At 43.9% G+C, this 487,337-nt stretch overlaps 3 protein-coding genes across 9 annotated transcripts; 2 read left to right on the top strand and 1 right to left on the bottom strand.

Annotated features, from left to right (window-relative positions):
- Nucleotides 1-7,912: 7,912 nt before the first annotated feature.
- GCFC2 (GC-rich sequence DNA-binding factor 2) lies at nt 7,913-52,940 on the top strand. Of its 3 annotated transcripts, none has more exons than XM_084622798.1 (19): nt 7,913-8,302; nt 13,179-13,289; nt 14,065-14,220; nt 16,004-16,225; nt 24,250-24,338; nt 26,050-26,165; nt 28,877-29,063; nt 31,167-31,290; nt 32,292-32,373; nt 33,942-34,054; nt 35,491-35,690; nt 37,560-37,710; nt 42,412-42,533; nt 44,479-44,555; nt 45,414-45,480; nt 48,382-48,528; nt 49,559-49,612; nt 50,462-50,586; nt 51,474-52,940. In XM_084622798.1, exons 1-19 carry the CDS (start codon nt 7,999-8,001, stop codon nt 51,586-51,588), a joined length of 2,562 nt encoding a protein of 853 aa, XP_084478924.1. In that variant the 5' UTR covers nt 7,913-7,998; the 3' UTR covers nt 51,589-52,940. The 3 variants fall into 3 exon arrangements, with proteins under 3 accessions (XP_084478924.1, XP_084478925.1, XP_084478926.1); XM_084622800.1 differs by having other exon boundaries at nt 7,916-7,959; XM_084622799.1 differs by lacking the exon at nt 49,559-49,612 and having other exon boundaries at nt 51,474-52,939.
- Nucleotides 52,941-61,905: 8,965 nt separating this feature from the next.
- Nucleotides 61,906-68,997, bottom strand: MRPL19 (mitochondrial ribosomal protein L19). The gene is made up of 6 exons (XM_084625103.1): nt 68,839-68,997; nt 67,457-67,568; nt 65,738-65,856; nt 64,786-64,920; nt 63,593-63,774; nt 61,906-62,246 (listed from the first exon to the last, which is right to left on the bottom strand). The coding sequence occupies exons 1-6, from the start codon at nt 68,924-68,926 to the stop codon at nt 62,031-62,033; spliced, it is 852 nt and encodes a 283-aa protein (XP_084481229.1). The 5' UTR covers nt 68,927-68,997; the 3' UTR covers nt 61,906-62,030.
- Nucleotides 68,998-96,051: 27,054 nt separating this feature from the next.
- EVA1A (eva-1 homolog A, regulator of programmed cell death) lies at nt 96,052-408,194 on the top strand. Of its 5 annotated transcripts, XM_084623447.1 has the most exons (8): nt 96,052-96,324; nt 201,079-201,293; nt 219,031-219,154; nt 232,957-233,109; nt 258,479-258,622; nt 389,376-389,540; nt 394,864-395,034; nt 406,807-408,194. In XM_084623447.1, the coding sequence occupies exons 1-8, from the start codon at nt 96,225-96,227 to the stop codon at nt 407,175-407,177; spliced, it is 1,443 nt and encodes a 480-aa protein (XP_084479573.1). In that variant the 5' UTR covers nt 96,052-96,224; the 3' UTR covers nt 407,178-408,194. The 5 variants fall into 5 exon arrangements, with proteins under 5 accessions (XP_084479573.1, XP_084479577.1, XP_084479576.1 ...); XM_084623450.1 differs by lacking the exons at nt 96,052-96,324; nt 201,079-201,293; nt 219,031-219,154; nt 232,957-233,109; nt 258,479-258,622 and adding exons at nt 325,949-326,151; nt 331,910-332,071; XM_084623448.1 differs by lacking the exons at nt 96,052-96,324; nt 201,079-201,293; nt 219,031-219,154; nt 232,957-233,109; nt 258,479-258,622 and adding an exon at nt 325,949-326,151.
- The last annotated feature ends 79,143 nt before the right edge of the window (nt 408,195-487,337 follow it).

The raw sequence follows: 487,337 nt of genomic DNA, 5'->3' as shown, positions 1-487,337 counted from the left end.
GATTCTAAGTGATTGTGCTCTGTTACAGATGACCACTCTGCAACAGGTCGCTGACAGCAGTTCTTAAATGTATTTTAAATTTTATATAGGTAAATTACATTAATAACAAAATCTTATGCATCTTTATTAACCCAGGCATACACATACTAACACTAATCCTACACTATACTATGCTACACTTATACTATAATTATAACAGGCTATACTCTGTCCTTTTGGCTTCACTATGCTATCTTATTGCTGCTGCTGAAATCAGTTTCAGTCAGCTATCTGCTTGGCTCCATTCCAGTCTCTCTCAGCTTCTTGTCCGCTCTCGGTCTTTCTCTGCTTCTCTGTTCTAACTGTCCTGTCTGCCTTTTATACTATCCTGTCAACTACCAGATCTTACTGCACATCTTTATCGCTACTTGTTTACCACAGAGTTATGCTGCACTTGTTTGGCTTTCTGCCAATTTTATAGGGGTTTTTTCTTACACACCCCTTTTTCCTACTTTCAGCAGTGAAGTATCCTGTGACCTGCAGTGTCTGATGGTGGAGTGATTTTTGCCTATTCAAAATGGAAGCTAGGGGCACAAAATGGAGTCCAGGGAATCTCTCTGGTATCAATATGATAATAGGAATGTGAGGCTGGGGTTTACCAGTTAGGGGGAGTGTCTTGTTATTACTACCTAGCTCCAAGTGTACAATGTTCACTAAGTGGCTCGGGCCCTTTGAGATAGTGTGCTGGGTGGAGAAGGAAGATTATGAGATCTGGTTAGCTGGGAAGAGACAGAGCACCCAGATCTACCAAGTGGCCTTTTGAAGAAGAGAGAAAGCAGAGCAGTTTGTGAGAATGTAATTAACAGAGCCAGAAAAATGAGCAGTGCAGCAGCTTCTTCTTGATTGAAGTCTAAATATGACTGTAATATCTGACAGTTCTTCAGACTTGGATCTCTATAATGAAAATGGGGGGAGTCTTGGAAGTGTGAAAGAGCAGCTGAACGTCTGTGTGAGGGGAGGATATTCTGGGAAGAACAGTCCTATGACTGTCGCAGTCAGAGTCAGGCCACTAACCCAAAGGGAACAGTAAGTTTGAACAAAATGTGTTGTATCCATTTCTGGAAAGGAAATACTTATATATCATCTTCACACAAACAGGCGGTTGACATTCTCCTATGACTGTTGGTTTTGGTTGCTGAATCCAGAGGATGACACATGTGCCAGTCAAGAAGTAGAGTATTGTTAGCTGGCGCAGCTACTCCTAGACAAAATCTTTGAGGGTTACAATGCCTGCCTCTTTGCTTATGGACAAAATGATCTGGAAGATCTCACACAATGACAGGTTCTGCAGAGGAAGTGGGCATAATTCTATGATTTTGCAAGGAAATGTTCTGGCAAGTAAATCTGATTCAAGAAGAGGAAATGAAACATCACACTGAGCTGAGTTACTTTGAGGTGTACGAGAGGGCCCAAAATCTCTTAACATCATCCAAAGATGCCAATGTGAAGAAAAAAACTCAAAAAATGTGAGAATATCCAATCCTAGGTCCTTATGCAACTGGCCTTTTTCTATACATGGTTAGCTTTTTTTCAGACTTGGCTAGAACTTGGTAGGAGAACTGGGGAAGCGGGCTGATCACAACCCACCCTGGGGGCCCTTGTACTCAGGCTTGTTTGGGGAGAGTCTGCTGGGGGCCAAGCTGGGCCATGGGCTTCCCTGGCCTGCCCTCACTGAACCACACTGGGCTCTCCGGCCTTATGGCCCTTGCTGACGTCTCAGTGCATGTGTTAATATGTACAGGGTACACACCATGTGCACCCTGCTGACAAACTGTTAATGCACTTTCCTCTTGTCCCTTTCAAAGAGGACGAGATCAAAGCATATTAAGGAACTGTTAATGTGCATCAGGATGTACACATCTGCACTGTGTACAGGATGTACACATCTGCACTGACAGTCTGCACTGTTGCAGGCTAGCGTGAGGTAGATCACACCTTTTTGCCATGGCTGTGCCACCCAAGGGAGCTGCCTAGCTTGCCTGTGCCTAGGACAGCCGCTGAATATAGTGATCTGAAAGCTGATAGGTGAAGATCTCCAATATTAGCAGAACAAGCCACAGATAGAGTAGTTGGCCAACCCCTGAACTGGGAGCAGCAGGATCAGATTTTCTCCCTACCCCTGCCTCAAATACATTCAGTCATGTGGCTCACCTTTTCTGCTATGTCGCTGCTTGTTTGGAAAACACGGCAGAAGTCACTGATGTTTTGTTCTTACAGCCCAAGCCATACAACGCCTATGCCCAGGTAACAATGCCTCAGCTTGCTGAGAGACAAATCCATTCAAGCACATGCTCAGAACAACATTTAATGGTTCGGCAATAAACAATATAAAAGATTTTGATAAAGGTTTCTGCTGCATCAGAGAAAGGCTTCCACACCAAAGTGACCCATAGCTTGTGAGACAAAATGGCTCGGGTAATATATTTTGTGTGCAGTTAATGAACTGCTGTCTAGTGGATGAGACATGTTACATACAATTTGCTACTGTTTTTGAAAAATCAGAATGGTTGCAGCGTGTTTGCACAAAAACTAATTTAATCTGGTTGCGACCTTCTGTTTAACTATGATGGGCAATGGTAGGCACCTCTTTAGGCTAAAAGTTCCCCATAGCAGTTGCCCCAGCTGTTGTTTCGAATATACCTAGATGAGGGATGGCACTGGCTCTTTGGTGACAGCCTGAAAATTATTCACACAAACTCTTAAAAATTGTCTCCCAACATTTCATACATGGTAACCAACTGTTTCTATCCTTTAATACTTCTGCTAGTCCCTATTTACCCCATAATGCCACATGCAATTACACCCCTATTTTTTCCTCCTTCACAAATGTTTGATATTTTCAGTAGTCTGGCTCTTCTATTTCTGAAGCATCTTTTGGTGCCTAATCCTGGGAATCTGCTATGCTATAGGCACAGGGACATGTGAATATGTATATTCTATACCCAAAGCAATGAGGCTGGTGTGTTTCTGATATTGACATTGTGTGGTAACATCTCAAAAAGGTGTCTGCTGCCTCCAACACATGCCCTTCCAAAAAGCAGTGTTTTGGGTTCTGAACCAGACACTCTTACATTTCATTAGACAGTGAATGGGGCTGGCTGGTGTGTAACCTTGTAGGATCCCTACTATTTCAAAAAGAGTAAATCTGTATGAAAAAAAAATGCCCCAATCCTGTTCCCTTGCCAAGACAAAGAGGTTCTCGGGGAGGAAGGTTGGGTTACTCATACTATTAGAGCAGTAAAGACTCTTTGGTCACCCATTGAGAAATTATTCTTATTCTGGTATTCATAGAAAATCTAGATTAAATGGACAGAATGTGATTTGACAGCAGCACTGACTCATGCAGACTGAATTTTGGCAAAGAAAATATTGCTAACTGCTGAATACATATGCACTACTTGAGAAACCTGGCTGCAGAACAGACACACAGAAAAATGCAAGCACTTATTAATGCAATGAATTTGATTGTTGTAGCATTAGAAAAACAAGAATGTAGTGGCAATAAAAATGTTACCAGACTTAAGCAAGATAATTTATTGCAACTTGTTACCCTGATGCTATGAGCCATGACCCACAGCTGAATATTTTTTCCAAATGCATTTGTTTCTCCAATTTAATGTTTTCATATTAGTTTTCATGTTACTAGAAAATGTTGTCTATCCATCTTCCCATGAATCTACAATAGGGGCCTTACCCATTCTTATACTTTAGGTGCATTTCCGCCCATACATTCTAGGCCAGTTGTTCTCAACCTTTCCAGATTACTGTACCCCTTTCAGAAGTCTGATTTGTCTTGCATACCACAAGTTTCACCTCACTTAAAAACTACTTGCTTACAAAATCAAACATAAAAATACAAAAGTGTCACAGCACACTATTTCTGACAAATTGCACACTATTACTGACAAAATTATATGTTTACTATATAATTAATACAATAAACTAACTGGAATATAAATATTGTACATACATGTCAGTGTAGAGCACATAGAGCAGTCTAAACAAGTCATTGTCTGTATGAAATTGTAGTTTGTACTGACTTCACTAGTGCTTTTCATGTATCTTGTTATAAAACTAGGCAACTATCTAGATGAGTTGATGTACCCCCTCAAAGACCTCTGTGTACCTCCAGGGGTACATGTACCCCTGATTTAGAACCACTGTTCTAGGCTATGTGATAGGAGATGGCAGCTATTCTGCACAGCTATATACTTTAGATTGATATTTAATAGAATTATGTCAGAGGTTGAAGATAATATGCTTATTCTTCAGAGTGCTAGAAGTTTCTATGCTTGCTTTTGTTTATAATTTCTCATCCATTGTATTCCCACTTCCAACTCCTATTTCAAACCCAACACAAGTTTCCCCTCCCTTCTTTCAGCAACTCCCACCAGTGCCCTGTAATAAACTTTGTTACCAGATCTTTCCCCTTCACTTGAACAAAACCATGGTATATTTTAGGGCAGGCCACTTTTTTATTTCAACTAAGCTGAAAGTTGGTGATGCATGTGGCTACATATTTCATAACTGAACTCTGTAGAAGTGTGAGTACTGTTCCTGAGAAGACTATATAGAACCTCTTATCAGGATTGTTGTCTTAATAATTATCTCTGAAAGCATCCATTAATTATTGAATCAATAAAGGGTGACGTAAGAACCACCTTTGAAATAAATTACACAAACCCTTTCAGAACACTTCATGGAATGCTTCAAAAGAGAAAGTTAACGGGGGTTTGCACATTTCTGGAAAAATATGGAAATAGCATAGGACACAAGATAAAAGCTGTAAGACAAAGTACTGTACGAAGGCATAGCATACCTAAGATTACCAGAAGTGACAAAATAAGGATTTAATTGACAGGGCAAACAGATCACTTCTGGATGTTACAACATTACTATAGAAGTACCAAAAAACCCCAACAACAACAGCAAAAAAAACCCTGTTAAAAGAATGTGAAGGTTTCAAAGTCAAGAAGCCAAAAGCTTGGAAATGCCAGAATTAAGATTGCCTGTGTAATTTTAGATCTTGTCTCACTTGAAAGTTATTTCAGATTAACTTTAGTTGTTTTGGGATGAAGTGTCTTGCATTCATAAACAATTTTTTTTAATTATCTGGTGTCTCAATCTGCATTACAAAATCCATTTTGAAAGCAAGTTTCATAAATTTTGGAATGAGTTAGCAGGCAATAAGGTAGGTGTGTATGCATCCCCATTTCAAATAAACTATTCTGCCTCTAGCAGCCCTTGCATTGCAAAAAGCTATGTGGAGGTGGAGTGTGAAAAAAACAATCAGGCTCCCTGCTGGCCTTGCCCACTGGAAAGGACCCTGCCCCGGGTGATCAGGAATCAATCAGCTTGAGGGGCAGCTCCTCTTTTAACCATTGAAAGCTGGTGGAGTGAGGGGGCTTTACTGCATACCTGGGTCAGTCTGTCTCACATATGTGCCCTCTACTCCTCCAGGATCAGTCATCTTGATGGGATGTCATCACCCTGTTTCAGGGGTAGGCAAATCTATGGCATGTGTGCCAAAGGCGGCACGTGAGCTGATTTTCAGTGGCACTCACACTGCCCAGATCCTGGCCACCAGTCCGGGGGGCTCTGTATTTTAATTTAATTTTAAATGAAGCTTCTTAAACATTTTAAAAACCTTATTTACTTTACATACAACAATAGTTTAGTTATATATTATAGACTTACAGAAAGAGACCTTCTAAAAACGTTAAAATGTATTACCGGCATGCGAAACCTTAAATTAGAGTGAATAAATGAAGACTCGGCACACCACTTCTGAAAGGTTGCCGACCCCTGCTCTATTTAAATGCTAGCTTGCAGACATGTGCTTGCATTGTGATTCCAGCTCCCAGACATACAGATCATACAGCAACCATGCCCTGTGTTTCTGCATGGTCCCATGCTGAGGTCCTGGGCTTTCTTGCCTTCTGGGGAGAAGAAATGGTCCACTCCCATCTTAACAGCAGTCACCAGAATACCATAATTTCAAGTCATGTATTTCTTCCATGCTGCCTGACTGCAGCTATTTGGCAATGGAGTTTTCTTACAAAAGCCAGATGCATGATGGGATGAAAGGAGAGGAATCATAGGAATTTATTAATTTCACCCCTAGATTCAGAGTTCCAGTAGAGATCCTACAGTGTAGGGTTACCATATTTCAGGTTCCCAAAAAGAGGATACTGGGGGGAAGGGGGGGCTGGAGGACAGGGTACAGTTGCGGAAACTAAAGGGGTACCTGCAGTAGGGGTACTCACTGGAGGTGGGGGACAGTGTCACCATTCCCTGTCATGGTGGCAGGGTGGCTGGTGCAAGCCCTGGGCACAGCTACAGCCATCCCACTCTCTGCAGGCCCCCTTCCCAGGGCTGGGAGTCAGCTGGGGCCAGGGTGGGCAGGATCTGGCAGCTGTGGCTGCAGGGGAATGGACCAATCAGCTGCCAATGCAAGGAAGCGGACCAATTGGGGTTCTTTCTGAGCTGCAGCCTCTACTCTACAAAAACCCCAGACATTGCCTGTTATTTGAAAAATCCCCTTGGACAGGGGTTCAAAAAAGAGGCAATGTCCCGGAAAACCCGGACATCTGGTAGCCCTAACACAGTGTACTGTTAGAATAATAGCAGAATGCATATAGCTTAGTGGTGAAACATTGCACCAGGGGATGGCTGCACAGAATGCGGTGCTTATTTAAAAAACACCACCACGTTGTGTGGATTTCATGATGCAAAATGAAAACAGCTTAAGCTGGGACAACAAAACACTGCTGGACACTGGACAGACTGCTTTAGAAATAGTTATTTCTGAAACAGAAACACATTATGAGAATTAGCTTTCAAATATGGACAAGCCCTTAATTCAGCCCCCCAGGTATGCATTATGATTGTCTTTAGTCACTTGATCACATACTACTATTTTCCACAGTACCCCTTCCTCATCCAGTGCACAAGATAGACAGTGCTCTGTCAGGGTAGCTCTGCACTGAATAAATAATTGATTTATTATTATGTGGCAATTTTCTCAGTTATTTTATGGTATTTTCAATGTAACAAATGCTTCAGAAATGTAACATCTTCGCACCATCCCTCTCAGGAAAAGTGATATTAACTATTATCATCCTCATTTTCCTGAAGGAGAACCGAGGTACTGAGATTAAGACAAAAATCGTTGTGTCCACCATTTTTGAGTGCCCCTCTTGAGATGCCTAAGGCCTTATTTCCTAGAGCACTTATTTTTCTAGGACTCTCTGTGCTCACACCACAGCGACACCTGACTTCAACAGCAGCTGTGAGCGTTCAGCCCTGCAAAGCTTGCCCCAAAGGTCTCAAGTCCAGCACCTGGACTGCGGGGAACATAATCAGTGCCGGTGGAGAGTTTGGTGTAAGCGACTTGCACAGCAGGGACAGGTCTGGCAGGCTGAGTCAGACATAAAGGAAGTTCTCCAAGCAGCTGTCAACTGCCTTAACCAGACTGGCCCCTTCTCCTTCCTGTAACGCCCTGCCTCAGTCACTGTGCACCTTCCAGCTGGCACCTGCAGCCAGGGAGGTGGGCCCCACAGATCAGCCCCCTGCACTTCACTGGGCAGCCCTGACACCCCCCCCCCCTCACACCCTTCTACCCCAAAGAGCCTCGCCAACGCTTCAGCACAGGCGCCTTAACGCCCTGGGCTAACCCCCCCACCCCCTCAATCCAGGGTTAAACGAGGAGCCGCCCTCTCTGGCTGACTGGCCAGCGGCCTATTCCGCGCCTCCCACCCGATTCTCAGGGGGCGGTGTCGCTGCCAGTGGGCGGGGCCACGTGTCCCCCCCCCCGCTCCACTTCCTCGTTCCTCATGACCGTCGAGTGATGCTGCGCATGCGTATTATGGGGAGGTATGGCGAGAGGAACGCTTCCGGAGCAGGCTCGCGCCGTCGGAGGTGAGCTCCGGTCGTGCGTTGTGACCGTTACCGGATAGAATGTTTAGGAGGCCGCCGCGGAACTTCCGGGGCCGCCAGAGAGCCGCCTCCAGCTGCAGCAGCAGCGGCGGCGAAGGGGAGCCGGAGTATGAAGGGGCGCAGGGCGAAGAGGAGCAGGCGCAAGGCCCTGCCAGGCCCGCCGCCGAGAGGCAGCCGCCCGCGGAGGGGCCAGCAGGGGACATTAGAGGTCAGGAGGAAGAGGAGGATGGCGGCGGCGGCGTGCCCCGAGGGGCGAACCCCAGAGCGGGGCAGGCGCGGGGAGCGACCGCCCTGCTGAGCTTCGGTGCCGACGAGGAGCGAGATGGTAAAAGTCTGACGCCGGCTCCCTTCCGCCACGCAGCGTGTGCGTGTGTGTGTGTGTGAGTGAGAGAGAGAGATGGAGATCTCCTTGTGTTACAGGTGTGGGAGCAGGCTCCAGGCTGGTCTGCAAACAGCTGGGCCCTCTGTCTGGGCTAACAATGGCCGGGGTCAGCTAACTTTTAACTTACACCTTGCCTTACTCCCTCTCCACTTTCAAGGGTGGACAAGCCCAAGTGTTAGGGCTTGGATGAGAACCCAGGAGGCTGGTGTCCAGTCCTGTGCTTTAATCACTCCAACACCCTCAGGTACTGGGACCTGCAGTCACCCCTCAAGAGCCTGGCTGGACGGCAGAGCTACTGTCACTTTAGTAGTTCTCCCGGTATCTCTGCTGGGACTGGCACCTGTAAGGGTATGTCTACACCGCGGCTGGGAGGGTGCTTCCCAGTGCAGGTAGACTGACTGGCACTAGCTGTGTTCAAATTAGTGCTCTAAAAATGGCAATGTGGTTGTAGTGGTACAGGTGGCCGCTCAGGCTAGCTACCGGAGTGCCTATTCGTGGGTTGAGTGGAATTGCACTGAGGGGAGCTGCACTGCTTTTGTGATGCAAAGACTAGTAAAGTTAATGATGTGATCAAGGAAGAGTAAGTGCATAGCCAAGACCTGGCTATTTGATACTGCAAGACACTGCAATATATATGACTCATGTGAAAGAGGTTTTGTGAAGGGGTGGGTCTGCACTTTTTTTGCATGTAAACTCAAATACAGCTGATCTCCCACACTAAAGCTGTGCTGATCAACAGTGATACTGAAACTGCTGATGGTCCTTGGTGACTTCACTAGGCACACGTGATTTTTCTGGATTAGTTTGGAACTTCATGGCTACCTGACACTCATAGGACTATTTCATCTGAGTGGACCCTACAGTTATAAGGCTGTGCACGTTCTGGGTCTGATGTTTGGGTTGTGGTGTTTTTTTTTAATTTATGCTTATGTTATGATAATACCTAAAGACAATGTGCAAACATATAATAAATGACAGTCTCTGCCCTAAAGAACTTGGAGCCTAAAAGACAAGGGTCAGGAGTGGAGTATGAAGGAATGGATGTTACCCTCTGTTATGGACTGAGGCCCAGATACCAAACTCGTATTGATTTCAGTGGGAATTAAATGCCTAAATACTACTGAAGACCGGAGGTGACTGTTGTTTCCTTTGTTTAAGGTTATCTTACCCTGATAAAGTAAGGGGACCTGTTTGAATGGTCAGTCTTATCTAAATCCATGGTACGCCCACATCTTGAATACTCTGTGCAGATGTGGTTGCCCCATCTCAAAAAAGATCTATTGGAATTGGAAAAGGTTCAGAAAAGGACAACAAAAATAATTAGAGGTATGGAACGGCTTCTGTATGAGGGGAGATCAAGAACACTGGGACTTCTCAGCTTGGAAAAGAGATGACTAAGGGGGGACATGATTGAGGTCTATAAAATCATGACTGATGTGAAGAAAGGATATAAGGAAGTGTTATTTACTCCTTCTCTGAACACAAGAACTAGGGGGTCACCAAATGAAATTAATAGGCAGCAGGTTTAAAACAAACAAAAGGAAGTATTTCTTCTCACAACGCACAGTCAACGTGTGGAACTCATTGCCAGAGGATGTTGTGAAGGCCAGCACTATAACAGGGTTCAAAAAAGACTAGATAAATTCATGGAGGATACTTCCATCAATGGCTATTAGACAGAATGGGCAGGGACGGTGTCTCTAGCCTCTGTTTGCCAGAAGCTGGGAATGAGCGACAGGGACTGGATTGCTTGATGATTACCCATTCTGTTCATTCCCTCTGGGGCACCTGGCATTGGCCACTGGCAGAAGACAGGATACTGGGCTAAATGGACCTTTGGTCTGACCCAGTATGGCCATTCTTATGTTTGTAAGTCTGATTTCACTGAGGGGAAAAAAATGTTCATCTGAGTGACCGCTCTGTGAGCAGTTTAGTAGAACTCGAGAATATTGTGTTCTTCTCAGTTGTTACAGGTTTCAGAGTAGCAGTTGTGTTAGTCTGTATCCGCAAAAAGAAAAAGAGTACTTGTGGCACCTTAGAGACTAACCAATTTATTTGAGCATAAGCTTTCGTGAGTTACAGCTCACTTCATCGGATGCATACAGTGGAAAATATAGTGGGGAGACTTTATATACACAGAGAACATGAAACAATGGGTGTTACTATACACACTGTAACAAGAGTGATCAGGTAAGGTGAGCTATTACCAGCCGGGGGGGAGGTGGGGGGAATGGGACGACATTTTGTAGTGATAATCAAGGTGGGCCATTTCCAGCAGTTGACAAGAACATGTAAGGAACGGGGGGAGGAGGGGGAAATAAACATGGGGAAATAGTTTTACTTTGTGTAATGACACATCTACTCCCAGTCTTTATTCAAGCCTAATTTAATGGTGTCCAGTTTGCAAATTAATTCCAATTCAGCAGTCTCTTGTTGGAGTCTGTTTGTTTTTGAAGTTTCTTTGTTGAAGAATTGCCACTTTTAGGTCTGTAATCGAGTGATCAGAGAGATTGAAGTGTTCTCCGACTGGTTTTTGAATGTTCTAATTCTTGACGTCTGATTTGTGTCCATTTATTCTTTTATGTAGAGACTGTCCAGTTTGGCCAATGTACATGGCAGAGGGGCATTGCTGGCACATGATGGCATATATCACATTGGTAGATGTGCAGGTGAATGAGCCTCTGATAGTGTGGCTGATGTGATTAGGCCCTATGATGGTGTCCCCTGAATAGATATGTGGACACAGTTGGCAACGGGCTTTGTTGCAAGGATAGGTTCCTGGATTAGTGGTTCTGTTGTGTGGTATGTGGTTGCTGGTGAGTATTTGCTTCAGGTAAGCAAGGACTGGCCTGTCTTCAAGATCTGTGAGAGTGATGAGTCGTCCTTCAGGATATGTTGTAGATCCTTGATGATGAGTTGGAGAGGTTTTAGTTGGGGGCTGAAGGTGATGGCTAGTGGTGTTGTGCCTGTCCTGTAGTAGGTGACTTCTGGGTACTCTTCTGGCTCTATCCATCTGTTTCTTCACTTCAGCCGGTGGGTATTGTATTGTAAGAATGCTTGATAGAGATCTTGTAGATGTTTGTCTCTGTCTGAGGGGTTGGAGCAAATGCCGCTGTATCTTAGAGCTTGGCTGTAGACAATGGATCGTGTGGTGTGGTCTGGATGAAAGCTGGAGGCATGTAGGTAAGTATAGTGTTTCCGGTGTAGGGTGGTGTTTATGTGACCATCGCTTATTAGCACCGTAGTATCCAGGAAGTGGATCTCTTGTGTGGACTGGTCCAGACTGAGGTTGATGGTGGGATGGAAATTGTTGAAATCATGGTGGAATTCCTTAAGGGCTTCTTTTCCATGGGTCCAGATGATGAAGATTTCATCAATATAGCGCAAGTAGAGTAGGGGCATTAGGGGACAAGAGCTGAGGAAGCGTTGTTCTAAGTCCGCCATAAAAATGTTGACGTGCTGTGGGGCCATGCGGGTACGCATAGCAGTGCCGCCGATTTAAAGGTATACATTGTCCCCAGATGTAAAATAGTTATGGGTGAGGACAAAGTTCAGCCGCAATGTTTGCCGTGACATTATCGGGGATACTGTTCCTGACTGCTTGTAGTCTATCTTTGTGTGGAATGTTGGTGTAGAGGGCTTCTACATCCATAGTGGCCAGGATGGTGTTTTCAGGAAGATCACCAATGGATTGTAGTTTCCTCAGGAAGTCAGTGGTGTCTCGAAGATAGCTGGGAGTGCTGGTAGCTTAGGGCCTGAGGAGGGAGTCTACATAGCCAGATAATCCTGCTGTCAGGGTGCCAATGCTGAGATAATGGGGCATCCAGGATTTCCAGGTTTATGGATCTTGGGTAGCAGATAGAATACCCCTGGTTGGTGTTCTAGGGGTGTGTCTTTGCGGATTTGTTGTTGTGCTTTTTCAGGGAGTTTCTTGAGCAAATGGTGTAGTTTCTTTTGGTAACCCTCAGTGGGATCAGAGCGTAATGACTTGTAGAAAGTGGTGTTGGAGAGCTGCCTAGCAGCCTCTTGTTCATATTCCGACCTATTCACGACGACGACAGCACCTCCTTTGTCAGCCTTTTAGATTACGAGGTCAGAGTTGTTTCCGAGGCTGTGGATGGCATTGCGTTCTGCACGGCTGAGGTTATGGAGCACGTGATGCTGCTTTTCCACCATTTCAGCCCCTGCATGTCGGCGGAAGCACTCTATGTAGAAGTCCAGTCTGTTTCAGCCTTCAAGAGGAGTCCACCCAGAATCCTTCTTTTTGTAGTGTTGGTAGGAAGTTGTTACAGTGGCCCATAAATATCTTAATACTTTATAGGTGAAAGAGCTAGACCACCTGTGGTGATAGTCTTGAACTAGTCTAACCTAATGTACTGTAGATTTTTAAAGACCGTATGCCATGATCGTACTCATGTAGACCACTGATTATTGATTTTATGAACATGTATTGTAATCTTTTAGCACCTTCAAATCCCTCTTCAAAATTCTCTTGCTGTGATTCTTACAAAAAACTTGACAATAGTTAGGCTGTAGTCTCAGTACACCAACAGCTTGTCATGTTGACTAATATTGTCTCATTGTTTACTTGTACTACCCTATTTGTCTATATCTATTTGTTGTCTCTTGTCTTATGCTTAGATCGTAAACTCTTTGGGGCACTGACTCTCTTTTGTTCTGTGTCTGTACAGTACAGTGTGATCCTGGTCCATGACTAGGCTGACTAGGCACTATGGTAAAACAAATAATAAAATGTTTCAAATGTGGTGATGTTGCTTTGTAAATATGTTTACACTGATCTTTTTTCCCCCTCCTACAGAGGGTGAGGAACTCTTTAAAATAAAGAAGCCATCTCTTAACACAATAACATTTAGAATGCAAAGGAAAGAAAACTCTCTCTCTGCAGTTAGAGAAGCTGAAAGAAGCAAAGGTAAGTACGTAGCTACTTATTGGGTGTATTTTAGTCTAGTTGTTTGTAAAGCATTTTGAGATCCATGAAGGAAGGGTGCTTTGGCAAGTACTGTTATCAGACATATTGTTTTATATTAATAAATTACAAGAATGAATTTGTGGTTGAAAACAGTCAAATTTAAATGTATATCCCAAAACACATAATGAGCAGGTCTGATCCTGTATCTATTTAAGTCATCTGCCAAAATCCCATTGACGTTGTAGGAGTAGTATCGGGCACTTAGGCTGACCTTGAGAGGAGTTGACCTCCTGGAACTCACATTGTAAATGGAGATTACTAGGCAGTTACAAATTCCATTAGTCTCAGGATTTGGTCCTAGGGAGTAGTTTCTCAATGATTTTAGCATTTTCATTTTTTAGAAGTGGGCCTCAGATTTCATTAATGAGAGACAGCACAACCTGTTTAAAACTAGTCATAAATCATGTTAAGAATCCCCTAAAATTGTCTGAATTTAGGATAGAGTTGAAATGAAAATACATGAATTTGTATGATGATGCCTTACTTTACTGTGTCCTAAAATTTTGCTTTCGTTAAGATTCATACTGTAACTAAAAATACTGCCTTAAATCTTTGAAGACAATGGGATTGCTCAATGTGTAAATTTAAGCACAAGTCTTTTCAGGGTCAGGGATTGATTGTTGTCTTCAGATTTATGATGTTTCTTAACAGGTTATCAACATTTCCAGTAGCTGAGACAAAAATCCTGGGTCTTGGTTTTTCTCCTTGAATACAGAAATCTTCCAATCGGAGTCTAGAATAATTAACAGTACTGATACATGTGAGACAGAAGAGGAGGATGAGCACTACTCATCAGCCAGTGAAGATTACACTAGTTCAGCCTCTGAAACTCAATCCAGCCCTCCACAGAAAAGAGAGGATTTATCAGCAGGTTTGTAACTAGTTATGAGCAGCGAGTAGGTACTGCACGTAGTCTTGCATATTGCAGAATATTCAAAGTGCTGTTTAGTGTAACAGCGTCCAGTGTTTTAATGTATATTTAAAGTAACTTCACTGAAATCGTTGTATATCAAGGACATTTATTCCAGAATTACATTGGTGTAACTGAGAGCGGAATTTGCCTTTACAGTCTATTGTCAATCTGGTCTCTTGGGATAGATCTTTAGCATGATGATATGATAGAAAGCCCTGTAATATTTATAGTAATGAAATAAAAGAAAAGGTAAAATTAGATATCATTGGGTTTTTTTATAAGTATGTGCTGAAACAAAACAAAAAAACCTCTATTATAGATCACTCACCATAACTAGGCATTTGGATAGAAGAGAAATGATGGATTCAAGGTTATGGTCCTTTCTAATATTTTCATTTTTAATAAACAGGAAATTAAATGCAATAACTTTATTAATGCAGCATTAAGGATGAATGTTTAGAGAACTTTTAATAATCCAGGAATGCAAAGTATTTATAGTAGTAGGAATCCTTTTTTCGTTTTCATGTATGATCTAGATTACTAGTTTAGCACACTTTTTTTTTCTTTTTCTTTACTGCTCATATTTTAATTTGCAGCCTGAAGGATACTTCAATAATATTTTTGCCTTGATTATATTTTTCAGACTTAGGACTAGCAAAATGAGGAGAATTGTTATGCTTACAACATGTACCTCCATTTATGGCATAAATACTGGAAACTTTTATTTAGGTTATTGTGACTTTTAAGACTACTGTGGCCTTTGTTTTGAAGGTCTGAAAACTACTGGAAAGTTAACATGTAGTTTAGGGGTGGGCAAACTTTTTGGCCCAAGGGTCATATTTGGGTATGGAAATTATATGGTGGGCCATGAATACTCACAAAATTGGGGGTTGGGGTGCCGGAGTGGGTGCAGGCTCTGGGGTGGGGCCAGAAATGAGAAGTTCAGGGTGTAGGAGGGGGCTTTGGACTGGGGCAGCGGGTTGGGGTGTGCAGGGAGGGTTGGGGCTCCGGCTGCGGATGTGGGGTTGGGATTGAGAGGTTCAAAGGGTGGGAGGGGGATCAGGGCTGTGGTTGGGGCACAGGAGGGGGCCAGGGGTGTAGACTCTGGGTGGTGCTTACCTCAAGCAGCTCCCGAAAGCCGTGGCATGTTCCCCCCCCTCCCCCCCCCTGCTCTGGCTCCTACCTGGAGGCATGGCCAGGCGGCTCTGCACACTGTTCCATGCACAGGCACTGCCCCTGCAGCTCCCATTGACTGCGGTTCCCAGCCAATGGGAGCTGCAGGGGCAGTGTGCAGAGCCTCCTGGCTGCCCCTCTACATAGGAGCTGGAGCAGGGACATGCCTCTGCTTCTGGTAGCCGTGCGGAGCCATGGCACATGTGGAGCAAGGCAAGCCCCAGACCCTGCTCCCCAGCCAGAGCTTGAGGGCCAGACTGACGCATCTGAAGGGCTGGATGTGGTTCCTGGGCCATAGTTTGCCCACTCCTGATGTAGTTGAAGCAGCAGGGGTATGGAAGTCCTCCTCAATATTTATGCTCTTTCAAGTTGAGCTCCTTGGACTGTAGAAATAACATGCACAACTATCTCAATTTATCATTAACAATGTATTGCAGAAAAAAGCCCCAAACTCCTAACGTATTACTATACTTTGGAGAAAAAGCATTTTATAATTAACTTTGTTGTGAGGAGTAGTGTTGAATTTTGCTCTTAGTCTCTTACCTTAGGTTCTTTCTGTTAATGACAGGTAATATACCTGATGCAGCTTATATCCGGGTTGCTTGTGGGAAACGTCATTTGGCCAGGACTCAGGGTGACTATATTCCATTGGACCCATCACATCGTGCTCCAGTGTCTCAGAAAACAGCATGCAGTGATACAGAGAGTGAGGATGACTCTGATCATGACACGATTCTCCACTTTGCTCCCAAAACAAAAACTCTTAGGCAGAGGATGGCTGAATATGCAGGTAAGTTTAAGCCTGTTTACCAGGGCATAAAAGTGGCAAAACTTTAACTGTTTGAAGAATGTGAAATGCACTAAAAAGTGCAATTCTAGGCCCTCTTTGTAAAAAGAGTGGTGCAGACCCTTATTGCCCTTTTAGGGCTTTTCTACACAGGTTTATTAAATCAGATTAACTTTAGTTAGTTCACTTTACAGTGCCTTATGTCCACAAACAACATTTTTTTTTTTAAGTGATTACTTGGCATCTTAGGTCACTAATAATCCTCAGAAAAGGAGTAACTCCACTTCATAGGGAGTTTGCTTTCTTTAAGTTTGGGTGGATGCATTCCTAACTATTCTCCTTCTGGCAGTCCTCTAACTACTATCTCACACTACATAGTTCTATTCCTGGACTGGCCTGTCTTGTGCCATCCACTCCCCTGGGGTCATCTTAACCAGATGTCCTCTCTCAGTTTAAATGCTGGCATGCAACCAAGAATGCCCATGTTTGATATCGGATAATAGTAAGTTCACATACTCCTTGCTCACCTTACCTGATCACTCTCATTACAGTGTGTACGGTAACACCCATTGTTTGTTCTCTGTGTATGTAAATCTCCCCACTGTATTTTCCACTGAATGCATCCGATGAAGTGAGCTGTAGCTCATGAAAGCTTATGCTCAAATAAATTGGTTAGTCTCTAAGGAGCCACAAGTCCTCCTTTTCTTTTTGCGGATACAGACTAACATGGCTGCTACTCTGAAATACTCCTTATAGTAGTCAGGCCAAGCCCCTCTCCTCTGCCAGGTTTCTGTGTGGACTCATTCAGAGATCCAGGACATGATTGCCCTATTTGGAGAGCTGCATATTCAATCCCATCTGGAGAAGAGTCACTGGAATGCAGCCAACTACAATCTACAAGGCATTTGGAGCAAATGCCGGTAAGGAGGCACTCCTGGAGCTGGTCCCAGTGCTGAGTCAAAGCGAAGGCACTCCAGTGGAAGTACCTGAGGACAAGGGATCATAACAGGACTTCTGGTAATGCTCCCATCACCTGCCCATACTCTGAGGAACTGAACCACATTTTTGCAAGTGAAACTACCACAGAACCCAAGACTTACGTGGCGGACAATTTTCCTCAACGCACCCAAGACAACATGCCTGGCACCCAAAAAGCCACTGAAAGCTACCTTGGCCTCATGTATGCCATGGGGATCCAACCAGGAGGAGATGTTTTCAGGGCAGCCAGAAATTGTGTTACCCAACAGATTTGGACACTACCCAAGAACAGCATATGAATAGCCATACTAAAACTGCTGTGGATGAGTTCTACCAGCAGCCAGTCTGAAAATGCTGGGATGGGGACTTATAGCCATGAGCATTATGTGCTGAATTACAAGAAGACAGTATAGGGGGATGTATTCTACTTTTTTCGGGGACCAGCTGTCCACTGCCATGTTGGTTGGAGGTAGGAACCTTTTTTTTTCCTCCCCTCCGTATTTTGCATTAAACGCCCTGCCCTCAGCATGCTGAAAATGGCATCTGCGTCAGAGATTTACTGCTTTAAAGTTTTATTTCCCTGTGGTATCAAGCTGCACAACCATCGGCCACACTTGCCGACTCCATAAATCTCTTCCTGAGCTGTATCCTGCTTGTTCTCCCTCCCCCATGATGCCCTCCCTTATATGCTGCTCAAGATGTCTGCCAGGCAATGCATTTTTTAATCCCCAAAGTGCAAACGTTTATTGTAGCAGCAGATACAGAAAAAGGAAAGCAAACACTAGAAAAGATTCATTATTTCAGTTTCATTAATACTGTTTTTAGTAAAGTTGAGAATTCATGTGGTAAATGGCCCAATAAGGTTGCAGAGTCATTTGAAAATGGGTTTAGAGCAGTTACTGTAGAATTTTATTTGTCAGAAGGTACCTAAAGATTTAGTCTCTAAGGTGCCACAAGTCCTCCTTTTCGTTTTGCAGATACAGAGTAACACAGCTGCTACTCTGAAACCTATAGATTTAAAAGTGTATTGTAAAAGAGAACTGAAAGCAAAGATAGTGCTTTATTTTGGTGCACACATTGCAAGGCAAAGCAGCACTCCTGGGACTGCCCATATAGCTAGTGTTTCTGTTCCACTCCTGCACCAGCGCAGGGACACTAGCTTGGTAAATAGCAGTGCTGTGTGTCGTCTTGGTTTGCCCATTGCCTTTTTCCTTCTTAATTTTCTGGGAACTCATCTCAGAGTAACATCCGCCACTGTAAGGACAGCCTGCAGTGGTGCACATGCAATTACTAACCTGCTGACTGCTGCACCATACAACCTGCAACTTAAAACCAGCACAGCCAGTTCAGATGCCCAGTGTTTATTACAGGGGGCCTTTACAAGGGGAAGTAATTTGGAAATCTTCTTACTGTCTTGAAGTGAACCTCAATGTGGGAAGAGACTATTGGAATAGCATTCTAAAATTGTGGGGAAGAAACATTTTTGGTTTGGTGATTAGGGTGAGGGACAGTAAGTACTTGTGCTCTTTCTTATTTCCTGTAGCACCTGTAATGTCATGGCCCACATGAAGAAGGGAGTTATCACCTGCAGAGTGGCTGACAAATCTTCAAAGGCAGGGGGGAATGGCAAGAGAAGATCTGTCCCAGGAACTATTGAATTCCTCCCAGCAGAGAGCCACATAGAAAGGCGCAATTGTGGAGGACTGGTTTCCTAGAGTATTCTCAAAGTATCTAAATGGATTGAATGGCCCTGGACCGGGACCTGAGGTAGACAGCTGTGATAGAGCACCTTTTAGTTATAAAGGTCAAGCACTGCACCCAAAGTTCCAGTGTTCTGCAAACTATAGAGAATGCACCATACTGAGACTACTATTTCAGTCAACCCTGGGACATGGAGAAGGAAAATTCTCTTCAGTGCATCACCTACAGGAGTTTGAGCATTCCTTACTTTGGCCATACCTCACATCCATTGCTGTTAAGGTTTCACCACATTCTCATTTAATTGGTTCTTCTCTCCCCTCCCCCCCCAAGATGTAGTGTTACCTGTTTTTGTTAACTAAATACATTCATTTTGCTTTAACTTGGCTGAAATGTTCCACTGAGGAACAGCTCAACCCATAAATGACATTGTATGGGTGGGGAGGATGTTATCAACTCCTTACCAGAAGAGAGCACAAACATATTTCTCTTTTTACGGTACATTTGTCACCCCCAGTGGAGGAGAACAATGCATCACTGACCCTATTTCCTTGACCACTTGGGGCATTTTGTAGAGACTTACTCTCTCACTGTCTGTAATGTTCAGAAAGTCTCTCCACTTCCTGCTCCTACCCATCCTCCAGGATCTCTCCCTTACTCTTACAGATGTTATGTGAAATACAGCAGGCATTTAGCATACAATGAGGAGAAACATACAGCTTTTTCATAAAGCATCACCTGCCCTTCAGCCTTCTAAAAGTTGACTTCACTAGCATTCCATAGGTACTTGGAATACTCCTTTCTCTTGTCCAGGTGTCTGAGAGCCTTTGTAAGCCAAAAAAGCAGAGGGTAAGAAGAATCTCCCAGAATGACAGGAGGAATCATAACTCCATTCATTTCTGTAGTGGTCTGGGGAGCAAAAATGTCGTCCTTCATTCCAGTATCCAGGTCACAACTTCTAAATGTTCTGACATCATGGACTCTTCCAGACCACCCCCATGTTAATATTAGTGAATCTTTGGCAATGATCAAGGTCATGCAGCACCACAGAGAAATACCTTTTCCTCTTGATCAAGTCTTTGGCTTGAGGGGAAGTGTGTGTGTGTGTGTGTGTGTGTGTGTGTGAGAGAGAGAGAGAGAGAAATAGGGAAATCATTGCCACACTCTGACATGGTATAGCAGAACCCTCCTCATAGCATCCATGATAACAACCCCAACAGTTGAGCTACCACCAACAACCAAATTAATTACTGACTGACAGTAAACAGGGGAGACTAACTTCCAGAGAGTGATGGCAACATGCTTCTCCATGTTGAGGGGAACTCCCATGTTGGTGTTCTTCTGTAGCTACAGTGCTCACCCACACAGATCCTCCAGGAAAGTGGCCTTTGTTATCCTGAAGATCTGCTACCATTGCTGGTATCCTGGTCTGCATTACTACCCTCTTCCCCTAGACACTGCTAGTTGAACCAATGCTTCTGGGTTGGCCATTGAATAAAGTTGCTCCTGATAAATGCCCTACAGAAGTAACTACTTGATTTCATTCTCCTTCTCCTCTTCCATTAGCTGTATTACTACAGCATCAAAAGCCCTATGAGACCACAGAGCCAAATCTGTCAGTCTCCATGACTGAAAATGCATTTGCATCATCCCGTTTGTATTAACGGCTGTCATGATCATGGTGCTCAGCAGCCTGTCGTCCATACTACCTTGAAAATGATGCTGGCAAAATTAATGGATGACAGGAGGAGAAGTGTGGAAGTTTTAATTTGACCCTGAGATCCTGCCTTCTTATAGTTTCTGGTAGGCATACCACAGGCACCCTGGGAATAATCTGAGTTTAGGGCTGAGTGATGGAACATTGCATTGTGGGGTACGTGCCCAGAATGCACTTGAGTTAACCACTCAGCAGAGCTGTGTGGATGTAATGATTAACAAGGAAAGTACATTGTGATGGTATAACAAAGTGGGGTGGAGGGAGGGAGGTAGTCCAATATATGCTACCATAATAACTGCCTCAGATTTTTATTCAGTATGACACTCTATGCATTCAATAATGGTGTTTTGTTACTTGACTGCTAGGAGCTTCAGAGTAATGTTTTTTATAGAACTTTATAAATGTTGACTAATCCACATAACACTGTTATGAGTCAGATAATTTACATCAAAGATTTTACTGTTCTAGTCACCGTTCCCTGCTCTGATGTATACTGCAGTCCCTCAGATTCATCTTGTACAATTGTTTAATGTATGTTGAACTCTTGTAGTGGATGAGTGTTTATCAGGGGCATTGTTGTTTTTACATTATCTGCTGAATAAATTTTTCTGACCATTATCATAGCCTGATCCAATGAATTTGTGCCCTGTTGTCTTTCTCGTTTCGATTAATTTGCCTCCCTTCTCTATCCCAGTTTGTTTAGTTTAAAAAGTTTGAATAAGCAAGAATAAATAAAATGTAAAACATGAAAGTATCAATCATTTTCAGTGCTGAACAGTGTGACTTTCCCTAATGACTTCTGTCCAGCTTAAACCTTTTGTCTACATGTACCATTAGCTTTATATATTAAGCTAATTACATTTAAATGTATATTGCCTGGACCATGGTAATGACCGTGTAGATTAGTTTTTATGCTGTACTGTCACATTTTTGTTACTTCAGGTTAATTATATCCATGGCTCTTCTTCCTTTCTCTTCAGCTCTTTTTCAACCCTCAAAAGATCACATTTCTTAAATGTGACCTACTTTTTGGGAATCCATGCCTTTGAAGGAGTCAGTCAAGTAGCTTAAGACCAAAATATGAACTTCTTAAAAGCATGGTTATACCTGAAAGAGTGACAATGTGAAAATGCCAGAATAAGGATGCCATGTTTGTTGACTGGAGAATAAGAAAGCTGTGTAGTATTTTTTTTTTTTTTACAAACATGCCCCTCAAGTTATCCATTTTGATATTAATAATATTTTCAAATTCTGCATTTTTTATCAAAGTAACAGTATAATCCTGCCATTTACAAATATTTTGGTAATTTATTTCAAAATACCTGTCAGTAAGTATGTCTGTAACAATACAGACAACAAAAAAATTCAGGAAATATTTTTTGACAGATTCCTTACTAGGTATATTAATACAGAATTTTGAGTAAAAATTCATTTAAACTACAATCCAGAAATGTATTTCCTGTACCCCTGAGAAGCAGGGCGAAGGCTTGGGGGCACCAGGGGAAATGGAGGAGCTGAGGGAAAGGGAAGTAATTGCTGGGAAGAAGCCTGGGAGTGAACCTGGAGGGTTGTTGGGTGTGGTGGGAGAAGTATGGAACAGATTTATTTCGCGGGGGAAGGGATTGTTAGGGAGTTGGGGAACCTCCCCCATGCAGACTCTGGCTGATCCCTAGCCTCTCCTGTTCAGTTCAGCACATCTGGCCCTGTCCACGTATGTCCCTGCACTCCCACTCCTCCCTGTCACCTCACTCAGCCAGGCATAGCTGCCCCTGTCTTCGTGTGTCCCTGCACCCCCATTCAGCCACACCCCCACCTCTCCTGACCCCATGTGTTCCTGCACCCCCACTTCCATTCAGCCACTGTCTCAATGTTGTCACCCCACTAGCTCGTGTGACACCCCCTCCCATATCCCATGCCTCCTCACCTGGCCCCACTGGTAGGGTGCTGTGAGGAAGGCAGCCTCTGCCCCCTCCCTCTCTGTGACTGGCTGCTCCTACCTGTGAGCCGGCTGCCCTCTCTTTGGGTGCCACACCAGCCCTTGGTGGGCAAAAGATGTAATTGCAGCTTCCCGTCACCTCCCTGTCAAAATCAATTATCCCGCAGGGGAGTCTGCGGGGGACATTAATTCTGGGCTTGTGCAGTGCGGCAGAATTCCACCAGGAGTAACTCGAGAGGGATTAAAGGGGTCTAAGATGTAGCCATTATATTGACTTTCAATAATGTTCATAGCCATTTTGTTTAACAAATGAAAAAATGCTTTTTTTCTAACTGCCAGCATTGCAAATTCAACCTGGGATCAGAAAGTTGAGCTTTCTGGCTCTCGATTCTGCAGTTAGAACATAGAGCCCAATCCTACACTCCTTATTCAAGTGAGGTTTATAAGATGAGAACTTAGTTCATAGTTTTGTTGATGAGTGATTAATTGCAGTTTTAATCGCCCTGTTAAACAATAGAATACCAATTAGATATTTTGGATGTTTTTCTACATTTTCAAATATATTGATTTCAGTGACAACACAGAATACAAAGTCTACAGCGCTCACTTCATATTTTTATTACAAATATTTGCACTGTAAAAATGATAAATGAAAGAAATAGGATTTTTCAGTTCCCCTCATACAAGTACCATAGTCCAATCTCTTCATTGTGAAAGCACAACTTACAAATGTAGACTTGTTTTGTTTCATAACTACACTCATAAACAAAACAGTGTAAAACAATTAGAGCCTACAAGTCCACTTAGAGTGTGATCAGCATGAAGCATGAATGGACATATGAATCTCTAGCTCATCTAGCACGTGAATATTTTGCAACGCCAGCTACAACAGTGCCATACAAATGCCTGTTCTCATTTTCAAGTGATATTGTAAACAAGTGGGCAGCATTATCTCCGGCAAATGTGAACAAACTTTGTCTGAGCGATTGGCTGAACAAGAAATAGGACTGAGTTGACTTGTAGGCTCTATAAAGTTTTACATTGTTTGTTTTTATTTTTGAATGCAGTTATTTTTTTGTACATAATTCTACATTTGTAAGTTCAACTTCATTGATAAAGAAACTGCCCTACAGTACTTGTATTAGGTGAATTGAAATACTGTTTCTTTTGTTTTTTACAGTGCAAATATTTGTAATAAAAAAAAATATAAAGGGAGCATTGTACACTTCGTATTCTGTGTTGTAATTGAAATCAATATCTTTGAAAATGTGGAAAACATCAAAAATATTTATATAAATAGTATTGTTTAACAGCACAATTAATCGCTTGACAGCCCTAGTAGTTAGAACAATAACCATCTATATTTACATATATTTAGTATGGATTATATACAGTTTGATTTGCATAGTAAAATGTGTTTGTAGGGCACAGTATTTTATGCTTGCGTTGGCTCTGCAGCAACAGTTAACTAAGAAACTCTATTCTCAGGGACTTAATTTTCAGTACAGGTCTGTTCCTGCTGCGGCCTTTAAATCCCATTTTGAGAATCCCACCTGTGCTGTTCTTTCTGCCTGTCCGATTTTCTTAGGCTTGTAGGAACAGCAACAAATATTTTTGGGGATGGTGGTGGGAGTGCAGAAAGGATAGATGGAGAGAAACTGCTATTTTTCATATCTTTACTCTTCATTTTACTTCCAGTACCCAAGAGTGATGGAACAAGTGAAGATGATGAAATACAAAACATGTGGGAAGAACAGCAACTAAACAAAGGAGTCAGACTCCCACAGGTAATGTGCTTTTTCTTTCACTGTTGTTGCTTTTTGCTGCTATGCAAGATAGTTTGGTTTGGGAGCAATGTTAGAGCTCCTTCTTTCTTGGTCATTGGACATGCTAATTCATTAGGTGTGAGGAGAATAGAACTAGGCGAAGACTGTGCTAATGCAGATCAGCAATTTCTCATTGCTAGCTGATCAGAGGAACAGCATTGTCATTAGCCTCAAAGAAAAGGTGTATTACCCACACTATTCAGTGCAGAGGGAGACTTTTTGGAAAGGCAGATAATCTGAGTCAACTTAAAGTCTGCGAATGAAACTCTGAGCTAAAATATCTGCTGTGAAGGATCTTAAAAACAAAAGTACTCACAAACCAAAACGTTAAAATGCCATCCTCTAAAACCTACACTATTAAACTATCAATAAGGGAAGGGAAGAAACACTCATAACACTTACTGTGCCCCTCACCTCTCCCCGCCCTCTAGTACTAGATTGGTTATTTAACCTTTCTAAGGGCACTTTCACATGGCGTTCAACGGGGTTCCATCTTGTTTCCCTTTCAGTTCAGTGTGTATGTGGGCATTTGGGTGGCTTTGTAAGAGTATGAACTATGGCACTTTCAATGTGCTGATGACCAAATAGGTGCTCCTTTAGCTAGTCTAGGTGAGATTGGGGCAGGTAAGAGAAACAGTCTGTCTAAAGCTCAGTCTGGATATGATTGAAGGGATGCTGGGTTTATTTTCCCACTGTGTGTTTACAATCTGGTATTATTGGATACCCAGCTCCTATTAGACAACTGTGTGGCAGTTATTTCTGGAAAGGCATTTTTTCCTCTGTCTGGCCAGCAGATTGCAGCCATTTCTTTCAGGTTCAGAGTTCGTTGCCATTATGCATGACTTTGTCACTTCAAGACTAGATTAGTGTGATACTGTCTACATTGACCACACCTTAAATCAATTTGGAAACTGAAACTGACCTAGAATGCAGAACATCTTTTCATAGAATCCTAGAATATTAGGGTTGGAATAGACCTCAGGAGGTCATCTAGTCCAATCCCCTGCTCAAAGCTGTGACTGGCTGAAAGCTTTTCTAAGCTGTGATTGGCTGAAATCCTTCTTTTGTCACAATTACTTACTTTCAAATTGTGGAATCTGTCATATATTCGCCGATTGTCATAAAATTTAGAGTTTACTTAATTTATTTTTACCCTATAGTAAATGCCTATTATATTTGCAGTCTGTTGCTTAATGCTTATATATGCTGTAGCCCTTCTATATTATTAACTGTTTAAGCCTCATGAGGAGATCATGAATTATTCCCAGAAATCTTGCATATAACCATGTGGTTCTAAAACAAAATATAAAGGAAAAAAATGAGAGCATATTTACTGTTGGCTGTAAAGATGGGATTAAAACATATTAAAAAATATTATTTACCAGGTCTCAGTTTTCAGGATGGAAGTGTTCTGTACAATCCTGGAAATTGTAGGGATTTATCAGTTCATGAAGAGAGAGGAAAAACGCATAGCTAGAACTAAAGAGATATCTGGATAATCAGCTTTACCTGTGTATACATTTTACACAGGAAACATCTAACTTTTTAGAAATTTGTATTTCATTATGTACATAATTACAACTTGCTGTATATTCTAATCATTGGGCCTGCTAAAGCTTACAGTTCCAGAGGAAAACAAGTTCATAAAAATTAACAATGTTAATTCTCACAGGGAATTAATGTAGACACTTCTCTACATAAATCTCGACCCATGAAAATAAGGTTTGATCCCTCTGTTTCACTGCCACCTGTGAACCTGGGAATTGTAAAGAAGCGACTGACTACAAGGTAAGTGTTACTAGTGTGAAACACAAGTTTTGAACATTCTGTGTTACATACAGTGCTGTTGCACTGGTTCATAAAAGACATTACACCTCATTCTGTCTCTACTCTTTGACTCTTTCTTCCACGTACTAGAGGATATTAGCATTATTGTTTTATGTGTAATGTACTTGCTGCTATATTCAGAATAGTAGTAAGATTTTTGTTTTGCTTGGTAGTAAACATCGCCACAATGTTCATCTGGAGCTTTTTGTTAAAATCTCTTCCACTGCTCTACCACTAGTGCAGAGCCATAGGATGGAGTACTAATGTAGACTAAACAACTCTGTGTTCACGCCAAAGTCATGTGAACATGGTGTCAGAAGGGCTTGATGAAATGTTGATTAAAATGCTTTCCACTCTTCTCTGCTAGTACCCCCCACTGTTGCTAAAACTGGTGGTAACACAGTTGTGGGAGATTAAGCAAACAGCACAAAGCTCAAATCTTAACACCAATTTTAGGTCCTTGTCCTGTGGAAAGTTGTGCATGGAGATACCCATACAGAGCCCTACTGACATCAGCTTTAAAAATTGTGGCTAAATTGGCTTGAAGAATTTTGCAGTGGTTAATGTTTTTTTGCCTATTTTCCTGGAGAAGATTAGTTCTGGGTTCACTTGACTATAGAATCAAATTAATAAAAGAGAATCAGGATATTAGGGGTGACAGTGGACGAGAAGCTTGATGAGAGTCAACAGTGTGCTCTTGTAGCCAAGAAGGCCAATGGCATTTTGGGATGTATAAGTAGGGGCATTGCCAGCAGATTGAGGGACGTGATCGTTCCCCTCTATTCGACATTGGTGAGGCCTCATTTGGAGAACTGTGTCTAGTTTTGGGTCCCACACTACAAGAAGGATGTGGAAAAATTGGAGAGAGTCCAGTGGAGAGCAACAAAAATGATTAGGGGACTGGAACACATGACTTATGAGGAGAGGCTGAGGGAACTGGGATTGTTTAGTCTACAGAAGAGAAGAATGAGGAGGGGAGATTTGAAGCTGCTTTCAACTACCTGAAAGGTGGTTCCAAAGAGGATGGGTCTAGACTATTCTCAGTGGTAGCGGATGACAGGAACAAGGAGTAATGGTCTCAAGTTGCAGTGGAGGAGATTTAGGTTGGATATTAGGAAAAACTTTTTCACTAGGAGGGTGGTGAAACACTGGAATGCGTTACCTAGGGAGGTGGTAGAATCTCCTTCCTTAGAAGTTTTTAAGGTCAGGCTTGACAAAGCCCTGGCTGGGCTGATTTAGTTGGGGATTAGGTCCTGCTTTGAGCAGGGCTTTAGACTAGATGACCTCCTGAGGTCCCTTCCAACCCTGATATTCTATGATTCTATATTAGGAACATAAAAAATTAGGTCACCTACTTGCAAGCCAGCAGGGATAAGAAATAATTTAATTTGACCATAATGTGTTTAAAATATGCATAATTACAGAAGGCTGAATTGAACATGATTTTTTAAAATTGTAATTGTATTATTTTCCTTTAGTTTGATTTGACCAGCTAGTTAATAATAATGACTACTTTTTTGATGTATTGCTTAGTTTTTCAAAGTTGGAAGTGGAATCCCACTTTAGGAAAATGAGGCAAACTGTAGCCCACATTCAATCCTGCCTTGCAGTGCTAAAAGCCTGTCCAAAATGAGCAGGCACTCAGAGTGGATTGTGCAGATTTTTAGGATATCTGGCCTCTCCTTTCTTACATGACCAGATGAACAGTGAAATAGTCAACTGTGTTGATGCTGAAGTATCATCATTAGCATCTAAGCTACCACCCATGTAGATGAAAGCTGAGATTGGAGAACAGTGGAAAGGCCAGTCCACACCCCACACATTGGGAAATGCTGGCATGATTAATTCTTAGTAGACTTTTAAATTGAGTGGGACTAATGGAAGTAAGTACTGTTATTACTAACCTAGAACTAGACTTGCTGCATAAGAACATAGCAGTGGCCATACTGGGTCAGACCAAAGTTCCGTCTAGCCCAGTATCCTGTCTTCAGACAGTGGCCAATGCCAGGTGCCCCAGAGGGAATGAACAGAATGGGTATCAAGTGGTCCATCCCATCACCCATTCCCAGCTTCTGGCAAACAGAGGCTAGAGACACCATCCCTGCCCATTCTGTCTAATAGCCATTGATGGACGTATCCTCCATGAATTTATCTAGTCTTTTTTGAACCTGTTATAGTCTTGGCCTTCACAACATCCTCTGGCAAAGCGTTCCACAGGTTGACTGTGCATTGTGTGAAAACATACTTCCTTTTGTTTATTTTAAACCTGCTGCCTATTAATGTCATTTGGTGACCCCTAGTTCTTGTGTTCAGAGAAGGAGTAAATAACACTTCCTTATATCCTTTCTTTACATCAGTCATGATTTTATAGACCTCAATCATGTCCCCCCTTAGTCATCTCTTTTCCAAGCTGAAAAGTCCCAGTGTTATTGATCTCTCCTCATACGGAAGCCGTTCCATACCCCTAATCATTTTTGTTGCCCTTTTCTGAACCTTTTCCAATTCCAATAGATCTTTTTTGAGATGGGGCGACCACATCTGCACACAGTATTCAAGATGTGGACATACCGTGGATTTATACAGAGGCAATGTGACACAATGACTGAGGAAAAACTTAAGGTGGCTTAACTTGACTTTGTTAAGTTGTTTACAGATGTTTGGGGTTTTTTCAGAATGACATCATTACAGGACCTTCATCATGCTCACCAGAGGGAGCATGAAAAATATACACAAGACATTGAAAGCTCGAAGAGTACCATCCAGGAGTTAGAGAGGTCTTCAAATGCAGCTCTGAATTACAAATTCTACAGGTCTATGAAAACTTACATGGAAAGCCTTATAGACTGTTTGAATGAAAAGGTATCAACTTTTTGTTTTTCTTCTTTAAAGGGGATGAGGTGAGGTTTGTGATATTCAGCCAACAGAATAGTCGCCTTCCTCGAGAAGTTAACATTTTGTTGCCACCAAGTATGGGGAAACAATATTAAAGGGAAACCATAAATTTAAAAGCACTTCTGTCAGAAGGCTATCTTTTATGTAATGCTTAAGATTGTTTAACGAGCCTAAAGAAAATACTTAATTTTCCTATTTTCCATTTGTCTTCTTTGGGGGGGAATAGTAAAACTGCGGTGGTGATTGTAAAATCCAAGTCTTGTCAGAGGGAATTTGCTGTTAACATAATACCCTAAAAGTACTTTTAAAAAAAAAAATCCCTTTTAAATATTCTGTCCCTGTGTCATCACTACATTGGGCAGCTTTGGTATTTGACAGATGGCTTGAGTATAATTTTAGATCTTGTATTGCTCTGCCAACAACCAGATTTTTTCAAAATAAAAATATTGGACTAGAATAAGGATATGTGGGGGTGGGGGGACATTAGTTATAAATTATGCTGTTTTAGGTAAAAATTGAAAATTAAATTGACAGTCTCACCTAAATGCTCAGTTGTGTGCATCTCAAAACTTCCATAGGAATGTACTCAGTATTATAGAATGGACGGGGTGAGGGTTTCAAGTTTAGATTGAGATGGATTAGCAGAACTGGGGGGGAATTCTTTTACACCACCTGGCTGTGCTATATCTAACTAGCTGAAGCACACCTGTTTGCTGTAGCCTTCCCATCATAACCATCATGTGCATTTAAAAGGAGTGGGAGGGCAAGCAAAGCTTCTTACAATCTGGGTGAGGCAAAGAATACATAGCAGTATCCACCCAGGACATAATGGCAATATGGTCTGCATTACTGTATTTAGAGCTTAGGCGCTACCTTTAAAACCTCTATCTAAATATCAGAAAGAGGGAGAATAACTGCAGATTGCTCATTAAAATGAGCAAGGTATTCATTCAAAAATCTGAAATGTTAAAAAAAAAAAATTGTCCATTTCACAACTTTATTGCAAATTATTAAGTAAACTGTAAAAGGAAAGTAAGGCCATGTGAATTAAAAGCTCCAACAAGTCTTTCTGAAACCTTTTGGATGAGAGAATTCTCTAATTTCTTGTGATAGGAGGATAATTCTCTGTCTTCCTAGTACTGGAACAGCTGAGTTAGTTTAGACTACTGATGATTTTTAATTAGCTCGGAGTGTAACATGGGCCTGTAAAGCTCACCTGAAATGAACCAGATGAGTCACACTTTTTTCAACATGCTAGGATGGATTTGTGAAAGCCAGTGGATTTCAAGATATCTAGTAGGGGTGATTCAGGTAGGGGTATCCATGTTCTGTTTAATTTTTACCCTGAAAAAGTGACTCTGTTAATGGAACCTTACTTCACCTTAGTTCCTTGTGGGTGGATGTTCTAAGTCAAGTCATATTTACTTAAATGACAAAAATAAGATTTTTACTGCTTTTATTCCTTCTATCCCTGCAAAGCCCAACATAGCTAAGGTTGATTTGGTATCTATTCCATCTTGTGCATCATGAAAAAAATAGCTCACTAAGTTCCAGGCAGTTACTCCCGTATAAGCCTACTGGAAGCATTGAAATTGAAAAGGGGTCTGATAGCCTAATTTGAAGACAGTGAGGTATAATACAGGTATAACTGAGGGTGAAATTTTGGCCTACTGAAGTTTTATTACTGGTGGTGATGTGTGAAATGCATGAAAGACAGCAGCTTGATTCCCAGAGACCCTATTGCGCTTGTAAGGGCAGCAGTTAGAAAAAAACATCTTTTTATTTGCAAACTGAACACATTACCTACCATTCTAAGTATTCTGTGTGTTCTTTCACATGTCTCAATAGATGGTACTTCTCAGCTTATCATGTACTGTGTCTGAAAGGTCTAACCAAAAGGAACAGGAACTTATTACTCAAATTGGAAAAAATAATGTATATGGTTCATCATTGTTATGTATAAAAATAATTGGGGAAACTACTTCTGCTTTTGCACATTTTTGCTTTCAGCTTTTCTTTTGTAATTCTAATAGTTAACTGAAAATGTAATATCTATTGAATATATTTCAGCTACTTCATATTAATGAACTGGAGTCAGCTATGGAGATGCTACTTCAACAACAAGCCATAACTCTCTTGAAACGTAGGCAAGAGGATCTGAAAAATGAATCTGCTTATGTGCAGCTGCTATCAAGTTAGCATGACTTTTTAAAAATAAATTTTCAGCAAGTGTGTGCGTGCGTGTGTGTGTGTTATATATATATATATATATATATATATAATATAATGTGCAGATCAAGGTACAAGTGAGTAGCCCAAGTGTAAGGCTATGGCTACACTGGCACTTTACAGCGCTGCAGCTTTCTTGCTCAGGGATGTGAAAAAACACCCCCCTGAGTGCAGCAAGTTACAGCTCTGTAAAGCGCCAGTGTAAACAGTGCTCTAAAATAATCCCCTCATGGAGGTGGATGACCAGGAGCACTGGGAGACCTCTCTCCCAGCGCTGGTGCACGACCACGCTCACGCTTCAAAGCGCTGCCACGGGAGTGGTCCCGCGGCAGGACTTCGAAGTTTCGAGTGTAGCCATGCCCTAAGATGCTTTCCAGCCCAATCAGGCTATCCTCTACTAGCTTAAAAGGAGATCTGAAAAGGAACAGTTGATATTGGTGGACAAGACACAGTGAGCACTCAACAGCAACAGAAGGCAGCACTAGTGGAGGACTAGTCTGGTGCTGTTCTTTATCACTAGATATAGGTTCCAAACCAGATAGTAATTATTCATAATACTTATGGTTAGAATAACTTCTTGAATTGGAATAAAATTGTTGCCTAGTGTCAGTTTTGACTTACAAACGGAGAGAAGTCTCTAGCATTCGTTGTCACTGTCAGCACTGTCAATAGTGTGTTCCATAAGACGTTCATTTCCATCTCCAACAGATACCAAAAAGCAATAACTTCATCACTCACACTCTGACCTCATACTGTGTTATATCAAGAAACTGGCACTTCAGATTGTTACCCAGTCCATAAAGGTGTAATGTTGTTCTGCTTTAACATTGATAGGTTTCTTCATGCCATTTCTAAAATAATAAACTGTAGAGGGGAAAAAATGACTATGGACAAAAATATTTTGTATTCAAGAAAATGGAAATTTCAAACCAGCTGATGTTGTTATACAACTATTTCTACTCATAGGAAAGAATGTCCAGTCAACTGACGACAGCTTGGAAGATGATGAAAAAAGAAAGCAGCTCCTGGAAGAGTGTGAGGCTCGAAGGTAATTATAAAACATAAATTCATATAACTTTGATCACACGTTGTTAGAGTAACTTCCTATTTTTCATGCAGTGGTGAATGTAAATATGCAGGATTTCTAACCGTGAAGCTTTTGTTTAACATTTTTCCTGGATTCTGCCTAATTTATTACCAAAAGGAATACTAACTCGTTTGCCTTCCAAAACTTAGAATGGGACTATTTGGAGTACACTTTCACATGTTGTTACTTAATGATCATGTTACTTGGGATCTGAGTATCAATGCTTTTGTTCTCACCAGAGATGAGAACAATACTAATGCATTGGTATTAAGAAAATGTCTTATGAGATGATGGAAAAAGCTACAATTCAATATCAGTATTGTGAACTTGTGTAGAAACAAACTTTAGATCATTGTGTGGGCAACCAAAATGAAAATGACCTGTTAAATCATCTCATTCAGTCAGTAGCTTTTCCCCTCAGCTCATAAGAAATTTTCTTGATCTCATGTTAGATCCTAGACTACTATCATTGTAGAGGACCTTTCTGTTTAAAAAACAATAAATTATTAGCAAGCATTTGAAAGCATGTAAAATGAGCAAATAAACTTGTTTTTTACTTAAGTGCAATAAAATAAGGTAACGAATTGAGTCTATTGCATATAGAAGAGGCATTGTCTTTGGAATTAAAATAGATGAAAAATAGTACAAGAAGAAGATTACATTTAGGTAAATTATTTAGAACAGTTAAGTGATAAGTAAAAGTATTACATTGATGGAAAAGATTTCTTTTCATGTAAACAACTGAGCATTTTTCAGAAGCAGATTTATGGGTTCTGGAATCTGCAGTCTAATATATGACCCCTTTCTATGTTTATAGTTAAAATGGAACTCAACTACATCTTTGAATTTTTACATGGTCTGTTGCACAATGAAGTCGTGAGTGCTCCAATTCTAGGTCTTATGGGCTCTGCGATTTATGGTGCCAGACCCCATTATGGTTTGAGCATTGGCCTGCTAAACCCAGGGTTGTGAGTTCAATCCTTGAGGGGGCCATTTAGCGATCTGGGGCAAAAATTGGGGATTGGTCCTGCTTTGAGCAGGGGGTTGGACTAGATGACCTCCTGAGGTCCCTTCCAACCCTGATATTCTATGATTCTATGATTATGCACCAGAGCTCTCAATTAAAAGGAATACTGTATCATGGTCCAACATAGAGACAACTGAACCTGAAGTTCCATATTGAAGGTGGGGTGGGAGATGTCAGGAAAGCTGGGAGTGAAGTGGGGGGTAGAAGCTAATGGAGAAAAGGTTAGAAGGCCCTACTAGGGGCACACATCCCCAAAGATAAGTGTCCTGATAGTCTTAATCTCAGTTTCCAAAATCATTTTATACAAGTTTTCCACTTCCTTTTAGCTCCGCTTTATTACAAAGTAGCTGTTTTTCTCTGTTATTCTCTGCTGATTATATTTCCTTTTGCATGCTCTTTTATCTTCACTTTTATTGTAAAATAATCTGCCTTCATAAAAGTTTTCTCTCTTAGATATAGATATGATGATGGGTCTCTAATGTGAGTTCATTACAAAATATAGGACATGCAGAAGGCAAACAAGAGAGAGTTTTGGGAAATCTGATCACCATGAGGGCATGTCCAGTGATGATGAGCTATCTGCAGCAGAGATGACTGACTTCCAGAAAAACAAAGGTCAGTGACTGCCTTGTAATGAGCAAACTCCTTACATATTTCTAAGATAAAGCTAAGTTGCTTTTGAAAAAGAATGTCTTTAAATTAGTACACGTAAATTGAAAACTGAGTCATGCACTTATAGTGAGGAAATATACTGGAGCAACTTTGATTCTGAAATTAATAATTTTTTTGTTGGTGGGAATATGGAGAACATACAATGGTGTGTTGGAGTATATTGTTTTTGTCAGTATGAGTTTGGGGTGGCCACATTACTTGCATACAGTGAAGCCATAAGTGAATTATACAAGTTATCCCAAAAGAATTCTGACAGAACCTGATGCCACACTACCATGTATTTTGTATGCCGCTTATTTTTAAAGAAATTTTTCAGCTCTGTAGAGACTATATTTTTCCCCCTGCGGTTAAAAGTAGGCTTCTCTAATGACCTTGAGTATAAATCAGGTGTGGGCAAACTTCTTGGCCTGAGGGCCACATCTTTCAAAACTGTATGGAGCGCCGGATAGGGAAGGCTGTGCCTCCCCTGACTGCCCCCCTCAGAACCCCTGACCCACCCAACCCCTCCACTCCTTATCCCCTGACCGCCCCCTCCTTTGTCCCCCACCCTGCCCCCTTATCATGCTGCTCACAGCACCAGGACTGGCAGCCATAAGTAGTACACTGTAAGTAGCACATTCTTACAGGGAGCAATTTAATACACTACACCGGTGGCTCTCACAGCTGCGCTGCCTGGCAGGAGCTTGCAGTCCTGCTGCCCAGAGCGCTGGCGGCATGGTGAGCTGATGCTGCAGGGGAGGGGCAGGGGCTAGCCTCCCTGGCCGGGAGCTTAAGGGCCGGGCAGCACGGTCACGCTGGCCAGATGTGGCCCGCAGGCCATAGTTTGCCCACCTTTGGTATAGATGCACAGGCTTCAGCGGGAGAGGAAAAATATAATTAACTTACTTACAGCGCTTTTAAAATGATTATCCATTGGCAAAACTATGTTGTAGTTTTAAAGTCTGAAATTTTGATTCCTTCTAAGGTTAGAAGCAAATCCTGCACTGAATAGCTGTGGGTCTATCTCCCCATTGCTTTTTGGTATAGAGCTTGCAAGATATTGATCATTTTAACCTGCAGCTAGTTCAAGACTGAGCCTTGTCTGTCCTGAGTTTTGTGCCAATAGAATTCTTTTTTGAGTGGTGTGGGAGGTCCATGTCTTTTGGGGGAGAATTTTAAAAAATAAGGATCAACTGTTAGAAGCTTCTCAGGGAGTTGGAATATTAGAATAAATTCTAGCAGAGACCGAGAAGAGGAAGGGTCAAAGAGTCATGAAAAAAGCAGTTTATCACATGGATACATTCTCCATGTGTGCTGTCTGTGCATATTCTGTTTTAGTCTGTGCATCCATATATATTTTTAGTAATATTTCTGTATATACAAATGTATTTTATCCACAGATAATATCTTACGGGAGAGTAAGAAAATATGTGAAGATGTGCATGCAGATTTTTGCAACATCAGGAATATTCTGTTGAAATTTCAGCAATGGAGACAGAAGTTTCCTGACTCTTATTATGATGCTTACATTAGTTTATGCCTGCCTAAACTCTTAAGCCCATTAATCAGAATTCAGTTAATAGGCTGGAATCCTCTTGAGGTATGTTCACTAGTAAATGTTTTCACTTTTCAATTGGCACACTGTACTTTATTATACACATACTGCACTAGCATTCCATCTGCTTTTGTGTGCAATTCAGGGTTAGATCTAATCTGTAAAGCCCTATGTTATATGGGGACTCACTACCTTAGGGACCTGCCTTTATCCATAGGCATCACTTTCAATAGCTCTTATCTGTGGAGTGCAATGTATCTAAAAGCAGTTCAACAGACTTGTATGTGGGAACTGGAATCTGAGCGTTTATGGTGAAGTGTTTCCGACTGGATTTTCTGTCTCTAGGGGGTCTGCCAGAGCATGAGTTTACAGATGTCAATGAACTGTGCAAGTGTTAGGCCAAATATGGGTTGTGTGTGAATAGTTTTGGTATATGTCATAATAAAATAGAGTTAAAGGTGTGGAATGGTACTCTCATGCTTTCTCCGGTCATGCCCCCAGATGCCTTAGAATGGATATGTTAAATGGGTAAAGATCTATTGTGTTACCCTCATATTTGAAAAATCTGGCAGGGATTTTTGAAAAAGACCCAACTCCCATAGAACTCCTTGAGACCCATTTTATCCTATCAAACTAACTTGATTTTTTTTTTTAAATGAGATCACAGATTTGATTGATAACGGTAATAGTGTTGTTGTAATATACTTAAACTTCTGTAAAGTGTTTGACTTGGTACCATGTGACATTTTTGAATGCAAAACAAGAACATTATAAAATTAAGATTACACACATTACATTGATTAAAAACTAATAGATCTCAATGTAATTGCAAATGGGGAATCATCAAGCGAGTGTGTTTTTAGTGGGGTGCAGTAGGGATCACTTCTTGGCCCTACACTATTTGACATTTTTATCAATAATCTGGAAATAAAAATAAAATAATACTTACAGGATGGGGGACTCTATCATAGGAAGCAGACACTCTGAAAAAGATTTGGGGGTCATGGTTGATAATCAGCTGAGCATGAACTCCCAATGCAATGCTTTGGCCAAAAGGCCTAATGCAATACTTAAGTGTATCAAGGAGAATCTTGAGTGGGAGCAGAGTGGTTATTTTACCTCTGTATTTGGCACTGATGCAGCTGTTGCTGGAATACTGTATTCAGTTCTGGTGCCCACATTTCAAGAAGGAAGTTGATAAACTGGAGAGGGTTCAAGACATGCCTTATAGTGATAGGCTCAAGGGTCTCAATTTATTTAGCTTAACAAAGAAAAGGTTAAGGGGTGAGTTAATTACAGTCTGTAAGTACCTGCATGCGAAACAAATATTTGATAATGGGCTCTTCAATCTAAAAGAGAAAGGTATAGCACAATCGAATGGCTGGAAGTTGAAGATAGACAAATTCAAAAGAGGTAATTTTTAACAGTGAGAGTAATTAACAATTGGAACAATTTACCAAAGGTAGTGGGGGATTCCCTATTGCTGGCAATTTTAAAATTGAGATTGGATGCTTTCCTAAAAGATATGCTCTAGGAATTATTTCTGGAAAAGTTCTGTGCCCCCTGGTCTACAGGAAGCCAGACTTAAATGATCACAGGCATTGTGATCTACAAAGAGTTCAACGTTTTAATCCTAATTTTCTTCCTAGTCTTCTTGCTTTGCCATTCGACTTGCTTAGCCATTCGACTTTCTGCCTTTTCAGCCAACATCTTTTTGATTTGTCTTTTTGGTCTTGGTTGTTCAGGTAGTTCTTGGCTTTCGTTAAAGTGAAAGCTCAATTTTTGTATTTTGCCCCTGATATCCTGGGAGAGAATTGTCATTGGGAAATCCATCAGTGAAAATACTTGGACAAAAATGCCCTTTGTGAGTCCTCAGTGGCCTGATGTCGCTCACTGATTGTTTTTCTTAAGCAGAATTTCATAGATCTGAATGAGATGCCGTGGTTCAGAGCTATAGAAGAATTTAGCGATGCCAAAAATATGCCACAATCCAAGAGAAATGATGACCCTGATCAAACAATTTTGCCTACAGTCACTGAGAAAACTATTCTTCCTAAAATTACAGGTATGTTAAGACTGCCTCAATAGTGTTAACTGTAGATAGGCAATTAAAATGTGAGCTTTCTTGCTCAATTTAACCAATATTATTTAGTTACTAATAATGGTAAAGCTAGATTCCTTGTTGCAGCACATTAGTTGTTATATAGCTCTTCAGGATGAGGCCAAGGGGCTGTGGTGACAAGCACATTGTAAGTAGGGAGGTTGTCATTCAAACAGTAGATTTCTTGGAGAAGAGTGGAAAGGAAAAGGGGTTTTCCATATGAAAACAAACATCATAGCTATTGTAACCCACACACGTTTAGTGTGGCACTCTGTCAGTTTCTGGTGGTGACTGGGCCACAGATGGAGGTTGATGAGCCTGCTAAAGCTTTGGCTAACCAACTTGGGTCTCTTAGTTCAGGAAGGTAAAGGCTTCTGCTTTATGATTTGGATGTCCCTCCCTGCCACCAGTGACTCACCCAAGGATGTTGTGTTACACTGTTCATAAAAGCAGGCTGTTTGATCAAATAGAGAGCCTAATCAATCTAAGCAGATACGACCGCTTTCTAGGACCATTTTTGTATATTTTATTCTCACTGCCTTCTTTGTCCAATGTCTGTGTAGCGAAGTTAAAACAAAGTGCTATATCAAATATTTTCCTTTTCTAATTTAAGCAGTTAATTCTTGAGACCGTTCATATTTTTTACATGATATTTGGTAAGGGTCTTTTTATGTCTATAAATAAATAAGGTATGCCGAATGATTTAAATTAGACTCCTAAAGTCAGTAGGAAGTTGTATGTTATTGCAGTTCACCTCTTGAATTAATCATAAATGACATTGAGTTCGCAATGTATTCTTGGTTTGTCTATATGCTTCTTATGGCCCCTCATCATAGCATCTAGGTACCATGTACGTAACTGAGTAGGAAGTATTTGTCAGAACTGTACAGGCAAATAAATGTACATTTTTTAAGTAGACCTATTAATGTATAAGTATATGCAAAATTAGCAGAACTCACTTGCAAAATGTACTTTATATTCACTGAATATATGGATTCTTCAGACAAGTAGCTCCATTGTGTGTATGGTTATATAAAGATTTGTATATACTTACTCGTCTACATAAGGAATGAATTACTACTAAGGACATTTCTGCTTTCTGGGGCATCCTAAGCTACACAATGCATCCCTCATGCAGTAGATGAAGGAATGTCAGGCATAATATAAGTTGCTCCAAATATATATTGAATGAGGAGCCATGGATCTATGGTTGTGAGTCAGACCAACTTTCTGTCCTTGTATTTTTTTTAAGTCCCAGTTATGGAAATAACCTTGATAAAAAGAATGTCTCAATTAGCCTCTTGAAATCAGAGTCTACAACAGATACGTTTGAATGGAGGTATGAGGGGGTTGGACCAAACCTAAGAGGGAGTTCATTGCCTGAAACCAGAGAGCCTCACAGTGCCTGCCATTGGCCACTGATGGAAGACCGGATACTGGGTTAGATGGACCATTTGCCTCACCCAGTATGACCATTCTTATGTTCTAAAACTAAAACTAGAATCAGGTGCTAGAATGTGAGAACCATGTGGGAGCCTGAGTCAAGTAGTTGGAGAAATGACCCAATTCAAGATTCATGTTCTTGGAAAGAGTGAAATGAGAGAGACTGGAGGTGGATGACTCCAATCAGATGGTATCACAGCACCCTATTCAGGAAGGTAAAATGATACTCTCATAGAGGGAGTTGTAGTATTCCTCTACAGAAAGGGAACATAAGCTCTACAGGAATGGAGACGAGTTAACCTAAGAATTATAAGAGCATGTTTGGTTACTAATAGTGCTAAAGTAACTATCATCCGGTGTTATGTATCTACCAGTGAACATGATGAACAAGTAAAAAATGCATTGCATAGTAAGTTGAAGGATGTATTAAACCAGGTTCATACTGATGATGTCATTCTGGTTATGGATGACATGAATCCAACAACCTCAGATATGAGCACGGCATGAGTAAATACAGAAGTGGGCGGACAATGGTGATTTACTAAGCTGTGTAGTATGTATAACCTGTACATTAAAGGGACACTTTCCCTCATCTAGGAAACAAAAACTAATATGGAAGTCAAATGGTGGAATTATCAGGAAACAACAGGATCACATTGCCATCGGCAGATGGTGGAGAAGATAAGTGCTGGATACATAATCTCTTACAAGTAGTGATGTAGGAAATGACCACTATGTTGTCTTTTGTCTTTGGAACAGTTAGAATAAAGCTAAAACGACAAGCTAATAAGAAAAGAGGGATGGAATTCCTTGTGAAGAAACTGTCTGACCTGGGAATTAGGAGGGATTTTAAAATCTAGCTCTCAAGCAGATTCCAAGAGCTGTGGGTAATGAATGATGATATAGAGTAACAATGTGCTCATTTTAGAAATGTCTGTCAGGAAGCTTCCACAACTTCATTTGCGCCAAGGAGATCAAGGAAAGAAGAGTGGATACATTCAGGCACGTGGAAATAGATTGAAGAAAGAAAACCTTTAAAAAGAGGCAAGCACAGGTGACATATGAAAAACAATGCACATTGCAAGGAGCATATGTAGAGAAAGGTAAAGAGGTTGTGATGAGAAGGTAAGAGAATGGCTTGACAAAAAAGTTAGAGAAGCTGAAGGTGTATCAGTGAGAGACAAAACTGTTCCATATGTATAAGCAATTATCATGGTTCCAGAGTCACAGTGGTATTGTAAAAGTGAAAGATGGAAGACAGTTAACAATGGAAGCAGAACGATGGTGAGAACATTTTAAGGAAGTACTCAACCAACCACAGCCAACAGTTCTAATCAATGGATGTGATGAAGGTGAAGAATTAAATATCTCACTGCTAGAAATTTCAGAAGCAGAAATAGAGGAGGCAGTTAAGCAGCTAAAAGAATGTGAAAGTGCTAAAATCACTGCTGAAATGCTTAAAGCTGGGGAGGAGATGTATTTCATGAACTACATAAACTTTGCAATATAGTTTGGGAGAAAGGTGTGATCTGTAAATTACCAAAGAAAGGAAATCAGGTGGTGTGTGAGAATTGGCAAGGAATAATGCTACTTTCAGTGTCATGAAAAGTGTTCTGCAGTGTACTATAGAACAGAGTCAAACTGGCCATAGATGGAAAAACTGTGTATTGAGCAAGCCGGCTTTAGACCAAAAGGGTCATGTATAAATCTCATCATTGCCCTGAGATGATTGATTGAGAAAGGGCTTGCTTGCCAGAGAAGATTAGCCTTGAACTTTATAGATTTCACCATTGCTTTTGACTGCATTCATACAGAGTTGCTATGGAAGATCTTGTGGCAATAGGAGCTTCCTAAAAAGGTAGTGTCACTGGGTAAGATGCTGTATGACTGTTCAAAATGCTGTGTAAGGACAAAGTGGAAAACTCCACTGGTTTATCTCCATCATCGGAGTGCAGTAGGGATGCATTTTATCCCCTCTCCTCTTCTGCATCATGATAGATTACTTGATGCGAAAAGCTACATCAAAGGAAGATGCAGGAATTATATGAAGTAAAGGAAAACTTCCAGATCTTGACTGTGCAGATGACATTGTTCTGTTGGACACATGATGATGCTCTGATAAGGATCACCTCCAGTGTGAGGCTGCCAAAGTAGGATTAAGAATCTGCCAAAAGAACGTCAATGTCACAGTCATTGAAAGCAATGATAATGCATATGTGATCAATAGTGAAGATACAGCATGGATAACTAGTTTGTATATCTTGGAAGCACAATGATTGCTGATGGCCAGCTCCGTAAGGCGGTGGAAGCAAGAATTGGGAAGGCAAGTGGAACCTTTTCAAGACTGGCAAATATCTGGAAAAATAAGCAGATTCACAGAAGAACCAAAATAAAGTTATACAATGCTATTGTAATTCCACATTGTGTTATGCTTCTGAAACTTCACAAATGTTAGACACCAACAACAGAAAACTTAATGCGTTCTGTCAGAGATGCTTGCAAAGAATACTTAGTGTCCGTCGATGGGATAAACCCGGGGTTCTCAAACTGGGAATCGTGACCCCTGGGGGTCACAAGGTTATTATGTGGGGGGTCACAAGCTGTCAGCCTCCACCCTAAACCCACTTCACCTCCAGCATTTATAATGGTGATAAATATTTAAAAAATTGTTTTTAATTTAGAAGGGGAGGTCCCACTCAGAGGCTTGCTTTGTGAAAGAGGTCACCAATACAAAAGTTTGAGAACCACTGTGATAAACTGACCAATGCTAATGTATTATAGAAGGCTGCTCAGCAGACTTCAGAGACAATGATTTGAGAAAGAAAGCTGGTTTGGGTGTGTTGTATGGATGGCAAAAAAATGTATTCCTAGATAAGCCTTTGATTGGATACCACCTCATGGAAGACAGAAAAGAGGAGGACAATAGATGATATATAAGAAAACCATTAGAAAGATGTTGCTGTCATGGAAATAGATTATAAAGGAGGAAGAAATGTGTCATTAAACAGGTGGAAGGACTGGGTTTGCTTATATATCACAAAGCACGAGAGCATCTAATGGAAAAAATCTGCTTATGCTTATTGTAAAGATGAAGAATGAAGTAACATTGTTATCTTTTGCGTGATGGACACTTGTATGCAAATTTTCACTCCTGTTTAGAATGACATTTTAAAACAAGCAAGTAACTACTTGTACATTTCTGAAATAATTAATGTTTTTCAGGCTTTGTAGAACACGTGTGGGATCCTTTGTCAACTTCACAAACAGTCAGTCTAGTTCAGCTCTGCAAAAATATCTTTGAAGAACATTCCCTTTCCAAAAATGAATCTAGTAAAGCAAAACAGGTAAAAACCACTGTGCTGTTAGAGACCAGAAGAAAATGGTATATTTTAAAGTCATTGATAATATACTCTTCCTACCCTTGCTGTATGCATTCATCCTATAATTCTAAAGTTGCTGGTATTTTGATTAACCTTTTCAGATCACCTGTAATAAGCAAAAATTTAAAGCTAAAATTGTTCTGCTTTCAGATGTGCAAATGCAACTCCCTTTTAGTCTGTGGGAGATGTGTACATCTTTGGGCAGAAATTGGCTCTTGTTACTAGAAAAATTATGACTACAATTGTGACGAGCCTCTTGCTAATAATAATCTTTTTCTCCGCTGTGAAGATGAATCTTTCAAGAACTTACAACTTTGCATTTGATTTTTTTTTAAAAAAGAATTAAATACACAACTTTTACCTGTTTAAAATCTGAAGGATGCTTCAGAGCTCAAATCTTTTTCACTTCTTTAGCTCTACTGTAGTGCTAAACCAAAGCTTTAAAAAAAAAGTGCAGGCCTGTTTAAACTTCACTAAGTGGCTTCCTTTCTAGAAGGATTTCCATTTATTAAAAAATGGATAATCATTCCACCAGTGAAAAAGATCTCTCTAATATTAAGCATTTTATAATTGTGTACTCTGGGTTCATGATTCTTTACTTCAGTATGCTAGTTTCATTCCTATGTACATTCAATGAACTTCACCATCATAAAATTGGTGAAATTGAGTAGAAAATCAGATCTTGAATATGAAAACCTGTGTGTGTACCTGTCAGCCGGATTACAGCTTTGAAACTAGGGAAATCAAATACAGTAGTACCTTTTCAGCATATTTTTGATGTGTTGGCTAAAGTCAGAAAAAGTAAAACTAAAAATTACCCACATTTTAATTTGATAAAAGTGTAGAGACACTGTGTAAAGCTGAAAGAAAAGGAGTACTTGTGGCACCTTAGAGACTAACCAATTTATTTGAGCGTAAGCTTTCGTGAGCTACAGCTCACTTCATCGGATGCATACTGTGGAAAGTGTAGAAGATCTTTTTATGCACACAAAGCATGAAAAAATACCTCCCCCCACCCCACTCACCTGCTGGTAATAGCTTATCTAAAGTGATCACTCTCCTTACAAGGATAAGCTATTACCAGCAGGAGAGTGGGGTGAGGGGAGGTATTTTTTCATGCTTTGTGTGTATAAAAAGATCTTCTTCTACACTTTCCACAGTATGCATCCGATGAAGTGAGCTGTAGCTCACGAAAGCTCACGCTCAAATAAATTGGTTAGTCTCTAAGGTGCCACAAGTACTCCTTTTCTTTTTGCAAATACAAACTAACACGGCTGTTACTCTGAAACCTGTGAAAAGCTGTTAGACCTTTGGAGAGAAAACAAAAACTGTGGTATTGCTTATGACACTATTAGTTATGCAGAATTTTTCAGTTTTTCTATGTGATAAATCTATTGTTTAACCACCAGTTTCATTTTGTAGTTACAAGAACATAAGAATGGCCATATTGGGTCAGACCATAGTCCATCTTGCCCATTATCTGTCTCTGACAGCGGCCAATACCAACACGTCATGGGAGGTGTACAGAACAGGGGCCGTTATGGAGTGATTTATCCCTGCCTTCTACTTCTAGTTATAGACTATGTATAATCATTTTGCTATCATAGTAAAATAACATGCAGCAAATGACATCATTTGGGGAAAATTAAATTATCTTGCAAAACACCACAATGACAAATGGTCAAAGAGCGTGGTAGGGTCAGTTAAAATTGCAACCAGCTGATAACTATAGCTAAGAAAAAATATATAAAACAGGTGGCAACTGTATTACATTTATTATAGACTATCACATTAATCTAAAGGGAAATGCTATCTTTAAAATTATATCTTACAATGTATCCGCTATCATTTAAATGTTTTTGTGGGGAAGCATTGGTATGTCGGTGATAAATCTCCAATTTTTTAATAGGATCTGGTAAACTCAGTTGTTTCAAGAATGAAGAAGTCGATAGAAGATGATGTCTTTATTCCTCTGTATCCTAAAAGGTAAGCTAATTCTGTGAAATACCAACCAACCACTTCATTGGAAGTGAGGTGCCAGTTTAATATACAGTCAACATGAATTGGAAACTAATGGAATAGAAAACTTCCTGAAATAGCTACAATTTCCAATGTCTGCTACATCATTATGAGTCAGGTTGGGGAGCCCTTACTCAAGCTGGTGAGTAATTCTGTTTATTAGGGGAATTTAAATCAGTGGGACTACTCCTGTGAGTAAGTGCTCCACAATGTAAGAGCTCCTCAGTCTGGCCTTATGTATGTGTTGGTGATTGTTAAAAGGATGCTTTGGCTCAGCCATCCTGTATTTCCCCTTTGATTCATCTCCTCCTCACATTCACGAATTGTTACTGTTTCCCTTGAGTCTTTTCACTGTAAAGAAAAATACCTAGCTGTTTGCTTTATTGGATTTGTTTATCACTGTATTCAGTATATTTCACAATTTGGAATTAATGGAAATCCCTCTTTTCGGGAGAGACATGGGATTGCAAATTAGCTTAATGTTGGGGGAAAATGCATTGCTAAAGCTGATATAGGAAGTTTGCAGAGTATCTTCCCTCTACTGCCTGGCTTTGTATAGTGCTGTCAGTCTGATATCAAGTGTGATTAAGTGTTTCCAATTACTACTTTTAGTAGGGACTATCAAGAGACTAGTGATGGATTCCAAATGTAAAGTTATGTAACAGAACTGAGACCTATTTTCTGGTTGTGACCCTCTTTATTGATTGAAAACTGAAATTAACATCCATCAGTATACAGAAGAGATCAATTGGTTGGATATTTTTTCTAAACAAAAACCATGAAAATGTTGTTTTATCAATTTCCTGTTATACTTTCTATGACCAGCACTGTGGAAGACAGAATATTGCCACAATCAAAGTTTCAAGAAAGACAGTTTTGGTCAGCTGTAAAGGTAAGCAAGATGTACCTAATTTCTCCCTGAAAAATCATTTGGGCTAAAATATTTCATGCTTGATCTCAACCAAGAAATACATATTCAGGGAAGTTTGATATCCTGGGGATAGTGCATTGTACTGGGAAGGGGATATGTAGTCCTCAATGAGAAATAATAGAAATCATAGAAATGTAGGACTGGAAGGGACTTTATAGATCATCTAGTCCAGTTCCCTGCATTGAGACAGGATTAAGTACTATTTCTAGAGTAGACCATCCCTGACAGGTGTTTGTCTAACCTGTTCTTAAAAAAAACTCCTGTGACAGAGATTCCACAAGTTTTTGTCATATTTTGTTTCAGTGCTTAACTATGCTTACACTTAGGAAGTTTTTCCTAATGTCTAATCTAAATCTCCCTTGCTGCAATGTAAGTCCATTACTTCGGTCCTGTCCTCAGCAGTTCAGGAGAACAATTTACCACCCTTCTCTTTATAACAACCTTTTACATACCTGAAGACTAACATATTCCCCCCTCAGTCTTTTCTTCTCCAGGCTAAACAAACCCATTTTTTTCAGTTTCCTCATGGGTCATGTTTTCTAGACCTTCAGTCATTTTTGTTGCTCTCTTCTGGACTTTCTCCAGTTCGTCCACATCTTTCCCAAAGTGTGGTGCCCAGAACTGAACACAGTACTCTAGTTTATTTGAGCATAAGCTTTCGTGAGCTACAGCTCACTTCATTGGATGCATTCATACCTCCTGTTTCATGAACTAGTTCATCAGTGTCTCTGTGTATAAATCTCCCCACTGTATTTTCCACTGAATGCATCCGATGAAGTGAGCTGTAGCTCATGAAAGCTTATGCTCAAATAAATTGGTTAGTCTCTAAGGTGCCACAAGTACTCCTTTTCTTTTTGCGAATACAGACTAACACGGCTGCTACTCTGAAACCTGTTAGTACTCTAGTTGAGGCTTTGTCTGTGCTGAGTACAGTAGAATTACTTCTCATGTCTTGGTTTCAGTACTTCTGCTAATAAGGATCAGAATGTTTGCTTTTTTTGCAGCAGTATTTCATTGTTGAGTCGTATTTTGTTTGTGATCCACTATAACCCCCAGATCCTTTTCCTAGGCAGTCATTTCCCATTTTGTATTTGTGTAAGTGATTATTCCTTCTTAAGTAGAGTACTTTGCATTTGTCTTTATTGAATTTCATCCTGTTTATTTCAGACCATTTCTCCAGTTTGTCAAAATCATTGGCATTGGTCCTGCTTTGAGCAGGGGGTTGGACTAGATGACCACCTGAGGTCTTTTGCAACCCTAATCTTCTATGATTCCATGATTTTGAATTCTAATCCTGTCCTCCGGAACACTTGTAACCCCTCCCATCTTGGTATCATCTGCAGACTTTATAGAGGTCTCTGTCATTTTCCAAACCATTTATGAAGATATTGAATAGAACCAGACCCAGGACAGATCCCTGCGAGACCACACTCAATATGCCCTTCTAGTTTTCCTATGAACTATTTATAACTACTCTCTGAGTAGAGTTTTCCAACTAGTTGTGCATGCACCTTTATAGTAGGTTCATCTAGACTGTATTTCCCTACTTTGTTTATGAGAGAGAGAGAGTATCAAAAGCCTTACTAAATTTGAGCTATATCACATCTACTGCTTCCCCGTAACCACAAGGCTTGTTTTCCTGTTAAAGAAGAATATCAGGTTGGCATGACATGGTTGTTCTCAACAAATCCATGCTGACTGTTACTTGTCACCTTATTATCTTCTAGGTGGTTACAAATTGTTTGATTATTTGCTCCATTATCTTTCCAGATACCAAAGTTAAGCTGACTGGTCTATAATTTACCCTTTCCCAGTCCTCTGGGATCTCTCCCATCCTCCACGAGTTCCCAAAGATAATCACTAATGGCTCAGATTTTCTCAGCCCAATCCTTAAGTATTCTAGGATGTATTTTGTCAGGCCTTGCCGACTTGAAGACCTCTAACTTGTCTGAGTACATCTTAACTTGATTTTTTCCCTGTTTTAGCCTCAGATTCTACCCCATTTACACTGATGTTCACAATGTTAGTTGTCTGATAACTGCTAACCTTTCTGGTGAAAACTGAAACAAAAAAGGCATTTAATACTTTGGCCTTTGCTGCATTTTCTGCATTTATCTTTCTCTCCTCATTGAGTAATGGGCCTACCCTGTCCTTGGTATTCCTCTTGCTTCTAATGTATTTGTAAAATATTTTTTTGTTACCCTTTATGTCCCTACCTAGTTTAATCTCATTTTGTGCTTTAGCCTTTCTACATGCTTGTGGTGTTTTTTTTATATTCATCCTTTGTAGTTTGATCTAGTTTTCCCCTTTTTGTATGACTCCTGTTTTAGTTTCAGGAATGTGTGTTCTTCAAAGATAATTGGTTGTGAAATAATGGTTATAAATGTGCTGGCATTTGAATGTACTTATCCATCCATTTACACAAATGCCAGATCCTCCCCATCTCACCCCAGACCTTGGCCAACCATTCTTGCCCTGCATATTTCCTCTCTCCATCACTTGCTTCAAAAGTCCACTTGAGTGTGGTGAGAGTGTCGAAATGATTTGGTGGCCTTTGGGCTGTACCCTAAATCACTTTCCAAGTCCTTGTCCTCTGCTGAGTGCATTGCACTTCTGGGGCTCCGCACTCCAAGCACACATTCTGATGTGAGTGTGCAGTCCAATGATCTCCTGTTCAAATAAACACATCAACATATTTTTTTTAATCTAAAAAGATTGAGTTGAGGGAAATTCCAAGTGGGGAATTTGGGCCTGCACGCGGTCCCATGAGAATGTGTAACCAAAGTATTACATTCTGGTTTTATACTTCAGTTTACCTACTATCACCTAGTGTGCTCATTCTAAGCTTGTTTATTATTTCAGCTGCTGTCTAATATTCTTCTTTGGGATGGGATCATAGTAGAAGATACACTACATGAGTTAGGACTAGGCAAGCTGCTGAATCGATATCTCCTTCTGATACTTCTTAATGCACCACCTGGACCAGATAATGTGGAAAAGTGCAACAAGGTAAAAATTATATACAGGAAAAAGGCTTATATAGAAGAAAGAGTTTTCATGATAAAGAGATCAGTTTCTGAAACTAAAATAAGTAACAAACCGTATCTGTAGCTTTTAAGATAACGTTGTAAACTCTTGATGGTGTTAGAAAGGCACAGTTAAAATATTCAGGCCCGAAACTTAGAAACTATTACAGTCCAATGGAAAATATCTTTTTTGGATCCTAAGGGTGAAATCCTGGCCCCATTGAAATCAGTGGAAGTTTAGCCATTGATTTCATTGGAGCCAAGATCTCACTGTAAGTATCTTTTTGAAAAATCTATCAGTTCAAAATAAAATAAAAAGTGTGAGCTGTTCGTGCTCGCCTAGATCACCAGCTATAATTAGCCATTTAACCTACACCATGCTAGTAATGTTTCAAAGCCTATTGAAGAATGGAAAGACCTCTGTTGAATTCCTTCAAGTCTGGTTCAGGCCCACTACTCACAAAGTTGTATGCTTTCTTGGTGCAATAGATTATGCTAATGCACAGAGAGTTTTGTCAAAACAAAAGCCACATTAGGTTTGTTAAAAATCCAAAAAATGCCAATGTTTGACTCCAAAGTAGATCTTCAAATCGTTGAGAGGATAGGAATCCTGGGCTTTTTGCTTCTAAGTGTTACAGTGGAGGGTAAAATAAACAATTTCTAAAAAGGATACTGGCGATTAATGATTTAATGCCTTGGCTCCGGAATAAGTATTTTCATAATGCTGGTTCTTAATGTAAGTTCAACAGCTGGAGTTGTATATTTCTAGCCACAAAATGACTTATCAATGAACCTCTTGGTACTGAGGATGAAGAAGGTGGTGGCTTCTTTGAATTGGGCAGATTCTAACTTCTTGACCTGAAGGATTAATGCAAGCATATGTTTTTGCCCAAAGCTAATGTATGCTAATGTGCTTTAAAGGTTAGCAGTTCAAATTGGCAATAACTAATGGTGTTTTATGCCGGCTAGATTGTTAGAGGGCTTTCCCTTCACCCCTGGTTCTTGTCACGCAGGCAGAAAGCAGAAGACCAGAAGTCCGAACTGTAGACAATGCAATGTTTATTGGGGTTAGTTTCCAGCGAACATGTTCCGTAACTGACGCCGCAGTGTTTTGTCCCCCACTCCTCAGGAGGTATAATTATACCTGCAATGCATGCCCACAGTCCCACCCCTTACAACTTAGGGTCATGTTCCCTTTTGGGTCTGGAGTCTTAGTCCCACCTCTTTTGTATCCCATCAGAGGGGTAAGGAGTGAGGTTGTGCTCTGGTTGGGGACTGCCATTTTTTTACTCTTTTAGTATTTTATACCTTCCCCCCGACCCAAGCCCCTTTGCCCCTCCCGACTGGTTGCTTGATTTTTTGCCTTGAGATAGGGGTTGAGGCAACCTTAAAGTGTGCTCTGAGTAACACTTTAACTGCTCTGATCTGTTCCCATTGTACTAGCAAATCCATCTGACTAGACAGAAGCAACATCATTGTTTTTTGTCCTTTGTTTACACACATTAGTATAAGAGTATCAAAAAGTCAAACCCAAAATTCTATCCCAGGCTAACTAACAGACCTAACATAGATAAAATTGTTAGGTCTTTAGGCAGTCTTTTTAATATATGCATGCAACAAGCATCAGAAGCAAAATGGAAGGTGTAGAAAGGACTGAACTTTTATCACAAACATTTGTGTATAATTGTTTGTTTATTACACAGAAACATAAAAACCTTTAGAACAAACAGCCTATAAATTCTTGAAGCTGTTGAGTATGCTGAGAATAACAGATATCTGGCTCTACATCTGACAAAGCTTTTTATTAATTACAACAATGGAGCCAATTAAAGGAGAAATAAGTGAGAGTTAAATCAAAGTGAGTTAATGCATTTAAGGATTGTCTAATCTTTTCCAAATATGTTTTGATTGAACAGGTAGTTGCATGTCTCCCAGAACGATGGTTCAAAGAGCTTAAAAATGGATCAACTCTCCCTCAGTTGGCAAACTTTAGCCAACATTTGTTGCAAAGTGCACATATACTGTACAAGAATAACTGCAGGTAATCTGGCATTTTTTTGGAATTCATTATTTCTACATGTACTGTGTATGTTTATTTTATTAACTTTTTTGTGTTTGTATATTTACATCATACGCTTCAAAAGGGGCCTTGTCAGTGGTTTATATTTTGATCTTTTCATAATAATGCATATCTGTTTGAGAGGTGTGGAAGGATTGTAAATCAAAAGCAAATTAAAAACCTTGTAATGGACACACAAGAATAATGGAAAAGGGCTACGTGACTTACTTACTGGTAACAGTGTACAGACATGTAAAATCCTACATTACATCGTTCCTATAACACTGGTCCATCATAATGACAGGTTTCAGAGTAACAGCCGTGTTAGTCTGTGTTTGCAAAAAGAAAAGGAGTTCTTGTGGCACCTTAGAGACTAACCAATTTATTTGAGCAGCTGTAGCTCACGAAAGCTCATGCTCAAATAAATTGGTTAGTCTCTAAGGTGCCACAAGTACTCCTTTTCTTTTTACTGGTCCATCTATTTCTAGAGAATTGAGGAAATAGTCCTATAATGTTGTTCCTAAAGGAGGCGTTGGAGATCTGCTGTGATTCTCTGTATCTTGCACACTGAGATGTCTTATTAGTGCTTGCTTTTATAAAGAATGAAATAATTAAAATATGTAAATCTAATCCGATTAGTTTAAATTTATAAAATGTGATCTAATAGAAATGGAAGATATAGATTTGTTAGCTTTTCTTGCCTAGCCTTTGGACACTGGAATGGAATGCAACATAACCGATCACCATAGCCCAGGGTAATTTTCATTAATTTCCAGTGTAGTTTCTTATCTGCATTTTAAAAATCAATACACTCAAACTATATGGCAGTCAGACACTTGAATATTGTACATTTTCTTTTATTTTTTTAGTGATGAAACGAGAGACCTGATCCTTTTGTTGGTGAAAGTCAACGCCTTGCATATTGCAGAGGACTTCATTGAGGAATATAAACTGGAACACCTGAAATCTATGGTCAGAAAGTAGAATTCCAGCGAAAGGACTAAAATATAAAATTTAAAATGCTGTTGCCATTTTAGGTTTGATTTAAAGCAAAATAAAGGTCAAGCTAAAATAGTGTTAAAGGTTTTGCTTGAACAATGCAATTGACGAGTTAGGGCTGCCCTTTCTTTAGTCTGCTTTGTTGAACCTAGATATTTCATGGGACTTAAAGGCCCTGCAAGTATTAGGCTTGAATTTTTGCATTTCTTGTGCATCCAAAATTCCCATGGTGGGTAGTGAGTGTTCTTGGTGCATCAGGAATGCAAAATCTGGTCCAATGCATATTGCACTGGTTGGCATCAAGTTAGTTGAAGATGAAATGGCAATCTTAAGTACCATGGGGGGGGTGATAATGCTTTATTCCTCTTATAGGTGTCCCTTAAAGGATAGTGAAAGGATCTGAAAAATGTGTGTCAGAATCAGTATACTGTAAGTAAACAGCCTTGTGTAGAATTTCCAGTCTTGAACTGTGAGCCTAGTATTGTGTAATATCTCTCTATCTCAGGGAGAATACCAGGTCCCTTCTCTGGTCAGATTCCGGTGACCATCTTTATGGAGATCCGTGGGAGAGTTAGTCCGTATAAGTCCTGCAGGGTTTCAACTGAATAATAAGAATAGAATAATGGGGACAGCTGAAATAGAAAGCTAGGGATAGCAGGCACCTATCTATATTATACCTAGTGTGCAAATGTAACACTTGTAACATCACAATGTAAGGATGGCATCCGCTGTATGTTGTCTTTTATAATTCAGATGCTAATGTGGATTGTGCTCAAGTTGTTTGTGGGCCTGGACTCACCTCTGGACCTATTTTCCATCAGTTTCTTTTTAATGATCATACACACTTCAGTGGTTGGCAGTGAGATGCAGGAGTCCTTTATTGTAGCAACTTCAGAACATTTTTTTAATGTGAATTTTTCACATCGTTTTCAGAAATCTGACTGGTGTTTGAGAGTCTTGCTGATCGCTATTTTTGCTTCCCCCTGATGTGTACACAGTCTCGTTTATCATACACAGAATATTTTATTTTAAAATAGATTCTATGTTTTAAAGAGAGAATTTTAAATGTATATAACAAAAGTCATTCTGCCATGGAATTGAAAGAGAATTGGTCATAGAAATCCAGAGAGTGGCACAAGTTCTGATGCAGAGTCATTTGTATTTGTATTTCCCCAAATGGTATTTAACATGTAATATTTGTATTTTTCTTATAGTAGATTTGTTTTCCCTGTGGACATGCTTTTACATTTTTTTTTTTTAAAACTGGGTATTTTTTATTTTTGTAAAATAAATGAATATCAATTGTAAATGACTAGGTACTATTTTTTATCTTGATTGTTTAACTCTTGTACAAATGGACTTCATAAAATAAAATTATTAGTCTTGCATTTAGTTCATATTTATTTGAACAAGTAATTAATGTCAATTCTGGGTGTTCGCTGTATTTATCATACTAACATGATTTAAGCAGCATATCTCTAGAATGTGCAGGATTCTACAAAGCAGTACCCTCTTTCAAGACCATCTTTTGCTGTGATTACTGTAATAAATCAACTTACTAATGATGGCAAGATTGTGCAGCAATTGATAACTTTTTTAAATTAAGATTTTTTTTTTTTTACCAGCAGGAACTATGAAATTAGGCAATAGCTAATCAATACAAGCATGTGATTTGTCCTCCTTGCCTTCCCTCCATATTTGTTGGTATGTTGTCTCAAATTAGACTGAGCTCTTCAGGGAATGAGCAGTGTCGACCTGTGTATTTGTACAGCACCCAGCACAATGGACCCTTGACAATGTAGATGCTGTTGCACTACACGTAACATTCTTTCAATGTCATTATTGACTTGATGTTCCTGGATGGTGTTGCAAGTGCTATTTTGGATGATATAAAAAATGGTAGCCGTCGGGGGCTAAAAAGCCCCTCAGAGGTATGACCAGAGTAAGGGGTACTTACTCATGGTGATGGCCAGGATAAATTCCAGTTTGTGTAACTGAATTCTGCATGCTTCAGTTTTCCCTGAAGTTTCAGTTGTCCTGTAATAATAGAGCTGTTAAACAGCTGCACCGTTTCACCAAAACACTGCTCCTACTGAAGTGCAGTTGAAGTGACAAGCATATATGTGCGTGTATTGTAGAGTGCTGTGGGATCCCACAGGCTAATGTGTACTTACACATTTTTAAAAGGCCATTTTAGTAAGATTTTTGCAATCTTAAAAATACTAAGTTTCTACTTAATGTATTTTGTACCAAACCCAAAGCTTTCAACCACTTAACAGACACCTACATTTCCCACTGTTTTTGGCCAGCCATGTGGCACTTTCAGAATTGTCAATTTCCCAGTGTACAGAAAGCCTAATGTAGACTCAGGCCTATCCTACAGGTTGCAATGGGGGAGGGGTAAAATAGCTGTTAAGTTTTAAAAATCCATTCCATCCTCCCTTTTAAAAAATGGAACCTAAGCATTTGTGCGGTCTTATCCTTTCTACCAGCAGATTTAACTACATCTCTTCTCCCTCTGTGGTATTAACTAAAAGGTGTAGCTAGTTATTTAATTACATTCATTGTTTGTTCTTAAAAGTGATTGAGACCAAATAACCAACCACAGCTAAATGTATTGTCCAAAGACAATAGTACGGTATGAAAAGGAGGCATGCATACCCTCCTTATCTCTCAGCATGTTTTTACATGGAAAGTATGTTGTAAAGATGCACATTTCAGCTAGCAGTATTGATTCTGTGATTTCTAAAAGTTACAAAACTCCTAACGTGTCACTAAAATCCAACCCACCAGTTTGTAACAGTCCCTTGTTTTGTTCTGTACCTTTCTTACCTCTGTCTTGGATACTACATTCCAAACCAGTTGGGCGTAACGATACATCCCAATCTGTGCTAAGACATACAATTCATGTATCCTGGCTTTGTCAGGCTTCCTATTTTCTAATGCTAAAGTTGACATCAGCTTTGCAAAGTGTTGTGGGATACTTGACATAGGTGAACAGAATTGGCAGAGCATAATACATTGATGTAAGTTCAAAACACCCATATATAATGTATATTACATTAATACCATGTTGGGACATTCCCTAGGGTACAGCACTGCTGAACAGCTGTGTCCCCCTCAATATTCCAGCCTGCGATGCCTTTTATACTGCTTTGCTGTGGGAACAACCACTCCTGGCCAGTAACCATACAGCCTCTAGCATGCAAAATCCCATTGTGACATTCCCAGCTATATTACATGAATGCTCTGTCTAGCTACTTACGAATTAGATGCAGGGCAACACCAGCATATTCCCAGCCCCAGACCTTTCCCCAGAAATGTGCTTTTTGTACTGGCAGCACCTCCTGGACAATACAAGCTCATACAAAGTCTTGTCATTTCATCAACTGAAAATTATATGCCCAGACTGTTATCTCAAATGGAGGTTCCCAAACACTTCAATCCAAACCCACACGGGTTTAGATAAAACAATAAAAAGTGTATTAACTACAGAAAGATAGATTTTAAGTGATCACAAGTGATGAGGCATAAAAGTCAAATTGATTACAAAGAAAATAACAGGATAAAACTGAAGGACATAAATTCACACCGTGTAGAGGGCAAGCACAGGAGTTTATTACGTACAGCGCTGACAGCGTGTTACCTCGCTTATTAGGCTTAGAGACGCTGTTAATCGATTACAATGGAATATATGGATTTTCCATGGGTGGGGAAAAGTGACAGGGTAGGCAGTTCCACAACAATGGATGGGTCTAGCAGCAAGACATGATAGCACAGTAGCCAATGGTCAAAGGTTACATAATGTCTCTACCCATGGTTTTAAATTGACAGATTAACATTTAATTAGTACTTTAATCAATGTATTAGTATAAAATATATGTTGAATTTTGATTTGGGATTCATAGGAATGAAGTTGCTTCTTTGATTGATTGTTCAACAGATACATATCTGGGGGTAAAAGCAAATAAACAGTGAAAGTATATGGTAATAAAGATTCTTTTAAGTTGTTTGTGTTTTAAGGCAGGCATTGGTTCCTGGGAAAGGGAGGTGGGAGGAGGCCATATTTTAAACTGACATGCTTGAACCTTTTATAAACTCAAGGTTGGATGTGTGGGAAGAACATCTCCCTACAGAAAAAACTAACACAACAGAAACAGGGCTTCTTTGTTCTATTTGCAACTTTGAATAAGACACGATTATTACCCCCAACATTTGGGGTTTTGCTGACCAGGCATATCTTAGCAAAAGCAAGGTTATTTTTGGTTATTTTGCTTTCTCTTAGCTATTGCTAGGCCTGTGACCTCTTGACTAAACTCTGGACTTCGGGCCTGTACACAAATCCATATACCAAGTTATTAATTAGCAATGGATTTTAACCCTTCAAAAATGAAAACTAATAACTAACTTAACGAGCTAAAGAGTGGTAGCCATGTTAGTCTGTATCAGCAAAAACAACGAGGGGTCCTTGTGGCACCTTAGAGACTAACAAATTTATTTGGGCATAAGCTTTTGTGGGCTAGAACGCACTTCATCAGATGCATGGAGTAGAAAATACAGGAGCCCGTATAAATACGTGAAAAGATGGGAGTTGCCTAACAAGACAATTCAATTAAGAGCAGGATACCAAGAGAGGAAAAATAACTTCTGTAGTGGTAATGAGAGTGGCCCATTTCAAGCAGTTGACAAGAAGGTGTGAGTAAAGTAGGGGGAATTTAGTATGGTGGAAATTAGGTTTAAGTTTTTTAATGACCCAACCGCTCCCAGTCTTTATTCAGGCCTAATTTGATGGTGTCCAGTTTGCAAATTAATTCCAGTTCTGTAGTTTCATGTTGGAGTCTGTTTTTGAAGTGTTTTTGTTGAAGAATTGCCACTTTTAGGTTTAGTTTCTAAATTTGTTAGTCTCTAAGGTGCCACAAGTATTCCTCTTTATTTTTACTTTTAGGTCTGTTGTTGAATGACCAGGGAGATTGAAGTGTTTTCCTACTGGTCTTTGAATGTTATAATTCCTGATGTCAGATTTGTGTCCATTTATTCTTTTGCAGAGAGACTGTCCAATCTGGCCAATGCACATGGCAGAGGGGCATTGCTGGCACATGATGGCATATATCACATTGGTAGATGTGCAGGTGAACAAGCCCCTGGCGTGGCTGATGTGATTAGGCCCTATGATGGTGTCCCTTGAATAGATATGTGGACAGAGTTGGCATCGGGGACTACAAGCCATCAGGAATAGCATCCCCGCTACTATCAAGGCAAACCTGGTGGCTGAACTTTGTGACTTTGTCCTCACCCACAACTATTTCAGATTTGGGGACAATTTATACCTTCAAGTCAGTGGGACTGCTGTGTGTACCCGCATGGCCCCACAGTATGACAACATTTTTATGGCTGACTTAGGGGACGAGAGCTGCAGAAGTGTTGTTCTAACGCCCCTACTCTACTTATGCTACATTGATGACATCATCATCATCTGGATTCATGGGAAGGAGGCCCTTGAGGAATTCCACCAGGATTTCAACAATTTCCACCCCACCATCAACCTGAGCCTGGACCAGTCCACACAAGAGGTCCACATCCTAGACGCTACAGTACAAATAAGCGATGGTCACACAAACACCATCCTATACCGGAAACCTACTGACCACTATACTTACCCACATGCCTCCAGCTTTCATCCAGACCACATCACACGTCATTGTCTACAGCCAAGCTCTAAGATACAAACACATTTGCTCTGATCCCTCCGACAGAGACAAACACCTACAGGATCTCTGTCAAGCTTTCTTAAAACTAAAATACCCACCTGGTGAAGTGAAGAAACAGATTGACAGAGCCAGAAGGATACCCAGAAATCACCTACTCCAAAATTGGCCCAACAAAGAAAGTAACAGAACGCCATTAGCTGTCACCTACAGCCCCCAACTAAAACCTCTCCAGCGCATCATCAAGGTTCTACAACCTATCTTGAAGGACAATCCCCCACTCTCACAGACCTTGGGAAACAGGCCAGTCATCGCTTACAGACAGCCCCGCAACCTGAAGCAAATACTCACCAGCAACTACACACTACACAACAAAAACACCAACCCAGGAACCAAACCCTGCAACAAACCCTGGTGCCAACTCTGTCCACATATCTATTCAAGGGACACCATGATAGGACCTAACCATATTAGCCACACCATCAGGGGCTGGAAATGGCCCAACTTGATGATCACTTTAGATAAGCTATTACCAGCAGGAGAGTGGGGTGGGAGGAGGTATTGTTTCATGGTCTCTGTGTATATAAAGTCTTCTGCAGTTTCCACAGTCTGCATCCGATGAAGTGAGCTGTAGCTCACGAAAGCTCATGCTCAAATAAATTGGTTAGTCTCTAAGGTGCCACAAGTACTCCTTTTCTTTTTGCGAATACAGACTAACACGCCTGTTACTCTGAAACCATCAGGGGCTTGTTCACCTGCACATCTACCAATGTGATATATGTTGTCATGTACTAGCAATGCCCCTCTGCCATGTACATTGGTCAAACTGGACAGTCTCTCTGCAAAAGAATAAATGGGCACATCTGACATCAGGAATTATAACATTCAAAAACCAGTAGGAGAACACTTCAATCTCCCTGGTCACTCAGACCTAAAAATGGAGTCTGTTTTTGAAGGTTTTTTGTTGAAGAATTGCCAGTGTGAAACTGCAGAACTGGAATTAATTTGCAAACTGGACACCATCAAATTAGGTTTAGGTTTGTAATGACCCAACCACTTCCAGTCTTTATTCAGGCCTAATTTCTGCCATACTAATTTCCCCTGGCTGTTACTCACACCTTCTTGTCAACTGTTTGAAATGGGCCTCTCTCATTACCAGTACAAAAGTTATTTTTCCTCCCTTGGTATCTTGCTGTTAATTGAATTCTCTTGTTAGACTGACCTCACGCTTGGTAAGGCAACTCCCATCTTTTCATGTATTTTTACCTGCTCCTGTATTTTCCACTCCATGCATCTGATGAAGTGGGTTCTAGCCCACAAAAGCTTGTGCCCAAATAAATTTGTTAGTCTCTAAGGTGCCACAAAGACTCCTTGTTGTTTTAACAAGCTAAGTGAACTTAAAAGCAAGAAGAGTTCTCTCACCATAGGCTTACAGCAAACTGGCTAGATTGCTTTAGCCAGGATCTGCCTTCTAGTTCAGTGGTGTTTCCTTTGCTTTTCACCTGTTGTAGCTGCCGTGAGTAGTGATGAAGGGAGAGGGGTAACTCTGTTGTGTGTGTGTCCGTCCTCTATTCTTATACCATTCTCCCGTCTTTGAGGATTATCTCCATTTGGGGTTCAGGTGATAGCCAGTCTGGTTACCGGGACCTCCAACAGTTTCATTGTCAATATGTGAAGTTCTTGCTCAGACCCTTCTTCTTGCCAAAGAATGGCTGCTTAACTAAGAGCCTATAATAGTTCTTCTGATTATGCTGATATGTGGCCAGGGCATCAATGTGTCTTTTGTCTCTGAAAAACTGGTTTGGGCCTGCTTTTCTGACTCTGGAGCATGTTACAGCAGTCTTGTACAGTGGAATCTAAAAACTTTACATACAATAATTAGCATAGTATGAATTTTCAAATGATACCGCACAAGGCATACTTCGTACAAAATTTTTTATAGTTAAGGCTACATTTTAGTCACAGGTATTTTTAGGAAAAGCCATGGACAGGTCAAGGCCATAGGCCATGTTTTTGTTTGCTGCCCGTGACCTGTCCATGACTTCTATTACATACCCCTAACTAAAACTTGGGCTGGGGGACTGCAGGTGCTCTGTGGGAGTGGCCCAGGACCCCTGCCAGTGCTGCGCGGGGGGAGGGCTGGCAGGCTCCCTACCTGGCTCTGTGTGTCCCTGCAGCTCCTTGCGGGAGGGAAGGCCGGGGGGCTCCCTGTTCTGCCCCCCACCACAAGCTCCAGCTCTGCAGCTCTTCTTGGCTGGGAACTGCAACCAATGGGAGCTGTGTGGGTGGTGCCTGTAAGCACAGGCAGTGCATGGAGTCATAGAATGTCAGGGTTGGAAGGGACCTCAGGAGGTCATCTAGTCCAACCCCCTGCTCAAAGCAGGACCAATCCCCAATTTTTGCCCCAATCCCTAAATGGCCCCCTCAAGGATTGAACTCACAACCCTGGATTTAGCAGGCCAATGCTCAAACCACTGAGCTATCCTCCCTGACTATCCCCTGGCCCCTCTGCCTAGGAGCTGCAGGAACAGGCCAGTTGCTTCCAGGGAACCCCCTGGAGGTAAGTACCACCCTACAGCCCAACCCCTTAGCCCCCTCACTCACCCAAACTGCCCCAGCAGTGGCCAGTGCTGCTGGCCCAGGGGATGCCTGATCTGCTCGGGCAGCCCCAGAGCTAGCCACACCAGCTGCTGCAGAAGTCACAAAGTCATGGAATCTGTGACGGATACTGCCTTAATCATAGTCTAGTAAAAATGGTGTACATAAGGGTATGGACTATCACAGATGTGCATAACTGTTAATGTGGTGTGTACTATGCCTAACATATACATGTTGGCTGACAGTGGTCATCTTGAGGGCGCCCCTTTAGGTCCCAGGTCTCCAGCTGTCACCTCTGTGTGGACAGAGGTCTGTCCCCCTCTCCCTCTATACCAAAGATTTGGTATAATTCCCCTGCCATTCACAGTGGTTCTTAGTCCAACACCTACAGCTCACTTTCCCTTGGGTTACCAGTGACCAGCTAATTTTAGAACAAATGCATTGTTTTATTTTCTCTGTAAATAGTCTACCTGTATGCTAGCTTACCAGCCATCACCCATGTTCCACAGGGAGGCCCTGGCCAGTTCCAGTCCTTCACACCCCTCCAAGAGGATTTTACCTTCTTAGGTACAATCTTGTCAGGTGGTTGTTTTTAAATCAGAAAGAGGGCTGTGGCTCAGTTGAGTCTGACCCTTTATTCTTAAAGCTTTTTGTTTGCTAGGCCTCTTGAGCCCAGTCTGAACCAGTACATGCAATTCAGCGGGTAGTACTTCCTTGGAGTTGTTTACTTGTCCTGAGATCTAATTACTGCCACCTCCCAGCCAGTTTTCTTGGGGGAAGCTTGGTAACCTTGCTGATAAACTTAACATACAATTCCTAGCTCAGACTGATACATATAACCTTTATACATAGAAAAGTTTGACAAGTCCCAGACCACATCAGTCTCTTAAAGTTTCTGTGCTTCCAGGGTCTTGCATGTCACAGACTGTTCAAAGTAACATTTCCCCTTCAACAACTACTAGTGGTAGATCCTTCTAGTTGGAGCAGGATACATACTATTTCATCAATGAGAGCAGGGACACAACTCCTCAGCCCTTACAGAAAAAGGGAAGTTGAGGACTTGGGCTGGCTTTGCTATGGTAAGTGGGAATAAGTGTTAGGAGTTTAGTAAACTGTGGGTGGGGAACAGGAAGAGGAGAATCAAATCAACTTCAAATTTGTAAACTCGTGTTATGTAGGAGTGAATACTGGCTCCCAGGTTCATGTGCATGTTTTACAATCCAAAGCATGAAGGGCCTGAATCTGGCTTTTGGGTGTTTAAACAACACAACAAAAAATTGAAACTGTCAACTGCCACTCTGATCAGTTTGTGAAGTGTTCTATCCCCCTGTCTTGGTCCATGTGCTCGAGGGCAGGGACAGCCTTTCTGTTTGGCACACTCCTAGTGCCCAGTGTTTTCATTTAAGGCTTACTTAACTTTTAGTTTTGAGTTCCTTCCTGTTCAGCAATATCACTCGTCAGACATATACCTCCTACTGTGTTTAAACAAGCAAGGAATGAAAGTGTGTGTGTTTGGAGGTGGGGGTGTGTGTGGGAAAAAGAGGTTTAGAACATAAGACAATGGACAACAAAACCATCACTGCAAAGTCAGTTGGCTGTGAAACCAAGGACAGGAAGATGTGTCTTGGGCCAGAATTTGGAAAAAGTCAAGTCAGTCTAACAAAATAGTGACTGACAAAGTCTTAGTTAAGGCAGCTAATCAATGGGTTAAAAAAAAATTCATAGCTGGAGGGATATGTTAATCGCAAAAGAACAAACACCTCCCTGGATTCAGGTAGTATATGGCCTGTTGTCAAATGAGGAACATGAAAAGTGTAGCAGCAAAGGCCTGTTTTGTTACTGTAAAGACTGAGAATGCCTGGAAAAGGGGGCTGGACATAGTACTTTGGTAAGATAGTTTCTCAAGATGTTACTGAAGACAATAGGACTCACTGCCCCCACTCAAAAAGGGGGAACTAAAGGAGGTTAAAACCACTGCACTGTATATACACAAATGTACTACTTTTTTTGAAAGATTAACTTTATTGTACATTCTGACTATATACACAAGTCTTACACAATTGAATTATATATTAAAAAATTCAGGTGGCCTCCCTCCTCAGTAATTACTGTATAAAAGCAGTATCATTTTTTTAGCTCTTCATTCACTTCTTTCCATATTTCCTTCTCTAATTTTGAAGTATTGTATTCTCGGAGCATATCAAACTGTATCCAGGGCATGCTCCATTTTTGTGCTTCTTCCATCATTTCTTTAGGTAGTTCAAAGTGGATTCCTTGAATGTTAAATTTTGGTCGTTCCCAGCGTTTTGTCCAGGGCCTAGGTTTCATTTTGACCTTCAGCTAGGATTGGAAACAAGTAAAGAATACATAAAATACAAGTCTGCATAGAACTTTGACTTTTTTGCATGAGGATGCATTTTCAACTTGGCTCTACTTGTCTTTTTGCTCTAAAAGAAAGTGATACCAAGTTTGACTGTAAGATCAGCTCTAAAGAGCTACTGATCAGTTCTGTTTGGAAAACTGAAATTTATTCCTGAAGAAACGTAGTCATTTCATGCCTATGTGCACAACTATTCTATAGACAAGGCTCATCTATTTTCAGTCTACTTTTGAACCCCACTGCTGATCAAAGTTAGATGTGGTCTTATCTCACATAAACAACTTGTTTTTCCTTTTCAGTAGCAGGGCTGTTAGTTCTTAGTTTACTATCATAATCACTTAAAATATTCCCTCCCCCTTTGAACTATTAATTGTACTGGACAGTTAAAAACAAATAGTCATCCACCCTCCATCATCCTCAAGATCACATGTTCACACTTAAGGTCAAACTTCCAATATGGAATTTTTTCCTGACACCCTCTATTTTGGTTTGCCCCTCCAGTCTATTAATGCCTTTTTGTACTGAGTAGCCCTAACCACTACACGGTCCACTAGACACAGGCATATGCAGGCCACGCTGCTTTTAGCCTAGTTATAAACATTAAAAGAATAACAAAATAAAGTAGATCGGTATTAAACTCAGAAGATGGTGATTTCTCTAATAGATGGTACCATATATGGCACTGTACAGGATCTGCCATGATAGACATTGCATACTTGAATTGGGATGGTATATGTATCCCACTACCTTCTACAAGTCTTCCTGAGCTAACGAAGAGGGTAAATGATTTCTTAAAGTCTTTTGGAAAGAAATGATCTACTTTACATCCACTAAATTTCTACCCTCAGCATGACAATAAGCTGTTGTCCACTAGCATTCCCCCCTCGTAATTTTACACACAGATTCTCCTAAGAAAGGATGACAATTTAGTATTCAAATAGTTCCAGGGATGTCAGGCAGGCATCTAAGTCCCATCTACAGAACACACACAACGTGGAGATGCTTTTTCCATGTGCCTCAACTCTGACCTAGAGAGCCCCCTCTCGAAGAAGTTTTATTTTTCATGTCCATCAATCCTTGTTAACCATAAAGGATGCTGGATAGTTCAACTGCATTGTGGATGATTATTCACTATAAAAACAGAGTAAGACCAAACTTGTTTTACATGTGACACCTGATAACAGTTCAGTGGCCTTAGAGGGCTAGATTCAAGCTAACATTATATATGAAGCATTTATATTTTATTACAATCACTTAAATCACCTCCTCACTTTCCCACCAAACTTCTATCACACCAGACTCATACCTGGTTTACAGGAATTTCATCATTAGCTGAATGGGGCACAGGTTTCATGTTAACATCAAAAGTACTATATTCAGGAAGAGCATCCCGTAAATACATCAGGTTGTCATCTAGTCTCTTCTCCAACTTCAAAACCTTGATCTCCCGGATTCGAGGATTGTACAGTTCATAGCAAAACTCAACACCTTAAGAAGACAAAATTATTTAACTTGTAGCTGAGAATCAGGGGCCATAAGTAACCTAGTCTGGGTTTGATATATTGCAGTTTAGTGTTTCAGATCCTTGTATTAATCAAGGACAGTGTTTTGTTACATTCTGGGTCCATTTTTTGAATACAGTATTGTATACATTACTCTTTTACAAAGAAATTAAAGTCTGTGGACTAGACTAGCTCAAGAGGCAGAGGCACTTATAAGTACAGAATTTAAGAGGGAGCCACAAGCATAGATTTTAAATTAATTACTCAATGTATTTTGAGTACAATGGGATTCACCTGTGATATATTTATTTAAGCAAAATAAGGAATGCCTAATTCCTGCTTATATTTAGAGTCATGTAGACAAAGCAACGCCTGTATTGCTCTACAATGGCTTTAAAGTGCACCAGAAAGGAGGTGTGTGATGCAGCAGGCTGCTACATTGGTCTTCCATTATGGAGACCTAGAGTCAAATGTAGCTTAGGTTAGAAATGAGGGGATGTAGGACTGATATGAGACAAGTGAGAATCAAGATTAAGCTCTATGGGGCATAGACTGTATCACTCTGTTTGCACAGTGCCTAGCACAATGGTACTTCACTCTCAGTTGGGCCCTAGCTGTTACTACAAAACAAAATATTTTTGTAAGGCTCTTAGAATAATATTAAAATCCAGCTACTACAAAGTTAGTTCATAAGTGAAGTTAGTAGATGTATTACTTTTGACCAAAGTTGAAACATGAGATCAGCCCAGGCGTACCAGATTTTTAAGCAGCTGAGATATACTGTACACTAAGGTCTCACTGCATCTTGCAGTGCATCTTGTTTTTAAAACAAACAAGAAACAGTAGTATGCAAAATGATGATTGTCCTTTAATACTCTAATACCATCCCAACTGCAAACAAGATTTCTATAATATACCATTTTATATAGAGCTTAAATACTATATCTCCTCCATTTAATAGTCCTAATGTAAGAATGAAAGCTGTACGAAGACATACCCTGCCCTTCTATAATATTCCGAAGCACAAAGGTAGCACCAAGTCCTTTTCCTCCTCTTTGAATGCAAATTCCGACAAAACGGCTGGTTTTGTCACTGGCATATGGATCTGCTGTGGTAACAGAAAGGATGCTTCCTGTCCAAAAGAGAGACTAGTCAGTAAATCATTCCTGAAACATGGAGAAGGAGTCAGATTTTAAGTGCAGACATTAATAGACACACTCAACTAAATTAATCTTTCTAAGAAACAGACTGAATTTACAAAATGTAGGCTTAAATATTTATATAAAAATATAGCATTTCTTTGCCTTTAAAGATTTAGTTCACATCATTAACGCTATTTACTTGTGTCTATAAACAGGAAAATTATAGACAAATGTTCCTTGGACCACATGCACACTGCAGTGTTTAGATTGTAAGCAATGCATAGAGAATGTCTGCATCCAGAACACTAACCTGTGTTTTTATTGAGTTCAAATGGCAATACTTCTATTAATCATATATTCTATTAATTGATCCTACACTGTCCATTAAATTTGGCAGCAGAAAATAGCTTTACAACAATGTTACTATGCCAATAATATATATCAGGGGGAGGCAACCTCTGGCACGTGAGCTGATTTTCAGTGGCACTCATACTGCCCGGGTCCTGGCCACCAGTCCGCGGGGCTCTGCATTTTAATTTAATTTTAAATGAAGCTTCTTAAACATTTTAAAAACCTTATTTACTTTACACACAACAATAGTTTAGTTATATATTATAGACTTATAGAAAGAGACCTTCTAAAAAGTTAAAATGTATTACTGGCATGTGAAACCTTAAATTAGAGTGAATAAATGAAGACTCGGCACACCACTTCTGAAAGGTTGCTGACTCCTGATATATATATATTTTACTATATCAATGATCAATACTGGAAAAGTTATTAAAAATCCCAATGCTGTTAACTGACCAACATAGAACTCTGGAATGTTGAGCACTTTTCGCCTCTGTATCATGTCAGTTCTTTCAATATAGAATTTAAGAGGATTTGTTCTCCCTCTGGGGGGAATAAATTCAGGACTCAAGAACCTGTGGGGAAGTCAAAACCTTTATGAGTAAAGACGGAAGTAACTTGTATTAAAACCTACAACTTACCATAGTACTGAAGTAATAATATTTGGTCTACACATGAAAGACCTCTGTTATTCATGTGTGCAAGTTATTTTCACACTGACATAAATAGCAGTTTTTGCAATTCCTGATTGGAGTGCTCCAAGTTTCTTTCAATGAGAAGATGTGTAGTTTGTATTCAGATATTTTGCAGCTACAAGTACCTACAGTATTCACTGGCCTTTTGAGTGTGTGATAATTTTCTATTATTTATCACTTTTGTCATCGCTATCACTTTTGAGCATTAGAACTATGAACAAGGAGGATTAGTAATGGAATCTTTCATGGTTCAATTTAACCCATGTTAGCAGTGAGTACTTAAAATTGGATGGCTCATGGCTGAATAGTATTGTGCGTGGAACAAGTTGTAGGAGGTCTCTTTTGCTCCTAGTAGATGGGAGCCCAGAAGACACACCATGGGTGAGATTTTCACCCCCCCCCTTTACATGGGATAATGGGGCCAGAAATGCATAGAGGGACTATAAAAACCCTGGATCTGGCTGGAATTGCTCGACACAGAAAATTAGGAAGACAGATGGAGGTGGTCCTCCGAGGACTGCTTCGCAAACCCTTTTGTAGGGGCATGGCTATGCAGTGGAAGCACAGCACACAAAACAGCAGAGATTCTGGTCAGTGCTGCTGTCCACAGGATAGCCCAGGTAGGCTACCATAACTTTGCCTCAAAGGGCTGCTCTGGACCCCGGAGGGCAGAAAAAGTGGTTTAACTGGAGGGGAGGATGGCAAATCCCTCTTGGCTGCAAGTTCTAGGAAGTGCAGCACAGAATCTTACCCCTTATGAAGACAGTTTCAAGTAATGAAAACCCTTACCAGTCTGAGATGACTGTCCAAGAGCTGAACGGATATGGAAAGAGGAGATGGACTGGATGCTCTCACAGGTGTCAAAGTTCTGATTCTAAGAAACTCTCCCCTGTCCTAAGCTGATTATACACTAGGCTTCTTTGGGAAATCTCCCAATGTTGCACTACCACCAACAGTGCAGAAACATTTTAATCATCGTCACCTAATGTTGCCCAGAGCAGGTTAGGTGATACAATAATAGACACGCTTGTGCCCTTTTACATGAGCGTTCTCACTGAGGAGACCAGCACCAGTGGCAGCAACATTTTACAGCAGCAGAGCCAGAATCATAATCCAGGTCTCTCAACTTCCAGTCACGGGTACTTTCTCCCTATGACAGACTGTTGTACTGAAGATACATATGTATTTAATATAATGAAGCTCAACAAAACATTACCCAGATTTGCATGTACAACTACACAGAGATTCATGGATAAGTCAATTTTTGTAAATGCAAGTCACGGGGAAAGGTATTTTAAGCCCATTTTTTGACAAATTGGCTCTGCTTGCTTAACAAATGTTTACTTTATCTTGCATAATGGTGCTTAGTGGATTTCAGGAAGTGCTCATATAATTAATAACTCAACTGAAGACTATGGAAGGGAGTAGCAATTTTTAAGAAGTGTAACTATACACTGTGCTAAGCAACAGAGTATCCTACCTTCTCTCTGCTACCTCTTTATGTTTGTCAACAACAACTGGCTTTGGAGGTGGCTGAAATTTTGTAGGTTCTCCATTGTTAACCCTCAGAAGTCCAGAGGAAGAGAAGCACCCTTCAAAAGACAGAAACAAGATGGTGCTAAAAATAAACCAATTTCAACCAGGAGTAAAAGCAATGCCCGTAACAAGCATGCATACAATTATAATGTGAGCAACTCTCAACCCTTCAAAATACTATGTGTGTATGAACATTCACAGTGTGTCTCCTCTGTTCCTCCAGTACCATCTTAAGGCAATAATAAAAGATCATGCCTTCCTTTGTTAGATGCTCATATGATAGAAGGAAACTGTGAGAAGCTAATTCAAGAAGTTTTAGATCAGTCAAAAGGAGATTAAGAAAAATGATATATTTCTTCTTCTGGTTTAAGCATCAGATTTTAGAACAGTTTTCAGATGACTTTATTCAAGCAGTTATTGCTGCAATGTTTTCCAAGTTAAGACTAAACTCATCTAAATCTATTTTTAACCTACAGACTTTCTCCTCAGTGATTTGCAGAAGTCTCAGGTACTTTTATGTTTCACTACTATTTCAACATTGCAAAAGAACTTATTACTGCACTCTCACACTGAAAGTACAAAAATATTCTTGCATGCCTTGATCCTCCAAGATCTGTGCAGAGCTCACCGCAAGATCAGACCCGTAGAAAAAAAAAAAAGCAATGAATATAATAGTAGGGAATAAAAGTACAGCTCTCCTCACTCACAGTCCTGGACCAGAACCACAACCATCCTTCCTCTTAGCAGATCTCTGCAACCTGAAAACTAGGGTCATCTAGACCACCGTCAATTTGGAAAGAAGTGCTTGAGAGGTTTTTTACGGAGAGAAAATGAGCCCAAGGACACTGCATGAGGATGTAACTAACCCAAAGCAATGTCATCAGGTGCGACACACATTCCAGGGCCACAGAGAGCACTTCCCTCCCAAAGTGGGGGAGGCTGGAAGCAGAGATCCCAGCAGAGGAGGCAGCGAAGGGCACAGCAATCCAGGCAGCCCCTCCCATAAAGGGGACACTGATGGGGGAGCGGGGACCCAGGCAGCCCCCCCTTCCCCGACACATGGGGCAGCAGCAGGGCAAAGGGAGCAGGGACCCAGGTGCCTCCCCACAAAGGGGGTAGTGGCCGGGTGATTGGGGAGCAGGGACCCAGGCAGCCCCTCCACAAAAGGGGCAGTGGCGGGGAAAGCGGAGGCAGGCCCGCCCCGGGCAGGGGGACGGTGACGGGAGAGCGGGGCGGCAGGGACCGGGGGCAGGGCAGGCCCGGCTTCCCCCCGCGAAGGGGGCAGTGACTAGGAGGAGGGACCCAGGTTCCGCCCCGGTTCCTTACGGCAGCGCGCAGCGGGCCGGGCGGCGGACGCCCTAGCGAGGGCCCTCACGCCCGCCTGCTCCAGGAGCCTCCCGCAGGCGGCGGCCATGACGGCTCCAGCTAAACGTCCCCGGCGCCTGCGCACGCGCCCACAAGCCCCCCCCGCGTCCGCTACGGCCCGCGCAGCGTCCCAAACTGCCCGCGAAAGCGGAACGAGGCTTCAGGGCGGGCGCGCGGGGCCCTGCCTCGGCGGCGGGGCGGGGCTGGCTTCTGAATCAGCGCGGGAGCCTGGCGCGCCCTGCCCCGCCTCCAGCTGCCCCCCACCGATTCAGAAGCCAGCCGCCCCGCCGCCGAGGCTGCCCCGTCTCCCATCAGTCCCTCGCCTTCGGGGGGGGGGGACCCCCGGGCGGGGCGAGACCCCCGGCGGGGCATTCCCGGGCGGGGAGGTCGGGAGGCGGAGCCCCCACAGTCACTTTCAGGGGTGGCAGGTGTGTGTCACCTTTGGTGGTGCGGGGGGCGAAGCTAAGTCCCGCCGCCCCACCTTGTAAGCCGATGTATCGTTTTAAGAATAAGGTAAAAAGGGACTGGAAACAGGAAGCGTTTAACAGTTTCCCTGTATTGCACAATATCACTGTTAACTAAGAAAATCGACCTTATTAATACTCTTTGGAATAGGGAAACAACCAAGCCCTCTTGGATCAGTAACCCTCCAAAGCAAATACTTTCTCAAATTAAAACAAAGATGGCCCCTTCTTTCGCAGGGTTCTTCAACTTTTCGTCATTGTTTGGTTCTGGCAATGAAGTCAGCGGGGAGACTTGCAATGTCCAGTTCAGAGGTAGAGTTCTTATGTAAGCAGAGCCAGGATGAGCTGGAGCCCTGAGCCCTGGTGGTGAGGTGTGGCAAGTTGTGGAAAAGAACTTCAGGGGCATTGTTTCATATTCTCTGTGTGTATATAAAGTCTGCTGCAGTTTCCACGGTATGCATCCGATGAAGTGAGCTGTAGCTCACGAAAGCTCATGCTCAAATAAATTGGTTAGTCTCTAAGGTCCTTTTCTTTTTGCGAATACAGACTAACACGGCTGTTACTCTGAAACCCGCCTAGAATGAGGCCATAGCTGCCCAAATGGTCACTTTGGCTGCTGTGGGACTCCCCAGTGTCTCTGTTATTGGGGCCCAAAGAATAAATTATTACCCAGTTTTATTACCCTGATTATGGGAATCAAGGACAGTGGAACTGCACTTGGCCTTTTGTTATGATGGAGGGACTCGCCATCAACTAAATAGCACTCACTAGGCAAGGGACATGGGTTCCAAAACTCAGTGAACTGAGAGAGAGGTTGGGAACAAGTATTAATACTTGGTGGCCTGGGCCCCCTGGTGAGGGCCTTACATGCTAATTGTACTTCCTCCTCTCTCCACTGTGGAATATCAGAGCTAATTTTGATTCTATTAGGAGTCTAGTTACAGGCTGCTGAGCTAAATTCACATTGGGCTAATGGTGCACCAGCACTGAGGCTCCCCTCCTACAAGCTGAAATCACTGAGTGTTGTGTTAAGTAGTGGGGAAGCCTGAAGATATATGGTGGAGCAGTTTGTGGGATGGCGAGTGGAGCGGCTCGTGGAGCAGAGCAGTTTGCGGGATGGCGAGCGGAGTGGCTGGTGGAGCAGAGCAGTTTGTGGGATGGCGAGCGGAGCGGCTGGTGGATGCCTAGAGCAGCCCATGGGGTGGCTGGCACAGTGGAGCCCCATAGAGAGGTGGGGCCATCAGCTTTGGACCATGTGAGGTGTCCCTTAACACCCCCCCAATCTCCACCCAGGTTGGGAGGTAAAACTGTGCAGATAAACTTTTGAACTCTGGGGCTGCCCTGACCAGGGACAGAGACTTTTGGGTCATTGGACTTTTGGGACTTTGGGTGATTTTGGGTTGCTGGACTCAAGAACTAAAGGGAAAGGACATGCCCCAATTTGCTTGGGGTGGGTTTTTGCTGATGGGTTGTGTTATGAATCCTGTTCGTGGTGTTTCCCCAACATAATGCCACATTATTAAAAGGGTTTTTGTTACACTCAGACTATGTGCTTGCAAGAGGGGAAATGTTGCCTCTTGGAGGCGCTCAGCGGGGGTGGTATATATTTGTCCCAGGTCACTGGGTGGGGGCTCGAGCCAGTTTTGCATTGTGTTATTGGAATGGAACCCCTAGATACTGAACCCGGCCCTTGTTGCTGCCAACTCTGATGGGCAGAAGGGTTACATTTATGAATGTGCAGAATGCCAAGTGATTTAGACGTCGTTCGCAAACACTTTTTCAGTCTACGCAGGCAACTGAATGATCACTCAGCAGTGCAGGTTGTAGTCGGAATTGTGTAGAATGATTTCAGGAGAATTGTAACTTCTGACAACATGTCACGCAAGCCTTCGTTTTGTTTCAGAAATTGCTTCACTTCGCTCACCGAAGTAAGCTGGCAATTTCTCGATCTGCAAATATCACTCAACATTTCTAAATGAAGAGAGAGCCTCTTCCATGTTAATGTCAACATGGAAAGCTTCACTTATTGGGACAATGTCCTGTTTCAAGCCATTTGCTGCATCAGTTATATGCTTCTCCAATTTTACAGTGAATGTAAAGCTTTCTATTGAAAACCTCTGTTCAATGGCAAGCATCAATTTGCAAGCATCAATGATCCCAACATGTATATGATGAAAATACACTTTGGGGTCACTGAAAGTGTGAGGAAAGCTTCCCTGGTTGAACCATCTTGGTGGCTTGTGTTTTTTCGGGAGTGTAGGATCATCTAAATAAAGATTTCTTGCCTTCTCTACTGTTGTTTCCCAGAAGTGACCCTTTGATGAGTCAGTGCGCAATCCCACTCAACACCTTGCAACAGGCCAACTTTCTTCATAACGTTTGCCAATGACACGTTTTGGCTTTGAATTTTTGCATTAGCTTCTTCTACAGGACCCATGGCTTTCACAAGAACTGTTAGTGTAAAGTATGTTGAAAAAGATTGACATTGCTTCGAGAATCCACTACATTTTGAGCCAAATTCATCGGAAGAGAAACTCAATTCATCTAAGCAGTTCATCATGGCCTCGTAGTTGTGGAGCAGTGAGTTACTGCTACTGATCCTTAGTGTCCATTTTGTTGGGCACAATGGTTGTAAAGAAGGCTCCCCTTCACTCTGAAATTCTCTGAATGCTGCCATACGCTTTGGTGACTCCCTGAAAGCATTGATGAGATCTTTCACCATCGAAAACATATCACGGCATTCTCAAATATTATGCAGGGCATCCTGCATGGCAAAGTTAAGGGAATGTGGGTCACAGTGCACAAATTCCGCTCTCGGCTCTCGATCCTTCACTCTGGCTTGGACCCCAGTAATTTTGCTGGACACATTATTGGCTCCATCGTAACACTGCCCCCAGCAATCAGAAAAGGGCAAATCTCACCCAAGAAGCGTATCTTCCACAATTTTGAAAAGGGAAGCAGTGTCCATTGCGTCAGTTTTGTATAACCCAATAAACTCCTCATAAATCTCCCAGTCTGCACTAAAAAAGATCATTAAAGAAAAACGTACTTGTTCTTTTCTTGACAACTCAGTAGTCTCATCCATTACAATGGCATAAAACTGTATTGCCTTTTATCTTTTGCACAATTTGTCTTTGCGACATCATTGCCATCATTTTGATTATTTCATTAATAACCTCATGTGACAGCCATTTGTATTTTGTGCGACTAAGCCACTGTCTTAGTTCCTTTGACTCTGTACTGCGTAGCAACAAGAGCTGCATCAAATTTGAACCACTCTCATTATGTCCTATGTGATACAGCATGGCCAGAGAGCAGCAGGAGAGTGTTAGAAGGGAGCCTTATTCCCTGTAGAGGGAAGAAAGTTTGCTATAGATTAATTAAAGAATCTGAAGCCAATTAGAGCACCTGAAGCCAGTCACCTGATAAAACCCCCCTGCTTCAATCAGGCAGGGGAAGGAGTTGAAGCAGAGTGGATTGGTGTTGGAGCAGAGAGCAATTTGGAGGGAAGCGGAGGAGAGTTTGGAGAAATGCTGCGGTGGGCTAAGAAGACCAAGACCCTAGGTAAAGGGACACCTGGTTTGTGCAGAGGGAGGGCAGGAAGCCCCACAAGCTGAAGGGCAGGAGAGGGAAGTAACACAGGGGAAGGAACCGCTAGTTCAAGCGGTTTACCACTATCCCTAGGGCCCCTGGGCTGGGACCTGGAGTAGAGGGTGGGCCTGGATCCCTCCCTCTCCTCTCCCCTCCTCTAGAACACTAGTGGGGCAGTTAATACCCCAGTTCAGGAGCGAGAAATGGTGCCCTGAACCCTCCCCAAGAAGAGAAAGTGCTAGACCCATCAAAGTAGTGCTGGCAATTTGCCACACCACGTAATGCTATTCCTTGTTGAGCTAGGTACTGAACACTGTTAAAAGTTTTGTGCAGTGCATTCCTAGCTGATTGTGATTCTTTTTGGTAACTGGCTGACATTAGTGCAGAAACATTAACTGCGATTGCAGAGCAGCATACTTCATTACCACTTCCATGTGGCAGGAGGATTTTTCATGTGATGTAAAACCCCGCAATGCGTGTCTCCGATCTTGAAATCCGGACGAAATAAACATTGGTTTGGCCTTTGTTGAAAAGATTAAGATCTTCTTTTCAGAATAGTTTTTGCAGACTGAGCAAAAAGCTCTGTCTAATTCACTACTGTACTCCAAGCACATAAATCTTGATAGCCAAGACTGCTGAAAACTCCTTTTCTTATCTTGTGGATTTGCCACATCTTTCTTTTGTATAACTTCAATTTGAAAGCTGGGTGTCGAACTCAGGCCGTCACTTGATGAATTACCTTTTTCTTCTTTTTCTCTGGGTAACTTTATTAAGAATTTATCCATTGTTGATTATTACTGGTCCTATAAAACAAGAATTTCGTTGCTGGGATAAAATGAAGCCACAATGCGCTGATGCCACAAGATTACAAGGGACAATTAAAAGTGAAAAGTCAGAAGCAGCACTTGCCTGCTTCAAAGACATTATATTTTGTTGTACAACCAATTATATACTTTAAAGGGTGTAAAATAATCAAGTATTGTGCTAAACACAATCATACCCCAAACTGACCGCCAAATTTAAGTTGCGTGTTTTTTCCCTCAGGTTAGGGCCCTGGGGTGGGGCTGGGGGTAAGGGGTTCACAGTGCAGGAGGGGGGTCAGGGCTGGGGATGAGGGTTGGGGTGCAGGGGGTGAGGGCTCTGGCTGGGGGTGCAGGCCAGGGATGAGGAGCTTGGGGTGCAGACAGGCTGCCCCGGGGCTAGGGCCAGAGAGGAGGACTCCCGCAACCCTCTCCCTGCCGGCAGCAGTGAGTTCTGGGGGAGGGACCCCCTTCTTCCTGCCCCAGCAGCACACTTACCCTGCACCACTATCACTGACTGTGATCCTAGGGGCTGGGCCCCTCTCAGGTTCAGGAAGCCCCCTCGCCTCCCCTGTGGTGGTGCTGGGGCGGAGGGGGGGCTGCCATCATGTGTGGCCTCCTCCCCTGCTGCAGCATGCTGTCCCTCATCATAGCCTCACAGAGGATGTGGCTGCCCCTTGCCCAGCGTGGGACATGAGTGGTAGCTGTGGGGTGGGGGGGGGGGTAGGGCGCGGATCACACAGTTGAACACTCACCCAAGCCCCAGCAACTGCTCAGGTGAGGTCCAGACTCCGTGTCCTGGAAGCCCCCTCGGTGTCGCCTTCAGTGGGTGCTGGGGGAGGGGAAGGCTGCCAATCATGTGTGCGCCTCCTCCCCTCCTCAGGTGCAGCAGCCGCCTCAGCCTGCTGCCGGCGCCGCTCTTGTGCTGTAGCCTTAGGTCACAGTGGCCAGCGCAGGCAAGGGAGTGCAGCGTGGAGCGGCAGGGCAGCTACCCGCTTTCAGGTAGGGACGCTCTAGGGCCAGGGGAGGCATGCGGGCGGGAGGGGCGGCAGCCGGGGGAGAGACCCAGTTCCAAACATTGGTGGATCCGGGACCCTTGGCCCTGAATATTCCTGGAGCCCGGGCATCATGGGCCCATACAACTCGCCGTTCCTGGTCACTTTCCCCCTTACACGCGCAGCGTGGGGCTCGGCCAGCCTAGCTCTCGCTGCGTGGCTATTCCCTGTCACTGTGCTGGGCTGCTGCCCCGCATGGACAGGCCTTCCCAGGTGCCTAAAGTCAGGGCCCTCCCACCTCGAAATGCTCCTGTGGCAGGGGGCTGGGAACCCCGAAGACTTGTCTCTGCCTCAACTGCTGCACCTTACAGCCGTGCCACTGTAGCGCTTCAGCAAAGATGCTACCTACACCGACGGGAGGGGGTCTGCCGTCCTCGTTAGGGACTCCAGCTCCCTTGAGGTGGGAGCTAGATCTACAGGAAAAGGGAAAAAAAGGTGATCCAGGAAATTATAGTCCTGTTAGTTTGACCTCAATTGTATGCAAGGTCTTGGAACAATTTAAAAGAGAAAGCAGTTAAGGACATAGAGGCGAATGATAATCGGGATAAAATACAACATGGTTTTACAAAAGGTAGATCGTGCCAGACCAACCGTATCTCCTTCTTTGAGCAGATAACAAAGGATTTTTTAGACAAAGGAAATGTAGTAGATCTAATCTACCTGGATGTCAGTAAGGCATTTGATCCAGTTCCACAAGGGAAATTATTAGTTAAATTGGAGAAGATGGGGATTAATATGAGCACTGAAAGGTGGATAGGGAACTGGTTAAAGGGGAGACTGCAACAGGTCATAATGAAAGATGAACTGTCAGGCTCGAGGGAGGTCATTAGTGGAGTTCCTCAGGGATCGGTCTTGGGACCAATCTTATTTAACATTTTTATTACTGATCTTGGCACAAAAAGTAGAGTTGCTAATAAAATTTGCAGATGACACAAAGTAGGGAGGTATATTCAATACAGAAGAAGGCTCGCATATCATACAAGAACATCTGGATGACGTTGTAACTGGAGAAATAGAAATGGGATGAAATTTAATAGGGCAAAGTGCAAGGTCATGCATTTAGGGACTAACAAGAAGAATTTTTTCTATAAGCTGGGGGCTTATCGGTTAGAATTGACAAAGGAGGAGTAAGACCTGGGTATATTGGTTGATCACAGGATGACTATAAGCTGTCAATGTGATTGGCTCTGAAAAAGGCTAATGCAATCCTAGGATGCATCAGACGAGGTACTTCCAGTAGAGACAGAGAAGTGTTAGTTCCATTATACAAGGCACTGGTGAGATCTCATCTGAAATACCATGTGCAGTTCTGGAGTCCCATGTTTAAGAAAGATGAATGCAAACTGGAACAGGTGCAGACAAGGGCTACTAGAATGATCTGAGAAATGGAAAACCTACCGTATGAGAGGACAATCAAATAGCTTGGCTTGGCTCAACCAAAAGAAGGCTGAGAGGAGATATGATTGCTCTCTATAAATACATCAGTGGGATAAATATCCAGGAGGAAGAGGAGTTATGTAAGCTAAGCACCCAGCATGATCACAAAAACAAATGGATATAAACTGTCTTTCAACAAGTTAGGGCTCGAAATTAGGTGAAGGTTGTGACGGTGCCCCCCATAAGCCTTTATGGAAATATGCTTATGAATGTATATATGACATAACTAGAATATGTTTTATGCTACATATGCCATGTAACATATCTATGTAAAGGTTATGATCTACTGAATCTATTAATCCTATTTGTAAGCATGTATCATTTTTGTATTTTAAGTTATGAATATTGGCTGTGTACTGGCTTGATTGTTAAGTAACCTTTGTAAAGCATTTGGTCAGCTTCTTGAGAAAGGAATGTGCAAATTAAGAAGCATTTAAACTACAATGGATCTTGGAATGCTCCAATCCACATAAGAAGTCTACTTGAGGATGTTCAAGGTAGCATGTGGCCCATGGCTGCTACCTGGTAAGAAACTGTGAGTCATGCATGGACATGTGACTTGCCCAGGTGACTCCAGAACTCCATCTTGGAGCTGGACTTTGCATAGGAGAGAGGAGGGGGTCTCCACCCATAAGAGAAAGTCTATTTAAACCCATGGGAGACCCCTCCATTTTGTCTTCAGATTAAGATTATTATTTAAGATTAAGTTTGATAAATTTTATGGAGGGGATGGTATGATGTGGCCCAACAGCAACTGCCAATAGCTGGTGATGAGACACTATATGGGAAGGGCTCTGAGTTACTACAGATAATTCTTTCCCAGATATCTGCCTGGTGGGTCTCGCTCAGGGCCTAATTGATCACCATATTTGGGATTGGGAAAGAATTTCCCCCCGGGTCAGATTAGCAGAGATCCTGAGGGATTTTGCCTTTCCCTATAGCATGGGGCACAGGTCACTAGCAGGTTTAAACTAGTGTAAATGGTGAATTCTCTGTAACTTGGAGTCTTTAAACCAGTGGTCCCCAAACTTTTGAGGGTGGTGACCCTGGGGCAGGGAGCGGGGTGCAGCTTGGAGGGTAGGAGGATGCAGACAGGGGTAAGGAGGCCAAGGCTGGGGCCGCAGCTGAGGGTGGGGCTGGGAGTGGGGCTGGGGACAGAGCCACAGCCAGGGGCCAAGGCTGGGGTCGGGAGTGAAGCTGCAACCGGGCTGCAGTGTGGGCCAGCAGCCAGGCTCAGGCTGGCTACAGGGCCAGGTGCGGGGTCTATGGCTGGAGGTGGGGCCAGAGCAGAGCTTGGGCCCACTGTGCCTCCCTCCGAACATCCCACCGTGCCTCCCTAGTTTGGGGACCTCTGCTTTTAACCATGATTTGAGGACTTCGGTAACTCAGCCAGAGGTTATGGGTCTATTTCAGAGTGGGTGGGTGAGTTCTGTAGTTTGCAATGCGCAGGAGGTCAGACCACTAGATGATTATGATGGTTCCTTCTGGCCTTAAAGTCTATGAGACTGGATAATTCCTCTCAACCTAGCACTGTGTATATGGGGGGTTAGGATTTTTCACACCCTGGAGCAATATAGTTATACTGATCTAATTTCCTAGAATAGACCAGGCCTTAGTTAGGCTCTAGCTCAGTGTTTTTCAACCTGTGGTCCACAGACCCCTGGGGGTCTGCAGACCAGGGTGGATAAAAATCAACAATTTTTTTCTTAAAATAAAACAAATAGGATTTTTTATTGATAAAATGCTTTTTGAGGAAAAAACTAAAAGATAGTTTTAATTAAGATATATTCTAGCTCAAAGATATCTCATAATGGAATAGGGATTATAAATTCTAATGCTATAGTATGAGAAAATATATTCATGTAATATTTAAGCAAAGTTTTGTAAATGAGTTCCAATAGTTCATGGATTAGGGACCCAATTTTATAGGGTTCCAGGGGCTTCTGTATAAATTATTTAGGTTAATCTTTCTATTTACCCAATGGGACTCAGTGCTCAGTCTAGAAGATACCATCAGAGATGTTTAGTTTTGCAATTCTCAAACTGTGGATTTGTGTCTCCAGAGATAACACGCTTGTAAACAGCAAAAACTTTTTTAAATAAATAAATAATATATAGAGGTGAGAAATAACAGACCTCAACCCTATTGTCCCTCTGCAAATTTGTGTACACAGAGTCGATCCCTTACCTCTCTCTAAAAGTGAAAAGTTTCAGAAAGTTCAATGAATAGCAGATTGTTGGGGGTGGAATAGATCTGGACAAGGAGAAGAAGTCTGGAGATAAATTTGAGAATGGAGGGACAGACAGTAGAAACAAAAGTGAAACTGTTTGAGCAGCATATTCCAGAATTCTTGAGGTCTTTCTGAGTGTATCATAGAATCAGAATATCAGGGTTTGAAAGGACCTCAGGAGGTCATCTAGTCCAACCCCCTGCTCAAAGCAGGACCAATCCCCAACTAAATCATCCCAACTAAATCATCCCCTACCCTCCAGTATATCTACCTCTCCTCCCAGTTTAGTGTCGTCTGCAAACTTGCTGAGGGTGCAATCCACACCATTCTCCAGATCATTTATGAAGATATTGAACAAAACTGGCCCAAGGACCGACCCTTGGGGCACTCCACTTGAAAGCAGCTGCCAACTAGACATGGAGCCATTGATCACTACCCGTTGAGCCCGACAATCTAGCCAACTTTCTATCCACCTTATAGTCCATTCATCCAGCCCATACTTCTTTAACTTGCTGGCAAGAATACTGTGGCAGACCATGTCAAAAGCTTTGCTGAAGTCAAGGAACAACACGTCCACTGCTTTCCCCTCATCCACAGAGCCGGTTATCTTGTCATAGAAGGCAATTAGATTAGTCAGGCATGACTTGCCCTTGGTGAATCCATGCTGACTGTTCCTGATCACTTTCCTGTTGTCTAAGTGCTTCAGAATTGATTCCTTGAGGACCTGCTCCATGATTTTTCCAGGGACTGAGGGGAGGCTGACTGGCCTGTAGTTCCCAGGATCTTCCTCCTTCCCTTTTTAAAAGATGGGCACTACATTAGCCTTTTTCCAGTCGTCCGGGACTTCCCCCGATCGACATGAGTTTTCAAAGATAATGTAGCCTTCACTGAGTTGAGATCTACCATACCATTCTCTCACTAGATGGGAAAACCTACAATGGCAGCAGGCCGTAAAAGAGACCCAGTTTGGGTCTCATCTATCTCAGAGTTGTGAAGAATATGTATTAAGGTTATAACAAACAACAAGAATGCACTTTTATGTAGAAATCCATGATTAAATCAAGTCTTCCTGACTAGTGCTTTAAATCAATTTGATTTAAATAATCAAATCCACCCTGCTGCAGACTATAAGATTTCCAAAGGGGTCCGCACCTCCATTCAAAATTTTGTAGGGGTCCACAAATGGTAAAAGGTTGAAAACCACTGCTGTAGCTGATGTCCAGAGATCACCATTGATTTACTCTACAGCCATGTTGTGGGAGTGCTTGAATGGTTTAGGATCGCTGATATACCACAACAGCAACATGCCCCTAGTGTAGACACAGCTACACTGGTAAAGTTGTACTGTGTAGCAGGCTAGTAACCCCCCCGCCCCCCAGAAGCTATACTGGTAAAAGCACAGTATAGCTGCATCTACACAAAGGACTTCATAGTTGTATCGGTCACAAATCACACCCTTTTGCACACCTGATCAACCTAAGTCTGTGGTCAGGGCCATCCTTAGGCATAAGCAGCATATGTGGCTGCGTAGGGCACCTGAAAATTTGGGGCACTGTTCCCGTCACTGGCCACAGCTGGAATCCTCTCTTCTCCAGCCCCACCCTCGTGCTGGGCTGGCAGGCTTCTCCCCGCTCCCAACCCTGCCCCCTTGGTCCTCGGCCAGCTGAGGGCTCCAGACTCCGGTTCTGCTGCCCCAGCCCCGGGGAGCCCAGCGGGGCCAGTCACTGGCAGCCCGGCCCAGCCCCCTGCCGCCCAGAGCGGAGTCCCTCCCTGGACCCTGCCTACCTGTGCCACTCGGACTCTGGCGGGGGCCAGGAGAGGAGGAGTGAAACTTCCACCTGATTCAGTGGTGGGGGGAGCCGGGCTGAGCTGGGGAGGGAGGGGAGGACTTAGAGACAGTGCGCTCACTTTCTCTCATACTTCCCTAACACACACACACACTGCCTCTCACAAGTCACAGTCCCCCAGTACAGATTGTCACACACACACAGAGTCTCACACTCCCCCCCCACACACACACTTTGTCACACAGTCCCCCAACACACAGTCACACATGCATGCGCACACACACACACACTTGTATTATTGCTGTTATTACTGCTTGGTACTTCCTGTCAAAATGTTTGTGGTGAGCCAGGAGTGGTGAGGGGCTGCAGGAGGGCCGTGGGCTCTGGCAAGATGCAGCCCCTATGTGACAGCGCGAAACCTGCCTTAAGCCACTGGCACAACGTCTTCTGCGTACGAAGCTCGGTGTGTATCCACAATGGGGGGAGGGTACTGGGGGTCCGTGGGTAGGGGTGGTGGCTGTGGCCTCTCAACACACTGCAGTCAGCGGTGCTGGATGGGGACCACCTTCAGCGGAGCATAGGGGTACCAGTTTAATAATGCTGCGTAGGGCCCCATAAATCCTAAGGATGGCCCTGTCTGTGGTGGCAAAGAGTCCTGTGGCACCTTATAGACTAACAGATGTACTGGAGCATAAGCTTTCGTGGGTGAATACCCACTTTGTCGGATGCATGTAGTGGAAATTTCCAGTGGCAGGTATAAATATGCAGGCAAGAATCAGGCTAGGGATGCTCTTGCCACAAATGTATTGGTGGCAGCTGATGCTGTGGTCTGCGCGAGCCATCATATTAGTGTGAGTTATTGCTGGTTTGTGAGAGAATGTGTTTCAGCTGTTTGGCTCCTGACCTGTCATTGGGACAAAGGCAGGTACTACTTGGCATTTGCTGATTTAATACAACTGGATTAATCACATTGTGAATACTATTCTGAAGATCTGGGTGCCAGCAGGGGGCACTCTAACCTTGAAAATAAAAAAGTCCCATCAATGAGAACTAGATATTTTACTTTCAGCAAAGATTCCTCTCCCTAAGGATTTTTCAGTGCATGGCAATGGGCCAGCCTGGCTGAGAGGGTAGAAAGATGCATGGGGTGGGGGTGGGGAAGTAATTTGGGGATAATCCAAATAACCATGCTAATCAGGGAGGCCACCAAACAGGCAAAAATAGGTGCATAGGTTCTTTGGATAGAGAAAAGTAAGGACCTAGGGTTTACAAATATCCCTGTGGATGAAGATTTTAGCCTTTTAGCACTGGATCTTTCAACATAAAAACAATTTATTAGCTCCTTGTTCCACCATTGCTGAGTGTATTCCTAACAGCATCATAGTTCCTTCACCTCATCTTTAAATTTTATCACATATTTATTCCATCCCATGCCCATGCATGATTAGTCCTTACAATATATATTCAAATGCTTTGTCCTCTCTATTTTTAGATATTTACAAGCAAACTAGAAACCCTCCCACCTTGACTCAATTTTCTTAGGAGATAAGAGATGGGAGAGGAAGGGCTCTCTTCCCACATTACTTACCACAAGGAAGGAAATATCATGAAAACCTGCATAACTTCAGGATTATAATACTGAAACCGTCTTTTCTAAAACAGGATAGTTGTTGGGAGCATGGTGGTAATTCATAAATTATAAGGCCAGAAGGGACCATTGTGATCATCTAATCTGACCTGCATCACACAGGCCATAGGAGATCCCTGAATTAATTCCTGCTCAAACTATATGAGGTCTTCGAGAAAAAAACATCCAATTTTGATTTTAAAATTTCCAGTGATGAGGAATCTACCACAACCCTTGGTAAATTGTTCCAGTGGTTAATAACCCTCACAGTTTTGCTCCTTATATCTAATTTAAATGTAGGGTGACCAAATGTCCCGATTTTATAGGGACAGTCCTGATTTTTGGGTCTTTTTCTTATATAGGCTCCTATCACCTCCCACCCCCTGTCCCGATTTTTCACACTTGCTGTCTGGTCACCCTATTTAAATGTGTCTCGCCTCAATTTGCAACCACTGGCTCTTGTTATACCTTTGACTGCTAAATTGAAGAGTACTCTGTTATCCAAATTTCTATTCCCCATGTAGGTACTTAGGGACTGTGATCAAGTCACCCCTTAACGTTCTCTTTTAAGCTAAATAGACTGAGCTGGTTGAGTCTTTCACTACAAAGGCATGTTTCCCAATCCTTTAATCATTCTTATGACTCTTCTCTGAAACCTCTCCAATTTTTCAACATCTTTCTTAAACTGTGGATGCCAGAACTGAACAAATTATATATAACCTCTCTGTTCCTACTTGATATTTCCCTATTTATACATCCAACAGATCCCTTCTCGCAATCTGTGCTTCATTAGAATAATGATTGTTCAGCTCTAACCAGGTGCACATTCTGTCAATGCTTCCTGCTTGGAGTTGAAACACACAGGGCGTCAATACAGGAGAGGGGAAGGTTTAAAAAAAATGGAACATTGGCACCTTCCAATAAGTTCCTCCACCCTTACAAACAGGATCCTGTGACCTGTCTATGACACCTTCCTTCTTAGCTTCTCAGAACATGTCACAAACAACAACAATTAAACCTTATAGCCCTTTGCCAGGGAGAAAAGTACTCTGATACCTGTTCTCTAGATAGATCAAGCGAGGCACTTGATCTACTGGCCACAGAGCAAGTCGGTGGGAGAGCTGACACAGAATCCCTGCTCCTGAGTCTCCCCTGCCTTGAGCCTTGTAGATTCATTTACTCCTGTGTGAAGTGGCTCAGATCATGCACTGTCATAAAGCCAGCTTAGCCAGCCACTGGAGGATTTATTTTCCATAGCGGCATCCTCAAATGGGGCAGAGCTGCTGTAGCCCCACTGATTGGTCACTGGTGCAGGGGTGTGGTTGCGGGAAAAGAGGGCCTGTCTGAGGTTCCCAGTTATCATCCCATGTGTCCCAGATATCTCCAGGTGCCATAACAGCACCTTGGGATCATTGGGAACTGCAGAATCTTAGAGCAGGTCTGGTCCAAAGGAATCCAAATTTTATTAGGCTATCTAAAATGACCGGCCAGACAAAGCAGGTCTTTCTGAAATATGTAGTTCAACCAAACACAAGTAACTGGGCTCAGTGCAAGGGGAACTGGGTGAAATTCTATGGCCTTTGCCATACCGGAGGTCAGATAATGATCTAATGATTCCTTCTGGCCTTAAGAGCTGTGAATCTATACATTAAAATAACACATCCATCAAACAACTTCTCTACTTTATTGAGGGGAGACGGGAAAATATTCTTCTGTAACAGCATGGATTTTGCTTTCTATGGAGATGGTTTTTAAAAAAGTCAGCTTGTTCAGTCCAAAAATCCCTGGGACTTCAGCAGTTGTGACATGTACGTTCTCTTGGGTTTACTTATGGTTAACCTTGCCATACTATTAATGCTTTTCCCCCCTTCGCTTGCAAAGCAGTGACTGATGAAGCGCTCATTAAATACCCTCACCTTTGCCTGAGGCTCCAGGAATACCTGTTGCTGTGGGCATTGCTTTTGTGGCACACAACCAACTTGTTGATACAAGCTCTCTTTAAAATGCCAGACATGAAGAATAAGCTGCTGACGATTGTATAACTTTAGGGGGGGGATTAAAAAACAGGTGTCAGTGACTTATGTTGCAGGGAATGGGAGATGCATGAAATGTGAACTTTGACAGTGGTGTGTTTTGAAAATACTGGTCCTGTATTAATAATCAAGTCTCTTAAAAATCTCCTCAAGGAATCTTTAGGTAATTAAGAACTTAAGATGCAATTTACTATGACTTCTCGTTGAGTTTGAATCTTGGCTTTGTTTCAAATCATGAAATCATGGATGTGACACATAGCACAGTTGCTAGTTACAGAAGGGATGATTAATCTATGCTACCTAGGGATTTATAAACCTACATATTCTTTTCCATTATGAAATGTGCAGTGCATTCATAAATATGTTGAGAGAATTTGTTCTAGACTTGTACAGAAGGTGATAAAGTATTGGTCTACAAGATAAAGGAGTGACCAACTTCCATGGGGATGAAGGTTGGATACAGTGATAAAATAAGATGGTGGAATGGAGATAATGCTACAATAAATGGACTCTGAGTCTTTCCTCCTATGCAGCAGTCTCTTGGGTCCTCAGAAGTTCAGCTGTGGTCAAAATTACCAGAGGACAATACTGAGATTCTTGGAATTTCTCTGCCCAAGACTGGCTGTAAGTGCAAACAATATAAATGAGTGCTTGGGATCATGGACTTCAGGGAACACCATCAAACTAATTTATGGACTAGTCCAAGCTACTCCTTTGGTAATAATACCAGTGGAGGCCCAAGGGAGAACTCCTGGCGTGCCCTACTCTACACCTACCCTATTCTAGCAATTTGGGGTCCTTCTCTTGCTCAGGGCTCAATAAATCATAAAGATGGCCCACTCCAGACCAGCCTGAAAACCTGAAGAGGGCACACAATTGAAATGTCCATACTCAGCATCCTATTTCTTTAGATGCTTTCAAAATCAGGATGGATTACGAGAGAGAACTCATTCATCTCGAGAGGCAAGTGTAAACTGAAGACCGGTGGGTGAACTCATAGGTACCTTTGCATTTCTTAGTCAATATTTGCTCTCTTTCAGTTTATAACCCTATTACTCTCTAGGTAGGCAGGAGAGTTCAAAGGCAGAACATTTTTTCCCTTGATTAATGCATTATTAGAGCTTGTGGGTTTGCCATGGTAAATTATACCTACCCTCATACCCTTGTCATGGAGTGGGGGTTGGGGGAGGAGGGAAGGGGAAGGAGGGGAAAGAGCAGAAGTAATAAATCAATGTTAAAATTATTCAGTCACAGATCCATATTCACAGAAACAAAATGAGCTAAATTCTACTTACATTGCTGCAAGATCTTGCTGGTAATCAAGTAGAATTTGCCCCAATATCTTTTATTTTGCAATAAATCCCATTTAAAACCAGTGCCAGTGGATTCAAGTGTGTGCTGCAGCAGTGCAGGAAGTCAAGCTGCATAGACCTACTGGTGTTTCATCTTATGCCTGTTCTTCCACAGAAGTAATGGGAGGGCTTCCATATACTTCAATAGGAATAGAATGGTGCTTTTTCAAGTACTGCTTTCCTGCCTTATTCTCTGTAAAGGTAGCAGGAAGTGCTTAAAGCAGTAGGACATAGCTGCTGCTTTAAGTTATGTAACCTCCTGTCTCTTCCCTTTGTCCCCCCCGCCCCGCAAACCTAGAGAAATTCTACCACCAGCTGTGGCTTCCTTCCTTTGACCATGTGACCAATCACTAGCCCTGTATCCATATTCAGTTCACATGGTGCCTCTTTTCAATGAATGAATGTACTTTGGTTTTCTGCCTAAGCTTATGCAACAATACACTTTTTTTTTTTTTTTAAGAGAAGGTTATTTATAGGCAGGCAGGTGTGCTGTAGCTGTGTTAGTGAGGTGCAAATAAGTGAATCAACCTGTCAGCACAGGAGAAAACACCTCAGTGTGGCTAGTACAGTACCTCCAAGATGGGGTTTGCAGATTAAGTGAGGAATTTATTTATTAGGCCATGCTGTGACAAACTGTTTCAGCTAACTTCTGTCCCTTCAGTACATTTAAATCTTGAACTTTTCACTGATTATCTGTGATCTAGTAGCAACTGCCATAGTGACAGCTGTCTGGTAGAAACCTTGTTTAACCAATAAATGGAGAGAGCCATAGGACCAGCAAATCCTGAGTCAGAGTGCAGGGGTATATTGGAGGATGTAACATTGCTGTACTAAATCCATGCTGCTTGTTAAATACTAGCTAGAACACAACTCCATACCTGGAATCTATGCACTACAATTTGTGTACAAGCTTGTCAGGGCAAGGACTGTCTCTCTCTGTTTATATAGTGGGTCCTGATATCAACTGGTCTCTAGACCCAGCTGTAATACAGATTAAAAATATTCTCTTGAATACTTTAATTGTATGTTAAACAGCGCAGCTACTTGTGAATGGACCTTTCAAATGCAAACGATTTAAAAAAAATATTTATATGCCTGTTCAGAAATCCCTGGTCTACCTGCTCCAACTGGTGGGTCATTGCTGAATTTCTTCTAAGGTTAGCATATATATTGTGGTTGCATCTACATAGACAGTCAAATCAGGTGTGTTAGTCTAACAGCACATCTACACTGCAAAAAAAACCCCTTTGGCTGCGAGTTTCAGAGCTTGGGTCAACTGACTTGGGCTTGTGCTACAGGCTAAAAATAGCAGTGTAGATATTCCTGCTCAGGCTGGACCCCAGGCTCTGAAATCTGGTGAGAGTGGATATTGTAGGAGTCAGCCATCTCAGAGTGGCAAATGTGTAGAAGACCCTTAACCAATCCTGGCCTACTCCAAATATTCTTCCTAAGCTCCCACACCCTGCCATCTATGTTGGAGAGTTTAATACCACCACATCATCTGGGGATACAGAAAGTCAGATCAAAATGGATTTGACCTTTTGGACTGAGCCTCACTTGATGACCTCCACCTCATCCATGATCCAGAACAATAGGGTACTTTTCATTCTGTCAAATGGAAGCAAGGCTGCCCCTCTGACCTCACCTGGGCCACCAGCCAGTCACTCATCCACTTTGAGCTGCTTCTTCTAGCATTTGCAGTGCTTGCCAAGCCATCCGACAGCAACTTCATCAGTAGAATGAAGAGCCCAAAGGCTACCATGAAATCTAGTCAGTTGACACCTTGTCAACAACATGCACCATTGACTAACGGAGGCCATATTGACAAAGTGGGTCATTGTGAAGACCCCATGTGTAGAGGCTGGCTGCAAATATTCCTTGGCCAGTTTGAAACCTGTTCAGCAGAGTCCAAAGGTGACATGGCAGGTCAAATCCTGGTGGTCAAATGGTTGGATCAGTGACAAGGAAACCATTCCAAGCATCTTTAGCTGACACTCATCAGGTGATTTGTTGATTTAGATTATTCCTGGTCCTGACTTTGGCAGCAGTCTTTTAAAGATGGTTGTGGAAAGTCAAAGAGCAGTGTGACACCAAGGTAGACCATTTTTGCCTGTGTTTCAGTTCTTTTCTGTTGAGAGAGACATCTAACTCAAGTTTAGCACTTGTGTTGTGGTGGTGGAAGATGCTTGAAACTGTCTTGGTCACACTTGGTTGGAAGCACCAACTGCTACAGTAGGTTGTCATCTTGGCCAGGTTGGCATTCTCCAATTCAGTGAAAGAGTGTAACTGGAGACTGCAGTAAATATAATCTGCATAGATAAACTTTCATGACAGAATCAGCGGCAGGTTGTTTGTGTACCGATTGAACGGGGTGGGTGGAAGCACAGAGCTTTGGGGTAAACTGTTGGATTGTCTTCTCCATGCACTTGTTCTGTCTCCCATATGTACTCCAAAACACCTGTCATGACATAGAAGTTCAATAATGTCCACTACCAATGCTGGGAGAACTCTGACAGTTTTACCAGAAGACTAGTGCGATATACTGTATCATAAACTGCTGTCAGGTCCAAGAAAACGGCTCCAGTCTTCAAGTTCTGTTGAAACCCATTTTCTAGTTCGAGCTATAAGCAGTGTATGGAAGAACTTCTCACATGGTAAGGATTGAAGGACAGTGACCATACCTATTGTGAGCACCGATAAAAAAACCCTCGCTGGAACTACTGGAAAGCAAACTGGGCCAGCTTTGCACAATTCACTGACTGCTATGTCACTTGGATCCCATGCAACATATTTTATGAGGAAGCGTACATGTGGTTCACTGATATTAATGGAGTTATACCAGGGATTAATGTGACCCACTGTGGAGAAAGGTATTTCCTCTGATTCCATTTTTCATACTAATCTAAGATCTGTGAGTTGGAGCCTTTTACTTAGTCCCCTGGATAATGATAGAAGGCTTCAGTTTTTGCCTCGGGGTTGAGTTGCACTTGAGGTAAATCATCATGTTGTAGTTCCATATAAGCAGGGTTGGGTCCAATATCTGCAGAGGTCCTCTGTGAGAGTAATACACTTTCCTGCTAAACCTTGTGATTAGAAGTGAACACCATACTTAACCATCTGTATAAAAGCCTTATACAAAGCCCATTGAAGTCAACAGGAGTCTTTCCATTGGCTTCAATGGGTTTTGGATCAGGCCCTAAGAGAGTCGCCCTAATATTACCTGTGACCCAATAATACTGGCTGCTACAGCCCACAAATGTGAAATTCTTAATTTTCCTAACTTGGATCCTGGAAATCCAGGGAGATCGTCAAGATATGAAAACTTTCATATTTGTGCTAACTACTAGTAAGGCCTTAGCTTATTAAAGCCAAAAGAATTTTAGAAATTATACTGATTTTTCACTATTTGCATCAATTGTTTGTTTGCTTTTCACCCTGCACATCGCATGGACAGGGAAAGTAGACTAGTGAATTCACTTTTTGTTTCTAGGCAGTTGCATTTTCTTGGTGTCATGGAATAGCTGAATGCTGTTATGTTTGGGTTTGTTCCATGTCAAAGGGATATTTAAATCCAACCAATATGGATTTGTTTTTAAAGTACATTTCACAACTATATTCTTATTTGTTCCTGTATTTGTAAAGGTCTTGGTTTGCTAAATTTGGAGATAAGTCAGTGGTTTCCAAAGAGCAATCCCAAACAGTCTCCCAAACAGGAACACTTGCTGGTGGTCTGCAGCAGAAAGCTGGCTGGTTCCATGATGCTGGTCCCCTCCTTCCAGCTGAGAGAAAGAGTAGGAAGGGAAGAGATGAAATGAAAATAAAAAGCAGATCGGGTGATTCACTTTAAAAAAACAAACAAAACATTGTTTTTGTCTAGACTAGGATTTAAGGGTTTATTAGATAGTATTAGCTAGTTAGCTCGATTTAATTAACCTTCTAAAATGCCAGTCAAGACAAGTTGTACTTTTAGTGACATGCTAAACTGGTTGAGTTAAAGTTGAAGTTTGGATTAAATTATCTAACACTAGTTTAGGAAAAGCCTTAGAGTACAGTGGCCCGAATCCTGCAGACACACATGCTTAACTTTACACATATGCATAGTCACACTGATGTTAAAGGGATGACTCGTGTGTAAAGATAAGCATGTATGTGTTTGTAAGATCAAGGCCTAAGATAGCTAAAACAGTGTACTTTCCTAATACTACTTTCCAATATAAGCAATTACTGTAGTTGCCACCACAATGTTATGCAATTGTGAATGGGAAATGCTCTGTATAATCAAGAAACAGAGGAGAGGTGGATCCATGAGACAATCTCTCTGTCAGGATGTGGTCCATTCTAAAAACAAATTTGAGATTGATTCCATAGTCCTTGACTGTAGAATCACTTTTGAGAATGTACACCTAGAAGATAATAAGGTGATAAATAACAGTCAGCATGGATTTATCAAGAACAAATTGTTTCAAACCAACCTGATGGCTTTCTTTGACAGGGTAACAAGCCTTGTAGATAGGGGGAAGTGGTAGATATGGTATATCTTGACTTTAGTAAGGTTTTTGATACTGTTTCACATGACCTTCTCATAAACAAACTAGGGAAATACAACCTAGATGGAGCTACTATAAGGTGGGGCATGACTGGTGGGAAAATCATTCCCAGAGTGTAGTTACCAGTGGTTCACAGTCATGCTGGAAGGGTATAATGAGTGGGGTCCCGGAGGGATTGGTTCTGGTCTGGTTCTGTTCAATATCTTCATCAATGATTTAGATAATGGCATAGAGAGTGCACTTACAAAGTTTGCAGATGATACCAAGCTGGGAGGGGTTGCAAGTGCTTTGAGGATAGGATTAAAATTCAAAATGATCTGGACAAACTGGAGAAATGGTCTGAAGTAAATTAGGATAAAATTCAATAAGGACAAATGCAAAGTACTCCACTTAGGAAGGAACAATCAGTTGCACACATACAATATGGGAAATGACTGCCTAGGGAGGAGTAGGCATCTGGGGGTCATAGTGGATCACAAACTAAATAGGAGTCAATAGTGTAACGCTGTTGCAAAAAAAAGCAAACATCATTCTGGGATGTACTAGCAGGAGTATTGTAAGCAAGACATGAGAAGTAATTCTTCTGCTCTACTCCGTGCTGATTAGGCCTCAACTGGAGTATTGTGTCCAGTTTTGGGTGCCACATTTCAGGAAAGATGTGGACAAATTGGAAAAAGTCCAGAGAAGAGCAACAAAAATGATTACAGAAACCATGACCTATGAGGAAAGATTGAAAAAATTGGGTTTGTTTAGTCTGGAGAAGAGAAGACTGAGAGGGGACATAAGTTTTCAAATACATAAAAGGTTGTTACAAGGAGGAGGGAGAAAAATTGTTGTTCTTAACCTCTGAGGTTAGGACAAGAAGCAATGGGCTTAAATTGCAGAAAGGGTGGTTTAGGTTGGATATTAGGAAATTTTTCCTAACTGTCAGAGTGGTTAAGCACTGGAATAAATTGTCTAAGGAGGTTGTGGAATCTCCATCATTGGGGATTTTTAAGAGCAGGTGTTGTTTTTTTTTTTTTTTAAGAGCAACCTGTCAAGGATGGTCTCGTTAATACTTAGTCCTGCCTTAGTCCCTTAGTCCTGCCTTGAGTGCAGGGGACTAGACTTGAGGTCCCTTCCAGTTCTGTGATTCTATGTCACAACTGCTGAAGTCCCAGGGATTTTTGGACTGAACAAGCAGACGTTTTTTAAAATCCATCTTCAAAGAAAGCAAAATCCATGCTGTTACAGAAGAATATTTTCCCCCTATCTTCAATAAAGTAGAAAAGTTGTTTGATGGGTATGTTATTTTAATGTATATATTCACAGCTCTTAAGGCCAGAAGGAACCATTAAATCATTATCTGATCTCCGGTATGGCAAAGGCCATAGAATTTCACCCAGTTCCCCTTGCACTGAGCCCAGTTACTTTGTTTGGTTGAACTATATATTTCAGAAAGACCTGCTTTGCTGGCCGGTCATTTTAGATAGCCTAATAAAATTTGGATTCCTTTGGACCAGCCTGCTCTAAGATTCTGCAGTTACCAATGATCCCAAGGTGCTGTTATGGCACCTGGAGATATCTGGGACATATAGGATGATAACTGTCAGTGGTCTGTGGTGCTAAGAGGGGAAATATCAGAAGGGAAGTCACAAAATCTTTATTTTATTAAGGTTGAAGTTTCCATTCCAGAGCCACAGCCGATGCAGTTTTTGAGGGTGGATTACTCCATGTAGGCATCACCACCGTCATCAGGCATTGATGCCCAGCAAGAAAAGGTAATCTGCACAAAGTGGTTCCCCGATGATGGGTTGTGGTTCAAGAATGGAGCACAGAAGGTGGAGAGAAGGGTTCACTGGGGGTATTGTTAGAAAGAGAGAGAGAGAGTAAAACAAGAACATCTTTGAACTTTGTCACTGAAAAGAGGATTCAAATCCCTGGACCTGCAGCTATACTGTAGTTTTGCTTCTGGGTAGAATCCCAAACTAGAAGGGGCTTATTTTCCTATTTTGATTTAGATTTTATGAAAATGTCATGAGAACCAAGAAGACAGCAAAAATCTTGTAACAGCTGATCCAAGGAGTTTTTCACCATTCAAGAAAAGGGGAAAAGTGTGGGCCTTTTAGGGCCAAAATTTAATGAGTGGCTTATGAGATAGCTTTACTACTGAACTGAACCAAACAATTTGCTTTGATCTGGCCCAACCCAAACCTGGTACCCTCCCTTAAAATTAATCCAGCTCCAGTTCTGCAAACCCCCTTTTCAGGCGAGGCCTGCAATAGCATCACTGAGGAAATAGTTGTAGGGTCATTCAGAAAATAGTTGTTGCCATAAGGTATCTCCAGAAGGCACCATGTTTAGAACGCTAGACTAGGAATCAAGGGAATTGGGTTCTATTCCTGACAGGCTGCATGACTTTGGGCAAGTCATTGTGCGTTTTCTCTGTTTCAATTTCCCTTTCTGGAATGAGACTTTTTTTTTTTTTTTTGTAAAGCACTGTAAGATCTGTACTATGTAGAACAGACGTATTATAAATAGGCGGGTGAGAGGGTGGGGGGGTGTTTAGAGGGAGAAAGAGAAGACCACTATGTTATAGGCACCTAAACATAATCTGTAAATCAAAATAAATATACAGCTAAACAGTGGTCATATTATAGGAGAGAGAATTCAATGCAAGATACAAGTAAAGAAGGAAACTCTTTCTGGAAAGAAAAACAAACATAATATAAAAGGATAATTGTGGAGAAAAAAATGGTTAGGCATAATGGTCTAGATCTTTAATGCTATTTAGGCACCTAATTCCTGTTGAAATCACTCCTGGGAGTTAAGTGACTAAACACATTTGAGGATCTGGGCCAATGGGTCTGATTTTTCTGAGTTGTTGAGCACCCAGCTAGGGTGACCAGATATCCAGATTTTATAGAGACAGTCCCGATATTTGGGGCTTTGTCTTATATAGGAGCCTATTACCCCCTTCCTCCCCCCCACACACATACCTTATCCCGATTTTTCACATTTGCTATCTGGTCACCCTATCCACTGCCCACATTGACTTCAGCTGGAGATGGGAGGTCCTCTCTGGATTCAGTCCTCTCTGGAAATCAGGCCCAATACATCCTGTATATTTATGTATAATCAGGCACTATGAACTTCTCGGATTGTCCAAATACGTAACAGTCTCTGACAGACATGGGCCTAAGGTTTAGTACAAACAATAAAGTGATGAGCATGGTCTCAAAACCTAGACTGATTACAGGATTCTGCATATTCTAGAATGGAGCATGTACATTTAAATAGTTCCCAACATAACAGCTTCATGGATACCATTCGTCATACCCCATAGTAATCCTATGGAGTGGGCAAACAGTCAGTCCTGTTGGTCGAGATCAAGAGCCATGTCAGTTTAATATACGATTATACCCTCTGGTGGGTGATTGTATCCTGCCTCGGTGGGGCATGGGCTCCATTAGGCTTTGCCACCTCTAAATTTGTATGATCATATGTGTTTCCAGCCCACAAACAAGACACATAATGCATGTTGGTATATCCCCTGGGAAGCATATTTGGAGGGATGGACAAATTTCAGGGTCTGTTGCTCTTAAGAGGGAGTTACAGATTTGCACCAATCCACTGATTAATATTTATCCTTTAGGACCATAAGCAACGAAGGAATAATCCTTTGTCTCTGCTGCATTTGGGACAGGTGGCCATTTTCAGTTTGAAACTCACAGCTGATGCTCCCATATGCCCTAAGGATAAGGACATTTATGGAGATAAGTTTAAACAGAATTGCCCAGTTCTAAGAGACTGATATATCGTTTCTTTCTGGAGAGTTATTTCTGTTTGTGTGGGGTCTTTCCAAACCTGCTCAAAACCAAAGCCCACACACTATAAAGACACTAAAAACTCACCCCCTTCCTGGGGCTCAATATTATTAACAATGACGTAAAAGTCAGCTCAAAACTGCTCCCTACGTTTAGCTGCTCTTGAGGGTCCTGACTCCGGACCTCTCAGTCCTTTGTCACCAGAGTCTCTCTCATCTCCATTATATCATTGACTCAACAGACCCACTTAACTATTAATCACGAAGATCAACACCAGCTAACAGGGTGGGCTGCTTCAGGCAAATACCGCCAGAGTGTTTCACTTTCCCAAACATTATATGAACTGCTGGTAAGTTTCTAGAGGTCCTATTACTGCTTATTTGTCCTGCCTGGTAAGCAGCATAGAATATGGTGATCATAATGAACTATATCTAGAAATAAGTGCAGATTATCTCATACCTATAAGCTACAGTGATACATATCCATTTTAGCAAGAACAATAGAGACAGAAATCACATGTAGCTCTTAGTAGCCTATTGTGCCATAGATAATAACCTCTCTTTTTTAAACCCTGTGAAGCTATGGCAAATTTACCAACATCTGGGATTAAAGTTAGAGGAGAAATAAAGTGTAGTGAGGGAACCAGCGGAACGTCAATTGTTGGGGGCCTGATCCTGCCAGGAGTTTCACATGGATGGACCCCTCCACAAAATCACTGAGGATCTGCATGGGTGCAGGAATCCACCTGTATAGAGTCCACAGTATTCTGCCTGCTCACTTATATCATGAGACCTTTGTTAGGTGTGTATCCACTCTTGAAAAAAAAATTATCCTTTGGGGTAAAACTTATTATGCTGGCTGTCAGTTGAAAGGGGAATGTTTCTGGAAAATTTGGCCTAATTCCAGAGGCTGGGCTTGAGATATAAGCATGAACCACATGTGGTTTTCACTTAGATACGTTGTTCGATGCAGGCTTCCTTTTTTAAAAAGAGAAATAAGTAGTGGGTTTTTTTAGCGGGGGGAAAAAAAAATCTGCCATGGACTTAGGGCCTGAGCCTGAAAGCTGGGCTTCATTCTTGTAACTTTACTCACATGGGTCCCAATCCTCCAAACATTGACATAATTGCTTAGCTTTACACAGGTGAGTAGGCTTCATTGAAATCCGAGGTTAATGCATTTGCAGGATCAAAGATTAAGAGGCCTGGTTTTTAGAGACACTGATCATCCAGAGCGCCAATCACTGATGAGCTGGAGGGGACTCAGGAGGGCTCCTTGTTAACAGGAGGAGTTCAGCTTTCATTTAAAATGAAAATTATCTTGCTAGTTTTTTTTTTTTTCCTTGTGAAGGTAGCTAGCATTGGAAGTGGAAATTGACTGCTAAGGCTGAGAGGAACAAGCAGCTGAGCTCTCCTTGGGCAGGAGTTTTGGTGGTCCCTGCATGCGCACGCACACTTCAGTCAATTGAGTCTGTGGTGTTTGGGTGTACCCCTGAGCATCATCTCACTACTAACCAATTCCCCTCCTGCTCCCCTTCCCCAACCCTGATCCTAAGGCTGGCTTTCTGCACTGTGAAATCTGCTATATTTGAGTCTGAAGAGATTGGGGCGGGGGGGAACAATTTGTAAGCACTAAAAAATGTCAGTGCTGGCTCTGCCTGTTAAAATTCTCTGTTCTTTTCTGAGTCTGGGCTGTGTAGGTCACACGTTGCTGAAGTTAAGGCAGCTGAGATTGTTACTGTCTTGCATCTGAACCAGCAACTGTAGCCTGAACAAGGGAATATGTACCACCTAGAAACCACATCAACAGCTCCAGCGGTGCAAGAAGAGGAGGCTGCTGCTTTTGCCCTGAATGGCAGTTCTGTTGCATTTTCAGGGGCTGGGGAATAGTATGGAACTGATGGATTCTTTTGGAGGGGAGGAGTGCTCAGTGCCTCTGAAAATCAGGCTACTTACTTCGATGTATCAGTATGGATTTAAATGCTCCCAAGCTTGAAAACTCTTGCCATGGTTCTGTGTATGTGAGGGAGAGGATTTCAAACTATACAGTAAAATCAACTGGGTTTTTCCCAGAATCACATTGGGGACTTAATACAACATAAACCTCTCCGCTGCTCATCCTTGCCTAACAGGGCCTCATCCTCCCTGATTGAACTAACCTTGTTATCCCTAGCCTGATTCTTGCTTGCATATTTATACCTGCCTCTGGAAACTTCCACTACATGCATCTGAAGAAGTGGGTATTCACCCACAAAAGCTTGTGCTCCAATACGTCTGTTAGTCTATAAGGTGCCACAGGATTCTTTGCCGCTTTCACAGATCCAGACTAACACGGCTACCCCTCTGATACTGGAGTTTGAAGGGTGGTCTTTAGGACCCTGGGAATGCAGCCAAGGCCCAGGTAGGTCTGTCTCATTCGTCAGTTTCACTCACTCTGGGATCCATTCACTCACTCCCAGCGATGTGTGTTCAGTGAGTGCTTTTGCTTCCTGGCTGGTTGCTGTGATCATTCACAAGCCAGGGGACTAGTAGTGATCTCTCTGCAATGAGGAGTATCAGGCTGGGTGGAGAAAGAGATTTATTTTCTCTGGAAGAAAACAAGCAGTTGAGGATATTGAAGGATGAACTGCCCAGATGTGTCTCCCACTTCTACCTTTCTCTTAGGAGTAATGTGCTTGACAGCTCTCAGCAACTTTGCTAAGACTTCCTCAGACTTCTCAGGTAGGAGTGAAGCTCTAATCCTTTGAAGTGTATTGGTTATAAGTGAGAGTTTATAATAGATATTCTTCAAGAACAACCCAAGAAAAGTGGATCCAAATGGGTCTGAAATAGTTATAATGAGAGCAATTTTTAATTCTTTTAAAATATGATGAAGCAGATCTTCATTAATAGGATTTCAATTATTTAAACTTTCTTAGCAACCCCAGCTAAAATATTTCAGCAGAGATATTTCTGAATAACTTCAAGAAATGGGGGGGAAGGGAATTATGTAAACTTTCCTAAGTTTGTGGTGTTGGATGGAAATATGTATGTGTGAGAGGGTGGAAAAGAGTTAGATTACAGGGCTGGGAAGTTTCTGGACACAAGTTAAAACTAATACAGTAGGATCAGGATATTTTATTATGGACTAGATTCTGACATCTTTGCTCATGTTAAATAGTACCTTTAATCAGCAAATAGTTCATTGCAGTCCATAGGAATACTAAGAGTTAGATGCTACTAGCTGTAAGTAAATGGATTGGAATCTGACCCTATGTTTACTTGTACAATGCTCAAAAATTACTGGTACTCACTTCTAAAGACATCTTTATCAGTTTCACATTGTTTTCCACAGCATATATCATGAAACTTTCACAGTAGTTACATGTACTGCACTTTAAAGATGTGAAATGCTATATGTTTTATGACTATTATATACAGCTGTAATAGTCACATTAAAATTAGATTTCTGCTGCTCTTGTGGCTGTGAGATGTGTCAAAGCAACTCCAGCCTATAAAACAACAATGTAGATCTAATTTTGCATGAGATTAGGAGTAATCAGTCAGCTCATTAGTGATGGGGCAATATTGACTCCAGAATATCTGATCGAATTCTGAATGCACTTGTGTATTTCTTAGAGCTAAGAACAGTTCAGGATACTCTTTATAAAGAATGTTTTAAAATTTTTTAGTGGAGGAGAGCTGCCTATTCTAGTTTGTTGGTGGAAAAATGTCATTAGTAAGAACTGTCATCAGAAGATTTAGACTGAAGTACACAATTGCAGTTTCAATACATCACAACATTACAGCTTGGTTCTTGGGAGCCAATGCCTTTGCATGTTGCAGAGGGATTTGTGTTATAAAGGTGTTTATTGTGGAGTTTCAGTTGGGGACTAGAATATGGTGGGTTTAAGTCTTTACTTAAAGTGTATTGAAGGGGCTGACGTGCCTGCGATTCCGTCTCTTTTGGGGGCCGATCAATTCTGTGGCTGCCATTCAAAGCAGATCTGCCTGTGAATGGAAAGAGCTGAGGCACTTCCAATTTATAGTAGTTTTGTTCTCTTTAAAGTTTCTTTAGCACTGAGCTTTCTCTGTATCCATCATTGAAAGCAAGCTGGTGCAGAGTGGATGTGTGTGGGGTGGGCTACTTAGGAACAACTGTTGAAATTGCCTTTTATATTTCAGTTCCTGTGCAGAAAGTACTGATCCTACTAAAATATAGACACTTCACATCCCAGCCAGCCTTATTGGCAAGAGCATAATGATGTACATTGTGATCTTAAGGCACTAGCATAAATGTCAGTTGGGCCAGCAGTAAGGGTAGGCACAAAGTGAATGTTAGCAGCCCAACCAGAAAAAGAAAACCAATTCAATAGAGTGTGGGGATGCTGGCTTGGAAGGATGCTACCACTTTAAAAGCAGGTATAAGAAAGTCAGTGGTAGCAAAATCATGTCCTATGGGGTACCAATGAATTCAAAACTACAGCGCGCTCAATTAAAAAGGAGGGGATAGGTCAGTGGTCTAAGTATTAGCTTGGCAATACCTAGCTTTCTTTCAACCACAGATTCAAATCCCACCAAGGAAACTCTGTGCTTTGGCATTTCCATGAAGTCTAATGATTGTGGAAGTTTTCAGTGAGGTCCATGGCACCTGTTGTTGTCCTTGTCCAAAGTCTCCCTTCTCTTACCCACTTGCTGCGCTGCGGGTTGGTTGGATACTGCGTTGAAACGTTGATTGTGGGGCTTTTGTCACCAGTTTTCTCTCACTGTGGGCTATGGAACGGGGAACAAGTCTCACTCTAGGTATGTACAGAGCCTACCACTTTGTGGGTGCTACCATAATACTGATTTGTGCATTAAGTGTTTTGGTATCCTCGGAATGAAAGGTACTAGATAAAACTACAATATTCCTCCTAACAATACCTACCACTTACCTACCTTCCCAGCTGCAATGATTTTTACAGAGATAAATACTAATAACGCTTTTATCATATTGCCACAATCCTTGATGGGACAGCCCAGTTGACATATCACCAAAGTTTGGGACAAATGTGGTGCATCTCCGTAGAGGGACACTGGCTCAGAACGGTATAAAATGCTCATTCTTGCACAGTAAGAAAACATGCACAGGTGGACTCCCCATATCTGCTGCGGTTGCCCGTGAAGTATTATTAAGGCAAATCAGATATGTAGATTGTTTGTTTGTTTGCCACCATCCAGAATGGGGAATTATTGATTTCCTGGAAAGAGAAGCTAGACCCTCCTGCAAAGAGATCTGAATGTATGTTTGGTCTCTTGCTGTTTGACCACTGTGCTCTGCTCTCCTGGCCATGGCAACTCAGACCCCTCTCTGGTGGGGCTGTAAAGGGCTTCCCTGGGGCTTAGGAGGCAAAGGTCACTGGCAAAGCAGGACAGCCAGCTCCAGGTTCTTCCCTCCACCCAAGGTCCTTGTCTGAATTTCACCAGCTGTAGGGACAAGGGATCTGTCCCCGAGTGGAAGTCCAACATGGTCACAGTGTCTGTCCCCATGGGCTCAATGGCTTTTTATTCTCTCTGCATTATCTCCTGCTTGCAGCCATCACCCAGAGCCAGTGTTAGCCATTGGGGGCCCAAAACAGGAACATTTTCCACCCCTACCCCCCGCAATACTAAAACACACAAGTTCTTATAATAAAAAGCGAACAGGTGGTCCCCTTGAGCTGCTTGGGGCCTAAGTAATTGCTTACTCTGCTTATGCCAAGTACCGGCTCTGCCCTCGCCCTTTGAAAACCTGTGTTGTAGCCACCTTTGTCCTGGCTGGGTAGGGCTGAACTGGACTCACATTTGAGTCCATTAATGCTCCTTTATGATCCATCACTGTTACTGCCGAGCAGCAGGAGGGTGTGGCACACACCCTCCCTTTCCTACCAGGGGCTTCCATAGCAATTCCAACTGCTGTCCGTTTGGGGAAGGTGAGAGCAGGGCGGGGACTCAGATGCAGGTCTCCTTGTGTGTGTAGAGCAGCATCCCCCACGGGGAAAGCAGGCACTCACAAGGTAGTGCTGTTTCAAGGAAAAATGGTTATTGAGGATCCAAATCTGTAGTCCCTGCATAGGCAAAACACGCCATGGCAGAACTTGGTCTGCATTAGCACTGCAAGTATTACTGTAGGCCCTGACTAGAAGGGTTGGAACTAGAGGTGCTGGGGGTGCTGCTGCACCCTCTGACTTGAAGTGGTTTCCATTATATGCCGGGTTTACAGTTTGGTTCAATGGCTCTCAGCTCCCCCAATATAAAAATTGTTCCAGCACCCGACGGAGACCAAGGGCCCCATTGTGCTAGGAGCTGTACAGTGACAGATAGCGCCTGCCTAAAGAGAAATATAAATAGATAGACGATGGGAAGGGAAGCAGGGGCCCAGAGAGATTGAGCGACTTGCTCTAGGTCAGGGGTCAGCAACCTTTCAGGTGTGCCGAATTTTCATTTATTCACTCTAATTGAAGGTTTCGCGTGCCGGTAATACATTTTTACATTTTTAGAGGGTCTCTTTCTATAAGTCTATAATATATAACTAAACTATTGTATGTAAAGGAAATAAGACTTTTAAAAGGTTTAAGAAGCTTCATTTAAAATTAAATTAAAATGCAGAGCCCCCTGGACCAGCGGCCAGGACCCGGGCAGTGTGAATGCCACTGAAAATCAGCTTGCGTGCCGCCTTTGGCATGCGTGCCCTAGGTTGCCTACCCCTGCTCTAGGTCATGTGAGTACGTTGGTGGCAGAGCTGGAATAGAACACTGGTGTCTTGACCCTACCCTAGACCGTGCTGCCTCAGATTTCCACTGGAATCCTACTGCCAGAGCAGCTTGCATGTGTTTTTTTTTGTTTTTTTTTAAAAAAAGGGGGGGACGGACAAATTAAGCATGTGTCACGTTAGGGGCTCTTGTAATCTGAGATGTAAGAATAAAAATTCCTTTTATGTGAAGTATTTGAACTATGTGAAGAGTTTTGAAGGTTTTTGTTATAGTTCTTTAAGCAACTGGCGGTGTGTGTGTGGGAGGGTAACCAGGCATTCTGCAGCCACTTCTGCTAATAAGGCATGAGCCGCTGCCTTGACTGATCTGAGTGTTTGCAATAAATTGTGTGATTTGCTACATCATGCTTCTGTTCAGTGGAGCTAACGCTGAGGACCCTGTGGTTCTAGATGGTCATTAGGGAACCAAACTCTCCACGCTTTCGTGTTTGTGCATTGAAGCCTTCAGTGACAGTTGTGTCTCCATCCTCTTCCAGAAAGAAAAGAGCTATGAACAAATACCCAGGTATGCAGTAGCAAGAGTAGCTTTTCTTATCTGCACGTTGTATCCTCTCTAGTCGTCATATGTAATCCGAATACATTGCACTTCTGGAGCCCATCCCAGCTAAAGACCTCAAAGGGTTTTACAAACATTAATGAACGCTGGGAAGTAGAGGAGTATTATCCTCATTTAACAAATGGGGTCACTGAGACACAGATTTTGGGATCCAAAATCGCATCTGAAGTGTGTAGCAAAGCCAGGACTAGAATGCTGATCTTCTGGGTCTCTGAACATTAACCTCAAGACCCACAATGAATTTAAATTCAAAATTTAAACCCACAGGATTAATACACAGCCAGATAAAATCCCTGTTGATTCTTGCTATTCTAAAAACTTCTAATTTGTTTTAGACTTATAGGCTTTAAGGCCATAAGAGTTCACTGTGATTATCTAGTCTGACCTCTTACACATCGCAGGCCACAGAACCTCACCCACCCACTCCTGTAATAGACCCCCTAACCTCTGGCTGAGTTACTGAAGTCCTGATATCATGATTTCAAGACCTCAAGTTACAGAGAATCCACCATTTACTCTAGTTTAAACCTACAAGTGACCTGTGCTCCACGCTGCAGAGGAAGGTGAAACCCTCACAGGGTCTCTGCCATCGGTCTCTGGGATGTTAGATGGGGTTGGATCTGAGTTACTACAGAGAATTCTTTCCTGGGTATCTGGCTGGTGAATCTTGCCTATATGCTCAGGGTTCAGCTGATCGCCATATTTGGGATCGGGAAGGAATTTTCCTCCAGGGCAGATTGGAAGAGGCCCTGGGGGGTTTTCGCCTTCCTCTGTAGCATGGGGCATAGGTCACTTGCTGGAGAATTCTCTGCACCTTGAAGTCTTTAAACCATGATTTGAGGACTTAGGTGAGGTTTATCACAGGAGTGGGTGGGTGAGATTCTGTAGCCTGCGTTGTGCAGGAGGTCAGACTAGATGATCATAATGGTCCCTTCTGACCTTAATATCTATGAATCTGACCTGGGGAAAAATTCCTTCCTATCCCCAAATATGGCAATCAGTTGTACCCTGAGCATGTGAGCAAGACCCACCAGCCAGAACTGGGGAAAGAATTCATTCTAGTAACTCGGAGCCCTCCCCACCTAGTGCCCCATCTCCAGCTGTTGGAGATATTTGCTACTAGCAGTCCCAGATAGGCAATCTCATCATATCATCCCCTCCATAAACTTATCAAGCTCATCCATCTTCCACCCTTGCAGTGAGTTTTGCTGTCAAAACAAAACACGCTCTGCCCTTTGGACTTATGTGTAAGCTGACTTGCTGGACATTTACAGTAGCACTTGGAGGCACCCATTAGCAGTAGGGCCCCACTTTGCTGGGTGCTGTACAAATTCCTGCTGTGAATTCACCCAGAGGCTTAGGGAATGAGCTCACGATGTTCCAAATGAAATCCTATTAGTGTCAGTAGGATTTGTGAAGAGGAAAGTAACCTCTTCAGGGCCAAGTCCAGCACTAGTTCTAAGCCCTGATCCTTTCTGTGTGAACCTAGGTGCAGCCCCATTTAAGTCGATGTGGATCCACTCAAGAATAGCAGTTGGCCAGAGTGCAGCTCATTGCAGGTCCTAAATCAGTTGGGGGTGAGGGGCAGCCTTCAAGTCATCCTCACCTATGGATTTCCTAGTGTATCCTGCCATCTGTGTGTATCACTTGTGTCTGCACCCATCAGAGTGCCTCGTACCTTCTCCACACTGGGGATTTGCCCCGGCTTCAGCCATCCATGCAGCTGCACTGACAGAAGCCCCTAGTGCAGACAAATAGCAGCTTTGCTTGTGCTGACAGAGTTTGGAACTGGGGTAAGCTGAAGGGTGTAAATCATGCCTTCTCCTTGTTTACCCTGCCTGCTGGGGGTTATACCACTGCAGCTACAGAGGGGGCTGGAACTGGGAAGACTAGGCCTTAACGTGCAGGTTCCTTGGGGCATGCAGCGTTGCCAGTTCTGTGTACTGTCCTGCACCTCACTCACTTGTGGTGCTGGACAGATGAGAATGGGACTAAATGTGGTCCTTAGTGCTGACTTAAAATGCACCAGTTGAAAGCTTTGCCAAGAGATGCAGTCTATGTACCCCACTGGTGTGGGTATGTTACAGGTCCTCCACCAAGGACACTAGTCTGTTACAGCCCCCAGCTCCAGAGCTCTTTAGCTCAAACTATAGTAGCTGATGTTTTTAGCTTTGGAGGTCCCTGGTTCAACCCTGCTGTTGGCCATCACACCTATATCTGTCATAGCAGTTCTCTGGGGCAGGAACTTTCATTGATTATGGCTCTACAGCACCAAGTACAATGCGGCCCCAACCTGAGGCCCACACAATAGAAATGTTTGCTAATAACGCCTCGCCTGGATCCTGCGTGCTGGCTAACTGCTCTGCAGCTTTTGTGAACGTCCCTTGAAGAAATTTCCCTAGGTTTAAAGCTGCTAGCGTGCTTTTTGTTTAAGCAGGGCTGGCTTAAATTGTGAGCTGCCTTTGTCACTTACCTCCTAATTGGCTCGTTGTGTTTGTCTGAGCTGATGGGGGTAGGGGGCTAGCAGGGGTAGGAGAAGAGCCTCCTCTCCCTGCTCGCATTTAGTCAGCCCGTAATAATGGCAATTTGTTTGACAAGTCCATTCACCAAATTATCACAGAAATTGACAGGCTAACAGCTTCTGAATGGCATTTAAGTAGACTTAGATATTGGGTTTGGAGAAGTGAATGGGTTCAGTCAGGTCAGGGGGAGGTCCATTATCCAAGCGTGTTGAAAACTGGGCAGTGAACGGAAGCCGTGTGTTAATGCAAGGGAAAGGTAGACAGCGTTTTGTTCTCAATGGCTCTAACACAGCTGTGTAATTTGGGGAGGAGGGTTTGTACTCCTGGCCTTCACTACAATGGGCAAACAAACAACCTCAGACAAAACCAGCTAAGCCCCTTGCCTTCCTCCTTACCACCCCGCAGTGCTCTAACCTAGGTCTCTACAGGGGCTGAAGGACTTTTTCTCTTGAAACCCAGTTTGTCCCCTTCCACACCAAACCAGCCTCACTGAACTTCTGGTGTTGTGTGCCTTGTGTGGGCTTAACGGATTTTAAGGCTAGAAGGGAATATTTTGATCATCTGGTCTGACCTCCTGTATAGGATTCCACCCAGTGATTCCTGCATCAAACACATAACTTCTATTTGAGCTACAGGAGAGGGGCCATGCCGATTATGGTTTGTGCACTGATTTAATCTAAACCAATGTAACTAAATTGCTATAACACTCTCAGCATGAACACGTAAATTGGTCTGAGGGTCTGAAATCAGGTTAGCTTAAGTCTACGACAAACCCGCTTCAGATTGGAAGTAAAGGCATACTTTTTTGACAGTGAAGGTAATTAACCATTGGAACAGTTTACCAAGGGTTATGGTGGATGCTCCATTACTGACCATTTTAAAATCAAGATTGGGTATTTCTTCTAAAAGATCTGCCCTAGGAATTATTTTAGGGCAGTTCTGTGGCCTGTGTTATACAGGGAGTCAGACTAGATGATCATAATGATCCCTTCTGGCCTTAAAAATCTATGAATCAGCTAAACTGATCTGAAGCCACTCTTAAACTGAGATAAGAGTGACCATGCAGCCTTCTGCACTGGTTTATCTAAACCAGTTTAAAAATCACAACTTATCTTCAACTGGTGCAACTCTACTTGTAGACAAGGCTCTTGGTGTGAGTTAACAGTTGTCCAAAGGGTTTCAAATAGGAGGAAAGAGGGTGTATGTTCTGATGCAGGAAGTTATTTATATGGCATTGGTATATATCTCAAAAAAAAAATCATGGAACCAATCCATGTTCACCTAAGACTTCATGGTTGTTGCTATGCTGAGCATAAAGACTGTTTGGGAAATCATGGTGCCACAGGAGAAAACATTCCTTCTCCTGCTCCTAAAATGCAGACCCTTAACATGTGAGTGAAGGGAGAATTGTTGGTAGCAGTACATGGTCCAATACATAGTTGAGTGGTTCTCTTCCGTAGAAGTCAATGGTCAAAGTTGCTATTAATTTTTCTGTGGACAGTGCTCAGCGATGATTGTGAAGGGAGGCAGTATGAAACCCCAAGGGAGACAGAGGGGAAGATGCACGCTAGCCAATACACTGCAATACTCTATATACTTGTAAACAGAAGTTAAACTGAAATGTCGCCTCTTTGAGATGCCAGAAAAGTGACTGACTGCACATGGAGGCGTTATCTGTTTAAAATGTTGCTTTAATTTTTTTGCTGTTTAGAAATAGTCTGGGCTGTCGGAGACCTGGATTCAAATCCTGATTTGCCACAGATTTCGTATATGATTTTGGGCAAATCACTTAGTCTCTCTGTGCCTCAGTTTCTCATCATTACGATGAAGATAATAGCAGTGCCCTACTTCACAAGAGTGTATGAAGATAAATACAATAAAGATTGTGAGGCGCTCAGATACTGCAGTGATGAGGTTTGGAGGGTGGGGGGGAAGAGGGGCAAAATATAGACCAAAATAATAATAATGCAACAATTTCTCCAGAGCCTCTCTATAAATACCTGTGTCTGGGGCCACAGGCAGCGATCAAACTCTCAGAAGGGTTTGTGGAAGTGGACTTTCCCAGGAGAGAGGTCTGGCTATTTCAAGGACCAGAGTCAGGGGAGAAGAGGGGTGACTTTGCCACACCAAGGATGACTGAAAAGAAAAAGGAGATGAGGGGAACTCCTTCAGGGACCCAGGGAGTGGTTTGTTGTCAGTTTGGGGGATGGAGGCTTATAAAGTGGGACTGCGTAGTAATGGAATGTAGGTGGACTGTGACTATTGGAGACAGGCAAAAAAAGGGACTGCTAACCATTCCTGTAGGAGTGGGCAGGAGGCGGCAGCAGGATTGGACACTGCCTCAAGACGCTCACTGGACTCGAAGGGATTTGGTAAAGACCTGGTACCACTCAAGAAAGAGATTGTGAAGTCCTTGTTCATAGTTCTCTGAAAACATCCACTCAATGTGCAGCGGCAGTCAAAAAAGCAAACAGAATGTTGGAAATCATTAAGAAAGGGAGAGATAAGATAGAAAAGATCATATTGCCTCTATATAAATCCATGGTACGCCCACATCTTGTATACAGCGTGCAGATGTGGTCGCCCCACCCCAAAAAAGATATACTGGACTTTGGAAAAGGTTCAGAAAAGAGCAACAAAAATTATTAGGGGTATGGAACGGCTGCCGTATGTGGAGAGATTAATACGACTGGGACTTTTCAGCTTGAAAAATAGACAACTAAGGGGGGTTATGAGAGAGGTCTATAAAATCATGACTGGTGGAGAGAAAGTAAATAAGGAAGTGTTATTTACTCCTTCTCATAACACAAGAACTAGGGGCCACCAAATGAAAGAAATAGGCAGCAGGTTTAAAACAAACAAAAGGAAGTATTTCTTCATACAATGCACAGTCAACCTGTGGAACTCCTTGCCAGAGGATGTTGTGAACACCAAGACTATAACAGGGTTCAGAAAAGAGCTAGATAAATTCACGGAGGATAGGTCCATCAATGGCCATTAGCCAAGATGGGCAGGGATGGTGTCCCTAGCCTCAGGAGCTGGGAATGGGTGACAGGAGATGGATCACTTGATGATTACTTGTTCTGTTCATTCCTTTTGGAGCACCTGGCATTGGCCACTGTTGGAAGACAGGATACTGGGCTAGATGGACATTTGGTCTGACCCAGTATGGCCGTTCTTGTATTCTTATGAATGTTGCCAGGTAGAAGCTTAGAGTTGGAGTGCATAAATGGGAAAAGGAGACTCTACCCAGTGGCTGAGATTCCCCCTAGAGATGAAGGAGAAGTTCAAATGGGAGTGGGCCAGGTAATAGATAAGCTGCCTCATCCAGTCATGGTGGGAACTGACTGGAGTCCCTTCCCTTAAAAGGGGAAGATGGGTCCCAGGGTCCCCTGTGGCAAAAAGCAGTGGCAACAGGGAATGAGGAAAAGGGGCTTCAAACAGAAAAATCAGAAAACCCTAGACCAAGGAGCAAAAATAGGACCTCCCCAGGGAAAGGGAGAGGTAGCCCAGAACAAGATGTAGGGGAGAAGAGTACGCCTAGGTTGTTGATAGAAGTCTGACAGGGACCCTTACCACCAGAATGGTGGGAGGAACCCCAGCCCCAGTTCAAGACCAGAATCCCTACTTGAGGAGAAAAATGGGGAACAACAGCAGGCTCTGCCCCAAAGCAAAGGGGAAATAAGCTAGGTGAGTAGCCCATCAGGTTGCTCTTGGTGTGAAGACTTATGGGCAGAAACAGAACTACGGGGGTGTTCCCCACCCAAGAAATGCAACTTTTGTGGGTGGAAGTTGGATAACCACCCTGGGGGCAAGTCTGAACAAAAAGACTCCAGTGCGTTCCCCTAAGAAGGGAGTGTGTAGGGAAAGAGAAACCTGGACCTCAGGTGTGTGAGAATTCAGGCAGCTAGAACCTATTGGGAATCTGCCTGCCCACAGCCAAAGGCTCCTCACCTCAGCCTAAGGGGAGGAACTACCAGACCCAGAGTCCAACTAATTCCAGGGGACAACTAATGAGAAAACAGGGAAAGGAGTGAGGGTCAGAGAGTCAAAATCAGGGATTCAGAGGGGGATACCGAGTAGAGAGTCCCAGACAGCGTCCACTGCTCCTCGAAGGCATCTAGGGAACCAGCGGACACAGCCTTAGTGTATTCAAAGACGTATTTCCTAACTGTAGTGACAAAAGTAAATTGAGCCTGTGGGGCTTACTGGTTTGTGGTTTTGTGTCCCCCTCTGTACCTGATCCACAGATTGTCTGGGTCAGTGATTCTCAAACTTTTTTTTCTCGGAACACTTGAAAATCGCTGAGGGTCTCGGTGGATCACTTAATGATCTTTCCAAATGTTGTTTGTACCGTTAGCTGACCTATTGTAGGGTGCTTTGGATAAAAGCGCTATATAAAAAAACCTTAATAATAATAATAGTTTTTTGTTCTACGTTTAAAAGCACACAACTCATATTTTAATATCTGTAGTCTTATCTTTCTAATGCGATGGATGTGCCCTCTCTCCCCCTGCCGCTGCAGCCCCCGAGCTGGGGCTGGGAAGGAGGGGGGTCTCACCTCTGCCACAGCAGCCCCTGAGCTGGGGCTGGGAAGGAGGGGGGTCTGTCCCCGGCAGCTGCAGCCCTGGAGCTGGGGAAAGTCATCTTTTTCTCTGGCTGCCGCAGCCCTGCATGTCCCAAATTCTTCTCACCCCGCTGGCCCCACTCCCTTACTCCCCCCAGGTCACCACCTCACCTTACATGTGTGTCTTCTCCAGGTTCCAGGCACCTAATTAGGGGAGCCACGCAGACATGGCTCCCCTAATTAGGTGGTGGCCCTTCATTCTCTTGTGTGAAGGGCGCGCACCTTAGAGGGAACTATCCGCAGACCACCTGAATGAAGCTTACAGATCACAGTTTGAGAACCTCTGGTCTGGGTCTATGACAGAGCTGAGCTTGAGAAATTTGGCTCTTTATCTCAAGCTGCAGAGACTCATGCTTTTAGCTATGTGCCTGGTGTCAGCCATGCTGGGGCCATTGCACCAGCACAGCTATGAGAGCGTCAGCAGCATTCTGTTCCTCCTTGTGCATTGCGTAAGCGGGGGAATAGTCCCGCTATTGTGAGGAACTTTCTTGGCTTCTGCACTACCCCGGTGAAGTGGGCTAGCGAAAGGATCTGAGTCCTCGCTCCCACTTCCTTTATCCAGTGGCCTCCCTGCCCTTGAGGACTCCCCTTCCACTCTCCTGTCTGGCAGAGTCCTCGTAACCCCAACAAGGCTGGGCCCAGGATTCCTGGGGGACTCGACCCCCAACCCTGCTGTGGTCACCTAGGACAGGGGCTAGGGTGTCCCCACTCCGGGGTACGCTCTCTGCCCTGGGCACTTCTCTGACCCACTGACCATTACATAGAAATTAAAGCAAATGCAAGTTATTTAATCAACAATTTTAAAAAGAATAAGGAAAAATGGGAAAGGTTAAAGGAAACACATCACCCCGCTCTGTGGCAGGGAACATGACAGTGTCTCTGGAATGTCCGGGCAGTTCACAGTTTGTTCCTTGTAAGTCCCAGGCCTCCTGCTCAGGCCCTGGCTGTGCTGCAGGGATGCTGTGGGCTGGACACTTGCTCTGGTGGTGGCCACGCGCTCTCAGGCTCTAAGTGGTAGGACCCTTCTTCCCAGTGTCGCCCCCGCCTGTCGGGGTTACGATCCAAGCCTGGCCTCCAGAGCCTCCTGGCTGAGGCGTCTCCCTGTGCTGGGCCCGCTGCCCAGGGTCCCCCTCGCTCTCCCCAGCTGCTCACCGCACCCAGCTCCGGACTGCTCCAGCCCCAGCTGCACCACTCTGCCTCAGCACTGCTGCTGCTGCTGCTCTGCCTCCAGCTCCCTGGGCTGCTTCTCTGGCCCCTCTGCCTCTGGTTGCTGCAGCTCTGCTCCCAGGACAGGTCTGATCTGCTCCGCAGGCTGCTTCTGTGACTCTGCTCCCAGCACTGACCTGCTGCCTGGGTTGCTTTTCTGGCCCCTCTGGCTCTGATTGCTGCAGCTCGGCTCCCAGGGCAAGTCTGCTCTCTCTGGGCTGTGCCTCTGGCTTTGGGGCTGCAGCTTTGCTCCCAGGACAGGGTCTGCTCTCTCCGGGCTGCTTTTTTGGTCCCTCTGGATCTGGCAGAGCTCTGCTCCCCAGCTCAGCTTGGGCCCCTGCTTTCTCCTTAGCTCGGCCCCACTCTGTCTGACCCAGGCAAATCCAGCTCACAGGGAGGACGGGACCTCCCTGGCCTCCTGACGCTCTGATTAGCCTGCTTGCCCTGTCATTCAGGCTGACCTGGAGCATTGGCCTCTCCCCTTGTTCCTGGGGGCTGTCAGTCTCAGGGTCCTGATTCCCCATCAACCCTTCCCCCTTTTTAGTACTGGGAGCTAGCCAACCAAAACACCCCCACTGAAGGTTAGTAAGGGGGCAACAGTCCCCTTACAATTAGCAACAGAATTGTTTACTGCATTACAATCCAGTCTCACCTGTGCAAATTGAGAAGCTGCAATGTGGTTGCACAGGACTCAGTGAGGCCTGACTTAGCTTATGGAACTTTTTGTGTTGGTCTTGCGACCTGGAGGCAGAAGCACCTGATCCCTGCACTCGCACCACTGTTCAAACCTAGAGTACAACCCAGAGGTGATTCCGCCAAGTCATGTTTGGAGGCACGGGGAGAAACGTGAACTGTTGTTGCCCTTCCAGAGCCTGTTTTGTGACTAAATGGAGAACTTTAGACTCCAGAGCTCGGACCACATGCACTAGATTTGCACATGTAAATTAAAGTGGGGCGGGGCGAAGGGGCTGGTTAGCGTATAATATCTGAATTTGAACTGAAAGGCTCTACATGCCAAGACCTGAGTTGGGGCTGACATGTTTGTCTCCCCAGCTACAGCTGATGACATCCCCGACACCTAAAGCAGTGTAAGGAATGCAGCTCCTTGCACTACTTTAGGCATGGTGGATGTTGTCAGCTGTAACAGAAGAAACCCTGAGGGTCCGAACTCACGTGCAATGAGTGGTAGAGTTTAAATAGACTGTACATACATATTTCTCTACTGAATAGAACCGGGCTGCTGACAAAAGTGTGCTTTAGAAGAGGGAAACATTTCTCTTTTTGAAAAAGTCTGCTTGGTTATTTTTAACTGCATAGATAAGAAGGTGTCAAGAGAGCCAATTTGCAACTGCTCCCATTTCACACACAGTCTGTTGCAGGAAAATGATGCTACAGTAAGTTTCCTGCCCTTTGTATTGTGCTAAAGGTGCAGATGCCAATGAATTAATGAAAAAATGTTTATGCAATTACTCAAATGACAGGGTCTGGTAAACTTTAGCTCCAGATGAAAGACTTGTGAAAGCAGGTTTCATACAATCTACATCCAACAGAACTTCAGTGAATTAAAAAGAATCCTACAGAAACAGTTTGAAACAACCAAAAATCCCTCTGAGCTGGCATCCTCCTGCAGTGTTTGCAACCCAAACATGGCAATGTTTCATTAATGCAGGAGAGTCTGCAAGTGAAATTGACTAGAAAGTGACTGTAAACAAAAGTGAAACTATCTCTTTTCATTGTTCATATACAATGCAAAAAATAAACAAGTATAAATAGTTGAAAAGTAAACTTGGGTTTATAAATTCATTTTGAAAAGAGGGCACTACGTTTCAGAGGAAAAAATATGGACCATAATTTTCAAACTTGGTTGTCTAAAGTTAGACGCTTAAATACATATGTAGGTACTTTAATAAATTTTGCCTGATTGTAATGGGGTGTTCAGAGTTCAAAATCAGGCCATTTTTTAATGTAGGTGCTTAAACAGTGATTTAGGTGCCCATCATTAGGCAACCAAGTCTGAAAAATTTGGCCATGGTTTCTAACATCATTGTCATTCCCTCTTGCCTAGATTTATGAGAACTTCTCCAGCTCCATCCATTCTGTGGTGTATTAAAGTGTGTGTATGCATATAGGAAGTGATCCAATGCCTGCAGGACCCATGTGTCAAAGGAAGTGGGATGAGACTTATAATTTACACAATATTGCTCATGTACTGATCATCACTAGTTCCAATAGGCCTAACTCCTAATTTTAGCTTTCATTAATGAAGAACCATGGTTGGTTGTGACTCACAACTTGTGAGCTGAGCCCCATTCCATATGGACAAGCAGGGCCAAATTCTGCAGTGACTTATGCTGGTGCAGAAACTCCATTGACTTTCCTGGTGTTTTGCAGGGTATGAATAAGCTTTGAATTAGGTTCCAATTCCTCCTCTTGCTGATGAAATTTGATCGAGAAGTAACCATTCTGCATTGTTCTAAGTTTTCTTGAAAGAAAAGTTTGAGATTTAAACTCCCCTGCCCCCACTCTTTAGCTGCTGCTTCTGCCTCAGGAAAGACTGTGTGCTGTCTCTCCGTTCTGATTCAGATGTCGGACTGATCTGAGCATGCCTGTTTCAGCTCATTGAGTGAGAATGAGCTCACATTCATAGTAATTAAAGTCTGTACTTCTGCTCTTCCAGCAGGTGCTTAATGCTTGGATGCATTAGACCTAAGGCGTGTTTCTTCATGTCAGGGAGATACTGCTCTGGGTTGGCAGCTCTGGGTCATTTACACAATAAAATTATAAGTAGGACAGGGCACCTCAAATGCAGCTACTACCCATAAATGCAGCCAGTGGGTGCCCTCTTCTTTGGCACAGGATGTGGACCACACAGACTACAAGTGGAATCCTTTAATGCCCCATTTTGACTCTAGTGTTGATCAAGATGGAATGTTGTAACCTGGCACCTGTAATCTGTTGCATTCACTGTATGCTGCTAAACTCTGGGCAGTCCTGATTTAGGAGTACCCTTAAAATACTGGATGCACATGTGGCATGGCAGAAAACATTGGAGTAGGTGGGGTAGAGCGTTGGTCTTCAATACGTGCCCTTCAAAAACTATCGTGCTCTGCTATGAATGGTAAAGTTGCAGAGGGAGGGGAGCAGATCAGTCTTGGACAAACTGGATTCTGACCAAAGTGTGAGGAAAGATTTGAAAATGGCTCGTCTCATTACACTGTGCTGCATGTTGCATTTAGTGAGCTGTCGCTCACGAAATCTTATGCTCAAATAAATTGGTTAGTCTCTAAGGTGCCACAAGTCCTCCTTTTCTTTTTGCGGATACAGACTAACACGGCTGCTACTCTGAAACCTGTGTTTAGAGTAGACACTGAACCTGGTTAAAAGGGCAATTGCAGCTAATACCAGCAGAAGGCCTGGGCAGCTGCTTAGTACAGAGTCTCATGTCTCCTCATGTGTGGATGCTGAGAGTCAGTGGAGCAGGGGCTGGCTCCTATGTCTCCCACACCCTGGGTGAGTGCGCTAACCAGCAGGCCACAGAGTCATTCTCCAGCTCATGTGTGTTTTTCTCTGGCCCAAAGAATTTTTAATTTATCCCCAGTGACATGGCTTCAACAGAAGTGACTGAGTGAACCCCACACCAGACTATCCCATTGCCCAGTGGTTTGGGCATGCAGCCGCAAGGTGACAGATCCCTGTTCCAATCCTTGCTCAGGCAGAGGGAGAGCTTGATCTGGGGGTTTCCCACATTCCAGGTGCTTACCCAAACCCCTAGGCTAAAAGTTAGGAGGGAGCTCCTCCATTTTGTATGAACTCTCCTGTGTGGCCCAATCTGGTAGGCAAGCTCTGAGCACTTTTACTGGATTGGGCCCTCCAGACGAGTTAGGCAGCGGGACACCTATTTTCCCCAGTTTGTGCATTGCCCTGGGGCGTAGGTGTCTGGATGCCTAGAGAGGGGCAGCAGTGCACATGTACACGACAGGCGCTGACTTTTCAAACTGCCAAGGGGTGCTCGACCCTTGCCTTTGCCCTAGGCCCCGCCCCCACTCCAGCCGAGGTCCCACCCCACCTCTTCCCGCCCAATCCTTCCCACTCCCTCGAGTGGGGCTGCGTCCCCGTTCCTCCCCCATCCCTCCTAGCCTCCGTGCATGCCGTGAAGCAGCTGTCATGGTGGGTGGGAGTTGCTGATCAGCAGGGCTGGGGGTGGGTGGGAGGCGCTGGGGGTGGGTGCTCAGCACCCACCATTTTCTCCCCGTGGGTGCTCCAGCCCTGGAGCACCCACGGAGTCGGCACCTATGGTGCATAGAGGAAGAAATGGGTGCCTAGGCAATACTTACTGCAAAATTTAGCTGCAGAGTGAGTTTGGGCACCTACAGGTTGGGTGGCAGCTGAGCGGGGGCTTTGTGAATCCAGGTGGAGCCTGATTCTGGGATTTAGGTGCTTAAAGTGGCAGTTAGAAACTCAAACCCTTCTATGAATCTAGCCCTCAGTGTCTCTGGTCAGTCCCAACAAAGAAGTACAGCAGTAAAAACTATCCCGATGTTAAGAGCTCAAGAGTGGAAGCCACTTGAAGTGCACAGCAAGAAGTTCAATTGGACTTACAAAACTCAGGAACTATATATTTTTTATTCTTCAGCATCATCTACTGACAACTTATCTTTTAACTAGCTAGTCACCTATATAGGGATCTTACATTATCCTGTAACGGTAAAAGTGCTGCAAGAGAGAATGTGATCACACCATTTTGTTTTAGCCTGTACTTTCAGGCTATTTTTTACTAGAAATTTGAATTCTATATAATATTGCTGAATTTGAGTAGAGCTGAGGATGAGTATTGGCATATAAGACTAGCTCAAGGGCTTAAAATGTGGCTTTACTCTGACAAGTGACTCTACAATTAACATTGTGGCATTTCATGTTTATTGCCCCTCAATGACGTGGGTATCAAATCTGCTCCATTTGCAAGTCTAACTGTTCATCCTGCCAACTCAGCCTGGGGGGAATCTGAGGGGTTTTTTTGGGTTCTTTACTCCTCACTCCTCTTTGCCAGCTGGCTGGGCCTACCCTGACACCTCTTTGCCCACTTTGTCTTAAATCAGGGGTGGGGAACCTTTTTTCTATCAGGGGCCGCTGACCCACAGAAAAAATCAGTCAGAGGCCAACACTGCCTTGCAGGAGGGGAGGGGGTGCAGAGGCTCGGAGCCTTCCTCCAACAATGGGTGAGCCGGTGCTTGCAGATCCAGCCCTGTGCGGGGTGGGAGGGTGCGGAGGCTTGGGGCTTCCCCATGGCTCTGCCTGCCTGCCTGCCCTGGCTCTGTACTCCCCCCCCCCCCCCCGGAAGTGGCAACATGTCCAACCTCAAGTGGAGGGGCCAGGTGGCTCTGTGTGGTTCGCGCTGCCCACGCCCACAAGCACCACCTCCACAGCTCTGATTGGCCACAGTTCCCAGCCAATGGGAGCTGCGGAGCCAGCACTGGGGACAGGGCAGCACTCAGATCTTCCCTGATCGCCCCCCTGCCTAGGAGCTGAAGGGACATGCCGCTGAGTCAGTGCTTGCGGCTGTAGCCCTGCGCGTGGGGAGGAGGTGCCGAGGCTTGAGGCTTCTGGCCCGCAGAGCAGAGACTTGCTGCTGGCCGGATGAAATGAAGCCAGGGGCTGGATCTGGCCCCCCAGCCAGAGGTTCCCCACCCCTGCCTTAAATGGATTTTACAGATGTGACCAAGTAGAAGTTAGTAAACGATTCTGCCGAGGCTGCACAAGAAGGAACAGAATGCTGCACGCTTTCTTTGCTCTGTTGGTTTTACAGGATTAATGAGCTTGTTATAGGTGGAGCTGGTGAGGCTGCTGGGTTGCCCAGCATTTCCCAGTATCAGGTCCTGTTTTCACTTGCATATAATGTTACCAAACTTTAACCATTTGGGCTGATATTTTTCTTGTAGGATGCCTGCCTCAGGCTAAACTTTTCTGGAAAACTTCAGCCACAACTTCTGACAACCTTTTTTTGGAAATGCTGTAGCAGCCCTATGCTTTGGAGCAGCGTCTTGAAGTTTGGCAGGGTGTGGTCTCTGTGTCAGTGAGGTGCCTTTTGCCACACCCATGAAAACTGTAGAAATCCTACCATTATGAGCCTCTGATAAAACACAGTTTGCATGTGCTCAGTAGAGACTTCTCAGATTTTAGCAGCTAAATCTCTGCCGATTCCATCCTTGCTAAGCACAGTCCACCCTCTTGCAGCCCCAGCAAGTGACAGGACTGCACATGAGCACGAGAGAATGAACATGCTCCAGGCCTGGGTGCGAAGAGGGACTTTCCCTGTCCGGGCTGCTCTCTGCTGGGGTGGAACCTGACACCGGAACAGAGAACAACGAGCCTATCTCTCCTGTGCTCCTCCATAGATGATTGATAGGATTTTTGAAGATGTCTCTTGTATGTCTTCTTGTTTTTCCTACTCCAAATATACAGAGTCAGAAACATGCCTTTTCAAAGTTACAGATTTCCAAGCCAACCCCCTTAGCTATAGGTAAATTCACTACAATGAAATGCTTTACATTTTAGGTTTCAGAGTAACAGCCGTGTTAGTCTGTATTCGCAAAAAGAAAAGGAGGACTTGTGGCACCTTAGAGACTAACCAATTTATTAGAGCATAAGCTTTCGTGAGCTACAGCTCACTTCCTCAGATGCATATCGTGGAAACTGCAGCAGGCTTTATATATACACAGAGAATATGAAACAATACCTACTCCCACCCCACTGTCCTTATGCTCTAATGAGCTGTAGCTCACGAAAGCTTATGCTCTAATAAATTGGATAGCCCAACTTGATTGTCATGCACATTGTGTAAAGAGTTGTCACTTTGGATGGGCTATCACCAGCAGGAGAGTGAATTTGTGTGGGGGGGGTGGAGGGTGAGAAAACCTGGATTTGTGCTGGAAATGGCCCACCTGATGATCACTTTAGATAAGCTATTACCAGCAGGACAGTGGGGTGGGAGTAGGTATTGTTTCATATTCTCTGTGTGTATATATAAAGCCTGCTGCAGTTTCCACGATATGCATCTGAGGAAGTGAGCTGTAGCTCACGAAAGCTTATGCTCTAATAAATTGGTTAGTCTCTAAGGTGCCACAAGTCCTCCTTTTCTTTTTACATTTTAGAAGATTGGTAATTGTTGAATTTTCTTTCTCTCTAGATTTTATTGTTCACATCACCCCTTAGAAACGCCAGAGGTTGATCTGATTCTTTCTGAAGCACGTCTCTTTTTTCATGCATCTTTTGTTTAGTTGCTGCTTCTGTTGTGAAAGCTTGTTCACTTCCTGGTTTGTGTGTTCAAGCCAAATGCAAAATCAAAGTGATCAAACCTTTATAAAAGGGAGCGTAGAGCAGCGAAGGGGATCCCCAGTTGATAATGGTGCACACATGTGTGGGTCCCAAGCTGTGCTTGCATTTCATTTATTGTTAGGCTAATGATAAGGAGCAGCCTAACAATAAACGAAAGCCATCGATACCTGACAGTGGGCCTTTAAAGTAAGACTGCTCAGTCGCTGACCGCAGTACTGCGCGAAGTGGCCAGAACCATTTCTGTGTAACTCCTGCTGATCTGTTTTCTACTTTGCCTTTGCTCCTGCTCTGGAGTTTTTTATTTTTTCAAGACACATTGCAAAATATGGCAATTGTGTGATGAAAAATATGTCATATTTCAAATGCAGGAGAAATATATTTGTCCCAAATTGGTCCTGTGTTATCATGGGATTTTTTTTTTTCCATGACACGTGACCCTTGTAACCTTTCTATGCATTTCTCTATCATCTGTACTTCAGAGTGATGGAGCTGATGGGAATTGTTTCTGCTTAGTAGAAGCCTGTTGGTGGGAGGAAGGGAGGTAGCGGACAACGTAGTGTCTAGAGACTAATCACAGAGTGGTGTAAACGTCTCACTTGATTTACAGCATATTGAGCATCAGTGGAGTGCACTGAATTTCCAAGCTCTTACTAGAATGGAGTTGTATTAGGGATCAGTGTGGCCTCCATTAGATGGAAGTAGGGCTCTCCCTGACTTCCCATCATAACCTCCTGCCACTTGCTGGTCAGACATGGCTGCCTGAATCATAAAAACAAGGGCCCCCAGTGACACCTGTACAAGCCCATTCATGTCCAGACACAGGGAACTACCTGCTTCTGGGGAAAAACGGTGGGGAGACACCCACTTAAGGAAAAAAAGAGATCCAAGTTGTTCTTCTTCAGTCGCATCTAACCAGTTACCCATTTCTCCCAGGAGATGTTTTGAACACCAAGAACAACTAACTGGCATTTCTGATTTTCAAGAAAGTTCAGGACCCAATTTATCCTCTCTGTGTCCGACAGCACACTTCTCCAGCTGATCTCTGCAACGGCTGTCTGTCCCCAAGGGCTGGTAAATCTAACCCTGGCTGACACTGTAACGAGTTAGGGGAGACAGCAATTGCTAGTGGCACTAAGCTGAGCAGAGGAGCAGAATCTTGCAGTGATATGAGCGGCTGTCTGTGGACTGGCAGCTCTTTGTTTCGTCTGGATTGCTCCAGTTCTTGCAATGATTCATTGCTGTTGATTAGTAGCATGGGGGGATCAATGCGATATACTCATGTGAGTAGCCTTTTCCTGTGTGGGTGAGCCCATGGGAATCAATAGGAGCACTCCCAGGAGTGAGGATTTGCAGGGCTGGGCTCATGCATGTAACTCTATCAGTGGGATGTTGGGAGGTGGGACAATAGGGAGTGGCTCTTTAACCTCTGTGCTAGGTAATGACATTTATTTAATAAGGATAATTAATACTGACACGCTGCAATAGCTTCCTCACCAATTGTGCTATAAATGCTACTTTTGATGTAGCTGAAAGAGTAGATTGTTATGTGTTTTCAGATTTGTCCAGAAATTCAGAACAATATCCTACAATCTCCAGTACTTTCATGCCGTAGTGACTGAGCCTCTCTTTCCAAGTGGGCTGCATGTAACTTGCTGAAGGGGATGCCAGCGACACAGCCAAAAAACGCACACCCAAACAACACCCTCCCCACGCCCCCCGACAGCTGCGCAGAGAGGAGAAAAAAAACAGTGACATAGCCACCTCTTCCACCCAGAAGTTGGATCCCACAGTGACTGCTTTGCTCACCCACCCCGAGAAATGGCCCGGCATTCAGGTGCTTGCAAGACCTGAATCCTCTAGTGCAGGGATCTCAAACTCAAATCACCAAGAGGGCCTCATGAGGACTAGTACATTGGCCCGAGGGCCGCATCACTGAAACCTTTTCATACAATGATACAAATGTATAGTCAAAAATGAAAAAAATGAAGAGTAATATAGTATGCTATTAAAAGTCAATGTATTAACTTTTTTTAAACTGTAATACAAAGAGGGGTTTTATTAAAATATAAACACTTGTAACTATTCCTTATGTGGTCAGTAACACTGATGATGATCTACACTAACAGTCTATCAACACAGGTGTAATGGCAGGAACTTTTAAAAGTAACTATTCATACAAAATACGTTGCCACTTCTGACAAACATTCTTCCCAGCTACTCACAGCAAAGGATCATACATGCTGAACTTCATACCGCAGACTGCTTGTCTAGTCTATGAGGCCCCACCCCCATTCCAACCCCTTCCCCAAAGTCCCCGCCCCAACTCCGCCCCCACCCTGCCCCTATTCCTACCCCTTCCCCAAATCCCTGCCCTGGCCCCGCCTCTTCTCTGCCTCCTCTCCTGAGCGTGCCATGTCCCTGCTCCTGCCTCCTCCCTCCTGGAAAGTCCTAAGCGCCGCCAAACAGCTGCTAGTGGTGGGAAGTGCTGGGAGGTGGGCGGAGGAGCAGGGACGCGGCATGCTTGTGGGGGGGGAGAAAGGGGCTTGAGGGGAGCTTGGCTGCCGGTGGAGTCGGTGCCTATAACGGGCCGCAGGAAATAACTCCGTGGGCCACGTGTTTGAGACCCCTGCTCTAGTGGAAGTGAGGCTTGTGGGAGAAAGGATAGTTCATTCTCTGGGCCCATTCAGTCCTTGATCTCTAAACTGAAACAGCTGCTGCCCCAGAGAGTTCATGACACACAACAGGTGAGTGAACAGACAAACTGGAGTGGGAGGACAAGGTGTCAGAAGGAAGAGATGTTGATTGCATAAAGGGTGTGCTTTGCAATCACAGCAGTCATAGACAATGTTGCCAAATAGGAGCAATAGTATTATGGCAGCATCTAGAGGTCCCACTGGGGGATCAGGAACCCATTGTGCTAGGCACTGTACACACACAATGATAAGACAGTCTGGCCCCAAAGAGCCTACAGTTTTAGCGAGGGGGTGGAGCGTGTGTGTGTGTGTGTGTGTGTGTGTGTGTGAGAGACAGACAGACACACAAAAAGAATAAAATCGAAGTTGCCCTACCTTGGAACAATTATGTGGAGAGCATGGAGTGACATGTATAATGTTGTTACATCATGAGCAAAACCTCGGGAAGAGACTGGGTCAATTTCTAATAGTAAAATTATTGTCTGCTCTTCAAAATTCCCAGGCATCTTGATGTACCCACACTTGCCAATAGATATAACTGAGGAACAGCTCAGAGCCTTTCAAATGATCACTATCACTATAACTGCTCCTGCTTCTGAGTAAGTATAAAAAACAGCTTCTGGAAAGGCTGGTTTCCTTTAAGCTTCTCTTCTGCAAAGGCACAAGGCAACCTGTGAAAAGCAAATTTTAGAAGGTTCACCTAAAATTTTCAAAGCTCACACCCATCTGCTTCCAGTTTGTGTCCTTGCTTGAAACCTTGTTGCAATGACTTGCTAAGCTGTAATGTTTGCAGAGATCGGTGGCCAATGCAGTCAGTGGGGCTGTAGAGATTTACTGGTGCAGTACACCGAAGAAAGTTAAACACGCCACAGAAACCAATCCATTTGTTCTCCCAAATGCCAGAATCAGTGAGAGCCAAATCTTTATTCTCGAATCTTTATAATGGGCCAAATCAAAACCTTGGATCTGAACAGCAAGAATCCTGAAGAAATTTCAGATCCAATTTTGAACTCAGCCCTGTTTCTTAGGCTATGTCTACACTTCCAGAGTAGAGGGGCTACATGGGGTAGCTACATGCTTCAGTGACAGGCTCTGGCAGCAGGAAAACGCTCTGGTAACTCCCCCTGCCAAAGCCTTTCCCCACTGCCTCCTCACTGGAACCTTTCACTGCGGTGAGGAAAGACAGAGACAGCAGGATGCTACGCTGCTAAACATAGCAGTGTAGATGTGAGAGACACTGCTTGGGTGAGTAGAGCACCTGTGTAGGGTATATACCCTGGGATTCAGGTGTGTAGGGCACTGTACTCTCCTAAGTAGTGCCTCTCTGCACTCCCAGCTAGCACAGGTGTAAATAGTAGCGTACACAGTGTCTGAATGCCACATGCCATTGCAAGTGTAGACATACCTTTAGATACATGAAATCTTCTGCTGGTGAAAGCACCTGGCCCCAGATCCTCAAAGGCATTTATGTACCTGCCTCCTAGTGAAATGAAAGAGTTAGGGTTCTAAACACCTCTGAGAACCAGGGCACTAGTGTTTTCCTGCATGCTTTGTCAGCAAGGACTTCAGGAAACTATTAACCTCCCTACAGCACCTTTGCTGAGTGCTGGATGTGTGATCTTGTGTAAAGATTCCTTTGTCTTGTCAGTGCTGTGGGTTAATCGCGACATTGACAAACGTGGAGAGGGCTTATGATTTTCCCTGGACGTTTGGCCTGGGTGGAAGTGTCCAAATAGGCATCTACTCTCCAGACAACAGTTATTTACTTTTCTGTGACTGTGAATTATCAATAACTTTCTTTTCCCAGGCCTGAAAAAGATCTCTGTGGAGTTCGGAAGCTTGTCTCTTCCACTAGCAGAAGTAGATTCAGTGAGATAGTACCTCTCCCAACTTGTCGCTCTAAAGGCTTTAATTTTCTTTAGGGATGAGGGGGTCTGATCGATGGCGTAAAGGGGCTTGAGGGTAAGTGAGAATCAGGACCCCAATATATTTATGGTTAGATAGTCCATTCCTACTCAGGGGCTGGGCATAAGGGCTGTTTGTGACACTAATCTCCCAAGAGTGGTGAGGCAGGGAGGTGGCATGTCTTGAGATGTGTTTAAGAGATTTACCCTGTAGCAAATCTAACGATAAAAGTGGCAGCGTAGGGTATGTCTACACAGCAAAAAAAAAAAAAAAAAGACCCGCTACAACATGTTCAGAGCCTGGGTCAACTGGCTCGGGCTTGTGGGGCTGAAAATAGCCGTGTAGATGTTTGGGTTTGGGCTAGAGCCAGGGATCTGAGACCCACCAAAGTCACCAGGTTCCAGAGCCTGGACTCCAGCCCAAGCTGGAACGTCTACACTGTTATTTTTAGCCCTGCAGAACAAGCCCTGAGAGCCTGAGTCAGTTGACCTGGGCTCTGAGACTCACTGTCACAGGTGTTGGGTTTTTCTTTCTTCCTGTGTAGCTCCTGCTCCGTTGTTTTGTTTTTCTGGCCATCTGCTGGCAGCATCCAGCCTTCTAGATCTCTAGACAAGAAGGGCACTCTGAGGTGATCTATGGATTTTTTAGTGCTCGGTGGTTATTTTTTTCTCACTGTGGCTGGCAGCTTGTGTGTGGTACTGTTTCAGGCCTAAATCTGCACTGGTGTTCCTAATGAGGCTCTTAGAAGTGCTCTGGAATTCTTCAGACCCCCGTGATGAGGAAACAAGTGAAGATAAAACATCTAAGAGGTTTCTTTCAGCGACAGAAGGGACAGACACAGTATTGTCATTATTTACTGACTCCTTGCTGCACAGCTTTGTGTTTCCATCTCTGTGCTGCAGCAGGACACGCGGTGAGGTCAGTTCAGTTTGCTAGATCCAAAATGGGGGATTGCCTTTGTGTGACCTAATTTAGATTTTTTTTCCAGATCTATCAGAAAAATGTAACATTTCCCCCTCCAGTTTTGGCTTTGAAATACCATTCGTCAGTCTGTTCAGCAATATTACTAATAATAACAATTCATAGTGCTTATATGGCACCCTTCATCCGTGGAGTCCCACACACTTAACAAAGATGGGTAAATATAATTATTTTTGTTTTACAAGTGGGGAAACTGAGGCATAGAGAAAGTGCCACAAGGTCACTGACTGGACAACAGCAAGGCAGGTGTCCTGACTTCCAGCCTACTGCTCCCTCCCCCCCCCCCCCGCCCCGCATCACATGGCCTCTCTGTATCTTATTGGGGTTAGATGAAGATAAAGCATTCCTAGAGCACCTTCAATCCCAATATCTCACAGTACTTGATGAGCATTAATGAATTAAGCATCCCAATGAGCCTGTCAGATGGGGGAGTAGAGTGGTCTCCATTACCGTCTTTACAAATGCCTTTTAAGTCACAAAGCTTCTTGCAGTACTTGTGCTATCCTCTTCCCTATAGGGAACACTGAATAATGTTTCCTGCCTGCACAGTTCAAATGCAATGAGACTGGAGCTCTACGGTTTCTAAACTAGATCTCCCCTTCTGTCCTGAAAAATATTGGTGCAAACTCCAAGACACAATTCAGGTCCATTTATTCCTGCTCCTTTGGTAGGTTGCTGTCTGGCTGGGAATTGCCATCTGGTCACTGCTGCCTGCAGACACAGCCGGGAGATTGACACAACGCAGGCAGGATGAGGCAATTTACCAAAGGGAGGGGTCCCCCAAAATTTGTCTCCTCCTTTATCTTCATCACAGAGTCAAGCTGGTTCCCTCAGACACTCTCCAGCTTAAGAACACCATCTTAGCAAAGCAGTGGGGCACAGCTATAAGAGGTTGATCTAAAGCCCATTGAAGTCAGTAGACAGACTCCCAATGGCCTTTGTGTGTGTTTTGCAAGGAAATCTAGAGTTATAATAATGCTTAGAATGATTCCCATTAATTATTGCTGTTTCTTGTTTGGAAGCAGCCTGCTATTCATTCACACTGAAGCAGCCTACTGATTGTCTTCCCCGATGCTCGGGGAGCTAGCCAGATGTTGGGCTAAGAGGCTGCAACTGGGAGGCGAGGAGCTAATTTCATTAGTTGATGGGAGGAGGCTTGGGGCCAGAGGGGTGGATAATGAAATCTCCAAATATATTCCATGTGCCAGATGGTCTGGCATCGCTCTCCCCCTAATTTGGAAGGCATTGGGCGGGAGGGGGGGAGCAGTGACTTGGAAGGACAAAACCTGTAGCGAGATGCACACAGCTCCTCTGAGCTAGAAGGCTGCTTGTGCTTTGTAGCAGTTCAACGCGGGCAAAGGGTGTTCATCCATCCCTGCTCTCCCACACAGTGCCATCCATACACTAGTTATGAAGGAGGCAGCAGGTGAGGGGCAGGCCTGCAGCAAAAGTCACTGATGCACTTACAGAAGGATATTGCTGGGTGTGTAGGACTGGCCACCCAATAGTACAGAGGCCAAGATGAAATAATCCTGACGCCTTGTGCACTTGAGTAAAGGGGTCGGTCACTGAATGTTTAAAATGCCATACAGGGAATTATCATTGTTGCGGTAGCTCCCTTCCCACAAAGGTGTACGAATAAATAGCTGGAAATCTCAATTGTTTTTTATGGCCAAAATGCATCCCCTTCATCCTTATCCCTTGTTGGTGTTTTTCATCTTCAACTCACCATATGGTCACTGGCTAATTCACACAGCTGCCTTAGATAAGCAAAACTGTTAGCAGGCAGAGAGACAAAGGCCAAAGTTTTCAAAAGCAGCCTCTGATTTTTTGGGAGTCTCAGTTTTTGGGTGGCCAATTTATGACACCCGTAGAGATGCCCTGTTTTCAGAAGTGATCAGCTGCCACTTCAGTTCAAACTGGGGGTGCTCGGCAATTTCTGGAAAATCTGGGCCAAATGCATTTAGAGTTGGGTGCCCCAAAATTGAGGCCCTTGACATTTATATTTTGGCTTAAGAGACTTGGCCAAAGCGACACAGGAGGAATAGGGACTAAAGTCAGGAGATGCTAGCTCCTTTCTTTGGACCACACCTATCTTCCGTGCTCGTCATGAACACTGCGTTTGGACCCGCTTCCCCTTTCCGAACTTGCTTTGCCACCCTCACCTTTGTAGGTTTGCTAAAAGTGCAGAATAATGAGCAGCCCCCCTGGGCTTTGGTACAATGGCAATAAACCAAATAGGAGGAAACCAGTAGCACATATCAGCTAGCTTGCCTGGCAGCAGCATGTTGCCTTTTTCTCCTAGTAAACATGGGATGAAGGAAGGGGCCTGCTATGGGCTTTGGGACAAAGTGGTAACTGTGTTCACTGGTGTCCAAGGCTAAAATTGCCTGACACAAACCACGAACACAGTAGCTGAGCTGCCGTTGGCTCTGAAATATTCAGCACGCGTACATAAGCATCCTTACTGAAAAAGGGCCGGCAACTGGCGTGTAGCCAGTGGAGCATTTTATATCCCCTGTGGGAGGACAGAGTGTGAGGGGAGAAGGAATTTTCTCCTTGTAGTAGCTTACTGTGAAAGTGCATGGGCCAGATCCTCAGCTGGTGTAAAATCAGCACAGCTCCATTGCGGTCAGTGGTGCCACATTGATTTACCCCAGTTGAGGTTCTGGCCCCACCGCGTTGTATTACCGGATGATCTCTGTGCAGGAGGCTGTAGCAAGAGCTCCAGCTTCAGGTTTCATGGAGGTAGAACTCCTTCAGTTCCTGGTAGGGTTAGCTCCGCCCGTCATTCGCCTGGCATGACCCTGTAGGACCCAGTTCTGCAGTCCTTATTCAGGCAATGCCCTTGGTAATGTCCATGTTACCGGAGTAAGGAATGCTGATTTTGACCTACAGTGACTTTTGTGGGAAAGTGCCTTAAAGCAGTAGGTAAGTAGCACAAGTGAAATGCAGCCACTTCTGGAGTAAAGGGTGGCCACCATCTTGTGTCCAATGAGCTGCAAATGTAAGATGATGGTATCCTTATAATAAACTCTGGGTATCGATAGAGAACTTTCCTCCTCCTGCCTCATCCAGCCTGCAGAGGGGCTAGTGCTTGCCACTGAAATAATCACGATAAGAGGAGCCAACTAGCAAGCAATGGAAGGTGCAGAGCCTGTTATATTGGCACTGGTGAGCAGAGTAGCAGTGGGTCTCCCCTAGCTGATTCCATTATAAATCAGAATGGCTCTGGCTGTCAGGCTTGACAGAGCACTGCCTGATGATGTGGGTGGGGGACCTGAGGCCTGGAGAGTTCAAGACAGACCCTAAGCTGGTCGGGAATGGGGGTGGGGGAGGCCCAACTGCAGGGGGTGGCTGCTTGCTGTTTCTCTGAAGGGAAAAAAGGTCAGGCTCTGCTCTGTTAGGCCCCCTCAAACAATAAGGGCAAAAATGTTTGCACAAATCCCACCCTTGTGTGATACCTGCAGAAGTGGGCTCAATGGGGATCATAAACATAAAAAAAAACCCCTCTCCCACTCAGTAACATTCTTGACAAAGAATAGCAGAGATCAGGGCTTCATTGGTAGCAAAAATTTGTCCAATATGTAGGCAGGCCTTCTCTTCGAAGCCATATACAAACGTTAACTGTGATCAGTCCCCACAAGTGTTGTCATCACCATTGTCCAGATGAGACCCTTCACCAGTGCAGGGAAACTGAGGCCTGGGGGTTATGTGTCATGCCCAAGCTACAGGGGGAGTCATTGTTAGCAAGCGTTAGAAACTGGGACTGGGAGCTATGAACACTTGGGCTCCAAATAGTAGCACCTATCTCAGGCATGATTCTAGCCTGTGGTAGTGGTGCAAAGCAGTCAGCTGCCCTAACTGCATACCAGGATATATAGGCTGAGTTTCTAGGTTGTGTAAAGCTGGTGCAGCTGGCTCTAAGACACATCTCTGCACAACCCTGGCACAGGGGGTTTGGCTGAGGGTGTGGCTGGAGGTAAAGCCTAAGAGAGATGTACTCCGGTGATCCACAGTCCCTAGAAGCCTGCTCTAGCTGGTGTAGTTCAGAGCAGCCCGTAGGGCCTGGGTCAGGCTGGAATCAGGTGAATGGAAAAGTGCCTTAGAGCCACTTTCCTCTCCCTCTTCCCCCATGTGTGCCAGGTGCTGGGCCTGGGGATCTGGCACCTCAACTCCAGTACCGTGTATCTTTTCTGTCTTTGAAAGTTACCAGCATGGAATAAGGTGATTAATAGCCCCATAAGTTAACTGGCAGTTTAACAAAGCACTCATTAAAAAGCACAACCAAGTGCCAAGTTATTGTACTGTGGTAGGCATGGCATGGCAGGAACAGGCACTCTCCAACAGTCACTTCCTTGAAGAGTGTGTCATCTAAAAAGACAAAAATGCCCAGAATGTTGGGGGAACAGGGATCAAAACTCTGGGGGGAAAATGACAGTGGAAACAGAAAAGTGAGAACATGTGGTCTTCTGTGGATTCCAGAACTTGGAGACTGAGAAGAGCTTTTATATAACTTTATTCAACCCAAGCCCTTACACTATGTGTGTATAATATCCGTGCATTTCCTGGTAGAATCAAGTTTGCTAAGTTCATATGTAAGGGGACTGTTGCCCCCTTACTAACATTCAGTGGGGGTGTTTTGGTTGGCTAGCTCCCAGTACTAAAAGGGGAAGGGTCTATGGGAAATCAGGACCCTGATGGTCCCCAGGAACAATGGGGAGAGGCCAATGCGCCAGGTCAGCCTGAATGACAGGGTGGGCAGGCTAATCAGAGCGTCAGGAGGCCAGGGAGGTCCCGTCCTCCCGGTGAGCTGGATTTGCCTGGGTCAGACAGAGTGGGGCCGAGCTAAGGAGAAAGCAGGGGCCCAAGCTGAGCTGGGGAGCAGAGCTGGGACAGATCCAGAGGGACCAGAAAAGCAGCCCAGAGAGAGCAGGCCCTGTTCTGGGAGCAGAGCTGCAGCCCCAAAGCCAGAGGCACAGCCCAGAGAGAGCAGACTTGCCCTGGGAGCCGAGCTGCAGCAATCAGAGCCAGAGGGGCCAGAGAAGCAGCCCAGGAAGCAGGTCAGTGCTGGGAGCAGAGTCACAGAAGCAGCCTGCGGAGCAGATCAGACCTGTCCTGGGAGGAGAGCTGCAGCAACCAGAGGCAGAGGGGCCAGAGAAGCAGCCCAGGGAGCTGGAGGCAGAGCAGCAGCAGCAGCAGTGCTGAGGCAGAGCGGTGGAGCTGGGGCTGGAGCAGTCCGGAGCTGGGTGCGGTGAGCAGCGGGGGAGAGCGAGGGGGACCCTGGGCAGCGGGCCCAGCACAGGGAGACCCCTCAGCCAAGAGGCTCTGGAGGCCAGGCTTGGATCGTAACCCCGACAGGCGGGGGCGACACTGGGAAGAAGGGTCCTACCACTTAGAGCCTGAGAGCGCGTGGCCACCACCAGAGCAAGTGTCCAGCCCACAGCATCCCTGCAGCACAGCCAGGGCCTGAGCAGGAGGCCTGGGACTTACAAGGAACAAACTGTGAACTGCCCGGACATTCCAGAGACACTGTCATGTTCCCTGCCACAGAGCGGGGTGATGTGTTTCCTTTAACCTTTCCCATTGTTCCTTATTCTTTTTTAAATTGTTGATTAAATAACTTGCATTTGCTTTAACTTGTATGTAATGGTCAGTGGGTCAGAGAAGTGCCCAGGGCAGAGAGAGTACCCTGGAGTGGGGACACCCTAGCCCCTGTCCTAGGTGACCACAGCAGGGTTGGGGGTCGAGTCCCCCAGGAATCCTGGGCCCAGCCTTGTTGGGGTTACGAGGACTCTGCCAGACAGGAGAGTGGAAGGGGAGTCCTCAAGGGCAGGGAGGCCACTGGATAAAGGAAGTGGGAACGAGGACTCAGATCCTTTCGCTAGCCCACTTCACCGGGGTAGTGCAGAAGCCAGGAAAGTTCCCCACAAGAGCGGGACTATTCTCCTGCTTACACATACACTATATATATATATATGGCCAAATTCTGCCCACAACTTCTACTGTACAACAGAGTTCTATAGGGTTGCATAGGTGTGATTGAAAGGGAGAATGTGGGCCCTATAGTATGTCTCATATTGTGGTCATCATTTTAAAAAGTCAGTATTTGCCAACTCTTATTGCACCATCATAACTGAGACCAGATTCACTTACTTACACTTATGACACAGTGTTTACATTCTAAAATATTACACAGGAATTTTCTTCGGGCTACTAGGAAAAGAGATGTTTTCTAGCCTGAGGAACAAATTAATTCACTGATCTCTTTGTGTGAGTGACTTACTATTGTGTTGCAGTTTCCCCATTTGTAAAAGAGGGATAATAATACATATCTACCTGTAGGCAGGGGAATAAATTAATTAGTGTTCTGTGTAAAATGCCTTGAGATTGTCAGGTGCAAAGTATTTCTATCTTGTGCCACAGTGCTGCTTCGTATAACATCACTTTACCTGTTGTGCATGTGAATTCAGGGTCTGATCCAATGGCCATTGACTTCCGTTGGCACAGAATTGGATGACTAGGTGGCAACTCTTAAAGTCAACAGAAAGACATCCATTGACTTCAATGGGTGTTGATTTGCACCCGGAGATTCGGAGAAAGGGGTGATGCGCTGATGACTGTTAGTGATTGTGAGGAAAGAGCAAGGGTGCCAGTACAAAAATATCCAGTGAAATATCTGTTGTTTCCAGTTACTTTAATCCTGATGTATTGAGAATTTCTAGGGTTTCTGTAAGTCAAAGAGCCTCGGACTTCTTATTCCCTTGGAATTGTCAAAGTCCTTATTATCCATACAAATCTCTGTCAGTCAGCATTGCAGCTTCTGCCTGCTTCATTTACTGGCCTCTTTGGATGTACACTTGTCTTCTGCAAAATTTTGCCCACACTCCGTCAAGAAGACATATATATTAAATGGTGTAGTGTGTGCACTTTTTAGGGGTACATTTTCTCAGGGTTGCTATGATTTTGTCCTACGGCTTCCATTGGCATAAAAAGAAATCATCCAACTCCTTGGAAAGGATCTTACATTTACACACAATCTTTCAGTTGGTGCTGTGGGCTCTTTGTCCATGCATAGCGAAAAGAATCTCCAGTAGCTCCAAGTCTCCTATGAAAAACTCCCCCTTGTCCTGCATACACAATTCATCAGCCTTGGAAGAACAGGAGGCTGAGCTCAACAACACCTGGGAAATGACTTTGTCAGCTCCATGATTCTGAGAGGCCAGTTCCAGGTCGTAGTGTAACCCACATACCTTCTGGGTGTGGTATTCTGTCTCATCTAGTGGCACCGAGACCGCTTAAAGAGAGAGGTAAAATGAGTCTGCTCTACAGCCTTCGCTAACAGCCAGCTGGCTTTTAGCTCATGCAGTAGAGGTTCACGCACTAAGCTCCAGCAATCCCAGGTTTGATCCCACCCGCTGATGACTGGGGTCTGTTGGTGTAACAGTAGCACAGTGGTTTTCAACGTTATTTGTAGATCCCTAAAAAATTTCAAATGGAAATCTTTGTCTATGGACCACCCAGGGGTCCACGGACTACAGGTTGAAAACTACTCTCCTAGGTAGTTCAGTGTGGTTAGAGTACAGGCCTTTAATCTTGAATGGGATGAATGCAAATCCTGTCTCCTGGGCTTCTTGAATGAGCTTGGTTCTCTCATCACAGTCCATGTCCCTTTATACTTGTCACAAACCCTACACACCCCCAGTGGCGTAGCCAGGTGGAGAAAATGGGGAGCGGAGATAAAAAAGGCGCCACCCACTTGTACTCCCTCGGCGGTGCTCTGGGTGTTCGGTGGTGGGTCAGGCGTAGCTCCGGGTCTTCAGCGGTGGGTGAGCCGGCGCTTCAGGTCTGCAACAGCACAACGGAAGTTTGGCACTGAAGGATGCCTCCCGTCGAATACCGGAGTGAATGAAGGACCCGATGCTGAAGTGCCGCTGAAGGCCTGGAGCGCCGCCTGACCCACCGCCGAAGTGAATAAAAATTAAAAAGGTGCCAAAAAATTTAACAAGGCACCACTTGTGCTCGGTGCGGGAGCAGCCGCTGCTCCTCTTGTTCCAAACAGACTGAGTGGAATAGTGGGAATGTATCTGGTTGGGGCTGATGTCCGTTGGCAGACCTATGAAAGGAAGTTCACACACTACCTGCCTATACTATGTATAGCTGCAAAGCAATTAGATTCAAAGCCCATTGGCGCCAATGGAAATATTCAATGGGAATCTTTCCTTTAATTGTAGCGGACTTTGGCTCAGGCCCTTGGTCCTTCCTCCATAAACACCACATTCACATGCAATTATTCTTATAAGATTAAACCCTGTGCTTACCATTTCTGATGCTAAGAGGGCTAGAAATACTGAATAAAGATAAAATAGCACCTCAGGGCCTGCTCTAGCAAAACCTCACTTACACATATGGTTCTTACACATGCTAGTAAGTATTGGTTGTATGAGGAAGAGTTTGCAGGATCAGCAGCTGTATGTTTTGCCTTGTTTTTGGATGAAGAGACACCAAAGTATTTCTTGTCTTAGTTAAATAGTATAAATAGGTCACAATGAATTGCATTTGTCCTCACCCTCTGATGGGCTTACTAATGACTTGAAAGTGGCCAGGAAGAAAGGTGAGTGTTTACATTGACTTTAACTGGCCAGTGCAGACTCTTCTGATTAGTACATACCTGGGAATTCTGGCGCATGGCCACAAGTACTGATTATTCACTGTATTTTGAAAAGGTGTTGGGTTTCTGGATCTGACCTTTTGGGTGGATAAATGGAAGGATTAGCAGCTAAGGAAGCAATTATCCACTCTCTATAATTAATATCTCCTCCTTATTCTCTGGTGTATTGACCTGGAACCAGAACCTATTCATGTTGCCAACTTGTGTAATTACCTCATTTAAAATGAGAGAGAGAGGATCATGGGTCCTAAGAAACCAGCATAATGGAAATGGGGAGGAAATGTGGGATGAGAAAAGCCCCACAGTACAGGAAGGTTAGAAAATCCATATGGCAGAGGGGGGAAGAAAGAACTCTGGTGTTGAAGTTACTAATTCAAACTCCAATGCATAAAAATGATGCTAATGATAAAAATTTAGGGCTGTCCTTTGGGTAACAGTCTCCGTTTAATGCCAGTGTGTCTCTTCGTATGAGGCTTACATATGCTCACTATTCTGCTTAAGACAAACAGGCCTCTGCATGGGCCTTTTGGAAAGGATGCTGTTTCTGCCAATTGTGCTGTGTTTTCTGCCGTCAGAATTTAAAATGCCATCTTGATCAGGTGCATCTAGACTGATAAACCTTAGACTGGAACTTCCATTGAAAAAGTCAGAGAGATGTGGCCAGATATTACTCTCATCTGACAATCTCAACAGTCTTGGGAGAAGGAGGATGTATTCACCCATCTTCTTTTTTTATTTGAATTCCTTTTCTACCCTCTTGTCTATCTTGGGGTGTCTGTAGCACCTAGCCATCACTGTAATATATGAAGGTGATGTTTGAGTTACTTTAAAAAATGATTAGAAATTTTGAGTGCTTCAATTTTTGGGTGTCTAGCTTGAGGCACTTTTATGAAAGGGATCTGATTTGCAGAAAGAGCCGAGCCTCTGGCCTCTGAAAATCAAGCCGTTTCTAAGGTGTCTCCAGCTGAGCATCCAAAAACACTGACCACTCTTGGAAAATATGGGCCTAAGGACAAAACGCTTTGGGGACAGGAGAGACATTCAGGCAATTTATAAAAATGCAGCTAGTTATAACATTCAGTATTATTAACCTTATCTGTAAATGTCCCCCCCAAAGAGCTTCAAAAAGTGGCTGTAAGTTAGAGGAGGCTTCTTGTAGGTTCTTGTTCTATGATGCTGTTCTTGATTGTTAACTTATTACTCTTCAAGGGCTCATTGGTTCACATCACATAAGCAGTACAGAGCGGATCTTGTCACATTCCTCCCCCTTTCCCTGCTCACAATTAGATTTGGTGAACAAGGAAAACTAAAGCGTTTATAGAATGGATCCCCTATAACAACACAAAAGCAAGCATTTGGGCATAAAAGCAGGTAGAGGGCAATCTGAATGCTCTGAAGAAGGTTGAGTTTTCAATTACATGAATAGACTTTGGCGGATACAGCCCTGCTTCAGAGAATGGAGAGGTTTGGCTAATCAAGGTTGAGCTGTATACAGCACAGAGAAAAACAAATAAGTCGCATAATTACATAGCTCATCTACAGTAACTCAGTGCTGGGATTATGTCCCTTTCCACCACCCACTCATAAAAGAAAACCAAACAAAAAGGACAAAACGCTTGCAATGTGAAATAGCATTCCACTTGTGCTCACAGAAAAGATGCCCTACAAAGCTATCCCCAGGTCCTATGTCCTGAAGGCCACACAAGGTTCATAGTTAGACTATCAAATAGCCATCCATGTTAGAAAAGCCATTAGAAATCCAAACTAATCTGCACACTGGGGTTTAATTGGATAAAAAGCTATTGGAAGAGTCAAAAATAAGTAAGGAAGATGCTATGTCTTGTTGAAATGGGGCTGCTCTTTAATTGCATTACTAGTGCTACAGATAAGCAGCTGGGGAGACTGTCCTCCATGGGTATTCGAGATACTAGAAAAATCCTGGTTTGTTCAGCAGAAGCAAGGAGAGAGGGTTTCTCAGCTGCTATTAATACCTCAGTTAAACTCTCAGAGTTATTTTTTTCTTGGAGAGGAAAATGGTGTCTTGTTTGTCTGGGCTCAGTGGGAGACCAGTGGTTTTAGTTTGACTTACCCCAAGCCGTTTAAGAACCTGGTGACTGCTCTAATACCTTTAAGGCAAATTGGGCTTAAAGACAACCATTGACAGTGCAGATTCAGAAGGAGGAAAAACATGTGGCGTATGTGAAAGCTGAACGTCCTATAGGCTTGTGGATTAGTGCGGCGCTGCTTTTTGTTAAACCAGGCTGCTTGGTACTGTTGTGAAAGCAACCCTCCTTGGCTCTCCCAGTAAACTGGTTGGGGTTTGCGAGAAAACATTTAACCATCAAGATACGGAGCTGTCTTCTAAACTGAGTGTAAAGTGCCCACATGGCATTGTAGTGATAATTAGCAGTAGTAGTAATTTTCCACTAAGTCTGTGTGGCTTATATGCAGTAGATCAACATATGCTCTGTCACACCAGCTCAAGTCCACTGACTCCTCTCCTGCCCCCAAAGAGTTGTGAACAAGTTAGAGCCTGCAATGACTGCTCTCAGTTACACAGGTTTCGGAGTAGCAGCTGTGTTAGTCTGTATCCGCAAAAAGAAAAGGAGGACTTGTGACACCTTAGAGACTAACAAATTTATTTGAGCATAAGCTCACGAAAGCTTATGCTCAAATAAATTTGTTAGTCTCTATGGTGCCACAAGTCCTCCTTTTCTTTTTTCTCAGTTACACAGTAAGAGCAGAGTGTAGCCAAACTAGCCATCCCCTACAACTGGCATGGTACCTTAGCCAGCAAAGCAAAAAAGTAACATATCTTGCCAGTTTCCCAGTTCAAAATAGACCAAAACCCATTCCTTGGGGCAAAACAGTCCTCTCTGGTCGGCACTGCAGATCTCTCATTTGTAGAACATGTCCTGGACCAGAAAGGAGAATTTTTTCCTTGGTTTTCTTTGCACAGGGAAAGAAAGATGCCTCCATGCAAACCATTTCTTAGAGTTTTTCATAATTCAGTGATAGGCAATGGAGTTTGCCTCTTCTTAGATCACTGGCTTGTGCATGGTACGTGTGTGTTGGCTTCTGTTTCAGCTACTAGTGACTGCCCAGCTGCCAATCCACGTGCTGTCATCTCCCTCCCCACCCCCACTCAGCTGCGTGAGGAAGGCTTTTGGTGCTTTGACGTGGTCAATCACCAGCAGGACGGGCTCTAGGTACCAGCAAAGCAAGCACAGGCTGGGGAAGGCACAATTCCAGGGGCGGCATTCCGGCCATCCTTCAAAAATCACCAGCCTTCAAAAATCATGAGTCAGGCCCCCAAACTTATGAGATTGGCATAAAACCCATGAGATTTCAAAACAATAAAATAAAATTGGAATTATTTTCAATTGCCCTCAGGTTTCTAAGCCTTTAGGGCAGTGGTGGGCAACCTGCAGCCTCTGGGCCGCACGCGTCCCGCCAGAGTAGTCCTCTAGCAGGCCAAGAGACAGTGTTTACATTGATTGTCTGCAAGCACGTCTGCCCGCAGCTCCCAGTGGCCGTGGTTCGCCAGTCCCAGCCAATGGGGGCTGTGGGAACAGGCCCGGGCTGCAGGGGATTACCCTGACAGGCCGCATGTGGCCCACGGGCCGGAGGTTGCCCACCACTGCTTTAGGGTGTATAAGGTCCCTCACCAAAGGCTCTTAAGCAAAGTAGTCAGTCATGGGATAAGAGGGAAGGTCCTTTCATGGATCAGTAACTGGTTACAAGACAGGAAACAAAGGTGTAGGAATAAAGGGTCAGTTTTCACAGAGAAGAGAAGGAAACCGTGGGGTCCCCAAGGATCTGCACTGAAAGCAGTGCTTTTCATCAAATTAATAAATGATCTGGAAAAAGAGGGGTGAACAGTGAGGTGACAAAACATACAGACAATACAAAATGACTCAAAATAGTTAAGTCCAAAGCCGAGTGCCAAGAGTTACAAAGGGATCTCACAAAACTGGGTGACTAGGCAACAAAATGGCAGATGAAATTTAGTGTTGATAAATGCAAAGTAATGCATACAGGAAAACATAATACCAACTGTACATATAAAACTATGGGGTCTACATTAGCTGTTACTACACAAGAAAGAGATCTTGGAGTCTTTGAGGATAGTTCTCTGGAAACATCCGCTCAGTGGCAGTCAAAAAAGCTAACCAAATGTTAGGAACCATTAGAAAATGGAAAGATAATAAGACAGAAAATATCATAATGCCATCATATAAATCTATGATATGGAAATACCTTGAATACTGCGTGTAGTTCTGGTCACCCTAACTCAAAAAAGATATATTAAAATTGGAAAAAGTATAGAGAAGGGTAACAAAAATGAGGATAAATTATGAGAGATTAAAAAAACTGGGGCTGTTCATGTTAGAAAAGATACGACTAAGGGAGGAATACAACTGAGGTCTATAAAATCATTAATGGTTGTGCAGAAATTAAATAGGGAAGTGTTATTTACTCCTTATAACACAAGATAGGGTCACCCAATGAAATTAACAGGCAGCAGGTTTAAAACAAACATAAGGAAGTATTTCTTCACACAACACACAGTCAACCTGTGGAACTCATTGCCATGGGATGTTGTGAAGACCAAATGTATAACTGAGTTCAAAAAAGAATTGGATAAGTTCATGGAGGATAGGTCCATCCATAGCTATTAGCCAAGATGTTAGGGATGCAACTCTATGATCTGGGTGTCTGTGAGCCTCTGACTGCCTAAATTGGGACTGGATGGGGTGGATCCACTTGATAATTGCTCTATTTTGTTCATTCCCTCTGAAGCATCTGGCACCAGCCACTGTCGGAAGACAGGTTTCAGAGTAACAGCCGTGTTAGTCTGTATTCACAAAAAGAAAAGGAGTACTTGTGGCACCTTAGAGACTAACCAATTTATTTGAGCATAAGCTTTCGTGAGCTACAGCTCACTTCATCGGATGCATACTGTGGAAACTGCAGAAGACATTATATACACAGAGACCATGAAACAATACCTCCTCCCACCCCACTCTCCTGCTGGTAATAGCTGATGGATCCTGAAGGATGACCCAACACTCTCACAAATCTTGGGAGACAGGCCAATCCTTGCCTACAGACAGCCCCCCAACCTGAAGCAAATACTCACCAACAACCACATACCACACAACAGAACCACTAACTCAGGAACCTATCCTTGCAACAAAACCCGTTGCCAACTGTGCCCACATATGTATTCAGGGGACACCATCACAGGGCCTAATAACATCAGCCACACTATCAGAGGCACGTTCACCTGCACATCCACCAATGTGATATATGCCATCATGTGCCAGCAATGCCCCTCTGCCATGTACATTGGTCAAACTGGACAGTCTCTACGTAAAAGAATAAATGGACACAAATCAGATGTCAAGAATTATAACATTCATAAACCAGTCGGAGAACACTTCAATCTCTCTGGTCACGCAATCACAGACATGAAGGTCGCTATCTTAAAACAAAAAAACTTCAAATCCAGACTCCAGCGAGAAACTGCTGAATTGGAATTCATTTGCAAATTGGATACTATTAATTGAGGCTTAAATAGAGACTGGGAGTGGCTAAGTTATTATGCAAGGTAGCCTATTTCCCCTTGTTTTTTCCTACCCCACAACCCCTCCAGACGTTCTGGTTAAACTTGGATATATGCTGGAAATGGCCCACCTTGATTATCATACACATTGTAAGGAGAGTGGTCAGTTTGGATGAGCTATTACCAGCAGGAGAGTGAGTTTGGGGGGGGTGAGAAAACCTGGATTTGTGCTGGAAATGGCCCACCTTAATTATCATACACATTGTAAAGAGAGTGGTCACTTTGGATGGGCTATTACCAGCAGGAGAGTGAGTTTGTGTGTGGGGGGGACGGAGGGTGAGAAAACCTGGATTTGTGCTGGAAATGGCCCAACTTGATTATCATACACATTGTAAGGAGAGTGATCACTTTAGATAAGCTATTACCAGCAGGAGAGTGGGGTGGGAGGAGGTATTGTTTCATGGTCTCTGTGTATATAATGTCGTCTGCAGTTTCCACAGTATGCATCCGATGAAGTGAGCTGTAGCTCACGAAAGCTTATGCTCAAATAAATTGGTTAGTCTCTAAGGTGCCACAAGTACTCCTTTTCTTTTTGTCGGAAGACAGGATACTGGGGCTGGATGGACCTTTGGTCTGACAGTATGGCCATTCTTATGTTCACCCAGATCATGTTTTCAGGCTTCTCTTTGCAACCATGAGGATTAGAAATGTTTTTTTTAAAGTAGAGATTGTTCTGAAATCACATCCCACCATGAGATAGAGCTATAAGAAAAATGCTAAAGAGTGTGAGACTCCCTACAAATCACAAGAACTGGCAACACTGATTCAGTGTCCTGAGATGGGGAGGAGTTTTCAACAGCTCAGTCATCATGCAGTGAACCTGCTTTTGCTTGTTTATTGCAATATACTGCTAGGAAAGGCTTTAGTTTGTCATGTTTGGAGAGCTGTGATGATGTCTCTGCACACGACTTGGAGTCCTGACTGGTAAAGAATCTTTGCTTCACACCACCCAGAGTGCATAGGGCTATATCCAGCCCTTAATTGCAAGTAACTCCTGTTGGAAGTGAGGGACACATTTGAGGGGAATTAGGCTTTGGAACAATTTACCAAAGGATATGGTAGATTATTCCTCATTTGGAGTCTTTAAATCAGGACTGGCTATGTTTCAAAATGAAATGTACAATCACAAGTTGTTGGGCTCAATGCAGGAATTGCTGGGTGAAACTGTGTGGCCTGTGTTATGCTGGAGGTCAGACTAGATGGTCATAATGGTCCCGTCGTCTTGACTTTGAAATCTGGGCATTCAATGGGGATTGGGCATGAGTTGTCTGAGGGCAGAATTTGGCCTTTACTGATTAAGAAAATTTGTACTGTGGGGCATGTCTGTTTTGAATCTGGATGGAATTAACTCTAAGCCTCTGTTTAACTCTGACAGCTTAAAACAAAACAAAACTGAAAAGGGTTGAAACGATTTACTCAGTAAGGAGCTGTGTTCATCCATCACCAGCCCAGCCCTCTTGCCCAGCTGTTTCTCACTGGCCTGGTTGCTTCTCTTCATCACTAGATTTGCTTTGATTGTGCTACATGTCAGCATTTGGTAAACCAGAGCTTTGACTGAAAGTTGTTTTTTGCTTGCTAAATTACAGCGAGCTGCATCCACTAGCTCTGTGTCAGCCAGAAGGGCCTGTCATTATCTGCAATATACATGAACCTTGGGCTGAAATCTGATGAACAAATTTCAGCCCTGAAGTGAGTGTTTTTATAATAAAAAAAAAAAAGTAAAATGGTTGATGTGCTCTGAAGCTTCTCAGAATGGAAGTAACCAAAGCTGTAGCAAATGCTGTATGATAGTGGTCCCTCTTAGAGAGTGAATCACAAGAGGTCTCGTTTTTGGAGAGCTTGCTATTTCCAGCAGCATTCCTCATCTCTGTGGTAGTAGTATTTATTGTTGTACTACCATAGTCCCTAGGGCCCCTAGTCAGAGACCAGGACCCTACTAGGTTACCACGAGACCAAGAGGTTATTGAGACAAGAGGTAATCCAAAACTTCTAGTTATTTTTCATGGAAAATGATAATTAAATTTTTTTTTGTTTTTGTGGTGGAAAAAAACCAAAACAAAGTCTGAACATTTTTTTTTATAGAAACATTTTCAGTTTAAAACCCGTTAAAACTTGAACCAAAATGAGAGTTTTCCACAAACATTTTGGGTTTTGTTTCTTAATGCAAAAATGTCTTGGTGGAAAAATTGTTAACGATAACATTTTCACCAGCTCTAATTGACAGGTGTAACTGCTTTGGTGCTTTGAAAATAAAAAGCCTTTCTAAATGCTCACTATTAAGCTTAATAGCTTGTCTTTCACCAACAGAAGTTGGCCCAGTAAAAATATTACCTCACCTCACCTTGTTGCTCTAATATCCTGGGACCAACATGACTACAACTAGGGTTGTCATTGCTCCAGGATTGTCCTGGAGTCTCCAGGAATTAAAGATTAATCTTTAATTAAAAATTATGTCATATGATGAAACCTCTAGGAATTCGTCCAGCCAGAATTGGTGACCCTAGCTACAACACCACTGCAAACGCTATTAATATTGTCCAGATTTTCAGTGAAGCACACAAGTGTGCTCACCCATTAGAAAATCTGGGCCTATGTATTTGTAATATATTGGCTAAGTATGTGAGATGGTGTACTTCTGGAGAGGCTGACCCTGGCAGACTAAGAACTTTAGTGATGACTAATGATAACAGGGTACCACCTTCAGTGGTAAGGGTTAGTGGGTTTGGTGCTAAAGGTAGCGGGTTTGATTCTTGCTAAACACTGTGGTATTTGTACGGATGTGCCCATGATTTTTTTCATGTTTACACAACTCTTTGGCCAATATTATGAGTCTGATTCCGGGGGGGACACATTCCATTGTTCAAGATGAGAGGCATGCAAAAGAAAGAGTATTCGTAGTGACACATACATTTTATATTTCTTTCACTTTTAGTAGGCTGAGAGGTAAAGACATTTGTCTACCACGTAGGCTTTTTAAGATGAATGTGTTCTTTATAGCCAACATTAAAATCCATACTTAAATCTACAAAAGTCAGAGTTTAAGGTTGAAAATAATTCTCACTATTGCATGCAGGTTCTTCAGATAAGAAAACAAAGTTCCAGCTAGCTCGAATTGTTCTTGGGCGTTTAGGTCAAACTATCTATTCTGATATAATACTGTTTTAGGGGTGAGATTAAATTAACACACTCAACATTGTGCTGCTGGAAAACCATATAACCATTACTTTTTCCTGAAACGAGTAATGGAGAAATCAAGATGTGCTTTGTATCTTCAGACAAAGAAACACATGGACCTGTTTTGTTAGTTCCAGTATCTTTTTTTTTTACATGCTGCTTTCTGACATCTGGGAACATTTCAGAGTGCAGGTGAGGCTTTGCAGTATTGGATTCTGTCTTTGTACATCATAACTCAAGTCAGTATGGATTCCTGGGAACAGTGTATTTCCATCATTCTTTAGCTTCCTCATGGTACACAGTAAAGACCATATTATGTACCTGAGAGATTCCTGCCATTCCATAGATTTATGTATTGGTTATGTCCTCTTATGTTGCATAAATGTGTGCAAGAAAAACACATGGTAAGTGGGAAGTGAACTGTGCTGAGGTATAAAGTCATGGAATCATTGAGGCCAGCAGTGTAAAGCTTTGTTCATTTCTCCAGAAGGTGCCAGAGGCATCAGTGCTAATGTCATGTAGCCACCAGCTCCAGTCAGGGAGATGAGCTTGTTCCTCTCCAGTGGAGGAGAGTGTTCTGCAAACTCCTCCTGTAGGGAAATAACTGCCTTGCTGTGCTCACCTCATGGGCCAGCTAAACACAGTGCCGCAGAATGCAGCGTTGTATGGTACCTTCCCTGCCATCATGATCTTAGCAGATAGGCATTGTAAAAAATCACATAGGAAACAAAGCAGTGACCCAAAATACCCATGGAGCCAGTGTCCACAGAGAGTCAGTGGTCACCAGCTATGGTAACTGGCTTATCCAGCTCCTGTCCCACAGTGCAACCAACTGCTGACTCTGGTATGTGCTGCCCTTGGTTTTGCCAAATAGCGACAAGCTGGATAACTTTGCCTCTTTCCCCCAGTACTGATGGTACTTGGCTGACTACGAATCATAGGACCAATTCCTATCTCCACCACAACCGCACTGTTTCCAGCCTTGGGATCTGCATGCATTGCACATGGGTCTATGGAGAAAAGCTCATCAAAGTGCATTGCCTTACTTTGGAGTGCACACTTACCGCCTTTCCCTAATCCCTCCCTCGGGGGGGGGAGGTGGGGGGGGTGGGAGACTACGCTTCCTTCCCCAGTACTGTGCTTGGCCTGGGCATGACCTGCCCCTGGAAAGCATTGCAGATCTGCGCTTTCTGTGTACATAATGCTTCTTTTCTTTGCACCCTCATGTTAGCTGTGATCTCTGCTTATGCTGGGACAGTCGGGACTGCAGGAAATAGCTGGATTTCTTCTATGCCACTTTTCCTGGGGTAATTGAAGGGAAATTTAATGAGATGTGCGGGGATTGAGAAACATTTTCATTCCCTTCCTTACCAGAACCCCTTTCCCTCTCCCCTAACAATAAGACCCTAATTGGCCTGACAAGTAGAACAGCTTCTTTCTGAGTGAAACCCACACTCCCTGTTTCTGAAAGGAATTTGCTTTGAACTCTGCTTCCCACCCTGTATTGTCTACACCTCCTGCTTTGTGACAAGGGGGATGGGGAGAGATCAAACATTCATAGGCCCAGGAAACAAATGCTAAATCCTGTCTGTCATTAGGAGACATTTAACTCACTTGAAGTAAAGCTGTCAAGATGAATCTGGGTAGCCAGACCTGAAGCAGCTGAATTTTGTTTTAAGAGTGTGGGGGCCAAATTATCTCTAGTGTAACACCACTGAAGCTGGGAGTTGTGCCAGGGATGAATCGGGCTCTTTATTACTAACTTCCATGCATGACAGGACTTCAGAAACTTTAAGCAACAGAAGCCGTGACCGAGCACTAGCCCAGCCACTGAACGACAATTCTGTGATGATTCCCTGTGCTGTAAGTCACAGCTACGTTGTTACAAGTTAAAGGGACCCATGTGGGTTTCTCATTGCAAGTGAAAACAGAAGAATGGCCATACTGGGTCAGACCAGTGGTCCATCCAGCCCAGTATTCTGTCTTCCAGGAATTAACAGAATGGAGCAGTTATTGAGTGATCAATCCCCTGTTGTCCAGTCCCAGCATCTGGCAGTCAGAGACTTTGTAATATCCTTTAGCAACAAGTTATTTCCCTTATTTAGTAAGGATCACTAAGGATAAAGGTTTTTGTGTGAGGTGTTGTACACACAAATAATAGAAAGACAGTCACTGCTCGGAAGAGCTTGCAATCTAATTAAGACGCAACAGGTGGATACAGATGGACAAGGCAGCACAAGTTAAAAATGAAACGGTAAAGGAGTTTGAAGTTTCAGTGACCAGAGCTCATTACAAATCTGCTGTGACCCAGGTGAAATTGGAAACCAGGGCTAAATTGTGCCTTATGCCCTCTTAGGTGCTAATTCCTTTCACTTTACAATGCACAAACTCCCAAACGCTATTCTTCCAATTTGTATTCATGACGATGATGATGAGAAAGAGGCAGCTGGGCCATTTAAAATAACCAGTATCGTGGTACCCAGTTGCTCCAGAGATCAGTTAACCTGCTTCATAAACAGTACAAAAGCGAATAAGCTGCTTCTGCTCAGAATGACATGCATTAACTCACTCAGGCCTGCTCTACAAAAAGGTTTTGTATTAGTATAAATATGTTGGTTTGGGGTGTGATTTCGTGCCCCTCCGCAAAATAGTTATATCAGTACAACCCCTAATGTGGATATAAAAGTACCTTAGAGAGGTATATTTTATTCCCTTTCCCATATGAGGAAAAATTAACCTTTATTCTGATATAACTGTGTCTGTAATGTGAGGCCTAGCAGGTAAAGCAGTGGACTAGAACTCAGGAGACCGGTTGTATTCCCTGCTCAGCCCCTGGCCTCCTTTGTGACCTTGAGCAAGTCATTGCCTAGATCTGTGCCTCAGTTTACCCATCTGTAAAATGGGGATAATGATGCTCACCTACTTTTGTAGAGTGGTTTGTGATCTACTGATGAAAAGTGCTATATTTGAAGTAGGTATTTTTATCATTACTGGTATAGTTAAAGCAGTACAACTATCGTGTGCAAACAGACAAGCCCTAGCTAACCTCTCTTGTAGTGTTACAATGTACAGCATTAATGTGTTTCTTCACTGTCTTCTGAGTCTTTTCAGGTCCCTTCCATCTCTGCCTCATTTCACCCATCTTTTTCCGACTCCCTATTACTCCTCTCAACCATGCTCTCCCTTTTCGGTGCTTTTACTTCTCCTTTTGGAAGTTCTGATGGTATAATTGCTTGCCCATAGAGGGTGGGCAGAAGGGAACCAGTATATGGGGGTAGATGGCAGGGGAACTATGGCCTGTACTGGAAAGCCAAACAAGTGGCCCTGAGGTTCATTTTTAGCAGATCCAGGTGGTAGGTAGGGATTAGGGAAAATGATTGTGGAGGTGGAGTGGCATATAAGGAAGTCTGGCCTAATTGATTCAGGAGCAGCAAATAGGACTACGTTATTGCAGTGCCAAATATGGGATGAGTGGATGGAGAATTTGCCTGAAATGAGATTCAATTGTGGTGATGTCTGGGAGGAGTCAGATGTTAGTGCATAGCTGTTGGGGCAAGAGTCTTCTCCTCCGTAGCTCACACTGTCTCAAATTTTTTTTCCCATACATCTCCCCTTTATCAGCTTCCCATCTTGGTTCAGTTCTCAACCTCAAAATGTCTTTCTTTCCCCTATGCTCTCAGTTTCTCTGATAGATGATGTCTGGGGCCTTGCCGGTTGGCTTCCTGGTGGCAGAGAAATCAGTGGCTTGGAGTTTGTATACATTCTAAGTGTAACTTGCTTTAGCTGTACCCAGCCTTGGATAAGAGATGCAGGCCATATCTTCCTTCAGGAATTTCAGCCCAACACCAATACCCAGAAGAAACTCTGCTTCAGAAATTGACTCTGGTCAATGCAAGGAGAAAGCTCTCCTTTCCCAGGCAGAGAGCAGAATCTTTTGCATCTTGCACAGCTCTCACCCTCCAGAAGTTGCCTGTGCAGAGAGCCTCGAATAGTCCAGAACTAACAATTCTATAGCTGGCACCACCTCCTGAGAAGGGTAGGCTGGCAGAGAGTCACTGTCAACTGGTGAGTACCATGTAGTTTTCCTGTGGTGGTTAGAGGAAATGCTACAAAGACACACTAAAAGAGTATCACAAGAAAACTGATGTGGACATCACAAGCTGGGAGGAGCAAGCCACCAACTGATTTCAATGGCACCACATCCTCCATCAGGCAGTCATCCGCTTCGAGGACAAGCACCTTGCCCTCGTAGCTAAAAAGAGAAAGAGAGAGAGAAGGAAGGAAGGAAAAAGAAAGAACTTTTTCCCAGCAGGAACTGGCCCACCAGGAAATGTCTGTACCTACTGCAGGTGGTCCTGTGGTTCCAGGATTGGATTCCTGAGTCATCGCAGGACCCATATGTAAATCTGTGGTAGAGATCATCCTTGAATCGAGGGATCGCCGATTATGATGATGATGATGCAGGAAGTCACCATAACTGTACAGAAACACAGGACTGGTTGGGTAGTGAAAACTGAACTGAGGGAAGGGAAAGGGGCCCTTATCTTGTGGCAAGGACTCTACCCAAGTGTCCTCTATGCTACTGGTTCCACTTCATTGCGGATCCTACACTGTTGGGAGGACTCTTTGATGTGAGACAACCCAGAGGTGGCTCCTTGGTGGGTGCAAAGCATAGAGGGCTTTTTTCTGAAGCCACAGAGAATAACTGCAGAGCTGAGTGCCCTCTGGTGAGGCCCCCATATCTAACCACTAAAGTAAGCTTAAATCACTGTTGCTGAATTAGGTGGTAGAACCTCCGGGCAGGACCCGGCAGTACTTTCCAAAAGACAGTAAACAGGCTCATCCAGATTTACCTCAGAACTGGACTGCCTGCTGACACCAGACCCTAAGCGGGGTTTAGTGAAGGTGGAAGTGACATGCCTAAGGGTCACTTGCCTATTGGACATTCGCACTGGCAGGTAGGACACCAAGTTAATTGGCTGCTGCCAAACTTACCATAGGGGAGTGTCTCATTTATCATTCATACAGATGTATGGTTGCTGTGTTTTCTCCAATGGATGCCGTGTTCACATTCCCCCTGATAAAGTTATCTATGTTTCATATACAGACTCAGTGCTTATGCGTGGGGAAGTATTGCCCATTAGAGTTGAGTGATCTCAGAAATTCTGGGTGGGGGCTCAAGGTGGTGGCGTGTGTTAATTTTAATAGGGACCTCTAGCTGTTTGAACTCAGTCTTGTTGCTGCCGTGATCCACATGGCAGATTTACAGTTACAACAGCACTGTCTTATCTTGCAGGGGTGTTGTGAGGCTAAACTCATTAATGATTGTGAAGTGCTCTGAGGCTGCGGTGATGGAGGCTGTCTCAGGAGGTAAATCCCATTTCTTCATGGAAGCACCTCCTCTTTTACTACTCTCACGCTTCACTGGACCCGAATACACGGCAATGGAAATCCACCCTGGGATTCAACATACCTTTCAGGCTCTTGAATCAGGGACTGCAATAACGTGTCATGAATCATATCTGACATTGTCCTTGCCCTCCTTTGTGCCCTCTTGAATAATGCAGCATGGGTGTAGATGTGTTACTAGATACCAGTAGTATTCGCTTGGCAGGATCCTGGCTTCTCATCTCAGCTTTCATTCGTAAAGGTATTTTTTCCTCTTGAAATAGCAAATGTGCCCTGGCTGCTGGTGGGAAGCCTGTAGCCGTTCCAGTCTGCCCTTCTCAGGAGGTGGTGCCAGCTATAGAGTCTCTCTCTGCTGAAGGATTGATTTGCGTGAGGAGGGGCAGAGGGTGTTTGAATGCCAGCAAGAATGGCTGGCTGTGTAATCCAAACGTTCTTGTCTTCTGAATAACCCAGCCACCGAGCACAATCGGACTTTCAGTGATGTGGAGGGAATCTTATTAAGAGGTTGTAATGCAGGAAGAAGACTGGCTTTTGTGAGTAGTAAATGAAGGAGTTATTAAAAAGGAAGGCGGTCTGGGCAAAGCTACCAAAAGCCTCATTGATATGTTTCAGGTTTGGGCATGGATTAGAGGAGAAATCTACAAGAATCTGCTTTTCAACTTTTTCTATTGCCAGGGTTTGAATGGGATATTGGATATCCCCAGGGTCCTGAGAGACAGCACACATGAAAACAGAACAGCATTCCTTCAGGGGCATGCATTAAGGACGTGACATCTGTTTTGCATCCAAACATTATTTGACAGCCTAGTTAAAACTGATGTTGTGACAGTAAAAATGCCAAGTATGCAAAGAGAAAGCTCTCCTTTCCTTTCAGTTTTGAGTGCAGCCAGGCAATGGGAAAATGAATGTGCACTCTCTGATCTTTCCTTCGCTTACAAATAAATGCCTCCCACTTCAGACAAGCAGGTTAGCCACCCGGGGTTGAGTCATCATTGGAACTTAAACAGCCTGATAGTGAAAGACAAGGCCAGTGGTAGTCTCTATGAATGAGATAAGGAACAATTATAATGGCTAGTACTTTTGCACCCACTGATCTCAAGGTGGGTTTGGTGGATTTTAAGTTTGGGGAAACAGAGGCACAGAGAAGTTAAGGCTGGGATTTTCAAGAGTGGAAGGGTGTTATAGGGACAGCTGTGTCTTTTAGACTCCTTTTAAGATCCATGTCTTAGTGACTTGATCTATGTCATTAAGACCTTTTGACCAGTTTAGTACATGCCAAAGTACAACTTGCCTTGACTATTGTTTCTAGAAGGTGTAGGATTGAGCTAGCTAAGGAGATCTAGACAAAGGCACCGTAAATCGGGGCAGAGCTAGGAATACAACGTAGGGCTCCTGAATCCCCAGATCTGTGCCCTGTCCACTGACCCGCAAGGTGCCCAAATGATCACTTGAAGAATGGACTCTCAGGGTTAGCCTACACAATGATGGCTTTGCCAATACAGCTATACTGGTATAGCTATACCAGCAGAGTCCCCCCTGGAGACAGCCCTGTCTAGACCCAGAAGTTGCACTGCTTTACCTATCCCGGCATACTGAAAGCAGAATAATCCTCCTAATGTAGATGCAATTATAGCAGTATAGTTTATTCCTGTAGGGCAAGGGGAATAAACTATATCAGTACAAGGTGCCTTTAAGGTGTTATAATTGCACCCATGCTCGGGGTTGTACTGGCACAGCTATTTCAGTAAAAAAATCACACCCCTAATTGATAAAGTTATACTGGTACAAATTCTGTGTGTAGACCAGGTTTGACGCCCCCGAAAACGGACATATCTGGGCTCAAACAAAAATCAAGTATTTTATTTTACTGTACAACTCCTCTTTGCTTTATGTGGTGCAACTCAGAAGAATGCTGTCAATGTGTTTAGGACCAGGATTTGAGCTGTCTTGAAATCATTTCTAGCTGGCGAGTTAAGTTGTCCAGGTGACAATGACTGCATGTTTTTTATGTGACGCCTTTCAACCAAATGATCCCCAAATGCTTTATATGTGTACGTGTTTGCACAATTAGGCACTCAAAAGTCAGAAAATACTACAGATAAGGTTGCATATGTAATAAACCACTCACTACAGGTCATCAATGGGGATTCAGTCTGGGACTTTCAACACTGGCCTCTATGACTAGAGCTTATAGAGTAACTTTGTGGGCTGGTAGAAAGTAGTAGGCTCTTATTACCTATGTGGACTGGTCTATAGAGGGAAACATAGCACTCTTAGCCACATTGTTATATATGTGCCACCTTAACTCTGCCTGTGTTGCGTATGCTTTACAAAAGAGTCTTTAGTTACATCACATGCTGTTTCTCAACCAATAATGTTAACTGGAGCTAGGTGAATTTTTTTCAGTGTCAAGTACATTTGCCAAAAAATGCATTTTTTGGGCACCAAAATTATTTTTAATTTGGCAATAGTTCCAGCTGAAAAAAGAACTGGAAAAAATAAGAAATGTTGAAATATTTTTTCTTGACACTTTAAAAAAAATTTTTTGTTGACACTTTTGAAATGAAGTGTCATTTTGAATAGCTGTTTAGAATGTTTTGTTTGCCCGGAACAATTTTTTCAGTTTTTAATTTCATGAAAAAATTGGGAAAAAATTCATTTGTGGTTTGAGACCAACTGATTTTTTTCCTCAGATTTTTTGGTTCAGTTGAAAAATTACTTGCTCAGCCATAATATTAATGCCTCAGACCTTCCCTCTGAACTAGCTAAGGTATACCCACACCTGCAAAAGGAAATGAAAGGTTAAGTCACCTAATGCTATTGGCCCCCTGCTTCTGTACCCAGACATACACCTCCCCATTTCCCCAACTACCACAGCCTTAATTCTGCCCCTAGGGGTGCCAGCCTTTAACAAACAACCCCCTCTCAGCCCTATTATTTGTGGGTGTTTGGTGCCTAGGGAAGGGGTCGTTAGGCAAAGAGGGTCTGGCATCTCTGAAGGGGCAGAATTTAGTTACACACCAAATCGGCGCCAGACTGGAAACATACTTGAGCCCTGATCTACTGACACCCAGTTCTGTGTCTTTAAGCACCAGAGCTGTCCCTTGGGTATGGCAAATCAGGGCGACCGCTCTGGACCCCGCGCTTTGGGGGTCCCGCGGGTTGGTGCGATTGGCCGGCACGGTTGGTCCCAGAAGTGATGGATTCATCACTTCTGACCCGCCCTCTGCCCTCCCTTTCCCCCTCCCTGGGGATGTCGCTGTTAAGCACACCCTTCCTTCCCTACTTGCACACTGTGGGCAGGTCTACACTACGGGGTTAAGTCAACCTAAATTATGCAACTCCAGCTATGTTATTCAGCCAGCGTAGCTTAGGTTGGCTTATCGCGGTGTCTATACTGCGTTGGGTTGATGGGAGAAACTCTCTCATCGACTTACCTTATGCTTCTCATTCCGGTGGAGTACCGGAGTCAATGGGAGAGCAATCGGCTGTCAATTTAGCAGGTCTTCACTCGACCCACTAAATTGACCCCTGGTGGATTGATCACTGCTGCGTTGATCCACGGTAAGCGTAGACAAGCCCTGTAACATGGATAGTGCTCTGGGACAGGAGAGGCCCTGTCTGGCGGGGTGTGAGTGCTGGTGGACATTGCATTGCTACCTTTTGTTTAGAATTGGTTGACCTTTTTTTCAATGGAACACTTTTCTTACAGCAAATGCCGTTTTGTTGAAAACAAAACGTTTGGCGGTAGCAGCTCAATTCCTGACAAGATTTCCGACAGGAAGACGTCTACACGGCATCTTTTGGCTTTCGCATTTTGTTTCCTGGGAGCGAATCTCTCATCCTGTTTGTGAGGGAGGCTTGAGTTTGGGATGATTTTAACTGAGCTGCTCTGAAGTGCTCATGTAAATAAGGTGTAAAGCCCGCGTGTTTCTCTGTTTTTAAGAAAAAGGATCAGTCAGGCAAGCTTGGGCTAAAGATGTCTCTGGTTTATGAGCCTGTACAGCCAGTCTCACCCACTTATTAGACAAAACACAGAGCCTGGAGGTAGGAATTAAAACGGAGGGAGGCCAGGGTATGGAGAAGCTGTTGAAATTTAGTGTAGAAGATTAAGTTCTTTTATGCCACATGACAGATCACTAAGCTAGCCTTAGTGCATTTCCTGTCTGTATGTGTGTATAAATGAATAATAGATCTGCCCAATTGCTAGCCTGTGGCTACACTCCTTCAGCCAAACTGATAGGGCTTAATTTGAACTCTCTTTTCTAATCACCACGAGTGTTAAAAACTCTGTGTTATAGGGAATGGTTATTGATCACTGGAATATGCACTCAGGCATGTGTCTGCTTGGGATTGTGTTTAGGAATTCATTTGACAAGATCAGCCAGTTGCTTTCACTGATCCGAACAGCCACTTTGTATCCTTCTTTTATTTTTACTATCTTCTTACCCAACTGGGAACTGTTAAATGGGACAAAGGTAAAAGGGAGAATTGCGAGGTAGCAGAGGAATTGTGATGTGTGTGTAGGCAGTGTGTGACATGAGCCTTGTGGTGTTGGTATTAGATAAGTGGCAGCACCCTCCCGGTGTGGTGGGGGAATGAAAATACCGATGGCCCACATGGCAACTCTTACACTACCACTAAAATGAATAATATGTAACACAGGCAACAGATACTGCAGGGTTGGCTGAACTCTGATTAGCAGTATCACCATCATAATTGGATGATATTCTAATAGTGACGCAGGATTAATAATCTACTGTTCTATAGACCTGGTTTTACAGGGATAGTCAAGGATGAGGGACACATTTTTATTTTTCCCAGCAAAAACCAGAAGCGAACATCCTTGAATTTTAATTTGGTTTTTCAGCTGGATGTTTCCAATCAGATTATTGTTAACTCTTTCACTTCCAAACTTTACTTTTGGATTGTCATCATTATGCCCCAGGGTTAACACACAATTGAGATGAATAGTGCTGTGCACACTCCTATTAGGACTATTGTTTCATTTTGTCTACCTGCAGACTTGCATTGGCTTACATGCAGGAGGCTTTCTTTGCAATCATAAGGTATAGAAACAATTTTTTTTAAAGAAAATGTAAGCCTAAGTTCTGTAGATATTGATGGGGCTATTCTAGAGTTGCTGGTGCTACTTCTTGCCAGCCCCATCAGACCTTTTACCTACTTATAGGTGACTCCTCATTTAGGGCATGACCCTGAAAGCTGTGGAGCTCCTTTGAAGTCACCCACAAGGAGAAGCTTGCAGGCTTGGAGCCTTGCATGGTGATACAATTCCAGGAAGGGGGCTCCTTGGGTTCCTAAGCAATAGGAAAGGGAAGGTAACGAAACTTCATTTTTGAATGTTTGTGTGTTCCGCTTGGGTACGCGAATAGAAAGTGTAATGAGTCTGGAGACAACCTGCTTGGAATAGACTTGAACTATCAGATTTGAGAAATGCATTCTTAGGTCAATATATGTTTAATAGCAGGAAAGAAGGCGATTAACTTTTGTGTACAAGCTGATTTAAAAAGAAAGGACATCTGAATCAAAAGGAAAGGAGTATGGTGACATAGCTCTAATGAATGTACATCTCTTTGTGTCTGTGAAAACCTTGGTGTCAAAGGCCAGGTGACCTATAACTGAACTGGGTTTCCAAGAACATGGTGTAACCCACACACCTCCTTGGGTGTGGTGTTCTGTCCCATCTAGTGGCACCAAGACCACTTAGAGAGAGAGAGAGTTAAATGAGTCTGCTCTACAGCCTTAGCTAACAGCCAGTTGGCTTTTAGCTCATGCGGTAGAGGCTCATGCACTACGCTCCAGAGATCCCAGGTTTGATCCCGCCCGCCGACAACCAGGGTCTGTCGGTGTTACAAGGGGGCACTCATTCATGTAAGAGGAAGGATGGTCCAGTGGTTAGGACTTTGGCTGAAAGTTAGGAGATCTGGGTTCAATTCTCTGCTTTGCTATAGACTTCCTGTGTGATCTTGGGCAAGTCACCTAACCTCTCTGTTCCTTATCTTCAAAATGGGGATAATAGCACAGCTCTGTCTCCCAGGATAGTTGGGAGGATAAAGACATTAAAGGCTGTGAAGCAGTTTAAGATCTATTGATGAAAAGTGCTATATAAAAATAGGTTTTACATTATTATTATTCCCAGATACATTTGATGCTTAGATCTTGAACAGGGACACTGATGTGAATTTGGAGCTAAGATTGGACAGTAGCTCTGTAACTTAAGTATAGATCTTGCTCAAAGGGCCATTTGTTCTCTCCCATTCTGGGGCACAACACCTACTGCTTACTTACTTCTGCTTCTACTTTGGTGAGTTGCTAAGAAACTATTTTTCAATCTAAAGCATTGATTGATGCCTCTTGGGAAATTGCTAGATGACACTCCAGAACAGGGGATGGCAAACTTTTTGGCCTGATGGCCACATCGGGGTATGGAAATTGTATGGCGGGCCATGAATGCCCACGAAATTGGGGGTTGGGGTGCAGGAGGGGTTGAGGGCTTTGGCTGGGGGTGTGGGCTCTGGGGTGGGGCTGGGGATGAGGGGTTTGGGGTACAGGAGGGTGCTCTGGGCTCAGACTGAGGGGTTTGGAAGGTGAGATGGGGATCAGGGCTGGGGCAGGGGTTTGGAGCATGTGAGAAGGTCAGGGGTGCAGGCTTCAGGTGGCACTTACTTCAAGCAGCTCCCGGAAGCAGTGGCATGTCCTCCCCCTATGTGGAGGTGCGGCCAGGCGGCTCTGCGTGTTGACCCGTCCGCAGGCACCCCGTCCCGCAGGTGCTATCCCCGCAGGTCCCATTGGCCATGGTTCCCGGCCAGTGGGAGCTGCAGAGCCGGCGCTTGGGCGGGGGTAATGTGCGGAGCCCCCTGGCTGCTCCTATTCGTAGGAGCTGGAGGGGGGACATGCCACTGCTTCCGGGAGCTGCAAGGAGACATGGCATGCGTGGAGCGGGGCAAGCCCCAGACACCGCTCCCCGGCGGGAGCTTGAGGGCCTGACTGAAAGGTAAGAGGGGCTGGACGAGGCCCACGGGCCGTAGTTTTCCCACCCTGGCTCTAGAAGAAAATGGCTGTCTGGCCTCTAAAGGTAGTGGGAGAAAGGTGAATGTGACTGCTTGTGTGGGGGATCAGAAATCCATGGAGAATCATAGAATCATAGAATATCAGGGTTGGAAGGGACCCCTGAAGGTCATCTAGTCCAACCCCCTGCTCAAAGCAGGACCAATTCCCAGTTAAATCATCCCAGCCAGGGCTTTGTCAAACCTGACCTTAAAAACCTCTAAGGAAGGAGATTCTACCACCTCCCTAGGTAACGCATTCCAGTGTTTCTTAGTGAAAAAGTTTTTCCGAATATCCAATCTAAATCTCCCCCACTGCAACTTGAGACCATTACTCCTCGTTCTGTCATCTACTACCATTGAGAACAGTCTAGAGCCATCCTCTTTGGAACCCCCTTTCAGGTAGTTGAAAGCAGCTATCAAATCCCCCCTCATTCTTCTCTTCTGCAGGCTAAACAATCCCAGTTCCCTCAGCCTCTCCTCATAAGTCATGTGTTCTAGACCCCTAATCATTTTTGTTGCCCTTCGCTGGACTCTCTCCAATTTATCCACATCCTTCTTGTAGTGTGGGGCCCAAAACTGGACACAGTACTCCAGATGAGGCCTCACCAATGTCGAATAGAGGGGAATGATCACGTCCCTCGATCTGCTCGCTATGCCCCTACTTATACATCCCAAAATGCCATTGGCCTTCTTGGCAACAAGGGCACACTGCTGACTCATATCCAGCTTCTCATCCACTGTCACCCCTAGGTCCTTTTCCGCAGAAGACTGCGAGAAGAGAAGGCTGAGAGAAGGCTGCTGTCTTCCTCCAGAACAGTGCTGTAGTAAGACCAGCAGCTACCACTGTAGACTTAAAAGGACCAAGATCCTGATATGGTGACCAGGTGTTCGGTTCTCTACCAGAACACCAGTTGAAAAGGGACTCTGGCGGCTCTGGTCAGCACTGCTGACCGGGCCGTTAAAAGTCCGGTCACTGGTGCTGCAGAGCAAAGGCAGGCTAGTCCCTACCTGTCCTGGGGCACTGTGCTGTGCCCCGGAAGCGGCCAGCAGGTCTGGCTCCTAGGCGGGGGGGCCACGGGGCTCTGCACGCTGCCCCCACCCTGAGCACTGGCTCCACACTCTCAGTGGCCAGTTCCCGGCCAATGGGAGCTGGGGGGGCAGTGTCTGAGGGCAAGAACAGTGTGCTCCACAGAGCCTCCTGCCCCTCCCCGGCCTAGGAGCTGGACCTGCTGGCCGTTTTCAGGGTGCAGCGCGGTGCCGCAGGACAGGCAGGCAGCCTGCCTTGATTCCGCAGCACCACCGCCTGGGAGCTGCCCAAAGTAAGCCTACACCTCAACACCCTGCCCCAGCCCTGAGCCCACCCCACCAAACCTGGAGCCCCTTCTGCACCTCAAGCCCCTCATCCCCGGCCCCAGCCCAGAGCCCATACCCCCTCCTGAACCCCAACCCCCAGTCCAGAGCCTCCCGCAAAGCTGTAGCCCCCTCCTGCACCGCAGAGCCCTCACCCCCTGCCCAGAGCCCTCAATCTCCTGCCCTGTCCAGAGCCCATTCCACACCCTGAACCCCTCATCCTCAACCCCACCCCAGAGTCCTCACTCCCTCCTGCACCCCAACCCCCTGCCTCAACCTGCAGCCCCCTCCTGCCCTCTGAATCCCTCGGCCCCAGGCTGGAGCCAGGACCCCCAGCCCAGAGCCCTCACCCCTCCCACACCCCAATCTCCTGCCTCAACCCACAGCCCCTTTCCACATTCCGAATGCCTTGGCCCCACCCCCCCAGCCTGGAGCCCCCTCCTGCATCCCAAGCCCCTCATCCCCAGCCCCACCCCGGAGCCCGCACCTTCAGCCGGAGCCCTCACCCCCTCCCACACCCCAACCCCCTGCCCCAGCCCTGTCTCACACCCTGAACCTCTCATTTCTGGCCCCACCCCGGAGCCCACCCCCCATTTAGAGCCTCACCCTCTCCCGCACCCCAACCCCCGCCCAGTGAAAGTGAGTGAGGGTGGGGGAGAGCGAGCCACCGAGGGAGGTGGAATGTAGTGACTGGGGGGTAGGGCATGGGGAAGGGGCGGGGCAGGGGCTGGCCTCGAGGAAGGGGTGGGGGTAGGGTGTTCAGTTTTGTGCCAATAGAAAGTTGGCAACCCTAGATCCTGATCCAGCAAAACACTGAAGCCTCGGCTTCATTTTTTAAACATATGCGTAGTTCCAATCATTGACTTCACGTATACTTAGACTTCAATGCATAAAATGCTTTTCTGGATTGGGGCCCAAATGACCACCAGGTGCAAGGTCCTCTCTGAGGTGCGATTCAGTTTCAGAAGCACTGTTGGCTTTGGAGCTTGGAGCAGTTTCATTTGGTCTTTCACCCATTGAAGTCTGTCCCTGCAGCCTGGGTATATGTGAGGTTATTCATCTTTTATTTTTTTCCTCAGGCTTGCAATGTTTATTAGGCTCTTTGGTGAACAGCCCTGGAAGCTGGCAAGTTTTGGATCACGATTGTGGTTTTGTTCTGCCAGGGTGATCCAGCAGGCCTAATGCACTCCAGTTGCTGCTTTCACAAAGCATTGAATTATAGAATTCTTTTTATTCTTCCCTTGTTAAAAGTTTGTGGTTTATGAGGTTAAGGGACCTTTCTGGGTGAAGCTTTCACTGCGTGGTGATAAACCAGGTTTCAAGAGTGTAATGAATTTTTCTGAGGTTAATTTCAAATAAATGGGACTCTTCCATTTACCTACAGCAGAACAGAGCAGGCTTTGGGTTTTAAAATAAACTTTCATGAGCAAATATGTTGCATGCAAACAGTGGATAGCTACAGGGGCATGGAGTAAAAACACAGAGGAAATTTACTGAAAACATAAGTCTTCTGTTTTGGACTTTAGAGACTGTTTAAGAATTGAATTTGCTCAGTACTCAAGCCATTCCTGACAATCTGATACTTGACAACAGCCATCCCAAGGAATGAGTTGGCTGTCCATTGACAAGAGCTGCTCTGGGTAATTGCTCTACCCAATGTATCCTCCAAAGGCTGTACATTTGTGAACGGTGTCTAGTTATTTAATATAATCCAGCTTTATACCCCGTATTTTTATATTTTACCTTTTGGACAAGCACCTACAGCTTGCAATAAGTTATTAATGTCTAGGGGCCCCAAATGAGATCAGGGTCCCATTTTGCTAGCTGCTGTACAAAAACACAGTGAGAGACACTATTAGACCCTAAGAGCTTCCAATTTAAAACAAGACAGACAAAGGGAGGGAGCGGAAATGAAGACACAGAGCAGGGAAGTGACTTGTCTGAGGTCGCAAAGTAGGGACTAAAACACTTATCTGCGAGGTCACGCCGTAAGTTATTTGGGTACAGCCACAGCTTTTCTGGCTGGAGTTCTCCTGCTTACGCATAGATGTTTGTAAATTTATTTTTCATTTGATTTTAATGATTGTATTTCTGTCCCTTCAAGGAATGGGTATATTGTGTGTAAATAAGCAATGGTCTGAAAGTGAGTGTATCCCTGCAAATTAATAGAATTCTGCAAAAATAACTTTTTTGGGAGGGGACAGTATTGCATCTTTACCATTATTACAAAGGCCCTGATCCTTCCAGGAGCTCCGTGTAATTGGAACTAGACGTCTGTTTGCATGGAGATTTTTTGCAGGAGTGGGGGGCTTAACTTGCCACACTGAGGTCACAGATCAAATCAGAGAGACTTATTACAAATCTAGGGCTAATGACCTTCCTTGTGATACATGGTCCAACCTTCAGCTTCTACTAGCTTAGTACAAGTTACACAGGTATATCAATATACAATAATGTTGCAGTTATACTGCGTGGAGAAGCTTTGTATCTCAGCCGATAAGGCTGAAGCCAGATTTCCATAAATATATACATGGCGTCTGTATAGCGAGGGTCCAAGGACTATGGCTCAAGGCATTTACTGGAGATTAGATACCTCCTGCAAGCTAGTCATGAGTCACAGGACCTCTGTAAATCATTAATATCTAGGAAATGCCCTTTGTTTCTATCCTTCATAGATACATTAAGCTGGATATTTGTATGGATTGACAGGTAATGAATAGATGCCATGTCCATAAAACAACAATCTCTCCACAGTTACTCTCCCTATACCATAAGAACAGCCATATCGGGCCAAACCGATCTAGCCCAGTATCCTGTCTTCTGACAGTGGCCAGGGCCAGATGCATCAGGACAGTTATTGGGTGATCTGTTCCCTGTCATCCAGTCCCAACTTCTGGCAGTTGGAGGTTTAGGGACACCTTGAGCATGGGGTTGCGTCCCTGACCACCTTGGCTAATAGCCATTGATGGACCTATCCTCCCTGTATGTATCTAATTCTTTTTTGAACTCAGTTATACTTTTGGCCTTCACAACATCCTCTGGCAAGGAGTTCCACAGCTAGACTGTGTGTTGGGTGAAGAAATACTTCCTTTTGTTTGTTTTAAACATGCTGCCTATTAATTTTATTTGGTGACCCCTAATTCTTGTGTCATGAGAAGGAGTCCATATTTACTTTTCCCACACCAGTCATGATTTTATAGACCTCTATCATATCCCCACTGTAGCGGAGTGGTCACCCGCTCTGGGCCTGAAAGGGTTACAGCCAGCCCTGGGAGAGGGCTGGGGTGGTGAGCCAAAGGCTAGGCTGATGGGGAAGGCAGCCTCAGCTGGGGCCATGCCCCAGTCAGGCTACAGCTGGAATATAAAAGGCTGTGAGCCAGGAGCTCAGGTGGGCTCTCTCTAGCTGTGGAGAGAGATGGGCCTAACTGTTTGGGAGCTGAGTAAGGTACCCAGAGAGGAGCAGGGCTGGGAGAAGGCTAGAGGAGCTGGGGAACCCCAGTCTGGAAAACCCTGCAGGCCTTGTTAAAGGCCAGGAAGGGTACTGGGGTTGCAGAGGTGCAGCCCAGGGTAGGCAGAAGCAACCAGTCCAAGCCCCCTTTGCCAATGATGAATGGCTTGTACACTGCAGTCTGCCCCAGTGAGCAGGGGCTAGAGGGTCACTGGCAGTAGCCATAGACTGAGGTGAGGTAAGAATAGAGGGTTGGGGGTTCCCCTGGGTAGGGAGACCCAGAGAGAGCATGTACTGCTAGGGGGCAGCACCCAAGATAAAGGGGCACCAGGGTCTGGGATGGACATGGGGACCTGAGGCAAGTGGGACACCAGCCTGCAGAGGGTGCTCTGGAGGCTGGAGAGCTAATTCCCAGGATGACCAGCGGAAAGTGTTGTGCTGGTGAGTCCTGCCTTGCTACACCCCCTTAGTTGTCTCTTTTCCAAGCTGAAAAGTCCCAGTCTTATTAATCTCTCCTCATATGGAAGTGGTTCTATACCCGTTTTTGTTGCCATTTTCTGAACCTTTTTCAATTCCAGTATATCTTTTTTGAGGTGGGGTGATCATATCTGCATGCAGTATTCAAGATGTGGGCATACCATGGATTTATATAGAGGAAATATGATATTTTCTGTCTGATTATCTCTCTTTCTTAATGATTCCCAACATTGTTTGCTTTTTTTGACTGCTGCTGCACATTGAGTGGATGTTTTCAGAGAACTATCCACAATGACTCCAAGATCTTTCTTGAGTGGTAACTGCTAATTTAGACTCCATCATTTTATATGTATAGTTGGGATTATGTTTTCCAATGTGCATTACTTTGCATTTATCAACATTGAATTTCATTTGCCATTTTGTGAGATCCCTTTGTAACTCTTTTCAGTCAGCTTTGGACTTAGTTGCCTTGTTCCTTTGCCCAGATGACAGTTCCATTTTGGTTACATTTGGCTCAGTGATGGGCATCTGAGTTGAGAGGAAGTGGGAACCTTACTTTATACCTTGGGCATAGATTTTGGGAGACCATGGTTTACTTTATTTCCACATCAGGGTGGATATCTGAAATAATAAAAATGCAACATATGATTCTCTGCAGCTATCAATGATGCTTCAATACATGGTGCTTATTAAGTAGGTACATTGAATAGCAGTTACGCTGGATGAAAACACCTGGCTGTAAGATCATCTTTATCAGTGTAAGAAGTGATGTTATGGAATCATCAGCTCTATTTAAAGAGGAGAAAGTGATGCAGGCACTGTATACTCTCACCCTGTTCATTACAAAAACCTAAAAGCAATTGTTGTTAGCAAAACTGAATGCGCCATTCAAATGGCGTATTAATATTCACGACTGCTGAGCTTGATTGACCCTCACCTTTCAGAGTTCTTGGTATGGCCTCAAAATAGGGGAAAATACCCCAGGGATGAATCTGCTGCAACTCCTTTGCAGTTAATGATCTTTGAGTGCTGGACTAGGAACTGGGAGACCTGGACTCTGTTCCTGGCTCAGCCAGTGGCCTGCTGGGTGACCTCGGGCAGGTCACTTCCCGTCACTGTGCCTCCATTTACTCATCTGCAAAATGGAGGTAATAGTACCAACAGCCTTGGTATAGCACTTTTAGAGCTTTTCATTAGTAGAGCTGAATCAGACCTAAGTGCTGTTGTTGTTACATTGGGGTTGAATTTGGCAGCATTATGTTGAACTGGGAAGGGTGGATGATGTTCTTGTGGGTAAGGCTCTGGACTAAGACTCGAGATTTTAGGTTTGATACTTTTGGGCAAGTTGCTTCCCCTTTTGTATCTCAGTTCCCCCTAGGTAGAATATGCATCTCTCACAGGGGTGTTGACAGGGAAAATCGTTAATGTCTGTGAGGTTATCTGATAGGATGGTGATGGGACACCATACTAAGTGAAACTGCTGAGTTCTGCCCAGCACTACTACTGATGTGTCTGTAAAGGGCACACTCAAGGGTTAAGCGGAAAGAATAGTCTCCAGAGTGAAATGTCCATAATGGAGTCTAGGCACCAGGAGAACTAATGTCTCAAACTTTTAGGCCTGGGCTACACTAGGAAATAGCTTGGTATAAGGATGTCACTCAGGAGTATGAAAAATCCACACCCCTGGAGTGATCTAACTCCCAGTGTAGACAGCGCTAAATCAATGGGAGAATTCTCCCATTGACCCTAGCTACCTCCCAGGGAGGTGGAATACCTATGCTTACAGGAGAACCTCTCCCATCAGCATAGGTAGTATCTTCACTGAAGTGCTACAGCAGCGCTGCTTCAGTGTTTAGTGTAGACAAGCCCCTTAGTATTGCACAGATGCCCTCAGGGCCTTGTTTTGCAGGTTAGGGCCTTGTTTTGCAGCTGCACTATATGGCTGATTTGGGGCAATTCCCCCAGTGTAGAGCAGGCCTAGGAGTTGCTAACTGAAGTAGCTGCCACTGACAAGAGCCCCCAGGGTGGTGGTCTTTTAAGTTTTGTTTACACTGTATTCTACCAGTTTATTACCAGATTGTATCATAGGAGCTTTGACTTCTTATTCCTGTTCCTGTAGCATGTTCTGCATCTTCTTAATGAAAGATTAGAGCAAGAGAACCAAGTAATTAGTTACCTTCTCCCATGGAGAAGCTTATGTTTCAGTAACAAACTAAAGTAATCCTAATCTTCTGCCAATGTCACTCCTAAAAGATTTACCAAGGCTCCCTCATCTGGAGGCAGCTTCTGAAAAGGCCAGTGCACTCTTGCTATTTCTTTCAGAGTAGCAGCCGTGTTAGTCTGTATTCGCAAAAAGAAAAGGAGTACTTGTGGCACCTTAGAGACTAACCAATTTATTTGAGCATAAGCTTTCGTGAGCTACAGCTCACTTCATTGGATGCATTCAGTGGAAAATACAGTGAGGAGATTTATATACACACAGAACATGAAAAAATGGGTGTTTATCATGCACACAGTAAGGAGTGATCACTTAAGATGAACTATTACCAGCAGGAGAGGAGGGGGAGAGAGAAAACACTTTGTAGTGATAACCAAGGTGGGCCATTTCCAGCAGTTAACAAGAACATCTGAGGAATAGTGTGTGTGTGTGTGTGGGGGGAGGGGCAGGGGAATAAACAAGGGGAATCTTGTACTGTAATGTTATTGGGAACCTGTGTAAACCTACCTATTGTAACTCCCATGTGAAATAGTACAAGTGGTCTCCATGGTGAATCTCTGAAATCACATACACCTTAAGTGAATCATGGTTTGCTAATATGCTGAGAGGACTGGAAATTTGAGCGATGATATAGATGGGAATCAATACCAGCATCAGGAGGGGACAAAGAACCTGCCTTGGTTTGCATGTTCCCTTCCCACTGGAGTCTTGGATGACGTTTTCTCCATTATATTTGTATGGCATTTAGTGGCAGATATATGCCCAAGGATCATCTGCTTGGTGGTACAATAATACAACCCTTGCACAACAACAAACTATTATAAACACTGTACAAGAGACTGAGGGTACAGTGTATAGGTCTCTTCCACTTGTCCAACAATGGCCTCCTTTCTACCCTTTCATGCAACCTAGCCACTGATTGGTGAGAACCTTTTTCCCTGAATCTGCCTCCTTAGGACTCTCCACCTTGTCGGCTGCCAGGGAAGGACATATGATCTATGAAGCCCAATCATGCAGGTGGAGGAGTCCCAGCCATGGATTACCCTCTCTCTGAATACGGAGGATGGAAGAAAATTAGGCCTTGTATTCCCTCCTATCCCAATGTCTGAAGTGGGGAATAAACCTGTAAGTTGCTGATGCATCATGGGGTGTCCAGCAATTCTTGTGCTTTAAAAACAACCTTCTGAACTCCCCTTCTCTTTTCAAATCTCACATCTTTGCTCCCTTGCCTTTACCTATTAATCCCTTTCTTCCTCTGCTGCTACATATTTCACTCTGTAAAGTGGTCTGAGGTAGTGATTTGTGTGAAAGAGACTGCACCAAGTGGCATAGGCATTGCCCAGCATTCCTCTGGCATGATCCATCTTACTATTGCACTTCCCAACGAACAGACAAATCAAGTCCCAGTCTTGCTCAGTGATAAGCAGTTTGGGACAAAGTGCAATATTGTTCTCCACTGTTATATGTTCTGCTGCTGTATCTGCCTCTTAATGGAATGTTACAAGGAGGCAAGAGATACGCCACTAAAGGCATCCAATGCGCTTGCTACTCAACTGCAATTGTGCCCAACAACTATATTGAAGTTTGTTGGAGAAACCAAGATGGGACAGCTTTAGGGATTTCATGGTCCAGCTACCATTCAATGAAGCTGCCCTCAGTATGCCAGTGGACTAAGTAGCAGCCTTTTTTCCCAGCTATTTTTAGTTGCCTCTTATAATGAGATTTTGGACTAATTAGCCCAGATGATTTCTCCACCGAAAGTGGATTAGGGAGAAAGAAGAGTGATGGATAAGTCTTGAATGCCTGTTTTGACAGGGTTACTGTTTTTTCTCTTTTATCCCAAACCTGATCCATCCCTTTCCTCTGTGGGATTCAGAGCCCATGACAAAGGCCTGACATATCCCTCGGAGGCCTTTTCATCATCTTAAGATGCCCTTAGATTTGTTGTGGTTTTTTTTTTTTTTTTATAGTCATCAGTAATTTTTTTTCTATAAGAAGCATCTTCCCCCTCCCCCTAGCGCGCACACCAATTCTCCAGGAGAATCAGGAACTGAAGTGCTGGCTCCTTTTAAAATCAATACAGATTCTTTTAAAAAAATAATTGGTGTGGGTAAAAACCTCTCCTCTGTAGATGTCTATATATTAATGTTAATAATAGTGCTTTATAATAGTTGAATTGCTAATCCTCACAGTGCTCTCTGAGGGACGTTGGTGGTCATATCCCTATAGCAAAGATGGGGAAACTGAGGATATGTCTATGCAGCCATTAAACACCAGTAGCTGGCATGTGTCTGATTTAGGCTTGTGGGGCTATAAAACTGCAGTGTAGATATTCAAGTTCAGGGCCCCTGCAATTAAATGTTTGTGTGCAAACCTTAATTTAAAGCCTTCCCCTATATCAGTAGGATCAGTCTTTAAATGGGATTGTAATGTTTATTGAGGATTATTTTAAATTTCAGGGTTCATAATGATTTGGGTTGTGACTACAGCAAATGTATTGATTTTTTGGATTATGACCAAGTGGGATTAGCCTAGGGCTCGCTCAGCACTCCACCTGCGCAGGCCAAATTGGGGAAATAATTGATTAACTGATTAATCTGTTAATGCAGGGATTCAGTTTGTCAGCTGGCGACTGTTAAATGGCAGACAAGGAGAGATAAGAGGCTGGAAGGAAGAAGCCCAGGATCTAACAGAGGCAAGCCCCCTGTGCCAAAGGGGTATATTGCAGTTTGGGAAAAGCCAAATGGTGTTGGGACATGAAGCTGCAGAAGACACTGTGAATAAAATACACTGTGGTGAGCTATTGTAAGAGTGCGTGAGGACTTCAGCATGAGGGAGCACACCCTGTGTATTGCAATAGTACTCAGAGATCTTAGTTAGGATTGGAGCTCCCCCGTTTTGCTAGGTGCTGCACAAATGCATACAGACGAGTCCCTGCTCTGAAGACTACACAGTCTTAGGCCAGATCCTGCAAACTGAACTGTGTGGGTGAGTCTTTGTGCCACTGTAGAGCCTAAATTACTTCAGTGGGGCTCCATGTAGGCACGAGAACCTGTCCAGGGGGATCAGCTTAGAAGCTGGGGCCTAGGGAGATAAATGACATGTGAAGGATGTATAGGAGATAGATACAAACCTTTTACTTTACTCCACTGAAGTCTCTCTCTCTCTTTTTTGAGGTGCCTGTTACCAGGGTATCTAAGCATTGTTCAAAGTCAGTGGGAGTCTTGCCATGGATCCCAATAAGAGTAAATCCTGCCCATTGACTCCACTGGAATTACAAGTACAGTATGAGTATGGGTTTGCAGCTGTGATCCATACTTTTGAATACAATACTATGTGCTTCACAGCCCTTAAGCCTGACTCATCCTAGAAACTGGAAGGGGCAGTCCTGCTGGTGTGTACTGTTATGCTTGATCATAAAACTGAGATGGGGAAAGCCTTTCCCCAGCCTCCAGGAAAGTAGAACCATTTTCCCCTTTTGTTGTCTTGTGTCCATAGGCTGTTCTTAAGTTTTATGGCTAATGGGCAGCATAGCTTGGTTCAAGGTGCTTTTTGGAGAAATATGATAGTTCTGAGATTTATTACTGACATAACAGGTAAAGCGTGTTGTATCAATTTGTTGATCTGGCCCATTCCCAAGTGACATGACATGTTATACAAAACCCTCTATTGTTTACCAGCAAGGCCATGCACATGTATCATGCTGCAGTCCTTCTTACTAGAAGCAGTGTAAGATTCAAAGAGAAATACAATTATAAGGATTAAAGATTAAAACTAATTCTCAGTTGTTCAATGGAGCAAATTGCAAATGGTTATTAAAGTCTTATGAGCTGCTTACAACAAGGAGGAGATGAACATTATACTGTGTGCAGGGGAGTGAGATTTCCAAAGCATTACAACCTTTAATTTGTAGATTTAATCTACAAGCAATTAATATAATGTTCTTTCTGTCTTGTGACTAGAGAAACTTTAGTTCATTAAAACACTTTGGTTGGGGAGGAGAAAGGAAGAGGTAAAAGCCCTGATTCAGGAAAGCCTCCCAGTTCATGAAAACACATAAGCATGTGCTTAAGGATTACAGCTCCCATTGAAGTCAATGGGATTTCAGCACATGCTTACATGCTTTCCTGAATCTGGGCCAAAGTTAGGGTCACAGTGATTCCAGTAGTAATTTAAATACACTAGAGATCAAAAGACCAAGGTTGAGTTGGTTATTTCATTGTGGGTCAGAAGGTCATGAACTGCCAGTTCAAGCAAGGACTTGTTGATCAATGAGCTATAGGATATTACATATGACATTTGAGGGGAAGGACAAGCTGATTTTAAAGTAGCTTCACTATCCAAACAGATTAATGTTGTCTCAGACCTGTCAGTTTGCTTGGCACCATACAAATATTGAAGACCTGGTTCTTGCCTCAAATTATGGAAAATCCAAACACTGCAGACACTTGGCTTGCAAGTAGCTCTTACACAAATAGCCCCATTTGACTACTTGAGCAAGCTTTTGTAGGGTTGGGCCCTAAACCATATGCAAATGGTATAGCTCAGTCAATTCATATATCCATCCTTCAAGTGGTGCAATAGTTTTGTTTTTGACATATGTAGGGCCTGTGCTTGGTGGCTGAAAATGGAAACCCTCACAAAAGTGAGTTTGGAGTAGAGTGAATCAGAGCAGATTTCAAACACCCCAGATTTCAAGGGCATTTAGATTTGGGGTTAGGTTTCACTTTCTAAAGCTAGGGGCCAGCTACAAAATATTGATTTGAGTTTAGATTCCAAATCTCCCCAGTTTTCAAACAGGAATCTATGGCTTTGATTCAGGCCCAAATTTGGCTTTAAGGAATGTAAATTTTTATTTTTACTGGTACTTTCTAGATCAGGGGTTCTCAACCTTTTTCTTTCTGAGCCTTCCCCCCCCCTCCCAACATGCTATAAAAACTTCATGGCCCACCTGTGCCACAGCCATTGGTTTTCTGCATATAAAAGCCAGGGCAATTGCCTGGGGCCCTATGCCACAGGGTCCCTCACAAAGCTACGTTGCTCAGGCTTCAGCTCTGGGTGGCAGGGCTCTGGGCCCTGGGCTTCAGCCCTATCCGATGAGGCTTCAGCTCTCTACCCTGGGCCCCAGTGAGTCTAACGCTACCCCTGCTTGGAGGACCTCCTGAAACCTGCTTGCAGCTCCCTAGGGGACTCTGGACCCCTGGTTGAGAACCACTGTTCTAGGTGAAAACAAGAACAGTATAGGACCATGCCTGACCGTATATGGTAGCACATATGCCTTCAACTTATATACTACCCCAGAAACAAGCAAGGTATGACTCTAGCTTACTGAAATATCATTATAGTAGGAATAAAGGGGATATTTTGAAAAGTGCTCAGTGTTGACCTCACTCTGCTCCTATTTAATGTCAATATAAGCAGAATCCATACCATTGACTTTAATGGGGGGAGGGGAGAGTTAGACCAATGGTTATGAAAATCCCAGCCAACTGATATATTTCTCTGGTAGTTGACTTCACGATACTTTGTTTGCAGTCATTGCAGAGCACTGTAAGCGTTCATCTTCAGCCTTCATCTTAGATCATAGAATCATAGAATATCAGGGTTGGAAGGGACCCCAGAAGGTCATCTAGTCCAACCCCCTGCTCAAAGCAGGACCAATTCCCAGTTAAATCATCCCAGCCAGGGCTTTGTCAAGCCTGACCTTAAAAACCTCTAAGGAAGGAGATTCTACCACCTCCCTAGGTAACGCATTCCAGTGTTTCACCACCCTCTTAGTGAAAAAGTTTTTCCTAATATCCAATCTAAACCTCCCCCACTGCAACTTGAGACCATTACTCCTCGTTCTGTCATCTGCTACCATTGAGAACAGTCTAGAGCCATCCTCTTTGGAACCCCCTTTCAGGTAGTTGAAAGCAGCTATCAAATCCCCCCTCATTCTTCTCTTCTGCAGGCTAAACAATCCCAGCTCCCTCAGCCTCTCCTCATAAGTCATGTGTTCCAGTCCCCTAATCATTTTTGTTGCCCTTCGCTGGACTCTCTCCAATTTATCCACATCCTTCTTGAAGTGTGGGGCCCAAAACTGGACACAGTACTCCAGATGAGGCCTCACCAATGTCGAATAGAGGGGAACAATCACGTCCCTCGATCTGCTCACTATGCCCCTACTTATACATCCCAAAATGCCATTGGCCTTCTTGGCAACAAGGGCACACTGCTGACTCATATCCAGCTTCTCGTCCACTGTCACCCCTAGGTCCTTTTCCGCAGAACTGCTGCCTAGCCATTCGGTCCCTAGTCTGTAGCTGTGCATTGGGTTCTTCCGTCCTAAGTGCAGGACCCTGCACTTATCCTTATTGAACCTCATCAGATTCCTTTTGGCCCAATCTTCCAATTGGTCTAGGTCCTTCTGTATCCTATCCCTCCCCTCCAGCGTATCTACCACTCCTCCCAGTTTAGTATCATCCGCAAATTTGCTGAGAGTGCAATCCACACCATCCTCCAGATCATTTATGAAGATATTGAATAAAACCGGCCCCAGGACCGACCCTTGGGGCACTCCACTTGATACCGGCTGCCAACTAGACATGGAGCCATTGATCACTACCCGTTGAGCCCGACAATCTAGCCAGCTTTCTACCCACCTTATAGTGCATTCATCCAGCCCATACTTCCTTAACTTGGTGACAAGAATACTATGGGAGACCGTGTCAAAAGCTTTGCTAAAGTCAAGAAACAATACATCCACTGCTTTCCCTTCATCCACAGAACCAGTAATCTCATCATAAAAGGCGATTAGATCAGTCAGGCATGACCTTCCCTTGGTGAATCCATGCTGGCTGTTCCTGATCACTTTCCTCTCATGCAAGTGCTTCAGGATTGATTCTTTGAGGACCTGCTCCATGATTTTTCCAGGGACTGAGGTGAGGCTGACTGGCCTGTAGTTCCCAGGATCTTCCTTCTTCCCTTTTTTAAAGATTTCCCCTTTTTTAAAGATCAGTCTCCCCTGTGAAACCTGGTGTTTTAGTCCATCTTTAGTTCACAAGGCTGGTGTGCGGAGACCCTGGGAAAGAGGATTCAATGTTGATAGGACATCAGGCTGGGCATCAGGTTTCATTTTCTGCTTCTGCCACAGACTCCCTGTGTGATCTTGGATAAGCAGCTTCATTTCTGTGCCCATTTCCCCATTTGTAAAGGGGGATAATGCTGCTTCTCAAGCTTCATAAAGTGTTTGGAGATCCATGCATGAAAAGTATTAGTAAGCATCATAGAGATAAACAGAAGTCTGAATACTTCTTCCCACAAGTAATCAGTCCATCTGGAACCTGAATATTTTATAAATGAGCTTTTTGATATTTATTATGGAAATCCCTGACCCTTGGGGTTGCTTTCCCAAAGAAGCCAGAATAAGCTATAGCCATGAGTACCCAAGGTAAATCAGATCCTTCCAGCTCCTTTCAGGCAGTGGGCCCAGAGGGGCCTGACTGGGATTTCTATTCCAACAGCCTCTACCCTTCCACATGGGAGAAACTTTCACAGGATCCTGATGTCATCAACACTCAGCTGCAGAATGTAGATATTTGCATTGCCTTTGGTTATTAGCTCCCCTTCATCCCAACCTTCTCCTAATGCTGTAACCCCACTAATGTTCCCACTCCATCTGAATCCTGTATTTCAACTGGGAGAGAATTAAACTTGTTTAGAATTTTTCAACAAACCATTTTTCACCAAAAAATGCCAATTTGTCAAAACTAACCTTGTTTGTGAAACAGCATCAGTTTCAACAAATCTCCCGACTTGATCAATTTTTGGGAAAAAGAAAAATGTTCAAAATTGTTTAAAACATTCCATTTCAACATTTTCAAGCTAGAAGTTGAGGGTTTTAGAATTTAAATGATTTTTTCATTTTGAAATTCTAGTAAATTTAGATTTTAAAAACTGTCAAAATTAAAACACTGTTTGAAATGATCAAGATGAAGCTTTTTTCAGATGTTCAGGTCACAAAAGCTTTCAAGATTTTGACTTGTTTTTGTATCTTGAAAATTTTCCCTGGATGAAAAACACATTTTTTTTTTTTATCCCAACTCTAACAGATAATTCTGTTTGACCCCTGTGCCTTTATAGATAATACAAGGAAAAGTTCTAGCAGTTTTCTACTGCAGCAATTGCTTGATTCAGGCCAGAAACAGCTCTGTTTGGTGTGGGGAAGGTAACCTCTGCTCTGAAACCATATCCAAAAAGTTTTCCCCTCTTTCTCTAGAGGGGAAGCCCAAGATATATGCTCTTGATTTATCCCCTTGAAGGGATGGTTCTGCTTGGCGGAACTTGAGGCATTCTACCGATTCCTTAGTGTTTTTATCCCTCTGATCTTTTTCCCCCAACCTAACCTCCAGGCCCAGGATGAGAGAAGGTGAAGGGAAGACAGAGTTACAAATTGTTTGACATTTAGCTGCTCCATCTTTTGCATATTATTGTGTGGCTGACAGAATGTTTCTTGAAGAAAATACCTTGCATGCTAATCTCTGTGCATTAACTGATCACAACATAAATGCTTGTCCATTAATCCACTGCCTTCCTGTATGTCTTTCGTCTCCTTGCTTTCCAGCATTCTCCTGTTTCACTTTTCCTCCTCCTTTTTTCTTTAACTCCTTTTTAATACAACCTACATCAGGTTGATCGCTCTAGGCTGTGGAAGCAGGGGTAGATATTGTAAGCAGATGGACAGATGAAGTTAATAAATATACCACCCAAAGTTGAAAGCTATCCTTCCTGCAAGGGACTATCTAGATTTGATTTTCTGACAGACATATTTCCATCTCCACTGACATCAATAGCCTAATGGCTTTTGTGCAGTACATTAGCTAAAAGTATACAACATACACCCAGATGATTCTGATGATACCATTAGTTTGATTTTATCTACTTGTTACATTGGCAGGTTGTATGGTAGAAGTTTTGAAATTTACTAAGAACTAAGTGGTGTTTTATTATTTTGGTTATTTTGCTATTGAGATTTTTAGTATCTTATTTAAATTCTCTAGCTGTAATGACCGTATTTGAAAGTGTACTAGTAATGCTATTTAAATGCAGAAAGTTAGAGCTGAAAACCAGAATTCAATCAGAGAAGCCATAAATTATTACATTTTAAGAAGGACTTTTTATGCAGGAGGAATCTTGCAGCTATATTACTTAATTACCAAAGCCATTTTCACTTAAACTTTCTACCTCATAGTCACTTGTCTGCAACTATTTGATTCTGCAGTGAAGCTGAACTTGTGATGTCCCAGATTTCTTGGCAGCTGACTTGTCTTGTCATGAACTAAGGATTATGACTTCACTGCAGCAGAAGTAATTGGGCTGGGAGGGAAAAAAAACATTTTATTTACAAACATCTTCAATAACAGGAAAAGGGAAGAAATGAGCACCATCAAGAGGTAAAATGTTGCAGTACGTCTCTTCAGCTAGCGAAGTTCAACATCACAATTAAAAATTAAATGCACATATGGAATCTCCCCTTTGCTCTCCGTTAACATACTCATCTGTGTCTCCCCAACCCAATGGCTGGTCACACACCATCTGGTCTATGAATTTTTCCTACCCATTGTTTCACTCTGGAGGTCATTTCTCCCTGCCAGTATGTCCCCATTTACCTTTGAAGGGACTGTTTACCCCTCACCCCATATCTTTCCCCACATGCTTTGGGGGTTTTTCCTTTCCTTTTCAGGAGATTCTCCCTCTGGATCCTGTTCCCTGGAGGGGGAATGGAGAAAGCCGCTGCTTCCCAGAACCTGCTTCTGTGGGGCTCCCCAGGAGAAAGAGTGGGGAGACTGGGGTTCTGTGGCAGCAGGGCCAAGGAAGGAGAATGGAAAAGAGGGAGAAAAGTACTGTGGGCCATGTAACAGCAGCAGGGACAGGAGCTGGGGTCAGCTGGAAAGGAGCCTCTTCTGAGCCTAGATACACTGGCCACTGACTGCACAAAGGTGGCTGGGGAAGAGGGAGGTGAAGAGAAGGAGCCTTGTCAGCTCCTCCTGCTTTGGCTCTGACTCCCTCCTAGATTCTTTGCCCTTGTTCATACCTCCATATTGGCTAATGTGTGGTAACTAGCCCATTCTGTTTGCTGCTTGCCCACTAGAATCCAGTGTGTCTTCACTCAGAAAAAATGTGTGTTCTTACCTCATGTTAGCTACACATGGTAACTAATATGAGTTAAAATCCTAGAGAAGACAAGGAAGTTTTCAGGTTTAACATGTGTTAGTAGGGTGTGCTAAAAACTATGAGGGAGCCTAGGGTTTATCTCAACCTACTAACTGGTATTTAAACTACAAACCACCCAAGTTTCACTAGGCTTTTAAGAACACATTTTTTCCTAGTGAAGACCCACTGTGGGTTCCAGTGGGCAAGCAGCAATAGAATGAATGATGCTTAGGGGCTTTTTTTTTCTTCTTTTACTTGTTTTACTCTGTACATTTCAAAAGTTGGAGAAGTTTTGAAAATAAATATATAGAATGGAAAAAGGAAAACAAGTAAAACTCTAGACCTCATTCCCTTCATTTGGAATACTCAGATTGAGTGACTCTCCAGGAATGCTGCAAAAGACAGCTGTTTGATAGGGTTTCTGGAGATAGATGAAGGGGGATTGGTGGCTAGCTGGCCAAGTTCCTGTGGAACTGATTATTTTAATGATGCTGAGATTTAATGTAATTCTATATAATGTAGGATTTATTATGGTGGGGCACCAAGAGTTTTGGATAGGTGCCTTTATTTAAAATCCAAATACATCCATTCCATTGCATTTGGTGTTTAAAAATAGGCAAATAGGAGGAGAAAACAAATTCTAATTTTCAATTAAATTTCTGATTTTGGAAATTGATCCAACAATTGAAAAATTTCAAATGAATTCTTTGTTCAAAATTTGGGTGGGGTGGAAAAAGGGTTATTTTGACTATTGTGACCTGGTAACAACTCTTGGTCTACAGTCACCTTGTCCAGAGCTGAACCTTGCAGTAATAGGTTCTGTATTGCCTTATCTATCTTCTGCTCAACATGCAGTTGGTCGTTTTGTCTCTAGACTGAAGGACTACTTAGGGGGAGAGATTCTATTTGGTAGGAGTAAAGCTGACAGAATCAGGCCTCTCAGGTGCATTAAAAATGGAGCTACTCTGACGGCCCATGAAGACTGCAGATCCCAGCACATAGGTGCTGGAAGTAGGTGTGCTGGGAATGCTGCTCCACCCCCTGGTTTGAAGTGGTTTCCATCCTGCACAGGGTTTACAGTTTGGTTCAATGGCTCTCAGCACCTCCACTATAAAATTGTTCCAGCACCCTTGTCCCAGCATTCATTTCTCAGCCTTAAACTGGACAGCCTTCTGAGGGTATGCCTACGCTGCAATCAGAGGGGATTGCCGGATGTGCAGACATATTTGAGCTAGCTTTGACCTATCTAGATCCGTTATTCGTAGCAGTGAAGCCTCAGCTAGCTTCAGCTGCCCGAGTAAGTATCCAGGGTCTTGGCCAGGCATGCACAGCCCACACTAAAGCCTATGCTGCTGCAGCTTCACTGCTATTGGTACCCAAACTAGCTAGATTACAGCTAGCTTGGGTAAGCCTACATATGCTGAAATCCTACCTCCAACTGAAGTGTAGACATAACCTAAGAAAAGGGACTAATTCTACTCACCCAGCAAGGAACTCATGGAGGTAAGAGAAGGTACTCAGTGTGGACAAGGGTGGCAGAACTGGGAGATCAGACTCATGGCAGGTTGCCAATGAAATCCATGGGTTGGTAAAAGTTTGGGCACTAGTGGTTGATGGGGAAATTCATAACAGAAATCTTAGAAATGTGGTATTTTCTTTAATTATTTGTATGTACACTTCTATAGCAGTCACTGCCTTAATGCTTCGGTAAGCCTATCACTGAATTTACAAATAAAGACCACCAAACCTTGCTGAGTGTGTGTGTTGCTATGCTTCATGCAGTTGCATTTCATCCATGACAGGCTGGGTCTAAAGGTGAAACTTACATTGTCTTGAGCAGCAATTTATAAAATGAACCCTTGGTCATTTTTATAAAGATAAATGATGCTGTTGGTCAAGGGGTCAGGTTCACAGGAAGGCCTGTTCTTACCTCCCTGGAGTCTGATGCAGGACAGTTTGTTTAGCTGAGAGGTGTCTCTGACAGCAAAACTGAGAGGCACTGAAATGTCACCTATTGCAGTGATAAACTGCACTCCACCTTGCAGATGTTAGTTTTAACGTTGTAAAAGAAATGCCAGGTCCATCAATGCATGCTGTGAGGTGACTTGATAATGGTTTAAAAGTACCTTCACAGGGAGACTATACCAAGGGCTCTTTAACTGGGCAGAGAAAAGCAAAACATTGGGCTAAATATAGGGGTAACTGGATGAAATTTAGTATCTTGTGGCATACCGGAGCAGAGGTCAGACTAAATGAGCTGAATGATCCCTTCTGGCCTTAAACTCTCAATCTATTTCATTAGTTTGTAGCAACATCTTTTGGGCTTGGATACCTAGTTTTAAGGATTTTACTTCCTTTGAGGAGGTAGAGATCAGCCACTTAACACTAGAATTGGTTTCAAAAGTGAACAATTTCAGTGAAAAGTTTCATTGTGAAATTGCAGTGAGTTCTCTTTAATCAGTACTAGAAGGCAGGAACAGTGAAGATATTGAGTTGAGGGTCACAATCTGTCAAACAGGGAGTGCTGTGTGACTAGCATTAGTTGGCTGAGATGTGGGACTCTGTAGTAAAGTGGTCAGGATAGGGTTAACTGCATTTCTGGGAGTCTGATGGTTGGAACCATGCTGCACCCCTTAGTTTCTGTTTTAGTCCATGGGTGTCTCTCCCACACCTAGGGTTGCCAACTCTCCCGGTTTTGCTGGGAGTCTCCTGGAATCAGGCCCTATCTCCTGGAGGCTACTGACGTCAATCCCAGAGATTTTTAGGTTGCTAAAGTCCAGCTGTGCAGTGGGGCCAAGGCAGGCTCCCTACCTGCCCTAGCCCCATGCCACTCCCAGAAACAGATGGCATGTATCCATGGCTCCCCCTCCACATGCTGCCCCCACCTTGAGTACTGACTCCGCAGCACCCATTGGCTGGGAACTGCAGCCAATGGAAGCTGCAAGAGCAGAGCCTGCAGGCAGAGGCAGCACACAGAGACCCCCTGGGCCCCCCCCAGTGGCCGCAGGGACATGCGCCGACTCCACAGTTCCCATTGACCAGGCAGGGGCAGTGCACAGAGACCCTCTGGTTCCCCACCTAGGAGCTGCTGCTAGAGGGATATACTGGTAGCTTTTGGGAGCTGGCCAAGGTAAGTGCCACCCCACCCACCCATCCACCCAACCCCTGCCCCAGCTCTGAGTCCCCTTCTGCACCCCAACCCCCGTCCTAGGCTCAGCACAGAGTCCCTTCCCACACTCTGAATCCCTTGGCCCCACCCCCCATCCTAGAGCCTGCACCCCCTCTTGGACCTCTGCCCCAGCCCAGTGAAAGTGAGGGTGGGGGAGAGCAAGTGACAGAGGGAGAGATGGGGGCTGGAGTGAGTGGGAAGGGGCAGGACAGGGGCATGGCTTTGGGGAAGGAGCCAGGCAGGGCAATGGTGTTTAGGTTTGTACGATTAGACCGTTGGCAACACTATTCCCACCCCATTCTATTTGATGCAGTTAAATAAAGCCGCAAGTTCCCTGCCTGCAGTCCTATGAACTGACTTATTCTATTGCTCTCTGCAGCCCATTGACAAAGGGGATCAGAGTGAGAATGGAGTTGTCTGACTTGGTTCTCCCTGTTTTAAAACACAAACCAAAAGAGACCCATGAGATTCATTCCCAACTTGAAATACTCCCAATCTGCAGCGCAGGATATAGTTGTTATGTTTTATATTAGACTGCAGTGTACCTGATTTTGTGGTGTTCTGTATTGTACCTGCTGTGCCTTTAGTGGGGACTTGGACACCCAGTGCCCATTAACTTATAGATTCATAGATATTTAGATCAGAAGGGACCATTATGATCATCTAGTCTGACCTCCTGCACAACACAGGCCACAGAATTTCACCCACCCACTCCTGCAAAAAACCTCACACCTAATTCTGTGCTACTGAAGTCCTCAAATCATAGTTTAAAGAATTCAAGGAGCAGAGAATCCTCCAGCAAGTGACCCGTGCCCCATGCTACAGAGGAAGGCGAAAAACCTCCAGGGCCTCTTCCAATCTGCACTGGGAACTGAGTGTCTGTAGTTCATAGGAAGCTTTGTAACTCTCAGTCTTTGACTGCAAGCTTGCTGAGGAGGAGACCTGCTAATTCCTTAGCCCGCATTACCTGTGGTACAGCACTGTATACACCGGTGATTCACAGTGCTGCACAATAGGTGAAGTGTGGGTTGAAAAGTTGGCAGTAGGGAATTTTTCTCCTTCTCCAGACTTGGGGCAACATTTGAGCTGTGAAGTTTGCATGGAAGTCCGAAGGGCTGACTACTCTGCTTGTGCTCAAAGCTGGCCCCAGCCTTGGTCCTTGGTTCCTGATTATTATGAATGGGGAATTTAGCAAATGCTGCCATAACTTCATTCTGGCATAAAATGATGTAGGGAGTGATCAGCACAGGGGCTGATCTGGATCTGGCTGCTTCTATGTTCACTTGAGCTGCTTTTAATCCAAATAATAACGCAGTCCATACACAGGCATAATTTCTACTGCCCTCAGTGGGAGTCTGGCCTGAATAAGGAGTTGGCCAGTGATGTAGTTTAGCAGGTAACTGGTTAAGAAAGAAACCTGCTGTGGTGATGCAGTTGCCGTCACAGATGTGAGGCCCAGAACCCTTCAAAGTGCAATTCTGCAACAGAAATCCCTTCTTGTAACCTATTCGTCAAAACAACGGCTTTGTGTCAAAGCAGCACAAATAGCCTTTGGCCAAAAGCTTTCTAAAGTGCTGTTTCTTGGGGGGCCATTCTGTTTTGCCTATTTGTGGTCCCTATACAAGGAGTTAGCATACTATGCGGCTTAATAAATTCCAGTGTTGGATTTCCATTGTCTCTTTGTTCTTTGTTGCCAAGGAAGCCAAATATTATTTCTCTCCTTGAAAGAAGCTCCTAATACGATGGAACTGCATCAATGGGGAAGGTGAGAAATCCCTGAAGAAAAATTGCTTTTCCTTCCCCCTTCACTTTCTGCTTTTGCAGGGGTGGCTGCAGGGATGTAGCTAAGTATGGGCTGACCTCTTCCCCTCTGGCCAGAGCCTCAGCTGGTGCAACTGAGTGTGGCTCCTCTGAAATGAAAGGAATCTTTACACCTGCTGGGGATCTGGACCCAAATGTTTAGGCCATGGAGCTCATTGTCTCCAGGCAGCGATTCTATTAGTTTTGAGTGCTTCCACTTGCCCCTGTGTTCCAGGCCAATCCTTTCCCCATTTTACTTATCTTTTCATGGCACCCTTCCCTGTGCCACACGTGTTAAAAATGAACACCTACAGGTATCTATCTTAGGCACTTCTATGGTGCCTATTACTGTAGTGCCTGAGCACCTTACAATCTTTCATAGAATATCAGGGTTGGAAGGGACGTCAGGAGGTCATCTAGTCCAACCCCCTGCTCAAAGCAGGACCAATCCCCAACTAAATCATCCCAGCCAGGGCTTTGCCAAGACTGACCTTAAAAACCTCTAAGGAAGGAGATTCCACCACCTCCCTAGGTAATGCATTCCAGTGTTTCACCACCCTCCTAGTGAAAGTTTTTCCTAATATCCAACCTAAATCTCCCCCACTGCAACTTGAGACCATTACTCCTCGTTCTGTCATCTGCTACCACTGAACAGTCTGGATCCATCCTCTTTGGAACCCCCTGTCAGGTAGTTGAAAGCAGCTATCAAATCCCCCCTCATTCTTCTCTTCCGCAAACAAAACAATCCCAGTTCCCTCAGCCTCTCCTCAAAGTCATGTGTTCCAGTCCCCTAATCATTTTTGTTGCCCTCCGCTGGATGCTTTCCAATTTTTCCACATCCTCCTTGTAGTGTGGGGCCCAAAACTGGACACAGTACTCCAGATGAGGCCTCACCAATGTCTAATAGAGGGGAACGATCACATCCCTTGATCTGCTGGCAATGCCCCTACTTATACATCCCAAAATGCCATTGGCCTTCTTGGCAACAAGGGCACGCTGACTTATATCCAGCTTCTCGTCCACTGTAACCCCTAGGTCCTTTTCTGCAGAACTGCTGCCTAGCTATTCGGTCCCTAGTCTGTAGCGGTGCATGGGATTCTAAGTGCAGGACTCTGCACTTGTCCTTGTTGAACCTCATCAGATTTCTTTTGGTCTAATCCTCCAATTTGTCTAGGGCCCTCTGTATCCTATCCCTACCCTCCAGTGTATCTACCTCTCCTCCCAGTTTACTGTCATCTGCAAACTTGCTGAGGGTGCAATCCACACCATCCTCCAGATCATTAATGAAGATACTGAACAAAACTGGTCCCAGGACCAACCCTTGAGGCACTTCACTTGATACCGGCTGCCAACTAAACATGGAGCCATTGATCACTACCCATTGAGCCCGACAAACTAGCCAGCTTTCTATCCACCTTATCGTCCATTCATCCAGCCCATACTTTAACTTACTGGCAAGAATACTGTGGGAGACAGTATCAAAAGCTTTGCTAAAGTCAAGGAACAACACGTCCACTGCTTTCCCCTCATCCACAGAGCCGGTTATCTTGTCATAGAAGGCAATTGGATTAGTCAGGCATGACTTGCCCTTGGTGAATCCATGCTGAATTTAAAATCTTTAATGAATTTAGCCTCCTAATCCCCTTGTGCAGTTACCTCAATTCCCCATAGATATAATATTTATGTAAGGTCGTACAGGGAGTTAGTTTGTGGTAGAGCAGGGAATTGAACCCACATATTTTAAATTTTAGGCTGGCACACTAACCACTGAACCAATCTGCCACTAAATCAGCCTCCCTATTCTACCTATTTCTGTGTAAAGACTGCTTGGCCTGAGTGTCTGCCTGTTTATATACTTTGTCAAACACTAGCATCACTGTAAGTATGGACCATTCCCTCCTTTGTGTTGCTTCCTTTTCACATCATGTACCTCCATAACATTAGGTATATTCTGAGTGTTTAACTACTGACTCCATTGGCCATCTTCCCATAGCCATCCCTTTGAAATGTACACAACTGCAAAACAAAGTAATAAGAAATATCTAGTCAGCCAAATAGTTGAGTGAGAAATTAAATGGACTTTATCTATTGCACAATGAGCCTTCACCCATGTCTGGTTCTAGCTGTTATGAGCCCAAGGGGCTGGAATGGTCATGTACTGTGCCCTGGTGTAGACCACTGATATGTTAAGGGTCAGTGTTTTTGCCAGGTAAACTCCCTCCACAGCATTGGGTTGGCTTATTAGGAAACAAAGTTGTTCAGTGTTCACACCAATTAAAATAAACATCCCAGCATATCTGACTAACAAACATCCCCAGCTTAACTTCCCTGTGATGAAAGGCTCTGAAGCCCAATGTATATTTTTAAAAAATTCTGTAACCTGGTGGCATAATTCAGCAGGGGGAAAAAAAAACGCAGTTGCAATTGGCAAGGTCTGTTCCTTGAAGTTATCTTTTTATAAAAGGAAAGCACAATGAGGAGGTAACAAGCAGAGAGAAATGGAAAACTCACAGATTTGGGTTCAAACCAGGTGAGTAGCCATAGGCATGGAGCCTATCCTGCTTCCTCTGATTCCGAAGCAGGCATGATATGGTCCCCCTTCATGAGCACCTGAATGAGGGGAGGGGCATGGTGAGTTAACCTGAACTTCTTGTCTGCTGGAGGTTAGGTAGAGCTCTGGCACCCTGTCTCATGGGGTTAGTTTTGCCTAAATTGAATTAAAAACATTAGTGTATGGAATGTGCCCCTCAGCTTTTTTAACACTACAAAATACAATAGAACAGTAACCCAACTCCTGGGGTGCAGTTTGCTTTTGACAGGATAATGTAAAGCCAGCAAATACCATACGGATGCACATACAAACTGTGTTAAAAGAACGTTAAAGTTGCAAAGTCAAGCACTCAGTAGTTAGTAAATGCCAGAATTAAGGATGTCTCTACAACATTAATTTTGCCCCTTACCACAGACTCATCACCCCATCTCTTTGCCCAGTCAGTCCCAGTCTCTCTCCCCTCTCTGGGTAGCACTACCTGCTCTGACTATAATATAGCTCAGAGGAGGCTGCTGACATGTAATGGGAACTTGATTCAGGAAGTGCAATGTTATGGGAAGCAGATGTATTAGTGTCTAATCAGGGAGGTTTAACACCTACAGATGGATTACCCTTCCTCTAATTATTGTTTTCCTCCTTCATATTTCAAACTTCCTTTCTGTAATTATTTCCCCACCTTTGCCTAAGTGGCTTAGCGTCCCCCACTCTTTCAGCCAATTCTCATTGCCAGGGCTAGCTCTCCTGGGAACTGTGTGGGCAAGAAGAGGTGCACTTCCATCAGATCAGATTTCTGTCTGCCTTCTCTGTTTTTTCACTTGATCATTTCTCTACTTTTTTCCCCTCTGTTTTTCTCTTAGTTGTCTAACTCCCCCCTCCTGTTTTGTCTTTCTTCTCATGCTCCATCTCTCCTCATTTTCTTTCCTCTCTTGGGTTCATAAAACTGCCAAGGCCTGGCTATTTCAAGAAGAAATAAATTTTTGCAGGCAAGGGTCATTGGCAGGGCAAAACCATGGGTGCCATTACATGTCCTGTAGAAAAGGCTTCCTGTGCACTGCAAAACAGCTGATTGCGGCAGGCGGGAGAGGTGCTGGTTGGCGGGGCTGCAGGTGGGCTGGAGGCTGGATGGGGGTAGCGGATGGGGGGGCTGCTGATGTATTACTGTGGCTCTTTTGGCAATGTATATTGGTAAATTCTGGCTCCTTCTCAGGCTCAGGTTGGCCATCCCTGAGAAAGACACACAATTTAGTTTAATGCAGTAACTCATCACGTTTATTTGAGGATTGCACTAGTGTAACTGGTTCAATTTTAGTTACACTGGTGCAGGCCGTGTGTGTGTGTATATTTTATTTATATTAGGGCCCAACCAAATTCATGTTCCATTTTGGTCCATTTAACAATCATATCATTTAAAAAAAAATTTCATGATTTCAGCTCTTTAAATCCTGAAATTTCAGTGTTGTAATTTTAGAGGTCCTGACCCAAAAAGGACTTGTGGGGGAGGGGGTGTCACAAGCTTATTGTAGCAGGGGTTGCAGTATTGCTGCCCTTACTTCTGCGCCATTCCTAGCGGCGGCGCTGCCGTCAGAGCTGGGCAGCTGGAGGGCGGCGGCTGCTGGCCAGGAGCCCAGCTCTGAAGGCGCAGCCGCCGCCAGCAGCAGGGCAGAAGGAAGGGTGGCCTGGGATGGTATTGCCACCCTTACTGCTGTGCTGCTGGTGGTGGGGCACCGCCTTCAGAGCTGGGTGCCAGCAGCTGTCGTTCTCCAGCCACCCAGCTCTGAAGGTAGTGCAGAAGTAAGGATGGTAATACTGTGACCCCCCCCCCCCAAATAACCTTGCGAGCCTCCTGCAACTCCCTTTTGGGTCAGAACCCCCAATCTGGGAAACGCTGGTCTCCCCCATGAAATCTGTATAGAATAGGGTAAAAACACAAGACCAGATTTCACGGTCTGATGTGTTTTTCATGGCCATGAATTTGGTCGTGCTCCAATTATATGTTTGGAAGAGTAACGGTTCACACTTTAGTCAGGCAGTAGATAGCCATCAAAATCAAGCTGGAAAGTGTTCACTCTTGTTCTGAATCTCCCTTTCAAACTGCTTGGGAAGAGGCAGGAGCTGCCCTTGACATTCCCAGAGGCATGGGAATGGCAGCTTCACTGACTGATATATTTTCAATTCCATATTTCCCCTTCCAGAATCAATTATCAGATTTCTGGGCTTTTATTGGGTAAAGATGGGGCAGAGTTTGCTTCTAGCAATAGAATTGGCTAACTCTGCTGTTGCCCATCTTTTCCCCGTCTCACTATGTCTCTACTTACTGTAGACAATTCTATCCAGATGCTGCCTTATTTACTGTGGATAGTTTTTTTGAAAACATCCACTCAATGTGCTGTGGCAGTCAAAAAAGGTAACAGAATGTTAGGAACCATTAGGAAAGGGATAGCTAATAAGATGATAGATATAAAAATGCCACTATATAAATCCATGGTATGCCCACTCCTTGAACACTGGAGTTCTGGTCACCCCATCTCAAAAAAACCTATATTAGAATTGGAAAAGGTACAGAGAAGGGCAACAAATGATTAAGATATGGAACAGCTTCCATACAAGAAGAGATTGAAAAGACTGGGACTTTTCAGCTTGGACTAAGAGGGGACATGATAAAGGTCAATAATCATGGATGGTGTGGAGAAAGTGAATAAAAGTGTTTCACCTATCACAAGAGCCAGGGGTTGCCCAATCAAATTAATAGGCAGCAGGTTTAAAACAAACACAAAGTAGTACTACTTCACACAACACACAGTCAACCTGTGGAACTCAGCCAGGGGATGTTGTGAAATCCAAAACTATAATGGGGTTCAGAAAAGAATTAGATAAGTTCATGGAGGGTAGGTACATCAATGGCTATTAGCCAAGATAGTCAGGGATGCAACCCCATGATCTGGGTGTGCCTAATCTCTGACTGCTAGAAGCTGGGAATAGATGACAGGATGATCACTCAAGGATTGCCTTGTTCTGTTTGTTCCCTCTGAAGCGCCTGGCACTGGCCACTGTCAGAAGATACTAGGCTAGATGGACCATTGGTCTATCCCAGTATGATCTTTCTTATGATAGGCATCCAGCAGTCACACTGGGATTTTGTTCAGTACCTCTGTTTTAGGAACATAATATGGCCCCCACCACTGTGTTCTGAGCACATCACAGCAGAGAAGTACAGTTGTCCACAGATGGGGGACTAAGGCACAGAGAGGTCAAGTGACTTGCCCCATGTCACCCCGCAGGCCAGTGATAGAGCTGGGAATCAAGCTTATCGCTTTGCTGGTCCCATGAATCTATTCGGAGATTAAGCAGTCGGACTGTAAAGCTCTGTGGTTCTGACAGGCCTGCTCCAGTAACAGAGTTTCTCTTATTTGACTGTATGGGAGAAGCAGAATGATATGAAGAATGTTTGTTTAGGTCCCACTTGGTAGATGGAAGGCATCTATCTTTCTATTCCAAGGTGAAGTTGGGAAAAGCTTTTGGCTTTGAGGACCCAATTCCATATTTCTATGCTTGACTATGCCATTTAGGCACCTCAGTGCCTAAATAGGGACTTTCAGCACCTAAGTTTGAAAATTGTCCCCTATGGAGTAATAGAAAAAATATTAAAGACTCTAATCAGCAGGTATCACTTTGGCAAAATGCTACTCGTACTCCCTAATGTAAAACTAATAAAACAGGCCACAATCTCTTTCTGACAAGCATTTGGAAGGTTACAGAGAGGATGTCATATCCAGAATTCATTACAATTTGTTCTAATATAACTGGAAACCAAAAGAGCCTAAAAATGGAGAAGGTACAGATACTCAGCTATGGAAATTGGTGTTGCCTCACTGAAGTCAAGATCAGCCAGTTTTTACCCCTTCCTCCAGGTGTAATGTACCAGAGAAATAAAATTACATTTCTTCTCGTGTTATGGGTGAGTGTAGTGTTCGTGAAAAGTGTTGGACTGGGAGTCCTGGAGACTAAACCCTAATGCACTGATTTTTCCAGATGGCCGTCTGTAGAACATTGTTCCATGGCTAGAGAGCTGCTTGTTTCAGGATGCCAGCTTTACTCTTTGCTAATTCTCAGCAAAAGATAACAAACCATATGTTACTTTCCTAATGCACTTCCCAGTGTTTGCTGTGATGAGACTGCAAATGGGAAGAGAGGGAAGAGCAACTGAGTCATGTCATTTCAAATGGGGGGAAGGACGTTGGTCTACTGGATGATAGCTATGCTCTGGACCAGACTATGTAAAAGTCTGAGGGATGGATCCTCAGCTGGGACAAAGTGTCATAGCTCCATAGACTTCCAATGTGCAATAGAATTGGAGACCTAACTGTGTTTTAATAAGACATCTGTCAAGGCTTAGCATGATTCAGGAATGCAGTTAAAACAAATCACATTTGCCTTGCATGGTGGAAAGATATTTCCCTGCTACAGTTCCAACTATGTCATAGGCAGAGTCACCAACAGGATTGCATTTGTAGTATAGATAGGATCTTAACTAGATAACAAATCCTTGATCCTTTGGTCACACTTCATTGCCTGCATTGAAAGAAACTTTCTAGTACAATCCTTGTAAAACTTTTCATGTGCTCAGACCAAAATAACTCTCTCTAAAGTACTTCCTCCGGTTTAGGCATACCATATTTGCTTCTATTCCTAATGTATATCATTTTAATTGTTGCAATTTTTGCTTTTATGGAAATCTGTAGCTTCAAACAAAGGGGAGGGGAAAGAAAAAATAAAGTCAGGTAAGACCAACAGAGTATTATTTTGGAGACCCAAGTAGTAGAGTTTGATGCTAACACCAGAGTAGCTAAAGCATTGATGGATTTATTTTTAAATATATTTTGGGGCCACTTGTGCCTTTCTTAACCAGATGTCTGACCACACAGCATTGGTGAAGTGCATTGGCCGAGGGAGGGAGCAATTCAGGAGGTTTCAGAGAATGCAAACCATTAATTTCTCAAGTGCTGTCCACAGGCTCAATGTCTGTCTTTCTCGGCCCTGTTCCCAGCTGTGTAGCTTGTTAACTTTTCATCTGTTTTAATAACACTGTTAATTCTTGTATCTTCAAGCAGGAAAATAACTGGTTCAGTTTCTGGCCTCTTAATTAGTTCAGTCTCTTCTGAACAGTCTCTTCTGTTTTGTTTATCTGGCTGTCAAAAAGCATTAGGAGCCTTTTGAGATGTATTTTCGTCCCACCTGTTCACATGGAAATATGTATGCTTTTAAGATTAATTATATTTGACTTGATAAATTCTGGAGTCCTCCTTATGTTGCATATTGACATCATGTTGACTATACAGTAGTAACATCCACAGCATAGTGGGATAAAAGAAGGCCATGATGTCACCAACATGTCCAGTGTTTGTTCCCTATCAGTTTTTTAAGTGGCAAGTGCATACTTGACACGTCTGTTTCTTTCTCATCTCCATATTCACTTACTTCAGTGCAGTGTTATGAGGCTAAATTAATTTCTGTCTGCACCTGTATAACACCTCTCCTCTAAATATTTGCAAAACAATTTACAAAGCAGTATGGCTATTATTGGGAAAGATTGATTTTTATTTTTTTTTCTTTCCTATATGTAGCTGTTCTTTCCATCGTAACTGCCTAGGTGTGGTCCCATCATGCACACCCAACTGAAAACTCCCACTGATGTCATAGGAAGCAGGATTTGAATCCAAGCTGTTCCTTCTCTCTTGTGTATTTTCAGTCTGGTGGTTAGATGTAAGGATTTCCTGTGTCTGACTCTTCCCATACTAGTCCTTCCAGTGAGTGGAGTAGCCATCCAGCTCTCATCCAGTTTCAGGGGCAGAAGATGCTCTCCTGGGGAAAAAAAACCTATCAATTGAGTATATCTGCCTCAGCCAGACATTAACCAGCCTAAAAATCCCAAGAATCTAAATATCACCAGGCAGTGGAATTTTCCTAGGGTAGCTAATAGAGATGCTGGCAGACATGTTGTATCTTACTGAAGCTCATTGTCCTAGATCTCTGACACATTGACCCAAAATCTCTTATGCACCACAGGTCTCATATACATGAACTTGGGTCTACACCCAAGACTGGGTCCTCAGCAAACAAAGTCTTGTACACCCTAACTTGTTCAGACTGCCACTTTCCCATAGCAGATATCCGAAACCAGATTTGCAAGTGAGTGGAAGGGGGTACAGCCTCCATGGTCTGTCCTCATGGACTCAGCCAAACTAGTGAGCATTGTCCATGAAAACCTTACCTACCTCACTGCCAAAGAGTGGAAGATCTATCCCTTCAGATCAGAGTGTTCCTGTGATGTGGGGAGGATGGGAATTGCACCGCCATTGGGAGGAAAATCTCATTAAATGTAGGTAGAATTCCACACACAGATTTTTCTAAAGTCCTCCTAGTGTGGTGGTGGCAGAGGCTAATAGATCCTCCTGTGCTTTTGGAGCAGATAAACCAAGCCCTGAAGAACTTCTCCAGACCGTGAACCATTCCATTACCCTGGTTGCCTCAAGGTTGACTCTGAACAATGGACATGATCCAAAATCCACTGAAGTCCAGGAGTTTTTTTTGTTCCTTTTTGAAAGCTGCAGCATGAAAATGATGCAAGTGTTTCATACAAAATCTTTCCCATTTTATTGAGCCACTCTCCTAGCAAACTCCCTCCACACATCTTTATGATGTCAAGATCCTAGACTCTTCCCAGGCAGAGTTCATGCCAGATCTTATCACTTGTGGTACTGATGGATAACTCCAGCCTGTCAATGAACAAACCTGAAGCTGTCTGCTGGTTGTGGTGCTGCATGGTGCCTACAACCTCTGCTCTGATGAAAACTGGCAACATTGGCTGGGGATGGGTCTAGTTTAGAGCACCTGGGGAATGAACTGAATCCGTACATCCTGCAGGCACACTCCATTTACAGAGCTGTTATGTGTAAGTATCTATGACTCTGGACCCTGCATCTGCTGGCTCCGGGGTGGTTGCTGTGTCCATACCTCTACATCCCTGAAGTGGTGAATGGGTTCAAGCACCACTGACTGTCCCACCCATGGAGGTCCTGACTGATGGAGCCTACTGCATTCCCTTACTTGGACGAGGCATGCTATCTGTGCAACTAGGTGGATCCCTGGCTTGCTGCTGCAAACAGACCTTGCTGTGCACTCCTGATACCTTGGCTTGCTCCCAATGCCTCGCTCCTGGTTCCAGTTCCCGGTCCCCGGCTCTGCTCCAGAAATCTCGCCCATGGTTCACGTTCCCAGTCCCCAGCTCCGCTCCTTGACGCCTTGCCTCTGGTTCATGGTCTCCAGCTCTGCTCCCAATACCTCACCATGGCTCTTCTCCACTACCCCTCCTCTGTCTGTGTCACTTGGCTCTGACCCAGTGCTGCTCAGCAACCTCAGGTCTGACCTGATCCTACTGTGGTACAGCTTGCTGCTTTTGGCTTGACTCTCTAGACTGAACTCAGACCACGTCCCCTCAAACCCAGACCCTGGCCTCGATCTGCACTCCATACCTGAGGTCCTGACATTATGGAACCTTGGTTGTAATTTTAAAGCTGCCCTTGACTGGCATAAGTCTTTGGGGAGGGCACTGATGCAAATGGCATCTTCTCTCCCTCATGAGTGTCTCCTTCAGGTGCAGCCTTCCTGGCTGGCACAAAGAGATGCCATTTGCACCTGGTTTCTTCTCCCATTTACTCCCTTATCAAAGGCGTTATATTTACATGCTGGCAAACCTCAGAATTGTTATATTGTTCACCTACCATATTTAATAATTGTATTGCAGTGGAGCTTAGAGCCTACAATCATAGACCGGGACCCCATTGTGCTAGGTGCTGTACAAACACAGAACAAAAAGAGGAACTTTTCAACTAAGACAAGAAACAAGAGATGGATACAACAGACTGAGGGAGAGCAAGGAAACAATGAGACACTATTGGGCAGCAAGCTAGGCAGTGCTCTTGGCACACCAGCTGACTAATCAAAGTCAAGTTTTTTCTAGGCAAAATGGCAGAGGGGATTTGAAGGAGGACGAAGAAAAGGCAGTGTGGATGTTTCCCGAGAGCTCCTCCCATGTGTAAGGGGCAGCACTGGCAAAAGCATATAGGTGTGTGTTTGTAAATTTACCAGATCAGCCATGAATGTTAGAATCATTAGCATAGTGGAGGCAGGATATGACATTAATAACTGTAAAATGTTCTTGTTACGTTTTTAAACCTAATAAGATGTTCTGTGAACTCATGGACGTGCTGAGGGACATGAATGGTTACAGACACCTGACCTCTTTCCCTATTGCGTAATGCTGTGTAAAATAATTGACTTAGTAACATGCAGATAAATTGGTTTCTGGCAGGCCCTTCAAAGGGTGTTACACCACCTTGCTTTTAGTTTAACTGATGTAAATACGCCAGAAAGGGCAGAAATGCTGTCAGTCTCTTGCCAAAACACCCAGAGGTTCTTTTAAGAAAAGTTCAGTATCAACGTGCCTTGGCAGCAGGCTGCATGCAGGGATACATCCTGTCTGAGTTCTTAACTTCTGCTTCAAGAGCTGCCGCCAACAGCTGGTGGAAGAATCAGTGCTGCAGGCTGGTTTTCATAATTACCTTAGTTTCCATCGTAAATGAGATCTGCGATGATCTCTGGGGTTTAATTCTTTTGCCATGGAGGATTGTCACGGGGGGAGGGTCAGGAGTATTTTATTTGCATGTTTAGTGTATATGCCTTAAAAGGCAACAGAACTGGAAGTGTAAAGCAACGCTAGTATAAACTTAGAGCTTGGTTACACTGGGAAACTTACTGGTAGAATCATACTGGTATAATTATAGTGGTGTAACTCCCCTTATAGAAAAATCTTTATTAGGGAAAACTGTTACTCTGCCACAGAGTCAAAGGTGTTACTGCTTCATTTAAAAATACAATTCCTGCTGAATGAATGGTCTTATTAGCTAGTTACGATACAGTATCGGAGGTTGCCAGAAGGCAATGCCATGATGTATTTGTATATAGATTATGTTTAGGGAAAGGCTCTGTAGAAGCAAACAAGAAAGAGCAGGGCTGCTGAGAGTTGGAATAGTGAGTATTGTCTGTGTGGAAGATAATGAGCATTGTGTTATGGAGGAACCAGTTGCTTCTCCGTATTTAAGGCTAAGTTGAGTTTTGCATCTAAAGCGGCGATTGAACCTCTGTTTTGTACGAAAATGTAGTGTATCTGCCCCCAAAATCACAGCACAGAGTACAGAATGATTTTTGAAAGAATTTATAAGTAAATCTGTTAGTTTAGGATTTAAAATTTAACTTTAAAATGAGTCCTTTTAAGAAACAAACAACTTAGTTCAAAACCAAAACTAAGGTGTGACACCATCTTAGTAACGGAATAACAACAATAATTCAAACTTCCCATAAGTTTACACACAATCTTTCAGCATGTTTAGGCTATGTTTGATATATGTAATTATCAGTAGTATTTTCATTAGTGGAAAATTTTTCCTTCAGCAGAGGATGAAGAATAATATTTTACTACAGACAGTTCCACAAAGATCTGCCATCTTTCAAAGAGGCTGCCACCTACCATTGTTCTCAACAGAACCAAGTATTATAATAGTAATATCTAGCTCTTATATAGCACTTTTCATTAGATCTCAAAGCACTTTACAAGAGCACCTCCGTCTTCATAGGGTCATCTTTGTTCTGAGTTTGCACAGCACCTAGCACAATAAGGTCCAGGTTCATTCACCTTGATGGACCAGGTCATAGTTTTTCAGTCATGATATTTTCCCACTGAAAAACAGTTTCCTTAAAATTGAGAATTTCTGTGGGAAAACATCAATTTCAATGACATTTTTTGATTTCCTGATTGGGGATCTCCTAAATGAAAACATTCATTTTGAATCAACGTTTTGAAATAAAATGAAGTCTCTCTCATTACCCAAGTGCCAAATTGAAATGGAAAACGTGTGTGTGTGTGTGTGTGTGTGGTTATTTTTTTTTTTTAAATGTCAATGTTTTTTGTTTAGGCATTTGTGATTCAAAACTTCTTGGAATTCATTTCACAAGAAGTCCCAATATTTCAACTTTTCACTCTAATTCAGAATGGAAAATTATTTCAAAATATTAAAATTTTACACAGAGAGAATTCATTTTTTGCCCCCAAAACCTACTCATTGGGAACAACGAAAGCGTTGTTACCTTTTGAAAGAGGGTATCCATGTATGACATCACTCCCATTGAGAACAATGGGTGATGGCGTTCATTTTGACATAGGGGAATTCTTTGACTTTGTCTGAAGAAGATTAAGCACCAACCTCTGTGGACGGATAATCTTTCAGTTATTTAAAAAAGGCAGAAAAGAATTGATTTTATATATTACTATTTGAAAGCTACCAGTTGTGCTAGATATACTCAAGAGTGACTGCAGGAGGGAGGAGGCAATTTTTATGTGTGATGTGTGTACATACATGCAGAGGAATGTAAAGAGTGCAGGAGGGGAGGAGAAATTGGAGTGAGTCTGAATGAAAGATCATATGGACAGGAACAAGAAGGGATGGGGGTGGGGGTTAAACAAGGCAATGTAGGGTAGAGAAATCTCATGTCTCTAAAAATCTGTTTACTATAACCTAGTACTAGGAACACTGAAATCCCTCAATTGCAAACATATAGTTTATTGCATAGTGTTACTGCAGGGCAGAGCTAAGTCTGTTTGGGTATCCTAACTGGCCTTTCCATACAATATTTTTGAATTTCTTTGAAGTTTAATCTTGACTCTGAATTTCTTGTTTTATAGTGTTTGGTTTCAGGATATTTACAGAATCCTGTAATATATTTTACCATAAAATATTGATATGTTCTCTTAACTCCATCTTAACATAGTGTATTGTATGGGATAAATACTCAGATCAGTGCTTCTCTCTGTTGCTTCCTCTGCTTCTTTCCTCTATCACACTAGGACTTGGTCTACACCCAAAATTTAGGTTGACCTAGCTACGTCACTCAGGGTTGTGAAATTCACACCCCTAAGTGGCATAGTTAAGCTGACATCAGCCCCAGTGCAAGGTTGATGGAAAAATTCTTTGTCGACCTAGCTACCACCTCTTGAGTGGGTAGATTTACTACAGTGACGGAAAAACCCTTTCTGTTGCTGTAGAGCAGGTCTACACCTATGTTCCCTGTAAGCTATGCAGCAGGCTCTCAAGGGCTACACATGCTGCCGGGGAGGGGAGCCCCTTTCTCTGCCCAGGCCGGAGCTGCAGTGAGAGAGGGTTTGTGTGTGTGTGTGTGTGTGTCTCTCTCTCTCTCTCTCTGTCTGTCTGTCTTCCCCCCCCTGGACATCCTGCACCCCAAACCCCTCATCCCTGGCCCCACCCCAGAGCCTACATCCCCCTGCACTCCAACCCTCTTCCCTAGCCCAGAGCTCCCGCCCTCACCCCCTCTGCGCACCAACCCTCTGCCCCAGTCCTGTGCCCCCTCCCATACTCTGAACCCCTCAGCCCTACCCCTACTGCACATCACCTCCATATTGGTGCACATAACATCCATTCTGCACATGGACGTTAAAAAATGAGAGGGAACCTACTAGTCTACACTACAATGGCATCGCTGCAGCTGTGCCGCTGTCTCGCTTGTAATGTACACATACCCCAGGAGCCTATGTGTTCCTTGTGGCTGGGTGATACTTACTAGTAGCTTTGTGGAGCTGGGACCTGTGCTGTCGTGGCTGGGCTGCGTGTTGAGAGAGCAGAGATGCCCAGCTTGGACCAGTGAGCTACTTTCCGAGCATGTAGCCATTTATGTGTAAACTGCCATTCCTCTGCCGCAGTGGAAGAGGAGGAAATCTGTCTTCAAGGAGCTCCCTGCTGCTTTACCCCTAACGGCACATCTGCAGTAGGAAACTACAGTAGACCCAAGGTCACCCTGCCTCCTCTTTCCCCAATGCGTCTCCGGTCCACCTACTCCCCCAGAGAGAGAGAGACCAAGCCGCAGTCATACATAGCAGAGCCTAGGGAGAGATTTCCCCCCTCTACTGTAACTAATCTTAAATTCTTAAGTGACATTTTAAAGGTAGATTGTGTGTGTTCACATTCACTTTGGGTTTGGGCCTTTAATTCCTCCTGGTGAAATACACGGGGGGAATTAAATGGCACAATCCATAATGATTGTGTGTGGAATGTTAAACTTCAGGAAATGTTTTCAGTCCCCATCAATCATTTTGGGGAAGAGAGGATAATTGGCTAGAAGGGAAGAGTGGTCAGTTGGCTGCCTTGCACTACAGAGAATTTAGTACTCTGGAAAGATGCCAGACTGGCAGCCCTGAGAAATGAAATGCATAGAACATTCACTGTTTTTTTCCCCACACTGCCCTGCCAATGAGTCTGTGTCTTGTTCTGGAAGGACCCTACTTTCAGCTTGGTCTCAGCCTCTGTGCTGAGACCACCCAGGTGCACCAAGTATGTGGTATGGCCATCTATACAAACCATTAGGAACGGATCTGGGGTCACCAGTTTCTTTCACACAGGCCACTGAGCAGGCATTAATAACTGCCAGCTATCATTGTCATCTAGTTCAGGCGTTCTCAACTTGGGGCTGTGACCTGTTGTTGTCAGGGGGTCCCACAATCCTGCCCACCCCATGTTGCTACCTAGCAGAGGGTTCAAGGCTACATCTCGCCTAGATGGGAGCAGAGGTATGGAGATGGGTTCCCAGTATGCAAAATATTTATCATAACCACTGATCTAATATATGGGTTTATTTTACAGAAGCCAAAAGTGTGTTAGGCTCCTTACAGCAAAGGCAGAAAGATATACATCCAGCTCCAAAGACCTTATAACCTAATGGCCCTAATCTTGCAAAGAGATCATGCAGGTGGACCCTTATGCCTGCATGGGGTCCCACTGAAGTCAACAGGACTCTGACAGGGCAAGAGGATCTGCCTGTGGCTTTCTGGGATCAGGCCCTGATGTTAAACAAGAGATGATGAATAGATATAACAAACAGTAAGGAGAATGTAAAGAAGCCATTATGAAAAAAGTACTATAGGGCTAAACCCAATAGTGTTGTAGCATGATGAGTGAAACAGGAGAAAGGGCTAAGGTTTAGGAGGGACCTAGTTCAGAGTGGCACCATGGGGCTCAAATACGGTCACAGGCCAAGATGTTCTCTCTCAAACTGTAGAGCTTCAGCATGTAACTGGACACTCCGCGCTCTTGAAGCATTCTTTCCTATGATTCTGTGCCTGCCTGTTGCATTACTAATGAAACACGAGTTGTATATGAATGACTCACATCCTACAGAATTGCGTTTCCAACCCCATGAGTTCAAAAATCATGAATCTGGTTAAAAAACCCTCTGGATTTTTAAAATTCCTTTTTATTTGCCTTTTGGTTTCGGATCCTTTAGAGTACTCAGACTATGTTTTCAAGTTTTTCTCTGCAACCATGAGTGGTTTCTTTTAGGTTGAAGTTTGTATGAGATCTCACTATTCCAGAAGCTGGCACTTTTAGAAAACTATTTAAATATAAAACTTAAATGGCAAATGAGATCCTTTCTATAGGGCTTTGGGATCATCCTATAGAATTCCATGGCAGGGGTATTTATTATTATAATAATCTATTAAATTGCATAGAATGGTTCACGCTACCTACAGAAAGGACATCATTTTCTATTAAATTATATAGGAGTTTTCTACAAGGGAGTCCAAGGATTACAACAACCCTCACTGTTGGTCTGGGCTAGATTCAGGACAGCAACCTAGAAGTGAACCAACCCCTTCAAGCTATCCAGCTCCCACCACATCTGTGTCGCACTAATCATCAGGGCAGAACCTTACAATTACTGCTGAGCATTTAAAAATGTTATGAAATTCTTCAACCTTAAAAGGTTGATGCTGTCCCTTTAAACAAAATACTAGAGTAGCTTTTTACAGTCATTTTCTGTTACATTGGATCCCAGTCAGAATCTATACCTGGTAATAGAATAAATCAGATAATGGACAAGATAAGGTTGATTTTTAGGTCAGAAGTTTCATAGGCTCACTTGCAAAATCTTTGTGTGTTTCCTGCTCTGTGCTGTTTTTATAAATATTACTGCTGGAGGGGAGGTGGGAGAAGTATTTTGTCCTGCAGAATCTTTGCAATGGCAAGCTTTAGTCTATATTTGTAGTAACAAAGCAAAAGAAACCCCATGTGTTCATATGAGGCCATGCTGCTGTTTGAGAGAGCCGATTTTCGTATTTCAAACAAGATTATCTGCAAGACTGCCTGATACGAGGCACATTCATATAGACCTACTTACTCTGGCTTGAAACCTGGCCTTGGGTCACATTTTTAGTCCTGTTTTTGTCTCTTATTCTTAGTAATATGCTTTTCTACTCTTCCAGCTCAGCAGTTTCAATGAGATGTTACTTTATATGCAGAGCATTGATACCGATATGTCAGAAAGTTACAACAGTTTATAGCACATCTTAAAACCATACTTGTTTTGGGGTCATCTGAACTCAAGAAATAGCATCTGAATAACTTCTCTGTTGGTAAAACTCTCTCTCATATTCCATTGTCTCAAAAACTATCTCAAGGAATTTTATCTAACTTAAAAATTCACTGTTTAGAAGAATTACAAAAAATTTCTACCTAGCTGATAATTTGTAAACATTTATAAATGCTTGGAAATAGGGGGTTAGAGTTAAAAGATCTACCCTCTCCACTGTACACAGAGCAGTATTACTGATGGGGAAGTTGATTGTATTTACTCAGTGTTTCCTAGAAAATGGAAAATCAATTGTTTCTAAGTTTATAGGTCTATGCCAATCAAACTAATTATTTAAATTAAATGTATCCTGGCGTAATGTATTCATAATTACAGCTGGTAAAAAGTTTTTTTGTCAACTTTCATTGGCAAAAATAATAATTAAAAAAGACTTTTCAAAGGAAATGAAAATTTTCACAAGATGCTTTTATTTCTTTGAAAATGTTTGGGGAATTTTGGATCAAAAATGGAACAAATTTTAATTTTGTTTAAAATTAAAGGGTTTTGGTTTTGTTTGTCTTCCTCTTGCCTCTTCTTTCCTTTGCCCCACTTTTTTTGGATGGGGTGTATGTGGCGTGTGTGTGGGGAGAACCTGGAAAACCAAAAACATTCTTTTTTTTTTTTTTTTTTGGAAAACTGACATAATGAGAACTTTTCTTTGTTCAAAAATTCAGAACATTAGAATTTTTGTTCAAAACTTTTCACAGAAAATACATAACTTTTTACCAGCTGTGTTCATAATGTAGTTGAAGATGTCACCTCTATTGAGTAGGCAGGTAACAGACAGGTCCCAGCACCACGTCCACATACCTCCTGCTTATTCCTCCATAAGCTTCTGCCACTTCTCCTCATCCGGCTCAATGATAATAGGTTCTGAGATTCTGATTTCAGTGGGAATTAAGGATGCTCAGCACCTTGCACGATTGAGTATATAGATTCTATTTGATTGGCTATGCACATGCATGAAAAAGTTTGTTCTCTTTAGTTTTATCCAAGAGAAGGTTAAGAGGTGAGGTGACTTGATCGCAGTCTAATCAAGAAAGAGATTTCTGACAGCCAGGGCTAGCTCCAGGCACCAGCTTTCCAAGCAGGTGCTGGGGCCGGCAGTCAGAATGGGGTGGCAGTCCGTGCCCCACGGCAGCAATTCGGCAGCAGCTCCACCGCTCTTCCCATCGCAGCGGCTTTTGGGCGGCAGCTCCCCTGCTCTTCCGTCCGGGCACGGTGGCGATTTGGCAGCGACTGCTTGGGGCAGCAAAATTAGTAGAGCCACCCCTGCTGACAGCAGATGGTTCTTTAATCAAGCAGAAAAAGGTATAACAAAATCCAGTGGTTAGAAGCTGAAGCTAGACAAATTCAGATTGGAAGTCCAGGGACACTTTAAAAATGTGGGTAATGGATCAGCTTACCAGGGATGTGGTAAAGTCTCCATCACTTGCAGTCTTTAAGACAAGACTGGAAATCTTTCTAAAAGATATGCTATTGCTCAAATTGAAATTAGGGGCTTGATGCAGAAATTTATTGGGTGAGGTTCTGTTACATAGAGCTCATAGTACGTGATCATCATGATCCCTTCTGGTCTTAAAATCCTATGGAATGCACACTAATGTTAGATGTATCCAGAGTGTATCTGAAGTGTATGTTTAGAGTTTTTTTTATGTAACACGTTTTTATAGCACACGTTGATAGAGGATTTTTCTTGGTGAAGGGGAAGGGTGCGTTCTGATCAGGTGCTGTATGTCACCAGGTGCACTGTAAAATCAGTTGCATCATTTGCTGCACACGTTTACGACATGAGAATCAGGAACTACATTGCAAAACTGAAATTTTACTTCATGGAAACAGGCGAAATGTGGTTACCATTTTGAAGAAAAACCCCATAAATCAGTAAACACTCATTTCTAATGATGTACACGTATGCTGTATTTTTGTCCTATCTCTGGCTGTGAGGGGAAAAGGTGCTGTTTAATTCTGTTCTTTTGTAAGCTACTCCATCAGTTACTCTGCTTTCATAAAAAGGAAAAGCTGTCTCTCTTAGAAGAGCAAGTAGGCAGCAAGGTAGGGCAATCACATCCAGATAATGTTGTCATGTCATATTAAGTGATATCTGTAAAACGAAACATAATATGCTCTATGAAACCTTTATTGTCCCCCAGCTAACATATGTCCTAGGTAGTTAGAATTGGCTTTTACTTGAGAACTGAGCAGCAATTCTCTGAAGAGGCCGGTTTGCACGAGTGAAAATGGTTGTTGGGGGAACTGACAAAATTGCTGGTTGGTGTAGAATTTCTTTCCCCAGCCTCTGTTACAACCAGCATAGAAGTTTGTGTTTGGAGTCTGGTGGTGAGGGGTTTTACTAATTTGCTGCTGATTTGCTAAGAGTCAGACTCCTGCCCTGAGAAAAATCCCATTCAGTGTGGTGATTGAAAGGGACATTTCCTCTATTTTGTTGTAATTGACTCTTGTTTACGTCTTCTTCCTTGGAATGTGAAACCAGCTATAAAACCCAACAAGAGACCTTTGAACCAAACAGAAATGTAATACATCATGCCTACAGATGGGTTTATTTTAAGTAAGTTATAGCCTACAAGGAACGATCCCTCCCTCTTTCTCCTCCTCTCCCCAAAAACTATAAGTGAAAGGTGTGGAGCCCATTGCGTTATTGCTACCCTAAATGTTCCAAAATCATCAGATTTAAAATGCAATTTTTAAAAAAGTGGTGTCCTTTTTTATTTGCCTTCTGGTTTTTGACCATTTAGGGTGCATTCAGATCATGTTTTCAAGCTTTTCTCTTGCATAGTGAGGGCTAGAAACTTACTTTATTTTTAAAATGAAAGTTGAGATTCTCTCCAGCTTTAAGTGAAACCTGTAGTTTAATGAGACCTAATAAAATCACAAGAGCTGGCAACACTGCAAACTATGAAAAGTATTGACAAGTATTAACAGTGGTTCTCAAAGTTTTGCACTGGTGACCCCTTTCACATAGCAAGCTTCTGAGTGTCCCCTCCTCCCCCTTAAAAACACTTGTTAAAATTTATTTTAACACCATTATAAATGCTGGAGGCAAAGCGGGGTTTGGGGTGGAGGCTGACAGCTCGCAACCCCCCCATGTAATAACCTTGTGACCCCCTGAGGGGACCCAAACCCCAGTTTGAGAACCCCAGTTTGAGAACCCCGGCATTAGAAGCCAAATTGAACAGATCTGACAGTGGCCTCCCCAGCAGGCCTGTTTTTCATAGAATTGTAAAATCAGAGGACTGAAAGGGGCCTCGATCATCTAGACCAGTGGTTCTCAAACTGTGAGTTGGGACCCCAAAGTGGGTTGCAACCCCATTTTAATGGGATAGCCAGGGCTGGCTTAGACTTGCTGGGGCTTGGGGCCAAAGCCTGAGCCTGACCGCCTGGGCCCAAAGCCCGAGGGCTTCAGCCTGGGATGGCGGGACTTAGGTTACAGGCCCCCTGCCTGGGGCTGAAGTCCTGGGCTTCTGCTTTGTTCCCCCTGCCCAGGGCAGTGGGACTGGGGCTTTGGGCCCCTACCCTCCTCCCCCCTCCCCCCAGGCTGGTAGAGCTTGGGTGGGCTCAGGCTTTGGTCCCACCTCCTGAGGTCATGTAGTAATTTTTGTTGTCAGAAGGGGGTCAGGGTGCAATGAAGTTTGAGGACCCCTGATCTAGACCATCCCTGACAGGGGTTTGTTTAACCGGCTCTTAAAAAATTTCCAATAATGGAGATTCCACAACCCCTAGGTAACTTACTCCAGTGTTTAACCACCTGGACAGTTAGGAAGTTTTTCCTAATGTCCAACCTAAACCGCCCTGGCTGCAATTAAGCCTATTGCTTCTTGTCCTATCCTCAGAGGTTAAGGAGAATAATTTTTCTCCTTCCTCCTTGTAACCGCCTTTTATGTATTTAAACTCTTATGTCCTGTCTCATTCTTCTCTTCTCCCAGATTAAACCCAATTTTTTTCAATCTTCCCGCAGTGGTCATGTTTTCTAAGCCTTTAATAATCTTTATTGCTCTTTTCTGAACTTTCTCCAATTTGTCCACATCTTTCCTGAAGTGTGGCACCCAGAACTGGACACAGTACTCCAGTTGAGGCTTAATCAGCGCAGAGTAGAGCAGAAAAATTACTTCTCATGGCTTGCTTACAACACTCCTGCTAATACATCCCAGAGTGATGTTTGCGTTTTTGTTTTTTTTGAACAGTGTTACACTGATTCATATTTTGCTTGTAATCCACTGTGACCCCCAAATCCCTATCCACAGTACTCCTTCTTAGGCAGTCCTTTCCCATTTTGTGTGTATGCAACTGATTGTTCCTTCCTAAGTGGAGTACTTTGCATTTGTCCTTATTGAATTTCATCCTATTTACTTCAGACCATTTCTCAGGTTTGTCCAGATCATTTTGAATTTTAATCCTATCCTCCAAAGCATTTGCAACATATCCCAGCTTGGTATTGTCTGCAATCTTTATCAGTGTACTCTCTGTGCCATTATCTAAATCATTGATGAAGATATTGAACAGAACTGGGTCCAGGGCAGATCACTGTGGGACTCCATTCGATATACCCTTCCAGCTTGACTGTGAACCATTGATAACTACTCTCTGGGAATGGTTTTCCAGCCAGTTTTGCACCCACCTTTTAGTAGCTCCATCTTGGTTGCATTTCCCTAGTTTGTTTATGAGAAGGTCATGTGAAACCGTGTCAAAAGCCTTACTAAAGTAAAGATATACCACATCTACCACTTTCCCACCCCCCATCCACAAGGCTGGTTACCCTGTCAAAAAAAAAAGCTATTAGATTGTTTTGATACAATTTGTTCTTGACAAATTCATGCTGACTGTTTTATCACCTTATCTTCTAGGTGTTTGCAAATTGATTGTTTAATTATTTGCTCTGTTAAGCTGACTGGTCTGTAATTCCCCAGGTTGTCCTTATTTCCCTTTTTATAGATAGCCACTATATTTATCCTTTCCCAGTCTTCTAGAATTTCTCCTGTCTTTCTTTCATGACTTTTCTAAGATAATTGTTTATGGCTCAGATATCTCCTCAGTCAACCCCTTGAGTATTCTAGGATGTATTTCCTCAGGCCCTGGTGATTGAAGACATCTAACTTGTCTAAGTAATTTAACTTTGTTCTTTCCGTATTTTAACCTCTGATCCTACCTCATTGTCACTGGTGTTTACTATGTTCAACCACTATGAACCTTTTTGGTGAAAACTAACGAAGTCATTTAACACTTCTGCCATTTCCACATTTTCTATTATTATTCCCCTCCCCCCATTGAGTAACTGTCCTACCCTGGCTTTGGTCATCATCTTCTTCTAATGTATTTATAGAATGTTTTCTTGTTACCCTTTATGCCTCTAGCTAGCTTAATCTCATTTTCTGCCTTGGTTTTTCTAATTTTGTCCCTACATACTTGTGTTATGTGTTTGTGTTCGTCCTTTGTAATTTGATCTAGTTTTCACTTTTTGTAGGATTCTTTTTTGAGTTTCAGATCATTGAAACTCTCCCGGTTAAGCCAGCAGATCTTAATAGCCTCTTTCTTTTGAATTGCCTGGGATTCACTTTCAGATACTTTCAACCCACCAACAAGTCAGGCTAGTGAAGAAAAAATGGTTGTATAAACTATATTCCCATCAGCAACTTGCAAAACCCTGCTAGTAATTGACTTTTTGTTTTTATCCTGGAGGTTGCACATTTGTGATGTAGTCATTTATATTCCAGTCGATAGTGAGCAGTGAATACTGGTAATTTACACTGCAGTGGGCAAGGGAGATAGATAAGAGGATTGAATGAATAATTTTCCGCTCAGATTTCTTTAGACTGCATTTATCTACCTACCACCAAATTCTATGCACCAGTTAACACCTATTTGATACTGTCATCTTGTATGATTAAAAAAAGTGTTCCCATGCAGATATCCAAAAGAGATTCCCCAGCACCATGTGGGGAAAGAGGAGAGAGTTTTCTATTTAACTTGTGTGCCTATTATCTAAGCAACACTGAAGTCCCAAGATGCTTGGCAAGGGCCATGCTTTTATAAATTTCAATCAATGAACAATTCATCAGCAACTCACCCACCCTTTGAGGTTTTTACACAGTGATCGGCCAAGAGATCACCCCAGCACCGCCCAGACCCTGATGTTAATGCTGAAATCAATTCAGATGCTCATTTTCCTAACCCCAGAATGCAGAACAGTGAGCCACTGGATAAGGAAAAATTTGCATTTTCAAAAGTGCTTTCATTGAATTGGGAGTAGGTTAGGCAGATGGGGAAGAGGAAGAGAGAGTGAGAGCATAATGACTGACTATACACCTCGTCCTTTCTGCTCTTCTTGGAAACACAGATAGGCGGGTGGTCCACTTATTCCAGTATGCCCTTTCTGACAGTGGCCAGTGCTAGATGCTTTAATGACAACTAAAGCATGTTCGCTGGCCAGTCACCATCAAAGGGCTCAAGCGATAGTTTTCATTAATTTGAGCTTGAATGAACTCATGTTGTTCTGTTGCCAAAGGAAAAAAGGAGTAATAAGTTGCTCTAACATGTGATCTGCACTAATTGTGGGGATTGAAAGCAATCCTGATTCTGGATATATTGACACAGGAGCCATGCTGAGGGATGGCTGCTTTGAGAGAGAAATCCCCTGAAGCAAGGGAAATCTTTACTGAATCCCGGTAACACTTTCCTTCCCCCCAAGTACACCAGAGGCAGGGAGAAGTCCGAAGGTGGATTGATAACTTGGAAACTAATTTTTTTTAAAGTTTGGTTTTATTATTTATTTGCCTTATTTGATCAACATGCTTTATGAGTGCCCACTGGAGGGAGAGCAGCTATCCATCAGACTACAGCGTGCATCAGGACAAAGCAATCACCATGGTGCAGGACGCTTGCTCTCTGAAGTAAGAGACAGCATTGAGCAGACCCAGTTCATTTTACACCAACAGAACTTCCTCGGACTAGGAATAAAAATGTTTTAAAATTTAAACCATGCTCTTGCCTTTGGTCTTATGCAGCCAGGTAGCTTATTCCAGCCGCTGGGGTTGCATCCCAGAAGCCTTTTTTTTTTTAAAAGGCAAATTTTGCTCCTGCTGCTTGAAAATTAATAGATAATTTGAGCAAAGGGGCTATTCAGAGTATATTTTGAGGTGTTATGGCAATATAATTGTTTAATAATAATAGTAAAAGATGGGGCGGGGGGTAGTATCCAACATCCTATAATCAAAGCTAAATGGTGGGGCCGAGATACATTGTTGCTTTAACCCCAAGGTCCCTGAGGAGGAGTTTTTGTCCTGGGCATCTTGTGCCCAGTTTTTGACCTCTGACCCATTTCAGCATGACAGTCCACTTACCGACTTGTCTGTCCTGCTCTATAGTTGATAAGGGAGGGGGATTGTGGGAAATTCCCACAAAAGGGACCACTACGATCATCTAAATAATCATTTATATGATTTTTTTGTGTGAAATCTATCATTCCCCGCCCCCCCAGTTTTGAACATTTTCAAAACTTTTTTTTCCTCTCCCTTCCTAGGTTTTTGTTTTTCCTGCTGCCTTGCCCCTCCTTCCCCACTTTAACCTTTATCCAGTTACCACTGAAAAGGTTAGAGAAAAGGGCAGGGAAAGGAAAAACAACAAACCAAAAAGGGATGGGGTTGTTTTGGTTTGCTGGGCAGCCGGTCAGACTCCTGCCCTCCTAGTCAGGGCAGGTTTCGGGTTCCATGCTCAGAAGTGCCAGCACCCAGTCTCTGTTGCAGACAGTCTTTCTCCCTGCTGCTACTTGGGATGGGAGAGGGGCAGACGCTGGCTGCAGCAGATGGCTCTCACTGTGGGGGCCAGCTGAGAGATGGGGAATGGTTCCCAGCAGAAGCAGGTAGTGGTGGGTAGAGCTCACTACAGGTAGGAATCCTGACCCAGTCCCCTCTTTCAATGTCTGTAAACCTTCACAGGTTTCTAGACACAGCACCTCCAGTTGACTAGGGTAAACCGTAGTCCCAATTTGCTTAGGACAAGGACTGGCTAGTGCATTAAGCAGAGCTGTATTGACATGGGGTTTGATCTTGAGAGGTACCACGTAGAACTGGAGAATGGTTTTTCTTCCGCCCCCCCCCCCAATCCTGTGAAGATTTTCAGGGTTTTCCTTATCAGGATGAAACTGAGACCTTTCCAAGTTTTTCATCAGGAAGAGAGACACACCAACAGCCTGATGGTTAGGGCACTCAACCTAGGATATGGGATACCCAGGTTTGAGTCCTTGGCATGAATCAGGCAAGGAAGGGCCTCAAACCTGGCTCTGTCACGTTCTAGGTATGTAACTCTCTAACCAAATGGCTATTCAGGGGTGGTCTTTTGTGCTGGTTTTGACCAGAGTCCACCCTGAATGGGAGAAACCTTTATCAGTGAAAGTCTAATTGAAATTGGTACGTTCCTGCTGCAAAAAGTTTCAATTTTGACAAATTGGCAATTCCTGACAGAAAACCTGTTTTGTTGAAAATGTCCCTGACTAGCTCTAGTACTGAGCATTCACAACTCTCATCGATCTCAGTGGTGGCTGAGGGCAAGTATCACCTCTCTGGATCAGTACCAGAATGTTTAGCCCGGAAGCTTGAGTGTGGTGGATGCAGAAGATGTTGTCATAGTGACTTCTCTGTGATGATCCTCTCAGTCACTTTCACTTAGTGTAACTTTAATGAGACTCCATCTCTGGTGTTTGATGGATAAATGACGTATTCTTCTTAGTGCTTTTACTCTGATCTGTGATGTGGTAATGTCTCCCTGGGAAAGATTTTGTTCTGTGGAGCAGCTTCCTTCTAGAAACCCTGGAAACTCCACCTAAGAAGGGAGAAAACAAACTTTTCATGCCACTGGTTAAAAGGGGAGAAACAACCAAAGAAATTAAAATAGTTTTGGGAGAGACCACACAATTTAGTGGTCTGAGTGCTGGACTAGGAGCCTGGAACTCCTGAACAGTAACGTCAGTTCTGTCATGCACACTCTCAATGACCTTGGGCAAGTTGCTTAATCTCTGTGTCCATTCCCCAGCTGTGAAATGGGAGAGGATGACACAATCTACTTGACTGCAGTGCAGTGAGAGTTAATCACTGGATTTGAGTTAATTAGTGGCAGCACTGTGTAGCTAAGAATGATGATCAGTGACGGGAAGCTAATGGCTCTTGTCATCTCTTTTTTTGGCAGGCTCTATATCAAGAGTGTTAAAGAATTACAGTGACCATGCCTGCGATGGAGAATATGTCTCCCTGAGATGCCCTCACAGAACCACCATCAGCATCCAGTCTTCCTTTTATGGCCGAATTGTCCCAAGTCACCAGATGTGTCCCTCCCGATACCTACAGTCCTATGCAACTTTAATTAAGGAAGATGTTGCCTGTTCAGTTGGCACTTCCCTTCAGGTACTGCATGTTAAATTTAATCTCTTTAATTCTGGGTTTCCTCTTTCCCAGGCCTTGTCTTGTGCCTGATGCCACTTAGATCTATGCTTTAAAAATGATCATGCTGGGTAACACTGGCCATCTGACACTGTGAGAACAATTAACTCTTGGAGCAGCTTACTAAAGGCTCTGGTGGACTCCAACATGGCAAATCTTTAAATCAAGGTCTGATGTTTTTCTAAAATATGCTATAGCTCAAACCAGAATTGAGGGAAGTCCTATGGTGCTACTCCAGAGGTCAGAATAAATGATCAGTTGTTCCTTCTGGCTTTATAATCTATGAAATTGTTAATAAATAGTTTGTTCTTGCAATGTAGATGGGACCGAATTATGTCTCACTGGGATGTTCCTGAATTTTGCTGCAACCTTTGACTTTAGTGATCCAGGAATGTGGCTAAAACACAAATATATTGCAAGACCAAACTGTGTTTTAACCGTGTTGGGGGCTGGACTACCTTTTAATTGGACCTCCTAACATGGTGGTAGGTTTTTAGTGTAGAAAGGATTTCCTGTAGGGTTAACTTACATTTTGTTTTAGGGTCTTTTATTTTAGTGACTAGAAATCCAAGTAGAATCTTTAGTTTACTTTTTCTCCTGTGCTCACAGGGTCAAATTCTCAGCTGATGTAAATCATCATAGATAACTGAATCATAAAGAAGAATTCTGTCCATTTATTTGACAGTAGCTAATTTTAGTCACTCATTTGTATGGAAAAAAAATCTATCACCAGTATCTTCTCTTTAAATGTGTGTGACTACCACAAATCAAAGAACCCTTTGTACATTAAATAGGATTGGAAAATTCAGATGTTGAAACCTACACTGATTGATATTGTTGACTTCAGTGGGGACTACTCATGGGCATAACATTCAGTACATGCATCAGTCTTTCCAAGATCAGGGATTTGGATTGCAAGCTTTTGGGGGCAAAAACCTGCACTTTATTTGTGTTAAGTGCCCTGCATATTTATGTCTGTAAGTCAATAAGAATTAGTAATAAATGTTACAGCAGAACAAGGAATGATGCATCTATTGTGCAAGGAACCACTTTGTTCTAATCTGGCAAATGTCCAGTTTCCCCAGAGAGCTGCTAATTGTGGCATCTCCTGCACCCAAGCACTTTTAGAGAAATGTACAGTTTATTTTAAAGAGCTGATCTGAGTGCTTTTGCTCCTACATGTCAGTGGTAAATGCTGAAGATAAAATGGTGAGGCAACATGTGCCCTAGAAGAAAATCACATGCTCACAGACTTACAGTTGCTTTTGTAACACTAATACTGCCTATCAAGTGGCTGGGAGTCTCCTTCCATCATGCCAGAATTTGCAGTAAAGAGAGGCTTTCCCAGATGTGGTGATAGCTTGTAACAAAGGGGACAAGAGGCAGACACGCTGTGGGGATTAAAGACAAAGGATTTTGGCTGAGGCCAACCCATCCTCCTCTTTATTTCTTGCCAAACAATGCTTTTCAAAGTCTGCTCAATAAGTCGCCTTTGCATGCACAATAGATACACACATGTATTTAGTCCTTTCCCTTATCTGCAAATGGCATATTTAAGAAGCCTCCCCAGCTTCTGGACTAGCGAGAGAAGAGGAGAGTCATAATGTTTAGTTTTTCATGCTGTGACTTTGCTTGCAGGAGTTATTTAATGACAATCTTAGGTGTTTGGCAGGGTTCTCATGGGATCATAGAAATGTAGGGCCAGAAGGGACCTTGAGAAGTCAGAGTCCAGCTCCCTGCACTGAGGCAGAGCCAAATGAATCCAGACCATCCCTGACACGAGTTTCTCCAACCTATTCTTAAAATCCTCCAGTAATGGGGATTCCACCTCTGACCGACCCTGCATCCTGTGGGCTACATGCCGCCCTTTGATTTATGCAGTCAGGTTCCATTGGCATCCATGGTGCTTTTGAGAGCAGAAAGTGTCCCTCTGGGTTTTCGAATGAGTGGTGTGTGCTGTTGTCAGTCATGTAGTATGTGTGTGCGTGTGGAGCACTGAATGGTGGATCCTGTAGGTCAGTGGTTTTCAACCTTTTTCATTTCCAGACCCCTAAAAATTTTGAATGGAGGTGCAGACCTCTTTGGAAACCTTATACATAGTCTGCAGGCTCCTGGCTGAAAACCACTGTTCTATGGTGGTAACAATCTTTTGCGGACCCCCAGAGGTCAGCGGAGCACAGGTTGAAAATGACTGCTTTCGAGGATGAGTTTACGAAGTGACTGAGATTTAATTATTTCTAGTTACCTATAAGAATGGCCCTACTGGGCCAGACTAATGGTCCATCTAGCCCAGTATCCTGTCTTCTGACAAAAAGAAAAGGAGTACTTGTGGCACCTTTGAGACTAACAAATTTATTTGAGCATGAGCTTTCGTGAGCTACAGCTCACTTCATCGGATGCATTTCCACGTATCCGATGAAGTGAGCTGTAGATCGTGAAAGCTCATGCTCAAATAAATTTGTTAGTCTTAAAGGTGCCACAAGTACTCCTTTTCTTTTTGCGAATACAGACTAACACAGCTGCTACTCTGAAACCTGTCTTCTGACAGTAGTCAATGCCAGGTGCTTCAGAGGGAATGATGCTTGTATACTTAGAGCACTAGCCTGGGACTAAGGAGTCCTGACTTCTATTCCCTGCTCTGCCACAGACTTCCTGTGTGACCTTGGGCAAGTCACTTAGTCTCTCTGTACCTCAGTTCCCCAGATGCAGAATGTGGGTAATAGTACTTTCTTCACAGGGGTGTTTTGAGGAGAAATCAGTTAATGATTTTGAGATGTTCGGATACTATGCTGATGGAGACCATAGAAGTATTTTAGATATCCTCCTTCAAACTGTGCTTCTCTCAACCCCATAGGGTCCCTTTTGAACCCTTCTCTCACCCTGGTCCTCATGACATCTTCCATGCTGCCCTCTATGCATGGGAAACACTCTCTTCCTCACCTCATGCATTGGATGACTTCCATCCATTTCAGTCCCTGGACATCTTACAGCAAACCCCCCTGAAGTGCTAACTACCTGGGTTTTTAAACTCAGTGGCACAGTCAGTACAGATGGGGCCATTGTATATACATCCTCTTTGATAGTAATTTTAAAAATATCAGCTAAACTAGGATCCTTCACAATTAAATCACTTAGATTTTAATCAAGCCCAGATTGCAGAAATCAGTCTCTCTGGAACTGGGGAGCTTGGTGAGTTAACATCCTTCAGTACAAGGAAATGTAACTCATTAATACAAAGGGATTCAATTCCCATTTAAAGGATCCCCACCACCAAGAAGTATGTTTGGAAGCCTTTTCTGTGATAAAAGGGAAAACTCTGAGGTTGATTACACTGAGATTTACCTCCGTTAATCCAGGCATCCAGCCTAGTCCTTGGAGTCAAGTGCCAGAATCCCTTGCTATCAGCTCTTGTTTTCATTTGAAACAAAATGTACAGCACATGGGAATGCCTGTCTGAAACATTATGTGAGTGACCCAAAGCTACAGAGTTCTGTTATTCTAACATAGTGAAGTCAGATTCAATGTGAGATTTCCAAATGCATAAAGACTTCGAATGGCAAGCAAGCAAAGGGCCATTCATACTGGACTTTCCGTCTCAAAGTGAAGTGACTGGGTCTCTACTTAGCAGCTGGGCCAAAATGAATGAATGAATGGGGTAGGTCAAAGAACAGATTAAAATTGTGGAGAAAATCTGACACTATTTATCTGTTCTCAGATTTGTGGTGAAACAGCTACCGCTTAGGTTAGGGTTCCCGAGATTTTAATATCAGTAGTTTTGAGGTTCATTGCAGTGTCAGCTGGAGGAAAATCAGAAAAGCTTCTGTCACTTTTCTTGAAGCATCTGTGGCATTTTTCAGATGTTGCAGTGTGGAAAATGACCACCCATTTCTTCTCCTTTTGGGCCAACTTTGGACCTATTTTACTCTGTGGTAATGGCCACTACAGTTGTGGTGCAAGCCAACCACTAACACTGGCCTGTATTCTGTTGCTTCTGAAATTCCACATAGATTATTCCTGATAGGGAGATAAGAAATCCGTGTCCAGGTGCCAGACAGGAATGTACTCAGGCACTATGGTGATGGGTGTAGAATACAAACCTACTCAATGTCTCCTCCTTGGCTCTGCAGGGCACTCAGGCAGTTGGAACTATCAAGTTTTGCAGGGGGCCAAAAGTGTGATGCGACAGCTGTGTCCTATTTATTGTGCCTCCTGGCCATCTCTTTTCCTGCTTATAAGTAAGTGGAAGAGGCAGTCGGAATCCTGAAACGTTAAGCATCGGAGTATTAAATACAAATGTCTAAATTGTGCCCACAGAATAGATACCTCTGATCACCAATAGTAATTGTGTGCACCAAATGCAAAGTTCTATGGTTGGAAGAGGTATTTTCCTCTTTTTGCAGACATCCATGTAGTTACCACTGCATAGCCTTAGTAGAGTTGGTGAAAAACAGATTTTTTTGGGTTGGTGGCTGAACCGGGGAAAAAAAGGTATTTTGGATTGACCTGTAATTGGGTCAACCAGCAATTTTTCTGTTTTTTTTTCTTGACGAAACAAAAAACCTAAATTTCATTTCTGATTGTTTGAAACACTTTATTTCCTCCAAAATAGAATGTTTTGTTTCATTTTTGAGTGTTTTTTACCCTTTTTTGTGTTAAATCTAGATACACTTCAAAACCAAATGTCGTTTTGAAACCAAGTCAAAATGATTCATTTAGAAAATGTTGAAATGAAACATTTCAGCTTTTTTGGATTTTCCGTCCTCCCCCATTTTTTCTAGACACAACTATGAGCTGAATTATTCCTGAATGTGTGAACAGTTTTGGTAAACTGAAATTGCATGTTTCAGTAAATAAACTATTCACCAGAAAAAAATTCGCCCAGCTCTAGTCTTGCGTGATGGGTTTCATAAACCCATATTTTGCTTCGACAATATGTAACTCATTGGTCAATGCATGTTATGTGGCTCCTTCTGCCCAATCTACAGAGGATGCGAGTCTGTTACAGTCTCCTGCTACAGAGTCTTGCTCTTCAGATCAAGCTGGAATGACTCAAGGTTCTGTAGGTCCGTGGTTCAAATCTGAAAGTTGACCAAGATACCAGCAATCAGTCACACCTATTTCTGAACCTTTGGCCATAACTGTTCATTAATTTTATGTCTGCCATTGAAATGTAGCTGCCAAGTTCTAGGTCACTCTTCCCATGACGACAGTTTTGCAGATTTCTGGACTAGATTCTGGACAGCTGGGGTAGGGACTGGTATTACTTATTCTTCCTTGAACCACTAATGCAGTGCTCACCTGTGGAATTAGTGGCCCATGTGAAGAGCATCTGGTGTTACTGCTGCCCTCTACATATGTGACAGCCGCCACACCAGGGACTGAACAAAAGACCTCCAGAGCTAAAAGCGTGAGCTGCTACAACTTCAGACATAGAGCCCCTGTGACATATACCCACCACTGGTAAAGGAGGAGCAGCTTTAAAACCCACAATAGCTCCACAAGTTTCCTTAGAGGGCTGCCATGTCCATGCAGTCTCTGGCCAGTCTCCAAGACCTCCATGCCCTCAGGGTGCCTTTCAGCCAGAGGCTCTTTCTGCGTTTTGCTGGTCCTTTCTGGCTCCTGTTGTGTTGTCTTAGAAGATGGAATAAGTGGGCCCACTTATTCCAGGTAGCAACATGACCTGTCACGATACCACACTACACAGTCAACATGGTTCAGGGTTTTAAAGTCTCTGCCTGCTTCGTCCCATGGCAAACACATCATTAAATATCTTTTAAACCTTCAATTAAAGGTACAGGAAAGAAAGACAAACAGTTAAAGCATTTGAAATGTAAAGTATTAAGCAAAGTTTTCATTTTAATAATATCCCTTATTCCCTTTCTCTTTAGCAGTGGAGTTTTTTTAAAAGGAAAATAACCCTGGCTGATGGTCTTTTAGATGGGATTAAAGATGGTAATAACTGTCCATTTTGGGGCAGAGAAGTTCGCTGAGATGGGTTGAAGCTGTTGTTGTCGCTGTAGTTCTTAGATAACAAGACAAACACACACAAGATGAGAGAAAAGAAGAGCAAAGATAGAAAATGCAGCTTCTGTCTCTAGTTCTGACTCTTACTGGCAACTGGAGAAACACAGGCCCAGCACACTTTTTGGCAGACTTATATCAGCATTGGGCTGCTTACGGCATTGCTTTCCTCTTTCTGGCCACAGGCTTACAGCAGTGTTGTAAAAGAGACAGTCTTGGCCAGCTAATACAGACTTAGTAGACCGAAGGTAAAAAGAAATGGTTGGGGAAGGGAAAGCATACCCAGGGGGGAGGAGAGGAGATGTGGAGACAGTTTCTTATCCCAGATGGTGTTCAGAATTTAGCCAAAGTTGAGGGAGGTGGTGATATCATCTAGGCCCTTCTCTCTGGCTCAGTCTGCTCAGGACATCTCTCAGAATTAGGACAACAAAGCTCCAGTGGTAAACAGTGGACCCTGGCTTTCCAGGAGATGGTAGGGGTGGTGATCGTGATTGTGAAGCTTGCTCTTTCCTGTCCATTTGTCTCCCAATCAGCAATGGAGGTTCATTTTATTCTCCTCCACGAAGTCTTCTCTTTTAAGGACCCCAAAAAAATGATGGGTGTAAGAGCCCATACCTCATTATATTGTTCACCAGTTAAGTTTGATTTCTGACTGACCAATATTGGTTAACTGACTTTCAGTTCCACACTCCTTCTTTACCAGAGAATGATCTTAACACAGTCCTAATTTAGTCATTGTCTCTTTCGCATTTTTTCCCATCCACGTTTATGGTTATTGGTTGTGACATTTTATGAACTTTCACTCACTTCTCACAGTGGAGGTCACAGTTAGGATAAAGGCCCAATTATTACAATATTCTCCACACTGTAAGTGGAGGACTGTGGCCACTGTGCACCACTGCTTCCCATAATGGAAGTTCCCCCATCAGGGACCTCTGCCATGGTTTATGGCCCAGTATCTGTTTCCAGATTCTGTTAGTGGCGGGAAATGGTGGATAACTTCAGCCTCCTTCAGCAATCTCAGGTGAATTGATCAATGGCCTATTTTTGTTCACAACATTTTCAGATTATCTTGGGAGATTTCAGATGAAAGTAAATGGTGATGGGATTTTGTGGGAAAAGGGGCTGTGAGTTGTGAGTCTATGGAGGCAGAAGGGGGACACAAGCACAGCTATGTAAGGGCTTTGCCTTCATTAAAAAATTGCTGTGTTCTCCCCTCATTGTTTCAGATACCTCCCAGTAATAAATATTTACAAGGTAAATTGTAAACTCCTGGAGGCAGGGACTGTATCATTTTATTTGTCTTTATAGCTGTTAGCATCATGGCACCCCAAAGCTGACTGAGGACTTTGGCTACTACTATTTATGAATAAAGTGAGTTCATTAAAATATAACCTTCCCTCCCCTACTATAGCATGCAAAAGAATTCTAGCCATGTGTGTGTATGTGTTTGTATGTCTGTGTATTAGAGTGGGGCCAAAACCAAAGTCCTGGATCTGAACACTCCCAGATTATGGGAAAGTTCAGATCTGGATCCAAAGTTTGCAGCTTGGGTCCATTGTGTGTGTGTTCTATAAAATATCAGTGTGTATGCATAGGCACATGTTAGTCTTTACACTAGCACAGAAGGTGCAATATAACTGTTGTAAGTTTGTGTGGCCCAATCAGAAATAAGTGTAATTAAAAGCCATATAAAAGTATTGGCCAAGCCCAAAATGCATGAATTTGACTTGCAAAATCTGTGAGAGATTTAAAGTAAAATACACAATGAGAAGAGTCAGAGGAAGAAGCTTAAAATGATATGGGATTCTTGATACATTTATAAATCTTTCGGTAACTCCATGTTCCTGCATCAACATTCCTGATGTTATTAATTTACAGCATTAAACATAACTCCAGGCTTGTGTGGAAGGGAGTTTACAAGGTGTGACATTGCTTGTTATCATATACATAGATTACGCCTCATGCCCAGTTGTTATCTGCAATATACTCCTATTAACAAGGTGACAGAGAATAAAAACCTGAATAAAATAAAAACCCCCACCCTGAAGCAAATACTCACCAGCAACCACACACCACACAGCAAAAACACTAACCCAGGAACCTATCCTTGCAACAAAGCCCAATGCGAACTCTGTCCACATATTTATTCAAGTGACACCATCATAGGACCGGTTTCAGAGTAGCAGCCGTGTTAGTCTGTGTCCGTAAAAAGAACAAGAGTACTTGTGGCACGTTAGAGACTAATAAATTTATTAGAGCATAAGCTTTCATGAGCTACAGCTCACTTCATTGAATGCATAGAATGGAACATATAGTAAGAGAGATCTATATCTATATATAGTAAGAGATATACATAGGAGGCCTTGTGCCTATAACATGGTGTGCACCGGTAAGGAGAGGTGGGGAGAAGTGCAGCCAGAACCTCAGCAGGACCAGTGTTTGGCCTTAGTGAGCCACACCAATGCCATGTCTGGCCTCGTGGCTCCAAGAAGGAGCTGCTGATTTATGACCCAGGCAGGTGGAAAGACAGTATTTAAAGCATATATATCTCTTACTATGTATTCCATTCAATGCATCTGATGAAGTGAGCTGTAGCTCATGAAAGCTTATGCTCTAATAAATTTGTTAGTCTCTAACGTGCCACAAGTACTCCTGTTCTTTTTGCGGATACAGACTAACACGGCTGTTATTCTGAAAGTAATAAATACCTTGTTATCAGGAAAATAAAAGGCACTGTAGAGGTGTTGCGTTTCTGCTTCTATACATTTGTCAAATAGAATGCAGGCTAAATTCAGCCATCAGACATGCATGCATAGGTCCCACTGAAACCAAGGGGAACTGCACCTTGGGGGGCAAAATTTAGTCTTGTGACTTTATTTGCCTCAAAAGAAAACTATGTGTTGCTTGTAAAATGCTCTGGAGATGAATCATGCTTCGCTCATTAGAAGTATTAGCTTTTGGCGAAAGAACACTTGGCATTCCTTCTGTGTTTAGTTTGTGTCTATTTCACCTCTCCCAAGGATGATCGGTGACGTGGATCATGAAGGCTGCTGAGGTGGTATTTCCTTTTGTCCTTTAAGTGAGATACATGACACTTTCTCTGTCACCATATCCTGCTGCTGTTCTAAAAGAGCGGGAGGCAGTCATACAAAAGGGATTGGATTCCTTGCATTTTAACCACAGAATTCCCTGAGACATTGTTTCCCTTCACTGGCAAGGTTTTAATAATATGAAGCAAGGGCAGTGATATGACTCTTCTGCTGATGGGAAGATCAGACCGCACAGCTTCTGAACCAGGAGGCACATGTTGACCACAGGGTGATGGGGATGGAAGCTGTTTGGGGAAAAACATTTTTTCATGAGCCTCGGAGAAAGTGAAATAGGGAGTGAGAACAAATGTAATTCAAGTGATCCAAATTTCCTAGCGAGCTGAGCGCTGTGACTCTTGTATCAGGCTCCTCTGCTGCCATCTGTCTTCATCTCAAGAAGTTTATTATAATTATTATTTTTAAATTACATTAGCACCTGGAGGCATCAACAGAGATTGGGGCTCCACTGTGCTAGGTGCAGAAGAAATACATAATAAGAGCTGGTCCCTGCGCTGAAGCTGGGACAGTCTAAACACAGAATCCAAAGGGTGTGAGGGAAACAAAGGCACAGAAGGGGGAAATGACTTGCACAAGGCCACACAGCGGGTCAGCACTAGAACCGGGATTAGAACCCAGAGCTACTCCGTCCCAGTCATGTGCCCACTGGACCCATCTGTATCTTGGTATAATCCATTAATATGTTACAGTGGTTTATGTGCCGTTTCCTTGAACGATTTCTATTTCAGCCTCTGAACATACAGAAATCTTCAATGAGCTTTAATGCTCCAAGGCTTTGAAAGGAGCTGTGAGGCAGAACTTAAAACCCATGATGCTAGCTGCTTTACAAAGGCATCATGATCAGTGAGTATATGCTCTGATGAAGTTATAATAATTTCCAAACTCAGCCTAAAATCACAGAACTGATGCAATTTATCACATGTACAGTGCCCAGATTGCATTGTGTTGGGAATGTAAGTATCGCTCCCCACAACGTATATAACAGGTTAAATATTTGTAAGTGGCAAAAATGTTTGATACTATCTCTGTGCAGAAGCCGTGGTGAATATCTGCCGATTTTACTCTGTAAATTGCCTTATCCGTGAAATCTTTAGCTTCGCTGAAATTACTCTTCAAAGCAGTCTGATTGCATACCACAAGGTGATGGATCATTTGTGCCTCCAATTTTTATCTCTGTCACCTTGTTAATTGTTGGCATCGGGCTTTGTTGCAAGGATAGGTTCCTGGCTTAGTGTTTTTGCTGTGTGGTGTGTGGTTGCTGGTGAGTATTTGCTTCAGGTTGGGGTCTTTTATTTTATTCAGGTTTTTATTCTCTGTCACCTTGTTAATTGTTCCCCAGAATTATTAATTGTTCCGCAGAATACATGCATTAGTGTGTTGCCCAGTTGAGGTGTAAGAGTTCCAAGTGCTGGGGCATCCATCACTCCCATGGGAAAGTGTTTGACAACATCATGACTCACTGCCAGTGATTTTTCTTCTGCTGTGCATTTTAAACATTCCCTTCCTGTAATCCCATGACTCCTAGTTATATTCTCATTTATATTTTCATCAGTACCTGTAATATGTCATCTTCCTTTGAAGATGATGCCTTTAATACAGATTGTTATTGAGTCCCTCACCCTTAATTAATATGAAGTCAATATAAGTCAGTATTTGTAAGTCCAGTATTTATAGTAGATGTTTATCAATCCATTTCCCTTCAACCTGCCAAGCGTATTTCTTCTTGAGTGGTTCACATCTGAATTAATACCTGGGGATTCATTCCATCTAAATCTTGCTCCAAGACCATGTCTAAACATACCAGGGTGAAATTAACAGCATGTGACAGAAAGGTGAATGCCAATGTATGTTCTAGGCCAGCACAGCATAACATTGTACTTACTTACCATCTAAGTAAACTGCAATCTGTAAATTTACTTAGATTGTAAGATCTTTGGAGCAGGGAATGCCTTTTTGTTTTGTGTACAATGCCTAGCACAATAGGCTCTGATTCCTGTTAGGGGTCTATAGCTGCTATTGCTATACAAATAATAAGTAATAATAATGATGTGCTACCAGTCACATGGCAAGTTGAGTTGGTTCACAACAGAGAGATCTGATATAGCAGTTGCTTGATATTCCCTCAAACAGGTACCTCCTGTCCAATCTACGGTGATAGCGCTTCCTTGATTAGTCGGCCTTTTCCTGCCCCTATCTGTAATTTGTTCTACTTCCCCACACAACTCCTATCAAAATCCTCTGACTCTATGAACCTCACTGATTTGTATTAAGATCTGGGAGGTCCTTTGTAATGACCATTATTTCTTTATGTACATTGTTTGGGATTTTTTCTTTTAAATCAGAAACTCTTGTTTGAATTACAATTAAAAATATTAACATGTTATGATTTTACAATAATGTATACATTCATACAAAAAATCAACAATATTTAAAATCGTATGAAACCCAATTGTAAGAATAATCCAAATGAAATAACCGATACTCCCGACATTTAAGAGAGGGAACCTGGATACTCCACGCTTTGTATCAATGGGTAGTGCAGACAGAATAAAGGCTGTGTCATTTGTTACTTTTAATTGCAAATCTTGTGGCCTAGCTAGGTAGATGACTGGAAAATGTGTTTGGTGCAGCTATGTGTAATTCCACTGACATGTGTAACTCCATGGACTTCAGTGGGGTTACACCCACTTAGACCAGGACTGAGTTTGGCCCAATAACCTTTTATAGCTATAGAATAAGAATCCAGGATTGTCATTCTGAAGCCTAGAACATTGGCTAAGTCAATGTGAAGTGATGGAAACAGCTACAAGCATGGCTGAGAGCTGCTTTTGTTCAGAATATCACAAGTTTGAATCGTCACTGGGATTCTTGATCTGTTACCATGCAATTTTTAAGTGCTCAGCCATTTTTGGCTTTTTTACATTTTACTACGAATTACATCCATATGACAGCACAGGCTTTCACATATCTCTAATTTAATGCACATATCTCTAATTTAAGAACGCATTTAATGCTTTTGATTGCTGTCTCTCAACACCATACTACTTGAAACATCATTTAGTGTGGGCCTTCCCTGTTTCACAGTACTGGGTCGCGGAATGTAAAGCCCTCGGTTGTGGCGTCTCTGGTCAGCACCACAGCCCGGGCCGTTAAAAGTCCCTTCGGCAGTGCTGCCTGGCTAAGACAGGCTAGTCCCCACCTGTTCCGACAGCACCTGATGCCCTGGAAGTAGCCAGCAGCAGGTCCGGCTCCTAGGCGTGGGCGGGGGGGGAGGAGGGGCTCTGCGCGCTGCCCCTGCCCCGAGCACTAGCTCTGCACTCCTGGCCAATGGGAGCTGAAGGGAGGCAGTGCATGTGGGCGAGAGCCATGCAGAGCTGCTTGCGCACCTCCGCCTAGGAGCTGGACCTGCTGCTGGCTGCTTCTGGGGTGCAGTGCAGTCCGTGGTGCCAGGACAGGCAGCGCCGCTGATTGGGAACCCCCTGCCCCAGTCCTAAGCCCCCACAAACCTAGAGCCCCTTCCCAAATCCCTCATCCCCAGCTCCGTTGGGTCAACAATTTTCTTCAACTGGTCGCCAGAAAAAGTTTGAAAACCACTCATCTAGAGTCATCCTTGTGCCTCTCTGATGATGGATGTTATAAGTAGAGCAGCCCTGGGGTGAAATCCTGGCCCTATTGAAGTCAATGGGAGTTTTACCATTGACTTCAGTGGGGTCAGGATGTCACCCTGGGTGTATTAACTTCATTGACTGCAATGGAATTAAAACAGGAATAGGTTTGCCCCGAAGTGTTAAATTCAGTGGTGGTGTATGTAAAATGAATGATGCTCAAGGCAAGTAATTCTTGGTGAATATCACGAAGAGATAAACAAGTGTGTATGTGTAGGGGGTGGGTTTTTAAAACACCTTCTTGCAGTGACCCAATTGAGGGTGTTTTTTTTTTTTAAACTTTGATTTCATTTAACAAGGACCCCTCCCCCCCCCATTAGAGAACACAATGAAGTTTATTTAGTGTGTAGCTTCTCGGCACCCACTGGAAAGTCCTGATTTTGATCTTGCAGCAGCTCTCACATTAAGAGCTGGGTCACTGGAGTGAGATTAATCAGAGGCATAAATCACAGTGGTCAGATTGGTGTTTGTTTTGCTTAAATTCACCTGGCTTTCTTTCCTTCTTATCTCCCCTAAATCTCATGGCTTCTCAACTCAGTCATGGAGCAGAGAATGGAATGGATTTAAACTGCCATGTCTTCCCTTGTGGGCTCTTGCTGTCAGCCCTGAGGCTTGATTTACCACTGGAACCCCGTTATAAAATGGCACAAGACAATTAAGGAGTCTTCCCTCCCCTTCTGCATCAGACAAGGATTCCTTCTCCTCCCCAGTTAGTGTGATTTTTTTATAATACAATGTGACTTTATTTTGTACTAGCTGAGGGCCCACCAGATGATGATTATGTCAGAGTCATGGTTAATTCTGCATGTGAAGTCCAATTTCTATACATGTCCAGACTGTTCAAGGGTATTTTTCTCATTTTGTTGTTGCACCTTTCCACCTCCTCAGCAGCGATTTGTTGTTCTCAGCTCACAGTGACTGGGAGAAAATCAAGCAGGAAGTAGAATGAGAGAATAAACAGAAAGCTTTCTTTGCTCAACATAATTTGTTGCCATCTGTGACTTTGCAAAGGAAATTGATGCTCAGTAGATTAGTAAACATTAAACAAATTGCCTCCCTGGTAAGAAAGTTGCATGACATGTCAGCTGATCACCCCACTGGCTGATCTGAAAATCCAACACCACTTTTGACACACTTATAACCTTTTTGTCTAGTGTAGGGCAAATGTACATGAGGATAGCAGGGAAAAGATTTTCAGTGGTACATGTGGAAAGGCAACATTTTTGTTGTTAAGATCGCATCCATCCTACAAAAGTATCCAAGATATATTACACAGTTCCATGACACATTAACTTTTCTTTAACTGGAATTTAAGAGCGGGTCTACATGTTTAATGCAAAAACTTTTAAAATCAAGAATGGGTTTTGTGGCATGATTTACATTTCTTCTTTTTTTATTCAATGCTCCATGACTTGATAATTGTATTTAAAAGATTGCAATCATTATCAACATTTTTTGTTTAGCAAAGCCCAGGTTTTAGACAGAAAATGTGAATAATGATTTTGATAAATTTTTCAGCAATTTTTTTGCCAAAATGTCCATTTTAAACCACACAACATAAAAATAACTTTAAAATGTTGAATATTTTCATGAAGTAATTTCTCCCTTTTTGACCAACTCTTCTTAATGTTGAAGTTGCACAGTTAGATATTCAAAAGTTTTCACACTCAACCTTAACTTTGCCCCTAGCATTGCAGTTGCATGGGTAATTTCTCCTATGACCTTTGATACACCAGTATGTATCATGCTCTAGGGCTGTGTACTACTCTGTATGCCAGACAAAGAGAGCCAAGAAGTCATCGATGTGAAAAATATACAGTAAGTAGTACATACTGGAGATTAGTGTACAACAAGACAAAGGAATAATGAAACATTTGCATGTAAAGACCACCTACATTCATAGTTAGCTTAGCTTTGTGGTTAGTTGCCTCAGTCTCTGCATTGTGCCTAGGGAAAGCTGCACAGGTACTGGTTGCACATAGAAGGTGGGGTTTTCAAAAGTGCTCCATGTTGACTTGACTTAGTCCCACTGAAATCAATGGTAGTTTCCCATTGGTTTCAATGGGAGTAGTTAGGTCAATGCTGAGTGCTTTTGAAAATCCCACCTGGATTGTATAGAACATGGCTACGGACAAATGTGTGCATTTTGAACTTAGTGAAAAGAATATGCTGCGAGAGCTAAACACAGAGGTTTTTATACCTTAGTTCAATAACTCACTGTCCCCAAACACTCCTAGGCACCTCTTCTTAGTGCAAGCTATTTCCATTCAGCTCCCAGATTTTTCATCTGTAGATCTCTATATTGAAAAGATCACACGTACGTTCTTTGTTCACTTTGCCCTCAGAATTGGCTGAACTGTCTTGGTTTAAATTTTAAAATAAATCCACAAACTTCAAGCAGAGACAAAGCCGAGTGTATGTCAGCCAGGAAGGTGAAAGCTCCTGAAGTGTCTGAACAACCGAAAATACTGGGATTTAGAATGGACCCTGCCATTTAACTGAAACTGGAGGAGCCATTGCTATGCCTGTTATAAATATGGGAGATGGAGAGATGAAGGGGTGTAGGTTAGGGAGGAAATACGTTCTTTTCAGCTGAGATTTGAAAATAGATGGAGAATCACTGAGACAGTGAGAAAGTTGGTCTGAATGACAGAAGCTTCAGAGAAGAAAGTGTCGGCATGGGCAGTACAGTGGTGGGATTATGGAAAAGGATAAAAAGCAGGTCCATGTGAGAGGCGGGAACAGAAAGAGGAATGGAGATGCTGGGAGAGTTTTTGAGATGCAGTTTGCTGAAGTCTCCTTGTAAGTGAAAATAATCCGGTTGGGAATGGAATTCATAGCTCTGTTAAGCAGGGACTTAACGATGTTGATGATTTACCTCACTCTGTGGTCTCAGTCAAAATGCTCTGACAGGTTCATGTGTGTCAGACAAACATTATGGTAATTTTAGAGCTTCAAGGGGCTCCACAGAAGTATGTAAATACCACCTAAGTCATCTAGCTGAACATAAAACTTAATTACTGCCCCCTCCACCCCTTCTGCTTTAAAGGATCATAGGGATAAAAATCATTAATCTTTCTTAATGAAGCCATTTTCTATCAGGAGACAGAATGTCTTTCCCCTGTGGATTTTAAGATGGAGTTTTATAAGGGGTGTTATGAATGGAGAAGCGTGTGAAGGGAATTCCAAGAACATGCGACGTGGGAGACCCCATCAGGCTCACAGGCCCTGCGTGAGTTTAGCTAAAATGAAGCCACTGGAAGGGGGCAGGGGGGAAGTGAGTCCCATTCAAAACGAAGTCGGCTGAGTAATACTCCTACCACCTCTACTGCTAGTGATTAGAATGATAATTGCTGCACTTTTTCTGTAACTAACAAAAGAAGGCATTTAAAAACACGTGGTCCAAATCCTGACCCCCACAGTGAAATCAACAGTCAAATTGTCAATAGCTTCGGTGAGACTGGGATTTGGTCCTGTATAATTAATGATCTGGTACTCACTGTGGCAACGCCAATCCTCACTCCTGAACTATCCATCTCTCAGACCTTGTCCACACACAAAGTTACACTATTTTAACGAAAGGTGTGTTTTTAAATCTCTTTAGTTAAATCAGTGTAAAAACCCTCCATTTTTTTTACCTGATTAAGCTAAATTGACAAAATCCATTCTTAAAGCAAAGTCTACCCAGGGCTTAACTAAATTGTGTAAAAACAAACCTTAATTTAACAGTGCAAGCTTGTGTGTAGATGAGGGGTGACATTTTAAAAAAGCACCTAAGTGGTATAGGAGTCCTATTTTTAAAAATGACTGAGGAGCTCCTATGTCACTTAGGTGCTAAAATTTTACCCAAGGCCTCAATCTTTCCTAAAATGTCCAGTGTTGAGCTTGCTTCCCTCTCGTTCACACTCATTCACTTAAATCTCAGATGTCTGCATTATGATCTAATTTGAGCTGCTAGCTAGCATTTCAGCAGTGCCATCCAGTGGAATCCCCCATTGCCCCTGTGGTGCAGTGTTGCCATTCAGTCTGCTTTGTTTGCACTCACTAGGCCAGGCCCTCAGCTGGTATCTATCGGTGTCACTCCACTGAGGTAAATGAAGCTGTGCTGAGTTAAGCTAGCTGGGGATCTGGCCCGTCGTTATGAGCTTTCTAAGGTAGAAGAAGCACCTCAATAGTAAGTCTGAGTGAACAACTGATTTTAGGGGGGTCGTTTTCAAGGATTTGCATGAATATAACATGAAAAATAATCTGAAATTCAGATTTTCGATAGGGGGCAGATATTTGGATTCTCTTTTCTTACCTAACAAACACCCTGGTTGTCTTGTGGCTAGGGTGACCAGATAGCAAGTGTGAAAAATCGGGACAGAGAGTGGGGGGTAATAGGTGCCTACATAAGAAAAAGCCCCAAATATCAGGACTGTCCCTATAAAATCGGGACATCTGGTCACCCTACTTGTGGCTGGAACGCTGTTATGTGGGAACTTGGGTATGTAAAGTGGTTGTGGTGAATTTGTGTTTTTGTATTATAGTAGTGCCTAGAGCTCCTAACTGAGGTCAGGGCCCCATTGCGCCAACCACTATATATACACACCTTGTGAGAGACAGTTTCTGCCCCAAAGAGCTTGCAATCTATTGATTCATTTTGGGGATAATGTTGTAGCATTAGACTGAACTTGGTCATTGTTGTTGGGCTTTTGTGTGTGCTGAACAAGGCTGGGAAGAGTCCCTGGAATTCCAGGGCACTGAGAATTGGTAGCCTCTGCAGTGCAAGCTCATCATGCTGTTCAGTGAGGCCAAGATCACACTACTGCTCTGAAGCCTTTCTCCATTCAGTGCACTCTGATAGGTACTAAAGTGCTTCTATTTTTCTGTTTGTTTTTTGTATGTGTGCCCTTGCCTGTGTAGAAAATGCTGGATGAGTGCCAGGACAGACGGAGCTGCCAATTCCTTGTCAATAGCCGGCTGTTTGGTCTAGACCCGTGCCCTGGAACCGGCAAGTACCTCATCGTATGGTACAAGTGCAGGCCAAGTAAGTATCTCTCCAGTGAGTCTGGTTGCTTTTGTAAGATCAAAGTTATTCCTAGCATAAGCCTTTGCAGTGAGGCTTCCTAGCATTCTCTTTTGGGGGGATTTTCACTACCTTCCGCCTTTATTTTCAATGTAACATAAACCATTTGGGTACAGAAGAGCCCTCTCCCCTGCTCTCTCAGGGCATTGCTACTAGACTTTTTCCTTCTCATTGGCAGTCTGCAGTAAGGATTGTTTTTTGCAGGTGCCAGAGAAAGCTCTTGCCAATGTTCAACTTATGCGCTGCCCAGGTAACATTGTCTTCTTTGGGTGGACTGCTCCAACTTTGTATTGCAGAGGTTTCCACTCTGCGCTGACTGGATGCGAGGCTGCACTTTGGAAGCCATTAGTACAACACAAATTGACAGTGTGATAACAATCCATGTGGTCCAAACTTTCAAAAGTTGTGTGCCTAAAGTTAAGCACCCAAATAAATGGCCTGATGGGAACTGTGTCTGCCCAGCATCTCTGAAATAGGGACCACTTTTATGGGTGCCTAACTTGAGGTACCCAAGTTTGAAAATGTTGGCCTATAACTTTATTTTGTATAGCCCCTTTCATAAAATCCAGATCCCAAACCTTTTTGGAGAGTTAAATAATACAATTATGAAGTTATCACAGCCGATAATAGCAGAGGAGAAGAGGAAATTTAAGCGTCTGGGCAAGGATGAAGATCTGATTTCAGAAGAGATTTTAAAATAAATGGTGAGCCGACAAGAAGGCTCTTGCTGCAGCATCCTGAGTCTGATACTTGTGTGTGTGTGTGTGTGTGTGTGTTTGGGGGGGGGGAGCTGGCAAGATCTGTCAGGAATTAAATGAAAAGTGGGTAATGAAACATCACTACTATCTATGTTAGTTGTGGCCTTTGAGCAGGTGAATGGAAGGTCCATCTTTGTATGAGAAATTTCTCTGTATAAAATAGAAGTGATTAGCACGTTGTTCTGACAAGTTTCTGTTCTGCATCCGCTGTCTTTTCTTGCACTGTGTATAGTATGCTGAAAAGGAATGTCATGAAAAGGTCTTAGGATTTGTGTGCAGGTTCAGGGGAGGAGTGTAGACTGTGCTGAGCTTTTGAAGGTGTCATAGAAGCCCATCTGTACATGAATATTTATGGCTTGGAATGCTCCCCTGTTCACAGGTATGACAGGAAATGGCTTGTGTGTGTGACCTGAATATCCGAAGTGTGGGGGGAAAAGGGGAATTTTCCTGAAAGACAGCAGAGCTTTGCTAGATTGCTTGAGTTTATTTCCGCAAAACATTTTCCATGCAGCTATAATTTTGCAGGGTGAACCAGGGTCATCTTATTGTTTCTCAGTCAATGAGCAAACTCTTCCTGGGAATCTGGTCAGTTCGTAATGCCATTTATAATGCACTGAGCATTAGGCTTGCACGTGGAATGGCAGCAGCATTTTGAGCTATCCACAGAAGCTTCAAGACTTTATCTGCAGGGTAATGAAATAGCAGGAGTGTCACAAGAGCTAGTGCTTGTATGTGTTGATTTGTATTCCTGTTTTTAATTTGCACTGCTTTAAGGGCAAAATAAGGTGAGATACGATCTTCTTATGAGTTCAGTTAGTGCATGGCAGACATACCACAAGAAGAACAGGTCTGGTGTTGTTTTAGCTACTTTGGTGATTCCCGCAGGCATTAAAAATACAAAAGATGTAAATACAAATATTGTAATATTCTAGGGGAACCCAAATGTGCAGCCCTAATTAGTAGTGAGATCGTATGATTCAGTCCTGGAAGCTGTGGTCCAGTGAGGCGGCAGGCATCTCTGGGGAGGACGGAGCCCCCTCATCTCTTGTCATTGATCACCAGAGAGTATTCATCACAGGAAGCATAAAGGCCCCAGAGAAGCATGCTACCTGGTATGTGATCTGTTATACATTTATCAAAAGCCACAAACAGCGTTTCAGCCCCCACAACTACTGCCTACAAATACTTGGATACAGTCTGCCCGGCGCATACTTTGTAGTGTTTAGAAGGCTGATCTGAAGCATCCAACTGGATGACTGGAAAAAGGCTAATGTAGTGCCAATCTTTAAAAAAGGGAAGAAGGAGGATCCTGGGAACTACAGGCCAGTCAGCCTCACCTCAGTCCCTGGAAAAATCATGGAGCAGGTCCTCAAAGAATCAATCCTGAAGCACTTCCATGAGAGGAAAGTGATCAGGAACAGCCAGCATGGATTCACCAAGGGAAGGTCATGCCTGACTAATCTAATCGCCTTTTATGATGAGATTACTGGTTCTGTGGATGAAGGGAAAGCAGTGGATGTATTGTTTCTTGACTTTAGCAAAGCTTTTGACACGGTCTCCCACAGTATTCTTGTCAGCAAGTTAAGGAAGTATGGGCTGGATGAATGCACTATAAGGTGGGTAGAAAGCTGGCTAGATTGTCGGGCTCAACGGGTAGTGATCAATGGCTCCATGTCTAGTTGGCAGCCGGTATCAAGTGGAGTGCCCCAAGGGTCGGTCCTGGGGCCGGTTTTGTTCAATATCTTCATAAATGATCTGGAGGATGGTGTGGATTGCACTCTCAGCAAATTTGCGGACGATACTAAACTGGGAGGAGAGGTAGATACGCTGGAGGGTAGGGATAGGATACAGAAGGACCTAGACAAATTGGAGGATTGGGCCAAAAGAAATCTGATGAGGTTCAATAAGGATAAGTGCAGGGTCCTGCACTTAGGACGGAAGAACCCAATGCACAGCTACAGACTAGGGACCGAATGGCTCGGCAGCAGTTCTGCAGAAAATGACCTAGGGGTGACAGTGGATGAGAAGCTGGATATGAGTCAGCAGTGTGCCCTTGTTGCCAAGAAGGCCAATGGCATTTTGGGATGTATAAGTAGGGGCATAGCGAGCAGATCGAGGGACGTGATCGTTCCCCTCTATTCGACATTGGTGAGGCCTCATCTGGAGTACTGTGTCCAGTTTTGGGCCCCACACTACAAGAAGGATGTGGATAAATTGGAGAGAGTCCAGCGAAGGGCAACAAAAATGATTAGGGGTCTGGAACACATGACTTATGAGGAGAGGCTGAGGGAGCTGGGATTGTTTAGCCTGCAGAAGAGAAGAATGAGGGGGGATTTGATAGCTGCTTTCAACTACCTGACAGGGGGTTCCAAAGAGGATGGCTCTAGACTGTTCTCAATGGTAGCAGATGACAGAACGAGGAGTAATGGTCTCAAGTTGCAGTGGGGGAGGTTTATGTTGGATATTAGGAAAAACTTTTTCACTAAGAGGGTGGTGAAACACTGGAATGCATTACCTAGGGAGGTGGTAGAATCTCCTTCCTTAGAGGTTTTTAAGGTCAGGCTTGACAAAGCCCTGGCTGGGATGATTTAACTGGGAATTGGTCCTGCTTCGAGCAGGGGGTTGGACTAGATGACTTTCTGGGGTCCCTTCCAACCCTGATATTTTATGATTCTATGATTCAACGGGAAGGTGTGAGCTTTCCTATATTGAGTGCCGTGCTGAAGACTTGCCAGGAGCCCCGGGATTGCCCCAAATAGGCACAGGCATTTGTACTGAATCTTTTTTTAAAATAAAAAATAAAAGCCTAGGTAACCCAGAGGCGAGTGTGTTACAGGTTCCACGCTATGCCGATCCATAAAGGCTATACCTAGTTAGAGCCCATAGCTATGACTGCTTGATTCTTTAGCTCAGGCTGTAGTAGGTTCTGCTTCTAGCTCTAGAGGTCTCTGGTTCAATCCCTGGGGTGGGTGGCTGCACAGCTCGTAATATGGCTTTTATTTGTATCTTTATTAATGAATGAATAACTTGTTTGATTTCCCCCTCCCCACAACATAACTGCCATTGAGCACCTTTGCTGTAACCCTGCAGTTACGGGGTGATGGAGGTAGTTGGCTGCGTGTTGCCCTCGGGCCAGACTGATCACACCAGTGGTGTTAATGCAAGGCACAAAGGAGTTCTGCTCCCATGTTCCTTGCAAGTGAGTTTCAATCCTGCTTTGCTTTTTGAACCAGGTGGCTGCATGTTGGTTCTGTTTTCCTTCCCTTGAGCACCATTTAAAAAGATACAGGGATAGAATGTGGAGCAACATGCCTGCCAGCCTGTGGGGTTGGGGGAGACCTGGACATCCAGCCAAGACGGGGAGATTAAAAACCTCTCTCGCCCCTGCAACATGAGCCTGCCTTGGATTCAAATGCTGCTTTCCTAGCGAGACAGGAAGCGGTGCCAGAAACCTGGCACTGGCAAGTTACTGAACCTCCCCTCTTGGAAAAGAAGAAACTAAAATGACATAGTCTAGTTTTGCTCTTCTTCAACCACTAGTTGTGAGGCGCAGGGTAGGAATCACTGCATGAAATTCTTTGGCCTGTACTATGCAGGAGGTGAGACTAGATGATCAGAATGGTCCTTTCTGTCCTCAGACTCTCTGAATCTATGACACAGAGGGCATGTATCTAAATACACGTGTCTCAGGTATGTACACAGCTCTTTCCCTAAATGGCAGCTGCACAGTAAGTCCTGTATAGTGGCAAGAGTCTAGACTGTAGCTAGATGGTGTGTGTGTGTGTGTATATATAGTTATTTCTGGGGTATGGGAGTGCTGGAGAGATCAGAAATGGTCAATAAATTGCTCCGCTCATTCTCATCCATGGCAGCTTGCTAATGACTGTAAGTTGCTGCTACTGTGTGTTCTCCAGCCAGTACCTAATACACATCTGCCCACATCACCACTGGGGAGGTTTTCAAAAGCACCTTAGGGGTTCAGGAGAACAAGTCACACTAAAAGTCAGAGACTTGCGCTCCTAAATCCCTTTGGTGTCTTTGCAAATCTTACCTGTTACTGGCAGCCTCAGCACAGCGGCTTCGAGGTGGGTCCCTCCAGGCCAGGATTGGGATATGTTGAGGGGGGCTGTGTGGGGATGCTAGTTCTGCTGTGGCCTAGGCAGTAGTTGTTCTACAAAGGTCTGATCTGAAAGTCCACGGAAATCCATTGACTTCAATGGGCTTTGGGTCAGGTCCTGAATGCACGGAGGATTTCAGTCTGCAGGACACCTTTCAGGAATGTTAAAATAAAATCTTACACAGAGTATGATTATTTCTCACCAGAGTGCAGGTAATACACTAATTTTGTTTAGAACCATGACGTGTAGTTACCCCGTGATCTGAAGAAACGAATTGACACTGAATTTAATTGGCCTCATACACATGCCTTCTAACTGAAATCCTGATTCACCAATGTTATTCAAACAATTTTAGAGTTTGTTTATTCCCCTCAAATCTGGGAGACATAATGCTGGGTAGGATCTTGTATTGCTGTAAGCTAGAAAATACTCATTCTGTGCCATAAATCTGACTCTCTGGAGGGGGGATGGTATAATCTAGTGCTTGCAGTCAGAGGCTAGGAGTAGGACACCTGGGTTCTATTCCTGTGTTGGCCTATGAGACATTGGGCAAGTCATTTAATCTCCCTGTGCCTCAGCAAAATGAGGATACTAATGCCTAGCTACATTTGCAGGGCATTTTGCAGTTCTTCAGAAAAAATGTGCTGTATAAAGTTAGTTATTTCTTAATTATATTCTGAGAGGCGAGAAGAGAGATTTCTGCCGCACTTTACAACTTGGCTGCTGCCTACATGACCTTCGACTCCCCAGTCCTGCCACAAGTGCAGGGGACTGGACTAGATGACCTCTTGAGGTCCCTTCCAGTCCTATGATTCTGTGCTCTGCCAGTCTTCTTGCCTTGCCGCAGTTCTTGACTCCCCCTCCTGACCTCTTTTGCCTTCTTTGCCCCTCTCTTCTGGAAACAGTTCTCCTTTCCTTCTTCAAATAATTTCTAAAGCACAACCTGTTCCTCATGGTTAGCCAGCAGCAATGTTTCTCCTGCCACTCTTTCCCTCTGCCCCATTGTATTGTACCTGCTGTGCCTTAAGATTGCAGACTCTTTGGGGCAGGGTATCTTGCTTTTTATTCGGTGTTTTTACCTGTTGTAAAATGCTACATGAAGTTATCACATGGTATAAATGATAGTTGGAAATTGATCTGTACCAAACCCCTTCTACTGAACATTCCTGGGATCCAAACTTTTTGCTTCTGACCCCTTTATCTGGGATGAGCCAGAAATCCTGGCCAATGGGAACTGCAGAGTCGGTGTTCAGGGCAGGAGCAGCGCACGGAGACCCCTCCCCCCCACCCAAGGGGCCATAGGGACGGTGCCGGCCGCTTCTGGGAGAGGCGCACAGCGACGAGCGAGGGCGGGGAGGAAGCCTGCCTTAGCCCTGTTGTGCTGGTGCTGGGGGCCCCCAGGCCCATTTCAATCACCTGGATCCCTGGGCAATTGCCCCCTTCCCCCCATCCGCGGGCCTGCCCGGAAAACATGGCAATAGATTTTGGGGGAACCTCCTCCATGGCATGCATTGAATGTACCATCGCCCATTCAGTTCCCTTAGGACCTGATCCTGAACCTTTGAAGCCATTGAGAGCTTTGGCACTGACTTCATTCTCAGTGCCACTGTCACAAAGGCCCAGGATCATGCCTTTACTCATTAAATCTTCTGAGCTCAGGACTCTGCCTGAAAGTCCTAGTTAAATTACACCCATCCTTAAGACTTACACGCTGTTGACATGATTTGCTGCACACTATGCACAAGAAGAGGGAAGAACGTTGGAAATAATAGTTTCTTTTGGAGCTATAGAAATCCCAGACACCTTTAACACTAGTGATTGATTTTAGTCCTGGGATAGATTGGTAATTCAGTAGCTATCAACCCTGTCAGAAAAGCATTAGTCTTCCTTGGGAGACAGTTTTATTGGTGGCAGGAGAAGTTCATTGTATTGTTTGCTGCATTGCTCTTTGGTGGCTCATGCCTTATAAGCAGCGCCGCGGACTGTGGGCTGTTCGAGTGGCACATTCTCCGGGCCTTGCTATTGAGGGTGTAAAATAGGCCCTGGACTCATCAGCTCATTCTTGCTTATCTGTATTATTTCAAAACTGCTTCGATTGGGTAGGGAGTGGAAATTTATAAGGGTAATAAACCTCAGGCCATGAGCGCCGCGGTGATGAAAAGGTGTAAATAAAAGAATGCTATAAATGTCAGAGAGCAGATCGGTGAGCCTGGGATCAGATTGAGCCTTATAAATGAAACTTTAATACTTGCAGTTAATTCTGATTTAAGCCACCGATGCGCAGACATTTTCAGATGCTGTCAAATAGCCCCATCCCTAAAACACACTAATCACTCGACTGTCAGGAGCAGGATTAAGAGAAATGTATGATTTCACTGACAGTGAATGCAGAAATTATGGTCTATCAGTGCACGCACTGCGTATGGGAGAGGGTCACAGAAACCCCATCTGACCCGAGTGAGAATGAAAAAATAAAGGGCTTGATTTTTCTCTTGCCTTTGCCAGTGAAATCCTATTGATTTCAAAGGAGTTTCTCCTGACTAACTCTAGTACGAAGGAGAATCCAGCACCCAAATGGGTTCTCAGGTAAATAGTATTTCCCGAAGCAGTTGGGAGGTCACAACCTTTGGCCTCAGGTACAATAGACCTAAAATAATTGGCAGATCCTTAGGCATTGTGTATAACTGTCATAACTTTATGCACTGAAGATCACGATTGCATTGTGGCAGACATTTCAATTGTGACAAACGACTTTGATTGTTGTGGGGAGGGGATGGGGGCAAGTTTGTTTATACAATTAGTCAAAGTGACATAGGAACTCCCGCTGACTCCGAGAGGAATAGGAATTTTTTTCACAGTGATTAACCAGAACAAACATGTGGAGAAACCAGTGTCAAAGTGTTTTAGAATGAAAAGTAAAAACAACTCCCCCCGCCTCACTCATAAAGCAGTATCAAACTCTGTTAGAGAAGCCAAGTAGCAGCTGTAACTGGTACTCCAGTGGCAAAGAGTTCAAGATACCCTGAAAACACACCTTTAAGAGTAACCAAAAGTGAAGGAACACATCCCATTAAAGACATCCTTGTTATCTAGGTCTCATCTCTGCAAGCCTTTTACTCATGTGAGAGTGAGGGTCTGCAGAAGTGAGCCATAGTCTGGAGCAGGCACTTGGCCTCATCAGGCAGTACACAGGGCAGAGAAGTGAATAATAGAGCACTTCAGGTGGGAGTGAGAGAACTATTCGAGGATGAGAGAGAGAGCAATCACTCTGAACGGATGTCTTTTGGCATGAATGAAGAGTGAATCAGAAAAGTGTTGGGATACAGGTTTGGCACTGGACAATTTGCAGTATTGCCAGCTACAGTGGTTAAAAATCATGAGTCATGTCCCAAAAATCACGAGATTTGTTTTAAAATAATGAGATTTTTTAAAGGGTTTTTTAGTGTGTGTGTGTGTGTGTGTGTTTTAATTTGCTTTCTGGTTTTTGAACCTTTTAAGAGTGCAGGTGGTTTTGAGTTTTCAAGCTTTTTTTCTGCAAACATGAGGGTTAGAAACTTGCTTTCATATTTTAGATAAAAGCCGAGATTCGCACCTAAATCACATGCATCCAGGAGCTGGGGCTTTATGAAACACCAAATATTGTGAGACTCACGATGAAACTGCGAGTGTTGGCAACACAGTGTTTGTTCCAACTCTAGATTTTGTCACAAGAATCCATTTAAGGAAATGATGTGTAAAATTGTTCAGATAGTCCTGTTTAAAATGGATTTCTAAAATGTTAGAGTGGATTAAAAAGTGGACTTTTTTGAGGTAATAATTATCATATTGTAACAGGGTGCTCCCAACGGCCCCTGGGTTCAGCCTCCTGGCCCTGCTCCCCAATGAGTTAGATCCACTGCAAGCTGGTGCAACATCCGTGCTCTTTATTCCTGTGTCCGGTCCCCACCACCAAGCTCCAATTATTTACAGGTTTGGCCTAGCACAGGCCTCAGTGACAACAGGGTAGCAGGCTCCTTCTGAACCTATTCTCCCTTTCTGGTCTCCAAACCCTCTCTCAGGCTTACTTCCTCCCAAGCTTTTAGCCCCTGTTAACGAGGCTGGCAGGTGTGGCCAGTTTCCAGGCCAGGCCTACCTAGTGGCCCAGCCCCAACCCATTTCCCCTGATTGGGGCTGGAGTGGCAGGAGCTGATTAGGGTTTCCCCTGCAGCACCCTACCACCACATAAACACAGCGTTTATAAAATTAAAAGTACTGGGCCCAATTTTCCCCTGATTTATGCCCTAGGCAACTCAAGTGACTACAGAATAAATCAGAACTGGATTAGGTTGATTAACTACAAATCATTCCTCTTCCTAACATCCTTGTGAACAGGGTAAGTATGGTTACCATGATTTTGCATATTTTTCAGATGGGGAAACTAAAGGACAGAGTTCAGTTTACACAAACAAGTTTTATATCCATTTATTTAAAATGGAGTTACTCCTGATTTACATCAGCATATGAGAGGGGAAAAGATAGGGCCAATGAGTCAGTCAAAGAGCTGGGATTGGAATTTATTTGTCCCCGGCTCCAAGTGTTAAATTTAGACCTCATCTCACAATATAGTGTCTACATTTCAATACCATTCTCTTTTTTTCACCCTTTAGATCACTCTATAGCTTTGTTTGTCTGACAGTAAAGTCCAGCCCAGCACATCTGAGCCTGGCTTTGAAAATGAAAGGTAACAGTTAATTTGCAATGCTGCCAGCCTTTTCAAAGCAGACTCTAAAAAGACAACTGCTTTAGTCTAATGAAAGTGACAAGCGGGAAAGTCTCCTTTTAAATCCTGCAAATTGGATGGGTGCATCACAAGGATAATTTAAAAGGAATCTGGCAGGATCATCTATAAAGAACAATCTTTCCACTTGTCAGAAGAGTTTCAAACCTCTAGAAATTACAGGTGCATTAGTTTGCAGGATGCCTTTTGAAACTGGCAACATTTTTGATCTAAAAGTAACTCTATTGTCTTATTAGATGTAATGTTTAGACTTTTAGGGAATAGCTACACTGCAATTAAAAACTCGCCGCTGGCCTGTGCCAGCTGACAGGCTTGTGGAATTCGGATAAAGGGGCTGTCTAGTTGCGATGTCGATGTTTGGGCTCAGGCTGGTGCCTGGGCTGTAGGACCCGGAGAGGTGGGAGGGTCCCAGAGCCCCTTAGCCCAAGCCCTGCAAGCTCGAGTCAGGTGGCATGGGTCAGCCATGGGTAGGGTAGACATACAGAGAGATGACTTTCTGAACTGATAACTACTTACAGCCAGCCATCAGGTTAGCACACTTGAGTATTTAAATCTCCACTCAGTGCAATAAATAAAAAAAAAAAGAAAAATTGAATAAAAAAAATTTCTGATTTTTTCATTGTGTATTTCAGTGTTTGTGAAATATGCTGTCTTATTTACAATCTAGGGTGGTGGGTGGAACCCACCAGAACAACAAAAAGCCCACCTCTTAGACGAGGGGTTCTCAAGCTGGGGGTTGGGACCCCTCAGGGGGTCGCAAAGTTATTACGTGGGGGGCCTCGAGCTGTCAGCCTCCACCCCAAGCCCTGCTTTGCATCCAGCATTTATAATGTTAAATATATAAGAAATTATTTTTAATTTATAAGGGGAAGGTCGCACTCAGAGGCTAGATATGTGAAAGGGGTCACCAGTACAAAAGTTTGAGAACCACTGTCTTAGACCTAGACCTCTACATTTAATGGATTGTGGAATGAAAAACAGGGACGTAAGTGCAGGTCACAGGCTCAAAACAAGGGATCCAGTGGGGGACATATAGCACTTGGACAATGCCCACTGCCTCAAGAAGGAGTTCAGGGAGTCAGTGGATGCCTCCCAGAGGAACTGTTACTGGATGCATGCTGGCCTATTAAATCTTGAATTGATGGGCAGAGCCAACTGAAGGCCACCTTTCAGATAAGGGTGGGGCTACAGGATTGAGGATTTAGCTGAGTATGGAGGAAAACAAATGAATAGACTGGAATGGGATGAAGATCCTAGGTACAAAATGAGGGAACCCAAAGCCCTGAGCAGAGTACCCTGGACAATGTCCACAGCTCCCGAGGGAGTTCAAGGAATTGATGGATGCAGACAAACTCAGGTCAGCACCTATCAGGGTGATTTGAATTCTAGGAGGCAGTGGGTGGAACCCACCACACTAAAGGACCTCCCCCTCCGGTGAGGACACAAGACTCGGAGAACAAGTTATTAGTTGGGATGAAAAAATGCTAAAATACAAATGGAAGCACAGGTCAAAGATTTACAAGAAGGGTTGCAGATGGGGGGCCACCAGGCAGAGAACTCAAGACAGTGCCCAACCGGAGAGACCATGAAACTTGAAGCTACATCAGTGGGGCCTCCCTTGGGCACTGATTGGAGGAACACCAAGACTTCTGATTGATCAGGACTTTCTATTTAAACACAAAGAGTGGCACATAGAACGATGTGAAGAGAACTAAATAAATGTACAGCTTGTTTAAATGACATGGTGAGGCTGGCAGGGGTAATGATGGTGAAGTAACAGGAAGTAGTAGAAAGGTATAAGCTACAAGGTAGGGACAGTTTATTCTGTAGGGTGGGATGAGGTGGAATGAAATTGAGCAAAGGAAAATTTAGGCTGAAGAGAAGTCACCAAAGGATGAAAGCAATTAAAATCTGGAGTAGCATCTTGCAAGAAGTCTTATTAATTCAGTCATTTGAAACTGGATAAGACAATGTTCTTGAGAAGCTTCTGTAGGAAATAATCCTGCAGTGACAAGGAGATGGGAAAGGTCACCTACTCAGTTGTTTCCATTTCTAACTTCTCTGTGTCTGTGATCTGAATGCTTTATAACTTTGGGATGAATATGGATTTCTGATGCCGTGTCTTCTTGGCTCTTTGAACTGTAAAATAGGCTCAGCAAATATACACCCCAAGGATTGCTCTCAATGCTCCCCCATATGGTCATTTGTTGTTGTTGTTTTTAAAGCAATAATGTTACATATGTTTTTCAAGTAAGTCATTTTTAAAAATAGTTTCAGGCTAAATATATCTCTGGAATTAAGACCCGCCCATCACACACTGCAAGTGCTAGATCTATACGAGAGCTTTCAGCACTGAAATCTTACTGAGACCATTAACGTTAATTTTTAATCTTCCCAATCACAATCACTCATAGAATTATTGGCCATATGTGGAAATGTCCACTTTCCATTGATCCCTTCTGAGTAATTTGCTACAGTCCAATGAATTAACATCCTTGTACACATTGTCTAATTACAGGAAATCTTGTTGGTTACTCTACTATTTGCAAGGGCCAATTTTTCCGTTAGAAATGTTTATTGCTACTTTTCCTCAATTGTTCAAGCTATGTTACAATCACCTTGTATAAAGATCTTTGAACTGTGTCTAGAAAAGCATGCAGCTGTTTCCTCCCCTTCCCAGTCTCTCTCTCTAGTTATATTTGATCCAGTGTCTCTGAAAACACACCAGCAATAAAAGGGTATATTATCCTTAGCAAATATCTTAATCATTGCAAATCTCAGTTGCCCTACAAATGACTGCGCGGGGGATTAGAGTCAAGTAAGCCATTTGCTGAATATCACTGCCACCTTTCCCCTGCCACTTAAGCACATGTAATTTTTCAGGGGGAAACCTGAAACTCGCCAGTACGGATGCTTGCATTCAGACTGAGTTGTACACATACTGTAACAGTCTGTGTAGCTTTAGGGCCAGATTGTGACTGGTCCCTGAGCAGGTGCATGAGAGAGAGAGAGAGAAAACATAAGGCACATTCATCCCCATCCACCCATGCAGCCTGTGCTAGTCTAGTCCTTTCCTATATTTATATGAAGCCATTGTGGCCACTTACTGGTAGTGTGACCTTTGGCATGTCACTTCGCCTCTCCATACCTCTGGCCTCTCCACCCCCCATCCATATCTATTTAGACTGTAGGCTCCTCAGGACAGGGACTGTTGCTTACAAAGCGTTTGTAGAGTGCCTAACAGGATGGGGCCTAGTCTAAGTTGTGGCCTCTGCATGGTCCAGTCAGACAGCTAATATAATAAAGAGAAGTTCAGGCCACATGGTCTCCTGTGAGCAAACTTCCCTAGTCTCTGTTTGATCCATGCAAAGTCAGGGTTTGTTCTGCCAGCATCAGCTCTGAAAGAGCAGGACGACGTCCTGTGACGTCCGGCTGTCTGTCTGAAATCAGATTTGAGAGCAGCTTTGTGTATCTGTTCGTATGACAGGCAAGAGCAACTCCCAGAATGAATCAAGCTTAGCACAGCTCCTAGTGACTCACTAAGGGACGGCTCCTGTTCAGCTCCAGCGGAGCTCCTGTTGCCTGCTGACCACAGTGCGTCCCGTTCACATTCTAGCCACATTAAGGGGCGGGGCGTCCATGTGAGGGCTGACAGATGGCCTTGTGGTTAAGGAACAGGAGACCTGGCTTCTTTCCTTGTCCCTGCCACAGGCTTTCTGCCTGGTCACAGACAAGCCATTTAACCTCTGAGAGTCAATTTCCTTATCCGTCAAATGGGGATACTGCTCACCTAAGGTACCTCTCACAGGTGTGGCGAGGCTGTTAATTAATGTTTGTAAATGCTTTGATTAATTCCTGGTGGAAGGGGCTATACTAAATGCAGATTATCATCTTCATTATCATAGCAAATATAGTCATTGGGTGGGGATCCTTCTGATCTCTAAGTCCATGCCAATCTCTGGGCACCAACCAGCAGACCCCACTATATCTGCCAACCTACGCTTGAGGGGGAAGGAATCTCTTCCTGGTTGGCTTACTTTTTTCCCCCTGCTCGCTCTCTGTACATTGCTGTGGATCAGCTGAATAACGAGACGTTCTGTTTCTTTCCAGACGAGTACAAGAGTAAAGTAGCCTGTGAAGATGACAAGCTGAGACTGAGCTGTAAGAAAAACACGGTCATAGCCATTTACTCTGCTACTTTTGGAAGAACTCAAGGAGGCAGCCTGGAATGCCCCTACCAGAACTTAGGGATGCCTACGATAGGTAAGAAGGGCAATGGGCTGTACACCGGGTGCAATGCTCCATGCTGGTGATTGATCATTTCATTAGTATTAGTGTGACCTTGCTCATTGTTGGGAAAAGTGAGAGAATTGCCTAGTGGAGTTAGCTCCAGGTTTGTAAACCCACCTCATCTCCACCCCTGGCTAGAATGCTGTCCCCACTAACCACTTCTCCACCAGGTACATGTCACTCTCCTCTTTCTGTCATCCTGTTTGGTGCCCTTTGATTTGCATGGGCAATGGCACTAATTGCCCTGGCAGAAATAGGCCACAGCTGAGTATGGATTTCTATGCTAACCTGCCAGATTTCTTTTAAAAAAAATGTGGCCCCATAACTATGGCCTGATTGTGCCAACTTCATTCATGTTGGTAAGTGCGTACTCATGTGAACAGACCCACCGATTTCTTTTTGCTCCACAGTGGAGGTCACACAGATCCTGGAATCTGTTGAGCCTGCAGGGGAATTTCAGGGGTAGGAAATAGAGCTGGTCAGAAAATGAGGGATTTTTTTTTTTAACCCAATGAAAAATTTTGGTGGTTTTGTTTTGTTTGTTTGTTTTTGTGTGTGGAAAAAATGAAAACCAAAATATTTTGGTTCAGAAATGCTGCTGTGCAGCCTCATGAGTAGAGCCCTGTGTACATCATGATTTTTTTTTTTAAAGAAAATTTGTAACTGTAAATAGCAAAGTATTGAATTTTATGGTATTGATATGGAATGAATTTTGCAAGTAAATATAGTCAATTTCAAGGATGGAATGAATTTTACAAGTAACATTTAGTCAATTTCGACTAATATTATTTATAAAATTCATGCTGTCCTTAAAACTGACGAGGTAAAATAACTTTTTGTAGACATTTTCCTTTAAAAATAGTTTAAAAAATCACGGTTTGTTGGCATTTTCTTGATTTCTGTGCTGTCTGTGAAATTGTGAGTTATACAGGACCTCATGCTCCAACTCTCTTCTGTGGGCATGGCTCCCTGGGCAGACTTTCTCTCCGGTGATGACCACAGTCTCCCCTCTTGGTGAGAGGAGGCCATGCATCATGGCAATCACGTGGCTACAATGCATCCTGGGCTATGTAGTATGGCTGAGGAGCCTGGCCAACAGAGGAAAATTAGAGAATGAGCCATCTGAACTACAACTTCTTAGAGGCAGCGCAGTGGCATTTGAGAATGAAAAACCATTTTATTTTGTTGCCCCAAAAATATTTTGGCTTTTGGGCATGTAGGTGATCAATGAAAAATCAATTTTTTGTGTGTGGAAAGCGGATACTTTTTTGCAAAAACACCCCCATGTTCAGTTGAAAACCTACATTTCTGTCAAAAACAGTTGTGACAGAAAATTTTTGAGCAGCCAAGACTAGGAAGGTAGTTGGGATGGAGAAGAGGGAGGGGGAGTCTTGTTAGTAGGTGACTGGTGTGTGGAGGTCATAGAGGAGGGGAGATTTGGGCACCATCATTAATGTGCTCTAATGACACAAGGTGAGAAGCTATCAGGGACTTTTCCTGGGGAGGGATGTAATGGAAGGTATTGCAGAGTCTTTTTGGGGACAGAGTTATGTTAGCATGGAGTCAAGACACTGCCAGAAGAAACAAATTGTGGATGTCGAGCTCACCAGGGAAGGACCCATATCCTCCATAATGGAGGTCAACTTCTTGGAGCCCTTTGGTATGTTTGTCATGTGCTCTAACCTGCATATAAAAGGGAGCCAGTGGAGAGAGCTTGGGAGTACCAAATACAGGGTTGTTAGCTTAGACCAGGACATGGTGGTCTAGATAATGCTTGGTCCTGCCTTGAGTGCAGGGGATTGGACTAGATGACCCCTCGAGGTCCTATGATTCTATGAGTCACACAGAATTTTGGTTTGCACTGTGAATAGGTTTTTTTTTTTCCAGGATTGTCCCATGCTTGTTCTTTATTAGCTTTTTAACACAACTTGAACTGTATTCTAGCTCAAGGAGGTTCCTAGCATCCATAACTTGGCCAGATGAATCATGTTAGAAACCAGTTGACTGAAGTTATGTTTAAAGAAAGTTGAGATATGGTTCCCAGTTCAGTTTGAACCCCAGTGTAGACCAGTCACAAATGCAAATGTGTGTGTATGTTATATATATTTTATCTCCATATATATGCATGTACGCGTATCGTTTATGTATATCTGAGACAAGAACACATCTGAACTCTTTAGGTTCAGTGAAGCTTCATTAGCCAAGCTATCATGTTGCTGTGGTGCAGATTTTTGTCAAGTTTAGCAGACTAAATATTTGAGTCTACTCATTGAGTGTCTCATTCAATATTCTCTTTCCTTCATTATGCCCTGAACCATGTATACACTGCAGATGAGTGTAATAGCAACAGATGTCACAGACCGCCTGGGGGCTAAGACTAGCCAGAGTTTGTATTTAAAGTTGTGATTTTGTTTTGTTTTTTTTATAAAGAAGAAAGTTAAAATGTGGTGGGGGGGGAGTCCTCAAAGAAAGCTGCTAAATTGCACCATGTTACGGTCGATTTATGGTACCTTTAAGTAGCTTCTTTTCTCCCAGGCAATCTACAGTTGCATACGTTCATATGCTAAACATCCATAAATTTAAAAAACATACAAAAACCCTCTGTTCTCTAGCCAATGTGAAATGAGTTCGATGCTCTTGGTCTAGTAGGGTTGCCAGGCGTCCGGTTTTTGACCGGAATGCCTGTTTGAAAAGGGATGGTGGCTCGGCCGTTAAAAGTCTGGTCAGTGGCGCAGCAGGGCTAAGGCAGGCTTCCTGCCTGCCCTGGCTCTGCGCAGCTTCTGGAAGCGGCCAACATGTCCCTGCGGCCCCTAGGCATAGGGGCCAGGGAGGCTCTGTGTGCTGCCCCCACCCTGAGCGCTGGCTCCACAGCTCCCACTGGCCATGATTCCCAGCCAATGGGAGCTGTGGGGGTGCTGCCTGTGGGTGCGAGCACCACTCAGAGTCCCCTGGCTGCACCTCCGCCTAGGGGCTGGACATGCTGGCTGCTTCTGGGAGCAGCACGGAGTCAGGGCAGGCAGGGAACCAGTCTTAGCCCCGTTGTGCCACTGACCGGGAGCAGCCTGAGGTAAGTGCCACCTGCCAGAGCCTGCACCCTAACCCCTTGCCGCAGGGCAGAACCCCCTCCTGCACCCTAACTCCCTCATCTGTTCTGGCAACGCGTGCAAAAATGGACACATCCTGGTGGCACAATATTGGAGTCAAGATCAGCTGTGCGAATGTCACCGCATTTTACCCTTACTTGGGCGCTGAATGGGAGCGACAAAGGGCCACATTCTACTCTCAGTGGCATTGGAGTTAATGGGATTGGTTGCATTTCTGTAGTTGAGAGCAGAATTTGTCCCATTACAGGCAAGGATGGAAGGAGCTAGAGGAGGTACAGCACAGCTGTAACTGTGTGATAATAAACTGTGGAAGATGATGGCAAGGCTATTGGAATCCATTGGCTGTCATACTGTCCAAAGTCATTGATGTGGTGTTTTCCAAACCAGCCTTTAGCTCTTTTAAGTGAGGTGCATATTGTAATGATTCCCTGATCCTCTGAGAATACTGTCTGATTTTTAGACTCTGGGGCACGATCAGCTAATTTAGAGAGGAAGATCCACCCTGCAGCTTTGGCTTGTCAATTAAATTTAATTACAAAAGATGTCGTACTATAGAACAATGTGATGGGCACGGTAGAAATGCCTACATAGTTAGATAGTTACAGTCTGACCTAGTGGAAAGAGCACTGGCCTGCAATGCAGAAGATCTGGGTTCTTTCCGTGGCTTCTCCTCTAGACTGCTGGGTGACTTTGGGCAAATCATGTAACGTGTGTGCCTCAGTTTCCCAATCTGTAAAATGGGGTTAATGATACTGACCTCCTTTGTAAAAACACATTGAGCTCTATGGATGAAAGTGCTTTATAAGAGCCAGACATGCTCACGAAAGCTTATGCTCAGATAAATCTGTTAGTCTCTAAGGTGCCACAAGTCCTCCTTTTCTTTTGGCGGATACAGACTAACATGGCTGCTACTTTGAAACCAGGCATTATAGTGCTACGCTGGAAATGGACTGGTGGCTATAGACTGGAACAATTCTAAAAGTGACTGCTTGACTGAGGGCCATTTTACTGAAGCTAAAGTCTGTATATCTGGAATTGCTCGGGGCTAAAATAATGGTACAAAAATATGTTTTGTCTTGTTACAAGTTGGGCCTGCCAAAGGTGAAATCTCAGCTTTCGCCAGACTTTGAGGAGGTGGGGTTTCTCCTGGGGAACATTTAACTGCTAGAGGGGAGAGGAAATCTTTCTGTGACAGAGGAGGCACTGTAGGTGGCTGCCTAGAGGTGCCGGACAATGAAGGGACTGAGACGCAATGTGCTGTACACCTGGAAGTACCATGATCTCATGGTTGCTGAGAGGAAGGAGGTGAGAACCCCCCTCCTGACATTTTGGAGTGTTTTGGGGTGTGTGTGAAGGGAGAAGGCTATGGATTCATGTACACCTCTCGTTTTGATGTTCCCCTATGCTCCAGGAAATAGAGGCTATGTCTACATTTGAGCTGAGAGGTGTGATCCCCAGCTGGTAGAGAAGTCCTCAGGCTAGCTCAGGCAGAGCTCTCGTGCTAAAAATATCCGTGTAGTCAGGGTAGCTCAGGCAGTGTCTCGGGCTCGCAACCCGAGCATGTACCCCCTGGATCCCCTGGGTATGTACTCCCGCAGCTAGCCCGAGCCGCTGCCTATGCTAATCCAGCTACATTGCTCTTCTTTGCAGGCTAGCACTACTTGAGCTAGTGCAGATACGTCTACGTGAGCTGGGAATCACACCTCCCAGCTCAAATGCAGACATACCCTGTGTGTGTGTGTGTGTGTGTGGCTGGGGAGGGGTGGCTGGGTAGGTAAAGGTAGGCAGGTGCTCCTTCAACCCCCTGTAGCCCCCACACTTCAGGAGCATGCATTTGAACCTGCAGAGTGTGTTCTGCGGTGGCTGGTTGACCTGGTCAGCAGTGACTAATGAGACTGCTGGTGCTACGCTTAGTCTTTCCCTGTCGCGACTGGGCAGCCTGTCCTGAATTCCTTTCATCTGTTTTCTCTCTGAAGCCCCTAGGGGAGGTGACTCAGATGACGGTGGAAGTGGAGGTGCATTGTAGCAGTGGTTACAACTCCTGCACTTGCTCCAAATGCGCAGAGCACAGGGACAACCAATGTAAAACACATTCCCAGCCCAAATCAATGAAAAGCACACGTACTCTGTCTTCGCTGCCAAAGCCGCATATTGCCAAAGTCGCTGCTAGGAATAATATACGGAGTGCACAGATACGTTTTCAGCACTGGGGGAGGGGGTTATGTGCCCAATTCCCATCAATAATCACAGGAGCTATGTGCATAGCTCCCCAAGCCTGCTTTGGAGAATGTACTCCCACCATGAGTCTGCCTAGCACTGCAGGCAGCTATGTTCCTCCAGAAGTAGATTAAAATGTCATGATTTGTAAATCAAGGCTTTCACTAAGCTCTGCAGTTTTTCACAATCATGCCGTATGTAGCTATTGTGTGACAGCCTTTGATTCCAAATGTCAGGGGTGAACTGACTTTACAAATAAACTATATGCTTCAGACACCAGGGAGACCTCCATTCCCCCTTCGCTACAGTCTGGCTACACTCTGAAAATGCAAAAAACCCTAATATTCTGGGGTGTGTTAGGTAACTGTCATGCACCGCTCAACATTGGTGAGGATTCAGCTAGAGTACAGTGTCCAATTGTGGGCACCAAAGTCTAGAAAAAATGTGGAAAAATTGGAGAGAGTCCAGAGGACAGCAACAAAAATAATAAAAGGTTTAGAAACACTAGGCATATTTAGTCTTGAGAAAAGAAGATGAGGGGGGAACTTGATAACATATTTGAAGACTCAGGGCTGTTCTAAAGAGGAGGTGATCCGTTGTTCTTCATGTCCACTGAAGGTAGGAAAGAAATAATGGGCTTAATATGCAGCAAGGAAGATTTAGGTTAGCACGTTTTTCCTAATATCTAACTATAAGGATAGTTAAGCTCTGGAATAGGCTTCCAAGGGAGGCTGTGAAATCTCTGTTGGAGTTTTTTAAGAACAGGTTGGACAAACACCAGTCAGGGACAGTCTAGGTTTACTTGGTCCTGCCTCAGTGCAGAGGGCTGAATTGAGAACTTCTTGAGGTCCCTTTCATCCCTACATTTCTATGATTCTGTGATTGCTTCCAGTGTTGTTGTAGCCGTGTTGGTCCCAGGATATTAGAGAAAGAGAAGGTGAGTGAGGTAATACCTTTTATTGGGCTAACATCCGGTGGTGAAAGAGACAAGCTGTCAGGCCTGAAGAAGAGCTCTGGGTACGTAAAAAGCTTGTCTCTTTCACCAACAAAAGTTGGTCCAGTAAAAGATATTACCTCATCCACCTGGTCTCCCTTCTGATTCTGTGATAATTTATCAATTTTGAATTTCATGGCACTAAGGGTTTGCATAAGGCCGGAGGGATTGGGTTGTTAGCAGAGAAGACTCTTCATGGGGAATAGACTAGACACTGGTCAAAACTGAAGTGATTTTTATTCAGCCACTGTGAGTTGTGGGTAAGCAAAGAACATTGCATTTGTTTTTAAGATGAAAAAATGGCATATTTCACTCAGTTTAGGCCAAGCATGGAAACTTAGAGCCATAAAAGAGAATTTTAAAGAAAGTTACAGGCATGTAAAAACAAGGGATGTTATGGGGAGGAAGGATGGCCTAGTGGATAAGGCTCTGGAGTCCAGTTCCTGGCTCTGCCACAACCTTTCTGTGTAGCTGTGGGCAAGTCAGTTCAAGCCCATCTGAAAAATGGGCATCATCTCAACTGCACTTGGGCATTGTGCGGATAAAATCCATTAACGATCGTGAAATGTTCGAATACGATAGTGGCTATGTAAAGCTGTGTAAGAACCTAGATGAAGGGGAGTCTGAACTTAACTATCCTACTATAAAACTATAATATAAATAGCACCTACATAGTACTTTCAACCTTCTAAAGTAAAAGATAAATAAAACACTTGTGGTTCCACCACTCGTGTGTAATATGGGAGTCCCACAGTCATGCGTGATAAACCTGTATACCAAACCACAACATGTAGATATCCTCTCTGTCTCACCTATCTATAACTTTGCTTAGCTTAGGAGAGAAAGATGAGAGTAATAAGTTTGTACCCTAGGGCAGTGATTCTCCACCTCTCTCATCCCATGATCTCCTGTTACAACACACAAAGCTTCATAATCCCCACCGCTGTCTAACCCTAAAAAAAAGGCAAGATGGTCGTGCCTCTGTGAAACCTGTTTGGGACCCAGAAGTTAAGAATTCATGCTATAGGGAAATGTACCTTTAAGAACAGAGGCTCATGCAGAAATGGGAAAACTCTGCAAAATGGCTGGCCCCCAGCCTGAGTGCCTTGGTAACTCTTAAAAGACCTTGCAGGAATTTGACCTTATTTGTAATTATTTTAATAAAGCTCCAAGCTTGCATTGTCGCTGCACACGCTTCTTGCAAAGAACACTGCAGGGCTGGGGGAAGGAATGGTTAGATGGCCCATTTACATCCCAAAACTTCAGCGACATATCAGTGATGTGGATCCTTCGCCACTTTATCCACGTTTTCGTGGTCTTGGTCTGAATCTGTTCACATGACTCATGTAGATTAGGGGAAGCTAATTCAAGAATTTGACTTTCTCTACTCATATCCAAGTACAGGTTAATTATTGAATCAGGGAGGAACTTGGAACAGAATGTACAACAGTTACCCTTTGATGTTCACCCTTTTATGGTTTAATGTACTAATAATACTAGCTGATCACTCTCAACAGATCCTAAGAGTTTACACAACGAATCGTTTTGTTGCTGACAGGTGCCCATGGGGTAAAAGGTACCTTCAGTGCTGCTCTATTTATTATACACATCACCTATGAAATTCAGATGTTCAAACAGGACGATAATAGCATACATGTGTGGCACATGTATACATGCATCTTCAAAGCATGTTACAAACATTAACCCTCACAACCCATCTGTATGATTTGTATGTTTTATTATTTCCATTTCAGAGATGAGGAAATGGAGGCAGAGAGGTTAAGGCCCTGAACTAGCAAAGCACTTAATCACATGCTTAACTTTAAGCAGGGGAGCAATACTGCTGACTTCATTGGGAGTAGTTATATTTTTAAACTTAAGCATGTACACCCCACTCTCCTGGGTTGGGGTCTAACACCCAGATTGGTTTCAATGGACGTTAAGTGTCTTTGAGGATTTCGGCCTAAAGATTTGTCTGGTATCACCGAGAGTTAGCGTCAGAGAGAGGACTAGAACTCAGGAGGTCCTAGCGCCCATGCTTATGGTCAGACCATGGAATGCTGGGGCAGACGCAAGGAAAAACTGTCATTCATTCCAGGGTGGGATGTTACTATCATTTCCTACAAAAAGCTGTATTTAGCTGAGAAATGAAATGACCCTTGTGACCAAATGTACAAATTCTCATGAATGTCTGAATGGGAGCATTTGCAGAGAGAAAATGGATGAAGTCGCACAGCTTGAGGCAGTTCATACAGTGGATGACTCCATCTCTTATCAGCTCCAATGACATAGGAACAGGGCAGTGAATTCTGAAGAGGACTCTTTGCGTTCACTGCAAATTCCCTAGCTTTTGTCATTTCAATGCAGGACTCAGAAGGTAATTTCAGTTTGTACTTAATTTCCTTTTCTTGGTGTGAACGTGTTTGTGAGTTCAACCAGAGCCATCATGGTGCATCACGTAAATACCTCTTATATTATTTACCTAATACATCTCGTGGTTCCTTTACCAAGACTAGACTGTAGTGTACACATGTATTTAATATGTGCAGTGTAAAATTTTGTCTCATAACAAATTAGGAATTCAAAATATTCCTATGAGCCAAATTCTCATTTACATTAAAGTGCCTTTATACTATCATGGCAATATAAAAGTCATAAATTGGACATATCTTTTTTTGTCTTCCTTGCACAGTGATTTATGCTTCCAGATAGATGTAAAGAGGCCTTATTGTAAATGTGAATCTGGTCCTATGTATTTAACTTACATTTAATGGAGCAACTATTGTATGTAAGTATAGCTAATTTATTAAGAACATGTTTTTGGACCCTGAACTGTAAATATCTAATTAAAAACACAAGTATGCAGGTATGCAAGGTAAATGTCAATTGGGGTTTAATTCATATACAATACTTTATTAAATCTAAATGAAATCCTTATCAGGATGTTAATTTAAATTGGGGCAAAAGGCTGCTTTCAGAAAACTTTTCAACACTGCATAATTCGCGTGTTTTTCTTTTTCTTTTAAAAACAGCGTAAGTAACTAAAATATCTTAAAAAATCAAAATTATTATTGGATTACATACCCTCATGTAAATATGATTTTATCTAGCAAATAGTTTTTTTTTTTGCCATGTGTCAGGGCTGATTCCCCACTCTGGCAGTATGAGTGCAGAAGGTGGGGGCCCACAAGGATTCTAAAAATTAATACTGGCCACTCCAGGCTTCTATTAAACTGCCAAGGTTACAGCTTCTCTCTGACCTTGGATGGGTAGATGTTGTCACCCACACCCTTTTGAGAACCCAAAAAAAACCCACAAAAAACCCACACCCTTTTGAGAACCCAGGGAGGCATACTTGGGAATTCCTTCCTGTGGAGCACCCTGAAGCCCTTTCACCCCCCCTCCCCTGGTCCGGGGAGCAGCTGAGAAACAAACAAAGGAAATCGGCTGTTGCCACCAGCTAATTAAACATGTGCACAAACCTCTTAGGGACACAAAAATCCAATCCTGTCCTTAAAAAAGGTAAATTTTATTAAAAACAAAAAGAAAGAAAATACATCTGGAACTTTTTGCTAGATTAAAAAACAAAACAAAAACAAAAAAAACACAATTACAAAAATTAAGCCTCCGGATAGCTCTCTTGAGGTTCAGCTTAAAGGTTACAAGCAAAACAAAAGCACCTGGGGTTAGCAAAGAGGAGCCCACAAGCCAATCAGAAATAAAAGAAGTAACCCTAATCGCATCTTCCTAGACATTCCCTGATTTACTTGCATATCTGGGGTTTCAGATAAGCAATTCCTAGTATAATTTGATGTTTTTTCATACCTGGATTAAAGCTTCCTACAGTACAGTTCAGCCCTGTTCCTGCTCTGTGTCTCCTCTCTCCGGAGAACAACAACAGACAGACAAAGGGAAAGTTTTTTCCCCAATTTTAAAAAGTTCTAGCCCTCCGATTGGCTCTTTGGTCAGGTGCCTACTCCCTTCTTTTTACCTATGGGCTTTTTTTTAACCCTTTACAGGTAAAGCAAGTAGAGAACAGCTACCAAAAGGGATTTTATAGATAACTGACTGGTTGGGTGTCCATAAAAGGAAAAAGAAAAGGAGTACTTGTGGCACCTTAGAGACTAACCAATTTATTTGAGCATAAGCTTTTGTGAGCTATGAAGCGAGCTGTAGCTCACAAAAGCTTATGCTCAAATAAATTGGTTAGTCTCTAAGGTGCCACAAGTACTCCTTTTCTTTTTGAGAATACAGACTAACACGGCTGTTACTCTGAAACCTGTCATAAAAGGAAGCTACCCCCTCTTCATTTATCACACCATGCCAATGGTCTTTTTTGTTATGTTGAAAAAATACTAAAATATTTTCCTTCTGGGCATTAGGGTTCATTTGAAAGTCAAGAGCCTGCTAGTGCAAATTTTTACAGCCTCGTTATAATCCCCAGAAGAAAATGGTTCATAATGGAAATGCTGATACAACTTTAATTTTAGTGGCACGAGCAGGTTGTGCTATAATATACAATATACCATTTGAAGAAATAAAAGGGGCATTTGTCGCAGCTTTTAGTAGGGTTGAGTTGTTCGTTTGATTGATTTTGTAAAAGGCACCCATCTCCTTAGCACTTGATATTAGTTAAAAACAATATAAAATAGATTTAAAAATGAAAGGCTAGATTCTGATCTCACCGATCTTGCACTAGTGTAAATCAGTAATAACTCAATTGAATTCCATGGACTTACTCGGGATTTACACCCATGTAACTAGGTTCAGAATCCATATACTCTGCTGCAAAAATAGTTCAGATGTCAGTCAAGAACTTGACCAAACAGAAGGTTTACAGTGAACCCCTGAAGCTTGAGAAACCTAGATACTGGGGAACCTTCACGGGGTGCAGTTCTTGGAGTGTTTAACTCCAGATGCCCTCAGCAAGAAGTGACTTGCTAAGTTGTATTGATCACTGTGGGTAGGAGGGAGAGAGGTAATCTGTCAGATAAATAGGTCCCAGACAATTTGGAGCCTTTGGTCCCAACTCAGCAAAGATATAAACAAGTGTTTAAGTATATCTGTATTCAGCAAATCACTTAAGCACATGCTGAATAGGGATGGACTGATGAATTTGGGACCCTTATATAGTGCTAGATACATTGAGCAGCAAGATCATTGTCTTGTTACAGCGGCTAGGCAATCAGCTAATGATGTCACTGATTCTACCTTTTAGTTTGATGCCCTGTAGCTCACAACTAGCCACCTGATCAGAAATTCCTGGTTCTATAAGACTTCTTAGAGCCAAGGAGCAGGTTGTTTTCAGATTCCAAATATAGTCCCCAAGCCTGCAAAAACTTACATGTGCTTAACTTTACAGATTGCGAGTAAGTCTTTGCAAGACTTAGGTCTCCAGTACACTTTTTTTTTTAATATGAATTAGGTCTCAAGACATACAAGCAAAAAAGGATTTCAGGTTACATTTAATCAAACAAATCTGAATTTAAATATAGTGTCAGTAATCTAGCCTGCAATTGATTCTTTTCTGACACATTTGTAGATGTAAGCAAAATGTTCTTTAAAGGCTGCTTTCTCATTTTTGGCTGATTGTGCTCAAGTTTCCTAAATTTCATGACGTGTATGATGAGTAATTCTCTCCCTTTCAATCACATTTACTTTTCAGCAACAGCTGGCCTTAGTAGCACACTTTTTCAACTCTGAGATATAGATTTCTTACTGTAATTACCTCCCAACTGTGTTCAGTAACTGTATAACTATTAAATGTTAAGTGCAGTTGCACTCAACACAAAGATTCCCTTGCTATCATGCATCTTACATCAACATTTCACTTTTGTTAATGCCAACAGTTCCGCACAACCAAATGCACTATCAAGAATAGTCACTTTTTCCCACTCAGACATGGAAGTGATTTTTCTGAAATGCTTTTCATTAACAGTCTGTGTCAGCCATTGCCAGAATTAGTCTCTCTTACTCACTGCTTTAAGGAGTGGGAATTTTTTTGCAGGCTTTACCAGGTCTCGGGAGGGGATTTCTATTGTTCTGGTTTCTGCAGCGACAACATCTTAATTGGTTTGTGTCTCTGGAATCTTTTCACTGTCTCCTGGTCTTCCCTTCTCTGCCCTCTGCACTTTTTCATCCCTTCTCATTAGGTATATGCTTTTGTTTTGTTAACCGTTGGTCTTCAGGAATCTCAGTGATGCAGGATTATTTGTGGCTTGGCTTTTTCACTCTTACTTGCAGTTTTAATGGCTTTATAAACTGCTACAAGGAAGAGACACCCAGGGTATTTCTTATATGTATTTCTGTTGCACTCACTACTGTGGCATTTGGGCACCACTATATTTGTAGAGCTATGGCTATATACAAACAAGCTCCCCATTATTATTATTTGTATTACTGTAGCGCCTCAGATCCCTGGTCATGGATCAGGTCCCCACTGTGCTAATTGCTGTAAAAACACTGAAGAAAAAGATAGGCCCTGCCCCAAGGAGCTTACAATCTAAGCATAAGACAAGAGAGAGCGGATGGATAAAGACAGGTTTCAGAGTAACAGCCGTGTTAGTCTGTATTCGCAAAAAGGAGTACTTGTGGCACCTTAGAGACTAACCAATTTATTTGAGCATAAGCTTTCGTGAGCTACCAGCTCACGAAAGCTTATGCTCAAATAAATTGGTTAGTCTCTAAGGTGCCACAAGTATTCCTTTTCTTTTTGCGGATGGATAAAGACAGACAGATGGGGGAACATGTGGAGATAATAGTGATCAGCATGATAGGCTGTAATAGGCTCCAGTCTGCTAGCAGAAAATTTAAAGTGATAGAAATTAAATTCCTTTATTAATTTGTCTTTTAGGCTACACCTACACTGTACATCTCTTGCGGCAGTGTGTGGGGCGTGTGCAGCTATTCATTGCAGTGAATATCAGGCTGCATCCACGCTATAGTGTGTTGCTACATGGATAGGCGCCGACTCCGTGGGTGCTGTGAGGCTGGAGCATCCACAAAGGGAAAAATGGTGGGTGCTGACCTGTATCTGTGCCTGCCGGCAGGCCCCACACATCAGCGCCTCCCCCTCGCTCTCCGCGCCTTCTGCCTGCCGCGATCAGCTGTTTTGCGACACACAGGAGGCTCTGGGGGTCGGGGGGGAGGGCGGAGGAGCGAGGATGTGGCGTGCTCAGGGGAGGGGGTGGAACTGGGCAGGAAGAGGCAGGGTGGGAGTGGAGTGGGAGTGGGAAGGGGGTGGGGCCTTAGGGGAAGGGGTGGAGTGGGGGCAGGGCCTGGGGCAGATCTAGGGGTCAAGCACTCTCCGGCACTTTGGAAAGTCAGCAGCTGTGGCTACATGTGTATCTCCAGAGCTGTCTGAGCCTTTCCCTGCTGCCTCCCACTGGCCAGAACCTTTCCCTGCTGCCAGAGTCCTTCACTGGGGTGCAGACAGACTCCTGCAGAAGGGAGCTGCTGGCTAGCTGCAGGGAACTGGTGAAACATTTCCCCACTGCAGGGAAGGATTCCTGCAGCAGGGAGGCCGCAGGACACTGCGCTGCTAAAAACAGCAGGATAGACAAGGAGGCACGTCTTTGCGAATAGAGAACTCTGTAGGGTACATACCCGGGTCCATATCCACAGGATTCAGGAGTGTCTTTATTCACCAAAGCAATACCTCACCATTTACACTGCTATTTATACCCCTGCTGTGGGGCATGTAGTGTATGTTCTCTACATGCTGCTGAAAGGAGTGTGCAGTGTAGATGTACCCTTACATTGACTTTTAAAGACACGTGCACACTTTAGCTATGTCTTTATACAGTGGGGAAGTAGAAAACATCAGAGATTTGGTGTGTTTACTGGAAGAGATGTGACCAGTGCCCTATGAAGTCATTTTACAAGTTATCATGCCAGCGAAGTCTGCAGCTGTAGCAGGGACCATAAGTAACACTAAGCTTTCTTGGTTTATTTGAACTTTTTATTAAAGCAAAGTTTCAATCAAACGTGACCATACAACATCGTACATTACTTATTCAGGATCAGGTTAATATTTAAAAAGTTTTTTGCGGGGGTTAAACACTGTGTCAGTAACAACTAAAGCAGAATCTTAAAAGAATATGAGGAACTAACAGGGAGTGGGAGATGAACTCCCTTCCCTTTCGTAACATCTTCTCACAGAGAGAGGCAGTTTTGAGTCACTGGTGAGTAAAATGTGAAGGCAGTAAAAATTACTTCACTCCAGTAGCAAGGTTCAAATCACTTTTCCGCTTCAAATCTTTCTCTCTCTCATTGAAGTTTGCTTTTCTCATTTTGGCAGACTTCAGAGCATATAACCACAATGCTGATTCAGACCTCTCCCAACCTTCTTAGCAGGAACCAGATTTCTTTCCTTGTATTCATCTGACCTCTGACTGCTCCTATCCTACATCCTTGCCTCCCCCTCATGTCCCTAACCATGTATCTTTAAAAATACTCAGGGCATTCGCAAAACCTCAATCTTGGTGAATGTTCTGTGCTGGAGAGAAATCTCTTTCTCAGCCCTGTAGTATGCTTTCCACTAGAGATATGTCACTTGTTAACTGGACATCTCTGAAGGGAATATGCCTCTTACATATTTCCTTCCATGTTCACCTCAGAGACAGGAAGCAGAACTAGGAATTTACTGTAGGTTATGATTCTGGATAGAGGCACATTCTTGATTCGTGTACAACAATAAGGCATAAAATCATATTATTTATTAGACGTCTCCACTCAGTTTCCAGTTCCCAATTCCTCACTCTAACATATCCCTTTGGAAGAGAGGGACTTATGCAGTATTGCTCCTTTTTGAGGCCTTTAATTATAATTAATCAATAGATCCTCCTGACAAGTTAAACTCTGGGGTTACTCTGGGTTTTGCAGGATATAGCGCAAATGCAATCTGCAGTTAAGTGTGGGAAAAGAACAATAAATCTTTAAAAGGAAAATGAAATGAGTACTTTGCTTGCTGTGCTGAACACACAGTTCAGAGAACATCCCGTTACAGATGGGTGGGGATTGTTTCTAGAGCTTTTATTTATTTATTTAACAACTCAGAGATTCTGTGTGATTCATGTATCAGACAAAGGCATGTTGGACCAATTTACAGCAGGGCCTATGAAGATTTGTGATGCACCTATGAAGGAACGATTATTGCATTAGATCCTGAGTAGGTCCCTACCAAATTCACGGCCCATTTTGGTCAATTTCACGGTCATAAGACTTTTAAAATAGCCAATTTCATGATTTCAGCTATTTAAGTCTGAAATTTCAGGATGTTGTAATTGTAGGGGTCCTGATCCAAGAAGGAGTTGGGGCAGGGGTTTCACAAGGTTATTGCGGGGGGGGGTGGGGGTGTGTGTGTTGCGGGACTGCTACCCTTACTTCTGCACACTGCTGGAGGCGCTGCTGCCTTCGGAGCTGGGCAGCTGGAGGGCGGCGGCTGCTGGCCGGGAGCCCAGCTCTGAAGGCAGAGCCGCCGCCAGCAGCAGCAGCGTGGAAGTAAGGACGGCATGGTACGGTATTGCCACCTTTAATTCTGTGCTACAGCCTGCAGAGCTGGGTGCCTGGCCAACAGCCGCCACTTTTCGGTCATCCAGTTCTGAAGGCAGCACAGAAGTAAGGGTGGCAATACTGTGCCCACCCTAAAATAACATTGTGACACCCCTGCAGCTCCCTTTTGGTTCAGGACCCCCAATTTGAGAAACGCTGGTCTCCCCTGTGAGATCTCTGTAGTATAGAGTTAAAAGCATACAAAAGACCAGATTTCACGATCCATGACGTTTTTTCATGGCCAAGAATTTGGTAGGACCCTAATCATGAGCAGCGAAACGTTTCTGCACACACTCCACAATGTTCCCATGCTTATGTGCTATAGTGATTTTTTTTTTAAAAGGGAAATTTTCAAAATAAGTTAGATGGAAAAAATAATCCCTCACCTAGATTATTAACACTGGGGGGGAAAAAACAACCGCCCACTTTCCACCATTAATGCTGTATCTTTGCTTTTTTTGCATTAGACTCCATTTAGGTAGTGAAATTAGAATAGTAAATTTAATTCATGGAGGATGGGAGAGATCCCAGAGGACTGGAAGAAGGTGCTATATTTGCCCATGTATAAAAAGGGGAATAAAGACAACCCATGGAATTATAGACCAGTCATCTTAACTTCAGTACCCAGAAAGATAATGGAGCAAATAATCAAACAATTCATATGTAAGCACCTAGAAGATAAGGTGATAAGTAACAGTCAGTATGGATTTGTCAAGAACCAATCATGTCAAACCACCTAATATCCTTCTTTGGCAGAGTAACAAGCCTTGTGGATGGGGAGGGGAGCAGTAGATGTGATATATCTGGACTTTAGTAAGGCTTTTGATACTGTCTCACATGACCTTCTTATAAATATACTGGAGAAATATAGCCTTGACAAACCTACTATAAGATAGGTGCACAACAGGTTGGAAAACCATACTTAGAGAGTAGTGATCAATGGTTCACAAGCGAACTGAAAGGGCATATTGAGTGGGGTCCTGAAGGGATCTATCCTGGGTCCAGTTCTATTCTAGATCTTCATAAATGATTTGGGTAATGGCATAGAGAGAATACTTATGAAGTTTGCAGATGATACCAAGCTGGGAGGACAGGATTAGCATTCAAAGTGATCTGGCAAACTGGAGAAATGGTCTGATGTAAATAGGATTAAATTCAATAAGGACAAATGCAGAATACTACACTTAGGAAGGAATAATCAGTTGTACTCATACAAAATGAAAATTGACTGCCTGGGAAGGAGTGCTGCAGAAATGGCTCTGGGTTATAGTGGATCACAAACTAAATATGAGTCAACAAAGTAACACTGTTGCAAAAAAGTGAACATCCTTCTGGGATATATTAGCAGGAATGTTGTAAGCAAGACATGAAAAGTAATTCTTCCACTCTGCTCAGCACTAATAAGGCCTTAACTGGAGTATTGTGTTCAGTTCTGGGCACCACATTTGGGAAAGATGTGGCCAAACTGGAGAAAGTCCAGAGAAGAGCAGCAAAAATGATTAAAGGTCTAGAAAACATGACCTATGAGGGAAGACTGAAAAAATTGGGTTTGTTTAGTCTGGAAAAGAGAAGACTGAGAGGGGACATGATAACAGTTTTCAAGTACATAAAAGGTTGTTACAAGGAGGAGGGAGAAAAATTGTTAACTGCTGAGGATAGGACAAGAAGCAATGGGCTTAAATTGCAGCAAGGTCGGTTTAGGTTGGACATTAGGAAAAAATTCCCAACTGTCAGGGTGATGAGCACTGGAATAAATTGCCTAGGGAGGCTGTGGAATCTCCATCATTGGAGATTTTTTAAGAGCTGGTAAGACAAACACCTGTCAGGAATGGTCTAGATAATATAGTCCTGCCATGAGTGTAGGGGACTGAATTGGATGACCTCTTGAGATCCCTTCCAGTCCTATGATTCTGTGTCTTCACCTAGCACGCTGTGGAATTCAGTGCCATGGAATTCTGTGAAGGCAAAAGTATAAATGAGTTGAATTAGATAAGTTCATGGAGTTTAGGTCCACAAATGTGTATTACCAAAGATGGTCAAGGAGCTGATCCCATGCTTCAGGTGTCCCTAAACCTCAAACTGCCGTAAACTAGGATTAGACTACAGGGGTTGGATCACTGGATAATTGCCCTGTTCTGGTCATTCCCTCTGAAGCATCTGGCACTGGCCACTTTGAGAGGACAGGATACTGCGGTAGGTGGACCATTGGTCTGACCCAGTATGGCTGTTCTTATGTATGTGACAGTATCCCTTGAAATCCTGACTGTCTTGCTGGGTCTGCCGGATTCTGGTTACCCTTTTAGAACTGGATGCTGGTTAGCTGTTGTACCAAGGGGAAATTAAAATGTGTGGCAATGAATAACCAAAGTACCTGCTTTAAGTAAATGAGGATGTGACTAATAGAGACTGGCTTACATTTGGAATTTTTGCCAAGGGAGGCAGTAAAGGAACAATCATGATAGCAAGGAGCTTTAAATAAACGAAAATACAGTAGGTGCAGTGAGTCTGATGATAAGGCCACTGCATTATTGAGACTGATTCAAGTCTTCAGTTTTAAAACCACTTCAGTGCTGTGTGTGTGATGCTCACACAGAGTAAAATACTTCCTCATAGCATTGTGGCTTCACTAGTCAAACCTGACATTTGATAAGAGTTTTACCAGCTCAGAGGTTAGGCTGATGGAGAGAGAGCAGATCCTGAGGGTTATATCGGCCTAGCAACTCTTTAACACCGAATGCAACCGGTAGGATGAATTATCTGGTGAGAGCTCAGATTAAGAACTGTGAAAGGAAACTCTGCAGCAGGAGAGTTTGAGGGGATAATATGACAATCACTAATGCAAAAAGTAGTTCAACAACAGCAGTCCTCTTTCCAATCCTTCAGCTGTAAAATGGTGGCAGAAGCAGGCAAAAAACCAAACCAGTCCCAAAGGCTTGATGAGTTAAATGATTGAATCCAGAGCACAATAGAATGGCTAGCAAACTCATTTTATACGCAGAGCAATTTCACTTTTAGCAATTTCACTGGAACTGAAGTAGCCAGCTGCATATCTGCAATGCACAGAAACAATTCAGGACTGCTCCGAAAACAGAGGTTTACTCTGTTTGTCCTGTGTAAGTGGGGTCTGTTTGAATAACTATCCAATGTAACAGCCTAAAGGCAATCTGGACTCTGAATATTTTGCAGTGCAATCTTGATTTTATGCCACCATGTAGAAGAACACAGCGCTCTACAATAGTACACCCCCCGCCCCACTCTCCTGTTGGTAATAGCTCATCTTAAGTGATCACTCTTCTTACAGTGTGTATGATAACACCCATTTTTTCATGTTCTGTGTGTATATAAATCTCCTCACTGTATTTTCCACTGAATGCATCCGATGAAGTGAGCTGTAGCTCACAAAGCTTATGCTCAAATAAATTGGTTAGTCTCTAAGGTGCCACTAGTACTCCTTTTCTTTTTGTGAATACAGACTAACACGGCTGTTACTCTGAAACCTGTACAATAGTTGTCATCTTGCTGTGAAGCTAATTCTGCACAGCCCACATGCTAGGGAGGGGACTGACACCAGTTTCCTGTCCCTCGATCTTTGAGGATGGGCTACCGGCCCATGTAGTCTTCTGAAATGATACACACACACTCCTTATGGGAGTGTATTACAGGTTCTCCCGCTAGGCCAGTTTGCAGTCTATGTGTCTCTTACAGCCCTAATTAAACAGCCTTGGCTCATTTGCTCAAGTTGTAGCAGCTTATGCTTTTAGCTCCATGGGTTCCTTGTTCAATCCCCGGTGTGTTTGTTGGCCAGGATAGCGGTTGTCACACTTGCAGTAAACCTGTAACCTCAGAACTGATGATCCGTTTGGCTGGTTTGAACCTCAAATGCGTCTTATCCTTTTCCTGAACCATTCATCTAGATCTCCTCAAGATCCACATTTCTGGCTTTTATTGGTTTAAAATTGTGCTAAGTGGGATAGCCGCTGTGTACACGTCTCCTTCCCAAGAGCAGCCAGTGTACCTTTCTGATAAGACAAGTAGGTAACATTGAAAGTGCACACATGCCATTTTATTGATGAAAATGGTGGTTCGTTTATTTCTCACCGTGTGGAGATCTCCAGATGAATTCCAAACTAAGTCCTATTTAATAAATAGAGGATTTTTTTGAGTCTCAGTGCCAGAGGGCGCTTAATAAGAGTGATCTCCTCTGCAGATTTCACTGAATCAATGCCAGAAATAGCTTTCTTAATATTTCCACTATAGAATTTGTGTAATTTGAAAACAAGCCCCAGGTATTTTGGGATCTCTACATTACTCTGTGCATGCACCACATCATGCAACTCAACTTGAGTGTTTTGAACATTTTTACAGTGATGCTCCTGGGACCCAAATGTAAAAAGAAAAAATCAGAAATCACTTCTACAGCTCTGAACATCATGGAGACTCCATGATTTATGAGAGTGTTGTAATCTCATACATCACCCTGCTGTCTCTCAGACGTGTTATTGACATCTTCACTGTCAGTTAACAAGGAACTAAAGACTCTAGATTATGACATTTTGACATTCAGCTGAATGGCCTCCTTATCACCAGCGCTTTGAAGTGTTTGATGGAGCTGGCCCTGTTTGGAGGGTCTGATGGCTCGCTGGCATTTTTTCATTCAATGTGTAATGCAGGAGATTGGCACCTGGATGATTTCTCACCTTGTTGCTTCTGTGAGCACCTGAACCGTTCCTGTTTTAACTGCATAACAAGTTTATGATAATTCTATCCACTTCGTAGTAGTAGAAAACAATCTTCCCAATAAACATTTCGCCAAATTTGCAGTGGAGTCGTTGAGCCAAATTCTGTTCTCATTGACACTGGTGTAAATCTGAAGTAATTCCATTAATTCCAAGAGAATTGCCCTACCTTTACAGTTACGTAAATGGGAACAGAATTTGTGATATTCTGTGTGCTCTTGACCCTATTGAAGTCAATGGGAGTTTTTCCAGAACTTGCAGCCTGGATGAGGGCTAAAATGGCTTTAGCCACCCTTGCAATCTTGGCCTGCTGTGGGGGTTGGAAAAGCTCCCAGTATAATTTAGGCAGCTCTGGAGGCCTGTCTGAATTAAGTCAGCCCTCCAGGACTGCCCTCTGGGCTGCAGTGTTACACAGAATCTCCACATTGCTGGGTGCTGCATTCCCAACACACCCACTCTGCTCACCAGTCATGCCTATGGCATGCTTCGTATGCACGTGGGCTTGCAAGTGGGTCCTTGAAAGACAACTTTATAGCTGTCTTCTTCAGTTTCTGCAATGGGGGAACCTTTCCCCCATTGGAATTGTGGTGTTTATAACCCTTTTATGCTGCTCTGGCCCCTTTTAACCAGTGTATATTGGCTGGAGAGGGGTACGGACTTCATCGAAGGTACTTAATAAAGAAATAAGGAGGCGAGGTCTCTTCCCTGAGGAATCTACAATCAAAATGGCACACTGGTTCCATGGAGTGTTAAAATACAGAGATCATTGTAAAGACCTGATCTTGCAAATGGAGACCTGCAGGTACATCTTCATAGCTGCCCAAAGTCTCATTGAAGTCAATTATGTGGGTGCAAGTGTCAGCCTGCTTGGATCTGCTTTGCAGGAGAGAGGCCCTAAATAACAGGGAAGATAGTGGTGGTGCCTGGAAATGGAGGTGAGATGTACATGTAAGAAAGCAGGCAGCAGTCTCTTCTGTGTGCAGGAATCTGAAGGGCTGGGAGGCAAAGAGGCAGCACAGTATGTTAAGGTGTAGGGGAGAGGATGTAGCTTGTCTGACAAAGTTCCTCCTCTATCTTGGTGGGTCTGGTGCTTATTGGTGGATTTGCTCACCTTGGAGCTTCATGGAAGCCCTCAGTTTGGCCATTTTCGTGAACCCACAGTCCAGGTCAACTCCTCCTGTGTCTGACCAGGAGTTGGGAGGATTTGGGGGGAACCTGGGCCCGCCCTCTACTCCGGTTACCAGCCCAGGGCCCTGTGGAATGCAGCTGTGTAGAGTGCCTCCTGGAACAGCTGTGCGACAGCTACAACTCCCTGGGCTACTTCCCCATGGCCTCCTCCCAACACCTTCTTTATCTTACCATAGGACCTTCCTCCTGGTGTCTAATAATGCTTGTACACCTCAGTCCTCCAACAGTCCACGTTCTCACTCTCAGCTCCTAGTGCCTCTTGCTCCCACATGCGCACCAGAAACTGAAGTGAGCTCCTTTTTAAAACCCAGGTGCCCTGATTAGCCTGCCTTAATTGATTCTAACAGCTTCTTGATTGGCTGCAGGTGTTCTAATCAGCTTGTTTGTCTTAATTGTCTCCAGAAGGTTCCTGATTGTTCTGGAACCTTCCCTATTACCTTACCCAGGGAAAAGGGACCTATTTAACCTGGGGCTAATATATCTGCCTTCTATTACTGTACAAGAGCTTGAAGAAGGATCGGCCCGACTTCTGAGGCACCCCGTGGCAGGTCCAAGCGCCCCCTGCCGGGCCTGGCTGCCCCCCCCTGCCCCGGTGTCCCCTGCTTCCCGCTCAGGGCCCATGTAGCTCCGTTGAGCCTCCTGAGGCGATGCTAGACCCGTGGCCCTGCCTGGCCTTGGCCACACCCTGATGCCCCGGTGATGGGCACCACCCCAGCACTGCAATAAAACCCCAACATGCCACGCAAATAAATAAATAAATAAAAAATTACTCTTCTGTAGCCATCTGGCCTGACCCTGTCACACTTGTTACAGCTTATTCTTACCAGCATGTATTCAAAAGGGAGAGTACCTTCAGTAGTGCATGCACCTTGTGGTAACAGTAATGGGAGCTGCATGGCTAATTCTCCACACTCCCACCGAGGTGGCATTGCTCCTGAGTAGGGAACATTGACTGTCCTGCATGAGAACAATAACAGATTCAAGGAGTAGACACTCCCCATGTAAGCTGCACTGGGCTTATATTGTTTTATTGGCTGTATGACAAAGAAGGACTAAAGCAGGATTGCTGCCTTCCAGGTGTTCCAATGGAGACCTCTGGCACTCAAAGGAAAAATTGCCTACAGAAGCTTGGGGGTTTCAGTATGAAACCCCTGATCTGTAGCTCTGTTCTTTTGTCATGCACAGCATGCAAAATAAAATGTCACCTTTGATTTCAGAATAAAGACATGACGCCCTCTGCTGGGTTTTGTGTTCTGAATTCTCACCTGTCAGTCATGGCTCTCACTGGTTCAGTTCTAACATTCCATTTCTTCTAGGTTAATTTTCTGCCTCCTGGTTAGTTACTGAGATAGTGTTGTGTAATGAGTAGAGCTCAGATGTAGGAGTCAGAAATCTTGAGTCCTATTCCTGGCCTTGTTGCTGGGCAATCTGAGGCAGTTTTTGCCTCAGTTTCTCCATCTTTAAAGTAGGGATAGTTCTTGAATATTACACTTGAGCTGCATAGACAAGAGTCATGGTGCTTCATGAGTGTTTATACAGTGCCTCAAAGTTTGGAATTCTGTAGAATATACATTCTTATTATTTATTAATGTGATACCTATGAGCTCAGGTAACTAGATGATTAGGAATTATGGCAATATCTGCAGATATTACCCCCACCTTCTACATATCTCTGTATTATTGCTTTTAAAAATAACTTAATGTCTGAGAAATTTCTTTTATTCTATTTGTCCATATTCATATAGTTAATACCGAATATCACCATGAGACCCAAAATGCAGTTCAGTGTTTAGGTTTGTGAAAGTCATTTTCACCTTAGTTCATGAAAGCGACAGTGAACATCCTGATTTAAAATAATAGTTGGCTGAATATTCACCTTGTTGTTTTGCATATTCAAAATGTATCCAGGTGACTGGGATGGTCAAATAGGCCCAGCATTTCCAGCCACACTGGATAATTGCTGAATCTAAGCAGAACTAAAAGTTTAATTATTTTGGTCTTTAAATAGACATAGGGCTTCTCTGCACTACAGAGCGCTGATGCTATGCCACTGTAACTCTCTAGTGTAGACACATTCTACAGCAATGAAAAAGATTTATCCATCGCTGAAGGAACTCCACCTCACTGAGCGGCAGCAGCGAGGTAGACAGAAGCAGTCTTCCATTGACCCGAGCCATGTCTACAGCAGGGATTAGGTTGGCATAGCTACAGTGCTCCGGGGTGTCAATTTTTGGCCTGGTCTACACTAAAAATGTAGATAGACATAGCTACGTACCTTGAGCACTATCGCTATGTCGACCTAACCACTGGTGTTGATGCGGCGTGGTTGATGGAAGCTGCTTGGGAGGTGGGGGGTGATGGAAAAACCCCTTCTGTCACAAATGCGTTTACACTGCGAAGTTACAGCAGCCTGCTGCAGTGCCGCAGCTCTGCCTTTGTAGCCCCACATAATGTAAACAAGCCCTTTCACACCCCCACTAAGCAATGTAGCTATGTGGATCTAAATTTTTAGTGTACGCCTGGCCATAGTCAGGGTAAAAGTCTGGCCCCCTGTTAAGACAAATGTGGGAGTTCTCAGCTCTTTGGGTTCTATTGTTCCAGCCTGGAAGGTTACAGACTTCCAACAACAGTGCTCTGAATCACATAGTCCATGGTATTTTCACAATCTGAAGGTTTGGAGATTTGGAAAACTCCCCCAACTCCCCCCACAAACAAAAAACATCAACCAGCCAACTAAAATAAACTAGTGAAAGCAGGACCCCAAGCAGAGTTTCCATGTTCACCCTTTCAAAAAGGTGGAGAACCAGAGGCACCATTAAGTCTACTGGGGAGTTCGCTATTGCTATTGATATGGAAGGCACTCAGATTCTACTGTCTTGGGAATGCCATTATAAAAACTGAACATAGATACATGGGAATTCCACAAGATGATCCAAAGTCCTTAGAATTCATGTGCATTCTGGTCATGTGACATTCTCTTAGGTTAGCCTATAGGGTGGCATGTGTCTGTAGTGGACTGAGCACTGAACTGTCCCTTAGGAGACCTGGAGTCTATTCCCAGAGCTGCCACTGCTCTGCTGAGTGATGTTGGGCAAGCCACTTCATATATCTTATGCCTCAGTTTCCCCATCTGTAAAATGGGGATAACAACACTGACCTCCTTTATAAAATGCTTTAAGATCTGTAGAAGAAAAGTGGTCTGTAAGATCTAGGTGGTATTATTATTTCTTTTGTGGGTCATTTTTTCCCCTCTGAAAACAAACCTGCCTCATTTGTAACCTTATTTATGTCAATGAGGAAGAAGGTTCCTGATCTCTTTCCCCCTCCAGCCTGCAGTAGTTTGGTCACCTCTTATCTAGCCCATGATTTTGAACTGATGAGTTTAGAGTTGTATCCTCTTCATGGTGCAGGCTCGGAGGCCTTGAAATATTTCACGTCAATGTCAAAGTGCTGATCTGTTGTTCCTAGCCTACATTTGATAGGTTTTCTCCCAAAGGTTCTGACAAGGATGGCGTGCATTCAGAACAGTTACCTGTCTTTTTCCCTTTCAGAGTGTCAGTCAGCCACAGCTCTCCAGCTCATGACCAGACGCTGCCATGGAAAAAGAAGCTGCAGTGTGTATGCCAGCACCTATGAATTCAGTGATCCTTGTTACCCAGGTGTCCACAAGCACCTCAATGTAATCTACACCTGTGGTAAGCTTCTTTAATGTTCAATTTGGGAAACATGCTGGTTCAGAGATGACCTGTACCTGCCGATGGTGGGGGGAGGGGCAGAAGTAAGGGCAGAGTGAGGGGAGCGGCTTCAGCAGATGTTACTGAGCATGCTCAGTCTGTGTAAGCATTCTTAGTACAAGCGAAGCAGTTATATCTGAGAGGGCACGTAACCCCTATGTGCCCTCTCCCTGCGTTGCCTTTGTTCTGGCTCATGAACTAAGAGGTCAACCTATTGTGGCAATGCATGGAAGTTTGTCATTCATCAAGCTGATTGTGCAGTGTATGGCAACTCTGTTTGGGAATGTAGACTAACTAGGGGCCTGGCAGCCTCTGTGAATGGTTTAATGCTGAGTTCTTCCTGTCAGCAGGTTGATATGAAAAGCAGAATTTATGGAATGAATGTTTTTTAATTCATCCATCACCATCCCACTGTATGAGCTTTGGTAAAGGGATAACTCTGCTGATGCTCCCATTCTGAGTGGAGACACTGGCATATTGTTGTATTTGCTTGCAACAAGATTTTGGGTCTCTGGTTCTCAGTTTCTATCATTTTAAACAAAAATATTAGCACCCACCGAGTTAATGGAAAAACACCCCAAGGTTTGTTTGATGGTATTTGCTAGCCAAAGTAGTGTGATCAGCGGTAACTATTACATATACTCTATATGTTTCAGTGTGTCATAGTATTAGATGTACATTGTGGTTCTACTTAATCAGGCATCAGGGTTTTGCAGTAGAGCAATAACTATTCCTCTCAAAGGAGCATCTCGTCCATCTTTGTTCAGTGATGAAATTTTACTGATTTATAACATTTGGGAATGATTTGTGTAGGGGCATTTGCTAAGGGAGGTTGTTTATAAGTCTGTTGCTTCCTTTGGCAGTAGCGGACAGGGAAGTGTATTTTGAACAGAGGTAGCAGAAGCAGAGTGGATGTTGACACAGCTCTGTGAATTTACCAACTGGAGAGTGCCCTGTGACTGTATTAGCTATTTTAGAGACCAGCAGGGAAAGGCTTCTTATGTTGATGGAATAGAGTCTGATGTGATGGAACAAACATTAACCTGAAATCCAAATACAAACCAAAATGAACCCAGGAGATGCACTTCCAACTGGAAATCTCTTCCTGATGCACATGCCACATTGCTGGGCCCCTGCATTATGGGCCTGATCCAAAGCACATTAGCGTCCCTGGGAGTCTTTCTTTTTAACAAGCTTCGGATCAGATCCTGTATTCCCAGTTGCTAGTTACTGTGACAGGTTGCCCCTTTTAAGATACCACCTGCTGTCCTGAGATACCACTGAGCCCGCTTGTTTTGCCAGCATGGGCCCCCTTTTTATCTGTCTTGCTGAGTCAGGCTCTTAAGTTTCCTCCAGCACACACAGACAGGGCCACACCCAACTGCAGAATGACATAGACACTGAGATCCGCTCTGGGAAGACTCAGGTTAAGGGACTTGCCCCAGCACTCAGGTGTCCACCTGCCTTGGAGTGCAGATCCAAAGGTATATTGTCTTGTGCTGTAGAGAAATCTATATAATGCAAGCTCATAAATTCACCCCCTCCCTCAAGATATACACAACTTATTGTCCCCTCCCAAGTTAGAAATTACAGAAACTGGGTTTAATAATAAACAAAACAAATTTATTAACTATAAAAGGTAGATTTTAAGTAGTTAAAGAGAGAGCCAACAGAACAAAGCAGATTACTAAGCAAATAAAACAAAACACGCAAACTAAGCTTGACTCACTAAAGAAGCAGGTTACAAAATATAATTTCTCACCCTGAATGTTGAATTAGGCAGGATGCAGAGTTTCTGTAGTTCAGCGTTGCAGTTATTTCTTCTTACAGACTGGACCCCTGTCTCAGTCTGGACTCACCCCTGCCTTTCCCTTCAGTTTAGTTCCCTTGTCCCTTCGGGTTCTTTCAGAAGTCCTTCTTCTTGGGTAGGCAATGGAGAAGAGTCCCATTTGCCTTTCTCCCCACCCTTAAATAAGATTTACTTAAGGTGGGAATCCTTTTTTCCCCAAACTTGACGCCCCTTCCCTTTTAGTGAAAAGTTACAAGAAGTCCAAGATAATGTTTAGTATCAGGTGATAAGACCACCTGACCTAGTAGCACAAGTATTAGCAACTACTAGGCACAACTACTGGAGATGATGGCATAGTGGTCTAAACGTCCGGTTAGAACTCTAGATTCCTCAGGGCCGACACAGCCTCTCACATGACTGAGGTGATCAGTTGGATGTTATGCAGTTTGTTGTGTGTAGGTCTTTCAGAGGAACTCTTAAAAATCTGGGAGCCTGTTTTCTCTATGTAACTGTTAAATAACCCTTGGTACTTTTTGTAAAAGCAGATATTTGCCCAGGAGCTCTTCACTAAAATCTCCTCATCCTGCATTGGTGTGCTTTGGCTACTGCCCTTAACGAAGAGCTCGCTGCATATCCATGCTGTTGCATGTGTCCATAGTTTGTGAAGCACTTTAGGATCTTTCTGGGTGAAAAATGTTACAGAAGTATAAATGATTAGGGTTTTAAACTAGGCTAAAATATAGTATAATCATTTCCTGTCACAATAGGATGACCAGATGTTCCGATTTTATAGGGACAGTCCTGATTTTTGGGTCTTTTTCTTATATAGGTCCCTATTACCCCCCGCCCCGTCCCGATTTTTCACATTTGCTGTCTGGTTACCCTAGGTCACAATGACATAAACGGGATGAAATTCAATAAGGACATTTGCAAAGTACTACACTAAGAAAGGATCATCAGTTACACAAATACAAAATGGCAATTGACTACCTAGGAAGGAGTACTGCAGAAAAGAATCTGGGGTGATAGTGGATCACAAACTAAATATGAGTCAACAATGTAATATTATTGCAACAAAAAAGCTAACAACGTTCTGGGATGTTGTAAGCAAGACACAAGAAGTAATTCTTCCACTTTACTCAGCACTGACAAGACCGGCAGTATTGTGTCCAGTTCTGGGCACCACACTTTGTGAAAGATGTGGACAAATTGGAGAAAGTCCAGAGGAGAGCAACAAAAATGATTTAAAGGTCTAGAAAACATGACCTACACGGAAAGATTGAAAAAACTTGCTTTGTTTAGTCTGGAGAAGAGAAGACTGAGGAGGCATATAATAATAGTCTTTCAGTACGTAAAAGGTTGTTATAAAGAGGAGCGTGATAAATTGTTCTGCTTAATCACTGAGGACAGGACAAGAAATAATGGGCTTAAATTGCAGGAAGGGAGATTTAGGTTAGACATTAGGGAAAACTTCCTAACTGTCAGGATAGTTAAGCACTAGAACAAATTGTCTTGTGGAATCTCCATCACTGAAGTTTTTTAAGAACAGGTTAGACAAACACCCATCAGGCATGGTCTAGATAATACTTAGTCCTGCCTCAGTGCAGGGGACTGGACTAGATGTCCTAGATGACCTTTCCATCCTACATTTCTATGATGGAATCCTTTGTTTGGGCCAAAGAGGATACATGGCAGGATACAAGCGGTGACTCAGGCAAAACTCGAGTTTGACTTCACAAGGAGTTTTGCCTGAGTGAATATTGGGTGGGGAGGGACTTCAGGGTTTGGCTTTTAGTGATGATGCATGTCAGGCTGTACTGCTGTGTGTGATCCTGCAGCCTGAGCTCTGTCACTCTTCCTGCTCATCCACTGAATGAGGTGGGGGCAGTCTTGTGCCAATGGTGCTGTGGAACCACTGACCTGCTCCAGAGGGGACTGTGGAACGGAGCATGTTGATATAAAGGTTGGGATGGACGTGCGGGTGGAATATCATATTACTGAGACATTTCTCTCTGAACAAACTTCAGTAGCTTTGATGACAGGTCAGCCAGGTTTGGCTCTGGTTCCAGAGCTTGGGGAGAGCTGAACGGAGAGGAATGTCTCCTGCTTTTAGCAATTCCTGAAAAACCTGCCAAGGGACTAACTGATGGAGTAACCAAAGGGTGACAATGACTATAGGCACCAAACAAATGGTACAGTGGGGTTATTGGCAGAAACCTCGGCCTCCTCTTTGCTGTTGCAAGGTTTGTGATAGATAATATTGTAACCTGGAATATGCTCCATGGAACAACCCTGTGCTGCCAGAACTGGGGAAGTGAGGCGACGTAATAGGGAGAGCCCTGTGAAATGTTTTCTTTTTTATAATTTTTTGTTTTCTTGTTTGGGAATTTTGTGTTATTTCATTTTATCCACATGTGGGGGTGAGTGGGGTTGAGGTTGGCTCCTGTCACCAGTGCGAGCCTGTCTTACATTCAGCCTCCAGTAGTGGCTCCTGTCCCGCAGGGCTGGGCTGACTCCCTGCTCTGAGTGTTGCAACCTGGCTCATGGTGTTGCAGCACTGCTCAGGTTTGGCCCAGTTGTCGCCCCCATCATGATGACAGAAGGGGAGCTGGGTCAAGCCTGAGTGGTGCTGCAACCCCGTGTGCCAGGTTGCAATACCCAGTGTGGGGAGCTGGGCCCAACCTCGCGGGACAGGAGCTGCGAAGTTGCTGCTGCGGGGTGAGTGTTTTGTTTTATTCCATTTTATATGTTTTTTCATTTTATTTCATGTTATTTCATATTTGCAATAAACACAGGGCTCTACTAATAGGGGTTTCCCATCACTGACATCTCTGGCTTGCGATTCTGTGATGATCACACCCACTCCTACAAAATCCTGCCAGCCCCAGCGTTTATACACGCTCTCCTCTAAATTGTCCATGGGAGGTTTTCCATTGAGTTCCAAGGCCGCAGAGTCCAATTCATATTCTAAAGATGGGGCAAAACAGGTGTGATATTGGGAAATGCGCTTTAAGTTCCCAGAAAGGAAGTCTGGGGGAGGAGCATTGCAGAAGCCCATGTTCTGATTCACAGACACAGTGGGATCTGCATCACTAAATAAAGAGGATCTGTTTCAAATACTTTTGGCCCAGAGTGATCATTGAACATCATCACAGGTACCTTTAGTTTTTTTTAAACAGCAGGTCATGGAAGTTCAACCCAGCTACTATACTGGCTTTAGACCATTCTCCAGTTCCATATTTTATTGTTAAATTCCTCTTAGGCATCTAGAATCATGCTGATTGAATCTGGTTTCAAGTTGTAAGTTAATAATTACAGGTTTCATCTAACTTGCTGTTTAACTCAAGTTTTCATCCCTGCTTGAGTAGTTTATTGTTATTATTCCAGCCGTCAGGAGGGTCCTGTATTATCTCAGGTCAGCATAATAGGATCATTTCTCAGTCCTCTGAGTATCATGTTATATCCTTTGCGTTTTGTATGAAACTCCTATAGGCATAACTTAGCTGCAATGGAAATAGTACAAGTTATCTTGTATGTAGAAGATGACTGAAACAAGCAAGTAATTGGCAGTCTGATTAGATAGTGATCTCCCATGTACATTAGGATTCCATTAGCCGAGTCAGGGAACAGATGAAATCCTCCAACATAAAAACATTCCAAACCTGAAAACCGGCAAGACTGAAATATTAAAGTTTGGTTCAGTGCCAGGTTTAGATAATGGTACAATGTGGAAGGTGGGTTTTCCCAGTGTGCAGCTCCCCACTACTGGATTACAAAAAAATGAAAGAGAGCAAAGGCAAGTACATTCAGGTTAAGCAGAAAATGCATGTGTTGGGGCCACTTTCTGAGCACAGCACCTTTAATCAGACCAAGTCACAAAAGATTTAGTGCAGTTCTTACTTTAAAATATCTTTAAGCTGTTAGCCCATTGCAGCAAGCAAGGAGATGTGCAAACAAGACTAAAGCTTGTATTTCAGTTTTAACAAGAGCTTTAAACTCTTTCTTATAATGCTACATAACTTTGCAGTCTACAATCAGTGCTGCTAGAGTGTTTGAGGTCATTGTTGTTTTTGTAATAATTATTTGAAAGGATTTCTTTGCTCCTGGCCTCCTCCTTTCTCTAAATTTCCCATTCTATTCTCAAGGGCTCTTTCTTTGTTCCTTTTGACCTTGCAGTTTCTTTCATGTCTCCCTATTTCCTCCAGCATCCTCAATTTGGTTCCCTATTCCACGTCCCTGGCAGCTTTGAGACCTAAGCCCTAGATCAGCAGAGCACTCAAGTATGTGCTTAACTTTAAGCAATGAGTATTCCCATCTCTATTCAGGAAACCACATAAATGTGTGCTTAATGTTCAATCTGTGTTTAAATGCCACTGAAGATAGGCAAACCCTTAAATTACTTTCTGATTAGGCCTGGGATGTCTCACAAGCTTCAAGTTAAGTAAATGCTTAAGTATTTTGCTAAATTGGGACCAACTGATGATTAAAATGGTTCATTTTCTACATGAACATTATGATGATCTCTTGATTTAAGGGAAACAAACAAAAACAAAAAACCCCCCAAATCCTCCCCTCCCCCCGCAGGCCTATCAGCTTTTCCTCCACACGGACTCTTTTAATTAGCTTCTTTCAGTTACATAAAATGGTGTTTCTCATACTTCTGGAGGCAGCTGTGCTCCTAGATGTCTGCTAGAAGAGCCCCTATTTCCTGAGGAACGTGTCCAAGGACACAGCTTTGGTTCTCTATGGGAACAATCCTTTCTTGGTTGGGCATTGGACTAGATGGCCTAAAAGGTCTCTTCCATCACTTGTGTCCATTCTCTTCAAACAGGCACATTAGCCAGAAATGGGTTGGTGGTGGGATAGATGACTGGGGAACTTTGAATCCTTTTTTATTGAAGAGTCTTTCAGCAGATTTGAGATTGGTGAAGTCATGGGAAAGGAGAACTTTTTAGTAACTTTTCTAGGATCTGACCTCTGAGCAGTTTGTCCATGCACAAATAGATGAAACTTTGTCATCGTTTTATTTTTGAAATGAATGGCCATAGTGTGTATGTGTGCAAGGGTGTTTGGCTTTCTGCAATCAGAAAGTTGGCAGCCCCCCATGCGTGTGTGTGATCTGTGCCTGATCCACAAAAGATATGAGTTATTACAGCCCTTAGCTATGCGGCTTTAGCTCACGCTGTAGCAGCTGAGGCTTTTTATCTCTGGAGCTTCCCAGTTCAATCCTTGGTGTGTCAACCAAGGTAATAGCATCACACTACGATCCTAACAGAGTGTGACTTAGGACACTGCTTCTCCAAAGCCATACTGGTTGGGCCTTTTAGATGATGTCACAGGTATGCACCAACTCCCAATGCCCATATCACTTAAACACAAAAAGGAGGAGGAGAGAGACATAGATAGAAAAAATACCTGAGCCCGTTATGTTAAATGGGTATGAAGCAGGGAGGGGAAATGATGATGGGCAGGACAAAGACTCCTGTGGGGGCTGAGTGATGAAGAGAGGAAGTTTGGGGTGAGGCGCTGGAGAAAAAGCCAGCCATTCTTCTCAGGAGATAGGTGTGTGAAGAGGCCCAAACACACGGGGAGCCTTAAAAGTAGAGAGTGAAGGGGTTAGAAAAAAATTAATAAACAATGAGCACTTTCAAAATAGCAGAGAAAGGGAAGACCATGGTTTTTGGTCCCTACTATTTTCTCTTAACTTTATACAAGAAATTACTTGTCATGGTGGAAGGGTACATTGCAGGCATCTCCCTGAATTAAAAACAATTTAATGTAAAATTAGAGTATGACTCTTTCACAGGAGCAAAGCACTCCAGAATGTGGATTAGTGATCTATTGGTGGGGAAGGATGGATTTGTAGTTAAGGTATTGTTTTGGGACGTGAGAGGCACCTAGATTCAACTCCTGCCTCTGTCACAGTTTGCCTGTATGACCTTGAGCAAGTAGCTTAATCTCCATGTGCCTTGGTTCCCTATATGTAAAATGGAACTAATAATAATTATCTCCTTCTCGTACCCTTTGTCTTGCCTTGTCTATTGAGATTGCAAGTTCTTCATGGCAGCAACTGTCTCTTATTATGGGAGCACATAGCATAATAGGGTCCCTATCTTCACTGAGGCCTCTAGGCACTACCATAATATAAATAATAGTAACATTAGTGCACTTCCTAGGTGAATGAAGACCATACGCTGCACCTGAGGCATGCAACAAAAGACTTACTAATGCAGACCCTGGAGTGGCTGATTGCGGCATTATTCCATTTCAGTAGACTCTCACAAACCCCACTTCTGCCAGAGGCTCAGGCATTGATATCAAATGCAGAGCATAAGATTCAGTTGCACAAGGCGCTTGCCTTCACCTTCGATGGCTTTTCCAAAATTGCAAGCTTCTCCCCTCCCAGCGTTCTTCATATCCCTTTCACGTTCAGGGCAATCACAGGAATGGGAATTCTTCAAATCTCAGATAATTTCCTGTTGCCTTGTGTGAGGGGAGGGGACACATCCTCATCGCACTGACAGCGTCCTGCCAGGGCCGGTGCAAGAAAGTTTCACACCTACCGCCGCAGCAGCTCCCTGCTGCACCCCCCTTCCTTCCCCTCAGCCCGGGGAGCCCCCCCTGCAGCAGCTCCCCGCCCCAGTTCACCTCTGCTCTGCCTCCTTCCCTCCTTTCCAATCAGCTGTTTGGCGCGCAAGCCTGGGAGGGAGAGAAGCAGAGTGGGGCGGTGCTCAGGGGAGGAGGTGGAGCAGAGGTGAACTGGAGCGGGGAGCGGTTCCCCTGTGCACCGCCCCTCCCCCCGTTACTTGCTGCAGGTGGTCCTCCCCGTGCCCCCCGCCCCAGCTTACCTCTGCTCCACTGCCACCCCCAACCACTTGGTGCCCTAGGCGACCACCTCGTTCGCCTAGTGGTTGCCCCGGCCCTGTGTCCTGCACTCGGGCAGTGCCAGTTAGGCGCCCATGTAGAGCTCCCTTTACTTGGAGAAGGGGAACTTAAAAAGGTGAAGCTGGCCACAGACTGGGGGGAAAGTTTGCCCAAGAACAGAGGCTGCTCATGAGCCCAGGAGCCAAGGGAGCCCAGCCCAAGGCAGTGACTAGCCTTCCATTCCCCTGATCCCCTCAGTTTAGGGTGAACAAACTTTGCAGCCCTGAAAGGGGATCTGAACATCTGCTCTCTGTCAGTGCCCTGTAACTGGATCTGAGGAGCAGCGCTAGGGACTACACTCAGAAAGGCCCCTGGGACTGAGCTTATCTCCCACAGAGAACAGTGAGCTTGCCCAGGAGTGGGGGAGCTGGAGAGGACCCAGGGGCAGCAGACTTAAAAAAGATGACAGCCGTGCCCAGGCTGAGAGCTGGCCAGCTACACCTTGTCATAAACTTGGAGAAAAAGAAGCCAAGGTAGCTGAAAAAATCAGAGGTAATGGTATGCACACACCAAAGACATGTTGAGTTACTCTCTGAAATTGAAGATCAGAGGAAATACTAAACTGTAAAGAAAACAGGATAACCTTTTAGTGAGAAGAGAGAAAAAGAGACACATTGATGTACATGTGGTCCATACCAGGGGTTCTTAATTTTTTTTTTGGCGTCCCCCCTCAACATGCTTTTATATAAAAGCCAGGGCCAGTGCCAGGGGATAGCAAACAGGGTAATTGCCTGGGGCCCCATGCCATAGGGTCCCGCACGAAGCTACATTGCTCAGGCTTCGGCTTCAGCCCTGGGTGGTGGGGCTCAGGGCCCCAGGCTTCAGCCTCATGTGGTGGGGCATCAGCTTTCTGCCCTGGGCCCCAGCGAGTCTGATGTTGGCCTTGCTTGATGGACCCCCTGAAACCTGCTCGTGGCCCCCTAGGGGGACCCAGATCCCTGGTTGAAAACAACTGGTCCATACTAATATATCTTAATTGCTCATGGTATCAAATGCCTGCCTCAGAGTTAATCTAATGAGCATGTCAACATGTCATCAGCAACCTGCAGAAGCTTAAATGCACTAATAAGTTAGGCATCAAGCTTTTCGGCATTAACCTCAATTATGAGCTGTTGAATGACTATTGAACTAAGTGTTGGCCATTCACAGCTGAGATTTTCCTCTAAATGCAGCCTGCAGTCTTACATGAATGGACACAATATGCCAACCTCTTCATGGGACACCTTGAAGAAGCATTTCTAGACAAATGCACCACGAAACCAATGATATACCTGCGATACATTGATGATATTTTCATCATCTGGACAGCCAACTTAAAATCCCTCAGAGATTTCCACCACAACTTCAACCACCACGAATCCATTAAACTCTCTCTGGAACACTCCCACATTAGCATCAGCTTCCTGGACACAACAATCTGCTTCAACAATGGAATCCTACAAACAACTATATACAAGAAACCCATGAATCACCACACTTACCTTTATAGATCTAGTAGCCACCCCAAATACACCAAGAAATCTGTTATCTACAGCCAGGCACTGTATATGCTCCAAGGAGAAAGTCCGGGATACACACCTTAACATATTAAAAACTGCCTTCACCAAACAAGGACACTCCACCAGAGAAGTAGATCCCATCATGGAATGTGTCACCCAAATACCACAAGAGAACCTGCTTCAATACAGAAATAAAAAACCCTCTGACCACATACATGTAGTTGTCACCTACCACATCACACTGGAAGTCTTATGGTGCATGATCAAAAAACAACAACGGATACTTGATGGGGATCGCATCCTAAAAGAAATCTTTCCTGAAACCCCACTTTTGGCATTCAAACAACCCCCCAACCTCTCCAAGGTCATCGTCAGAAGCAAGCTCCCTACAGACCAGGACACACCAACTCAAAGCGGCACCAGATCCTGCCAGAACAACAGATGCAAAACTTGTAGACATATCTCCGCTTCTATAATGATCAACACGCCCCACAACACACCTTTCAAGTTCCATGGATCCTACACATGCTGATCACAACATGTACTGTACCTCATCCAGTGCACTAAATGCCCCAATAACAACTATGTGGGTGAAATCAGACAATCACTTTGCTCTCAAATGAACTCACACAGGAAAATGATAAAAGACAAAAACACCCTGCCACCTGGGGGTGAACGCTTTTCACAGAGCAATCAATCTATATCTGATCTATCAGTCCTCATCCTCAAAGGAAACCTGCACAACACTTTCAGAAGATGAGCCTGGGAGCTTTAAATTCCTAATTTTGCTAGGCAATAAACATCATGGTCTTAATAAAGGCAAAAAGAAAAGGAGTACTTGTGGCACCGTAGAGACTAACAAATTTATTTGAGCATAAGCTTTCGTGAGCTACAGCTCACTTCATCGGATGCATGCAGTGGAAAATACAGTGGGGAGATTTTATATACACAGAGAACATGAAACAATGGGTGTTACCATACACACTGTAACGAGAGTGATCAGGTAAGGTGAGCTATTACCAGCAGGAGAGAAAAAAACCTTTTGTAGTGATCATCAAGGTGGGCCATTTCTGATTTATGGATTATTACAAGAAACTGTAACCCACTGACCTCTCTTTTTGTCCTATGACTACAGGGGTGTTAATGGGCCACATCATCTTGAATGGTCCCTTTGAATATGTGCTTACTTATGCTAAGATGTCTGTTTAATCTTGCATTAAGCTGTGACACTCTTAGGTCTGGTCTACGCTATAGACCTATATTGGTATAACTATGTTGCTTGGGGTGTGAAAAAATCCACACCTCTGAGTGACATTGTTATACTGACCTAACCTCCTGTGTAGACAGCACTATGCTGGCAGGAGAACTTCTCCTTTTGGCACAGCTACCGCCTCTTGGGGAGGTTGATTAACTATGCTGATGGGAGAAAATTCTCCCATTGGAGTGGAACGTCTTCACTAAAGTGCTACAGCAGCGCAGCTGCATCAGTGCAGATGCACTGATCCAGTATTTTATGTGTAGAGATGCCTTAAAGAAGAGCTCTGTGTAATTCGAAAGCCTGTCTCTCTTAGTTAAGAGCTACCCATTTATCCATTCAGTTTAGATCAGTTATTTTTCAGGGGGGAGGGATGGCTCAGTGGTTTGAGCATTGGCCTGCTAAACCCAGGCTTGTGAGTTCAATCCTTGAGGGGGCCATTTAAGGATCTGGGGCAAAATTTGGGGATTGGTCCTGCATTGAGCAGCGGGTTGGACTAGATGACCTCCTGAGGTCCCTTCCAACCCTGATATTCTATGATTTTCCCGAGCTAAAAGCTGTAATCTGAAGTTAGAATGGTAGATATCTACCAGTTATTAGTATCAAAATCCTCTAAGAGAACATTATCATTTTCTAGCTATCACAAAGATTAGAAAGCCTGTACACTCAAAAGTTTGGGTTACACTTCAAGGAAAAAAAATTAGGATGTATGGAAACACACACTTAAGGTATTCCATGTACCCTTAACTCTGCCCTGTATCTCTGTCCCTGATTTTTCATATAATTTCCCCTCCAAAATCCTATCCAGGCAGAAGACCATGCATATCATTGTTAAGCAGTTTGGCCACATTTGGGTAAAGATAGGGCTTGTCTCCACTGGCACGTTACGGCGCTGCAACTTTCTCGCTCAGAGATGTGACCCCCCCCTGCCCCGCCCCGAATGCTGCAAGTTTCAGTGCTGTAAAGTGCCAGTGTAAAGAGTGCACAGAGCTGGGAGCTATTTCCCCTTCTCAAACCAAAGACAATGCTTCTATCCAACCCTATAATGCTGTCTAAACACTTACTAACTAAGAAAAGGAAATTAGAGTTATTTACATGGTTAAAGCACATAAATATACGCACACAAATGAGATACAGTCTTAGGTTCCAAAAGGTGATAGTAGCTGTTATAATAAGCAAGCTCTATACGTCTTTTAGGGCTAACCCAGCCAAGCACCTTGGGGATCCAGATTCCTTGCTTATGCTTAGAAATATTGCCCTCTCTGAATTCCAAGCATCATGGTGGTGATAATTCCTCCCTGAAGGGAAGTTGTATGCCTTTCCCCCGATGTTCAAGCTGTGGTGGGATGGGGGCTCGTGCAAGTACCCTATCCGTGGATATGGGGGAAGCACTCAACAAAGTCTTTTGTCCACTGATGTTCCACAGTGGCTTGTCTGGTGTCGATAGGCCTTTTTTCGGAGAGGAGGAGATGACACCTCTTGTGGTAAACTAGCATGTCACACTTGGTAATGCTTCTCTCCTGACTGTGTGGTTTTACAGTTTTAGCAAACATTTTTATAGTTACAGAGCAAACACTTAAATATTACCTTGTAACATGGGATACCCATATTATAAGTTACATTAATACATATAACATCCTAGAAACATTTCATAAAGTCTAAACACATTCTTATAGCTCTAATATGTATTTTAATGATAGGTTTCAGAGTAGCAGCCATAACACACTGGTGAGCCAGATTGGGCTTTTGTCAGTGTTCAGTGAGGCCCAGGGGCCTTCGCATGAGCTGGTACCAGGTCTGCCAGCATCACAAAACATTCTGGAAATGTAGGAACAAAATATTTCATTTTGACCCCAAACGTTTTGTTTAAACTTTCAGGCATTTTGACAAAAGCAAAGGACTCTCAAAATGGCTGGAGGTGAAGGTGGCCAAACTGCTGCTTCCCTTATAAGCTTTAGTCCAGTGGTCAGGGCACTTACCTGGGATGTGGGAAACTTAGGACCAAGTCCCCACTCCATCTAGTATGGAGAAGGGATTTGAACTTGGGTCTCCCACACGGTAGGATGGTGCACTGAGAGGTGGGATGTTTTGCGATAGGGCTTTCTCCATCTCTAATCCTGAAGCTGTTCCACTTTTTATAAATAATTAAGTACTCATTGGAGCGCGGACTTTAATTTGAGTCGCCCATATCCTGAAGAGAGTGTCCTAACTACCAGGCCATAGAGTCATTCTCCCTATCTTTCCCTGGCCCAATGACAAGTTATTGTCACGAATCACTATGACTTGCCACTATAAATAACAATGTATATTTCTCACACACACACAATCCCTGCGTTATTCAGTAAATTTTTCCAGTTTTTGATTTTCTATTTTTCATCTAAAAAAATCAGAAAATGTCATAGGAAACAAAAATCTACCATTAAAATGTTTATTTCCTTCAAAAAGCCATTTTTCATAGGGAAAAAAGTTGATAATTTTTTGTACAGCTCTAGCATTAATGTTTACCTGTTTCCTGACCAAATTCTAAATCTGAGCACTTACATTCTGCCTATTTCAACTTACTCTATAAGATTTAGTATTTTTCAGTTTGTGATAGAAAAACATGGAGTACCCACCTGAAGAGGAGGTGAACTCTAGCTTGTGATCATTCCAACCTCCTGTCTGAAATTATTATATCACACTCTGTGTGTACATTAAGAAAAGGAGTACTTGTGGCACCTTAGAGACTAACCAATTTATTTGAGCATAAGCTTTCGTGAGCTACAGCTCACTTCATCGGATGCATCCGATGACGTGAGTGGTAGCTCACGAAAGCTTATGCTCAAGTAAATTGGTTAGTCTCTAAGGTGCCACAAGTATTCCTTTTCTTTTTGCGAATACAGACTAACACGGCTGCTACTCTGAAACCTGTGTGTACATTGGTGTTCCACCCCAGAGGTAGCTGCACTTTTGTGGTGGGAGGAGACAATTCTATATCTAATTTTTTTAAAGATCTCAAAGATGGACCCAAGCCCCTCCAAACACTGCAAACATTTGGAGCTGGATCTGATATTAGTGGTTCAAGCCAAGCTCTATAATATGGATCCAAAATTATTTTTCCCTATGACTTCCGAGTTCCCAGACTCTCTAAACATAGCCTAATGGTACATAGTATCATCACACAGGGGGTCAGTCTCTATGTCCTGGCCTGGTCTAAGCAATCATGGAATGGACTGGTAATTATATAACAGCTCCCAAACAGCACAAGTCAATCAAGAGATAAACAGAAAAACAGTAAAAATTACCAAAACACCCTAAAAGCAGAGGTAATCATGCCTGTACTAATATGCTAGTTACAGTAGAGCAAAAAATTCCACCTGCCTTTATTTCCCCCCCTAGTATGTTCATCTGGCTTTTCATTCATGCCTGTGATTGTGAACTGTGCCAGGTCTGAGCTGGCAGCAGCGTGAACCCTGGCAAACTGCAAAGTACTCTTGCAAGACGACTCCCGAGTGTTCTCTTACAGATTCCAGGGAGTACTGGGCTAGGTTCAACTGCAGTGAGCCCCCCAACCAACTCCCAAGCTGTTGTTAAATAAAGGTCTTTATTGGGAAGAAGATGGGGGGAAAACAATCAATGTAATGGCAGTAAAAGGTCTCAAGTGCCCAGCTGGTGACGGAGGAAGGAGGGATTGTGCAGTAATTAGCTAGCTTCATATACAACTCTTAATTATTTGTTTACAATAATAGGATTTACATATTTTAGCTCAATAAGAGATGGGAGTGGAGGGCACCAGAGCAGAGATTAGTGGCAGAAAGCTAGAAAAAAGAAGGTTGTTTGGGGGAAGGATCTGAAGGAGGAAGGGACACTGATTGTGGGAGACAGAGTTTCTTCCATGGATAGGGAGAAGCGGGAATAAAGGTGTGGAGGAGATGAAGCTGAAGCTATGTTGCTTGGACACAGCAAAGGGCAAGGGGGAGGAGGGCGAATGTGAAAGAGTTATGGAAGAGTTTGAATATAATATGGAAGGAGACAAAAAAGCACCTGAAGGGAGTCAACTGGGGGATGAGACAAAGTACATACATCTGTTTTATTTTAACCGGTGTCCCAGTAGGGATTAACTATGAATAAATCCGCATGAAAGGAGGCTGGTATGTGGTTGCCCTTAAGTACTTTTGTTGAATTCCAGGTATGATTTCTTAGCTCAGCAGATGTGACTGTGGCAAGTTGTTAATGTGCAAAGAATCTACCCTTTGGAAAGCTTGTATTCTTCACAAGATAATGACAGCAGGAGGAGGAGTAATGTTTGGTCAATCAGTTATTTTCCTAGAAGACTGTACCCTGTGCGGTTTTATTTTGCTGTGTGGACGCATTTAATGTGGCAGTGCACATCTGTATGAATAATAAGCTACAGTGAAGCTAAGGGATGGCAGGGGAGCTAGGGTAACGAGACGAAGAACGTGTGTAGAAACTGCAAAATGTAACCAAATTACTAGTTCAAACCGTGGAGGAGCGGAGCTTCTAACTTGTCTAATTGCAAGAGAGGCATTTTTCATACAGATCATTCTGCTTTGGATCAAATGGGTCCTTTGAACTCCCACTTTCTTCCTTCAGCCACATCTTCCTTTCTGTCCCTCCCCCAAGGCAATGATTTTTATCTCTGGGTCTCTGTTTCTTTTCATTAAAAATTAAAGGGTTTCAGGACCTTTTTCTTCAGGTGATACCATTACCCGCTCCACCTCCAATGCAGAGCTCAGCTGCCTCAAAGCACTTATTTGTCTTAATCTACACTAGACGCACTCTCATTCTGTACTGGTAATAAAGAGCTACTGTGTTTAGGCCAGCTAGACCTGACCTGTTCAGGTGCTTCTGTACATAAGACTCCAATCAAGCTAACAATGAGTTGTTGCTTCAGCAATGACAAGAAAGGACAGCACCCTGTAGGACAGAGTAGCTAAGTGTGACTTTTTCCTCCTTCATTAAAGGTGACCAGCAAAGGAAAAAGTAATTGCGTGGGTGCCCCTTTCTTTTCTTTATTGTGGGTGGGACTGATAGGGTGCCTATTATTAAGGTTGCCTGACATTTCCTGTTATAAGATCCTGTGTCCAGTTGCTTATAACTTTGCCAAACGTCAACCATTTGAGCTGACCATTTCCATGGTGGGTGTCTACCTCAGGCTGAAATTTTTTAAAACATTTCAGCCATAATGAATGGCTCAGCTGCTTCTAAGAATGAAGCTAATGAAAGATACTTTGTGATGCTTACGTTAAAAAAAGTTTTGTGACGTTTTCTTTGAAAAGCTCTAGCACCCCCAGGCTTCAGAGCAGGGACTTAAAATTTGGCAACGGTGTGGCCTTTGTGTCAGACATGTGCCTTTTGCCATCTCAATGAAAATCCACCCAAATTTGGCCAAGTTGTAAGCCTATTTTTATATTGCAGTTTGCACATGCTCATTAGAGACTTCTTCCATTTTAGCAGCGAAACTCTGCAAAGATCCCATCCTCACTAAGCACGCTTGAGCCTTTCACATCCCCACAGAGAGTCTTAGCATGCTCCCACACAGGACTACCTGGACAAAGCTAAGCTCAGTCCTAGAGAAATAATTTTCTCTGAAAATATTTTTTTAAAGTCTGTTTTCTGTTTGTTTTGTTTTCCACAGAGATAAATAAACTGATCTCTTGACCCGTTTGTAATAAAAGAAAATTTGGGTCTATAAAAGCACATTTCCCAAATTAATAAATTCATAGATTTTAAGGGCAGAAGGGACCATGATGCTCAGCCAGCCTGGCCTCCTGTCTAAAACAGGTCATAGAATTTAACCTCTGGGTTCCTGCATCTAGCCCAACCTGTTTTGTGGTATGTTTTATATTTAAATGAAACATTTGGGGGATTTCTTAGGCCATGGCTACACTGATATCATCAAGTAGGGTACGTGTAGCTGCATGCTTCAGTGAAAGGCTGGCTGCATCCTCACTGCGGTGTGCAGCTATATGCAACAATGAAGGGCTCTGGTGAGGGGAGGAAAGCCCCTTCTAATGGAGGCTTCAGATACTATCGATGCTCACTACATTTCTGCCCTCCCTTAGACATTGTTTAGCCAAGCTATTCATGCTCAACTCCTTTAATCTTTCCTCATAAATCAACTTGTCCAACTTCTTAATTGTCTCTTTGTTGCTCTTCTATGAATCCACTGCCATTTATCTCTATCTTTTAACAAATACACTAAACAGACTAGCAATTTTCTTTCCCTGAGGCTGGCAAGGCTTTGCCATTCCTGAGCCTTATCTTAGCAACAGCAGGGATTCTCACATTGCACAGTGCCACTCACAGGTATCTGGGCTGCACTGCACTGTCCCTCCAATTGTGGAACAGTTGCAGGTTTTCTGCTGATTGGGATTTCAATTAACTACTCTCAGGCAGGGGAATCCTCTCAGGTAGGTCACAGAACAAAAGCATTTAAAAAAACCCGCAATATAAGGACGCTGCTAGTTTTCCTTCTTGGTGGTTTTCTACTCACCTCATCCATTACTCAGGACTGGAGCCTTGAATACAACTGGTACTGCCTGGTGTGAGCTATTTTGCATGCTATGTTAAATCCCTCTAGAGGTTCTTTAATGAAATTCCTAACTCAGCTACTGGGGACCATCCCTTTCTTTATAACCCATCTGAATAGTTTCTTTGCCAGAGCAAAGATCCTGGAAGCTAGTTAATTCAAGAGAACAGTCCCTAGGTGTAAGTGCATTAGGTGAATATGCGAGTGACCTGAAGTCATAACCAAAGCCTCAGTTGGCAGACAAGGACTGGTATACAGCTTCCCCTGGAGTCCATCAGCACTGCTTTCTGGTTGGCATAGGTAGCCATTTGAGAGCAACATGAAATACGCCTTCCTCCAGAGGCCGAGTGTCACAGTGCTCAGAGCCCAAACCTGCCCAGGGAACAAGTGTGACAGAATATTTTGCAGATGTGACATGCACTACAGGGTACACAGAGCAACTTGAAATGTAACTTCCCCTATTTGTGTGTCTGATGAAATCCTGATAGTAGTCCTCAAATCTCTCGAAAATGTCTCATGAAACAAGTGGGAAATACACTTTCACAAGTGCATGTAGACACATCTATTTTGTTTCTAATTTGGCCCAAATATTGGCTTCAGAGTCTCAGGAGAGGGCAGAAAAATAGGCTGTTAAGCCCTCCCCCCTTCTTTTATTTTGGACAATTTCTGTTGGGGACAGTATGGCCCAGTGCCAGTGGATGGGACATAGAACTTGGAGTCTGGAGACCTTGCTTCTGTTTCAGGCTCCTGCTCTATGACCCTGGGCAAGTCATTTCACCCATTTGTGCCTTTTCCCACCCTTAATTTGCCTGGACTAGTTAGAGTAAGTACATCAGGGCCAGTACTATTTCTAACAAAATATGTTTGTACAGTGCCTTGCACAATGGAGCCCCATTCTCAGCGCTTGGACACTACTGTAATAATCGTAGTAATTTTCTAGGCCTTATTTTCAAAATAGGCATCTAAACTGAAGGCCTATAATTTCTATTTTAGATGCACAAACTGGCATTTAAAATTAGGCTTTAGGCACATAGGATTAATTTGATCACCCAAATGTTGTGATGCCCTAATTTAGAAGCCAACATTTGGAGTTGAGACTCACTTTTTTTTTGTCATGGGGTTCTGGGAAACATGAAGGACCACGTGTTAAGATGCTTACATCTTACATGCCCCTTATTTTTATGCTGTTCACTAGGCTATGAATCCTTGATTGTCCAACATATTTCATTTCCTAATTTGCTGTGTAATTTTCATATTCTGTGGAAAAATACGTATTATTGTGGAGTAACCTTGATGGAAAAAATGCTAACATTAAATTCTTTCCTTACTTGTATTTAAAAATAAATAAATCCCAAACTCTATAGTATTTAGCCTGGGATTACACAATAGTGCTTACAAATTTCTTAAAATGTCATACATTGATCAAAGGGTCCAGCTTCCGCTGCAGTAAGGCTCTGCCTGATTTCCCATACAGAAGAAAGGCAAACATTCTCCCTTGTGTGATTAATCATTATTAAAACCTTCTGTGCATGTCTTGTGTGTCAGGAAAGAATGGGGGTAGAGAACTGCACAGCTCTATTGCTCCTTTCTGTCAAATGGAGTCAGCTACCCAGTGAACTGGGGCAGGAATTTGTGTAATGTAAATTTCCTGTCAGCGCAAAACGTTTTCCCGTCCATTATGGTGCTAACAACAAATTGATTCCCCTTTCCTCCTCCTCCTCCTGCTTCATCCCCTAACCACACTTAATTAGAAATGAAAGTGCATCTGACAGCAAAGCAGGGGAGACCGTGAAGGTACAGATCTGTGTTTGCATTCTCAGTTTTTCCTTTGGTTCCCATCTAATACTGTCCTGGTGGTGATTCTCTGCTAGCAGCACGTACAAATGTTCACATTTAATTTGTAGATGATGATGCTAGCTTCTAATAACAAGACAAGCAGCCACTTTAAACCCAGTGACTGACTGACCTATCTTCTGTTTCCAGCTGGCTAGGAGGCTGAGCCCCACTCTACGAAATGGTGACTTCCTCATGGCTGAGCCATGTGACCTCCAGACTGGATTGCTGGAAGTCACTGTATTTAAGAATGAGCACAAAGGCCTTAGAACGGCTCCCACTGGCCCAGATTGCAGAAATTTTCTTACTTGCCAGTGCTACTCACTGAGACCACATCACCCCAGTACTCCTTGTCCTGAACTGGCTTCCCACTGCAAACAGCGTCAAATTCAAGGTCTTGGGTCCTGTCATTAAGGGCTTCCATGCCATTGGTCTCTAAACTACCTAACAGAATCTACTATCCTACACTACAGGTAATACAAATAAATTACCTTATCACTTGTGGGCGAACTCTGTTCACAAAACAGTCACTCTATATCTGACCTCTCAGTGCTCATCCTCAAAGGAAACCTGGACAATACCTTTCAAAGATGAGTCTGGGAGCTTAAATTCATAACTCCAACACACCATGGACTTAATAGAGATGCTGGTTTTATGTCTCATTACAACAATCTGTAACCCGCTAACCCTTTCTTTAACAGAGGTGTTTATTGCCCACTTCATCTTGAATGGTCTCTCATAATGTGTTAATTCCTTATGCTTACCAATCTGTTTCAATTTATATTTATCTATGAGACACTAATTACCTTTCCCAGACCTGAAGAAGAGCTCTGTGTAGCTTGAAAGAGTGTCTCTTCCACCACAGAAGTTGGCCCAATAAAAGATATTACCTCACCAACCTTGTCTCTCACATACAAATAAATAATAGTAATAATATTCTGTTTTGGTGTTTTCTACCGTGACTGTCACTGTTGTATCTAAGTGCTTCCCAGGTAAATTAAATCTAAATTGTGAGTGCCTAAGGACTTAATGGAGTCTTGGGTAAGGAGGCTTTGCTCAGGTGGTAGTTATTTGATTATCAAAATGATCCTTCCAGTTATAGTAGAACTCTTTTCTCTAAGAAGAGGGCTTGCAAAAAGCCCTAAAAGTGATCCGACTCTTGATCTTTTCTGGAAGTTCCTGCCACTGCTGATCCACCTTGACAGAATGCTTGGTCTCTAGATGGAGCTCAAATGCTTTCTCCTGGCTTTGTGAGCTGCATTTTCCTGGAGAAGTACAGCTGTCTTGGTGGATCATGGATGGCAACGTGGTCACTGATGTAGCTGGGTCTGACTCATTAATGGTTTTGAAGATCAGGACCAATGCTTTGAACTGACATGGAAGGGAGTAAGTGGAGGGGATGGAGCACTGGGCTGGTGTATTTATGGTGGTCTGTCCTGTTGAGGAGTAGCACAGTTGTAACTAGGTGCATTATTAGATACCTTCCAATCCTCTGGTGTACTAGGTGATTTTAATAAGAGGCTATGTATTTTTGTTAGCAGTCCAGCAGTTTATCTAGGTGCATAAATAACTTTACAGACTTTGACTCCCTCAGGGAACTGATTGGCAGGATCCCCTGGGAGAATAACATGAGGGCGAAAGGAGTTCAGGAGAGCTGGATTAAAGAATCCTTATTGAGGTTACAGGAACAAACCATCCCAATGTGTAGAAAGAATAGTAAATATGGCAGGCGACCAGCTTGGCTTAACAGTGAAATCCTTGCTGATCTTAAACACAAAAAAGAAGCTTACAAGAAGTGGAAGATTGGACAAATGAGCAGGGAGGAGTATAAAAATATTGCTCAGGCATGCAGGAGTGAAATCAGGAAGGCCAAATCATACTTGGAGTTGCAGCTAGCAAGAGATGTTAAGAGTAACAAGAAGGGTTTCTTCAGGTATGTTAGCAACAAAAAGAAAGTCAAGGAAAGTGTGGGCCCCTTACTGAATGAGGGAGGCAACCTAGTGACAGAGAATGTGGAAAAAGCTAATGTATTCAATGCTTTTTTTGCCTCTGTCTTCACGAACAAGGTCAGCTCCCAGACTACTGCACTGGGCAGCACAGTATGGGGAAGAGGTGTTCAATATCTTCATCAATGATCTGGAGGATGGCGTGGACTGCACCCTCAGCAAGTTTACAGATGACACTAAACTGGGAGGAGTGGTAGATACGCTGGAGGGTAGGGATAGGATACAGAGGGCCCTAGACAAATTAGAGGATTGGGCCAAAAGAAATCTGATGAGGTTCAACAAAGACAAGTGCAGAGTCCTGTACTTAGGACAGAAGAATCCCATGCATTGCTACAGACTAGGGACTGAATGGCAGCAGTTCTGCTGAAAAGGACTGAGGGGTTATGGTGAACGAGAAGCTGGATATGAGTCAACCGTGTGCCCTTGTTGCCAAGAAGGCCAATGGCATTTTGGGCTATATAAATAGAGGCATTGCCAGCAGATCGAGGACGTGATCATTCCCCTCTATTCGACATTGGTGAGGCTTCATCTGGAGTACTGTGTCCAGTTTTGGGCCCCACACTACAAGAAGGATGTGGAAAAACTGGAAAGCGTCCAGCGGAGGGCAACAAAAATGATTAGGGGACTGGAACACATGACTTATGAGGAGAGGCTGAGGGAACTGGGATTGTTTAGTCTGTAGAAAAGAAGAAGAGGGGGGATTTGATAGTTGTTTTCAACTACCTGAAAGGGGGTTCCAAAGAGGATGGATCTAGACTGTTCTCAGTGGTAGCAGATGACAGAACGAGGAGTAATGGTCTCAAGTTGCAGTGGGGGAGATTAGGTTGGATATTAGGAAAAACTTTTTCACTAGGAGGGTGGTGAAACATTGGAATGCGTTACCTAGGGAGGTGGTAGAATCTCCTTCCTTTGAGGTTTTTATGGTCAGGCTTGATAAAGCCCTGGCTGGGATGATTTAGCTGGGGATTGGTCCTGCTTTGAGCAGGTGGTTGGACTAGATGACCTCCTGAGGTCCCTTCCAACCCTGATATTCTATTATTCTATGATACAAATCTGGCCCTTAATTCCTAAGAGTATGTCTACACTGCACTTAGACGCTTGTGGCTGGCCTGTGCCAGCTGGTTTAGGCTCAGGGGCTGTTTAATTGCAGTGTAGCTATTTGGGCTCTGGCTACAGCCTGAGCTCTGGGACCCTCCTACCTTGCAGGGTCCTAGAGCACAGGTGTCAGCCTAAGCCCAAATATCTACCCCACAGTTAAACAGCCCCTTGGCCCGAGCCCTGCAAGCTCGAGTCAGCTGGAACAGGTTAGTCTTGGGCATCTAATTGCAGTGTTGACATACCCTCAGTGTCTTCAGAACTCTTGAATATTTACCATCCAGTCCTGGTGACTTGTTTCTCTTTAATTTACCAGTTTAATCTTTGAGAGTACAGTAGAACTTCAGTGAGGTTGTTCATAAGTCTGAAATGTTCTGAAATGTTCTGAACAAAATGTTATGGTTCTTCTTTCAAAAGTTTACAACTGAACACTGACTTAATTGGCTTTGAAACTCTACTCTGTGGAAGCAAAATGCTGCTTTTATCCATCTTAATTTAAATGAAACAAGCACAGAAACAGTTTCCTTACCTTGTCAATTTTTTTAAAACTTTCCCTTTATTTTTTTAGTAGTTTATGTTTAACACAGCACTGTCTTGTATTTGCTTTTTTTTTTGGTCTCTGCTGCCTGATTGCGTATTTCCAGTTCCAAATGATGTGTGTGGTTGACCAGTCAGTTCATAACTCTGGTGTTTATAACTCTGAAGTTCTACTGTACCTCGTCTGTATTACTTGAAAAGAGTAAGTCTGGGGTATGTATTTCAATAACATGTTTTATGCTGAATACTGGCTTGGAGAATAATTTAGCTCCTCTGTTATCCTCCTTAATCATTTTCTTCATACCCTAGTTGTCCAACTGATTGATCAGTTCTCTTGCAAACTTCCTGCTTCTGATATATTTCAAGAAAGTTTTGTTACCTGATCCTGTCTTGATATCTCACAAAGATATATTTCCTTCTGGGATTTCCACAGCTGCCTGCTTTCGGCTGGGTAACAAAAATCCACAAAGATGATCTTTTCATGGTGGTTCAGATTTTTTGGTCCTCTTCAAAAACAGGAAGTGAAGAGACACATAACAATGGAATATTGCTTCTTCCCTTCTGCTCTCTGTGCCTCAGGCATGTTTACAGTGCAAGTGAAGGTGTGATATAGGCATACTGTGTTAGCTTTACTCTAGCTAGCATGGGTCACAATAGTGGCAGCGAGGCCTTCGACCTGGGCTAGCAAGCAGAGTGGTCCCTGGCAGGCTTATACTCCATATCCATGCTGAAGCCCTTACTGCCACATCTACACTACTGTTGTTACCCGTACTAGCTATAGTAAAGCTAGAATGGGTATGTTGACTGATGCTAAATTAACACCTTCAGTTGCAGCACTGACATATCCTAAAACAAAAACTTACTCTCACATTTTGACTACAAAGGGTTTGTTTCACCTTTTGGGGGAGAGCACTAGAAAGGTCTTATTTTTTCAAACCAAATCACCTATTGCTAGTATATGTTCCCTACCTGGACACCTGTGCGTGTGAAAGAGTGTAAAAAAGTAAAAAACAGAGAGGAAGCGAGAGCGCTACGCAATTAATTATTTCTACCATTTACCCGCCTTCTAAAATAATGCACAACAAAAATGAAAGTAGCAGTTTTTAATTTTATTTGGATACGGGAAAAACCTCTTCTACATTTAGGGAGTTGAAAGGACTTTGAGGACCCTTTGAATGGCATTTCCTTTTCCGCAGCAGTGATAAGAACAGCCCTTCACATTCTTCTCTTTCTAAATGAGACTTTGCTGGCACAAAAGAGGGGATTTGGGGTTAAGACATGTGTCACTGCACTGAAAACATGATCGCGTTCAACCAAAACTCTTTGAGCCACCCTGTGAATAGCAACTAGTCAGAGAGAGAGAGAAGGCACAGGGCAATATTTACATATCGTTCTGCTGCAGTTTTGCATTACGCACAGCAGATCTGTGTGACACAGTAAGACTGAGAAACTCTTTTAACTTTAATGGGGTAGAGCCTCTGCTGCAGGCAGCTTCCAGCTGGACACGGCAGCGTGGGAGGCTGTCAGAGCACTGCCCCAACCCTAGTCTTGGCACACGTCAGCGCAGCCTAATTAGGGCTGTTCTCACTTGTGCCAGCCGGCTGTGATCCCCGAGGTACCGTATGCCAGCTGGGAACTGCTGCAACATGTTGCAGTGTGGCCAGTCCCTTTGCCCTGACAAGCCCTCCTTGCTGGGTATTGTGGGGAGGAAGACCTAGGAGCCAGCTCTGCTGTTTGATGCAGGACGGGGGTCTTCCTCATGCTAAAGACATCTCCAGCAGGGGACTTGCAGGAAGTTTGTGCTACCCTGGAGACACAAAGGGAACAGAAAGGAAGTGGATTGGGGCAGAGAATAGAGGGCATTTATGACTCACTATTGTAGGAGGCCTGGATTCTTCAGACATGTGCTGTACATATAGCAACTGATGCTGTCCTCGAGACAGATAGGAACAGATTTTCTACTCTGGCCTACTCCATTTCCGCTGCCCAGGGGACACAAAGGGTCCTGCAGGTCCCCTACTGAGTAGGGTTCTGCTGATTATCCATGTCTGCATTGAGAGTCGGTTTACTTGTGAGCAGATACCTAAGATAGGAGAATCAATCCAGTGTTAAATTTTTTGTTTGTTTGAGAAGTGTCTCTTATTTCAGGGCAAGCATCCCCAAAGAAAGGGGCTGCAGTGTCCAGGGTACTAACACTTTAGAAAGGTTTTGGCTCAGTATCAGGAAAATCTTTCTAACAGCGAGACCTACGATACTGTGGAACAGTCCCCAAGGGAAAGTTGGGATGGGGTCAAGACACTTACTGGAGAATGTACGGTGGGGGTGCGGTAGTTTATTCGCAACTGGCAGGGGGATGGACCAGAAAGCCTAAATTTAGTAGACGCTTTCCATCCCCATCTCATGAGATAGTGAGAGAATGAAGGAGAAATACAGTACAGAACCAGCATGCTGCTGTGGATCAGGCTAGCTCTGAAACTGTTTTCATATTTTTCCACTGATTCCCTCTCTTCTTGCTTTTGTTGCTATAAGGACATCAAGGGAAAACCTGCCAATGCCAGCTGTTCATTGAACTGCTGTGTCATCGCATCCCATTCAAAGTGTTTTTTAATATCCTCCTCCCGTGTTTCCCCCTCTGCATGGAGGAGCAGCTGCTCTGCTGAGCCATCCCTTATCTACTCCATTCAGATTTGGAGGAGTAGTTGTTTCTGATACTAATTACTTGTCTGATGATTTCTTGGCAACGTGAAGGCTCTGGGGAACAAGGAGCACAGTGTAAGACTGAATGCTCTACAAGGCTCTTGGGGCCAGTTTTTCAAAGGTATTTAGGTGCCTATAGATGCAAATAGGTGCCCACTTGGATTTTTCAAAAGCACCTAAGTAGGTTAGACACCTCAGTCCCATAGATTTGAGTGATGGGAATTCAGTGTCTATCCTACTTAGGTGCTTTTGAAAATCCAGCTCAGCATCTTTCTGCATCTTTAGGCAGCTAACTACCTTTGAAAATCAGTCCCTTGATCACTGGGGGTAATATTTTGAATCCTGGAAGGATCGCTGCTTGTGTGTGTGTGTATATACTCACAAATTGGGATATAACCACCCACGTTTTAGTGCTTTTCATCTTTTCTGACATGCTTCACAGCACCCTGTATGGCAGTGAAAGGAGAGCAGTGTTCGGGTTCACAGCACTGAAGGAAGCTTTTTTGTACAGGTTGGACCCAATTCTGCTTTGTGTGCAACTCCCATTGACTTCAGTGGTAGCAGGGCTCATGAAAGGAAGAATATTGAGTCTTTTGATGATGATCTAGGAAGAGAAGCAGTCAGAGGAAAAGCAGACAGGTTATCACCCTACCTGTTGGGAAATGCGCTCATCTGCAGCATTTCCCACTGACCATCCATCTATCCTGAGGTTGTATTGTAACTGTGACTAGTGGGTTAAACCAGTATTGAATGGTTCCAAACAGAGCAAAAAACCATTCTGATCATGCCAAGCTGTTTTGCAGGAGTCCAGGTGAAACTCTATGTGAAGTAATTATTTCTTTTGTTGCTATAGGTATATGTGACCCTAAGCACCTCTGTATGCACACTCCACACACTCTTGTAATAATCTTTGGACAAAATATACCTTGTGAGTTATCATTTGAAAACGAATAACTCACTGATCATTAATATTCTTGCATGATGTATGTATGCACTGTGTACTAAGTGTTATGGATATATGCTGGGATTATGACTAAAATGTGTTTAAACCAGGCATGTCGGGGGAGTTGGTAATCAGGTCTGCCCTAGACAAAGAAATGTGTTTGCTTCTCTCACCAGCGTGGTCATCTGGCAGAGACAATGAAGATGCATTTACATATCAGGTAAACAAAGCTATCAAACTTACAAGAGGGGCGGGGGAGAGAGACCGTGTGGTGTCTATGTCGCAGCAGGAGAAAGAAGCTTGGTCTGGGTTTTACTTTTCAAAGAGTATATTGCAAAGGTTTACTGGTCTGTAAAGACAGGAGGGCTGAACCTCAAGTGATAAGCAATTGAATCAACGGATTGTATGCAACATTACTGCATTATAAAAGTGTATAGAGTAAGGTCTTTTTGGAAAGCTAATGATACACTGGTGATTAATTTCATTGTGAAATGTATGTATTAACATTATATAAGCAAATATGGATACTTAATGATATTGTGCTTTAAAGTCTGAGGCCATATAGGGTGAAACAGGTTCCCTTCCAGATAGGAGAAACGGCAGCTATCTACCTGTCTCCAATGAAATTAAGCAAGGTGTGACCCAAAACAACAGAAGCCCCATTTACATAGAAATCAGCATGGGGATGGGTTTCAGAGTAACAGCCGTGTTAGTCTGTATTCGCAAAAAGAAAAGGAGGACTTGTGGCACCTTAGAGACTAACCAATTTATTTGAGCATGAGCTTTCGTGAGCTACAGCTCACTTCATCGGATGCATGCCGTGGAAACTGCAGCAGACTTTATTTATACACAGAGAATATGAAAAAATACCTCCTCCCACCCCACTGTCCTGCTGGCAATAGCTTATCTAAAGTGATCATCAGGTGGGCCATTTCCAGCACAAATCCAGGTTTTCTCACAGGAAGGGAAGAACAGCATGAGGTCATTCTGCCTCTTGAAACAAAGTCATTGAACTTTGGAAGATACTGTATAAGCAAAAGAGAAGCCATCTTTGGCATCCATCGCTAGGCAGATGCAAGGGAATAGAGCTCTTGCAAGATGAAAAAGATGGGTCCTTCACCCGAAGGGGTGGTTTTGAAGTCTCTGAAAACTGAATATAGGTAAGAAACCTGCTTAGTCAAAAATCTTTCACCTAAGAAGAAAAGGGACACCCGCACCTTGCACTTCTGTGGAAGGGCCTGACTGAAGGAAAGTCAACAGTGGCAGGAAGAAGAAAGAGTGGTGAGAGAAACCTGTCTTGAACAAAGCCTGTGCCTTGCTAGATTAAGTTTTAGACTTTTAGATGTGTATTTTCCCTTTTCTTTGCTTGCAAGCCTTTCTAACTTGGCATCACTTAGCCTAGGTCCTGTTGTTAATAAATTTGTTTTATTTTTACTATAAACGAACTCAGGGCTGTGTTTGAAGGGAAGTGTGTATTTATCCCAGTTAGTAGACTGTAATCTGCTTTTGTCTCTTTAAAGGAACCATAAATCTTAACCTTTCGCTGAACTGTCCAGGAGAGGGCTGGACATTTCAGGGCATATGGCTTTGGGGAAATTCGGGACTGTCAATGTGTTGGGGTCACCTTGCTGGTTGTAACCCAGGCTGGTGGAAGCTAGAGTGGGACTGTGTGGCTGTAGACAGGCTGCTGGGTCAGAGCTGCTGAACCAGGGCTGCCTTGCACACAGACACTCAGCGTGTGACCTTCATGCTTGTAGGCTGGCTGGGAGCTTCCCAGATGGGAAGCTGCAGCAGCAAAGCATTGTAAGGCAAGCAGGGTTGCAAAAGTGGCAACACAACCCCTTACTAGTCTCAGTTGCAACCCGAGCCCCATGACAGTTTATGATATCAAGCCAGCACTATTGTAACCCTCACACATTGAATGTGGCATTCTGTCCCCCTCTAGTGGGACTGGGCCACATATAAAGGGCATCACTTGTTATGCTACACCCCGGACAGGTCAGCAGCAGGGATTGAACTTGGGACCTCAACGCACAAACCTTGATTGCCTGAGCTGAAAGATGTAGCGAGGTCCCCCCACTTCTCTGTGTGGCCCTGCCATCATTAGAGGGGGACAGAGAGCGACAGTGGATGGGTGTGGATTGCACTGTGTTTATTCGCAACTAGGTGAATGTGAAGGGATGAAAGATGGGAATATTTTCTCTCCGTGTACAGTGTATCCTAGTTGGCTTGGTACATTGGTTTATTTCCCTCCCTTATTCTGATGTGTCAGATATCTGTGGCCACGGCAGAGACAGCTACCAGACTAGCCATGTCCAGTTCTGCCCACAATTCAAGAAGGATGTTAATTAAATGGAGAGGATTCAGAGAAGAGCCATAAGAATGATTAAAGGATTAGAAAACATGCGGCATGGTGAATTATTCAAGGATCTCAATCTATTTAGCTTATCCAAGAGACATTTAAGGGGTGACTTGATTACAGTCCATAAGTATCTACACGAGGAACAAATATTTTATAATGGGCTTGTCTATCTAGCAGACAAAGGTAAAATAGGATGCAGTGATTGGAAGTTAAAGCTAGACGAATTCATACTGGAAATAAGTTGTAAATTTTTAATGGTAAGGGTAATTCATGCTTGGAAGACTTTACCAAAAGTTGTGGTGATTCTCCATCACTGGCAATATTTAAACTAAGATTGGATTTTTTTTTATTACAAGAAATGCTCTAGGTCAAACAGGAATAAATTCAGGGAAGTCCTATGGCCTGTGTTACCCAGCAGGTCAGACTAGATGATCGCAGTGACCCCTTCTGGCCTTGGAATCTGTGAACTTATGAATCAGTGCAACCAAACCTGTGCATTTGTTTATTGAGTGGTCATGAGAATCTCGACTCTAATGCTCGCAGAGAGGATCTGTTTGCGTGGGCAGTGTTGACTAGCCAAGGCCTCTTAAACATGGATTGTTCTTTTCTGTTTCTCTCCCAAACTGTCCCTTTGTGGATTCCAACTGGATTTTAACAATAGCTGCTTTTGGAATGCCTCTGCCTCATGCCTTTTAGGATCATTGACGCTCTTGTGTGGTCCTGGAAAACTGAAGGATGTTTTACTTATGGCAAGAGCAGAGAGGAGAAACTTAGACCCAGTGCCTCAGGTGTTCAGATAGTACTGTAAAGGGGGCAGTAGAAATACCCAAATATATGGATGGATGGTTACTGGATAAGTGACATCCACCATCTTGGCTGAGATGCCAGTAATTGAATCAGGGCCACAGCTTGAGCTAAATCTCTCTACCTACTACAGTAACAGATTCACACATAGAAATGGTTGGAAGTTTTCCAGATGAAAGTTTCCAAAAGAAAATGCTGATCCTATGGAATGTATTGAAACTTCCAGCAGAAACCAGGCAGAGCCAGGAGCCTGGAAGTCCTGGGAGCCACAGCTTGGGGTGCCTAAAAGTTGAGAACCCCGACATGAACTGGCATTTCCAGGACAGCCTGGCTCCCAGCTGCTCGGCTGAGAGCCTGGAAGCAGGGCTGCTGGGTTTGCAGGCAGCTGAGGGAGTCTGATTAGTTTTGTTTAGAAAAGGCAAAGCAAAATGATTTTTTTTCCCTAAATGAAATATTGGAATCCCCATTCCACGGAACAGTTTGAAATGGCCAGTGTGGGATGATTGCTTTTTGGATTTTCCCGTGGAATGGGAATTCCAGGTTCTGATCATCTCTAGTCATGTTCTCCATAGATGGGACACAGCTGGTAACCTGTAACACATGCATCACACTAGGTTACACGTGCAGCAGCCAGCTAAATAGGGCAGACCAGCAAGTCCACACCATACCAGGGTGCTTCATGCTCTGTTCAAAACCTTTTCCCTCATCTACAAAACTTTAAATGAGCAGAGCTGTGCCTCATCTCTCACTGTATCTGGCAGATGCAGTCATCAGGGGAATTTTGGCTGGTGGAATCCAAGTGCACTTTATAGAGACCAAGGCAAGTACTTTCTTGGTTGAAAAGCCCACAGCTATGCAACTTGCTTCTTATCAGGTGTAGCCCAAGTTGTATCCCTTAAGGGTATAGTACAAAACTCATCTCTGTGTGGAAATGTTTCCCTAACAGTTGGGCTGGGTGGACCCAACACCCTCTGCTGGCTGACCATGCAAGCAAGAGGTTCTGAGGCTGGAAGAGATCTGTGCTCCCTTTGTAGATCATAGAATCACAGAATATCAGGGTTGGAAGGGACCTCAGGAGGTCATCTAGTCCAACCCCCTGCTCGAAGCAGGACCAACCCCAACTAAATCATCCCAGCCAGGGCTTTGTCAAGCCGGACCTTAAAAACCTCTAAGGATGGAGATTCCACCTCCCCCCCCCCAGGTAATCCATTCCAGATACACCTTGTGTCTGGAAAATGTCTAGCACCTGGGCACTCTTTACATACAATCTATCTTTTCAGCTGAGAGAAGATGGCCCGGTGAGCCGGTGGTACATATTTTGTAGGCTGGGAATGAGACTGGTGTATAACCCTCAAGTGTTCCACTCTGTAAATCTTAACTCCTAAAGAGGGTGTGAGGGGACACAAAGTGAAAACACACCTGCATTCTTCTTGTGCTATGTGTGACATTGTAGGACAGCCGCCTTCTTCTTCTGTAAGTAATGTCACTTAGGACAATGGGCAGAGTGGGGATAGGCTTACAAATACAGTGTGTGTGTGTGTGTGTTTGTGTGTGTTTGTGTGTGTGTGTGTGTTTTAGAGAGCACCTACTCCCTGCATCTCTGTAGTTGTGATACTGCCAAGCAGCCTCAGTGATGGACAATCGAGTTAATTATCTATTACTTAGATTATGGTAGCGCGTAGGAACTCTAATAAGGGTTCAGGGCCCCATTGTGGTAGGCAGTGGACATACAAGTGACAAAGATGACCGTCCCTTCTGCAGAGAACTTTCAATGGAAAAATGGAGATCTGGAAAAAAGCCTCTTTAAACCAGTACACAAGGCACTGTGGAGCCCAGTAGAAACTGTGCCCCTAAGATAGGTCATTGGTTTTAGTCTTACGATGCTTTAAAGAAAAGAAGGCTGTTGTTGATATCTGTCATCATTAGGACTGGCACCTGGAAACCAAGCTGTGCAAATCTGATAGCATTTTGTACCTGACCCTCACACCAATATTTCTTTTGAACCCATGTGTTTGGGTTGCACTTAATTTTAAAAAAATAACACTTGCCTATAATTAATTCCAATTTAGTTTGATTCCTGTGCCTTGATTTAAAGGTACTTAGGGCCTGGGTGGTTTAGGGGCCTGAAAGCTCATGCTTTTTGAAAATATCAGAACAAGACCATGCAGCGGATAGGAATTGCTGCATTTCCCAGAGATTGGCTAAGAATAAGCCTGAGAAGAATCTCTTTCCAGGGACAGGAGCAGAGGAACTGTTTTAGCAGAACAGACTAGATGTCCATGCAGTCTAGTGTTCTGCCTTGGACAGTATCTACGTTGGTTGGAAGCCAAAAATTCCCATAATGCACTGGCCAGTTTTACAATCCTCTACCACACTTCTGGTTTCTTCAGACAATGCCCTGAGAACCTGATGCCATGCCCTTGGAAATCAATGGGAGTCTTTCCACTGAAGTCAGTAGGATTTGGATCAGGTCCAAAATGACACAGTTCTGCTTTGGGTGTGTAATAAATGTAATATGTATTAATAATCCTTCTATAGAAGTAATTTATGGTATTTGAACTTTTCTCACCTTGCTCCCGTCCAATCCCTCTGCATCCACTAGTTAATAATACTTCCTCACCAAACAGGTCAGTAGCTCTTTCAAAACGGACCTACGAAACTGGTAAAAGGAATTGGAAATACTGTGGTATTTCCAGTCCACGTAAACATGTATAAATTCAAACTAGAATCAGACTGGAGCCAAGAGTTTAATCCCCATTAAATTTATTGACCTAGGATCTGATTCTGCATTTCTTACTGGTGCAAGCAATTCTTACTCCTGAATCTGCTGTTTGGCTTTTGTGATTCGGGGCTCCCTGTTGGACGAGGGCTGCAGGATCTGGTCCCTAGATGATAATTTCAGCTGTGTGCACGTGGTCTAAACAACATTAGATGTTGGACAATTTAATACAGTGATTTATTTGTGAACTTCCTGGAGTGGGTTACAATCTTGAGGCTACAGATAAATAGTTTGTGGTAATATATTTAGCAAATGATAATGCAGACCTCTGGAAAATATGTAGAAGAGAGGAAAATCCATTCCCCAGGGCTGGGAAATTGAATGTATAGAGCCAGGGAGTAGAAAGTTTAGAGGGAGGGATTTCCTAGGCTTTCCTTCCCTACAGATAAATCACTGACTTATTGATATGCTGTGTAAATCAAATGGGGCCCACTATTGATCCCTCTGGAAACCACTGCTACCACTGGCAATGGTTCAGAATAAACAGATTCACAAAGCCCCGGAGGCAAAACATATCTGATGTTCTCCAGCCCCAGCTGGGTGATGATGGGGACTATATTCAAAGCAGCTGAAATGGCTTGTGGCTATAGCTTAGACGGTTGTTTACAGTGCTTCTCAGCTGCCTCTGTGCCATCTGCTCCTCCCCAACATTTCCCCTGTACAAGATTTATTTTTTACATGACCATTTCCTCTTCCTCATTTCACAACTGGTCCCTTACCAAAGAGCTAAAAATCCTGCCTTTTTTCCTGCATCCAGTCAATAAGGGCTCATCTCCAGTAGAGAGATAGGCTGTGTTAGAATATACATCCTAGAAGAGTGGTGTTAGCTAACATGACGTTAAACATGACTTTGCAATCAGCATAAATAAGGCAAATCATGTTTAACATTGGGTCCACCGGTTGTGGGTGACCCTTACTGGAATTCTCACGGGCACCTGGTATGAAAGAAAGACTTTAAGTGATTATAAGTAGCAGACATAGATATCTGAGTTGGTTATTTAAGAAACAAAATAAATTCGCAGTCTACATTCTACAAACTAAACAGGATTTGAATCAAGAAGTGTCTCACCCTGACAGATGGTACAAGCAGGTTACAGATCCTCAATACACAGGCTGTCCCCATTGGTCAACAATCTCCATTGCATACGTGCTGTCTCTGAGAAGTCTCCACTGCATACATTCTCTGGGGTAGTGGATTCTTTCCTTGATGGGGGTTGATGAGCAAATAACCACTGTCTGACTACTCCATTGTTGTACCTGAAAGGCTGGATGTGGGTGTTCCCAACCTCACAACACAACACATACAGCAATACTTCATAACATCACATACAATGTTAGCACATACAATCCAACAGGATATTAATGTTCAACAGATCAAGACTTTTAAAATGATACCTCACAAGGCATACTGTGTACAAAACATATCATAATTATATGACAGTGGTTAATATGGGGGTTCCAGGGTACTACTCTGGGGTACAGAGTGTCACACAAGTAAGACATGGAATCAAGGTCAGGACTTCTCTGGCCATTAGAGATCCCATGGCACTTTTTATAATGTATGCAGTGGAGACTTCTCAGAGACAGCACGTATGCAATGGAGATTGTTGACCAATGGGGACTGACTAACCCCCAAGTCACAGCATTTATCTTTCCAGAAGAAACTATAAAAGAAGGGAAGTGACATCATCACTTGACCTCACTCCCCCCCACAACTCAACACCTGGAAACATGTCTGGAGGACAAAGAATTTGAACTGTGGGAGGGTGGTCCCAAGTTGAAAGGCAGTCACAGCTTGTGTATTCAGTTCAGTTTACAAAGGCTAGTGTGTGTCTGCTCCACAATGAGGGCGTGGCGAACTGGTTAATGAATTTACACTGGCTAGGCTTCTGACCAGTGCAAGACGGTATAGTTCTGGGGTGCAAGACTGGGACCCCTGGGGGAACTGTTGGATGCTCCCTATTGTTGGTTCATGAGTAGCCTGGAGATCATTCATGTAAGGCAGTTGGGTATGTCCCTGCCTGAGGATGTCTGTGTAAGTGTCAGTGCCTATCAGAGGATTGTAACTTGACAAAAGCATCACAGTGTGAGAGGGATATGCCAGGCTGGTGGGACAGAAGACTCAGCAGGCCCACAGTCCAGGCTGCACCCCAGGGACCCCATCACAACCTAAAAGACAGATTTCAGAAGAAGGCTCCATGTACATTGTTATGTATTTGCACTTGGATCCCATAAGGTGAGAATTAGAGGTTTCACCTGCCAGTGATTATGTGAAGTCTGTAGTAAAACACACACAAAATTAAACTGTGGGTCATACATTTCAGATGTTGGCAGGGGGAAAATAATAGAGTGCATAAAATATCTGCAGCAAAATCCAATGTACACACGGGACTGCAAAAGGTCAGAAGACAGCATAAGCATCTGATTTACAACACATATATTGCAGAGGCAGATTAGTAGCATGTGTCCAGAATTTATAGAGAACAGACTGCACAGTGTCTGATACCACACACCTAGAGAAATAGCATATTGAGACTTTATTCTTTTGGGAAAAGATTGTGGGACAAAGTTTATTTTTAAGGGGCACCAACATGTTTTGTTTTATGTTCCAAAATCAGAACTTTCTGTCAAAGCATTTGATCCTTTGCATATTATTGCTTGAAAACATACTGTTTATCTAACCAAATGCTTCTAGGGGGATATTTATTGGATACTGGCTTGAAGGATGTCAGGCACTAAATGAAGGAGATCTTTAAAACTATAGCTATTGCTGTCTGCTTTTGCAAAGATCTCCCCCCTGTGCCACAATCACTATTGGTGAGATAATTCAGATTGCATGAAAACATCCCTGCTTTTCTTCAAGTGGTCTAAGCTGGCTAAATAACCGTAACAGTCACCTCAATGTGAAATATGTATTTGGGCTGAAATAAGATACTGACTGGCAGCCAGAGTTGCAAATCACATCTTTAAAATGTGGAATTTAGGATGGGAATTCTTTATTAAAGAGTGGAGATATAAATGTATATTAGCAAGCCTTAGAATGCTGTGTTTGTAGTCAAGGATGACAGGCACGTTGTTTCTCCTGTGTTTTAAAAAGAGAAAACCAGATTTTTCTCTGGAAAATACACACGCATGAAGTCTCCCCACTCCCAGTATGAGAGCAGTAGCATGGTGAAAATTCTAGTCCCCCGGTCGTTCTGGTTTCAGGCTCACGCTAAATGCTGTCCCTGCACAGCAAGGCCCTCCTTCTGCTCTGCCTGATGCTCTGTCCTTGTGCACAGATGGAAATCTGCAACATTCACCTTTCCTGTTAAAAGGGGATGATGGCACTGAGTTACCTCCCAAGGCAGGTGAAGGCATCTTAAGGTCCTGGTTGGAAGAGTTAGCACTAATGCATTATTGGTAGCTAGGGGCGTGACAGGCTGTCTCAGGGAAAGCTGCTCACTCACCTCTGAACAAATATCACGCAACTTACTTAAAACTTGGCAGCTCTGCAGCCTGAGCATCAGAAATGGAGCTAGTGCAGTAGGTCTAAAACTAGGCTGTGGTCCTTTGCAGCTCTCTTTAATTACTGATGATGGGCTTTGTGGTGGCTGCTTGGTATAGATGCATTAATATAGGTGAGCCCGGAGAACTCCCGCACAGGGGTTGCCACATAGCAACTGACCTCCTCCTGTTATTGACGTGTCAACTAGAAGTGCAAGCTACAGCTGTTAAATAGTGCCATGCCCAGCATGCTTCCCTCATGTGCCTAATGCCTTTGTCCAGTGCTTTGGTACCAGGGGAGCTTTTCCTCACCTCACCCCTTTCTGCTCCCCTGTCTCTTGTGTTGTAGTCTAGCCCAGAGATTTTCAACCTTTTCTCATTAGCAGACTCCTACTAAAATTTGGATGGAGGTGCAGACCCCTGTGGAAATCTTAGACATAGGCTAATATAATATCCCTGAGCGAAGTAAGTTAAGTGTTGGTGTGGACAGTGCTATGTCAGCGGGAGAGCTTCTCCTTCTGACGTAGCTACCACCTCTCCTGTCAGCTTAGAGCATATTCACCAGGAACGCTACAGCGGTGCAGCTGCGCCATTGTAGCTGCTTTCGTATAGACATAGACTTAGGGGTCTGCAGACTGTGGGTTGAAAATCACTGTTCTATGACAACATTTCACAGACCCTCAGACATAGTCTGCGGAACACAGGTTGAAAACCACTGGTCCAGCCCTTTGAAACATATGATTTCAAGTTAGTTTTTCTTTGTCATGACAGCAGGATGCCATTGCTGGTAGTGGCCTTCTTAGACAAACTTCAAGCATTGAACACTTTGTTCAGCAAAGCACAATGAATTTGAGTACTTAATTTTTCCTTGTCTCTCCACTGCTGATCCTTACTTGTGTTCCTAGATCAGCAAGCTTTAAACCACAGTGTATCACAACAGCCATTCTCCCCCCGACTTCAGTGCCCAACTCAGGCCTTGGTTTGTGCTTGGCTCATGAGAAAATCCTGTGTTACATGACGGTGGCTTTGAGGTATCAATGGATTGGTTTGGAAATTGGGAAGACCTAAAAACAAGGAGCTGAGCGGAGCAACTGAATCTGTAGGATCCTCTGCCGTATTGCAGACCAGACCCTGTACTTCTGTTTGTTTTCCATCAATGTATGTAATAGTCAACTGTAGATTTAGCATGGAGATGACTCTCAGGTATGGGCCATACGAGGAAGGGTGGGAAAGGAGATGTTATTTTCCTAGACATTACCCCTCTAACTAGGGTTGCCAATTTTGGTTGGACATATTCCTGGAGGTTTCATCACATGACATAATCTTTAATTAAAGATTAATCTTTAATTCCTGGAGACTCCAGGACAATCCTGGAGGGTTGACAACCCTCCCGCTAACATCTTCAAAGTTGGCCCTGCCATCTACTAGGGGCACTACACAATGACATTTTTGGGGATAATATAGTATTAAAGTTTCATGATTGGGTTGCAAAATTTTGGTAGCAAAGGAAGGATAGTCTGGTGATTTAGGGTACTAGCCTGAAATTCAAGAGTTCCAAGTTCCATTCCCTGCTCCACCATGCACTTCCTGTGTGATGCTGGGCAAGACACTAAGCTTTTTTGTGCTCAGTTCCCCGTCTGTAAAACAGGGATCATGCTTCGCAGGGCTGTTTTGAGGATGCATACACTAAAGACTGTGAGTTGCTGTGATACTATGGTAAGGGGGCTCCACCTAAGTAGATAGAATTTCAGCTAAAAGGTGTGTGCATTTGTGTTTCTGTGCAGTATTTAACCCTTAACCAGTGGCCATCAACATGAATCAGCAGGGAATTGAATGGTTTTCACCAAATGGTCTGGGACGTGCTATTGTTTATTCAGATATGTCCTAATTATTTAAGACAGTGGAGGCAAACAGGTCATTGTCACTGACACTGATTCTGGGAGATGTGTTTCTCCCATTGCAACCTCTTGTCTTCAGCATCTCATCACATATCCACCAAGGTACAATCACTCTCAGAATCCACAGCTGTATTTTTCTTAGTCTTCTTACTTCTTCCGGGCTGCAGAGGAACACTGTCAAGTGGTTAAAGTACAGTACCAGAAGCCCAGATGCCTGGGTGCTGTTGCAGACACTGCCACTGACTCACCATGTGCCTTTGGGCAAGGAACTTAGACCAAGATTTTCAAAAGTGACTTTGGATGCCTAAGTTTCTAGGTGCCCAACTTGAGACATCTCAAAGTGGCCTGATTTTTATAAAGTATTGAGCACCCCTCTTTGAAAATAAGGCACCTTTGGGGTCTCTCAAGTTGGGCCTGCAGAAAGCGAGGAATCCAAAATCACTATGATTTTCAAAAATCTCAGCCTTGGGGCCTGATTTTCAGAAGAGCTCAGCTCCCATTTGGGCATCTAAATGAAGGGCTAGATTTTTCAAAACACCTCCCATGTTGGGCGCTGAACTCTTTTGAAGAGCCAGCCCCAAGAGCCAGATTCTGATCAGTTCCACATCAGTGACTTCATTGAATTCAGTGGAGTTACTCCTGATTTACAATGGGGTGAATTCAGCATCAGGCCCTTAACCTCAGTGAACTGCAGGTTCCCGATTAGTAAAATGAGGTTAATAATATTCACCTACCTTTTATAAAGCTTGTTGAGATCTTCAGATGACAAGCTCTGTGTGAATATAAAGCACGTATATTATCTGATAACAAGTATTTTGCATTTTGCTCATAGATCTGTATCTATTTCTGCCATTGGGATGTGTGATTCCTCTCTTCTGATTCAGTGCCTAAGAGCACAGCATATGCAATGACTGCTGGGCAATATTATGGAAGGGCAAAATTTCAGCGGCTTGGATGTGCTTGTGCGGTTATGTCCCCTACACTTAAACAGTTTTTGAGCTGAGGCAGAATGTGTCTTTTGTCACTCAAGTGTCTCAGAGCTCATGCTGGAGAATTCTCACATTTTAAATGATCTAATTTCAGGGCAGCTGGTTCAAGGACACACCTATGCTCTCCACAGCTTCTTGAAGAGAAAAACTTCTACCTGGAAGGTTGGGGTTGGCGGAGGGGGAAGCTTTATTTTTTCCCATTTACATCATTGTTTTCCTGCTTTGATTTTTTTTCCTCTTTATTTTAACTCCACTAAAGATTAAGGTTAAGGTTTAGCTCCCCTTAAAGGTTCATCACTAGTGCCTATGGAACTTTCTGTCACTGTCTAATGGCTGACCAAGGTCAGGGCAGACTTCGCCAACCTGGGGCCTAGAGATGCCAACATTAGAGGGCTGGCTGAATGACATGAACAGCTTTTTTCTCTGGGGCCCTGAGTGCCCCCTTAGTCATACCAGGCTGGTGATCAAGAGGCTGAGCTGTGATCCAGAAACCGGTTCTTAGCATTTGATTACCAAGGTGACTAGTGTGGTAGGCTACGGAAAGAACTGTCTTTGACAACAGTGGCTCTAGGCATTAACTTTGTAATATGCCAAGTTATCTTACTACCATTCCTATGGCTTAGCTGACTTTTACCAAGTTGGGAAAAATCCACAAGCAGAACTGTGAGTAAAAGTGACATCTTTACCTCGCCTTGTCTCCTTTCATTCCATTTTAGACCTTAAACTGTCTAATGACATTAGGAGACATTTCAGGATGAGAACTGGAAGTCAGTACTGTTGGATTTACTGGATCATTCTACTATATCATGACATTAATATTAACTGAACACATTGTGAAGGGGGCAAAATTCTATCCCAACAAGGCAACTTCAGGGATCTAGGACATGGGAAAACCTCACAGATACAACCTGGGAAAGTTGAATAAGGAGGTCTGCATGATCTACTCCTCTGGGAATTAGCTAATGAGCTTAATGGCCCATTGGCAATTATTTCTGAAAAGCTGTGAAGAAACAGACAAGAAGCAGAGTATTGGGGAAAATACGTTGTACCAATCCTTTTAAAAAAAAAAGGCAATCCTTTTATAATGGAATCAATATTCAGAAGAAAAATCTGTAAGCACATAATACAAAATTTACTGCAGTACAAAGGGCCCACATGAAGCTGTCAAACACGAGGGTGCAGGTGGTGTGACCTGGTCAGAACAGGAGTCTGGTCTAGTGGTTGGAGCAAAATCAGAGGTCAGAAGCAGAGGTGTGGTCAGGGGACAAGCTAGTGGTCAGAACTAGGTTTCAGGAGCCAGAACAGAACCAAAGGGCAGAGCCAGAGTCAGAGTCGTGGTCAGCCCAATGGTTGGAGCCAGGAGTTCTGAAGAAGGTAGGGACTAGGGCTAGAGAGAGAACAGGCACAGGCTGGAGAAAGAGCTAGTACAGGAAGCAGCCCTTCCAATCAGGGAGCAGTCACTTAGTGAGGGTTTGTTGACCCAAGTGAGCTCATTGGGTTGCTAGGTGTCTGTGCCCGGAGCCAGCTGAGTTCCTAACAGAGGCCCTGCAATACTGCTCACATCTTGCTTAAGCCCTTAATATGGCTTCTTAAATGGGATGAAAATGGTGCATAGGGGGGCAAGAGTGAATTTCATCATTACAGAACAACGGAGCAAGGGGTAAGAGATGAAAATCTGTAATCATTTATAGCAAAACTCATCCTGTGCAGGATCCTATGTACAACTCATATCCCTTAATATGGTTGCTTAAGTGGGATGTCAGAAGTATGTAGGCCCTCAACACAAGTTAACTTCACCCTCTTGAAATAATGGAGCAATGAGTAATATGTGAATAGACTTCTAAGATATGCCAGACATTACTTGATCACTTTGGTTTGATCCAACTGCAAAAGTAGTAGATGGAAGGAATATGGTCATTAAAACTGCTTAAGGGAGAGGCATGCTCATATATATAAGGCACTTAATGCATTGTCTCATGAAGCCTTAACTGAAAAAATAGATTTAGATTGACTTGGAGATTAACAGTATTACATGCACTGAAAACTGCCTGGAAGGACCAAAAACAGAGAGTAATGATAGATGAGAATAAACTGGGAAAGACATCTCATAGGGTGCTGCAGGTGCAACATCAACATTTTCAACATCTTTGTTAATGGTCTTGAAGTAGGAGTAAATATCACAAGAATTAAATTCAGGAATGGTACTAAATTTGGTGGAGGGTGCCATTTTTGACACGTAGTGCTACTCCCCCCCTCTCTTTTCCTACTCAATCTTTCCTAAATAGTCTATAACCATTTACTTTAATATTTCTCCCATCCAGCCTGTCGGCGGCGCCTTGAGTATTTAACAAGTGCATGGCAGTCATGGCCGCGTTCTGTGCAGGCGACAGGTACAGGTGTTCTGTACCTCGATGACTGACTCATTAAGGGCTGATCCAGGTCTCAAATGGAGGCACAAGTCGACCTCATAAGAACAACATTCAGTGAACTGGGCCTTCTTCTCAACGAGGGGAAATCAACACTGTCCCCGGTTCAGAGGATAGAGTTTATAGGGGCAGTACTGGACTCGACACAAGCCAGGGCATACCTCTCGGAAGCAAGGTTTCGGTCCCTCGGCGACATCATACGAGGTCTCAGGCAGTTCCCCACCACCACAGTAAGGAATTGCCTGAAATTCTTGGGACGCATGGCGGCTTGTACCTACGTAGTACAGCATGCCAGACTCAGACTTCGACCTCTTCAGTCATGGCTAGCGTTAGTGTATGGGCCAGTCTGTGACAGTTTGGACAGGATCGTAACCCTGCCTCCCCAGTACTCGACTCCTTCCTGTGGTGGCTCGACCTACAGGGAGTATGTGCAAGGGTCCCCTTCACCAGCCCTCAGCAGTCCCTCTGGCAAGTGACAGATGTGTCAGCTCTGGGCTGGGGAGCACATCTGGGAGAGCTCAGAACACAAGGCCTCTGGTCTCAGGTGGAACTCACTCTACACATCAGTGTCAGAGAGCTTAGAGTGGTACGCCTGACATACCAGACTTTCCAAGTCCACTTGACAGGGAGATGTGTATCAGTTATGACAGACAACATCACAGCGATGTTCTATATCAACAAACGGGGGTGCACGTTCCTCTCCCCTGTGCCAGGAAGCCCTCACGCCATGGGACGTCTGTGTAGAGCACTCGATACATCTGCAAGCATCGTACCTCCCGGGAGTACAGAACGAGTTGGCGGACTATCTCAGCAGATCGTTCCATGGCCACAAGTGGTCCCTTCACCTGGACATTGCGAACTCAATCTTTCATCAGTGGGGTTTTCCCCAAATAGACCTGTTTGCCATGTGACGCAAGAGGAAGTGCTAGCAGTTTTGCTCCTTCCTGAATCCCAGCCTGGGCTCCATTGTAGATGCGTTCCTCCTCCTATGGGGAGGTCGTCTTCTATATGTGTTCCCACCTGTCCCTCTCATTCACACGGTGCTCCTCAAGGTATGGAAGGAACAAGCTTTGGTGATATTGATAGCTCCAGCCTGGCCCGCCAGCACTAGTACACATCACTCTGGGAAATGTCCATGGAAGCTCCAGTCACCTTGCCGCTCTTTCCAGATTTACTAACTCAGGATCATTGCCATCTCCAACACCCGAACCTTGAGTCGCTGCACCTCCCAGCGTGGAAGCTTCATGGCTGAACCCGATGGAACTTTCTTGCTTGGATCAGGTTAGACAAGTCCTCCTTGGCAGTAGGAAACCCTTCACAACAGCCACCTATCTTGCCAAGTGGAAGAGATTTTCAGTCTGGTTGGCGCAGCACTGTTCGTCTCCGATGCTCGCCTCTGTGCCATTTATATTGGACTATCTTATCCATCTCAAGAAGCAGGGGCTGTCCATGTCGTCAGTAAGAGTTCAGTTGGCTGCCATCTCTGCCTTTCACCGAGGAGCAGAGGGCCACTTGGTCTTTGCTAACCCTATGGTTAGCCTCTTCCTTAAAGGTCTCAACAGGCTATACCTGCATGTATGACAGCCTGTCCCAGCTTGGGACCTCATCCTGGTCCTTTCTAGACTCATGGGACCACCCATTGAACCTTTGGGGACATGCTCCCTGCTCTCTCTCTAACACAAGGTAGCATTTCTGGTAGCTATAACCTCAGCCAGGAGGGTGTCTGAGCTCAAGGCCCTGACATCAGAGCCTCCTTACACTGTGTTCCATAAGGACAAGGTTCAGCTCAGGTCTCACCTGGCTTTCCTCCCAAAGGTTGTCTCCCAGTTTCACATCAACCAGGACATCTTCCTCCCAGTACTCCATCCTAAGCCTCACTTGAGTGGCAGGGAGCAAAGGCTTCACTCATTGGATGTCCGCAGAGCACTACCCTTCCACATCAAGAGAACGAAGCCGTTCCGAAAGTCTGTCCAGTTATTCATGGCAGTGGCAGACAGAATGAAAGGTCTTCCTGTCTCTTCTCAACAGATTTAGTCAGTGATCACGTCCTGCATCCATGAGTGCTACAACCTAGTGAAGGTGCCCACTCCTCCGATCACTGCGCACTCCACCAGGGCTCAGGCCTCTTCAACAGCATTCCCAGCGCAGGTTCCCACCCAGGAAATTTGCAGAGCAGTGACGTGGTCCTCCATACGCATTTTCACCACGCACTATGCGATCATCCAGCAGGCCAGAGACAATGCCTTTGGAAGAGCAGTGTTCCAATCAGTGGATAACTCCGATCCCACCTCCTGAACTTGGGCTTGTGAGTCACCTTATTGGAAGCGACATGAACAAGCACTCGAAGAAGAAAAAAGGGTTACTCACCTTCTCATAACTATTGTTCTTCGAGATGTGTTGTTCATGTCCATTCCAATACCCACCCACCTACCCCTCTGTCGGAGTAGCCGGCAAGAAGGAACGGAGGGGTTGGTGGATTGGCATGGCTCTATATTGAGCGCCATGAAGGCATGTCTCCAGGGGGCGCCCAGGCCGACGTGACAGAGGCTGCGATGGGAAAAATCTTCTGGCTACCGTGCATATGCACGCGCACACCCCTGATTGGAATGGACATGAACAACACATCTCGAAGAACAACAGTTACGAGAAGGTGAGTAATCTTTTTTCTTCATACAAGTTGGGCTGAGCACCCATCCACAGGTGTGTCACCTACACCTCTCTGTTGTGTTGGACTAGCTGGATTGTCACCGGTATTGTTCGCAATTTTCATGTTGAGCAACTGGTAATGACTGGACATTTCTAGCTCTGTGGAGCTCTTCTTGGTCTTCGTCTCTCTGGCAGTCACAGCCTGCCCATCCTCCTCTGCATCCAGTTGTGTAGTGTACTGCCTAGTCCTTTTTCCTCCGGTGGTTCTGATTTCCCATTTGTCTGTCTGGTTCCTTGAATCTGGGTGGTGATGATTCCGATTCTCCAAGAACTCCTAAGCCCTCTGTGGCTCCGTAGTGTCTGTACTTGACCTTCCCATCTAAGAATCTTTTCTTCCAGCACAGCTACCAGCTTCATACAAAGGAAGTCCCTTTGGCTTCAGGCAGGAAAGAAACATGGTACATTCGTTGCAGGTCACAGGCACTGATCCATCACTGGCCATCACAGTACAGAGAGTAGAGCCACATCTGGATAGAGACACTCATATTTTCTGCTCAATTGCCCTTCAAAACACCCCTGCTTGCCACTCCTAGCACCAGGTTTATATTCTAAGCCTCACTATTCAGCTCTTCCCTTGCTAACAGGGAAGGATTAACTATTCAGAGACTTCAAACGCTGAAGTTGATCAAAGACTCGGGGCCTACCGCACAGTCCACACCAAGATACAAAGAAATAGTCACAGGTTTCAGAGTAACAGCCGTGTTAGTCTGTATTCACAAAAAGAAAAGGAGTACTTGTGGCACCTTAGAGACTAACCAATTTATTTGAGCATAAGCTTTCGTGAGCTACAGCTCACTTCATTGGATGCATTCTGTGGAAACGCTACAGCTCACTTCATCGGATGCATACTGTGGAAACCAGTTTCTACAGTATGCATCCGATGAAGTGAGCTGTAGCTCACGAAAGCTTATGCTCAAATAAACTGGTTAGTCTCTAAGGTGCCACAAGTACTCCTTTTCTTTTTAAAGAAATAGTCCTGCCTCACCTGGCCTGTTCAGGGGCCCACAGTCCTCCTGGAAAACAAACAAACCAACAAAACACACCTCACCAAGTCCCTCTGCTTCCAAGCACAGAGTCCACAGCTAATCCCTCCAAAACTACTCTGTTTGCCTCTCCTGTTTGCCTGTTATCTGAAACTGGACAGTGCCAACAATTGTGCATTTGTGGGCTGACGTGACTTTAAGCCTTCACCACACATAAATTCTATGATCCCGATCCTTTTTTCTTGCTTTCTTGTCTTATTATTGGTGTGGTCTGGTATACCTGGTGTGGTATACCTGTGGCCTGCAAATGTCTGGAGAACTCAGAACCTGCTTTGCTAACCCTAAGAGATTCACCTGAATGCATATGGACCCAAGAGTATTGAGATTGCTCCAGTAGGACTTGCAGTGAGCTGTGTACCAGTGACTTGGTTTAAGTCTATGGGTCTTATGATGTTGATGTAGCTCTCATTAACAGTCAGATCACAGCAAACAGTTTCTTTGTGTCAGCACGCTAGAACTGCCTGATGTGACACAAAGAAATCTGATTCGAAAAGCACTTCTGCTTTTGATAGATGGTATATACAGTATGCTGCTTCAGTGTTTTACCTTTTAAAAATGCCAGCTGTTGGCATTACATTTTTTGGACACGTCATGAGAATGCCACAAGATGCTCTGGTGAATGCTGTTCTCCAGGTGGCTTGTAACAGCTGGGATAAAATTCCACTAACTGAAGGGTGGAGGTGGCCCAGAGACAGACAACCTATTGCATGAGTGCAGCACGTCTTTCCCACGTTGGACTCTTGGCTCGTCAAGCCCTTCTGCCACACAGGAATGGACCAAATGGTGAACAATTTCTACGGCCAACTGTTTTGCTAAGTATTGAAGAAGAAGAAGCAGCTATTGGCTGTAAGGAATACCCATAATGCTCATTGGGGTCTTTCTACCTATGACCATGGTGTCTTCTTGTCTGACATGAAAAGCACGAACTTCTAGGTAATGTTTCCCAGCAGCCTTTTGGTGATGCTGCTGTTCTGGTGACCAAAACCGGCTCCACCTCTGATTTTAATAGCCTCTCCAGCTATTAAAATTCAACAGATGCCACGCTAGGAAGGAGAGGAGTTATTCATTATAAACACAATGCTGGCACTTAGAGGTGACATCATTCTAGCTGGGCCTGCCAAGACAGGCAAGATTACCTGTAAACCTAGCTTTAGTCTTTTATTGTATAGATTGTTGCCAAAGTCACCTCCCTTCTTGTGTTGCAATTCCTTCTTTTTTTCTTGTGGAAAAGTGTGCAGTGGGTGTGATGCGAGTTAATTATTACAGTGAGGTGACTCTTAGCTGGTATGTGGAGCTTTGTTGTCTTGCCAGATGCAGAACAACCCTGCGGTTTGGGGAGATGTAGCCTGTCTTAGATTAGGAGCTTATTTCGAAGCTGTTGACTTAACTGAAAGACCTTAGACTCATAGAATCATAAAATATCAGGGTTGGAAGGGACCTCAGGAGGTCATCTAGTCCAACCCCCTGCTCAAAGCAGGACCAATCCCCAACTAAATCATCCCAGCCAGGGCTTTGTCAAGCCTGACCTTAAAAACTTCTAAGGAAGGAGATTCCACCACCTCCCTAAGTAACGCATTCCAGTGTTTCACCACCCTCCTAGTGAAAAAGTTTTTCCTAATATCCAACCTAAATCTCCCCCACTGCAACTTGAGACCATTACTCCTCGTTCTGTCATTTGCTACCACTGAGAACAGTCTAGATCCATCCTCTTTGGAACCCCCTTTCAGGTAGTTGAAAGCAGCTATCAAATCTCCCCTCATTCTCTCTTCCGCAGACTAAACAATCCCAGTTCCCTCAGCCTCTCCTCATAAGTCATGTAGTCCAGTCCCCTAATCATTTTTGTTGCCCTCCGCTGGACGCTTTGCAATTTTTCCACATCCTTCTTGTAGTGTGGGGCCCAAAACTGGACACAGTACTCCAGATGAGGCCTCACCAACGTCGAATAGAGGGGAACAATCACGTTCCTTGATCTGCTGGCAATGCCCCTACTTATACATCCCAAAATGCCATTGGCCTTCTTGATTCACATCCAGCTTCTTGTCCACTGTAACCCCTATGTCCTTTTCTGCAGAACGGCTGCCTAGCCATTCGGTCCCTGTCTGTAGCGGTGCATGGGATTCTTCCTTCCTAAGTGCAGGACTCTGCACTTGTCCTTGTTGAACCTCATCAGATTTCTTTTGGCCCAATCCTCTAATTTGTCTAGGGCCCTCTGTATCCTATCCCTACCCTCCAGCGTATCTACCTCTCCTCCCAGTTTAGTGTCATCTGCAAACTTGCTGAGGGTGCAATCCACACCATCCTCCAGATCATTTTTGAAGATATTGAACAAAACTGGCCCCAGGACCAACCCTTGGGGCACTCCACTTGATACTGGCTGCCAACTAGACATTGAGCCATAGATCACGACCCGTTGAGCCCGACAATCTAGCCAGCTTTCTATCCATCTTATAGTCCATTCATCCAGCCCATACTTCTTTAACTTGCTGGCAAGAATACTGTGGGAGACCATGTCAAAAGCTTTGCTAAAGTCAGTGAACAACACGTCCACTGCTTTCCCCTCATCCACAGAGCCAGATATCTCGTCATAGAGGGCAATTAGATTAGTCAGGCATGACTTGTCCTTGGTGAATCCATGCTGACTGTTCCTGATCACTTTCCTCTCCTCTAAGTGCTTCAGAATTGATTTCTTGAGGACCTTCTCCATGATTTTTCCAGGGACTGAGGTGAGGCTGACTGGCCTGTAGTTCTCCGGATCCTCCTCCTTCCCTTTTTTAAAGATGGGCACTACATTAGCCTTTTTCCAGTCGTCCGGGACCTCCCCTGATTGCCATGAGTTTTCAAAGATAATGGCCAATGGCTCTGCAATCACATCCGTCAACTCCTTTAGCACTTCGGATGCAGCACATCCGGCCCCATGGACTTGTGCTCGTCCAGCTTTTCTAAATAGTCCTGAACCTCTTCTTTCTCCACAGAGGGCTGGTCACCTCCTCCCCATGCTGTGCTGCCCAGTGCAGTAGTCTGGGAGCTGACCTTGTTCGTGAAGACAGAGGTGAAAAAAGCATTGAGTACATTAGCTTTTTCCACATCCTCTGTCACTAGGTTGCCTCCCTCTTTCAGTAAGGGGTCCACACTTTCATTGACGTTCTTCTTGTTGCTAACATACTTGAAGAAACCCTTCTTGTTACTCTTAACATCTCTTGCTAGCTGCAACTCCAAGTGTGATTTGGCCTTCCCGATTTCACTCCTGCATACCTGAGCAATATTTTTATTCTTTTCCCTGGTCATTTGTCCAATCTTCCACTTCTTGTAAGCTTCTTTTTTGTGTTTAAGATCATCAAGGATTTCACTGTTAAGCCAAGCTGGTCGCCTGCCATATTTACTATTCTTTGTACACATCGGGATGGTTTGTCCCTGTAACCTCAATAAGAATTCTTTAAAATACAGCCAGCTCTCCTGGACTCCTTTCCCCCTCATGTTATTCTCCCAGGGGATCCTGCCCATCAGTTCCCTGAGGGATTCAAAGTCTGCTTTTCTGAAGTCCAGGGTCCGTATTCTGCTGCACTCCTTTCTTCCTTGTGTCAGGATCCTGAACTCGACCATCTCATGGTCACTCCCTCCCAGGTTCCCATCCACTTTTGCTTCCCCTACTAATTCTTCCCGGTTTGTGAGCAGCAGGTCAAGAAGAGCTCTGCCCCAGTTGGTTCCTCCAGCACTTGCACCAGGAAATTGTCTCCTACACTTTCCAAAAACTTCCTGGATTGTCTGTGCAATGCTGTATTGCTCTCCTAGCAGACATCAGGGTGATTGAAGTCTCCCATGAGAACCAAGGCCTGTGATCTAGTAACTTCCGTTAGTTGCTGGAAGAAAGCCTCAGCCACCTCATTCCCCTGGTCCGGTGGTCTATAGCAGACTCCCGCCATGTCATCACCCTTGTTGCTCATACTTCTAAACTTAATCCAGAGACTCTCAGGTTTTTCTGCAGTTTCATACCGGAGCTCTGAGCAGTCATACTGCTCCCTTATATACAATGCAACTCCCCCACCTTTTCTGCCCTGCTTGTCCTTCCTGAACAGTTTATATCCATCCATGACAGTACTCCAGTCATGTGAGTTATCTCACCAAGTCTCAGTTATTCCAATCACATCATAATTCTTTGACTGTGCCAGGACTTCCAGTTCTCCCTGCTTGTTTCCCAGGCTTCTTGCATTTGTGTATAGGCACTTGAGATAACTTGCTGTTTGTCCTGCTTTCTTAGTATGAGGCAGGAGCCCTCCCCTCTCGCACTCTCCTGCTCATGCTTCTTCCCGGTATCCCACTTCCTCACTTACCTCAGGGCTTTGGTCTCCTTCCCCTGGTGAACCTTGGTGGCAAACTAAAGGAGTGCAGCTGATGCATCACTGGACAAGATTTCAACAGCTTTGAATGAGTCTGGAGAAGGAAGAGAGGTCAAGAATTATTCTGGTATCTGACCTGAACATGCAGTCAGGGCTAGATTCTCCCCAGCTGATGTTCTTGCAAGACCTGTTGTTCTTCAGGTGCGATGGGAACAACCTTAGTGTCCACAAAAGGCTCCAATGAATTTCCCAGCCTTGCTTCCTTCCCAAGTAGGAGGCCCCTTTCTTGGGTTGCTTGGCCTCCTCCTGGACTTTCAGCAGAGGAGAGATTGCGTGAAGTACCACATCCACTCCCTGTGACCTTTCCACTATGAAGAATCTTGTGTCCTTGTTTACATTGACTTCTCCTGGCAATAAACTAGGAGTGAGGCTTGCAAAGGACGAAAAATTCATGGCAGTGCTACGCTTCTCAGCTGGAAGTTCTATAACAGTGCTCCTCCTTTATTTTTGGGACTGGCTGAGCTTTGATGAAGGCTGACAAGAGGGAAGCAAGGTGGCCATGCAAAGAAGCCACATGCTTCTGCCCATTTCAACTGCCCAACTTTATTTACTCCAAGGTGTCGTCTCTCCTGCCAGAGTTCAGATTAAATGCTTCTGTGACCACCCTGCAAATGTGGCAGAATGCTCAAAAGGTACAGGAGTGCCACTTCTATTTTCTCTGATAATGTTGTGCTAGTTTGTGAGGTCTTCCAGATAAGCAGGCAATGGGAAGATGAAGGTCTCAGGAGTATAAAAGTGTTGCCTATTGAGCAGATTAGAGTGAAGAATCCACAAGCAGGATTTTTACATTTATCTCCAGACCAGGCACTTCCTTGTCTCTCTTTGCAGAAAGAGAAGCTTCTCTTCCTAGACTCTGTGTTTTTGGAGGAGGCTCTGCTTTATTAACTGGAGCGCAAACCTTTGGTTTCTGGGATATACAGTCTAATCAGAGATAGGCGCTTACAAACATTCTCCTGTCCCGAGCTTTGAGCTAGAGACCTATGCCAGCCTTTGACTTGAGAGCATTGGAAAGATGGCTGGAGATCTCTCTCTGTTGCTTACTTCTGCAACCCACATAAGGAACTACAATTTTTCCTTCAATGTACATTCTACTATTTATCTTGTGTTCTAAATAGTATCATTCCAGCCTTGCTGTTTGAAATGTGCTCGATATATCATCATCATCTTACTCTTTGTGGAGGTGTTCTACAATCAAAACGTTTTGGAACACATTACACGGCTTTATCACATCTAAACTTGTCTTGTGCTCTTACTTCAGCTCTGCTCTCTACCTTGCTAGGTGTAGACACAACACTATATCACTCTGGGAAGAAAATGATTTTGAACCTCTGCTTTACTCCAAATATGCCCTACCAACAGTAGAGGCTTTGAGATGTCAAGGCCTAATTTAAGCTACTTCAGTACAAACATATGATGAAAGTTTTCAGAGTGTCAGACTTACATTCTATGAGACTAAGGGCCTCCCTTTTACCCAGGAGAGGTCATTTCAACTGAGTACATTTCACCAAGACAGTGATTCTACCTATTCAAATATTGTCCCATCCGTCTTTTCAGATTTTCGCATCCATATGTTTGTGTATGTTTCCAGCATCTTCTCTTTTCCCCCTTCTTTTATTTTTTCGCTTTTCTCCTTTTATTTTTGCTCCTTCATTTTCCGTCTCCCTCTTCTCTTGCAATTTTCAATATGAACAGCAACACACGTTACTCAACTTAAAATTCAGGTATTAACCTGTCTCTTTTATTCTTTTCTCCTATCTGCCATGATTTAGGAACAGAGCTGGGCGAAATTTAAAAATACATTTTTTGGGAAACCAAATCTGTTCATGAATTCAGGTTGAATTCAGTGAATGGTTTTGGCCAAAATAGATATTTGTAAAAGTTGAATTGGTTCATTTCAACCATTTCCAATCAAAGCATTTAGAGTTTTCATTCTGAAATAGTGTTTAATTGAGAAAGTTAGCTATGTTTATTTTAAAAAAAAGAGATAAAAACATCTGAAAGTGAAATGAAACCTTGCTTCCGAGAGGTATGCCCTGGACCAAGACATCAATTATTAGGTCAGCATAAAGTCCAGATTTCAGGTCTTCATACTTGAATTATTTCTTTTCTTGTGTAGTTACATATACTGATCCATGTAAGGACACAGGAAATGGAAATATCTGCCTGAGAACATTCCATGGAATTGCATGAGAGTGCAGGGGTAATTAAAGATACTCCATTGCCAACTCAGAAATATATGTGTCATCCCTTCAGATACCACCTGTCTGGCTTCTCAAGTGACTCTTAGTTGATCTCATGATGAGCATTACATTGTGCATTCTGATTCATATTTTACCATTTTAAGGATTATGAACCAGTTCCTCAGATGGACCAGATTGTCAGATGAGGCAAATCAGTGAGGCCCCACAGATTTACACCAGCTGAGGATCTGGACCTATAACTTTATTGCAATTGGATTGGAATCTGACATTTGCTGCCTGATGGTCAAACAAAAAACCAGAAGTGAATCTCAGCCTGTGTCAGTACAATATAATAATAATACCTAGCATCTGAATAGCATTTTCATCCATCGGTATCATTATCTGTGTTTTACAGAACAGGAAACTGAAGCACAGGGAGGTGAAGCGACTTGCCCCAGGTCACACGGAAAGTCTGTTGCACAGCTGGGAATCGAATCCCATCCCAGTGCCCAGTTCACTGTGGGGATAGAATATTTGTGTGAATATTTGGCACAATGTTTCTCCTTGGGGGAAAAATGGTATTTTATTTTTTTTTTTGTTTCCCAGACAGAATCAGGGGGTGAAGACACTTTCTAACTCTCAGGCGAGTTGGTGATGGGAAACCCCCTCCAAAAGCCTACAGAGAATTGGAAGGGTGGCAGGGTTCCCCCAGCCCAGAGGACTAGTCTGTGAATGTGCAAATGCATGGGGATGTGTCCAAGAGCGCTGTTAGGATATAGATATTCAGGCCTGTCTGTAAAGGCTTATACTCTAAGAATGAAGGTGTATTCTTATCACTTAGCTAGTTATAGAAGTACAAAAGAAAGAATCAAAATCACTGTCTGCCGGTGTAAGGGCCTTCTCTTACTGTGACAGTCTGAGGCCCTGTTCTTAGGCTAAGGCCTTTGGCTAAGCAGCAGAGGCAGCCATAAGCTGGGAAGCGAACGGTCACATCCTCACATTCCAGCCTAGTCGCATTGAAATAAGGTGCTATTGAGTTGTTAGGAATACAATCCTGTCCTAATAATGCCTATTGCCTCCAGAGAAAGGGAAGTGCCTAGAAGATGTAAAAGGAAACTTAGTTTGATGGCATCCTGTCTGGCAAGAACTCACTTATCAATAGCTGGGATGTGAAATACTAATTTCTTTGTTGTTCTATCACTGTAGTCCCCATTTCCGTATTGTTTGTCTGTATAATCTCTGTCTGGTTCTGTGATTGTTTCTGTCTGATGTGTAATTAATTTTATTCTCACGTAATAGCTGAGAGACAGCTTTAGATTTCTGCACTGTATACCCCCCACCACCTTAGGGTTAACCTGTTCTCCTTATTTTCAAGCTTGACGTAGAATCATAGAATCATAGAATATCAGGGTTGGAAGGGACCTCAGGAGGTCATCTAGTCCAACCCCCTGCTCAGAAGCAGGACCCATCCCCAATTAAATCATCCCAGCCAGGGCTTTGTCAAGCCTGACCTTAAAAACTTCTAAGGAAGGAGATTCCACCACCTCCCTAAGTAACGCATTCCAGTGTTTCACCACCCTCCTAGTGAAAAAGTTTTTCCTAATATCCAACCTAAACCTCCCCCACTGCAACTTGAGACCATTACTCCTTGTCCTGTCCTCTTCCACCACTGAGAATAGTCTAGAACCATCCTCTCTGGAACCACCTCTCAGGTAGTTGAAAGCAGCTATCAAATCCTCCCTCATTCTTCTCTTCCGCAGACTAAACAATCCCAGTTCCCTCAGCCTCTCCTCATAAGTCATGTGTTCCAGACCCCTAATCATTTTTGTTGCCCTTCGCTGGACTCTCTCCAATTTATCCACATCCTTCTTGTAGTGTGGGGCCCAAAACTGGACACAGTACTCCAGATGAGGCCTCACCAATGTCGAATAGAGGGGGACAATCACGTCCCTCGATCTGCTGGCTATGCCCCTACTTATACATCCCAAAATGCCATTGGCCTTCTTGGCAACAAGGGCACACTGCTGACTCATATCCAGCTTCTCGTCCACTGTCACCCCAGGTCCTTTTCCGCAGAACTGCTGCCTAGCCATTCGGTCCCTAGTCTGTAGCTGTGCATTGGGTTCTTCCGTCCTAAGTGCAGGACCCTGCACTTATCCTTATTGAACCTCATCAGATTTCTTTTGGCCCAATCCTCCAATTTGTCTAGGTCCCTCTGTATCCTATCCCTGCCCTCCAGCGTATCTACCACTCCTCCCAGTTTAGTATCATCCGCAAATTTGCTGAGAGTGCAATCCACACCATCCTCCAGATCATTTATGACTTGTTTTTTAAACCTCCTTATCCTGGAGGGCCATAATCTGAGTCTTCTAGTAACTTGTTTGCTGACCAGATGTATTTATTAATTGCAGCTCCTTTGTGCCCATCAGCTAGGTAATTTGCATTTACACAGAGGCTTTCTAGATTGCTGTTGGATCCAAAGCTATTAGCAGCCCAGAGATGGTCTTAAAAAGGACACAATCCACTTCCACTAGAGTTCTGATTACTTTCCACTTTCATCTCCTGCTCCAAATCACGCAAAGATCTGAAAAGGAAAGCACAATCTATTGTGGCCCCTTTTGGAGCCCTAATAGGATTTTATTTAAGTACCATGTTTTGTTTGCATTTCTTTTACCCCTTCTCCAATATACATTGCACACATCCTGGGAAAATGCATATTCCTTCCATAGCTTAACCTCCATAACATTATATTAGCCATATTAATTTTACACAAGGTGTAACGGCCTCCCCCGTGCCCACAGAGTTTTTATGCACACCCACCAAAGCAACAATCTGATCCCCCAGAGCCATTCCAAGGCTTAGTGTTCCCATCATTCCTCCCCTTTTCCTTTTCTTTTATCTGTGCACACACAAAATTCTCTTTTGCCTAACATTTCTTGCACTGTGATTACTCTTTTACACAACTGTGCCTTGATTACACTCCCATCTTGTACAACTAGACACAACCAGGGGCAGCCAAGTTAAGTTCCAACAGAAACCCCTTACGTTCCTTAAGTGATTTTGATTACATTACCCAATAGTCAAATAATTTTGATCAGATTCTCTCTCCGCCTGCTGCCTGCAGCAGTCCCTTATAGACCATTTCTGTGGGAAAAGAGCCCATTTCCCCTCAGAATAGCTGTAAAGGCTTCTGGGGAGAGAAGCATAATGGTGGTAGTAGCCACTCTACCTGACCCCTTTGGATAATTTAATTACCAAGCTTCCATCCGATGTGACTGCACAGAGTTGCACATACAGTTAAATTTATATAACTGGGTTTTATCATTAAACAAAAACTTCCTTCTTGTAACGCCATAACTGTTACTCTTTTAACATCTTCACAACAGTTACCTTATACCATTTCCACAACTCCCAAATGTTTATTTTCCTCCAAACCCTGTATTATTAATTTCTGCAAAAAGTATTTGTAACTTTTCACTCACTTCTTGAAATCACTTACTCCTATATTTAGTTCTTTAAGGTAGTGCAATTTGTCTGTAATAATTTAGCCACCAAGTACAATCATTGCCACACAGCTGCCTTAACCTGTGCTGTCTTTACCTTGAGACTGTTCAAAAAGGCAGTAAAACATTTGTCTCCACGGATGCCCATGGATCTTTTACTCCAAAAAAAAAAAAAAATTCCAGTGGAATACAGCAGACCTCCCTCATACTTTGTCCAAAATAACCAAAAACATTTCACATAAGTATCCAAAGTACCCTCCATTAAAACTTCAGAAAAACAAAAGTGTGGAAAGGCAGGGGAAGAGGTGTAAAGAAACCAATTAAGCCTGTCAAGTCAGTTTAAAGTATAGGCTACCAGCAGCAAATTAAGTAAACCGAGAAAAAGAAGAAGAAAAGGATATAGTTAGCTCTGAGCCAAGAGTAGGCTCCCTGGGTTGAAACAGTTGGGAACCCTTATCCCCAGGTTCTCATCCTGGCTCTGGGAGAAGAGTGGGAGTTGTTACCTGCTCCTGCAAATCCTGCCATTTTGCACTTTGAAACCTTTTTTTTTTTCCTCTCCATTCCCCCAGGACCAGCTCCAGTCTCTAAAGGTAGTCTGTTAACTCTGCTTTTGACTTTAAACCCTGTTGTGCCAAATCATCTTTAACTACCCCTAACTAATTTACAACCCTTCAGCAGCCCTTGCTGAAGCAGCACCAAACTTGAAAGATTACTGGCAGCTTCCCATAGTGCTGCCCTTACTTCAAACCTCTCACAAGCAGACTGAAGTGCCTCCTTTCCCTGGAAGGCATTCAGTCCCCATGGGCCTGGACCTTCTTCCACTACCCATATACCAAGGATGGTGGCCTCCTCAGCCACCCCCCATCCCTCGGGTCCCCTAACACTTCCTCCATTTCCTTTTTAATCTCATCCCAGGTTGACTCCTGGACCTGGTATGGGCCCTGGTTCTTCCTTATCCATTTATCCAAAAAATCCTTTACCCTGGCTTGCCAGAACCCACAACTACCATCATGAGAGTTCGCTATACCCTCTCCAAATAGCTGCGCGGACTGTTGGGGAGGGGGACTTACAGGCTGCCACTCACCTATCCGATGCGATGTATCCAAGTCACGGCACCAAGATGTTAGGGACTTATTCCTTCACCCGCTTACTTCCCCGGTCCTTCTCGCATGAACAGAGAGCAACAATACCCGAAGTTCATAGGTGCAAACAATTCAATGTTTATTGGGGTGAACTTCCAGCAAGCATGATTCCAGTTTCCTTCCTTAGTGTCCCCCTTCCCAGCTCTGACACTACAGAGCCTTACCTGTGTCCCTGTTCCCATTCCCCCCCTTAGCAAAACATGATTCCAGTTTCCCCACCCCCATTCCCTGTTCCCACTTCCCCCCCCTTACTTCCTGATTGACTGCAGACTATATAGTAAAACTTGAGTTCTGCTTAGCTATACCTTAACAATCATTTTCCTGAAATTTAACTAACCAATCCTAACATATTGTAACATGATTATTTAACCAATTATATCCCACCACCTTAATTAGTTTACACCCAGCAAAATTAATTATACAGCAGACAGAAACAATCACAGAACCAGACAGAGATTATACAGACAAACAATAGGGAAATGGGGACTACAGTGATAGAACAACAAAGAAATGAGGATTTCACATCCCAGCTATTGATAAGTGAGTTCTTGCCAGACAGGATGCTATCAAACTAAGTTTCCTTTTACATTTTCTAGGCACTTCCCTTTCTCTGGAGGTGATAGGAATACAATCCTGTCCTGATAGTGCCTAGCAGCCCAATAGCACCTTATTTCAATGTGACTAGGTTGGAATGTGAGGATGTGACCGTTTGCTTCCCAGCTTATGGCTGCCTCTGCTGCTTAGCCAAAGGCCTTAGCCTAAGAGCAGGGCCTCAGACTGTCACAGTAAGAGAAGGCCCTTACACCGGCAGACAGTGATTTTGATTCTTTCTTTTATACCTCTATAACTAGCTAAGTGATAAGAATACACCTACATTCTTAGAGTATAGGCCTTTACAGACAGGCCTGAATATCTATAGCCTAACAAGCGCCAGTCAGTCTGTTAACAGCTGCAGTGTGTTCTCATTACAGGGGCTCAGCGTGCTTGGAAATCCATGCTAGCACAGTGTAGAGCCGATGTAGCACTTATTGGCCAGGACAAGACACGCAGGCTAATCTGAAAGAGAAGGAAAAGGAGGGAATGTGAAATGAAATAGACAGCCACTCCCTTCCCTGGCTGAACAAGTGATTGAAATCCAAAATTCATTGGAGAGACCGTAAAACCTATGCAGGACACCACCATCCTTGTTACCCCACTTTGTGTCTTAAGATATCACTGTCAAGCATCCCAAATGTACCTAGTGCATTTCTGCTCCTTCTCAGTTAGGTGACCATTAAGTAGCTGTTTTTTTGCTAATCCTTGAGGGATTGCTTAAAGCAAGTTTCATTGTATTAAAATGTCACTTTGTCTCAATATGTTACTACTAACCTTCAGCTTCGAACTGGGAGTATTTAAAAATGGATTTGTTTTCCCTTGTGTAAACAAAGCTAATTTGTACTAATGAAATCCACTGGTGGGGGGATAAAGAAAAGGAAACCAATACATAAGTGATAGCACCTGAAAATACATTTACACTATCATAGCGGCTTGGCAAATGCGCCCTTTAAAAACAAGAGAGGACTCAGATAGTGTGGTGATACAAGAACTCAGACAGATACATACATGACTAAGAATGGCTATACACAGGAAAAGCCTGAACCAGGCATGGAGAGAGACTGTGCATGTGTTTCCATGACATAGGGTCATTCATACACTTAGCCAGCAGTGTTAGCAGGGCTAGTTTGAGAGCTAAGCAGCATTTAAGTGAAGAATTCTACAAACCCGTAAAGTTCAAAAGCACAAGAGTTTTTGCCCAGATTCTTCTCTTCTGATGCTTCTTTCCTTTCAAATGGGGACAAAAGAAAAAAAATACTTTTAAGTTCCAGCAGCTCACTTCATAAACTAAGCCATAATTGTTAGAAAAATAAAGTCTTCGATGTAATGTAAACCTACTGAAGTAACTAGAGAAGGTGCCATGGAGGCTTCCCAGCAGCTATAAATTGGGAAGCATTCTCGATCTTCAAGACAATGTAGAAGAAGAATGATGTTTATTAGCAACCAGTACCCACAAGTTGATGGTGCAGTTTATGGAACTACACTTGGGTTCCTGTTCTCCTTTATCATAATCCTTAACTGTCTCATTTTACTTCGAAACTCACTTCACCTCTTGGTTTATTTCTGTGATTAATTGACATCAGAAACTCCTGTTTAATAAGGCTAGCAAAAAATCCATCAGAAGAGTTGAGAATGTGTGATTGTTTCCTTTTACACTTGCATTTGCTGTATCTTTTCTTTGGGAGTTTTATCTTTATCTTTTCGTTTACAGATTGTAATGGATGATGTTAAAAAATGATGGACTTTATTCCAATTAACCTCTTTCTCCAAACCCCTAGCACAAAGGTGGACAAACTACGGCCCGCGGGCCACATCTGGCCCACGGGACCCTCCTGCCCGGTCCCTGAGGTCCTGGCCCGGGAGGCTCGCCCTCGGCCCCTCCCTTGCTGTTCTCCCTCCCCCGCAGCCTCAGCTCACTGCATCGCCAGCGTAATGCTCTGGGCGGCGAGCTCCTGGGGCAGCGCAGCTGCAGAGCCGTGGCCTGACCGGGTCTCTGTGCTGCGCGGTGCGTGGCCGGCTCCAGCCGGGTGGCGAGGCTGTAGTGCCGCCAGCCACCGGCGCTCCAGGCAGCGCGGTAAGGGGGCAGGAAGCAGGGGGGTTTGAATAGAAGGCAGGGGAGTTTGGGGTCGGGGCGGTCAGAGGGCGGGGAATGGGGGCAGGGGTCCTGGGGGGACAGTCAGGAAGGAGGGGGGCAGTCAGGGGCAGGGGTTCCGGGGGCGGTCAGGGAGAAGGGGTGGTTGGATGGGGCAGGGGTCCTGGTGGGGCAGTCAGGAAGGAGGAGGGGTTGGATGGGATGGCAGGGGCAGTCAGGGGCGGGGGTCCCGGGGAGCAGTCAGGGGCCAGGGTAGGGTGGATGGGGCAGAGGTCTCATCAGAGAAGAGGGGGTTTGGATGGGGCAGGTGTCCCGGGGTGGGGGCGCATCAGGGGGCGAGAAGCAGGGGGAGTGGATAGGGGGTGGGGACCGGGTCACGCTCCCCTCCTCTAACTGGCCCTCCATACAATTTCCGAAACCCAATGCAGCCCTCAGGCCAAAAAGTTTGCCCTCCCCTGCCCTAGCAACTTCATCCAAATGGTCTATTTTCTGCCAGGGTCTCCAAGACCATTTTGCCAGCTCATAGAAAGACAAAATAATCCAAACCCTCCAAATGCAAACATTCATGTATGAACATATCTAGAAGAATTCACATGTGGTCCAACTGGTGACAGATCAGAGGAGAAAATGTGAAGTAGGACCAAAAGTGATAAGTGGGGATAGAGGTCTAGCCAAAGTCAAGTGGTGGGGAGTTTCAGTTGTAGAGAGCTGATGCTTTGAATTATAATCAAGTGATTAATGTTTCTAACATAAGTGGGTTTGGGAGTTACAAGGAATTGCAGCAATGGCTTGGATAAATATGGTGAAACTTATTTTAAGAGAAATTTTATTTATAGCACATCCATTAGGTTGGACAGAAAGGACAACATGTGCTTTTAAGGTTAATGATAAATCCATCTGAAGACTAAACTGGTCTGCTGATTATAAGAAAGGCATTCTTAGGTTGGACTTTTCTTCAAAGGGAAAGAATGGGTGTAATACTGTTGGAGAGACAATTCTTATTTGTTTTCACATGGGGGTTTGAAGTTAGCTTTGTTCCTGAGCTAAAATGTTTGGGATTTCAAATCTTATGTTGCCGTGCCTATTTTAAAAGATCATTCACCCATCAAAGTCCTTGCAGCAAGTTTCTGCAAATGAAATTTCTCATAAATATAAAGAATAGCATAGGGAGGAGCAGATTGGCCTAATCCTATAGAAAAGGTAGGAAATAATATAACTCTAGTGTGAAAACTACACTGATCTCAGTGTGAACCTAGCAGAAATTTCAGTGCTAACTGAAGATCAGATCCCTGGGAAATTGTTTTAGTTTGTGGATTCAGAATTTAAAAATGAAATGGGAAATGCAGAGAAAAAAAAAGAGTTGGGGAATCTACAAGACTGACCGGAATTCACCAGACCTCAATACTGTTTTTATAAATGGTTTAAAATAAATAGCTGTGTGCATTGTACCAAGAAGCGATTTCTACTGAGTCATAAAACAAGATGGCAAAATGTCTAATAAAAATAATACATTTGCACATCTTTTGTTTGGGGATCTCAGTGCACTTTACAAACATTAAATGTCATGCCATTGGTTTTCAAATTGAACTCCCCAAAGAAACCAATGGGGAGTTCAGCTCTCACCTGCCTCCCACCAAACAGTGGTACAATATGGCCATAGTTAACTAAGCCACCAGTTGAGGAAGTTGTTTTATTTCTCTCTAGAGCTTCACCAGCAGCTTGTCTGAGAGAACAACAGAGCCTGATGGGATTGAAAAATGGGCACACTAATTAGTCTTTTGGAAACAGATGACACGATATGCGTTTCCACAAAATCTCCTGTAAAATGTGTCTTCCTGAGACATCCCTATTTTCTTACCAGAATCAGATTTTCAGGTAAAAATTAAAATGTGTTTTTTATTTGCAAGCTAATGGAAGAGAAAAGACTGAACTGACTCTATTATTACCCCTATGTTTTCCATATGTTGAAGAAGGTGTTATTAATGAGAGACTTGAGGATAGCAATCTATTGTATCAAAAAGAAGATTGAGAAGTGACTTGATTACAATGTATTACCTTCAAGGGGAGAAAAGGGCTCTTGAATCTGGTGGAAAAGGCATAACAGGAACCAATGGCTGGATCTTAATGTTAGACAAATTCAAATTAAAAATAAAGTACAAATTTTGAACAGAGAGTTTGATTAACCATTGGAATAAACTACCATGGGAAGTGATGGGTTCTCCATTTCTGGATGTTGTCAGATCAAGACTGGACGTCTGACTGGAAAATATGCTTTAACCAAACAAAAGTTGTTAGGCTCAATATGGAGGTAACTGGATAAAATGTGACATACACCAAGTCAGATTAGATGATTTAGTGGTCTCTTATAGCCTTAAAAAGTATGAATCTATGAATAAGATCTTTTTATTCTGAAAATATATTTATTTTATGATAGTGACAGGATTAACTCTTGCAAGTGGATCTATAGAACCCTGCCTCCACGCAGGGCCCCATTGACTTTGCTGCACATCTGTGTGGAGGCAAGAGCCCATACTAATGGCATGGTCAAAGCCTCAAAGATAGACACAGTCCTTACTCCACAATGTTTTCAGATAGATCAAGCAACATACAAAAGATAGGGGATAAGGAAGCTAAAAACCTGCAGTTATTTGAAAGTGTTCATAGAATCATAGAATATCAGGGTTGGAAGGGACCTCAGGAGGTCATCTAGTTCAACCCCCTCCTCAAAGCAGGCCCAATCCCCAACTAAATCACCCCAGCCAGGGCTTTGTCAAGCCTGACCTTAAAAATATCTAAGGAAGGAGATTCCACCCCTCCCTAGGTAACGCATTCCAGTGTTTCACCACCCTCCTAGTGAAAAAGATTTTCCTAATATCCAACCTAAACCTCCCCCACTGCAACTTGAGACCATTACTCCTTGTTCTGTCATCAGCTACCACTGAGAACAGTCTAGATCCATCCTCTTTAGAACCCCCTTTCAGGTAGTTGAAAGCAGCTATCAAATCCCCCATAATTCTTCTCTTCCGCAGACTAAACAATCCCAGTTCCCTCAGCCTCTCCTCATAAGTCATGTAGTCCAGTCCCCTAATCATTTTTGTTGCCCTCTGCTGGACTCTTTCCAATTTTTCCACATCCTTCTTGCAGTGTGGGGCCCAAAACTGGACACAGTACTCCAGATGAGGCCTCACCAATGTTGAATAGAGGGGAATGATCACGTCCCTCGATCTGCTGGCAGTGCCCCTACATATACATCCCAAAATGCCATTGGCCTTCTTGGCAACAAGGTCACACGGTTGACTCATATCCAGCTTCTCGTCCACTGTAACCCCTAGGTCCTTTTCTGCAGAACTGCTGCCTAGCCATTCGGTCCCTAGTCTGTAGTGGTGCATGGGATTCTTCCTTTCTAAGTGCAGGACTCTGCACTTGTCCTTGTTGAACCTCATCAGATTTCTTTTGGCCCAATCCTCCAATTTGTCTAGGGCCCTCTGTATCCTATCCCTACCCTCCAGCGTATCTACCTCTCCTCCCAGTTTAGTGTCATCTGCAAACTTGCTGAGGGTGCAATCCACACCATCCTCCAGATCATTTATGAAGATATTGAACAAAACCATCCCGAGGACTGACCCTTGGGGCACTCCACTTGATACCGGCTGCCATCTAGACATGGAGCCATTGATCACTACCTTTTGAGCCCGACAGTCTAGCCAGCTTTCTATCCACCTTATAGTCCATTCATCCAGCCCATACTTCTTTAACTTGCTGGCAAGAATACTGTGGGAGAATACCGTGTCAAAAGCTTTGCTAAAGTCAATGAACAACACGTCCACCGCTTTCTCCTCATCCACAGAGCCAGTTATCTCGTCATAGAAGGCAATTAGATTAGTCAGGCATGACTTTCCCTTGGTGAATCCATGCTGACTGTTCCTTATCACGTTTCCTCTCCTCTAAGTGCTTCAGAATTGATTCCTTGAGGACCTTCTCCATGATTTTTCCAGGGACTGAGGTGAGGCTGACTGGCCTGTAGTTCCCAGGATCCTCCTCTTTCTCTTCTTAAAAGATGGGTACTACATTAGCCTTTTTCCAGTTGTCCGGGACTTCCCCCAATCACCATGAGTTTTCAAAGATAATGGCCAATGGCTCTGCAATCACATCTGCCAACTCCGTTAGCGCTCTCGGATGCAGCGCATCTGGCCCCATGGACTTGTGCTCGTCCAGCTTTTCTAAATAGTCCTGAACCTCTTCTTTCTCCACAGAGGGCTGGTCACCTCCTCCCCATGCTGTGCTGCCCAGTGCAGTAGTCTGGGAGCTGACCTTGTTCGTGAAGACAGAGGCAAAAAAAGCATTGAGTACATTAGTTGTTGAGTACATTAGTGTTGAGTCTAGTTAGTGCTTATTTAAAGTCTAAGTGGGAAATAAGCACCTGTTTGGCAGGCTACCCCAAAGCCTCACCAATCTAGAAATAGCTATTAACTCCCAGACTAGGAGCCACATGTAATTGTCAGCATTGGATCCATCTTGGAGGAGGCACTAGGTTTGGAGCAGGATGCTCCACCTTAGAGCTTTTCCACCTACAACTTCTATTATTTTAAATTAAATCCAGATCTGAACTATCATGAAGTTCAGGGGTATTGGGATTCTTGGAGCTGGTTCAGGCTCATCCTTTACTATAAAATACTATGCTGGAGTCTAATCCCTCTTCTGTTGCTTTCCATTGTTTATAAAATCATTGAGAACTTGATTGAGGGTCACGTTCTCCCCTAATTTGCACTCTGGGCAGTTTCATTCATTGACTTTGATGGAGTTACTGGTATAGGTCAAGCCAGGATTTGGCCATTAAACTGGAAGTAATAGTAGATTTCTCAGCTAGCTGAACAAACATATCTTCTCTGCCTGTTCTTGAGAGACCAGAAGTCTTGATGTGAAATCTGACACAGTTTTCGGCCCCTGTCATAGACATCTGTTTTGAGAAGGTAACTGTTGTGAGTTTATTTGAACTCAGTACAGGGCTCTGTTTATATTTCATTGATGAATTGAAAATAACCTCTTGTTAAGGAAGTGACAGCTGATACCTGAAGATTGTGCTCAAGTCATTCACAAGAGCCAAAGAAATATACTGAGGGTTATGGAGGTCGAGACCCTTGTTTAGATCAAAGCACATGATGGACATTGTATAAATGCCAACTCTTAAAGTGTTCTTATTCAAGGCTGAAGTCTGGAGTAAAATACCACCATGCCAATAAATCCTTTACTCAGCTCTGCTAACACACTAGCAAATACATCAACGTAGAGCTGAAACAGAGAGGCTTCCAAGTCATTTAGATTTGAGTGCAACTGACTGACTGGATACAAACCTAAATGCCCTGAAGTTTACAGCATCAATAAGACTACTACTGGAATACTGTGTGCAGTTCTGGTGTCCACACTTCAAAAAGGATATTGACCAATTGGAAAGGGTTCAGAAGAGAGTTACAAGACTGATCTGAGGACTGGAAAACCTGCCTTGTAGTGAGAGACTAAAGAAGCTCAGTTTATTTCGTTTATTCAAGAGGTGATTTGACCACACTCTAAAAGTATCTACCTGGGGAGATTTCTGATACAAAAGCATAACAAGATCCAAGTGCTGGAATGTAAAGCTAGACAAATTCAGAATAGAAGTAAGGTGCAAATTTTTAACTGTATGGGTTATTGACTCTTGGAACAAATTACCAAAGGCTGTGGTGGATTCTTCATCACCTACTGTCTTTAATTCAAGTTTGGTGTCCATTTCTAAAAGATATGCCCTAGCTCAACCAGAAGTCTTAATGCAGGAATCACTGGGTGAGGTTCTTTGGCCTCTGGTATGCAGGAAATTGTACTAGATAATCATAATGGTCCCTTGTGGCCTTAAAATCTATGACTCTATGAAGTTTAGTGAAGAATGGACCAGGATTTTGCGTCAGACCCATCTTTAATTTGAGAGATAGAACACAATTTGAAAAAAAAAACAAATAATTTCATATACAGGCCCAGCTTGTGCCTAGCTTCTAGGCAGGTTCTCAGGGTGGAGAAAGGTAAAAGAACTCTTTCTTTGCCCCCACACTCCTAGAGAGTCCAGGCTCAATTGCAGTCCCCGAGGAGCACAAGCCATACCAAAGAGAATGAGGATATGCAAGCAAAAATTATCACATCCAAGGTGGAAGCCAAACTCAAACAGTTTAATGGGGCCAAATCGACCGGCCTGTATAATCTCCATCCAAGAATATTAAAGAAACTGGCACCTAAATTGCAAGGCTAATAAGGATTTTTAATGAATCTGTAAACTCGGGGCGTTATACTGTATGATTGGAGAATTGCAAATATAGTATCTATATTGAAGAAAGGGGAAAAAAGTGATCCAGGAAACTACAGGCCTGTTAGTTTAACCTCAGTTGTACGCAAAGTCTTTATCTTCTTCTGTCACTTCCAACTGATAAATCCCCAGTTTAAAGCAAAAATTCTTGTTGTTAGTGTAGGAGGAGGAAGTGTGCCTAGACTGTAAAAACAGTGGTTCCCAAACTTTCTACTAAGGTGACCCACCAACTGCATTTTGTCTTTTTTTTTTTTTTTTTTTGGTAACCCTCTATTACATATATGTACCCTCTGCCCCGGCACTGCAACCCTAATCCCTAGCCCAGGGTTGGGTTAATCTGGCTATGACAACCCATCTGGAATGTTTCTGTGACCCACCATTTGAGAAACACTGCTATAAACTCTTTAGGGCAGGGACTTTTTCTCACTGTGTATGTACAGCACCTAACATAATGGGGCCTTGATCTTGGTTGTGGCTTCTAGGCACTACAGGAATTCTAATAATAAATAATAATAATAATGGATAATAAATGCCTCCTGGAGCTCCTGAGGTGCAGAGGATATCAGAGAAGCTGATCAGGGTTTGCAAGATTATTGTAGCTGTCAGAACAGACTGGAAGGGAAGAAATGATGAGATAGAGAAGTCATGGATGACCCACAAACGACAAGCTTGGATGGTGGAGGGACAGTGGTAAACTAGAGAGGGGTAGCAGAGAGAGTGTCTAGGAAAGATACTTAATACTGAATTGAAATCTAGACAAAATATATCCCAGCCTTGCTAAGTGAAACAGCATATAGGATCCATTAGGCAATGGTTTGAGCATGTGCCATGAATAATTTTTCATTTCCACAGGTTGTGTGATGTTAAAGCCATTTTGCCCAGCTGGCCAGATATTTAGCTACGCTCCATGCTCACACCGGCCCTGTGTACCCTGTATGTGATTGCAGAGCCTTTCTTGCTAGGCTAAGCAAAATAGCCCAGACAGCCCTGCCTGTTATCTCTTCCCCTGCCCTGATGTGTTCTGAGCTGGAAGTGATGCTGCATCTTTCTGAATGACTGCATGCAACCCCGACAGAATCATCCAGGCTCTTGCAGTGCGTAGGTGACACTCAGGGACAACTCGTAAACTTTCTTTGTTCTGTGCAGCCCTTAGGCACGAGCTGTAGCTAGGGTTTAGCTCTTCCCTGGCATAAAGCCACTGGAGACAAGAGGGTTAGGCCAGGGGAGGGAATTTGGCTACTAATATATAATGTCATCCCATTGTTCCTGCTCAAAAAGATAAAACTGTGGTGGTAGTTTTCTCTCCCACCCACTTACTCCCTTCTTTAATAAAACTTGATGCCCTTTTTTTTTTTCCAGTCAGCAGATATTCTGGCTGGTTAATGAGGGGAAAATAGCCCCCTCCTTTATGTCAGGGGCCAAGTTTGGATTGGAGCTTGGTTTAGTTTTTCATGTCATTTCCTGTTGCTGTCCTCTGAATGAGAACACGAACACTCTCTCTCTCACTCACACACACACACACACTGGACTCACTCCTCTTGGAAGGATGTGAGGAGGCAAAGACAACACACCTCATGCTCTCTCCTGTCACGCTGCATTCCAGCCTTCTGCTGTCCTGCTGGGCTCAGCTTTCTGCCTGCTACTGATGTGGAAGGTAAAATAATTCTTCTTTACAACCGGTCTTGGTACTTCATACTTTTCAGGCTTGGGTGAAAGTTGATTGTGAATTTTGGAGTCCAGATCTTAAAGCCTTGGTTATTTTTTTAAAACTCTCCCCAATGGTAATTGCAAAGGGGTAACAGCAGGGGTTTACTAAAAAGGCAAATTTAGAGTAATGATACAGAGTTGTTGTTTGCTCAGGTAGGATTGCAAGGGAAAGGGCAGGGAAATGCAGTGGCAAGCGGCAGTGCTGGGAGAGGAGAGCTAGGGGAAGATGCAGCTGCTGAATCCAAACACTGTGTGTGTTTCAGTCCCTTTCCGATAAGCATTTTCTGTACAATCTTGCCATTTGCAGGAGAGCTGGAAAAAGCTGACTGTGGAATCTCAGAAATGAAGGAACAGTGTGTAGGTCTCTGTTGAGGTGCACATTATAGAAGAGGGCAGTATTTAAGAGGACTGTTATTTATGTAGTTTTGCAAACACTGATGGCTTGATATGTACGCTGATGGAAGAAAATAGCAGTTATGGAAAAAACAGCTTGGGGCAGGACAGAAGCTGTGAATGTCACTGAGGGGTGGCAAAAGAAATAAACGCTGTGTGTACAGCATTCTTCACCTAGATCTTTGTCTTTTAGTTGCAGCATAGGATTTACCCTGGAAGAAGTTTTTCCATAATACTTGCTTACTATAGTGTTCAGAGGGTGGGGTGGGAGGCGGGGTGGTGGTGGAAGGGTACAACCATGGTGGTTGTTATAGAAGTCAGTCCATTTAACTAGAAGGAACATGGCAATCTCCAGAATCTGCGTCCTATTCACTATAAAACTGTGCAAAAATCAGTCAGCCTGTGTAAGTCCAATCGGCAACAGCTGATATTTTCCTAGTTTGCTCATAAAATTTGCATTTATTTTGTTTAAAAAAGAAAGGGGTACAAATGTTTTCTTTTTAAAGCTGAGCGAAAGCAACTTCATGCGCTAGTTAAGCCAGTCCTGGCTCTACCTTCCCACTACTTCGTGGACAAACAGCCCATTAAAAAACTGGCATATCACTTCTGGAGCATATGCTGGAGCCAGTCCATGGGGCTTTCAGAGTTAAAATGCTTTCTTGAGGTAACCAACACACGATAGTAAATTTCAACATGTCTGGGGGAAAAATAGCTTGCAGAGCAGTTTTACATTAACAGATAAAGTAAATGCTCAGGAACCCCATGTTCTTCACATAGAGGATTACTCATTACCACCTCCAGCTATTCAGCAGAATTTAATAAGGGCAATTACATATACATTTTTTACCAGCCATTAATTAGATGTAGGAATGAGAGCAGAGATCTGGCCTCAGGAAAAATCATCCTAATTATTTCTGCATACAACATGGATTTACACAGAATCATTGCTCAAGACATGTTACTACCTCACTTCACTCTCATTTTACAGTTCCCTCCCTCCTCCAAGAATTTGATTACTGTTGGAAGGTGCAGAATAGGGGGCATAAGAATTGTTATTGTGCCACAGATTGGGCACATCATACACAATAGCACTGCTGGCCTGACATTCCTAACTTCTGACCTAGCTGAATCACCTCTTGTAGGGAGGTGATATTTCAGTCTCCTTGCCAATCCTCAGCTTCTCTTTCTAGGCTGCCATCCATGGTGGTGGTGGTTGCGGCTACCAAATCATTTCACATAGACCAGCCAGCAGCCGTTAATGACTTCCATTAACTAACAACCTAGACTGGAGTCAGAGCTGCCAACTTCAAGGTGAAATGTTCAGGCTCCCAGGATCAGTCCCTTGGGTCAGCTGGTTCTGTGCTTTGGATGGGATTTGTGGGGAGGTTAATTTTAAAAAACAAATAGAACTGTGAAAACTCTTTTGATTCTTTCCTATCTCTCCCCTTCCTTTCTGATGCTCCTTCACTCAGAGTACTGCATTGGTTACTCCCATTTGCTGATTGATTTTCACAGGGTCCATTCCTGCCTTTCAATGCACGTGATGGAGCAAGTGCTATATGAGCTCACATAGCAGAGGGCGTGAGAGGACCCCTAGTCTCACTCACTCCCATAAGCAGTGGGGGGAGAGAGATAGTATTTACCTAGGACTGTATTTTGCATTCCAGACCATGGGATGCAATTGGCCTACAGGGCCACATTTCCACAAGGGCTCAGAACTCAGGAATCTTGGCCAGATTTTCAAAAACCATATTTTATGCTGAATTGTTTTTACAAAATCTTGCTAGATATATATCACAATGGGAGCTACTGGGGCGGAGCACTTCTGCCCCTAAATGGGAGCTGAGGTCTTTTTTCATTGTGGTGGTTGAATACTTGAAAATCTGGCTCTGAGCGCTTTGGAAACTTGGTCTTCTCTTATGTGACGGGAGCTTGATTCATGTAAGACTAGTATAATTTGACCCTTAAATATTAGTGATCTGAACCTGACCTCACTCCAGTTTTGCCCTCCATTCACTTGCATGGGTTTACACCTGATTTACACCAGTAAAGGCCAGATCAGAGCAGGCGCTACATTTCTAGCTCAGGCTGTGACCTGCACACAGGAAGAAAAGACAGAAAAGAAACCTGCTGAAGATGAGAGTATGATGGGAATGAGGTGGTTCCGCACATCATCATCATCAGATTTCTGCTGCTTCATTGGCCTTCTTGCTTGACAAAGTCTCAGTTCTCTGATAGTGGCACCTTTGTCTACATAAAATGACCTAGGTCACCTATTCCATCCCCCTGCCAGTGCAAGATTGTTCCCAACAGCACATTTATTTCAGGGTTCATTTAGTCTATGCTTAAAGAGAAAAGGGGCGAGCCTTCAAGTTCTGCTACTTACCTGATGTCTGTCTGGAATTATTTCCTGTTATGCAACCTCAATGTTCTGTTTCAGCTTAATCTCATTGCTCCAAATTACATCCCCTGAGCACCACCGTAAATAATTCCTCCTTCCAGGGCCAGTTCACCGTGGCTGGGAAACCTGTATTGTTGGAGGCCTCATCTTGGGAAGGGCCTCCCCAAGAAAGCAGAGTTATGCATATGTGCCTGCTTGTGCTTCATCCAGACTAACTGTGATAAATGAAGAGGAGGGGGTAGCTCCCTTTAATGGACACCCAGCCAGCCAGGAGCTATAAAATCCCTCTTAGTAGCTGTTCTCTAATTGCTCTACCTGGTTAAAAAGTCTCACTGCTGTGCATAGGTAAAAAGAAGTGAGTGGGCACCTGGCCGAAAGAGCCAATGGGAAGGCTAGAACTTCTTAAAATTGAAACAAAGACTCCCCTTTTGTCCGTCTGTCTGTTATTCTCTGGGGAGAGGTGGACAGGGCAGAACTATGCTGTAAGAAGCTTGGGGCCAGGTATGAAAAAATCATCAGAATCATACCTAGAAACTACTCATTTGAAACCCCAGATATGTAAGTAGATCAGGAAATGTTTAGGAAGACGCGATTAGGTTTATCCCTTTTATTTCTTTATGGCTTGTGGACTCCTCTGTGCTAACCCCAGATGCTTTTGTTTCACTCGTAACCTTTAAGCTGGACCTCAAAAAACTATTCTTGATGCTTAATCCTTGTAGTTGCTCTGGGAACTAGCAATAGCCCAAGTTCCCAGATGTATTTTCTTTCTTTTGGTTTTTAATAAAATTTACCTTTTTTAAGAACAGGATTGGATTTTTGTGTCCTAAGAGGTTTGTGCACGTTGTTTAATTAGCTGGTGGCAACAGCTGATTTCCTTTGTTTTTCTTTCTCAGCTCTTCCCCGGAGGGGTGTGTTTGTGAAAGGGCTTGAGGGTACCCCACAGGAAGGAATTCCCAAGTGCTCCTTCCTGGGCTCTCAAAGGGGTTTTGGACTTGGGTGGTGGCAGCATCTACCCATCCAAGGTCAGAGAGAAGTAACCTTGGAAGTTTAATACAAGTTTAATACAAGTCTGGAGTGGCCAGTATTAATTTTTAGAATCCTTGCGGGCCCCCACCTTCTGCACTCGAAGTGCCAGAGTGGGGAATCAGCTGTGACACCAGCAGTTCTCAAACTGTGGGTTGGGACCCCAAAGTGGGCCACGACCCTGTTTTAATGGGTTACCAGGGCTGGCTTAGACTTGCTGGGGCCCAGAGCTGAAGCCCAAGCCCGAGGGCTTCAGCCCGGGGATGTGTGGCCTAGGTTACAGGCTCCCTGCCTGGGGCTGAAGCCCTTGGGCTTTTGCTTTGAGCCCCCCACCTAGAGTGGTGGGGACAGGCTTTGGCCTTGACCCCCCAACCCGGGGCAGCAGGACTCGGGCAGGCTTAGGCTTCAGTCCCCACTCCTTGGGTCATGTAGTCATTTTTGTTGTCAGAAGGGGGTCACAGTGCAATGAAGTCTGAAAACCCCTGGTCCAGACGGTACAATGGTGAGTTAATAAGCTGTGCTTTGTGACAATGACAAGATGTAAGCCCTGACTGCTCGTGGGCTGGACCCTTTGGAGATGCCCATAGGCCTTGTGAAGACCACCTAGTGAGACACGACAGTCGGGGAGTGGTGAAAGTTGATGTCTGGTGTGTGTGTTTTGGGCAGGGGGTCCTTTCCTCTTGAACTACCTTCTGCCTCAGGCACCCTGCTTAGTTGCTGCTGCTGCCCTTGACGGAGGCTGCTTCAAGAACTCTTAGCCTCTGCCTGGATACTGCTACCAGCGTGTTGCCTGCTTCCTGTCCCTGACTCTGCATTCCCTCTCATAATTGTAAGGATAGGCATGGGCTGGGAGAGATTGAACAACTCCCTGTGAGGAGGTTCCCCAATCAAAAGGGTCTGCAGGGCACCTTAAATGTGTTTGATCTGGCCCTGGGGTTTACACCTGTCATGAGTTTGTACTCTTATCCCTGTCTTCGCCTAGCTGTTACAGAGAGCTTGGGAGGGGGGGAATGTACACCTTTGTTGCGTTGATGACAATGAAGTGTGAATCTGAAGGGTTGTCTTTGGTAAGATTTTCTGTGGTCCTGCTTATTTGGGCAGGATAAGTAATAATACCACTGCTCTGTTTATTTGGAATAGTGGTTTTCCCCTCTTTGACAAGGGATCATTCCGCCGCTTTAAGTGATACTAGGTGAATGCACACAGGTCTTATATATACATTAGCGAACTTAATATTGCATGTGAATGATCATGTGACAAACCTAACATTTCAATGAGTAGCAAAAATTCTAGTTCTTGACCGGGAAATGTTTTTCTTGCTTTGTTTTTTACCTTCCTTCCCTGCTAATGGAAGCAGAACCCTGGGCCTGTTTGGCATTAAAACAACACAACATGCTCTGATATTGGCTTCAAACTACTTCTGCGTGCTCCCTGGATGGTTCTAGCCGTCTCTTCTGGCCTAATTGATCCCACTTTATTCATTTGCCTGGCTGTTGTCTATCTAAGGCTCCTATCACTATGGTTTCTAAAGGTATAGCTATACTGCATTTGGAGGTTTGCCTGCAGCACAGGTAGACATACGGGAGCTAGCTTTGATCTAGCTAGCTTGAATAATAATAGTAGGGAAATCGTGGAATTAGGGTTTGGCTGCTTGAGAACATTCCCAGAGTACAGTCCATGCTGCCGTGGCTTCTCTGCTGGTATTCCAGCTTGCTAGATCAAAGATAGGTGGGCTATATCTACTCATGCTACATCACACCTCTGCAGTATAGACAAGTCCTAAGTGCTGAACACGCAAGTTAAGGCAGCATTTATATCATCGAGAGCTCTCAGTCTGTTTTAATCTTTTTTTTCATTTTCCCCACACAATATCATTACTTTACTGAAGATGGAGTATTCTCATTGGCTGAGGAGGCTCGGGTTATTGCTCTGGTCATGTGATAGCATTCGTAGCAGCCATAAGGTACACCAAAGACAATCCGGATCAACCTGGTGAGGTCCTCAGTGGTGGCTGGACACTTCCAAGAAGGTCCCCTTCCATCCCAAAAAAGTATGTTCTTTCAATTTTCTACATTTAAATGCATGTAGTGCTGATAAGAGGTGCTGGATTGACGAGACTGGAGTCTTCTATCAGTTCAAGCTTCTCCACAATGTGCCTCATGTCTGTTTGAGATGGGTCTGCTCTGGGGATGAAAGGGTATTTCAGCCTCCATTCTCAAGACCCTGGATTGGGGCTTCTAAGGAGCCTGCCAGTTCTGATGATGGTTTCTGTGATGTGGTCACTTACTTGCTGGGAAGTGGACACAGACTACCAGCTAATTTGACCCAGGCCACCAAGCAACTGTCTGAGATGGACAATTTCCCCTCATTACTGATCTGAGCTGGAGTTGAACTGGTGAATGAAAGGTGAAATGCCTCTCTTCTATTAGCAGTCCCCTCAGTCTCTCTCTCCTTCCCGAGAAGTGTTGTTTTTGGTTAATTCATACAAGTCTGGGTCTCTTACCTCCATCCTGTGGGAGGAAGTCTGGGGCTGGAATTGTGTAATAAATGTCAGATTTCTCACTGCGGTTGACAAAACCAAACTGAGTGGAGTAGACCAAGCCTATTGCCTTGCCAGTTCTTACTTTCATGAACCCCACCATCATTCTGATTAACTTCTGTTGAGTCACTGTGAAATGTGTTATTCCCCAGTGAGAATAAACTTGATCTCACAACAGGATTAATAGGCTAAATGTTAGATATGGGATATCTAGACACCATGGATCTGTAGGAGGGAATCCCATTGGGGCAATCAGACCTTCATCCTTCTGATGTAAGTTAAACAGCGTTCCTAGCAGTTTATTGTGTGTGGATCTTTTGGCTGACTCCCTGAAAAGCAAGGCCTTCCCTACTCTATGCTGGGCATTATAGAGCCATTGGACTTTTTTAAATGGATAGGTTTACTCCATTACCCTTGGCCAATAGCTTGTACTTCTTCCCCACCCATCTCTTGTACAATGTACTGGCTGTCACCTTCTATCCCAGAGGCTGCCGCTTTTCACTAGTGAAATGATTCCTTTGTACCTGTAGTTTGCAAAGTGCTTTAGGATCCTCTGAGGCTTTTTATGGTGGTAAGAAGAAAGAGCTGGAGATCTGGATTCGGTTCCTAGCTCTCTCTCAGATTTCCTGTGTGACCTTGGGCAAGACACTCAAACCCTCTGTGCCTAAGCTCCTGAACTGTAAAATGAGAATAACAACACTCACTTTCTCCCTCTCTTTGACTGTTTTACCTGCTTAGATTGCAAGCGCCTCTGCTCCTCTTTTACACCATTTGTACACTGCCTAGCACAATGGAGCCTGATCTGAGGTGGGGCCTCAGGGTGCCACCATAATTCACATTAAAATTATGATGCTTTTATTAATTAAACCTGGAATTACCCTGCTTGCCCATCATTCATTACACTCTCCAGGGCAGCAGCAATGATATTGGGAGAGATCATGATACCTGTTTCTCATACTGAATAGTATCTTACATATTGAGCGCTTGTAGGGAGTGTGGAGTCAAATACTACTCAGTGTCAGGTTGTCCCACTCTGGCCCAATGGAGCTGCCTTATGAATTAACATAGAGCGTTCTTTATAATTTACTGCACACTGTTTCTCACTTGAAAAAGATCAATATTGGGTTTTGCTGTTTTTTTAAACTTGTGCATCCACTGGATTTAATGGTTTCAAAGATTTTCTTTTTCACTCTGATATCAAAATCCTTTCCATAGCTGGTATATTGCATGAATGTCACATTTAAATATGTGCTCTACAATTCAGTCCTTCCCCCCCAGACATATTACTTTACACTACATTTGTCTACAGTAAACTGCAGCTTTGATTTTACTACATCAGTGACCATAAAAGACTCAAATCCCTCTGACTCTGATTTTGTTGTTACTCTTTATTTACTTTAGACAATACTCCAGTTTTGGAAGATTTGGCAGATTCTGAAAGCTGAAATTTCATATTTATTTTGCTTCCCATTCCTTTATTAAGAGAGTTTATAGCAACAAGGGTTACAACCTGATATAATATATTTAGCAGGTTTTGAGCTGAGGTCTTTACAAAGTGGTATAAAAAACTGTAGCAGGTACAGTGATGAGATTTTTATTTATTGTTAATATTGCTAGGTGCTGTGTATACATGTAATAAAGGAGTGGCCTTGCCACAAAGGGCTCATGAGCTAAATACACAAGGCAGACAAGCAGTGGCAAGAAAATACACAAGACAGACAAGTATTGTCTCTGTTTTACAGATGTGGGACTGGGGGCATGGAGAGATTGACTGACTTCTCCAAAAATTTGTACCTTCCACCAACAGAAGTTGGTCCAGTGAGAGATATTACCTCATATGCCTTGTCTCAAGTCACACAGGGAGTTTTGTAGCAGAGCCAGGAATTGAACCCAAAGCACCTGTGTACTAGGCTAGTGTCTGAATCATAAGCTTGTCTGTTTGTCTTTCTTGCTTTAAAAAAATGGTATTTTCTGTTACTCGGTACATTTTAGAGGCAAGAAAGCTGCTCTCCAGAGGTGATATTATGAAGCCATAAATATGAGTCATCATGGGTGGGCTAGCAATAGTGAGAATACAGGGATGAATGTTATTAAGACTAGGGAAATCCTACCCTCTCCCCTGAGTTAAAAACTGATTTGTAGTCAACAAATTATTTTATCCTTTATCCTGATTCCCTATATTAATCCTGCATTCATTCCACTCCCAAATCCCCCCCTGACTTGATTGGGAGCTCTAGGTATGAAACAGAATCAGTCCCTGAGTGTATAGTTTCAATGTAGAATCATACCATTTAAAACAAATAGTAAATATATAGAATGCACTGCTTGAGCATTGTCTGCCAGAGCAGTGGCATCTTTGAAGACCCCTAGCCAGGCAAACCCTCCTGCCATGTTGGCCATTCCTGATAAACTGCTTCAAAATTGCTTCCACTATTTAGAAAGCAACAATAGCAGACTATTGCTATTACAGAAGTGCTCTGTATGTACCATACCTATAGTCAAGTTCATAGCCATCTGCTGCTTGGGTCCTGCATCTGCTTGGGTCTATATTTGATCTTCTCCATTTGATTGGCTGGTGTATCAGCTTGCCAGGCACAGACCATCCCTTGTACCACTAATAAAGTCATTTAGTTGATATTTGGGAGATGATGTGTGTAAACACTCTGCATTATTATTATTATTGTCATCATTGAAAGAAATAAGGAATGGTAAGAATGGAAGCAAGAGGCTATCAATGTAAGATTTCTCCTCCCTCCCCTGCTTTTATTTTCCCACAGTATAAAATAGTCAGTGACCCAGCACCAGTGTAGCCTGTTCTATAATTTTCCAGAGTTGTCCCTTTGAGGCAGGAAAAAGTCAGTTCCATCCAGTTCCCCGGTTTGTCCAGTGCAGAAATGTAATTGTACTGCTGGCTGCCAAACATCACACAGCGAAGAAGAAGAAGGAAGGTCAGAGAATAGCTTGTGAAGTGCCAGGGAACAACATAGAATGAACAAAGTGAATGCAAGTGATTCTAGGTGTGTTTTGAGAATTTTAGAGACCTTTTTCTCAAACAAAAATTTGCTGCTTTTCTTGTTGTAACACTTGGGGTGAACTTGACTCATCCATCATCCCTAATCCTATGGGAGTTTAGCTGTAAACATCTTACTAGCCTGTAGTGCAGGGGTGGGCATACTTTTTGGCCCAAGAGCCACATCGGGGTGCGAAACTGTATGGAGGGCCGGGTAGGGAAGGCTGTACCTCCCCAAACAGCCTGGACCCCACCCCCTATCCGCCCCCTCCCACTTCCCGCCCCCTGACTGCCCCCCTCAGAACCTCCGACCCATCCAACCCCCCCTGCTCCTTGTCCCCTGACCACCCCCTCCCAGGACCCCCACCCCAACTGCCCCCCAGGACCCCACCCCCATCTAACCCCCCCCATTCCCCATCCCCTGCCCTCCCCACAACCTCCGCCCTATCCAACCACTCCGTTCCCCCCCGACCGCCCCCCCGAACCTCCGCCCCATCCAACTGCCCCCTGGGACCCTCTGCCCCTTATGCAACCCCCCCAGAGCACATGTCTGGGAGCCGTGTAGCCCGGCCCGAGCTACACACGCTGCCGCTCTGCCCTGCAGGAGAGCGCAGCCCCGATGCCCAGAGCACTGGTGGCGCGGCACCTGACTGCGGGGGGGGGGGCAGCAGGGGAGGGGCTGGGGGCTAGCCTCCCCGCCGAAGAGATCAGGGACCGGGCAGGATGGTCCCGCTGGCCGGATGTGGCCCCCGGGCCGTAGTTTGCCCACCTCTGCTGAGGTGTGTTGTTATAAAAGCAGTTGGAGGTAACTGAAAGCACAGTGGGCCCAATTCTCATTTATACTTTTCCCCCTTTATACCACTCTGGCAGTGTAAAGTTGCCTTAAGGGGAATACAAGTATAAATTATGCTCCTGCCAGAGTGTGTAAAGAGGTCTTAGTTTAAATGAGAACCAGACCCATTGAAGAGATCCCTTGCCATCAGGTGAATACATTTTGCAAATTTATGGTGGAGGTGATTGCCAATTCTAAGCCTCTTCTATCAATCTGGGTTATAAGGAGAACAGCAGATGTCCAATGAATGCTGGGCTTACAAAGCCAGTTTTAGGTAGGTAGAGGCACAATGACTGATCTGTGCCTGGATATGAACTACCGGCACAGCTTGCTCCAGCAGTTCATTTGTGTAGTTGCAAATTGTAGCCTGATGCATGAATGCTAAGAGGGACTTTCTGAAAATCTGGTTCCTAAAAGCCCTTTAGATAGTGCTTAATTTGTAATGAAGGAGGAGCTGGGCCTCGAGCAATTTTTTACTTTCACAACCGACGCGGCAAGCCCAGAGGTGCTGGGGCTATGAACTGCCAAGCCTGAGCCCTGGCAAGCCGGGGCACAAATTAAGCACCGCCTTTAGGACAGTGAGCCCTTCCTAGCACTGGGGAAGCAAGGCAGTTTGAGTGAGACAGTTCAGATATAAAGCAACAGGGTATGGAGGAACAGTAAGAGGCAACCCTACGGCTAAAAAGGAAACTGCTGGCATCCCCCAGTATATTTTAGAAAGATATGAGTGTAGGCAAAGAAATAAAGAAAACTAGTAAGCTGGAATGACTTTGTATTACCTTTAAGGTGTTACAAGGAGCAGGTATAGATGAATTAACTCTCTGGGGCAAATTCACAACTGAGCCTGCTCTAGGGACACAGGGCAGTTGGCTTCTCGCAGCTCCACTCAAGGGCAGTAAGGGGCCATTTGGCCCCAGCACAAATTCTGGCAGCCACAAGAGCGTCCTAATTCATGCCCCTATTGCAGTGGCCCTTCTGGCCTCGTTTGTGCACCGGGACCATGAGGGCAGCCATGAACCCAGCCCTTTTTGTGTAATGAATTGATAACAAAGAGGTGTGGTTTGAGCACAACTTTATTAGCTAAGAAATCCTGAGGTCAAATCATGGTCTAATATAGCTTAGGTGAGCCAGTTAACCCATCTTTAAAATGGGAGCGCTGATCCAGAGCTACCGACCTGAAGAATCAGTAGTTACAGCTTGTAATGTGCTTGGCATATCACAAGTGCTCTCTGACTACTCAGGATTATAAATAAGGGAGAACGGAGAGATCCGCATGAATGTGTCTTGTGTAAGTTGCTTGAGGAAAGATGTGCTGTCCATGTAAGAGGCCTCGCAGCATGCAAATTCTTTGAAAGCACATAAACAAAAGTATTACTGGAGGTTTTGTTGGCCCTGGATGAAGAAGAAGAAGATTCCTAGCCAGGTCTCAGAACAAAGCTTCGATTTCATAAACTTTTGTTCTTCTGTTAATGAATATGTGCGTCTGGTGGGCACTGGTGCTCCATACCCACGTTGTGGAATTTGCCTTTGTTTTCTTCTGAATTTGCATCTATTTTACTTCTGTGAAATTACAAGAATAACAATTGCAAGAGTCAGGCACAAAGCTGGCAGCTGCTGTACAAAATTTTCTCACAGTACCTGTTTCCTGATTTGCAAGTTTGGAGCCCTACTTTTGAGCACAATTTTGTGGTGGTTTTGTGATATGGACTCGGGGGGTGTCAAGGTTCCTCCCCCACTCTGAACTCTAGGGTACAGATGTGGGGACCTGCATGAAAAAACCTCCTAAGCTTATCCTTACCAGCTTAGGTCAAAACTTCCCCAAGGTACAAAATATTACACCCGTTATCCTTGGACTGGCCGCTACCACCACCAAACTAATACTGGTTACTGGGGAAGAGCTGTTTGGACGCGTCCTTCCCCCCAAAATACTTCCCAAAACCCTGCACCCCACTTCCTGGACAAGGTTTGGTAAAAAGTCTCACCAATTTGCCTAGGTGACTACAGACCCAGACCCTTGGATCTTAAGAACAATGAACAATCCTCCCAACACTTGCACCCCCCTTTCCTGGGAAATGCTGGATAAAAAGCCTCACCAATCTGCATAGGTGACCACAGACCCAAACCCTTGGATCTGAGAACAATGAAAAAGCATTCAGTGTTTTACAAGAAGACTTTTAATAAAAAATAGAAGTAAACAGAAATAAAGAAATCCCCCCTGTAAAATCAGGATGGTAGATATCTTACAGGGTAATTAGATTCAAAAACATAGAGAACCCCTCTAGGCAAAACCTTAAGTTACAAAAAAGATACACAGACAGAAATAGTTATTCTATTCAGCACAATTCTTTTCTCAGCCATTTAAAGAAATCATAATCTAACACATACCTAGCTAGATTACTTACTAAAAGTTCTAAGGCTCCATTCCTGGTCTATCCCTGGCAGAAACCAGCATACAGACAGACACAGACCCTTTGTTTCTCTCCCTCCTCCCAGCTTTTGAAAGTATCTTGTCTCCTCATTGGTCATTTTGGTCAGGTGCCAGCGAGGTTACCTTTAGCTTCTTAACCCTTTACAGGTGAGAGGAGCTTTCCCCTGGCCAGGAGGGATTTCAAAGGGGTTTACCCTTCCCTTTATATTTATGACAGGGGGCTACAATAAGACTTAACCAGTGCCTTTCCATCTGTAACCTAAAGCCACATTCTACACTGGCTTCATGAAGACTTGATCCTCAGTCAGGATCAGGAGACTAAACATCTAGACCCTTTAGGCCACTTTGGATCAAAACATGTCTGTGAAAAAAACATATGGAAGAGGAGAACTTACTGGAAGGCCTCCGGGGCTTCTAAGGGAGGCTAGTTTTGCCTCATCATTCCCATTGAAGGATGGGGCTTGTAGCAATGTGAAATAGGCAGCAGACATGGTCTGAAACCCATAAGAAAAGACTGCATGGGGTATTTGGACTGACTCTTTATAGCCCCCTGCCTATAGCACCCAGCAATGGTAGCATGGTTGGTTCAATTGTTGTACTGCCTTTGGACACCTGGTGGCAGGTGCACTCCTGTGATATCTTCTATAAGATTCAAAGGTGAAATAGGGGAAGTTAATGCTACATTGGTCAAAATGCACATGATACTCTGGGTGTCTGGAAAGGAACTTGGCCCTTGGTGTGTCTGATGTCTGACTCCTGTTCATATACTAATTTTTCCTGGGCTGTATCAGAAATGCTTGGCTGGAGCATCAAGATAGTGTCATTGTCTGATACCAAGTAGCCCATTCACCTTCTGCAAAGCTTGCCTGGGCCCTTTTGGTCCCACCATAGGTCCATCTCCTCACCTCTGTGCTATGTAACAAGAGGGATTTTATAGCCCTTAGCGGCAGCTCATCCTCAAAAGTTCTAATGATTTATGTTTTTGAGATGTATGTTATATTTTTATGGCACAAATGGTGGAGAAGTGAATGAAGTTATCCCAAAAGAATTAAAATGGCTTCCTTGGCAGGAAAACAGAGGGAATGGGCCTGTTGCTTGTGCTTCTGTGCTGACTCTAGAGGGAGATCAAAGTTACTCAGTGAAAACGTTTGTGGTTATATTCTTCTCACCACTTGTTAAAGTTTACAAACTTTCCAGCCTCTGCCTTTCCAGGCTTTCAACACACAGACTTGATACATTAACATTGATTTGAAATGGTTTCTGGGCACTAATGATTTGTGGTTTGAAATGCGCTGCAGATTTGCGATCATTCGATTAAGTTAAAACCTGACACAAATGAATGTTCCCTGCTTTATCTCTGATCACTTCTCTCCCCGCACTCCAGCCGATCCACTCCACATGGGGCATCTCACATGAGGCCTCCCCTGTCCATTAAACTTTGAGAAGGAAAAGGCTAATGACGGACAGATAGGACTGCAGAATCTTTGCAGCCAGACTGAGCAGCCGCAAAGGACGTCACAATCTGAGGAAATGGTACTTTTCAAATTTTCACTGAAAAATTAACTCTGCAGCCAGCTCAGCTAAATCCATTTCCCCATAAACGAAAGCTGCTTTCACCTAGATTCTGTGCCAGATCATGCCATTAAGGCAGAGCCCTGGGTAGTGGGCAGTGGGAGATGTACTGCTCAAGGGGAGGAGAAAAGGCCAGGAGCAATAGTGCCTTGGGGAAGCCCAGTGCTTCCCAGGAGTGCAGCCACACTAGCATCCCTTAGAATGGAGCTGCCACCTCTGAGGCTGGCCAGCGGTGTTAGATGTTGCAGAGGGAGGCAGAGCAATAATCCTACCCTCCCCACCCTTATGATTCTTTTGCGGTGTCTGGCAACCAAGGGGACACTAGTAAGAAGAAGTCCTGGTTCTCAGGAGAGCACAGAGATTGGAATTGTGGCTGGCCCCTGCTTGGGAAGTCCTGCTTTGCACCTTCACAACGGCAGTCTGGCCCGTGGCTAGTACAACTGCTTGTGGTCGTTTCGCTTCTCTTCTTTCCTATTAATAAACAACTGAAGGATCAACATTGTGTTGTCCTTCTTGGAAAAGTTTCCTGTTCCCCAAAGCACTTGTCCTTAAGATAATATCATTCTGATTGCCATCTTGGCAGGCAGACCAACTGGGCTAAGCCTTGAATGACTCTCTCTTCAAACAGGAGGTATCCGCAACACTACAACTGCATTCTGCATGAGCTGTAGTCTATAGGGGAGTGCATACAGGCAGCATGCACAGCACAGGGCCCTAGCCTGGAGAGCCCTCACTGCTAAGCAGTGCTAATGAGCTGTGGCCATTTTTTTCCCTCACAGATGGGATAAAAATAAAACAGATTAAGTACAGCCAAGGAAAAAAGTAGTTTTGCAAAGAGTGGTGCAAACTGCCAATGTCAGCGATGAGTGCAAGTAATATAAATAAACTCGGAGAGAAAGCTGCATAAATTCCAGCAGCAGAGAGCTGAAGGGCAGAGCCCTGCACACTAGCTCGATTTTTGCAGGATGGGGGTGGTGGTGGGAAAGAGAGGGGAGGGATTGGTGATGAGATTAGGTTGATTTGTCTTTCCCAGGGTTACCAACGCAGACCTCAATGCACTGGAAGGTGTTCCTCCTGGCCAATAAATAATCCTGTTTGTAATTAGATATTCCCAGCATTGGTTCCATATTTCCCCCATTCACCCGCATGTTAACCTCTCAAATGCCAAGTCATCCATATGCACATGTAAGGCTTGTGTGCTCTATGCAATTTTTGCAACATCCATTCAGTTTAACCAGTGTTATCAGTCATGTAAGCCATAATGTCGGTGCGCCATCAGTTACCACCACCCTTTCAAGCCTTTTAAGGGGCAGATCCTTTGTTAATGAAGCTATGACAGTTAGAGGAGTTGCTGCCTTAAACTTGATTTTGCACCACTGAAGTCCATGGGGCTTTGCCCCTGCCTTTATCGGTTGTCATCTAGTCCTGCTCAGACAGGTCTAATCTTTACCATGTGTAACACACCAGTAGCAGACAGAGTCCCTCGACACTAGGGCGCCCAACAGTGCAAAGGCTAGTGGAGGTAAATCAGTACAAGCAACAGTGAGAAATTTTAGCAAAATCCCCCAAGCGTAGATAAGACTGTGGGCACTTCCGTAAGCCTGTTGTTTTCAAGATGGTCAGCAAGGAAGCATCCACAGGTCTATATGAATGACCGTTGTCAGAACATATATTGTATAATCAGCGGGGACTGAGTGCTTTGAACTCTGCCAGGCTGATCTGCTGTGTCATTGCCACTCCGTTGGTGGACAGGACACAGTCTCAGGGTAAAGTACAATACAGAATTTTATTAAATCGTAGCTAATTCTGAGCAAGGCCCTGCAGGTAAATTGGCAGTTGAGCCTGTATGAGGCATCTTCTGTCTTCCCAGTCCAAACAGGGACAGCTTTGTCTCACTTCCTGTTCCCTTGCAGGGCAGAGCAATTGTTTGATGGGTAGAAGAAAGGTCCCACCAATTAAAAAGGAGTGTGAGATGCCAAGAGATGAATTATCCTCTGTTTAGGGCCCATCTTTTACAGTTTCCCTTGCAGGTTGGCTCCATAGTGGCTAAATCTGCTCCTACTAGATATAGTCTGTATAAATAACAGATGTAATAGTGTGGCAGGAGCAGCACCCCCTTGGGGACCTCCAGGCACCCTGACACAGGTCTCCCCATGGGGGAGAGAAGTCTCCAGCTGTGGTGCCCACTGTAGCAGGCCTCCAGCCCACCAGCCAATTGTCCCTTCGGTCTCATCTCCCAAACTGTTGCTTACCTCTGTGTCAGTCACTCCTGTGGTCGAACTACTCCTCCCCAGTAGCAGCTCCAGCTACTGTTGCCTCCACAACTAGAGTTGTCTCCACAACTCTGCAAGCAAAGCTCCCTTCAGGTGGGGGGCAGAACTCTATCCTGCTTCCTGGCCTGCCAGCCCTTAGCTGAACCAGGCCCTCTTCTCTTATTCCCTCTCCAGGCTTGGTATTGGCTGCAGGGATAGCAGGGTGGGGTTAGCTGGGCCCAGAGACTCTCCTTCTCTGGAGACTCTCCTTCTCTTCCCTTCTCTGCTGGCGTGGGGCCTCTTTGCCCCATTACAACAGACTACAGGGAAACCTGTCTGAGAGATTACCCTACCAGGCAATCTTCTAGCCCTCGAAACCACCCCTAAGAATACTTGAACATAATGGAATTAATTCTCTCTTGCTCTCCCACCAGTGAATAGTGAGTGCAAAAGACTTCTCTGGTTTGGTTGTGTTTACACGCAGTGGTATAAATGGCTACTCAAGGTATAGGCCCACTGAATACAATTCTTTTCCACCTCTACTAAGCAATGGATATTTGTTGGTCCCTTGAGAGGTCATTTAAGGTAGATTTTCCCTGTAATTCAAATACAAGTGGTCTCCATGATATTGATGGTTGGGATTGTGTAGGGAACACACTCTATAATAACCTCAGCATCCTAAACTTGGTTACTAGCCAGATTTGTTACATTAAAACAAATACCACTATCTGGCCCAAAAAGCTGGTGGAAGGAGGTCAAAAGCAAAACACTGCTGTTACTGAAGAAATAATGGATGAGAAAAAATTGAAGCACAGAACAAAAAAGTTCTATGAAAAAGCTGTTGTTTAGTTTTACATAATTTAAAAATGAAGACAACTGCCATTTTCAGCTCAATCTCCCGTTTGAGTGGGTGAATGGATTTACCATTTGAAAGAAAGTATAAGCCTCTTTTGCAAAACTGCTTGGAGATCTATTTAGAGATGTGTCTGAGTGGCACAGTTCATATCACCCAAAGTTGTGGGGCACTCAAGTCCAGCAGTTTGATTCAGCCTGTTTGAAAAATAGTGGTCAGACCCACAGTTCAGTATCTAGGACTCCAGCAGCCAGTAGGGGTTCAGGTCTGGGCATTTGTTTTGGCCCTCATCTCCATATCGAATTCTGTGTCTATATGATTGTCTGGAAGTGATGCCATTAATGCTGACACAGTGATCTCTCTGGCAAGCCACATAAGTCTTCCATCTGGGTATGATGCAATTTCCTTTGTCTCTTTGTTAGATTAAATAGGCTGCCCCCCTGCTCCCTCTTCCTTGAAGACTATTTATTACTTCTGGAATTAATAATTTTTAGTATTTGAAGGTTTCCTGCAGACGGATCAAGAGAAAATAGAACATTGCAATGAGAGGGTCATTAAATCAAGTGTATACTATGAAAACCTACCCACTTCCCCCCTTCCTACTGTGTATGGATCTACTCTCAGTTGCATACAGTGGTTATCATTTCAAAGTCAACTTTGGCTAATAGGGTTCATACAGTTATTTTCTTTACTAAATGTACTGAGAAAACTGGCATCTCAGATACCTAGAGCCCTGCGCGGATACAAAAATATGTATCCGCATGCGATCTGCCATCTGCAAAAATTGTCTGTGGATGCAGCTATCCGCAGATACCCGCGGATTTGTAGGGCTGTACTTACTGTGGCCGGGCTGTGGCTCCGAGGCACACACTCCTCCCCCTGCCTCCGCCCGGCCAGGGAGAGCTGCGCTGGCAGCTGTGGGGAGCCTGCGCGGAGTCGTGGACCCTCCACCTGCCCTCAGCCAGTCAGGGAGCCTGGGGGGCAGGGATATGGCTGAGGGCTGATGGAGGGTCCCCCTGACTTCCTGGCTGGGCTCCACTCTGGCCTGGCTGGGGTGGGAGAGGGGTGACCTGTGGAGCTGCTCAGGGGCTGCTCAGGCCCCCCGCCCAGGGCAAGTGGAGGGTCCGCCGTGGCTCCCCACAGCTCTTACTGTGGCCGGGCTGCGGCTCCGAACTGCCCTCCACCCTGGCCAGAGCTAGGTTGGGGAGAGCTGTACTGGCAGCTGTGGGGAGCCTGGGTCCCTCCACCTGCCCTGGGCGGGGAGCCTGGGAGGGCAGGGACACAGGCCAGGGACTACTCAGGCCCCTCGCCCAGGGCAGGTGGAGGGACCCAGGCTCCCCACAGCTGCCAGCGCGGCTCTCCGGCTCCAGCAGGGGTGGAGGGTGGGCGGCTCAGAGCCGCAGTCCGGCCAAGGTAAGAGGCAGGCAGGCAGCTGTGAGGAGCCGCATGGTGGACCCTCCACCTGCCTGTGTGGGGGGCCCGAGCATTCCCTGGCCCATGTCCCTGCCCCCCCAGACCTCCCCGCCCAGGATAGGTGGAGGGTCTGTGTCACAGTTCCTCACAGCTGCTGCCCGGCTCTTACAGTCAGAGCTCTGTGTGGATACAAAATTTGTATCTGCAGCCGCGATGCTATCCGCAAAAATGGTCCATGGATATAAAACAGATACCTGGGGATTTGCAGGGCTCTACAGATACCATTGCATTGCTAATCGTTGGCAAATTTCTTAGTGGTGGTGCTAGCAGCAGGCATTTCCACCCTGCTCCAAATAAGATTTAACGAGTTCAAACTTTGCCCTCTTCCTGGGATTCGGCTTCATTGGTAACTTAAATGCTAACAAAACAACATAAACCTCAGCCTATGTTTTCTTCCCAAGGTTGGCTGCAACTGTTCCAAGGCCTTGTTCTTTCAGTCCAGTGTCATTCCTAGCTGTCATATATCCTCCGGGAGCTAACACGCTGAATCTACCGCCATGAAGCAGCAGAGTTTACTCTGCAGCTTTATGTAGGGTTCTAACTCACAGTGGGGTCTTCAGATCCTGACCCTCTGTAACAAGTGAGCACCGCATTCATTGGTACATAGTTACACCAGGTGCAAATGTAGCACACTGATTCCCTGCGTTTGATTACACTGCCCTCTAGTGGTTGGCCCCAGCAGCTTGAGCAGTGGTTAGCCCTCCAGCTCCAGTGGAAAGGGCTTGCACTTTTGGTTCTGAAGGGTCTCTGGTTCAATCCTTGCTGACATCCAGAGGTGCCTGCATGTATGTGGCCATGGGTCTACTATAGAAATAACGGAGGCGACTTATTTATTAATTATTTTATTAGGGGAGAACAATGAGGAGAAGTGCAGTTTCTGAGGTTCTCAAACTTTTGTACTGGTGACCCCTTTCACAGAGCAAGCCTCTGAGTGCAAGCTCCTTATAAATTAAAAACACTTTTTAATATATTTAACACCATTATAAATGCTGGAGGCAAAGTGGCCTTTGGGGTGGAGGCTTACAGCTTGCGACCCCCCATGTAATAACCTCGTGACCCCCTGAGTGGTCCCGACCCCCAGTTTGAGAATCCCTGTCTCAAAGTGATTCATTGAGACCACTCAGTGGCAGCTTTCTGTTGCTTCGCTGTTTTCATTTGGAGTCTCATTCACTCATTCCATTCTCAGATTTATAACTCATCCATTAAAAAAAATATCTAGTCCTGTATTTGAAACTCTTCTCTTGCAGGTCTGAGGGTGGCAGCAATTTTTCTTTTAACACGATTTCGGACATATTTGTTTGTCTGTTTTTAAGCAGAGAAAAACATAAAGGTTCACAGAGGGTTCACGCTTTTTAATTTGAGCTCCTCAATGGTGTGAAACTAGTTTGGTTACATTGGTCCTGTTCCTAATGGACCAATGTCCTCTGGGGCAGAAGGATGGTTCGCTAAATAGGACATGAGCCTGCACTGTGGGAACTTCGGGGTCTCTTCCATACTCTTCCACAGACTTCCTGTGTGACCTTTGGCAAGTCATTAAATTTCTCTGTACCTTTGAATCCCACGTGTGAAATGGGGATAATAGCACTTCCTTATTTCAAAGGAGTCTTGTGTGGCTAACTCCATTAAAGATTGTGAGGTACTCAGTTATTATGGTGATGAGGGGCCATATGAGTATTAAGATAGATAATTACCCACACAGTTAATGCACAGTGGGATTTTACTGGTGGTCTCAGCATAGAAGCCAAGGGCTGGAAGAGCAAACCAGCATTCTCTTACTCCTAGCGTTGGCCTCTTCAACCCAGGGTTGAGGTGCATTGGTGAGGATGCTAGCACTCCCTCTGGTATTCCTGTTCTGTGACGGAATAGAAGACTCCAGACTCCAGGCTGTCAATCAGGCACCTTTCACCTGCTCTACAATTATATGAAGGAATGTATCTGAGAGTCATACTTACACATTTTAACAATCTGTAATGTGATCTAATTGCTTTGCATAACGAAAGCAGTTTGGGGGAGGATTTGAATAGAAACGGAGATCTAGTCATCCACTAGACTCAGACATTCCAGGCTCCTTGGTTAATAGCATACCATGTCTGTGGCTATTTTCAGTGCTCTAGGGGTTGAGGATGTTTAAGCTCTGAGCTCTGTTTGTGATAATTGAATTGTTACTGATTCTCCCAACCACTGATGTATTATTGGCCCGCTGATGGGCAACAATAACCAGTGACCTGCTGCTAACAGGGGAAAAAACAGTGCTTATCTCCTTCAGTAGAAGTGAGGGGGGAATTTTCACTTTCCTGGATCCTTGTTTCATTTGAAGTTGTTTGAATTAAATATCTTTATTTGACATCCTGCATGCCTTTTCTTTGCTGTTAAGGAATGCAGCTGGGCTCTCTGTACATATGGGTCTGTAAGACTGTTTTCTTGAAAAGGATCCATATTGGGGAAGATTCTGAATAATGCTAATAAATACGTAGTGCTTATATGATCCTGTGGATGATGAGCATAATAATACCTGGCTCTTCTATACCACTTTTCATCAGTAGATATCAAAATGCTTTGCAAATGGGAGGTATTATTTCCCCCCATTATATAGTTGGGGAAACTGAGGCACAGAGAGCAGGGGACTCAGAGTCTGAAGATTTGGGGCCTATTCACAGCTCTGCTACTGACTCACTATGTAGCCTTTGGCAAACCTTCTTTTTTGTCTTGAGAAATTCACTTAGCTAATCTAACCTTCACCTCCCCACCTTTCATGAAGCACTTAATGAAGAGCGCTGTATAAATGCACTTACAGTGATGAGTGCGGGATAGAACCTAACTAGGCAGAGATAGATGCTAAGCATTATTGTAGCACTTTTCATTCAAGGATCTGAAAGTGTCTCACAATTATTATTATCCTGTGGACCAGGACCCAGTAGTGCTAGGTTCTGAATTAAAATTTACAACACTCCTTGAAGGAGGGAGGAATTATTATCCCCATTTTACAGATGAGGAGGTGGAAGCACAGAGAGAATAAATGATGTCCCCAAGGTAAGAGAGTGGTAGAGGTAGGATTTGAACCCACAACACTTGACTCTCAACTTCATTATTCAAACCAGATGGGAATGCTCAATCTCCAGTCTCTATAACATAGCACAGTATATCTAAAATGGGACCAAATAACTCACTTTACCAAGTAGATTCAAAGGGCCCCATTTTAAAAAGTATTTAGGCATCTAACTTCCATTGAAATCAATAGGAGTTAGGTGCCTAAATACTTTTAAAAATCTGGTCCAATGAGCCTTTCCAGTCCGCCAGCTAGAAAGCTGTTTTTATTTACAGTTAAATTGAAATCAATATTTTAATTACATTTCAATGACATTAAGGTTATGAAATAAATAAAAGGGGAAAAGGGGAAATGCGGCTGTTGTGCCCTTTACAATTTATTTTCTTACAATCTTACCTGTTAAGAATTCCAGGCTTAACTTGGGATTTCCTGGCTTTTATTGCAGTTTGAAATTCAGGTCTTTAAATGTAATTGTAGACGTGGGTAGGACAAAGACATACCTTCTAAGTTGATTTGTGGATGCCAGATGATCAATGCACATTTTAAAATATATATTTATTAATTTCTCAATGGCTAATAGGAGAGACTCACAGTAAATGTCCAGCTATTGCCCCATAGAGAATAATATGAATCTGTGCTGCTTATCTGTCTGGCTAGTCACAAGTCTGAAGGAGCACATGGAGTCCACTCCGGATGGGGGATGGAGCAGCACCTTTGCACATGGGTTCTAGTGGGGAAGGACAACTATGGCTGGGGTATCAGCCACTGAAGCGGTCCATCACCTTGACAGCTAGGTGATTAATGTTAGAGATGGACAGTAGACAGGGGGGTTAGTGATTCAGCTGATGGTGCTTTTCCTCAGAGTCAATATTGAACCGATGCCTCAGCCTGGTACTGGGGACACCAGGCTAGGGGCAGTGTCATTTCTCCTGTCCTCTTGTGGAGACTTTGGGGATTTGTGTCATGTTTCACAAGGACGTGGGTGTATGCTGCCCAAATTCCACTTTAAGTCATTGGATTCTTCTCTCAGAATATTGCCCCCTTGCGTGGGGACAGCAATCTCTTTCTCACTTCCTTTTCTACAGTGTTGTGCAGTGGATCGGGGCTGTGTTAAGCATTCCAACCAGAGTTGGGGTTGGGGCAGTGCTTGCTCTTATATAGGACCTGAGTCTACAAACCTTTATTCACCCCTTGCACCACTGCTTGCAAGAGTAAGGAATACTCCTGAGGTTAAAGGTTTGCAAGATTGAACACGTTGGTTGTAAAGCAATTTGGGATTCTTTGTGGTGAAATGTGCTATATAAATGTAAGACAAAAACAATTGCATATCACCAGCTGTGAAAGCAAACAGGGAACAAGTACAGAAATGCCACTTTATGCTAATACCAGCCTGAGTATATCTTTTAAATCACGGTATCCATAAGTCAAACTAATTATTATTCTGAGGCTATTCCTGGTAGCTAAATCCAGTAGGTTTTCAGTCTTTTTTATTGCCAGAATGGTGCAAAGAGCTGTATTTCATCTGAGAATTAGGCCCTATATGTTCATTATTATTATTATTATTATTTACTACTAGCACTTTGAAAGGATATAATCTGTGGAAACGTTTGAATGTGCAATCAAAGAAGCTAACAAAAAAAGAAAAACAAAATTAATATGCTGGCCCATTGTCGGGGAGGAGAACTGAGCTCTGGTTTCAAACCTGTGGTCCTTTCAAAAGGACTCCAAAGCTGGGGGCTAAGAAAAGCAGAATTGTTGTATTTTTGCAGAGCTGGTTAGCAGGAATGTGTTGTCTGGCAGACTGAGGCAGTGCTGCTTTGGGCCAAAAAGGGGAGTGTTCTGTCTCTTTAAAAAATCTGGCTGCCACTGAGTACTAACAGACTGGACTTCTCTGCTGGTTTCTTTTCCAGTCTTGTCCCCACCTGGGTGTGTGTTTTGGGGGCATGAGAGGGGGCTAGAACTGGTGTGGGGTGAAATGGGGGGATAAAGGAAATGAGACAACCTTTTCCCTCTCACTGACTCAGCCAACCCACCAACTGTTTCCAGTTACTCAGCAAGCAAGCCTGGATCTGTGTGTATGCGTGTGAAGCGTGTGGAGTCAGTGACAGACACGAGCTGAGCAGAGCGGCTGTCCTTGGTGGCCTGTGTTATTTAGACGGGTGCTTGGGCATTCCTGTAGTGATGATTTTTTAATTCACTCATTCTGGAGGGTGCCATTGGTATCACACTAATAGCCGGGTTTGGTTTTCTTAAACGGGAAAAGCAGATGTGGCAGTCTGCCTGGATTTGTTGCTGGTTACAATCCTCAGCTTTGTCCTGTGCATGCGCTCCCTGTGGCTCTGTGGTTGCTGTCACTGCTGGTGCTGAAGAGACAAATTGAACAATTTGTGGCCACAACCTGTAGGATCTGTAGCCTAAAGAAAAGCAACCTCCCTCAACTCCCCCCAGAACCATCTGCTGGAGAGAGGCCAGGGAACTTCACTTCTCATTGCCTTGAGGATTCAAAGGTAAGACTCAGACCTTCCAAACTTTGCAGTTGTTTTGTCTTAATCTAGGATCCAAGTGAAACTGCACTGGCCTCTTTTTGCTCCTGTTGTTTAGAGCTTGGTAGAGCTGGCTTGAGATGCTGCACTGTAACCTAGCTAGTGAAAAGAAAAAGTAAAACATTGATGTTTCCAGAGAGCAAAATACATAATCAAATGTTTTTGCAGCTAAAGGACCCACTCGGGTGTAGCTGATGCTGTAGGGTTTGTGTATAATTCAGCAAGGCAATTCCAATGCATGTGATTTCCTCTTGCTCATAGCATTCCTTCGCTGTTACTTCTTTTCTTTTTAGTCTTGCTTCACTTGCTCTGCTCTCTGCTTTAAATTAAGCCCCCTATAAATGTGTGCTTTCTGATTATTGCAATCTGCCTGTCTCTGAATAGTAGATCATTTCCTTCCTCGCTCTCCAAACCACTACACCTCTGCTTATGTGGAAAGGAAGGTGGTTGGCTTTTTTCTTTGCTATGCCTGTAATTACTGCCTTTGACCCTCAGGCCCATGGGATAAGATCTTTCTCAAATCCAGATTGTCATGTTGAAGTGATTTACTTGTCTCATCTTTCAGAGCCCCCACCCCCCACACATTACCTCTAGCTGATTCTGTACGAAAGAACTTTCATTCTTGCTGTTAGAAGGACTCCCTCGGTCTGTTTGAAATATCAGGTTCACATGCATCTTTCATAAGAGGGATTTTGGAGACAAGAACTCTCCTGGAACGGGTTTGGGCCTTTTTTTTCGTTGTTATTGAGTTTGTCACTGGAGCATAGGACAGCTGATGAATGTTGTGGTCGAGATGGATGACGGATGTAGCAGCTTTGTATGCTGTGTATGTAGCCTGCTTTAGTCACCTCTGATGTGTTAGCAATGTTCTAAAGCCAGGCAAGTGCTCAGGCATAGCTCAGTGACTGTGAAAGAGGTCTTGGTCACTGAGTTGGAGCTGGTAGGGCTGGCATAAATAGAGCTGGGAACACTAGAGTTTCATCTGTGCCAATGATCCCAAATTGCTTGACTGGTTTTAAGCACATTCCCTAGGGATTTGCCATCTCCATTCAACACATTCATTTGTATCCTGGTTAAGATGTGAAAAGTTCTATCCATCACACCAGCTTTTCTTACATGTCTTAGGCATTTTAAAGAGCATTTAGGGACCAGGTGAAACTGAATTCCTCTAAAAAGAAAAGGAGTACTTGTGGCACCTTAGAGACTAACAAATTTATTTGAGCATAAGCTTTCGTGAGCTACAGCTCACTTCATCGGATGCATACAGTGGAAAATATAGTGGGGAGATTTTATATACACAGAGAACATGAAACAATGGGTGTTACCATACAGACTGTAACAAGAGTGATCAAGAAAGGTGAGCTATTACCAGCAGGAGAGTGGTGGGAAGGGGGACCTTTTGTAATGACAATCAAGGTGGGCCATTTCTAGCACTTTATAAGAACAGTAGGAGGGGAAATAAACAAGGGAAAATAGTTTTACTTTGTGTAATGACACATCCACTCCCAGTCTTTATTCAAACCTAAGTTAATTGTATCCAGTTTGCAAATTAATTCCAGTTCAGGAGTCTCTCATTGGAGTCTGTTTTTGAAGTTTTTTTTTGTTGAAGAATTGCCACTTTTAGGTCTGTAATCGAGTGACCAAAGAGATTGACGTGTTCTCCGGCTGGTTTTTGAATGTTATAATTTGTTGGGCCTCTCCTGTAGTAGGTAACTTCTGGGTACGCTTCCTCAGCTCTCATCCCCTAAAGCCCCTACTCTACTTGCGCTACATTGATGACATCTTCATCATCTGGAAAAGAAGCCCTTGAGGAATTTCACCATGATTTCAACAGTTTCCATCCCACCATCAACCTCAGCCTGGACCAATCCACACAGAAGTCACCTACTACAGGACAGGCCCAACAAAGAAAATAACAGAACGCCACTAGCCATCACCTTCAGCCCCCAACTAAAACCTCTCCAACGCATCATCAAGGATCTACAACCTATCCTGAAGGATGACCCATCACTCTCACAGATCTTGGGAGACAGGCCAGTCCTTACTTACAGACAGCCCCCCAACCTGAAGCAAATACTCACCAGCAACCACACAGCACACAACAAAAATACTAACCCAGGAACCTATCCTTGCAACAAAGCCCGTTGCCAACTGTGTCCACATATCTATTCAGGGGACACCATCATAGGGCCTAATCACATCAGCCACACTGTCAGAGGCTCATTCACCTGCACATCTACCAATGTGATATATGCCATCATGTGACAGCAATGCCCCTCTGCCATGTACATTGGCCAAACCGGACAGTCTCTACGTAAAAGAATAAATGGACACAAATCAGACGTCAAGAATTATAACATTCAAAAACCAGTCGGAGAACACTTCAATCTCTTTGGTTACTTGATTACAGACCTAAAAGTGACAATTCTTCAACAAAAAACCTTCAGAAACAGGCTCCAATGAGAGACTGCTGAATTGGAATTAATTTGCAAACCGGATACAATTAACTTAGGCTTGAATAAAGACTGGGAGTGGATGTGTCATTACACAAAGTAAAACTATTTCCCCTTGTTTATTTCTCCCCCCTATCTTGTAAAGTGCTGGAAATGGCCCACCTTGGTTATCACTACAAAAGGTCCCTGCCCCCACTCTCCTGCTGGTAATAGCTTACCTTACCTGATCACTCTCGTTACAGTCTGTATGGTAACACCTATTGTTTCATGTTCTCTGTGTATATAAAATCTCCCCATTATATTTTCCACTGTATGTATCCGATGAAGTGAGGTACCAGGGTACCAGCGGTACCAGCAGGAGAGTGGGGTGGGGGGAGAGAAAACCTTTTGTAGTGATAAACATCCATTTTTTCATGATTTGTGTGTATAAAAACAAACATCTTCTGTATTTTCCACAGTATGCATCCGATGAAGTGAGCTGTAGCTCACGAAAGCTTATGCTCAAATAAATTGGTTAGTCTCTAAGGTGCCACAAGTCCTCCTTTTCTTTCTGGTAGGTAGGGAACTTTTACAGATGAGGAACTGAGACACAGTGACTGGGGCAAGGTCACACCGGAAGTCTTTGGCAGAGCAGGGATTTGACCCCAGATCTTTTGAATCGTAGCCTAGTGCCCTAACCTTTTAGTGGGTCATCCTGCCTCGCTAACTAGCCTACTGGGGGTAGTTAAGTCTTCCTGGCCAGTGTTAGAGAAGCATGGATTGATGGTCAGGGCACATAAAACTGACTGGAAAACGGAACCTCCATTTGTAGCTTTGACTCTGACATTGACTCTGTCTGTGGCCTTGGTCAATTAACTTCCCTTCCTGTTTCTTCAGCTGTAAAATGGATATGCCTGGTTTTCTAGCACTGAGGGTTAATGAGTTAGTGTTTGTAGATCACTCGGAAGCCGAATGCATAAATATTATTCTTTCAGTCCTTGGGCTTTCTGCTGAGGCTGCTAAGAAGGGTGTTAATTATTGTCAGTTTATGAGATGGTTTCAGTGAGATAAGCGTACAGACAGAGAGCTGTGTTGTAATTAACTAGGGACCGGCCAACACAGTGTTGATTTCCCTAGTGAGATACTCAGTTATTGTTAGTGTGAACTACGGCTACTGTTATTTACGGCCTCAGTTCAGAAAAGTACTTGAGTGCATGCTTAACGTTAAGCACCCTTCCTAAATAGGGATTCTTTCCCAAAATGGAGCCTAGCCTGTGATGATAGCGATACTGCGCTCATCTATGGTTCCACCAGGTGGCTTTTCTGCTCAGCTGCATCGTTACTGGTGGAGCACGGGGAGGCACCGGGCCTCCAGCTGGTAGAAGGCTTATCTGGCTCTAGTTAGTAAAAGAGCCATTCACGTTGCTCCAACGCAACAGTCATAATTCAGGACACTTTTAAAACTGTGTACAGAGCAGCGGCTCTTTCATTGCTCCTGTAAAGCAAACAGATCAGTCCCTCAGGAACAAAAGAGGGGGCCGGGGGTTGAACATGTATTCAGAGAGGTCAGTTTGCTGCAGATTACCAACCCACATTTGAGCATCTGAGGAACTAAGACACTGATCCTCGAAGGTATTTAGGCACCTAACTGCAATGGGAGCTAGGCACCTAACTATCTTTGTGGCTCTGGCGCTAAGCAATTAGAGCATCAGTGATTAGACAATCTATATGCCCCAGGGAAACCTTTATGGTAAAGCCCTTGCTAAACAAAGCCACCCAACTGGTGCTGGAGTCAGATGGGCAATTAGAGCTTGTGTAGTGGGATTAGCAGCATCTGATCTGTGGTGATCCAGAGCACAAATCTGCATCTCTGGAGGGCTCCTTCCTGTGCTTCCCCCGGATCCCTGAGGCTCATGGATGTTCAAGTATTGTTAGCCCTTTTCAGTGGCTGTAGGAATGTCTTTCCCTGAGTTACCTCATGCACAAGGGCTGAGACAACAAACCCACCAAGGTAACCAGATCCTAAGTGTGATTGTACCCACTTCACAGGGGAGAGACTTTGCCACCATGGTGAAAATCATGCAAGTGCCATTGTACCAGGTCTTGTTAGGATTTATGATGAGCTCGATTCCTTACTTGGCCATACAGCAAATGGGGAGGAAATAAGCAGCCTTCCTGCCTTTGCATTGCCTGCAAACCGATTTGCCCAGAATAGCAGACCCTGCACTGGGGGGAGCACAGGGGTGCTGTCAATATACCCTTTCCCCCAATGGGAGTAACTCAGTAGAAAGGGGGCAGGGAGCATGTGGGAAGTCTTAAAGAGATAATAGGGAGGTGGGATAAATGGGAGGAAAAATTGTGCCACAAATGCCTCCCTCCACCATGGGAGCTCCTGAAAACCCCTATTAATATGCTAAAAATGAAAATTAAATGGATTTCACCTTTGATGCTGGGAAGAGAAGCCTGTAAAGCTTTAAAGCTGGGGCATTTTAGGCTGTTTGAAAGCGCAATTCCATCCTGGTTTGAATTGTCCAGTGGCTGGCAGTTACAGACTTTGTCTGCCTTTGGAGAACTTGTTTCCAAATGCAACCAAAACGTCTAGTTTCCAAATCCAAGGGCCAGATCCTAAACCAATGTAAATCACTGTTCAGTTGAAACCAACGGAGCAATGCCAATTTACACCAGCTCAGAATCTGTCCCTGAGCCTTAACGGACAAGTAAAAGGATTCACGTAGGTCATATTTATTGTGTAGTGAGAATTCTGTTGCGCCACCTCCGATGCAGCTGTATCCAACAGTCCAGTGTATTTTTATGTGCGCATGGGTTTACTATAGGCACTTCATAAATCAAGTTCTGAAAGCTCATACTTTGGGGGGGGGTGGGAATATTACAAGTCAACTAAAAACTGACACAATCTCTAAGGTGCCCCAAATAAATTTGTTAGTCTCTAAAATGCCACAAGTACTCCTCGTTGTTTTTAATCTGGGATTGGTTCAATTACCAACAAGGGAAGGTTTTCCAGGGACCAGCGTTTTTGTAAGTAAACAGTAGCTTGAGTGGTTGGATTGCGTACATCTTTTGGCAGGGCAAAAGTTGCATGCTTATTAATAATGATTATTTATTTCATCAGTCTGAGGCTGCTCTGTCTCTGCAGCTGTGCCCTGAAGCAGGGAAGCGAAGCACAGGCAATCCAGCCAGAGCGCTTAGGTTTTATTGGAAAGCGCTGCTTTCATTGTGAGAACAGCTTTTTACAGCTTGTCTGCTCCAGCAGCCCCTGCTTTGCTCTCAGGAATGCAAGGGGCTGGAGGAGAAAGGAGCTGGGCAATGTGCTTTTGATTGGAACTCTGTGGGGGCACGAAAGAGGGTAGAAATGAGAGTAAGAAAATAATAAAACATTCTCGTAGGGTAGGGGGAGGAGAACATTGAAAAGGTCCATAGTAATGGGAATTTAATGGGAGATTAGCTCCTCTTTTCTACCATTGCCTCCAGTTCTTATCATGGAGTTTCTTGTGTTTTGTAGCCCTAAATATAGCGTTTGGCATGAGATCCGACGCCTTCCAAAGTCCAATGTGCTGTGGAGCTTGGGTTTCGTACAGGCCCCTTTCCACTTGCATTGCCTTTCGTGGAACATGCTGTTCAGTGAGGACCACCCTTAAAGATTTTTGTTAATTGTGGCTAGTGTGGTAGCAGCAGCAGAAATCTTTGTATCAGTGATCCCAACTTTTATGGTCTCCGTTATCTTCTCTGCTGACGCTAGAGAAAGAGTATCTTGTCTGTCTCGCTTCTTTTTCCCTTTGCCTAGCCAAGATAATGCATTGGTGAGGCATATAATATGAATGATTTGTCTTAAGCTCTACACAGTGTCCACAACTAAAACAACTATGCCGCCTGCCAGAGTCAGATTGCTGCTATTGCATTGCTGGGTGTTTGGCTCGTTAAGTTTTTGGCACTCTACAAAATTGAGCAGATGATTTATAAATGTTATAGTATAGAAGCTCCAGTCCAAATTCTTCCCTCACTTATGACCCATGCAATCCTATTAACTACAGGGGGGTTGTGCAGGGTTTGAGACATGGTAGAATATGACTCTCAGTGGTCCCCACTTCTACAAATGGACAAGCAGGAAAGAGAGAGAGAGAAATGGGCCTGAGCTGCAAAATTCACCCGTGGATCTGAACTTCCCTAAAGGTTATTTGTGGTGGGGTCCAGGGGTTTCCTGTGGGCTCACCTTTAGCGGTAAAGAAAAAAGAACATTTCATTATCACTGGGTAACAACACAGAAGGTTAAAGGCTTCACTGGGACAAGGGACTTCTTTGTCAAGGGCTAGATGGTTCCCCACGAGCAGCATGTAGCAGTCACAATTCTTTTCAGCATGACATTGTGTTGGCTTGTGGCCTTTTTGCTTTTACGCAATTGGAGGATGGTAATAAAACCTTCAGCTTTCTCTTGAGGTACGTGGTAAATTATGCAAAGGTCTAAAGGCCACCCACCCCCCACCTAGACACACACAGATACGCTTAGCCCCTGGATATTCTTCATGCATTGTGGACCTGTACGGTTGATCCTAAAGTTGGCCTGTAGTTTGTCAGCTCTGGTTTTGCATAGCTCAACTTTCTTGCCTGTGTCACAAAGTCATGTCCTTTGCTGGCATAGGCCCAGAGGTTTACCAGTGCTTTGGTACTGAACACAGTATGATATGATGGCTCACAAACAGGCCTCCTTCTCACTGCTGTAGTGGAGAACAGAGATGAGTGAAGCTAGGGGTATTGTGTGGCTGAGGACACAAAGCCTCACCATATGAAAGTGAATGGCTTCTGGTCAGGGTACAGAGAATGGTTAGATAGCAAGATTGGATGCAGGTTGGAGTGTCATGGTGGGTTGTGGGAAAGGATAGGGGACCAGTGATAATCAACGGTTGTGTGGGGCCTTTGGCCAGTGTTTCACTGGGGATGCCTTGAATTAGCAACCGATGAAGCTAGCTAACTTGTAGTCTTCCTTTTATCTCCCAGTGAGGTAGCTGACTTGCTGTGGGCCATGACCACAGACTTTGTGCCTGATTGGGGGGCACGCTAACAGGAGCAATCAAGATCAATAGCAAGTTAATGCTCTAGTGAAGAAAAACCCTAAATGAGATTCTCCAGCAATCGTAAAGCACTGGGCATTGGAGAACACTACTAATTTTGTTTTCTGTAGTACTGGAAAGCAGCCTGATTCAGTTTTCCACAACTACATGGCATCCAGGTCAAACACAGCAAGGCAAACAGTGCATCTTTCAAGAAAACGTCCTTTTGGGTTTCATTCTGGAACCAGATGAAATCTTCCTTCTCCAAGACTCCTTGGCCAGCAGAGAAGAGTATTGTATGTAATGAATGTTAATGTTCCCACACCTTTCCAAATGGTTGCTCTGTTGCAAACCAGGTTTGTCTGGAAGACAGAATTCTGTCTGCATGAAACAATGCCTGGGTTGTGATGATGGATTTAATTACGTTTTTTTTAATAATTAGGTGATTACAACATATTATTTTGCTTGACAGCAATGACAACCCTGTGGAAGAATGTACAGTGTTACATATAAGAAGAGTGCTTTATAAGAGTAACGACTGTCTATCATGATCGTATGAGAAATGAGATGAAGGCACAACATTTCTCAGTTCTAGGGTGCTTTGGTTTGGGCCCATTTCTGATCTAAATACATGTGTCCAAAAAATGCTCATGCACCCACAAATGCACACACATACATATAGACCAACTTTTCCTCTGAGTCTCCACTTGGTCTCCACGTAGCATGTGTAAAATTGTAAGCACACACAAACACATACGTGCAAACACCTGTGTGTGCACCCAAGCAGTTTTAACACTTGACCATACACTAGTGCAAAAATGTGCACCTACAAAAGCCAATTGTAGTACTTGCACTCATGTGAGTTGTAGAATGGTTCATGGGTGTCTGCAAAGTGTGCATGCACTTCTGGACGCTTGCTATTTTGTGCTTGAAGCTCAGAGCTCATAGAAATACCTGGGTTATGTTTGAGAAAATCAATGTGTTGCCCTAAATATTGAAATGTTTGATAATATTTGCAAGGATGTGGGGGAAAGATATTATTTAGAATGTTTAATTATGAAGATAAATATTAGGCTTTCATCCTGCAAGTGCTTACGTGCATGAGTACCTTCATGTAGGTGAGTAAACAACGTCACTCAGTGGCACTAGCTTGTATAAAGTTACATACTTGCATGAGTGTTTGCAGGATTGGGGCCTTATTGCTTATCTACATGGGGAAGATAGTGTGCACTGAGCTAGGATGTGAATGTGAATGTGCAGAGTGTACTAGCTACTCTGCACTGATTCCCCATGTGGACACACTGTGCACTAACTGTGCCCTCAGGCAGTTTAGCTTAATACACTGAAGCATGTAGCATTAAGCAAATGTGCACAAAGATACTCGGAGGCCTGGTCTATACACAAACTTACATTGGTATAACTAATTGCTGAGGGGTGTGACAAATCCACACCCTGGAGTGACGCCGTTATACTGACCTGGCGCTTTGTCGATGGAAGAGCGTCTCCTGTCAACATAGCTGATACCTCTCGTGGAGGTGGGCGAACTACTCCGAGGGGAGGCGCGCTCCCATTGGCACAGTAGAGGCTTCGCTAAAGCAGTGCGGCTTTCTCAGTGCAGACCTGCCCTTAATGTGCAGTAAGAGTGTTCACATGGGGAGCTGGTGAGGAGTTGCTAGTGCGTGCCAGCTACTGTGGGCTTTCCCCCCATGTAGACAAGCCCTATATCTGTAACAAATGAAAGACAAAACTAAAGCATTCCTTTGTATTTAGTCCCACGTACAATTTTCCTTTTATTTCTGTTATCTGCTTCCACCTTTGGTATCTTGAAATGGAATAAAACTACTCTAAAAAGAAAGTCCCTTGATGCTAAAGTCTGTTGACTAGTCACCCTTCAACCGAACCTTGACAAGCCCCCGACTGCCCCAGTCGGTCTGATGTTGTGGCACGGTAGAATCCTGTTGCTATGTCTCTAGGCTGGGTGTCAGTTTATTTTATATACTGCAGATGTTTTGGGATGCTGTTTCTCAGACTTCAGGCTTTCTGTACATCACTGCTTCTCTTGGGGCAGGAAGGTGGGCTGGCAGAAAATACTAAAAAAAGAAGAAGAAAAAGCCGTTCACTGAACTATATAGGGCACCTGAGATGGGTGACACTTCCCTTTGGGGCTTTACTGGAGAATGGATGCTGCTTGGAGTTTGGGTATGTGCTGACTACGAACTTCATCTACACTACTGAGTTATTATTGCTGCTGCTGTTAGTTTTATTCTTATTCTTATTTGTATTTCATGGACCATGATGCTACCGTACTAGGCGCTGTACAAACACAAAACTAAAAAGATGGTCCCTGCCCCAAACAGCTTGCCATTGTGTGCTGTTGCTTGGTTTTACAGGCTCTTTTGGGTTTTTTGAATGGTCAGGGAGATTGTTGTGCCTCTGATTCTTTATAGATGTAGATAATAAACTTTTTCACCAGGACAGTGGTGAAGCACTGGAACGGGTTGTCTAGGGAGGTGGTGGAATCTTAGAGGTTTTTAAGGTCAGGCTTGACAAAGCCCTGGCTGGGATGATTTAGTTGGGGATTGGCCCTGCTTTGAGGTCCCTTCCAACCCTGATATTCTATGATAATCCCTTAGGATGAAAAATGAGGTTGCTACTTCTTGGATGAGAAGACATTAATTGCTCTACCTTTCTGTAGAATTGACTTCAGATACATTTGTTTTAGAATTTTCAGATTAGAACTATTTGCATTAGATAAATAAGAAACCTGCGTCTTGTGGTTTTTCTCCTTTTGACTTCAGTTATTTGCGTTTCATCTGTACACTGAAGAACATGCATCGCTCCTGATGTTTTGAAGTGCCAAAACCTCTACATCTGTTAATACAAGCGTGGGGTGGATTACATGTGGTGGGTGGTTAATCCATCCCTCTCAGCCAGTTGAGTTGCTGTGCTACGGATTTTTTTTTTCCTTCCATGGTATAGCATCAGTGATTGCAGATTGCTCCACAGTATTGAGATGTCAAAGCTGGTTTACCTGGGAATGATTTAGCTCTGCAGCTTTTGAAAACCTGGAGACTATATTCTTTATTGATATAGACAATGAGGTCAAATACTAACTGAACAGAGAAAGAGAAAAACATATTAGGGCTTTCATCATTTAGTTATTCTTGTTTTTTTTTCAAATGACTGCGTTGTGTGTCATAGAAGCATACAGTTAGAATCGACTGCAAGGGTCATCGAGTCAGGTAACCCCTTGCCAAGAAGCAGGATTTGTCTGGCTGATCTGGCACGGACCTAGTTCATATAATTAGTTAAAATAGTTGAAAATAGCCTCCTCCTTCACTTACCTGTCAAAACTCCAGTGCCTCTAAATGCAGTGTAAAGAAGGAGGCCAGGGCAACCCCCTACACTGTTTTCACTTTGCGATCTCTGCAAATGTTGAAGGAGAAATGAAACCCTAAATCCACACAGAGTGATAGTCGCAACCAGGTTTGCGCTGCCTTGTGTGAAGGGAAGTTGAGGATGATAAATCGTAGCCAGGTATCCTGGCTTTGGGTGTGACACACAGTGCATGTGTGATTCCCATTAAAAATATAGTTACTGAGTGCAAGTGAGAGAGAATGAAAATAACAGACAACTGATAGGTAGTCAGATGCTGCAGTGATGCAGGCTGATGTACGAAGATCACTAGCTAGAATAAAGCAGCCTACGTGAAATGAACATATGCAAAATGGTTTTGACCAGGTTAAAGGGAGCAGCCTACGCCCCTCTAGAGCTGAACTTAGCACCAGGTTTGTGTATACATAGATCCCTACGTTCATTTCCTAATTAACATCCCCTGTCCCGTGAGAGGGGCTTAGCCTTTCCACCAGTTTACATTCTTTTTCCATAGATGCAGAGGACAGCCAAAACAGGCATAGCGCCTAACAGAATGGAACCCTGATCCTGACTGGGGCCTCTGGGCAGTACCACAATACAACTAATACATAAGAAAAAAAGAATAAAGAAAAGATAGTGGGGAAAGACAGATGATAAATGCTGGGAACGATGTGTGTAACCTCTGTCCCTTCTCTGCCCCCTCAAATTACAAAGGAGAATATTAGTGGGAGGAAAGAAAACCAAACCTTTACTTATTGGATTTTTCCTGGGACAGGCTGCTTTTCAACTCGCTTTAACAAGGGAATGTAGTGAAAGTGCATGTTGAATGACATGATCAAAGAAGATCACGGATATCGGAGACAGAGAAGGCTCTTTAGGTTGTCCAGTTCATCACCAAGCTGATGTGGAATTGGTCCTTACAGTATATTTTCTAAAGCTGAGCTTTCAAAGCTGGATTTAGACACTGCATTGCTGGTAGTTTTAATGGCAGCTATGTGTCTAAATTCCCTAATTGGCTTTGAAAATCTCAACCTATGCTTTATCCAATGCAGTTTAACTGAGGCTTCCACTATTTTACTTAGAGACTAACCAATTTATTTGAGCATGAGCTTTCGTGAGCTACAGCTCACTTCATCAGATGTATGCCGTGGAAACTGCAGCAGACTTTATATATACACAGAGAATATGAAAAAATACCTCCTCCCACCCCATTGTCCAGCTGGTAATGGCTTATCTAAAGTGATCATCAGGTGGGCCATTTCCAGCACAAATCCAGGTTTTCTCACCTCGTGTGGGGGGGTGGAGGGTGAGAAAACCTGGATTTGTGCTGGAAATGGCCCACCTGATGATCACTTTAGATAAGCCATTACCAGCTGGACAATGGGGTGGGAGGAGGTATTTTTTCATATTCTCTGTGTATATATAAAGTCTGCTGCAGTTTCCACGGCATACATCTGATGAAGTGAGCTGTAGCTCACGAAAGCTCATGCTCAAATAAATTGGTTAGTCTCTAAGGTGCCACAAGTACTCCTTTTCTTTTTGCGAATACAGACTAACACAGCTGTTACTCTGAAACCTGTCACTATTTTACTTGGGAGTCAGTTCTGACAAAGCTCACTGTTAACTTCCACTCTGAAATTCAATCTAACGTTCTCTGCTTGATCCCATTGCTCCTTTTTAAAGGCCTGATACAACAAAGCACTTAAGCATGTGCGTAACTAAGCATGTGATTAGTCCCACTGACTTTAATGTCTTTTGACTGCCTGAAACCAGGTTAAACTCAATTTGGGCAAATCACAGCTTTCCTTGTGTACACTTCTGGTTTGCATCTGGTGGCTGAGCCCTGAGCATAGACACACCCTTAGAATACTGGGCAAACTCATCATTTGAAACATGAAATCCCACACAGTTTTCTTTAAAGACCATAGATTCATAGATCCATTGATAGATTCATAGAGGCCAGAAAAAGCCATTAGGTCACCTAGCCTGGCCTCCTGTGTATCACAGGCTATTACATTTCATCCCGATGCGTCTTGCATTTGGCTAAAGCATACTTTCCACAAAGGCATCTAGTCTTAATTTAAAGACATCAAGAGATGGAGAATCCACAACTTCCCGTGGTCATTTGTTCCAATGCTTAATCACCCTCGCTGTTAAAAATGTGAGCCTGACGTCTAATTAGAATTTGTCTTGCTTCAGCTTCCAGCTGTTGATGCTTGTTATACCTCTCTCTGCGAGAATAAAGAGCCCTTTCGTACCTAATATTTTCTCCCTGTGAAGGTCCTTAGACACTGTAATCAAGTCACCTCTCCATCTTCTTTCTGCTGAACTAAACTGATTGAGCTCTCTAAGTCTCTCATTGTACAGCATTTTCTCCAGCCCTTGGATCATTTTTATGGCTCTTTTCTGCACCCCCTCCAATATTTTTAACATCCTTTTTAAAATGTGGTCATCAGAACTGTATTCAGTCTCACCAATGCCATAGACAGAGGTAAAATCTCTCCTCTCCCCCCCCCAAACCTATGCACTACTCTGCATGCAAGGGTTGCATTAGCCCTTTTTGCCAGAGCACTGCACTGGGAACTCATGCTGAGTTGCTTGTCCACTATGACCTTATAAGTCCTTTCCAGAGTCCCTGCTTTCCAGGATACAGTCCCCTATTCAGTAGACATGGCCATCATTCCTTGTTCCTACTTGTATAACTTTGCATTTGGCTGTATTAAAACACTTTTTGTTTGAATGGGTCCAGCTTGCCAAGAGCCCCGGAATGCTCTGTGTGACAGCACTGTCTTCATTATGGTGCTCTAGTTCCATCCATAACAGAGTCAGTCAGACTTCCTTCCCCTCTTCCTGTTGTAGTGACCGACTGTTTGCTGACACTGGTTATGTATGCATGACCACGCGACTGGATGTGCCCAGATAATGACTCCAAACACATTGCAACAATGAGTGCAAAAGAGGTTCTCTGTTAATAGAGGATCTTTATAGCTGAACAATTCCAGGTGAGTTGTTTTCCCCCAGATTCTTTTATGAAGAGAGTTTTTAATCGGATTGCTTGTCCTGTCCCCTCCACCCTTGCATTCCTGTCGTAAAATAATGGTTTAATTATATTTCAAAAAAATCTTGGTTTCCATTATTTTATCCCATTAGCACTGCTTTTGAATTTATTGCAAGGAATCCAAGGTGTGCTAACTTCATACTTCCTCAGTCCTCCAGGGGCCAAATTCACTACTGGAATAAGTAGGCTGCCACTTCATTGACGTACTGACATTGTGTCTGCTTCCACCTGGGTGGATTTTTCCGTTTCTTTGGAATTTGAAGCCAAGTCGGTGCAGTGCATGAAAGATGCCAGGAAAGCATAAACTTGCAACAAACAGATGGTATTTTTTTGTCCTAAAGAAGGAGCTCAAATTGTGAGTGATGATTCAGTGGAACCAAGGGGTGATCTGATATGCAAAAACATAGTCAAAATTACCCAAGAAAATTCTGGATTTAACCATTTCAAACAACTACTACTAATCATGTCCTTAGCTCTTATAGAACAGATTTGCGCTGCAAAATGCCTTTACAGATTATTATTATTACTCATTAGAACTCTCTTGTAAAGAAGGATGGTGTTGAGGTTACAAGGCGAGTCTAGCACTTGGAGGAGCTAGGTTCTGGTCCCTCCTCTGCCACAGGCTTTTTTTTGGAACCTTAGGACAAATTTTCAAAAGAGCTCAGCTCCCATTTAGGCTCTAGAATAAGTGGCCAGATTTTCAAAAGTTCACTCAGCGGGTTGGGTACTGAGCTCCTTGGAGAATCTGGTCCCAGTTGTGCATGTGAGCTTTTAAAAATCTGGTCCATGATTGCTCTCTGCCTCACCTCTATCTGTACAACAGGGATAATAATACTTCCCTTTCCTCACAATTTTTCTGGCTTGTCTATGTAGCATACTCTGTATTTGTATATGACCTAGCACAGTGGGGCCCACATCTTGGTTGCGGCGTGTAGGTGCTACCTCTATATACATACCAGTATTCTTTATTTTACAGTTGTAGACTCTGAATCAGATTGGTTAAGGGACCTGCCCAGAACCACAGAGAGAGTCAATGTCAGCCAGGATTGGGATTGAGAACTATTGTGCTTGTTTTTCTGTGTCCATATGAGCTGTCAGAAGCTACCACTCTTCTCTCACTTTGGGGACACATGAGAGTTTTCGGTGAAATATGACTTGTCCAATGGTGAAGCCTGCCATGTGTTTTCACACACAACTTGAAACAAGAATGGAAAAGGTGTTTTGCTTTTTGGTAGACCTACCCTGATCTGATTTTTGGCTGGTCTGGTGGAACTTAAGACCTTTCCTCCCAGTTAGTTTTACCCTTCAGCAAAAGATTTTGAGACAGATTTCTTAGGCGAAGTTATACCAGCTCAGAATGTGGCTTGATGTTTCTTGTGCAAGTGGAAATATACTGCCACATGGCCGGGGAGTATTCTTCATGTCCAGGACTTCTGGAGATAAGTCTTAACTATTGGTAAGAAAGAAGCATGGCATTGGAAACATAGGTGCAGATCCTTTACTGTATTTAGGTGCCTCAATCAACCTACCTTTGAAGATCTGGGCCAAAGGTTTTATTATTGAGGTGGCCTCCTTTCTATCAGCATTGGGCTTGTAGCACACCATTGAGATGGTCCATGAAGCACCCCATTGCCTCACATAGGAAGGAAAAACTGCAGATTAAGCCAATGCACATTGTCGTTTGGAATACAACAGTGTTAATTTTCTAGGAGAAAGGGATGACTGTGGCCAGTTGCGATGATTGTGATTGATAGGACTGAGGCTATTTAAAGACTCAAGAAGGAGATATTTCCCCTGTCATGGAGGATTTATTTGATTCAGTCAGATTATCAGATCTGGTTCTGTGGCCCTGGAGTATTTGAATGTAATATGCAAATCCAATTAACCCTGGTTGGGTCAGGTCAGTGGTCGTATTTGCTGTGTTCTCTATCCTATTGCAATCATACACAGATAAATAGTCACCAAACAGTTAATTGCATCTAACATTTTGCTGCCCTACTCACACTGCTTGTTTTTTTAAAAGTGGAAATCTAGTACTGGCAAAGGGTGCTGGAACTGACAGCCTGAGGTCCTCTATTTACTCACCAAACAGGTACAGCAGCATGAGCATACCACTCAGCTCCATCCATCTGTCTGTACCCTAGAGGGCCACGTCTTGGGGTAAGAGGCAAATGCAGTCCCCATCTTAGGTGCTCCATCAGTTTTATCTTTGGCTGCTAAGCTGTGACTGCCAACAAGGATGCCAGCTAGTTCTAGCTATGGTGGTGAGTTTATCTACTGGGAACTGAACCAAGAGCACCAAGCATGGATCAGCATTCACGTTCCGCTGCCTGTCAGTACCTGGCCCAAGCCGGGGAGCTAATGATTCATCCAGCAGACCAAATTCCGTGATGAATCCTAGTCGCGTGCCACCTGAGGCATGTTGTGCATATGCTCAGAAGAAGACCCCACAGCCATCAGCAACTGCTTCTTCTGCCTAGTATTTGGCTAGGCAGATATGATACTCAGTTCTTGGGGGTAGGACTCCCTTTGAACCCCAAAACAGATATTGAAAGTAGAATACAGTTCTGCATGGGATGATAGAATATTTGGCTTAAGGACTGATCTGGGCAGTTCTTTTTTGATCCTTATTGCTATAGAACCGCCTTACAGCTACTCTGGTGGTGTGTCGTCTACTGTGTGGGCCTCATCCAATGCCAGTTGAAGTCAGTGGAAAAATTCCCGATGGGTTTTATACTGGTCCACTTACGAGGAATCATTAGGTTGATTAAGGAAAAAACCTTCATTAATTCCTTTATATTTTTCCCTCAGATGATTACTATATTATTATTAAATTAATATAAATAGTAGTTTTACCATAGCACCTCGATATCCTAGTTCAAGACCAGGACTCCATTGTGGTAGGTGCTATACAAACACAGAACAAATGCATCTTTTGCTCTTGGATTGTTTCCCCAGTTTTCCCTTCTCATGGTTTCCCTGGTATAGCCAACCAGTGTATCCCTTGCTGAAAAGGCCGTGATAAGCATCAGCAGAGGAACAGTTAAAAATAAAGTCTAACCCCAAGTGGGGAACTGTGAGCTTCCCAAAATGGACATAAGGATAGGAGCAGAGCTTCTGTCTTGCAGGGCATTTTTCATCTCCTGGGAGGCACTTTGGTGCTAGCCCAGCTCTGTCAGGCTATTAACACACATGGGAACCAGTCATGGGAGTCTACATACAGCAAAATGTTTGTTACAAACACAGCCATGAAAAGAAATTCCACTGTACTTTCAATCAGTGACAATAATATTATTTGAGGAAGATAAAAATCCTGAAAATCAAAATCTTTGGGTAGCTTGGTTGCTTTGGTAGATGCACAGTTTAGCTGTCTGTGATTTATACAATGTAATTAATATATTAAAAAATTAATAGTAAAAAATGTCCCCTGGGTGTAAGTGGGAGCAACTTTAAGGGCTGAGTTTGGCCTTAAGAGACTATTTTATCTCATCATCTCTCTCTTTAACCTGACTGATCTCTTTGATGGATGAGGTGTCCAGGATAATATCCTTTAACAATTACTTGGTCTTGCTGTTTCCTCCCCAGACTCTAAAACATCCTTTTAGAAAGGAGTAGCAATGAGGAGAGAGGTGTTGATGTTTCCTTCCTGTTCCCTAACAGTAGCAGCACTATACTGCACTATGAAAATTAATTAAAAATGTTTAATTTAGGTGGGTAGAATTCATTCTTCACTCTGTGTGGTGGGCAGGATTCTGTTCCCCCCGTAGCTCCAGGGAAGTCAATGGGGTTTGCACAGAGGGCAGAATGCGGTCTGTTGCCCCTAGGTACCTCTAAGTAAATTCAGGTTCCATTTGCCCTCAGCACAGATGGAACACATGTAAAATGACTTAAAAGGCGGTTGTGCAAATTCTTTCCATCCCTTTCTGTTTGCAACATCAGCTCTCTCTGCAAACCAACCCTTCTGAATAGTTCTAAAGGACCCATATCAGTCTGTCTCAGGGATTTCTCCACCTTACTGTCAGCCAATAAGCACCCAATTCTCCAGTAGTCCCAAGGCTCCCAACTTCTTTCCCATACACACCATTCTATGGGGGATTTGACTCCCCCTTTACAAACTCCCCATGTGACCATTATCTAGCAGTTCCCAACTTCCCCTTCTCTTTAGGGATTCCATGACCTGCCCTACCGACTGGCAATCTGGTCTTTCTCCTTGTGACTTAGAGGCAGCTGTGTTGAGAGCGTGTGTGCTCTGGCCTGCAGGCTGTTCTGGGGTGTCTTTGTGCAGGGTGTGATATGGGGCATGCAGGATAAAGCAGAAGTGCTGCAAAACCTGCTAGACCTCACAAGAAGTTATTGAAAGATAATGGGAGAAGCAGGGAGGATTATGATCGGATCAAAGAGTGGGAGAAAGAGAGCGCCTGTAGTTCCGAGTTCTTCCTGTCTGGCTGAGCCTTTATGTCTTCCTTGCTCCTGAGGTCAATTTGATCCCCTTTGAAAGGGCTTCTATAGCTTACACTTGGCAGCCCAAGGGGCTGTTATACCTATGCATGGGCCAACTCCCCTGACCCCTAGGCATGCCCCCTCCTACCAGAGGCTCAGAGGGGTGGCAGATATGCCATATCACATAGGGTAATACTCAGGAGGGCTGAACCCATGGGCTTTTTAGCTGCTTTGCGATCTGACCCTAAATCCTTGTTTCCTAATCCAAGGACTCTGTGAGGCTTGCCATAGTAGGAAAGGTACATTGGGGTTGTTTAGTGATTCAAGGACAAGGAAATCACCCGGTCTAGATTCATAGGGTAAAACAAGAGGACAGTAACATGGTTTTCTTTCTTTTGACCAATGTAAAGTAAGCAAAGCCTTATTCGTAGTTGAATAAGGAACATGGAAATTGCCACACTGGATCAGACTAGGGATCTGTTTAGTCCACTGACCTGTCTTCAACAAGAGTCTGCAGTAGCTGTTTCAGAGGAAGGTGTAAGAAACCCCACAGTAGGCAGAGATGGAACAGTCTGTGTCTCACTTCAGGTTTCTTCCTGATCTCCAATAGTTAGAGACTGGCATAAACCCTGAAGCATGAGGTTTTATATCCCTTCAAAAAACCAGCTCTTTCTACTCCAATCTCTCTTCTCCCTGACGCAACACCTGACACAGGCCTTTCTTTTATTTCAGAAAAGCTTTTAAAAAGATAATAAATAAAACAAAATGACACTGTTTATGTGAGTTACTTATATGATCCCCACTACCATAGTGTCTGAAACCTCTTTTCAACAGGGGCTTCCTTTCTTCATAGTCACCACCCAGCTCCTTCCCCAGGTGGGCTTCATCTTTAGTTAGGTCTGGTCCATCCTCCAGGTGCAGACAAATGGATTAATTGGCCTTTTAGGTCCACATTAACCCTTTCGGAGCCAGGATAGGGTATACACTCCATCACAGCTTCCCCTGGGGGAAAATATGTACACAAAAAGGACCGTTTTAAACAATTATTTTGCACGTTTTGTTGTGTGAAATACCTGAGTTTGGAAAGGACCTTGGCCCATCCTCACAGTTTGCAATCAAGACATTTGTGGGCTCAGCTGATGCCATTTACCTTTTCACCTTTGTGATGCCTGAGTGAGTTCAGTGACTTCCATGTCTCTAAAGCATTTATTGCGGCTGTGAAATTACAATTATACAATACAAATACAATTATTTGCACCTACAGTTGCACGGGTGCAGAGTTAGAGGCTGCTTTTAATTAGAGTGTACCTCTTTTGCCAGTTGACTTACTCTGAACTTTATTTGTCTTAGCCCTCTCCTTGCCTGGGATGTAATTGGGAGGCGACTATTTGCTCAAGGGTGAAGAAAACAGTTTTCATGCAAGATTCTATTTTTTTTTTTAAAAAAGAACTAGGCTTACTTTCTGTTTCCTTATTTTTCTCAGAGGAGAGTCTGAAGCAATCCAAAGAAATGAATTAACTACTTACCAATAGGAGTCTTTGGCCAAATTCTACCCTTGGTTACTCCCCTTACCGCTGCACTTTAATGAATGTTTTAGGTGTAGACTCATTGCAGAATTTGACTGATTTATACTTTGGATCTTTTGATGGTCTTGAAGTGCATGTTTCTACTCAGAGAAGAAGAGAGAAGAGGTTTACCTGATGCTAAACCTAAGATGAATCAGCTGTCTTTTCCCACTGACAGAGATACTGCTTTACTCTTTGTTGCATGCTCTTTTCCTTACTGCTTCCATGAATCAATTCACTTCTTGTGCCAGGCTGATTTTGAACTCTGGAGCCACATGGCTAAGATCATTGGGTTCAATGTCATTGGCATCTAGGATACCAGTAACACTCACTATGACAAAGCCTGACCACAGAGGTGTTTTAGTGTAGCGTGTACAATAGAAGTCTAAGGGTATGTCTACACTACGAAACTAGGTCGAATTTATAGAAGTCGGTTTTTTAGAAATCGGTTTTATATATTCGAGTGTGTGTGTCCCCACAGAAAATGCTCTAAGTGCATTAAGTGCATTAACTCGGCGGAGCGCTTCCACAGTACCGAGGCAAGCGTCGACTTCCGGAGCGTTGCACTGTGGGTAGCTATCCCACAGTTCCCGCAGTCTCCGCTGCCCATTGGAATTCTGGGTTGAGATCCCAATGCCTGATGGGGCTAAAACATTGTCGCGGGTGGTTCTGGGTACATATCGTCAGGCCCCCGTTCCCTCCCTCCCCCCGTGAAAGCAAGGGCAGACAATCATTTTGCGCCTTTTTTCCTGAGTTACCTGTGCAGACGCCATACCACGGCAAGCATGGAGCCCGCTCAGGTAACCGTCACCCTATGTCTCCTGGGTGCTGGCAGACGCGGTACGGCTTTGCTGCACAGTAGCAGCAACCCATTGCCTTCTGGCAGCAGACGGTGCAATACGACTGGTAGTCGTCCTCGTCGTGTCCGAGGTGCTCCTGGCCACGTCGGCTGGGAGCGCCTGGGCAGACATAGGCGCAGGGACTAAATTTGGAGTGACTTGACCAGGTCATTCTCTTTAGTCCTGCAGTCCTATTGAACCATCTTATGGTGAGCGGGCAGGCGATACGGATTGCTAGCAGTCGTACTGTACCATCTTCTGCCAGGCAGGCAAGAGATGAGGATTGCTAGCAGTCGTATTGTACCATCTTATGCCAGGCAGGCAAGAGATGAAGATGGCTAGCAGTCGTACTGTACCATCTTCTGCCAAGCAGCCATGAGATGTGGATGGCATGCAGTCCTTCTGCACCGTCTGCTGCCAGCCAAAGATGTAAAAGATAGATGGAGTGGGTCAGAACAAGAAATAGACCAGATTTGTTTTGTACTCGTTTGCCTCCTCCCCTGTCTAGATCACACTGCAGTCACTCACAGAGAAGGTGCAGCGAGGTAAATCTAGCCATGTATCAATCAGAGGCCAGGCTAACCTCCTTGTTCCAATAACAACGATAACTTAGGTGCACCATTTCTTATTGGAACCCTCCGTGCAGTCCTGCCTGAAATACTCCTTGATGTACAGGCACACCCTTTGTTGATTTTAGCTCCCTGAAGCCAACCCTGTAAGCCGTGTCGTCAGTCGCCCCTCCCTCCGTCAGAGCAACGGCAGACAATCGTTCCGCGCCTTTTTTCTGTGCGGACGCCATACCAAGGCAAGCATGGAGGTCGCTGAGCTCATTTTGGCAATTAGGAGCACATTAAACACCACACGCATTATCCAGCAGTATATGCAGCACCAGAACATGGCAACGCGATGAGGAGGTGAGGAGGCGACGTCAGCGCAGTCCCGTGAGTGATCAGTACATGGACACAGATTTCTCTGAAAGCATGGGCCCTGACAATGCATGCATCATAGTGCTAATGGGGCAGGTTCATGCAGTGGAACGCCGATTCTGGGCTCGGGAAACAAGCACAGACTGGTGGGACCGCATAGTGTTGCAGGTCTGGGACGATTCCCAGTGGCTGCGAAACTTTCGCATGCGTAAGGGCACTTTCATGGAACTTTGTGACTTGCTTTCCCCTGCCCTGAAGCGCATGAATACCAGGATGAGAGCAGCCCTCACAGTTGAGAAGCGAGTGACGATAGCCCTGTGGAAGCTTGCAACGCCAGACAGCTACCGGTCAGTTGGGAATCAATTTGGAGTGGGCAAATCTACTGTGGGGGCTGCTGTGATGCAAGTAGCCCACGCAATCAAAGATCTGCTGATATCAAGGGTAGTGACCCTGGGAAATGTGCAGGTCATAGTGGATGGCTTTGCTGCAATGGGATTCCCTAACTGTGGTGGGGCTATAGACGGAACCCATATCCCTATCTTGGCACCGGAGCACCAAGCCGCCGAGTACATAAACCGCAAGGGGTACTTTTCGATAGTGCTGCAAGCTCTGGTGGATCACAAGGGACGTTTCACCAACATCAACGTGGGATGGCCGGGAAAGGTGCATGATGCTCGCATCTTCAGGAACTCTGGTCTGTTTCAAAAGCTGCAGGAAGGGACTTTATTCCCAGACCAGAAAATAACTGTTGGGGATGTTGAAATGCCTATATGTATCCTTGGGGACCCAGCCTACCCCTTAATGCCATGGCTCATGAAGCCGTACACAGGCAGCCTGGACAGTAGTCAGGAGCTGTTCAACTACAGGCTGAGCAAGTGCAGAATGGTGGTAGAATGTGCATTTGGACGTTTAAAGGCGCGCTGGCGCAGTTTACTGACTCGCTTAGACTTCAGCGAAACCAATATTCCCACTGTTATTACTGCTTGCTGTGTGCTCCACAATATCTGTGAGAGTAAGGGGGAGACGTTTATGGCGGGGTGGGAGGCTGAGGCAAATCGCCTAGCTGCTGGTTACGCGCAGCCAGACACCAGGGCGGTTAGAAGAGCACAGGAGGGCGCGGTACACATCAGAGAAGCTTTGAAAACCAGTTTCATGACTGGCCAGGCTACGGTGTGAAAGTTCTGTTTATTTCTCCTTGATGAAACCCCCCGCCCCTTGGTTCACTCTACTTCCCTGTAAGCTAACCACCCTCCCCTCCTCCCTTTAATCACTGCTTGCAGAGGCAATAAAGTCATTGCTGCTTCACAGTCATGCATTCGTTATTCATTCATCACACAAATAGGGAGATGACTACCAAGGTATCCCAGGAGGGGTGGTGGAGGAGGGAAGGAAAATGCCACACAGCACTTTAAGCACAGCACTTTAAAAGTTTACAACTTTAAAATTTATTGAATGACAGCCTTCTTTTTTTTGGGCAATCCTCTGTGGTGGAGTGGCTGGTTGGCCGGAGGCCCCCCCACCGCGTTCTTGGGCGTCTGGGTGAGGAGGCTATGGAACTTGGGGAGGAGGGCGGTTGGTTACAGAGGGGCAGCAGTGGCAGTCTGTGCTCCAGCTGCCTTTGCTGCAGCTCAACCATACACTGGAGCATACTGGTTTGGTCCTGCAGCAGCCTCAGCATTGAATCCTGCCTCCTCTCATCACGCTGCTGCCACATTTGAGCTTCAGCCCTGTCTTCAGCCCGCCACTTACTCTCTTCAGCCCTCCACCTCTCCTCCCGGTCATTTTGTGCTTTCCTGCACTCTGACATTATTTGCCTCCACGCATTCGTCTGTGCTCTGTCAGTGTGGGAGGACAGCATGAGCTCGGAGAACATTTCATCGCGAGTGCGTTTTTTTTTCTTTCTAAGCTTCACTAGCCTCTGGGAAGGAGAAGATCCTGTGATCACTGAAACACATGCAGCTGGTGGAGAAAAAAAAAGGGACAGCGGTATTTAAAAAGACACATTTTATAAAACAGTCGCTACACTCTTTCAGGGTAAACCTTGCTGTTAACATTACATACATAGCACATGTGCTTTCGTTACAAGGTCGCATTTTGCCTCCTCCCACCGCGTGACTACCCCCTCAACCTTCCCCCCTCCCTGTTTAGCCACAGGCAAACAACCCAGCAGGAATGGGCTCCTCTGAGTGTCCCCTGAAGAAAAGCACTCTATTTCAACCAGGTGACCATGAATTATATCTCACTCTCCTGAGGATAACAGAGAGAGATAAAGAACGGATTTTGGTTGAATGCCAGCAAACATACACTGCAATGCTTTGTTCTACAGTGATTCCCGAGTACGTGTTACTGGCCTGGAGTGGTAAAGTGTCCTACCATGAAGGACGAAATAAGGCTGCCCTCCCCAGAAACCTTTTGCAAAGGCTTTAGGACTACATCTAGGAGAACTGCAAATGCCAGGGCAAAGTAATTCTTTCACATGCTTGCTTTTAACCCATGTATAGCATTTTAAAAGGTACACTCACCAGAGGTCCCTTCTCCGCCTGCTGGGTCCAGGAGGCAGCCTTGGGTGGGTTCGGGGGGTACTGGCTCCAGGTCTAGGGTGAGAAACAGTTCCTGGCTGTCGGGAAAACCGGTTTCTCCGCTTGCTTGCTGTGAGCTATCTACAAATTCCTCCTCCTCATCATCTTCTTCGTCCCCAAAACCTGCTTCCGTATTGCCTCCATCTCCATTGAAGGAGTCAAACAACACGGCTGGGGTAGTGGTGGCTGAACCCCCTAAAATGGCATGCAGCTCATCATAGAAGCGGCATGTTTGGGGCTCTGACCCAGAGCGGCTGTTCGCCTCTCTGGTTTTCTGGTAGGCTTGCCTCAGCTCCTTCAGTTTCACGCGGCACTGCTTCGGGTCCCTGTTATGGCCTCTGTCCTTCATGCCCTGGGAGATTTTCACAAAGGTTTTGGCATTTCGAAAACTGGAACGGAGTTCTGATAGCACGGATTCCTCTCCCCAAACAGCGATCAGATCCCGTACCTCCCGTTCGGTCCATGCTGGAGCTCTTTTGCGATTCTGGGACTCCATCATGGTCACCTGTGCTGATGAGCTCTGCATGGTCACCTGCAGCTTGCCACGCTGGCCAAACAGGAAATGAGATTCAAAAGTTTGCGGTTCTTTTCCTGTCTACCTGGCCAGTGCATCTGAGTTGAGAGTGCTGTCCAGAGCGGTCAGAATGGAGCACTCTGGGATAGCTCCCGGAGGCCAATACCATCAAATTGTGTCCACAGTACCCCAAATTCGAGCCGGGAACGTCGATTTAAGCGCTAATCCACTTGTCAGGGGTGGAGTAAGGAAATCGATTTTAAGAGCCCTTTAAGTCAAAATAAAGGGCTTCACTGTGTGGACGGGTGCAGGTTTAAATCGATTTAACGCTGCTAAATTCGACCTAAAGTCCTAGTGTAGACCAGGGCTGATAATCCTTTAGCCAGTCTTTATTTCTCAAGGAAGAAGTAATAAGAAAGCCTTCTGAAGAGCCTGGGGATTAAGATACATCTCAGTTTTTTTTTAAAAATTTCCTGAGTGCAATAATCTTGAAGGGTGAAATAGCTAAAATGGCAATATGCTAGCTGCGCTATTAACAGAGACACAAGATGGGCTGTGCTTAGTGAAGGCCACTGGTGGTCTTTCCAGAACCCATCTCATCTTGTCTGGCCCAAGAACAGGGGTCCTTGAAGACACTGTGCTGAAGGCTTCCTGGTGTAGAAAGAAGTTAAGATGGTGATTATTAACACTGCTCATCTGTTGCAGGGAGCAGAGGCATGACAGATTCTGTGATTTCCTCTTTCATAAATTGTCAAAGAGGACCATCTTCTGCCTCGCCTCCTGGACGGCTTCAGTGGCCTTAGTCCAGATTGACTTTGGGGTAAATGGGGTCAGAATTTTGCCCTGGAGTCCCTGTCTAGAGTAATTTGCATTCCAAGTGCCCAATCCTGCAAAGCCTCACCGGCATGAGGGTTATTAAAGCCAGTAAGGCCCTTGGTTAGCATAATACTAAGATAGCAGCTTTAATGAAGCTGAACCCTTGTGCTCAATAGAACTGACTAGAGTGACAACTAGGAAAAGACAAGCATGTGTGAATGAATAATGCTGCTTGTTGTTTTGGATGAGCATTTCATAAAACCAATGGCAGTGCACAGGATTTAATAGGCTAAGCTTCAGAAACAAATATTTATGCTCCAAACCCTCATGTTTTATTTTTTTAATCATTATTATTAAGAACTGGAAAGCTGCCAAGACCATCCAGCTCTCTATTTTCCCACAGCTTTTTCTGAGCTCACAGATTACGCTTGGCATGGAAATAACTGTGGTTTTAGTTGCATAAGAATATTCAGTAGGTGCTAAGTAATGTCTTTCTCTTTTCTTTCCAGGGTAAACAAAAGCTCTGGCTGTGTTGAATGTACTGTGCATTTTGGTGTATGCTGCAACAAGCAAGTGACTATAAATTTGCTGTCCCAGAAAACTGGCAGTTACTTGCAGTGACAATTGCAGTTACGCTTGAATGTATCTTACTTACTGTTCCCCCAAGACCCGAAAGCAAGAAATGTTGTGTGTTATGGGTTTGCCTGTAAAATACATAAGCCAAGTAAGGTACTTTTCACAGAATACATCCCAAATCATTTAAAGGCAAAGATTTAATGAAAAGGCAAAGATTTCTGCCATTTAAAGACACCTTTTAAAAACAGGTTTTTTTTTTAACGCTCTCATAACTTAAAACATCTAAAGGGATTTTTCTCAAACTTTCCAGGATGATTCACTTATGAGCTGAGACGAAGCTTAGGAAGTTTCAGCCTCAAAGGAGAATATCTCAAACATTATGACCATATGAATATAAGAACTTATATAGAAAACAATTTTGCCACTTCAATCGTAGATCTTTGGACTTCAAGACCAATAGAGTCCAATTTCCTATGTAACACAGCTCATTGACTTTTATCCAGTAATTCCTGCATCAAGCTTGATAACTTGGGCTTGAAGGATAGTGTATCTTGTTCTATAGTAATTATTTGCACACATGCACTTGTCTACAAAGGTAACAGGATTTCTAATACAATAGCTACCCTTTCTAGCATGGTAAAGGATTTACTCTATGGCTTTGTTTCTAGCCAGAGGTTAAATTTCCAGCTCAAGGTGATCTACCCGTGCTAGCTCTGATTGAGAAAGTAGCAAATATAAGCATGGCAATGTGAGCAGCAGGAAGGGCTAGCTGCCCCAAATGGGTACCCGTCCAAGAGGCTAACGACATACTTGGGGTGACTTGCTCCACCTGTTGCTCGCCCCAGCACAGTACAGCTTGCATCTCTGTGGCTACACTCTGTTTTTAGCACAGTAGCTTCATCAGAGCTAGTACAGGTATGTCTCCTTGGGCTGGAAATTCTGTCTCCAGCTCAAAGTATAGACGTGCCCTCTGTCTCTAACCACATAAACCTCTTCATGTTCTTTGTTCAAATTTCAAGACTATTGATCATTCTTTCCTTCTCTGGTGTTCCAAGCAAGACTTGGGCATCTCATGGGACCATGGGAATTGGCATAGTGAGTCAGACCAGTGGTCAGTCTAGTCTAGTACCATGTCTCTGATGGTGGCCAGTATTAGACCAGTGGTCAGTATCATGTCTCTGATGGTAGCCAGTATTAGATGATTCAGACTAACCCCATAGTGGGACATTACAGACTAATTCTATCCATAAAGGCACAAGGGTGGAATATCTTCCTAACTCCTGTCAGTTAGTGGTTGGTGCATGTCCTGAAGCATAAAATTTTATATCCCTTATGACAAATATGTAGACTATATAATGTAATTGTGGCTGTAGTCACTATCCTGGTTCCTTTCCTTTCTTTATTTGAAGCTAGTTTTCTGACATTCCTTTCACATCTGACCTTCATCTGCTCTGTTATAGAATGCCACAGGGTTCTGCCTCTTCTCTTTCCATACTGTTCCACTGAGATGGCTTATTAGGAGTTTGAACCTTGCATGCAGCTACCCATTTCAGGTGACTAAAGATGAGATCCTCTAAAGCCTCTGTCACTGAATGGATCGTAAACCCCTCTCTCCCACTAGTGAACAATTATTTGCATGATAGCCCCATGAAAGCCAATTTTCAATGGGAATTTCCCATTGCAAAAAAGCTCCTTTAAATGGCAGAACTTCTACAGTATGACGCTTGACCCCAGGTTCAATGGGACATGGTACTTGATGGAAAGTTCTTTGTACAACTTGGGTATTTTCCACAAAAACATGTGACATACAATATCTTGCTTCTGAAAGTATTCTGAAGGAACAGTGAGTATTGTGCATTCAAGGGTAGCTGAACTGAAGGCAGTGGGATTACTCATGAGCATAACTGCTCCCCAGTAGAAGTAAAGGGGTTCACACAGTCTGGCCCTATGCTAATGTCTCAAGTTGGCAAAGTTGTAATGAGTGAATTTTTCTGAATACTAATATGGTTCCCCAGAAATATGGGCAATCTATGAACATACCTATTAATATGCCCACTAATAATAAATGGGGAACTGAATGGAACCAGGGACTGGGAGCAGGAGCCCATGAGCTCTGTTGCAACACTGCTCATTGGTTCAACCACCTCTCTGTTCCTCCTGTAGGGGAGGGGCTCTGCCCCATGCCACCCAGATCTTGTTACTGCCTTCCCCTTGCATCCCGGCTCCCACAGCCCATCAGACTGCAACCATTCTTTCCCATCATTCTCCAGCTGTGCATGGGTTGGGGCACACCTCTGCCAACAAGGAGACAGTAACCAGAGCTGGCTGGCATAATCACACAGCCCCTTTGCTGCTGGCATGATGGAGGAGCAGCCAGGCCAAATTTGAGTGGTGTTGCAAATGGTCAACTGGGCTTCTGCTCCCAGTCCCGGACTCTTCTTCACATGGCAGAGCCTGTGCCCATGGATGGAAGCTGCTGCTGAGGGGTGACTCCAGTGCAGGCTCACCCTCCAACCCTCTCCTTTCCCCCACCCCAGGCCCTTCCCTCCACACTTGCTGGATTGGTCACCATGTGCCTTTTTGATCACCCTCATGTGGAAATGGACACACAGTAACATGTGTCCAGATTTGCCAACTGAGTTCCCAGCATCTGCTGTAATTCCTGAGTTCTCATTCTGCATTGTGCTTAGGTACGGTTCTCTTTTTACTTAATGCCTAGCAGAATGGCATTGAAATGGGCCTTTTGGCACCATTACTATGGGAACAAGTCATCAGAGCAAGGAAACGTATGCTTTTTACTTGACACTTTTGAAATGTATATTTAATACATTTTCCAATTCGTTCATCAGGGTTAACTGGTGGATTAATTTGCCAAAATGCAATGAGAAATACCACTTTAATAGAGCAACCAAAGTAGAGCACCACCTACAAAAAAGCACACACTTTCATAACATTTTAACTTGATGCAATCAGCAGGTGTTTGCTGCTCCAGAAAATGGGCAGCGACTTGCCGTAGCTTGCAGTTACATGAGGGCACAGTACTTAATGTGTGTATCTACATGGAGATTCTATATCACACTTGGAAGATGATAATGTGTGTGCATGAGTACAGATATATATACACAGACATGCATGGATGTGCACGTATACGAATACAACACACATGTACAGTACCGGAACAATGTGAGTACAGGATGTCCATGGGACATCTGACTGTCTCAGAGTCTGCAGCCTGATTGAGATGACTGTAAAAGGCACATAAAGGGGACAGCTCAAAGCAACAAAGCTCACAAGATTACCGGAGAGCCCTTAGCCATAATTTTAAGAGGCAACTCTCTCCCACTGATTTTCCCCATCATTCTTACCCTGACCCCTGTCCCGCACTGCCGTTGCATGACTCAGCATCTTCAACAACTTACCATGTTGAATCGATAGTCATGATAGAATAAAGGCCCTACCAGTACAGGAGAGTTCCCTGCAGTACATTATCAACTCATTTATCCGGTGGAATTTTAAATGGCAAATATTTCCACCACTTGCCTCAAGCGGCAATTCCACAGTTGCCATTGGGGGATCTTCCTGATATGCAGCCTGGCACTGCAGCAAGAAACTACAAGGATGGGCACATTGCAAATGGGAGAGAGAGAATTTACTTTTTCTTAATTTCATGTTAATACATACACATTAGAGATGGGCCAGTACCCGAGAGCTGAACAGCCCTGCATTTTTAAGAACATTCAGATCCAAAGTCATGGTTTGTGGCTCTCATTTGATAACCTTCACATACTTGGAGACTGTCATCCTGTTCCCCAGATTGTCAGTCCATCCTGACAATTGCTCTTGTACTCTGAATTCCCTCCAGTTAAGCTACATATTTCTGTAATTGAAGCACCAAGAACTGAATACAACAAGCGTCATTCAGATCTTACCTACGCACCAGTGTAAATCTGAGGCAACATGCTTTAACTCCGTGGAGTTACTCCAGGGCATTGGTTTGAATGACCTTGGTGTCAGACTGCTAGTCTAACAATGACTTCACTGATAGCTATTATTTTCCAGTGTAATAGCTATGTGGAAATGGCAATGTAGACATTATAGGCTCAGTCCTGAACACCACGCTGGCCTCTTTGTGCCACTCCTGGGATGTAAAAGGATGGAAAACTCACACAGCTCCTCAGCTGGGGATTCCCTAGCATGTGGGACTCTCTGGGTAGCGCAGAGCAGGTGGTAATGCTCTCTTACGGTTAACCCCTCCTGGCCCAGGGGGCATGATATGGATGTTTCAGGTGAAAATAGGGCATAGCCAGAGTGCCGGTGAGCTCTGGCAATTCCTGGCTGGTGGAGGGCCCTTTGGGGGGAAATGACTGGCTGAGTGATGTTTGTAAGATGCCCAGGCATTGAACCCTATGTGATTTCATGTGCATTACCGTGTGATAATTCAGAGCTACATTACATTTGGGAGCATATAACAGTCTAGCAGAGTTGGGATGTGTAAGCACTAGGACAGAGAGTGTCTCTTTGTATCACAGGTTCTTTCTTTCCAAATATAATATGTACATAACACCCTAAGTACTAGACACTTTTCCACTGTGCCCTTTGGAAAGCAAAAGTCTCAGCAAGCAGCAGACTTATGAATCATTGGCAATAGATGCTATGTATCTTGTTATGAAATTCAAGATGGCGAAAAACCACGAATATGAAACGAGAAGAGGAAAACAGCCCAAGGACAGGACACACTAAGGTTTTTGTTGCTAGCAGATAAAGTTGTTTGTAATTTCAAAAGCCAATTTTTAAAAGTTAAAGATGGAAGAAACATGAGAGTCAAAGATGTGAAGCACCATGTAAAATAGTAGTTTGGGGATAGTCAGAAAAGTGAATCTAAAAATGACATGATAGGCTTATACATTCATTCGTTTAATGACTCCATGGCAAATTTGCTCAGTATACAAACCAACAAAATAATTTCTGTTTTTTCTCTTAACTTCCAGTTCTGTACACCCTGAAAGTTGAGCTGTGTTCTTTGTGCCTCTCACCTCCTCACCGGTAATAAAGATTATGCAGTCAAAATTTAGCTGATCATCTGCAAGACATAATAGAATCCAAGGGACTCAGATACCACAATGATGACTATGGTATAAGAAATTAGATAGGTAGGTAGATACTGGAAGGTCTTCCATAGCGGTATTGATTCTGAGCTGCTACCAGGACGTAAACAAATCTGGTTTATCAACTAAGGAAGCAGATATTCTAAACACTCATGAGACTTGATTGAAAGCCCATTGAGATCAATGAAAAGACTCCCATTGACTTCAGTGGGCTTTGGCTCAGGCCCATGTCTCAGGCCCCTGTGGAGACAGAAGGGCTACTGCAGGGGCAGTCTTGGCATAGTTATTTGGAAAGCTTGCACACAGGCTGCCGTGCATCACAGGTTTCAACTTTTCCCAAAAGCTCAAAAGCTGAAATTTACTCCAATTCCATCAGAGATGTTGAATATTTGCATCTGTTTAAAGCAGTGTCACATAGTGAATAGCAACCCCCCGGGAGGTACAGCAGGGACTCCTTTGAGTGATGGGACTGATCTGTGTAGGCGGGTTGCAGGGAGGGACTTACTGTATGACAGAGGTATATATTCCCAGAAAGTCCCAGAAGGCTCTTGGAGGTTCAGGAAAATGGACTTACCATAGGCCGTGTGAGTCATTTCCTTTTGTCAGACGTTTGGAACAGTTTCATACAAAAACACTTTTGTTTGAGGCCAAGTAATTATTTTGGAGGGCTTTGCATTCATTTCCAGGATTATACACCATTGTACTTTGGTCCCTAACGCCTACCTTTTAAAGTAAATGGGTGAAATGAAAAAGTTGAGGTCTTGACCATGTGTGGTCATTAATGATCTGTTACCGTTTTCACAAGAGGAGAGATTTTTAAATTCCAGCTTCCTGGCCAAATTCCAACTCTGGGACTAGTCTATCAAAAACCTCCTGAAACTTCAGCTGGATAGGGTATTCTCACTTCCTGGCCTGAACAGCCGGGTGACGCTGCTGGGCGCTATTCGAAGCAGTGGCATTTTACAGTAGAGGCTGCTGCACGCTTTTGCGGTGGAAGCACTGGAGCAGTTGCTACTTAGAATTCATACATTTGTAAAGGTCTGCTGCTGCTGCTTGCTTTAATCATACAAGTGGTTCCATGTACTTCAGTGGGGCTGCTTGTGTGAAAAGGGTGAGCAGAATTTGGTCCTAAATTTGTAAAGAGCATAGGGATATGAAAGGCCCTATACATTGTAAATGTAAACTGATGTTACTATTATGAATAATAGTAAATGCACCAGGCAGCTAAATGCAGTATCGGGGCATTGTATTCTAACATACACGTTCTTTTTTTTTAATCTCTGCATTGTAATTGTATTGTACAGTAAGTGGCGGGCGCGTGGGCGTGTCCCAAAATCCATTCTTTTAATAGATTCAGTTGACCAACAAGTTAGTGGATTTTATTTTTGCAGCATGTAAAACACTTTCAATATATTGCATAACGACAGGTTTCAGAGGAGCAGCCGTGTTAGTCTGTGTCCGCAAAAGGAAAAGGACCTTAGAGACTAACCAATTTATCTGAGCATGAGCTTTCGTGAGCTACAGCTCACTGCATCAGATGCATCCGAAAGCTTATGCTCAAATAAATTGGTTAGTCTCTAAGGTGCCACAAGTCCTCCTTTTCTTTTTACTTTCAATCTAGTGGTCTTGAAAGTCCAGACAGCTCACATGTATACAAGACACAGGCAAAAGAATCGTTTTCTCTGAACTGTTCTAATTCCCAGATGGTTCTTTTTTGATAAATGTGGATTGTGCTGTGCATTTTCATGGTTCTAACCTCATCCCCTTTCAGGAATCTACCCTCCTCTAAAAATCTGGGGGTAATTTATGGCAGGCGTTTATCCTGGGTAAGTTGTTTGTTATCTAAAGAATATGCTGCGCTTCAACAATTGCTGGCCCCAGCCTGCCCAGATAGAGTCTGGATGTAGTTTTCCTCTCTGAAGTCACAGTTTATTCAGCTCGCACAGTCTTTAAAGCATTAGCTGCAGGATTTGTTTAATGTTCTCCAGGATCTATTTTAATTATATGGAACTTTCAGAACAAACATCATGGGCTGAAATGCACAAATGAACATATTGTAGAGAACTGGAAACTGACAAATCCTTGTTTGCCTGTTTTAGGGATGAACTTTCAATGTTCTTTCCTCCATTCACCCCTATATATATATATCTAGTGTGTGTGCACGTGCAAATGGAATTGGCTAAGTAGTTGGATAAGGGGGGCGGTATTCCGGGAATGTGGGGGTGGCATTCTTTAGGGTAGCACGGAAGGATAGATCCAACAGTAAGGATGAAATTAACAAACAGAAAGAGTGGCTAGGGCACCAGCTTGGGATTCAGGAGACCTAGGTGCAATTCCCTGCACTACCACAGACTTCCTATGTGACTTTGGGCAAATAACCTAGTTTCTGTGTGCCTCAGTTTACCACCTGTAAACACCTGGGGGTGTCATGAAAGTAAATGCATTAAAGATTGTGAAGCACTCAGGTACTATGGCAATGGGGCCATATACGTACCTAACATACATTGGAAATTTCAGTTGAATGTCAGGATAAACTTCCGGAGAGGGAGATGTATTAGGCTGTAAAATTGTCTCCCAAAGGACGTGGTCAAATCCCCAGCACTTGAGTGTTTAAAACTAGACCCATGAAAATGTGCTGTAGGGGATGTTGATTAGCGGGGAGGTGGGTTGATGGATGTTTTTTCCATCTCTTTCTTCTGTCATTTTAAATGCACCCCCTCTGTTAGCTCCTGTTTTTTTGCCCCATGAGAGAGATTCTAGAGCACCCACAGGTAGAAAACAGCATGTTACATAGTGGTGCCAACATGCTGTGGGCAGTTAAAGAGCATGACTCAGGCTGTGTGCATGTTCTGTGTTGCACACTCTGCTTTTAAATTTGTTCCTTTCTGGGTACGTCTACACTGGAATAAAAGCCCTGCTGCACAACTGCGGCTGGCTTGGGACAGCTGACTCAAGCCCGTGGGCCTTGGGCTGTGGGGCTCAAATTATCTGAGATTTCTGTGTGTACACTTCATAATTTTGGAAGGTGCTTAGATACCATAGTCATGTGCTCCATGTGAGAGATTAAATAGACTGAGAGGTGAAAGTTTCGGTATCCCTTTACCAGTCTTGTAATCTATACAAACCCCCTGGAGTTACTCAATTTTTAATGTTCATTTTATGTGTAGAACCCAGGGTACCAAGGTGTGTTAGCATTTCAGATGAAGACTATCTGGAGAACGTTTCCTCTCCCAATCTTCCCTATACATGCCACTTGCTTTGCTCATTTTTTTAATTGGATTGCTTTAGCTATTAGTTGACTGAACTGTACAGACTGTGTGTGTGCCATGCCTTGTCAGGATGCCTTTGCTTAATGTTGAGATAAGTATAACATCCAAGTTACATTTTTTTATGAGAAGTGTAATGTAAATTCTTTTTCTTGACAGCTCACTAGAGCTGGACACCACACATTATGTCAAATTAGTTCCTCTTCCTCTTGTGATAACTTGAGGGGTGCATTTCAAAGGAACCAGATGTTTTAATCTTTCTTGGCTAGCTGGCTGCCAGACGTCTGGGACACAGAAGCTAACTGGAAATTGCATGGATGCTGACCTTGAGAGGGGCTTTTGCTTTTTGACTTTCTTTCTAACTCAGGATATCTGCCCTACATGTTATCATAGCATCATGGAAACTAGACAAAAAAAGACCTCTCGTATTAGGTCACCTAGACCACCCTGTCAGTGCGGGACACTTCCATTCTGCATATTCCCAAGAGCGTTAGCCCCTCTAGGTAGGAAAGATTGTCTGGTGAGTAGAGTGTTAGCCTGGGACCTGGGAGACCTGGCTTCAAGTTCCCGCTCTACTACTGGATTCCTGTGAGACCTTGGGTAAGTTACTTAGTCTCTCTCTTCTACTGATTTCAGTGGAAGTTAGGAGCCTAAATACCTTTGAGGATTTTGGCCTTAGTTCTCCATCTGTCACATGGGGATTATAGCACTTCCCTACCTCAAAGGAATATCATGAGGATCAACACATAAGACTGTGAGGTGCCCAGATACGATGGCGATGGGCGCCATCTACCCAAGTAGGCAGTCAATTTTAAATGATGGGGCTTTCCCCACTTCTCATGGGAGGCTATTGATCAATTACTGACGGCTTTCATAAGGTTCTTCTCCTGCTCAGGAGAAGGCTTATCACTCTTACTTCTTACAGATAGGATTTCCTAGGAGATTAGGTTACTGGGGGGGGGCCTGGATGCCAAGGCATTAACTGGGGAATGCTGGCTCTACTGTTCCTGCTTGTGCTCAGGAAAAAGGGGTCAGTGGTTTTCCACATTTCATTCAGATTGTTTACATGGAAATAGAATGGGGCAGGCTGGATCCTTATGCTCCATCTCAGAGATGGCTGCACTTCAGTGGGGTGGGAAAATATTCTTTCTTGTAGGCCATGAAGAGCTGGTCCAAAAACAGAAAACAAATTTTGTAAAAATGTATGTGAAATTTTACCCTCTTTTCCTTCATTTTTGTTTTAAATTTAACTTTCCTTACAGTCTGTAATGATCCATGATGCAATCTGGGACCCTTTGGGAGAAAAGACACTCTGTAGCAGGGGTGATCAAACTTATTGACCCTCAGAGCCGCATACGACAATCTTCAGAAGTTCGAGAGCCAGGGCGTCTGCCAGAGCTCAGGGTTTCAGCCCCGCTCCTGCTGAAGCCCTGAGCCCCAGCAGGTGCACCCTGCAGGACTGAAGCCCCGAGACCCTTCTCCCTGCTGGGCAGAAGTCAGGAGCAATGCATGGGGGAACATGTGGGGTCATGTGTATCCCCCACATGTTCCCCCATGGGATGGGGGATTTTTGCATGGGTTTGCTAGCACTGCTCAGTCACATGGTGCCACGGAGCCCCATTCCTGCACAGCAGCTGCTGGATCCGGCAAGCTGGGAGCTGCGGCCATGGGGTGAGGCAGCGGCAAACAGCTCAGAGCTGTGGGGAGAGCCGCTGCTTTTGCTGCTGCTCTCCCCACGGAGCTGAAGCAAAGGCCCCTCCCTGCAGCTCCCAGCTGTTTGCCGCTGCCTCTCCCTGCGGAGCTAACCCCTGGGAATGCAGGGAGGGGCCGCTGAGGGTAAAGGGGGGCATGCCTGAGGGGGCATGACTGAAGCTGTTGGGGGGGGTGGGGAGGCCGAACTTTTAAATTGTGCCCCCCCACTCTCAGCAGGCACCAGTTGTCTCTGGCAGAAGCCTCTAGCCCCCCCACCCCGCCGCGGGGCAGAAACTCCTAGCTCCCCCCTCCAGTCTCATAGGCGGAGAAGGGATGAGTGTGTGTGTGTGTGTGGGGGCGGTCGGAGGGCTCTACGAGGCACACTTTAGCGGTAAAAGAGCCGCATGTGGCTCCCGATCCGAGGTTCAGCCACTGCTGCTATACAAAGACAGACCAAGATTTTCAAAAGTGAGTAGTGATTTTGGATGCCTCTATTTTCGGGTGCCCAACTTAGATTTGTTAAGGCAGGTTTCTCAAGCTTCATTGCACGGTGACCCCCTTCTGACAACAAGAATTAGGCTTCAGTCCCTGGGAAGAGGGACTGAAGCCTGAGCTGCTCTGCCCCGGGCAAGGGGGCCAAAGCCAAAACCTGAGCCCTGGCCTCCTAAGGGGCAAAGCCAAAGCTTGAGGGCATCAGCCCTGGGTGGGTTGGGGCTTTAACCTGAGCCCTGCCGGCCAGGGCTGAAGCCCTCAGGCTTCGCCTTCTGCCCTGGGCAGTGGAGCTCGGACTTTTGGCTTCGGCCCCAACAAGTCTAATGCCAGCCCTAGTGATCCCACTAAAACAGAGTCACGACCCACTTTGGGGTCCTGACCCACAGTTTGAGAACTGCTGTTTTAAAGGATCTGATATTCAGAGGGTGCTGAGCCCCTGTCCTTTGAAAATCAAGCCCATTTATGGCATCTCAAACTTGACACTACAGATTGTTAGTTACTTGTGACACTCTCGGCTGCAAGACACTATTTTTAATCCACCCGACATGCTTCCTGGACTTTCTGCCTGTTCCAGTCTTTGGCATTCCCCTGGCTTCTGTTCAGTTACCCCCTAGATAATGTGTTTCCTCTACTGCCTACGCTGAAGAGGAGTCTTGCCACTCCAGTTCTCTCCAGAAACTACTGTGCCAGCTTGTTGATATTTACAAGTTAGGGCTTTGGGTTTTTTAAATATCTGTTTCCTGACCTGATGAGACTCTACTAATAATGCTAGAAGGTAAGTGCTGATGCCTGGGCTGCCAAACATGAAAGGGTGGCCAGTAAATGCAGTTACGGTTCTCAGGCTCAGCAAAGACAGCAAGTCTAATACAGTGTAAAGGAAGGTGACTGGATTACTTCCTGATCCTTAGTTTTTGTAGCTGTGCAGGCTAAATAATGATAAGGGCAATCAGAGCTCCTGCTTCAAGGTGTCAGCTAATTACTTAGAGATCAGGAAGGACCTTCCCTCCACGTGCAGTGTTGCACACTTGGCCAGGTCCTTTTTCACACTTGTCTTTAAGGTGTTTTTAGCTGTCTAATAAAGTTATACCTTAATTTTCAGTGTCCTGTAGCTTTAAATCTCCAAGGACTCTGCTGTCTGCAGAAATGAAACCTCCATTTTGTGTTGATTTTAGTGGAGGGTGTCACAGAAGGAACACACATATTATACTTTCTCATGGAGACTTTACTTTTGTTTTCTTTACCCTAACATGTCTGGAAGACACATATGTTCTGTAGTTACATCGGCTGTTGGCCACTGCTGGAGACACCACCAGACTAAATGAACTGATGTTCTGACTCTGTGTGGCAAATGCTAATTTACTGTGTGACCAGATCCTCAGCTGGTGTAAATCTGGATAGCTCCACTGACTCTGCTGATTTACAGCTGAGGACCTGGCCTTGTAATTGAGGGGAGAAAAATACCCTGCTCTTACTAAGACATCTGTGATCCAGAGCAAGAATTGTAGTGTCGTGCACTATTATGCTGGTTTGTAATTGTACAAAGGAACGGTTCATTATTTGCCTTAATTTCTCTTCAGTAGCATTTGAAAGAAAAGATAATATGCTAAGGTAAAGGATCAGAAGAGGGAATAGTGTTTATGTATCTCACAAGGGCTCAGTGTTAGTAAAGCACTTGGCAAAGAACAGTGCTATAGCACTGCAGGAGGTATAACACTGATTGCTTTTCATTTTGGGATGTTAAAAGAGTGTCTTGGAAAGACTTGTGTCACCTCCTAGATCTTCTCCTCCCACCTCATCTAAATATTTAGACCAAGCTAAAGAATTAACAATATTCATTATAAATCAAATGATGTCTTGCTAAGTTCACAGTGCCTTGCGTTCTGATATTGAATCTGGCTGTCTAGGCATTCATAGCACACTCCTGATGGTGGTAAATGAGCATGTCTTTGGTCTGCTTACAGTATAATTAAATATAAGATGAAACTGTAGCAAAATGCAATAATTCAGTTTATTACCAGCTGAAATAACCCATCCGAACGATTGTGTTGTTCTTGTGCTTCTCTTGCAGTTCCCAAGAAGCTTCTGCATGAAACCCAGCCAAAACCAACCAGCTACCAAGGACTTCAGCAACCACATTTTCCACAGCAGCCAAGAGTATATGATCCTAATGTTATAGGGGACGGCGTGTTCTTTCCAGAAGCCTCGCCGGCCATTCTAGAGCGCGTTCTGCCAGGTAGCTAAGGCTGTAACAATATTTACAGAAACCTAACAGCAGTGATAACAATGATGAGTTCCCATTAATGGACACTAAATACCAGAATCTATACTCAGGCATTTGTGCAGTTCACAGGCCCCACCCATTTCGGAACAGTGGCGGAAATACAGTTTTGTCATTGCACAATTAGCTCATGACTTTGTGGCTTCTGAGTTCTCTGTACCGTTCCAGCAGTGAAGTACAGTAAGTGTCTGTCAGCACAGTGCAATGATTACCATACAGCTTTGGAACATGAGCCTCCTCCACTGAAGTCAATGGCAAAGCTCACGCTGGCTTCAGTGAGATTAGGGTTATGTTTTTACTCTGTAAAGCATCTTTCATAAAATTCTATGCCAAAATGCTTTACAGCCTTAACTGACATATTGCAAACATGAAAAAAGGCCAGAGAAAGTCAGAGGCAACATGTTTGAAATGGGATGCATACGTTGTAAAGATAAGGGGAGGTTGTTCCAAAGGCTGGGAGCTGCAAAGGAGAAGGCTCTTACACCATCAGTGGTGACATAGAGAAGGCCAGCGATAGGCAAGGCATAGGGGAACATCTCTGAGGAAGGCATGGGGGAACGTGGGGGACTTTTTGCCAGATCCTGGAGTGAATGGCGAGCCAGTGGAGATGGATGAGGACAGTGTACAGCGGTGGATGGCCCTTCCATGATATGCTTTAGTTGCGATAGAATAGATCTCCTTTCCTCCTGCATAACCCCTATAGTCTTTTTCCTGCCCTTACTGGCTGATTGTACAATCCTACAGATTAGAAAACCAGTTCTGTGGCTTTATGGTGCTTGTTGCTGGAGTGTAGAGTGCTCAGACAATCATTCATTTAGGAACTTGTTTGACTGCACTAAGGCTCCACTGGAGAAAACAAAGAGCGGAACTCCTCTTACAGTTCAAAGTAAAGAAGTTATTCTTCACTCTGCCTCCTAGAAAACACGCCTATTGTGCAATGTTTCCACAGGATAGCTAGAGCCCAGCAGGTCTCTGTCTCTGTCTCCCCTTGGGCCTTGCTTTGTTGATCTAGTATACAGCACATCCTACGGGGAAGCCCCAAAAGGGGGTGTAATTTGAAATCTTTGTCCTGCTGAGATCCAGAGAGGCTCGTCCCCATTATGCAGCTTTCTGAAAACCCTGGGGAATCTGTGATGTGGGAGGGGCTGAAGATGGAAGGAAAAGCAGGAGAGAAGGGAGCGGGGGCTTGTTGAGCTCACCAAAGATGGAGAGGAGCCATGATAAACTTGCAATGCTGCTCCACATATAAATGACACGGCAATATCAGAACATGGGTCTTGAGTGGGTACTGCTGGCCTGCACTCACTTATCTGTTCCCTACTTAGGCTTAATTGACATGTCTTCTGTTTTCCATGGGACAACCCCAATTTTGACATTAAAGAGTTCTCAACTATTGCCTGGGATAGCGTGACTTCATATCATGACGTTGCATCATGGAATGATGATGCCTTGTGGCCGCAGGGAAACACCACCATGTGGAGATGCAGTTACTTTGCCTAAGAGGACACAGACTAAAAGGTGGCAGGCCTCCTCATTAGCCTTCCACCATGTACGCTGACACTGTTATGGCTTTTGGGATGCTCTGGGTGCAGAGAGTGGGATGTTTCCCTTTTGGAAATGAGTGGACCATATACACAGGATTAATCAATTATCTCTTCTCCATTTACGTTATGCACAATTGCTGCAGAGTATACAAAGGGGCAGAGATGGCTATTAATCAGCAGTAAAGCCCTGTCGCCACTGTACCTTGTAACCCTCTAACCAGATACTGGCGGGCTTATTTGTAAGCATAGGTTCCATCCACATGTTGACCCTCATCGTGGTCATCATTGGAGACTGACCCCTGAGTGCTAGTGTATGAGCCTCTACAGCTTGTGCGGAATTCCCTAGCTGGGAGCAGTATCAGAGTCATGTGCTCGGTGGGTTGGACACGGGTGGGGGAAGGCAGAACGCACACCGAGCAGGGGGCATATCCATGCATTGCCGTGTTAAGACTCAGTAACAGTCCACAGTGGTTTGCCTTTGCCGTACACCTGCCGGTGGTGCCCTGATCACGGTGTGACAGCCTCTGCTACATGCTGCTGCTGTGTTTTAAAATAAGACGTGACATGTTGTGTAACAAAGCACGCAAGGGAGTAAGCCGTCAAAGCCTCATTCACTGTTTGTCTGTGAGAATCCTCTTTGACTTTTAAATCCCTCCATAAAACCTACCTCTGCTGTGATTCCTGCAGCTCGCTGCCCTTTGGCATCGGCGAGGCAAATGGTGAGCTGAGACTTCAGTTTTTCGGCTAAACTCTCTTCGTTTTATTACCTCGCCCTCCCACCAGCTGCCACCCCATTGGTCAGTTTTCTCTTTCCGTTGACACCTGAATTGTAAATGCTCTGGGGCAGGGATTGCCTTCTTCGTTAGTTGTTTGCACAGCACCCAGAACAATGGGGCCCTGATCCTTGACTGGGCTTCCTAGATGCTACTGTAATAGAAATAAGATTAATAAATAATTAGAGTTATTTAGGGAGAGTCAAATTTTCCCATATCTCCTCCATTCAGTTCCCTGAAGATGGCTACTTTGGTAAGTCACAATCCCTTTAGAAACACCACCTTTAAAGCAAAACACTGTAAATTAACAGAGCCACAACCTGGGCTCCTTTTACATTTCCTTCTCCGACTTATTCAGCATCCCATTCAGCTCCGCTTTATTCCCCAAATATGTGGCACTTCCGGTTACTACCTTTCCTGCCATATCAATAATCTGGGGCTGGGAATGGCATTTTGAAGGCTCTACATTCCAAGAGTTACTAGGTTAAGGCCCAAATATCCTTCACATGTGCTCAGACCTTGGGCTGAGGACAATTGACATGACAATAATAAGAATTACACTCCAGTAGAGCTTGTTATCTGTGATTGTCAAAGTGCCTTATAAAAGTTATCACAATATCTCATTGAGGTAGGCATTATTGCCATTTTACAGCTAGGGAAACTGAGGCACGGAGTGATTAAAGAACACTACATCCAAACGTGGGGGCCCAACATTAAGCACCTAGATAAATGGCCTGGATTTTGAAGGTGCTGAGCACCCATCGCTTCCTTTGGTTTCACATTAGGAGTTGAATGGGGAAGATCAAGGCATTTATTAAGATGCTGAAATGTGGATTTAGGGGGAGATTTTCAAAAGCGCCCTTCATGCCACTGAATTTCCTATTGAAAATGTCCGCCTTTACCCCTCTGTGCCTTAGTTTGTTCATCTATAAAACTGTCTTTCAATGGGAATAGTGCTCCTAAATCTGAGGTCCTTTTTAAAATTTCCCCTTTGGTCCCTCTCTTCAGGCATCCATGTTTGAAAAGTTTTGCTTAAATGACTTGCCCAAGGTCACAGTCATTCAGTGGCAGGGTTGGAAACAGAACCCAAGTTTCCCAATGGCCAGTCTCCTACTCTAACAGCTAGACATCACCACAGCATCCAGCTCTAAGCAGAGGGGTTATTTTAACCGCTGTATTTGGCACTGGTGTGACTGCTGCCGAAATACTGTGTCCAGCTCCGGTGCCCACAATTCAAGAAGGATGTTGATAAATTGGAGAGGGTTCAGAGAAGAGCCAGGAGAATGATTAAAGGATGAGCAAACCTGCCTTATAAAGAGAATGTCAAAGAGCTCAATCTATTTAGCATGACAAAGAGAAGATTATTAAGGGGGTGACTTGATTATGCTCTGTAAGTAGCTACATGGGGATTGAATAATGGGCTCTTTAGTTCAGCAGAGAAAGGTCTAACACTATCCAATGGCTGGAAGTTGAAGCTAGACAAATTCAGATGGGAAATAAGGCTTACATTTTTAACAGTGAGAGTAATTAACAGTTGGAACAATTTACCAAGGGTCATGGTGGATTCTTCATCACTGACTATTTTTAAATCAAGATGGGATGTTTTTTCTAAAAGAGCTGCTCTAGGAGTTTTTTGGGGGAGGTTCTATGGCCTGTGTTATACAGGATGTCAGACTAGATGAGCACAATGGTCCCTTCTGGCCTTGGACTCTGTGAATCTCTGAAGCCGCACTAATAGGATGCAGCACCACACAGGCATTTATCCACCTGAGCCATCACCCCTGCCGACATTTTAAATTAACTTATTTCCCCCTCACTCCCAAATCATTGTCGCTGACCTCGGAGGGCCACACAGCTTCCAGGCAGGTACAGTACGAAGTGAACAATGTAACCGTTCACCTTGGGTGTGAGCGGTGCAAATGCAAACACAGAGAGACAGTGAACAAACGTGGACTTTCATGCGCTGCAGGCTGGAGTTGAAAGTGACTTTGCTCCCACAGCAGTAATGGTATTTCATGCACCAGAATTTGTCAGTTTCCTGAACTTAATACTAGCAGATAAGTGGAAGCCAGATGCAATTGCCAGCTACTGTGTACTGTTTGTTTGCAGCCTGTACCAGATACACAGGGACAGGAGTCTTAAAAGGTTTAACAGCCGTTGGCTTTTGCACACTCATAGGTGGATGATGGAGCACTCTCTATGGGCTGACTTTTTAATGTGTTTGAAACAATTAGTATTTTGCCATTGGTTGTGGTGTCTGCAGACAGATCAAGGTACAGCCAGTTCTTAGCAGTGATCTGATAAGGTCTGAAAGGGTCTCTTTCAGCCTTCTGGAATTAGCTGCCTTCTCAGCTCCAGTCTTCAACAAATAAAATAAAATCATTAACCCATGTTCCCTCACCTCTCTGAACGGGAAATTATGTCTCAGTGAAACACAATGAAAGCATGCTTCTGAAGGAAGTCATAAACGCAGGCAAAGATCCGCCCTTCCCTTAATAAGGCTGGAGGGAAAGCAGTGCTGCTTGCCAGGTGTAGATCACTCTAGAATTACAGTGAGATGCAAGCGAGGTGTTGCCAACCCTGTCTGTGTCTTCCAAGCTCATGTGCTGAGTTATTACACCGTTAGTGGAACCCAGCATTGATAAAGGCTCTTTGATTAAAAAAAAAAAACAACCTGATTATATATTTGCTGTAAAACATCTGGGTGTGTCTAACGGGGGATGTGAAAGAGAAGGATATAGGGGAGAGGAGATGCTGCCTGGTAGCTAACACAGAAACTGCCTTGAATCCACCGTGTGCTCTCAGCCGAAGCTAACCGAGAAGGTCCAGCTGCCTAACTGCGGCAGATTTGGGTGGCATTGCCAGTGACTGGCTCCAGATTTCTGAATGCAGAAGCAGGTTCAATTGCTTTAGGGCAGGGCAATGCTGAAACTGACGTGCTTGTTCCCTCACTCAAAACAGAGAAGAAGAAAGGGAGGTCGGCTGCCTTTTACCCGCTAGACAACAGCCCCTTGCTGCTTCCAGTGGATGAGACACAGCGGCCAGTGGATAACAGCAGCATGGAGCCCGTGGGCGTTAGCACAGAGATGGCCTTGCTCAGCAACATCCTAGCAGCGTATTCCTTTATCACAGGTAGGTCTCTCACCTGCTTCGTCTCTGGGCTGCTGTGATGTCTTTTAAGACTCTCAGTGGGGCGCCCCAGCGTAAGTGAGGGCACAATCTGCCCCTTTGTATTTCTCTCAGAGGTTCATTTTCCCATTTGTCTCTCAGCAGGTTTTCCCTTGAAAGACCTGACCAGTGTAGCTCTAGAGAAGGGTTGACTGTATATAACAGGCTGTATTGTGTTCTGCCTTCCCTTGGACTTGCTCTCATCTGAAGTTAAATACAATGTAATCTTAGATACGGTATTATTTCTAATGTGCCTTTTTCCTTGAGATCAAAGGCTGGCTCATTAAGAAGGCAAGCTTGTCCTGTAATTTGGAAAATAAGCAGCACTAAGATCATTACCCTACTTAAGAGAATTTGGCTTATCTTCAGTGGAAGTGTGAAGATGAAGTTTCTGCTTAGTGTAATTATATATTTAAATCTAATGTAGGGAAAGATTTCCTCCGATCACAGCTTAGCTTTCATCCACATTTTTTCTTGTCATATGTCTTTCATGTAACACAGGAGCTTTCTTCCATTTACATTTATTTTAAAGAGTCACTCTCATCATGAAGCTCATCAGCCAGAATCACTGCGAGGGGGCAGCCAGGGAGTGGGCCCTCCCAAAGCAGAAAGCCTGCTAGAATGAGGGGCACAGTAGTGCAAGCTGTCCACAGCTCCTGTTTGTATCAGAGACCAGCACTGGTTGGTGCTACCCACAAAGTGGGTGGAGCCAGCCCCACAAAGCACAGGGTCAGGCTGGCCAGGAGATGTACTGATTCACCACTTTTGTTAGTCCAGCTTCTGCTGGGGGAGAGGGGCTCCTCCAGAATTATAATTGGAATTGCAAAACTACTGTCCACAGACGGGAGCCCCCTCCCTCCAGCGTAACAGAGACAGGGCATACAGTTTGCTGGCCGTTCCCCGGGCAGGATTGAATCTTGACCCTTGTTGTTTTTTTAAAGAATGCATACCCGTCTTGCTAACAGCATAATGCCCAATTTTAAAAAGACACATGCATGTGTGTAACTTTGCACATGGTGAATAAACCCATTGACTGCAATGAGGCTAAGACAAGGGAAGCACAGGGATAAATCTGGCAGAATCAGGGCCAAAATGATTAAAACACAAACAATTTTGAGCTTTCTTTTTTTCATGGCACAAAGCTTTGGTCACTTTTATTTCCCTTCGGTGTCATTCTCTGGGTCTCATGCACGAGCACAAGGCTGTTGTGTTTTGGTTCCCAGCACAAGGTTTGGAATTCTAGTTTTGGGAGATGTACCTAGATTTTGAGAACTTCTCTCTGTGTGTATATAATGTCTTCTGCAGTTTCCACGGTATGCATCCGATGAAGTGAGCTGTAGCTCACGAAAGCTCATGATCAAATAAATTGGTTAGTCTCTAAGGTGCTACAAGTACTCCTTTTCTTTTTGCGAATACAGACTAACACGGCTGTTACTCTGAAACCTGATTTCTGTGTATAGTACTCCAGCCAGGGAGCAGGTGTTGGTGGCCGCTCTGTGTGGCTCCCGGAAGCAGCAGCATGTCCCCCCTCCGGCTCCTACGCGTAGGGGCAGACAGGAGGCCCCGCTCCACACACTGCCCCCACCCAAAGCGCTGCCCCCACATCTCCCATTGGTCGGGAACTATGGCTAATGGGAGCTGCAGGGGCAGCGCCTGCAGATGGGGCATCACGCAGCAGAGCCACCTGTCTGCGCCTCCGTGTAGGAGTGACATGCCACTGCTTCCGGGAACCACTTGAGGTAAGCACGGCCCGGAGCCTGAACCCCTGAGCCACCCTCACACCTCAACCTCCTGCCCCAGCCCTGATCCCCCTGTCGCCCTCCGAACCCCTCGGTCCTAGCCTGGAGTACCCTCCTGCACCCTAAACCCCTCATCCCCAGAGCCTGCACCTCCAGCTGGAGCCCTCACCCCCCATGTCCCAACCCCCTTCCCCAGCCCTGATCCCCCTCCCACCCTTAATCTCTCGGTCCTAGCCTGGAGCACCCTCCTGCACCCTAAACCCCTCATCCCTAGCCCCACCCCAGAGCCCGCACCCCCAGCTGGAGTCCTCACCCCCCTGCCCCGCACTCCACTGCCCCCTGCCTGGAGCCCCTCCTGCACCCTGAACTCCTAATTTCTGGCCCTATAGCCTGCACCCAACCCCAATTTTGTGAGCATTCATGGCCTGCCATAGAATTTCCATACCCAGAAGTGGCCCTCGGGCCAAAAAATTTGCCCACCCCTGCTCTGACAGCATTTTTCAAGCATTAATGAATTTTCAATAGAGATGCACTCAAGCCACAAACTCTGGCCCTGAAACTGAATCCTTCTTTCACCAGCCTTCCCACCCCCATTTCTGGCATTTTTTGGATTTGGGGTTTAGTTGATTATGGAGAAGTCACACATGAAATTTGCTCTGAGATCTAAAGTTTGCCCAAGTTTGCAGCTCAAATCTAGAATTTGGCCTGGAGCCATCTCTAATCCTCACAACTTCCCTGTAAAGCAGGTTATTATTGATATTGTCATTTTATAGTTGGGGAAAAGTTAAAAGTGACTCGCACAAGGACTTACAGTCAGTCAGGGAAAACTGGGACTAGAATCTAGGTCTTTTGACTATGCTAAAAGTACCATGGACTATGTTTCCTTTTTCCACAGTAAAACTCTGGCCTATATTTTTCTTGTGGGACACAATCTCTTTTGAGCTGGGATTCTGCGAGATTTAGGGCTGTTCTGTGCTGGTAACCTGGTTGAGCTAGCAATAAAGACACAAGGGCTATAGGTGACAATTTTTTTTAAACCATTCTCTTTTGGGGGCCTGTCCTGCAAGGTGATGTGCACCCTCAGTCCCCACTGAAGTCTATGGGAGTTATGGGCCCTCTGTGTTTCACAGCACCATGCTGCTGCGCACCTGTCTGTCGTGCCTCCAAGCAGCAGACTAAAACAGGGCTGAAGCTTCATTTCCTGACTACAGCTACCTCCAGTCCCAGCTTGAGGAAAGCCATTCAGAAGCTGACTATACTGACCTGTGCAAGCATTTCCAGACCAAATCCATGGGAAGTGGGTGGGCAGCTGCAGATGGAGAGACTGCAAACACCTGCCACTAGCACCTGTTGGCATGTACCGTGTCATGCAGCAGGTGGGAAAGTTAGATGCAAATAGAAAGGGACATGTCCTGGCCATCCCCTGTATCTTTCTGCTTGAAGTCTGTGTGTAAAGATGCAATGTTCCTATTAATGGCAAAGGAGTGCAAAAAGCCAGTATAGCAGGTCACAGAACCACTTGTGGGAGTGTTTGCTTTCTTTATCAATCTGCTCATGGCCCTCCACACGATTAGTCAGGGTCCTTTGGAATTCCAGCCACAAAGGAATTTGTGTTTATTTGTTTCATGCGACCCCACAGAAGTTTTAACGTAATATTTCTATAGAAATTTGCAAAGAAAATAGAAGAATATCAATAGTTGGTGATTTTACTATTTAGGATCATCTGGTAAACTGGTCAGATTTAGGACTCAGTCCTTGACTTTAAAGATTGGTATGCAAGTAACTTTGCAGCAAGTTAAGGAAGTATGGGCTGGATGAATGCACTATAAGGTGGGTAGAAAGCTGGCTAGATTGTCGGGCTCAACGGGTAGTGATCAATGGCTCCATGTCTAGTTGGCAGCCGGTGTCAAGTGGAGTGCCCCAGGGGTCGGTCCTGGGGCCGGTTTTGTTCAATATCTTCCTAAATGATCTGGAGGATGGTGTGGATTGCACTCTCAGCAAATTTGCGGATGATACTAAACTGGGAGGAGTGGTAGATACGCTGGAGGGGAGGGATAGGATACAGAAGGACCTAGACCAATTGGAAGATTGGGCCAAAAGGAATCTGATGAGGTTCAATAAGGATAAGTGCAGGGTCCTGCACTTAGGACGGAAGAACCCAATGCACAGCTACAGACTAGGGACCGAATGGCTAGGCAGAAGTTCTGCGGAAAAGGACCTGGGGTGACAGTTGACGAGAAGCTGGATATGAGTCAGCAGTGTGCCCTTGTTGCCAAGAAGGCCAATGGCATTTTGGGATGTATAAGTAGGGGCATAGCGAGCAGATCGAGGGACGTGATCGTTCCCCTCTATTCGACATTGGTGAGGCCTCATCTGGAGTACTGTGTCCAGTTTTGGGCCCCACACTTCAAGAAGGATGTGGATAAATTGGAGAGAGTCCAGCGAAGGGCAACAAAAATGATTAGGGGACTGGAACACATGAGTTATGAGGAGAGGCTGAGGGAGCTGGGATTGTTTAGCCTGCAGAAGAGAAGAATGAGGGGGGATTTGATAGCTGCTTTCAACTACCTGAAAGGGGGTTCCAGAGAGGATGGCTCTAGACTGTTCTCAATGGTAGCAGATGACAGAACGAGGAGTAATGGTCTCAAGTTGCAGTGGGGGAGGTTTAGATTGGATATTAGGAAAAACTTTTTCACTAAGAGGGTGGTGAAACACTGGAATGGGTTACCTAGGGAGGTGGTAGAATCTCCTTCCTTAGAGGTTTTTAAGGTCAGGCTTGACAAAGCCCTGGCTGGGATGATTTAACTGGGAATTGGTCCTGCTTTGAGCAGGGGGTTGGACTAGATGACCTTCTGGGGTCCCTTCCAACCCTGATATTCTATGATTCTATGATTCTAAGTCTTTGAAGAATTAGGTTCTTAGTAACATAATGTCTGTAGCTGCAAACTACAGAATTGTTATTTATTATGGAAAAACTCCTGCTAGCTTCACTGGGCTTCGGATCTATAATTGTGACCAAGAACATAGCAACAAACCTAAAATCATCCCTCTAGCTGTATAGTACTCAATTGGCTCTTGTCCCATTTGTCCCTGAGTGCATCCTCTCTGGCCTAGAACTGAGCGGGCATGGAAACTGAGTGACCAACTTCCACCTAGAGGTGGGACGTCCCTGCAGATCAGGGTGGCAGGGCATTAGCAGCAGGGATGGTGCCTCTATTTACCCTGTAACTGTTCTGTGGGCAGAGGACTTCGATCTCCAGGATTTGTGCAGAAATTTTCTTTAAAAATGTAAGGGGGAGGGACACCATAACTTCCCCATAAACAGCGACGTGCTGCCAATATGGTAACGAGTGGCTCCCAACAAAAAATCCTGGGGAGCTCAGACCAACTTCCCTCTGAAATTGCTGGTGCTAGAAGTTAGACAGGGGGCTCCCTGCGAGTCCCCTCCATTACATCGCTGTCCTAACATGGGGAGTCCACCAACTGGCTGCTGTGCCTTAGAAGAGATGCAGTGAGCGACATTAATGAGGAGCTCCTCCTCCCCGCTGAGCTCTCTGAGGGCCTGATGCCATCACAGGAAATCAGCTGCAGCATTGCATAGATTAATTTTTATTTATTAAAACAACAAGAAGAAAATAAAGCACTATAATAGCAATAACAACCTTGGCCTGGGCCATTTCCTGGAGAATTAATGACCGTCTGGGCTGATGCTCCTAGCTGATCATTAGCCCACAGGAAATCGCCTCAATAATTGTTGTTTGCTTGGTTGCTTTTTAAAAAAAATGTGTTTCTAATTTTGGCTGGTGTGGAGCCTCTAGAAAACTGTGTGCGTTCCAAAGACAGGGACCGGGGGGAGAGGGGAGGCATGCGCCTTTTGGCTACATACATTAAAAGAAGTGATTGAGCAGTCTTCAATCAACGACCTTTTCAGCTGCATGCCCAGCCCAGAGAGAGAGGCACCATAGAGGGGAAAAGCTAATCATTGCTAAGGAGATTGCATGGCACTCCAGGATGGGTCTTGATTAACGCAGAGGGGAAGAATGTAACTCACAGATGTCATCAAAAATGAGGGAGGAATCTCTTACAGTGGATAATACTGTAAACTTGGACTTCTTCACACCACGAGGCGTATGGAACAATCTACCAATGGATATATGCTGTGACTCAGCAAAGTGTTTAAGCATGTGCGTAAATCGCAAGGAGGACAATAGGATTTAAGCATGCACAAAAAGTAAAGGACATGTTTAAGTGGTTTGCTGAATCAGGACCCTGGGGTGGGGGTGGGGGTGGGGGGCAGCAAGCATTAAGTCTATTTAGAGAGGCCTTAAATGCAGACCATTGATACCCATCCTACGCATGATCTACACTGAGGGGAAGGATACTAGCCTGGATGTTAGGAGATCTGAGTTCAATTTCCTGCTCTGCTTGTGACTTCCTCTGTGACCTTGGGGAAATCACATAAGCCCGAATGCACAAAAGGAATTAGCTGTCTACATGTCAGTTTTGGCTCCACGACAATGCATGAAACCCTGCTTAAGTTTTTAGGGTAGAAGTTCCTTGGGCACCTATGTTTCTGTTTCTGGGCATGCACGCTGCTTCCTCTCTCCGAGTGTCCGGGCACCTATCTCCTGCCTAAGCCCCAGAGCAATTCACAAACCAGGAAAGACAGGCGTTCATCCGATCCTGTAGGGATGCTTAGAAGCTGCCTAGTGGATCGGGTCTCATGGAAAATCTGGGTTGGGGGTGCCCACCTTTTTATAACTTTTAGCCCCATGGTTAGAGCACTTGCCCAGGAGGTGAGAGACCCTGCCTCAGTTCCCCTCTCTTTGCCAAAAGGGGAGAAGGGATCTGAACAGAAGTCTCCAGCATTCACATGTGTGTGTGTCTAAACACAGACCAGCAGGACAGTCTGATGTAGGGCTCCTTCAATCTCTCCTGCTGAAGGCTGTTTCACTGTGGATAAATAATGAAATCTATTGGATTAGGGGGACAAGATCCCAGGTGGGTGCCCTAACCACTGGCCTATAGGCTTATTCTTGTGTTCTTGCCCAATGACTATGTAAGTATTAATCCACAGTGGAATAGGAATAAGGATTTTGGTGCCTAACGTGCATTCAGGACCCAATGCCTCAGTTCCTCAACTCTCAACTAGGGTTAATTGCACTTCCCTACCTCACCGGGGTGTTGTGAGGATAAATATATTAAAGATTTTGAAGTGCTTAGTTACTACAGCAATGGGGGCTATCTAAGAGCCAGAAATAGTTTGTAATGAGAAAAGTAGAATATATTTTATTTAATTTTTAATGGGTTTTAGTATATGTGCTGGATTGACAATCCAGGAGACAGAAATCCACTATTTAGCCACATGGTGGGGTACAGCACAAGCAACAACTGTCTTGCCAGCATGCCTCAACTCTGCTTTGGAAGGACTTGAGGGGAGAGAGTGGGTTAGTCTCTGGTAGGGTTGCCAACTTCCTAATTGCACAAAGCCAAGCACCCTTGCCCCGCTCCTTCCCCGAGGCCCTGCCCCTGCTCTGAGGCCCCACTCCCCACTCTCTCCAGCTGCTCGCTCTCCCCCCACCTTCACTTACTTTCATTGGGCTGGGGCAGGGGGTTGGGATGTGGGCTCCAGGAGGGAATATGGGTGCGGGAGGGGGCTCAGGGCTGGGGCAGGTGTAGACAAGCTGCAAGCGTAGACAAGCCCTGTGTCCCTTGAGGCCTCGCTCTCTAAAGGTAGTTAGATGCCTAACTGCCACTGAAACCAGTTGGCACTCAGTGCCTGAATGCCTTTGAGGAGCTGGGTCTCAGGCCCTTCGGAACTGTTTCCCTGTGCTAATACGGTCCTTGCAGCCTGGTGACAGGCGTGCCAATTAGTGCCCAGTCTGATATTGTGCTTTGTGATCTGCCTACTGGAATCTGGACTGACACTCCCAAGTCCTTTCACTAAACAGCCAACAGATGCTTATGGCACTCAGGCAGTCTGAACCTGAACTGTGCAGTGACCTTCTCCTGACCTGGCCCCAACTGCTTCCTGCCTGTCCTGCCTGCCTCTGCAAACATTCCCCCTCCTTTCCCTGTTGTAGGGGGAGTCCTTAAAGGGATAATGCCCCTTTTCTTCCTGCCAGCGGGTCAGAGTACCCCCCTTCCCCTCCGCACTTGGAAACTTGCAGTGAGCACATCTATTTTTAAATGCATAGTTAGAGTTTGAAGTCCATTCTCCTTCCCGCATTCACACCCTGAAAACTGCTCTGAAAAAAGAACCCTTACACTTAACAGACTGAAAGTGCACAGGTGTGGCCATTCTCAGGGCAACATCTGTGATTCTGTATTCAATAAGAGGAATTCTGCTCAATGAAAGACCACAAAATATGACCCTCGATGAAGATTGTCAAGGATTGATCCGTATTGTTTGATTTGTAAAGCAAGTCACCCATGTCTAATGCCCTGGATAGTGCAGTTTCCTATTAATTATACTTTATTGAAAGTGACTGCTTCACACTTTCTTACATTTTAAGAGTTAGCCCATATACTGTATCTGTCTAATTTACATTTTATGTGTTGTAAGGCAAGGATATTTGGCCAAACTCACCAGTTTAGGTCAGTTGGTGCACGCGCTCACACATACTCTCTCTCTCTCTCTCTCTCTGGCAGAGGGACAGGGTTTTTGTATTGTACAGTGCATAGCACAGTGGGGTCCTGGTTCATGACCAGTATGGCTCCTTGGTGTTACCACCATACAAATAATAATGCTAATAATATTTTTAAAAATGAATAGCGATTCGGGGTGCTTTCGTGTTCGACTGCCAAACTTGAAATGCCTGAAAAGAGGCCGGAGTTTCAGAAAGGCTGAAAACACACCCTCTGAAAGTTAGCCCCCCCCTTTAAGGTTTCTCAAGTTGGCCACCTAAAAATGGAGGCTCCCCAAATTATTAGTCATGTTTCAAAATCCAGAATCTTGGCCATTGATGATTTAGCTGTTTCAGAGCTATGTTGTTGGCCTAAATTGCCCCTTTGCTGTGCAAAAAGGCACATGCTTTGGGAGGATGGCTGCTGTGTGACTGGGTTGGCTATATGAACTGATACATGCCAGGTCTGCAGGGTGACAGTTCAGTGAAGGAGTCCAGCTTGTGTCCAGCATTTATGAATGCTGATGGCATAACTAATATAGCTCATGAATACCAGCAGAGCCCAAAGATTCAATTACTGCATTGGTACTGAATGAAGGACTATCTGTTTAGACTTGTGTGTTGTGTATAAAAAATTACTGGCTAACAAGCAATCTAATTTCAGTTCGCTCACTTGCTGCCCATGGTAGCTAGAACAGTGCAGAGAGTGAGTGTGGAAGAAAGAAGAAAACTGGCAAAAGGGAAAGAGAAATAATATGTTTTCAGTCCATTCCAGGCTCCACACTCTGCATTTTATGAATTATGTCAAAAGAGTGAGCTATGGATCTGATGCAACAGGTATATTTTTTAAAAAATGAGCCTGTATGTGTATGTGAATTTAGTGCTCATACAAGTGAGGTTTGTCTAATCATATCAGCCAGGCATAGAAGAGGCAAACCATAAGCAATTCTGCCAGTGCAAATCAGTCCAGCTAACCCCTTCTCTTCCACTCCTTGGAGCCCTCCATGTGTTCACTTGAAAATGAAGTTTAGGGGTGAAGTTAATTTCTGCACAAAATAACAACCCACCTGGACCCTGCAATCCAAAAGGCAATTTCAAGGGAATATGGGATGGGATGGAGCAGTTTACTCAGGGACGTTCAAGTCAATGGCAGTTAGGCACCTAACTCCCTTAGGCCTCTTTGAAAATCCCAGTCCTAAAGAATCTCTAATCTCGTACCATTATTGTTTATTTGTATAGTGCCAGCAGCAGGGTCAGGTGCTTTGTAGGTAGGGATGAAGATGAAGGGTGAAATCCTGGCTCCATTTAAGTCAGTGGCAATTTTACTAGGATTTCACCCAAGCTCTCTGCTCCAAAGAGCAATCTAAATAGAGACCGGACAAACAAAGCAGGGTGCCAGAGCAGCAACAGACAGCTGTACAATTGAACAGTGAGACTCAGCACCCATTTTGTCAGTTCCATGGATTGAAATGTCTTTGTTCTCGCATATCTGTTTCAGTAAGTTAGAACCCCAGGTTGGGTTCTCCTTAGAGAAATGTGGTGTTAAGAAGGGGCTTGAACAGGGAGGGAGTGGAAGCAGATGGACTGGATCAAGTAGTAGGGCCAGGTATATGGGGCAGCATGAAAGAAGGTCCAGAGATAGGAAAGGAGAAGGTACAAAGTGGGCACTTGGTCTGATAGCTTGTGCAGAGTGAAGGGGATCGGAGCCGGGGTGAGTAGAAACAGAAGCAGAGGAGTGGCCACCTGAATGCACTGGGCCTTGAAGACAAAGACGAGGAATTTAAATTGGATCCAGACAGCGAGGGGGTAAAGCTGATGGAGGCACCTGAAGAGGGCCTGAACTATGGTTTTTATTGCAGAGGGGAATGCATTGCAAAGCTTCATGCTGAATAAAGGGCAGTATGCCTACCACATTACATCAAACACCGTATCAAGTTCCTGTTCAGGATTCTTCCCCCTACTGCTTGCTGTAGCTGTGCCATGGGCAGCTTCAGGTATTGGCCTTCGCAGTGACCTTTAACCTCATTCAAACCCAGATTCACGGTCTGATGCTATTAAAAATATTTTGAAATATGCTCTTTTGTTTGATTTGTGGCCCCATATTTCAAGGGAATATTAGATGCAATGGATTTGAAATTATTACGCTGAGATCAAGACTGAAATTGTCTGTATTATTTGAATTTACAAATGGGGTATGCCCCATCCCCACTATACACTTCAGGATTGATTCAGCCAGATAAACACCTCCAAACACCCCCAGCTTTTACATACTAGAAATCTGCTTGAAGTGATTTTAGGGATGTTTCCTGCTTGCCTTCTGAAAACTCCACTTAAAGGAAACCAGACCTAGAGGACCCAATTCTGCTCTCATTTCTAAGGGTGCAATGGGATCCAGTGAAGGCAGAGTTGGCCTGAAGGGGACAGATATATTCCAGACCCTGAAGGCCAGATTCTCAGCGGGTGTAAAATGTCACAGCTCCGCCAGTGACTTCAATGGAGCTGCACTGGATCTGAGGATCTGGCCCCAAAGTTTGATTCCCATGCAGGGCTCCGATTTGAATTAACAGGATTGAATTTGGCGCCAGCTATTTTGCCCAGTTCATCTTCATCCTTTGTTGGATCAACTCTTTTTTTGCTATAACACTTAAATGAGCCAAAGTGATTCAGCCCATAGAAAAATCCAATGCATAAGCAATACAAAAATAAGATGACAGTTTAAAATACAATATGGATCCTTCAAAGTCTCATTATATCGTCTCAGAAACGGTTTTTTATGCTGAATCTGTCAAGTCAAAGCCCTGGCTCCATCTATCTTGGGGTGTCATCAGCAGTAAATTTTTGTGGTCTGGGCAGAAAGCCAGCACGTTTGCCTTAGATAAGCAAATGAACGCTATGAATCGATCATTTGCCACTTCCTTGGTGCAAGGCTTGCCATTTCAGCTGTGCAAAGGCGCAGAGAGAGCATTGAGCTTTGTCATCCTCTTTATTCCTCGGCCAATAACGTATGGACAGAAAGGTGCACTTAGTCACTGCTGCCTGTGCAGCTTGCTGGCTTCACGATCCCACTCGCGTAGGGAATGGCATTAGCGTTTAATCTGGGGGGGCTGCTCCTTTACCATACTGGCTGGCGTTGGGACACAAGTAGCTCATGGTGTGCATGCAGTAGATGCCTCAGGTACATGTTCTACCACTGGATCCCAGTGACTCCACGGGGGGGATACAGTGGAAGCTTTGAAAGGACCATCATGAAACCAAGAGAAGATCTGAACCTCTGAAGAAACTTGGGGATGTTTAAACTTGTGCAGCTGCCCCGTGTGACCAAGTTATGTGATGCCTTGGTCCTCTGAAAATAATTTCTTTTCTCCTTGCAGAAAATCCTGAGCGTGCCGCTCTGTATTTCGTCTCTGGAGTATGCATCGGACTCATTTTGACCCTGCTGGCCTTGGTGCTGAAGGTGTCCTGCCGAACTGACTGCAAACGATCCCCGGGGAAAAAGCCGCCTCAGGAACCAGAGAGCGACAGCGACAGCAGTGATAGTGAGGACGATTCGGACACCACTTCAGACCTGTCAGCCCGCAGGCACCGCAGGTTCGAAAGGACTTTGAACATGAATGTCTTCACCTCGGCCGAGGAGCTGGAGAGGGCTCAGAGGCTGGAAGAGCGGGAGCGCATCATCCGGGAGATTTGGATGAATGGGCAGCCGGACATACCGGGGACCAGAAGCCTGAACCGCTACTACTAAGTGTTGGGAAATCCCACAGTCCGGTACTGCAGCCTTGGTCTTCCTGGGCCTGCTAAAGAGAGAGAGGAAAGGAGTGTGACATCGGTGTCTCCCCTTTTCCTTTCAGAAGGGCTAACTGGAGTAGTGTGGATGGACAGCAATAAAGCTTTCACCTTCCCCTTTTCCCTGACATATTGCTACCGACACTAGGAAATCACCCCCCAGGATTTTCTCTCTGGAATCAGTCTGGTCACAGCAGAGGTGGATGCCAGCTTCTCCTCTTGGTGTAGTTCAGCAGTGGGTGGGAGGCACACTACGGTACAAATGCTGCTCTCATGCTTGCCAGGGAAACCATCAGTGTTCTGCTTTCCCCAAAGATTTCAGGAGAATCGAAAGCAAACTGAGACTCTGGGTCCGCTAAAGGAAAGATAACATGGGGAGGGAGGCACAAGTGCATGATGAGTGACTGTCTTGTGACTTTGGAAGCCATGAGATTAATCTAGTTAAAAAAAGTGACTTTATAAGATGTGGGGATTCTTATGCCATGAAATCGTCTTGGTGCTTGGACGTTCAACAGTGTGTCCTGTTATTTAAGATGGTGTTTTAATCTTGCTTTTCAGTGGCAGCATTTTTTTACTGACACCTCAGGGATAAAATCCTTTTGTTTTTTAGTATGTTTCCCCATCTCCTTACTCACAAACCAACCTGCTCCCAACAATGATGGTATTATGGTATTATAGGAGATGTGTCAGTGATGGGTGAAATGTTAAACAGCCTCAAAGAGGTTGAAAGGGGGTTTGTTTGTTTTGAGTTGAGATATCTAGATATATATTTGAAGAGGCTGCACAGCAATGTGCCTTATTCTTTTCTGTTGTTAAACTACAGGTTTCCATGGATAGTGATGCACAATGTTTTATATATTTTATTAAAAAAATAAAAGAAAAGGTTTGTATTTACCAGAGGAAAATGGGGGGATGGAATGGGCCAAATATGCCAGCAGGATGGGAAATAAATGCAAAATAAACTCTGCTTTGTTTATATCTATTTTAAGTTGCATCCTTGCTCTTGGCTCACGCTTCGCTGCAGTAAGATACTTTGGAAGAGCAACGAGCTTTTGCAGCCACTCAAAGCTGACACAAGCGTCTAAGGCAGTGGTGGGCAACCTGTGGCCCGTGGGCTGCAAGTTGCCCACCACTGGTCTAAGGGTACGTCTCGACTGCAAAAGAAAGTGTGTTCTTAACTCAGGTTAGTCAACGCAGATTAAAAAAGCAGTGAGGACACAGCAACTTGACTTTTAACTTGGGTTTAGCCCACACACACACCCACCCACCCACCCCCCCCCTCTCTCTCTACCGGAGGTGGCACCAAACATGGTGCGTGGCTAGCTAATTCTTGCTCACATGCTCAGGGTCTAACTGATCGTCATATGTGGGGTCAAGAAGGAATGTTTCTCCTGGTTAGATTGACAACAACTTTGAGGGAGGAGGTTGTGTTGCTCTTGAGCATGTGGGTGGGGATCGCTTGCCAGTCTTATCTGGGTATATGTCAATCATTTCCCTGCCATTGCAGGGCTACACTTCAGTCCCTCCGATTCTCTGCCTGTGGCACTTCATATTGTGACCCTCAATATTTGGTTTAAGTTACAGCGACCTAAGTGCTGTCCACCCAGTGGGATGCTGGCGGGAGATGCTCTCCTGCCGACATAGCTTCCACCTCTCACAGAGAGGGAGTAACGATGCCAACGGGAGAGCACTTGCTCATCGGCACACAGCGTCTTCCCCAGATGCACTACAGTGGTGCCCATGTAGCACTGTGGTGTAGACTTGGCCTTAGAGAAGCCACTTAAATTTGACCTGGCCGCCCCTCCCTCAGGCCAGCAGGGAAGGGGCTTCGCTGGTATGTCACCCAGTGCCTAAAGGGGGAGCCTGGGCCCTGGGCTCCCCCACCATTGTGTCCCTGCCGAGTTCAGTGTGCTGTCTTCTTCCTCATAGGAACAAGGGGGGGGGAAGAGCCATTGTCCCACTTTTTTTAAATGGGGGAGAGCCATGCCCCCCGACGTTTAAGAACCTTTCCTAGCAAAGGCTTCTCCTGCTCTTAAAGGGACATGCACCTGAACGTGGCTGCGGTCATAGAAAAAGTAATGCATCTTTGGTTGTATTCTCTTTCCCAAGTGATCCCTCCAACATGTCTCACCCTGCACTGCCCTCTCCCAATGTGTACATCCCAGACAACGCAACAGGGGTGTTCTGCCACAGACATCCTGTGTGGCCTTGCACAAGACATAAGGCCAAGTTGTTAGGTGGTTAAAGATGGAGCTAGGTGACTTGTGTGACTTTAAAAAGGGCCTAAGTGCTTAACTCCCAAACACAGATGCTTTTGACAGTCCCAATAGGTCTCTAGCTGCATCCTTAGGGGCCTAAAGACCTTTAAAAATCTGGTCCTCACTTTCCCTGGCCCAGAGCCTCAAAGGTAATTAGGCACCTAACACCCATGAAATCAATGTTGCCTGGATACCTTTGAGGATTGGGGCCTGTGCCTCAGTTGCCCATCTGTAAAATGGGGATAAAACACTTCCCTACCTTGCAGGGGTGCTGGGAGGATAAATACATTGCGGATTGTGAGGTGCACAGCTAATGTGGTGCTGGGGGGCCTCATGGCACCCCATTTACTAGATAAGTATTTTGGGACACAGTGCGTACCTCTCACCAACTCATCTGAGAGCTTCTTGCTCCTTGGAATAGTAACAATTCAATGAGGGGTCTTTAACTGGAACCAATGGAGCATTGTAGCCTTTTCATAAACATGCATGATGGCTTTACCAGGACAGGTCCAGAGCCCAGCGTGATCGCCAAATATGGAAATTAGGGGCTAGATTTAAAACTAGGTCTGGTGACACTAAGCATCACAGTGCCTAACTTGTAGGCCCTTAGAAAATCACTGGGAATCCCAAAGCCTGAGGTAGGCGCCTAGGCTCCCTACAAAATGAATGGGGAGAGACGGGGGTCAGAATGGGATTCACAAAAGCCAGCATGCTATGCGGCTCCATGCCTAAGATAGCCAGTGGGAGATGCCAAGCCAGGCACATAGCTCTGAGAGGCAGAAGTCCTAGCTGCATGGAAGCACCTCTCTGAGCTTGGGAATCTCAGCTGCAAACCCTGTCTTGGAGTTAGGCACCTACTCTGTAGCTACAAGAAGCTATAGGGAAAGCTGTAGTGGTGGTCGGGGTACTCACCTGGGACAGGGGATACACCCAGTTCAATTCCTTCTGCCCCTCAGGGGCAGAAGGCTTTTGACCAGGGCTCTGCCACCTGTCAGGCAACTCCAGTAACCGCTGGGCTCTGAGCTGGTCTGATGTGGGGCTCCCTCACTCTTTCCTGTTGAAACTGTTCCACTGTAGATAAATAGTTTTAAAAAGCCCTGGAGGAGGGGGCCTGGATCCTAGGTCTCCCATTCTTGCACTCATCCTCAGGCTACAGTCGTTCTCATGCTTGTGCTCTCTCTCTCTTATGTGCTCTCTGGCCCAAAGAAGCTTTCATAATTTATCCACAGTGCAACAGGCGACAGTGAAGGCAGCCCACATTGGAATAGCCCATGGCTCTGCAGCTGAGTTAGGCAGAGGAACACCCATCCTCCCCCACCCCGGTATGTGCAGCGCTCTGGAGCTTAGGTGTCTGGACTCCTAGAGTGGCGCAGCAGGGTGCATGCTCAGAAACATAGGCCCTAGGGGACTTTTACAGCAAAAATGTAACTGCCGAGCAAGGTTAGGCACCTGAAATGTTCAGCAGCAGCTGAGCGGGAGTTTTGTGAATCCCAGAAGGGCCTGATTCTGGGATTTAAGTGCCTAAAGTAACTAAGTCCTTTTGTGACACTAGCCCGATGTGTTGGATCTTGCAAACTACGAGTCACACCGGTAGTCAAACTGAAGTCCAGTCTATTTGCCTGCAATCCATGCCATCATTCACATATGTGGCAAGAATACAAACAGGAACTAGGGGTGCAGGGGTGCTGCAGGACTTCTAGGGGCTCTGCTCCTGGCCCCACACATGGGGCTCTGCAACACCCCCACCTGTGGCCCCAGCCTCGGCCCCCCTTATCCCTCTCTGCACCTTCCCCCCAACCCCAGAGCCATGGCCTACTCCCGGCCCCAGCTCTGGGGGGTGAGGCGGGTGTGGGGGGGTGAAGTAAAAAGTTTTGGGACCACTGCTTTACAGTTTTGTTAGCTGGCTTTCAGCACCCCCACTACTGCTGAATACAAACACTAGACTGGTTCCAATTACATACGCATTATTTGTTCTTGTTCATTCCCCCCCCCACACACACTCTTGATTTGCCACCTCACACGGTCATCCCAGTTTCGAGGCACTGACCTCTGATGGGGAACTTTGTTCAATGTACCCTGAAAAGCTAGGTAATACGATGTCTGCTGCCTTTCCCATGTCCACGCTGGTGTTAATATCCTCAAAGAATTCCAGAGAGTTAATGAGGCCTGGCTTTCCCTTCCTGAACCCTCCCTGGCTCTACTTAACCCCTTGACTGCCATGGTTCTCAGCACCCCAGGGGCTACACAAATAAAGCAAGTTCGCTTAGCCAGCGGCTCAGTGGAATGTAAAGCATATGGGGATGGGCGTTTCCTTTCTCGCTGCATGGGCATGCTAGAGTTTCTAAGGCCTCTTGAGCAGTTAATCGTGTTATACGTTCCCACGCAGCCTCCTGCGCTCATAGACGTTACTGTGGTCTCCCTCACAAAGAATGTTTAACAACCTGCTTTGAGCTGTAGCCCCCTGAAAAACCAAAATCTCAAATTACTGGCTTCTTTCCATGCTCTGTAATTACCAGGTTTTCTGCCTCACCCTTCTCTTCCCTGCCTCCACCCCGCTTCATTTAGTCCCCCCCCCCTTTGTTTAAATATTTTTAAATACTGCGAAGGTCTTTGGCTCATGGACTGTCACATGTAAGGTCACTCCCTGAGAACAGCATTCCCTGCTGGCTTTGGTTGCTTGTTTACACCATCGCTGAAGTATGTTCTGTTGTTAATACCTACAGCCTGAAGAGGTTCACTCTTTGCTTGAAAAATGCCAGGTTAGCAGCACTGGAGCCTGAACTCAGCCTTCCAGAGAACAGCTCCCCAGACAACAGCCGCGCAATTTTCACCCCAGTAAGCTTCACTGCTGTGGTGGAGGGTTCCTTTGATGAGCTGAAGGGGTAGTTGAGTGTCCAAGCTAGTTCAGTTCTTGGCTTCTGTGCCTGCATTAGACTGTCTGAGCTATAAATTGGGCAATCTTAGGCTAGAATCATAAAATATCAGGGTTGGAAGGGACCTCAGGAGGTCATCTAGTCCAACCCCCTGCTCAAAGCAGCACCAATCCCCAATTAAATTCGCTGCACAGGTTGTTCTTACAGGAGTAGGGGCCAAATGTGATAGCATGGAAACCTGTCTGCTAGGAACTAGATTGAGCCCACAAGATTCATTTCACACTGGGCATAGATTATTATTCATAGTAGCTAGCTAGGCCCTACCCTATCTCCCTTAGATACTTGTACAGCCTCCATTACCATAGTGTCTGAGTTCCTCATAACCTGCAATGTATTTATCCTCACAACACCCCGGAGAGACAGGGCAGTGCTATTAACCCCCTTTTACAGATGCGAGACTGGGGCACAGAGACGGGATTCATAGAGGGGACTCAGGCATTGCAACTGAGCTACGTATGTACGAGGTCAGTTTCTGTCACAAGAAGGTTGCAAAATGAAAAATATTAATCAGTTCCAGAGGTAAGTACTGTATCTTAAAAAAAGTCTATTGAGTTTTCATGTCTGCCATCTATCTAATGTACACCACACAAGTGCCCCACCTTCTGCTAGGAACATCTTAGAGGACACAATGGATCTTCCCATCGCAGAGTTGCCTTCTTATAGGATTTTCCCTCCCAGCATGCCTTTCTGGAGCTGCTCCTTTAAATTTGGCAGATCTGAGCAGCTGCAGTCCCAAAAAGACCATTTTGCCAGAGGCTGTTTTCTGCCTCTGTCTCTCTATTCCAGCTGAGAAGTACCTGTTATGTCTTCCCTTTCTTATTGCCAAGGAGATGGCACACTATCACAGCAGATGATTTGCCCTGTGTTTTCCATGAGATCACTCGTCATTTCCTGTCTTCTTCCAGGAAAATAAATATAAGTCTAGAGGATAAAGAACAACCATGGTTATATGAAAAGTTAAATACCATTTGTTCACAGCAAGATTGGATGATTGCTGAACAAAGTGAGCTCGAATGGTCTAGCAGAAACAGGGCAAGGCAAACACTTATTATGAAGGGGACTTTTTGCCAGGACCCTTTGCCAAGTGTAAACGTTCCCTCTTTGGTACCTCCTTGGAGTTTCAATCATTTCTGCTGGATAACAGGGTTTTGTTTTTTTAAGGCAAACATTTTCCAAGGACACAAATAGTTGAAACAAGTAAAGGAAAGAAAGCAGAGAGGTGGCAAATTTCTTCCTTGGTGCTATGCGAAAGTGCTATTTCTATTGCAAGTTCACATAGGAATATAAACCGTAATGACGGTCAAAGGGAAACGGCATTTTTAACAAATATGTGGGCTCTCCAAATAAAAAGGAATCTTTCTTTACAGCTCCTGAAGGGGCACTGTCTCGACTGGCTTATTTCCTTCTTGTGTTCTGAGTAATATGTTTTTCTGCATCATGAATGCAATGTGAGCTCCCTCCAGCACTTTTTGTGGTTGTGGTGGCAATTCTGGAGAAAAGCATCCTCTGGGTTTTAGAACGCTGGTGATTTATACAAAGTTCTTTAAAATCCCCTTTGATGTGGAACCGTCCAAGCTGCATTCTCAGGGTAAAGGGACTTCTGTTTAAATAACTGAATTGTTTAAAAGGGACAGAATTAGGTCTCTTCCATCCAGCGCCTTCGTTTTTGGCATCTACTAGACCGCCCAGGAGGCTGTGTGCTCAGAAGCCATCCAACACCCTTTCTAAACTGCTCCTTGCATGAAGTGCTTTTCCTTACAGAAACCATACGGCAGTATTTGGCAATACTAAAGCTGTTTGCTGCTGTGTTTGGGACCATTCCTGTCATAGGTATCTGACTCCCAGGACAACATATGTGTAGTTCTGATTTATTTTAAAAGGCCAGTTGCAGAAAAGCAGCCCAATGAATCTCCAAGCACATAAGCCTAAGCATAAAACAGTAACCGCCCAAGTCAGTATTGATTATCCTGCATCGACACCTAGAGTGCGCTTGTCGTCATGGAACGTGAGATAAAAATGATTTGGCAGGTAAGCCTTCTATGGCTGACAAAAAAAATCATTTCACAATGATTGCTAATAATATTGGCTTGAGATTCTGCAACTAGTGGTGACTGCCTTAGGTACCTACCTTGAGCCACCTCAAAGGGTCTGGGTTTTCAGAGGGCAAGAGCACAGCAATTTCTGACAGATCAGACCTCCTTAGGATATCTTAATGTGAGCACGCAAAAATCCCTAATCGGCCGTGAAAAACTTGGCTGATCTCCTCATGCAGGGCAACTCCTTTTTATGATGAAGTACCCCAACACCCTTTGCAGACTGAATATCTAAATGCATATTTACAAAAAGGGAGAGAGCATACAGCTCCCCCAGCCAGATTTCTTTGTGGAGTGGGGAGGGGCCATCTGTAGTGTCAGCTGCAGCCAGGGACATAGGCAGACTGGAGCGTCCAGCCCACTTACTGTGGCTGGGAGGCGCAGTTTTTGGACTGAGTTCCTGACAGACCCTATGCTTGAGCACGGTGTTAAGGCTCAATGGGCTGCAGGAGGCGCTATTGTGATGGTTGCTGCCTTCACCAATATGCTGGGCCTGGAACCAGGGATCTCCAGAGCTAAAAGCATGAGCAGCTAAAGCACACTAGTGGGGCTGTAACAGACTCATAGTTTCTGTGGCTCAAACACACACTCACCAGTGGGCTCCACAGTCATTTTGGATGAGCAGTAACGTGGAGCTCCCTGACCATTTCTAGACTTTAGAAGCTACAGTATAACCTGGTATCCTGGCTAGAATCCCACAGAGGTAACTGCCTTCTGCTCATTTCAATTGCCCCTCTAGTTTCATAGAAACACAGAATATCAGGGTTGGAAGGGACCTCAGGAGGTCACCTAGTCCAACCCCCTGCTCAAAGCAGGACCAATCCCCAACTAAATCATCCCAGCCAGGGCTTTGTCAAGCCTGACCTTAAAAACCTCTAAGGAAGGAGATTCCACCATCTCCCTAGGTAACCCATTCCAGTGCTTCACCACCCTCTTAGTAAAAAGATTTTTCTTAATATCCAACCTAAACCTCCCCCTCTGCAACTTGAGACCATTACTCCTTGTTCTGTCATCTGCTACCACTGAGAACAGTCTAGATCCATCCTCTTTGGAACCCCCTTTCAAGTAGTTGAAAGCAGCTATCAAATCCCCCCTCATTCTTCTCTTCTGCACACTTAATAATCCCAGTTCCCTCAGCCTTTCCTCATAAGCCATGTGCTCCAGCCCCCGAATCATTTTTGTTGCCCTCTGCTGGATGCTTTCCAATTTTTCCATATCCTTCTTGTAGTGTGGCGCCCAAAACTAGACACAGTACTCCAGATGAGGCCTCACAATGCCGAATAGAGGGAAACGGCTGCATCCCTCCATCTGCTGGCAATGCTCCTATTTATACAGCCCAAAATGCTGTTAGCCTTCTTGGCAACAACAGCACACTGTTGACTCATATCCAGCTTCTTGTCCACTGTAACCCATAGGTCCTTTTCTGCAGAACTGCTGCCAAGCCACTCGGTCCCTAGTCTGCAGCAGTGCATGGGATTCTTCCTTCCTAAGTGCAGGACTCTGCACTTGTCCTTGTTGAACCTCATCAGATTTCTTTTGGCCCAATCCTCTTATTTGCCTAGGACCCTCTGTATCCTATCCCTACCCTGCAGCGTATCTACCTCTCCTCCCAGTTTAGTGTCATCTGCAAACTTGCTGAGGGTGCAATCCACACCACCCTCCAGTTCATTAATGAAGATATTGAATAAAACTGGCCACAGGACTGACCCTTGGGGCACTCCGCTTGAAACTGGCTGCCAACTAGACATGGAGGCATTGATCACTACCCATTGAGCCTGATGATCTAGCCAGCTTTCTATCCACCTTAATGTCCATTCATCCAGCCCATACTTCTTTAACTTGCTGGCAAGAATACTGTGGGAGACGGTGTCAAAAGCTTTGCGAAAGTCAAGGAATAACACGTCCACTGCTTTCCCCTCATCCACAGAGCCAGTTATCTCGTCATAGAAGGCAATTAGGTTAGTCAGGCATGACTTGCCCTTGGTGAATCCATGCTGACTGTTCCTGATCACGTTTGTCTCCTCTAAGTGCTTCAAAATTGATTCTTTGAGGGCCTGCTCCATGATTTTTCCAGGGACTGAGGTGAGGCTGACTGGCCTGTAGTTCCCCGGATCCTCCTCCTTCCCTTTTTTAAAGATGGGCACTACATTAGCCTTTTTCCAGTCATCCGAGACCTCCCCTGATTGCCATGAGTTTTCAAAGATAATGGCCAATGGCTCTGCAATCACATCAGCCAACTCCTTTAGCACCCTTGGATGCGGCGCATCCGGCCTCATGGACTTGTGCTCATCCAGCTTTTCTAAATAGTCCCAAACCACTTCTTTCTCCACAGAGGGCTGGTCATCTCCTCCCCATGCTGTGCTGCCCAGTGCAGTAGTCTGGGAGCTGATCTTGTTCGTGAAGACAGAGGTGAAAAAAGCATTGAGTATGTTAGTTTTTTCCACATCCTCTGTCACTGGGTTGCCTCCCCCATTCAGTAAAGGGCCCACACTTTCCGTGACCTTCTTCTTGTTGCTAACATACCTGTAGAAACCCTTCTTGTTATTCTTAACATCCCTTACTAGCTGCAACTCCAAGTGTGATTTGGCTTTCCTGATTTCACTCCTGCATGCCTGGGCAATATTTTTATACGCTTCCCTGGTCATTTGTCCAATCTTCCACTTCTTGTAAGCTTCTTTTTTGTGTTTAAGATCAGCAAAGATTTCACTGTTATGCCAAGCTGGTCGCCAGCCATGTTTACTATTCTTTCTACAGATTGGGATGGTTTGTTCCTGCAACCTCAGTAAGGATTCTTTAAAAAAGCCAGCTCTCCTGGACTCCTTTCCTCCATGTTATTCTCCCAGGGGATCCTGTCCATCAGTTCCCTGAAGAGGTCAAAGTCTGCTTTTCTGAAGTTCAGGGTCTGTATTCTGCTGCTCTCCTTTCTTCCTTGTGTCAGGATCCTGAACTCAACTCATTGTCACTGCCTCCCAGGTTCCCATCCACTTTTGCTTCCCCTACTAATTCTTCCCGGTTTGTGAGCAGCAGGTCAAGAAGAGCTCTGCCCCTAGCTGGTTCCTCCAGCACTTGCACCAGGAAATTGTCCCCAACACTCTCCAAAAACTTCCTGGATTGTCTGTGCACCACTGTATTGCTCTCCCAGCAGATATCAGGGTGATTGAAGTCCCCCATAAGAACCAGGGCCTGCGATCTAGTAACTTTCGTTAGTTGCCGGAAGAAAGCCTTGTCCGCCTCATCCCCCTGGTCCGGTGGTCTATAGCAGAGTCCCACCATGACATCACCCTTGTTGCTCATACTTCTAAACTTAATCCAGGGACTCTCTGGTTTTTCTGCAGTTTCATACCAGAGCTCTGAGCAGTCACACTGCTCTCTTACATACAAAATGTAACCCCCCCACCTTTTCTGGCCTCCCTGTCCTTCCTGAACAGTTTATATCCATCCATGACAGTACTCCAGTCCTGTGAGTTATCCCACCAAGTCTCAGTTATTCCAATCACATCATAATTCCTTGACTGTGCCAGGACTTCCAGTTCTCCCTGCTTGTTTCCCAGGCTTCTTGCATTTGTGCATAGGCACTTAAGCTAACTCACTGATCATCCTGCTTTCTCAGTACAAGGCAGGAGTCCTCCCCTCTTGCGCTCTCCTGCTCGTGCTTCCTCCTGGTATCCCACTTCCCCACTTACTTCACGGCTTTGGTCTCCTTCCCCCGGTGAACCTAGTTTAAAGCCCTCCTCACTAGGTTAGCCAGCCTGCTTGCAAAGATGCTGTTCCCTCTCTTCCTTAGGTGGAGCCTGTCTCTTCCAAGCAATCCTTCTTCTTGGAACACCATCCCATGGTCAAAGAATCCGAAGCTGTCTCTCCGACACCCCCTGCGTAGCCATTCATTGACTTCCACAATTCGACAGTCTCTACCTGGGCCTTTTCCTTCCACAGGAAGGATGGACGAGAACATCACTTGCGCCTCAAACTCCTTTATTCTTCTTCCCAGAGCCACGTAGTCTGCAGTGATCCACTCAAGGTCATTCTTGGCAGTATCATTGGTGCCCATGTGGCGAAGCAGGAAGGGATAGTGATTTTTTTATTTCTCCACCTAAACTGTTGTCTAACGTTATTGGTGCAGTAGGGCTGCTGCATATCAGAGCTAGGTACATAACAGACTGAATGCATATTCATAGGAAGGCTGTAAAAATGGAAGGTGCCTTATACACCTGAGTAAAGTATATTTACTTCCTTACAGTAAATGGCACTAGCAATGGACAGCCAGTGGTGCTAGCAATCTAGCTGTGTGGCTAATACACCCATTCCAGGGAAAAAACAAACACAAGTTTCATAGGGCCATCTAGGCTGACGGCCTGTATTACAGAGTCCATAGAACCACCCCAAAGTAATTCCTGTTTGAACTAGAGCATTTTAAAACAAAACAAAACATCAAGTCTTGATTTTAAAATTACCAGGTTCTGGAACAGCCTTCCCATAAGAACAACAGGGAGGAGTGTAAGAAACCTACCTGTTTTAAGATGGAGCTTGATACGTTTATAATAGGTTTACATAAGGGGGTTGTCTGTAATGAGACAGTGGCCTCAATAACCTTAAAAGTCCCTTCCCGTCCCACACCTTTCCCCTACCCCTCTAGGAACTGTGGGCATTTTATAGCAAAGCTTGAATTTGCAATGGGAATGAGAACACTGCCCTTCATTAAATGCAAAACCGATATTACACCTGACATCCTTTTTTGAAGCCTTTGGTTTTGGTACAACTAATCTGCTGCTGTCTGTATCAAAACCATACTGCACATATTACCATGCCATCAGCTAAATTATCCCCACTGCTTGTGGGATTATGCAGTGCTCTGTATGGATACTATTGAGCGGCCTGCACTAGTATTCCATGTCTGTAACTACAGTTGGTCAGGAACTTTCCAATGACGGCCAGTGTGTGAAAACTTAAAATTTGTGGGAAGAGATCAATTTTGCCAAATTTCTTGATTTAAAAAGTTTCAAAATTGTCAAAACATTTGTTTTGCCATTTTTGAAAAGAAAAATTCTGGTTTTCATGTTCAAAATGGCTTTTTGTTTCAAAATGTTAGCTAAGTATTTGTTAAAAAAAAACAATGGTCTAAAGGGACACATTTTGATTGACCTGGACTTTTGTCTTTTTTAATTTTCAGTTTGCTAAAATTTGAGATTCTGACGATTCAACCTGATTCAGGTTGCGGAAATTTTTTGGTCTTGCCGGCTAAACCGTACGTGTGTGGTACCAAGGATTAGAACTCAGGATTTTCAGCTCCAGAACCACTTGGCCTGAAGGAGAATCTCCACTAGCTGCTTTTGTATAAGGTCTGTTATGTTCTGTGCCCCAGCTACTACTTTGTGATGCAATCACACCCATGCCCGCAGGCATGCTCTGGTGAGAATTGTCACAATGTGTGAACCTGCCACAGGTTGCTTCAGTGAGAAGCCACAAAATCTGATGGACAAAGCGACATTTGAAATAAAAACAAACAGAAGAGCTTGGGTTGGTGCTGACAGGGCAAGCTACTACTTTCTGGGCCCTTGAGAAAGAGTGAGATGCTGGAACATGCTCCGGCTGCATTCTGTGTCTTCACTCCAGTCACGTACAGCACTCCACCTCTCAAAGCTTGGCAAGGAATTCAGACCAGCACCTGTCCATTAACTCCTCTCAGCCTCTTTTGCCAGCCAATTAGGCACTGTATCTATCAACACCCTGACGGCTTTACATGGTCCTCTGAGGTTTTTCATGATCTCCTCTGTCATAAACCTTGCAGATATCAACACACCCTCCTCTGGGCAGAGTCTTAGCGACCCTCAACATGAAATAAAGGACTGTGAAAAATCTTTCCAGCACATTTTCCTTGCATTGCCTTGTGCTGGGGCAAATTATTATTATTGTTTGCATCCAAAAATAACTGTGCTAAAAGAACATCATTAAGGTTGCAAAGTCAAGCCCTCAAAAGTTAGAAAATGCCAGATTTAAGGCTGCCTCTGCAACCTAAGCTCAGCCCTCTTTTGCATATGCATTATGATGCAGCCTTTAATTACATGATCACATGCTATTTTTTCCCCATAGGACCCAGTCTCACTGAGCGAATGAATCATCATTCAGTGTTTGGTTTCAGCCTCCTCATTCAATGACTGTGTTGCAGGGTAGGTACACCACAGCAGGGTGTATAAAGCTGGGGGGGGGGATTAGAGTAAAGCTTAGGCGGCCCAATCGCCCGAGCCACCACAGCAGCCCTGGTTCCCAGGGCAGTGTGGCCAGAGTAAATAGGACTGCCCTTTGCTGCAGGGCAGTGTGACCCAGCAGCCAGAGTCAAAAGGACTATCCTTTGCTGCAAGGCAGTGCATCCCAGTGGCCAGAGTCTACAGAACTACCCTCTTCGGCAGGGTAGTGTGGCCTAGTGACGAAGAGGGGATATCCGCCACCAGCTCAGCAGTTTCCTTCTGAAACATGCTATGCCAAACCCCAGTTCCACAACCGGATCAGTTCCCCTGGGCTACTGCCTTTTGTCCTTCCAAGCCTGATAGTCCCGGGTTTCCGCTGTCTCTCCTCTCTTGGCAGTTCTGGGTGGCAGGGGGTCAGCTGGAGCCTCGCATCCTGGCGCTCTGGCAGTCCCTTTACAGGAGCTTGCAACGCATGTTTGCTCCCTTCAGCAGCCACCCCAGAGTGAGCTGAGCTGCTCCCTTTTATATCCTGGTTCCAGCTGGAGCATGCCCAGCAGGAATGAGGGGGCGTGGCCTCCTTGGCCCACGGAGTGTGATTAACCCCTGCTGAACCAGTGCGGGATAGGTAGACTCCGTCACAGTTTAGCTCCAGGCCTTATTTACCACACACCCTGAACTGAATACAGAATTATTAATTTCCTCCTAGGCACATGTCTGGTGCCGTCCCCATTGCATCCGAGTGCTTCACAAACAATGAATTTATCTCACCGCTGTGAGAACAGGTGGTGGCATTATCCCCATTAAAGCCAAAAGTGTCCACTAATTAAGGGCAAGTTAAACTATAGGCATCGATATAATCTTAACTACTGGCTACACCACCTATAGTTATTTGTTTTACAGTAACATCCACAGGCCCTTTGTGCTAGATACTGTACAGGCACATGGTACGACGGAGTCCCTGCCCTGAAAACCTTAAAAAACTAAAAGACGGACAAAAGGGAAACAGAGAGGTGATGTAACTTGCCCAAGGTCACAGACAAGTCAGTGACAGAGCTAGGAGTACATCCCATATTGTTTAACGTCCAGTCCAGTGCCCCATAAACTGGACAAACGTACCTTCCAGGCAAGTCATTAAAACTGTTGCTCAGGAAGACATATTTCTCTAGGCACATAAGAATGGCAGTACTGGGTCAGACCAATGGTCCATCTAGATCCGTATTCTGTCTTCTGACAGTGGCCAGGTGCTTCAAAGGAAATGAACAGAACAGGGCAATTATCAAGTAATCCATCCCCCTGGCATCCAGGCCCAGCGTCTGGCAGTCAGAGGCTTAGGCATGGGTGTATTGTAGGTGGGGTTATTACTGATGCCTATAGTTAAGGTTTCCGAACACTTCTCATTATAAGACTTGGTTGTTTATAACTTTGCCAAACTTTGAAATTTCCCATGCCAGGTGCCTGCCTCAGGCTGAATTTATTTCCAGCAAAAGCAATTCAGCTATTTCTAAGAATGAGCTTCTTTTGCCATTCTTTCCCCATGCCTGCAATGGACTTAATTTAATAATACTTTACACTTCTGCACCATTACATATTTACTTAGGCCTCATAACACTCCAGTGAAACTGACAAATATTCCCATTTTACGGGCTGAAGGCCCAATTGTCAGGTGGGTGCAATTTTTCAGCCCACAAATCCTTGACCCTGCAAGGAGTTACAAGTGCAAATAGTGGTAGCTGGATGTCTAGCATAGCGTGTGTTTGGCTCTGGGCTGCTGGTTTAGCTTTGTACGTAGTATTACAAGCCGCTGATATTTGCAAATATGCTTCTATTCTCAAGGTGTCTTTATTTCATGTTCCCAGGAGGGGAGAAGACTGAGAAATATGTAGCTTAGGCAGAAGAAGCAGAACAGGATGCCTTTTAAGAACAACACTCGCCAATGTCTCTCTGGGATGGATTTTCCAGGATAACCGTTAGCAAATACCAGTGACTTATTAAATGTATTGATGCCATGGAAGAGTAATGTTAAGGTCTGGTTTCCATGGGGAACTCTAAATCTGTTACTGTCCCTTTGGGAAAGAAGAAAGCCCCGATGCATTCTTTGAGACTACTGAGTACAAACGAGTTTTAAATGCTGATAAAGCATCCATTTGTTTATATAAAATATTGATGAACACAAGGCCGGGGTGGATAGACGCTATATTGATTAGCTTGCCGCAGAGCACTAAGCATCTCTTTAGATTATGCTGTCTCAAAACCTAGTGGCTTTGCTGAGAGAGACATTGGCATATGATTTATAGTTGCATATTTCCAAAGGCCAGACTGCTGTAGCTCATGAACCATTTCATCCCTCAGCCCTGATTCCTTATGCCATGCGGGTCTAGCTTGAGATTTTATCATTGGATTTATTCATGGCCTTGCTGTGCACAGCAGAAATAATTTTCTTTTTGATCTTTTACCAGTGTGTTCATTATGTTCCAAGGGGCACATTCTCTGCCTTTGCCTTCTGACAGGTTTCAGAGTAACAGCCGTGTTAGTCTGTATTCGCAAAAAGAAAAGGAGGCCTTGTGGCACCTTAGAGACCAACCAATTTATTTGAGCATAAGCTTTCATGAGCTACAGCTCACTTCATCGGATGCAGTCTCTAAGGTGCCACAAGTACTCCTTTTCTTTTTGCCTTCTGACAGTGCTGGCAAAACAATTGTTAACGGGCCTATATCCTATATCCTACCAGCAATCATTGGATTGTGATGAACATTTCATGAGATGCTTTATAAACATTACATAACGTGTAGTCATTATTTGCCAGGCAGATAAGTACTATGGTTTTCCAGCCTACAAGTCATCAGGTTTTCTTAATCCTGATGGAAAGCTCTGCTCAAAAGGTAGGAAAAGTATAACCTTATAATGATACAGTTTCTTTTACCCTGGGGGTTCTCAATGGCATTTACCAGTTATGCATGTACAGGACTCACATCTCCCACTACTGAAATGGACCCATCTCTTAGGTGAGAAGTGTCAAGACTGGCCTTGTGCTAAAGGCATTTCATTGGGATGCTAGAGATCTGGTTCAATTCCCAGAGCTACACAGCCTACCTATATGACCTGGTGCAAATCACTTCATTTCTCTGAGCTTCAGTTCCCAGCGGTAAAAAGGGGGATAATAATACTTCCCATTCTTTGCTTGTTTCCTCTGTTTAGATTATAAACTCTTCACGGCAGGGACTGTCTCTCAATATAGGTATGTACAGTACCTAGCACAATGGGATCCTGAACTTGGTAGAGACCTCTGTTATTGTAAATAACAATTTAAAGGAGGAAGTGAGAGAATACGGTGGCCAAACCAAAAAGCAGAGACTATTTGGCTCATCAAAGAGAAAGTGATTTGATGTACCTACACGGGAATCAGAAATTTGGTTATAGAGGGCTCTCCAATCTAGAAGACACAGGTATAACAAGATCCAATGGCTGGAATTTGAAACTAGACCAATTCAGACTAGAAATAAAGCATAATTTTTTAACAGTGAGGGTAATTAACTATTGGAATAGCTCACCAAGGGTTGTGGTGGAATTTGGAAGCATTCCTGCTAGTCATTTAAAACTAGATTGGACAATGCTCTGGAAGCTATATGGGATGGGAACAATCCTGTATTGGCAGGGGATGCATACAATGACCTAACACGTCTAGTCCCTCTCTAACTTCTGTCTCTGCTCACTCTGTAGCTCAGTGCAGCAAGCTCTACCTGACCTCCTTTAGCTCTTTCCTCATATCACACTTCTACTGTGAAACCACCTTAAACTGTACTATTATTTATTCAGTAGCCAGATCTTGTATTTCAGATTCATACATCCGATCTCAGTTCACCGTTGTAATGCCATTGCATTTAAGAGTGTTACTCAATTGACTCAGGTAAGTGAGATCAGAATCAGGCCTTGAGTGACATTCTACACTACACTTTTGGCCACATGTTCAAAATTACTGGCTTCCCAGCGTCAACACCCCAGTCATGACTCACTGAATTTCCTTTAGTACTTGCTGATAGATTGCATGCATGTCCTTGGGCTTCCAATGTGCACGCTGATCTGTGCAAAATACTTTCATGAAAATAAACATGTCTTGGAAAGCTTCTTCCCAGCGCGCATGTGCATGGAATGGAAGGGCTCTTTGCCATCCCTTCCATTATAAAGGATAAAATGAAAGGAAAGGAGTACTTGTGGCACCTTAGAGACTAACCAATTTATTTGAGCATGAGCTTTCGTGAGCTACAGCTCACTTCATCGGATGCATACTGTGGAAACTGCAGAAGACATTATGTATACACAGAGACCATGAAACAATACCTCCTCCCACCACACTCTCTTGCTGGTAATAGCTTATCTAAAGTGATCATCAAGTTGGGCCATTTCCAGCACAAATCCAGGTTTTCTCACCCTCCGCCCCCCCCCCCAAACTTACCAGCAGGAGAGTGAGTTTGTGTGGGGGGGGGCGGAGGGTGAGAAAACTTGGATTTGTGCTGGAAATGGCCCAACTTGATTATCATACACATTGTAAGGAGAGTGATCACTTTAGATAAGCTATTACCAGCAGGAGAGTGGGGTGGGAGGAGGTATTGTTTCATGGTCTCTGTGTATACATAATGTCTTCTGTAGTTTCCACAGTATGCATCCGATGAAGTGAGCTGTAGCTCACGAAAGCTCATGCTCAAATAAATTGGTTAGTCTCTAAGGTGCCACAAGTACTCCTTTTCTTTTTGCAAAGACAGACTAACACGGCTGTTACTCTGAAACCTGTCAAAATGAAAGGAGAAGACAAAGGACCTGATTCTCTTCTCACATTGCTTTGTACACCATACTAGCTCCATTCTCTCAGACAGAGTTCCTTCTGCTTAGTGACAGTGTAAATGGGAACAGAATCAGGCCTATAGAATCAACCCATTAACAAAAAACAAACAAATTACAGAGCCAAATTCTCATCAGGTATAAACAGGTGTAGCTCCATTGACTTCAGTGGAGCTATGTGCGCTTACATGAGCGGAGGATCTGCCCGTACACACACAGATGAAATCTAGTGAAACTTCATTGTGGTCAGTGAGGCTGCACCAGTGAGAAATATTCATCTCCGGCATCATCTACGACTGAATGAAATCCCCATGTTATAGATTCATAGATTCATTGAGTTAAGGCCAGAAGGAACCATTGTGATCATCTACTCTGACCTGCACATCACGGGCCATAGAATTTCCCCAAAATAATTCCTAGAGCAGATCTTTTTTGGAAAAACATCCAGTCTTGATTTAAAATTGTCATTGATGGAGAATCCACCACGACTCTTGGGAAATTGTTCCAATGGTTAATTACTCTCACCATTAAATAATGTATGCCTTATTGCCAGTCTGGGTTTGTCTAGCATCAATTTCCAGCCGTGCGATCACATTATACCTTTCTCTGTTAGTCTGAAGAGCTCATTAGTAAATATTTGTTCCCCAGGTACATACTTATAGATTGTAATCAAGTCACCCCTTAACCTTCTCTTTGTTACACTAAATAGGTTGAGCTTCTTTAATCTATTCCTATAAGGCAGGTTTTCGAATCCTTTGATCACTCTCATGGTTCTGCTCTGCACACTCTCCAATTTGTCAACATCCTTCCTGAATTGTGGGCATCAGCCCTGGACACAATATTCCAGCAGCAGTCGCACTAGTGCCAAATACAGAGGTAAAATAACCTCTCCATGCCTACTCAAGATTCCCCTGTTAGAACTAAATCTGTTCTATGCCTTTTGTACCACAGCCAGACCTGGCTTCGTATATGCACCTGTCAATGATGTCACAAATAGAATATTAATGCTGTTAATATTTACCACCCCACAGCTTTCATACCATTACCCAGTCTCCTTTGCCATCACCATAATTGCTGTCAAAAGGTATATTCTCTTCTAGGTTGTCTCAGAAGAAAGGCCCAATGATCTTCCAGCATAAGAACTGAGGTCTCTTCAGGTTCAGGGTTAAGGCTTATAGCCAGGACAGCCTCAGAAACCTTTTGCTGCATCTGCTTTTTCTGTACCTCTTTGGAGCTTCACTCTCCAGTGTTGTCAATGTGACATACTTCACTGGTAGTTAGATTCTAATCCCAGATCCTGCCAGTGACCTGCTGCATGTCCTTGGGCAAGTCATTTAACCTCTTTCTATTCCCCCTCCCACCCTTTCATTTTTCTACTCAGACTGTAAGCTCTCCAGGGCATAGACTGTCTCTGACTACATGTTTGTACAGTGCCAAGAATCTGGGTGGCTGAATAGCAGTTTCAGTGAAGGAAGCTGGGCCGACCCTTCCTTTGCTACCTAAATGATACAAACACAGGACTTACCCTAGACTTCCATTGAGTCAAAAATAGTCATTAAGGCATGATCGCCCTGACATGAAAGGGAGTGGAGAGCTGTCAGTACCTCACAGGAGACTCACAGTAGCCAGCTGGATTGGGTATCAAGGGCCTAAAATAACAGCTGCAATATATATTCTCATGCCCTGTATCCCATTAGAACTACAACCCGAGGACAAATATTATCTAAGGCCCAATTGTTAAAATTCTGGGGCCAATTCATTGGAGGAAACGTGCAGCAACAGCAACTAAATTGATTGCTCCTGCTGAAGAAGGGTCCTGTTGAAATATGTGCACCAAATACTGCTCTTGAACAACAAGCTGATCTCCAGATGTCATCGCTCGGCTCTGGCAGCTACTCCCCACGTCTGTGCTGTGTCTGCCCATGGCTGCTGTCAACTCAGCATCGCTGACGGCTCACAGTGAAGACCGAAGCCAGGTTGGCTGCATTCCAGTAATGGGCTGCTGAAAAACTAATCCACCCTGACAAATTAACAAAAAGGAGTTTTGGATCCTGCCCAGGTTTGCTCTGAAAACACCGTTCATGCAGAGAAGCTGCAGCTTTCCCAATGTTAATCAGAACCAGAATAACAGGCACAGCCATTATTAAATATGTTTATTTCCCAGGAGTTTTCTAATAAAAAATAAAAGAAGCCATACATTAGTGTAAGGTTCAATTCCATATGTATAGCCAGCAATTTATAAGTCTTCTCCTTAGGCCTTGAAGGATTTTTTTTATTTCTAAAGTAGAGAAATAAAATCAGTGCTACAAGGAGGAAAATAGTTTCTAGGAAACTAGAAAACCAATTACATGTTTTTGTTTAGGTTGGAAAATCAAATACTTTGCATAATAAGCACTGGGGGCATGATTCATTATGGTGTTACCTCTGCTTCAGCTCTATTTAACTCCACAGAAATCAAACAAACTAAGTCAGGATTGAGGTAAATTCATGGGGCAATGTGTGGGAAAGTTTGCATTGACGCTTTCTATTGTGACGAGAGGTAAAATGTTCAGAATGACTCAGGGATTTAGTAGCCTAAGGGTATGTCTACATTGTGATAAAATGTGTCCCAGATTAGGTGACTTGGGGGCTATAAAATTACAGTGTAGACATTTGGGCTTGGGCTGGAGACTGGGCTCCCGTGGAATCGCCATGGGATTTCAGAGCCTGATCGTCTGTGCTACAATTTTATGTCCTGCAGCCTGAGCCCTGTAAACCCAACTCAGCTGAACTGGGCCAGCTGTGGATCTTTATTGCAGTGTGGACATATCCTAAGGAGCAGATTTAGAACGTTAGTTAGGTGCCTAAAGCTGCAGATAAGTGCCTAAGATTTGATTTCAATTGGAGTTAGCTGCCTAATCTGTTGAGGTGCTGTTGGAAATCCCATTAGGCACCTACCTATCTGGCTATTAGGAAGCTAAGTCTTACTGAAAGTCATTGGGACTTAGACACCTAAATATTTTTGAGGCTCTGGGCCTTAGGAACCCACGTCCTATTGAAGTAAATGAAATGGAAATCGACTCCAGACATGTCTCCTTCTGTTCAGACTCGAATCTTGGCCTGTGTCTAATATCTCCTCAGGTATGTCTAGCTGTGCACTCAAGTTCCACATAGTGAAACCAAAGCTCTTAATCTTCTCCCTGTGATGCGGTGCACAAACCCCAACCTGGGGCACAGAGGGTTAAGCAGCAGCTCTGATCACAGGAGGCTCCGCCCAGCTGGGAATACTCTCAATGGAGGTGGAGCTTAAAAGGGCGCAGGACAGCTCAGTCAAGGTGGTGCTGAGCTGAACTGAGCTGAGCTGAGCCAGCCTGGCTGGGCTGAGCAGTACAGAAAAAAAAAGTTGCATTTTGGGGTTTTCTCTGAGGGAGATGGAGGATTTTCTGACCCCCAAATGACGTCACTGTGGAAGCTGAAGAAGAGTCTATTAGAGAGGGAGAATGGATACAAAGTAGGAAAAACACGAAAAGAGTAGAAGCAGAAGCAGATGATGATGATATCGGCAAAAAACCAAAGCCGAGGAAGGAAATAAACCAGAATGTTATAACTGTAAGACCCTTAGCCAAATAAATAAGATTAGGTGATGCTAAACCTGTGAAAGCAGCTGACTGTATTAAAAAAGGCATAGTGATATAGTAAGAACCAGGAGGCTGTGAGATGGGGATGGTTTAAAAACAAAGAGCCAGCTGATAAATTGCTAAACACTAAAACACTGGGGAAAGTTAAAATAAGTTGCCAGCTACCAAAGCATGTGACTGAAATAAAGGGGGTAATATATGGAGTGTCATTAGAGTTGGCCAACAATGAAATTACAAAAAGCAACTAACACTTTATCTTCTCCTATGCGACTAATTAGTAAACCAGGGGGAGAAAACACACCATCCAGAGAAGTGCTGATGACATTTAAATGCTAGAGATTCAGAATCAAGCCATATATCCAGCCCTCCTCTAAGATGCTATAAGTGCCAACGGTATGGACATGTAGCAACTGTTTGTAAAGGGAAAACGAGCTGCGGTAAATGTTGGGGATAGCATTCCTATGAAAACTGAATAGAAGGGAAAGGGAGTAACTGTGGTGGTAATCACAATCAGGCTATATTGCAGCAAGACAGGCTAAAGAGATACAAAAGACAAAACTTGTTAATAACATATCTTATGTGGAAGCGCGAAGGAGATGCTCAAAGCATCAGGTGGCGAGGGAAGAGACAATCAGCCCAGGAAAAGGGGAACGGCAGCTGCAGCCTCATTCTACAGAGAATATGATAAACACTGCAGAAGGATTAGGTGATGCTACACGAGCAGTGAAAAAAGAAAGATTTATTGAATTTATAGTGGAAATGATAAATAGTACATCACAAACAGAGAAAAAAACTAGAAAAAATTGGAAATTATTGCAAGGGCAATGGAGGAATATTTGTATGTTAGCAATTTGTCAATGAATCATGATATTCATGCAATTATGAATGAGGTTAATGGTGAAATATGACTACTTTGGGGATCACAATCTTTTGTTGGAATGCACACAGCTTCATAGCACATGGCCAAGAACGAAAAGAAAATATCCCGGCACAGGTGCTGACTTTCCAAAATGCCAGGGGGAGGGTGCTCAATCCCAGGCACTGCTCCAGGCCCTGCCCGGATTCCACCCTTTCCCCCAAGGCCCCACCCCCAACCTGCCTCTTCCCACCCCTGCTCCACCCCCACCTCGCCTCTTTCTGCCCAGTTCTGCCCTCTCCCCCAAGCGTGCCGCATTCTCACTCTTCCCCCCTCACTCCTGCCTGCATGTCACGAAACAGCTGATTGTGGTGGGCAGGAGGTGTGGGGAGGTAGGGGGGAGGTGCTGATCTGCGGGGATGCCGGCAGGTAGGAGGCATGGGGGGGAGCTGATTGGGCACTGCCATTTTTCCCCTTGGGTGCTCCAGCCCCGGAGCACCCCCAGAATCCCGGAAATGAAAACTAAACCAGATATCACATGCAGCCAGGAAAGATGGTAGATTTTTCTGCTCTGGCCTGGGAATTATAACAGCAGATATTTTGCAAGTAAATGCAAATGGGAAATATATAAGGAAGAAGGAATGGGAGTGATCATTTCCCAAAACTTATTACTTTTCAAGGGCAAGGTAAAGTTGAAGGTAATGGAAAATTATCCACCTGGAATTTTAAGAAAGCTAACTGGGAACTATTTACAAATAAATGTACTAAATTTTTGAATAATCATTATGTGAGTGATGACACAGAGAATTTCAATGACAATTTAATAAAGGGATTTATAGCAACAGCTGCTGTGGCCATACATAAGATATTGAAGTACCCCAAAACTAAAAACTCACTTCCATGGTGGAAAGAGGAGTGCAAACTGGCAGTTAAAGGAAGGAACAAAGCCTATAAAAAGTCAAAAATACAATGAATAGTGAAGATCTAATGAAGTGTAAAAGAAGTAAGGCAATCACACAAAGAATTATAACAAATTAAAGAAAGAGAATCAGAGGAAGTACTGTGGGCTGATAAATAAAGATACCAAGACATCAGAAATATACAGGGAAACCAGAGGAAAGAAGGGAATTCAGACTAGGAGTAGCCACATCCAGCTCTTATTGGGACTGACAACACAGTTAGAAGCCCTGATAATGAGAAAGCAAAAGTTTTAGCAGAAACTTTCTGTTGAAAATCAAAGTGAAGGCTTCCACCAGATTAAAAAACAGTTCATTGAAGAAAATCATGATCCATTATGTAGTTGGGGTAATCATGAAGCTACGATACTGAATGAATTGTTTCTTGAGCCGGGCAACCACCACAAAGTGCATGATGCCACTGAGTGGGAAATGAGCACCTGTGCTCTCCAAGAGAAAGTTTTAAATGCTCCATACACTACCCTATTAGTGCTTATTGTAAATCTGACACCACAGAATAATCCTTTTGGATGCAAGATATGACTGGCAATAATTTACCTTTCTTTTTACAAAACACAGTGTTGGCAAAAATGATTAATTTATTGTAGGCGAAGAGTAACAGCCGTGTTAGTCTGTATTTGCAAAAAGAAAAGGAGTACTTGTGGCACTTTAGAGACTAACCAAGTTGCATCCGATGAAGTGAGCTGTAGCTCACGAAAGCTTATGCTCAAATAAATTGGTTAGTCTCTAAGGTGCCACAAGTACTCCTTTTCTTATTGTAGGTGAATTTACTGTTAGTTAAAGGTGCTGGTTTGACAGTGAATAGGGGAAGTGTTGTTTACCCCTTCACATAACACAACCACTAGGGGTCACCTGATGAAATTAATAGGCATCAGGTTTAAAGTTTACGTAGGGAAGTACTTCACACTATTCACAGTCAACCTGTGGGACTCGTTGCCAGGGGATGTTGTGAAGGCCAAACATATAACTGGATTTAAAAAGGAATTAGGTAAATTCATGGAGTAGAGGTCCATCAATGGCTATTAGCTAAGATGGCCAAGGACACAACCCCATGCTCTGGGTGTCCCTAAGTCTCTGACTGCCGGAACCTGGAACTGGATGACTGAGGATGGATCACTCAATAATTGCCCTGTTCTGTTCATTCCTTCTAAAACATCTGGCACTGGCCACTGTTGGAAGATAGAATTCTGGGATAGATGGGCCATTGGGCTGACCCAGTATGGCCATTCTTATGTTCTTATTCCTTGAGATTGAAGTCACTTTGAGATATGGCTAGACTATGATAAAAGGAGGTTTTTATTTTTTAAAAAACCAAACATGTTAGCTAACTGGTTTTAACTTACAATTTTTAAACCCCTAGTTTAGACAGACTAAGTTGTAGTTAACATGTTCTAGCTGGTCAAAGGCCCCCCTGATAGTAGGGTTCATCTGGATCACCTAGCACATGTTAAAATACAACACATTAGCATTTATAGTTCTGTTTTTATATGAATTAATTGATTGGCAATAAACTAGCATCATTGTAAATACTAGTCTAGGCTCAAGCTGTTTAGAAATTTTATGAGAAAATAGAGTTTCCTGGACGGGGGAGCATATTTAATTTTTGAAACACCATGAGTCAGTGTTTTTGAAAAGACATTTTTATGGATTTCCAGTTTGTGAGAAATTTCAAAACAACTGGTTTCCTTCCAATTTGGAATCAAACCAAATTTTTAAATGACAAAAATTCTTACTCACTGGAAATCCCAAATTTCAGGCACCTCTAGTCTAGGCTGTCTACAGATATGTGTTCCAAGACACAGTGTAAGGTAAACTGAACACATTTACGTTCTGGAATAAACATTTCGTAGAATGTGTAGACTAGCATTTACAATTGTGTTACTCAGCTTGAGTTAATTCATAGATTTTAAGACCATTGTGATCATCTTGTCCGACCTCCTGTATAACACAGCCACAGAATTTCACCCATTGATTCTTGCATCAAGTCTATAACTGAGAGTTGAGTTACAGCTGAGAAAAAAAGAGGGAGAATTTTAGGGATGGGACAAGGATAGATGATGGAAAAGGTTGTGGGAAAGATGAAAGGCAAGGCCGCATCAGCATCTGGAGTGTCACTCACAATATGTCTCCTTAAGTGTAAGGTGCAATAACTGACCTGCAAAGCAATGAGGGAATCACTTCTGTCCATGGCCAGGTTTCACATAGCTCAGGCAACTATCTCTTAATATCTTTGACAGGCCGCAAAAGAGCCAGATCCATGGACAGTTGAACAGAAGCAGTAAATCTGGACAGCTTTTGGGAACAATTGACAGCCACATATCAGGGGGAGGGGGAAATCCCCCTTCATTTCCCATTCCCCAGAATTACTTATTTCAGATATATGACTCTAGGGTAAAATTAGAGATGGGATCATGGCACCAAGCCACAGGAGTTCAGAATCAGATCTGAATTGCTCCAACGTCTGGGCTTGTTTGGATCTAGGGTACTATGGAGATAGGGGCCATAAATACATTACTGGAAACTCCTCTGGTTTTCTGCTTTGGAGAAAGGTTTGTTTCTGCTGAAAGGTGCCAGATGGAGCACCTTGGAGATGGAAGTCCTCTGTATTCCCACAGAACAGGCAGCATCACTGCAAGTGTGCCTCAGAACTGCCTTTCCTGGAAGGATCATTGTTAGGGATGAGAAGATAATTAATTTTTCTTTGCTGTTCATCCTTCTCCATTCCTCCCTGCTGAAGCTTCCAGTTAGTACCTATTGTGATAGGGTTTTCTGTGATGTGGATGCCGGTCCATGGAACCAATCCAGGACACCAAGGTGATCTCACATATTTAGCATTTTGAATCAGAGAATCATAGAAACATAGGGCTGGAAGGGACCTCGAGAAGTCATCAAGTCCAGTCCCCTGCACTGTGGTCAGACCATGTAACCCTAGACCATCCCTGACAGGTGCTTGTCCAACTTGTTTTAAAAAGCTTCCAGTGATGGGGACTCCACAACCTACCTTGGGAGCCTATTACATAGCTTTACTGTCCTTATTGTTAGAAAGGTTTTCCTAATATCTGGTGGGGAATTTTCTGATGAAACAGGGGTTTTTGTGGGTCAGAAAATGACTGTGCATCAAATCTGAAATGGTTTGTGGAAATGTCTCCATTTCAACAAACTTCTGCTGATACACAGGCAGGTTGCTGTCACAACGCTGGGTGATTTCCTACCAGCTTACCTGGCAGGCTGCTGGGGAGCTCGTGCTTCCAGGATCTGTGGATTTGGGGTAGCTTCACCATCCTGACTGCCTCACAGTAAGGGACCCCCAGGGCATCCAGGGTCCACAGCTCCAGGAGAGCCTCACCAGGCAGAGTCATGGCACCGCAAAAAGTCCCCTGGAGTTGGGGCAATGTGAGGAGTTTCTTGGAGTCAGAGGCAGCTGCCTTCTGCTTCTCTGCTTCATTTGAAACTGCCCCCTCCGTCTCCCACCGCAAATCAAACTGAAACATTTCTATTTTTCCAAAACAATTAGGGTCCATGCTGAGTAACTCGACTGAACTTGGAAGGAATTATAGAAGACACAATAAAATATATTAATTCATTTAAAAACGAGATTTAAAAATTCCCCATACACCTCGAGTCTTAACCTGTTTTTCTATGTTATATTCCCTGCACTTAAGTTAGCAAGTCAGATTTTTGGGGCGGGGACTGTATTTAGGTTTGTACCATGCTGAGTGCATGAGACGTGCTCTTTAAATAGTAATAGTTGCCTGGCACATCACCACAGCTGAGACTGACAAGTACATAATGGTGCTCTGCAATTCTAGCTCTGGTAGGACGTGGTGAGCCTCGTGATACAGAGACGCCCCGATCCAGGGCTGCGTGGCAAGCTGAGCTGGTGCGTGTGTGCTGTTTAGAACATGAATGTTGCACTGCGTGCGTGGGCAGGAAAGGCCCCGAGGCAGAACTGGAAAGCCGAGCGAGGCAACGTAATGGAGTCCAGAAACAGGACTTCCGCGAATCAAAGGCAAGCCTGTTTATTTACAGTACAGCGAGCAGTGGGGAAGCATCCCCAACTAGCTAATAAACATATTTATGGGGCTTTCACAGCAAGCTCTGTAAGAAACAATAAAGTAATCACTCAGCACCTCCACTCAGCAGCTCTTTATAGCACAGAGGCCTACCCACAGCTGCTTGAGTCAGGATGAGTCACTCTTTAAAAGGCCCCCGACTCTGCCCCCTTCATCAGGGTTTATTGCTTTTCTCTCCCTGCAGCTTTCCTTATTCCCCATGGTGCTTTAAGCAAGTCTGGGCTACATTTTAATTTAGCTGTGCTTGGTCCAACCCATCCAAACTTCCTTTTTGACAGGGGAGAGAAGTACCCACATGCCGCACAAATGGATTTTGCTTCCCCACTGAAATAGATACTTTCACTTCCAGTCGAGGCCCAGAGGCTCCTGTATCCAGCCACTTCCTGAGTACCAATGCCCATACCGCAAGATGGAGAAACCAGTGGCTTCCCTTCCGACACCACTAAGCAAACTACAGGCAGCTTTGGGCTTTTGTTCTTTTCCCCTCAGTGTTTGCCTGGACACAACGCATTATCCAACAGGTTCCATTTATTCATCTAACATTTCCCCATAAAATACTCAGGGGATAGAGGAGCCAGCCTCGAGTATTCTAGTCCAGTGGGTCTCAGCCTGTGGGGGCATATCCAGATAATGAGTACAGACCATAGGTGCCGACTCTGTGGGTGCTCCATGGCTGGAGCACCCAGGGGGAAAAATTAGTGGGTGCTCTGCACCCACCGGCAGCCAAGCTTCCCCCCGTGCCCCACCTCCTCCTTCTCCCCTGAGTGTGCTGCGTCCCTGCTCTTCTGCCTACCTCCCAGTGCTTCCCGCCTTGCTGCTGCCAAACCGTTGTTTGGCAGCATGCTTGGAGGGAGGGGGAGGAGCGGGAACGCAGCATGCTCAGGGGAGGAGGCGGGGAAGAGGTGGGGTGAGGGCAGGGATTTGGGGAAGGAGTCGGACTAGGAGCAGGGAGGGGGTGGAGTTGGGGCGGGGACTTTGGGGAAGGGGTTGGAATGGGGGCAGGGCAGGGGTGGGAGGGGGTGGAGCATGGGTGGAGTCAGGGCGGGGCTGGGGGCAGAGGGGAGTCAAGCAGCCACCGGCGGGAGCAAAGGTCAGCGCCTGTGGTACAGACTGCATGGTGATTGGGCTATCTGCCAGTAGCACACTGAAATATGTGACATAGAATAGAGCACACAAGTCTAGGAGAGGTGGCATGGTTTAGTAACTTCAGCGTGGGGCTGGGAACCAGGATACCTGAGTTCTAAAGCTGGCGACACTACTGAGTCTGTATGGCAGCTTTAAAGCAGGTCAAGTCACCTCTCTAGAGCTACGTTTCCCCTTCTGTAAAATGGACTGTTAATAGTCATTTTCCCGACTACTGAAAACACAGAGTGCTAAGAGCGAAGTATTACCGAGAGCTGAAGAATGCCCCAACTCTCTGTGAAGAGGCAGGGAATCATTAAACCAGGAGAACAGACAGAATGGAGGCCTCCTCCTTTCACAGCAGCCAGAAGGTGTGTCTGAGTGGGGAAACAGCGGAGCTCCCCGCAGGTCAAGCAACGGGCTTTACAGTGCCATCCCTGTAATGGATCTTTAGTGAAAGGAACTAGCACATCTTTTAAAGTACTGGAGAAACTAGTGCAAAGGATTCTGGGGTTTGGAATCATGGGTGAAAAAAGGGGGGTGGTGGATGGATAAAATGAGGCAACATCGTGGATCAAGAGAAGAACCAAAACAACAGAGAACCACTGCTCTAGTTTACCCCTCTCTAAACCGTCAGCAATCAGCAAACCTGCAACTACTGTCATCTTAGCGGTTGGCCTCTTTACTCAGCCCCCCGGCAGCACACTAACAGGGCTGACAGGCAGTGGCAATGGGTCTCTCTGTTCAGATAGGACACACTAGTTGAAAAGGCCCATGATATTTTTAGTAAGGAGCACAAATGTGTACGGGAAGGGTCATGGCATCAGTTGCCCAGTGTTTTGCCTGCTCCTTGTTTGACAAAAAGCATAAATGTCTTAAGATGTGAGGAATATCACTCACAGCATCTGACTGGCTGGAAGATGAATGCCTGCCTCTTGCTTGCATGTTAAATTAATTACAAGGCAAGAAAACTCCCCCAGGGAATGGGTATTTTCTCTTTTTAATCATCAGTCCAGAATCAGTGTTTGGGAAAGGATTCGTACTGGTTCCACCGCAGAGGTAAGAGATATTGGATCTTCCAGCCTGGGGGACAGCTCATTTATTTCTATGATTTATTTAATCATTTTGTTTCATTAACATTCTAAAACCCCAACATTTAAGTAAGAGTTACCATCTATACCTTTAAGAGGCTGTTTGAGTCCTTTCATCGACAGTTCCTGTTTCCTTGTTCAAGAGGAGCTTCAAGGACCAATGAAATCAAGTGACAAAAACATCAGACCTAGAGGGGAACAAAAGATCAAGACAATAAATTGGTGTGAGGATAGAAAGGATCTTCCAGCAGTAAGTGATCTGAATAGAAGTTGTGCTTCCCTGCATCCACGGTCACAACACCAGCTCCCCAGGTTTGCAATGAAGTTTCTTAACTTACCTCGTCTCAGCAACTCTCCCTCAATAGCCATTCAGGCTCCGCCTCCTACAACCCTTCCCGAACCACAACAGGTCCCTTCCAAACAATGAAGCGAGAACACATTCAATGAGCGCTAAGGCCTAGGATGCAGACTCAGTGTATTACATGGGAGGTCCTTTGGGCATTGCAGAAGAAGAGAGCTGTTTAGGAGGGATTTAGGCCTCGATCCAAAAAGCACTGAAGTCAATTGAACAATTTCCACTGACTTCAATAGACTTTGGATCAGAACCTTAAGTAAGAGAGTGTGGTAGCTGTTCCAGCTAGAGTAATGTAGTCACAATTGGAATGTAACAGCTAGCAGTGTTTGCCTGAGACCGCCACTCACCCTATGGACAGGTGTTGATCCTACTGTGCAGGGTTATATTAGTACAGCTGACTCAGGGAGACAGGTGTCTTATTATCCCACCAGGATATAGGGGAGGTAGGAGTCGCTCTTGAGAGAGAGAGAGGATATGGGGTGTGAGCTGAATAGTCCTGAGGGAGGAACTCTAGGAGCATCCAGGCTTGGGGAGAAGGTTTCACCTTAACTTTGTTTTTGCTAATCAAACCAAACTTTTGTGTCTTTTGCTCTTTCCACAACAATGTAACATGAAGGTACCACATGGACATAGCAGGATTTTTACTAACTATATACAATATGCAAGGCTCGCTACATATATACACTGCTGCTCTAGCAGGGTTGTGGAGGCTTCTAAAACATTGAAGACAGTGAGGGCTATTAGAGGGCTCACAAACTATTTAAAGGGATACTGCCCAATTCCGACATACTACACAAACCAAGAAAGGGTTGAGCTGGCTAACTACAGGGTGGCATAAGGCTAATGTTCCCAGTGCTTTAGTGTTATAGTTTATCATTGGAGCTTCTCTTTGAATAGTACATTTTTACCACAAGAGGGTCTCTACAGCACATTGTTCCTTGAACGTAAAAGAAACAAAAAGCTATCAGGAAAGTCAATTTACAATTTTGACTAGTGGGACTATAAAGATCAAAGAAAGTCTACTTGCTAGTTCATACTGACAGCCATGCATGGGATGTATCATGATCATCACAGTAAATGTAAAGTGTTTTGCATTTTTTAAAAAAATAGATGCGGTGGGGGGGCGGGCGGAAGAAGATTAAAACACTATAAATGACTCCATAAACATAGCATCGGCTAAAATGATTATAAATATTTAATGTTGCAATGATTACATCCCTCTACAACGCAAAAGAGAATGAAGTTCCAGTCCTTGACATTATCAGGGTGACTTCACCACCCGCTTCGCCATCACTTGCAGTTCTGATGGTAGCCAGGGAACAGGCCTTAACTAGCAGCAAGAAGAAGTAGGTGATGTGGTAATCCTTTTCTATCTTACCTGTCTGTGATCCTCCCATGACAACAGGGCTGTCTTACTAACTTGGCTTCAAGTTCCACCAGGACGCTGTGTTTATTTTTAGCTGTTTGGAAGACAAAATAATTTTGAAGGTGTTCTTCTGTTCACCCTCCAAATGCAGCTTTTCCCTGGCATTCTGGCTCCAAATGGATAATCCTCAACCTCCGCATCAGAATAGTCTCTGAAATAGGCTCCCAGGCCATAACAAGAGAAGGGTTTCCTTGTGCCAAGACCACATTTTCAGGGCAGGTGAGTGCTATGCTTGCCCCACACAAACAGCTACCATACACTTTCCCGAGGAACAACTCATTGAAGTTAAGAAGAACACAAGGAAAAGCAAAAGTAACATCTCCATGAGAGGTTTCAGAGTAGCAGTCGTGTTAGTCTGTATTCGCGAAAAGAAAAGGAGTACTTGTGGCACCTTAGAGACTAACCAATTTATTTGAGCATAAGCTTTCATGTGCATCCGATGAAGTGAGCTGTAGCTCACGAAAGCTCATGCTCAAATAAATTGGTTAGTCTCTAAGGTGCCACAAGTCCTCCTTATCTCCATGAGAGAGAGCCCTATCTTCTGTGTGTGCCTATCTTCTGTGGTGTGTGGCATCTGCACTGAACACAAAATGGTGGCTGATGATACACTCTTAGCAATGTAAATATGCAGCACACAGGGAACAAAATCAACCACGTCACTGCAGCTTACACCACAGTAGCAACCCTAGGTCTCATTTAATCTGGTGCTTGAAATCAGCAGGGGCATTTTGCTTGCCCATGGGAGATTTTGTGAGATCCTACTGGACGTCAGTGGGAGTTGAATACACATTGAGGGCTTGCAGGATCAGGAAGTGTAATAGAATGATACCAAGGGGATTATAGACTGTCAAAATTGGGTGCCCAAAGATGGGCCCAGAAATCCATAATTAGGAATCTAAATAAATGTAGCTTGATGCTCAGAAGTGGTAGATTATGGCGTGAGCCCCTGGAAAAATCTCCCCCACAGTGTGGCCCCGGGGCTGGAGGAGCTCTCTGGGGGCAGAAATGAGTGGTAGGGCCATGGATGAAGGGGCAGACTAGGGCAGGGCTGTGGGCGGAACGGGGGTGGGACTGCAGCGGAAGGGCGGAATGGGGTGTGGCTGTGGGCCAAATGAGGATGTAGACCTCTGGGGAAGGCGTGGAATGAGGTGGAGCCGGGGGACAGAAGGGGTGGGGTAGAGCTGTGGTTCTGGCCCCAGGGCCCCCTCACTTGCCCCAACCCAGGGCCCCAGGCTCCCACAGCTGCCATGAAAGTCAATGATGTAAAACTGATTTAAGTGAAATTGCATCAGACCCTCTCTATAGCAGACTGTGGTTTTATCAAAGATACTTTAAGGACATATAGTAAATTTCCAGTACAGTGGACGCTTGCCCATCTGTTTGACACACCTGTTCTCCTGCACCACAAACTGCCCTGCACGCCTGAGCCCTCAATTAATAGCAGAGGCTGCAGGAAGTTGCCATAGTGCTAGGACTGTTATTTTGATGATGTGTAATAGAACATTTGCTAGTGTATGTTAAAGTAATAAAAACCTATCACTGGAAAAATGAATGTGTCATATGTGTTTCTTTACTGTATTCATTCAGTTACTCATTTGAATGATTCTGTTATGCAGCATAAATTAACAATTAACCATACTTCCAAAGTAAGGCATGTAAACTAATATGTTTCAGAACATTTGATGCAGATGCAGGATTTTTTAAGTGTATGTCACGCTGGCTTTTTGGTTGCTGCATTTTGCTGGAAAATAGGCTTTTCCTACTTCACCGCTTATTTGACCAGCAAATAAATTTCTTTTAAATTAAAAATCAACTCTTTAAAGGCCAGATTTTTTTCTCACTTACACCAGTGTAAAACAGGAGAAACTCGCTGGTGGAAAAAGAATTAGGCTGGATAAAATCAAATTTACTCTTTATATAGTATTTCCCCAAGTTGTGATCTATAGTAAAACATTCACTGTCGAAAGGGGAAATTGACACAACATACTGTCTGCCTAGGAGTGGAAAATAAAATATCCTTTCTGCTATTAAAGCCTCATTTGAGGGCAAACAAAAATGGACAATGCGCTGAATAGTTTCACACTCAGAAAACAAATAAGATGCACATTGTATGTTAATTGCAACTCAAAACATCTGGTTTAAATCATCATGCCTAAGTTAAAGTGAAGCCCTGAAATTACAGGGTTAATGCATGCTGATACAAACACCACAAACTATCACTTAAGGTTTGTTTAATCAATATTAGCAACAGGCCACACATACAATAGGGCTCTTTCTAGAGATGACATAATGTACTGTTTTAAAAAAAAAGGGGTGAAAGTTTTCCTTTCATCCCGCCAATGGGAAATGTGTTTGTGCATTGCAGCAAATTACTGCCTTGAGGCCAAAAACGCTCTTTGTAATGCTTTGGTTCTAAACCAGGTACATTGGCATCTATTCAGCAAGGTTTGATATAACTGTATCCTCCTGAGGGATCTGGACGTCTTGAACTCGATTTCTCAGCAGACTCGCTCTGATGGGGTACGATTTCAGATGGAATTCCTCTCTAAGACTTACAGCTGCAGTATACCTTTTATGGGATTGCCAGAAATAAGTGTTCCCCCAGAAATACAGTAGCAGCATTTGGGTACATGTGTTACTGGAATGTATATTCTTGAGACACCTGACAGCCCGGATAACCCTTTAATTACAATGCAGTAAGCTGAAATGCTTCCTTTGCCTTATGAAAACATCGTGGAACATGGGTCTGAGCAGTATGGAGCACAAAATACACACAGAGATGTAATGTCAGGCTCTTGTTTGTTTTTCCACTCCATTGCTCATGCTGCTGCCAATGTCAGGGGCAGAATCAGTGCACCGTAAAGATGATTCCGATATCTTCTCCCAGAGAAAATGTCACACAGCAGCTCATTTAAATGGCTTTTATAACACAATGCATAAAGTCGCCATCTCCAGAAATGCAAGTTTCTCTCTTTATACCAAATTATTATTTACTAATGAACAAATATGAGACTGTAAAGTCTTTAGGGCCGGGACTGCCTTTTGGTGCTGTGTTTGTACAGCGCCTAGCACCATGGGGGGGGTCCTGATTCATGACTAGGGCTCCTAGACATACTACAAATAATAAATAATAATGAGATTGCATCACAGTGAAGAACAATTATGGTTCTTAGCTATCAAGGTGCTTCATAAACACCGAACTTTGAAAAAGAAGTAAATTCCAAATACTGTATTAATGAAAAAGGCTCTTAAATCTCAACATTTAACATTATCATCAACATATCAGTCCTTCTTTTCCTGTCATTAGGTTGTGGTGGGTGAGGGAAAGCCCTTTTATCTCATTTTGTGTGAACTTGATTTCCAGAAGTTGCTGAGGCAACCAATCATTCAACCAGGTTTGAAGGTTTCCACCGCGCTCCTGTGTAAGCTGCCCTGGTTACATCAAAACTGAATCACCACTGGGAATACTTACTGGGTAACCTGACCTGTCAGATTCCAGCATTTCATAATACGGGACATATTTCATTATGAAGGAGAGTTGTACATTGGAGTGTTTCCTTTTAAAACTGTGCTTCAGATAAATAGCCTAGATTCATAGTTTAGGGCCAGAATAAACCATTAGATCATCTAGTCTGACCTCCTTCATAGCTCAGGCCATTAAATTTTAGCAGGTAACCCTGTATTGAGCCCAATAACCTGCTTTTGGCTACAGCATATCTTCCAGAAAGGCACAAGTCTTGATCTGAAGTCATTAAGAGATGAAGAATCCATCACTTTCCTTGGCAGTTTGTTCCAATGATTAATCACCCCCACTGTTAAACATTTATTTAACCTAATTTCTAATCTGAATGTGTCCGGCTTCAGATTCCAGCCAATGGTTCTTCTCCTGCCTTTCTCCACTAGATTAACATATTTTTTTCTCTCCACGAAGGTACTGATATACTCTTAATCAAGTCACCTCTCAATCGTTTTTGATAAATGAACACACTGAGCTCTAAGTCTCTCATTGTAGACTTGAATCATTTTCTGTGGTGCTTTTCTGCACCCTCTTGTTTTTCAACATCCTTTCTAAAATATCGACGCCCGAATTATTCACAGTATTTCAGCATTGATCTCATCAATGCCCTATACTAGTTTCCACTCACTGTTCAAATCTTACCAATATAAGGCCTGGTCTACCCTAGAAAATTAGGTTGGCATAACTACATCACGCTAGTGTGAAAAAGCCACAACCCTGAGTGGCACTGTTAAGCCAATCTAGGTCCCCATGTCGCCAGCACTACGTCACATTGGTGAAAAGTTACCTTATGCGGGGGTCAGAATTCTGTGGGAAATATCTCACATATCGCCCTACAAAAGACAGGAATTTTGGACTAAGCTTCCAGATTCAATATTTTATCCACAGTATGTTAATACAGCTCTACAGTTACACATCCTCCCTCTTTGAAACACACATACATTCGTTTTTATGGCCTGATAACACACAAGAAAGAAAGGAGGGGAAATGCTGTACATATTGCACACCCTAGTGGAAATTCTTCCAATTGGTGTTAAGTGCCAGGCTTTTGAGAGAGCTCACAGACACATTTTCAAGTGCCTTGTGCCCACAAATAGGGTCAGATTTTCAAAAGATCTCAGCACCCAGCAGCTCTCATTGTGATGGTCTATACTGAACAAGACCTTAAAACATTGGGCCTAATCTTCCTTTCCATTTGTATCTGTGCACAGTGAATTGCAATTGGGTGCAAAGTGCTATCAAACCAAAACTAGTAGCATTTTACTCACTATGCATTGATGTAAATGACTACACAAGGTCCAGGAATACAGAGATCAACCCATTGATGTCAATAGGGTTACTCCTCATTTACACCAGTGTAAGTGCAATCAGAATCTACCCTGTTATTTATAGCAGAAATGGATCCAAGCCACAAAAATCTGATTTTGTTCAAATCTGAAGTCTCTGAAAGTTTGGTGTCATTTGGATCTGGGGTTTGATAATAAGGAGCTATGAAACAGTGACAACAATGGTATCTTTAGGAGGATGATAATTGCTATTCTCTACTTTTCAGTGGAGACCTAAAATAAAACCACATTTTCCTAGAAGATAAAGGTAATTTTATTTATAGAAAATATTTTCTGTAGTCCATCAGCCAGAATACAATGGAGCTTATTCAAATGCAGCTCACTTAAGGGACATATTTATTAAAATAATACTTGTTTGGGGATGTCAAAAGATTAAGTACCATATCAAAACTAGGGCAGAATGAGTAAGTGTAAAATAGCTACAATTATTTGGCCTGATTCTCCTCTCACACTGGTGAGTCTGAGGACTATTCGTCAGGAGTAACTCCACCGAAGTCAATAGAGTTACACCAAAGTAATACTGGCGTCAGAAGGGAACCAGACCCATGATTATGTGTTAGTACAACACAAATTCAAACTGCCTTATAAACAGAGGACGGGATAGCAACTCGTTAACAACTCTGTAGTGTGACTATTGTAAAAGGATAATACAGCTTATGGAAACTTTTAACTGGTGTCTTTTGCCTTTCAAACTTTGCTGTGTTGAGGGTATGTCTAAAATCTGAGTGTTTTACCAGGATAGGAATACCGGTACACGGGCAAACGCCTGCTAGAGTGGATGCAACTAGAGCGGCAGAGCTGGGCTTTCTACAGTGAAATCACCCTACGAGAGGAACAAGTTCTATTGGCAGCAGTGTTGCCAGGATAGTTGCATCTACGTTATAGACTTCTGCCGGCACAGGCTCACTCATCTTCATGCCCCTGACTGAGGTGGCTATGTTGGCAGAAGGCTGTAGACACAGCCTGAGTGCTAGACATTTATTTATGGCTGTGTAACCCCCACACCTCCTGGGTGTGGTGTTCTGTCCCCTCTAGTGGCACCAAGACCACTTAGAGAGAGAGAGATAAAATGAGTCTGCTCTACAGCCTTAGCTAACAGCCAGTTGGCTTTTAGCTCATACGGTAGAGGCTCATGCACTAAGCTACAGAGGCCCCAGGTTTGATCCCTCCCGCTGACGACCAGGGTCTGTTGGCATTACAAGTGGGGTCTCTTAAATAGATATCTCCCTATTAGACACATAGGTTACATTCACACTATGCCTGTGTGTGTCATATAATACTTAGAGATAGGCAAATGTGTTTGCTTAATTTGAAACTTGTATGAATGTTCCAGATTCCAGGATTCAACTCAAACTCTAACATGATTGCTTCCTATTCCACTTAGGGGACACTTTGAGCAAAGAAGCAGGGAGGAGCCGGTGAGGAAAACAAATCTTGTGAAAAAAGGAACTGAGAGGGAAAGACAGTAAAAGCTGACTGGAAATAGAAATACAGTATATATGTTGCATACAGAGTACTCATTTGTCCTAGCCTGGCCTTCTTATGGTAGTAAAAATTCCCAACTCTTTAAAATGTGTCCTATCCTTCACATTTCTTTATAAACAGTAACTAATTCTGCCCCAGTCACGCTGTCAGATTCCAAGGCAGATAGCTTCCACCTTGGTACAAGGTTTGCCAGTCTGGCCAAGCCTTTGCTGTGTAGGAGTCACACCATGCAGACATGCTAATAATTTATCTTCCTCCCCACTGACTCTAAGCACCTTGATTTAACGAGCTCCACAGTAACTTGGGACATAACAGTAGTGCCACCTATAGGGGAGAAGGAAGCGCTGCTGATTCTGGGTTCACAGTGGTTTTCAACCGGTGGTGCATGAACCCCTGGGGGTCCACAGTCTAAGATTAAGTCTAAGTCTAAGATTTCAGAAGGGGGTCCGCCCCACCATTTGAAATTTTTTTAGGGTCTGCAAATGGAAAAAGGCTGAAAACCACTACACTACAATGCTTCCTCTTTTACAGGCAGCGCTGATGTCAGCTGAAAGAGTCAGCAGGGCTGGGGCTGTCTGGTGGCAGGTCAGGGGTGGCAAGTGGTTTGGGCAGAGGAGAAAGAAAAGACTAGGTGGGGAATCAGCCAATTCCAACTTACTTTCCCAGTGCCCAGGTTGGCATCTAGAGCACTGGTAATTTCAGATCAGCTTAAAAAAAATCCACTCATCCTCATCCACTTTAAAATGTGGGTGATGGAAGTATTTCAGGCATGTGTGCCAGAGAGTGTATTTGCAAGAGTCACCCATAAAACATCTGTAAGCTGCTCCTAAGCTTGGAAAAGTCTCTTTATTTGTCCACTAAGTGTTCGCTCCCCTGGCCCCAGCTGTCAGCTTCCTCTCTAAAACTGACCTACTTCTTCCAGGAATCCTTCCCAATCTGCTCTCCTCTCCAGTAATCCCCCATATCCTCTAATATAAGACCATGTCCGATCTTTTGTAATTTGTAAGTGTTCGGGGCATGGGACGTGTCAATCTATGTTTGTACAGGAATCTGCAAATCTACAACAATATAAGTGAACAACAACAGTACTTATTAACTATTAAATGAAATCAGGTGGATTCTTCTGGGTTTCAAATTAATAACAGTATCCCGAACTCTGCTGCCTTCCAGAGTTTAATTAGCCCAGGTTATGGTTGTTACTGAGTTAACCTTGTATGGTCCTTTTAATAGTAACCTGAAATGTGCTCTCCATCCTTTCACCCCTCTGCTCTGATTGGCTACTGCCCTCAGAATTTCCCAACTCCTCACACCAAACCCAGACATGTCAGTTTCTTACTCCTCAGTTCCTTCTGTAACCCTGGCCCCCACCTTCTCAGTATCAGCCCCTGTCCTCATCCATCGGCGAAGGCTCAAGCAAGGATACTGCTTGCCAGGGAAGGGGCAGGTCAGGCAGTAGGGTTAAGTCATTCATTCATAAACTCATGACACATACCATGTGGGTCCCAGCCTCTTCCTGGGTGCAGGGTGGTAGGTAACGTGAACAGGCTCTGTCTCTGAGCCTGCAAATCCACCACCGCTGCGAGATTCCACAATAAACTGGTGTGTGGGGTAAGCATGAGGGAGAAGACTCATGAGATCACCCCCTTATTTCAGAGAGTTTGGTATCTCCCGTTTCCTGGACACCCAAGAGACAACACAATAAGCAGTTTCAGGTGGCATAATTAGCACTGAGTCTCCGCCCCCACTCCTCCCGCACATTGGTCTCTGGAGACCCCAAGACCCCCGAGTGACCTGGGTGTCACAGAGATGTGGTGGGAGCACCACACCCTCTGGGAATAGCACGCGGCTCACCGCAGGCGAGGGAGGTACCATGGAGAACCCAGAGGGCAGCTCTGTGTCACAAGGTGATGAGGATCGTAATGTTTAGGGAAGTAGGGAAAAAGGGGTATTTGGATTTGTCCTGTAGGGCAAAATCACATCACAGTGGGGTAGCCCCAGGATTATTATTTTATGTATCCTTTTTATTGGTGGTATCATCCAAAGGCCCCATCCAGGATCTAGACCGCATTGTCCTGGACACTGTACAAAGCACACATGGTCCCTGCTCTGAGGAGCTCACAATTAATTTAAGAGAATGGAAGAACTGATGGGTTTTGAACTCAGGGTCTCCTTTACTAAACTAGTGGTTTCATGGTCTGCAGATTATGTCTAAGGGGTCTGCAAAAGACAACTGAAAATAAAGTTTCAGATCCCAGAAAAGGCATATTTCCACATGGGGGCATTCTCTTACTTTGCCCCTAGGTTGGTGGCAGGATGTTGCAACATCAGAAATGGGATTTGATTCCCCTGCCTTGCGTAAACTTGGTATTGTTTTCAATCCAGGAAAGCACACAGGATAAACTTTTTAGAAACCAGACCTCGCAGCTGTCTAGGGGCTATAATTCTAGTTGCAATTACAGGTCTTGTTAAGAAGGAATTCAGAGGATGAAATCTTGATGAAAGAAAATACTCAAGGCTGCAGATATATTCTTGGGGTGGTAGAAGGTATTTTGGTGTATGTGAGCAGCAAAAGCTTCCAGGGTCAGCTAGAAAATAATAGATTAACTATTAGGAAAAAATTAAAGACAGTGGGTCTGATTCTCCTCTCATTTACTGTAGTTTTACCCTGCTGTAATCCCATTGACAAAGTCAGAGGAAAATCAGGCCAATTTTACTATGCAAACTCTACTGCCAAACAGGAAGTGAGTTTTGGAATTGTTGCAGCCTCTCTAAAAGTAGTGGTTAGAGATCAGATACGTATTACAGGGTCTCAAGTCAGCAACCCTGCCCACCTTCCTGAACTCAGTGGCCATGCAACGAAATTCAATGGACTTAATGAACGTCGCCACGCAGCCCATGACAGTGCAAGTCAAGACAGTCTCATCCAACCTTCTATCCACTCTACAGAGCCTTCTTGTTCTATATGCAAAATTAGCAGATCTTAATCATAATTGCTCCAGTGACTACTAGGAAATAGCTGATCTCTCATCTCTTTTATTTTTGATTAGCCAGGACCTTGACCTGAAGTCCAGGCTTCCCTTGTCATCTCAATGCGCTAATGCTCCACTACCTGAAATTAAATCAGCAACTGAAGCTCATCAGTTTATTACACCTCCTGGTAAGATCAGATTTCAGCAATCTCCCACACTTGAGTAAATTGTAAAGAATAACAGGAAAAGATAATTTACTTGCAGGGCAGAATGTATCTCAGCTCTGTTCAGGTGTTATTTCATACACAGGCAGAGCCTACTGCTGATCTCACACCAGTTTTACCAGTCTGCATATAGTCAAAAATGAACTCATCTTCCTTCCAAACTCTTGGCTCTTCATCCCTGACAGTACCACCATCTTCCCATCACTCAGACCTGTAACCTGGGTGTCATTTGTGGTGTTGCGTTCTCTGGACTTCAGGCTGTATCCAAATCATGTCACATTTTCCTTAAATGATTCAGCTTTTCTCTCTGCCTTAACCTGCCAAAGCGCTGCCCACACGCTCATCAGCTCATGCCTTGTCTACTGCAACCTCCTCTTTTGGGCGTAAGTACTGCAACTTTGTACCACTTAGCCAACATCATCTTCCTAACTCATTGCTTCAATCACGTCGCTCTCTCTTTTGAGTGCTTCCACTGACTCCCCCATTTGCACCACATGAGAAACAAACTCTGGTTCTTCCCTTGCCAGTTACGATGAATTATTATTGATTGTACAGACTGTACAGATTGTACAGAAGGAAGAAAACATGAGATAGGATTTTCAAAAGCACTTAAGAGACTTAGGAAAAAGGCAAAGCTCCTAAATCATGTAGGCTTATTTGAAAATCCCACTCAAATCCCTGAATCCAGAAAGTTGAGGCCAAAATCTGGATGGCTAAAAATAGACATCTAGCAGGTCAAAATGAGGGATAGGAAGGAAAGGAGACAGCGGTAGAATAAGGTGCAGGAATCGAGCATCCTTGTAGCAAGGTCCAATGATTCATTTTGTTTCTGTGATAATTTTATTTGTAAGTTACATATTTCAGGAGAGGGGTTTGTTTATTTTTGGTTGGTATAATCAGATGCAAGACAGTGAGCAAATTATAGTGACACAGGAGTGCTATTATACTTAAGGTTGTGTCACAGCTTCTGTTTAAAGGTTCATAGACTATTAGGGTTGGAAGAGACCTCAGGAGGTCATCTAGTCCAACCCCCTGCTCAAAGCAGGACCAACCCCAACTAAATCATCCCAGCAAAGGCTTTGTCAAACTAGGCCTTAAAAACCCCTAAGGATGGAGATTCCACCACCTCCCTAGGTAACCCAGTCCAGTGCTTCACCACCCTCCTAGTGAAATAGTTTTTCCTAATATCCAACCTAGACCTCCCTAACTGCAACTTGAGACCATTCCTCCTTGTTCTGTCATCTGCCACCACTGAACAGCCAAGCTCCATCCTCTTTGGAACCCGCCTTAAGGTAGTTCAAGGCTGCTATCAAATCCCCCCTCACTGTAATCCCCTAGGTCCTTGTCTGCAGAACTGCTGCTTAGCCATTCGTTCCCCAGCCTGTAGCAGTGCATGGCAGTGCAGGACTCTGCACTTGTCCTTGTTGAACCTCATCAGATTTCTTTTGGCCCAATCCTCCAATTTGTCTAGGGCACTCTGGACCCTATCCCTACCCTCCAGCATATCTACCTCTCCCCCCAGCTTAGTGTTATCCGCGAACTGGCTGAGGTGCAATCCATCCCATCCCAGCACTCCTCTTGATACCAGCTGCCAATTAGACATTGAGCCGTTGATCACTACCCGTTGAGCCCGACGATCTAGCCAGCTTTCTATCCACCTTATAGTCCATATAGTCCATCCAATCCATATTTTTTTAACTTGCTGGCAAGAATACTGTGGGAGACCATGTCAAAAGCTTTGCTAAAGTCAAGATATATCATGTACACCACTTTCCCCATATCCACAGAGCCAGTTATCTCATCATAGAAGGCAATCAGGTTAGTCAGGCTGACAGGCTGGCAATCAGGTTGACAATTCAAAGTCCCCTAAAATCGACACACTTACTGGATTCCTTTGAAAATTGGTGTGCCTTAGGAGGGTGCAGAGTAGGGTTAGTGACCCAAATTTGGGATAAAAAATATAGTTATTTTTCAAAAAGTCTCTAGGATGTTTTGTGACATTGCACTCCATATGCTTTATGGAAGTATACTTATGAATATGACATAACTGGAATATGCTTTACGCTAAATACTCTTGTATGGTGTCATTAAAAGCTTGTAATATACTAAGTGTGTTCATCCTACTTGTTTGCATGTATTATTTCTATATCTGGAGTTAGGAGAATAAGCTATAAACTTGTAACACGATGTAAACATATTAAGTGGAGGCCATTAAGAGTGCTCCAGAAACAATCAGCTGTAAATGGCCCTAGTTACTTGAAAGCCTTCCTGTGTACATGTGGGCCAGCCCATGGGGAATGGAGACTAGGGGTCTTACAGTGACATGTGACCATGTCACTGATAATGAAATCCATCTTAAATCTGGTAGTTTTCCCTTTAGAAGGAGGGGTGGGAATCCAGAGAGACAAAAGATTCCCGCCTTCTGCCCAAGCCATAAAAAGGGGTGGAGCAGGACAAAAGGGGCTGCCAGTCATGAGAAAACCCCTGTTTACCACCTGAGATGTCTGCTGGATCTAACAAAGAATGTACCAGGGGAAAGGATTGGGCCCAGACTAGGAAGGAGACTAGTCTGTGAAAGAAGCTTATTGGAACATCTTTGAGGATGAGCTATTACCTGTAATCAGTTTCTTAATGTATTAGGTTTAGACTTGTGTGTTTTGTTTTATTTTTCTTTGTGACTTACGTTGTTCTGGCTGTTATTACTTGAAACCACTTAAATCCTACTTTTTATACTTAATAAAATCACTTTTGTTTATTAATAAACCCAGAGTAAGTGGTTAATACCTGGGGGAGCAAACAGCTGTGCATGTCTCTCTATCCGTGATATAGAGGGTGAACAATTCATGAATTTACCCTGTGTAAGCTTTATACAGAGTAAAATGGATTTAATTTGCGTTTGGATCCCATTGGGAGCTGGGTGTCTGGGTGCTGGAGACAGGTAACCTGCTGATCTGTTTTGTTTGTGTTTTATTTTTGCTCAGAGCTAGAGATGCTTCCATTGCTTTGAAATCTAGTTTGCCTCATAGGGGTGTGGGGTAGCATGAGTGACCCAGATTTGGGTTACACACCTGGCCAAAAAAGCTGGTTTCCTTCTGCTGCCCTGTATTGTTAAACTGAGAGGTACTAATGATTGAAGGAATCACAAACCGCATTGAGATCAATGGCTGTGAATTCACCCTTCAATTAACAAAACTAAGGATAAGTTAATGACAAGACCCCACCTAAAACCAAAAAAGATTTGGCCTGGGTGGCTGGAGGTTGCAACAATTTGTGAATCATAGTTGGCAATTGTATACTGGGGGGAATGTAAACAAAATATTTGGGGAAAATGTTAGACATGTGAATGCTTCCATGGATGGGAGGAGTATTAGCGGGTGAAGGAATGAGAAAGTAGGGGGAGAAGGTTTGGGGCTGTGGCAAGGAAAGGGGGCTTATAGGAAGGGGGATTAATGGGGATGGGTTGTAGGGGTGAGGAGAAAGGTTGGGGGCTCAGGTGAGGGTGCTAAGGGTAGTGGAGGGGTGGAATACTGGGAAGGGAGGCGTGGGGATAAGTGGCAGGGGACTGGGGAAGAATAGGGGTAAGGGTAACCGCCCCACATGCTCCCCTCCTGTGTGTGCCCATATCTGGGGGGCTCTTACATTTCTATGGGTGCCTGAGTCCCTTCCCTACCCTACTCATCTGAGCCAGGATATGGGGGTCCTTAGCCCACTGCGGGTGTCTCTGTTATAATAGAACATGTTTTTATTTTGTGGAGAGGTTTACTGTGAACACAGAATCATAGACTTTAAGGTCAGACTAGACCATTATAATCATCTAGTCTGACCTCCTGCACAACGCAGGCCACAGAATCTCACCCCACCCCCTCCTGTAATAAACCCCTGACCTATGTCTGACCTATTGAAGTACTCAAATCGTGGTTTAAAGACTTCAAGGTGCAGAGAATCCTCCAGCAAGTGACCCGTGCCCCACGCTGCAGAGGAAGGCGAAAACCCCCCAGGGCCTCTGCCAATCTGCCCTGGAGGAAAATTCCTTCTCGACCCCCAAATATGGCGATCAGCTAAACCCTTAGCATGTGGGCAAGACTAACTAGCCAGACACCCAGGAAAGAACTCTCTGTAGTCACTCAGATCCCACCCTATCTAGCGTCCCACCACAGGCCATTGGGCATATTTACCGCTAATAGTCAAAGATCAATTAATTGCCAAAATTAGGCTATCCCATCATACCATCCCCTCCATAAATGTATCAAGTTAGTCTTGAAGCCAGATATGTCTTTTGCCTCCACTGCTCCCCTTGGAAGGCTGTTCTAGAACTTCACTCCTCTGATGGTTAGAAACCTTCACCTAATTTCAAGTCTAAACTTCCTGATGGCCAGTTTATATCCATTTGTTCTTGTGTCCACATTGGTACTGAGCTTAAATAATTCCTCTCCCTCTCTGTTATTTATCCCTCTTATATATTTAGAGAGCGCAATCATATCTTCCCTCAGTCTTCTTTTGGTCAGCAGAGTAGGCAGCAGTTGGTCTAACCAAAATTTTGTTATATCAAGTGGGAGTGGGGGGGGATCTTTTTTTTCCTCTTTGTCCTTTAATAGTATTAGATGGAATCCTCTGAGTGAGAGTGAATGGGTTGTAAAGGAGGTGAAGAGCTTGTACATTTCAGCAATGATGAGGTAGGCAGTGTAAAGGTACATGTGTTAATGGGACGTAATGGAGCATTGCTGAAAGAGGGCAGAGTTAAGGTTGCATGGGCAACCTTTACTGTGAATTTCCTGGTTTCAGACGTTAGAATTTTGCTCAACTCAATATTCTACCAGGGACGACATACCACCAAGCAACCTTAACTCTGCATTAATGTGTTTTTTTTGCCACTGAATAGCACGAAAGTGCCTGAAAGCTAACTGAAAGCAGGGAGCTTTGAGGAGGAGTTTGAAGAAAGTGAGAGACATTTCAAGACACAGGAGAGGAAAGCAGAGGATTCATCATGGGATTATGAGATTAGTTGTTTACGCTGCTAGTCTGAACAGTGGCAGAGCTGAAAGTCAGATGGGAATGACTGCTTAGGCCATTTAATATTTGGTGAATTGCTATAATAGCTCATGAAGCTAACTTTAAGAGGCTAACATGTAAAGTCAGTTCATATTTATCCAGATCCCTCATAATATTAACCTTCCATTCTCTGAAATTGGGTTGGGAGAACAGTGATGCATAATTTACATGGAAACATGGTAACTGCTGTATGAGATCAGATCTGTGGTCAGCATTGTCCCTAAACCAAATGGTGCCCCAGACAAGGAGTGTCTTCAGTCCCCCCGTCACTCCTCCATTTGTTAAACTGTTGAATACCTTATTTCTTTATTGTATTGGTAGCCCATTTCAGGACTTTGATACACAATTTGCATGAATGATGTATCCCTGTCACATAAAATGATAAATTTGCATGCTAGAATCTGTAAATCTGTATTTATTCATGCCATATATGAGCAAATAAAAAAAATAATTTCCTCTAGGCTTATAGAAAGTTTTTAATTTTAAGAATATCTGAAATGTATTAAGATCAAGAAATGAACTGTGCACCTACGTTGGGTGGACCAGTATTAAATAGCGTTACAATAGGTACAGTATTATAATGTTAACTCTAGTCCTTTAGTTCAGAAGGTCGCTTTACTTGCCTTTGCCCTCGCGAACTGAAGCACAGCATCAGAGAGATGCAAAGACTTTTCAAGCAATAAAATAGCAAGTGATGTCAGTCTCTCATCAGCCATTGTCAATTCAAGACACGTTTTAATGAGCCCGAGCTTCAAAAAGCTGTGCTCACCACTCGCAACTGTGGCTGGTAGCATGACCAGAATCCTCAAAGCTACCCACACATTAGGAAAAGTGTCCTTCAGCTCTGCCTCATGAATGAATTGGAGAACTTGGAGTGGAGAGTACTTCTTGTGTGGCAAAATGGACACTCGAGCAGTGTCAATGAGCGAGTAAAAAAACTCCCCCTTGAATTTTCCTTCTGAGCTTCCCATCACCTCATCTCCGCTTTCATAACCAAACGGTCTCTTCTTCCAATTAATTTGAGTTTCCTTAAAGACAGGCTCAACTCCTAAGTTTTCCACCATTTTTTTGGCAACAGTGTTGGCATCTTCAAATCCATTGTCTCTGTAGGCCACAACAAAATCAAGGCAGCTTTGCATCAAAGTAACAGCAGTCGCGATGTCCATTGATTGACTGTGTAATGCCTTACTTACAAAGTTACTTGGAACAAGATATCGTGCCAATTGAGATTAGAAATTTGAAGTCAGTTATCTGGTTTGCCAGGCTTTGTGCCTAGTGTTGGCTTCTGGCCTCGGCTTTACTTGACTGCACCAGTAAACCTTAGTCACTTGGTACCTCACTGGCCTTACACTGTCAATGCGGCTCTCCCAGCAAGTGTCCCTTAGTGGCTTCAAGGTCACATTTGTAACATTGTCCGCGATGATCTTCCACCTGATATTGATGCTGAAAACAGAACATATATCCTTTGCAGTACTCCAAGGAGAGATACTGAATCTAAAGAAGATGATGCTGCATCTGACACAACCAGGTTGTGGGAATGGCAGTCACGAGGCACGAAGAAAGCTCTTGGAGTCAGCACAAGGATCCTTGCCTGGATGCCACTGTTTCTTCCTTTCATGTTCACACTGTTGTCGTAGCCTTGGCCACAGCAGTCCTGAAGCTTTATTTTATTCTCATTCAAAGCATTCATAAACAGTTCTGTTAGGCCTTATCCAGTAGTGTCGTCCACAGACTAGAAGCAGATAAAGTGTTCCTTTACTTTACAGCCATCCTCATCGTCAAAAAATCTTATTATAAATTACATCTTTTCACTGTGACTAATTTCGGGAGTGCAGTCCATTATTACAGCATAGTACTTCGCTTTGTCAAGCTGCATCAATGCATTAGCAAGCATCTTCCTTGCCGTCAGATCAATCAATTTGTTTTGAATTGTTTTGAGGCAGCAATGGTCGATAGCTTCTTTACAAGCTACTCAACATACATACTCATGCATGACATTTTCGTATTTCCCAAGGAGCTCTACCAAACCGAGGAAATTACTGTTATGTTGAGTGAACAACTTATCTGACGAACCCCGGAAAGCCGAATTAGTCTTTGAAAGGAAGAGGGTAATTGAGATCAGACACTTGAGCACATTCCTCCAGTGCTGGGTTTCTACATTAATAATGCACTTGTTTTCTGCATCTTTGCATTTATTCAGCTTGAGTCTGGACTTGACCTCCATCCATTTGGAGGCCATGAAGTAGTTGGGTGACTTTTCATGTTGCTTGAGGGCATCAGCCAAGTAATGCCAGTCATTGTACCTGGAAAGAGCAAGCAACGATTTGGCATTCTTGTCAAATATTTTGTAACAAGAACAGAACACTTTGTCAGTTGATTTTGAGTAAACTAGTCAATGCCGATTCATTTCCTTACCATTCTCAAGCATTCTTTCATAGTGTTACTTTGAGAAGTGTCGCTTATGTTCATTTATTGGAAATTTCATCTCCTTGATTTTGCCTGTCCCATTCAAAATTGTACGATCAATATCAGCAGAGTTTAGGAAACAGTATTTCTTTTATATAGTTGTAAAGATAGGGGTTCGATAGATATCTCTGGCATCTCATTAAATATGTCCATTATTAGTTGCTACTTACACTCTTCAAGTCTTAAAACACACGTCCACTTTCATAATTACACAATAAAACAAAGTTCACAATATCGCAGTTGGGCTCTCACTTCACTTCAGTCTGTTCTTATATCTCACTGACTGACTGGTGATGCCCCACCCCTTATATACTCGCAAGAGCATGGCTGACAACATTCTAGGATGTTTGAGGAAAATGTAATTCTCAGAAAGTCTGGAAGGTTCCATGAGATTCTTCAAAAGTCCAGAACATTCTAGGAGATTAGTGAAAAATGAATCCACATATGGAGTACCTGAAACATTTTACTTCAAAACATTCTATTTCCCTTTTTGTCGCTAACAACAAAAACAGCACCCCGAGCCTGGCACCTCCCAAGCCTTGTACCCCAGGTAGTCACCTGGGTTGCCTGCCTCTAAATTTGGCACTTTCTGTGGTCCACCTAATCCAGAGTCTGACAGTGGCCAGCAGCAGATGCTCCAAAGGAAGCTTTAAAATCTCAATAATGCACAATTGTGCAATTAGATGCATATTGGGAAATGTCTTCTTAAGCGTAGACAGTTATTATTTTGTTTGTAACCTTAGACATGATATGTGTTGATATCCCTTACACATTTTATCATAACTATTATTATTGATCTATATATTACAGCAATGCCTAGGGACCAACCAAGATCACGGCCCCATTGTGCGAGGCACTGTATAAAGACAGAATAGTAGAGAGCCCCGCCCTGAGGAGTTTACACTCTAAATACACAGAATAGACAAAGACATACAGGCAGAGCAATCAATGTAACTAGCTACTGTAACTGTGCGTGTTGTTCATATTATTAAAGGGAATAGCTAACAAAATAATTCAATAAATAAGCAATGTTTAAGGTGGACTATTCCCTAAGTGTTTCACATTTCTTCCAGAAAACAAGAGGGACCCAGACTTAGAATGGACTTTTTATCCAAGGTCTGGTCTTCACACATATCATATTGGGAAGCGATGCATCTTCAATGGTCTCTTCCTCCGAAACAAAACCTCTGCATCAGAAAGGATGTTAGAAATGTGTCTGGGAAGAAAAAAACATGGTACGATCTCTAAAACTATTGCTAACTCTAGAACATCCTAACAGACTTTGGGGCAACATTCATGCATTGCACTAGAAGCCTGGAAACTCAGGTTCAATACACAACCTATGTTGGTTTGTTGGGGCATGATAAGTGGATGTCTAAGAACATAGATGAGCATCATTATCAAGATTGGAATGATGAGAGAAATTAAGTAACCAGTAACTGAGAAACAAGAACTATATGGCTGAAACAGCAGGATTCAGATAGATTAGCTAATGTCCGTTTCCCCAGGACATACAATGTGATGTTCAAGCAGGCCAATATTTAAAAATCTTTCAGAGGTGCTCAGCAGCTATGGTTGTGAGTACTCAGAGTCTTTGCAAACCTGACCATGTACCTGTCTAAATGTGGATTGGGATGCAACGCTGTAGACATTCAAGTTAAGATTTTCAAAAGTGACTAGTAATTTGGGGTGCCCCAATGTTGTGATTTGCAGAGGGCAGGCAGAGAGCATTTTCTGAAGAAAAATCAGTCTCCTTTAAGGTGTTTTGGGTTGGGCACTCACAAATGGAGGAACCACAAATTGTTAGTCACTTTTGAAAATCTTGGGCCATATCTTAAAACAGGGGTGGGCAAACTTTTTGGCCTGAGTGCCATATTGGCGTTGTGAAACTCTATGGAAGGCCGGGTAGGGAAGGTCGTGCCTCCCCAAATGGCCTGGCCCCCATCCCCTCCCACTTCCCACCCTCTGACTGCCTCCCTCAGAACCCCTAACCCATCCACCCCCCCCACTCCTTGTCCCCTGACTACCCGCTCCCAAGACCCCCTGACCCTAACCACCCCCTGGGATCTCACCCCCTATCCAACCCCCCTGACTTCCTCAATCCCTATCCACACCCCTGACAGGACCCCCGGGACTCCCATGCCTATCCAACCCCCCCTGTTCCCCATCCCTGACTGCCCCCTGGAACTCCCTGCCCCTTATCCAACCCGCCCCCGGCTGCCTGCTCCCTTATCATGCCGCTAAGAGCGGCAGGAGCTTGCAGCCCCACCGCCTGGCCAGAGCCAGCCACGTTGCCCGCCTTGTACATTTCAGCAATGATGAAAGTCAGATGGGAGCGGCGGGCCAGAGCGCTGGCGGTGTGCTGAGGCTGCGGGGGAGGGGGAATAGTGGGGGAGGCGCAGGGGGCTAGCCTCCCCGGCGGGGAGCTCAGGGGCCAGGCAGGATGGTCCCATGGGCCGGATGTGGCCCAGGGACCGTAGTTTGCCCACCTCTGTCTTAAAATCATGATCAAACCCTCTAGCTTTCCTTTTCTCAAGTTCAATTCCTGAATCTTACCAGAAAATACTGTATGTATACATAGAGAGCGAGAGAGTGAGAGCACCAATCTATTGTCTGGATTGATATGTACTGCATCATTTTTGAGAATTAACTCCCCCAAGTTTAGATCAGTTTATACAGTATATAGATGCATTTTTACCTTCTTCGTCTATTTGATTAAAATCAACAGTAGCTAAAGATTTAGAAATCCATGCATTGTTATTTGTTAAGAGTGAATCATATAGAAATTTACGGAAAGACACTGTTGACTTTAGCCAATGTGTATGTTTCATAGTCAGCCCAGAGAAGTGTTATATATCCAAATGACTCAGATCAGGAATTAGTGATGCTGTATATTTTACATAATTAAATGTGACAATATCATTTGACACGGACAATTAAGCTTATATTTGTGAACAGTAGTGGAACTAACAGTATAGACATTGTACCATTTTGAAATCTGTTTTCAGTGAGGGTACTAACATAACAAGATAGCCTAAAATCTTGGAGCACTGTTCTTTAGCCAACCCAATTGTTGATGAGTCAACCAGTCATTATGTCTGAGCATCCTGTTTCTAATCTGCCCATGTCTTAAAAAGATTAATTACAAAGGCTGGAACTAAATTAAAGGTACAGTTTCAACTGCATTTTAGTTCTATCTCCTTCTCAGGAAATACCATTTATAGCCACAGATAAGTTTTGCTTGGAAGACACTAAGGAGCTATGGGACAATTCCTGAGCTTCTTACTTATTCTTTATGGAAGTAAAGCTCCCACTGAAGTCAATGACGGTTTGTCTGAGTATGGACACCAAGACTGGTCCTCATAAAAACAAGGGAAGATCTAAGCTGCCACTAATCTCAGTCTGGTTTTTTTTCCTGCCACTATAACAGGGAGGTTCTCTTCAGCTGCAACTCTGAGCAAGTTGCTATAAGAATAGTAATGCTTTGTATAACACCAGTGGTCCGAGAATCTCAGAGTACTTTATAGACATTAATTAATTGCCACAATATACCTATGATATAGGCAAGCATTATTAGATAGCCAATGGAAGCACAACGCGCTTACGGGCCAGTTCCTTGGCTAGGGTAACACAGCATAGATCCACTGAAGTCACTGGAGCTATGTTGATTTACCCCAGCTGAGGATCTGGCCCATCATGACACAACAGCAGCAAGTCAATGGCATAGTCAGGAATAGAATTTAAACGCCGGCGTAACTCCACTGAATGGTGCCTATTGAAATCAATGGAGCTACGCTGGCATAAAACTGGAGCAATGTAGTGGTGAATCAAACCCCTGGAGTTCTGATTCCCAATCCGCTGCTCTAGCTACTGTATGCCCTGCATTCCTGTGTGAAAGAATTTGTGAAGCACTACCTTGATTAAGAGATGAGCTGCAGTCAGTGGTGAATGAAGGCCATAGAGTTGCCTAGAAGATATTATGTACAAGGTTGCACAACTTCCATAATCATTATCTTTAAAAGATATGCTGCACCTCTCACTCTGATCTCATATTTTTGAACTTCTCCAAAATTCAATGGTTAGGAAACTGAAATATACTCACATTTGTGGAAGTGGTCCGTCCACAGTAGGATTGAGACACACGAATGCACCATAGAAGCTTGCACTTCCACTGTTTATCTCTTGGGTTTTCAGTCCAGCATCTTTCACAAATACTAAGGGACAATTCTGCCCCTGCCTTATCCAGCATCCTTGCCCAAGGTGTTGAGACATATACAGACCAGGCTGAGTAGCCTTCGGAAACATCTGCTGTTCCCTGTGACTATAAAGGTGATAGTGTTGGACGCAGACTCAGGAGGCCTGGGTTCTGTTCCAGACTCTACACCTGCCCTGGTGGGTGACCTTAGCCAAGTCACTTCAACTCTGTGCCCCAATTACCCCATCTGTAAAATGGGGATGATGATGATGCTTATCTCTTCTGTAAAGCACGGTTAGAGTTATGGTTAAACACTGATTTATACAGCAAGGTATTAATTATTATTAAGTACTTCATAATAAATCCTGATTCTGATCTAAATTATAGATGGGCGTCTTGTATCCCTGCTAAGGGTACAACAGGAGAATGGCAGAAAATTATATTGCAAAACTTTCAGGGACCATCTTTTTTTTGGGTCAATTTAGAACAAAAGTCAATTAGGGATCCCAGCAAATGAAGTCAGTGGGAGATTTTTGTATATATAAAAAATAAACACCACAAGCTATTAAGTCAATGTAATTTAGCTCTCATACATTTTCTGTTAAGGAAGGAATTCCTTATTTTTTTATAATTTTTTTTGTTACAATGGAGATAGAAATCGATCACAGAAATGGCATTGCAATGGTAACCCCCTGTGACAACAACTACAGCTGTCCAGAACACAGCAGAAACTTTCACAAATTTGGATCAACAAGGCCTGTGGTGAACTTTGGGTGGTAAGTTCGTAATCTGGATGTTACCTCTTATTTGATAAAATTAAATTATTATGCACCATTCCTGAGTATAGAACTGTCATGTGGGATACTTATTTAATTAAGCCCACAGGCACCATAGATTATATATAGTGGTGGAAAATTATGAAAATCAAGGGCCAAGAGACAGCTTAAAGGGGCCTCAGTTTCAGAGAACAGATGCTCCACAGTTTCTGAACATCATGATCCTTTCAAGTGTCTCAAGTTGGGCATCCAAAATCACCAGCCATTTTTGAATATTTCAATTCTCCTCTCAAATCAGTGAAAACCAGGAGTCGTGTCACTGTAATCAATGGAGTGACATGAGATTCAGGCCCAATAGCAATGTGCCCATTTCTCTTCTCATTCAAGCAGTTCTTCTCACACAGTTCAGTTCCTCCCAGTCTGCACAGACATGCACTATTCAGTATGACAAAACTGTGGCCAACTTATGTGCAAACTTGGCTGATGAAATGAAATAAATATAAGATGGCAGCTTTCCAAAATAAAATGCAAACCAGTTTGAATGTAGTTGCAACACAGGTTGATGACACATTGCTTCATAAATACTGTGGTGACAAGTAGATTAACAACGCATCTTCTAGAGGTAGTATTACACGTTTTAAAAGCTATTCACAGGAAGTATGGTTTGCCTTTTTTGTGTTCCTTCTAGTAAGTATCGCTTCTGAGAAAAATACTTCATCCTATTGTATGCTATGGCTATTATGAAATTTCCAGGCCAGTCTATAAGCTACAATCTGAACATGAAAGTTCAGACAGATGGGACCAAAGGTGTGCAAAAAGTGTGTAAGGGAGACATATTCATGTAAGGGAGTCATACGAAAAGAAAGGACTGTCAATCACAGGTTGTAAAGTTGAGACAGATGCAAAAGCCAGACACAAGAGTTGAAAGGTCAGAATGATGTGACAGATGGCGTAGGATTGTTGCACAGCCCAGCTTGCAGAAGCCAGTAAGAATGCAGCTTAGTAACAAGGTGGACATTTCATGGATGGATGAGGTAGAGTTGGCTGTCATTGGTATATAAGTGATGTCTGGAGTTGATCCTAGTAATGAGACATCCTAGAAGAAAAAGCTAAATATGGTGGGCATTCTTATAAACTGGCCACTGAGCCTAAACAATTCCTTAGAAATCTGTACAGCTTTTACCTTTCAGTTTGCAATGTTTTAGGTATTCCATAAGGAAGTTTAGATAAATCTGCAGCTACTGAAGTAACTGCAGCCATTTATCAAGGTCAGTAGTGGCAAGGTTTTAAGGGTGACCCAGCTTGACAAGATGAGGTTCTATAGAAAGACCCTTCAGCCTTTTCCTAATGGAGGGAGTGAGAGAAAGATGCAAAGTCTCTGTCAGAGATAAAAATGGTGTGGTTAGGGAGTTAGGGTGGAATTCAGGACAGGAGAGTACTGGAGACATCAACTTCCTGAACCAGCTCAAGAGATACAGAGAGAAAACGCTGGTACTTTGAGATCACGTAGGGTCACAGGTAGGGCTTAAATGATCATATACCATTTTCTAGAGTACCCCTTGCTCCCGCAGTTTGGGACTCCAGGCTTCAGCTGCGGGGTGGGAGGGTCTTAGGGCTTTAGCCCTGCAGGGCACACTGGGTGTCGGGGCTTCACCCCATCAGGTGTGTCCAGGCTCAGGGCTTCAGCCCAGGGGGGTGCACTAGGGCTCGGGGTTTCTGTCCAGCAGGTGGCGCTGGGGCTCACCCCACGGGTTTGAAAATATTTACTGGAGCTCCGCTTTGGATAGTGTCTGCTGAATTTAAGCCCTGGTCACAGGCAAAAAGTCGAGAATTAGCCATCTGGAGGGCAGCGGGCTTACTCCTGTAAAAGCCAGACTGAGTGTTCTCAAGGAGGTTGTGATGGAAAAAGTGATAAAATGTCAGAGAAGACCCCCTTTACTAAAACTTTGCTGAAGAAAGGGTGGTGGGTTACAGGCTATAGATAATGGTAAGGAAAGTTCATATTAGGTTGTGTTTTCTATAGAAGTGGGCCTGTTTTGAATGTGGCAGGGAAATGGACTTTTGGAGGGGGGCTCGAGGCATTAGCTAAAATGTGTCCAAAGAAGAAGTATGGTTGGTTGCTGACAAAATAAGGGTGTCAATGGAACGATTCAAGTGTTTAAAATAATGCTCATACTTAAATACTTTGCTGAATTTGAGTGAAAGCGTAGTAGAGAGCATCCAATAGAGAGATCAAAGGTGAATTGTCTAGTGAAAAGAAAAGCAGTACTTGTGGCACTTGTGGCATGAGCTCAAATAAATTGGTTAGTCTCTAAGGTGCCACAAGTACTCCTTTTCTTTTTGCGAATACAGACTAACACGGCTGCTACTCTGAAACCTGTCTAGTGAAAGGCACTTATGATAGAATGTGGAAAAACATCCCTGTGGACCCACTGTAATGTGGAGTATGCGATCTGAAAAAAAAATGTGGATTGCACTATTGACATGTGATTTGAAGCTGCTTAAAAAATTCTATAGCAGAGTGCATTTGGAATGGGGTGTATTTCTTGGAAAGGAAATACCAGCAAATACATTTTATTGAAAGCAAGCCAGCTACTGACATGCCTCTACAGGAAGCCATGGCAGTTTTACAGCTCTATTTTCTTTTACAGTGCAACATACAAAAGGAAAGCAGATACATTTATCCCTCTCCAGCGCTTGTCACGGACTCCTTGGTAAGTATCTGCATTGGAGCACAGGGAACAGCCAGAATATATGGGACTGATTCAGACCACACTCACACCAGTACAAAATCAGGGGAAACTCAGTCAAAATCCATGGATTTAACTGGTGTAAAGTAAGAGGAAAATCAGGTCCTTCGTCTCCTGTTTGGAAAAGTCCTGTTGAGCTTAATAGGAATACCATTAATAGGGTTCTATAGAAATTAAATAGGGTTCCTAAAGTGTGCACTCCAAAACCCAGAGAATGTAGCAGCTGAGACTCTTTCTACAGACCTGTTTAACTAAGGGATAGACGTCTTCACCTACAGAATTCTTCATGTTGGTTCAACAAATCTATACAAAAAGAAAAGGAGTACTTGTGGCACCTTAGAGACTAACAAATTTATTAGAGCATAAGCTTTCGTGGGCTACAGCCCACTTCATCGGATGCATAGAATGAAATATATAGTAAGAAGATTATATATATATATATACAGATAAATTGGAAGTTGCCAAACTGTGAGAGGCTAATTAGTTAAGATGAGCTATTATCAGCAGGAGAAAAAATCTTTTGTAGTGATAATCAAGATGGCCCGTTTAGACAGTTGACAAGAAGCTGTGAGGATACTTAACTTAGGGAAATAGATTCAATATGTGTAATGACCCAGCCACTCCCAGTCTCTATTCAAACCCAAGTTAATGGCATCTAGTTTGCATATTAATTCAAGCTCAGCAGTTTCTCCTTGGAGTCTGTTTTTGAAGCTTTTCTGTTGCAAAATTGTCACCCCTAAATCTTTTACTGAGTGGCCAGAGAGGTTGAAGTGTTCTCCTACCAGTTTTTGAATGTTATGATTCCTGATGTCAGATTTGTGTCCATTTATTCTTTTGCGTAGAGACTGTCCGGTTTGGCCAATGTACATGGCAGAGGGGCATTGCTGGCACATGATGGAATATATCACATTGGTAGATGTGCAGGTGAACAAGCCCCTGATGGTGTGGTTAATGTGATTAGTCCCTATGATGGCGTCCCCTGAATAGATATGTGGACACAGTTGGCAACGGGCTTTGTTGGAAGGATAGGTTCGTGGATTAGTGTTTTTGTTGTGTGGTGTGTGGTTGCTGGAGAGTATTTGCTTCAGGTTGTGGGGGCTGTCTGTAAGCAAGGACTGGCCTGTCTCCCAAGATCTGTGAGAATGATGGGTCATCCTTCAGGATAGGTTGTAGATCCTTGATGATGCGTTGGAGAGGTTTTAGTTGGCGGCTGAAGGTGATGGCTAGTGGCATTCTGTTATTTTCTTTGTTGTGCCTGTCCTGTAGCAGGTAACTTCTGGGTACTCTTCTGGCTCTGTCAGTCTGTTTCTTCACTTCAGCAGGTGGGTATTGTAGTTCTAAGAACGCTTGATAGAGATCTTGTAGGTGTTTGTCTCTGTCTGAGGGATTGGAGCAAATGCGGTTGTATTGTAGAGCTTGGCTGTAGACAATGGATCGTGTGGTGTGGTCTGGATGAAAGCTGGAGGCATGTAGGTAGGCATAGCGGTCAGTAGGTTTCCGGTATAGGGTGGTGTTTATGTGACCATCGCTTATTAGCACCATAGTGTCCAGGAAATGGATCTCTTGTGTGGACTGGTCCAGGCTGAGGTTGATCATGGGATGGAAATTATTGAAATCATGGTAGAATTCCTCAAGGGCTTCTTTTCCATGGGTCCAGATGATAAAGATGTCATCAATGTAGTGCAAGTAGAGTAGGGGCATTAGGGGACGAGAGCTGAGGAAGCGTTGTTCAAAGTCAACCATAAAAATGTTGGCATACTGTGAGGCCATGCAGGTATCCATAGCATACAGAGGATCTCATGTTGCTAGAGCCTGATTCAACACTTACTTGAGTCAACAGGAATCTTTCCACTGAGCTCACTGGGGGCCCTACACTCTAAAGCTGTTCCATAAGGGAATTTTCAGCTATTTACAGGCCTCTCAATATTGACACCCATTCTGATATATGTCTGCTGGACTGTGGCTGCCAACTATAGTAAAATCAATTAGGATAATGTTGATACAGTCTCTCTTTTTAATGGCTTCCAAGACAGGTGACATAACGAGAGTGAATTCTCCTTTAATTTTTTTAAAAAATACATATTTCAATGAATGTTTGTTGGAGTACTTATTTAGAATGAAGGGTAAAGCTTTGTATCTCAACTGGATTTCTTTTTTTTACTGACCAAACATACAGTCGAATTGACCATATTCTACTGTCCGAATGATGTTTAGAAGGATACTTACTGAAAATTGTGCATAGTATATCCAGGGAACCTCATTTACTTCACACTTTGAAATATTATTGATTTAGAAATTAAGTCAATTGTTTTGGGAAGTGAAGATCCTTAATTATCTGCAGTCAGAACCCAGTAGCAGGTTGACACAATGATAAGGCCAGAATCTGATCTCTGCCTCGTCCATAAGCTTAACTGTGAACAATACCCGCCCCCCCTTTAATTCATCTTTCTAAATGAAATTATAACCAGGCATAAACTGGTCAATGCTGCTATAAGCTGTGGCCTATAACTCAGTCTGCCAAGGCCCAGTTGAGAGATGCTGTGAGCTTCATACTTTATTTCGGATGTAAATCATTTTCAACAAGGAAAAAAATTGAGGGAACTCCAGATCTGGGTGCCACATACATAACTCAGAGAGAGATCAGTGACATGTCTCAAAACAAAGACATTTGAGAGGTATTGTCCATGAACAGACACACCAGGAAAAGAAAATGGCTGCCTGCTGTGACTTTCTGGTAGGGTGACCAGATAGCAAGTGTAAAAAAATTGGGACGGGGCTGTGGGGGGCCTATATAAGAAAAAGCATCCAAAATCGGGACTGTGCCTATAAAATCGGGACAACTGGTCACCCTAGTTTCTGGGGAGAAGCAGCAAACTGTTAAAGAAGAAACTATCCCTTCCCTCTCAGGAGTCCTGAATTCCCTTCCACCTTATGCTTCCACCTTATGCTCGTTGTTCCCTTTGCCTTCTTTGATTCTTTCACAGACACCTGTTTTGTGCTGTTAGTGAGCTCACTTTGGCAGACCTTTGGTAACACAGGCCCCAAATCCCTTGGCAGTTATCAAGGCCTCTGAATTACAGAGTAGTAGGGATGCTTGTAAAAATATCTTTTGCTTTCATAAATATTGTGTTTTACAATCACAACCGCTCAGATTGCACATATTTCCATGCCTTCTAGTGGTTGTATTTACTCAGCGTATCAAGGAAAAGATTTTGTACACACACCAGCAGGACTTGAAACTGGTACATCTCTGCAATTAAACAACAGCTACCGCCATTGATCATGGAAAGTATGTCTACACGGGAACACTTAGGAAAATTAATCTGAATTAATTTTTAAAGTGGATTAGTTAAAGTGCATTAAACTCCTACGTGGATGCACTCATTCTGAATTAAAGTGGCCTTAATTTGATTTAGCTAAATCCACTTTAATTCGTAATTAGAGCATCCACAAAGGTGCTTAATGTCGTTTAACTAACCTACTTTAAATTCATATCTGCAGTTATCATGCATCCGATGAAGTGAGCTGTAGCTCACGAAAGCTTATGCTAAAATAAATTGGTTAGTCTCTAAGGTGCCACTAGTACTCCTTTTCTTTTTGCGAATACAGACTACCACTATTCTGAAACCAGTTAATTTGGATTAATTTTCCTGAGTGTCCTATATAGATAAATCCTTAGGTTCATACAGAAGAGACCACATTTCATTAATTCATAGTAATATTTCTGATTTGGGTTCTGGAATTCACTCCACCATAGATCTTTCCAAGTCTGATTTTTCTATTGTCCGGTCTATTTACATTGTAAATGCTTTAGGGCAAGGACAGTGTCTTAGTAGATGTTTGCACAGCACCTAGCATGACTGTGCCCAGATCTTAGCTGAGGCTGTATGCACAAAACTCATCTCTTTACTCAAGCATTTGAAGGAGGTGGATTTAATGTGGGGATTATCATGATGCGTGTCACCACTGTAGGGGCAATCTACTACAGGAACTCTTCACTTAAAGTCATCCCGGTTAACGTTGTTTCGTTGCTGATCAATTAGGGAACATGCTCATTTAAAGTTGTGCAATGCTTCCTTCTGACGTCGTTTGGCAGCCGCCTGCTTTGTCCACTACTTGCAGGAAGAGCATCCCATTGCAGCTAGCTGGTGGGGGCTTGGAACCAGGGTATACTGGCAGCCTCCCGCTCCCTTAAATTCCCTGTGCAGCAGCTGCCCACAGGCTATCAATTGCTAGCAGTTCAGCTGTCCCCTCCCCCCACTGCCGTGTGCTGCTCCTGCCCTCTGCCTTGGAGCTGCTCTCCGAGACTCCTGCTTGCTGTGTGTGTGGGGGGGGGGAGAAGAGGGGGGCCTAATGTCAGGGTGTCCCCCTGCTCTATGGAAGATAGGGTAAGCGGGGTGCAGGAGCGGGGGGCGGGGTGGACACACGGACAAAGGGAGCTGCTGCCCTTGAGGGCTCATAGAATCATAGAATATCAGGGTTGGAAGGGACCTCAGGAGGTCATCTAGTCCAACCCCTTGCTCAAAAGCAGGACCAATCCCCAATTAAATCATCCCAGCCAGGGCTTTGTCAAGCCTGACCTTAAAAACTTCTAAGGAAGGAGATTCCACCACCTCCCTAGGCAACGCATTCCAGTGTTTCACCATCCTCCTAGTGAAAAAGTTTTTCCTAATATCCAACCTAAACCTCCCCCAGTGCAACTTGAGACCATTACTCCTTGTCCTGTCCTCTTCTACCACTGAGAATAGTCTAGAACCATCCTCTCTGGAACCACCTCTCAGGTAGTTGAAAGCAGCTATCAAATCCCCCCTCATTCTTCTCTTCTGCAGACTAAAGAATCCCAGTTCCCTCAGCCTCTCCTCATAACTCATGTGTTCCAGTCCCCTAATCATTTTTGTTGCCCTCCATTGGATGTTTTCCAATTTTTCCACATCCTTCTTGTAGTGTGGGGCCCAAAACTGGACACAGTACTCCAGATGAGGCCTCACCAATGTCGAATAGAGGGGGACGATCACGTCCCTCGATCTGCTGGCTATGCCCCTACTTATACATCCCAAAATGCCACTGGCCTTCTTGGCAACAAGGGCACACTGCTGACTCATATCCAGCTTCTCGTCCACGGTCACCCCTAAGTCCTTTTCTGCAGAACTGCTCCCTAGCCATTCGGTCCCTAGTCTGTAGCTGTGCATTGGGTTCTTCCGTCCTAAGTGCAGGACCCTGCACTTATTCTTATTGAACCTCATCAGATTTCTTTTGGCCCAATCCTCCAGTTTGTCCAGGTCCCTCTGTATCCTATCCCTGCCCTCCAGCGTATCTACCACTCCTCCCAGTTTAGTATCATCCGCAAATTTGCTGAGAGTGCAATCCACACCATCCTCCAGATCATTTATGAAGATATTGAACAAAACCGGCCCCAGGACTGACCCCTGGGGCACTCCACTTGACACCGGCTGCCAACTAGACATGGAGCCAATTGCTAGTTCATCATTTAGCAGTAAGGCATTCCCTGGGAAATATCCCACCCTCTAACTCCTCCACCTCAACCAAGCTTCACAATCATTATCACTGTGTACCAGTATTAAATTGTTTGTTTAAAACTTATACTGTGTGTGTATATATATATATATATATATATAGTCTTTTGTCTGGTGAAAAAGAATTCCCTGGAACCTAACCCCCTCATTTACATTAAATCTTATGGGGAAATTGGATTCACTTAACATTGTTGCACTTAAAGTCGCATTTTTCAGGAACATAACTACAACGTTAAGTGAGGAGTTCCTGTATTCAGCCAGGGCATTGTAGATTTTATAATGTAAGTGTAACCCTTCTGCCCATCAGAGTTGGCAGCAACAAGGGCCAGGTTCAGTATCTAGGGGATCCATTCCAGTAACACAATGCAAACCAGCTCGAGCCCCCACCCAGTGACCTGGGACAAATATATACCACCCCTGCTGGGCGCCTCCAAGAGGCAATACTTCCCCTCTCGCAAGCACCTAGTCTGAGTGTAGCAAAAAGCCTTTTAATAACAGAAACAATGTGGCATTATGTTGGGGAAACACCACCAACAGGATTCATAACACAACCCATGAGCAAAAAACCCACCCCAAGCAAATTGGGGCATGCCCTTTCCCTTTGGTTCTTGAGTCCAGCAACCCCAAATCACCCAAAGTCCCAAAAGTCCAATGACCCAAAAGTCTCTGTCCCTGGTCAGGGCAGCCCCAGAGTTCAAAAGTTTATCTGCAGAGCTTTACCTCCCAACCTGGGTGGAGATGGGGGCGGGGGTAAAAGGCACCTTACATGATCTGACCGCCCCACAGCTCCATAGGCCTTCGCTCTGCTCCGCTCCACCAGCCATCCCACGAACTGCTTTGCTCAGCTCTGCTCCACGGCCCACAAGCAGCTCCTGCCGTCCCACGAACTGCTCCGCGTCCCACCAGCAGCTCCCGCCATCCTATGAACTGCTCCACCAGCCTGTCCACAAGGCACTCCAGCTGTCCCGCAAACTGCTCCACAATATATCTTCAGGCTCCCCCACTACTTACCACGACGCTCAGTGATTTCAGCTCTTAGTCAGTTCAGCTCTTTGGTGAATTCAGCTTGTAGTAGGGGAGCCTCAGTGCTGGTGCACCATTAGCCCAAAGTGATTTCAGCTCAGCAGCCTGTAACTAGACTCCTAATAGAATCAACATTAGCTCTGATATTCCACAGTGGAGAGAGGATGAAGTGCAATTAGCATGTAAGGCCCTCACCAAGGGGCCCATGCCACCAAGTATTAATACTTGTCCCCAACATCTCTCAATTCACAGAGTTTTGGAACCCATGACCCTTGCCTAGCGAGTGCTACTTAGTTGATGGTGAGTCCCTCCATCATAACAAAAGGCCAAGTACAGTTCCAAGCACAGTTCCCATAATCAGGGTAATAACAATTTATTCTTCCTGCCCCAATAACAGAGACACTGAGGATCCCACAGCAGCCAAAGTGACCATTTGGGCAGCTATGGCCTCATTCTAGGCGGGGTGGGTGTGCCTATGCAAATGAGCTCAGCCCCTGAAGTTCTTTTCCACAACTTGCCACACCTCACCACCAGATGTCAGGGTGGAGCTCATCCTGACACTGCTTACATCAGAGTACTGTTGGTTTGAAATATTTCAAACAATGCAGGAACAGAATTACATGGTCTTTGATCTAGTCCCAGTTCAAAGAGATCTAGATCAAAATGCATTAACAAAGCGTTAATGCACGTCAGCAGGGTCCACATGGACAGTTAGTCCGGGGCAGGCTAATGCAGAGTTGATTCACACCCCAGCTTATTGCAAACTAAATGCTCTGTAGACATGCCCTTAGAGAGTGTAGAGTGGCATAGCAGCAGAAAGAGGGAAGTTACTATGTAATCCTTTCCTACTGTTTTTCCTTTGAGGGCTATGGCAGGGAATCAGGCATGTGAACTGTGTAGCTTTATCTCCCCCATGTGGTGATTAGAGCCCCTAGCAGCGAAACTGACTGGGTTTAGAACAGCCTGTGTTTAAGAAAGGCTGATCTGAAACTTATGTTAAAATATGGATTTGTGTTTTTCGGTAATAAGATAGTTACACAATAAAATTCAGAATTATAGTCTGGTTTGCACAGGTGAAATGAGAGGCTCCAGAGAATAATGGAAACATGCCACTGAGATAGAAAGGACCAAAGCGTGCTCTGAGTTACAACAGTGAAAATCCAGAATAACTATCAATTTCTAGTGAGGTGCTCTGGATTTGTGTTGCTGTAACTGAGAGCAGGATTTGTTCCATATGTCCTGATTCACTTCTCACTTAGACCACTTTAAATCGGGATTAACTCCAGTGATGTTACACTGGTGTAAATGAGAAGAGTCAGGCCCGCCCTAGGACCGTAGGCCTTGATCCAGCAAAGCACATTAGTGTGTGTGTAATTTCAAGTACATCCCAAGTTCTACTCACATCCATAGACATTCAAATGCGTAAAGTTACACGTATGCTTAAGGGAGTGGAGCAGGGCCATATTATTTAGCTACACTGGGAGTGAGTGTGGATTCTGTGGGGCTCTGAGCAGCAGGAATCCTGAGAGGTTCAGTGTTCACAATAGCTAGGTAGAGGGCAGCTGGTGCCAACCAATACCCTGACACTTAATTTGTCTGTTCAATGGGTCTCTGCACGTGATATACGCTGACAAGCCTTGGACCCTGATCCTGCAAACATCTGGACATGAATAACTCTCCATGCAAGTCAGTGTGACTATTACATGAATGCAGTAACTCTCATTCCTAAGAGATCTCAAGATTTGGCCCTTAGATTCAGAGCAGTGACCATATCTTCCTATGTGCATGCAGCTCCCAGCACATTCTGGTCATTACTATAAAAACAACAATTAACTGGCACCATTGTAGCCAGATCTGAGCAGAGAGGTCAGGGACTATTAGTCCATCAGCTCCAAAGTGCCCTCTCATTCCTGCAGGAAGTTCCTTGAGGTTGTGAGAAACTTGTGCTACTGCCTGTACTGAGTCTGGTTATGAGTAAATAGGGATCCTTATTCTCCAGGCTTGTCGTGCCAGAACCCTTTCCAAACACTAAATGTACATCAATTTAAAAATCAAATTAAATATTAAAATATTTGGGCAAAAAAGTAGTTTAAAGAACAGATCACAGTTAAATCTAATGTTTATTTGAACCATCTGCTCTTGAGAGCTCATTCGGGGCTGTCCTTACCAAGAGGCGAACTCAGGCGGCTGCCTCAGGTGCCAGACTGTGCGGGGGCGTCACTAGGACCTAGAGTCTAGAAAATTGTGTCTGCTGCAGGGGCATATGTATTCCCTCTGCTCTGGATGCACAGAGATGGTGGAGTGCCGTGCTGGAGGAAGGAGGGCACAAGAGACATATCAGGCAGGCAGGAGAAAAGGTGAGAGGGAATAACAGAAAGCAGCAGGAGCTGTAGGGAGAGAGAAGAGGAGGAGCCTCTTATATACCTCTCCAGCACCCCCAGGAGCTTGGACTGATTAACGCCAGCTTCTCAGGGAGCTTCCTGTTTCCTGCTGCTTCCCTGAACCCATTTGAGGAGAACAGGCAGTCAACTGAAATAGTACGAGCCAGTTAGGCCCTTAAGACGCTGATATCTTCCCTCACTCAGGCCTTGCTACCAGCCTGTTTATTTGTCCCCTTCAATTGAGTGTTGAGAGCCACTCTAGCTGGCACAGAACAGCAGTCATGAGTGAAAGAAGAAAACGCCCCCCCGTGGCAGTATTCAGAAAAAAGAAAGAAAGCAAAGGAAGCTTTTCTATGTAAGCAGGAAGGAGCTCTCCTGAGATACATAGACACAAATGTTCACAGTGAGCCTTCCACCCCCAGTGAGGATGTGAGTGGTGAGGAGATGCCTGATCGTCCAGTTAGTCAGAGTGCAGGTGACTTGGCAGCTACTGCAGCATCCATATCTCCATCTCAAATGGATGTAACCATGCACATTCCTGAAGAAAAGTGTAGATCAGCAAAGAGTGTGGTGGAGGCACAAGAAACAGGTGCTGCTGACTTTAGTTCCTTAAGTCTAGATGATCCAGGACTGTGGACCCACTTGAGCAGTAGCCTGAGGGACTTCCTTGTACTGCATGGGCCACAGCAAGTGAAAAACTTCATGTTCCCCAAAGACAATGAAAATAGAAGTTTCCATCCAACACATTACTGGCGTGAAATCCCCCATGGTGACAAAGTGGAGAGGCCATGGCTTATGTACTTAAAAAATCAGAATGCTGCATACTGGTTTTGTTGCAAACTCTTCCAGTCTAATGTTCCAGCCACATTGGGTTCTACAGGAACAAAGGACTGGAAAAATCTGGCTAGAAATCTGGCATGCCATGAGAAGGCAGCAAATCACCAGCAAATCATCAAATTCCATAGGTGGAAAGAGCTTGAGATGAGACTAAGGTTAAAGGCCACCACAGATGATCAGCATCAAGAGAAGATTGCATCAGTCTCTTTACTGGCAAAATGTTCTGAAAAGGATCATTGCCATTGTGAGAATGCTTGCTACCCAAAACCTAGCACTGCATGGCACTTCAGATCAGCTGTATGTGCCAAACAATGGAAACTTCCTTCAAATTGTGGAGCTGATGGCTGAGCTTGATGCTGTACTCCAGGAGCATCTAAGAAGAGTCACCACCCAAGAAATGTACACACACCACTACCTTGGAAAAACAATTCAAAATGAGATCATACAGTTACTGGCAACAAAAGTCAAACAGAAGATTGTGGCAGATCTGAAGTCAGCAAGATATTCCGCTGTTATTCTGGACTGCACACCTAACATCAGCCGTACGGAACAAATGACTTAATGGTGAGTTTTGTAACAACAACAGAACTGACTGAAAATGTCCCTGGAATGGTGACTGTCAGAGAGCATTTTCTATAATTTATTGACATTGATACTACAGGAGCTGGTATGACAAATGTGCTTCTTAAAAAGCTGGAAGATATGGGAATTACGATAGCTGATATGAGAGGAAAGAACAGAGGAGTGCAGACACAGATCCGAAAGTTAAACCCTGAAGCTTTTTTAGTCCCATGCAGTTCTCATTCATTGAACTTGGTGGTCAGTGATGCAGCATCAGCTTCAAGAGAGCTGCTGAATTTTTTAATGTAATTCAAAGCATCTGTGTATTTTTCTCTGCATCAACTCATTAATGGCAAATTTTGAAATAACATCTGGGAACATCCTCTCTGACACTGAAACCACTGAGTGCCACATGATGGGAAAGTTGAGGGGAGGCGATAAAGCCTATCAAACACCAAAGTGGGAAGACAGATGATGCTATAGTTGCCATTATGGAGGATAATGCTATGACAGGAACTGTTCGTGGGAGAACAGTGGCAGAGGGAAATAGAATCACCAGAAACATACATAACTTCAAATTTCTGTGTGGCTTAGTGTTGTGGCTTGACATACTGTTTGAAATAAATGTTGTAAGCAAGAGACTCCAAGGTGTTGACCTTGATATATCTGGAGCAATGGAACAACTGGACAAAGCAAAGTCATACCTACAGTCTTACTGGTCAGATGAGGGATTTCAAAACGTTCTGAAGAGTGCACAGAAGTTGGCAGAGGAACTTCACACTGAAGCTATTTCCCCACCCATTCAAGAATATGAGTCACTGAAGAAGACATTTTGGTTATGAGGCATGGGATAAACCCATAAGAGACCCCAAACAACAATTCAAAGTTGAATTCTTTAACCAGGTTCTAGATTGTGCAATACAGTCAGTTGAAGAACATTTCATGCAGCTCAAGGAACACAGCAGTATATTTGGGATGTTGTATGATATTCCAAAACTCCTCACTATACCTGAAGAAGACCTACACGAGCAATACAGGGCACTAGAGACAGTGTTGACACATGATGACATGCGTGATATTGATGCGAGTGATTTAGGTGATGAACTGAAAGCCCTTTCATGATACATGTCAGCAGGATCAACTCCAAAGGCTGTTCTGGAAAATATGTGCACAAATAAGATGACCACCCTCTTTCCAAATGCTTTTGTTGCTCTGCGCATACTTCTAACGCTTCCTGTAACAGCTGCCAGTGGAGAACTCAGCTTCTTCAAGCTGAAGTTAATAAAAACACATCTACACTCCACAATGACACAGGAGAGGCTGGTCGGCCTTGCAACCATTTCAGTAGACCATGAGCTGGCCCAGACTGTGGACCTTCAGCAGGAAGCAGCTCAAATCTTTGCAGCCAAGAAGGCACGGAAAGTACCACTTTGATTATTCAAACAGATAAAAATGCCAGTGTTTACTACGCAGACAAGAAAAGTTACATTTGCTGTTCAGGCAAAGTAGTTGAAAGTTAAGCGTTACTTAAAATTTTTGAACAAGGCATTTTACGTTGTTAGTTCTTTATTGGGGTAGGTAGCAGAGCAGTACCATGAGAGGAGTAGAACGGGAAGAAGGCAGAATTGAGATCTTTCAAAGTTTTGGCCCAAGCGAAGGGGCATGAGGGCATCATTTGAGCTCCCTGCCTCAGGTGCCAAAATGTTGTGGGCCAGCCCTGAGCTCATTCCTGATTATATCTATCACCATTACTGCCTCTCACTCCCTTTTGACCAGTTTATCTGCAGCATTTCTTGTTGCTCTGGTGTCAGATCCTCACACAAGTTACAAAGATGTTTAAAGTTCTCCATGCAGTTAGTTGCTTGTAAGCTATTCAGTGTGTTCATCATAAAAAAGCTTCTCTCCTCATCTGCAAATTTCCCATTGTGAAAAAAAAAAAGCCCACTGTAACCGTGTAGAGATGATTAGCAAATAAAATCACGTGGTGTGGCCTGGTGAACAAATCCCCTGTTGGGAAAAAAGATAAGTGTGGGCATCTGTTTTGTTCTCTTTTGCTTTTATCTTGTACCAACCTAAGGTTGTAAGTATGCATGATCTAGGGGATGTTTTGTTATATGTATCTGTTTTTGTATGTGTCAGGGTTCCCTCCCCACTGTGAACTCTAGGGTACAGATGTGGAGACCTGCATGAAAGACCCCCTAAGCTTATCTCTACCAGCTTAGGTTAAAAGCTCCCCTAAGGCACAAATTCTTCCTTGTCCTTGGAATGGTATCGCTGCCACCACCAAGTGAGTTAGACAAAGATTTAAGAAAAGGACCACTTGGAGTTCCTGTTTCTCCAAAATATCCTCCCAAGCCCCTTCACCCCCTTTCCTGGGCAGGATTGAGAGTAAACAAGATGAGCACAGACCTGCCCATTGGATTTTTAGGACACTAAAACCCAATCAGGTTCTTAAAAATAGAACTTTATTATAAAGAAAAAGTAAAAGAAGCACCTCTGTAAAATCAGGACGGAAGGTAATCAAAACACAGAAGATTCCCCTCTAGGCAAAACTTCAAAGTTACAAAAAAAACCCCAGTAATAAACCTCCCTCTTAGCCTAGGGAAAATTCACAAGCTAAAACAAAAGATAATCTAACGCATTTCCTTCCTATTACTTACAATTTGTAATCTTAGATGATTAGTTCAGGTATGGCTTTAGGAGATGTATTTTCCCTGCCCTGGTTCCTCGCTGTCCTGGAGAGAAAACAAAGAAGCACAAAACAAAAACCTTCCCCCACAGATTTGAAAGTATCTTCTCCCCTTATTGGTTCTTTTGGTCAGGTGCCAACCATGTTATCTGAGCTTCTTAACCCTTTACAGGCAAAGGAGGGATTTTATGCTACCCTTAGCTGTATGTTTATGACAGTATAATTATATTTATGCTTGGATTTCACTACACACAGTCTAAGAACAGATGTAAATTCACATGATAGAGAGCCCCTTGCTCTGACTTTAAATAAGTATGCTCATGTCTTGACATCGGCTAAATCAATTTTTAGTAAGTGATGAAGAGGAATTTCTTAGAGATTGTGTTTACTTAACAGCATCCAAGATATTCAGGGCCAGATGATCAGCTATTGTGAATTAACATAGATCCCCTGAAATCAGTGGATCTATATTGTTTTTCACCAGGTGACCATGTGGCCTGCAAGGACTAGACATTTCAAAAACCACAGCCCCATAATTTTAGAAGACCTTCCAGATATTCAGCACTAATATTTCAGGACCTGATTCTAGGTGGCCTATCATTAAGGCTTCCTGACACTTGCTATTATAAGAACCTGTTCTCAGTTGCCTATAAGGTTGCCAAACTTTAACCCTTTGAATGGAAATTTTCTGTGCTGGGTGTTTGCTCCAGGCTCAATTTTGCTCTGGAAAATGAATCAGTAGAATTATCAGATGAAATTAATGGGACTATGCCAGTTTACACCAGCTGGGGATTTGGTCCATGATATTTGTCAGTGTCTGGCCTAGTTTGGGATATTTAGGGATGAAAAGTATTAAGCACTGTACAATACTTAAAAAGCTGGATTTTTCTTTTCAATATCTAATGCTGCATGTAGCTTTCAGCAGATAATAGCGCACTGTTTTAGAAACCAAACTCAGGACGTAGGTCCTGGGTCACTGAGTACAGTCCCCTGCCATCACAGGACAATCCCGTCATCTCATCTCATTAATAAATTTATCAAGCTCCATCTTAAAATTAATTAGGTTGTTTGCCCCTACCACTCCCTGTTCCAGAACCTCACTCTGGTGGTTAGAAACCTTCTTCTCATTTCCATCCTAAATGTCTTCATGGCTTGTTTATTCCCATTTGTTCATGCACCTTTGTCCTTTAAATTAAATTGCCCTTCTCTCACCCTGGCGTTTATCCCTCTGCTGTATTTATAGAGAGCCATCAAATCCCCTCTTAGTCTTTATTTGGCTAGGCTAAACAAATCAAACTCTTTCAATCTCCTCTCATCAGAGCTGGTCTATCAAAGTTGTGGCTGTGAAAAATCACATCACAGACCATGAAATCTGGTCTCCAGCCACCCAGCTCCGAAGGCAAAGCGGATAGCAGTGGCTGCTGGCCAGGCGCCCAGCTCTGAGGACAGTGCCACTTCCAGCAGCAGTGCAGAAGTCAGGGTGGCAATACCATACAATACCATCCTTATTTCTCCGCTGCTGCTGGTTGCAGCTCTGCCTTCAGAGCCGGGCTCCCAGCCAGCAGCTGCTGCTCTCCTACTGCCCAGCTTCAAGCAGCGCTGCTGCCAGCTGCAGAGCAGCAGTAAGGGTGGCATGGTACGGTATTGCCACTCTGACTTCTGCATTGCTGCTGGAAGTGGCACTGTCTTCAGAGCTGGGCGCCTGGCCAGCAGCTGCCACTCTCTGGCCATCCAGCTCCGAAGGAAGCGCTGCAGTAAGAGCGGCAATACTGAAACCCCCTATAACAGGCCTGCAACCCCCTTTTGGGTCAGGACCCCCAGTTTGAGAAATGCTGTGGGAAAAAACAAAACAAACAAAAAAACCCACACATTTGTCATGGGTTGGTCACAACACAAATAGAAAATTTCATGGATGTGTTACATATCTGCTAAATTTGGTATTTATGTGGTGACCAACCCATGAAAAGTGTTATTTCTCCATGATTTAAGTAGACCCCTACTCATAAGATAGCCTTTCTATTCCCTGATCATACAAGTAGCTCTTCTCTGCACCTGGTCCAGTTTGAATACACCTTTTTGAACACAGGTGTCTAAAAATGTACACAGTATTCCAGCTGAGGTTTTGCCAGTGCCTTCTACAAAGTCATTAATATTTCCCTCCCTCTACTCTAAGCATCCTATTAGATTGCAAAAGGAATCTTCCCCTGAATGTTTCACACAAAAGCTGCTTTAATATTTAAATATATGCTGATGCTGTAGTGTTCCACTGAGTCCAATTTGGTTTGGTTGAAGACTGAATCAGGAAAGCCACTCTGCTGTAACAAGCGAACTTCGCAGTTTGTTAACTCATTTGCCTTTCTCCTTTCCTCAGCATGCCTTTCCACGTGAAGGAGAAACAGCAGGAACTGGAGAACGAAAGGAACGATGTGAAATATCTAGACAGATGGAAGCCAGCTCCAACAGTGCTTCAGGCCTTGGGTGCTACTGCCCTGGCACACAGAATCAGACAGCGTGAATCGTAGCGGAAAGTTCTTCCTAAAGAACCACTTTTTAAGCCACACATCTCTGGTGACATAACATACATATGTGAATAGTGCTGGATGTGATTTCTTACTTGGATGGTCCTTTTAATGTGTTGTAGCAACTACTGTAGATATCCTGTTTTCAGTGGTGACTTTGTATTGGCTTTTATTCATGATCACAGCTGAACAGAAACCCAAAACTACTGTCCCTCTGTCACTCATTTGAAGTTTAGCCAGGTATCAAAGAGGACCAGGCACAAAAATGTGTAGTTAATGTGAAAGGACAGAGTAGTTTTTTGTCCCATGTCATGTTACTTTCTTCACACTGGTTGTTTCCATGGAATAAAGCTCTTGTGGTGGAGTGATGGCTTCTATTTGTTTTCCCCAACATTTAGAATTCACAATTTTTGTCTAGCATTAGAGAAGTAGTCTCAGGTATGAGCACTATTTTTACTTTGCAGATCTATAGAGCCTTCCATCCAAACATCTCAGAGAGCTTTAGCCGTGTCAGAAATAAAGCTCAGAACATTTGTTTCCTGGTCTTGTACCTTCAGTGACAGGCCATGCCTCCTTCCATCTTGCTGCTCTGAAAATATATTTCACCTTGCTCTCTTGAGGTTCAATTGAACAAAGCCTATCTCACACCTAAGTTGCGAACCATATCCACCTGCCCCAAAGAGCTTGCAGTCTAAATATAGCAAGACACAGCAAGCCAGAGTAACAGGCAACTGGAAGAGAAAGAAGAGGGTGGACCAGGGGAACAGTGATAAGAACACGTGGTAACTTTTACCAACTGTGCAACAACTAAAAAGTTTCAACTCAGCATTCCTTTTTTAAAATAAGTGATCCGGAGAAAGTAACAATACCAATTATCCTGCTCATTTTTGTGAACTGGAACTAATACCCTTCCTGCTACTATAATTTGACTTTGGAGGAGTGGCACTGAAGCTATAGAAGAGATTTTGTGCTTGGCTCTTAACTTTGCCTTTATTTTGTACAAAGAGCTCTAGCTGCTCTCTAAGTACACCACAGAGACGCACTGCCGATAAGAATGCTTGTTAGCTCCTCTGTAGATGCATAATGGAAAGACAATTTCTAAAGGAACCACTGTACTGTGAAAATGATAGTGCTGTGAAATACGTGAGGGCCAATGAGTCCTTCTCTGTTTGCTTTATTTTTCTCTTTCTCCTGGCCTGCTATTATTGCACCTACAGGACTTTCAGTTTTTCAGTATGTATGCCCCTGTCTACACTAGGGAAGTTGATTAAAAAAATTCCCCACTTGTTCTGAGAACTTTGGGAACTCTGGTGTAAATGGACTTGTTAGCACCATGGCATCTAAAACTGCTCAGAATGACCTTATTGACATGAGCCAAAGTTTTCTTAACTGGCCTTAGATCTTTGGGTGCATCAGGATTAGTTTGAGACACCAAAAGTTAAGGTATCCCAAATTAGTGTGCACTTCTGAAAATCTTGGCCACAGTAGTTAAAATGCTGATGGTATCTGGCAGACCATCTACAGCTCACTGCTGAAAGCAAGCAAAGAGAAAACATAAAAGCAGCTAGTGTATTTGCTGTCTGGAAGGAAGAGGAGTGTAACTTGCAGAACTCAGAAGCAATATCGCCACTGTAGTGCTGTAGCTCAAGGGTTCTCAAACTGGGGATTGGGACCCCTCGGGGGTCATGAGGTTATTACATGGGGACGGGGGTTGTGAGTTGTCAGCCTCCACCCCAAACCCTGCTTTGCTGCCAGCATTTATAATGGTGTTAAATATATTAAAAAGTGTTTCTAATTTATAAGGGGGGTGCTGTGGCACTCAGAAGCTTGCTGTGTGAAAGGGGTCACCAGGACAAAAGTTTGAGAACCACTGCCGTAGCTGGTTGTCCTCTGGATTTAAAGGGTCAGCTGCCGGAGAGCATGCTGGGAAAGCCTTCTATAAAATGGCAAGGCTAAGCAGCAAGTTCACTGATAGCTAGTAAGTCAGGAAGCAAAGCAGGTACCTGAGGGTGTAAACTAGTATTCTGAGGACTAACAGCCTGCATGAAAGAACAGTTTGATGGTTGCAGAACTGGAGAATAATGAACTTTGTACATGAGCTAATTTTTCTTTTGTGCTACTATCACATTTTACTATCCAGATTCCTTTTGGAGCTCAGTTGCTTTCTTAGCTTGAAGTTTATCCTTCCTCCCCATCAGTACAATTCAACTCTTCTAGTATTAGTAATTATTAATACAAATAATTATCTAATCACAAGAGTACACAGGGCTAAAATTCTAGAGAGGAATGCTGCTGATTTTATAAGCCATATCAAAGATGCTTGAGACTCTCTCTGGAACTGGGCAAATACTCATTCCTGCCCTGTACAGTGTTCTGGTCCTAAATCTCTCTGGAACATAGCCTGACTAAATTGTCAGTTTTTACAGAGGTTGGTCCTTTTTGACCCAAGTGATTAGTCAAAGTTCTGGGGGATATTCCAATTGAAAGTGCAAGTTGGTGGAGCCTGGTATTTTCTTGGATACCATCTTGTTTATTTACAAGGAATGTACAAAGTCCTGTGTGTTTGAATACAGAAGGGCTCAAAAACAAAAGGAGCAGATTCTTAGCTTACTGCCCTCAAACGTCTTTAGACAACACCAGACCCCAAAGCTTTCTCTCTAGCTATTTCTAGGGTCACACTGTGCTCACAGGTTCCTGCTGGGCTTTCTTACCTCTTCCTCTCTTTTTTCCTTGTCTGTTCTCAGTATTTGCATGATCTCTTCCCCCGCAGCCAACCCAAAACAATTCTCAGCAAAAAGCTCAATGGGTGGGTTCACACACATCTCTTGTCTTAGGTTGGGACTTATGCTTACAGTTATGTTACTTCAAGGATGATTTCATACCTATTAATCTCAATGGGATTTTAACTCAACCCATAACAAGGTTTCACTATGTCATAACACAGCAGTTTTGTGAATCAGGCAAGGAGGGGAGTAGGATTAGATCCCTTCCTTCCCCAAACTCACTTCACTTGTAGTGTAATTAGAAAGGAGTTAAACTAACATAAACCTGAGTATTCTGAGTTTTAGCTCGGTGCACGGTCAAGGTCCTACTTGTATAGGACTCCATAAAGAATCAGTGGCTAAGAGCCCTGCGGCCCACCTGGGAGATTTAAAAGGGCCTGGTGTGGCAGCTGGGGCCCCCCAGGACCTTTTAAATCACCTGGGCCCCATGGCAATTGCTCCCTTTGCCCCTGCCAGTGGGCCTGCCCCTGCTTTAGGTCTCATCCTGATCAATAAGAGTTAGAGAGTGGCTTGAATCATGATGTTTATATCCCTTCCAAAATTTTTGTTCCTATTAACTATTATCACCCTCTATAGTCTTTCCATCCATGTAAATATCCAATCCCTTTTTGAATCTTGTTAAATTCTTGGCCTCAACAATTTCCAGGGGCAATGAGTTCCAAAGTCTAATTACATGTTGTGTGAAAAAGTATTTCCTTTCATCACTTTTGAATTTGCTACCTTTGAATTTAATTGACTGTTCACTTGTTCCTGTGTTATGAGACTGGGAAAACATAAGCTCATGATCTACCTTCTCTAATATTTCATTATTTTGTAAATGTTAATCACATCCTAGAGTCATGGATTTTAAGGACAGAAGGGACCATTGTGATCATCTAGTCTGACCTCCTGCATAATACAGGCCATAGAACCTCACCCAGTTATCTCTGCATCAAGTCCATAACTTTTGTATGAGCTATAGCATATTTTTGGAAAGATATCCAGTCTTGATTTAAAGACTCCAAGTGATGGAAAATCCACCACATCCATTGGTAAGTTGTTCCAATGATTAATCACCCTAATTGTTGAAAAAATTTGCATTGTATTTCTGATTCAAATATACCCAGCTTCAGCTTCCAACCCCCAGCTACCATTTTGCTTTTTCCTGTTAAAGAACTATCACTTTTCCCTATGTAGGTATCCATGGACTTTGATCAAGTCACCTCTTAACCTACTCTTGGATAAACAAAAATAGACTGACCTTTTTAACTCTCGCTATCAGGCACAGCTTCCAGTCCTCAAATTGTTCTTATAGCTCTTTTCTGAACCCTCTCCCATTTTTCAACATACTGTATGAAGTGTTAACACCAGAACTGGACACAATATTTCAGTAATGGTCTCAGTGATGCTATAGGTAGAGTCAATACCACCTCCCTACTCTGACTTGATATTCCCCTGCTTCTGAGTAGCAGCCGTGTTAGTCTGTATTCGCAAAAAGAAAAGGAGGACTTGTGGCACCTTAGAGACTAACCAATTTATTTGAGCATGAGCTTTCGTGAGCTACAGCTCACTTCATAGCTCACAAAAGCTTATGCTCAAATAAATTGGTTAGTCTCTAAGGTGCCACAAGTCCTCCTTTTCCCCTGCTTCTATATCCAAAGGTCACATTTGCCCTCTTACCTACAGCATCTCACTGGATCTCCCAGCACCTCTGAGTCCTTTTCAATGGAACTGCATCCCAGGGTACTGTCTGCTATCTTGTAAGTATGACCTTCATTCTTTGTTCCTAGATGTATGACCTTATGTCAAGGTTCCTCCCCCACTCTGAACTCTAGGGTACAGATGTGGGGACCTGCATGAAAAACCTCCTAAGCTTATTTTTACCAGCTTAGGTCAAAACTTCCCCAAGGTACAAAATGTTCCACCCGTCGTCCTTGGATTGGCCGCTACCACCACCAAACTAATACTGGTTACTAGGGAAGAGCTGTTTGGACGCGTCTTTCCCCCCAAAATACTTCCCAAAACCTTGCACCCCACTTCCTGGACAAGGTTTGGTAAAAAGCCTCACCAATTTGCCTAGGTGACTACAGACCCAGACCCTTGGATCTTAGGAACAATGAACAATCCTCCCAACACTTGCACCCCCCCCTTTCCTGGGAAATGTTGGATAAAAAGCCTCACCAATTTGCATAGGTGACCACAGACCCAAACCCTTGGATCTGAGAACAATGAAAAAGCATTCAGTTTTCTTACAAGAAGACTTTTAATAAAAATAGAAGTAAATAGAAATAAAGAAATCCCCCCTGTAAAATCAGGATGGTAGATATCTTACAGGGTAATTAGATTCAAAAACATAGAGAACCCCTCTAGGCAAAACCTTAAGTTACAAAAAAGATACACAGACAGAAATAGTTATTCTATTCAGCACAATTCTTTTCTCAGCCATTTAAAGAAATCATAATCTAACACATACCTAGCTAGATTACTTACTAAAAGTTCTACGATTCCATTCCTGGTCTATCCCCGGCCAAGACAGAATATAGACAGACACACAGACCCTTTGTTTCTCTCCCTCCTCCCAGCTTTTGAAAGTATCTTGTCTCCTCATTGGTCATTTTGGTCAGGTGCCAGCGAGGTTACCGTTAGCTTCTTAACCCTTTACAGGTGAGAGGAGCTTTCCCCTGGCCAGGAGGGATTTCAAAGGGGTTTACCCTTCCCTTTATATTTATGACACCTTACATTTAAAGCACATGTTGTTCAAATGAGCCCACTTTACCAAGTAATGCAGATTGGTCTTTATAATGGACCCATCCCCGTAATTGTTGGCCATTTTTGCCACTGACTTTAGTAAGGCCAGGATTTCACATTTAGAGTAGCACCTTACTCCATGAGTAGCACGGTAGTGGGTGGGACTAATCATGGAATAAGGTGCTATGTAGAGTGAGTAAGGGTGGCAGAATTTAGCCTAATAATGAAGTTATAAGAAAATCACATTGAATCAGGTATTATGATTATATTAAGGAACTGTGAACGCTAGAGATTATTCACACAGTAATTGAGGCTTTGAGGAATTCAACTAAATTTCATTCAAATTAATTGCGCAATACACAGTAGCACTCAGATAAATAAATACCGATATTAAATCTAGCAGCCAATCCAGAGACTTAAGTTTGTGTGTACAACAGCTTCCAATTTCGATGCTGAACCATACCACCACTTTTTATATTACCGATGTAAACCAGAGCTACAAGGTGCTTCGAATGAATGGCTCATGAAGGCAGTCTTTGGGATTCGCAAAGGGTCAAGCAAAAGAACCCAACTTCTTCAGCTGACTTTGCACAATTGCTTATGCCACTTTCCAGTAAATGTAACACTAAATCACACTGACCTTCCAGCTGCTTATCTAGGAAGTCAAATGGCTTTTCCTTTTATTTCTGCAGGAAAATAAAAGGGAATGCCGCATGCAGAGCAGAGATATGAAATCTTTGCCATGACTCTTTGCATTGTTATATTTAATTAGTAAGTAGGGTCATTTCTAATCTGCCATCTCCCAACTAGGGTAATGCCTTTGATCACATATCTGTAAATTATATCTAGTACTGCCAGCTCAATACAAGCCTGCATCCGGGACAAGCTCTATTGTGCTTTCGGGTGATAACACTGTTTATTAGTCATGTATAATCCGGACGTACTTTTTTTCTTCTTCTTCTCTAATTTAGAAGAGAATTATACCCCGGTGGATAGTGCTGGCTTGACAGCTGTGAAGGTAGCAGCACAATATTCAGCCAAGGAACGTACCCAGAAAGGGCTGTCACAATGCAAACTTTCCCATTCTGCCTGCCAATGTGCTTAAGCCTAACAGAGAGGCATCACTTCTGTTGGTGAGAGAGTGGTTCAGTCTTCGTAGCCCATTCCATTCCTGTACTGAAAATGACAGGGATGCCAAGCATGGGGATGTAGACATTTGTCATGTTGTCTAATGTGAATCTGAGGCTACGAACTCGTTCTAGACCACTGCTCAGAATCTGGGAGAGAAACATAACCAATGAGTTCTGTACCTTTGATATGTGGCATATAGGTTGTTTGTAGTACTTGTCGTCAGTCTGTTTTTCATTTGTGACTTATTTCATATAGGCTTGTAAACTCTTTGGGGTTGGGACTGCCTTATACTCTGTGTTTGTACAGCACCTAGCACAATGGGGCCCTGATCTCCAATTACGGCTTCTAGGCATTTCTGTAATACAAATAATAAAAAGTACATCTTGGGAGACTCCTTTGAAGTGAATATAATTCAAGGTGTAAAATCTGCGCATGTGAGAGCAGAATCAGACACCTAAAATTTATTGCATACCAGATATTTGTGTCTGCATTATAGCATAGTTGCTTGATATAAATCAAGCCGTAGCTCATCTCATCATAAAAGGTTGAATGATGTACAGTGAATACTATTGATATTCAGTCCTAAAAAGAAAAGGACGACTTGTGGCACCTTAGAGACTAACCAATTTATTAGAGCATAAATCAGCTGTAGCTCACGAAAGCTTATGCTCTAATAAATGTGTTAGTCTCTAAGGTGCCACAAGTCCTCCTTTTCTTTTTGCAGATACAGACTAACACGGCTGCTACTCTGAAACCAGTCCTAAAAATGTACTGGTTTAAACCTTAACTCTGTAGCAGCTGTTTTCCTAGACACAAGATTTTTAGACAAGAAAAATAAACATCTTTTTAAAACCACATTAAATGGAAGAACAGTGAAAATGTTGCCTGTTTATATAGGTGTTACATAATTTCATCTAAACCTCTGTCCTTCCTTCAGGAATTTCAACCTCTTCTGCTGATTCTTCCCAGCAGAGCTGCCAACAGTCAATAGCTAAACAGAAAACCAGTGCTTGAGGTAGAACAAATACTGAGGGTAAAGCAAGATAGGACAGATTCCAATCTCAGTTACATGGGTTTCAGAGTAGCAGCCGTGTTAGTCTGTATCCGCAAAAAGAACAGGAGGACTTGTGGCACCTTAGAGACTAACCAATGTATTTGAGCATAAGCTTTCGTGAGCTACAGCTCACTGCATCGGATGCATGCCGTGGAAAATACAGTGGGGAGATTTATATACACAGAGAACATGAAACAATGGGTGTTACCGTACACACTGTAATGAGAGTGATCAGGTAAGGTGAGCTATTACCACCTTGACAAAATAATCTGCTGGCTGTTGGGTTG

The sequence above is a fragment of the Lepidochelys olivacea genome (assembly GCF_965140295.1).
Source record: "Lepidochelys olivacea isolate rLepOli2 genome assembly, chromosome: 3".
In the NCBI taxonomy this organism is placed as follows: domain Eukaryota; kingdom Metazoa; phylum Chordata; order Testudines; family Cheloniidae; genus Lepidochelys; species Lepidochelys olivacea.
This window is presented reverse-complemented; position numbering and strand designations above follow the sequence as displayed.

Bases quoted from the DNA above. Each gene is read 5' to 3' on its own strand.
- GCFC2 (XM_084622798.1), top strand. From the start codon at position 7,999: ATGTTTAGGAGGCCGCCGCGGAACTTCCGGGGCCGCCAGAGAGCCGCC. The intron at 14,221-16,003 runs GTTTGTAACTAG...TGTTAATGACAG, and splicing joins AAGAGAGGATTTATCAGCAG to GTAATATACCTGATGCAGCT. The intron at 50,587-51,473 runs GTAATCTGGCAT...TTATTTTTTTAG, and splicing joins CTGTACAAGAATAACTGCAG to TGATGAAACGAGAGACCTGA.
- MRPL19 (XM_084625103.1), bottom strand. From the start codon at position 68,926: ATGGCCGCCGCCTGCGGGAGGCTCCTGGAGCAGGCGGGCGTGAGGGCC. The intron at 67,569-68,838 runs GTAAGGAACCGG...TGTCTTTTGAAG, and splicing joins CCGGCCCGCTGCGCGCTGCC to GGTGCTTCTCTTCCTCTGGA. The intron at 64,921-65,737 runs GTCAGTTAACAG...TCTTTTGGACAG, and splicing joins CATTCCAGAGTTCTATGTTG to GAAGCATCCTTTCTGTTACC.
- EVA1A (XM_084623447.1), top strand. From the start codon at position 96,225: ATGAACTGCCCAGATGTGTCTCCCACTTCTACCTTTCTCTTAGGAGTA. The intron at 96,325-201,078 runs GTAGGAGTGAAG...TTTTTTTGGCAG, and splicing joins GACTTCCTCAGACTTCTCAG to GCTCTATATCAAGAGTGTTA. The intron at 389,541-394,863 runs GTAGCTAAGGCT...CACTCAAAACAG, and splicing joins TCTAGAGCGCGTTCTGCCAG to AGAAGAAGAAAGGGAGGTCG.